Raw genomic sequence first — 576716 nt, 5'->3', positions numbered from 1 at the left:
GATTGAAAAAGCTAAAATAAATTTTTAAAAAATTTGTGTTGTAAATCTGTTTAGTGTTATCCACTAAATAAGGCTATGAGATTAGGTTTATACCTTTGGGTATAAACCTGGAAGGTATTCCAGATTTACAAAAAAGTAAATACTTTGACTAACAATAAATTCAAAACTATTTCGCTAATTTCAAAACTAATTTAAACATTTTATGACATTGTTTTTCCATGATATTTTCCATATATTCTGGTGAACACAGTTATATTTACAATGTATTATTAGTAATTATATAGTGAATAACAGTGTTTGCTCTTGGGGTTAATATTGGTTTCTTTGGATTAACCGACATTATCTGTCCTATCAATCCATAAGTAGTAATAATAGAATCTATTAGTACATAGCAATCTAGGAAAAATACTTTAAAGAGGAGAGAATATGGACAACCTGCCAGTGTTTACACGCAATGTGTAGTGAGACACCAGTGTTGGGTTTTACATAACAGGAGCGCAGGGATTATAAAAGCTCAGGGGATCCACACACATTCAATCCTCAGAAGGCGTACTTGAAAGAAAGATTGGTTGGACCCAGGGTAGAGTTAATGTCTCTAAATAGCTTGAGGTTCTCGATTTCAGCCGAGCACTTTAGTTTCTTCCATGCTATGGAGCCAGCTTACAAAATTAAGAGAGGGGCAGAGATAAGAGTATGCATTTCCCTGAGTCCTGCCCTGTTGTCTTTCTTAGAAACCTGGGTTTGGCAGACAAAGGTCAGTTACAGGGAAAAGGTAATTCCCGAAAAGGAGCTATAGATATGGAGATTTTTTAACCTGTGTGAGGCAGGCTTGGGCCTCAAACCGGAAGCAGAAGCGGTCAGCCTACGTGGGTCGGAGACGCATGGGACGGAGTGAGCACCAGGCCACAAGTGGCTACTGTCCGGCACTTCTCAAATTTGGTCCCACAATGTAAGTTTTCACATTTTCCAGGAACTATCAGTTCCCTGAGGATTATTTCTTCCTTCATCCTTACAACCAAGGGTATAAACTGTCTGAAGTGAGAATTACTCTACGCATAAAATGCAATGCTTTTGTATATGTAGATAAAACATATATGTCTTAGAGTAACTAAGAAACAGAGAAGTGACCGGACATGTACCTATAAATCAACAACATGAAAGCGTACTACATCTTTTGCTCAAAATGTGCTTTTCTGAATCATTTGTGAAATACACACCGTGTTTCCCCGAAAATAAGACCTAGTTGGACCATCAGCTCTAATGTATCCTTTGGAGCAAAAATTAATGTAAGACCCAGTATTATATTATATTATACTATATTATATTATATTACACCTGGTATCATATCATGTCATATCATATCATAGCTGGTCGTATATTAAAATAAGACTGGGTCTTATATTAATTTTTGCTCCAAAAGACGCATTAGAGCTGATGGTCTGGCTAGGTCTTATTTTTGGGGAAACACGGTAAAAACATTTTAAATAACTGCATGCACAGGAGAAAACAGGTGTCAATGAATGTTCCATTTCAAACTCTTGCTGAAACCATACCTTACTTTTTATTTGGTATTATGTAATTTCATAAGCTTTTTCTCTTTAATTACATTTTTCCTAATTTCTGGTCTTTTGGGGAAAAAAAGGTTAAGGGATTCCTAACAGAGGAAAACATTTAGATTTGTTAAATAAAATCTCAATGACTATGCAAAATGGATGAAAATGCTTAGAATAAATGCTTAGGATAATAAAATATTTTATCATTTATCATTTAGGATAAAATTATATTGAAATCAGGGCATTATCTTGATTTTTCAAAAAATTGTAAATAGATAGCAATATGTTATATCTAATTTCCAAATATTTGAGGGAGTGCAGTGGGAAGCATAATACCCCCTCCCTGAAGATGTCCATGTCATTGTCCCTGGAACATGTGACCTTGTGGCCTTACATACCAAGAAGGACTTTGCAGGTGTGACTAAGTTGAGTCAGAGATAGTCCGATGGTGACATTACCCCGGATTACAAATGTTATTACAAAGATCCTTATAAATGAAAGAAGCCAGGAGGGTCAGAGTCACAGAAGCTGTGAGGACAGAGCAGAGGTCACAGTGATCCAACTGCTGGCTTTGAAGATGGAGAATGGGGCCAAGAACCAAGGAAAAGCAACCAGCCTCTAAAAGTTGGAAAAGACAAGGAAGAACAGTGTTCCCTGGAGCCTCCAGAGGGAGGCAGCCTTGACCACACCTCCACTTTAGCCCAGTGAGACCCGTTTTGGACTGAACTCGAACTATGAGATAACAAATATGTGCTGCTTTAGGTAAGTTTGTGGTCATTTGTTAAAGCAGCGACTTTATATCTGAGGGTATAATTTGAACCAAAAGGTAGATGTGGCGAGTGTTGACGTGCCACAAGGCTGAGCTCTTACCTTTGACAATGGCCAATATTTTTGTGTCCTGCAGACTGTATTTGGTTAGTTTGAAATTTTCTCATTCACTGCTGCCCTGGTTTTTGCACATTGATGTATAATTCATCATTGATCTTAATTAACCTCAACAACACACACAATCCTGCTGACAGCTAAGAACTAAGTAAGCTGGAGAAACTAAAGACAGTAAGCACATCCTTAAAAGGAATGGAGCGATACATGAGAAACATTTAAGACACAGGAAATTCATGTTAGGAAACAACATTGTGGTCCTTTGTTTAAATCAAGAAAGCTTCCGTGATCAAATCTCATGTGTAATCGTTTGGCTGCTCTGGAAAATGAAGGCAGCACTGTCTGTTGGTCACAGCACGTCATTAAGTGTTGTAAAAATAACTGCACAAAATGGCTGAATCTTTTTTCAGCTCACAGTCTGCAGAGACACGATGAAAATAAAACAATCAGGAAATCTAACTATCGTATATGCTTTATTCTTTGAATCACTTACAAAGTCTGTAATCCTTTCCCACAGACTTTAAACCTACCACAACTCTATCACTAATTGTGATTTTAAGAGATGCAAAAAAAAGATAAGTAATTACCTGAAATTCAAAGAGGTATTTGATACTAAACCTAGAATTTTAATTTAAAAAGACATTTCCACTTTACAAAAGAAGCTCACTTACGAAGTTTGAGTTTTAGAAAGATTATATCCAAAGCCCGATTAATGACATGAAACATGGGACGGGATTTTTACCTACAAAGTCAGAAAACTCCATTTTGGTCCACACAGTAAACTATGGACTTTGAAGTTCTTTCTGTGAACTAAAAGTTAGTTCTCACCCTGGCAATGACCATTCTATACAGCAAGATACGATCGCTGATGGACAATACCATTTTTTGAGGAACTTTTCTGTCCTCGGGAACTATTTTCGTCTTTGCTTTGCAACTGTTGTAAAAGATTTCCTACATGATTGACTTTCAGTGGGAGGCATTAAAGCACAACATATACAGCATAATATAAATATTATGAGCGCAAGTGATCTGGATTCATATGGTTCTGCCATTGACTCCCCACGTGACCTTGGACAAATTACTTAACCTCTGTGTGTTTCCATGGAGTCATGTGCAATAAAGCAATGGGACAGTACAAATTTCATGGGGCTAGGAAGAGTCACAGGCCACTCTTTATGTACTCACAGTGCCTGAAATAGCACTAGGACACACACACACACACACACACACACACACACACACACACACAGAGTTATCAGCACTACTACAACAGAGAACAACCAGAGTTCTAATCTACTTTACCTTAATTATCAAGAAAAATATTTTTCACAAATAATTACGAACATTTTCTCAAATGTTACCTTTGTCCTGTCTTCCCCCTCCCTCTGAGGTGATTGTAAGTGTATAGAAGATAGAAACCCACTAAGCATTTCACATGCATTATATAATTTGACTTACTCTATTTCTCTTGGTATCTGTGACATGTATAATCTCTCTTTTTTCAAGTGTGACTACTGAATTTCATAGATTCTAAGTGACTTAGTTGAAATACATGGTTCCATGGCCCTACCCCTGCCAATTCAGGTCACCTTGGCCAATGGACAGAACCCTCAGGGACAATTTTCAAGGTCATACTTGGGCTCCTTATAAGTATGTAATGCCATCTAGTTCTCCTTCCTGTGTCAGGAAAAGAGAAGGTAAAGCTAAGGGACTTTTGTGTGTTTTTTAATATTTAAACATCTAGATGCATGAGTCAGTGTGAAATTAGCAAATACAGTGGTATTTACTTATGTCCTGCTTTAGCACTCAAAGATGAAAACACAGGTCTACAATTCCATATTAAAACACTTGGTGCTGGAGACATTTCAGAGAACAGGTTTTTCAGATTTTAGAAAGGAAATCCAGTGCAGAAACGTAACTTACCTAACACTGTGGGAATTTTCTGGGGAAGTGTCTCATTAACAAACACTAATATTTCTGCACTGAAGATAAGTCTCATAAATAAAGACAAGGCATGTCCTCACATCAATTCAGCTCAGGTTTTACAGTCACTAAGTTTGTCATATATTGCCAGGAAAAAAATAAAACACATAAACTCTTCTTTTGCAGAACTTTGCGGATTTTGAATTTCATAGGACTTGATTATAGTCACCATCATTGTTGACTTGATTTTCTAGTAGCGTGCTCTCCGAACGATCAGACAACCTTCATTGCATTCTCATATCCTCCTATCAGAGTTACAGACCATGGCCCTGGCACCCTGCATTCCTGAGCGGTATGAAGCTGTCGTGGCCTCGTGAACCCCAGCCCAGGAACCCAGCGTCCTCACCACCCCGTGCCCCCTCACCCGCTCACGGTGCCTCATGACAATGAAGCTCTAGGGTCTGGGCACAAACAGAAGTACAGTGACATCCCACAGACTCCGATGACATCTCTGATTCACGGTATTTCAATAAAATTCTGCAAGCTGTGAGGCTGATTTCAGTCAGTTTTACGGAGAGTTAGAAGGTTATGCATCTCACAATGGCAGGTGCAGTTAGTAATTTTATATATGTATATATAAATTGTATATATATAAGATTTCTATCTTTAAGATTTAGACAGTTGTGAAAAATACTATCTTTGTTCCTACCTGTAACCTCTGTTCACGCAACAAATCTTTTGCAAGTTCCTATTGTGCTCCAGACACTGTTTTAGGCACTAGAGATTTAGGAGCAATATAAAAGTTCCAGATCTCATAAAGGAAAAACAAGTGGAATTACTACAAATCAAAAATGTCAACAGATATTAGCAACATTTATGGAGACAGATCAGAAGTAACTATACTGTAGAATCACAAACATCTCAGGTCCGATACAAGTCAGAGCGAGACTGACTCCTAACGATGCCCACATGTCTTCTTTATAATACTGAGTTTTTTTACAAACTCCTTCATTGTGTATGATTCGATTGCTCTTACTTTTATCTCATATTCTGGTTATTGAAAAATGCTAGAACATAAACGCTAGCTCTGTCACTGAGCTTGTTCATTTGTGGTTGCAGTATGAGTTTTATTTTTCCATTTACAGCCTATTTTCAGGATTATTTAATCCACTTATCCCTGTCGTAGTAGGTACCAAAGGTAATAGAACCGATAAATCCTCTCAATTTGGCACAAATAACCTGCGACCTGTCAGAACCCTCCGAGACCACGCGAGAGGTAGGCCATGGCGCTCCGAGCGTCCTTCCTACTGGGCAGCTAAAGCCACTGCGGAGACGTGACCCTGACAATGAGCTCGCAAGGTCACATTTCACCCATGAATAAATCCCGTGAAGCCAAATCCCTGCCTAATTCCTGGGGGGCCCTGACGTGTGCCCCTTTCTGTGCCTGCTGCAGCATCGCTCTGCACAGAGCCCAGAGCAGGTGGTTATTCCTGCTTTGATCACCAGGCCACGTCTCAGCTGTTGACCTGATCACTGTATTTGTGCTGCCTGCAAGGTAAGGAGCTGCCATGGAAGATGCCACGTGCAGCTGGACCATGCAGCCCCTTCTTACTGCTGACACCTAACCTCTTCAGCATTTAAATGACAAGCTCTCTCTGGCCAAAGATAATCTGTCTTTCAAGATGGAATGCAAAGCAAATGAAGCTTTATTAGTTAAAACTACAGTTCAAAAATGAACCTACATGTGGTCCCAGGTCTGCCCCAAGGAGTCTGATCTTAGATCCTTCATCATTCTATGGCTAAACATCATGATCTGTTAAATTATTGAATATTGAATGGCTGATTGCTAGTGTCTCCTCATGATTCCATCATTTAAAAGGGCAGATACATAAGCAAAAGTAATTTTATAATATAGCCTTTGACTTATTATCTACTGAAATGCATCAACTCTAAAATTAAAGAAATATAAATATTATTTATACAATTACACATTTTGAATATATATATATATCACATACAGATAAATATAAATTATACCAATACCTCAAATTTCTTTGCATTACTCAAATCAAGGTAATTTATATTGAATAAAGAGCTGTTTTGTATATACAACAGTATAATCACGCACAATTATTCACAGTTGTCCTCTTGTGTTTTGAAAAAAATCCATTATTAATAAAAATCAGACATTTGTTTACATTTTAAATAAAAATAGATATATAGACACATCAACTTATAGATACGATACATAGTAGATGTATTCATAGATATATACATAAATATAAACAAGTGTATAAAAGATGTGAAAGAAATACGCCATGATTCCAACGTTGGTTACTTCTATATGATATAATTAGAGGTCAATTTTCCTACATCTCCATTCTTTTCTGCACTTTGAAAACACACTATATGAGTATGAATTACTTTGATGTCATTAAAGCACAGCAAAGTGGGGGAAGCTAGATTAACCAACAAACACCTTTCCACTCAATTCCAAAACAATTGACTCTATTTTAAAAGATGCAATTTGTCATCTGCTTAGCTTGGTGCTGCATAAAATTGGTTTTCAGATGCACATACACGAAAAATCATTTTTCTTTCCAGTGTATACTTCCCGCCACACCACTCCATGCATATAAAGCAGAGGTTTAAAAACGAAATGCCGTGGGGCGAGACAGGCTTTGTGGGCAGGCAACAGCTGGACTCCCAAAGGGAGCTGTGGGCCCTCTGGGAGAAGGGAGAATGCATGACCGGCCTGAAGGCTTTTTTTTCTTCTTTAATTGTCAACACTCAGCTAACTGAAGGAAACATCTCCACAGGCAGAATTCAGATCACAGGATAAAATTTGTAATCAGTGAATATAAACTAAACTTATTTTCTTAACAATAGATAGCAGAAATGAAAATGCAGAATGCAGGTAAATTTCACCATTATCATATTGCTAAGTAGCCAAAATGGAGGTAATTAAGTGGCAGAGCACAAACAAGGGTCAAAGGCAGGGGTGACTTCGTGCAGACATTCGTGGCAAATGTAGACACTATGTATGTGAACCTCATTGCGGGAGTGTAAGTGAGGTGAGAACGTAATGGAAGAGCCATCATTTGCTCCAGCTGGAGGATGATGCTTCCTAGAGGTACATAAATATTGGAACCAAGCCAGGTTGTTTTTCAGCCCCACTTGGCTGCTGACAGTGAGTTCCTGCAATGCCTTACAGTCTCACCTAGTTTTTACAACCAATACCGACCACCATGAGAAATCAACCCCAATGTTGCAATCTTCAAGTTTCCTGGGTGTTCTGTGAATTTCTGACCCTCCCCCAAGCTCTGTCGGGTGAATCCAGGTTCCTATTTAAAACTACAATCACGCACTCAGTCTAGATAGACCAATGCTGGACGACTTGGCCGGGTCACTCAGGCCTTCCCAGCCTTGAATTTGAGGACTGGGTCCCCTCCTCCATGCACCTATGTCTGACAACCATTCTGCTCCTCAGGGCCTGTCCCTGGGATGTGTTTGCCTGAGCTGATTTGAACACCGTCCACCGTACATTCCTGTACAGCTAATTCTACCCATGGCGTGAAATCCATGGCTTCAACATTGACTCAGATCAAACCTTAACATGTCAAACGTGTCGGGACACTAAGAACTTCACTCTTAGCTATGCTCTGAAGTATTTACGTGGCTGCTCCTTAAACACAGTCCCAGATAATTCTGGCTTCCGACATTCCTCTCCTCACATTCCACATGTGTACATCATGTGATATATTCCACACTCACATATCCCCAATAAGCCCGAATTCCTTAGTGACAAGGCGCTTTGAACTCTGCCATTAAATGGACGTTTTACAAGAAAAACAGAGTCCCCCTAACATTAATCATTGTCTCCATATTGCAGATTCGTTCAAAAGTCAGTAGATTATTATTTATGACAAAATTGCTTTTGAACTACATTCGGCCCCAAACATCTAGGAAAAATGATGAAAAGAAAATCATCCTTATGTTCTGGTGTTCTGTCAACACTCTGCAGACGGGAAATGATTTACATTTTCTCTGTTGACCCCAGCAGTGGTCCAAGGTGACAACGGTCGTATCCTGACCATTATAAAGTGGGAAGACAGGGCACAGGTGAAGGGCAGTGCACGTGTGCTTTCGGGTCTAAAGAACAACAGCTGAAATGGTTTCAACAGGCACAATGTAACGAATGAGGGTGCCATCTGCCACATCCAGGAGGCAGCTCAGCTGGCACCAGTGCCCGTCCAAGGCAGCCCCACTCTGGGGGCAGTGTGCCTTTAGGAGTCCCGGCCAAGCCCCCCAGCCAGCAGGGCCAAGGACCACCCCAGGCCACCAGCATGTGTGCTGCTGTCACAGGTGGGCCTGTTCTCTGCCAGGTAGCCTGGGGGCCAATCCCACCCACCAGCAAGCAGAAAGCAGCCAGGGCCCAACCAAAAGGAAAGGCAATGCAGCCAAACAAGTACACCCTAGGAGCAGCTGGCTCTGATGATGAGGGGATTGTGCCAGTGGGCCCCACAGGTCACCTTTTACATAAGGTCACCCTTTCAAGACCAAGAGGTGCAGCTGATCTACCTACTACATAGACAGAGAGTTAGGCAAAATGAAGAGGCAGAGAAATAGGTTCCCTGCAAAGAACAAGACGAAACCTCATAGAAAGAACTAAACATAATGGAAGTAAGCAGTTTACCAGAGAGAGAGTTCAAAGTAATGGTCAGAAAGGCGTTCATCAAACTTGGAAGAAGATGCACCAACACAGTGAGGAGGTCAACAAAGAGACAGGAAGGAAACAGAAAGAACTAATCAGAACTGAAGCGTACAGTAACTAACATGAAAAATACACTGGAAGAAATCAACAGCAGAGGAGATGATGTAAAAAGCAGACCTGCTGGAACACAGGGCAGTGAAATCACCCAATAAAACAGCAAAGAGAAATCGAAGGAGGTGAAAGACCCAGATTCTAAAAACCGGAAGACACTGACGAGACAAACTGAAGACAACACAAATCAATGAAGGACATACCTGCACATGGAGTAGATGAATTAATGTCATCAGAATGTCTATAGTTCCCAAAGAACTCTACAAATCCAATGCAATCTCTATTAAAACAGCCATGGCATTTTTCACAGAACTAGAACAAATCATTCTAAAATTTGTAGGGACCCTCAAAAGACCAAACAGCCACAGAAAACTTGAGAAACAAGAACAAAGTTGGAGACACCACATTCCCTAATTTCAAACTATACTACAAAGCTAATCAAAAGAGCATGGCACTGGCACAAATACAGACGCACAGCTCAATGGAACAGAATAGAGAGCCCAGAAATACACCCTCACCAATGTGGTCAATTAGTCTATGACAAAGGAGGCAAGACATACAATGGGGGAAAGACAGTCTCTTCAATAAATGGTGCTGGGAAAACTGGACAGCCACATGCAAAAGAATGAAAGTGGCCTACTTTCTTATACCATCTACAAATAAATTCAAGATGGATTAAAGAATTAAATGTGGGACCTAAAACCATAAAACTCATAGAAAAAACATAGGCAGTAAGTTCCTTGACATTGGTCTTAGCATTATTTTTTGGATACGTAGTGTGTCTCCTTAAAACGCTTTTGCACCGCTTAGGAAGCCATCAACAAAACGAAAAGGCAACCTACTGAAATGGAGAATATATTTGCAAATGATACATCCAATAAGGGGCTAATATCCAATATACTGAAAAAAAAGCTCATACAACTGAACAGCAAAAAACAATCTAATTGAAAAATAGAAAAAGGACTGGACTAGACCTTTTTCCAAAGACAACACACACGCCATGTGAAAAGATGCTCGACATCTCTAATCATCAAGGGAAATGAAAATCAAAACCACAATGACACATCACCTCACACCTGTCGGAATGGTGATCCCAAAAAGACAACATATAACAAGTGTTGGTAAGGACGTGGAGAAAACGGAACCCTCGTACACTGTTGGTGGGGAGGGGAATTTCTGTGATAACTCATGAGGTTGCACTTTTCCAGACAAAATCTGAAATCTTTGAATATCATAAACTTTAAACTATATCCTTGCATTTTTGTAGGTTGCTGCATGCCTAGTATGTTTTATGAAATTTGTCATGATTACCATTCAAATCCCAGCAGAATCAGCCAGGAATTAAAGTGTTGGTATTTAGTAACCTCCAGGCCATTCCTAGGATATAGGGCTTCGATTTACTCTAAGCAAATTGCCTCTTCTCACCATCCACTGCTCACAGCGGGACCACACAGAGGTCCCTGCTGGCAGCTTATGTTGGCAATCATGTCAACAGGAAACGCACACTTCTCTGTAGGGACCTGGGACACATCTCTCCTGCCAGTCTACAAGCACTTGTCAATGCTGCGAAAATGTCCACTAAAGGTATTGCAAGTCACTCTCAGAAGAGGGGGCGAAATGCTTGCAAAAAATATTATTTAACCTGTTCAAATAGCAAATACTCCTAACTACTCCCGATCCAGTGCTCAGCTCTTTCCAAAGTGTTTTAGATGACAGGGAATTACCTTAAACATCTAACACACAAGAATAAGTATGAATATTATAAATACATGTCATGCCATCATGTCTGTAAGTTTCATTTGTTAAGAACATTAAACTTTGACTTCACAGGTTCATCCACGTCACCTGGTTGTTGTGTAACTAAGACACACATTCAAATCAAATAGAAGAGAAATCGCTGGCTTCCTTCTAAGGCTTAACAGAAAACGGCTTAACCTCCAGGAAACGAAAACACAAAGCGCAGAGGCTTCCAACACAGAAGTTTCCTGGAGCTGTTTACACTGCCAGGGCCTTCCAGACTGAGAGGCACGATTTGCCTACGTGTAACCGAATCCCTTCAGTTTCATGTCTCTTCGTAGGACTGCTAAAATCTGTATGACTAAATAAGACATACATCTACCAGACAAACTGACTTCTGTTTGGCCTCTCGTGTCTTTAACATCAATAAAAAGGGGGTTCTGTAACAGTCTCCTTTACGGAGACCTCATGGTGCCAGAGTCTGGGCATATGTGCGTTATCTTCTAAAGCACAATTTTACAGGCACGTCTGTGAGCAGGCGGGGTCGTGGGGTCCAGCGATGCTGCTGTCACCTCCACATCAGACCACGGTGGCCTCGTGTGCCTGTGTTGTGCCTGTATTGTGACCTAACATCTCCTCTCTTTTCCTACTTCCAACACAGTCTGTTCATCGAATGGACTTCCAAGGTGCGGGCATTCATCAGATCCCCAGATACCTGTAGATCTCAGTGTCAAGGTAAGTTTTTAGTTCTAGCCTCTAATTATCACCACTGCTGGCACTAAAACTTGTGATAATTGAAAAAGGCTTCATTTAAAACTTACAGCAACTAGTCAAAAACCCATTCAGTGCTGTGTAGACATCCATGTGCACAATGCATGATAACACTAAGATGACCAACTGAGTTGTGGAACTCGGTGGCACCATTTTAAAATCTCACGGAGTTATACATTTTAGAGTCTGGGTCTAAATGCTATTGTGGGATGACAGCTCAAAAATATTTTGAACATAATTTTTTTCCATTTGAAAATAGATTAGAAGTGACACTTGATTCTATTTATATTCACAGTGGATACTAAAGTGATTATGGATATTTATATGGATATTGATAGATATGCGTGTGTACATTACATACACACACACACATATCTCCAGAAAATTATATGTCAATATAAGCTTTGAATATTTATATTCCATTTTATTTACATAATTGTAATTTTCACTGAAATGCAATTAGAACTTCTGTTACCATAGAAACCACTTAGCGAGTCTAATAATCGAACTCCAGAACACAAAACAAATATATATGGGTTTCAGATGTTATAGGCATATTATGCCTATATTTAAATGTCTATCCCCGTGATCTCAGTTCACTTTATTATCATTTGTTGATCACTTGCCTCCTATTTGGTTCTGCAGCATATTTTTCCATTAATTTTCAAATTTGTTATTTTCCTCCGTGATCTCTATCTTCATTATCTGCATTGTTTAATTTTCAGCAAATTGTTTCTTCGTGCTTTCTTCTAACATTTCATGAGCATGTCTTTCAATCAAGCATCATTTTTTGCATATAGTTCAGACATTTTACACTTAAAACTGGGAAGCCTTTAATTTAATAACATGCACATGCTTTAAAAAGTCTCACACGCACCCTTTGTTCCATCCATTAGCGTCCAACATCATAAATCAGCAAGTGTAGTTTTCACATCATCGGTGCTGTCTGCCTGCGTGACCTCATGCTAAGTGGATCCTTTTAAACCCACACCCACCTGAAACTGTGACAGATACTCACTGCTGGAGACCGGTCTTTGCTACAAAAAGAACTAATAGTCAAATTAAATGTGGCATGTGCTGCGTTCCTGCACATTTATTTTCAAGACAAGTGAACTAGTGTCCAAGTGTCCAAGTGACAATCTGCATGAAGAGCCACAGTGATTTCCTTCTACCTTCAAGACAGTCACTGTATCTGGAGCTAAAGAATCATAACGTAAGAGCCGTGGCACAAACTTTGGTCAAGGAGTAAATGACAACACAAAGGTAGAAGCAGAACCATTGGGTTTTGTGCTTCTCAACACTGAGGATATACATACCCACACATAAACTATTTTACTAATACTTTCATTAGCCATGCAGAATTACAAACAAGGCCACCCTGATATTTTGGTATGTGCTATGTAAAACGTTTGAACCCTGCCCAGTCCCATATTTGCTTGTACCGACTGATTTCAAGGGCATGAGGAGACCCCAGGGAAAGCAGCACAGCTCCTATCTGTAGGGGGGCTGGGGACACAGGGTGTACCTGCTGAGTTACACTCATGTGGGAAGGAAGGAGACAGAGGTCAAAACCAAGGCAAGCATGGAGCAAATGAGGGCACTGACCATCCAAGGGGAGACTTCTCGGATAATCAGATTCAGCAACAGCACTGGTGACTCCAGTTCCAGTGTCACGCCTCTCACTTGAATCTGTTCCTATCCATACGCCCTGTTGGCAAGTGTATTCTGTCCAGGGATCAAAGCTGTAGATAAACTGAACATACCACTACTGAATTTTAGCTTCTAAACACGTGTATTGTGCCGTTCACATGAAGGAGGGTAGAACTTGAAATGGGCAGTGATGGCGGACTTCAGTGGCTTCAATAACAAATTCTAGGCCAAGTCCTAGGTGACTAGAAAACCAAGTGCAGTTTGGTAGCTACATGACAACAGAAGCCAAAGAGTCTGGTTTGGCACAAGCTGTAGGAGCCTCGTAGATGTGCAGTCGGACAGCATCTGGGAAGCACACGGCAGTGCAGGTAGAATAATGAACCTGAGCTCGCAGAGCAGACAACTCCTGCCACGAGCCGTGCACTGAGGCCTCCGCAGAGGTGTGACCGGCTCAGAAGGAAAAGGCAGATGCGTCGGGCGTGGACCCGAGGGGGTTTCAAGCAGAGGAGCGAAGGAAACTGGCGGGGTCAAGGACCAGGGAATAGAGAGAGAACTCGCCAGCCACCTGGAGCGCAGCTGCGGTCCAGGAGAAAGGGGATGGGGGGGAAGCTCCCACCAGGGCCCCGCAGAACAGCCTGTGGTGACACAAAGCAAACGGAGCGGCAGAGGGAAGGATATTTCCACCAAACTGGCTAGTGTGTGTGAGGCTGGCACAGGATGGCCTGCAGGCCACATGCAGCTGGTGGCCGGATTTTGAATGCCCAATAGCTAAGAATAGTTTTTCGGGGGCTGTAAAGAACGAGGAGGACGACCGAGTGAGAGAGGAAGCAGCAAGAAGTGAGGCCTTCTGTGCCGCAGAGCCTGAAATATTCACCATCTGGCCCTTACGGAGAAAGGCTGCCAGGCCCTGCTCCAGAGAAGGGAGAAAATGCCAAAGAACCCCAGGTTTCTGAAGGGGAACCACAGGGGACCTAAACTGCCAATGAGATTCCTGAAGGATCATTTACCTTCTCTGCAACGAGGCCTGGAGAATTTCTCTTTTTCACGAAAGGTTCATTGAAACCACAAACAAACATGAAACAGACGCTAAAAAGATATGTAGAAACAATTTCAAAAATTAAGAAGAGTGTTTAACCTAAATGTAGGCAGAAATCTCTTTGTGATAAGGAATAAAACGCACATGGTTAAAGGGTCCGATTTGATAAGCTGTTGAAATCCTTGCCACAGTCAAGATTCTATACAACATACATGTACCTACTTAATATAAAAGGTACCACTTACATGTTTATACACTTCACCCGAGCTGATACATGCTCCATACTTGTTCGTAACCCTCCTTTCTCCTTCCTTCCCTGCCCTCTTCTCCAGCCACACCCCATTTCCAGGCAAGCACTGATGGCTTTCTTTCACAATAAGTTTCCATAGTCCAAAATTTTATATGAGTGGAACCACACAGCATGAATTCTTGTGTGTGTGTGTGTGTGTGTGTGTGTGTGTGTGTGTGTAGCTTCCTTCACTTGCCATAATGATTTTGCTGTCCTTACAAGTTGTACACAGTTTATTCCTTTGTATCGCATTGTATGGATGTACCCAAATGTGTTTATCCTCTCACTTGTTTGTATGCTGTGAACATTCGTGTAGCAGCCTTACGTACATATGCATTCGTTTCTCTCAGGTGAGTACCTAAGAGCGGAACAGCTGGGTCAACAGCGTGTGTTTATTTAAATTTTTAAAAAACTGCCCAATTATTTTCCCAAGTGGTTGGAGCCTTTGCAGGCCCACCAGCAGTCTGAGAGGTCTGTTTGCACATCTCTGCCAATACTTGGTATGGTCTGTCTTAAATTTCAGACGTTCTAAAAAATGTGCAGTGATACCTCATTTTCCCACATCTGCATCCCCTCACTGATGAGTGAGACTGGGCATCTCCCCGGGTGCTTATGGACGCCGGTTTATCTTTGATGGAGTGTCTATGCACGTCATTCATTCATTTCATGTTAGGTTGTTTTTTCCTCATTACTGAACTTTTCAAGTTTCTTACATATTCCAGATACTAGTCCTTCCTTAGGTATACAATTTGCAAATATTTTCTCCCAGGTTGTGACTTCTATTTTCGTTAAGGTAGAACTATATTTTAAAATAGCTTGTTTGGGAATAACTGTCAGCACAGGAATATTTGAAAATTAGAAATAATTTCTAGATATGTATGTATCTGTCTATTCTCTATTCTATGTCTGAAACATCCTGTGATCTATTGGAACTAAATACGAATTCCCCTGTGGGGACTATGACTTTATCACATCACTTACCATCTTCCTATAATATTTTTCTATGAATTCTTGAACCGTTAATTGTCCCCTCATCTGTGTCAGTACGTGACATTACAGATGTACAGCTGGCCCCAAGTTGTGGTCTGTGACCCCAAGTTGTGCAGACCGGAAATAGAGTCAAGGGAAAGTGTGACACATTGACAGGCGGTAGCAGAAAAATCAATGTCAGCATGCGAGGAGCTCTCCCTGGGGCACTGATATTGCCATGGCCTCCAGTCCATTCAGCATCACCGCATGTCACCATAGGCCAGCGACATGCATCCTACTTCCGGGGAAGTACTGTTTCTTCCGGTCTGTTGGCCAGTGGCTTATGGAGAACCTGGCTTCGCAAAGCTGGTGTGGGTACTGTGCCTTTTGCTACAACACAGTACTGCTTCTCCAAGCTCACGTTCACACTGGTTTTTGTTTTTGTTTTCACTAATTATTCCTTTAAATGAAGACAGTTGGCAAATGTTGGGAATTATTTCATGTATAATAAAATCTTACATATTGATTCAAAAACAGCTGAAACTAATTGTTCTACATTTGAGAATACTAAAAGAGAAGGAAAATACCCTTGTGTCAAGATTTTACACACACACACACACACACACACACGCACACTTGTGAAAACACTTTTACAATATTGCAGAACTTATAAAAAAGAAATATCTTGTGACTATTACAGTCCTGTAAATTTTGATTTTTTTTTTCAGAGCTGCTCCCCTGTGTAATTATTTGAATAGCCTTAAACTACAAATACTATTAAGGTTTCACCATCATTCAATTTCTGGTTAATTTCCACACTGTGGCATAAAATGATTAAAGTCAAAGAAAAACAGCCGGGGCATAATTTAAGGCTTTGCTGAATGACAAGCCACCCGATGCAGCACCATGGGATAGAGTTACCTCGGGACACACGGCGATACCCACAGCATCCCTCACTTCTGTTTGAAGCACCTGTAATTTATCAGCTAAGGAAATAGTTTGGAACGTTAACAAGTTTTGCTGCTTCTAAATATCATTGAAAAAGTTTAGATGAAATACTCATAATGATTATACTCATGTTTTATTTTCTTCATTTATTACTATCCAGTTGCCAAAAATAATTAGTTCACCATTTATTTTCCCAAATGTATCACAGATTTATAGGTATTTAAGCTAGTCCAGGCCCAGGCACAAATGTGATCATTTCAGCTACCAGCATGCATTATGATTACCTAATTCTATGTCTTTCTGCCTCCCAACAGATATAACTACCTAATATAAAATTACTCTAAACTTATTCAAGAGCAGCAGCTATACACCTCTACCACTTTTTCTGGAAATATATAAATGACATATTGCTCATTCTACTTCCTGGGTTTACATCTAGCATGGCCAATTACACAATACAATGAGAGAAGCAATCTTATTCCTCATTAACTAATCGATACTCTTACTTCTACAGCATTCGGTGTCATGTCTTTCATGAATGGACTCAAATTATCTTCTTTTTTGACTTTGTTTAATGTAAAAAATAATTCAACACTGCAAATACTAACGGAATATCAACTTTGTACCCTCTACTATGCTCAGCCCTAAAACCCCAGAGTAAAAAAGGTGGCCCCTCAATTCACTGAATTTACAGACTAGCAGAGAGACAGCCATGAGGCAGTGGCACTGCTCTGTGACAAACACCATGACAAGAACACTCCAAATTCATGGGAGCAGCTAACTATCTTGTGCTCACATCATCGATGTGTAAGCTAGAGCTGAAGGAGGATAAGGGTGATTTTTCCAGGAAGAAGGGACAGTGTATGAAAAGGCACCGAATCGGAAGGGGTGTACCTGATGTACGAAAAATGCAGCTGTGGCACAGAGGAAAGTGGGAGACAAGGCAAAGCCTGTTTTGTCTAAAGCAGACACGTCTGCTTTGTCTAAAGTAAGGGAAGCTTCATTTACAAGTTGTAAACAAGAGAGGGACACAACCAAATTTTTATTTGAGAAAGGTCACTGGTTGTAATAGAGAAAATAATTGGGAAAGGACGAAACAACCAAAAGTTAGTTAGGGGACTGTTTCATATACAATAAGAAAAAAATCTGTGCTGTGAACTAAAGTAACAGCAGGAAGAATGTGTGTATGTCGGGGGGGTGGGTAGAGGATCAATACAAACAGTATTAAAAACACCACTGCCTCGTTAACCAGTTGTGCTGGGATGGCTAGATATCCACGCACAGAGAATGAAGTTGCACATACCACACAGCACACCAGAATTTAACTCACAATGGAGCAGAGACCTAAATATAAGAGCTAAAACTATAAAACTCTTAGAGGAAAATATAAGTATAAATATTAGTGACCTTACATGAGGCAGTGGTTTCTCAGACATGACACCAAAAACACAAGCAGCAAAAGAAAAAAAACGAGGTAAACTGAACATCATCAAAATTTACAACTTTTATGTTTCAAAGGACACCATCAAGAAAGTAAAGAGACAACTCACAGATTGGGAGGAAATTTTTGCAAATGCTGTGTCTGCTAAGGAGCAATTTGGGATGAATTGAGAAGAAAAACATGGCAGCAGGAAGGGGCAGTAGCACATACTTTATTGAGCTAGCTGGCTAAAGGGTGGGGCTGCTACGAAGTGGGGAGGGCAAGGGGACTCCTGGTAGCCTGGGGGTGGGGGAGGGAAACTCTGGGTCAGACTCAGAGCTCCAAAAGGTGGTGGCAGTTTGGTGTCTTTGCAGCCCCAGACTATCTCATCTATTGCTAGCAGATGTTCGGTGAGGTCTTGTGGGGTCTGCCAAGCATACAGACTCTAAATGGCTAAAACTTGGCTCATTTGGGCTAGTTAAAAAACAAATAAAAAAATAATGTTTGAAAATTAGAGTTTGGCACCAGTGAATGGGCTTTTGAGCTAACACGTCTCAGTGTGCCATGAAGAAGGAAACGACCTAGCCGCAAACACAGGAGGCCATCTTGGGTGACATACACAACTGGTTTCTGCATCTGGAATACGTAAACAACAACTACAACTCAAAACTAAAAGACAAACCAATTTAAAACTGGGCAAAGGATCTGAACAGTCATGTCTCCGCAGAATATACAAATGGCAAATGATGCACAAACAGATGCTGAGAATCGTTCGCTTTCATGCAGATGTGAATCAAAACCCACTGAGACACCAATCACACTCAAGAGGATGAGTGTAGCCAGAAGGTAAATAATAAAAACTCTCAGGTGGACATGAAGACACTGGGATACTCACGCGCTGCCGCTGGGAATGCCAGATGCCGCAGCTGTTTGGGGAAGCCACCTGGTAGTCCTTCCGAGGGCTACACACAGAGCCACCAGATGACCCCAACCCCAGTCCTAGGTATGCGCCCAAGAGAAACGAAAACACAGCCACACAAAGACTTGTACGTGAATGACCCCAGCAGTGTTATTCGTAATTGCCAAAAAGTGGAAACACCCTCACAGTCCATGAATACACAAATGGATAATACATTGTGGTATATCTATCCACTGAGAAATAATTTGACCATAAAAAGAAGTAAAATACCACTACACGCCACAACATGGACGAACATTACGCAACGTGAAAGAAGTGAGTCACAAAGGACCACATTGCATATAATTCTATTTATATGAAACATCCAGGATAGATGACTCCCTAGAGAAGAAAGTAGTGGTCGCCTAGGGCTGTGGCACATGAGGGGTCACGGGTGACAGCACAGTGGCAAGCAGCTTCTTTCTGGGATAATAAGAGTGTTGTGATTGGAGTGAGGGACCCACCCTGAGACTCCAGACACTGAATTGCACACTTTAAGTGGGTGATTGTACGGCATGCGAATTATATCTCAGTAAAGCTTTTAAATATAAAAGAAAAAGTTACTTTCTGAGAAGGTCATGCGTTTCTTCATATGGATAAGTAAATAAAACAGGGTTAAAAATAAATTATATTCAAGTTTTATAGTAACTGGTAATGCCATTCAGTGAAATAAAGACTGCAGGACAAGAAAAAGTACATTGCTTTGTACACCTGAAACAAAAATTAAAATAAATAAATAAATACTGCCTTTATGCAATAATAAGAATAGTACACTGCAGGGTAAAAATAGTAAATACACAATGTTTGCATAGAGCAGAGGTGTCCAAACTGCGGCCCGTGGGCCAACTGCGGCCCGCAATCCATTGTTAATTGGCCCGCAGCAAATTCCAAAGATATATTTAGTTTCCTTAAATAAACCAGGTGAGGCAATACGTACTTCACCTCGAGTGAGTGGCCCGGCTGTTTGTGTGTTTTACCACATATGGCCCTTGGTGAAAAACGTTGAAAAAAGTTTGAACACCCCTGGCATAGAGTAATGAACAGGTGTAAATCCTTGTGTTTTCTGGGAGGAAGACAAATAAGTTTAGTATTTCTATTGTAATTTCTATCAATCTACAGCACATATATACATTCCAGAGTAGGAAAAGGGAAAATAATGAAGAATAAGAATAATCAATCCCAAAGAAGAGAGGGAGAGACAGGGAGAGGGAGAGGGAGAGGGAGAGGGAGAGGGGGAGAGAGAGAGAGAGAGAGAGAAACTAAAACAAATACAAAACTCAAAATCAGATTATAAATAAAAACGCAAATACATCTATTAGCAATTATATTGCATGTAAATGGACAAAAGCCTCCCATAAAAATTAAATAAGATCAGACCGATATTTTAAAACTCCAGTTATGCACCCTTCAGAGAAGATGCTTAAGGCCAGACCAAGACTGAAAGCACAAGATGGGAAATTAGAAACCAGAAAATTCTACCCAAAAGAAACCTGGTGCAGCTATGTAAACAGAAACATAAATTGAAGACACAAGCAAGACCCCAGTACAGCCCCTGGAGTCTGTGCTGTGCGCAGGCCCTCCGACCAGTGGCTGGGTGCTCACTGTCCACGCACCCCTCCCCCCGGTGGTTTCTTCATCCTCACGTTCTTGTCCCCAGCTGTCCTAGGAGCTGAAGCAGCGTCAATGCCGATTATGCCAATGATGTTTCCTCTCTCTCTTTGCTTCATCTGGGGGGAAGTGGAGGCTTTAATATTCTAGATACTATTTCCAATTTATTAGAGGTTCACAATCTCACAAAAACCATCCCCACAGGGAATGAGCTGTTGTAAAGACTGTGTCCAGTTCTGCAGGTGTTTGTAACTGACGACCTATGGCATTCTGGCTGGGAATATTCCAAACGTAAAAAGTATCAACATAAAACGTTGCCATGGCAAATAGGATAAACCTCTTCCAGTATAATTACAGCAGCAGACACTACGATTCATAGGAAATGCTACTCAAAGGATTTCAACTTCTCTTTTCGTACCTAATTCTGAACAGAGTTGCTGATTTACTGGTGCATCGCAAAGAAAAGTACCTAAAATAACCATAAGTAACTAAAGGTACAAAATTCAATCTCCCCAAGACAAATGCATTGTCCCCCATTTTTCCCCAAATCCAGGGCACCGAGCCATTTGTGATACTAGGAAGTCCTGCCCCACTGTGATCCCAGAGCTGGAACTAATAACCACCGTGCAGCTGGCGCTTTAACAGTGAGAGACAAGCTGACACTTCTCAACTGTCAAGCACACACTGTGTCTGCAGTGCCACGTGGATTTGACATTTAATTTAAAAAAGGATCTTAACATAGGTCTACATAAAAAACTGGGCTGCTGCAACAAAACCTGTTTTGTCTCACTTAAAGCTGAAAAACATGGATGCCCCAAAGGCAGGAGTTTTATAGGAAAAGCATCACTGCTCTACCTCCAGGAACAGTGAGAGTATTAAAAATAACGCATTTTGACTAGTTTAGGGTATTGGACTTGGCCCAGAACAGACAATAATCGTGTTTATTAAAGAACTGAACTGCTATAAATAAACTCCACTGCTACCATAAGCTAGCAGTATGGACAGAATTTTCATCAGGTTGATAATAAAGAACATATTTATACACACATGCACAGACACCTACATACATATGTGTACATATGGAAATACACTCACGTTCAGGAAAAAGGTTTTAGAGAGAGAAATGGCCCTCTGACTAGACCGTACAGGTGAATAAAAGCACACACATTCTTACCATAATATACTTAGTGACACACAGAATCAGTACAGTTTCGTCACATCTTCAGCTTAAGCAAATAGGAAGCTGATATATTTAAACATATTACGATAGTTTTTAGAAAAAGTTGTTAGATAAGTAATGTTTTTCAGTATAGTGCTATTTCATGTACAAAGCTTATTTCTGTTTGATTTCTTACATATGAAGAAAACATAATATTCTTTATTAGCCATTCAATTTCAAAATATCAAGAGTCTGGTGAGAAAATATGCACAGTTTTAAGCATAGTTAAAATGTTCACTTTCTTACCATAAAATAAATGTAAATGTTTTTATCGTTGAACAGCAAGTCCAAGTCACCTACGGGACATGGTTCCCACTTGCCACATTCGAGGTCCACGTCACACCAGCAGCACCCAGACTCGCACACCGCAGAGAAGCCAGGAAGGACGTTTCCGGAAGACCACCAGGTATGCTTCCAGTGAGAGCTGAACCATTGGAAGAACTGGGGCAGGAGGTCATCATGGCCTCTCACTGGGCTTCTCAGCTGCCCCCTGATCTGCTTCTCCATGGACTGACCGAGCTCACGGGGTCCTTTCCAGAAGTGGCAGCGGTTTCCCCAACAGCTCTGGGGCCATCTGGTGCAGTGCTTCAACCAATGTCATTGCAGCTGGGTTTGACCCTCCTGACCTTCATCACACCTCCACCCACTCCCTCCCCTGTTCCGTCCCCCCTTCCTGCATTCACAAGCCCCAATTCTATACTGAATAGTTGATGGAAATACACTTTTAGTCGTATTTGAAATAGATCCAGTAGAAAATGAGGTGGAAGGGAATATATTAAGAATATATACAGTTGAAATGAAACCTTGGCAACAGTAAAATCTGAGGAAGAGTATTTTGGTTCTGAGTGAGTGCAACATAATTATGTCATCTGTCACCACATTATTTACCGTAGTTAATGCACTGCTTAGAGAGATTCAAGAGACAGTGTTAGTATTGCAGAAATATACATTTAAAAATTCAGTGATCAAGAAAGTCCCAGGAACACTTGCCTAACAGCGATTATAAAATTGACGTGGAGGAAAAGCTATGATCCTTACGTGGGACGCCATCTCCCCACACATCTACTAAAAATTCCCATTTCATTGAAAGTTTTATTTTCCCAGGTGTTGGAAATGTGTCCAATCAGACAATACAACCAGGGACTTCTAAAAATAGTGATGGAGGTCCTTGGCTTACTTCACTATTTTAAAATGCTTACAAACAATTAAACATTTAAGAATAACAACACAGCTACTATTTCTGTTTGGAAATACAGTATTGAAAAACAATGCATTCCGATGGAGAAATAATGAGAAAGTGTCTTTTGTGGGAGTAAGGGAGCAGTTACTGAATTATTCAGTGATTTATTTCTCGGGACTTCTTACCCAGGCAAAGAAGGAATTAGCTGGTGAGGAAGAAATGATGGCAACCTAGGCAGAAAGTAATTTTGTCATCATAGAATTTTGATAGCCATGAAATTGATGAATGTTTCCTAGACTTTTGGAAGACAGATTGAAAAGTTGAGGTGTAAGGAACGTAATAATTCACACCTCAGAAGTGGACAATGATTCCAGCTGTCTGTAACGCTCTCAGAGAAAGTGTATCTGGCTGTGCACTTACATGTCAGGAGGAAAATAATGGGAGAGAATTTACAAACTGAAAGACAGCAGACATGTGTAAGAGGAAACTGAACAGTAAAACAAGAGCAGTTAAGCGTGTGCCTCACTGCCGTCTAGCAGGTCTCCTGCCTCTGACAGAGGTCATCCCAAGAGATGAAGAAGTGACTGAAAGAGGAACAGGTTCATCATCACAGCGAATTCTGACTCATCACGAGGAAAGAAGAAACACCAAAACACCGGGAAGGGGCAAATTTAGTTACGTGTTTTAAAGATTCCTGATCGACCCGATTAGTTAGTATTTTGAAAAGGACAGCTGACTACTAGAAGCCAGATGGATTCATTAGGAAGACATTCATAGTATTTTCTATTCAATATTTTACAATCTTTTCACGGTAAGAATTTACAGTAATGATCTGGAGAGAGAGAGAGACTGAAAGCAAGATTCCAGGGTTTTCAAGCACATGTAGCTGAGATGTTATGGAAGCAATTAACGGATGAAATAAATGTCTAAAAATATACCAGTGGAAAGAGGAAAAAGGAACAAATTTATTTAGAAAATATCACGTGATGGGACTCTAACAACAACTCCGTGAGGGAGCTATTGTACATAAAGTTGAGAAAATTAAGTGTTAGAGGGAACTGTTCATCCGTACGGGGACATTCGGCTGGTGATGGAAAAACAGATTCAAATCTACAGCTACTACTTCCAAAGCTTGGATGGGCTTGAACTGGTACAGCTTACACTTTCAAAGATGTGGCTAAAAGGGGTAAGTGAAAAAGCATACACTTTAAGACACACGTTTTAAAACATCCAGTTACACAAAAAGAGGCAAGATATTGTTTAATGACACCTCACTTTGTGTAAGAATACATAGAGGTTTATTCAATTATTTATGCATTCATTAAACAATTACCTATTGAACATTTATTATCCATCAAGTTCCATTCTAAGAACTCAAGGCAAAATAATGAACAAAACAGATAAAAATTCCTAGCATTTGATATCTACCTCTGGAGAAGAGGCAGTTAAATATTATAATTACTAAAATATATAACATATTAAAGTTGAATTATATGTTAAGGAGAAAAAATGAAGCAGGAAACAGATATGGAAAGTTTGGGGATGAGGCTTACTATTTCAGATAGAGTATTTGAAAACCCTTCCCAAGAAAAAGACTCCTGGATAAAGACGTGGAGGACTCAAGAAAGGGAATGGAATAGGTATCTGTGGTATAAAACTTCAAACACAGAAACTAGCTAGTGCAAAATCCCTAAAGCGGAAGTGTCTGCAGAACGTCTGAAGGACGCTGGGAAGCACTGAGCGGGGAGGAGAGGGGTGGCGAGTGGAAGGTGAGAGCAGAGTCAGGCTGGATTGCATAGGCGGGCAGGCGTGAAGGGTCAGTTATGTGCCAGGCAAATTAATGCCAACAGAATGCTACGGGGGACGACAGCCTCCCTTCTGATAGGATCAGAGGGGTATCCTCACTGTCAACGGAAAACTTCAAAGTCATGGGAAGAAGCCAAGAAAAGGCCATGGAGAAAGCTGAACTGCAAAGATCAGGGCGAGTGTACAACAGCTTGGCACCCAGAGGGTGTTCCATAGCTGATGGACGAACCGATGAACAAACAGACTTCTCTCCATCTCTCATTCACCCTGCTGCTGAAACACAGGGAGGCCAGAGTACAGCTGTGTGCAGTACGGGCTGATGTTGCCCGCAGAAAGCTCTGGCCTTGGCCTCCAGGAGGTGACCCCTGTGCCTCTGGAATGTCTCACCTGATGAGAATGCCTTGGCTGAGCTGGGGCCTTGGCTTTGTCACGGTGGGGGCGGGGCACTCTGCCTCAGCTGCCCCTTCAGAGCCACTGGAGACCAAGGCCAGCCATCTGGGCAGCCAATCACGTCAACGTGACCACGGCCCAGCAAAGCTCTGGACATCGAGGTGTGGGGGAACCTGCCTGGTTGTTAGGACTCCATGCAGGTCGTCCCGCTGTTGCTGGAAGAAGTCACTGCAGTGTGTATGTCCGCTGGAGGGTGCCTGGAAGGTGAAGTTCAGAGCCCACCTCACACACCCCTTCCCTCTGCTAACTTCAGTTTGTATCCTGTCACTGCCATAAATCAGAACCAGGAGCAGAAGAGCAACCAGTGGGTCCTTCTAATGATTGATCAAAACTAAAGATAATCTTGGGAAGCCTAAAACTTGATTGCAGAAGTGACGGTGGTCCAGCGGACCCTGTCGCAAATACCCAGGTAATCATGGCCAGTGATGGAGGGTCGGCAGGTTAGGGAAACACGTGACAGCGATATTAGGAGTAATGTCAGGGCACATGACATTTTCGCGCCGTTTCTCAGAAAGCCTAAGCGTTTGCAGCTTATTTTAATGGACTCATGAAAGTATGTCTAATGACTTGGTCATTCAATTAAAAGGCTAGGACCTCAAATAATAAGCATCCCTTCCTCAGAGACCTTCTCCCCACCAGGGAAATGTGAAGGGGTCCTCTGCTTAACAGAGGAGATTCTGAGATGTTCTCGGTGGAGAGAGAATGGACGATGGTTTCTGTTTTAAACTCTGATTGAAGGAACCCGGAGAGCAGTTCCTCAGTCTGAGTCAGGATCAGTGGGGTACAGGGAGCCAGGCGCTGTCTGCAGCTCAGGAGTGCAAACACCACAGGCTTCCTCAGCGCCCACTATGGCGCCCGGCATGGTTGGCACGTGACCCTCACACCTCAGATTCCAGAGAGCGAGCTGCAACGTCCGAGGATACAGGACAACAGCTGCCACACCTGAAACCCGGTAGCTGCACTGTGACGACAGCTCCTCCTGCGTTGCCTGAGCTGGAAGACGGAGCTGTTTTCATTTTGTGGGGAGAAGGGAGACACCAACACATCATTTAGGAAGCAGACAGCAGTCGTACTCACTGTGCAAAGACCAAGAGTGGTGCTTTGAAAGAAGGACAGGGTTCCACAGGGACTGCTCCGGAAATCATTAAGGCTAAACAAAGACGAATTTCCTTATGATCAGAGCTCTGCATTGCCTGGGCATGGTACTAAACTGAGGTTTTCCCCATTGTTGAAGCTCTTTATGCATGGGCTAAAAATCTTTTGTATGGTAATCACAGAATGGATTTGAGCGGTATTAGTGTGCCTGGCTTAACTGCTATATTAAATAAACCCAAATGCGTAAAAGAAACAAACGCAGAATATGTTTATTTCTCCCTCACGCTAGATAACCTTGTAATGTACTGAAAAGGTGGCTGGCTGCCTCGACCTCGTCCTGACTCAGAAACAGTATCCATTCATCTTACAGCTCTGCCAACCCTAGAACATTCTGATCTCTGCATCAGAATAGGCACAAAGCATGAGAGAATGTGGAGGGGCCACTTCTGCTTCTCAGTCTTGGTCCTTGGAGAGCAGATAAACACTGCCACGCAAATTCCACGGTTTAGAGCCCAACTGTTCGGCTCCATCTGCCTGCACAGCAGCTGGAAAAGCAAGGTGGTGGCTCAGAAAGAAGTGAGCATGCGCTGTGCTGAGGAGCTGATGGCATTTCATCCCCTGGAACGTCCTCCACGAGCCCATCTCACCTGTGAGCAATGGTTCTCAGCATGATGCAGGTGAGGGTATCAGTGGGGAGTACCCACAGATTTACTAAGAAGTAGGCATGGGAAGCTAACAGCTTCTTTCTTTGGGTTTCTCCAAATTAGAGATCTAATTTGGCAGGGACTTTGGACAAGTGCTTCAAGATATTGCATTATGCAAGCGAGAGAAAGAAGTGAAGATGAGTTAGATAAATTATGACCTATTCTGACAACCTTGGCCCAAAGGGTCTAAACATATCAGTATCGCCTGGAGGGTGTGTCTGCGTTGGTGTTCTAAGGACTTCACCTGGATCCTGCAGGCACAGACGTGTTTTTAGATGCCTTACATTAAGATGTAGAGCTTTTATTTATCAAACTGTGACTGCCACCAAGTGGAGTAAAGCTTAATAAGGTAATAGAATCAGAACTGGTTGTGACATGGACCTTTAATAAATGGTTTGTTGAATAAATAATCCAGGCAGACCTCCTTCCACTGCGATTGTCCTGCTTGTGCTTCCCAGATGTTGCAGTTTTGACAAATTGGAAGTGAAAAGATTACAACTCACTTTATTGCAATGGTCTGAAACCAAACCAGTAATATCTCTGAGGTCGGCCTGTAAATAGGTGGACCTTTGTATGGATAAATAAAAACTCCACAGTAACAACTGACAAATAACACTGAGGAATGTGACATAATAATGGATCATGTGAAGAGACCTATGAGTTTTAGTGGATTATAAATTCCATGGAGCCATCAATTTACTGTAAACAAAACTTACTAAGCATTAGCAGAAATAAAGTGTTTTCTCGAGGAATAAATAGTTAGGAACGCTGTCCTCTGATCGGGGCATGTCTGGGAAAACTTTAATTTCTAGGCCACATTCCAAGAAGGATATTGGCAAATGCAATATATCCTGAAGAATGACTGGGACCTTAAAGGTTTGCAAACTACCTCGTGAATAATCATTGAATGAATTGAAAATGTTTAGAGTAGAAAAGAAAATGATTATCAGAGGGTTTTTCTTGTGAACGAGGGAGGGATTTCCTCTAACCCTGCTCCGGCTGCACTACTGGGGGATGTCATCTTGCCTCAATGTAATGGTGTTCTATTATTATGCTTGGATTATTGCTACATTATTAATATTAATGTTACATTGTATTGTTATAATAATTAATACTAACAATAGTAGTGGATGTAGATTGTTACATGGGCAAGATGCCTGCCCTTTTCCTGGGCTCCCTCGGGTATTGAGAACCACATTCCCAGAAGGCAAGTGTTACTGTTCCCACGATGCACACAGGACATTACTAGAGACACAGGAAGGATACAGAATGCACCCATGGACACACTGCTCAGAAGTGCAAAGACTTGGATGAGAGCCAAGAAGTACAGGCTACAGCGTTCCAACCACTGTGGCACTGCCACTCTAAGAAGTGGCTTCTGTGCTAGAAATTACATACAAATCTGACATTATCACACTCATAAGGGAATTTGATGTCCAAACTGGAAATAACCAAGGGGAAAATGGGCCCCCAAAGGACAGGTAGATAACTTAGAAATTCTACACTAATTGAAATTTTACAATAGATGATTACCAATATCATTAACTTTTAAGGTGTTATGATTTGGTTATGTACATAAATTTGCCTTTTCTTTCTCCAGTCAGCTGGACAAATGACCTTGGAAAGGAGTGGAATTGAACTGCAACCATTAGCACAAGAGAATTTCACTATGTGACTGGAAATTTTAGTGGTTGCCAGAATTTTGTTCTTGCTATTTCTTCATGATAAATGTCCGCCCATAATCTCCTCCCATGTTTCCATCATCCTCGTAGGAGCTTCTGGCTTGACCTCGCTCTGCAAAATTGTCCTTGACTCTCCAGGTGTGATGGTTAATTTTATGTGTCAACTTGACTAGATTATGGGGACCAGCTGTTTGGTCAAACACTAGTCTAGACTTCATTGTCAATTTGTAGATGTGATCAATATTAACAATCAATCGATTGTAAATAAAGCAGCTTAGCCTCCATATTGTGCATGGGCCTCATCCAATCAAGTGAAGGCCTTCAGAGCAAAACCTGAGGGTCCCCAGGAGGAATTCTGCCTCCGCGTTACAACATGGACGTTCTGCCTGAGTCTCCAGCTTTCAGACTCAACCCTACACCCGAATCCCCAGCTGCCTGCTTGCCCTACAAAGGTTGGGTGGCCACCTCCACAACACATAATGGGGCCACCTACCTGCTCTGGGTCCCAGCCCCTACTGGAGAACCCCGACTAGACACTGGGAGACAGTTCCTCTCTCCTCTGTACTGTGTTGCCCTCCCTCCTCTTTTGTTTTTTAAACCATTATTTTATCAAGGTGAGTTTGGTTGTTTTTTCTTTTTATAAAAAAGTCGCATTTTATTATTTCACCTGTATTTTGAATCTTCTTCAAATTACACCCCCTGGACCCAAAAAAGGTGTCCCATGCCACACATATTTCAAAAAAAGTAAAGTGGCAGAGACTCTAATTACATCCATGGTTCAGATCTAACTCGACATTAAAAAGAATCTCCACAATTTACTCGCCCACCCAAACTGCCACATAAAGAGCCTGCATTCTCTGATAGATGAATGAAACAAAGCAGTATTACACTTCAATATATTTGTTATTCTATATACAGTGTTGTGAATATAAGTCAAATTGATGAGAAACCACCACACACACACACACACACCCCCAAAACAAACAAACAAAATATATATATATATACATGTACATATATACATATATATATATATATATATATATATATATATATATATATATACACACACACACATACATATATATATATGACATAATCAAGAGGAAAGACAGTGTTTTAAACTATAAGCACAAAGAACCCAGTTATTAGAATTAGCAGACAAGGACTTCGCAACAATTATCAAAATATATTTTTTAAATTATAGGAAAAAGTAGACCTAATAGATAAGTATTTCAAAAAGAAGTGAAAGCTAAGAATGAAATGAGTGGAAATTCTAGAATCAAAAAAAAAGATTATTCTGTAAAAAGAATTATAAACACACAAACACACATTTGTACAGACATGTGACATTTAATGGAGATTAGACATTGGAAAACAAAGATTAGTAAACTTGAAGATAATTCATCAGTTTTTTTCCAAAATGAAACAAAGAGAGAAGAAATATTCAAAACAAAACAAAATGGCAGCAAAGTATAAGTAACCTGTGAGATATTCTCAATGCTGAACTTACATGTAATTGGATTTCAAAAGAAGAGAAGTAGAAGAAAATATATTAGAAACAACAAGGGTTGGATTTCTCTAACTTTTGCAAAAATAAACCCCAATGCATGCAGCTCAGCCATCCCGAAGTGCATACACGCGAGCAAACCAAACTAGAACAAATCAGTCACATTGCCGAAACACAAAGCAAACCGCCTCACAACAGAAAAAGAAAAAGGTTTCATTTAAATACAACACAATAAAAAAAATAATAATAATAAGCAAGCAACAATGGCCACCTTACACAAGGTTCAGAAAATGACAGGGAAAATCTTTAGAGTGTATTCTATTAATAGACAAGAGCCGACAATATGAAAGACAAATTTTTTTACTAAAACTATCACTACCTTGAGAGTGATATTTAGGGGTTTCCTTTCAAACACATATCACGCTTGAGAGTTTAGCATCTCCTTCCCTGGACTCGCACCTGGGTCGGCTGCTGGCAGGGTTATGTCACCGTACAGAATGAGGATGGCAAAACCACCAAGCTAAGCTCCTCACCCGCGTCCCCAGCCCTCTGTCTCCTCCAGGCAGGTGCTGCCCAGGGCCCCGAAGGCACTCAGGAAAGTGTGCTGCCCCGGGCCCCACACTGCCCTCTACCCACAAAGCCCAGCAGCCCGGATGTGTCAGAGGAGCCGATGTCCAAGTTATGACAACAGTAGTATCACCAGCTTTTAATAATTATGAAGGATGAAAGCGCAAAATAAAAAATAGTAAATAATTTTAGGATCTCTCATGTTAAATCTTGTTTCGGGAATTGTGGTTTCTCTGCATATGAACTTCAGTCCCTTGAGGGAAGAGTTTGGGTGGCGGGGGAAGCAATACAGGGGAAGAAAGGAGGTTATTACAGTATTACAGAAACCCTTCATATTTACAAAGAGTGACTTTGCATAAAATGTATTGTGAATTAGTGGGGATAACACAAGACCTGTCACTTGTTCATCTCTTCAAAACGCAATCGAAATACATGTCATACAACTACAGAGAAAACCGCTTCTAGAAATGACATGATTATTACTGAGTGACATGCAAACAAGAAGCACTACAGAAAAATAAAAGCGCAGTCTAGTTAGGTCTTGGGTGATCAAGAGAAGTTTCCTGAAGGAAAAAATGTCCTAAGCGAAGGCCCAGGGGCAGGGACGTGCAGAAAAGGGTCAGAGAAATCAAGCGTTCTACCTTGCATATGGGAGTATTGCCAAAAAGTGTAAAGGTGGAGTGAAATGTGGTTGCTCGAGAGTGAGAAGATGGCAATAAAAGTTTCAAATTCATCTCTCAGAAAATAGAAGCCATTTAAAAATGTTAAGCAGGAGAATAATATCATGAAAATGATGTCATAAGCAAAACAGCGAGAGATGGCATTCACCACTGGGCTGACACGGATGGAGAACACAGTGCGCATCTCGGCAATAAACAGTGAAGACGTTGGTAGTTAAGATTTCAATCAGAGCATCAATAGTAAGCTCTGCGGAATCAGTTCATTGTGAAGCTATTGTAGAAAGATAAATATGTGAATTCCATCATAGGACTCTCACTAGCAGAGTTCAACTCTCACGTGTAAGTCACAACGGAGAACCCTGACTGTAGAAACATAGTTTCCCCATGAACACATTGGCCAAGAAAACATTTTGCATCAACCTGACCCAACTAAGATGGAGGCACTTAGAGACAGACACGATCTAGCTGCCGTGACACAGAGACACACAGCATATCATCTCCACAGCTGAATTCTTAAGGGATATATTTTATTGGAAAACCATGAGAAAATAAAAACTGTGAGAAAACCTGATAACTTTGTCAGTGTGCTCTGGGACAAACCACCGTTTTGGTCACCTTTCAGCCAGTCAGCCTGACCAGGACAAAACCCTAAGGCTCTCCAGGGTGTGGCCTTCGTGAGACCTGCACATGCTCGGTTTCCCTCATGTACCCATAAACGTCAGCTGTTGGCCAGCTTCATGTTTCTGTCCGTCTGTATCCCTGCTGATGAAAAAGCAGCCAGCGTTCACACTCTAGAACAATTTTCTCAGCATTACGCCCCACCAGAGTATGAGCTGGCATTATTTTTTCTCTTAAACTACAGTGAGGTTTTTTTAGAAGACCATTTCAAAGCACATCTCTGTACAGAATTCATATACCAGTTGGTAAATGAGGGTAGAAGTGTAACAAATAGTATTTGTTCTATGAGAACAAATGTCAGATGTTATAAACCTTATGCCTCATATAATGAATAACCCAAAGATAGCAAAAAAAAAAAAAAATTGCAAATGATTTTCTTACTTTTTCAATGTCACTCCTATTACGCAACCACATAATGACATTATGAGCGCTCACTTCCTTTTCCTTCTTATCAACGGATTTCTAAAAACAAATGTGTTATGTAGTCACAGTGTGGCAGCTTGTTTGCTAAATGCTGTGGACCCCGGATGACAGAGCTCCCGACCTCACAGTTAGAAATCCAGGTAGGATGCCCAGGCAAAAGAATTACGGGAATAGAAGAATGAAAATAAGTAAAACCAAATAAACTCAACAAAAACACTTGACTTAGAGCAGCCAAGAAGCCCTTCCCAGAAAAGTTGACTTTTGGGTCATAAAAGATGAGGCATCACGATGTGAAAAAGATTCTGAGCATCTGTGTGTTAAGGCAAAGAGCTTCCTTTATGACATATTTTTACACGAGTATAGAAAACATAGGAAGTTTGTCTAAAATGGTGCATGTGAGTGAAGCTTAAGAAACTAACTGAAAACAATAGTTATGTCTTTTACCTAAAATATTCTGACAGTATCTGCTGATTGGAAAGTAACAGGCACATCACTAGAAGGGTTTATGTGAAGGGGAGGGGACACGTTTCACAAATGGAGTTGGAAAAGGGAAGAAACGATTTACTAAGATAGGCTTGTAGGTGTATTTCGAAGAATAGTTTCTTAGGACGTATTTTATAATCTAAAATTGAAAGAAATATATGTTTTGTCTTAATGTTCATCAATTGTCCTTGACAGAGTGAGGATGGGGGGTTATGCTTCTGGCCTGATCAGACAGCTGTCCCACTAAGGACATTCATATTTCCTTCTATTTAAGCTCTTTTTACACAACTTAATACCCTTTTGATGCCAATACTGTTTTCCAATTGTGCCCGTTTATTCATATTTTTCTGCTTTAATAGTTTCCATTTATTTTAAATATATAATAATTTATTTTCAATTTATATATAATTTATATAAATTATACTTTACATATAATATTTGTATATTTAATAACATTTTTATGCTGTTAAGGCATTCCTATAAATGACAGGAACACCATTATAAATCCTTTTGCTCTTTATCACTGAAACATTGCACATGAGAACGACTGTGTTTTAGTATAAAATATTCATTTCTCTAACCAGGGCATATACTTTACATGTATGCATATGTGTATCTGTGTATGTACACGTATGAGTAACCTCACACATACCACCATTTTTGTAATTATAGATTGCCATATGAGTCCAGTGTCTCTTTACATTTTGCTTTATCTTCAGTGACTACACAGGATGGGGAGATGTCCACGTGCCTGTTTTAGAAAATAAACTGGATTATTTAGCAAGAAAAATTCATCCTGTTGCTATTGAGACAAAGATCAGTGCGAGTTGTGTGGATTATGGTGATTTGTTGTCAACAAGAAATCACTTGAGCGCTTTCTGCATGAAAGGATTCAATAACGGCACTCATCAGTGGTGTACTTTATTTGTGTGGCCGCGAGCATGGAGAAAGGGACCATAATTTGCAATGACAGAACTCATCAACCTTCAGCTCACCTTAGCGGGCATCGGGTCACAGGGGTGTGTTTCTGAATCTGGTGGGTACTTGCATTTCCATGTGGCATGTCAGGTTCCATCCCAAATAGCGACAAGGAATTCTTGAGAGTGGAGAACCCAGTTAGCACCTAGCCAGCCTTCCGTGTGACAGATTTAAGCATGTTTGTGCATCTCTGCACCGCCCACCCACCACCTAGATGTCATTCACTTACAGAGCCAGCGCCTGTGAGTGTTTGCAAGAGTAGCTCCGGGGGGAGTGATGACATTAATACTGAGACGAAACACGCAGAGAAAACTGCAAACCAGAATAGGTCAATGGTCCATCCAGTCAATGGTCCATCCAGCTGGCATGAGATTTGTCAGTAGTACTGAAAAAACCTAAGATCAGATGGTTTAGATACAATCATAAATATAACATTAAAAAGTCACCTGATTTTCAATACTCTACTGCGGAGTAAAATTGGTTTTTACTTCACATAGTGATGTACTTGGGTCAAGTTAATAGTTATTATCTAAATACTGAACATAAAACTAAATATTTATATAAAATATCAACCCATCCTATAACGCGACTCCAGAAAATAAATCATGAACTTTTAATCACTTATGTTTATTATATATACCCACGTTTTGATGCATTTTAGAATTGTGAGGAACTAGGGAGTTTGCTTAATAAAAACCTGAAAATTTTTGTTACAACAGTAAAACAGTAAACACCCTTTGAAGACTCTCACTCAAGATTTATGGATTTATGACCTAGGTGTTGTACAGAAATTTCTTGAATTTCATTATTTTTTTTCCTTTTGTAAAATACACAATATTTACATACGCTTCAAATTTCACAGGTCTGTAACCCACACACACACAAATCAAAGCTGATGTATACAAAAGTGCCTTTATACTATACAGTGGTATTTAAATATAATTACCATATCGTATAAAATAGTGACAAGCTGTATTTATTTTTATTTTTCCATAATATAATTATGTAAATAAACCAGGTAAAGGTGGATTTTTCAGATTGTGGTTTTAAAAGCTAATGTGTTTTTGACTACGAAGTAACAATTTTCAAAAGCAATAGACATCTGACATAATTACACAACAATAATACCAGGTGTTGGGTCAAGGTATGCTATTACTAACTCTGTTAGGTGCACTGACACTTGGAAAATGTTACATAAGAAACATAAATGAAATTTCAATACAAACTGGAAGTACAGCAGCATCAGGAATCTAGTTTTGACGCCACCCACTGACAAGCAAAGCCTTAGAGCAGTAGGAGCAAAGTCTTAGTCATTTGAGTTCCTGTGACTAATTTTATTAATTTTTCACATCTATAAGCAATTCCAGATTTTAATAACTAGGGAGGTGGAGAAGCAACGACTGCTGGTGCAGGACACCCCACCCCACCTGTAACTCAGAGATCAGGGAGGTGACGCTGGAACTGGAGTCCCGTCACACTGGCCGGGGGTCTCATGATATATTGGCTCTTACCCCTCTTAGCACACAAATCAAGTATGTGAGCAAATCTTATTGTCAGAACCTAGTTTTCACTAGCGTCTTTGCTACAAGCTTGGAGCTCACCATTTTTCTTTTGCCTGTCTCTACAGCAGAGGGAACCGGGGAGATGCTGTAGCACACCTTGGCCAAGTGAGCCTACTGGTCTACCACGCTCACTACACCCTAGAGGTCCGCTGAAGACCTGACCCTGCCATTTACTCAAGTGCTAAGAATTAGATGACAGGGAGCACTGATGATGGGTCCCACAGGCTGTGTCCCAGCCGTGACCCCTCTGCACACTAATAATTTGATCCTGAGTGAATCCCTTCCCCTCACTGAAGTGGTGATTTGCTTTCATACGCAATATTGATGGTTTAGATGAGGCAATTTTTAAAGTCTGTAACATGTGCTTTAACATATTTTAGCATTTTGGGAACATCTGCTAAAAAGAAGAGTTCTGGGATTTAGAGGTTTTCTACTTTTTATAACAGATTTGTTTTAGCCTGTGGAGGGAGATTGGAAAATGTGTGTATTAGTAAGAAAGTGTTAAAATTATTAAAATTTAGTAGGAGTAGAATAAACGTTAGACTGACTATAAATTTATAAAAAGCTATAGGGAAGAAAAATAACAAAAAGAACGTACTATTATGCCTCAGAAAATGAAGCAGTTGCCTGGAGCTAAGAGGGGAAAAAACAAACACATTTAGACACAAGGGACAAGCTTTATGAAATAACTTCACATAGAAAGACTTTTGTGCCAAAAATATGTATTTAGGAACAGAGTAATGAAAATATGGTAGGAAATGCCATGAAAGGCTTTGGGTATTGGCTGTTTCTTATTTCCTAATCTCCATCTCTTAGTGCTCTGCCAGTGAAATATTTTATATCACTGATCATGCAACATTTTATTTCTAAGAGAGAAATAAGAAACAAAGCAACTGTCAGAATCATGTGGTCTGAGTCACATAAACAATTACAGCCAACATGTCAGTCATCAAAAGATCCTAACCTCAGCGTATTTGTATTTTTCTTAGAAATAAAGAAAGAAAAGAAGAGGAGGAGGGGGCTAGAGAACAAGAAACAACGTCCCTGTCCATTGGTTCTCCGCGTGCAAGTGGATTCCCACCATCAGCTGTGGGCTTTCTCTTGGTGGGGGAGCTAAATTTTCCCCAGATGCAATGAAAGGCTGCTCCTGCTTCGTAAACTCAAGCATGATCAAGTTTTAGTGCACAATTAAAGTATGTCCACTTGGAAAACATGGTGGGGGGTGTATGACAGAGAGAGACAGAGAGAGAGAATGAAATGCCACCAAAATACAACAATGGAATCTTGAATTCTGAAATTATCTTTCACTGTAACTGGGGGCTACCATTGCACAGCTAAAAAGAATGAACTGCACTATAACTCACAGAATTGTTCATCAATATCCATCAAGGCACTAGTTATACATTTAAAAGGGTCAAGACTTATCATTTGATTCTCAGAACAGAGAGGATAATTGGTTAAAGTCAGAATTAACTAACCTCTGTTCACCAAAACTAGTATAACCAGATATTCTAGAAAATTCAGTGTGTGTGGCCACAGGAGATGAAAAAAAAAAAAAGCAAAGCTAAAAGTGTCGATTTAGCTAAACTAAACGTCAAGGAAGTGTTAAGGAAATCAGGATGAAAAGGGAAGGAAATCTAGTCTCCCTATATCGATCTCTGTTTATTTTTAGTTCCCCCTTTACTTGAAGAAACGCTGGGTCCTCTCGTCAGGAGATGGCCCTGCCTCACACAAATCCCATCATTTCCTTCTACTTGTGCAAATAAAAATATACCACTTGGGACTGAACTGAGAAAGCTAACTTTTAATATATTTCTATATATAATCATCCGGAAGGCTATTATTCTAAGGCATTTGCTAGTTGGTTTTGGTAGTTTTTGTCTGTTTTCCAGTCCTGATGAACTGAATAGCAGGAGTGACTGTAAGGCTATTGATTCGTGACTCGGAGCCATAGAACTGGCTGCCAATCATGCCGTGAATTGGGGCTTTATCTCATCTTTGTCATTCAAGCTTCAAATGTATAATAATCTACACAAAGAAAGCCAATGATTACTGAGACTATTTTAAATGACAATTAAAGGCTTTTCTTTGAATTCTGTGTCACAATGAAAATGTCTTCAACTGAGTGCTCTTCTCAGCTGTTAAAACTAAAAGGACTGGAACCCCATACTCTCTTACTTTTATCCATAAGAAAGGGAAGAAGTTGAAGACTGAGACCACCTGATATGATTTTTGGACACTATTTTTCCCCCTACAAAACAGTAACATATATTTCTGACAACAGGTTGTTTCTTTGCTCCCTTTTAGATATGTTCTAAAATAGAAAGTCGTGGTTGATTTTGCTCTCACGTAAGTGTGGGTTCCGAGGCAAGGCAGTCGGGCATTTATGTATAAGAGCCATGGTTTCTCCAGCTCCCGGGCCCCCGTCCCCAGTATGTATCACTCATCTTCATGGTTTAGAGAAGAACCTACACGGAAGGCAGTAGGATTAAGGAATAAAGAAAGGGGAGAGATGCCTTTATTTTTTAAGCTTCTGGAAGCTACCATGAGACACTTCCTGTTACCTATCTTTGGCCAAAATTTTGCCATTTATCCACATCTGATGGGGAAGGAGTGTGAGAAATGGGGTCACCTCCCTCGTTAGCCATGTGCCCAGCCCTAGGTCAGCAGCTGTGTCACATTGGAGAAGAATAATAGATATTCAAAATACCCAGAGTTGTTTGCTGCATTTTCTCTACATTACCATAGTTTTTATTCCCCTTTCCCAAATCTGATCTTTAATTACCTAAACCCAGAGTCTCTGTTGAGAGGAGAAAATAGGAAAGCCCGTGGCATTTCATGAATTCCTTTAATATTAGTAATTTTTATGTGGCAGAATTTAAAAGATATTCCATATAGTGTTCCTAAGTCTCCACATATACACTTATGTATATTATATACATATCTTATTAGTTGTAGGAATAAGACCAGAGCTACTCTGGTAAAGGGACTAAAAATATGCTGCCTAAAAATAACATGCAATGTTACCATGCAATCGCAAGTCCTACGATAGTTAATCATTGAAGCGCTTCAGCAACATGAAGCTTTAGTTGGTACACTCTCGCCCAAGAATACCACCTCCTGTCTTTGGCAGGATTAATACTTCTCTGTTGCACAAACCTCAAGCTTGGTTTGGTGACTTGCTTTTATGAGAAGCCTGTGAGTAGAAGTGACACACACCAGCTCTCAGCAGAAATGCCAGGACCGTGCCGGGGTTCCCCACGCTCTCTCTTTACTCTGCACGACCACCAGCGTTGTCCCGACAGAGGTGACCCCGCCCGCCTGGGTCTGAGCAAAGACAATGACAGCAGAATTCCATTCGACCGGGAGATTAGGGACAGTTTTCCACTGTACCATAATCCTGCCCGTCCTAATTATGTCATTATGTCTAAGTATCAGGATTTCTCAGAATCACTAGTCCCACTGAGCAGAGCCTGGCCTTTTGGTAAAGCCCCCCAGTGCTTCCTACAACAGAGTACAAGCCCAACCCCTCCGTCACTTCCTTCCCGCCTCACAGCCATACAAGCACCTACAGGACCCCCTTCCCTCAGGAAGGCAGACTTTGATTTTCTTCACGCCATCCGCCACACTGGGTTTAATCTGTGGCTTACTGTTACATCTCTTCTCACAGGCGTCTGAGCAATGTGGGGTAATAGGAAGTGCTTGTGGAATAAATGGGGGACAAGAAGGGACACCATTTGCATGCAATGCCCCTCACAGGGCTCTGACTGTCAACTCAGAAGAGACAGAGAGGATACCAAGTGATTTTATCATGGGCTAAATTGCTAAGCCTTTCAGAGCAAGACTTGCAAACGTCATCAGTCGGATGAATAAGGCGGCACATCCTCTGACCATCCATCAGATCTAACCCTTCAGGTGCAGGTTAATAGATGGAGCATCAGGAGCCCAGGGCACGTGGAGCTGTCACATGCTGAGGGACGTCCGGGCAGACCGCGCCGTGATAAGGGTCAGCAGGTAGCAAGGCCCGCCAGCCGACCGGCGGCCAGTGCGTTGTCCTGGTGGCAGAAGGCGGTTCCCACGGAGGCCTCCCGAGGGAAGCCCCCTCACCATCCTGACACCACACAGTCACCCTCAGTATGCAGTTAGCAACTCCCTCTCTCCAAAGTGACACAGGGCAGGATTTAAACCCAGCTGACGACAGACAGGCTGCGGTTCCCACAGCAAACCCTGGGTTGACCCAACCAGTGACAATTTAGGTTGTTCAATGAGGGGACGTCTGTGACTTATGAAGATGATTTTAAGAAAAGTGATGCCTCATTTTACTGTGATGCCCGCTCTACTGTGGTGGCCTGGAGCCACACCGCAGGGTCTCCCAGGTGGGCCTGGACCTGCCAGGCTTTTACAGTGAGAACTGGAAACACATCACAGATTCTAACCTAACTGGCCTAGAAAGTCAATGTCATTTAGTCAAAATCTCAACAGGCTTTTTGTTGGTAAAAGTCGGCCACCAGGTTCTAATACATGTGCGGAAAGGGCAAGGTCCTAGAACAGGAAAAACCATCTATAAAAGGAGAAAGACCAGGCTGCACGATTGGCATTGGCAGTTTCAATGCTTATTAAAAAGTTATCCTCTTCGTGGCACTGTGGTACCCGCACAAAATTAGACAAAAATATCAGTGGAACAGAGTGGAAAACCCAGAAATCACACACTTTGTTTTTTCAACCAAAGTGCCAAACAAATTTAGGGAATACAAAGAAAATGTACTTGCAGATCATGTGAAATAACAGACTCAATCTGTGGGGAAACTGAACTCCAATCCATACCTCGCACCATACACAATTATCTCACAATGGATTACAGATGTGAAAAGTGCAGGGAGAACTACAGATTCTCTGGGAAAACACAGAGAAGTACATCTGAGGCCGTGGGGTCAGCAAACACACCTGAGTGAGGACACAAAATGTAGTATGCGTGGCCAATAAACTCCACTTCATCAAAATTCAACACGTTCCCTCATCAAAAGGCAATACTTAAGAAATAAAAAGGAAGAAAATGTATCGGTACATATAGCTAAGGAATGGTCTCCAGAATATATAATATAGTTTAACAAATCCATAAAAAGGCAATGGCCCCATAAAACCCCCCTTGATCGCATTAGTATTGAGGCAGGTGCACATCAAAACCACCAGTTTAGAAACACCGAATAACTCAAATTCGAAGGACTACAGACACCAAGAGTTGATTGGGGCATGGACTCTCCATACTTTCCTAGGGGTATAAGATGGTTCAATTATTCACGAAGACAGTCTTTGGCTTCTTATCACGTTAAACATGCAGCTACCATATGACCTAGAAACCCCATTTTGAGGCATTTATCCTGGAGGAATGAGGACATACGCCCACACAAAGACGTGCTCACAATGCCCACGGCAGACACTAACTGTAACTGAACTATGTAGCAATGGAAACAACCAGTTGTTCTCAACATCAGAAAGAATGCATGTGCTGTATTCTTATAACGATACACAGCTGTAAAAAGGAGCAATATACTAGGACGTGGAACAACACGGGTGAACCTCAAAAACATTCTAGTGAGTGAATGAAGCCAAACCCAAAAAAACGACCATGTCTGAATACCAACAACAGGTGCAATTAACTTATAGCGCTAACAAGAGGAGCCCTTGTTGTGGGCATTGGAGAGGACTGGATGGGAGCACAAAGGAATGTTCGGGAATGATAGAAATCTTTCCTAGTTTGATTGGGTTGCTTGTTATGTGGCTACATTTGTGTCGACATTAGTCAAACTTGGGGGACTTCTGATTCCTTGTTTAAGGAGCTGTCCTATCAAGTAAAAAGCTGAACAGACCAAAAAATCAACTCTTCTTAAGTCCGTACAGAAGTGAGGCTGCAGGGCAACACTCTGGCCCCGAAACGAGACAGACACCAAAAACTCCTACTTACCGCAGCAGAACGTCAGGGGTGGGACTCGGCAGGAGCGTGTGGGGACTGCAGGACCTGAAACGGAATTGAGAAGAGCTGGAGCTCAGTGAGGACAGGCCTAAGTTCAAACCTCCTGGGCACCCAGTCATGGGGGAGATTTACCTCCAGGAGGCTGACCAGTGCTCAGTAACCACCAGAGCCAAGGCCCCTACTTCAGCACAGGGGAGGAAAGGAGCCATTTTGAAATGTGCTGGAGCCTTCCATGGTTCTAACCAGGGCTGCCCTCTGGAGAACAGCCTGACCAGCGCAGGACCCGCCTGGGGCTGGTGACACCCGACTGCAGCTGGCTCTAATGTTCCACGTGGGGAGGAAAGACCAGCTCCACACTCCCACCCACCCACCCTGTCCCAGGAAGGGGGCACCTGAGAGGCCCTGGTAAAGCTCACAGTTCAGGGGGACAGCTCCCCAAAGGCTAAGGTCATCTTAGGACCACAGGAGGGTTCCCCATTCCTCTCCATCACTGTGGCCTCTTTATGACACTGCCTTTCCCCCAAGTCACCAAACACACCTTTCACCAGGAAGTCACAAGATGAAAAACTCAGCTGAAGAGACCGAACCGCAGGAGAACAGACATGGCAGGGCACTGGGATTATTTACGGGACCAGGGGTTCTACCAAATCTGATCAATATGCTAAGGCCCTGATGGGAAAGCAGGCAACGCGCTGGAACACCTGGGTAATGGACGCGGAGACGGAAATTCCAGAGGGAAGAGAGAAGGAACACCAGTCGGGTCTCTGGTCCCATACACAAGAGCTGGGGCGCCAACAGCTCAGGGGCTGACACACCAACAGCTCTTCTGGGATTTCAGGAGACACGAGGAAACAGGGAACCCCTGCCCCCAAGATTGGGGGGAACACCAGAGGGGCACAGAGAGGAACTCACCGGATCAGACTTGTGCACAAAGTACCCCTGGACCCAGGGCTGCCAGGAAAACCAGGCCTCAACTTGAGGAATTTGCTGGAAGCTCAGGGGGGCCAAGTCCTAGGGGCCCCGCAGTTTTGGAGATTAACCACCACGAGCTTGACCAGTAAATAACAGAGAAAAATCCCCTTAGCACCCCACAAGGACAGGGAGCAAGGGCGCATCTTCAAACAGCTCAGAGCACCCTGTTCTCAAGGCGGCCTGATCTCAGGAGAAACCAACCTGAGCCCAGCCTGCTGGGTTTTTATCAGAGCCTGACTCACCTGGGGGAGGAAATACCATCCCAGCAAGTCCCACCCACCCTCTCCCACCTGAGCCTGGAAGGAAGAAATGAGAACCAGGTGTGAGGCTCACAGCCCAGAGACGCAGGCTCTGTAAGACTGGGTCCTAATCATGGGACCAGAGGGTTCCCTGCCCTCTGTCGCCGCCATGTCCCTGGAGCCTGTCCCAGACATCCTGGTCACCTGGTCACCATGTCTGCTCTCAATAAAGAATGATACAGTACACCGAGAGGCAAAACATGCAGTTTGATTTCATATAGGCTTGGGTGTCAGGTGAAAGGGGTTCACTGATCTCTCCCACTGGATACCACTTTATTATTTCAAAACTTAGAGGGAAAAAAGTCAGTAAGTGTAGCTGAGACAAGTGATAGAAACCCTAAGTCTTTTAACTTGGGGTTACCAAGCGAGCTGCTGAAAGCATAGCATCTTTATAGAAGAGTTCACCCTGGTTATTATTACATTTGTTTGATTTGGATGATTTTACGTATTCCTTTTAGAAAATTACTGCATTAGAAATAGACAATGACAAACTCTTTAAAAACATGCAAATTTATATCAGTGACTATCTCAGAGGTGGATAAAAATATTTATTCACTAGGGAAATGAGATTTGAAATATTTTATGTAAAAATCTAATTATAATGGATACAAATGTGCCTGCCTCTCAATCTGCTTCTTCCGTTCTTTTTTTATTTATTTCTTATATTGCATGTTTTCTGTGGCCACTGTGACAAATTAACAGAGATCTTTATTCTTTCATAGCTCTTGAGCCAGAAGCCCCAAAGCCAGGGCCAGCCAATGGCTCTGCCTGTGGGCTCCAGGGAGCCTGTTTTCTTGCCTCTTCTGGCTTCTGGTGCCCGTTGGCATTCCTTGAGTGGTGGTCACATCCCTCCAGTCCCTGCCCCCATGTTCACACAGCTTCTCCTCTGAGTGTCCCTTATGAAGACACTTGTCATTGCATTTAGAGCCCAACCAGATAATCCAGGGCGATCGCATCTCAAGATCCTTAATGACATCTACAGAGAGCTTTTTACAAATGAGTAACTTCCAAAGGTTCTGAACATTAAGACACAGGCACAACCTTTGGAGGGAACCCATTCAGCCCCCCACAGACATCGGTTAATATCAAGTGAGCATCGCCCCGCCCTACAGGACCAGCTGTCCGTGAGGTGCCTCCCAGATTCCTGACTGACAGCCCAGCTCAGTCTCTTGAGCTGAGTGACAATGAGTAAGTGACTAAAACTCATTAGGTTTCCATTATCTGTGAAATGGGGGTGAAGAATAATAGTACATCAAACATTGTTTGGGGAATTAAATAAGTTCAGAACAAGGAAGTAAGTAGAACGTTCCCGGGCACATTTGAAGTGCTCAGTACATTTTAGCTCTTATTTGTTTAATAAAAAGACACCATCGCTGATGGTAAGGTATTTTTATGTCATCACATCTACGCTAGAGGGAAAATGTGCAATGCCAACTTATCTGCCACAGATCTGGAGCTCATGGTCTCGTCGTGGAAGCAATTTACCTTCCTGGTTATTTTTGTTTCGGTTATACTGATAAAACACTGCTGGAGTTCCTTGCTTTATATCACCTCGCAGCTGAGAGAAGAGGTCAGGAGGAAGATAAATGGCTTCAGAAGGTGGCCTGGAATTTAAAGTTTGCCATAAATAACTGGATAGGAGAATGTCCATACACACATTTTTCCTCCTCTCCCCTTCCTGTGGAGTTCCCTCTTTTCTTTGTAGCCACCTTGTTTCATAGGCAGCTTACCAAAAGAGCATATGTTGGGGGAAAAAAATAGAACAATGAAGTAAAATAATAAAATTCAAAAAAGCAAAACAGGCTTGTCTTTTGCAATAACAGACTTTCTGGATGTACAATTATGCTGCATTCTGCTGAGCGGACCATGAATGGTGCCCACAGCAGGGTGGGGGTTTGAAACAAGTCTGCTCTCACAAGTCTTATGTTTACCAGCACTCAGTTGTGCCTGCTTCAAACCCTTGTTGTTTCCATAAATATTAAGCAGATACAAAATTATTAATGTGAAACAAAGATGGCTGTTTTTATAAAAACTAAGTCAAATATTTAGCACCACTAGATAAATGTGAGTCTGTTGATTAAAATGGTTTTAAAAAATACTCCTAGGCCAGACCACAATAAAGGATGGAGGGAGAGGGCAGGGTAATCATAAAAATCTCAGTAAGTCCCGCACGCCAATTGCTTCACAAATGTTTTTATCCCACTTGAAAAAACTGAAGCTGCAAACTGCTGTTTGGGCAAAAACCTGCTTTTGGAGTTGCAGCCAATGGACCCACTCAGTGGGTGAACGTGTACAAGAGTGTTTATAGCAGTCCTGGTTCTGAGTGTCACAAAATGGAAACTGCCCAAATATCCTTGAAGAATAGATATTATCAGTAAACTGTGGTCTAATCATGAAACGGAACATTCCATAGTGAGAGGGAAGGGGTCACAACGTGCAGTGACAGAAGTCAGACACAAAAGATTCAGCTTTTACAAAGTGGTAACACCAAAATAAAGATCAGATGATAAAAGTCATACTGTTTTATTGTTGGTTATTGAATGGTGTGTGTATATGTGCGAGTTTCTTGTTTTTTTCTAATACTCTAGTTCATAATGTGGACTAGCCCAAGTTAATATATCTATTATGGAATCCTGGGAAGTTGCTAATATAAGCAAATGCTATTATTATCCCAACTATTTTTGTTTTGTGATTTTCAATAAACAAAAAGGATCTCAGTCACTATGGAGCTAGAATATAGAGTATTATATCTATTTTCTAGAATCTGTCTATGTATTCTATCTACCCATCTATCTCTATATCAATCATTTATCATCCCTATCTATCATCTATTTCTATCTATCTATCATCTATAATATCTATCTATCATCTATTTACCCATATATCTCTATACCTAACATCTATCATCCCTACCGATCATGTATTTATATCTATCTGTCTATCTGTCTATCTATCTATCTATCTATCTATCTATCTATCTATCTATCATCTATCATCTATCTACCTATCTCTTTATCTGTAATCTATCATCCCTATCACCTATTTATATCTATCTATCTTAGAGTACACACACACACACACACACACACACACACACACACACAAACTTTCCAACCAGTAACCCTCCGTAGATGCCTGAGATTTACCCAGTGATATTATTTTTTCACTTTCTTCTAGTTTATCAATTTTCTTCTTATTTATAGAAAGACTATTCTGCATTACACCATTCCTATTTGATTCTTCAAGAAAGTCAAAGTGATGAATTATCTTTCTTAAAATACTTTTACAATAGAGAAGATTTATAAGTCCTTGAGAACTGAGTATAATAACAGTGAGATGACAGTGGGAACAAGCTGTACCCTCAGGCAGTATTTAACCATGCCTGATTAATATTATAGGGATGTTATTCTGAGATCCGCTGTCAAACTGCATTCCATTTTCCTGTAAAGTTTTCTTAAGTTAATGTTTACTGATTACGGAATGGAATGTTCTCTGCCATCTCAGCTTATGACACTAAAGCCACAGGACCCATAACAAGAGCTCTGCCTTTCTACACCCAATTTTAACGTTTGTATATTAGGAGACTTAAAAGAATGTGATTCATATAAGAATAAGTGTGGATTTTATGTTATATCTGCTTTGTTTGAAGTAAAACTTTCTTTTTTTTTTCTTTTTAGAAAGGAACTATTTCTCAATCCTCTCTTAGAAATTGAATTTTATTTAAATAGTCAAAAAATTCTCAAAATAATTTTAGTTTTTAGGAAAGACAATTTTTTTCTTAATGTCATCTTTCGGTTTAAGGAATCACCTTATTTCCTAGAGAGTTAAACAGGTTTTTTTCCTTCTTTTCTCATTTCTAAAAGGAACATTCTTTGGAAATGGCAGGGTGTCTCCTAAAGTCAATGCTGCCCAGAATAGTCTATCATTAGTCTTGTGCCTGCTCTGTGATACGCTGCCACTTCCAGAAACCAGAAGGAAGCAAGAGCACACAGAAGGGGGACAGAGCTGCCGCCATTACTGACAGAAAAACAAAGAAGAAATGTGAGTTCAATCTGTCCGTTGCAGGATCTGAAAACAACATACCCAATAAAATGAATTTTAATTAACATTCATTTTATTGGATATGTAACTTTGTCTGTGAAGATAAAAGTCAATGGATAAGCCACAAATAAAATCTATTTCAGTGCCTCAAATCACATATCAAATGTTAGCCACCTTCCTCCTATGGGAATTTGAACTCACACTCCCCGTTTGTTCATGAACGGTAGAGAAGATCTAGTTACTTCCACAGAAACAGGACATATATTTAAGGTTTCTTTTGTGTGTGTGCAGGCATCTCACTGGCTAACTGCAAAGTAATTTATACCAAAAAAAAATAGGAGGCTGTTGTGAGGCCATGAGTGAATGAGTTGAAATGACAAAGGTATTTCCAGACACCATGTACTTTCACATATATTCTTTGTGCGCAGAGAGGTGTTTACACCTCTGCATTTTTGTATGTCTGTTCCTTCTATATTTTAAAGATTCTCTTTTAACCATATGCTTTGTTTGTGTTCATGAATGTTTAATTTCATTTTTAGCTCCAGGTGATTTGTCCAAAGGCAAATTTCAAAACTCTAAAAATCATTTGGATAACATTTTCCATTTTCTAAAGTTTTTTATATTTTAAAATTAATTCATATTCTGTCAATGTCTACTTCTTTTATATGAATCATGTTTTTCTCTTCTCCCATTGCAAATGCATTTTACTCTAATGTAAGTTTTTCCAGCAACATTTTAGGCATAACATTTATCCTTCTGTGCCATCATACTGCTTCAATTTCAAACAATTTCTGCTTTCAAGTTTGAAGTGTTAGCAGTACGTGTGACCTCCATGCACACTCAGTGACGTGTTTAGAGAAGAATATTGAAACAAAGTGGTCAGAAACATGTAAAAAAAATTTAAACCCTCCCAGGGTTCACACAAAAAAATTACTCCTCCCTCCAAACTTTGGATAAAAGGATGAAAATACTCAAAGGTGCATAAAAATTGCAAAACCATCCCCATAGTGCACGCAATTACCAATAATTGGAAGCCAATGACCAGACATATTCATTTTTGACCAATCTGTCATGTTGAGCAATGTGTCATTATGATCAATTTGTCACATCAGCCAGTTTATTTTAAACCGATTCACCTGTAGTTTCATAAAATTGTTCTGCACTGAAATTTAAAAGCCCCTAGAAGAGCAAACTCTATTCAAAGTGTATGCTCAGAAAACCTGCCAAGGAAAGTACATTTTTTTCCTTGGCCCTGAGTTCTGTTCCTTTGGGGCATCCAATAATTATTTGTGCCACATATTCTAATTTAATGAGTGCTTTTAATTTTGACCAGCATTTAATGTGGACGTGTGGCATGTAATGAGCTCAAAAGTACCAACTTTAAAAGACTTTAGAATTAAATATGTCTGAGATATATCAGTGAGTAAAGACAAGATGCAGAAAAACAGGATTAGCATGATTGCACATTACTACAAAATAAAACAAATCAATACAAAAGTCTGCCGTTTTATGACAAACCCCTAAATAAATGGGATTTGGGGAAAGAAATGGTAGGAACTCTCACTTTTACTTGGTAGTTTTCATGTTCTTTAGAATATTTATAAACATTTACTACTTTGATAATTTAAAGATGACAAGGTTTGTGTGCCCAGGCAGCCATTTGGTTCATCACACAGATGGGTTTGGGCAGCTGTCTAGAGAAAGGCATCCGAGTGCAGGGTGAGAGCTGGGAAGTTGCAGATCCAGGACAAGACTGACACTCAGAGGACGTTGCCGAGTGGATGGATCTCGATTCCTCCGGGAACCATGCAAGTCTTTGACTCCAACGAGCCCAAAGGGAGACTGGCTGGTGAGCTGAGTCTCCCGTCATTGAGGCAGGGAGACTGAAATACAGAGCAGTGGGCACCCTAGGTTCCGTCAAAGCAAAACCGCACCAAAGTTACAAGCAAGGAAGACTTTATTGAAGACGACTACAGTGGGGAGAGAGACCAAACTCAGCTCTGCCGAAAGAAGGATGTGGAGGGCCTTTCAGTGCTGACGTGAGCTCGAGGAAAACGAGAAGATGGGGGCACGTGTATCAGTGGCATGGGTCAAGCTCATTGAGTTAGTTCTCGATTTGCAATTTTTCTCTGTGATGAAGCCATTTGTTTGTTCACTGAGCCCAATGGCGTTACGCTCCCATGAGCCCAGACTAGGAGACGGGGACACCGTCTCTCTTGATGATGACATTTCAGAGGAATAACTCCTAGGTCTCAGAGAAGGACATTCCTGGGTTGTAAAATGTCAGAAAGCTTTAAAGAGGGAGCACCAAAAGAATTTGCAAGCTGTCTAATGTAAATGCTCTAAGAAGAGGGAGCTCAGGGATCTGTGGTCAGAAAAGCGTGTCTAAACTTGAGTCAAGCCAAGGGAGATATTGAGGCCATCTTGGTCATTTCTTTAAATTTCCATTCCATAAGGCCAGGACATCTTTGTCTCTCACCACCTAAGGGATCCTGATAAGACCACAAAAATAACCAGATCTGAGCCAAAATATGTTCATAGATAATAACAAATAAAGGAGTCTATTCACAAGGGAGGCAGATTTCAGAACACAAAAATCAAAGACAAGAATTGTTTAAATCATTTCAGGTGTACAAATATCTAAATAACTAAATAATAAAGCACTTAAAGAGAGTGAATGCATCACACAAAAATAAGATACTCTGGGGCCACATTTATCTTAGCAAACCAAGGAATGAATAAATGATTTAAGGAAGGCCTATTCCTCTAGACTCATTTCATTGGTCTGAAAGTTTAGGTTCAAAAATGATCTCACAGTACAAATACACATGGAGCTAGAAATCTTGTGGGGCAAGAAACAAGAGAGCTAATATCATTGGCCCAGATGAGGGACAATGAAGGTATACAAGAGTGATGCTGAGTAAACAAATAGTAACAGCAAAAATCCCTACGCAAAAGGAAACTGGGAGTGTGCAGACTAGAAGGGTCACCTACTATCAGGTGGATAGATGGAGTTACATAGGCCTAAGTCACAGCGCAATAGTTCTGCACCTAAAGGAGATGTGTGTGTGTGTGTGTGTGTGTGTGTGTGTGTGTGTATTTAATAAATAATTCTTTATAATTTATCCCTTTTAACAAAATAAGTACAGGCTCTTGGTTAGCATTTTTTGCATAACACATCTGATTTTCAAAAATGGATTCCTACCCAAAAGAGTTTTCACATTTCCTCACTTTCTGGTACCCAACCTCTACATTAGTACCACGTACATTGCTTTCTGCCATGGCAGCCCCTTGAAGGCTCACTTTCCTGTGTGAGGAGCATCCTAGCTGCTGTGATAAACATGCATCAGGATCTGAGTGGCTTTAAAAACAAATCGGCGACCTTGCTGTTCAGACACTGGCAGCCCAGCGAGGGTTGAGCGTGATCCCAGCCTCTGTGGCTTCAGGCTCTCAGCAGCCCCCGTGCCGACTCCAGAACCACCTCTCCTACCCTCGGTCCCAGGCACTGAGCGTCTTGGGACCGCTGCTCTTCCTCTCAGGCACCGTGCCCCACGTACCGTGCCCGCTGCGGCCTCTGACCTCTCAGGCTCACACTCCTCTGGTGGGGCCGGTGGCTTCGCATACTAGGTGTATTCCAACACGCGCGTCTCCCCGAGTCCTCTGACCCCTCCCCACCACCTCCACAGTGACTCAGACATTTCTCTGCCGCTGAGGGTGGGCTCTTGGTAGCTCCAGGCTCCTAAGGGCCACGCTCTCAGTGAGTCTGCCTAGTCCCCTCGGTCCCTGTCAGACTTAATGTCCCAGAAGAGCTCACCCAAGTATAGCAGCTCCTGCTCATCCACTCCAACCAGTGCCGTGGGTCCTTCACTGACAAGCTTCAAGGGCCTTCAGAGACCCTTGGCTGGCTCCCCAAAGACTCGGGATGCCAGGCCAGTCCTGGGGCAGGTCCCAGGGATCCCCCCAGCAGGGAGCATGGGCGGCCTTTAGATGACACAGGGGACTCACGAATGAATGGAGGGCCCAACAGGAGTCACAGCCGGATGGCAGGGGCCCTGTGGGTCTCAGAGCTGGCCTGGTGCCAGCCGGCCAGCGTTTGGGGCGTCCGTGTCTGGCCCAGAGAGCAGTGTGGGGCTCCAGCTGCAGAGTCTGCAGTCAGAGCAGGTTCCAACCCCGAGCCCAGCAGTGAGGAGCCACGGCTGGGTCACAGAATAGCTGTGTGAAAGGGGCGCCCACCCAAACCTGAGCTAATGTCACGCCCCCTGATCTCAGACATGAGTCAGGAGAAGCAGACGAGCCAGGAGCCTGTGGCTGGGAGGCTCTGTGGTAGGAATTCCACTGAATAAATTACCCACGGAGCACTCATTTAGACTGAAGAAAACCGTTCTAAACCAGGTTTTAATGACAGGTTTAGTCCTCATTATTCTTATCTCTCATTAGGGAAGTGGGGCTTTTTGTGAAAATGAAGGAATTTTAGAGCCCCGATGCTTTCTTATTTATTCATAGTCTCATTTTCCTAAATAGCCTTTTCTGAGATTCTTTTGTGTTCATTAAGAGGAGGATGCTAAATAGTTAAAATGAGCATGTTTCAGTACCGAAGTCCCCAGCATCCCTTCCAGCCTTCCTTCATGGATAAAAGCACACACTTTGGAGAATCACTTCCCGAGCCAGGAATGGTCCCTAACTCGGAAAGCCAGGCAGGGCACCCGTTTACCCTGCCAGGTGTTGGTTGGGGAACCCACATCAGTCATTACAGGTTTTCCCAGCAATTGGCAGGTGACGAGCTCAGTGAGAAATTAGGGGGAATTTATTCCATGGATGCGAAACAGAGATGTGTGCCCGAGAAGACAAGCAGTCCTCTGATGCACAACCATGGGGGAAGGACCGCAGAAAGAAGTGCATATTGACCGGTGTAGACCCGAGATGGAGGAGTCTGGTTCCTTAGTGACAGAATCGGGAAGCTGAATCTAAGAAGCGTGAAGCCCACCCAACTTCTAAACTGTTGATATGTCCTACTGTCTATGTCATTGTGTTGTGTGGAGCCAGAAGCTTCCCAATAGATACACACTGACATGAAACATCCATTTATGATGTCCATGTGGCCGGTGGTCCCTTTCGAGTTTGTGTTCTGTCAACTAGAAGACTGGTGAGACTTTCAGGCCCAATGCTTTAACGTCGTGGACTGCCGGCCCTGAACTAGGGCACGGTCACCACAGCAGCTGTCCCCTGGCCTCTCAGCCATGGATTCTGCATGGCACGGTCCTATTGTAAAGACCAGTGAAACAGCCTCCTTATTGAATTTCTTCTTATAAAAGGAAAATGGGCTTCTTAAATTGTGAGATAAGGTGTGTTGCAGGAAGGGAGAATATTCTGTGCTGACAAACTAACAATAATCTCCGGACCCTCCTGTGTGGGTTCACAGATTACTGTTAGAATATTTAAAAAAAAAAAAAGAAAATGGTTATCATTTAATGACATCACTCATAATTGTCATTCACATCGCTTGCTAAAAACCTGCAGCAGAAGTGCAACCTCTTCAAACACCTCCATTTGGAACTAACCTGTAATATATACTGCCGGCTAGAAGTTAACTTTATAAGGCATTGTACAGACAAAGAATATTGGGAAAAACGTTCTAGAAATCCAATAGACCTAATTATTTTTAAAAGAAACAGAAAGGCAGGAAGGACCCAGAGAAAAAAATTATTTTTCTTTACTAGTGCTAGGAAATAATTATATACATTTTTGCTGAAATGCCCCTTTACCTTAGTTTCCCTTCTGCTCATTAGTACTGAGTAAACTACATGCCTAAAAGAAATGTAGGTGATTGCTGATAATGTGTTGTTCACTTCACCTTGTAGCTAATTTATTGTGACGTGTGTAAAATGACATGTCAGCGAGGAAATGAGAAAAGACAAAGATTCCCAAAGAACACACTACCGTTATCCTGCTGACTTCACTCCAGACACAGAGCCGCCGGTAAAGTCAAGTGACCTTTGCGGTTAGATAACCCTGACCTTCAAGCTTGCTTTCCGTGATAATATCTGCCTTCAGGATCTATCTGCACAGGCAAAGCACCTCCGAATCCTGAGTTCTAGAATTCTGACCTGAGCGTCTAACAGCTCCCATTGCCACTTTCACTGTTCCCTTGGGATTTACTCCAGAAGAACATGGATATTTTCTTAAAGCTATTGAGACACTGAAAATTATATCAACATGATTAGTGTCTAATAAGATGAAAACTAAAACAGACAAGAGGTGCTCCATGTTCAGCTGAAGAAAACACAACATGTGCACCTGAGAAAAACAAGACCCTTCAAGCCACTAAGGTAATATCACTTCATCTGGGGTTTAACTCACCTACTAAATGAGTTTTTCATTGAGTTTTACTCATAGATCACGTGAGTTGCTCTAAGCACATCTCTAAACAGTCCTTTAGAGTTATGACATTACGTTATTCTGAGAACCTATCAACAAGATATGAAAAGCGTGTGAACAGCAAGTAAACAGTCACACCTCAGGGTTACCTGTGAGAGGTCGTGGGCCAGCGGGGGAAGGCTGGGTTCTCCCATCATGTTCCGTCAACTGAAAGTGATCCACACCCCGAGACTTAATCTATATTTTAGTAAATATTACTATATCGCTCCCATTGTCTTCTTTAAAAAGAAAATAAACAAAAATGGCACAACTCATTCTCCTATTGGATATGTCCAGTTGTGTTTTCTGTGGCTTTGAAATTTTCCCCTTGACTTATTATTTCTAACAACTTAAAAGTAAATCCCTTTCAAATTAATTCTATTTTAATTGGTTAAGAATCTCAGAACTTTCCTCATTGTGGGCAATCTGAATCTGAGCCTCAGCTTGCCATCAGCTGATGAGGGAGCGAGGAGGGTGCTGAGAAGGGTTCTCTGTCTCTGCCAAGACGGGACGCAGTGATACCATGGCCAGGTGGGGGCAGCGGGGCGAGGCACAGACCAGCAGGGACCCTGCAAACTGCCACGTGCAGCCGTTGGGGGCAAAGCTCGGAAGTGCTCTCCATAGATGTGAAAATCCTAAAAAAATTTAAAGTAGCTGTTTTTCCCAAATAACAGACAGATGCTCAGTCTGTGGCAGCTGAGAGATGCGCTTGTGAGGCAGGTTATTTGTGATAGCTCATCTCGCCAGAATTAGGTTCGGAGGAGAGCTGACGTTCAGACACACACGACTCCGATCCCATCTCACTGCAAAAGAAAGACTCTCTTTCTGGATAATTTAATATTTCTCTCCTCCCCCGAAAGATCACAGTCATTTATTTCTGACATTTTTTGTTGCATAATATGTTGCATAGGCTTTGCTGTTGTAGCATTTTAAAGTGAGAATTATTTCTAATAATATAGCTTAGATGATCCTTTACACATATTTACTATATATAGTTTATATCTAAATTACATTTAAATTATTATTATGGAAAATGGAAATCCTTTAACTACTCAACTGGCATTTGCAGGTTCTACGAAACTGATAGTTGTATCTCCAAATTGTTATAAGATCTAAGAGCAACTGCTAAATATTTTTTTGTTTTAAAATGTGTTGTTTGTATTATAACTTTCATTATGTAAATTCTGCATTTAAAATTTTGAAATTGGATCAATTTAGACTGTATAATATATATTTGTTAAGTATTTATGATTAAATTAATTAAAAAAAAAACCTCTTCACCCAAACCACCAAAAAGAGGGCTGCTTATATACAATTCTTGGCTTAGTAATAATTAGTAATGTCTACAGCATCCCACGTCTGAATCCATAGGTAACACTTCATATCTTGTAAGTCACTGGCCAAACTTTAGTCTAATGAATAACTTCCACGGGTAAGGATCTTTATATTGACGTGAACATTGAACAGCTCCCGGACCCTACTCACCAAGGTATTGTGACGTTGCTCTGACAACAACCAACATGCACCCTGCACTTGTTCAGCTCAGTTTGCTCCGGCCAGCAGGCAGCACACACTGAGGTCTCTCACGAACGGCCTTTCCACTCCCAGTGCCTGCCCCCTCGGAAGTGGGTTCACACCAGCGACCACTCATCAGCCACGAGACAGACGGGAGCAACTCTTGGCCCCTATCGATCTGATCAGACATGGAGCAGCAACTTAACTGTAAAACCGCCTTCTCACATTATTTCTTCTTCAGATGCACTCACGCAGCGTTTTAGCAAAAGATACGGAGTTCTGGCAATTTCCACATTGTTTTAACAACCATCTCATGTTCCGTTGAGTTTTTCATTGCCTTAAATGTATATTGACTCCAGTAAAACTAAGGTCTGAGAGCTGTAATCTAAAAGTATGGTTGAATACAAAGAATTTTTGTAAGAAATTACTTTTTTCCTCATTGCTAGTGGACAATATGGCTGGAATTGCATCATGCAGAAACACTAATACGATATCTGATTTGTATTTCTATAACATAGTGCTGCATTGAAATCGTTTGTTTGTAGGTTCTGATTACAGCTATAAGACAGCGCGTTCCACGCAGGACCGGGCCATACAGCAAGGATAAAAACTATTAGGATTTACCCGATTACAGCCAATCCTCATTATTTAAGAATCCCATATTTGTGAACTGACCTACTCATGAAAATCTATCTGTGCCCCCAAACCAAGGTGCTTTCGGATTCCCTGTGGATGACCTCAGAGCACACACTTTGAGGCCCTGGCACCTCCATGCCTAGCTGAGGTCACGGGACCGGGCGGGCTGCATGGCAGGCTGCCCCAACGCACACCACAATGGCACGCTGGCTATTTTGAACTGTAATCACCTGAGAAGCAGGAGGACCGGGAAGAGCCCTCTGAGGCTCTTCTTTCCCCAAAAGCAAGAAATAAATCTCCATGACAGGTGCCCTCCAATCCTGAAGACTGAGCCAACCTCATCACAAGTTATAAAACCCAGAGTCAAAAAGGCGTGTGTAAATGAACCCTGTAACGCCTTTGCTCATTTCCGAGCCAGGCCCAAACCGGGCTTAGACCCCTCACCGAGGAACACGCAGACCTGCGTAACTGATGAGCGCTGGCTTTCACTGTCCTCAGGTCCTCACAGATTCATTGCTTCTTGTCTCAAACGTGTAAAAGGTGCCTGGTGTGATCACTTCTTTGAGCCTCATTTTGTGATCTGAGCATCATATTGGGATTTTTCCGTGCACACATAGTAATTTTTTATCTCCTGTTAACCTGGTCCTGTGTCAGTTTTATTATTTGATAACTAGCCCAGCCGTAAGAACTGAAGAAAGGTAGGGTGGGGGGATAGAACCCGCTTCCCACCAAGGCAAGTTCCTGGCTGCTGGTTTCAGCTTTCCTGCTATACACAAGGATCCTTTTGGGGTCTTTAGAGCCACGTTTTCACATTTTTGAGGGTTTTGTTGGTGATTGCTCTGTTTCAAACGGCCCAGGTACAGCACTAAAGGGTCTAGTGGTCCTGCCACAAGAAGGCTGGGATTCACCGTACGGAGAACGCGGGTGTTGGAGAAGCTTCACGGGGCACGAGTGACAGTGCTGTCGCCTGTGACTTCAATGGTAGAGACTCGCTGACGTATATTAAACGAGGCGTCTTTAAACAGAAAGTCGCACAGGGCACGGCCGTGCATTGATCAGCTGAATACTTTGTGAGCAGAGGCTCACAAGCGCCTCCCCCTAGATTTCTTCTAAGAACAGAGGTTCAGTCAGCATCTGCGGTGACTGCACAAAGCTTAACCGCTGCCGCTAACGAGACGTTGCCACAGCTCTCATCAGATACTGGCATTGTCCCCAAGGAGAGTGGCACCTTTAGAAGCCGGGTTATCGTGAGGTCGATGCACACGAAAGGGGAATAGATGCCGATTCAAAAAGGGATCGACTCATGCCATAGGTGTCTGTGTCACGGGCAATGTGGCATTTTTCTGGGATTCTCATTTGTTTGCTGGGGACTGGCTATTTATTTACACAAATATTACACACAGGTGATTGTTTTCTTTAAAGGTTTCTATAATAAATACTTTACAAAGATCACTGTGAATCTATTTGCAAAGACTTTGGCTCTTTAACCAACATTATTGCCTCAACTACACATACACTTTTGCACAGTGACTTTTCTCGAACCCCTGATATGAACACTGAAAACCACGCCAGGACAGAGAAGTACACGGGTAAGTAGGAAAGAGGGGCTGTCTCAGCATTTACGAAAGTCATGTTTCTAACACCCACTTAGGTCAGGGAGGAACATCAAATGAGCTATGGCCTTACCACACCGCGGCCTTGATCCAGGCCAATACAGTCCTTTCAGAATCATGTGGAGAATAAATAAATACATACATACACATGTACATTTTTTTAACTGCTGAAGCACAAGCTATATTTCAGATGCTCAGGCTCCTGCGTTAGCAAACATGAAATTATTTTAGCACAATAAAATTTCTGAATTTTTTTGGTTTTGGTTTTAAGCCCAAGAAAAAAAATAATCAGTAATTTTAGATACAATTGAAATGCTACCCAAATCTATAAGGTTTTAGAGTATCTCTTAAAGCAACGCAAACGCCCCAGTGCCCAAAGCGGAGGGCAGACACCCTTGCTAACAGCCTTGAAACAGTCTACGTAACTGTTCACTGACGCGTAGTCATATTTCATCAGCAGATTTGCACCCAGGCTGCAAATGTGCTTTCACTTGAACTCAGCAGGAAGTCTCAGAAGATATAATCAATAGAACTGTGCTGCCATTGAGTTGCAAAGAATGAAAGAAATAAACCGAATAACAACATTTGATCAGAATGTGCTCCTTTGAAGGGAAAACTTTTTACAGTAGCTTGGAAAATGAGGTTTTGGCCTCGACTATTCTTTGATCACATTAGCAACCGGGAAGCGCGAAGTCTAACCCCAGGGGAGGCCTCGGGCTTCCCCACGAAAAGAGCGTATTGATCTCTGCCTTGGGCTGAGCAGATGGATGAGGGTCACGGCCCATTACGCCAGGGATCAATGCCATTTGACTCCATCACTTTCCAAGCAATAAATACCCTGGTGTAACTGATGCTGTTACCTTAGTGTCTTTTATATTTACATTCTGAACACAATGCCGACCCTACGAAATGCTCAACATTCTGGTCCCAAAATAAAGTAATTGAAAGAGGTGATTTTTTTTTTTTTTTTTTTTTAAGGCAGAGCTGCCAGCACCAGTGTGGAAATGATAAAAAGCCTTTCTGAGTTCCTATGAGGCACCCCAGCTGGAGATCGCTGTGGTCAAAGCTCCGGAGAAGCCCTGACAATGACACCAGGAAGTGTTCCGTATAAAGCCTTAGCTAAGGCGCGATCCATCTGGCGCCTGCCTGAGAGCTGACTTCCGAGAGAGCCAGACAGAGCCCAGCTGCCTCCCGTGGTACCCAAAGGGCCCTGCACGGCTCAGCGGTTACATCCGCGCTTGCGCAAGTCTCACCCGTGCAGGCTTGCTGTTGCCGGAAATCAGACGGCCCTCGTTTATGGGATTTTAGCGCGTGACCCCCATGAGACAGGTAGATTTTAGCCTTTATGCCCACAGGACTTAATAAATAAATGTCTTCCTTGTGAATAACCATGCTGAGGAAAGCAGAGCTCTCTGAGCAAAGAGAACTCCTCTGGGGTTTTGTTTTATCTTTTGAAAAGTGCAATTTTGTTTTGTGCCTCTTTTGAGAGACGGAATTCCTGATTGAGAGCTAGTTGACTTTCTATTCCCCTTCTCTGCTCCCTCTTTGAAATGCTGGAAGAACTGGCACACATGCCGTCCCTTCGCAGTGCCTCCTGATGCCTTGGAAACGCACCCGTGCTGAACACCAGACAGGACAGACATATTGGGAATGACATATGGAGAGGAAGAGACTGCAGAAAGCACTGCTAGCCCACGTTTCACAGATTCAGCTTTATGTAATTACAAGTCTCTAGCATCTAGTACTTAGGAAGCTTAGGTCTAAAATCTGTTCAAATAAGCATGAAGCTCAAAATCACAACAATCAGCAATTCTTGAGCATATGCCAATCACTGATTTGCAAATCTGGAATGTCTATAAATTATTTAAACCATATTTACTGTGCAAAATACTACACTTTGGTTTATCATAAAACTGGTAGCTAACGTGTGTAGGACACGTGTGCACTTGCCAAGCCCTTTGCATAAATAATGCCACCTATTCTGTGACAGTAACTTTAAGCCTAGTACTACACCTACCTCCAATTTACAGATGTTGCACTTGGGACCCAAGAGGGTGAAGCCATTTGTCCAATTTACCGTCACCGGGTAGAAATGGGATCCATTTTTGGACACAGGTGCTTTGAAAAGCGAATAATAAATAGACTTCAATTCCACCCTCTAGGTTGCAAATTTCAATCTCAAAAATGATCCAAAGTTATGTGGACTAACTCAGCAAATTACAGATGATCTTTTGCAACTCCCATCAGATGCTGGAATCCCTTAAATATTTGTCTTGGAATGCTTTGAATTTTTATACATTCCAAGGTTGTTTATTTGTGCGCAGTTCATCCTTACACATTCCTCTTCAGCCTAGCAAACGTGTGCCGAAGAATCCCACTTCCGTGTGATGCCCCCTGGTCTTCCAACTTCCCACCTGAGACGTGTTCCATAGACAGAGCACTTCAGCCTCCGCTCTGCAGCTCTTGAAAACACTAGATGACTGGATGATACATGGCGCTCATGTACCCAGGAAGAAAATGCCATGCTGCTCCCCCCATCAGAACTGTCAGAAATTGCGCAAGTTGAATGTAGGCACTGGGCTTACAGGGAATGAGCTCATTAAAACATTGCTGTGACCCCTTTCACACTCCTGGCCTCAAGACGATGCTCTGGGCTGGCTGCACTGTCCTCTCCCTGCTGGTGGCCTTAGCAGTACCTTGGGGAGTCACTGCAGCACAGAGGCTGGATACAGGGTGCAAGTGTACAAAGGCATGGGGACAAGGTTATGTGTTTGTCTACACAGGCAGGAGAAAGCTACGTGGCAATAAACAATCGCGTTCAAAGGAAGAGGGTGGCTGCAGAGGCTACATTTGCTATACAGTAGAGAACAGGATAGTAACAATTAATACTCACCTTAATAAGAGTAACATTTGCTATCCGGGCTTTTGCACTGGTGGGGACATCTCTTTCTATTACTGTTTGTTGTTATACGCTGATGAAATAAAACTCATTTTTGAATCAACACTGACAATGGCATATCCGATAGAAAGACAATGACTCAGAAAGTCTCTAATTTCTTGTCCAATAAACACATGATTCCTTGGGTAGTCGTAGTAACAGGAGTATTAGTGTGGATAGTTGTTTTAAAACTTGGTCTATGTTCATCACCCAGAGTCAGTTCTCCTTCCATCACCATATATTCGATCCCCCTTACCCTCATCTCCCACCCCCCACCCGTAATACAGAATTGTACACCTGAAATCCATGTAATTTTAGTAACAATTGTCACCCCAATAAATTTAATAAAATTAAATTTAAAAAATAAATAAATAAATAAATAAAACTTGGTCTATGAACCAAACATTTCCTAAAAAGATTCCCACATAGTTTTTGTCAGTTTTTTGTTTTGTTTTCTTTTGTTTTTTAATTTAGAGAAATGTGCAGTCAGATAAGTCAGAGAGTGACTGAGTCCTCCCCTGTGGAGAGGGCTCTAAAATGAGTCTCGCTCACTCGTTGCTACATGAAATGAGTTGAACTTTTGACATCAGATGAGTAAGCTGTAACATCTCAATTAGTTTACAATAGGACATTATGTAAAATATGTTTCTCCAGAATTTTTTAAGGTCTTTCTTTGGTTGATTTTTTTTTCCTATTTTTTTTTAATTATTTCCTAGCATATCTTCCATTCAGCATTTCTTCTTTCGAAGTCCAAATACTTAAAAAGATTATGCATATACATAATCTTTTAACTTAAAATCTGCTCTGTTAGCTGTAAAATTAATTGTACAGGATATAATCATTGGCCAGCATTTTATTCCTTTCCATAAAAATCATGGAAGGTTAAGAGGAAACATAAATGGGTCATAGATTGGTTTTCAGTGTTTGTATTTGAATAGTGTATATAAAAAGTTACACAACAGGTCTTTACCTGTTTGGAGACTACTTTTATAGCATTTCAATATTTAAGAAGGAATAATCTTTGTAAAAATTTTGCTGTGTCACGTGAATGTTGGTGTGGGGTTAGCCCCCAACCCACCCCAACCCACCCTCCCTGTCAACCCCAAATGCCTCCTTCAAAGCTGAGCTTAACATGTTGCATACGGATCACGAGAATCTTCACGAGGGATTTAAACCCCGCCGTACGCAACGTGTTAAAACTCAGTTCTTTCCTTACAGGACTCCTCACCTAACATGCAGATAACTGTTGGATTCTCAGATCTTCACTTTGTAAGAAATTGCTGCAAATTCTGGATTTGTTGTTTTATGCCATTTTGCACACTATTTCAAGAATTCATGTTACCATGGTCATAAAGAACAGAAAACATACTTTCAAATTACGTTATATCGGCCGCATAGTAACATGCTGTGCCTCGGGGAAGCTGGAGCTCAATAAATGTTCTTTAAATAACCAAAATCTATTTTCTGCCAGGAGCATGCTGGTTAGAATTTTTCTAAATCAATCATTTCCCCCAAGAAATCAAAAACTCATCAATGCAAGAGACTTACCCAGATGATAAATATAAGAGTTGTGCAGAGAAAACAACATGATGACTAACAACCTGAAAATCTGCCCTGAAGCTTTCTAGCCCATTCGAATTACTAACCAGCTCTGGATGAGCTGGGCAAAAATCGGTGCGAGCCTCCAGGGTTTGACCCCTGCCCCCAGGTCCATTTAGCAGGGCGTGTGCAGGCCTAATGGGCAGCTCGGGCAGGAAACCATGCAATCGATTGTTTCAGTTCGGTCTGATTCGGTCCCAGACACAGAGCTGTGCACTAAGGGTGCTTCTTTCGCTTTCTTTCTGAACAAACATCACTCCTTTGACAGAAAAGAACCAGGTATTACATTTTTATTTGGCTACATTCTGTTAAACTATTAGCAGTGTTATGAGATCAAATGGCAGATCTGGAAGGAATGTTGAATCCAAACCGAGTTAAAATATACAACTTGCATTATAATTATGTAGTGACCTTTTTTCTCTTCTACTCTTGAATGATTTCCTTAAAGTCAAAATGTTAATTATATTTTTGCCCTAACTCGGTTTTATTTCTTATGATAATTGAGATGATAAGGAATAGGACTATTTATTTTTCCAAATTAGGAGGAGATAGAATTTATACACAAAATGTGAGAAAGAAAAAAAAATTAATTTGGGCAATAATTGAAAAGACATACTTGGAGTTCAGATTTTGGTTTGGGTGTAGAAAGCAGGGCAGGCTATTATTCCCATAGTCCCATTGTAAAAACTCGGGGGGAAAATACATTAAAACAAAACAAACAATAATGCATCTAAGAGCTTTGTTTGCAAAAATATTCTAAACTGACTGATGCTCAGACAACTAGCAGAAATTGGTGGCTGCCCACCTGCATGGGGTGTTTCCTAGTAGAGGTGGAGGCTGTGCCTGTAATCGGTAAAGTGACTCTTCTGGGCAGGAAGAACCAGGCAGGGACATTAATGCCACCTCGTCTGAGGTGGCAACAAGGACATGGAGGAAATCCAGACTCTCAGCTGTCCTCCCTGATGCTGGTTCTCTGCCATAGGCTTTGCGTGCCAATGAGATGACAAAGCAGACAGATGTCACTCTCTAGGGACCTGGACCTCAACACCCTGCATGGTGCAAAGCACACAGGACAAAGATTTCCATCGTGTTTTTGAAAATCAAGACATAAAACAAATCTTGCCACCAAATTATTAGAAGCCAAGGGTCAGGCAAAATTAAGTAAAGTTGCAACTAAGCTCTAGTCCAGATAAATTCCTGTTTGACTAGCCCTCATGCAGATTGACTGATAGAGAGAAGAGCTTGATCTTTCCAGGGAAAAATGTTCCACAGGCTTTACGGCTTGTTTATACAAAATGTCTGGTACACATAACACATTTCAAGACATGCAGAGGAAACAAAGGGAAAGTAGGGTCAACTGACGTAAACACAGAGGCTCAGATGAGGGAATTAGCACATGTACCTACATTCACCATTACTGAGATGAAAAGACAGGATTTAAACAGAAGTGGAATTTGAGATATTCTAGAACATTTACAACAACATAGAAATCCATTCTAAGGCATGTGTGATAACGTGAATTAGGGGTGTATCAGGTGAGTTTAACAGCCAACAGGACACCGCAGAAGATATGATCAGTGAACTGCACGTCAGGAGAAATTATGCAAAGTGGAGCAAAAATGATACTAAACAGAACAGAATGTGGGGGACCTGCGGACACCATTGTGACGAAATCGATTGTGAAATCGGGAAGTCATGAAAAGATGAAAAAAGAAGCAAAAAGTATTTGAGAAGGGCAGAAATGTGGCCAATAAATATTCAAAAAGCACAGTAAAACCCAATCTACCTAATACGTTTAAAATGCATTAAAATTAAAATATTTCACTCATGAAAACATTATTAAGCGGGACGGCAAGACGGTGGTGCGAGCTGTGCTTGGGGCTGTGTGGGGGCGCCTGGGGCAGAGTTGCAGGAATTTTTCTGTCAACAGTTCTAAGAGCAGGACAATCAAAAGTGGTGGGTTTCTTCTCAGAACCAATAGGAAGTGGGTACAGTTTTCAAACCTACACGTTGATGTTCCCAAGGGTTTGACCAAGCCTACAATTACCATTTCTGGGGAACCAGACTCATTATATAACCTGTCAGTTTTAGTAAAAGGCCACGATAAGGCTGTATTGGACAGTTATGAGTATTTTGCCGTGCTTGCTGCTAAAGAATTCAGTATCTCTATTAAAGTACATGAACCTCCAAGGAAAATAGAGTGATTTACTCTTCTCAGATCAGTGCATATTTTCAAGAAGCACCGAGTTCAGTATGATATGAGTACTCTTTACTGATGTTTAGAGTTAGAACATCTAACTGGAAGTACAGCAGATGTCAGCTTGGAATGCATTCAACGGAACTTACCTGAAGGAGTGGCCATGGAAGCCACAAAGACAAAATAGAACGGTTACCAGAACACATCAAGGAGCCAATCTGGGAAACGATACCACAAGATAAAGAAGAAAGCAAGTCATATAGTCTGAGGAGACCACTTGGGCCAGCTTTTGGAATGAGAGTGGGCCAGGCACGTATGAAGAAATGGAAAGCGCTTCCTTCTGAGACAACGTTGAGTTCACCGAACTGCTGTGTTGTCCACATGTCCTGATCAGCTGAAAGCAGGGGAAGGAACGGTCATGATTCGATGCACTACAGTGAAAGGACCACTTTATCTGTTCTTTTATACATTCCTTTATCATTTCAGTTCTGGTCTTAACAAGTGTGAGGAAACCATTTTAACTACTAAAACAAAACAAAAAAGGAAAAAGAAAAGAAACATTATTAAGAAAGTGAAAAGGCAAGAAGAGGGCTGGGAGAAAATACTTGCAATACACATATATCTGACCAAGATTCATACCCAGAATGTAGGCAGGAATTTCTCTGAGTAAATCAGAAAAAGACAACTCAGTTCGAAACAGAACAAAGACTTGCATAGGCATGGAAAACAAATAAAGACGGTATTGGGGTGTTCACTAAGTGAGCATTGTTACAACTACCCAGCCTGTTTACTGCTTGGTATAAAATGGTATATAAAGATACTTATCCACCAGTTTCTGAGTAAATTATCTTTTGATATGTCATGACGACAAGGTTCACAAATGGACCCTAATTTCGAGGAAAACTAAAAACAAATGTTATTTTTAAGGGTAAACACAATTTAATGGAGAAGTTTCTTATCCTCTAGAAAACTGTTGCTCTGATAATCCATACATAGGTAATGAATTATTTTCACAAGTAGATAATGGTGAATGCTGTGTCTCTGCTTCTGCTATCAACTCAAAAACAAAAACCATATAGTCACGGGATATGGACCACAGCACAGGGAATAGAGTCAATGGAATTGTAACAGCTATATATGATGTCAGAGGGCAATGGATTGGGGGAGGGGGCTATCACTTTGTGAAGGGTGAAATGTCTAACTATTGCATTGTTTTGTACACCTGAAACTAATAAAAACAAACAAAACAAAACCAAAAAACACTACCGTGTTGGCTGAGCCATCTAGTCCCAGGCTGTGAGGACCCCAGTACAGCCACATTTTTTTCTGAGCCCCCATCACATTCTAACATAATCCTCCACGTATTTATGTTGTAATTGGCTCTCTCCCTAGGAGGTAATGACGTACAGGGCAGTTTTCCCATCTCTGTTCTTCACTCTGGCATTCCTAGCTCCTCAAACAAAACCAGCTTTATAAGTCTGTCTCAAACGACCAGTTGAAAGAATGTCTGAGAAAAATCTGGGGACTTTTAATAAATACATCTAGCACCATGAGTGGGAAAAGTTTTCATTCGATCAAAAGACTCTCACTAGTTACCTTCTGACGCAGTGAAATTACCGATAACCCCAAACTGCTCCCTCTCGCTAGAACTTATTCTTACCTTGTCAGAGTCGCATTTGTGCTGTGCCCCTAGAAACCTGGACGAGAAAATGACAAATACAAACCACTGAGATGCCTGTCACAAACGACCGAGAGCCTCCCCACTCGCACAGGCAGCGTCCATCCGCGCGGAACCAAGGTCAGTATCTGACACACCGTGGACGCATGACACCATCTTCCTGGGGTTTCAGGAGACCCTGGCCCCACCGTGAAGATGGACTCCCAGAGGCTCAGGACTCACAAGCACCGCAAGAGAAGACCACTTTCCTGCACTGTGCACGCCAATGTGATCCCATGTTGCTTTAAATGTTTTTCTGCAATTCATCAAAAACATGACTTTAAACAACTTGTGAGATGGACTTTGATCTGGGATCCACATGTCAAAATTTACACCATCCAGTTTTGTGAACTTAAAACTCAGTGTCTTACAACTTAGTCGCCACCCATTTCGTTGTTCGCTTAGACATGAACATGGCAGATAAACAAAATAAACAGCAGACTTGTTTTGAAGAAAACTAGGCCAGAAAGTCATTTTATTTCTAAAAATTCTATATATGTGATTGAATTTAGTTCTGAAACACCCATATGCAATTATATTTAAGGAAATTACTTCATTTAAAAATATAGCCATGGTCAAACAAGAACTGTCTTTTGTATAACATGTTTCTTATAAAAATTCAAAAAATAAATCAATGAACAAGATGTCAAGTAAATAGCAACATTTTACATGTCAAAATTATTGACAAGAAAACGTTTTCGATGCATATCCAGGAAGCCAGAAGGCTTTCCAGTCAAGGATTTTCTTTCTTTCTTTTTTTTTTTTTTCACTGTGTGCACAAACAAATATCATTTGTAGTCACACAATATGCTGACACTTACTTCCCTGTAAAACAAATCATGCACAACACACTTTTAAATATGATCCGTAACAGCAAAGTTTGACACATGCTTTCTTTTAATCATTCATGGGAGGTTCAACTCTGAAATGCTAGTTATATTCAGCAGTGCAATCTATGCTGTCCCATTCTGTTTTACTGGAAATAGTCTCATTGACATGTGCTAGGGAAATGGGCTTGAAGGTGTTTATTAAATATCTCATATGCCTCTTGGCAATGCCAGAATATAATAATTGTTTTAAAATGTTTAAAATCTATGAGTCTACATAACATAAAGTAAAACAGTTGCACTTATAGTGAAATCTCACAAAGTTAAACACGTCATTTAAAATTTCCCATAATTTAAACTCATGCTATGGCATCTGGTTTCGTCTCACTTCTGACCATAGTTTAATGGAAATAATACCTTTTTTAAGCAGAAGGAATTTACAAATATAGAATTCCTGACTGTATTCCAACTACAGATTCCTGACATATAGTATTGTTAATACCGTAGCTTAAGCTCATCTGAAAGGTTAATTTACATCATGTTTATTGAAGAAGTTGAGTTAGAGGATGCTTACAAACTGATGGTATAATGAACATTTTCCTACTAGGACTGCAAAACATACAACACAGTTTACTATTTTAGAAGGAGGGAAAAGAAAGTGAAATGTTTCGTCACTGAGCACCACCATTGCAGATAAGCCATTTGGAAAGTAGTGAGAATTGCACAGCCGTCCTTGTAAGAATGGAAGGCACCATCTGTCTCACTTCCTCCCCCCTGGTTCAAGCTTATACACAGAAGATAGACCAGGGCAGGCCATAGAATTAGATTGTTTTACTGCTCTTTGGGGTTTACTGGTTGGGGGCAACAGAAGATGCTTCAGGTAAGTATTATTGCCTCTGTTGGGGAGGAGAAAGATTAGGTTAAGCAAAGGATGATTGGAGTTGTTTAGATTTCTACAATTTGCATTGCTGGGATCAAATTTGGGGCCATGGCAGAAAAAGAAAAAAAAAGCTATGTAGAAAAAATTGAGAATTTACACAGTTCCTCCCAAAATTACACCATCCTACCACCCTGTTAGAGAGAACTCCCCCAGAAAAATGGGGCCACTTGCGCTAAAGCCCATGGTGTCAAACCTTGACTAATACCTGACCTGATTGCAGTTTCAGTCTCCACCAGAAATGTAATCTTAGTCAACCAGTCTGGAATTTTCTGGTCAGCTTCAGTGAGGTAATCTCTTTGTGGGCTATCTCCATCCTCCATAGAAAAAAGAGCTTTATCTGAATGATAAAACCCTTGCCAGTCCCTTCCCCCCCAAAAAATAAAAATAAAAAATAAATGCTATCCTGGTCTAAAAATAAACCTTTCTTTTCTTTTGCTAATAGCTCCGTTTCCCCACTTTCTTCCTGTAAAAACCATGTTTTGTACAACCCCCAGGGGCTCCCTTTTGTGCTGCCCAATTCGGAAACGTTTAATAAAGCCAATTAGAGCTTCCAAGTTACTCTGTTGAATTTTGTTTTTTTAACAACCTGAAACCACTATCTGTGACACAGTAATACTATGCCTAGCTTAACGTTAGCAGTTCATATAAAAGAAAACTTGATTTTTCAGTTGGCAGCAAGTTTAAAATCCATTATTCCTTAGATGGGACTGCCCTAATTTTTAAAAACGTGGACTTTATTTACTTTATTTATTAATGGAAATATGTTATCCCACACAACTGGCATGATATATGTGTGATATGATACGAAATGATCAGTGCAGAAATCAATAATACTCTGTACTGGCTGTGCTATATCTGGACATCTTCAGTACTGGACATTTTGCTCAAACCAGAGAGCATATAGAAGGAGATAAAAGCTTTAATGTAAAACTTTGATGGCTCCAGAGCTCACAATCCTTAAACAGAAGTAACAGAGATTCAACGTGGCCCTCAGGGGAATGTTTCTGTTCAGAAAAACATTTGAAGAATTAGAGTTATTCGCATGAGCTACCTTGTAAGAAAAAAGTGGCTATCTTAAATTAGTTTAGCTCTTCCAGCTCCAATGTGTTTCAATACCAAGTGTTTCATTTTCCCAAAAAGAGAGACAAAGCAGTGACTGTTCCCATATTATAGGTAAGGAAACCTGAGCTAAGAGTGATTAAGTAATTTGCAGAAGATCACACAGCAAGGGGAGACCCACATCTCAAATATTGATACCCTTACTCTGTCTTGTGTTCTATGCGTTAGCATCACAGTAGTCTAGTGGGTATTGATATTCTTGTGTGAATTAAATGATATATGTAAAAGCACGTTGCATAATATGAGACAGTGTAGTGGAGTGAAGGAAAAAGGGAGCCACTGGATGCAGATTACATAGTTTAAATCCCTCCCCTACCAGCTACGAGCTTTTCATTATTTGTGAAAAGGTGTTAATAATTCCACCTGTCTGACAGAGTGCGTGGAGGAGTAAATGAGTTACTATGCTGTCAAGCCCTTTGCCATAAGAGCTCTCTCTATGCGTGTTAATGAATATAAAAATCTATTGTCTGGCCTGTGGAAGGCACTCAGTAAGTCAAGTGGATTAGCTCTCCAGCAGGGGAAGTATTCATCCTGATGATGAATGAATATCCTTCTCATGTTGTAGGAGATACTCTCGAAAAGCAGGGAGTGGGAAACATGAAGAAACAATCTCCTGGGTCCCTTAGTAACATCCTGTGAATCACTGCTTTGTAGGAGACACATGAAAGATTTTTCCAAGCCAGCTATGTTCTTTCCCCCATAAACTCACATTCCATATGTGTGTAATCCGTGTCTAACATGCAATGAATTTGCTAAATGTGCATGCTCCCATTGGCCTTAGGAGATGAGAACAGTCACAGCTGTAACTATAGAGTTGTGATTTCCTGTTGTAGCAATTACCATACCCACCAATTTCCAGGAACATGTTTTCTAAAATCTTATTTGCTGGTGTGTGGGTAATGTGACCTCACTGCAAAGATTTTCCTAAAATATTCAGTTATGCATTTAATATGATTTCTGAGTGTGTAGGTTATGCATGCTACACTGGTGAAAATCAAATCCCCTATATTTCCTTTGTGTTCACAGGGAATGCAATTCACGGAAAGGACCCGTGCTTACATATCTCACGAGTATAGTCTAAACCAAGATGAACGACATGCACTTTTTCTTCTAGGCACTGGAGGAAAAGCAGAAGGCAATTTAGTCACAGTCCATCTCTAGAGGAAGTTGCCATTTGTAAATATGCCATGATCTGAGAAAAAGTGGATCCACTATGTATATTTTAGGACTATAACACTGTCCTCTGTGTGCACAAATTTATGAACTGTATACACCATGTTCTCAGCCAGAGTCATGGTCATATCTATGTTACAAATTTATTCCTTTCAGTATGAACTAGAAAATGATTACACTGGGCTGAGGGAGTACAACTATCTATTATGAACCAACTCCAATAACCCCTTTGACTCCCATTGCTGCCTTGAATGGTAAGTTAGAAATTTTTCAAATTATTTTATCATTGTCAAAAAAAAAAAAAAAAAAGAAAATTAATATCTAAGCTAGTTAGAAGAAAAGGATGCCTATAAATTATTGATAATGTAAGATCCCTGCATAAATTCTACAAATCTATATTATGTATTAAGAGGAATGTCTGCCTTTTCTAAAATGTTGTTTATGGTGTTTTTCTTTTTTGATGGCTGATCAGGACAAGGTAGCTTTCTTTTCTCTTTTTTTATTGTTTGTTCTTTTTTTTCCCCTCACCATAAGAGTCAGAAATATATAGATAATTAAGTTTGAAGACAGGGTTATTAAATATCTAATATAAATATGTTCCTCATGATCAAGAAAGTGGAGGAAAATGTAAGCAGGTGAAATGATAAATAACAGATTTTAAAAAGACTCAAAACAGTACTTCTAGAGATAGAGATGCAATGTAATGAATGAAAAACACATGGATCAGATTAGCAGTAGAATAGACAGTGCAGAAGAAAGTATCTTTGCTCTTGAAGATATAACAATAGGATACACCCAAAGTGAAACACATATACATATATGTGTGTATATATATATATATATATATATATATATATATATATATATATATATCTTGTATATGTATACATATACATACATATGTAGATGTACTGAATAGCTGAAAAATGTCAAATTTGATGAAAAATACAAACTCAGAAGTCCAATAAGCTCAAAAAATGGCAATCAGAATAACAACAAAAAATGTCAACACACATTGTAATCAAATTGCCAAAGAGTGATAAAAATGAACACAGACAAAGAGCCCTCATGTCAGAAACTCCGAGCCTGAAGACAACAGGAGACATAGTTCAAGCAAGGAAAGAAAAATACCTGTCAACCTAGAACATTTCACCTGTGAAAATATCTTTCAATAAGGAAGACAAAAGGAGTTTTTCAGATAAACAAAAACGTAAAGGTTGCATCTCTACCAGAACTGAACTACAAGAAAGGTTACAGGAAGTTCCTTGAGTGAAAGGAGAATGATACTGGATGAAAATTTAGAACTACACATGGAAATGAAGAGCCCCAGAAATGGTAAACACATGTGTAAGTACTAAATAAAATTTCTTGTGTTAATCCCTTTAAAGATGGTTGACGATTAAGCCCTATTGACAGAAGTGAGGCAGGGGCCTCACTTCCGGCCACACGGACCTCTCTGTGGGGTGGCTTGAGTGTCCTCACAGCACGGCTGCTGGTTCCCTCCAAGCAAATGATCCAAGAGAGTGAGAGGAGGAAGCCGTAACACCTGTTCCGCGTAAGACTTCATCCTGAGCTGTAACGCCCGTTACCACTTCAAAGCCACGTACACCTTCACTTTTTCCACAATCTACTCATTGGGTGTAAGTCACCACATTGACAGGCCAGGGAGGACAATGTGTTTAAAGCAGGGGCATCAAAGCATTTGTGGACACATTTAAACACCACAGGTATGTGGGTGTCCTACAGTTGAGAGTAATAAATATTATCTGTGTCACACAGTATTCAAGGTCTTCGTTTTTGTGACAAGAAAACTGTTTTGTTCTGAAGAGAGTATCCCGTACTCCTGGGCTAGGTTCTGTGGGAGCATCACTCCAGCAGCCATCACCCCCTGCCCAGGCCAAGGTGTGAGCATGTGACCCATGAGAGGCCACTGAGCAAGGATGGATTAGAGCCCTGATCAGTGACATCGGGACACCTCTTGCTTTGATGTATCCGTCATCTGTCTCTCCTGGTGAATTACTGCTCCATTTCAGGGCACAGAGTCATCAGCTCAGAAGTTGGGACATAATGCTGTGTGATCACAGACTTCCCTGTACTTCTGTTTAAGTACTGGGCGAATGGAGTGGTGAAAAGTATCGATCATAACATCACACGCCTTGTGTGGGGAACCTGGATCCACCATTATGGGGCTTGAATAAGCTACTGAAACTTCTCTGGGTTCCAGTTTCCTCACATCAAAAATTGAGATTAAAATAAACAACAACAACAACAACAACACAAACCAGTAGCTGCCTCATAGGGATGTGGTGAGTGCAAAGCACTAAGACATAGAAGTTACATTAGCCATCTGTGTGCATATCTGTATGTATTTACATGTAGCCCTCAGGAGCAGCTGAAGCAGGGCTGTGGACAAGCCTTTCCCAGCCTCTTAGGAGGAGACCAAAAGCCAGACAGAACAAACATGAAAGGCGGTACCAAAATCCTTGTCTGAGCCTGAGTCCAGCTGTGCCTGAACCCATACACGGACTGCCGCTTAGGCAGCCAGCAAATTCCCTTCATCACTGCCTAAGTTTCACTTTTGCACGTGGAAGAGCCTGGGGAAGAACAGTATGGAAAGCAGACAAGAGCACTGCGCTTAGCATGGGGGAAGTTGCCAGGGATGGTGACTTGTGCTGTCCCTCATCACTCCAGGACACGCAATTTCAGTGAACAGAAAACTCTGAGTGGTGAGTCAGGGGTCACCCCAGTGCCCAGGGAAGTGAGCTGCCAGGTGTGAACTGATATTGAAGTCTCATGTTTTGGATCATTGCCTAAGAAGATTGTTTCTCTGCCCTGAGACAGGGAGCTTAAGCAGAGATGAAGTGAGGCCTGGGTCCAATGCCCCGAGAAATGATCAAAGAAGAACGATGCTTTTTTAAACACAGGGAGGAGGGGCAGCGGTGAGTGGAAATTGGTGCTGGGACGTTACAAACATCTTCACCTGGTTTAGTGTTTTGCCTTGTTTGAAGGTTTCATCTCACCATTTGTAAACTCTCTAACAAATGATGTTGAGCCACTTCCTTACCTATCAACTCCCCACCAACTGTACCTCAGCTTTATGCCAAAATATTCCACAACTTATTTTGCTGCAGAAAAATCATTTGATTCAATACCTAATATCTTAAGTTTAAGGTACCTTTTTGGTTTATTATTATTTACAATCACATGAATTACAACCTTCTATGAAAGATATAATTATCTTTCCTTTGAAATTGTGTGAATATGGATATTCTGTATGAGTGTATATACAGACACATAGATTCACGTAGGTAACCTCTTAGCAAATAATTCACATTCTGTATTTCTTGCTAAAGCATATTTTAAAAGTAATATGATAAGTTATCAAGGGTCAATTTTTTGATAATTCATTATAAGAATAAAAGACTAGGCAACCAATGTAATTATCATCTCCAATAGAAAACAATAAAAATATTATTCACTAACTGGTGCTCAATAGGAAATGTAAAGGTTAATTTTAATGTAAACCGTGAACATGAAATAACAAGAAAAACGGTGTATATGCTCATTTTCTAGAATGAGAACATTTCAAAAAAATCAATTGCCATAATGTTAATATCAAATGTTCTTACTTTTCTAATCAGAAACGGAGATGTGGTCATGAACACTAATAATAAGGGACATAAAATTTAATGAGATTGGCTTTGCAGTGAGAATAAGAAATGCTTCTGAGTCCATTAAGTCACATGCAAACATGACCAAAATCAACCAGTGATGATGAATTATAAAGTGTTCAACACACCTAAAAAAATATAGGGTATTTCAAATATTATGACATTTGGCAAAAAATTGATTGCATTTTTCATTACTTACACCCGCAAAGCTCATGCCACAATTTCATCAACATTATCTGCCACAAGCACAGGTACATCACATGTGGGTGGCAGGTTGATTGTGAAAATGTAAAGTTAGAGTGTCATAGATACAGCTGGTGCTGGAGCGTCCTATTCCTCTGAATTTCATGGCAAATTCAAAACAAGTATTAAAGTGAGCCATTTTGTGAATTGGAATGTCCTGCCTATGTTCACTGCTCTGTTTTATATGTGCTAATTATTCTTTAGTTGTCCATACCAGGGAATATGTTCTGGAATTCCAAACCGCGTAAGTGAGCAGTTTTATCTTGGCCATATTTGTAAATTGGGCATTTGGAAAATGGAATGAGGGGGAGGGATTTAAAGAAGAGAGGAAGACAGTGAGCCCTTTCTTCTGACCTTGAAGAAGGCATGGCAGGCAGAAGAGAGCCTGAAGCAACCACAGGGAGAGCTGACTCACATTGCCGCCACATGCTAATATTTGAGTTCTCATTGCAGTCTTTTCTCAGTACAAACAGCCACACTCGGGGCCTCACGTTGAGCCACACACCTGGTAGTGAAAGGAGATCGTGAAGCAGGGGACCCGCCACCTTGCTCATAACACTTGCTCTGTGGGGAAGCTGTGCTCATTCTGAACTCTGCTGTGGATAAGAAGACAAACCAATCACCTGTGGTGAGCTGAAACACACATGAAATTAACTTTGATAGGCCAATAATGGAAAAACCAATCGAAAGACACATATAGGCCAGTACACTGACTCTGATTGCTTCATCATACTTTCTCTAACAAGGATTTTACAGTCCTGGTTAGAGTAACCGGCTTTTTTTCTTCCCTCTAAATTCACATGCTTTTATGCTAGTCTCTTTTTAAAAATATTTTATATCTTCCTTTCCAAACGCCACTTGATTGGCTTCTACGATCTTTTACAGAATACTTACATTGTTTTCCTAGTCCTTCATAATTATTTAACCTTTGCATATTATAGTCATTATTATTATTAATAATCATATTATTCCTTAATGGAAAATACAGCCCAATGTTACTGTTGTTATTGTTATTAACATTATTATTGTCTTAATAAATGGGCAGCATCAAGGAACCCCACCAATATATCCTAGACTATCTCTCCTATTCTTTAACAGAACAACAAAAAGAGACTTTACAGTCTCGTTTCTTAACTCCCAAATCCATTAATTCTTTCACAGTCATGAAGTTCTTCCTTATATAAAACCCAAATTGTTCCTATTATAAATGATCCACTCACTGTGGGTCATTGGAAATAGGCAACAGCTGGTTACGTTTTCTATATAACGATATTAAGAATGGAATTATCAGGGAGTCGTTTAGATGTTACACGTGAGTCATGAAGACAGAAGATTCCCTGAAAATTCCTTGTCTTGTCCTTCAAGGCAATAGCTAAATAACTTCAGGAGAATTAACAATTATTCTCTTGAATAATACTTCAAAGCATCAGTAATCTAAACAGGTCTTTATTGCTGGAACATTATGGCAAACTTACTATTTTAAATTAATTATACCATCTAACTCTTGTGTGTTTTAAGCGCTAGCAATTTAGTTTATTCATCTGACCATTCATTGACTCATTTGTCTTTTCCTTATATCGTGTTTCCCCAAAAATAAGACCTAGCCAGACCATCAGCTCTAATGCATCTTTTGGAGCAAAAACTAATATGGCCCAGTCTTATTTTACTATAAGATCCGGTATAACATTATAATATAATATAATATAATATAATATAATATAATATAATATAATATAATATAAATACTGAATCTTATATTAATTTTGGTTCCAAAAGACGCATTAGAGCTGAATGTCTGGCTAGGTCTTATTGTCAGGGAAACATGGTAGAAAACAACCCTATGTATTGAATTAATTAGAATATGAATTTCAGTTTTGATAAAGTAATAAAGAAAAGGCAATGATGGTTTTTTTTTGTTTTCAATGACATAGTAATTGAATTTTTAAATGACTAATATATATTAAAACTAAAATTTATTTAATAAATACACATATTGTTGTCATCACATACCAGGCATGATTATAAGTCCTTTAAAAATATTAATTCATTAATCCTGTTATAATTCTTTCTGACCAATTGTATTATCATCACAATTTTAGAGTTCAGGAGACAGTGTACCAAAGTCACACTCCTTATAAGAGTTAGATTTGGGATATGAACTGAGGTACTCTGATTCCAGAGTCAATATTCTTAACCACTATGCTATGTTGTCAAAAAAATGGGGGAGGAGGAAATGGGGAGAAGATTGCTAAGGTAACATAATTTTTGATTTTCATAAACACAGAGCAACTAGATAGTAAAACACACAAAACAACTAGATAGCATACCCCAAAACTATATTTACAACAAAGGAAGCTGGCAAGGTATTCTTATAAACCTCATTTGGTTGAGAACCAACCACCAACAACCACTAGACCCACATTATATCAGCACTTGTGCTGAGAAAGCAGAGCAGAGCTACAAGGTCTCTGACAGAACTAAGCGCAGAAGAATTCAAAATATGCAACACACAAGTCAGCAGCAGCTCAGCTTGAAAACAGCAGCAGAAATGGATAGTGCTTTTTCCCAAATCCTATGTGAGGCAAGTCGAAAGATTCACAAGAAAATAATCAAAACAATCAGAGCAGTTTGGCCTCTGGGAAATCTCAAAACTGACCATCTAGGTCCCTTAGGCTGAGAAACTGCCTAGAGTGAAATCAAAATTGAGCAGGACAATGGTAACAGAGATGAAGAAAAGAGAATTTTAGGAGAAAAGTAGAAAGGAATAAAAAATAAAGTAAAAAATATCAGGAAATTGTAGACAGTAAGGCTCTATAATTTTGGTGGTACATGAAAAAAGAGAAAAAGGAATTGAGGGAAGTTTAGAAAATCTCCCAGAAACATACCTCCTGCTAAAAGTTCAGAAATGAATAATTTTACTCAAAATAGAAAGCCAAAAAAAGCATTGATGTGAAATTCCACAAAAAATTTTTCTGTGAAAGCATACCAAAAACATACGATATAAATGAATACAATATGCTAATTAAAAATGAGATAAAGTACATTAAATATTACTTAAGACAGGAAAAACAACATTAAAAACAACATGAAAGAAAAACTCAAGCACATTGACAGAACTTGGGAAAAAACAGAAATAAATGAAACCAAAAGTGAAAAGCTTTAAAAACCAGAAGTAAATATAAGAGGAGGTAAAAAAAGAAAAATTGTAACAAAGAGAAAGTTACAAATATTGAAGATAGGCTAAGTACACCAGACATTAACAGCAGACCAAAAGATGGAGGAGGAATAAGGGAAAAAAGTAAAATAAATAAAAATTATATATATATATATATAATCATATATGATGAAGTTTCCTGAATTCAGGAAAACTTCCTCATATAAAAGAGTTACAATTCTATATTGAAAAAGCATACCACACACATGAGAGTTTAGTCCCAAAATATCAATGACAAGAAATGCCAGGCTTCCAAAAACAAAACAAAACAAAACATTTTTAATATTCGGCACAAAAAAGAAATTGACCTTCAGGGGGAAAATTTGTTCATCTTTTTGACAGTAACATAGTCTAACTGAAAAGAAAATAAAGTAACATATTTCATTTCTGCAAGGAAAAAAAGTGAGGGTTTTATACCCAGCAATACTGATTTCAACTATACAAGTCCAAACTATGATCACATGTAATAGCTCAAGAAATATTGTTCACATAACCTCTTCCTGAGGAATTTAATAGAGAATGAACTTCAGACTACTAAAATGATATTAAAACATCATAGTAAAAACTGGTGGCCAACATTAAACCTATGAATATTTGTAGCTATAAGTAAGGTTAAATAAAAATTAAAATAGAGAGAGCATTGTTTGAACAACTATATGCTCAGATATTTTAAAATAATGGAACAAAAAAGAAGGAATTTTATGAAATAAATACTTTTAACTATTCTCATTAATTATATAAGAGGTGGTAGTACTAGTGTTGTTATTCTAAGATTATTTTATGTCTAATGTTGTGTAAAACAAATGAGTAATTATGAGTTATTCTAATTCTGTCATCACTTGTGATACTGAGAATAAGGATTTTTAAAGTAGAAGAAAGGACATACAGGTGTGTATTATAAAAGAGCTAAGTAAACAAACAAACAAAAAAAAAACCTCAAAACTTGTAGACCTGCATTTGGATTGGAAATATCTATGTTAACTCAAGCTCCTGACATGCTCATTTCTACTGTGTTTTGCACACTACATAGTTATGGGATGCAATCCAGTTACAATGAGCTCTCCTAATTCTCAGATTGAAGTCTTAAACTATCATTTATCACTAGAAGACACTGGGATTTCATGGAGAAATGGCTGAGTCCACACCTGAAGCAGAAAATGTACAAAATGGAAGTAAAATATTTCCATATCAGACAGCAGGGATGCCTTCAAAGACCATTACAGTCATGTCAAAATGATTTAAGAGCCAATTTCAAGAGGCTCTTCCTGGACAATGATGGGAAAGACATTTATCCATAATATATTTAGAATCTAAATGACTAATTTTAAAGAATCATAGGGAACCAATTATCTTGGAAATGGGTCCATAAAAGGAGAGATTCCAGCATTTATGATACCTTTCCTTTTTAATTTTCCACTGGGTAGCCAAAGAGTGTCTCTGTATAAAACTATTACACTGATAAATTAAATAGAAATTACAGAATTGGAACACAATTTTTTTTTTTTGCAGTCCCCAGTGAATTCATGGATCTGTGCACTAAGAATCACTGCTGATAACATTGCCAAAAAGAGACATGCAGACATTGGTATACTCACTCCAAAATCCAGATAATGAAACACTCTACAGGGCAAACACCCAGTGTTCTTTAACAGGCTATAAAAGATTGAAAAGTCAGAAAGACTTTAACATTATTAAAGTATGTTATTGTGGGATTCTCGCTTGAATGTAACATTATAAACAAGAGGCAGGAAGTAGTCACTAGTGAGGAGAGTGAGCACTTCCGGGGGAAGGAAGAAGACCTGAACTGTATAGGAGACATCGCTGGGTGGCTGGCAAAGTTCCACTGACTGATTCTCATGGTACTTACAGGGGGGTCCACCTCACACTGTCTCATTGAGCAATACCTTTTCTTTGTGTGTTTTCTGTGTTTGCATTTCATTTTCTAGTAATCAGAGTAATAACCATTGATTTCTCTTTTATGGAAGATTCATTTATATCATAGACATATCCTATATCTAGCATAGATCATGCCTTCTCGGTGCAGACTTTAAAGTCAAAGTATATCCTTCTTATCTTAAATCTCTGTTTGGGGCACAAGAGTCCATGCCATTTTCCAAGGCCGATATCAGAAAGTCACTGCAGATGTCATGATTCTCTCATGTTAGATCCAGTCTGGCCGTTGCTTTAACTTTCCCACACATGGTGAGTGGTCAGTGCCACCATCGACTCCTTCTTTCCCAGTGATACTTCTCTCCTGTGTAACAGCAATTCCCTGCTACGTGGTCTCTCTAACTACACAGGTTGTCCTCTAGTCTGTCCTCCATAACATCACCAAATTGACATTTCAAAAATTAACTTTGGAGACACAACCATTCATTGTTAGAATGTCAAATGTAATTTAAGGAAATCAGATGTTGGAGTGGGTTTTGTTTTCTGACAGCACTTAAATGGAAGAATACGTTTTTGTGAACTTTCAATTAGCACTTTTAAAACAAGTTTGAGTCGATGTTTAGGTGAGGTAATAGGCCTAAATTAGAGTAATTAGAGAAGGTTCTGCTCTTCCAAGGAAAATTGAATGATATTCTTTGAGTCATAGATACTTGCCACCATTAAAGGTTATAATGGGATTTTTTTCATCTTAGAAGCTAGCCACCTAATTAGACTAAGTGCATTGTAATCACTGGGGTCATCCAAAAGATTAATCTTTAGGTCTAGCCAGGCAGAAGAACTCCATAGCAGTTTGCAAGAAGAGGCTTCTGTTATTTTTCAAGATGGCCAGGAGAGTTATAGGGAAGACCCTTACAGAGTCACAATTCTGAATTTTCAATCAACCTGAAAATACCTTAAAAGCCTAACACTCCCATTTCACAAATACAGACATCTAGGTAGAGAAAGAGATGGATTAGAGGGTTTGACCAAATTTCTAGGAGTACCGGTGACAGATTAGAGGAGAAACCACGCCACTTGACTCCCAGCCAACTGCTCTTTCCTCTTTGGTATCAAGAAAATAGAAGATCTTGGAGACACCACAAGAGCTCTCCAGCCTTCGAGGGGAGAAGGCACCCCTGGCTGTGTCCGCAGGGGTGTGGCTGACCACAGGGGAAATGGGCCCTACGGGGAAAGAGCGGAGGGGATCCCAGGCTTAGTTCAGCCCCAGTCCTGGTTTTGATGCACTTTAGGGTAGCAAGAGGTTTCTATTTAGCCACTGAATTTTTAGTAGGTCAATATACTACTGATCCAAACAGTTAATCAACATTTATTTTACTAGATTATAATATGAGTTACGTATTTTTTACAGGATGGGTTGAGAACCAATTCAAATCATAGTTCCCATAAAAATGTAAATTAAAAAAATAATCTGTCCTAAGGAAGCAGAGAGACTCTGAAATGTATAATCCATAATAATTTCTGACCAATCAAGGAGGGAAAGTATGAATAAAGATTATGACCATCAAGATAGACATAAAGGAAAGGAAATCAAAGTCTGTCCTTTATCTTTCTACGACATAGAAAAAGGAGATTTAAAAAAAGTTTATCACATCCAGTTTTTGATCTTTGATATGAGATTACATAGAGGAAAACTTTACATTTAGTTTTTTTTAACTGACAAAGATGCATTTGAAACACTAAAAGTTGCAGCAAAACTTGGGTCTTGACATGTGAAATTGCTAGTTTATATTTCCTTTCATTCCACGAAACGATACTTTATTTACTTTTTTTCTCTGAAAGTAAGATTTTTCTATTTAAAGTGAATTAAGAGTATCTATGTTCCAACCTTATAAATCACCCACAGTTAGGACAGATAAAGCCCAGAATTTGGTCATAAACAATTACATTTTAAGCGCTGGATGTATTTACCGACTCAAGATGTAGAGATGAAGGGTATAACTTCAAATGCGAAATCTGACTTCGTACCAGAGAAATGCAACAAGAGCACCCTGACTTTAGTGTTTTGACCTGAGACTGTTCTTCTCACACTGCGGTTAGCATGCCCTACAGGCTTACACTCCAGAAAACAAACACCAAGCATGAAAGACTGGGAGACATACTCAAATAAAAGTAATAATTTGTAATCTTCACTCTGTTTTTCCATTTCCTTTTTAATATTTAAAATAAAAGTGAAAAGCATGAACAAAAGGAAGATTTTATACAATAATAGTGCTTTTGTCCAATATCCTTCCTAGCATATATTAATCATTCTTTTCATAACCTGAATGTTGAAAATGAGGGGGAAAGCCCTCCAAGCAACTGAAATACTTTCCCTTACTTTAAATCTACAAGTACTAAAGGAACGTTTGTCCTTACACTACCTGATTTGTCAGAAAAGATCCAGTCTTTGTTATTGAGTAATCACACCAAAATGGCCATTTAATGATGTTCCAGTGGGAGTTTTGAGACATTGTTTATGAAAGTGTTCATTTTCTTTGTTTCTGAGGTCAATGCAGCATGTCGGCATTGCCAAAAGAGTTTTTAAAAATAATAGGTTGCCCCTGATAACAATGTAATTACTTTCATTGTCATTTCAATAAAGAATCCTTCTAGTCATCTGGATTTCAGCAATTCATGTGCCTCTGGCTGTAAGATAGGGAATTTTTGTCTTTTAAGAACTAAATTGAGGGGCTCATCCATCAGGTCTCTAATCAATGGCTCTTTTTTCTTTTATAGCAGTTGGAACATTGTGTTAGCAGCGACCAGCAATGTCGGGAAGCTGGAAGCCAAGTATCTCTTTTTATTCCATTATTTCCAGCAGATTCTCAGAAAATCAATAGTCTTTTTTTTTTTTTTTCTTTTGAGATAAAACTTTGTGTTTTGTTGCCTTGGCACTGCATTTAAGTGGGCTATTCTATTCATACTGGATGTAATATAATTGTCATATACATGCCAGAAAAGAAAATGTTTCCTGTTCCTGAAATAAATGACTCTGATAAATATATAAAAGAGTATTAGTTTTCTTTGTAAGGTATTTGCTGTTTTGATTTGCACTGAGTTTTATATATATAGATAAGGTAACAACACTAAGGCCCTTGGGTTGGGTGTTTAAATAAGATGATTATTTTTCTGAAACATCTTGGCAAAACAGCTACAGAGACCTTGACAGTTACAACTGCCAATGACTTTGCCCTGTCATTGACCAAGAACACAACAGATGCTTCCATGTACCATGTGGCATTATTCTGCTTCTTTAAAATCACAGTGTTATAGACAGTATTATGGCTACCTAATTACTCTCTCAGCTTTCTGTTTATGAAATAATCCTAATATTTCCCTCCTCTTATATACTACAATATTTTAATATAGGAAGAATTCAACATTAAAATGGATAATAACTGCATCTTACATAACGTCTCCTAATGTGAGCAACTGATTTTAAAAGAGAAATGTTATGGGAAACTGAAACTATATTTCAACATAAATATTAACCAAAGATCCTAATATATTTTAGGAGTTGGGAAATAACGTATATGGGAAAAGGCAAAGTTAACTGAGTTTAATCAACCTGCAAATTAGGAATTAGAATATAACATTTAATAATTTTCAAATATACAACCTGTCCAAACACAGGGGATGGCAGACGACTATACCCGTTTCTACCTACAGACAAGGTAAGTGACACCAGCTCACAATGAAACATGACCAATTTAAGTTGGAGCCAGCGGCACGGGAGGGTTTGGACTGGGGACACGCAGGGTGCAGAGGGTCCCTCTCTGGGAGTTGTAACTGGGTCCCTTCTCACAATTACTTCTTTCCTTTGTGACATGCAGACGGTAGTGTACTCATAACCCATTTTCCATTGTAGACCCTCATATTTACCTGAGTTTGATAGCCTTCGTGTTCTTTATTTGTGGGAAAAAATCTAGGAGGAGCTAACGCTTCCAAGCCAGCACTTCCATAGCATGCCTTCTGTGTCCACCCCTGCGGTAAGCATATTTCCGTGCGTTTTTCAGGTTTTCACCCCTGTGCAGCACTGACACAGCGTGAGGATTACACGCACCACTTGGAAAAGCTCTCCACGAGAACTGAACCCCCACAAACTGGCCAGCGTCAGGAAGGTGACTGTGCTTCACACAGAGGAGCGCCGTGGGGTGGCCTCCACCGGGCTGGCAGGCGGGCCCAGGCGGAGCCCCCAGGTCTGTGGTGAGGGCCACGCGTGCAGGACACCCCGCGTTCTGCACACACGCGCACTGTGCTGTCTCACTAGCACAGGCCCGAAGCCATCAGACCGACGCAGAGCTGGCAGCCGGTCAGACCTGGAGGGCGCCATCTGTAAGGAGCGCTTCAGTCACCCGGTGGTGACAGGGGCGCACTGGCGCATCCCGGCCCCAGCCGTGTGGACAAGACGATACCCCGCTTTCCCGCCCTCCTCAAGGGAAGGTGAGCTATGCGCCCTGGTTATGCGAATTCCAGAATAGAACTGAAAGGTGCAGACCCTGCAAAGCGTCGCTCTGCAGGTTTGATCGTTTTCCTACCGCCAAAGGTCGCCGCGCACACAGGAGCCCGTCCCTGTGAGTCGGATCCACCACATTTTAAAAATATGATCCTTAACAATGTGTAAATAAGTTTAATACATGTAATAAAAAGGAAAGCAAGCTATATACTAACTCACTGACTCTTCTTTGGTGGTTATCTGTCATTTTAAAGACTGTTTCTTAGTAAATTTAAATTATGTAATATTTTGGAAAAAATGTCTTATGATAGCAGATATGCATCGAGGTCACATTATTTTTTATTCATTAAATTACGAAATGAAATGAAATGAAATGAAAATAGTAAGAATTACTTCCCATTATTAAAATTTCAGACAACAAAATCTCTAATTTCTGTCAAGAAAATATTGGTTACATCCAATTTTAGAAATTTATGGGCACTAGGTTCCTGTCTTTCCTTTCAACTCTACCATAGTTTGAGACTAACTCTCCATCCGTTGATCGCTGCAGAACTGTCTCTATTTCTACCACCAACCGTCACTAGCCCACTCGTGGGAGATTCCGCTCAGTGGCCTCTGCTGTGCAGAAGTCAACTACGCAGAAGGGACATTCAGTCGTGGTCTTGGGAACCTATGACAAGGAAAGGCTTTTGGTTTCTTAGAATAAAAATGTGCTTTTAAAGAACATTATTTTCTTATCTCCTTCCTCTATAGTTAACTCAGGCTCGACTTAAATCTATTGGTCTTCTGCCTGGTCATTATACTGAAGGAACTCTTTTTCCTTCAAATCTTCCTGCAATGCTATTTCTGAATCCATTCCAGCGCTGATGTACCACAGAGAAGGTATCTCACTGAAGCTGCTGACTGAAGAAAAACGGGGAGGAAGTGAGCGCACACGCAGCCACTCGGGAGCTTGTAATACAGGCCAGGCTCGAGCGAGCTGTTTCTTTCCAAGCCATATGGAAAGTCCACTCTGTTTTGGAAAACTTGAAGGCAAATTCCATGAAATCAGGAGATCAAGATTAGACAAGAGTAAGAATAATGGGAAAGGATGATTATTCTTCAATTAACAAAAGATTTCATCAAGGTCATCTCTTTTTTTAAGGTTCCATTTGATCTGTTATTACCAGTTATTGGCACACTCTTGACATAAACTGGTTTTGCTTTTAGAGAAGTATAATCATTGGAAAAGATATTTGTCTTTGAAAAACAAGCAAACCAAAAACCAAAATAAACAGATAATAACACTGAAAATCGTACCTCAGGAAACACTAGACCTGAGAAGAAGAGGCCAATCTGATCGCCCTGTCAGCTACAGTCCATCCACATTTGTGTCTCTGTCATCTTCCTGAGGGAGAAATGTTTGAAGTAAAGATCAAATTATTGTTATGATTTGGAAAAATCCATTGGTGTTTGTATATGTTGTTATTTACCTGATTTTACAAATGCGTGCGTGTCCGAGTAGTGGTCACCTAATCTGTTGCCACACAACGCTTTGCACACTTTAGAGATATCACCATGGGCTCTCTGAGGCTGCTGTGCAACTTAAAAATACACATTTCACAAATATTTTTGAGAGGCAACCTCCAGCAACATCACTGAGCACTAATGATTAGCTACACACCCTCGGGACATCCGATAAATGACTCATTCTCATGTATAAAAAAAAATGTTACTAGTATCTTTGAGTTTTTTAACTCTTTGGATTAAAACTAAAATGTACTTGGCTCAACGTAGCTTTCATTTGAAGAAATTCCTGAGTGCCTTAAAAAAAATTAGCTGGGGAATTTGAAAGAAAGAGCATAATTTGGAGGGGTAGGGGGAAGCAGAGATCCTCACTGCACATAATTGGGGAAATGTGTGTTCCCCTAAAGTTCTGAGCCCTGAAAGCTTTCATCTTCCTCTTTGCCAGTGAGTGAAAAGGTAGACGATATTAAAGAATATACAGACAGGTGAATTAGATTCTAACTAGGTAGCATCAATGAAAACAGTGTAAAAACTTCATACCAAAAATTCATAAATAAAAATTGATACCAAAAGAATTCATAAGTATGCTTTAGGCTCCATAGGCTCAAGACCGTAAGACTGCTGCTACGTGGGTGGAGGGCAGGAATCACCAATGAGGTATGAGTGAGAATCCTCCTCAGGGACACAAGCGTGGGGTGACAAGGAATTCTGTAAAAGTCACTCAACTTAATACTAATTGGCTTTAGAATGTGACAGAAATAATGGTAGGAATAGGAAAAGAGTACCTGGAGACATCTATTTAGATGATTCTGTATGTTGACAATTGGACACAGCTTCTCTTCTATAAACACTTAACATTGATAGAAAAAAATATGAAAAAGTCATAGTTTCTGAAAAGTAAGCATCTCTTGGGGGAAGAAATTGGACAGAAACCCAAGTGATGACCTGTCTGAAGGTGGATCCTTCTAAACTGAACTGGGGAGCCTAGAGCAGGAAGCCCTGCAGCACAGTTGGGCTGCCATGGGGTGAAAGAGACTCAGGGGACCCACATTCAACCTGGAAAGGAGATCGACTCACAGCCGCCGCACACGGGGTTTCCTCTGCCTGTGAAAGGAGCAGAGCAAGGAAAAACACATGTTGTTAACATGGCCTGTGCTGTGGTTTGCAGCAACAAGAGGGCATGGGGGGTAGGAAAACACAGATATCACCTCCCGATGTGGAGCTGAAATGAGATGCCTGCAGCCTGACCAGGACACCCTAGAGTCACCCCAGGCAGGGGTCTCCTGTGGCCTGACCCTGGAGGATGACCACAGGTCAGTGTGAAGTCCGTGTAGGTGGCCCCGGCTGCAGGGCTCTGCCTGGTCAGTTCTCTTTGCCAGAGCAGGTAACAATGTTTCAGGTATTGGGTGTGTGGACATCGGTCTGGAGAATGGATTCTTTTCCATCCATACAGAAAGTGGGTCAGAAACAGCTGCAACTCACTTGAGACAGAGGAGAGTCTATTTTGAGGGTCTCATCCCAACTGACAATGTTAGCTTCTCTGTCACAATATAGTCCCAAGGGACCGTGGCATCCAGGTACGCTACCTAATATCACACTGGCCCACAATAGTGATAACACCATGTTAACTGGGCTGGTGAAGCAAGAAACGTACTGGAGCTTTGATAAGACACACGTGACCCAGAGAATGGACGAGAAACTCCAAGAAGATTGCAGTTTCTGGCAATTCCGCGAAATGTGTAGGGTTCTAGCTGTCAGAGAAATGCCAGTCACTATGAAATAAGACACACTGCTGTGTCCCATGACCCCAAAAAGGCAGCCCAGCAGCTGATGCAACTCCCTGGGGTCTGAAGGCCTTGTACCCTCCACGTGGGAAGGAAGCTCTGCCTCGTGCTGAGGCACATGGCGTGTTGCAGGGCTGAGCGGCACTCAGAGTGAGGCGGGTCGGCAGCAAGGCCAGCCTATTGTACAAGCAGACCTGACACCGCTCATTGTCCCAGCAGCTTATGGCCTTGGAGGTATCGACTGTGAAAAATGTGGGGTTATGGGAGAATCGTAACTCAAGCCCTTGGGTTTTGGATCCAAACGATAACATCTTTGAGAATCGTATGCCTTTAAGAATTAGCTGCTGGTGTGCTCCTGGGGCCAGAGGCAGCACTTGGCCACGAGGCACCCCGTGAGGCTGCATAGGAACTGTCCAATCTGAGCCAGACCTCACAGACCCTCACATCCTAAAGTCGGCCATGTTCAGAAACAATTCATCACAACTGGAAATGGCACCTCCATGGTTAAGCCAGAGCAAGACAGCAGGTAGGAGGGAGCTACATCACGTCACAGCCTGTTTATCCCATCACAGCTTACAAGCACCGCTCCCTCAGGTTCCACTCACGGCCTCATGAGATAGGGTCCTTATGACCAGCCAACAAAAGTGGAAACATCTGAGTTGAGTGGAAAGGTCGCCCGTGCATTTTGACAGTGGGCGGCCTCCCACAGCCTCGCCTGTGATCAGAGCCCTCAGGGCACTGAGTAGGAGGAAACTTCCCACAGGGAAGGGCCTGGGGCACTATATTTGCTCGCTTACTTCCTGTGTGGAGAGAAGCATCCTGCTGTTTGCAGACAGAAAGGCACATGAGTGATGGCGAATGGCTTGGGTGGCTGGTCCAGGACCCAGGAGTAGAACTGGTTGAGTATTGGAAGCTAAGACGAGGCATATGATGGGTCCACGGGAGTGGACACCAGTGAGACGATCTGTGAATTGCATGTTAACATCCCCAGGAAATTCTGAACCCTGAAGAGGCTTGATTTGACAATCAAGTAGAAAGAATAACTTAATTGTTTTTAGTTAGCCACTGTCATCAGACATCAGAGTACTGGCAAAAGACACATTGGCAAATGGGCAAGTAGCCGTGGTGACAGGAGAGAGGCTAGGCCTGGCTCTGTCCCTACGTCTCCCATTCGCCATGGCTGATCCAGTTGCTGCAGGTGCCAAATGCCCAACATGCCAGCAAGAGATCAAAGTTGAGCTCTAATATATGACACCAAGCTTTGCAAAGTCCAAATTAGTTGCTTGATGGAACACTGACTACACTGGACCCCATCACCCTGGAAGGTGCAGCGATTCAGAGTAACTGCAATCAGCATCTACGTGTGCCCTTCACACACACAGGACTTCCGCTGGCAGAAGGCGTGTTTGACCCACCGACACTGTGTCACGAATTGGTGTACAACAGGAGTGTGTGGGAACCAAGAGGAGGCAGTGGGATTGGTCCCCATTAACATCAATCTAAACGACCCATTTTGGAGCTTGTACTTCCTGTTACATTGACTCTTGGTTTTGCAGGTTTAGAAGTCTCAGACTGCAGAGAGGGGAGAACGCTTCCACCAGATGAGTCGGCAAACATATCACTGTATTCTAAGCGAGGGCAACCACGCAGGAGCTGTCAGGAAAGGGGTAATTGACCCTACTTGCAAGTCTCTTTCTCAGTTAGCATTTTAGGGAAACTGACCTGCTCCAATCCCCTTCCCGGGGAGGCTTGGCTGCCTACCGTATTTAAAATGACCCCTCCAGCCTGCCCCATTCCTCTTCCCTGCTTCACTTTTCTCCAAGACGCTTGCCAACATCTAAGCAAGCTACTTATTCTAGACAGTTATTTGTTGATCAAAACATGTGGAGAGGGAATATGACCCCTTTTATTCATTCCTGGATCCTAAGGTTTCTGTTTCACTTAACATTTGCCACAATATTCTGCATGGCAAAGTAACGCAAAACTCACCAACTTCACATAAGAATCCTTTCCTGCCCATGGTCACGAGAGCCCGTGGGGCGAGTCTGTGTCATGCTACACGTTTGTGTCCACAGTGGCAGTTATTAGGCTTTGCATCACTCAGAGGCTCGTGATCAGCTGTGTTCCAGTAACGGCTTTCAGATATGTTATCTCATTTCTCATTTTTCTCTCTTCTTTAATTTATCATTTATGGAAATCGCACTATTTTTATAAACTCACTAAATTGATGCAATTCATTTTAACATGTACCCCAAAAGGGGCTAGCTTTGATCCTAACTAAAATGCAGAGAATGAAATGCCGTGTGTCCAGAAGTTGCTTCTTTATCTACACTCGCCACACACATTTCATGGGTTTTGAGTACGTAATGATCACAAGACGGCATTGTCAACTGCTCCAAACTCACAGTCCCTATATTGTGATTTTAGGAAAGTGCTTCTGAAAGAAACTTTTAAGAATGCATTTTCATTTTATCTCAAGGCGTAACGATTTCATTTATGAACGATTTCATAGATTCATGTGCCTTCCTTTGGAGTTTGGCGCTGAAGGCAGAGAAGACTATGCCTTGGGCATGTCATCCGTTCTGTGCTTTATGGGAATAGACAGAGTATCGTCCTGCGTTTAAAGAATTCTTGTTAAGGACGTGCTTGGTGAGCCTGTTCCTGTTTACGAAATTCCAAGGTAGAAAAACACTTCCCCAAAAAATCCATTACTAGAAAATTAATGTGACAGATTTATGGATTAACAGATTTAATGTAGTGAAAAAAATTAAAGTTTGGGGATATATTGATTACTGAGAAAAAGGTATAGTGAGAAATATTTATAAAAATAGTATGCTTTAAAAAGCTGATTTGACTCTTTATGAAAGGGATAGAATTTAGGGCAGTGTCTACATTATATCCACATACAGATACCACATATGCACACATGTAGGTATTCACCCACATATGTCAGAACACAATAATGTGTACTGGTCAGTACATATATTTTATACTAGTTACACTGTGCATATAAAAAAGAGATGCCTTATTTTTCAGGGCTAATATCATCATAAAACAGACCTTCATCATCCACAGTTTGTATGTAATGATGCTGTGACCTTTTCAATTAAAACATAAACATTACTTGAATTTTAATTAAACATAATTATATCCTTGATACATTATTGGTTGTTAAAGTTTGTAACCTTTTTACTAATTGGAATTATATGATTATTATCATTCAATCTTTAGAAGGCTTAACAGTATCATAAAAATATAAATACTGGAGGTGCCAAAAAATGTATATAAGTGGACGCTTTGGTGAATGTTGCTCAAGCAGTATTCTACCATCATCAGAAGTGTCTGGACGCTGATGGTAACCACTCTGAGCACCTCTTGTAATTGCAGAAGTCAAATGTGACTTGTATTCATCTTTTGTTATTGGTAATTACTGAGAATTACAATTTTAATACAGTTTTCCTTTCTTAAAATATATATACATTTTGTTGTCACTGTGTGTGTGTTGTGTGTGTACACACACACAACACACACATATACAGGTACAACAATATACATTTTTTCACAAAGCATAGAGAAAATTTAAATTTTCCTATCATACTAGCTTATATTTGTTTGTAATGAAAGTGTTAAACACCTAGTTAAATTTTATCATGCTATTAAAAGTTTTCTACTTGTTTTTCTTAGGTCAGGATTTAAAACTACATGTATATTTCTAACTATAATTTCATTTATTTGTCATGATAATAATAAAACCCATGTTATATAACGTTTTTAAATTTTACAAGGATATTCATGCACAAATAATACAACCCTAGCCAGTATCTTGATATTTACATATTTTCCTTACTTTTAGACTTCACATAAGTGCAAATATCAATATTTACACATATGTACATACATATATGTAGTGTTTCATGTATTCATGTGAAGAATCATTAAAGTTAGCAGATTTATTTAAGTATGCTAAATAATGCCATTCACAGTAAGAATAAAATTTCATGTGTCTGTCATTAAAACTCCAAAGTATTGGAAAAGCAGTATATTTTTAGCTAGTGATGGAAAAATTTCCAGATGGTAAAAAATGTGAATGATAAAAATAGGCAAATTGAAATTAGAACTGCAATGGATTAATTTCCTTTTGGTTGTCCGTATGTCGTTTGTACTCCTGCCAAGTACATGAGCCAATAGTCTCAAAAGCCACAGACAGTAAAGAAAGGAAAGGAAAGGAATATTTCTAAAGTAGTGTTCAGTAACATTTACAATTTGAACATCAAAATAACTATCCATAAAAAACAGTCTTGGTTCTCTTGTCATGTTTAGTGTTTCTAAATGCCTGCCTTAAACTTGTTAGGCCTTGCCTTCCCCATGGACGTTAAGCGCATATTAGATGATGACTATAACTAATGTGGGCAAAGGTGGGCCTCACCTTGCCTGTGAACACGAAATTTTCCCTGAGTTGTCATCACATGGACAGGCAATCAAAACATTCCCAACTAAAATAGGTCCACTATTTCTCCTTGACAAGTGAAAATGAATTTATCAAACACTCATGAAGCAAAGTAGGCAGGAATCAAAGAAGGTGTAGTTCTCCTGAAGGAGAGATGAACTATTCAATCGTCTCCTCTTCGTATCCAAAATTGTCTTCTATCAATGAATGATAAGCTTCCACAACAGCCTGAAAGGTACTAGCGATATCCACCAGCAATACTCCCGGGTTTGAAAAAGTAACAGTGAAAGCTGACTGTTAATCTCCCCAGACTCCCACAAGCAGTGTCTGTTTGGCAGTTATTTAGCTAAAGAGCAGCAGTGGGTGGAAAAGCCTTGGCGCGTGCTGGATCCTTTCCCCCCGAGAATGTGACAGTGCCGAGTGTCACACTGGCTATACCTGCAGTAAAGCACAGACCAACGGGAATGCTCTCGAATGCACAGCTGGAAGTCTTCTGCATTCTGGCCGTTAAAAACTTCTTCTAGTCAATATCTTTTATTGATAACCATTCTGTTACACTGTTTCTGGCCAAACCCTCCGAAATGCTGGAATAAACCCACGAACCCATGTCTTTGTCACAGGGGCCCTCAGACACATCAGAATGCTAACTAGCACCACGGCTCTGTCTGCAGAAGGCCACTCCCACGTGTGGCTGTCCCTCAATTCCCAGGTGACACTGCCCCAAAATCTAAACTCTCATTCTTTGAATTCTGGAAGTCAAATGTCTACTACCAAATTTTCACGAACTCCCCAAGGATCTGAGGCAGGTTGGAAAACGACACGTTTGGAGTTCTGAAGCTTCCTTAATTTTGTAGGCACCATTTAAGAAAAAAATAATGCGCAAGTTCTAATACATAATAAGGCATAAGAGTTAATGTTCACTTGAGAGCAAAGAAGAAATCCCAACCAACAATGTACATTTTAAAAGCTGATGAATCCCACAAACATCAGAATATCCATGGAAGTAATATTTGCATTAACACTTTTATTATATATAAATATTTGTCTGAAACACTTTTATTATATTTTCTTACAGCTTTTAGCTCTTTGATAGTTTCTTTATCTGGCAACAATTTTGTAATAACTTTTCTGTAGAGAAAATAAATCAGTCACTTGGAATAGTTGATTAATTTTTTTATATTGGAAAATTTAGAAAAGTTACTTTTAATTTAACAATTTTTTCTTGATGATGTAATTTTAGAATAGCTGTCAAATTTGGGGAATCCTCTATCAAATTTCTTTCACACAGGAATTGTTTCCATATTTCTTGTGTATTGACTGATACCGTGTTTCCCCACAAACAAGACCTGCCGGACAATCAGCTCTAATGCGTCTTTTGGAGCAAAATTAATATAAGACCCAGTCATATTTTACTATAAGACTTGGTCATATAGTATAAGTATAATATCATATCATATCATATCAGACTGGGTCTTATATTAATTTTTGCTCCAAAAGACGCATTAGAGCTGATGGTCCGGCAAGGTCTTATTTTTGGGGGAACACAGTATTAACCATTCCCTGAATTGATGACGCTCATTCCCCGCTTTGTCTCCAGTGTCTGCTCAAGTGCCATATTGTAGTTATGTAGGTATCTCTAATGACCTCGGTGTGTTGGATTCATTTACTATTTAATGTGTTTGCTATTACCTGTAGGAGTTCTCTTTGCACTGCCCATTTGGTTAGCACTAGTTGGGTTCTCCACTTTGTCATCCAGGATTTAACAAACGCAGTGTCTTGTATGTGAATTTATACGTGTAAGTGTTCTTTATTAGCAACTTTTAGAAAAAGGACTTTAGAGACTTGAGAATGGAAAAACGTTTTCTAAAACAGCAAGAAGAGAAGCCAAGGCCCCTTGGGTTATAAAATGAAACCCAGGGTCTCCACTGATGGGAGTCAAACTGAGAGGAGAGACAGACGCACACGTAAACACCACTTTCTGGTCCTAAACGGACAATAAACTCGTAGACACAGACAGTAGTTCAATGGTTATCAGAGGGTGAGGGAGGAGGAGGGGGGCAGATGAGGGTATAGGGGGTCAAATACACAGTGATGAAAGGAGAATTGACTCTGGGTGGTGAACACACAGTGTGATATACAGATGATGTAATACAGAATTGTGCACCTGAAATCTATGTAACTTTACTAACAATTGTTACCCCGATAAACTTGAATTTAAAAAAAATTAAATATCAGCCATTCCAGGCAGTTTTTCTGAGGTCAGAACAAATGTGTCTGCAACTTATTTGCAAAATAAATTATTTTTCCTAGGACCCTGAGAATTTCATACTTATTGAAAGAACTTGTAGAACACAATTTTTAATATCATAGTGTCACTTGTTAATTGGTTATCTTGTGTAACAATGTTCAAATTGTAATCTCTGTTGATGAAGGCATAAATATTGGCTGCTTTTTTATCTTAGTAAATTAGCCTTAAGAATTTTATTTGTCTAGTTTCCTTTTATGTATAAAATGAGAAAAAATGATGACTTTGCTGAGATATTTATATTAAAGAAACATATATAAGAGTGTTATCCATTCACAGTAATAGACTTTACTTTCTTAATGTGGTCCTGTAATTTTCTGTTGATATTTTATTCAGAATGTTTTCACTTATATTTATACACTGACAAAGATGAGATTAGTCCATATTTTTTTCTTTTGATGTTTCCTTCTTTCTTTATTAAGCTTATTAGGGTGACATTGGTTAGTAAAATTATATAGGTTTCAAGTGTACAGCTCTACAATACATAATCTATATATTGCACTGCATGTTCATTGTCAGGTGAAAGCCTCTTCAAAAAATGGTGCTGGGAAAATTGGAAAGCCATGTACAAAAGAATGAAATTAGACTGCTATCTGTCACCATACACAAAAAATTGTCTCAAAAATGAATCAATGACATAAATATAAGACCTGAAACAATAAAATACATAAAAGAAAGCATAGGTACTAAACTTATGGACCTTGGGGTCAAAGAGATTTTATGAATTGGACCTCAAAGGCAAGGGAAATAAAAACAAAAATAAATAAATGGGACTATATTAAACTAAAAAGTTTCTGCACAACCAAAGAAACCATCAACAAAATGAAAAGGCAACTGACTGAATGAGAGAAGATATTTGCAAACAACATCTCCAATAAGGGGTTAATATCAGAAATATATAAAGAGCTCTACAACTCAACAACAAAAAAATAAAAAAATCCAATTGAAAAACGTGCAGAAGACCTAACAGAAATTTCTGCTAAGAAGACAAACAAATGGCCAACAGATATATGAAAAGATGCTCAACCTCGGTAGCTATGAAGGAAATGCAAGTCAAAATGACAATGAGGTACCACCCCACACCTGTCAGAATAGCTATTATCTACAAGACAAGTACGAAATAACAAGTGTAGGAGAGGCTGTGGAGAAAAAGGAACCCTCATACACTGCTGGGGGGAATGCAGACTGGTACAGCCACTATGGAAGGCAGTGTGGAGGTTGCTCAAAATATTAAGAATAGAATTACCATACAACCCAGCAATCCCTCTCCTGGGTATCTACCCAAAATACCTGAAAACATTTATCCGTAAAGATATATGTGCTCCAATGTTCACTGCAGCTTTATTTACAGTGGCCAAGACATGGAAACAACCAAAGTGTCCTTCCATAGATGATTGGATAAAGAAGATGTGGTATATATACACAATGGAGTACTACTCTGACATAAGATGAAATAGTGCCATTTGCGACAACATGGATGGATCTAGATATTATCATGCTAAGTGAAATAAGTCAGACAGAAAAAGTCAAGAATCATATGATTTCACTCATATGTGGGATATATAAAACACAAAGCAACAAATAAACAAAAACTCATAGATACAGACAACAGTTTAGTGGTTACCAGAGGGTAAGGGGGAAGAGGGGAGGTAGAAGAGGGTCAAGGGGATCCAATACATGGTGATGGAAGGAGACTTGACTTTGGGTGGTGAGCGCACAATGCGATATACAGATGATGTACTACAGAATTGCACACTTGAAACCCATATAATTTTATTAACCAGTTACCCCCAAAAAATTAATAAAAGTTAAAACCAATATTTTCAGGTTTTGGTATCAGTGTCAAATTTTTCCATAAAGTAGTTGGAAGCTTTAGTTTTAAAAGATCATGACAAGTTTAAATAGCATCGGGATCATCTACAGTAGGGGTGTCCAAACTGCGGCCCGTGGGCCAACTGCGGCCCGCAATCCATTGTTAATTGGCCTGCAGCAAATTCCAAAAATACATTTAGTTTACTTAAATAAACCAGGTGAGGCAATACGTACTTCCCCTCAAGTGAGTGGCCCGGCTGTTTGTGTATTTTACCGCATATGGCCCTTGGTGAAAAGCATTGAAAAAAGTTTGGACACCCCTGATCTAGACATTAGCATAGACAGAACTTTGGGCCCTGTGCTTGGTTTTGTTTTGTGTTGGGGGGGAGGTGGGGTGGGGGAGTGTGTGATGCTAAATCTTTAATGATTTTCCCAGATTATTGTGTTATCGATTCTGAAGTTAATTTGAGACAATATTTAATTATATTTGTTTCAAAAAAATATTCATTTTATCCAGGTTTCAAGCTTCAACAGAGACGAGCAAATCATTCATGCTAATCAAAGGTCAGGAAAGCAGAAACCACTCTAGGTATAGAGGACATTTCATACAGGGAATTGGTTATATACGTGATGAAAAGCCTGAATGGTTAAACAGGAAACACTGAAGGACCCTGAAGGAAGCAATGACAGATAATGTCATCACAGCCCAAAGAGGAGGGCTGTGAAGTGAGGACAAGGGCACAGCAGGAGAGGTGGGGGGAGGGGAGGGGAGGGGGTGTGGAGGGGGGGAAGAGGGGGGAGCTGGGACCAGGAAGGCAGGGACCTCCTAGTGAGAGCTGGGGTCACAACTGGAAGAAGGCTTTCACTGCCTGAGTGAGAGACTCAGAAAAATACCCTGGATTCTCTTTGGTGCTTTTCCTGGGCTAAGCTTCTCAGAGGACAGAGCCAGGCAGCTGGGGGAAAAGAGTTCCTGACATGGAACCAAACTCAGAAAGTCCTGGGAGCGGATCTCAGCAAGTCAGGAGAGAAACTTTTAATTTCCTTTATGTTTCCCCACGCTCTTAATTTATATGTAAATACACATATGACATCTTTAGAAGAGCTAACTGATGCTGTATCTGATTACTCTATTCAAAGCCCCAAATACTGCTCATTTCTAATAAGGTGCAGGTAGAAAAACCTACCAGTCAGAAATTTTGGACACGATACATGATTAATTCATAACTTCATAATTACCCCCTTTTTTCTCTTTCTTGAAGCACAGAACTAGCCTTGTGTATTATATTTCCAGATGCTCACGATCAGACTGAATGTGCTGAATTTAACACACAGCTTTTGCTACTTGTTGTTAAAGCCAGCAAATCAAATAGCTGATTGACAGAACTGTCGATTGCAGAAACTGATAATAACGGTCAAGCTACCATCTTAGCAAGTCTAGTGTCCTTAGTCTGTCATGTCAAAAAGCAAACGTCACTTTTAGCCACTTGGTGTGTCATGTACGTGGCTGCCAGCAGAACCTCAGCCAGCACCACTCTGCAAGAGTGTGCTGGGTCTGACCCACAGACACGGGATCCTACGTCACCTCACAGGGAGGGAAGGGGCTAAGGATCCGCTCTCACTGGCTTCACTGCCCTGATCCCACGCCACGCCACTCAGAAGCTGCCAGCCTGACAGAACTACCTACAGGCCAGTAGACAGAACAACTACAGGTGCAACTGAGGATGGAGCCACCCTCGGTGACACAGAAAGCATCGTATGTCAGCAGACACTATAGTTGCTGTGTCCCCGACAGGTAGACTACATGGAACTGGGAGCCAAGGGGTGGCTGGGTGGCTACAGACATTCCTCTCAGTGTACACGCACACTGCCTGCCTGCCTGCCTTGGGGAATCTCTTCTTCCTGTGCCCTCAACTTGAGGCTCTGTACGTGGTCTGCACTACACAAGTGTTGACTGCCATTTTTATTTTATGTGAATAGTAAATTCTGATTTGGTATTGTATGAAAACAAACTCAGATGAGTTCTTTTTCGCTGTAGGCAAGACTGCACTTCAATTAAAGGTCCAGATTAAAAATCCATAATACAGTAAAATCATAAAAATATAATAGTCAAAAACATAATAATATATGAATATGTGCTTTTTACATAGTTACTCACCAAGTGTTCACAAGTGCCCATTTTTACCCTCTGTTTTGTCTTCACCAAACATTGTATGTCTACTTAATTGAATGTCTAGCCCTAATCTCTTTTAAAAAGTCACCAAAAATGTTTCTTGAAGACTTTGTTTTCTTATTTTGATTTTCCTTACAATTCCAATCGACAAGTTTCTACCCTCACTATTACACACACTTTGTTCATGAATTATAAGGCATTATGGAATTAGTAATGACCGCCTGGTAAGCAACTATGGCAGTGAAATCGATGGACGTATCTTGGCAGCCATTATGGAACCAGCAGGAGCTGAGGCCCGACGAAAGGCACCCTGGAACACATTGCACAGCTCAGATGGTTATCATTACCTGCCTCAGTTCAGGAACATGACAAGCCCAGAATATATAACTTGAATAAGAAGACACATTTTCAAGAACATAACATGTTAAAAATAGTATGTTAAGAAAAACACACCCGGGGGAAATGAACAAACAAGCTACCATAAGAATCATCTTTATCAAAGCTGCTTGTTGCAATGAAGGTTTTGTTCAAATATAGAAAGTATGTGGGAGGTTATAAAGAAAAATGTTTCACTGAGTCTAAAGGCTGTGTAGAGTTTATGAAAATTACAGCAATTGCTTAATGAGGAGGAGGTGGGGGGAGAATACCAAATTTTTGTTTCAAAAGGACCACAGACAAGTATGGATGCCGATTTAAAGACGTTACCCATTGCTTACATCCTGACATAAGCAAAATTTCAGGTATGAACAGATTAATATTTTAAATAAAAAATATATTACCAATTCCTGTGTGTTGTTTGCTGATGGATATGAAAAAAGTTTATTGACTCTTAGGACATGAGAATTTTTAAAAATATTACTGGGCTTCTAATAAGCTTACAATTATACTAGGACGTCTAGCTAAATAAGCTCTTGAACATGACTAGCATTAAATATAATACATCAGCTTCTAAAAATCCATAACCCCAGACTAACAATGAGAAAATATCAGACAAATGTAAGTTCTAAAAAATACCTGAGCTGTACGCTTCAATGCTACTTAGCCTCACCTCTTTCCAAAGTCTTAAATAATTTGTAAATTTCTGAGGAAAATTCTCATTCCTCATCAGAGCTAACAGACACTAAAGGTAACCTCAATTCTCAAGCATTTGCCTGGCCAAGAGTTTACGACAAGTTTCTGAGCATGCTGTGAACATAGCAAAAATGCATATTTTTTTCCCTCTCTGTTCGCATTTTACAGAAGTCTCTTCAAGAGTTCTAGAGGAGAAGAGTGTGTCATCGCCCATGGAAAATAAGACAGCAAATACAAGAATAAGTTCCCCATATATTTGGCATGAGACTTCCATGAGTTGCACGGTACTATTTCCTATGCACTTCTTTTGAAAACAGGACTTGGGAGAAATTTGTCACGGGCATTCAAAATTAAGGGGTCAGGTTGTCACAAATAAATACTAAAATCTACAGAATGTTCAGTGTTTTGATTCTTTGTCAAAGGCATTATCAAGGGCACATAATGCTTGATATTATCTTTCTTAAAAAGTAAGGACATATCTTTCTCAGATGCTCCCAGGTACTGATAGCGATCTTAAATACTTGATTTTTTTCCCCATATATATTGTGTATGAGTAAGTTGAATTATTTAAGAACAAGAGTAAATTAAGTGGAATAACTTCTTTAAATCAAGGATCAAAGAGTTGAAAAGAGCTTCTATGTTTTAAATATTTTTTTCAGTTATTTGACATTCAATATTATTTTATATTAGTTTCAGGCATACAGCATAGAGGTTGGACATTTATATAATTTACGAAATGATCCCTCCAATAGTCTAATACCCGCGTGGCACTATACAGAGTTGTTGCAATAAAGCTTCAATGTTCTTTGTGGGTTTTTTTTAATATTGCTTTACCCCTTAAAATGTTTTTTCATAACTACTCCCTTTTTTCTCTTTTCTGAACCACATAACTAACATTGTATGGAATACTTCCAGATGTCTATGATCAAACTGAGTGTCTCCAATTTAGTTAAATCTACATTTGCTTTTTGCTAATTGTTGCTAAAAATAAAACAATCAAATCGCTGAAGGAGAAATTGGTAACAGTGGGCAAGCTAGCATCTTAGCAAATCTAGTGTCTTCATTTAGTCGTAACAAAAAGAAAACTTTATTTTTAGCCATTTGGTGCAAACTAAAGGATTGTATTTTGTTTTTAACTTTGGTGTTTGTAAAAATATGTTCAAATTGTGTAAAAATTATGGGAGGTTAGTATTTATACTACACATTCTTTAACAGTATGAAATTAAAATGTCAATGGACATAGCACATAATCGGCAATGAAGCGATGTCACCGGGAGGAAATTCACAAAGTAATGTGACATTCTTGAAGGAGTGCCTCAATTGTGCCAATGTTATTCTACGAAGAGATTCATTCACTCATCACATCTATATTATACATGTCAACTTGGTACCCAGCGCTATCGGTGCACGGGGACCCAAAGTAAATGGAGCCAAGCCCAGCGCTCACAATCCCTGGAAGAGATGAAGAATGTCTTCTCAGGGGAGACGACGTCTGAAAGAACTTCTGAGCAGTGAGTGAGCAGGGAGCGCCTTCTGGGCAGAGCAGCAGCAGCAGCACGTGACTCTAGGGAAGGAGGGTCCCGTGACCTTCAGAATGCAAGATTGCACATCATAGGGGATAACTGATCAAGAGCCTTAGACCCTGGGACTGCTTGGGAGGTTTCAGCCAGAATGTGATTTATGATATTCTGGAGCTTTCTAGGGTCAAAGAAAGAATAAAGGCTTACCTATGTAGATAAATAAGCTATCACTTTGAGATGTTTCTTTTTATACGCAAATCAATTATTCCCCTTACAAAAAGGAACTCGCAGTTCATTCTACTTCCTGCTGTATTCCTTACTATGACGTCGCTGTGAACTGACACAGAAAGGAGCCTTTCCTTGAAACTGTGAGAAGCCGCACTCCCAGTCACGCCCACTCCAACGGCCTCTTCCTAAACATCGTCAGAAATCAAAATTGTACCAAAAGAAAACGTACAACGGTGTCACTTTCTAGCCACCTCTCCTTCACTTTAAAGATCTGAAAACTGAAGCCAAGAGGGAAAGACAATTTCCCCAAGTCATACAGCTTTGCCTAGAATTCGAGATTTCCTAAGATGGAGGAATTTTATTGTGTGTAAATTATGGTTCAATTCGCCTGACTGGCAACAAAAACAAAACCAAAAACTGAGCACCAAGTAATACACATACACGTGCTTGAGAGAATATGTGACAGGACATTAATGGAGAGCAATGGTGAGTAGCCTAAGCACTTTAACTTGTTTAACATTTTGACATTTCCCTTTTGTTATTTCTCCTCCTGCAGGTACCATTCTCACAAACGCCCAGGCAAGTAGCACAGCCAACCATAAACGCTGGTCATTTACATCTAGTTCAGGGCACTTCCAAACATCCTGTCTCCTGCCCTAGCCCCCATATAGCAAAAAGTTCCATTTCCAAAAACTGATAAAGCAAGCAAGCTTCACTAAACAGGCTGGATACATCTACCCACATATACTCACATTTCTTTTATTTTCATGTATAAAAATGAAGATAACGATATGTCCCCCATGGGGATTTTTCTGACACTGGATCAATGAGATCACGCATGTGCTACACCCAGGCAGTCACTCAGTAGACCCTCAGGAAACATTAGCCCTGATCTGCACTTGCTCTGTCCTTGAATCACTCGCACCCATGCTTCTCGGATGGGCTATCCCTGGGTATGAGATGGTCTACCCGATGATATACAATGACCCTTCGGGGAGCTTCAATTTTACTCACATTTTGGGGGGATATTAAATAATTTAAATGATCACTAATCTTGCTTCTGTTAAAATAAACTCAGACAAGTGAGGAAATAAAATAAAGCTGATATAAATTTTTAGGATTTCAAAGACGTGCTATTCTTATAGGTTACTTCAGACAATGCTTATATTGTTCTATCATGCTACTATGATTAGTGTTTTGGGTAAATGTGTGAGACACAAGCGAGAGAAAGAAATTCAAATCCGCATACTACAAATAAGCACTTTGGAAAATGTTTTAGCAGTACCTACTTAATGGGAGCATGTGCCTGCCCTAAGACACAGCAATTCCAGTCCTGGGTATACGCCTACCGGAAACGTGTACATATGTGCACCAAACCAGGCAATCACATGTGTACAGCAATACTCTTTGCTTTATCTCCAAACTTGGAACTGCTCAGCATGCCTACTAGAGAATTGATAGACTGTAGTTATGCACAAGGCATGCACAGAAATGAGAACCAAGGATCCACAACTCTGAGAAGCCCCGGGATGCAGCTCACAAGCGTAATGTTAAGAGACAGTGGCTGGAACCGGAGCACACATGGTGTGACTCAACATACATGAAGGTCACAACCAAGTAGAACTCATCTCCACCGGCAGAATTCAAGGTCATGGAAAATTCCTTGAATTCCATATTACAGTCAGTGGTCTTTTCAATCTGCATATTATGGTTTAATAAAGGTTTTCTTAAAAACTCCAGGGAAATACAAAGGGTCTATAATAAAAGTTCACAGATTATTTTCACATTATATTTAAAGGTTACAGCTGAAAATGTTCCTAGTTTTTATGGAGATGGATAAACAACCTTATCGTATGAGAACTTCCAATATGGATTTTATTACATATTGGATTCTGGTTGTACACTAAAAGTATAAATGTATTTGAAATGATTTTTAAATATCTGTAGAAAACCTAAAACTTTTAATGCTGATGTAATAGCATTTTATGTTTAATTTTAAAAGGAACTACATTATATATGCTTACTCCAGTGATAAATACTTTTACAAAAACAGATTTAATGAATGTATAAAGGTGTATTTTAAGAACTCTGCTTTGGTCTATTTGTTTATATGCCACCTTCTCCCATCACACTGCAAAGCACTTAAAGACAGGGGCTGTGTCTCATTTATTTTGCTATTTCCACCACCTAGCACATTTCATGGTACCTAGTAGGTGCCTAATGCTTGCTTCCAAATCAAAGACTAGCACGGTAATAAATGAGTGAGATGCAGGGAAAATGACAGCTCATGGTCCACTTTCCTTTCTTTCCCTTTTCTCACACACCAGTCCGTCTTCCCTCGCTGGCAGGCCCTGAGGGGGCTCAAGTAGGTCTGCAGAGAAGGCCTCCAGGAAAGAGCTGAGTGAGGCCTTTTGCTGGCAGCGAACAGAACTGGAGAGCTCACGGCCATGAAACACATAACCAGGACAGAACTGTAACTATTACAGAAATTAAATCCATAATCTCCAGATTATAATAATTTATAGGGATAGATTACGGGGAATTTGACCAAACATTAAAGAGTAAGTACAACCAATTGTAAACCATCTCATCCTGAAAATGAAAGACAAAGGAAAACTTTCCAACTCATCTTATAAGATGAACGTCTTCCCAGTATCAAAAACAGAGAGAAGACAGTACAAAAAAGAAGAAAAAGAGAAAGCAAATTTCAGGACAATTTCCCGCATGAACATGGACATAAAATTCCTCAAAAAATACTGTCAAATCAAATAAAATCTAGCAAAAAAAGTGGATCTTCTCCTAGAAATGCAAGACTAGTGATATATTCAAAACTCAATTCATATAGTCCACTACATGAAAATATAAAGATAAACCACATGAGCATACCAAATGCTGCAGAAAAAGCATTTTATAAAAATTCATGATAACACCCATTCATGATAACTCTCAGAAAACTAGAAATAAAATGGAAATTTCTCAACCTGATAAAAGGTATCTGCCAAAAACTACAGGTATTTGCAAAAAAACAAAAAGATCCATAACTCATATCACAACCAAAAGAAATTACAAATGAATCAAAGACTAAATGAAAAAGAAATATACATATATACATATATGTGTGTGTGTATATATATACACATATATGTGTGTATATATATATATATATATATGTGTGTATATATATATATATATATATATATATATGAACAAAGCAAAGGTAAATACTTTATGATGTTAAGTCCAGAATCAATAAATACAAGATTGATAAATGTGATGACATTTTAAAAAAAAATCATTGCAAGAAATATCATAAGTAAATTCAAAATACAAATGACAATCAAGGAGACAACATTTGCAATTTATACCTAAAAAAAATGTTCTTAAAATTCAGGAAAAAAATGATCAAAAGAATGAATAGTCATTTCTCAGAAATATAAGGACCCTTAGATATACAAAATATGCAGGTGCTTTACTCATAACAAAAGAAACGCAAATTTAAATCATATTGTGATGTCATTCCTTGCCTTTCAGAGTGGTGAAAATTCAAATGACTGCCAACTCACTGTTCTGGCAAGGCAGAGTCCTTACGGACATTGGAGAGGAATTTGGCAATGCCGAATAAATGACATTTGAGTGGAACCAGAAATCCAACTTCTAGGCTCCTTCTTGGAATTTGCCTAGAAGACATATGAGCCTCTTAAAACACAAGTGCCTATTTAATCGCCGATAGCAAAACATTAGAAATAAGAAAATGCCCAGCTATAGAGACTGAATGGATTATGGCACATCGATATGAAAGAGTGCTGTGTGTCCAGAAAAACAGGAGGAATCCGTCTCTATCAACTGATGTGCAGTGGTTACCCAGATGGATTATTAAGTGAACAAAAGTGTAGACCTTTAAAATAATTTAGCAAAATAATAATAATAATAACAACAATAAACTAAATAAGCAATGAAGTGGTAAAATCTTGATTATTTCAGAATACCTACTTCTATATTATTCTTGTTTCATTAGATACTATTGATGATTCTCATACTAAAAGAATTAAAACCTGGGAAGTTAAAAACATCATATACAGGAAGCAGTTTTATTCACTCTGGACAATTCCTTCTATTTAATAAGATTCAAGCAAAGGAATCATGACTGCTTAGGGACCCACATTTCCTTCCTTGGGGTTTCAGATGGGAACACACACCTGAAAGATGGTACTGACACCTAGTTGGGGTTGAACTGTTCTCAGTCTAGGATGGAAGAACCACTCACGTGACAAAGCAGGTGGCATCACCTTTTCAGACAGGGGAGCCCTCAGAGACCACCAAGAATTACTCTAGCAAGAGAACAGGACTGAGCAGTCACCCCCAAGGAATGGAGCACTCGCTGACCCTGAAAATTCGCTTTTCATGAGGTTGCTGTGGCCCAGGCATTAAAAGACAGTCTGCTCTGCACTTCTCTTTAGAAAATATATTCAATCATCTCACTTCTTTGATAAGAGGCATCGGATTTTAAAAGCATGGATAAATAATGGGATTTACTGAATTTTATCCTCTTGATGGAAAAGAAAATGTAAATAAATGCTCAACACCCAACAGCAGGGAAAACAGCCTGTCAAGGAACAAAACAACAAGGTCTCCCGGAGGTGTCCTCACATGGCCTCTGTGGAGTTGGCTGCCTCCCCTGGTAGATTGGAGCCCCTTGAGGACAGCAACCCTTCTTTGTTTTTCCACTAACCACACTACCCACAAGGTATTTAATCAATACTGCAAATGCAGAAATCACTGAATGACTGGAAACAGGTCCCTTAACTGATGGCTGAGAGAAACATTCCTCCGACATCTGCAGGGGGGGCTCACTGCCCCGCCCAGATCCCAACGAGGCTCACCCAGCCCCCGGCCTTGTCCCCTGTCCCCTTTGCTGTAACTCAGGGCGGCTGGTGTCAGTGGGAATCTGTGAAAGGAGACAGAAGGTACGTTGCTCTGGGCACCGCCGTGGGCTCCGCCCCTCAGGCCAACAGTCCTGTGTTACTGGAAGTTCCCTTTGCTTGCATTCCTCATCTCCTATTTTCTGCCACCTAACTCTACAGGAAAGTTGTTTACGTTGAAATGGAGGTAAATGCACTGCCCGTCAGTAAAGTGTGAAGCAAACACAACTTGAGGCAGCAAAGGATAATCAACATCCTGAAGAAATCAACTCCTGAAATGAGCAATAACCATAATGGGAATACTTACTGTTTATTGAGCACTTCTTATGTGCCAGGTAGTTTGCTAGGCAATTTACACTTACTCCTTCAGCCATTGTTTGAGACAATCATTATGACCTTTACAGATGAGGAAGCAGTCACAAGCTAGCACTCAAAATAGCCTTATCTAACATCAAAATATACTCGCTTACACATGTACAGCTGGAAGCCCAACAAGTAATCTTGGAAGAGAGACGTGGTTTGCCTAAACGCAGCGTAGCTGCAGCATCCCTTGGGTTTGAAAACACCAACAGAATAAACAGTGAAGGACACACTTAGGTTAATATTTCTGCATCACCCGAGCTGTTCCAGGTGGAGGGGGTGACCTCTAGGCTGGGACCCAATACAGTGACTGTGGCCCTGAAAAAACAACCCACTCTCGTGGCTGCCCTCTGTGGTACGCACTCACTGCCTAGACTTATCACCAATAATTCCAGCCATTTATGTCTATAGAATTATACCCTCTGTGCTATCACAGCCATCATTATTTTATCGATTAACACCAAGTCCAAAAATTCTTTCACTTCTTTAATTTTACATATTTGAACAACTAAGATACCTAACTAGAAATGTTCCAGTATCTTCCAGTAACTTGATTTATTAGACTCAGTGCCATAATGTTATAATCTCAACATACAATAGGCTGCTATCTTTAAGCAAGTCTTAAGTCCTAAGACGACACAACAAGAAAAATCGAAAGACCTAGCCCATCTGTCTCCTTATACTGTTTTTAAACTGATTTGGATTAATATGAATGTCTGACTCACTGACGTCCATACTGCTTTTTCTACTATGATTCACCCTGATGTTCGACTCAATTTAAAGAAAGCCAAGCCCCTCATCTTCCTAAGCTCTTCATTACTTTGTGAGTCAATATATTTTCTTTAAATCCTCCTCCGTCTCCTCCCTCGGGCCTCTTTCCTGACCGTTCTTTGAGTTCTTTTAAAACCTCCTTTCTACCAGCACAGGAAGGCACATTTCTGTTCCCACATCTTCCAATATGCTGTCCTAAGTGATAAGAACATGAAAACAAACCCTTCTTTACAGCACCATGATTTGCATTTCTTAATTAAGCGGTAAGCCCCAGTGGCAGTGAAAATGGGGCATTTGGGAGGGCAGGGGGACACATTTTGATCTGAAAGTACCAAGCGGAAATAAAGATAATGACAGCAATAAAATCACATTGCTGGGTTGGGAGAGATTACAGGAGCCATAACCTTCATGGGACAGTGTCTGGCACATAATGTCATCAATAAATATTTTGTATTCATCATACACGTAACAATGACAAAGCATTCAGTGGAGATATTACAGTATTCAACAAAAGATGTTTTTCTTTATTCCTGACTAATAATTATTAAAATATTTTCTTATAGGCCCCAATTGATCCAAGAGAAACACATATATATGTAATCATTAATTTATTTTGCAATCAGATAAGAGAATTAAAGGACATCAGATTAAGGTAAATTTGCAATCTACCCACATACATCCTAACTATAGATGTAGGAATTAATTACTATTGACCACAAATTTTGTCTGAGTATATAAAACCAGAGCAAAATAAAACAAAAAGAAAGTTGAGTAAATTATAAGTAATAAACATATAAAGAGGTATTGATTTTATCATTTTATGTGATACATTAAGTGATAAGTTTGAACATATCCAGAACATGTTTTCAGAAATGCATTTCTCATTAGTTGTACTTAAAGACAGAAAAATTCACTATTGGGTGAATAGAACTGTACTGTATATGAAGGTTAAGCTTCAAATTCTTTAGCTATAATTGTAAAATGCCCTTCAATGTATCAACTTCCTTACAAGAAAGAGCTCTATCATAAAAGGTTAGTGACAAAAATGTGATTAAAAAAACAAGTTAGAAAACATACCTGCTTATGTGTCATTCATGATCTTAAAAAGAATTTTAAATAACTCCAAACTTACTGATTTTCTTTATAATTTCATAAAAACTAAAAATTCAATTTCATAATATACAAAGGAAAAATATTTTTAAATAATACAACCAACAAGGAGATTTTTTTTGCCCACCAATTTCAGTAGTAGAATAAATATATCTCTTTAAGATGCCACTTTAGAATTTTTTCTTAAGTTTGCAAGTGTATATATTGCATTTTTCACTAATAACCCTTCATCTGCCTTCTAGACATACTTACCACTGCATTTTGATTCACTGTATTAATAATGTTTTGATGTATATTTGGGTTTAATAGGTATTGTTAAAAACGACCTTTGGATTTGATTGTTTAACTGACTTTGGTGCTAATAAGATAAAGAATGTGGTGTCTAATGAAGCTTGTTTCTGGAAAGAATGATGGACGGTTCATTTGGAATTCTGTACGCGTGGCACGGCCAAGGCTGAGGCATCTTTGGCACCTAACTAATTTTAGAGAGATTTTATTGATCACACAGAGACAGGGCACACTTTCATCATGTTCCTAGCACTCTATTGCCTGAGGTACCAAAATCCATTAAAGAGGGCTTATAAACTTTGTTTAAACTGGATCCTAAATTGTGTCTTGATGTATGGTCAACAACAGCTCTGGAAAATCAATCTCAGGTACACAGGCATATTAAAACCATCTTCTTCAACTTTAATTGCTCAAATGCCTGATCTTCTGAGGTGCAGCTGTTCGTGAAGCTAAATGACGTTCCCAGGTGGGAGTTTCCTGTCAGTTTACACTGCAGTCATAGCTTTCCTAAGGCCACCAACATGCTCTACTTTCTACACTTCTACTTTTAACTTACTCTTCCTATCTTTAAAAAAAAGTACTGCCTAGATACGACATTTTTGGGTCATTTTCTACATCTATTAATCTTTCTAGGGAATAAGATGTTACAATAAAATTATGGGAGTTGTGTGTTAATATACTGTGTAATTATTTACAAACACATATGCAAATGTTTCATGTCGATGTATCCTTATAGAATCTTAATAGTTTAACTAAAATACCTTATATCTGGGAGCAAAAATATTTAGTTTATTTAATGGCATGTAAATTGTCTTGTTTTAAATGGTTACTTTGTGTTTTGATATCGTGCAGAGATATTAACATAAACTCATGTACATCTTAAATATTTATTAAAATGTAAAAGATTATAACTCAAGATCAAGATTCCCACTAAACAAGTATGTAACCAGCAAGTTAATTAATTTCTTTGGACCTCCATTTCTACATCTGTAAAATAAGAATAACATAGAAATAAAATAAGGACAGAGAAATTTGAATCTCATTATGGCAATACATTTGACAATGTTTCAAACATTTAAATATCCACTATTATTTTACACATGGACACATGTGCTAACTCATATACATAATCTACTCAATTTGCCAAAGGTTCAACAAATATGCAAATAACTATAATGGGTGAGAGAAAAAATTATTGTAAGGGGGAGAGGAATCAATTTTTAAATGATACATTTTATGTTAAAATGAGCCTCATGTATTTTCAAAGCTATAAGTTCAAAATAATGAGACCAACAGTTACAATTTTTGTCTTGCTAGTTAATAGTGAACTAAACACTAAAACTGCATTAGTACAAAGTATATCTGTTACGTGTGTATAGTCAAACTTTAATTAACTTAATTGTTCTTCAACTCTTTAGCGTCAACTCAATAAAAATGTTTAAAAATTCACTTCAATGTTTTGAATTTCAAATGAACATGAATACCACTGTTAGTGACATATCCTTAAACATAAATTGAGTGGGAAAATTACTAACATTATGTTTAGTAATACGTATATTACCTCATGTTTTAAATACCAAAGTGTGTGCACGTATGCATCAATTATGAGTCACTGATTATTCTGATCAAACTATTCAAGACGCAGGAATGAAATGTCAATGTTCAACCCAATTTTCTCTGTTTTTCAGTCTTTACGTGCATTGAGACTTAACATCAGTAAACCACTGTCAATTATCTAAGCAAAAGAAATAGGTAGAACATGGCATGGTTTGCTAACTAATAACCACCCACCCCCTAACGCACTGTGTTTTGGCCAAATAGAACCAACACTGATTATTTCTCATGCATTCAGAGTTGGGTGAGTAGTTCTTGCAGTCAGAGCCAGGGGAGCTAAGCCTGGCCGTCTAGGGTCACCTGAGTCACACGTCTGGAGCCTCAGCTGCATGCCTGGGGACTCTCTACTTGGTCTTTCTTCCTACACAGGCTCCCCCGGGCCCTTGCGCATGATGGCAGAAGTCTTCCCAGGAATAAAAGTGGACAATTCCTGAAGTGTCAGAAGTTACCAAACTTCCATTGTCCCACGGCCATGAGCAATCAGTGCGGGAGGCGACAACCAAAGGATTTGGGGACAGGGAGGCGTGAATAAGCTGAGGTCCCGCGAATGCAGTCTGTCACATGAAGCGTCATGTACTGTTCCTGCAACGTTTTGTATGCTCGCATGGAATAAACACTGCGGGCGCCCACCCAGGTCCCCTTGACCACTCGCCACCTTTGTGTCCCAAATGCCGTGAGCAGTGCTTTTGATTGGTTGGTTTAAACTGCTTCCTTTTTTAGGTTTCCTGCAACCAAGAACTCTGACCGGTGCTCTGGTTGCTGCTATCCTTCCTTTACAGAGCAGTTGGTCCACAACCCAAATAACTCTGCCTCCTAGCCTGCCGTTCTTCCTTCACCAAACAACAGATCACAATCAGCGAGATCGCTTAAGTACTTAGTTCACTATCAATTTGAAAACTTTAAGTATTAACGATCTCTTAGCTCTTATTCTGGTTTTTTCATACACATTAGCACTGATCTTAAGAACTACAGTGGGTTTAAAAGTAATCTTTTTCTCCTAAAATTCAACTTTTCTGAAGAGCTTGTCGTTGCCAGAGCTTCCAGTGATGGCTGAGTCCAGCCTGGTGTGGCCGTGTGGATCGTCCCCAATGGCATTTTGTCCTTCCATAACCACCGGAGCCACAAGAGACAAGCACAGGAAGACGCAGCAGTGAGCGTTACACTGTTTTCTAAGACACGAGACATGGATCACATCTGATCCACAGCCGGGTTTCCCAGTCTGGTCAGCAAACGTACAGGTTTAGGCAAGGTCTCCAGGACCAATCCTGCCTACGGTGGAGGACAAATGTGCTAACAAGGGCAGAGCCAGAACCCAGCGTGGCACCCCTCCCCCAGCACCTGTGTGGGGGCTCATGTGCTTGGTGATGGCGAAACCCAGCTGGTATCCGAGCAGTGCCCTGTGTTGACTAGTCTGCCCTTCCCACCTCCTTTCCCTCTTCTCTCTCTTTCTCTCTGTCTCTCTCTTTCTCTCTCCAATGCAAATTCATCACCCTCAAAGCTTTTGGCCTTCCTCCAAGTTGCATATGCTTTTGCTGTTTCTGCCTCCTACACACAATCACCTACAATTTCAATTAATACCAATTTCATTTTTTATTGGTAACCTAGACTTCTCTAAGCTCGAGAACCATATATCAAACTATTTCTTCAAAGGTGACTAAGACATCTGAGAAGGCAGAGGCTACATCTTGCCTGATCATAGTATCTCCAACACCTAGCACGGGTCTTGGCATGCAGCAGGCAGGCATTCAATACATGGCGAATGGATGAGTGAAGGAGTGAAATGAGTGAATGAATGGCCAGCATTCCGTAAAGCTGAAGCTGATGACGGCTGCATTAGATGAAGCAGCAGCACACTACTGGCGAGTGACTGGGTTTGAAGGCCCCAGCAATCACTCAGGAAGTGGTGAGGCTCTGCTGTGGGGCACTGCGTGTCGGCCGGCGTGAAAGATGTGTAAGAACCATGGTTTACGCGAGAGCGCCTGCAACCTGTGCCCTCGCCCAGCGTGGAGGGCCGCTGTCTCTCCCTCCCCTATCTAAGGTATGCCCGTCCTCGAAAGAGGCTTAAAGCCCACTAATGTCATTCTACTCGCACTGCTTACCAGGTCCCACATTATTGTCTGCTTCTCTCCACTCTTACTACTAACGTGCTGGCGCGCACACACGCGCACAAGCAAAGCTTTCGAGAACAGCAGGCACAGCTGAAACTTAGCCCTGTCAGTCACTACTTCTGTGGCTCTAGGCAATTTTCTTAGTGTTTCTGAGACTTACTGTGTTCATATCCTCCCAGATTGTTGTCAGGATTAAAATTAATAAAGTAGCACATAGAATTCATTTTGCATAAAAGACAGAGAATCTTCATTTCCACTGGATGAAACTGAAATTCATACACGTTGGAACTTACGCTTTGTTCTCTAAATATTTCAGGTCTGTCACTTAACCAGAGTGAGATATTTAATGAAGAGCAGAGGGGTCTCTGCAGCCTCTATGCATACGCTTCGTACTTGGTACAGTCTTGATTGTTACTTGAACTTTTGGCAACTGGCTCTATATTTATAAATAGTTTTATTCTATAGGATTTGATTTGGAAAGTGTTCAAAGTAATGCCTCCAGGCAAGTGGGTGTTTAAAGCTTTAGGGTGATGGAAATAATAATGAATTAATCCTCATCTACCAAAATCTTGATTTTTTTTCTGGGAATATTCATTTTGCTAGAAGAAAAATATTCTAATTCCATACAATAAAGACTTATTTTTTGAGGTTCTAATGAATTCATTACTTATTAAACCTGAAGTTCTTTTTCTCAGGTTGTTTTTTAGCTAAAGGTAAATAAAATGCTGACACCTTATGAAATATCAGTGACCTTTGGTTGTTGCATGTGTTTCTATAAATGTTATTCTGCAGCTACATAACTCAACACATCTAAACATTAAGTCACATGCTTAAGTTGATAATTTTGGTAAAAGGCGGGGATAGTAAAATGATCTAAATATACATTTTTCAAAGTTCCTATGAATTTACTATTTCAATAAAATATTCACATATAACTCTTTTAAGTCTTTCATATGACACCAAAGGGCAGAAACTATTATAAAGCACATTTGTAATTTGCTGCAAACTATAAATGATCCTTGGAAACCAGGAAGTTTCTGGTTTTTCCCAGCAGCACAATGCTCATTCTCATCTCCCCACCATCCCACAACGCACTCGGCCATAGAGGATCAGACTTCCACCGATTTGGAACCACATGTCTCACTGTGCTTTGTCAGACTGCTCTTTCCTAAACATCTACAAGGAAATGGATGCAGAGTCTTTATAAATTAAACAAGTTAACAAACAGACAAAAAAAGATTAAAAACTGATCAATTACAGTCACCTTTTCTTATAACTACCAGGCTTCATTATGTTTTATTCTATGTTATTTAGATCTTTTTTAAGTTAGAAAATTTAGAAACATGCTGTGTGAAGCAGGACATTCTGTGGACTGTGCTATTTAGACTTTTTTAGAGAAATCATCCAAGTGAAAAATTGGAACGTCTTCTTATGGTCACATGATTTTCCTGTCGGCTGCTAGACACGTGGCACTACTATACATTTCATGTCACATATTCTCAGAAAGCCAACTTTTCCTAAGCAGTAAATGGTACTTGTTGAAAGTAAGGTCCTAAAAGAGCCATGCGTTTGGGGACTTTGGCCAATATGAAAACTATGGCAGATGGACGTGTGCTCCTGGATTGGCACCACCTCATGTCCCCACTTCCAGAAGCCAAAGCTCAGTCATTGCTCAGCAGGCAAGGTCAAGGCCCAAACTCAAAATCCTGGGAGAATGACAGGGACGATATGGCATGCTTTTGTATGGGGTTAATTAACAATACTTTTAAATGTCTTAGTGAACATAGAAAATTGAAGATGCTATACAAATATCATTAGCCTTTAAAATCAAAAGGATTGGAAGTATCAATCAGTGTAGAAGACAAAGGGCTTGGGTTTTAACTATATACCGTGTTTCCCCCAAAATAAGACCTAGCCAGACAATCAGCTCTAATGCGTCTTTTGGAGCAAAAATTAATATAAGACCCAGTCTTATTTTATTATAATATAAGACCAGGTCTTAATATAATAATATAATATAATATAATATAATATAATATAATATAATATAATATAATATAATACCAGGTCTTATATTAGTTTTTGCTCCAAAAGATGCATTACAGCTGATTGTCCAGGTAAGTCTTATTTTCGGGGAAACATGGTAATGTATGTTGCATTTTTAAAAGTCATAAGCCATTCCTGCTGGCATAGAGCGATAATATCTTTCCAGAAATTTTGAGAAAGTTTTAAATGTTACTAAACAGTACTTCAGGTTTTTTATTCATCACGAAACATATGTTAAGCACCTGTGACTCCCAAGGAGCTGTGTCACGTGCCTGATGGCAAGTCACAGAGACCCTGACTGTGCCCTTGGGCTGGAAGCACACCAGGGAAATAAATAGGGAAAGCTGTAGTGACGGATACTACAGGAGAAGAAACAGTGTTTTAGACGCAGATAACAGGGAGGCATGACAGATTTGCGATCCTTGGCTAATTAAATCAGCTCTCCCACACTTTCTTCTTACCTAAGTTTCTGCAGGTAGCCCAGGCAGGAATGGAAATCCCTCAGGGAGAAGAGGAGCAGTATATACTGGGTTGGCCAGGAAAAACGTGCAAATCAAAGCTGGTGGTCAACACACCAGAGGGTGGGGCAGGCAGTACATTATGCCACGCGGGGGAGTCAGACGGTAAAAGCAGTCAGGAGAAGAGAGACCACACATTCAGTTTGGAAATGTCACTTAGGGAGGAAGAGGATGAATTAAGTAAAAATGTCCACAGGAAATCGGGAGGGGAAGGGGGCATAAGGAAGACCCAAAAAAGAGTTCAAAAATGGAACATGCTTTTAGAAATCCCCGTGAACAAACAGATGGTGAAGCCACTGGTGATTACAAAGAAAGAACACAAAGAAAAGGAAAGCTGAGGTCAGTTCTTATATAAATACTGCAAAAAGGAGATGTCCTTCAAATATTTTCAGTTCAAAGTCCCTTCCACCGGATGTGCACCTACTGCATACACTGTAATTTTAAGATGCTGCTTCCCTACTCAGTTAATGATCAAAGTTTAAAACTAATTAGATGTCAGTTTAAATACTTTTTATTTCCTCATGAAAGTGAAAAAATAAATTCTAACATGTTGCCTAGCAAATACCTTTGAACCAAATTTACATTAAACTAGTTTTCATATTAATTACCGGAACATGCTCGCAAATGAACAGCTTAGACCCATCGTCTGGACTCATCTGAGTGGGGCAAAGAGTGGTGTCTCAGAGTGAAGATATCCTCAGACATGAGAATACTACTAATAAGAAATTTCAAAGATATGCATCCCAGGACCAAGACAGAAACCAAAATTAAAATCTCATGAATAGGGAAAATGTGATACAAAGTATTTTCAGTTAATAAGAAAAATTATAAACGAAGTAACTAAATGCATTCATATTGCTAGTAAAATTAATTAAAATTACAAGAACAAGGGAAATAATATGAAAAATAATTTAAGCAAAATAATATAAATACAATTTCCAGATTACAAGTATAGAACTGGTAAATGGGTGGGGCCAGAAAAATAAACTAGATAGATCATCTCAAGACTTGTGAAGTCTTTCATTCTTATTACTCAGAGACAATGAGGTTCAAAAACATTTTAATCTAACGGTAATGACTTTTTTCCAAATAGAAGAACAAACTCCATTTGGCAAAAACTGGGGTGAGGGGTGGGGGAGGAGAGTATTAAAACTATGAAGAAAAGCAAACAACGTACTATAAAAGAAAAATCAATATATAAGACTACAGAAACTTTCAAAACCATATATGAAAAATATAAAACATTAACCTGAAAGGTAGATGACAAAGTGAAAGCAATTATGCAACTTATCTAAAAACGTAATGTTATTTAACACTAAAGCAGTCTGATAAACAATGAGCAGTACATCCTAATGGAAAAATGGACACGGTACACATAAAAGCAAGTTACAAAAACACAAACTACTACTGGCCAATACACACTTAGCTGTATTATTAATTAAAAAGACTGCAGATCAATGTATTAATATGTTTTTGCCCTATATTTATGAAAATAAAAATAATAGTAATAAAGGTTTTATCCATGTAGGCAAGGGTACAAACTTACAGTCCACTTATATGTAAATTGGTATGCTTATAGAAATTACTTTTCAGTATACAGTAATAACCGTAATGTTGACTTGACAAGCCTATTTACAGTCAAGCCTAATTTGGCCAATTTGGCCAAATTAAAAGAACCAGAAATACAATTGTAATGTACATTGACAGTCACTATAAAATAGCAAAATATTAAAAATAACTTGAATGCCCAAAGACAGGAGAGCATTTCACTATAGTATATCAATTAAAAAGCACTACGTATCCTTAAACATCATTTTACAGTAATAGTATCCTAGGTAACCAAACTCAGGTTCAGAGAAACAGCAGGCTCATCCTGGAAAATTTGCCAGCCGTGGTCTGTCTGGATCCAAACTACCAATGGACAGGTTAGCTTGAGAAAATGAGTATCAAAGGGGAAAGAGGAGCCGCAGAAAAAGAAAAAAGAGAGGTACCTTGAGGACTCCTGGGGACCCACTAAGAGCGGTGACTGGCTGTGCAGGGAGTTAGGAGATGCACAGACGATGGGAGGGGTCACTGCTGTCAGGAGCCATCCCTGTGAGTCTGCCGGTCTGACTGAGCACCTGGATGACAGCTGTCACACACGACTCCACCTCAGAGCAGCCAAGGTCACGCCACTCAGAACGTGAGGTTTGCTGCTGCATTCTGACTAATATTGCTCGCTATGTAGCTTATCAAAATTCTGGTTTGGGATGGAACAAGGACGTGATTCAATCACGTTCACAAAGCATCTGCCCAAAACCAAGGGACCACGCCCTCAAAGACAGCTAAGGACCAGCCTCGTCAATCATTTTCAAATGACCAGAGACCCATAAACAGCTGTGTTATGGAAGAAAATCAACTCACCAGAAAACTGTCAAGAATAAAGTGTTTCATCATCTTCCTACAGACTGCATGCTCTGTTTTTATTCTCATGAAAAGAAAGGATAAAATCAGCAAGTGCAATGACAGGGGATGACGGGTAAAAAGTGCTAGTCTGTCCATTTTACTTCTCCCACGGCGTTTTTCATCCTCCCAATCTGTCTTGTGTGAAGGATTTTACATTTTCTTTTATCTCTGCATGCTATATGATAAATGTTTTAATTCATTCTCTAGGAGTTCCTCTCCACAAGCCAGAGTCAGGACTGCTTCCAAACTGCTTTTGTTTTCGTGCACAGAGCTCATTACCACATTTGTCGTGTACAAGCTGCACCACTCAATAAAAATGTTAATATCAGCTCCTGTAACTTCTTACCAAATGAAAACACCTTAGAGACTTAGATGAAGAAGGACAGACAAAGTATGAGACACAGTATGAGACACAGACAGTTTGGGGCTTCTCCTAGTCAACTACTCCTATTTAAGAGAAGAACTGCCCATTTATTCTGTAAGAAATAATAAACAAATATGATGGAAACACCTTTTAATTTTTACCTATAGGGAAGATATATTATCTGCACTTATAAAGTCAGGACAGACAGGATTCTTTTTTCTTTCCTAGAATCTTTTGAGACAAAAGTCTCTTTAAAACACTGACATATGCAAGTTTACTACTGTTCTATACGAGCAGAACTTTTAAATATTCTTCTCAATTATTTTTATAACTTAAATAGTATTATGACATAATGGTATTCACATTTTAGGTGTTTTATTTCCTCTTTAGGTTTTTTAATTGGTTAAAACCCAGTATATTTTAACAAAACCATTGGTTTTAGTTTTTTGTTATTGTTGTTGTTGTTTCTGGTAATAAGTCTACTGGGAGGTCCTTCACTGCAGATTTTTTAAAATTATGTTTTATACTGATATAACCTAAAAGTAGCCACGGACATTGAATTTTCATACTTAACTTAGAATTTGACTTAATTATTTCAAACCAAGATCTAGCCTGAAGCACATTTTTAATAAATGAGCAGAGTTAAGGGCGGGCAGAGGTTTTCTGATTCTGTTGGAATGGCAGAATGGTTCGCTTTCATCACTTCTGTTAGTATGGCAAACACTGTTGCCTGACTAAGCGCATATGCAAATTATTTTAAACCTTACTGAGTACTTTGATGGGGTGAGGGAACAAGTGAAAGCTTTTAAAAATAATAATCTCTAAGAATATAGTTTTTAACAAACATCAGAATATTTAAAAGGTAAAAAGGTACTAAATATATCTAGTAATAAATATATTTCATAATAATAGTGAAAGAACAAATAACTTTCAAAGAGCTCACTTTAATTGCAGTTTAGATTCCCTTGACAGTCCTCTGAAAAACATAAGTGGTTGTTCATGGGAAAATCGCTGTCCCCTAAGCTCCTGGGCTCATGGTCACGGCTCATGGACTTTATCTATTAATAGAGTCACTTCTGTTACTGCTACGCACCTCCTTCCAAGCTTTGGCTCTGCTGCCAACATCGATTTGTAAGTGGGCTGCCCAGGGACACTGGCAGCATTGATTGCTGAGTGATCTGGAAAACAATTAGAGACCTCCGGCTCCCGGATGATGGGCAGTCAGAGGTCGGCCTCCTGGGGTAGGGTTGTGCAGCCTGTGGACCAGTGGGCTCCTCAGAAATGTTCTCCACTTCTCTCACGTGCCCACCTTTCACAATAAGCACAGGGCAAGCCTAATACTCTACTGTCTTGTTTTCTAAGAAATCTGTGTGCATCTATGTGAGCAAGAATCACATTGGCTTGACACCGTTCTCCAGAGGGAGCTCCATGAGGAGCAAAGCTCAGAGAAAAACATAAAAAATACTCGACTACAAGAAAGGTTCACTCTTTGTGTGCATTGTAAGGAATACGATGGTAAAATCTGACAGCTACTCAAGAGCCATGCATGGATATTATTAACATCAACCATTTCTGATCTACCTCAGTGCACCACCATCTCAGAGCCCCACACACCCACTACTTTCCATCTTATGCAAAAACACAGTCATAATCTCATTCACCTCAAAGTTCAAAACTCAAAAGCATTTATGTAAGGATTTCAATAATTGTAAAGAATTGTAACACCCCACCTTTTGGAATTAATGGACACAATATCACTATTGACTTCTTAAAATCATTATAATAATTTCCCTCATTTTCTGTGACAGATAAAAATGTTTGATATATAAACACAAAATAATCTCATGTATAAACATGGTTTAAAATGTATATGTAATTCTGATTCAAACTAGTTAGTTTTGGAAGTCTGTCCTTGGACTTGAAAAGTATTACAAACTTATCAGTTACTACTCTTTTTCTATCATCTTCTATCGTTATTTACCTTGTCAGTGCCCATTATGTTTATCTTACAAACTGAACTGTAGAAGCACAGGGGGGAAATGTGCTTTATAAATACCACTGATAAATAATCCACACACAGGATGAGCAAATGCAGATTAATGTATATTTACTTAAGAACTATTTACTGCACAGCTCGCTAAGGTCAGGTCTTGTAAACAAGAAAACAGCGACAGCGACAGATCGGAGCCTACGGGGTGAACACATGTAAGGAAATGTCTGCAAGTAGTTTGCCTGTATTTTGTTTGTGTCTATTCCAACCTGTTCCTTTGAAACAAAAGACATAATCTACAAGATGGGCATGGGTCTGTCACCTGCGGAACCTGCACAGGAAGTTAGTCTCACCCCTGACACCAACTAGCAGTTTGAATCGAGGAGAGTCTCCTCAGCACTGTCGCCGTGTCTGTACTGTCACAGACACCAGCACACAGGTACTGAATCTCATTTTTCTTGGTTTTCCCTGGGGCTCCGTAGGAAACAGGAAGAGTTCAATTCCTGTTCTTTCGACCCAAGTAAACATCAGTAAAATAAGAATTTCCACCAAACTAGTGAGATTTCTTCCATATACAGACATGGTTATAGTCAGTACTGAGGTTAGCCCAACTTTTCTAGAAATAGAAGTAATAGCTAATACGCCTGGAATTCGGTTTGTGTTCAGGCTTTGTCCTGTGTGTCTCACACGCCTCTGTCTCCTGCAATACTTCCGACGGCGCCAGTGCTAGAGACTAGTTAGGAGGCAGTGAGACGCACCCAAAGGGTCGGGACACGGCTTCGGTTCATCGAGCCTCTTCCATGAGCATAAAGCCTTCCTCATCACACAAGTTCACCACTAATCGAGTCACTATCTGCATCTTCATCCGCTTATTCGTTTGTTAACATTTTGATTTGAACTATCAAACACATGAAAACAGAAAGAGACAGTATTACGTCCCCATAGTACGTGACCCCAACCAACCTCCTTCCCTCTCTCCACTGAATTATTTTAAAGCAAATCCCAGACCTCCTAGCACGCCTCTCTAAGTTTCCTCAAAACAGCTTTATCACACAGAAAGAAAACAAAACAATTCTGTAATATCATTTAATACATGCCTAACACATTTCAAATTTCTCCAGTTGTCTCCTAACTGTTTTTAATAATTGACTTGTTCAAATTCAGTTCAAACAAGATATACATTTTTCTTCTTTCAATAGCCTTCTTACAGTAACTAAATATCTGCTAGCTATCCAAGCTTTCTGCTCTACTACTTGCTTTGTTAATAAGTTGTTATTTTCCCACGTCCTCATTTCACAATTCCAACAACCGGTTTATCCTAATACAAGAATGGCCAGTTCTCCCCTGGTCATTGGACCATATTGCTATTCAGCTGAAATCAAGTACATTTAGGCTGGGACAATGTCCTGTCACTGTTGGGAGATAATAATGTGCTATTTTTATGACCTTTCCTAACTATCACTGTAAGAGTTATAGATCTTTTATGCACTGTAGTCAATATTTATTTTCTAGATCAATCTCAATAATTGTCAACCTAAATCTATTCACTGAGGGTCTGGTATTTTTGTTTCAATAAAAATATTTGCAGTGCATGCTTTAAATGCTCCAGAACAAAGAAGAAAATTAAGATTATTTTAATTGATCCAGCCTGATCAGAGATAACTACAATTGCCATTTTGCTACACTCTATTTTCTTGCTTACATACTTCCATAAGAAACACATAGATATATGGATCAAAGATACTGAAAAACATAGGCGTTATGAGGGCAAACTCCAGATTCGGATAGAACCGACTCAAACCCCATTTCTGATAATTATTAGCTCTTCGATTTACAAATCTTAACCTTTTGTTCATGTGGAACATAACAGCACACAGAGTTCCTCTTGCTACCTCTTCTCTCTTTGTTTATATTTGATTACTTTTAGCCAAACTAGTGATCAATTGGACCTGCTAAAACATAACTTAATGACAATTATCTACTATTGAGGGTGCCTTGCCACCCTGTGAAATGAATATACATCACTGAGATCTAAACTAGTAGGTAAAAATAATTCTCTTCAGCCTTGCAGCTTTCTAGATGCAAATAAAATATTTGACTTTATGCACAACTGATACTCACTTGCAGATTTAAATGTGTCATTTTTTGTTCCTCCAGAAAAGAGACAACCAAAAAGCCTGTGATAAACAAATCCTGCTTTTGACTTTTATTAAAATGTAAGCAGAGTCAAAAGGCTCCTTTTGGGTCAGAAAAAATCTTTTGATAATCCACGAGATTAGTCTTTCTGTCTGAGCTAACTGCCTTGATTATTAGAAAAAGAGTTCTATCAGAAATTTGGAACAAAGGTAGACATTTATTTTTAGGGTTTTAACCTACATACTTGCTTCTGTATCAAACCACTTTTGCATAATACCCAAGGAGACCAAAAGAAAATATTTCTATAGATGATGGTATTTCAAATAATTTCAGATGTGGTCTAGAAGAATAACATAGTTCACTTTTACAAAGAGAATCTTTCAAGAAAGCACTTCATATACACTCACATTTTTCTTAAAAAATGCAACTTCAGCAAGCAATTCAGAATCCCAGGAAACAGAATCACGAGCCGGTGGGAAGAGGCCCAGCTATGACACCTCTGGCTTCACCGGGACAGCTCCATTAACATACTTGAAACACAGAGCCTCCTGAGAGACTCGGGCGTTCTGTGTCACTCACTCCATCCTCTCCACCTGACAGTCACCCTCTGAGGTCCAGGCCTGGGACGTGTGCAAGCTACCACAGAATGTTAGTTATAGGAACTGAGATGTCGTAAAGAATGGGCTTTAGATACATGAAAATGTGTAATAGGATTAAACAAATTAAATAAACCCAAAAGATTTAGAAAAGTTATTAAAATGATAAAGCTTCATGGCTTGAAATCCAAAGCAAACAGTGTCTCGGCCAAGTGCGTAGGTACGTATGTGACTGAGCCGGGCAAATGCTGGCTCGAGCAGAGGAAGGAAGTCCAGCAGCAGGAGGGGGAGGAAGTGAGGAGAAAGGCCGCTTCGTGCCATCAGCCAGCTCAATGCAAAATGGGCAAGTGGTATTAAGAGACCACACCGGCTACACCAATAGCAGCACAGCTCGAAAAGCCAAAGTCCTGCGGCCCTGCTTCTTCTTTGGTGATTCAGTCCAGCTGGCCAGCATTTTTTGCTGTCATTGACACACACACACACGTGCATGCACACACACGAGGTCTTAAGAAAACTTTATAGTTCTTCCCTTCCCTACCCATAATAAAAAGACTAAAATTTTTCATTAGAAAACAGAAATTCTGACAATTAGAAAACTAATGTTCATTCCCAAGTGCATTCACAACTTTTAGTGAATAATGAATGATATGTGAAATTTAGGGTTTCCTAGTTCACTCGAGTCAATATAAATTATTGTGTTCTCAAGGCTTTCATTCTGGGACTAGCCGATAAGGTGGCTTGTTTTGAGCCTTCTCCCCATATGAATGAAAACTCAGAACTTCCTAAACCTTCTCGAAGAGTAATATAGTCATTCTGTCTTGGGCCCCGGCATACACAGCAAAATGATATCATTGCAAAATGATGGTCTGCTCTTTCAATGCCCCTGTAGTGTTTTTCCTCAGAGATTTCGCATGTCCCAAACATCTGATACTCAAATAAATCTCACTTCAGTATAGAAAACTGGAGAAATAAATGCCTGTAGCTTCAATATAGGCTTAAAGAGTTTGCACTCACATATAGTATCCGTTTCTACCTATCTCTATTATGTTTCTGTCCATCCAATGCCACATCTGACTCAAATTATATACCTGCTCTGAAGGGCAGGTGGGAAAACACGAAGAAGGTAGGCAGTTCTGTATTGTCATTGTAGATGGTACAGCAACAGGTGCAACTGCAGTGTTTTAAGGTCCCAGTAACATCAGGAAAGAGATAATAATAATAATAATTTATGGTAGACAGTATGAAGTCAAGAATGCATGTTATACCCTCTAATGTAACAAACAAAATAATACTAAGGAATCTATAACTAACAAACTGATTTTGTTTGGGTTTGGGAGGAGATGGAAAAAGACTAAATAATAAAATACTTGATTTAGTAATTTAAAAAAGAAAAGAAAGGATAGAAAAAGAATAATAGATGTCATAAGGGACAAATAGGGGAGGAAGTAAGTTATCACTTTAAACAGAAATATATCAGCAATTATATTAACAGAAAAAGGATTATGTATTCCAAATAAAAGAAAAAAATCAGACAATATTAAAGAAATAACTATAAGCTATTTATAAGAGGCATCTTTTAAATATAAAGCCACATAAAGTTTTAAAGTAGAAACACTAACAAATATAAAATTTTTATGGTTACTAATAGATAAACTAGACTTTAAATAAACAATATATATTATTAGAGACATAGACTGCATTTCAAAATGTTTATAAAGTGGAAATCAACCTGAAAGATAGGAAAATTCTAAATCTTTATTGGTCTAATGACTGAACTTCAAAATATTTTCAGCAAAAGTTAACAGAACAAAAGGAAAATTGAGTAATCCTCAATTATACTGAGAACTAACAGTTTTCTCACTAACTGATCAAATAAACTAATAAAAAAATCAGTAAGCATATAAAAGAATGACAATGGACAAACCTGACTTAATTTATGGGTATGGAATACTACACATCACAATAAGACAATACATCTTTCTTTCAAATAAACATTTATCAAAATCAACCATCTGTTGAGTCATAAAGCAAGTCTGAACAACAAAAGGTTGAAATCATTTAGAGTAGGATCTCTGACCACAACAGAAATGTGATACAATTTCTAATTCCCCAACTTGTAAAAACAAAGAAGTCACAATTAAAAGTACAATGTATTTTTAAGTAAGTGATAATGAAAATGCATGTACTTCCATCATCATATATTTGATCCCCATGGAAGGAGAACTGCCTTTGGGTGGTGAACACACAATGGGATTTATAGATGATGTAATTCAGAATTGTACACCTGAAACCTATGTAACTTTACTAACAATTGTCACCCCAATAAACTTTAATCAAAAAAAATTAAAAAGAAAAAGAAAATACATGTCAAAGCCTGCAGGATACAGCTAACCCTGTGCTTGGAGGAAAATCTGTAATATTGCATACATTTATCATACACAAAACATGAAAAACCTAACAAAAAATAGCTAGACAGTTAGTAGAAGGCAGGCAGAGGCCATGAAACAATAGGTCCTTGAGAAGTTGTCAGCAAACAAAAGGTGTCATTAAGCAAAAGCCAAAAGATAAGTAAAGTAAAAACGTTAAAAAAAAAAAAAATAGCAGACCTGGAGGAACAGAGGACCCTGACAAAAACGACCTTGTTGCCTGTGCTCTGGTAGGTCCTCAACTCTTCCCTGACCCCATGGCCCCATCAAGGACCAGCTACATAATTGCAGGGCCCAGAGAAAATGAAAATGCCAGGCTCCTTGTTCCAAAATTAAGAATTTCAAGATGGCAGCCTTATTTGTGTTAAACCAAGTGAGTCTCTAGTCCTTGCAACAATAATCGTTTGACTAAAATATTCCTCCAGTAACTCTTATTCCCCTCCATTTATAACTAAACTGGCTTTGAAGTGGGGACAGCATGCAATTTCTTTTCAACTCCCATCGTATTCTATTTGTGACACTGAGACACTTAGCACTTTTGATTCCTGTTATGGTGGGTAGTGCGCTCTCACCTCCCCTCCTAGAAGGTAGGTTGTTTCCAAAGCTGGTCTATGTCTGATTTACTGTTGTTGCCCTGCAGCCTGCTTATACCCAGCTCATTTCCTTATATGAACTAAGTAGCAAAGGGATCTGCTTCCCTCGTTTTCTGAAGCAGGTTATCAGCAGTAATTAGTTTCATGACGAGGGATAACACTGAAGGTGCCAGATCTTGGGATGATTCCTTGCATAAAACATGTCCCTGGCATTGGAATTATCATAGCAGAGCATGTTCCCCTGATTGGGAAGAAATAACATTCTAGGGAACACAGAATCACCCTCACAAATATTAGTTTCAATAATTACAAAGGAGGCTTTGGGATCTCTTGACTTGGTCACGTTGGCTAAGAGGTTATGACACCTGTACTGACCACCAACTGTGTGTCAAGAATTGTACTCAACACTTTGCCTACATCAGCTTCCCTGATTCTCACCGTGAACACAGTCAAGGATGGGTCATTGAGCCTATCAGGCAACAAAAAGAACTAAGGCTTACATGACATTGACTGGGGTGATAAAAACAGCAGATGGCACAGCCAAGAGCACATGGCCATGCTCGTAGCCTCTGACCCTGCTGCTCCATCAATATATCAATATGATGCTTCACTCCAGCTACGGGAGTGCCCCTGCACAAAACAGTGTACCCCCCCCCTTAGAGAGCTGCCCTAGCTGTTTGGGGACTGCCCCCTCTCCCACGGGTATCCATTGCCAGCATGCTTCCCCATCAGTCCTGTTAGTCAAAGAAAAAAAACCTTCTCTGCTGAAATCAGTAGGAATTCCTAGTATCTGCATTTACAAAAGAGTCGGGCATATTTATATAATCTAAAGCAAAATGCTTCTAAACCTTTCCTGCAGCAGCGACCTTGAAAGCAGATGGCCAACCAACCACTGTAGATGGAAGTTTCCACAAGTCTTGCATGTTATTTTCAAATCCATGAGAATTTTGTGTCCTTCTCCATATCATGTTTGTATGTCGGTGCTAAATCAAATAATCAGTGTATTGAAATGGAAGAAGTTGCCCAAGAGCCCAAGGTGATTTGTAATTTCTAGTAGATGATGCTATGCTAGCCACATGATTCCACTTTGAATGAACTTTTTATGGTTTATTTCTTCTGAAAGCTACAATATGGCAAATCATATATGTGAAAGAGTTCTGAAATACTAAGTTGTGACAGATATGAAAATTAGCATATTATTACTGACACTTAAATAGTTTAATAATAGGATACTATGATATTATACTGATATCCTGGCTAGTGAAATAAAGATTCGTTTAGTTTGTATTTCAGGACAATAAAAATATTAATAATTTATGAGACTGCAAAATACATCTGGAAAAATATAGCACCATTATTCTGATATACGACTGCTCCAATCAATGCAATCTAGCATCTATTTATAAAAGATTATAACTGGTATAGATAGCTGTATTTTGTCAAGACTCATCAATATTTATTTGAAAAGATCATATACTGAAAACAATAACCTGTGTAGAAATTTTTAAAGAACAAAATGTGTTTGCTAGAAAATATTCCTTCTTAAACACAGCATGATTACAGATAAATTAAGCAAAATAAGACAGTGATGTGTAATACTCTTCTGAGGCATTTTAGCAGAAAAGACTCGAGTTTCCACTCTTATCCAATTGCTGACTATCATTGGATACTCAGCAGTTTCCAAACAACTCTTTTTGGTATCTGAATAAAACTATAAAACTGAAATAAAACTATAAAACTGAAATCTGAAATCTTGTCACTGCACAGCAAAACCTTAGTTTCTGTTAGACACTAGATTTAGATTTCATTCAAAGAAGAGATGGAAGTAGAAACCATTTCAGTTGGGTTGGCTTCACTGAGCTCTAACAGTGCACGCACACTCTCTACAACCAAATTGGCTGTAAGCAGTAAAAAGATACCTTTCCACAGTCCCGTCATTTGATAAGAAATACTTGGCTAACCATCAGAATTATTTATTTTGGTTTGCTTTCTCCATCCCTAAGTACTGGGTACAGATTATGCCCAGAATAGGGAAAAAATTAAAAACCTATGTACTTCCATGCACAATTCCAATCTTTGTGTTTGGCCTGAGAAATAATTAATAGAGATGTGACAAGTAATAATAAACATAGCAAATCACACCTGAGAACAGTGGCTGACACAGGTAAGCAGCCTGCTAGACTAACTAATGATAGCACTTTTCTCAGTTTGTTTATTTTTACTTATTACTTATTTATTTTTAGCAGCGCCCAGCATCAGGTCTAATAAAACACTCTGTCAGCCGTCAGCTCTGCACAGGACTAAGGAGAAGCGAAAGTGTCCCAAGAAAAGGAAGTAGCGTACCACTTCCCACAGTAGGTCCCCACATCAGTCCTTGGGGTCCTACTCTCTGCTATCTGCAGGTCCAGCACTGATTAGATCTTCAAACTATACATGGTCAGTAGTGAGATGAAGCTTTACTGAGGCAGAGTGAGAAAGTATATATTACGTTGAAGAAGGTAAGAAAAATGAAATGGGAAGGATTACAGGCCCTGATACAATTAAAATGAGTGGAGCCACGTCCAGGGGTAGTAATAAGTCCCACATAACACGCCAGTTCTTAGCCGCGACCAAATACAGGCTCCGGGAGATCGGGATGTCGTCTGTCTTGCTTGCTACCGAGAGGGAGAGCTAGAGATCTTCTTGAGAAAACTCAGAAACACTTGCAGGATCTGACCTCAGTGACATTGAGTGCATTTACACATAAATTTCAACAGTGATTTAGAAATACACACACACACACACACACCACGCAGCCCATACTCAGTATTTGTGGATTCTGCATTTGCGAATGGCTCCCTAAGTGTACCTATAACCCCACATCAACACCCACAACACTTCACAGACACCTGCAGAGCTTCCAAAAACTGGACTCTCCTGAGCTGCACGTCCCCAGTCGAGATGAGACAAGGCACGCTGCCATCATAGGTAAGCAAGTGGCTTCTGTGGTCTATTTAGTGCCATGTCTTCTGCGGGTGCTGTACATGTCAGTGAGTTTTCTGTTTAAAGGGCCCCGGCTCAGTGCTGAAGTGCCGTCTAGTGTCCTATGTGCAAGAGGGCTGTGAAATGCCTTCCAGAGAAAATTCATTGGCGGGAGCTGACTCAGGCCAGGGGCACAGCGCTGCTCACCAGGGCTCAAGGCCAGTGATGGACGCCACAGCACACTCAGAAGCGGGAAGGGAAAGGTGGCCCATTGGCATGCAGGAGGCTCCAGGCACACAGCAGAAGTGATGTCTAGATACGTGTTGGAGCTGCAGAAATGCAGCCACGTTTGTAGATTCGTGAGGTGATGACTGAATGAAAAACATAAAAGCACAGTGGATAGTTTTGTTGTGAGGCTCAAAGCCAGATTAAATTACCGTCATGTTACCCAGGGGATCGTTAATCCTTGTGGGCCAGTGCCGGCTGCCACACGTTCCAACAGCTGAGATGATGTGAAAAACGTCCAACTTGCAGGCAAAGCTGCAGACCACGAAACCACCGAGGAGTTCTGGAACGTAGCAGCCAAGTAACTTACAGGAAAAGGTTATGTGGACTGACTTCCAACGCCGATGAGACTGGTTTGCTTTACAGACTTTAGCAAATAGACCTGCAGAACACAGACAACCTCCAAAGCCCCAGCTCTCAATCATTCAAAAACTGGGCAATTCAATACTTGTAATAAATGAATATTAAATAATGTGTCTGTAAACAGAAACACATATAAAACAAGGTTATATGTTGTTTGGTTGATGAAGGTGTCATAACTAGAGGCTCACAGGACCCTAACCCTCTATCTCCCCCAGAAGCAATAATTCATGTGGACTAATTCAGTGTTTGTGACAATTTTATAGAACGTAACTACCGTGAATCACAAAATACAGGTAACACGTACACTTTCGTAACCAGTGGAGGGAATGCAGATTGACGAGGCACCCCTCTGATCAACTGTCATTTGAGATCTTTGGCCCATAAACACTGCAGTTTCATCCATAGCAATCATGTTGGACAGTTGGTATTTAGAAAAATCGATGCCATCAACAAAGGACCTGAATGCAAGTGCACGTTTAATAACTTCAGTATCTTCCAGCATGAACAGTGTTGTCGATCTTAGAGACAGTGCATATCGCTGAAGGAAACCATCCAGCCAGTGTTGTGATGCTTTGAATTCTTCTGGGGATATATCTAACTGTGGTGCCATTGCGAGGGCAAATGCTTGAATATCAGCCCTGCGCACAACCAAAGCCTCTGCTCTCCTGTCAGCAGTCCATTCACAGGTGATGTCTTCCAGCTCAGGAAATAATGGTTGCCGACCTGATCCACACCTGTGCTTCTTAGCATTTCCCTTGTCCACCTGTTGGCTGAGATTATCGTACTCTGCTCACATTTTCAGACCATTCGGAGATCCAACATCTTCTCTTTGCAGAAAGCCGTAAGATTCTTGCCTTGGGAGTCCTCCACAGTTCCTTTCTTATACTCAACGGAATAGCTCTTTCTTTTTGCACTCATCTTGTCTGTGAGTCAAAATATTATTCCCTTTAAATCTACCATTAAATAAAGTGTTAATTGAAGGTTTATGAGACAGGAGTGGCAACAAAAATGTTGACAGTTAAGAACGATGGTCCACACAAAAGTGACGCAAAATTGCAGGCACCAAAATTCAGAAAACATTTCTTTATTTCACCCGAGTGCATTAAGTACGTCCATTACAACACACAATGTATTGAATTATGAAGATTTATATTAGACACAACCACATCTGTTCGTTATCAAGTGCGCACGTTATTTGAGCGTTGAGTCTGTACTCTGGTCATTCGGCAATAAGTCTCGAGTTCATCTGTTTACATGGGCGTTTACCTCTTGTCCTAAGGTGCCTGCTTGAGTATTTACGAATACTTAATTATAATTTATATTATCATTTAAGTATTAATGTCAATATTACTTCTTTATATTTAATTATATAATATTATTATTTTATAATTTGATACATCCGTCGTGTGTTGCAACTGATGTACCAAATGTGTCCATCTGGCTGTCAATCTTAACTGGGGCTTATTTTTGGGATAGGGCTTATATTACAAGCATCCTGAAAAATCATGCTAGGGCTTATTTTCTGATTAGGTCTTATTTTCAGGGACATATGGTATCTACATACATATATACAACCAATACTATACGTATTCTGTATACTATATATTTGTACACACACTATATGTATGTATGTATTACATGTATGTATAGGTATCTAACACCAGACTTTGACCAGTTGAATTAAATATGTAAACTACATAAACAATTTTATGACAGCTTAATATGTCACAGAAAAGGCGCTCATCTGAGTGTGGTTCCTGTTTGATCAGCAATTCTGGGTGCTGGTGGTCACTTGCATCTTGCCAGACACCAGACTCAGTCTCCCTCTGTGTGATCCTTGGCTTCTTTTGGAGCATCCAGGGCCTGTGGGCAGCCCTGCCCCTTGACATGTGTTAGCGCTGCTGCTCAGAGACACATTATCAAGGTGACTCAGTGCCCTTTCTACATGTTCTGCTTTGATCTGCAAAAAGCCATGCTTTTGATTCTGTTATGGCTCTTCTAACACCCTTTGCATTGGACACTCACCACGATGGAGAAAATCTATCTGCAGTGTGGAAATGAATAAAAACAACCAAATGAGAACAATCAGGCTATTTTCAGAGCTTGTTACAGCAAGGGGCTTGGCCACCATAACGTGTGTTGGGCCAGATAATGGCCCCCAGAGACCTTACATCGGTCAAGGATCTCCAGAAAAACAAAACCAATAGGAGACACACATCTACATAGATGGATAGGTATATAGAATGGATAGGTAGATAGATATGTACATATAAATAGATCATGATGAGGAATTGGCTTACTCAGTAATCAAGAGATTATTATTATTAATATAAGGAACTGGCAGTTGGCAAGCCAGAGACCCAGGAGTGCTGGTGGCACACGATGTATGGCAGGAGAAGACTGGTAGCCTGGCTCAGCATCAAGCCAGCCTTACTCAGCCTTTTTGCTCTATTCAGATTTTCAATCGATTGGATGACGGCTATCCCCAGTAGGGAGTGCAATCTGCTTTACTCGATCTTCTGATAAAATGTTAATTTTATCCAAAAAAACACTGTCACCGACACATCCAGAATAACATTTGACCCCATGCCTGGGCACCGCACAGCCCAGTCAAGCTGACACGTAAAGTTCACCATCACAGATGTCTTGTCCCAATCTCTGGAACCCGTGAACATGTTGCTTTACATGGAAACAAAGGACTTTGCTGATATGATTGACTGAAGGATCATGAGATGAGGAAGGCACTCTGGACGTACAGGAGGCCGCGTGTAACCACCAGGGTCCTTACAAGAGAGAGGCAAGAGAGTCAGTCAGAAAAGTGTGACAACAGGAGCCTGCATCCTGACCGATGCAGCCAGGAGTCCAGGAACGCGGACAGCCTGGAGGGGCTGTAGGATGGGGCACGGGTCCTCCAGTAGGACCTCCACAAGGACCGCTGCTCTGCCGTCACCTTCACTTCAGCCAGGTAAGACCCATTTTGGACTTCTGACTTCCAGAACTGTAAAATCATAAATCTGTGTTGTTTTAAGCCACCAAATTTGTGGTGATTTGTCAGAGAAGCAACAGGAAACACACACAACTTGCATTTGGCATGAACTCAAACATAGGCAGGGAAGTTGGAAAGCTTTATAGTGAACAAAAAGGAAGGCTTTGGTTGTGCTTTGATTGAAAGCTGTTGGCATGGGGAAGGTGGAGGTGGGATGGTTCAATGTGCAGCATCTCCTGTGACAGGTTAGGGAGCGGATGTGGCACTCTGACTGACCCTGAGTGGAAACGGGTGAGACCCAAGTGGGTGGTCACTGGCATGTTCTGACTGGCCTGGGCTGACTGCTGCACAGCTTGTGGCTTGGCTTCCTGGACCAGTTCCTGCCGAAACTGCTGGTCAAATCTCTACTGTTATGTTTAATTATGATTAGAGGAGGCCTCTGGAACCCCAAGAAACACGGTCCTTCTGGCGTGTGTCGCACATTACAGTTCCACTGTTGCTGACGAGAAGCAAACATGTTGCTTTTCCATGTCCCACGCAAGGTGCTGTCCTTTTTCCCTGGCTGTAGCTCCTATTTTCTCTTCTCCGTGTCTTCTATGTTTCATCTTCATGTTACAATGATGTCTCTAAGTGTGGTTAAATTTGTATTTATCTTGCTTCAGGTTCATTAAGTTTCATGGATATGTGGGTTGATGACTTTCAAAAATTCCAGCCATTTATGAAGAAATATGCTGGTTCTCTCTCGCCTCCCCATCTGGACTCCAATTACACTTATGTTAGACCTTCTGTTACTGTCCAGCAGCCTCTTATGTTCTGGATTTCTCTCCCCTGTTTATTTCCCTGCAAATTCTTATGAATGGATCCATTTGGGAAAAGAAACTGCAAATGGACAACTGACATATGAAAGAGTGCTCAATCTCACTAAACATCAGAGAAATTAAAATTGAAAGCAAAATTAGATACCACTGTATACCACCAAAATGGCTAAGATTGTTTTAAAGGACATAAGATACCAACGGTTAGATTTGATGTGTAACAATCACAATATCTTGATTCTATATATTTCAAGCCTTCTTTTTGAGAATTGGGTCCCACTCTCATATTATTCCAGCTCCTGTCACTACTGCATCATGAATTTTTCCTTTTTACTGGATTATACTAATCATAAAGGAAACCAAAAATGATATTCCTCCCTGAACCCTAAGTATCCCTCTGGTAATTTCTGCACTTACATTTCCAGCCCCCCTGGTGCCATGGCTTTAAATATACCTGTATCTTGATGACTCACAAACGTATCTCTGTAATTCTGATCCATCTCATAAATTCCAGATTCGTACAACTATCTCCACTTCCACTTTGATATCTTATAAACATAAACTTCTGAAATCCCTACAATCCTGAACAAACAAACAAACTGCTTTTGTGTAGTAAATGGCAACTCATCTAGCTAATTGCTTAGTCCAGACATCTTGGAATCAACCCTGACTTCTCTTTCACACATGACAGTTAATCTTCCCCCCCCCAAAAAAAAATGTAAGTTTTGCACTGAAAATACATCTAAAATTAAGATTACGTCTTATTATCTCTACTCTTCTCTCCCATTCCAAGCCATAATCACTCACCCTGTTTTATACCTTACACTGCTATAATCTGTTCTCAACTAACAGAGAAAGCAGAATGATCTTTTTAGAACTTACACATTGCTTGCAATTTTCATGATACATGATCCTGCATCATTCATTATGTTTTAATACCTATCATTGAAAAATATTTTTAAAATAACTAAATTAAATTAAGGATATTAAGAAACTAAGGCGATTTATAGGCCTCACCTCCCTCCAAACCTCATAAGGCTCAATTTGCCGAAAAAGCAAATTTTCTTCTATTCACTCTTGGAGAATATTCTGGAACATTCTGCAAGGCCACAGAAGGATTGAAATAAATATTTCATTCATGAAATGCACGTGGGATTCACAAGTTAAGGAAACGTCATAGCTTCTGAAGACTTCACGTCTAGGTAAATCCAGGTGCCCCATCCCAGAAAGGTGTAAGACACATCATCAGCCTTATTAGGCAGCTCCCTCCCACGTGCTCCAACACCATAAATACTGCACGTGATACAGAGAAAAAGGAGACATGGCCCTGTAATATTTCAGGAAACAGGGGAGACATAGAGGAGGCTTTAATGTGGAGAATGGATATGAGATGCAGAACGAGTGAAACCAGGAGCACGGACTTGCTGAAGTTCATTTAAATATAATCATTTCTCTTTCTTGTTTGTTTTACTGTATTTATATGGAAAGGATTTTTAGTAAAAGAATAAAAGGTTAAACTAAAGGCATGGTTGTTGTCGCTACCTATCTATAAACACTCATCATATTTTTTTATTCCAAACTCCCATAAGCAAAGAAAATACTGGTTATAAAATTATCTTTATACTATGAATCCTTTTTGTAATATATTGGTACATATGTTTACATGTAAATACATACATATAGTAAATGTATGTCATTGAATATATGTGAACAAATAACAGGATTATATTGATATTAATATACATCTAACATACAGCTATATGTTAGAAAAGTCTGGATGTATATATAAGAAACTTTAACAGTAGTTGTTCCTAGGTGATAAACATAACTTTATTTGACTGATGGTTCCTTCTATTTCGTAGAGTTTTTGTTTTGTTTTTATTTTCCAGTGACCATGCATTATGTTCCAAATCATGAACAATAAAATGTTCATAAAAATAATTCATTTTTAAAATTTTAAATGTATATAGTAGTGAAATAATCATAGTCCACCATGAAACTTATAGTAGTATTAAAAAATAAAAAAGCCTAGTAGTTATGGAAGTGAAAAGCTCCAAATAAAATATTTTATTTGCTCTCTTTTTTTTTGTTTAAATTTATTGGGGTGACAATTGTTAGTAAAAATACATAGATTTCAGGTGTACAATTCAGTATTACATAATCTATAAATCCCATTGTGTGTTCACCACCCAGAGTCAGTTCTCCTTCCATCACCATATATTTGATCCCCCTTACCCTCATCTCCCACCCCCCACCCCCCTTACCCTCTGATATAGGAACATTTGTGACAACATGGATGGATCTTGAGAGTATAATGCTAAGCGAAATAAGTCAGACAGAAAAAGCAGAGAACCATATGATTTCATTGATATGTGGTATATAAACCAAAACAACAAAAGAACAAGACAAACAAATGAGAAACAAAAACTCATAGACACAGACAATAGTTTAATATTTTTAACACATATCTCTGATTTTTTCAAGATCTGAATATATAGACTTGAACTAATTGTAATAATTTCTAAAATCCTGTTATTTTCAAGAAAAGATGATTACATAACATACAGGATATGATTATGATAATAACTTTAATAAAATTGCAATTTGGAAAAAAACATGAATTACCTAAAGTCTTTCCTACGTATATGTGGATACTAGAAATAAAAGTAAAAAAGGGAGAAAATGGTATTTTGTTTCATGTGTATTTAACTACCATCTTCTTTGTATCTCTTCAGTGATTAGAAAAATTGATTTTGACCTGAAGAATTAAAATAGATCATTCCACAGCAGGAAGTCAGTCTCTAGGATCCATTCAGCTCACTTTATAAAAAATATTAAGCAACAACTTTTCTGTTCTTTATTGATTTAATATGACAAACCTAATTCAGTGGCAACAATTGTGGAAATGCGATAAATACTCAAAAGATTATTATGACACAAATTTTCAGCGGCTGCATTTATGTTAGTTTTAAGAGTTTGATGATAGTACCAACATTTTGCAAAGTGTTTTCTTGCCTAACAACACACGTTGCTTGGTTCTCACAGGCAGTGGCTAAATAATAAGGCATGTTAGCAAAACATTTCATTTATTTAAAATTATTTTCCAAATGTTTTTGGTTGTTTTCTTGGTGTGTGTGTGTGTGTGTGTGTGTGTGTAGACCTATCAATGGAACAGTTACTCAGTTTACTGAAGAATAAATTTAGAAACAACCTTATCCTTGATAAAATAATATCAATGATGGTGAAAGGTACACAGACACACACACAGTTAGGAAACCTTGCATGCATGTCCATCAGCTTTCCACAAACTGCTACTTAGTTGCACTTGAAATTGCAAATAAAAATGTAGCTGTAACTCCAAAAACTATTCTAATTTACATCTGAGGTCTTGTGTTTCACAAATCAGAATGCTTTTTTATCCCGCAATACATGTCTATTACTTTGCTGGCCATGTAACAGGGGAAAGAGAACACACGCCATTAGCAATGTTAGCAAGCCAAGGTGGAAAGCAGAGCCGTCACAGAGTGATCTCAGGATGGGAAATCACACCCGTGGGTCCAGGCTGTGGCATTTCCTATGTGTGCCCCAGTTGTTACGGCCTTGCCCACAGACTGTTCAGCGTCCAGTCACCTGCTGCCTGGAGTCCAGTCATTGATTCACATCGGGGTCACTTTCATCAGTCTCGTCAGCCTCTCATCCATTCTCCGCAGAGGCATCGAGACCTAAAATGCCAACCTGACCACCCAAATGCTTAGAAACCTTCAGTTCACCATAAAGTATAAAGTCAAACATGTAAACCGGCGATGATAAAATGCTGTCCACCCACCGTCTGTTACCAGTTCGGGATTAGGAAAGTACAGACATTGGGAGTAAGCATTTAGGAACCATCGTAGCAACTGAACAGTGCTTTGCTGTCCACACGTGTGGTGATGTATCTTAAAACACATCAGTCCACATCCTACTGGAAATTGTAAAGCCGTGAAGTAAAAGTAGCCCGTCACCACAGATAGCTGAGAAGCCCTGGGCTAAGCTTCCTAACAGACATACCAGGTCAAAACCTACCACCTGCCAGTCTCTCCACGGTGTCTTCTGATTTTCCAACTAGGATTTGTATCCAGCAGTTCCAACTCACGTATCGCTCACGACACCCTGTGCCAACGATAGCAAGAGGCTGTCCAGTAGAGAGGTTAAAATACGGCCTCTGCAGCCCGAGTCTACGGGGTCACCGACGGGCTATGCAGCCCCGGGCTTCAGTTTCCTCACTCGCTGAAGCAGAATAGTAACAGCTGCCGCCTCTGTTTGTTGGCGGATGAAATGATTTAATGCGCCACTTAAAAGGGTGCCTGACATACAGTAAACATTACAGAAATGTTGAGATTCTTATTATTTTTTATTACCTTAGCCCCCTTCAGAACACACCTTGCAGGTGTGTTCCCTCTGCCTTCCTCTAACTTTGCATCTGGCTAATTTGTAACCAACGTGAAAGCAAATCAGACTTCGCCTTCTCCACGAGGCCCTCCTTGCTCTCCCAGGCTGGCTTGTGTGCGGGTCTCGTCCGCGCCGAGCCCTGGGCCAGCGCGTCTGTCGTGGCCTGCAGCGTGTGGTACATGACTGGCCTCGCTGCGTGTCTGCTTCCTCTACCACCCTGACAGCTTGACTCACACAAAGTGCTTCATATATACGAGCAGACCCCATAAACACGTATTTACCAGATTCCATTCTGATCCTTGGAGGGATCCATGTCCCATGGCTTCCTGAAAGAAAACCTGGTTGGGGGAGACACGCCTCTGGAGCCTGAGTGAGACAACCTGCAATCAGAGCTTTTGGGGCGCCCTCCCTGCACTTACATCAGCCGTGGGGGCTGGGACAGAACAGACACAGATCGTTCGGAAGCTAACCAAGAAGTGCTTCTATGCAGCTTGGCCCGTGCCCCCAAAAACCATCTATTCCCTCCTCTGATTCTCCTATGCTATTAATAACACAAACCATGGTGAGAATGAGATGTATGTGTTTCTTCATAATTAATCCATTTTCTACTCCTTACTATGCTTCAGACCACAAGTGCAATTATTTAGTTTAAACTAAACTAAACTAAAAAAAAAAAAAGGGACTCATCCCTTAACAATACTTATATTATTCTATAATTAATTAGACTCAAACATGGCAGTGTTTTCAAAGTCTTCTATTCTCATTAAAATATAGCTAAAACCCCAATTATCAATGACCGCATGAAACACCAACTGGCACCCAAACCCCATTAATAACCACAACGAAATCTCAAATGACAGAGCTGAGCAAGCCTCTTCATGGTCTTCATCAAATTGACCATGCAAGGAAAACAAAGATCTGTCTGCGTACAGATTGCTCAGAAATGGCTGAAGGCCGTACACATTACAGTACATCAACAGGCCCCAGGCTAGAAAGAAATTGGGCCTCAAGGAAAATATAAACAGACAGGAAAACACATTCAGCTCCAGCGATGCCGGGCACCTCATTATCCAGGATAAAGGAGTGGGGAGGGTGACAGCATGGGCAACTTGCAATCGCAACCTAACATATGATAGCACGTTATTTCAAGCCCTTCTTACACCACAACCTACTTCCAGCAGGCCTGGAAACTCACAACAGTTTACATGAGTTTAAGCTCTTTCCTCTGGCCCTATTCAGTGTGTGACTAGGTGACAGAAGCTATAAGATGACCAAAAGTGTGGGAGAAAGCAGGATGAAGGAATCAGAAGTCTGCTGGATCCACAGTCCGAATATTTCAACTTTCTGGAATTTTCCTATCGAAATTCTGGCAAGCTCAGGGCCACATACATAAAATTCTGTAGGAAAGTTTAAAGGACAGAAAATACTGGAATTTTTTAAATCATACGTAAAAGATCAGTAATGCTAGCATGATTTTAGATAACAGGCTTTTTTAATTGCTACCTAGTTTGAGCAATTTGCATGAACTATTTAATGATGCCCATTTGCAAACAGCAAATACACAAAGTAAAATAATTTTAACATTTCATTCTGTAACATATGGTAGAGAAAGGGAAAGACAAAAGGAAAGGCATCTGAATAACACGACACTCTTACAGGTGGCACTTAGGTCAGAAATCATTCCTTTCTATATATGTAAGGACAGTTATTAAACTCTTTCCAGGGCAGTGACACTGAAAAAGCAGTTTGCACTAGAGACTCTTGCAGAGAGAGCTGAGGCAAACATTACTTTGTACTTCAGGCTAACCACACTTGGGGTTCCAGTATTGCATGTATCTGTGCAGGTGCAAACAACCTCCTAAAGAAATAGGAATGTGGTCCTTGGGATTCGATGAAATTAAAGGGAAAAATGTGTACTTTACAAAAAGAATGCAGAAAAAAATCAGAATGCAGATGAAGTGAAGAGACCGTGCTTTTTATAAAATCAGTTCAGCAATCAATCCTAATATCAGTAAGAAACATACGTCACCAGCACAAGTCACGGCTGTAGCGAAGGCCATCACAGAAAACAAATGAGATTCAACATGGGGACCAAGGAAAACACCAACCACAACCAGAACGGCAGCACAATCCACATCCTGAGTAAGGAGGCAAAGTACTAACAAGTCATCACCACGCATTCTCTCCTCATATAACAAGCACCATGGCAACCCTGAAATCAACAGATCCAAGGTGTGATTCCACAGAGGCCTAGCGGACCTGGCAGAACATGTGCCACATTTACGCGCGCATTCTGCTAAGGACAGACTTTCAGGGTCTCTCTGTTTCTTTTTGCGGCGACACTCACCAAGGCAGTTATGGTTTCTGTGCTGGGACACCAAATCCCTTTACTTTTGTTTGTACCATCTGATTCCCAAAATGGTTCAAACAGTTTGTGAGATATTCATTATTGCTCTTTTTGAAAATCCTGGTCATGCCCATGGGATGAGGGGCATCAAAAGAATTAAATTACAGGCACAGCTCAGAGATATTACGAGTTCGGTTACAGACCACCACAACAAGTGACTTATAATCCTTTTGCTGGTGGACAGTCTTGCCTTCGATTTCTAAAAATGCACAACATCTATGAAGCACAGTAAAACAAGGCACAATAAAATGGGCTGCACCTGCAGTAATGGCTTGGGAACCAGGAGAGCTCGGCAGGTTGGAGAAACAGACCTCCAGAAAAGCATTGCACATTCCACCTACTTAATGGGTCTCATTAAACCAGGCATCTCCAAACTTTTTTCAACGTTTTTTTACCACGGGCCATATGCGGTAAAATACACAAACAGCCGGGCCACTCACTTGAGGTGAAGTACGTATTGCCTCACCTGGTTTATTTAAGTAAACTAAATATATTTTTGGAATTTGCTGCGGGCCAATTAACAGTGGATTGCAGACCACAGTTGGCTCGCGGGCCGCAGTTTGGACAGCCCTGCATTAAACCGATGTCTGTGTTTTCACAAAAAAGAAAGAAATGTTCCTCGGATCCAGCTTGAGGGGTAACAGCTATAACCTGGCATGTGAATCGTGGGGTGTCATACAGGCATTCTTAAACACTTGCTTCTTTCGACCTCTACCCTCACGTTCCTTTTTCGCCCCAGACCGACGCTTTGTCCCAGGCGTACGCCTCAAATACAGTTCAACGAGATCGCATACCTTTTCACATGTCCACACCGCCTGTGAAGAAACTGTTTCCTCTACCTGGAACTTTCCCCTTGCTGCATTCCGCTCCACTTCCACCGGGTGTCATGTCCTCAGGCCTTCAAAACAAAGTCCAGATAGAAAATGATTCTAGTACCAGTTAGAACTTCTGATCCCCGTTAGGATTCCGCACCCAACTCCAGTGTGGGCTTGGGGAGGGTTTCCCACAGCAAGTAATTCTACACCAGCTGGGTGACCCACCCAGCAATGGTATCAGAGCTACAGGTTAAGGGCTCAGTCCTCCAAGGCTCCGCCCCCACCCCCACTTCAGCCACCAATGGCAAGCCCAGGTTGTCACTGATGCTTCTGACTGACAGACTACAGATTCTCAGAACCCCGTCCTTGAATTTGATTAAATTGCTGGAATGGCTCACAGAACTCAGAGAAAGATTTTACTGACTACATTACAGGTTAATTATAAAAGGATACAACACAGAAAGAGCGTGATGGAAGAGATGCGTAGGAAAGGTCCATGAGAAGGGGTACAGAGCTTTCACGCCCTCACTGAGTGGGGTGCCCTCAGCAAGTTCCATGTTGGCACCCACCCAGAAGCTCTGTGAACCCATCCTGTTGGGTTTTTAAGGAAGCATCATCACACTGGCCACAGTAATTGGACTCAGTCTCTAGCCCCTGTCCTTCCCTGGAGGTCAGGGGGTGGGACTGAAAGTTCCAACCCTCCAACCACATGGGGGCCCCCCCATCCCTCAGGTGCTTCCAAAAGTCACCTCATTCACATAATACACATTTGTTGCTCTCATCACAGGAAATCCCAAGACTTTCAAGAGCTCTGTGTTAAAAACAGGAGGAAGCCCAAGCACATATTTCTTATTAGAAATCACAGTGTCACCTGTAGGAGTGCACCAGAATGCAGGTGGGTGGAACCCTGCTCCTGGCTGTCCACACCTACGTGCATCTCCATCATGGAGGTGGCCTGGCCGCCATCACGTTCTGATGCTCTAACATCTGTCTGCTTCCGTCACTGGACGGCAACTCTCTGAAGGCCGGGCCATGTCTCCTGTCTCTGACAAGCTGGTGCTGACAGAGTATAGGCTTTCAGAACTGCTTTCTGACTTGGACAAGCGAGTAATAGAGAGGACCAAGAATGGTAACCACATAAACATTTACATTTAAAGCATGCGTGGAGGGGAAAAGCCTAAGTTGACTGTAAAGGAGCCTGCAGAGAAGCAGGATGGACTAGAACTGTGGGATATCACGGTTTGAAAGCAGAGCAGTAAACACTGCCAACTGCTACAGAAAAGGTGAAAGAAGCAAAAGAGGGCGAGAGAGACTAAAGACGGCCAAGTGGGGCACTGAGCCTGTTTAACAGCCTGCTGGCTATGAAGGTCAAGGGCCGTAGGTGGTACCGAGTCCTGTACCTTCGGTCAGGAGGGCCCATTGGAAGAGGTTGACACCGAAAGGTAAAGATGAGGCTATTTACCTTAAGAAGGAGAAAAGGAATCGAAACAGAGGCTGATAAACAACTAGACGGATGCGACGTCCATGCGAGATGGTGAAGAAAGCGGAGTCTGGGCAAGGGTTCCACAGCCTCCTGCTCCCCACGTCCCTGCCCCAGCTTAGCCTTAGACACCAGGCAGTCTGACGAGGTGGGGCTTCAATCTGCCTGCGGTGCCACACACAGCCCACATCAATGGGGCTCCCTGTCCCCACAAAAGGTATTAAGCCCACATTCATTTGTTGCAAAAGATTAACATAAAATGAAATTAATAATAATAACAACGTACACTGTGCCGTGCAGCTACGCCTGATGTGCTTAGGAAAATGGGAATATTTATGAAGAGCTCGTTGGAAGATGAATTTATATAAACCACTTCATTTATTTATTCATATGTCAGATAATAGATACATAGTTACAAAAAGTATTTTATAGACGCCATGAGGTCATTTTCTTGATATGTGGCAGCATTATAATCTCCCTGCGGGTGATAAGATGTGGAAAAATCACAACAGAAAGGTAAATCCTCAGAAGAAGTGACCCCTGATCAGGAAAATCGGTTCTGCTAAACGAGGGGTAAAATTCCTCTCCGTTTATTGTCATATTTTGTAGACAAGAATCTTATATAGAAATGCAGCTACATAACAATTGAAATACTCCTATAAGATACAGAGAGATGCCTTGATACATTTCCCTTTACTGCAGTTCATGTGGAAGACGAGTATATTATTGTTATTAAAATGATCGCGGTATAGTTTTTAACTCTCCTTTTAGAAAGAGCATACGTCAGAGACCATCGTTTAGTGGCGAATGAACTGCACACTGCTAGGTGTGACAGAGGGCAGCTGCCAGAGGTGACAGCTCCCGCGCGCCAGCCCCACCTCTCCAGCACTCTGGCTCCCTGCACGTCTCTGAAATGATCAAACTACACAAACACACTGCAATGTGAAACTGGTGATTTGAGGTTGTGTTCGCTTTGTTTTACACCCCTGTATGTCTCCCAACTCACTAAGAGAGTATTCAGAAAAGGCACTTGAAGAGAATCGTCCATTTTTTCCTGACACACTAGGCATTTCTAAAGTCGACTGGGAGTCTAATTGGTCATTATTTCCTGAAGTATATTTGCCAATTATAGTAGCATTCTTGTGAGAGCGTTTGTTTTTAAATAAACTTTATTTTTTTTTAGAGCAGTTTTAAGTTCACAGCAAAATTGAGCAGAATATTGTGAGATTTTCATGACTCAGATCTTCTCTTTCTAGCTTGGGAGTTTAAAAATGGTGCTTTCCTGAAAGGAAATGAAAAAAGACTCATTTTGTCTTTTTCTTTTTCAGTCCCAATGTTGAGAGCTTGCCTTGAAATTGTCAACTTTCTCACTGTCAACACATTGTATATAAGAGACAGTTTCTTGGGATCAAGGAAGCCAGAGGACCTTCCCGTGAGTTACCACGAGGCGTCCGTCCCCACTTTCTCTCGTGGAGCGCAGACAAGGCACCTGCAGAGCAATAACTCGTCCCGAGAGAGCGGGGCTGCCAGGAGCAGCCGCGAAGCCAAAGCCTCGGGGACGCTCACCGCAATCACTTAGAGCCCCTGGAAGTAAAAATGTGCTGACGTCTCCCCTGCAGCGGCCGCTCCACGTAATTTAAGGTTCGCATCATTGGAGAGGAGAACTAGCCAGTGAGACCAAGACGGGTTGAAAGAGACGTTTGAGGAACACGTGCCCCGTTGGGACGGGGCTTTCAAGGGCCAGCGGAGTGTGGGTGCAGGAAAGAGGTGCCGCTGAAGAGTCATTTCTGATACAAAGTACAGGTAATTAATATGTAGCCGGGTACTCAAGCCCTAAATTCCAAGCAAAAAAGGTTGTTTTGGTAACTAGTCCGAATGCACGGATGACATAGAAAAGAAAAAGATAAAACACCCAATTAACACAAAAATAGAAATTTGTCTTCACAGACAGTGACTGCAAGAGACAGGTTGCTGGTTCTCTGTTAACTGCGGTGACAGGTCATCTCAGTCCCAGGAGAGGTAAATATACTCAGGTGTGGAGATGCAGGTGACTGCTGTGATAGTAGAGCAATTGACTTAGACCCAATGCAAAAACAACAAAAGGTTCAAAGAATGGGTTTGTCCAAAAGACTTAAAACCACTAGAACCACATGTATGAAATGCTGGCCGTTCAACCCATAGGTACCTTTCAATGGATGCCTCACAATGAGTGACTTTGTACTAGACGATGGCTACCCACGGGGTTTTACTATGAACTTGGTGGGTATATAGGTGGCTGCACCTTGCCCAGAGAAAGGTAGAAACAGTAATGGAGATAATTAGAGAATTACAACATTACTTTTTAATAGTAATATATATTTGCAACAGCACATACAAACTGAAATATAACAGGCTTGATTCTCCCTCCACCTTGTTTTAGAGTATTTACTTTAGAAAATTATAATTTCTTTCTCTGTCTTGTTGAAAATCTCTTTTATGTAAATCGCTTTAAAAGCTAAATAAGCCTCATCCCACCTTAAAGACCCAGGAACGCATTTCTCAAGGACCTGGAAACCACTCTTGGATCGTAGCCATCAAGGGGGGTAGTGCCCAGTTTCTGTGGGTGTAGGAGCGTAGCTTCAACGCACACCCAGCTCCAAGCTCCAATACTGCCTCTTGCCATACACGTCTGAGACATTCATGTTTCCTTTGAATTAAGCCAACTAGCTAACACAGACGGTCACCCTAACATGAACCATGGTGACAAATGGGGCTGTCAGGTCCTCTTACTTGGGACTCGTTCGTGTTGACCTAGAGAAGACACACGCAGTGGCATGTGTCTGCCGGGCAGCTGTACAAGGGTGGCATTTCTGTCTGTCTGTAATCTCCTAGCAGCTTGCCTGGGATGCATCACAGCTGGTTTATGCTCATTCAATAATACAATTGTCTTTCTCTCCCACCTTTGTGGAGAGTTTTTCTGGGTCGAGAGGAGATTTTGTTTATAATTATATTTCCCCAACAGTGGGTTCATGGCTAATTTTGTGTTTTCTGCATCTGGGTACCAGTTTTAAAATATTGATTTCTAAACTTTCTTGAATTTCCAGTAGCTGACGCAAGCAATTCCAGTTAAATTCACTTCCTTAGAGAGAGGGAGCAAAGATGAAGTGGAAATCCAGAAGAGCAAAACGAGTACCTCTGCTCCTTTGACAGCACCCGGATGCTACAGAAGCTTGTACCTCAAGCACCTGGCACTGAGCTGGCGGGCTTTTGTCAATACTCATCTCATCTTGCGCTCACTATTTCCACCAAATAGTGAACAACCATTCAAGTCTCCTTCATTTCTTTCTCCAGTGTCAGTACAATGAAGAACGGACCCACACGATCCATCAAAGAACAACGTTATGTACAGCATTGCTAGTAAGTGACTTGATGTCTGCAATCAACAGCCGCCTCGCATCTAACTCATTTGGTATGTAGACTGTATCCACTTTCTAGTGATGAATTAGCAGCTTTTACAAGTGAATGGGCAGATGAAAGAAGCTAAATAGGCTGTACACACGCGTGCACACACACACACACAGCAAGCAAAACCAGAGTATTCTGTTCAGTGCAGTTTTTTTTTTGTAATTGAACTTAACAAACTAAATATGCATATTTTGCAGCACAATATTTGTTATTGGCTTGTCCATCCATTTAAATATGCAAGAACCACGCTTGCCCAATGGTTTCCTTCCGAGATATCCTGCCATACTAGCTCAATCCCGTTATCAGTAGCTATCAGCTGTAGCTTTAATAAAGAGATTTGGTTTCTTTATATACTGTGACTTGTGCTGACATTACAAAAATTATCAGGAAACCACAGGCATGTGAAGCTGGGATTCATTGCAAGGCTAAATCCTAGCTTTTAATCAGGTCCTAGGAAACAACTCTCGCTGTTGGATTTATATCAGTAGCACCTCACCATAGAAAACAAGAAATGTGTATAAACCATTCGGTCCAACAGTCATCACACCTGAGTGTTGGGGACTGCCCAACACCACCTATGCAGGACAGCCTGCCTGCTGAGCTGCGGTCACCAGTCTGTATGGAGCACAAGGTAAGTAACCGCCTGGAAGGTTAGAACCAACTCGTTGTGCTTCCTTCCTCTGCAAAAGGGGCTGCGCCGACACTTCTGACAGCTACCTGTCAGCTTTTCACTTCACTAAATTACACGTTGTCCCCTCCTTTCACACTCTGCAGGGAACGGGAGCGATATGGAGTTGTCAGGCATTGGGGACTCACACATTCATTAGGCAAGAAGTGTTCTGTCACCGCGTGATTCTGCCGGCCTGAAACGACCCAGCGCCTGAGCCATCACCACGGAGTGTGACAGCCGTCACTGCCCGAGCTGTTTCACGCAAAAGTCAGCTTTCATCATGACGACCATTATGTGCACCCGGGTGTGTGTGTGTGTGTGTGTGTGTGTTTTCATTGTCTGTGTTCAAAAGTTCACTTCCAAACAAAACTCACAAGACGATCATTCCATGTGTCAGCAAGGGGAAAGTGGCTACTGGAAGACAATGGACCAACAAGAGCTTGTCTTGGGCGGAGGAGACACTCAGTGTGTTTTTGTTCATGATTCACTAATCATTTTCTTGGCTCTCCAGGAACAAGTGGGTGTATGTCCTCTACCAAGAAAAAGCAATACAGGGTGTCGGCAATGCTACTTGTCATGTAGTCGGGAGATGGACATGTATGAACGACCAGTGAAAATACACCTTGTAAAATTAAAATACAGCTTACCAGGTATTTCCAGTCATGCTGTCTTCTAATATGTCTCAAAAAATAAGGAGAAGATTTTTATTTCTGTTCAAACATGAGCACTCCGTGTTAAAGTGGAATCTTCCCTTTCGTACAGAAGCTAATGCACTGTGGCCAGGTGACCTAACTTCCCCACCAACTTTTTTCCCTCACTAGTTTCCTTCATGGAACTCACCCCGTGATTTGCCATTGAATGAGTAAGAAACAGGAGGTCTTCTGGTAAGTTCAAGAACTGCAGACCGAGAATCAAAGGCCCACTTTGGTTAACAACCTACTGCTAGTAGTTTGATAGATTTTCGTTTTAGTTGTAGATTCACAGCCAAGCTGAGCAGACAGTCCAGGGAGCTCCTGTAGCCCCCACGCACAGTCCCCCCCATTATCTGCACCCTTTCCAGGAGCACGGTGTTCATTACAATCGGTGGGCCTACATTAGCACATCATTGTCACCCAGGGTCCACAGCTGACATCCTGTTCACTCATGACCGTACACTGAATGGCTTTGGTCACATTTACCTCTTGCTATTTTTATAGAGGGAAGGTGGGGCTGCAGTGAACGCAGGGCTCCCATGGCCTTGTCGGTGGCCTCCCTCTGACACCCCTGGCATCACCCCCATTAGTCGGGGGCCACGGAGTCTCCATTCAGAGAACTATGCAGGACCTTGCCGAGGACACAAAAATCCCAGTGACTTTCCTCTCATGTGAAGGCACGTGTGCATTCAGTGTGGGGTGGGGGATTTTGTCTTAAGCAAATGTTTCATGCAATGTTTACACGCAAAAGGCTGCGTCGTTTATGTACGCCAGGGGCCCAGAGATAAAGAAAACGATTATGTCACATGATGCAGAGTGTTCTGACAGACGTCAGCATGGGGACATGTGCACAAAGCCGTCCCTTCTACTCAGAAGCCACACAACCTCTGCTCACTGGTCTCCATCTCGGCCCTGCTTTGACCCAAACAGGTGTTGGGAATGGGGAAAATTTACCTGTTAGGTTCCATGACCTCGCTGTCACCTTAAGGATGGGACCCCTGAAAAGGCTGTGTCCACCTTTCTGCCCAAGTCACTGCCTGTGTGTAAATGTGGTCACGCTCCACTTGCCACACAACTATCATCAGAAATGAAATACTAAACACGCTGTCTCGATGGTGCGTATTCTACTAAGACTTTCTTCCATTTCAGTGTTTTTTCAACCTCAACCCAGGACTGATTCAAGCTGTGATTGTCTAGGTTCTTACATCAGCAACATCTGTCACCAAAAATAAATATTTTGCAATCAACGCTTAACTGGCCTGGCAGTTTTGTTGGTGATGCATGAGGCAGAAAGAACGCAGCTTCATTCTTTCTCTGCTAAATTGGCTTTGCAGCACTGAGTGTAGGAAAGATTTATGTGTAAGTAAATTAAATAGCAGTGGCCCAGAGGAAACAAAAGATACAAATACATGAAACCCAAATATTCTTTCATATTCAGTTTTGCTCCTATAGAATGCAATATATTTTAACAAGTTGAAAAACACAGAGAAAAGAAGAGACAATGCCTCTAGTTAAAATTAAATTTGAATTTCAGATGTAAATTGCTTTAACGGCCGAACAATGTGATTTGTGGTTTTATTAATTCAAGAAGGAATTCAATACTCATATTAAACATGGGTAAACAGCAGTAATTATAAAATCCCTAGTATATTTTCCACCCCTTAAATAAATTCTGCTTACTGCTCCTGTTACAGCATTTCCATTTACAAGGCAATTTTATACATATTACTTCATTTAATCTTTAAAACAACACTTTTGAGACAGTAGCTCAGGAATTAAATGAATGGAGACACCATAGCCTAGACATTAAGTCCACCATCACAAGTCTAAGGAGTGCAATGAGAGCCTGGAGAAAAATTAACTGATTTTTTTCCTCTTATTCTTGACCACATAGCCTTGATTCTCACTATTCATGGAAATTATGTTTTATAAATTCTGCTGATACTGAATTCGTGAACATTGAACCACTGTTTCTAGGGGAAATACAAGGTTAGGTTCCTGTGAGGCTCACGTCACATTTTTGTCAACTGTTAATATATAATCTTTTTTATGTGTGTTTCTGTTTAAAAACACCTTATTTTAGATAGATAGATAGATAGATAGATAGATAGATAGATAGATAGATAGATAGATAGATAGATAGATAGACGGATGATAGCTGATAGACAGCACTGAACTCGGCCAACAGCATGAAACCTTTGCGTGAACAGGCGTCTGTAACACACTTCCATCCTCCACACACACGTCACAGCCGTGTTTCTCAGAAACACTAGAGAGCACTTCAGAACTATGTGTGGGGTGGGGACACGTTAAACAGTAAAATCAGTGAAAAGTGCCAAAATGCATAAAACATGGCACCAAGTGCAGCGCAGGAAGGATGCTAGTTAGAAGCGTGAGAGCAGAAGCCAGAAGGTGGAGCGCCCGTCTGTGGCCTCCGCTGGGAAAACGTGTGCTGGGCGGCGCATTTGTGCAAACGACCCAGAAAGTGCGGGGAGCACTGGTCTGGGTTTATAAATCAACTTGGAGTAGGCAAGTTTGCAAGTATATAATACAGGGCAATGAGGACTGACTCTATATTACCAACTCACATCTTCTAAAGATGTTTATGTGTCCACCTCAAGCAAGGGATTTAGGGAAGCCTGAAAACATGTCTAGTTGAGCACGTTCTGATGCTAATAGCAGCGTTCCCGGCAAGCGTGGATGCAGGGTCAGAACTACCTGTGAGGTTGCTGCACGTCTCTAACCTTTCTCGTGACATCTGACAGTTTCATACCGAGGTAAATCTAGGCACACAAGACGTGCGCATTGATGTGGGACAGGGAAGCATTTGGATTTTGTGCAGCCAGCTGCACTCTGACAAAACTGCTTTGGAATACACTCTAAAAGGAGTATTCACGTGTTAGTCTGTGGGTCCAGGCTCTTCAGTGAAACAGAACCAATGGAGAACACGTATGCCGTGTATTATAGAGCACTGGCTCCTGTGGTGCTAAGGGGAACGAGGAGACCCAGCAGCCGCACTTGGCCAGCTGGAGACCCAAGAGAGCTGGTGGTGGAGTTCCCATGGTGGTCTGAGTCCAAAGGCAGGGGGAGACTGATGTCCCAACTCCCCGACAGTCAGGCAGAGAGAAAATTCTCTCTAAGTCAGCCTCTCTGTTCTACTCGGGCCTTCGACTGATTGGACGAGGCCCACCACATTGGGAAGGGCAATCTGCTGTGCTCAGTCTGCCCTCTGAATGTTAGTCCCAGCCAGGCCCATCCTCACACACACATGCAGAATGGTGTTCCATCAGATATCAGCACCCTGTGGGCCACTCCAGTAGACATTTCAAATTAACCAGATTGTATTCTTTTTTTTAGAAGGATGTGAAGTGTATATAAAAACCAGTCTACGGAGAATAGTAAACAGGATACAATGAAGCAGGAAGGAAGAATGGAATTGCCATAAAACCTCGGGCACTGACCAGCTCAGGGCTGTCAGTCTGAATTTGTGTGTGCCCTGTGAATATCAGAAATGAAAATTTACACCATACCACACAATCATATTCCATGTTCAATGGTCTTATTTTGGAAACTATACGATGATTTTAGTTTTCAGAATAGAAAAATCTTTTGGACATCACCACTCATGGGTTACATTTTTATTTAATTTATGAATAGAGTAACTAAAGAAATATACTTTGGGGGAGGCCCGATGGCTCAGTTGGTTAGAGCATGGGCTCTGAACAACAAGGTTGCCAGTTCAATTCCTGCATGGGATGGTGGGCTGTGCCCCCTGCAACTAAAGATTGTAAATGGCAACTGGACTTGGAGCTGAGCTGCGCCCTCCACAACTAGAGTGAAGAACAACAACTTGGAGCTGATGGGCCCTGGAGAAATACACTGTCCCCAATATTCCCCAATTAAAAAATATATATATGAGACTTGCTCTTCTCTTGTAAACCAAATATGTTCAAAATCCCAAAACTGCATCACAGATAAAAGTTAAGTATATTATTAACAGGTTATCCTAAAACACAGAATAACCTTTTCAACTTTATCTCTTTGCATTCATCTGACCAACTGCCTAAAAAAAGAGTCACATATTTACACCTTTGTTAATTAAGCAAAATATACACTGACAACACTTCATTTTCCTAGCATGATGGTCGGTGTGGAGAAGCTTCAAAGATTTTGACGGCTGAGCCATCGTCTCCGATTCCGGGTTTTCTGCTGAGCTGGGGTGTGACCCTGGCACTGAGGTGGCCGAGCCGATCCTGAGTCGTGAGGACCTGGACCCACACTGGGCCTGGCGTTTGGCATTTGCTAAAAGCATTTGAATCAAGATGAGTGAGAGGTGGACAAGGAAAGTCCATTCCTGTTCCACTAAAATCACATCCGCGGTAAGAGCAACAGGAACCCAGTGCATCACCACATCTTAGAAATCGCACTTCAAGGAATTTGAAAAGACATACATGACAAGGAGAAAAGAAGACACCTGTCGCTGTCTATGAAACTATTACTTGAGAAGATAGAATTACACTCTCCATGAAGAGTGAGACCTCAGAGGTGAGGCGTTTTCGCCAAGGACCCACAGGTAATGAAACATCTGAACGATGCCTCTTATACCCAGAAAATGAAGAAATCATCCAGGAAGTCGGCCGTGATAAAAATCACAAGAGATGCAGACTAAACAGACATTTCACTGCAGAAATCAAATACAAGTCAGATGGAAAGGTAACAGAATGGTCAAAATTCAACAAATACACTACGAGATAATTAAGAAACAAGTCACTGTAAGCACAGTTGTGGTGGAGACTTTGGTAGCATAACATACCCTATTTAAATAACTTTAATCAATGGTTGTTTTTTTTTAAAATAAAATGATTATTCCTATCTCAGGCCTGTAACAGTCGTAATAAGTACTAACTATAGAGGAAAACATTTTAAAATTTTGATGAGATGGTTTGCATTTTAATATGTTAATATTTTGGATAAGAAATATGAGTTAAATAGAGAAGGTTTATCCATCCTTTTCAGGAGCCTCAACAGTAAAATTCAATAGGTTTCATATGGAAGCACATGCATGAGATTACACCAATACAATAGTAGGCAGGTGAGTATTGATAGAAGAATTTCAATAAATGCTCTCATCACAGGGCATGTAACAGGAAGGGACAGCCCATCAATATTTCACCTTCATGACTTCCCTTTATGAAAACGTCCGTAAGTTATTATTTTCCAATAAGCGTGTAGATAGAAATCTCATCAGGAGCTTTGAAAATTTTTCTATTACCAAAAATTATAAATATTTGAACAGTTTTTCAAAATTTTTGTATAGGAATATGAAGGATGCAAGATTCTTGAGACTTTCTTAGGAAACTGGGAGAGATCATTACAAACAGAAGCCACTGGAATTACAATTTACAGTTCAGAAGTGAAATTAGAGTCATTTGTCTTGAAGATTCATTTTTTGAGAGCTAGCATGAGAGTCAGTACCAGACTGAACAGCAAAAACTGTTAAAACAACTAATATTTAGATGAAATTTGTCTAAATAACAAAGTGAAAACTATCTGGACTAAGCAAAATGAAATCTCAGTACACAGGGAAAAGCGTGCATTATTGAAAACTGGACCGGCGGCTGTTAGGGCATTTTGCAGATTACAGAGGAAGGCAGACCTCACCTACTGGTAGAGAGAGGGCAGTGAGTGACCAAGAGAAGGAAAGCACGTCCCCCATTGGCTATAAAATAGAAAAACGAGATTCCAGCAGGGATCCGTGTTCAGGGGGAATTGAGGCAAGAAGGTTCAGACGTTCCCCACCCCCCTAAAGAGTGCTTTCTGCCTGCGACATGGACAGCGGCCCCCTTTTCACTAAACCGCGTGAAATTCCACCCACGCATCTCACTCTCTTCTTGGCTCTCATGCGACTGCTTTCGTTCTCTTTACCTCTCTTTAAAATCACCTACTCCTACAAACAGACTATCAAAAAAAAAACCTGTCTTTTTTCACAGGACTCTACTGTCGATTTAAATTGGACGGACTAGTTTCAGCACCTTCCTGGCAACTGCAGTCTGTTCCCCATTCACGTGGCGCCTGCAACACCCAGGGTCGCAGTGGGGCAGTTAGAGAGTCGCCAAGCTTAACTGAGCCCGCGGTCAGCGCTGCCTTGTGAAGATGTAATGATGAAGCTCAACACTGGTTAACTGTACAGGGCCCTTCACCCCTGAAAATACACGGTATAATACAGTCTTAAAAACATATTTTAAGCAGAAGTTTTGGAGAGTCAAAAATGAAAAGGTTCTCATAGGTTTTCCACTGCTTCCCTCATTAATTTAGAGAATCTCTTTCTAGTATGTCTAGTATTCCTCATAAGCAAACACAGGAACATTAGTGATGAGCTAGTATCTGGCATAATATCTTACAAAATTTATTTATATAAAAGTATGTTTATGTAACAGGAATTGGGTGAAAGCATTTAGATATTCCAGGACTCTCAGGAAGTCCTGACATCCACAGAGTAGCCATAGAGTTTTAAGCTATAAGTTTTGAACCTGTGCTCCCACTAACCTGTGCTAAAAAATAAAACAACAGAAGAAAAGCCAACTGCTATCTATTTGAACACACCTGCACATGCAACTAATAGTCTAATAATCCAATGATTGAGGAAACAATCCCTTAAACAAGAAAAATTTAGAAAGCATGGAGCAGTCGGTATGACAGATATGTAATATCTTCCTCAGCATCTCCTCTTTCCTGCTTCTCTCTTCCTTTTTCACTCCCTCTGTTCCTGTTTCCTATATGCTTCTGTGCATATAACATCTTTGCCAAAACTAGAACCGCACGTACCCCTGCAAAGCCTTTCCATGACCTCCAAGCTGCCCTACTCCGCTCAATGCCTCGAGAATGTCTGTGATTTGTATCAGACAGCACAGCTCGTGCCAACATGGTCCTCTGTCTATGTGTTCTGTCTCCACCCGAACTTGACTCTCTAACATCTGTCTTTGTTTCTGCACGCATGAGGGCACGCTGACACACACGTGCAATGCTTAATTGATGAAAGGTGTTCTACCCGACTATTTATTCTACTTCTGTAACAGAGGACACAACTGGTGGATCAAAATGAAGTGATGGATATGAACTATTTTTTACTAGTAAATTGTAGTGTTCTGTTACACACAACACACATCCACAAACTGGGAAAGTTACCCCCTCCAGATCAAATGAGGGGAAATGGGTCCGAGTTATAGCAAAGAAGATTTTGTCTGTTTTCTTATGTACCTACAAGACCATCATGCATCATTAGCATGCTGACTTCCTTTATCAGTGTGGCCAGTTTGATATGTTGCAGCAATCAAAATTAATATCAGGTAAAGCTTTAATGCAAAAATATTTGTATACTTTTGCCAATATCTTTTAATAAAGACACCAGTTTCCCATTTGTTGGTACTAGATGCTCACAGGACTGGTTCCTAAGTCAGAAAAAGTGAATGACCCTACAAATTTATGAGTTTCTGCAATTTTTATTCTAGGCACATAATTTGTCCATCTCAAAATCAAACAGCATGAAGAACACTGAACTGAAGTAATTTTCTGCATGTGTAAAAAATACAGGGGGAGATCAAGAAATGTCTTTAAATGTGTAAAAATGTGTTTATGAAATGCATCTTGTTGTTTTTAAATAAAATGTCAGTCTGTGATTATAAAGTTCTAAATGCAGGGTTTGAATCAAGGGAGAAATAAATCATGAAGGACTTCAGGGGAAAATTTTATTTCATCCAATGCAACTAGAAAATAAACAATTCCCAACAGAGAAAATAAATGCTGCAAGCTTGAGGTAGAAACCAAATCTCAATGAATCCAGACAAAATAAGCAAAATTAACATTTCCCCTCTGCAGGCCCTCTGGACAGATGGTCCTTTGCTCTCATGCACAGAAAATCACCTCAAGAACCAGGAAGAATTACGGCTTGTCTGTAGATGAATTATCATACATCCATTAAAATAATAATTATAATGACTATTGAAACATAGGAAATTATTAACATAAGCACAAAATCACACAATAATATGTAAATGTATTTTTACATTTCGTAGTCTGACAATTCAACATGCAAATCAGACAACAGTTAAAACAAAAATGTATGTTAGAATGACATGCCTGTGGCTTACATTTGTATTTCATTGTCCTGAGTATTTGAACACTGTCTATAAGTAAGGGTGATCTTTAATAATTGTTTTCCAGAAACGTGTCCTTTTTCAAGTCTGCATTTAATAGAACATTCGTGTTCTTTTGAGAAAATTAAGTCAGCACCATCTTTGGACTTTTCATATATTTCCTGTTCGGTGATTTACAAAAGATGACAGCTTTTTAATCACAGCAAAGCCTTCTAATCCTTAACCCAGGAAAGTCCTCTTAGCTCCTGTACAGACTTCCCCACAGCAGATGACATGCCACTCGCACCAGGCCTAATAACATCCATCCTCTCTTGGGGTCCACTTCCGCCTTGATCCTGTCCATCATTCCTTCTCTGCTCACTGAGACCCAACCTGCTCCGCAAATGCTGTCTTTTCAGGTCTCCCTCCCTCACTGATTCTTTCCTTTACTCCAGTCTTTCCTCCAGCTTTACCTGTTACATTTATTGTGAGGATTTATACATTTGCATTTCCAAGCACAATCCCACTTTTGGATGCCAAGGCTGAAATTCTAATTCTCTGCCAGGTTGTTCCATCTTGTTATTCACCAGCAGTTCAAAGTAATGGCAGAATCAGTTTTACTACATTTTGCGCAACACAATTTTCTTGAACCAAACAACGTGTTTGCATCATTACACTACTATTTTACCCGTTTAACAGGCTGAAACGTGAGGGCCACGTTTTCCACCTCTCTCTCCTTTGTGCCCAAAATCCAGTTGGTCAAATATCACAGCGTTTACATTGTCCCCAGCCTGGCCTTTCCACCCCCACAACTATAGTCAAGGTCCTTGTCATTTCTCTGTACCCATGGTCTTCAAAATGGCCTGAACATACTCAAAGGGGTGGTGTGGTAACACACTGGGGCATCTGCATTTCTGTTTTTGTTAATGTTGTATAATGTCTATAAGATATTAATTAGTAGGCATGCAATTCATAAACACACACACACAGAGTAGTATGTGCTCCAATGTTTTAATCAAGGGGTACCCAGTCACAAACATCTGGAAACTTCTGTAAGAAGATTTCCACAGCGTTCTGCGGGGTAATCAGCGTTCCCACCTGCAGTGTGTACCCTCGCCCTCGTGTGCACACAGCTGCCAGACGACTGCGTCCCGGGAGGAACAGTGTTCACCCCGCTGTCTGAACAGAGCTCTTTGATGGCTTCTGTTGCCTCCTCAATGACAGCCAGCCTCAGCCTCACGGTGCGCAAGGCCAGCCACGTGCCGACCAGCCCCTTCCCCGCACTAACACACAGGAACCACACCATTTTCCAGCCATAACTTTCACTCTTTGTTTTCCTAAGCTCATCATTGCAATGAAACTAAAGCATCTGTCACACCTAAAATACACCAAGTGCCTCTATAGGTCTGTAAACCTCCCGGAAGCCAGGTGCTCACACAAAAGCCTCTGTGCACAGGGTCAGATGTATGGACGTCACTCAACAACCAATGGTAAGTCTTCACGGAACCCACTCTCCCTGCACGTCTTTAGAGGGGTTCCAAGGTCTAACCCATAGGAACCCATCTCAACGTCTCCCCTCGTTCTCACAACTGCTCTGGAGCGTCTGACACACCGAGCCCCACACAACCCTCCCCACTGTAGGCCATGAAGTGTGTCTTTCTCTCCTGTCTCCATTGCTTCTCGGCCTCTTATTACATAACTTCTCTATGTCAAAATATCTACATAATACAGTAGCCCCCTTATCCACAGCTTTGCATCTCCTGGGTGCAGTTACCCATGGTCAACTGCAGTCCATAATGTCAAACGGGAAATTGCAGACCTAATCCATTCATATGCATTCAATTGCTCCTTGTTCTGAGCAGTGTGATGACTCTCACGCTGTCTGGTCCCGTCCCCTCAGAATGCGCATCACCCCGTCCAGTGTCCCCACAGGGCAGACACTCTCCCCCTTGTCACTCAGTAGCTTCTCACGTGCCCAGATGGACTTGTGTGTGTTCAAGTTGCCCCCACCTGACTTAATAATGTCTCCTTACCTCACTCCACCTCATCACACAGGCACTGTATCGTCATCACCATAAGAAGGGGGAGGGCAGCACAGTGAGACATTTGGAGAGAGAGACCTCATGCACATAACTTTTATTACAGTATATTGTTATAATTGTTCTATTTTATTATTGCTTGTTGATAATCTCTTACTGTGCCTAATTTATAAATTACACTTGATCATAGATGTGTGTATAGGAAAACAATATAAACATGGTTTGGTACTATCTGCAGTTTTAGGCGTCCTCTGAGAGTCTTGGAAAGTGTCCCCCACAAATAAGTGGGGCTACTATAATAAGACATTTTCTTTCTTTGATATTGTTCAACATTTTATTTGGGGGAAAAACAGAACTTCTAATAGGGGGTGGGATCAGAGGAGAAGAGAAAGATGTACATAATCTGGGTGGTGGTTTGGGGTGACGGAGACAGAAAGCCCTCAGAGATTAGTAAGAAACACGTCTGCCCTCTGGGAAGTCACCATACACCTCCATCTATGAAAACCTATTTATTTCCAAATGTGGAAATCCTATTCAGTTGTTAAAACATGATCAAATTTCATAGCCTCCATTTCCTATTACCAAATCAGATTCTTACCTCTCAATGCCCATTGCCTTGATTTACTTTGTAATATATTTATAACGCTTATTAAATTCAATGTCCACGCTATATTACACAGCCTTTCAAAATAGATAGTACCCCACCCAAATGTTCCTAATACATTGGTAACTTTGGGGATTCAGGGATTAAAGCCTTATCTTTGCACCCACCATGGTCTCTATCAGAAAACATTGCAAACAGTACGTAAACGTGAAAATATGTAAGAATGCACCAAATAATGTCATGTCTTCAGCAGAGAGGCTTTTGAACACAAATTGTTACATTTTCTTCTTTGTCTTTTTTTTTGGGGGGTGGGGTTATTATTTAGTAACCTTTGATAGTACTGGGCAGAGTTTGCCCCTTTATAGGACAGACCTCTAAATCAGAATACATATTGCAATGTTCACTGTGGTCATTCTTATGATTACTTCATGTTGGAATGAAAAGTTATATCATGACTTTAAATGTATAACTCTTCACAAGGTGAAAATTAGAAAAGAGCAGGCGCTGAATAAGTGCAGCTTTTGACACTAAAATTGTATATTTGTTTAGGTCAGTAGCCAATTATTCAAAAGAAACAGTAACTAAATCAGTAAAATATGATTTTACAAAAGTTGTATAAGATTCCTAAAAGTTCATAAAGCCAGAAGGAATGACACAGCTGAAATAGTCACAAAAGAAAATAAAAATCTAACAGACTTCTTTAACTTACAGGGTCTGGAACCACATTTAGTAATTCCCTCCCTCCCTCCCTCCCTCCCTCCCTCCCTCCCTCCTTTCAAAAATTATGGATTAGTTAGTACTTGTCTTGTATTATATTGTAAAGACCTATAGTGGATTCAAGATGACTGAAAAGCCCGTTTCTTGAAGCGTTGAAGAATTAGAGCTGTGAAACAGTTCAGTGATTTAAAGTAGACTGTGAACACATAATCATTCACGATTCCAAAACCAAAGGCCTTGCTGACTGCAGCGCGACAAGCCGTTTGCTAGGCTGGAGCTGGTAACACAGAAAACTCAGGCCAGGCCCTAAGCAAACTGGTCCTTCTTGCGAGGAGAGATGCACTCACCGTGTGTGCGGGGGAGAGTATGCAGAAAGCCCCGCTCCACCCAGAGATGGTCTCACGCAGGCCTTAACCTTTCAGTGGTGGCATGATGGGCATGGTAAGCGTGCCTCACCTGGCAAAGGAACAGAAGATGGCACTGCAGCCAGAGGTCACTGACCACACAGGATGCAGAGGACGGAGAAAGCAGGACGTGTTTTAGGAACAAAAGGCTGTTTCCTCGGAACACAGCACGAATGCAGACGAGCGGCAGAAACCACAGTGTAGGGTCTTCCATGCCACCCAAGCATTTGACCTTGAATATAGTCTGAAGAGCATGGAGCTCTTCAAGGGTCTTAAGCAAGTGAGTAGCATATTCACGTGTACAATTTAGACAAAACTTCTCAGCTGTGACGTACACGGACGCAGGGACTAGGGAACAGCAAATCAGATTACAGCAACAGCCTGACGGGCATTGACAGCATTTGTACTGACGTCCAGAGGCATAAATGACAGGACGCAGCAATGTTTGGATCTTAAAATCAGCAGAACTTAGTGACAAGTAATATGGCATAGCATGAAGGAGATGGAGGAGAAAGTTAAGTGAAAATCGTGTCCAGGTGACAGCTTTGGGTGACCAAGTGGTTGGTGGGTCTATTTATAGAAACAGAGAATGTATCATGGTAATAGCTATAAAATATCTAATATGAACTTGAACATTAAGTTTCCAAGTCTACATTATTCAGTCAGCTTTATCCTGGGTATACATATGTTGGTAGGTAAAGAAAAATTAAGGCCGACTCAAGGTAATAAGGTACATCGTATGTTTTCAATTTTACTCTCTGGTATAATCATTGTATCATACATGTATACATATAATTAATAAAATGTTTCCTGCTTTAAACAAATGTATTACAATAAAATTGGGATTTATATAAATGATTACTGTTACTATTTTCTTTTCTAAGTGAATTATTTGCCTCAACAATACATTCCCTTCAGCTTTATCCTAAAAACAAACCCACGTGCACATCCAAGGTGAGGCCGGAGCGCTGCCTTCCTCAGAGCAGGGGTGCTGGCTGTGTGCCCGGCGTGGCTGGTGACAGGTAGGTGGCCAGGCCACACTGGGTGTGCCGCCGTGACCTTCACCACTGCCTGCCGCCCAGAGCAGGGGACAGCCGAGGGGAGCTGGTGTGGCCACTGGACTTAACAAGGACCTTTCGGAGGATCAAACAGCACTCTGCCAATGAGTTACTAATAAACTAGAATAACGTCTTTGTATTAAATATACATAAAATCATACCTAGATATTTTTGTTAAAAAAGAAAAATGCAGCGATTTAAGAAATACTCAGCTGTGTGTTTGTGAAAAACCAGTGAGTAAAACTGGAGCGTCCCTATTTTGTGGCCCCGTGATATTATTAATTTCATTAGTCTTTCAAGATAATCATATAACCTCTTTAATTCAAACTGCCCCATGCTAAGGGAAAGCTAGGAGCTTCGCCTAGAGAATTCATCAGCCTGATTCATTGAGGGGTTATTTCAGAGGACTTGAAATATGTGGGCAGGACAGAACAAGGAACGAAAGCTGAGCAAGGAGGTGGTCTTGGCAGATCCCGGGGGCACTGAGTTGGTTCTTGTTTGAGACCAGGGCCCAGCCCTGTGCCCCCCATGTGAGTCCGCCACTGCTGCTGCCTCCAGCATGGGTTGAGGAGGGAGATGTGTGCAATCTCTGGGCACATCAGGGCTCATTGGGATGGACAGACAAAGGCGTTTTCCTAGTAAGACCAACCGGATGAAACAGCAGGACCTACGTCAGAGGTATAATGCAAAATACTTTTTAAGAAAGAACTGTTGCATCTTGCATAAAGTCCAAGTAAGCAGTGAATAAACAGGGTTTAATGAGAGCCACAAGGTGCTGAGAAAATAAATACAAAAGCTAGATGTGCACATTCCATTCAAAGTTATTATACACTAAAGTTACTGTAGTACTTAGGCTGTAGTACTAAGACTCAGCACTTGTGACTCAGGGGGCTGTGGTACTAAGATTACAGTACTTATGACTCAAGGGGCTGCAGTACTAAGACTCAGTACTCATGACTCAGGGGGCTGTGGTACCAACATGACAGTACTTGTAACTCAGGGGGCTGCAGTACTAAGATGACAGTACTTGTGACTTGGGGTTATAGTACTAAGAAGGCAGTACCTGTGACTTAGGGAGTGATGGTCGGCAACACTACAGGGGCTCCAGGACCTCCACTCCCTGACGTGATTCCCTGTATAACCTGGTCCTCTGGAGTCTGAGCAGGACCTGTGATTGGCTTCCAGCCAACAGATGTGACAAAGGGGATGGAGGCCCTGCTGAGGACACTGCATTGCACAGACACTATCCTAGCCAGCTGGAGAGACTGTCCTGCCTGCCACCGAGAAGCACTCCTGGGTGAACTGCCAATCAAGAGGGCCCCGTGGCAAGGCACATGAGGGCCCTGTGGCAAGGACAGCTTCCAGCCAACGGCCAGCAGGAAGACAGGGCCCTGAGTCATGCGGCCACAGGAAGGGAATTCTGGCAGAAATGTGAGGGGCTTGGAAGGGGGCGCAGCCCTAGGCACACCTGTGGATGAGAAAGCGTCGGCAGCTCAATTTCTGCTGTGAATTCCTAAGCCTTGCCCTGATTTCTGACCTACAGAAACTGTAACGGAATACATGTATGTGATTTTAAAACACAAAAATTGTGGTAATTTATTGTACGATTGAAAATGAACACACCAAGTAATTGGGAAAATGTGGAGAACTGGATCTCTCACATGCGTGTCAGGGACTGCAGACGGATACGCGCTTCGGGAAAGTACTTGGCAGCACCTCTATTTCCTAATGCAAAATACACACACACGTGATGGCCCAGCAGCGAGTCCTAAGTGCAGCTCACGTCACATTCGCATATCGTCACCACAAAACACGGTCACACAGTTAGCTCCTAACAGCACTGTTCACACAGCCCAAACCGGAACTTACCAATTATCTCTAAGTAAACGTGTTATGTAACCCAAAGCAATGCCCTGTGCAAATAAAAACAGAAGAACCTCACTTCGATAAACAACATGGATGACTCTTGCATCCAGTACAAAATGAAAGGAATCTGACACAAAACATGACCCCATTTGATTCCATTTAGGTAAAGCTCAAAATCACGACAACCTGTCTTTGGTATTATGAAGTGGCACAGGCGTGACTCATTGGAGGTAGAGATTGGAAGGGGCACAAGTGGGTCCAGAAAACGTGAAAGAGGCTTTTCCTTAATGTGGATGATGGTTGATTTTAGGAAAGCTAATCAATTGCACACTATTTGTGCACATAACAATATGTATACTACTTATCAATAAGAGTTGACTTTAAAAACTAGTGTAATGATTCTCGTTCCTCTTGTGTATCTCATTGTCGTAAGTAACATAGTTGGAATGTTTCATGAGGAATCTGTAATGGTATACAGTTCCTGTGACTTGACTGGTTGTAATGTCCCAGGCACTAAAGAGAACATAAAGATAAATTGGGGAGATGCAGGGTGGCTATCAAGATCTCTAAATATCTTACAGTTTTAATAATGTGTACAATTTAAAACTTTTATAGGACATAGCAGACCATCAAATTAAAAAGCAATTGGAAATCAGGAAAAAATATTTGCAACATATGTGACAGGCAAAAGAGGTTGCGTCCTTAATATGTGTGTTGTGTGGATGGATATGTTGTGTGTGTGCACGTGTTGTGTGTGTATGCCGTTCAAGTCAGTAAGAAATAGATGTTCAAGGAAAAAAATGAGAAAATACCATAAAAGAGCAATGAGAAACATAAATAAGGTCAAAACATAAATTCTAAGTAAGCAGATATCACTTGTGATCTACCCGTTGGAAAATGTCAACCTGAGTGGGAGAAACACGCACGCCCCACCTGTGCTCCTGGGATGGAAGTGGATTCAACTCCTCTGAAGATGCTACCCCTTCTATGTGTGTGCCATACCTGACAACTGAACCACCATTATAAAAATACACAGAGACACACTAACGATGCCTGTGACAGACGCACATCACTGGCATCAATAGTTTCAAACACTGGAAAGTGTATCTGACAACACATTATCTTTTCAACAGCTGGTGCAAACTTTCCTTTGGTGAGAGAGCCACCTTTGTTGATAAGATGCAAGTTAAATAAAGCAGCCCATGGGGACCTTCATCATGTGAATATCCGCTTCACCACATCACTAGAAACCAGCAACTAATGTTTTCCGAGAATGAGCTCCTCCAAGCAGGAATTTTCATGCTCTTTCCTGCTTCCAGGGCCCCAGTTCCTTTATAAATAAAATATATGTATAAAGCGCTTTCATCACTTGATTGACAAAGGATTTTATTAGCTACTCCATGAAATGGTGTTAACCACGCCACACCGCATGCTGTAATGAAAAGGCATAGTCTCTCTGAGGATGGAAACATTTTCAAGACAAACACAGTCAAGTTGGAAGAGATAAATGGTCACTGACGCTACCTTATGCCATTTTATAATTCAGCACAAAGTAAATATACATAATTAAACCTAGTTAACAAATTAGAGATTATTAGTCACTTGGACCCAACATCAATTATCTTTCCTCCTAAGTGTTAACATACCTTAACGTAAGTTAGAATGCTGAATTCATAAATTTTATAAACCTGGTCTTGAAAGCAAATATCTACCGAGCTTTTCAGAAAATGTATATAAACGTTGCATATAAATAAGCAATACAACGAGCAGAAGCAGATAAAGACGAGCGGTGCTATCACGCAGGGTGTCACGCGGGTCTCTGGTCCCGCTCCCGCCTAAGCACACGGGATATGGTGAGGCCTAAAAGGAACACCCACGGAGCCATAGATGGGGGGTCATACTGCTATATCCTCGCTGGCAGCTGGTTGGAGACACAGGAAGCAGGAGCCGCATGATCCGCAACCCGCCGTCCGCTTCTCTGCCAACCAGCCTCAATTGCTAACTGCAATCCCTGCTTGCTAGCTCAGCCATGGCAGTTATATCAGTGGCTAACGGCTAACCGGCAACAGCTGACGGCCAACCAGTCACAGCTGATGGCCATCTACTACCCGAGCCAGCACCTTTCCACGTGAGACCGAGAGCCTGGAAATTGCTCTCAGGGACTCTGTAATTATGAAGAATTTACAATGGAAACTATTTTGCTTACCAAGTAAAAAAGAACTATACAAATACCATGTCACCATTTTTCTTCCTTTTGTCTTTATAACCCAAATCAGCTGGTTTCCAGGAAAGGTAATGAGCTGGTAAGTGCCAGCTCAGCAAATTCACTGGAAGGATGGCTACTTCACCAGGCAAGTGGGAGAGCTCTAGTTTTCACTCTCCTTCCGATTTTGTAAGAAAACAAAATTAATTGATTGTCGTTCAGTACATTCCAGTTATACTTGTTATATTATTAATGATAAAAACACATTCAATCACTTCCTGACTGCATCCGAAGTTAGAAAGAAAACGATAGGTGGGGTTAACATGATTTTTCAAGTATTGTAATGTTCTTGGCCCTTTGACCCACATCTTGATATTAAGATGAGCTTTAACGTTGCCTCTTTACTTAAAGTAAAGGAAGAAAAAAAAAAAAAGCAAAGTCTTGGTTTCATCAAATCTTTCCTTTATTAAACTACACCCTTTAAAATTATAAAAATAAAACTTTTTTCAAAATGCGTTCATATATTGGAGGATTTTTGTTTGTTAAAGATTTAGAACTCTTGGGACTTTTTTCATTGGGTCTAGATTTGCCCTTGAAAACAAATACAGCTGTCTCTTAAATTAGAAATCAAAACGTCGTGCAGTCCTGATTTGCTAAACGTAACCTGTGTTGTGTTTGCTGGGCAGTGTTCCATCACTGCTCAGTCACGAAACGTTCTTAAACAGCACCGCAGAAGGCATCCTGAGAGAAGATGAAGGCTGTAAGATACTCAAACATTCAAAACTTCCGAAGTCACACAAACTAGAAGGAAAAGGGACAGACGATGTGTGAGTCGTACAAAAGAAGAGCTGACTTTACCTTGTGCCGTTTTAGAATTCTGCGCAAAGTAGACAAGTCCTCATTAAATCTTAACAAACTTTTATCCTTAGAAAATAAGTAATAAACTTTTACATGAAGCTAATAGTCTAGATGTTTTCTTTACTTCTTGGCATTTTAAATCCACTTTCAGGTTCCAACTTTCCAAAGACTTTAAAGTCTTTTTTGTGAATGGATATTGATATTGGACTCTATCTTTAATTATAAAGGTGCTTAGGTAGCATTACACAGAGATTCATACAGGGCAACACAATTTAAATCTCTCTCTGTCTCGCTCTCTCTCTCTCTCATTCCTCTTTTTTTTAAGTTTTGAGGACGCTTACTTGCTTTTTAAATGTTTAAAAATTATGTTGCACTTAAGCTATGAGACAAAGAGAGTGCCTGGTGTACACAGATCCTTTGCAATAACTAAATTTAATAGGCATTCTAGCCTGGGTTTGACCTTGAGTTCAGAAAAGGATGCTTTAAATAAATGTCTTCAATATCTGAAGGGTTTTCCCATGGAAAGCATGATGGTCATAAGCTAAACAGGGAGGCAGAGTCTTACACAACAAAAACAATGACTTTCTAACTAAGTAACTTTTTCAGTAAGAAAATAGACTATTTTAAACAGCTTCCCATTACTGAGCATATAAAGCAAAGGCCAATTTGAAATATGTTTAGCAAAGAGTCAAGGACCTGAGAGGGTGCCTTAGAGAAAGGGAGGAAAAGTTGGCTGTCTCCTCCATCAGATTTGACTATTCTAATCTTAACAGGTTTATGGGAAAGGCTCTTGAGTAGAATTTGGAACGAAAAAAGAGTCAAGAGATGATTCAGTCCTATCAGTGCTCACGACCAAGGAAGCAAATGATTGAAAGTACAGCACAGGGAATAGAGTGTGGGGACAGAGCCAGGAGTGCAGTTTCCCGGCTCTCGGCCTCACGTGGAAAGGTGCTGGCTCAGGTAGTAAATGGCCATCAACTGTGATTGGATGGCCATCAGCTGTGGCTAGTTGGCCGTCAGCTGTAACCAGTGAGCCATTGGCCACTAATATAACTGCTGTGGCTACGCTAGCAGAAAATGGGGGCTAGCAAGAAGATGGCGGCTGAACTAGCAAGAGCAAATTGCAGTTAGGAAGTGAGGTTGATTGGCAGAGAGGAGTGGACAGCAGGTTGCAGATAGTGTGGCTCCTGCTTCCTGTCTCCAACCCAGCCTCCAGTGAGGACATAGTGATATGACTCCCCTATCTATGGCTCCGTGGGTGTTCCTTTTTGGCCTCACCATGTCCTGCGTTCTTGTGCGGGGAGCGGGAGCTGAGTCCCCCCATGACACCCTGCATGACAAGAGTCAATGGTATTGGAACAGTTACATATGATGGCAGAGGGGTAGTGGACTGGGGGGGGGGTATCACTTTGTGAGGAGTATAAATGTCTATTACGCAGCTTTGTACACCTGAAACTAATTTTAAAAAGAAAGAAAGAGAAAGAAAGGAAGGAAGGAAGGAAGGAAGGAAGGAAGGAAGGAAGGAAGGAAGGAAGGAAGGAAGGAAGGGAAAAAAAACGGGTAATAGGAGAAGTAGAGCCACAGAATAAGCACCCAACTATCCTTTGAAGAGACAGGGAAGGAACACAAATCTAGCACTGAGTTTAACTAAGAAGCAGCCAGTAAAGACACGTATGCAGCAGCAGCCGGCAGATGAATGAACTGAAAAGAGACAAAGCCTTTGCCCTCGAAGAAACGACCAGAACGTGACAGACTCAGAAAGCCAGCATCGTCAGCTCGGTCAGAAGGAACGAGCCTCAGCCAGAGCTGCAGGCACTCACCCTCTCTCTGCAGAGTGAACGCAGTGCTCCAAGTCAAAGCCTGACCTGCCCATCCACCGCCGCTGTCTCAGAAAGGAAGCCGAGCAAGCAGCACCTCGCGTGTGTTTTCCTGCTGTGCCATCACTACGTTTGCCACTGTTAGGAGCTGGCGGTGTTAACTGTGCCTCGGGAAGGCTGGCAGGGATCGCCTCCCGTCCAGGCTCCGCGCCTCTCCTGCTTTAGAAGTAAAACGTCAGCCGCCTGCACAGCCCCAGGGGAATCACGTGTCTGGGGCACAGCGTCTGGCCTGTTGTTTCAATGTGTCCCCTGTCAAGTTTCAACCCTCGGGAAGATTTGTAAAACCACCTGCTTCCCGGTGACCGCCGGGTGTAAGGAAGCTTAGCGCCCGCTGCGTGGCACGTTTCACATCGCATCACTGCATTTGCTGGGGCCCCACCTACGATATTCATAACTACAGAACAAGCGCCCCGCTTCTATCCTGGAGGGGATTTAGCACGAAGGAATTTCCAGTCCTGTGCGAGTTCTATTAACCAGGACACTTGGCGTGATAAGCAGTCCCAAACCCTGAATGTCAACATCTGATAGCCAAGCAATCTCCCGAGGTTACCGAGCGCATGGAGGACCCGGGTAACGTCTCCACCTCACCTACTGCAAGGACAGTGTGGAAGCAGAGGCCTTAGCTGCCAGGGGCTTCATGGGTGCATTGAAGGGTGAAGTGAAACGATGTCAGGGTTTTGCTTCAAACTATTTCCGGATCAAAAACAGATAAAGTAGAGGGAGATAAGTGAAATTATTCATGTTGATGAATGTTGAGGCTGGGTGATGAAAACACAAGAATTCAGTATACTAGCCTCTATTCTCCGTGTGTTTGGAGTTTGAATACTTTAATAACAAACAAATAAAAACAAATAAAAATTGTTAGTGATAACCTGCCTATTTTCTGTTCACTCACCACCCTCTTAGCTTCCTCACTGAAACCCTGAGGGAACTCCAATGTGGACGAAAGTAAAAGTACTGAGACACTCTTTTGGACTAAGTCCCACACAGAAATACTCCGATACTGCTTGCAGATTCATTTCTCACGCCAAAGATGAGGTAAGAATGGAGATGGAAAGGAACACAGGGAGGGGAAACTGAGAGAGAGAGGTCTATTGAAGGAAGGGGTGTGTGGGGAGGTGGGGTTCTTCAGAGCGGGAGGGGCAGGACAAGCGCAGGTCTAACGTGCTGGGGGGTCCGAACTGTCCTCACGCGGTTCTGGTGGCCTCGTGCACAGCTTGCTATCCAACAGTCCTGATTGGAGAGACAACACATTGGGTGGCGGGTGGCACGAAAGGACACCTGTAGCCCCACACACAGTGCAATGAACACTTCAGTGGAAGAACCACGCAGCCCAGTGTTTATGCTCAGATCGTGCACAGGGAGTTTTGCGCGGTCAGATATGTTCTGTTTCTTTCAGATATCTGAAAATGCATCTGCTTGGAACCAACTTTGGAGCTGAACTCTCCAATTCATCTTCAGTGTTCCAAGGTAGAACTGACAGATAAAGTTCCGCAGTATTTAAAGTGCAGGACATGATGACTGAATCTGTACACACTGTGAAAGGACCCCGCCTCGAGCTCACTGCCACAGCTACCGCCTCACATGCTTACCTTTTTTGGTGAGAATGCTCAACTTCTATTCTCTTAGCCAATTTTAATTATACAAGACAATGTTATCAACTATAGCCTCCATTTAGCTCTCCAAATGTTAATGCAATGTGCAAAATACACATTTCAAAAGCCAAACACAATCCACGTGAGAGGCTGGTCTTCTTTGTCTCATTACATTCATTTTAAATAAGAGAAGTACCAAGTATTTTAAATTCCACTATTAGAATAATTACTAAATGAAATTGCATATGTCGGGATTTGAAAGCTAGAGAATTACAGGTCCTATCTCATCTTCAGCCTGGCTTTTAGGTAGAAAAGCTCCAGACCGACAATTCGCCATATCACGATGCACTCATGCATCTTCTTGTACTAAAATAGTTGAAATCTGCATTAAATTAAAGACATGCACATTACAGGTTTATATACCCATAAACAAGAGTGAATAAGCAAAACTTCAGTGCAAATCCAGATGCTGAATAAATAACACACTAAAGCCACGTTTTTCAGGTTAGCTTATTTCATTTCCTGATTCATAGCAGAGGTGTTGTCATATGAGGGTATTTTAGAACAAGGATATCTGGATCAGAGAAAACCAATTTTTAAAAAAATATTTAAGAACTGTGAGCTATAACATAGGATATAATAACGAACATGTATTAAGGGCTTTCTCTGCATATGGACTTCTTAAGCACCGTAAGCAGAACGTCATGTAACCATGACAACACCTGTATGAGAAGGTGCTTTAAGGATAGACATTTGCAGATGGAAACTGAGACTCCAAGAATTCCCTAACTGGCCCAAAGTCACAAAACCAGTAAGTGGTGCAGTTACACTTACCAGCCTGTAGCTAGAGACGCCGCTGTGCAGAGCCCAGCAGGTGTTGGTGTAACCGACGCACAACTCAGCCACTCAAGGCCTCATGACAGGCATGTTTATGTCCTCCTGTCTGGTCCTTCAGGAGAAAGGGACACCGGTTGAGAAATCAGCAAGCTGTAAAGGTAGTGACAATCTGTAACTGAGGAGTGTAGGAAGGGATCATTAGATTTAAGGGTACCATTTAAAAGGGATTTGGTGAAAAATGTACACTGGGGACTAACAGGCTCGTGCTGAGTATTAAGTGGATTCGCCGGAAATACGGTTCCCAAGAGGAAAGGCACTCAAGGGTGCGTGGGCAAAGGGGGATATGGGTCTGAAGTTCAAATGAGGGGAATCTCAGTAGATAGTTCAGTAACTGTACAGCTAAAGTCCGTTTCCTGGTGAGTGTGGTTCCAGAACTTTTATTGGGGCCTTCACGGCCGTCTGCGACTACTACATAAATAACCTGCAGAGAGTTTCAGGGACACTGCGGTGTACCCCGTGAAGACATCATCATCCTTTTACACAAATTTTGATTCTATACAAGTAGACAGTTACTTAAAGGCAGACGTCCTGATGAAGACCAGAATTCATATTCAATATCTCCGGCTCCTTTGGTATTAGGCTAACACTGATGGCGCCTAGAAAGAGGAGAGTTTTCAGATGAGAACAGTCTGTGAGGGCAGTGTTTGGCGTCCCAGGTGAAAGACTTGGAAGCACGGTGAGTCCTCGGACACAGACGTGGCCATGCAGAGCTTGGCAGGGGAGGCAGAGTGGGCAGGAGGCTGCAGACCACAGCTGTGGGTCTCACTCCACAGGGAGGGACGGAGGCTGGAGAGGGTGTCCGGGCAGCTCTGAGACTGTTTCCACCAGGCTAGTGCTCCTATGTGAGTCCCCTGTCCTGCAGGGACAGCCCTACACCAGCACCATCACGTGGTCCCTTACTGATTGGGCGCTTGCAGAGATGTGTGGCCTTGGCCTGGACAGAGTGGCAGCAGTGTCCCCAGCCATGATCTGGGCAGCACAGCTCCACAGCCATTTCAAAACAAAACACTCACCTCACAACGTACCTATTGGTAATATAATCATTCAGACCAGTTCTTACTGCAGTGCTCAAATTGTCGTGACGCTGTTTTTCTCTCATGTTCATGGGCGGGACTAATTTTCAACTCTCTGCCAGAGAAAGTCAGAGGTAGCTGATATGAGACAAAGAGGCCCATGGGTCACTGACATTTCCACGCAGAAAACTGCCTTCTCCACTCTGCATGCCTTGGGCGGCCCTTTCCAGGCACAAGCTCAGGGTCTAGCCCCACCCCCAATTCTTTCTATTCCTTCATTTCACCTTTCGACAGAAATGAAAAACCATAAGCCTATACAAAAAAAAAAAAAAGAAGGAAAAAAAGAAAATAAAAAGCAACCTCCTTTTAAATGTATTTAAAGCCTGCTTTAATTTGTCTGTCAAAGAGAGATGGGATTTATGGTGCAGACTCTGAGATGCTGTTTGAGGTACTGAAAACCAGCAGCATGATTTAGATTTAAATAGGCTTAGGTTTGAATAGCAGCTCGGCTGCTTGTGAATTATGAGACACTGGACAAGTTCCTTATTATCTTTCTTCACCTGTAAGATGGGCATAAAATATTACCTTATAGATGTGTCAAGAGGATAAGAGATAATTTATGCAAATGACCCTGGCATGGAGGAAATGCTCAATAAACTTCTTTACTGTTATAAGGTTATGAATCTTTGCAGGGAATAATCTCACGATTCTGAGAGATTATAAATAGTAAGCCCCTTTACAGACATTAAACCTTTCTGGAAAATCTTCTCCAGCCCATAAAAAGGTAAGTCTTTATCCTGACATCATGCTAATTTTGGTGAGTATGAGCATTTTTATCTTAAAAGCAAAAACGACAACAAAATTATTTAAGTATAAACTGGCATTGCTGAAATTCTGACTTCATGTTTGCAAACAAGACAGTCAAAATGGAATCATTCCTCTTATTACCCACGTTAAGAAAACAGTGAAAACAATCTTGAGCAAATTCGGTATAAAATGGCCGCCGGCGCCCTGGGCTCACATGTCCCCACCCTCTGTGTCCCCGCTCACAGGGAGCAGCTCTGGGATTAGTCACATCCTGATGCTATGACAGAACTCGTAAAAAAAGACTCAGTTTGGAAATTATGCTTGAAAGTGAAGGTGAAAGTCATAGCTTTAATGTAACTTACTATTTGCATCTAATTTTGGGTGATGATATAACCAGAGACCCGAATGCCATATTAGTAGAAACTGAATTCAAGTTTAGCGAGAATCATTGTCACAAGCTGGGTTCCTCATTGTGTATGACTTATACTTAATACTGTATTCATCTTGAGAACTGTAAAAATAGCATTGATACTAAATACAAAACAACAAACCCGACTTACGCGGCACCCAGATCACATGTAAGCGTGAAAATGTGTTCTGGGAAGATCAAATGTCTAAAGGACATTAACCCACCCTTTATTTATTAGGTCTATTATAAAAGAAATTCCTGCATGGTCCCCAAAAAGAAAAGAAAAAAAGAAAAAGGAAAAGAAAAAAGAAATCGGCATGGTTCCCAGGGAGAAAAAATAAAAAGCAAGGATTATCCTTGAAAGCAAAGAAAAGATTTTTTGTCTTTTTTTTTTTTTTTTTTTTTTTTACCAAGTTGTCAGACGAGTTACCATGGGCACCAGTAGGAGTCTAGGTTTAAATGTCAGATTTCTCTTAACTACTGTCTTTCTGGCGTTCTTTGTTATGCTGTTTTCTCCTCCATGTTTTTTTTTTCCATTCAGGATTTAACTAAACATCCTTTTTATTCTGCCATTCTTGAAGTACTCCTTTTTCCCCCAAAAGCCAAAAAAAGTTTTTGCATTTAAGTAAGTAAACCATTACTTTTTATGTTCTCTCGTTGTTTCATTGCACCTGTAGGTATTTATATGATACCACACATGTGAAAGAATTTAAGTCATGAAAGAGGGGCCTCAGGCATGATAAATAACACAACTTAGCCGAGTCAAGCCACCTTCACTGTCATTACGCAGAGCTACTGGTAGGTAGTGTATTACATTATTTACTAGCTAGAAGGGGTGTGGGTGTGTGTGTGTGCAGAAATGAGTTAGTACCCACGAAGAGGCAAACGGGAAAGATAAGACTCTTGTTCTCAGGGGCGAGATTGATTTGAGCTGGCCACAGTATTAGATGGACTCGTACGCCTTCCACCCAGGTCTAAAAGCGTTTATAGCTGAGTTTGTACAAAGCGCTGGAAGACAATCAAGCTGCCTGACCTGACAGTGGGAAAAGGGCCTGGACTACTTTGCACTTTTAAGAAAGGGGGCTTGACAAACTGATTTTGCTCCTAGGCTTTTTGTCTAGAAAGCAAAACCAAGGTCAGCTGTCTGTCCTGAGCTTGCCATTCTCCCTAGCCCTCCTCCCCTTTGAACAGTTGGGCATCAAGTTTTGCGCCTTTTTGCTAGTGTTACCATTAACGTGCAAATGGACATTACAGAAGGCTACAGTGCTTCATGCACGGGACGTGAAGGGGGGAGGCAGGCAAGTGGAGGGAGCTCCAGCTCTGCGGATGGGATGGAATGGCGTCTGGCACGCTCTGTGGGCCCCCAGGTGAGTGCCATCATTGGCACATGTGACGGCCAGCTTTCCAGTGGAGGGAAAGGAGAAAGCTCTGTGCTCTTCTTTCAATTGAAAGCCCGTGGGCCAACTCTACAGAAAAGTCCATATATTCGGTGGGTGGATTTGAACCACCCTTCAGAAGAGTCGCAGTACAGAGTTACTGGTGGATCCATTTAGCTCACCTCCTTTATTTCCTAGTTGAAAAGTCCTATGTTCTCAAATTAAAAGACTTCCGGTTTTAACTGCTAGAGGACAAGTCAGACTAGCAAACTGGAAATCAGATGGTCCCACGAGTTCAGAAGTACAAAGCAGGAAAATGCCTTACACATCTCAGTAACTCCCTAGTAAAACTAGCAATATAATTTTAACATGCCACAGAGCATCAGTTAAAATTCCACTTTGTGTGTGGTGGGAGTGTAAGGGGGGTGCTAGATGGCTCAGTTGTTTAGAGTGCGAGCTCTGCACAACAGGGTTGCCAGTTCAATTCCCACAGGGGCCAGTGAGCTGCGCCCTCCACAACTAGATTGAAGAACAACGACTTGGAGCTGATGGGCCCTGGAGAAACACACTGTGTTCCCCAATATTCCCCAGTAAAATTTATTTTAAAAAAATAAAAAACTACTACTGTCTGAATAGTAAGAAATTGCCATTACACCATACATCAGAAAACAGTCTTTGCAAAACATACAACAATAATGACGGTTTATTTGAAACAGGAGTGAGAGAGGAAGCCATCCAAGGGAGAGACGGGAACTCAAAAAGGTCAAGAAGAAGAAGCCATTTTGGATTCCCTTCCCACCAGAGGGGTGGCCTGGCGGATTGTTCGTCTATTTTTATCTTTGCTTTTTCTATCTTGTTTTAGGAGGGGGAGGCATCCGCTTACACATAAGTTATTCAAAACTTTAGTCAAGTGTGCATTGAAAGTCCACAGTGTGTGAGTAAGTAAAAGAGGAAAATAAAACAAAGGGAGAAACGAGGTAAGTGTAAGGACATGAAAGCAGGAAAATGTGAATGGATGTACAGCGGTGCCGTACAGATGACCGAAGCTGCAGCACTTCCCAGAAGGGGGTGTCTATAAAGGTTTACAGGGCCCGGTGGCTTCAGGGACACCATGGGACATAGGATAGATATTACAGCGGTGCCACCCATGCCATAACCACTAGCCACATGTGGCTATTTACATTTAAATCTAAATATAAGTAAAATGAAACTTCAGTAGAAATAAAATGTAAACCCAAGGCCCTCACTCCCCGCATTTCCTGTGCTCAGTAGCTACGTGTGGCTATACAGATATGGACCATCCCATCATAACCGAACGTTCTACTGGAAGCAGAGTCCTAAAGGCCGCGTGTGATTTGATGTAATGAAGTGGCCAGGCTGCTCATTCCTGCAAGGGGACTGTGAGCGAAGGCAGAACAGTGGGAAGAAACATGAGATTAAGTTCTTGGGCAAAAGAAATGACGGGGTCGACAGGACCAGAAGTTTTGATATTGGAAAGCAGACGGAAAAACACCGGAAGATACAGCCTAAAGTCCTTCAAGGATTGGGCAGATGGGGTGAGCATGGAGATGACCTGACTGGCGAAAGCTGTCTTTATGGGGCTTATTCTGACAGCAGAGTGATTGGGTCAGGAAGGTAAGAGACTGAAGATACAGACGTTTCTGCTGAGGCTGCGACAGTAACCATCCCACGGAAGGTGACAGCTTCCACCAGAGCAATGAACGGGATGGGAAGGATAGATGGATATTTTTAAAAGTAAAATTCTGAAGGAAAACCATTTCTAGACATGGGGAGTGAGGACAACAGAAAACAAAGGAGACAGTCACCGCTCTGAGCTTGTGAACCTGAGTGTAAAGCAGAATGGCGATCGTTCGGGACAGAAGCAGGAACATGAGCCTGGCTCTCAGTCAGTCCCTCATCCTCCTGCGTGCCCCCCACAGGGCCCGTGCACACTCTGCAAATGACGACCACTCCCTCCCCTCTTGCGTCAACACTGCTGTTCTCTGCCACCGGCTTCGCCTTCATCTGATGACCCAGTCTCAGCCTCCTTGGGGAAAATGGAAGCCATCAGATGGGAACTCCTCTCTCCGCCAAGGGGCAGCCTCTCCTCCTCTGGGAGAGGGTGACCCTCCTCCCACCCCACCCCAGCCCCTGCTCAGTGTTCTGGGGCTTCCCTCCTGCTGACCTCAGCCCTCTGCTCTGTATTGATTTCCTCCACTGGCATCCTTCCCACCGCATGCAGACCATGTACTGGGGGTGAACTTGACCATTACTTCTACGCCCCCAGTCTGTCGGCCAAATGTTGGATGACATCAACCCTCTCCTGCAATGTCAAGGTACAAGCAATCCAGATGATGTCATTCCCTGTACACAGCCATGGGCTTAGGGAGCGGCAGGAAGTCACCCGGCCCTTAGCCGTTTACTTCATGAAATCCCTGGACATCATGATTGATTTACATTGATCCCATCTGAGTGAATGTGTTTTCCTCTCATGCTGGTCTAGATGCTGCAAAGATACGAAGGCCAGAATTACTATTATCACTTTGCTATTATAATAAAAGCAGAAACTGAGTAGGAAGAAAAATGTACAGAACTGCAGAACTGAAAGCTGCAGAAAAATACAGCTGGAGCTCCCAATTCTGGACTTTTTCAGTGACATGAACCATTCATTTTTTTTTTTTTTTTTTTACTGTTTAATCCAATTTGAATTGGAATTTCCACAACTTGCAGCCAAAGGCAAGTTCACTGCTAACACAAAGGCCCTCCATTCCAAAGGCTGCTTCCTCGGCCCCCATCCCCTGTAACTACTGTGACACCTCTGCTCCCTGTCACACGAAAACCACTGCAAAGGTTTATCTGTAGTGTCCTGGGTATTCCGCGCTGCCGCCTTGCTCCTCACCTCTAGCACTCGGCTTCCCTGTGACATTCTGCTGGACTGTTGTCACCATCCTCGCCAGTTACCCCCAGTTAAAGCTAAAGGTCACTTGTTTTTATTCATTTTACTGGATCTCTCAGCAGCACTCAACGTAGCCGGCACTTGTATCACTTAACACATTTTTGTCTCGTCTTCAATGAAACTATGTTCTTCCTGATTTTCTCCAGACTCCCACTATCAGAGGTCAGTTGCAAGAAATAGAAATCACTTTAGCACCTAAAAGATAAGAGGCTGGGACACAGGGAAGTAGGTGCTGTCCAGGTGACTGGAGAGTCTGCAGGGGCAGGGTCTCCATGGTCCTGGGATGCTTAGGAGCTGCCCAAATCAGAACTTCACATAATCAGCAAAGCCATCTGGAATTCTTCTCTCTAGGACCTTATGCTCCAGCTGTAACCCATAAATATCACCATCATCCACTCAGCTTCTTGAGCCCAAACGCCAGGAATCAACCATGAGTTGTCTCTGTTCTCATTCTTTATTTACAATCAATTAACAAATCAATCAGCTCTAACCCCGAAGTACATCCCAAATGTACCATCTCCTGTGATCTCTGCCATCACCACCCTGGAACAAGCCTCCAAGTGTTTCCCACAGCATGGGCCGAGCCTCTTGGGATCGTGGCTCAGGTATTTTCCTCATTCCCCACATAATATCCAGAGTGATCATTTAACAATCAAAATTAGATCAGAAAATGTTCTGGCTCAATATCCTTAGTGGTTTTCAACTGCCCCTGACATGAAACCCCGATTTCTCCCATTCTGCGTGAACCGCCTTCTGCACACCTGTCTCACCTTCTCATGCCTCCACTTTGTTGCTGGCCCTGCGCACACGCTGGCCTCTTCCTGTACCTGGAACATCCCAAGCTGATCCCACACTAGGACATTTGCACTCACTTCCCCTCTGCTCAGAAGATTCTTCTCTCAGACACGCACAGACTGGCTCCTTCTGATCGCTCAGGTTTCAGCAGCTTCTCTGATTTTCAAGAAAGCAGTGATTTGATTGGCATCCTCTCCGCCATCTGGCTAGCACCTAGTCCTGGTCTTGGGGTACACCTGGCACCCATAAGTGCCCGTTGTGTGCTAGATGAGATTCTTGGCAACCAGCACCAACTAAGTCAGCACTTAGAATCCCAAATGCATACTTACCTGGGATGATGCGATGCGGTAGGTAGCATAGGAGAGTGACACAGCTTCTGTTCCTCTGCAGGGACAGGACTCCCCTCTGGGACAGGGATGAGGAAGAGCCACGGCACAGGACAGCAAGTTAGGGTTAGGGAAAGCTGCCACTCAGCACTTAGAGCTGAGGACACGTGAAGCAGCACCCTTCCACATTTGAGAAAAATATGGGCAAACATTCTACTGATTTCCAATTTCACTGAATTAAACATTGGTTCCCTTGTAAACTAACTCCATGATACATCACAGACCTCCAGGAAATGAAGCAGAGTCTCTCTGGTGTCCAGAAAGTCTCTGGTGGTAAATTAGGCTCTCAAATGAACACTTAGAGTCTTTTCACTATGGAAGGTGCCCTCTAACTATACTGCAAACGCATGGAAATGATCTTAAGTGATTCTTGGAAAAGGTAATGCAAATTTGAAAGATGTAATGTTTAGAGAGCAGAAACCAAATGACGTTGCATGAGTTCTGGATGTGGGGTGGGTTAGACAGAGGGAGATCTGTAGGGTTTTCAGGAATGCCACCATATTGGATCAGGAAGATGCAACCGTCTTGGAAGGACTGATTCTTGGTCTGCACTGACGGTGTCTCAGAGAATCTCCAAGTGTAAGTGATCTGGCTGGAAAGAAGAGGAATAGGAAGAGTTCCAGGAACCTCTTCATACTTGGGGAACATTAATATTTCCTGCTGAGAGAAAACTTGGGCCTCTCTGGACTATAGCAACCAACATTCAGTCTTGGAAGGACTATACATCAAAGGAAATCCTGACAGCTTAGCAGGCAGATAACAGAATGCTTTCATTCCCAGGGTCTAGGTCTAAATATAATCATATTATGATTACTTAATACATATGTGTATTTTTTTACACAAATCCGTGGTATTAATGTACTTTCTTTTCATCAGTAATGTAAGTTTTACCTAATTCCTTTTATTTGTAACACGATTAGCATGATCTTTAAAATGACTTACAAAGTATTTGTCTTTACTCTTCTCAAAACTAGGAGATTGATACTTCTAAATATTAATTATGCTTCCTCCCCTTTTTTACCCACCTTTACCTATCGCTGTAGCTCTTTCTTTATTCCATTTTTTTTCTTGTTTTCCATTCTTTTCTGATTTAAAATGTTTTTGTTTTTGTTTTCTCCTGAGCCTAAGTTCTGCTCTTCCTGGGTCCTAAATACCATATCTTCCATATTTTCTTGAACTCTTCCTTTCAATTATTTTTTTTTTTCTTTTTCTGGGATCGCCTCTTATTTTCCTACTATGTCTTCAAAAGATCCAGATGATACTTAAGGGAACTTCCATCCAAACCGATCTCTAATGGCAACAAAGCATTGTCTAAATAATAAAAAAATTCCGAGACGTTAGCTCCAGTTTCTCTGTGCATCTACTCACATAATCAGCAAAATGTAACATGGCAACCTTCCACCAAGCACACAGTACCCTCAAGTGAGCATAAAACACTTTTCATCACTGCCAATCCGTCTCTAGAATGTGAATATCACTTTTTCAATGTTTAAGCACAAATCTCTCAATACAACAACAGACCTCAGCGTTTTCTCTCTTACTAGTTTGCTAATGGCCCTTACATTGTCACTGTTAGATACTCTGGGCATCAACATTTTTGATTGCCATTAAAAACGAAAGTTGGTTTTAGCCACACTAACTATACTAGCTTGTCATTAACCCCTGATATAAGAGTCTTGACCAGGACTTAACCCGACTGCCATTAATTACTGTCCATAACATCCCTCCTATCCGAGTCCAGTCATTCCTAACGTCCCTGTACCTCTTTGACTTACTTAACAGTGGAAAACCCTCACAAAAGCACTCTGCAAATGTCTCCAAGAGAGAAGAGTCCCAGCCTTCTGCTTAAGGGTCCCGAAGTCACTTCTATGTCCAGACCCATGGTCCCAGGACCTGCAGGCGCTCTGCTCTGTCACCTCAAAACCAAGTGCTCTGTCCTTTCATACTCGATGTCTTTAAAGACAAAGTCTTCGAAGGAAGGCGAGAGTCCCTCTAAGTGTCGGGGAGCCAGTGCAGAGAGGCAGAACCAGACACCGTCTGAGGCACCCAAGAGAGCATTGGGCAGATGGGCAGAAGTCTCAGACAGGTGCATTTTCAGCCACTGTATATAAACACTTTCTAACACTTGGATCACTGTAAAAATGGAATGTTTTACAAGAAATCTGAGTAAGCTGTACATATTACGTGTGTAATAAGTATGTGTGTATTGCCACCAGTGAACTCATAGGATTCGTGGCCATTATCACGTCGATAATGTTTCTGATAAGTTTGGGAGGTTGTAGTGCCAACGAGATTGATTAAACAACACCGCTTTTGATTTACATGTCACATACCAGGTAAATTGATGCTTCAGGCCAATTCATGTTGGCAATCCCTTCTCCTTGGCTTTAAGGAGGCAATGATTGCTTAAACAGCACATGAAACAGCATTAGTCACACAGAAAAGAATGATGAATTGAGTATCACTAAAATTGAGAACACTTTTTCTTAATTGAGAACTTCGTTCATCAAAATTACCATTAAGAGAATGAAAAGACTAGCCACACACTGAAAGAAGGCGTTTGCAATCTATAAATCTGACCAAGGACTCATGTCCTGAAATACAGGTCGAAATAAACAGGCTTTGTTTCTAAGACCAACGGCTCGCCGGGTCCACAGGGCGTGTCCTTTGGATGCTGAGTGCAGGCGCAGGTGGAGTGAGGGCTGGTCAACGGGAACGGAAAGGTCATGAACACCTCATTACTAGCAGGAATGACCAGCATTATATGACCTTTAGTTTTGAATTCCAGTGAAATAGTACCGCATCACACTTGGTGTATGTAGTTACTTACTACTAGAAGAAAAAGATACCGGTGGCATATTTCCTACATTTCTCCTGTTGCTGTAACATAGGAGAATTCCAGCACCTTTATTCAAAACATTTATCATGAATTCCCTTGTAAGTGCTCTGCAACATGTTCCAGCACAGCAGGGTGCTCAGATAAACGGGGTGGGCAGAGCTCTACGTTTTGCCTGAATTGCTCTGTCTCTTGTTTTCTTGGACTAGTACCTTTATGACAGTTGATGCTCTCTAACCCCTGCCTTCTCAGTAACAGTCTTTTCTTAATAGTTATACGTTTGAACTTGGCTAAGCTCTCATCTATACATTTTTAGGATTCATCTACTGATAGTGTCAGACTGTTAGTTAAACTGCTGTCTGCTCCTTGAATCGTTTTCCTGACACCAAGACTCCAAATTGCTCTAACCTAAAAGGTTCTTTTCTGGTCCTGCAAACCTCAGACATCAAAGTTCACCCCACATGATTACTACTTGGGACTCTATTTTGGGAGTTTAAGAAGAAAGCCCTCTTAAAACTCACAGTACAATTAATGATTTTCCCTAGTTTTGTGGAGGACAAGCAGATGAGTAAATGATGACTGTTTGTCACTGTATGCGAAGCCACATGCGAAAATGGCCCCTGTTGTTTCCCCTTCTGACCGATGAAGACAGCATGGCACAGACTGGTTATTACCTGCCCAGGTGGTACCTGAGAGAGCCTGGATTTCTGCCGCAGCCCATTCACTTCACTTCCATGGATTGTTGTTTTTCACCATTGAGCTTTTCAGATATCTCCTCTTTTTTTGCCAAAGTTTTAAAGCAAGAGAACTAAGATAAAATAGTCAAGACAAACGGGAAATTGATTACTGTAAAACCCTATCGTAATATGTCGCACGATGATGTGAATTTGGACGTGCCATAACTGTTGTTGGGCTTGCTCTCTCCTTTGCCCAAACCATTTTTCAGACTGAGATGATCTGAAGTTTATACTTTTTCTGAGAAAGCTGTGAGATGGATGCTAGTATCACTAATTCAAAGATGAGGAGGCACTCATGCTAAGTGACTTGGCCCAGGCCACACACAGTCCCTGTGAGAAGTGAAGCAGGGTTTGGAACTGGAGCATAAACATGACTGGGGTCAAAGCCCATGCCCCGTCCACCTGTGCACTGTCTTTTCTTTGTTTGTTTTGTTGTTGGGCTTTGTATATAATGGATTCCTGCTATTGTAAAACAACTTATTAATAATTTGGAAGGGAACATGCCATATATTTTGTAACTTACTTCTCATCTAGATGAAATTAACAACAAATTCTAACTATAATTTCCTATCATAATAAATTTTTCCTTCTTTTCTACTTAACTCAGCACAGTGTTTAAAGTCAAACGGTCAATAACTAATTGGGGAATTGGGAAATTCTTTGGAAGTAAGATCATTTATCTTTAACAATTAATATGTGTAGAATTCTAGCTTACATTGACCAACTAATTCCTGATAAGGACTTTTAGCAATGCATTTGTTGTATTTCATTTTTAAAAAGTCTTAGCCACCAATAAGCTGACTTTATATATTTAATAAGATTAGACAGCTATACCAAAAGAGCAGAAATTAAGGACAACATATCCCTACATTATCAAAAGTGCCAAGGACTTCAGTCTAGAAGTGAACCAAAAATCAGATTCCACTCTGAGTGAGAAGGTTTGCTATACCTCAACAAAGGCTCTTACTGAATTTCATTTGGTTCTTGAGATGAACATCCTAATTTACTGACTAAATTAGAGAGAGCAATGAAGGAAAGAACAAAATAACAGAATTAGTCGGATAGCTTCATCAAAATATTTCTTGAAAATACGTGCGCTCACCCTGAAGAACAGAACCTATAAGACACTGGCCATTGCGTTTCACATTATTATTTAAATAGTGATTTTTATAGTCATTATTCCTGATTTTTGTTTAACTACGGTTAGGTCCATTAGCTTTTATTCTTGTTTGTACAGCTCAGAAAAAAAAAAAAAAAAAAAACCTAATGTTGCATATTATAAAACATGACAAAACTATCACACTACTGTAATCAAGTAGGTCTCTCTCTCTCTCTCTCTCTCTCTCTCTCTCTTTCTTTCTCTCTCTCTCTCACACACACACACACACACACACACACACCAAAGTTCTAGCTTAATCCTAGAATGAAAACAGTATAACCCCTGTTTTGTTGTCCTTATATCACGTTTCTCTGCCCCACCCCTACCACTCCTACTCAAAGTTGCCCCACCCCCTCTTGCCAAGGTGCCCAGATAGCTGGTCCAGAAAAGTTGTTTCCTGCCAAGACTCAAAACTAAAGAACAAGAGTGAAATTGGATTTAGAAGATATTAAAATGCATTTCAAAAATAGCTCTGATTTTTTTATTTTTAAATAGCACATTAAAAAGATAATTTCACCTCTCTTCCCCTTAGAAATCATCCAAAATAATAAGAAGAGAGAAAGAAATGCAAATTCCATCCCCAACGAAACTAGAAGACTTCTACAAACCAGAACTACACAATTTGATGAAGGGCTTTTCAAACCAGAGGTCAACTGGGGAACTGGGTGACTCCCAAGACACTGCCTCAGATCACAGTTCTCTAATTAACAAGACACTCGATGTGCACCATCGACAGGGTCTCACTTGTAACAACCAGGACAGGGGCACCGGGAGGGGGAGAGAGCCTTTCTAGATCCAGTTTGTCATAAAATCTTCGAAAGCAGAGAAGACGGCACTGAGCAAGCATAGGCACAGCCAGGCCAGGGCTGCAGGAAGACGGCTGTCAGTGGATGGGGAGGAAACACTGCATAACCAGGGGCCTAATGGTCAGTCAGAGAGCTGATGAGACATGACGTGAAGTGAATTCACTAACAAACAGAGCTGAGTGTCATGGGCGCATTCCTCCTGGAGGAAACACAGCCCTCGCCCTGTCTCCACACAGATACTTTGCAAAGCACTGATACGGAAAAAAATGATCTCATTCAAAAGAGAGCATTATTAATAGTTTACAATAAGCCAGAGTAGATCCTATATGATTAAAAGAGAAGAAAATAAACAGAGAGAAACTCTAAACAAAAGACGTCACTCCCCAAACGTTACCACGTTATCAGGGAAAAGTGTGGTCCAGGGTAGAGCTCTAACTTTCACTTATGAACGAATGACCCTGGAAAATAAGGGTACATGTCTTTAGGGAAGTTACAGGACGACAACAGGAGATGGAATTATAACTTGTCAGAGCTCACAAAGAACAAAAAGAAAACAATAAAATTAGAGAAGTGAGGGCAAAATTAGAAACATCATGGAAAAAACAGACACTTCTGAAGGACAGTAAAAACTATAATGGCTTTCTATTTCCACTAAATTTTTCTGTAAACCCAAAACTACTCTACGAAATAAAATCTACTAATTTAAAAAATATATTTCTGAACTATACACACACACACAAAAAAAAAAAAACACAGTGGAAGATTTGAAGGAAAAAAATGAAGCAAAATGAAATGTAAATGAATTCTCATTAAAGCAAAAAAATTAAAAAATGAAGTAATAAATGAAGGTCCTTTTCATCTCTATTATTTAACTTTATTCCAGAAGTACGAGCCAACAAATTTTGGGAAAGAAGCACATGGGACACACAACTGGATGGATAGAGGAAATAAAATTAAAATTACTTGTAGATAATATGATTATTTGCTGGGAGAGACCAGTAAGATCGACAGAAGAACTACAATTTTAAAAGAAGTTATTCAGATGGCTGAGTATGAAATTAATATCTAGAAATCAATAGACTTCATAGAGGCAAACAACTGATTAAGAAGTTAATGAAAGAAAATGTCACCTAGAATACAACCAAAATGATAAAATACCTAGAAATAAACTTAAGAAATATGTAAGATTTGAATAAAATAACTTTTACAATATGACTGAGGGACACAGGAGATGGAAACATGGACAATCAACGTCATGCTCTTGGCTTAGAACCCTTAATAACACGAGGGTATTGATGATGTAAATTCATCGATAATCGTCATATTCGCCCATAAAAATTTGCCCATAAAAATATCATTTGAAAATCAAGCTAGGCAGTTTTTAAATATGCAAAATCACTATGCAACAACCAGAACAATGTCAATGATAAGGATACAGAGGAGACTAGCTGCCCAGACACTACCAAAATATTTTATAAAACTAAAACAATTAAGAATATGGGATATCTATGCATGAGTAGAAAAATAGGTCAACAGAGCAGAGATGACAAGATCCAGAATTGGATCTAAGACATACAGGATCACAGTACAACAAAACAGCATCCGAGTGAGTATGGGGAAGACAGATTATTTAACAAAGGATTTTCAGGCAATTGGGAGATACATAGAAAAAATGAAGACTTATTCCTAACTCACACCTTACAGAAAATAAATTCCAAATAGATCAAAGTTTTAAACATAAAGATACCCTAAAAGTACTCAAAGAAACATAAAATAAATAAATTATAATCTCAGAAAAAGTGAGCCTGAGTGCATCGCAAAACTCAGAAACTATAAAAGAAATGATACATTTAACTGCACAAAAATGGGAATTTTCTGCATGTAAAAAAAAAAATCCCATAAAAATCAAGAGACAAATGAGAAACAGGAAAATATAAGACAGAACTTTTATTACTCACAAAGGACTAATTTCCTTATACATAAGAATTTTACAAATCAATAAAACAATATCCCAACAGAAAAAAACGAGCCAGAAACATGTAACGGCAGTTCCCCAGAAAGGAAACACAGATGGCTCTCAACCCACTTAATAATGAGAGAAACGAAAGGAAACCACTGGTCCAATGAACGGTGGTTTTCATCTAAGAGATTGTTGAAAATCAGAATGTACAACCCACCTAGTGAGGCAGGGTGTCAGACAACAGATTCAAACACACCTTGTAACGAGTGGGAGTTAGCAAAAATGTAAGAATAGCAATTTCACAATTTTGTCAAAATTATACATTCCTAGGTCCTTTATTTCAGCAATTCTAGGAATTTACCTGGGATACACAGGAGCATATTTGCGGCAGTGGTGTCTATATTGGCAAAGATAGGCAAACGAGTGCCACCGGTTAAACCAAAGCACTGCCTGAGGGTGAGCTGCATAACTGATGGTATATCCTAACACGGGTGTAACACAGACATTAAAATTCATGATTCCATTACATATTTTAGCAGGGAAAAATCTGCCTACGATACCCTAAGTGGGAAAGCCGGGTGCACACAGGCGGGCGGGACATGCATTAGGCTACCACTGTGACTACACACCGGGTATGTTATGATTCTGGTGTGTGATCACACATGTGACACACGAAGTTAGGGACATTGAGTCACAGGACACTGTGATCCATGTACGGTGATGTATACGCCACGTCCGCACAGGTACCGCACATGCACATGGCGTCTCTGAGGAGACACCAAACAGCGGATATGACTGGTTTCCTTTGAGAGAAGTACGGCACTCTATTCATATTACCTATGCCACTAGCAATCAGAATAAATTTTAATCACAAATGTAAACATTTAATGAAACAAATATCACTGACAGAGACCTCTTCCCTTTCACCACCCTTTCCCGGCATCCTGAGCTCCTCTCTCTGTGTGAGAGCGAGGGCAGCCATGTGAAGCTGGCTGGGTGATGAATGGTCTCTCCTGGGCAGGAACAGATCAGATGCAGAAAAAATAGAGCCATAAAATTTGAAATATTTTCTGGTTAGGGGTCTGCCAATCTGTACATTAAAGAAAAAAAACAAGAAAGGTGTTCCAGAGTCCAAGGTTGGGATAAAACACAGAAAAGAGAAAAATGCTCGGCAGCCTATGTTGGGGACAGACCCTTTTTTAATCCCCGTGGTTCTTTCAGAGAACACTGTACACGGCTGCCATCATTTCTGAAGGGGGAGAAGGAGGAAGCCTTTCCCTCCAGAGCCTGCAAGGCCGGCGGCCTCTCCGTGGGAGCCGTTCTCTCTCGAATGCCTCTCCTTTACTACTCCAGGCCCAAATTATATTTTATTTTAACAACCAGCATTTCAATTAACACCAAGTGCTAGCTACTGCAATTCCTGCTTTATTATGAACCAATAACCAAACATTAAAAAAATGTTATCTTCCATAAATGCTAGTAATCATGTTTTCATGCAGTCGCAAGGCAGAGAAGTCAAATGAAAATCTAAACACAGACACTCCCACAATTCTAAGCGGGGAGTGGGAAGGGGTGACAGGGTCTCCAGGAGGTCACAGCTACCTATTTATATGGCAGTTGCCTAAGTTCTGTTTTCCCCAGAGCAGGGCCTGAGACAAGGACCTCAGTGCACGTAGCTGATATGGGGGGGGGGGGGCCTTAGGAAGCAGAAGTGACATGAGTGTCACAGGAAGGGAAGGACACCACCTCAGGTGTCACTGAGCTGGTCACCACTTACAGCCACTGAACAAGGCCCTCTGAGGACCGTGAATGAAGGCCCCACCTGAGCTGGCCCTCTGCTGGCTGGGAGGTAGACACATCAGTCTATAGTGCAAACCCTTTTTGGTTAAGGGGCCCAGGCGGGGCTACCACCCCACACCCTCAGGCCGCTCTGTCGGGGGACTGACTAAGTGAGCTGCCCAAAGCTCCAGAAAATGCCAGCAGACACAGCGAGTGCCTGAGGTGGGGTGCTGTCAGTGTGGTGAGAACCCCCCACCCCCCACAGGGCTCCCAAAGTGCTCTGTCTATGTACAGTGTCACCTTCCATTGCCTCCAACCTCTGTGTCTGTCTGTCCTATTTGCAGCCCACTTTTTACTCAGAACAGAAACTTCAGGAGACTGAAACCATAACGTGAGTTTCCCACGTCCTACCTTCTACCTATAAGTTAACCTACACGCACATCAGGGCCTGACTTACTGGTCCAGAAGTTGAGGTGCTCTTCTCTTGCCCGTTCCCGCCCCCCCATTCTCTGTGCTCACAGATGGCCAAGGAGAAAAGGGAGTCACTGTGTTGTTAGGGGTAATTGTCCCTGAGAGTCATGGAGATACGGCTGTTTGTGCATAATGGGGGTGGGGAGGGAAATGCTGGCATAAGGGACTCCTTGGGGCTGTCCTACACGTGCACTCGTGACAACAGGCGACAACAAGCAATTGCAGCACCACAGCCTGACAAGGGTGCAGCGAGCGAGGCTTCGTCACCGTCACCCCCTGGGCAGAGAAGTGTAGCTGCACAGAGGTGCCGCCTCAGGGCAGGGAGATGTGGGGTGAGCGATAGCGGGCGGACATCACAGACACCAAGTATGGCCTTGGAACCAACTACAGCAGCAGGGACTAGGACTGGGGTTTACCTCTCTGTCCTCTCTGCTTGGAGACTTAAAAAAAATTGTAAGTTCTCTGAAAAGTCACTGAAAGAACAGAGAGAACGCAGCACAGACCCAGCAGATCAAGCGCGAAGGAGGGAAGCCTGCAGACCTGGTCAGCGCCTTCCTCATCCCTCCACGTTTCCCAGCGCGCTCATGGCACGTGCCCTTTTCTGCCTGAAGGCTTTCCCTGGCTTCAGACACACGTCCGGTTAGCAGGCTAGAGGAAGGCCAGGAGGGCCGGGCAGCAAATGCCTTAGGAACCCACCCTCGAGAAATCACGTATGGACGTGGGCTGATAAGCTCCTCACCACCGGGCCGGGACGATGCTGGTGCCACGAGCCTCTGGTCTGCAGCACCGCCTCCTACTAACACATCCTCCTGCCTCTGCTTCCGCAGTGTTTCCTGCCGCTGCGTCCAGAAATCACAACAAGCATAGGGACAACTGTCTGTCACCTTTCTCCATTTCTGGTGGCCACTTCCTCCACCTTCCAAGGACAGACTCCAGGGGAGACAAATCGGGGAGCAGCTCCAATCTCTGCTTCCGGGGTCCCTGGCCTTCCTCGAGCCGGTGGTCAGATCTCCCTGTGCCTCCCTCTTGCAGGGACAGTTGTAATAACAGGAGGCCCCACCCGGATCATCCAGGGTGATCTGTCCCCCTGGAGATCCTTCACTGAATCCCATCTGTAAAGAGCTTCTTGCCACATGAGTAACATTCACAGGTTCCGGGATTGGGACATAGATATGTGGGGCCGTTATTCAGCGACGGCAGCTTCCTTCCCAGGGTCTGACTCACTTCATTCCCCTCCGACCATGTTTCTGCGATCAGCTCTCAAACAACTGCAGTTAAATGCGGATCCCGGAGCCTGCGTCTGACATCAGGCAGCTAATTATTTGTGGGTGATCCTTGTTCCAGAGCCTCTCCCCAGATTCTGCAAATACTATATGGTCTTGTCCCCTGGCGTACATATTCCTGACAGCACTTTTCAGCTGCACATAACAGTGCTGACATTCTAAGTGTCGAGGCATTTCCAGAGCCTTCCCCAGGGCTGCGATGGACGCAAAGCTGGGCTCTGCCTTCCTGCTCTCCCCAACATTCTGGCCGGCTTTCGGTTCTACAAAATCACCCGCCTTTTCTTCCTGCTTTCCACAGTCTATTCCTTCTACCCCACCCAGGGCTTAGTTAGGCCCTACTGATCCTCAGGCTCACGGAAATGTGCCCGGGATGGTCTGCCACGACATCCCATCAAAATTAACTTTCCCAATGAGAGCAGCTCAGAACATGCATGTCTCCTTTTATGTCGTAATGATGTGCATTTATGTGTGAGTGTCTGGTGGCCTCTGAGCTCGCATGGTCAGGATCCTACCTGACAAACTCAAACACAGCACCTACGGCCACGCCTGGCACAGGGAAAGTGATCAGCGCATCTGGCAAGTCCACGACTAAGGAAGTAGATGAACGAATGGAACTTTAATATCCACCTCAGTCTTGGGACACATTCTGGGCTGGATATCTCCTGTGGAGGCAGCGAGCATGCTTTTTATTGTATTTTATCTGCTTTTGTCAGGACGGTGAGACAGAATATCTTCTTAAGTGCATTGCATAAAATATTCAAATTCTATGAATAAGCTTTTCTCCTCAGTTTTATTCTGCACGCTATAAATATTTAGTGGTTTATTCACATTCGTATTTTCTAGCATAAGCCAATATCTCTCCTCTGCAAACAGATAAGCAGAGTTAGAATCTGTGTAAATAGGTAGCATTAGCATCTGTGGTCCCTAATCTTAGCTCAGCACTGGCATTCATTATGGCCATTTGTCTTCCTTTGGCTTTCCCCCCAAATTTTGCCCTTTCCTTTGTTTTCATTTCTCTATGCTTTTCTCTTCAGGGCGGAGGCAAGAAAGACAATAACTATCATTATCAATGTAAAAATTGCACAATGCAAATCAAGAAATTATTCATTCCGTATTTTTTTATGATTTTCTTCTATTTTCCTTTCTTCTTTTATTTACAACAAATTTGGCACAGCTCTGCTCTCATAATTTCTTCTTCCTCCCCACATCTCCCTCCAGTGTTGAGTTAGTCTCCTTTCCATGCCATTCCAAGGACTTAGTCATTGCCAAATATTTTCCAACTGAATCAGAAACTCCACTTGTTTTGGACTGATTCATTTATTCCTTCATTTATTAACACAACAAATATTCACCGCATGCCCATTCTAAGCCAAACACTCTTTCAGGGACTCAGCAGAGGACAGAACAAAGCACCTATGTTCATGAACCTTAAATATTCTAGTACAAGCTGAGAAAAAGACAGTATAAATAACCATATGAACATAATTGTAACAGGTCCCAGAGAAAAATAAGTGGAATAGGGATTGCCATGGGAAAGCTGTATGGAGATGGTTTCTGTATTGAACAGACTGGTAAGTGAAGATTTCAATGAAAAGGTGACTGTATTTGTCAGGGTTCTACAAGAAACAGAATCACGGAATGTGCAAATATGCTCTGAGCAAAGCAGATTACCCTCCGTAACCCTGACTGGCCTCGTCCAATCAGTTGGTTCCATGAAGAGGACGAAATTCTGCTTCCAGACTGTCTTGGAGCCCAAGACTGATTGTGACATCAACTCCTGCTATGATTCCCAGACTGCTGGCCTGCCTTGCAGTTTTCAGACTTAAAACTCATCAGATAACTTTTTGATATGTAAACCATATCTAAAAAGTCTCTTCTCAACATCATCTGGACTGGTTTTTGACCAAACAACTGGGCCCCATAGCCGAGCCAAGTTTACACATAAAATGAGTCATCACCGTGTCATTTGAGAAAAACCTGGAAATTATGTGAAAGAGGGCCATGTGGCTGGGGGTAGTGGCAGGGGGAACGTGCTATAGGAAAGAGGAGAGCAATGCAGAGGCCTCAGGAGGGAGCCAGTGGAGGTGAAGCAAAGGACACATGTGGGGAGGGCACGGGCCAGCGGAAAGGGGTCTCAGAGGCAGCACGGGTTCTGATTCCAAAGGCTTTTGTGGGGTTCGACCTTGGTTATGATCAGGTGACAGGATGTGCGTTTGTTTAAGGATCATTCTGAGTGCTAGGTGAAGGACAGACTCCAGAGTAGCGAGCGTGGAGGCGGGGAGACAAATCGGGGAACCGTGATCCAGGAGGGAGGTGATATGGCTTTGATGGAGGCGATGAGATGTAGCAGGTTGCAAATACGTGTACGAGGCCCCCTGTACTGCTCTACTCAGTTCCTGCACTGAAGTCACGGGCATTGGTTCTATGTTGGGATCACAAAAGATACCATTTTTCAAGGTCCATCAAGTTACTGGGCATTGAAGAATGAGGATTTGTTTGCCAGGGGTCACCTCTATTTTGAAGGCGGACCTAACACTCTTGGGATGGATCAGAAATGGGTAAAAGAGGGGACGTGGCAATAATTCCGGTTGCCTGAGAACCGGAGAGAGGAAGCTGGGTTTGCCGAGATGCAGATCACTGCAGTGGGGCAGTTAAATCTGAGGTGTGCACTAGGTGTCTGAGTGGGAATGTCAGTGGGCACACATGGATATGGACTTCAGGGCACAGTTCTGGGCTATGGACACAAACTCAGGACTCATCACACTATGAAGGCTGTGGTCTTTTGGAACCACGCCCATTAGCCCTTCCCTGTGGGCTCTGCGGTAGGGCCGCCACACGAGACACCTGTGCAAGGTCTGCAGGTGGAGGCGTGCCAGCACGCCGGCCCTAAGCTCTGATGGTCAGCGCCCAGGCCGCTGTCAGCCTGCTGACCAGCTGGGCACCTAATGGCACGGGCACAGCACACGATTCCCCCAGCTCCCACTGGACCTCTTCCTTCAGCTCCTCCAAGTCCGGGCCGACTCCAGGGCAGCTCCATGGCATGGGTACCAGTTCCTCCAGTCCGTCCCTGGGGATGCCAGTTTTCCCTGACTCATTGGATCTGGGATGTCCTTACTCTCTCAAGCTTCGGGTCCATATCTTCTGCCAGATGGCAAGCCCTGGCTGATTGACAATGACCTTCAAACAAACCAGAGGCAGAGCCAACAGCCTTCCATCCATACTCTTCCTCGCCAATGACCACGAAAGACCTCGCGGTCACCGATAATAAACAGCTTATTCCACATCACTCAGCACTCCGCTTCCCGATTAAACCCTACCTGACAGGCATGGCACGTAGAGCATGGAACTGGAGGAAACTGCTCAGGGATTGGAGGAGAACTACAGAGAAAGAGAGGCCTAGGGATCGGACTCGCAGCTCACATAGTAACAGCAGGGAGGGCGGAGTGCTTCAGACTCCGGGGCCGCAAGTGGGGCGATGTATTGGTGAGAACCTGTGGCGCATCTCTTCTGTTCACTACAATAGGAAGTGAGGTCTCCAGCTACGCTTCAGGAAGGGTGAGAGACCAAGAAAGGATCGAGAAGCAAGGAGAAGGTATGAAGTCGTTGGCCGCGACCATGAAAGAGGAGATGGCCTGGGAAAACACGACCGCCCAGGAAGCACTGACTCCTGCCTCCAAGTCAGTGCTCAGGAATTCAAGGGCAGCGGTCTGAAACTGACAAGCTCTTGGCCAACAAGCTGACCAAGGTCCGTCGGCTCGACTGTGTGCTTTCTCCAAACGAGCCCAGGCGTGCACAGTCGTAGTGGGTGACATGGCTTGACCAGGCCTGGGGGTTGCCAGGCGGGCAGGTCCAGGGAGAGACTCTGACGGATCAGGGTTAGTGGCCACACAGAACCGGCAGCATCCATGCCATCACACGCATCGGTGCATTGTTCGCCTTTGTTAAGTATTTTATTAACCGTAGTGTGTGCATCTCTGTGTATTTAGAGCACTAATAACAACCGCTAATAATTACTTGGCCCTAACTAAGCACTCTGCTTGTATTTTCACTCTCTTCATCGTCATGTCCGTCCTATGAGACAGGTAACATTATTATCTGCTGTCTCCAGATGAAGGCACTCAGGCACAGAGAAATGAAATAAGGTGCCCAGATCAGACGGGAGTGGCTGAGATATAAATCCAGCATGAGGTTTCAGAATCTGAGGTCCTAATCTGAACACTGCTGTCTTCTGTGCATCAAATAGCTGTCAGCAGTTACATAACAGGAAAAGCGGGTAAGGGTTCATTAACAAATTAGTTAGGAAAACCTACACCCGTGAAACAAAGCATGAGAAAAACGGGCTGCTAGGGTTGTATTAATACACCATATTTACCGACCGGAAATTCCCATGGAGGATAGGCATTGTCAAACTGGATATGGAAGCACTGGGAGGCATGAGGAAAAGAGAGGAAGGCAGCCGAGTCTGGGAGACGGGTGGGGCCCTGGTGCCCTGAGGGAGGCTGCAGAGCATGTGACGGGGTGAGGACAGTGAATTTGGATGGTGCAGTGGGAAGTAAATTTGGGAAGACGGAATAACAGGAATGAATTTGTGGGTGGGGGTGTTGTGGAGGAAGCCAGGGGCAGTGGAGGGGAGTGACGCCTTAAGAGGTACACGATGCTGGGGAACACAGTCAATAATATTGTAATAACTATGAGTATGTAGGGTGTCAGATGGGGACTTGACTTATCGGGGTGACCACTTCGTAAGGTATCTAAATGTCGAACCACTATGTTATACAGCTGAAACTAATACAATATTCTATGCCAACTGTAATTGGAAAATAAATTTAAAATTTTTTAAAAAGGATGCATCCAACAGAGCATAGGCTGGATTGGTTAGTACTGGGACCTGGCTGGTGAGTCACATACAGGACAAAGCATACTGGGCCTGTGGGGCATGGAGGCGCCAGTGGCCAGCGGCCAGGGACAGGCCAGGAGCAGGGCGGGGCCTTGTCAGGGGCACCTCTTCCCTCCCGTCCTCTTCACCATTTTCTTTCCCAGAACCCAGCAAATGTTTAACAATTGTTAAACAGAAAACCAAATGAATGAATAGTCATAGATTTTGGTGACTAACTGAATAAAGGAATAAAGTAATTTCCGTGTTTTTAAAGTTTTCCTAAGCCAGGAAATCATGGATGTTAATGGCACAATGAGAGTGCTGAGAAGGGAAAGCGTTTAGACGGAAGGAGAGTTCCAAGACAGCAGGAGGAGCTTAACCGCGGTGCTCAGCGGCCATTCGCTCATCCGTGTCAGAGACGCTCACTAGCCGCCAGAGACATGTCCCAGCAGCATCTGAGCCTGGCGGAGATGGTGGTTGTGGGCCCTCTGTCCTTGGACAGCCCCAGAGGGACAATTCAGAGAGGTGTGCCTTGTTTCTGCTGCTCCCTAGTGGGAGGCCCGAGAGAAGGAGGGTCATGACAGCAGCTGTGCTTAGAAACACCCCTCCGACTCATCAGGGCTGTTAGTCTAGATGCAAACCTGGCAAGGAATTATATACTTGCAACCACACATAATCGAATAGCTGGATGGTAAACACGAAGGATGTCAAATGAGGAAAAAAACAAACGCTGAGTAGGGAACGTGGAGACTTTCCAAGTCCCCTGCTGCTCGCTGGACCACACAGTCCTTTGTGATAAATGTCATGTGTGCAAAGGAAGGGAGAAGTGAACTCGACACTTAACAATTTCATGTGAAGAATGGCCCTTTAGAAAACTGGTGAATTTCGATGTTTTTCCCTCCATTTTCTCAAGCTTTGGTGGGTGACACTGGGAGGCTTGGGGTTTTCTCAGTTCTAAAAACAGAATTACAGTGATTCACAGATACAAACATGTATCATGTCAACCTGTTCATGTGGAACCTGTTTTCCCAGAATTCCCTGCCGGGTTCTGCGTTAGAGGAACCTGAACACGCTTTGGAAACAGAAGCAAAGCGACGGCATTAACCTCTGCAGGTGCTGTGCTCACATGCAAGGGCGGGAAGGCACTTTGGTGCCATGGGTCTGACTTGCCCTCCCTGGCCAGGCTCCATGGGCACAGACACATCTGCTCCGCGCTCTGCCCCAGACCCACCCCAGACCGTGGACTGTGGGTCTAAGGAACCAGCCCTGAGGCCAAAGACCCCACTGACTGTTTAACTCTAAGAAGACATCATTTCCTAAACTCAAAGGCACACATTTTATGTACAGTTTGAGTTTTGACAACTGTATACACCCATGTAGCCTCTTTCCCAAATGAAATACAGAATTTCTATCACTGCAGAATTTTCTTCTCCCTCTGTAATCAATTTCCCCAACCCTCACCCCAGGAACCAGAGAGATCTGACCTTTATCACTTCAAATTAGTTTTGTCTCTTCATACATTCAGGTCTTTTTTGTGGTGGGCGTCTCTTATTCAGTACGTTTCTCAGATTCATCTGTGTTGTATCCGTCAGGATTTCATTTCTTTAGGCTCTGAGTAGTATTCCGTCATGGAAATGTGCCACAATTTGTGTATCCACTCATCTACTGGCACACATTTGGCTTACTTCCAGGTTTCAAGTTTACAACAAATGCTGTTCTGAATATCAGCCTACGTATACCCTTAGGTAAATACACGGGAGTGGAAATCCTGGCCCACATATAGTACATGGATGTTTAAGTTTTACAAGACTCTCAAACTATTTTCCAAATCGATCGATTGTACCATTTTATAGTCCCCCCAGCAAGGTCTGAGAGTGCAGTTGTCTCCCGTCCACTCCAAATCGTGGTGCTGAGTCCTTTCAGTATTAGCCACTTCCGGTCCTTAGTCAGTGGGCCTGAGCATGAATCAATGAGGCAGTCGGGATGGAGGCCACACACAGGCTCAGCGCCATGACGCCATCCGCTGACTGCCCATCTGCCACCAGCAGAGCCCAGGCTGTGCTGAGCGCCTGAGATGGCAGCAGCCCTGGCAGGCCACCAGCTGCCCTGCGGTGAGGTGGCAGATTCCACTGAACCTCCCCACTGTGTGCAGTGCAGCCTTTGTCCTCACGGTACGCGCACATTTTCACGGCCCAGACTGTCTTCTCCGCCGGCCGCACTTCTGCCAGCACCACTACTGGTGGGCTTGCAGCAGCAAGAAAAGCAGGGTTTACCCACAGCCTCCCACGACAGGTCAAGGGCTGTTCCCCGGGACGGTTTACTGCCCAGCACCCCCAGTGTTCCCTGCCTGGTGGGTGACACAAGCATAGTGCTGCAAACAGAGAAAGTCCTGTGGGTGAGAGCGCCAGCTAAGCAATTCACCTTCCCAGAAGTGGGGGATGCCTAAGAGATATGGGCAAGGCTCTAATGCCTCCTGGACAGAAATACTCGTGTCCCAACACAGTATCTCTGTGTCATTCAGATTATTCGGATTTGTAAGAATTCTCAGAAAGATGGAGAAGTGAAAAAAAGTTAGAGCCACTGATGATGTTATAAAAGGGATATAATCAAATTATTTAAAAACTTGTAATTTCTAGAAACTATTCTGTACCTGGGTAAAACTTCTAATACCGGCAAGTAAAACTGAAATTGAACACTTGGATTACATTTGAATAAAGAAAGTACAGTAAAGATTTACAGTTTTACTATCCTTACTGTTGATTTTTTTACTTCATATTGGCTATTTTAGTTTGGTTTGGTTGTTTCTTCCAGTTTACTTCTGTTTTTTTGTTTGTTTGTTTCTATTTGGAAGGAAGCAGGTATCAAGTACTGCCTTCCCCTATAAATGGGGAGACTCATTATTTGATCTCTAAGGTCTCTTCCACACGTTATAATTCTGATTACAACCTTATCAGCAGGATGAAAAATATACAGTATTAGAAAGTATGAATAAACAGAAGTTCAAACAACAGGCACATAATCGGGATATTTGTATGACGACATGCTCACAAAATATTTAAGAAAATATAATATTTTAGCCTCAAAATATTCTTCTAAGATTGTTGACTTTTTGAAAAGTTTTTCTGAGAACAAACAACAACAAAGAGAAGCAACTTAAAGGACGCATTGAGTTCCTACTATATAAGGAAAGAATGACAATGACAGAGAAACATCAATGATTCTTCCTAGAAACAAACCCCTTACGTTCATCCAGCCTGGAACCTGGGGTGAGGGGAACGCAGAGACCCTGTCCTACGCCCCCCGTTCTTAACTCCAGAGATAAAACAACTGGCAGCAGCATCTTCTCTGCAGCTAACGCTTCAAGGAGCTGGAACCATTTCCTTTGCTGATAAATCTACTCCATAGAACGGCTGCCGTGAGAATGACAGCACACGGCTGGTGCCGCGGGAATGAGGAGACGGGGTCTGGCTCTGACGGAACGTTCCACGGCCTGCACCCTGCGGGGCCTCTTCTCCACCAACCCGATGGAGACAATGACACCACCTACCTCACAGAGTCCTCTGCCGGTCAGGAGACGGCCTTGTGAAAGCACCTTGTAAGCTGCAACGTGAGGGGCTGCTGGGACCTGGAAAATTACAAAAGAACTGCTCAGTGCATTTTATTCCTGAACATAATGCCACATAAGTGTTCACACACACCAGTGACAGCTGAATTTCACCATAAATAAGCACACTTAGCATTTAGGGATGCTTCTTTCATTGCAAGTTTTTTCCCAGAGGCTGAAACAACAAAGCAGAAAATAAGAAGCGACTGATGTGTGCGTATCAGGGGTACAGGAGACGACTCGGTGCAGAGCACGTCCATCTCACTCTTCTGTAACAGGAAGAAAAGTGGGAACCGTCGAAATATCCAGCGCTTAGCACAGATCACTCAGCTTCAGCTTTAACGTTTTTCGTGTGGACTAGTTCTCGTTTTCTCTTGTCAACATAAAAAGTACCCAGTTATGCAGTTGTTACAGGAAGTGGAACGCCCGCCGCGCGGCACAGGCACCTGCACACCTGGGGACGCTTTCTCCACAGCCATGCAGAGCGCAGCCCTGCCTCCCCGGACTCCCTCTGAGCGGCTGGCCGGCTGGGGCCACACCCGCCCCCTGCCCGCTCCTGAGTGTCTGACCCACAGGATACAGGGTCTTGGCTGTGAGCTTTAGCTTTTCTACTGCCTCCAACCTATGTTTGCTAAACACCTTTGCTAAACTCATTCTAAATAGAGGTACAGTGGCCCAGTCTTGATTAGTTGCACATAATAATCACTCTGTGGGATTGGGGAAAAATGTACCCAACAAGCCATAATCGATGTACAACTGTACGGTGACTGCAGGTCTTTCCACGGGCTGTGCACAGGACAGCCTGACCCGCAGGTGAGGGGCTGCTATTGCCTCGCCACATTTCCACCCCCTCTGACGGCCCAAGGTGCCCACTTTATTAACTTTTATGCCCGAATCTCAAGTTCAAATGAAAGGTATTTCCTACATCTCATCCAAAGCCATTTCCTTTAACTAAGTTTATCCAGCTCCTAGAAGAACAGTAACCTATTAATTCATACCAAGGTGAGATGAAACGTTTGCTATGTTACCTGTGACGAGGTGTCAACCTTTTAAACAATGATGAGTTCCTCTGCTCACAGAATGAATTCCAAAGGGCAAAATATGAGCCAATGCATTTGAAGACGTGGTCCTTTCCTGCCACATTATCACACGTGCCCACACACACTGGCCGTTCTCATATCACAGACCCCAGGAAGCTGCATGAAGATGCCAGTGGGGTGACGGTGCAAACCCAGTCGCTGGCCAGCACAGGACTCCACGCTGCCACTAACGGCTCACAGTCGCGCCCTCCCGCAGCGCAGCGGCCATGGTGGGCGCTCAGGGAGGTCAGGCCCCCACACGCCGTCCAGCCTCACAGGCCTAGCAGTGAGTCACGGTCCCCAACCCCCCGGCCTCAGGGCAGGTCTGGCGGGAGGCCCACTGTGTGTTACAGTTCATGTTCCTGAAGGCGCCCCTGTGAGCCGGCCCATGCCAGGGGCCCCCCAGGCCCTGACTTCCTCACTTCTCCCCTCTGGCCAGCTTCACGCTCCCTTAGAGGGTTTTCCTGGACAACGGCACTCGCTCAACAAAACACGCGAACCCGACACTCTCTCAGCCCCGCTGCTCGGGACCTAACCTAATGTTCTCCGAGGCAACTTGACATTTCACCTCATTCCTGAATGCTCATCTGATAAACACAGCACCTCTATCTGGCAAAGAGAATTAGATAGAAATGAAGGCAAATGGAAGGCCTGGGGGATGCATGTTTCAATTTCCATGACTTTTATTTTTTCTATAAATAAATACACCATTCCTGAGTCATATAGATGATGTTTCCGGCCAACCCCCAGCTCAGTGTTAGTTACAAGCTTCGCGATTTTTTTTTCACAAATAACCTCCATCCAAAAGCCTGTTCTTATTATCAAACTGAATATATACATATTGTTACAGTATTTACCTGCAAATACAAATCTATGTCATTGCTGGATCACGTACCTACATGTGTTGGTCATGTTCATATTTTGTTATATATTTATGTAGACAGTACAAATCCACTACACACAAGCACAAGGATACTTACTGCAATCTAATATTTGCTTAGAAAATATCAGTGAGAACAGAGCAACCATGTGTGTTTATAATCCGTTAGGGAGGGAAAACCTCAAGCATTTAGATTTAGATGAGAAATGTGTGTGCAAGCTTCGATATTTTCAGAAATACTTTCCTCTGTTTTCAGCTCATTAATGAGCAAAGAAAGCTCCCTGTCACCTAAAATATCCAGGTAAGGGATCTGAGAGCCAGATGTGCCGCTGAGACTTACTCTTGGCCAGGCCAGAGCCCAGGCTGCAGAGAAGGAAGCGGCCTCGTGATGAGACTCACCCGTCAGGAGGAAGGACGTCACAGTCACAGGCGGGAGAGCTGATCACTCCGGGAACGACCGCTGTCCCGACTGCTGCAAACCAGGCACGGCTGCACACGCGCTGCCGGGGACAGAGGTGAGCCTCACACGCGTGGACGCTCCTTCCACCCCTGGGGCTTGTGTTGTGTTGTCCACACAATGTGCCAGGCCTGGCGACCACTGCAATGGGACAGGGAGTGAGAGAGAATTGTGATTAAACCTCTGAAAAATGAGAAGAAAGAAGCTTCTTTGCAATGTATTTAAGCTACTTGACAGAACCCTAGGCTGACGAAAGCAGAAATTCATCTGACTCGTATCTTCAAACAGCTATTACGTTTCAGAAGCACATAATTAAAGTTCCTGATTTGGAAAGAGAGGTGGGAGAGATAGCGTATATACTCTGTGCATTATTATCAGAGTTTTACCTGTAGGGGGGCCCATTAGGCCAGCCTGTCACTCAGCCTACGTATGTGACCTGGAGTAGGTCTGTGTGGAAAGTCGTGTGACAGCTGCTGCCTCCGAGCTTCATGCAGGAGCACAGGCCACGTAAATAAAGACCCTAAACAGAGGCAGCCCTTCCATTCCCTGGAACTTGGGTAAATTCCCAGGTCATCCAATCGTACAGTGGGCGCCGCCTTTTAATTCACTGTTGTCATCATAATTGCTCAATAAGTGTTTGTTATTAAATAATACCTAACGTAAAATACATCCTAATGCTCACCCCACCAGGAGGACGAGAGGCTACACAGGTGACGGGAGAGGACAAAAGGGGACACGGTGACAGTGCTGGAGAAAGGGCTCATTAATTACAGAATTGTCATTAATGTCAGAAATGATTCGTCCTGATACATTACTATGCCTACAGGAGGAGAAGTACATGAAATCTGAGGCAAACACTTATTACGCAAGTTATTTTTTAGCCCTAATGAAATGATAAAATCATGAACATAATAACCGCCACCAGGCATGGAGCTGACATTGTGTGTTCTCTGCAAGTACTGGTGGTGGGTTGAACTGTCCCCAGAACCTGTGAAGGGGACCTTACTTGGAGAAAGGGTCTTTGCTGATGTGGTTGAGGACCTTGACACGAGATCACCCCAGGTTAAAGAGGACCGGAAGTACAGTGACAGGTGACCTTGTAAGAGACCAGGCCGAGGGAGCTTGGGCGGAGGCACACCGGGGCCATGTGAAGGCAGAGGCAGGGACCGAGTGACGCAGCCATGGGGACCTGACAGCCACCAGACGCTGGAGGAGGCCAGGGCGCCCCCCCCTCCAATTCCCCCCCCAAGGAGCACGGCCCTGGCCATGCCTTGATTTTGAACTCCTGGCCTCTGGAGCTGGGAGAGAATAAATATTTGTTGTTTTTTATCTTTTAAGCCACCGAGTTTGTGGTAATTTGTTACAACAACCATAGGACATGAATATAGTACGTTAGTATTGTCATAATAACTCTAAGAAGTAGAGATACTGTCCCATTTATTTTTATTTCTTATTGTTAGTTTCAGGTGTACAAAACAACACAGTGTTTAGACAGTTACACCCCATTCGTCTGTGTTCCCCAGGACTCTGTATAAGTGGAACCACAGAGTAGACAGTCTTTTGCGTCTGGTTTCTTTCACCAAGCATGGTGCTGTTTGAACTTCATTCAGAATGAGAAACGTTTGTGTGTTGCTCAGTAGTTTTTTCCTGGTTTTTTTGCTAAGTGTCCACCATATGGATGCACCACAAATGGGTTATTCATTTACCAGTGGATTGATGTTTGGAATGTTTCCAGTTTCGGTGTGTTATGAATAATCCTGCTAGCTCACATCTAATTTTAATTATTTATTTCACTATTCTTTCTTATCTTCCCCACTTTATGTCTTCAAGACTGCCCTTCTCTTTCTGCCTCAAACTGACCAGAAATAAAGTTTAAGGGGGCTGTGGCAGTGGTTCTCAAAGGCATTGTCCCTCAGACGATGTGTGCCAATAACTGGAAACGTCTTTGATTGTCACAACTTGTGGGGGGTGCCCCTGGCATCAAGTGTACAACCGGGATTCTGTTCTGCATCGTACAATGCCCAGCACCGGCCCCCACAGAAAGGAAGTGCCCAATCGGAAGTGTCACCAGTGCCGAGATGGAGAAACCAAGGCCTGCAGAGCACTCTTGTAAAGAAGGATTTGCCTTGAAACCCAGTATTAGGTGGGGATTTTAAACAAAAATATCTTCACTGTGTCTGAGGCAAAACCTGGAATTCAAGGAGTGACTTTTCAGTTTAACACACACACGCGTCAGAACAGGAAATTCATCTACTTCCAGTAGACATACACAAGGCAATATTTGCCTCACTGAGTGGAAGAATAATTCTGTTCTGGAAACCATGCACCAAAATCATTCAGCTCCCAGCTGAAATCATTAGTTAGAACATAAGTGTGTGTCTGATCAGATAGCAGTTGATAATTCAAATATCAAGTGTGTCAGGTTTGGTGGGGGAGAAACGGCTGTTTTGTCCCCAGCCCCACCAGCCACAGAGGTTAACTGTGTGACACTGTTCTCTTCCCTTCTCCGGGCTGCTCAGAGATCCTTCATTCTTTCTGTCAGAAGCTTCTAGGCATCTCACCGGTTTGCAGCCTCAGCAAGGTGGAGAGGAGCAGACGAAACGTTAGCTGAAGAAATGGCCTCTTAGGACAAGAAATCATACTTCAGGACAAGCCTGTTCTGGAAACGAGTTCTGGAAGTATAAACGCTATCTGATTTGGGCATGAAACATTTAATTGACTCAATAGTGTCATTAATCTTCAAAATTGTTATATAATATTCTGCCAAGAGCCTGGATTTGAAGTCAGGTAGGTTTGAATTTTATTCAAAACTCCAGTACTTAGATTTTGTACAAAAAGGCCTAATCTCTCAGCCTTTCCCAGTCTTCATATAAAAGAGAGGAAACAACAGCCGATTTAGAGTTTATCTGAGCTTTAGGTAGATGTTATACACACAGAGCCAAATACACAGGGTGCCTTTAACCAATGTTGATTTATTTGCTTGTAGCTTTCAACTGTCAGCTTCACACTGAATGCTTTCATTTAAAAACTAACATTCTCTTCACAAAACAGTATTAAAATTTATTTCTATGTTTAAATAGTATATATGCAGCATGCATCATGAGGTATATTTCTTACCTAATATTCATGAAATCTGAGAGTTGGACTGGTACATAGTATAAAGGGACCGTCCACACGGCCCATTCAAAGAGCTAAATAACTTGCAGAAGAAAAAAGTCACAGGATCACACCAGTTTCACCTAGCTGAAGTTATGCATACTTTTAGAAATAAGAAAAAAATAACTGATCTGTGACAGTTAACTAATTTATCAGTCCCTCATTACTGAACGTGTTCATAATTCATAAAGTATGCTTCACCCAAAATGAATTACAGAAGAAATTGAATGAACCATGTTGCCTAAGGGACAAATATACCATCTCTTTTTTTCTCATGCATTATTCTCTTCTCTCTCCCTACATAATTTTTTTAAAAATTTTAGATTTATACCTCTCTTCTGAGTTGTAAAACCATTCGAGACACATTTTACTTGTAAGACGTTATAGAAAACAAAATTATATTACAATTTTCTAATTTAGAATGCAAATGTAAATTCACACATTTAAATGTAAATGTAAAATAATTGTTTACTAGCTCTGCACATAAAAAAATGCAGGGAAGGAGGGAGGGAGGGAGGGAGGAAAAGAGGAAGGAAGGAAGGAAGGAAGGAAGGAAGGAAGGAAGGAAGGAAGGAAGGAAGGAAGGATAAAAAGAGAAAAGCAGAAGCGTGCTCCCTCCCAGCTGAGTGGCAGCAGCAGTAAACATCCCATGGGTGAGGAACACACCGCGTCCTGGCTTCTGGCCCCGGATTCTCCCTGGTCTTTGGGCCTGTGCCTCATGGAAAGCGCTAACACTCCTGATGCTAATCTGTTCAGTGTCTAGAAAGCCTGGTCCTCTGTGCAGGAAGAAGAAAATGGAAACATGCCTTTCTTTCTGCAGGGACTCCCAAAGGAATCACCTGTCAGTGAGGAGAAGAGGAGCTGAGGAAGAACGAAGGCTGTGCCCAGAGGCAAGGATGTGCAACAGGACTTCTAGCTCACGCTCTGCTAGGAATGCGATGCCCTGGAACAGAGAACCCTCTTCTGGGGAGAACGGCTTTTCCGGAGCTTTCTCAAAGAGCTGATTCCAGATGTGTTTTTCTAGTGTCTAGTTTAAATAGCATGCCTGCTCCTGGACTGGAAACACGACACTGGGTGTCACATGAGGGCACCTCACATGCCTTCCGAGCATCCCTCTCGAGGATTTTCCCTTCTTACCTCTGAAGCGTTATGAGACTATTTCACATAAGATTGAACTGGGTTCCCAAAAGAAAAATAAGAAAGGTAGAGAGAGTGCTTGGGGGGGAAAGAGAGATGGACCACCAGATTAAGGAATGAGATGTACCCTCACATGTATTCTCACCAGAGTAAGGAACGAGATGTATCCTCGTGTGTATTCTCACCAGAGTAAGGAACGAGATGTATCCTCGCGTGTATTCTCACCAGAGTAAGGAACGAGATGTATCCTCACGTGTATTCTCACCAGAGTAAGGAATGAGATGTATCCTCACATGTATTCTCACCAGATTAAGGAATGAGATGTACCCTCACATGTATTCTCACCAGAGTAAGGAACGAGATGTACCCTCACATGTATTCTCACCAGAGTAAGGAACGAGATGTATCCTCACATGTATTCTCACCAGAGTAAGGAACGAGATGTATCCTCGCGTGTATTCTCACCAGAGTAAGGAATGAGATGTATCCTCGCGTGTATTCTCACCAGAGTAAGGAACGAGATGTATCCTCGCGTGTATTCTCACCAGATTAAAGAACGAGATGTATCCTCGCGTGTATTCTCACCAGATTAAAGAATGAGATGTATCCTCGCGTGTATTCTCACCAGAGTAAGGAACGAGATGTATCCTCACATGTATTCTCACCAGAGTAAGGAACGAGATGTATCCTCGTGTGTATTCTCACCAGAGTAAGGAATGAGATGTATCCTCGCGTGTATTCTCACCAGATTAAAGAATGAGATGTATCCTCGCGTGTATTCTCACCAGAGTAAGGAACGAGATGTATCCTCGTGTGTATTCTCACCAGAGTAAGGAATGAGATGTATCCTCGCGTGTATTCTCACCAGATTAAAGAATGAGATGTATCCTCGCGTGTAATTACTTATTTTCAGAGTATTTAGAACATCATCGATGTGACTTACATCAATACAGATCTAATCCTGCTACTCCTTTGTCCACGCTTTTTCAATTGCTTCCCATAACGCACTCTGTACCGTGACATGAAGGACCATTTCATAATGTGTCCGAAGCATCCAGGCAACTCCAGCCTGCACTGCCCCACTTGGACCCAGAAGCCTCACGCCATTCAAGACGCCTGTGGTTCCTGACCAATGTCTCAGGCTCCTGTGCCTGGTGCTCTTGTCACTGCCTGGAAGCCAGCCGGTCTCCTCTGACCCAGTTTCCACGTTAGTGGGAGGCCTTCGCTGACCACCCGGTGACGGGAACGCCCATTTCTCTGTGCTACACTCAGTCTGAGGCACATCCCTCATGCACTTTGATGTCAGTCATTGTGCACATGGCTGCTGACTCCCATCCAGATCACACAGGCCACGACGCCACGACGGTGGGGGGCACAGTCTGTCAGCACAGACTGTCATCTCACCCTTGTGAGCACAGATTAGATGTTCCTTGTCTGAAAACCTGCACGAATAAATGCCTGCGTGAATGAGTAACTTGGCTCGGAACAGAAACAGGTAAGATTGGTGCTCATGAGCCTCGAAGCAGCAAAAAGTCAAAGTCAGAACAGGATCATCACGGGTTTGCAATCAGATTAAATAAATGCAAACCCAGTGCCCTGACTCAGCCCTGTCCATGCCAATAGCCGGCGTGTTGACAACGGGACAGCTGTACAGTGATAGTCATACAGATAATCTGCCCTTGCCCCATTCACCCGCAGAATCTCCAGTCTTCTTGAAAGTGTGCCCGAGAGCTTCTTAGGGCCCCACAGGTGAGGGGACACATGACTCCCAAAGTTACCTTTAGGCTCTAAAGCCTTGTAACACCTCCCCCGCCTTCCTCTCTGGCCCCAGTGCATCCTGGGCCATAGCTTTGGCTCCCCACCTGGGGGAAGGTCCCTCTGTGCTGTACTTCCCGATGGGGCTCCCATGGTAAGTAAACAGGATGCTGTCACACCCAGAGTCCAAAGCTAGCACTGCACAGGCGTGTGTGTGTGTGCATGTATGCATGTGGGGATCTGTGTGCACATGCGGTGCACTTCCAGATACCAAGTGGCGATCCCATCTTTGGACATCTCCAGAGTTTGACACATGTCACTGGTTGGGAAAGCAGTGCCAAGGCCCTCCTGGAGGGGACACGGCCCAGCCTGGGAGGACAGCTGCCTATCCCAGTAGGTGCTTTAGAAGCATGACCTCATTCTGACTAACAACTTTTTGAACTTCTGTGACTTCTTTACATTTTCTCAGCGTTTCTTTCCTCACCAGTGAAATAGACATGATACTCTGTGTGTGTTAGTATGATATCTGAACTACATACTAATGGTGTCCTAAGTGATACAGCCTTCAAAGGCTGGTAAACACTAGTTCTCAGGCCAAGAACACCATTCACTGTGGGATCAAGAAAAAGACGGGGAGAAAACAAATGTTCCCCTGCACCATCTTCCCTTCTTCCCTCCTGGTGCAGATGCAGCAGGCGCTATCAGTTCTGGGGTTTTCTTCTAGCTGTAATCCTACACTGCACGTACGTGTGTGTCTACAACAAATCGTGTACGTGCTACACACATCCTCTTCTGTGTCTAAGTTTTCTTCATTTTACCATAGATTCATTTCTATACAGTGAATATATAGAACTGCTCTGTTATTTTTAATGGGCGCTTAGCAGTCCACATTACAGCGTTTCACAATTTACTCAGCCTGGGATCTCTGTGGGCATTTAGGAGGTTTCCAACCTGTGGCTGTATCAAAAATTCTTCAATTAATGAAGTTGGGTGTATTTGCACACACGTTGCACATATAAAGTGTAGGAGTAATTCTCAAATAGAATTGCTGGGTAAACGAGTATATGCATTTTAAATTTTAATAGATATTGTCAAATAGCTCTCCACAGAGCTTTTACCAATTCAAACTTCCATCAGTAGGTGAGAGAATTAATCTCCTGTCAACGAATTTACCAACTTTGTTACTAAAAATGTTGTCACTCTAATAGAAAAAGTGTTTTTTATTTAGTATTAATTAGCACATATATTACATGTAAACATGAATGTCTTCTCTTTTCTTTAAAAATCATTTTTAATTTTTGCTACAAAACTTGATCTTGTTATTTACTCATGTTTTGATGCCTTTATAGAGACCTTTTAAAATAGATTTGTAAGACCTTTTTATAAATTTTGTAATTAGGTCTTCCTCATATATTTCCAAATATTTTCCTCTAGTTTGCCATTTGTCTCTTAGCGTTGTTTATAGAATTAAGGAGTGGTTTATAGTTTTACGAGTCTTTGTGTATTTTTATTAATATTGTATGGCTTTTTCACCTTTTCGCATTGCTCTCCTCGTCTGCAATAACACTTAGCTTTCCAGATGAAGCTGTTGGTTTCTCCAGAAATGCAGCCGGCTCTCCTCCCAATACTGCTGATTTTCCATCACCTCCCCTGCAGAGGCCTTGTTACAGAAGCGTGACTCACCAGGAGATTGTGACGATTCAGAGCCATTGCCCGCATCCCTGAGGGCTGGTAGAAGAGCAACCACCTGTGCTGTCGAGTGTCTCCTTCCTCACACAGGCTCGCCTTGTGGTGAGAGATCTTTTCACAATCAGAGAATGCACGTGTCACGTCAGATTCATACAACTACTCCTTGGGGAAAACTCCTTATATTATGTCGATGAAACAGTTCCATTGAACCCCTTCTCCGCACATGGAAGACATGTATCCCTCAGAGACCAGGACGCTCTCATAAATGTATCTTTTCTTTGGTGAGGAAACATGAAGCACAAATAGCAGATGGTCCAGTTATAGAAATGGGCACCATCATCACGGGAAGCTGCAGAATTGCTGGTGGGTCTCCCCGATGGGGCTGGGGAGGGCGGGGTGGCAGGGGTGCTGTGTCTCAGGCTTCCGTCTGACCTGCTGGATCTGCACATGATGTGGGGGCAGGGGGCGGGGGAGGGGGCATGCGGGGATGGGGGAGGGGGCATGGGGGGCGGGGGAGGGGTACCGATGGGGTTGTCGGAGAACAACCGGGAGCCACACCTGGTGATACTTAAGGCACCAGCCAAAGCCATTTTATATATTTTCCAGGCAATGGAACTGCATTCTTCACTGCTTTTGTTCCAACACATAACTGATGCTTAGCAAGTGATTACAGATTAGCCAGTGATGAGGATCCTCTGACTCTGTCTGTCTGTCTGTCTGTCCATCTATCACCTACCTAGCTAGTTGGAATTGAGAATTATGTAAAATATCATCCTGCCCCACACACAGCTTTTTGGATGATGTAGATAAGACCTACTTGATTTGACTAACAAGGTTAGTGGCAGCATGAAAATTAAAATCCCAGCACGACTCATCCAATCTCTATTATCCAATCATTATAATTTAGTTTTAAAAAAGGGATTTTTTAAAAATCCTTAATTCATTTTAATGAGAAATATTTTTCTAGGGTCCTAACTTAAGTCTATTTATACTTAAGTGGGGATAAATGTTTCATGACAAAAACTTATGGATGTCAATATTTAATCTGTAACTTAGCATCTCCCATCCTTCCTTGTAATTTTATCAGGACTACACGTATTTGCAATTTTAAAAACCAGAATGTGCTTGTAAATTACGCTATTTTTGAACAGCATACGGAAGTCAAACAGAAATCTGGCAACAGTGTTATAATACTGAAAGTGTGCAGAGAATTCAGGCGGCATAAATATATGACGATATCTGCTTGGGCTGCATCGGAAATAACTAAAGAACGAAATTGGGCCATTGCCTAGTGCAGTTTGCAAACCAGTCACTTACACCCCTGTCCTTCCCTTCAGCCTCAGAACCACTGGGCAAAACTCAACAGGCTGTGGATTTCCTGATTGCTCTCTGCCCTGTGAAGGCACACTGCTTCCACGCAAGGCAGTGGGCTCTGACACTCACTAGCATCAAGAATAGGAGGTTTTGTGTGGAAATATTCTGTAACTTTCCCAAGAAGGTGCGAGAATACCCACAATGCAGGAAGAAAACTTTCTGCTCCCACAGGTGATTCAGCTGAGCATTCGGGTGGCCTTAGGTGAGAAGAGAACAGGTTGACAAAGAAGAGTTGCTGTAGATGTTGATTACTCCTTTGCCACCCACACCATCCACGGGAACGGTACAGGTTCACCACCCGATCAACGTCCCGTTCCGCTGAAGTGCACGCGTAAAGCGAGCTTTCACAGCCCTTGTGTTCTAAGTTATTGGCTCCAAACAGTTAGAAAGCAAAGGAAGCGCAGGCCAGGCCCAGGCTTCGCACATGGTACAAGCTTCCTGTTCCAGCAGTTGTGCCAGGAGCCACCATCCTGTGGCTGGCAGTGCCTCATAAACACAGGCCGAAAGCACCTGTGATACCCCTCTCACAGCTTCCAGCCACAAGCTCCCCTCTACAGGTGCAGGGTCTTCCACAGTGAAAGCTGGCATTAGAACTTGGGACATAAGCAAACCCAACATTTACTTAAAATGACCCAGGTTAGAGGAAGCTGGTCTGCTTTCCTGCGCCAGCCACGATGACAGACACACAGGCTCACTGACAGGCCAGAATACACACTTGGGGGACCACCTGCCGAGGGTGGGGCTCACTCAGTCATCCTACAAACGGCTTCGGAGAGCCTGTTTTCATGCCAGGCAGAGTGCTATGTGCCAGGGAAACCCTGCTGGTGATGCAGCTATACAATAAGGACTAAACTAACTCTAGTCACCACGGACCTCTAATGTCATGTTGCCAACTTGTAGTCAGCCCGGACGGGGGTTGATGGTAACTAAAAAAATGATGCTAATAATGACGACGATTACCATTTTTCACCAGGAGCTAAGTCTGTACCCGGTGACTATATGCCCATGAACCTGTTCTAATCCAATCCTGTCTGTACGTCCACACTCTCACTCAGCCCTGAGGAACTCCATCCTGCCTCACAGCAGACCATGTCTGTCACCCCGAGATCCTCTGCTGACGAGACTAACATAACCGTCTGTCCTGAAACGTCCCGATACCTCCTGGACAGCCAGGCAGACACACGGTGATTCCCATTTGCTCTCCCAACACCGTGAAGGGAGAACTCACACGCTGCCACTCACAGTCAGAGGACTGATTCTCCAGCAGCTGCTCCCGGTACCTGTTGTCACTGCACTGTCACCCCCATGAGGACAGAGCAGGAGACGAGCATGATGGGAAAGCTCTGATGGGAACCCAGATGCACTCTGGGACAGAGCTCTACCTGTCACTCCCTTAAACGGTGAGAGAGACACTGATATCACACATAAATGATACAAAAGGAAGAGGAGGGGTATGTGACGGGAAAGGAAGGGGGCATCATACCCAGATAGGTCAGACCCCTAAGAATCGTGGCTCTAAGAAGATGAAGCCCTTGAGCTGGCCGGTGTGGCTGCCCAGGTAAATGCCAGGCCAACCCCTCCAAGATGGAGTCTGTCAGCCTCCTCTCACCTGCCCTGAGCCCGCTGCCTTGTCTCCGCGTAAGCCAGAGGCTCGGTGCTGGCTCGCTGAAATCCAGGCAGTCGGCAGAGGTGGGACACCAGCTGAGCCACCTCCCCTGGGGCCCCTCCTGTGGCGTCTGACATCACAGCAACCTCCCTGCCCCACAAGGCTCAGCGCCACTGCTCATGGGGCGCACATCACAGCTCCGATGGGATGGGGTGTGCGGAGACTAGTCAGGTCGTGTCCTGTGTGCTCTGGGCTAAAGCAGTTATGCTTTGGACCAGTTACTGGCTCCCTCAGGAATTAAACGCAAGGTCAGCTGGAAGCATCCACAAGGCTGTGTGGACGGTCTTAGATATGGAAAGTGACAGGAACAGGGAGGGGGCTGACAAGGGGCTATTTGTTCCTTTAAGAGAGTGAGTCTGACTCGGCTTCCCAGGGCTTGGACATGTCGGACCCTGGACAGTGGTCAACTCTTCTAGTACCTTCGGCAGGTAATACTGCAGCTCCTGTGTTCCTACGTCCTGAAACTCGGGGACGTGCTTTGCAAACCGCACTCCAGGGAGCTGTGGGGTTCTCAGAAGGAGCCTCAGGATGCAGCCCGCTGGGCCTGGGCCTGAGGAGCTCTGAGAAGGGAGCCTCTTCCACACCTGGTCCCGACACAGCCGCCCGCTCGACGCTCGACGTGATTCATGTGTCGGGATTTCACCTTTGTAAAAACGGTTCAACCATTTCAAAATGTTGCAAAGCACTAGCTAAGGGATGATGCTGTCGGAAAAGTTTTTAGAAATGGAAATGGCAATCCCTTGACACACACACATTATGCTCATGTGTTCTGCAAACCGTTTAGTGCAACGAGTCCTTCCTTCCAGCAATTCCCAAGACCTTGTTTATAAACCACATGACAGCTATAGCTGTGGAGGAATTACACAAACGAGTCTGATTATGCAGAGAGAAAGGAAGATCCCGCCAACCCCTGCAGAAGATGGAAGTGTGTCCTACTGTCCAGTGGGGTGTGTGTCTTACAACGCAAATGCCAGGCGAGGGAAGGGGAGGGAGACGGGTTGGTTTAAGTGTTTCATGGCACCCGGTGAGGGCTCGTCTACCACACACGTAAATTGTGGGTTCCGGTAGAGATGTATAAGGAGAGCTTGTGCCTGTACTGAGAGTACAAGGGAACTCACCCAGGAACAGAACCGGGAAGAACTACCGTGTGTGAGAACCAGTTGTGAAGAACTAAAGGAGCGGATGAGAGCCCAGAACTAGGAACAGTGGTTTCAGGATAAAGGGGGGGCATCATCTAAAGCGGTGAATGCAATGCGAGCTGGGTTCAGGTGGGGTTCCCTCACATAAGGACAGTTCACTGTAAAGACAAATGTTCCCAGGAGGACACGGGGACTTTGGAGCAGACGACGTCACCGAGGCCGACACACGGGAGGTGGGAGCTTGGACGGAGTCCCAGGAAATGGGTGCTGCTTTTTCTCCCGGAGGCAGGAGTTCGTTGCTTTCCTGCTCACATGACACGCTGCTCAGGTGTGTCTCTGTTTGTATGCCTGTCACAGACTGTCAACACCAGCTCCACACTTTTCAGCTTATTTTCTCACGGCCTTCCTGTCCCACCACTTTCTCTGAATGTTTTTTCCAACTTCTGCGTCAACTATCTAATCTCCTGGCCATACTCCCAGTTGAAATTCACACGAGAAAGAGAGGAATTCACCAGCCAACTCCTGTTTGGGCGGAGTTTCCCTGGGTCACATCACCTCCGGGGGAAGCCGATGGATTGGCCAGCCTGCTCCAGGGCAGGCAGCGCTTGGGGGCCTGGGGAGGGGTCACATGGCACAGGCCACGGTCACCTGTCTCCACGAGCATTTAGACTTCCTCTGTTTGCAGGGCTGTGGCTGAGCCGTTTCTCTCCAGACGACCGACATCATGGTCAATCTGTCTATGACAACGGTGGGGGGAGTGGTGGGAAACACTTGTGAAATAATGACAGAAGGATGCGATCAACTGCTTCTCAAGTTAACATTTATGGCTAAAACTCTGTAACATGGCTTCTATTTAGAAAAGTACCGTGTGGTGGTACTGCCTAAATTTCTATTCTAGCGTCTTAAAAAAGGAGCATGTAGTATGAAACTAAACTTCAGTGAAGCACACAAGAGTAGAACAGTAACATCGAGACTAAAAGTGCAGAACGAGTGAGTTGTATGAGCAGAGCGATACTCTCCGAGGAGAAAAGAGGAAATGCCAGAGAAACAACCTCTCAAAATCATGGTCCGTACCACGCTGTCTTGAAATATCATCGATTATGATTTTCCCTCTTCCTCGCATGGAATTGCATGGCAAAAACCAACACCAGCTGTGTCCTGGGACCCCGGGGCTGCCAGCTTTTAGGCCGCGTCAGGCAGATGAGCCCATTGCAGCTCCTCGCACTAAACTGCGCTATGGTTATATTGTAACGCTGTCCTTTGGTGTGACTTTGCCTTTTTCTGCTCAGTATTCTGGAAATTTTCAAATCGAACAGAATAAAGCCCCCCATGGTCCCCTCACCCTGCTTCGCAATTATGAACTCATAGCGATCATTTTCACCGATGGCCCCATTCACGATTTTGAAGCAAATTTTATTTTCAAGCAATCCCTGAAAGATATTATTTCCTCTTGAAATATTTCAGTGTAATTCTTAAAGCTACAAACGCCTTTCAATACAACCAGAGTACCAATACTATACCCAAACTAATCTAGTATTTATTCCTTTATGTCAGTGTATGCAGAAGAGACTCAGTTCTAGGAACGGTTTGAAGTAAAATGTGAAGCATAAAATATCATTAAGGTTGAAAATCAGAGGGACAGGGAAATCCATCTGGTTTTCTCTTTATATGAGAAGGTACTGAGAAATAGCATTTAAGTTGACATTTCCATGGCACCTCTGCGTTTGTTTACTGAGAAAAATGAAAACCTTCCCAAAATGACTGACTGAGACAAGCCTGGCTTGCCTTGCTCAAGTCCGCCAGAGTCAGACTGGGGGCCCTGAGCCTGAGCCCGGCCACTCAACGGCTCCAGATGCTGGACAAGCCACAGCCTATTTCCTGACCTGTGAAGGCATGAAATATCACCTGCCTCCAAGGCCCCTGTGAAGAGAAAATCAGTGAGTGCCAGTGGAACATCCAGAAGCGTTCCCGACTTCTAATGCATCCTCAATAAATGCCCACGGTTATTGCTGCTGTTTTAAAGGGAACCGAGAAAAAGAAGCAGACAGTGGAGAAGGCTGAACGTTCTTCCCTTCATGAACTAAATTCTCAGAGACTTCCTAAGCGCGCTGAGGAGCAGAGCTGGCAAATCCTTGTTTGCAGAGGCTTCTAAGAGGACGCTGATGGGCAGCCCTCAGATGACTGTGAAGCACCGCGATTGTCTAACTATTTCACATAATTTCTAAGATGACAAAAAACCCTACTGTGTTTTCAACTAATAGAGAAGAGTTCTAAACTATGATCTGACTCATTTTATTGTTATAGACACACGTTTGTTTATTTATTTTTTTTATTATACTATTAAAGGAAGGCTTTGGGTTTCCTCTTGTGGTCAATCGTGTTTCCTTGAAAGAAACCTACTTGCGGCCAACACAGACTCTATCTCAACACAGAATGGCTTTCTGAAGTCACAAGGGAACCGCTTCCCTTGCACTTGGAGGAGTGGATAGTGTGGCTGGAAGGGGTGAACGGCACGAAGTGGACAAGAAGAAAGTTCACCTTTAGCCTAGTCAAGGGGAGTTCTCACCCACACGAGTTCTTCTCCAGGGGCCCCACCAGGTGCTGTGAAAAGCCCTGGAGCAGGGAGGAGACGGAGAGACTCCTCAGTGAGATGCGGGTGTAAAACCCAGTGCCATGCACAGACCCTCCTCTCAGACCAAGCAGAAGCCTCCAGCTATGAGGGCAGGTGTCCTAAACCATCACTCTCAGGGGCCAGGCAAACACAAGATGCCTCCGTGGAGAGGAAGAGAAAGGAACACTGTCTGCATTTGCTGGGGCCTGGGATCGTGCCGTGACAGGGAGCTGCAATCTGCCAATGGAAGCTCCTTTCTATCCTAGAGGACAAGCCCCTGCAGTGGTCCCACTTTGTCCCCTGGACTTAGCATAGGACCTGGCCCGCAGTGGACACACATGCCTTTCTGCGAAATGAATGAGTGATGCTGGTGAATCTGTGACACTGTGTGTGACATACACGGCGTGGAATGTGGACCTCCTGAGGGAGAAAATACACGTTTTCCAGCCCTTCAATGTTTTGCTAAATAGGTTCCTCTCCCTCTTTGCCCTCTGCTCTCTTTGTCTGGAACTGCTAGTAATTTTTTTTTATTTCCTATCTTGGGATTCAGTCTCTAAAATTCATGCTGGAGGCATCTCTCAAATGGTCATGATTTTTGACTTGCTCATATTTAAGAGATAACTATGGTCAGATGAGAAGTTCTGCATGGTGGGTGCACTTTGTTTGGTGGAAACCAAAACTGTGTGGCCATGTCAGTGACCACGTCTTTCCCGAGCAGCCACACAATTCCTCCCGGAAAGACTCTGCTGAGCAATGTGAACGCAGAGACACGAGTCAAACGGCACTAGAGGTCTGGGTGGTCCCAGCAGTCAGTCGGGGTTTTTATACCATCGTCTCCTTTTGCTATGGTCCCTCTGGCTTACATTCTGCTATGCCTGCCATCCCTGACCTGAAGTCTCTTGGTGCAATTCCCCCAGAAAAGAAACCTCTGGATTCCTGCCAAAATGCATGAGATTTCTCCCTGCACAAGACGCAGGAGAGGGCCAGAGTGTGTCACCCATCTTTTCAGACTTCTAAACAAGCCCTCAGTTCTTACCTTTGGGAAATGTAATTACAGTCAGCATCACTAACTTTTGGAGCAAAGAAAATGTCAAAAGGAGTGATAGCAGAGTGTTTCTAATTCTTTTTTTCTGGGACTGAGCTACTTTCATGATCAGCGGTCACCTAGTGGGACTTTTCTCCCTAGTGGTCAGTCACCAGCTCTGTGACAGATGGAGCGTGTGGCAGACGCAAACACCTCCTGGGACAGCTCTTCACACTATTACTCAGCTGCTGCTCCACAGAAGACAGTCACGCATTTGGGTTTGAGGAGCTGAAGAATTAATACCGCTATAGCTTGAGAGTCAACGTGGATCACCGAGAGAAATGTCAGACTCGAAACGAAGAGACCTACATTTCAGCTCTAGCTCTCTCAAAAATCAGCTCTGTATCTTTAAATAACGCCGTCAACGGCCCTACCGTTAGCTTTTTGATCTGCACGATGGTGAGATGGGGTTAGTGACCCTAAAACCCTTTATAGTTCTAAGGATTGACTCAGGTGACATGATGGCACTTCAAATAGCATAATGGATTCAAACACCACTGCACCTGTGGCAACTCTTTAAGGATCTTTGACTTTCTAACACTTTCTATAATTAGCTGCCAAGATTAATACAGAGTCACCCAAAAATAAAACTGTTATAACACACTCATATTGCCAGATAGAATCAAGGATATTGAACTTGTAGAAATCGAGACCCTCTATTGTCCACCCTCTTTAACTAATAATTAGATTGATTTCTTTTTAATACTGACAGGGCATTTGTGAAAAGCAGGGCTGGCTGTCTTTCTATAAATGTACAGAAATAATTTCTTATATTTACACAGCACTTTTCAGTTTTCAAATCATTTCTAGCTCCATTTTCCATCTAACCGCCACACTGTCCCCAGGGGAATCAGTAGAACAGGTACTGGTGGTGTCCTTGTTTCCCAGACGGCAATGTAAGGGGCCCCTAAGTATCACACAGCTGGGAAGCAGCAAAGCAAGACTTGTAATTCTGAGCATGATGTTCATTCATGTCATGTGTCGCTTTCCCAGAAAGGTTCTAGAAGATAAGAACATGACCCTTATAAATAGATACACCTGAGACCAAAAGTAACCAGATTATGAACTAGTAAGTATTGGACCCAGTATCTTACCAGTATCTTCATTCCCAAGATGGCTTTCCAATTCCAAAATTTTCATCTCACAGCCCAAATCAGCAAGTTCAGTTACATTGTTGTGTTGGTGAGAGTCGAAAGTGTGCATATTGTCTCTAACCTTTGTTCCATCAAACTTGGAAACAAAGTAACATTCAGGGTTAGTTACTTCACCTGTCTACACAAAGCCAGCGTCCTTGTCCTGTGTAACCTCTGAGTGTCCTAAGCCTTACGGGTCCCTAACACGGGTTAGGTGGGTGCCTCTTGCATGTCTGCAATCCACTCCAAAGCCACATCGCGGCCCCGGGACTGTGTCCACCACGCCACCAGCCACTGCACTTCGTGCAGCTGAAGGTCACACCTTTGTTCTCTGAGTTCCGTCCATTAGGCTTTAGAAGCGCACACTCTCCTTGAACTGCCCAGGACGAACGTCTGGTGTGGCACCACCTTCATTCCAAGCAGCTGTGAGCCCTGAGCTCAGAACACAGCTCTCCCCTCTCCCATGAATAAGTCATGGAGACACGCGCCTCCTCAAGAGTGAATGTCACAGAGACGCATTTTGATCCAGAATTCACGGAGACCAGCACGAATTGAAGGGTCATTGAATCCCACATCCTGTGGATAACTCCTGACCGTAACTTAGACCCTTGAAAAATCCTCTGATAATCCAATGGAACATAGCAGATAAAATTATAAACTACAAATCTAAATTTCTACCCTGTGACATTGCCTAGCAAGACAGGGAATTCACTGGGTTCCATCCTGGGCTGCCTAGAAATGTGACTGGTAATGAAAGGACTCGATACGGGGACTCTGACAGTGTCACCCAGGAGCTGTTTCTTTCTAAGTCTCCCCTGCGCTTCTTCCAGGAAGGCAGCACCCCAACCCCACCCGGGGACAGACGTGCACCACAGCCAGCTCAGCGCAGCACGGCGCCGTGGGGTGTGTTCACGCCGTGTCCCAGAACAAGCTTCCTTCCACCTCATGGGTCCCTAGTGCTATAATCGGCCCCTTCGGACGTCAATTCAACTCAAGTCACAGTGAGTGAAACGAGCGTTTCTCAGCTGCAGACAGTATCTCATGTGTGGGCCAGACACTCAACACAACTGACGGGAAGAATTTTTATTTTGTGTTTTTTTTTTAAGAATAGATTAATATATAACAAAATAGAAACAATATAGTGCATCACCGTTAGTTATATTTTTTGTTGAAACTTGCTTAGTTTTACATAAATGTATACGTGTTTGGTGGGTAGTGATGTAATTTTTTTGTCTGAACTCCAGTTCTGAACTGAACTGTTCCAGTTCTCCAGTTTGTCTGAACTCCAGGGACCTTTTGAAATGTAGTACTTTGAATAAGAGAAATTTGTATCCTTCCCAGAAAAATCAGGGTGTTAAGTGGAAATGGGAATGGGTGCTGGGCAGCAGGCCAAAGATAAATATATGCTATGTGGTATTTATTTGTTACCCATTGATTTATAATCTTCTAATATGCAAATTATTGTTGTTTTCCCCCTAACTATAGTTTACTAAAGGAAGAGCAATAGCCATTTGACGATTGCTTTCTGTGAGTTTGGGAAAGCAATACTTTTTAAAGGCCATTGAAATCTCTTCTCTGCCTCCCTGAGTAAGACATATAGTTCCCATCTAACCAGCTGATTGCACTTGTGCCATGAAGCAAGCACGACCTTTAGCTCTAAAGGTCTCCCGCATGCTCAAATACCAAGTTACTTCTTCATAATTGTAGCATTTTTCATTTGTGATGGCTACTTTCATTGTAATCTAGCCACTTCCCCACAACCAGGCTCTGGCTGGTGTCCACGTGTGTGAAGACAGAATAAGGTATCGGGGAGAGGTCAGTACCAGCCTGCCCCCTAAAGGCCCCAGCACCCGGGCTGTCACATTCTCTGTGGCCCAGTTTCCCGAAACATTAGAAGGAAGATAGTGGGGTTCCCCTCAGAGAACTTCCACCTTCCCAGGACTCTGTGGAGACTGAAAGCTGAGCGGGTGTTTCAGCTGTTAATAAAAAAGAAAGAAAAAGTCCTGGTGAACGGACCCTGAGACCGTCAGCTACCCGGGGCCAAGTCCCAGCAGCCAGAGGAGGACGCCACAGGCCGGTCGAAGGGAAACACAGGCACCTTTGCTTTGCTCACAGGCTCTGAATGCCATTTTGTGGGTTTTAATTTCCTTGACTATTTCCCAAACACATCCTATTTCCTCTTCCCAGTGTGTCACGCTAGCCCTGTGACCTTGGTCAATTTGCTGAAATTCTCGACTCCATACAATAGAGATGACAATACAGACCACAGGGCGTCATGTTCACTAAATGAATTAACCGCAGCAGGATGGTCTCAGTGTTGGTGGCTTCTCGGTAACAGGGAAGGAACATGGACAAACGTGGTAAACAATGTTTCCTTTCATCAGTAACAAAAGAAGCACAATAGAACAGGACGCTATATTATTTTTCACCAGTCACAGGAGTGAGGGTGAAAGAGGGTGTCTATGCCCAAAATTGTTCTGGGAATGAGACAGTAACATGCACGGGCACTGATGTAATAATTTCTGGAAGAATATAATGATAGTTGTCTCTGTGTGGGGGTGACATAGGTGATGTGTGTGTGTGTGTGTGTGTGTGTGTGTTTGAAAACCTTTGATATTGCACAGAAACTTACAAAATCAAAATAAAATATTTTTAAAAGAAAAGAGGCAAAGGTGAGAGGAAAGAAAGCAATAGAAACTTGGAAATACATTTTTGAAATGATCCAAGGCCATTTTTGTGACAAAGTGCCCCAAAGGCTCAATTGTGCTTCCAACATAATATAGCTGTTTGAATCCCACACCCACTGTTCTAACCATTAATGAGAGCTTAATCTGAGCTGAATCAGAATATATTTATTAATGTCTCCTCTGTGCCCAGTTCTGGGCTACGTATTGTGAGGGATATGAACCTAAACAGTAAAATAGTTGTCCGGAGAAAATGCCCAAACTTAGCGGGAAGACAAGACTTCACAGGAGAGAAGGAGAGTAGAGGCCTAGAGACAAATGGCCCATTATGAAATAAAGACTAAGTGCACAGAACAGAAATGAGGAAAATCGGTGTGGACTGAGTCATCAGAAATGTGTCCATATATCAGAAGGACGCTGCTGCTGCCTCTACAGAGAAACCCGTGTCTCCATTGGCCTCTCCATAAACCAAGATAAAAATTGACCACGTGTTTCAAAAATCCTCGGGAGCCTATGGAGGGAAAATAAAGGAGTAAACGGTGTTGGCAACAACGTTACAAAGCTCCCGCTAGTGGAACGATTCCTGGCAGAACTGCTGAGTGCCCAGCTCTGCAGCTGACGGACTGTGCTTTGCTAGCAGCCAGGAGTGGAGAAGCCCCTCTGCCCCACCCCCGCTGGTGGCTGTCATCATGCTCCCAGGAAGTAAAGGCTGAGACAGAGCTTAGCATGGAAGGCCGTTATCAGGAAGAGCTCTGCCTGCGTCAGAGCCGTCCCTGCCAATGCTATGGGACACTGCGAACTGGAATCAGAGTGGGCGGGAGCTAGGGAGACACGGCCAACACTTTACATCCCATGTGGACTAGTCATTGGACATAGATCCCCTCAGTGTGACCGCGGGGGAGCTGCTTGTCATCGAAAGCATATTCTATGGAAGGGTGACCACTGAGTTCTTCCCGCCGTCAGTACTGCTGGCATCTGGCGGAGTGGACCCTTCGGTCCTGAGTGGGACCTGGGTGGCACAAGCAAAGCACAGTGGCCCATGCCACTCCTGCCCTGTCACCTCAGAGCCCTGGTGGGCCCAGCACAGCTCCTGCTGCTCAGCCATGCACAGTCCCCTCTTCTCACTGGTTCTGCTGCTCAAAGACCCCTGGACACACCCTCTCTGGAAAGAGAGGCAGGGGTGCGACAAGCCTGGACATAAACGCCGCATCCAGGCCGGCATGCTGCTGTCGGGGCACCTCCACACCAGGTCTGTGTGCGCTGCACGGCTTGGTCCACACCCCTCCACTGGATGATGGCGCCACGGCCCCCGGCTCCTGGAAAGCAGCATGGCTGCCATCTTCATAACCATCTGTGCTAGGGCACTGGGCTGCTACTACAAAACACCACAGGCTGGGTGGCTGACAGACAACAGAAATGTATTTCTCCCAGTTCTGGAGGCGGCAGGTCCGAGATCGGGGTGCTGCATGCTTGGGGAGGACTCACTTCCTGGTTCACGGCCTGGGGCTTTTCATTGTGTCCTCAGACGTGGAAGGGGCAGGGAGCTCTGTGGGGTCCCTTTCATAAGGACACAAATCCCATTCATGAGGGCTCCACCCTCATGACCCAAGACCCTCCCAAAGCCCCACCTACTGATACCATCAGGCATTTCGACATACGAATTTCAGAGGGACACAAAGTTCATACTGTAGCACCATCACACCCGAATGAAAGAGCACCCCAGAAAGCATAATCAAAACACATCTTCCCACTGCTCGGAGGCAGCGCTCCTGCTGCCCTGTCATGTCCTTCCAAGGTGTAGGAACCGGGGAGAACCAACACGCTCCGCTCCCCACTCCATATTGCCCCCCAACAGAGAACACTCAGCGACTAAGGCTTCTCCCCCTTCCACACAGCTCGCGTGCCCTGCCGCCCAGCCAGCTTTCTCAGTCGGGGTGGGAGGCTTGCCCTCTCCCACTGGGGACCTGGGAAGAAACGCGTCCCACACAGTTCAGCTGAATGACATCGGCACAGAGCCAGGTGAACATGAAAACTGTGAGACAGACAGCGGGGCCCCCCAGGCCCATCTGCTGAGTTGGGGCTGGAGGGCCACCCGACAGGCAGGCAGAGAGGGTGCCTCTTTGCCCCAAAAGCACAGCTGGAAGATGGCCTTTGCAGGGGGCTGAGCGTCACCAGTCCAGGGAGGCTGGCACGCTGGGCAGCCGACCCGGAGGAGGCAGGTCGTCAGCAGAGAAGGGCAAGGCCTCCGCTGGTGCTTTTCTCCGTATGGCAGAATTAGAAAAGTACCTGCTTCAGAATCAGATCTGGGGTAAAAGCCAGCCGTTTTGGTGAAAAACCCCGTGATGGTTTGCCAGTTACGTTGCCTCTCACCACAGTTTCCCAGTTGGCAAATGGGAGAAAACAGCCTGACCTGGCAGGGTTTTCGTAGAGGTTTAAGGGCAGGCAGGCACCATCTCTCCCATTGAGTCACAGCAGCTGCTGGGCACTGGGAACCCAGGGACTGCGATGGCCACTTCCATGCGATCTGCCATCTCCCAGGCACCAGCTACACCCATCATCCACAATGCTTCCGTTTCTTCGCCGCTGCTTCAAGTTATCTTTGTTATTTGTCACTATTGAGCAAAACGATTGACAAGCTCAGGTTTTCTACGCTGTATTAAGAAAAACTTCAAGTCAGGATTCGCGGCCATGCCAGCCGTCGGGGAGGGAGGCGCCCGCCAAGGGGGCAGCTGCCCACGGTCAGTCCTGGCAGAGGCCACTCCCGGGAGCCTGGAGGCATCGAGGGAACAGGTGGGCTGTGGGCTCCCGACTCCCATCCCAGCAGCTGGCCAGAGCATGGGGGTCCTAGGCATTGTTACACCAAGGACGCTAGTGTTTCCTGCAACTCCAGTGTCACATACGTGCAACCTGCCAGGAGGCTCACATGACTCAGAGCCACGCGTGAGGTGGGTGGGAGGGGAAGAAGTGGTGCTCAGGACCGGAAAACACACCTGGTCCTCAGGGGGGCATGGGCCACACAGCTCGACGGCTGCCAGCTTTTTCAGGAGAACACAGATTATCTGAACTTTTATGTGACATTTCCAGTTTTGGCCATTAAACTCAGCGTCACTCAGCTAGTGCAAACTCTAAACCCCGAGTAGTGAGGGACGGGAGGAGGAGATGATAAAAGTCGGGACACCAACACTCTCACACCTTCAGGGATGACTTCTCTGTACCTGTACCTCACTGTACTGTATGCACAGAGAATATTTCCTCACCAGGGAAAGCTGCTTTCCCAACCAAAGGAGCAGGAGGGGGCCTGGCCCAGGACCTGCCCGTCGGGGACATTAAACAGGACTCACGCAGGGAGCGTAAGGAATCCTGTTAGGCTTCACGGTCATACAGCGACCGACCAGTGTAATTACAAAGGGGATCATCTGAAACAAAGCCCTGTGCACTGATGCTGTTCGCTACACACACGAGTCCCCTTTTATTTCCCCACTTCTAAATCGTTCCTGTAACTCCATCCATCCTTCCCATCATTGTCACTTTTCCATAGTCAACGCCACTGGCCATCCCTTCTAACGCTAAGTCAGAACACAAGGTCCAGGGACGTCAGCCCGTTAAACCCCTGGATCCAGCTCGGGACCCACACTGTAGCTCCCAGCAGACGGGCAAGCCCAGACCTGTTCCCAGTGCCCCTGACGGCAGGAGCAGAGCTGGGCCTCACTGGGCCTCACGAGGTAAGATTCCAGCCGAGATGGACAGACTTAGATGCTGGTCCAAAGAAGGGTCAAGGCACGTTGCTCCTTCCTACAGGCCACCCCATAAATGCTCAGCCGGTTCCCGTTAGGACCAACTCACTGCTGCATAATTCCACTCTATGATTGACAGGGAACCCTTGCTTTTTTTCAAACTCTTTTCCAAGCTCTGAAGATGGCAGAAAATGCTTGGTCTCTAAAAACCAGAGAGAAAGGGCTGTGTACAAGGATTTCTATACTCACAGAATGACAATTCTCGTTTCCTACCTGAGCGTTAATTTCGCATGGAATCACGACAGGCCAGATGGTGAAAAGCCATCTGCCGGGAGGAAGCAATAGCTGAGGACGTCTTTCGGACGCACACCAGTCATGGTGCCCTGTCTAAGCAAGTGTTGGACCCAACACAAATGGTTGCAGAGCTTTCATCCGTCCTGCTGTCTAACTGGATGGAAGCTGTGTGGTCTCTGGGCAACTGAAAAGTGGCCCCATGAGGCGGTGGAAGGCATGGAGAGCCCGCAATGCCCCCACCAGTGAGAGGGCAGGTCGTTAGGGTCAAATGGGCTCTTCCGCACCCCCAGCCCTCTGCATCTGGGCATCTGCTCTCACACTGCACTTGCTGCCTTTCCTTGGGTCCCATTTTCCTCATCCTCACCCATGTTTGGCTGAGCTTCAGAATAAAGTGATGGCCACAAACTGGAAACTAAAGATAAATCATTATGGGGCCGAGTACAGCTGGGGTTCCAAACACGGCCGCATCAGAGATGAGGAACGCAGGACCGCATGAGCTCCACATAAACACTCCATCGCTCAGGAGCCAGGACTGGGTATTATGGGAGCACAAACAGAGACCAAGGACCAGGCAAGTTAAGGCGTCATCGAGATTACGAAGACAGAACCCACTCACGAAAACCCGAGTCCTCAGGGCGCAGCTGTTCTCGGGAACAAGTCTCCTTCCCTGCTCTCGGCCACTGCCAGCCTGGCAGGAAGGACCCCCGACCTCGACTAAGCACGTGACTTATTTCAGAACCTGTCTGAGGGGTTAGCTCTGTCAGATCAGTGCTTTTGGGGAATGTGGACCATGCAAGTTTGGATGCTCAAGCTTTTAAAGAGAAGACAAATTTCATGTAAAGTTACCAAATATTTAATGTTGGCCACCAATTTAAAACATGCTAAAGGAGTCAGCTGTATGGATGCACGTCCAGGGAGGCTGTGACATCTGAAAATATATATCAGTACATTTCACAGAAATACATTCACTTGTCTAACTTAAGGGAGAAATGGCTTTTTACGTTAGGATTGGGGGGAAAAAAAATACTTCTTTTTGTGGCAAAGAATGTGTAATTTGGCAAGAAAGTCCAAGGCATTTATTTCCTTTATAAGTTGATTAAAGATTTTTTTAATAGTCATTTTGAGTAAGTGCAGTTAAATAAACGCAATTAGATATTTAATAAGGATATTACTATATGTTAAGCTTCTCAGACTTAAACAGGAAATATCTGTGTCAAGTCAGAGATAATGCCAGATCTGAAATCTGACAGTCTACCCACAGAACATGACATATAGGTATCCTGGGAGCTATTCAAATCCACTTTGGGCATAGAATGTTCTGGAACTGTCTCACTTTGTGTTTAAGACTGTGACTCTTTTTAGCCAAATAGAAGGAAATGAACATGCCCCTTTTGTCCTAGCACGCGAGAGACTAATTGAGTTTTCTTTCAAAATGCTGAAGCATTTTGACATTAAATTTTTCCTAAGTTTTGTATTATTTCTATTATAGTTCCAATATTATATAAAAGTTACACACCAAGGAAGAGAAATCAAGGCGAACGGAGCATCCCCATAAGAATGCCTACTGAGCTTGGGGTGCTTGTTTGTGTGTCAGAACGTAATTCATTTCCTACTTCCTCAGAGCTCACTTCTGATAAGCAAAGTCGATGTGAAACTCAGAATGCGCCAGGGTCGGCTGGCGCTCACCACAGAAGGAAGTGATCGGACGCACGTGAGAGACCCAGGGACTCAGAAAACAAAAGCTACTTTGTTTCCTTGCCAACTATCTTAGGTGGGTGAAAATCATAAACAGTATTTGTCGGCTGAACACTCTCTTATAAACACTCAAATAGTGGGTTTGCTTTGGAAAACCACCAGATACCACGACATTTTAAAATATATATTTAGACTATATTAAAGAAGAAACAGGTAGAAGTGTGAACACTAGGAACAAAAGGTAAAAACAATGAATAAAATTAAATCCATAGCTATCGAGTGCATGATCGTGAGACCTGAGATGGTTAACAAAATAAATAAAACATAGTCCCATCTGTAAAGGAGATAAAATCTAACACAGCTGGGCAACAAGACAAAGATGAAATGATGAAAAGCTATGCAAGCTTAAAATGAAAATACTGTGGGAGGGAAAAATGAGATGGACAACTCAGTATTCGTTACCAAGAGAAAGTCACAGCCATGACAAAGAAGAAAGGAAGAGCCTTAGCCTGAGTTTTAGAGAGAAAGGGAAGTTGAGTCATTCTTGGAGGTTGGCATGTGTGTGGTTGTAGTGACATATTATGTTTCACACACTCAGCTGTGCAAGGATTGTGAAATTACTTTATTCAAAGCAAATATGGTCCAAGGCCATGTGGTGCGTTGGAGGTAGCTGACTACTGTTTCTGGGCCAAGTCTGGGCAGGAGAATCTTGGATGATGCCAGAACCCCGAGACCTAAGTCTTCTCCCACTTGGTAAAATGGGAACCCTTCCTTCACTTTCTCACCCATGCTGGCACTGGTGCCCGGCATTGTTTGCCTGCCACTCACCCTGCATCTCTCCGGTGGGATGCAGAGTGTCTCCTCCAAATTCATGTCCACCCAAAACTCAGACTAGGACTTGATTCGGAAATGGGGTCTTTGCAGATGTAATTAGTTAAGAATCTCGAGATGAAATCGTTCTGGGTTTAGGGTGAGCCCTAAAAACAAAAATGCAAATGTCCTTATAGGGTGAGTAGCAGACACAGAGACAGACAGAAGACCAAGTGGACATGGAAGCAAAAGTTAGAGGATGCTTCCGCCAGCCAAGGAACACGGGCTGTGGCCACCTTCAGAAGCGAGGAGACAGGCATGGGACTTTCTCCCTCACAGCCTCCAGAAGGAGACCACCGTGGGGACGGACACCTTAGTTTTGGACTTCAGGTATCAAGAACTGTGGAAGCTTGTCACGCCACCGAGTCTGTCTTCAAGTGTGGCAGGAGCCCTAGGGAACTAATATGACGTCAGAAGATTAAGTTCGCGAACTCATCCTAGAAAAAGTGCTCCATACCTCATTGCTGACTATCACTACAGTCACCTTCGAAGGACTCCCCTTGGCAAGCTATGCACCGACACCAGCACCTAGTCCACCCTTCAAAGCAATTTTGGAACTCTTTTTCTGGAATGGCCATCAGAGCTGTCGTCCTATTGCCCTTGATGTCCTGAATGGCATCAAACTGTCTTCATTTCAATATTTCCTTTATCTTCGGGTAAAGAAAGAAGTCACTGGGGGCCAGATCAGGTGAGTAGGGAGGGTGTTCCAATACAGTTATTTGGTTACTGGCTAAAAACTCCCTCACAAACAGTGCTGTGTGAGCTGGTGCGTTGTCATGATGCAAGAGCCTTGAATTGTTGGTGAAAAGTTCAGGTCATCTAACTTTTTCACGCAGCCTTTTCAGCACTTCCAAAGAGTAAACTTGGTTAACTGCTTGTCCAGTTGGTATAAATTCATAATGAATAATCCCTCTGATATCAAGAAAGCTTAACAACATCCTTGCAAAAAGTTCACGAACTTAATTGTCAGACCTCATATATTTTCTGTATCAAATATTATACCCTTGCTGTACAATTTTATCACTAAAATTTAACCACTTACATTACATGATGATTTTTTGGTTAGCAAACACAGATGTGTTTTGGAAAAATCATGTCATACGTAAGTCAATGAGACGCATATATCATACTTGAGCAGCTAAGCTTCAGAAGTGTGCTGGATGACACACGTCTTCACAGCAGAGTCACTGAAACCGTCTGATGCTGCATGTTTCCGACGGTGCCATGAATCTATAAACATGAAATGGATGGAGCCTGAGGTACGGACTGCAGGAAGGAATTATTTTTCCATGATCATTTCAATAAATCATCAGTAAACCAGTAGCTAATTAGCCACTAAAGTACAATACACATATTTAAGACATCAAAATACATTTTAAAAAACTTCTGTAATTGGCATGCCTCAAGCCAGTTATTTCCACTTTTTCGCTTTTCTTAGGATATGTCCATATGGAGTTGGTTATAGTTGCAAATATGCAAAATTTGCTTCTCACTTTTTGTCATTTAGCCTGACATTACAAACACTTCCCCATGTGGAACTATTTTCATAATTTTTACTTAATGACACCGTAATATAACATCAACTGCCTATACCTTGATTCACTTTATTCCTATATCTTTATTATTGAATTTATTCTCTATTTTTCACTATAACTGTTGTTGTAATGAGCTTATTTATGCTCATAGCTTTTCTTTTAAGATTTTCTATTAAAATGTAGCTAACATACAATATTATATGAGTTTCAGGTATACACCATAGTGATTCAACATTTATGTATGTAAGAAGTGATCACCACGGTAAGCCCAGCCAGCATCTGACACCGCCCCACGCCATCACAATGTTACTGACTGTATTCCCTTTGAATCTTTTATTCCCCTTCACCTTACCCCCTCTTTTCTAATTTTTCAATTACAGTTGACATTGAATATTATTTTATATTAATTTCAGGTATAGACCATAGTGGTTAGCTTTTTTATTTTTACCCTTCTGAAGACCTCCCTCAGGGTAAATTCTCAAGAGTAGAATTACAGACTCAAAGGGCATAACTATTCTATGGTTTACAATATGTGTTGCCAAACTGTTTCCCAAGAGGTATATGAGTTCCCGCCTAAAGTACCAGCTATTTTGGAACTTGCCAGCATTAAGCTATTCTTATTCTTAATGTTTACGCTAATTTAAAAGATGTTAAAATTACCTCATTATTGTTTAAATTTGCATTCCTTTGAATATGAGTAATGCCGAAAATGTTAGCATGAGACTCTATATGCTGGAACAAAGAGATAACCACTTTTTATTTTCTTAAATAAAAAGTGGAAGTGAGAGACCCCCAAAACGAGTCCTAACACAAGAATGCTACAAAAAAGAAAGAGATGAGAAAGAACTTGCTCTGTTTGCCCTAACATGCGCTGCCATCAACATAATAATTTGTCATTAAATCAACCAGCACGTGGAATTATTTTCCTAAAGGTGATACCTCTAACAGGGCACTCTAATATTCTAAATATACTCAACTGTCAAATAACTTTTTGCTCAGGTATTTTTATTTAGTTCTGAAACAGGTCTATGTACTAGAATCACAGAAATAAGATGCATGTAAAGTTCCTCTTATAGTTGCCTCGAATAAACAGAGTTTTGTTTTGGTTTTTATTGATTGGGTTCACAATAACTCAGGAAATTTTAATGCAGCTTCCACTTTACAATTGCAACCAGACACAAAATATTCTTAGGGGCTACTGAAGACAAGAGATGTTCACATGCCACCAGCAAAACCCATCCTTTCCTCTTGGCTCAGCAGCCATTGCAATTAGACGGGTCTTTATTTGTTTGGTGCGTTGCAGCAATCTAGGGTATCCTCTGGATTTCCACAAGACCCATTTGTCTGATTTTGACTAGTAATTCATGAGAGGTGTGTGTTCCCACCAGGATTAGTCACACTGAAGACCATTGGTAGATGTCCCAACATTATTTTTCTGTCAGTTTGCTTTAACCAAATGACAAATGATACATAATAAATACAACGTACTTGGGATAATTGTCATAAAATTGAGTCCCAGAGTTGGAATAAAAACAGCTATCCAGGCTTTAGTTATCTAAATCCATTTCTCATTCTTTTTCTTTAAAATAGTATCAAAGTGGACTGATAATAAGTGTGTCTTCATAATGCCTAAGTATATTTGTAAAAACTGTTGTTTATTTTTGCTCACTAGATTTCCATGTGTCTTGCCAAATAAAGCTTAACTGAATTTGTGGGGAATTGTCAGGTACAACAGAACTGGTTCCTGTGATTTATACTACAGAATGGCTTGTGAAAACGTTAATTCAATAAGTAGTTCACATATCTATTTGAAGAATATTCCAAAAACTATTACCGAATCAAGGCTCTGTTTCATAAACTAACATTATTTATAGTTAAAGATTAAACATTTTACATTAAAATAATAATTCATGACAGGCACACAATGTATATTTACTGAAGAAGAAAGAAAGAGAGGGAGGGAGGGAGGCAGAAATATTCCAATAAAATTATTTATATAATAATTAAATTAATAGATTCGTTTGAAAATATAGAGCTATCTCAGATGCTGAAAAGGCTTTTGCTTAAGAGAACAGTAAGTTAAGCTTGGAATAAACTGAGTCGTGCTTCATGGGATCCACACAGCCTTTAAAGTTACCCCACGCTAAATACCAAAGGCAGTCTCACCCCTACCGGAAACAAGTCAGGTTGTCACCTACCAACACCAAAATCTTATCCTAAAATTTCTATATAGTGCCAAAAATAAACCAAAAAAAGAAACAATGATTATATGTTTCCATTGGACAAGAAAGATCAAAATTATATTTTTATATCATATCATTGTTTACGTAGGAAACTTAAGAGAACCAACTATAAAACTCTTAAATTTAGGAGAAAATGCAGCGAAGTAGCTGAATAAAAATAAACAGAAAAATTATTTTGGGACCCGTACAGATAGTCTTTAGTGTGACTCATCCTTTTCATGGGAAATATATTCCTCTCATAAATTACTGCTACTGAAAAATTAAACAAATAGGTTTTGTTGAAACCAAGGAAATATTCTACATTGTGGCAATGAACCAAATAAATAAGGAACCATCTAACAGCAATATCACATGAAGAAAAAGGAGAAATAATCTAAATATTTGGATGACCATAGTCAGTAACAATTTTTAAAAATCCCCACTCACAACAGTAAAAAGTATGTAAAATATGAAAACAGAAGTTTAATCTGAAGGACCTACATGAAGAAAACTTTAAAAATGTTCTGAGAGATTTTCAAAAGACTGAAATAAACGAGGCATATTCCTGAAAGAAAGACAAAGCTCTAAATATATTAATTATCCCCAAATAACAGACAGGTTAAAGGAAATTATAATAAATAATTATTAGTAACATTAATATCAATTTATTTATTATCAAAATAAAAGAGTAAAGTAGTTTAGTGCTTGAAACAATAATTCTGCAGGAAAAAATTATTTGAAATTGAAATTTTAATTTAGTGCTATTTATTCATTTCACAATATACTCATAATTACATGAAGAAGGCAGTCTCTTACCTGTTCTGAACAGTTAAGAACTGATAATTTTCCAGAATATATGAAAGTAGTAGATAGGTTTTCCTAAGCAGCTGGAGACAAAGCTTGTGCTGTTGATTTGGATTTGGGGATTATTTAATCTAGAATTTCCTCATTTTGTGTCTTTTAGATCCCACTTCCAAACCACAATATCTGAATTGTTCTGTCATTTATTTATGTAAAATTCAGCATGTGACTTTGGTGCCTTCAATCACTGGTGACCTCATTATCACAGTGAGATAAAATGTAATAGCAAGGTTAGCAGCTGAGGCTTCTCCTTCCTTCTGCACAAGGAACAAGAAAATCCAGTGCATTGGTCTGCAAAAATGTTAGAGGTCTCCTTGTCTTGTTTCCATCAGACCACCTATGGACCTCTCAATAACAGGACCACACGGACAGTCCATTGAGTCCTCTAAGATTAAAGCTTAGATCCCAAGTAGACGGACAATGACATCGCTACACATCTGTAGTCCAGTTTCATCTGAACGCTTTTCCTTTTCCACAAATATGAACAACTATGCACTTTTCTAGCAATGGAAGATACACTACTTAACCTATGGAACAATAAGCCTTTCAGTATCCAAATTATTTAACTGTCTTTCTCATTTGAACTTTCAGATCATTCAAAGTCAAACAACAAAAATTCAAAGGACCTTTGCGATCCCAAACTTAAAAGCGTAGTGGAACAGATTTTATGCAAAATATTTCCTTGAGGCTTAAAGATGAGATCACATAGCCTTTCTTTGGCCTCTTAAAAACTCACTTTGGCACTTTCTGATAAAAGAGAAGTCAGACTATGAATGGTGATACTCCATTGCGTGATAGATTGGAGCAAGGGTGGCCATTACACCATAAGACAGTGGGCATTTATGAAGTCAGTGACAAATGATCCTTTTCTATGTTAATGCACTACTTTATTCACCATAGTTATTGATCCTTAAAAGCTATTCTTTGTGCTAAAGTGCTTTAAAGAAAGTGCCTTAATAGAAAGTTCATTTTTAGAAAGTTATGCACTTTCTAAAGTACAAAAAAAGTTCAAATAGAAAGTTCATGAAATGACACACATGCAAAAGGAAAATAATTAGAGAGTTAAGTCATATATACCAAACACTTGAATACAGTATACACCATTGGAAATCTTTCAACAGAAATCACAGAAGAACAAGTAATAGAAAGAGAAAGCTAAAGCTTATATAGAGTGGGTTCTGTCCACAATGGAATGCAACCCAGATTTCCTGCAGGAACGCTGATAAGCAATCATATAGCAGATATCAGAAAGTGGAAAAAATAGTGGTAATATGTTAAAAATACATATATTTGGTAGACCTAAGACCAAGCCCTTGAAATCTACAAAGAATGAATTTTTGTTTTCTGGGGGGTGGGAGGGCGAGTGGTATGTGTCCCTGCAAAGTACAATAATTCATCTTCACTTAGGGAGGCATAGGACACACCCAAGTGTGCACACATCATTTGTGTTTGTTCCATTTCTACCGTATGTGGCTTGACAGGAGTATTTTGGACGTTGCTGATGTCAAAGAGGAGAAATATTACAGCAATTAGACAAAGAAAGGGTATGTTCCTTTGCTAAAGGCCCAGAATTCACCTCCACTAGTCTATGATCAGGAACAAGCTCCAAATGGCTGCAGAATTAGAAAAAATCAGACACGACATAACTAGAAATCTCATGCTCAGAAAATACTAGCAAACAACATGGCCTAGTAAACAGTGCGAAACAGAGTGTTTCCAATTCTCGCTCTTCTCCATGTACATACACAGTGTCTTTTATTAGGTCAGGAAACGGTAGAGTCAAGTTCAGCCAGTCATTTTTGGTGAGAACAAGCCTTACAGTCTTACCCCGGACATAACATGTACAATCAGCAGATTACGCATTATATTTTTTTCTAATAATTAATAATTGATTTGAAACTGTAGCTTAAGTGTTTGTCCCGAGCACTTGCTGTTTTTGTTTTTCACTTCTGTCGTTGGCCAGGGCATTCCTTGGAGATTTATTTTAAAGCTATCATGAGAGGGATGAGAAGGAGATACATTGTGCAAGGCAGATGTTCACCATTATCACATACCTAATAAAAAGGTCAAGGACATTGATGGAAACTTCAACAAGGGCACTTGGAAAAATTACCTCAACTCAGCTGAGTTTTGCTATGCTGTGCATTACAAACATTTTGTTATTTTTTAAATTTATCCACTTTAAAAAAAAAAAGGCTTCTGACACCTGACACTACAACAAATCAAAAAATGCAATTTTTGTTTAATTGGTTGTTCTAAACCAGTATTTAAGCAGTGGTAAACACACCCTGAAATGTTCTTAGGCATATCTGGTATTCAGATCTCCATTCTTTGTTTTTTAACTATCCATTTTATGGGATGAGAAGAATTATTTTGTCCTGAATTGGAAGCATAACTAAAGCTAAAAATCTCGAGTCCAACCCAAGCTCTGGGTATCAGGCTGTGAAAGCACCACAAAGAGGGCGGAGAAGGAAGGTTCATGACCAGCATGGCTTTCCGCAAATGGCTGATCGGCATGCGTCACGTTATTCTCAAGACAAAAGTAACTTCAGTTTTTCTTCCTACTTCTGCATAAAGCCCTCAGGCTAAAAGTCCTGCTTTCATAATTTTCTCATTAATATTATCTTTGATGAAAAATGTTAATCTGATCTCTCTCGTGTGAAACTTCTGGCACATGAGATATGAAGATATTTGGGGCGTGGGGACAGTAGAAGCTCAGTGTGACTATCGCAGGCCGCAAATATTATCTCAGGAAACCATGTAAAGCACATGTGATCTCAGGTCTACATCCGCCTTTCTGCCTATTCTTAGGAAGAAATATGTATTCTTTCATACTATAGTTTCTTTATCTTTACGAAGGAATTATGTGTTTTTCCCCTGCATTCAGTCAGGATAGTAGGAGAGGAGGGAAAAAAATGTTAATAAGAAACAGGCATATATTGTTTAAAAATCAAGCAAAAACGCTACTCAGGGGCACTTTATAAGACTCCACTGGCCTCATGAAGCTTGTGGTAGTCACAGAGGACTCAAGATTCATCATCACCTCTGATTTTAGGACCTCGCTCGATAATTTCATTTTATTATTCTCTTCATCCCTCTTCAAAGCTCTTCAATCTTTCCTGTTTTATTCTCAGTGCCTTCCTTCAGCCCCAAATCTTGCAGAAATAAAACCTGGCCGTGGAGTCACTGCAGGATTTGTTGGCAGTGCGACCGTTAAGGTCGTGCGAGCATTTCCTTTGTCTCCGTTGTGTATCTTCCTGACATAACACTAACATTATGCTTCTCGTGGGAAGGTGATTTTTCTTATGGTCTAAAGCTAAGAGCAAGAGAAATCACACAGCCACTCAATTCTGAAATTTTAAATTGGGGGATAGTGCAGATAAGAAAATAAAAGATGGCTACAATGTTAAGATTGGTCATTACCTAGATACATTGTATTTTTTTATTTATAGAGGGGATAATAATTTAAATAAAGTATCTACTGTGTCCAAAATTACAGTACTTAAAGACTAATGGAATCAACAGAGCTAGGGAGTAAAAGCAATTTAAAATTCTGAAATATCTCATGGTTTCACTTTATAGATAAGGACAAATTTAGGAAACAGAAATAGGAATGGAGGATCTTGAACTTCAGAGAGCATCAGAATTCCCTAAGGCAACTGGTAAAAATGCAGCTTCCCAATGTGCCCCCCTCCCAAAGATGCTCAGGTAATATAAGGTCTGGAGCAGAATATGGGGGGTCTGCATTTTAGCAAATATTCCTGATGCTTCTGATTCAGAGTCTGTTTGAGAAACAAATAAATGGGCAGAGCTCAGGGCCCTTGATTCCAGGTTCAATACCATTTCTATTATACCACAAGGTCTGTTATATCACAAGGTCTTTGACTTTTAGGGAATTTTCAAATTCCATTTTTAAATCAGGTGCTATTATTTGCAGTTATAATTCCTACGTGTCCCTTGAGTTCTGCCATGATTTGTAGAAACTGGTCATTCGGAAGGTCATCCTTCCCTCCTGGGAGCACTCAGCCCCACCTCCAGAGCCGCACAGCTGTCACTCTGACCATCTGCGTATCACTGGGGTTCTGGCTCCAGGGAGGGATGACTGAGATCTGATATGTGGTTTCTGGTCAAAGACACAGCTGGGGACCCTTGGCTTGGAATGGAACCACTGCGGGTGGTGAGATCTATTTACCAGGACACCACCACCTGGGAGAACTACCTGGGGACATGAGTGACAGCGTTATTAGATTTGCCATCATTAAATATGCTCTGGTTAAAAAAGAAAGAACTGATGTGCTGCATCTCTCTGAAAGTGGAAATTATTCCTGAAATGGTTAACCGTTGGAATATTTTACCTTATAGAATAGAAACGTAGGGAACAACACTGCAATAAAATGAAAGGTAGAGTTGTACGTCAAACACAGGAAGCAACTCACCAACGGAGAGGAAAAAGGAACCCTCCCCTGCTCACCAGCTTTCTGTCTACCTCCTAACGCAGAGCCCTCTGCCTCCATCAAGCAGAAAAGCAGCTGTGCCTAAAATTGTGCCAATTATAAGAAACATCATGTTTCTTTTCTTTTCAGAAAGTGAGAGAGAAAAGAGAACAAATAACAATCTAGTATTATTGTCAGCTTTTTGTAGTTTAAATCAAAAAGAGCATTCTACTCTTTAATTACCTGGCATGGATTTAAAATGCCACAGCATCACAAACAAAAGTTCCTTTTCATGAGAAGAAGAAAAGGTCCTTCAAAGGAGTTAAAGGATCAGAGGTGAAGCCTTCCTCTACCACTAACCTGACTCTCTCAAGCCTGTTCCTTGAACCTCTGCCTCACCTGTAAATAAGACCTGGAATCACCTAAGAGTCTGATGCAATTGGATTATTCAAAGCATTCTGCAAACCGTAAAGTCACGTTTTGTTTAATCCACCTGTATTTTAATTTCCTAATTAGGAAATCCATTTTAATTGTGTGGGTTTTTTTTAATTTCTAATATATGGATGAGGATTTATTAAATTTACAATAAAATTACAATTTACTCCACTGAGTACACGGAAGCCATACTTACAAAGTATGCATCCTGGGGTCCTGCCACGTAGAGTGAAGGCGCAGCTAAAGGTCCTGGGCCATCTCACAAGAGGGCACCTCAATTAGCTTATCTACTCTCTGTGAAGTACTCTTGAACATGGCAGCCTCTGAGTGCCAACTGACACTTTCACCTTGAATTGGAGAGTCTCTATAAATTGTCATCATTAAAAAAGAAAAAGTCACGCTGTCCTCGCATCATTTTATTTGGTCTTCCTCCTCTACGAAGGAAACACAGTAAGATTGCGCGGACAGTGCACACGCAATGCAAGGGCTGGCCGTACCGCTTCAACATGACTTAAGTTCAGCACAGACGGTTGTTACAGAATTCCAAAAGTCAGACTTCTATGTCCGCATTTTATATATTCCTCTGAAATCTGTCCCCATGCACACAGTAAACTCATAGACTTTTCATTGAAAATGACCCTACTTGTTTTCATGAGTGAAAAATATAGCTATTCATAGAGTTTTGAGCTGTATTTTTATCAATTAACTGTCCAACAAAATTGCTAATAAATCTCTATGCAGACCAGCAGAAGAGCGGTAGGAATAAGTCTTATTATAAGGAAGTAGCAGGTTCTTACTGCCTACTGAGTAGTGTGCAGACGAAATAAATGACTGGGGGTGGGGGTGTTGACATCAGGGCTGACAAGATCTAAGACAGACTCCACGAAGATGCTGGTGCAACTGAACAGTAAAGGAAGGTCCGCTTAGGTGAGACCATTAGAAACCAGAGGGCTGAGGACAGGACGGAGATCTACAAAGCTCATTTGGGGAAGACCAGTTTGCCTCCAGCGAGGGGGTGATTTAGGAGATAGGTTTGGAAAGACAGAGTATCACCATGATGTCCAGGATTGTAACTACTGAGAACCAGGGACTTCATGAGAATGTTTAAATTCTCAAACTCTGACTAGCAAATCTTCAACTTTCAAAAAGTTGCAATGAAAAATATGGTAAGTTTCAGTTCACATAAATTTTTAACTAGCATGTGAAAATATTAGCAAAATCACAGTTTATACATGTACAAAACTAAGGAACAATCTGAGATCCATCAGTGAATGCAAAAAAAATGAGATATGTTAGGTACCCGAAATAAACTTGTCTAGTAATAGCCAGGGGTTGGGAATCTGACTTATCTGTTTAGTTACAGAGGTCAACTTCCAAACACAAAAATGCATGGCCTAAATTGGGGGGGGGGGGGGAATCTTTAATGAAAAAAAAAAAAACACACGGATGGAATACTTTGTCTCTTTCATGCTAAATGGTTGTTTGATTTAATTTTTTCACATTGCAAACAGATGCTTTAAAGTAATTTCAACAAAGTTTATCTTAATGACAGAAACGTCATGACATTTAAATGTCACAAATGTTTGCTATAGAGCTCTTCTTTTCCAAAGTTAGATCAAAACACTAAAGAGAAATTACAGCAAATGTTAATAGTGGGTGTCTGAGTGTAAAGTAATGAGTGATTATTTCTTCTTCTGTATACTTTGTACTGTCCAAATCTCCTATTATAAACATGAATTCTTATTGCAACAAACAGTGAAATGAAACAAATTCCACTTAATAATACTTACGGTTTGGAAGAACTTAGCATCAAATGATAGAAAAATCGGTAAGCCAACATGGCGGCTCTGACAAGACAAACACCTGTGCTCACAGGGCCGCCTCCTGCCCCCAGGAACCGAATTGTCCACCAGCTCAAGGCTCCACAACGACTCAGTCCAGAAAAGCGTTAGTTGAGCTTTAGGCAACAGGATGGGAGGAGACATGAAAAAGAAAGCGGGCAAGGGCATGTGCCAGCCGTCTCTGTGGGGTATCCTGATTAGATTCCACACAACTCAGTCCCACACACTAGGAACTTACACAGAGACCGTGATCACCTCACAGTCCCCATGGGGCAGGAACACTGTCCCCACTGCGCTAGCCCGTCTGCTTGGGGCCCACAGTATGGCTAGGAAGAGGCCTGATGAGGTCTCCCCAGCTGAGAACTGAACCGGGAGCCTCCACTTCCAAGCTGACTCAGGGGAACTGAGGGCTGGCATCTGGCTGGCATCTGGCTGGAGGCTGTTCTCAGTTCCCAGAGGCTGCCCACAGTTTCCTGGGGGCTCCCACAGCCCTGGACATGTGAGCTGCCACAGTGGGGCCACCGACTCCATCACGCTGGAAAGGAGAGCCTGCAGAGTTAGTGTGCCAGCGAGATGCAGTCTCCTGTAGCACCTTCTCCCTGGGACTGACACCCCATCACCTCTCCCTACAACGCTGGTTCCAAGCAAGCGCCGATCCTGCCCCACTCAAAGGGAGGGACAGATGAGGGTTCCTGTAGTGTGTCCACCACATGCAAGTTCCCAGAAACAGTCCCACAATCTTCCCTCTTGGAGCCCATCGGCTACTGCTCAGCCACATGTGGTTGGAAAATAGCCCCTTTTTTTGGATAGCCATGTGTCCTGATACAAATACTAGTACTGTAGGGGAAGGACACACTGAATATTGGGATGACCGTCCAATCAGGAACCTTCCACGTAGAACTTCTGTAACAACCCACAGAGATGAAAAACATAGCAGTGTGTGGCACAGAGGCGGGTGGTCCGAAATCAGAAACGCTCTCCAATTTCAGTACTAAATCTACTACCAGTCGTAGTTTGATTATAGAAGAATAGAAACCAAATTCCCTTCACAGGAGGAAAGTATTTAAAAAGAAAATCACGTGCAATGCACTCGTCTACTAAGATTTCAGTCCCAGGTAAATCAATTCAATCCAGTCTTACAGCTAAATTTTATATTCTTACAACATGATCAACCTGATCATCCCATTTGGAAACAATTGTGAAACTAACTATATTACTCTTTGGAAATGTCACAGCATGTCCTCACGTGTCTTACTCTCAGTCCTCCTGTGGCATGTCCACCTCTGTCAGCAGGTGAGGGTAAGTGACAGCCCACAGCTAAGTAAGTGACCAACGGCACAACCCGAGCAGGGCCTGTACATGCCCACACGGATTCTCCTCATGACAACGTCAAGAAATCAATTTCACTGAAGAACAAAAACGTGCATATAGTGGACATTTGAACAAATGCCACATGTTGGTCAAGCTCCAGAAATGTGGCAAAATCCAGGTAGCTGATGGGTCTTTGTTTGGCCTCAGTGCAAAGAGCTCATGCAGGAAGGAAGGGAGAGGAGGGGGGAAGGCAGGCCAGAGGGAGGCCATGGGGTGCTGAGAGAGCTGTGCCACCTGCGCAAGTGACTAGAAGAGAGTAAGGAGATTGTGAGCCACACACTCAGTCCAATCCTCCAGAAAACGAGTAAGTAGGGGTCAGGTGGTTGTAAGCACAGACCTTCCCAAACAGGTGATTGCTGGACTGCCGAAATTAAACTCTGCTGCACACTCTCCACCTTCCACTCCCTATGACCCTGCACCCTCTGTGGCTGTGGGATTTTGTTTCTGCAAAATGACAGAGAGAAATTAAGCTAGGTATCACGATTCATTGGAAATCAGTCCTGGAGGGAAGTTTCTGGGGCCCCTTCCCCACACTAGGCGGCCTGGCAGTCAGTCTCATTACACAGCATGTTTGCACTTACAAGTAAGTGGTGATGGTAAGGAATGCTGTGACTAAAGTAACTGAAATCCTCGCTGGGTAATAGCAATAAGAAAATCAGGACGTCTGCCATCGATCTTGCCAGCTCACCACCCTAATTCTGCTGTACATTCTATACATGCAGATAGATACCCACATACGTACATGTATTTAGATCCCATTTGTTGATGGTCTAAAAATAACTAATTCATTGGGAAAACATCACAATATAATGACATGAGCCTGAGTGTGGGGATTTAATTTCTGCCTATCACTTTTTTCCTTTTCTCCGTCCCCCCGACCCCACAGCCAACCTACCTCAAAGGTACCCATGAGTGTTCCTGGAGTCTGGACGTTACTTTCACGTCCCAGGCCTGGAGTCCTACTTCTACACACGTCTAACCGCACTCCGCTGAGCTCTGATGCAGATTACACAGCTCGGCGTGTACAAAGCTCTGACACATGACAAGTGCTTCTCTTGGTCTGTCTCACTGTCATCTCTGTTACCATCACTTGTAGAAGTTCTATTACTATTTGTCACAATGGTCAAATTCTTAGGGAAAGGAGCTGTGTAAGACAGACACAGATGGATGCATAGCATATATTCAATGACAAAGACTGACCGCAAAGAATACTAATACATAATTTATTATTTATAAAGTCATCAAAATGAAATTGATGTGGTTCTCCTGGCTTTGTTTGGTTTAAATTCTATCCTATACCGAAAAGTAATCATTTTCTATACTGAGTTACAATTAAGATTTTTCACAAAAACCAGAATACTGTTGGCCCCAGAGTAGTCAGGCTTGGATAAAAAATACTGCGGTTAACACCCCATGACGTTTAGCCCAGTTTTCTTTGGCTGTAAACACAAAGCTGTTACAAGTTTTAGGTCTCCAGGGCGTCTCTGCTAACCGTATCTCTAGTCCTGATAACAGAGAGAGAATTACGTTCTAAATGTATCATTTATATACGAAACCATAGGCACAAACTACTAATGGCATTTTTCAGAGCTTTGTTCTTTTTTTGTTTTTTTGCTTTTTGCTTTTTGCATAAAGGGCTTAAGGAGAAGAACCTTCTCCAGAGGGCTGAGCAGTCACCTGTGGTGGCAAACACAACAATCGTGGATTCCAACAATGAGAATGAGCCCTTGAAGAAAAACACTTTGTGTTTAACCATTGGGCTCCTCTCATTTCATTTCAGTTAAGTGTGTGTTGGATTCCAAGTGTGAGTTGTAAGAGTAATGAGTGAGGGTGCCTGCTACCTTTTCTCTCAGAATGCAAAGATGCTGAGCTACACACGTCCATTTAACGTCAAGTGGGCAGGGTCTCCGTTTCCTATTCTTGTATTACCACTGAGGACACGTGTTCACGTTTAAGGGAGAGAAACTATATGTGTAAATGCTCCCTCACCCCATTACATTTTCATTTTCAGTCTCACAATTCTCTAATCCAAAGTTTGGTGGGGAATTCAGTCAAAAAGCCCCAAGCCTCAGAATATTGCATTTGTCAATCCGTAATGTACAGGGTGTCTGGATTTTCCTGCTACTTCTCTGTTCTGTAACAACGTCTCATGTCACGGTTTCTAAGACATACTTTCAGAGGAGCAAGACAAAATTAATTCATACAACTCCTACTTCTTGAATATTTATTATTTTCCTCAAACTCTTGAAATCAAAGGATTAGATAATGAAGAAACATCATGTAATGAAGGTAGGCAAAGGATTCTGGGGTCGTTACGAAGCCTGTTTGCACACAAATTGGGAGAGAAATCATCCATTTTAGTCCATAATGAATCTCCCTTGTATTGCATGGCATCAGGCCAAGCTCTAAAATGATGTTTTAATGTTGTGAGCTAGATCAGAGAGACACCGTGCTGGTGTGTGGCCCTGCCTGAATATTCAGCGGTAGCTCTGAAGACCCACACGCTGGGTTCTACAATCTGCTGATCCCTTCGTTGTGTTTCCCGCAGTAAGCCGGAACTAAACCACAGTTATCTCCACAGTTTATGCTAAACCTCCAGATATGAACGTGCTCAGAGGGCCCGACGGCCATCTCTGAAGTCTTCTAACCAACCACATACATCGCGATCGACGCATGAGAACTTAAACAAGTTGCACATGGGGGAAAAGGCTATTTGCGGACGGAGTATTTGAAAATTAAACAGAAATGATAGAAAATGATGTATAGTGGCATTTTGGGGTTAAGGAATAAAAAAAAAATTAATGACAGGCTAAAACAAGATGCTCTCCTTTGTCGGCGATGGGGAGAAACATGACCTATGATACTAAGAAATGCACAGCTTCTTTCTCTTCTTTGGTGTGTGGTAAAGCAGGGCTGCATGCAAGGCCCTGGAACAGGCCAGTGGAGGAAAAGCCACCAGGGAGGGAGACCGCCTGCAGCGCTCTCAGAGCACAGCGCCGTTTTCCTGTTTCCAAATCGTGGGAATTCCTACTTTGCCAAAGGCCCTCTGTTTTGTAACAAACCATTTTCTTTTCTTTGATAGTTTACTTCATTAATCACATGGAAAGCCAATTAAAATACTGACTTCCTTGTATATTTAGAACAATTAGCAGAAAAACAGAACTCGTTTGAAAATCAAACCATTTATATAATAATAAATGTTCATTCTTATAGACACATAAAGACAGAATCTGTGTCCTGGGAACTGGTTAAAAAATGCAAATTCTCAGGCCCTCCCTGCCCCACACCACTGCAAGAGGCTCCCCGGGGAGGAGCCCCCCTGCCACCTGTGAGGTGAAAGCCCTCCAGGGGGCCCCATGCAGGCCACAGTCTGAGAGCCACCACTCTCATCTGGGCTATGAAGCTTTCAATTGGTGTTTTATAAAATGAGACGAGATTTGTGTGCTACTAATTCTACCTTGCACACTTTTCACAGGCAATGTTTGCAAGGAGACTTGGAGGCAGGTGGAAGCCATATTGCTGTGGCTTTCGGGAAGCTCAATACCCTCCCGTTCCGTCTCCTTCTAACCAGTCATTTTGGTTTTGATCTGTTTTTACGTTAACACCTCTTGAGACAACACAGAATGGTGGGTACACCTCCTTGAGCTGACTTGGCAGTTCCTAGAGAGAATATGCTTTCTTTTAAATCCTCACCCCATTACCTTCAGTGGCGTAACAGCATCACTGATTACTCTGACTATAAATCCAAGCTGGATATTTTTCAAGAAAAGCAGTCCTGACACTTACTGGTTATCTCAGGCCAGAATCACTGGTGTGCTGTTTATAAACATGTGCATTTTAAAACTTGTTAGAATAATGCATTGCTTTAGTTTAGACATGGAAAAACAGAAGAGGACTCTGCAAATTATTTCCCAAAATTCTTCTACAATCCTCCTCCTCCACATAGAAGCATTTAGATGAAAGACAAAAACCTCTCAAAACATACAAAGAATGTTTAGCTTCATATGAATCATAAGTGATTAAATCTGTACATCACCGTGAGTCACCTTATTTCAGAGTGACTAAATACAGGATTAATTTTTTCAGTATACAAAAGTGCATACAGTACTTTGGTTCTTTGATAGCCAGACTCTTCCTTTTGTGCATGAAGCTGGGTCTCTGACAATAATATTTCATAATGTTTCTGGGTTTCTCAGGGGCAGACAGAAGCCTGAGCTTCTTCCATTTTTGAGGTCCTCAGTATTTATGTAAATAGTAATAACAGATACACCAAAGGTGGTTCCAAAAATTATGATATAGCCCAAAAGTCCTAAAGCCCTCAAGCTACCACTTTTATCACATTAAAAACACTGCTCAGCCCATGTGCAGATGACCCCTTTTGAGGTGTTTCACAGAAGTGAGGCCCAGGACCACACAGCCTTCCCCACCTGTCCTGGGCCGTGGCCACTGGTTCTCTGTTGCCGCTAACTAGTCTTCCACCAAACTAGAACATCTCTTGGGAGGAAACCTTGATCCCTGGCCTTAATGTTCCTGGGGCGGGGAAAGAAGGGCTAGTGGGACAATGCCTGACACAGCTATCTGCTCCCCCCTTACCTGCCTGCTGGCCAAGCAAAGAGGAAGGAGATCCTGGCAACACACCAGCGCTTTCCACTGGCTCAGATTTCACGCGTGTACAGAGGGCAGCTCCTGGAACAGAGCGACGAGACGTGACTGTCGTAGGAAAGGAAGGCGCGACCCTACGGTGTCTATACTTCCAGATGGGTGGGTGGTTGGAAGGAGTGTCACTGGTGGAGTTAGCAATTCTCCCCAGCGCTTCCAGAAGTTTGGGCCTCCAGCCAAACCTGTCTGAAGAAAACCCCGAAAGACGGTCATAAAATACTAAATACCTTACTTTGTAGGAGAGGTTTTCTAATGTTCTGTTTATTTTATGCAGGGAAGACAAAAAAGAAAGAAGAAAAAGTGAATGCCATTTCTGAACCTACCTACATACGCTGAGACACTCAGGAGTGTACAGATGGATGACATTTGTCTATTTCCTGAAGAGCCTGACCTCCGACCCCTCTGTCAATAGCAATACATTATAAGTCATCAAAGGGCAGGGGAGGCTCTGCTTTCCTTTTCTTTTTAAAGATTACTGCATTCCCAGAACCATTTAGTAGATGGTCAGTAATTTTTTGCTTTTTCTTTTCTTCATATATATAACTGCAATGATGCCTGTATAGGTGCTTGTAGGACAGAGCTAACTCTCCGGAAAAGGAGTATAAAAAAAATTCAGGGTGCTAAAATTCCTGAAAGGCACAAAACTTGGGGCGGGCAGCTAAAAACAAAACTAAATAAAGCCTCAGACACATGTCATCTGGCAAAGAAGCCTGCCGTCGTGACATGAACGTAGGCTTCCCAAGGACGTCATCGGCTCAGTCCCTTCTGCACTCATTGTATTGTGCAAGGCAAGAGAATACATGACTTTGGGGCTTTTTAAAATTCCAAACTCACTTTCGGGACATTGGGATCAAACGGAAGGTCCAATTCCCTCATAAAGTCAATAAACGACCATGATGTTTAATTTCTGTATCATCGGGGTCTCTTTCCATTCCAACGGACCAAAATTTCAACTCAAGCTGCCTTAAGGCGAAACTAGATTTATAGATTCATATTTGAGTCTATCCAGCGGTAAGACCTTGTACCAGCCACAGCTGGAGTCCCAGCTCAAGTATCCCATCTGAGCTTAGCTTTTCTCCAACTCCCAGCCATGCCTTCTGAGCAGTAGCTTCCCCACCCCAGACCTCACATGGTGACAAGAAGCTCTAAACTCACATGTTACTTTGCAAAGCCAAATAGAAGAGTCCACTTCCCTAAAGGGGGCAAGAAAAAACCCGAAGATGATGCTTTGTCTTTGACTGGCCAGACTTGGGTCACATACTTTCTCGTAAGCCAATCCCAGCTCCAAGAGGACATACAGGTCTGGTCCCATGCCCTGCCTGGAGTAGTCCTGGGCCACCTGGGGAGGCACCTTGCTGGTTGACATCTTTGGCCAAGGGCTGCGGGGCGGGCTCTGTTTCCATGGAGATGAGTGACAAGCTGGGAAGCACTCCTGTGGTCCAGTGGTCCTTAGTGGACCCCACCTCTCCCACTTACTAAGATTCACGCGTGCTACGTTAGTGGATCAAAAGGAGATTAAAAGACCATTCAATGGGGCTCCTTGTTGAAGAGTGTAACCTCACATCCTGTGTCCAAAGTGTCGCTACAATCCCTGGCCTCCCCGCGTCTTCAGGAGCACTTTCCTCCTGTGCTTTCTGAAAGCCGGAAAGCCAGCTCACAGGTCCGGTATCACCGGCCAGAGCGACCAGAGGGACCGTGGGGCGCCCGTCTTCCCAGCGCCCCCGCAGGGACGCGCCCACTTCCTCAAAACGCCACCTCGCTGGCCCTTGGCGTCTCCATCCCAGGGGCAGAGGCAGCCGTGGGAACAAGACGCTGGAGGTCCCCGCGCCCCGGCCCAGGGGGCAGATCGGCGGCAGATCCGCGGGCGAGGTCCCTCCTCCTCTCCTCTCTCTCTCCTCCCCGTTCCCCTCCCTCCATCCCTCCTGGAGGCTGTGCGGGGCCCTCCGGGTCCTGCGCGAGTGGACCCAGTGAGGACCCGCCCGCCTGCCAGAGCGGGAGCGCTGCTGCCGGGTCTGCGGGGTCCTGGCGGAGAGGACGCCTCCCGAGCCCGAGGCCAAGGACCGGCAGGGGCGTCCTGCACCCGCCGCCGCTGGGAACCCGCCCAACAGCACAGGGCTCCAGAGGGGCCCCGTCAGGGCGCCCTGCTCCGGCTGCTGCCCAGGCTGCTGCCCAGGAGACCGGGCAGGGACGCTGCTGTATCGCTGCTTCTCTGCTTCTGCCTAACAAGGTGACTTAGACAATGAAGATACGGCCTCCTGGATGACTGCAGGTTTGTAATATAATCCCCTAAAGTTTTACATGGTGTGGCTATTTGCTTACGCATGTTTGTAAACGGGCTAACTCTGCAGCTACTCAGAAAATCGACATTTAAAATATTCTTCCAGGAGCAGTACAAGTTCGCCGTGTTGTTCAGGCACCGTGTTGTTGTTCATCAGCTTAGTTAGCATCTGTCTTCGCCAAATGGTACCCAAGCCTGTCCCTTGGCGATGGGTCTTGCATGTGACACTCTTGCCCTCTAGTGCCTCACCAGCTTGGTAGCAGGGTGATGGCTGATGTTACATAACACAGGGCGACTAAACCACAGCTGCGATCGCTGCCACTTGTAAAGCCAAACAGCCTGAGCCCACGGGAGTGGATACTGCTCTTTCTGTTTCTTTTCTGTCTATTGAAACTTTCTCAAGCGTTTTCAGCTCTTTCAACTTTAATTCCAGGTAAGTGTATCTATTTACTTACCCTGTCCGTTAATGGCTCACTCATAAATGTAGGGGCTTTTTGTACCAGAGCAACTTTCTTTTCAATTAATCTAAAAATTTCAGGATTAAACAAGTGCCTACTTTTATTGCTGTAGAAGAAACAGAGCATTTTAGTGAAATTAAGTGAAACAAAGGAATAGCGTATCCTTCTGGGGTAATTTGAAAGCTTCTCTTTTATAACATGAAAGTATTAAGGGGATGATCCCTTTCCTGATGTAAGATCTCCACCAACAACTTGTAATTTTCCTGCAGAAGATGGTTAAACAGATCACGTGTCTGTTGCTGGAGGGGCTAGAAATGTGTGCGCAACAGCAGAGATTTCAGCTAGAGCTGTCAACGAGCCTCAGAAAATCTATTTGATGCAATTTGTTTTGTAAACATTATCTAAAATTATACAATTATTAAATGCAACTAGAAAGAAATAATCAGCCTCAGTATTGAATATAAAAGCTTTAAATGAAAAGAAAATACACATATCTTCCATTTACTATATCCACTTTTTTTTTTTTTTTTTTTAAAGAACAAAGTTATTAGGTTACTGCAAAAGTAACTGCGGTTTAAAAGGTTAAAATAATTGCAAAAAAACGCAATTAATTTTTCACCAATCTAATACGTTCTTTAAAGGGTTTACCTAGATCATCTTCCAACTATTTCTAATATCTAGAAACCACTTAAGCCTCAGAATCATTTAAAGTTGAAAATGTATCCATATTCTTTGTAAACATATCAGAGTATAGCAACATAAGTAATCTGGAAGAGTTTTGATGAAATCACTCCTGAGTACTGTAAACAGCTACATCTTAATATTAGATTAAAACACAAATCAAATATTGAGACACACATGCATCTGATGTCATACCCACTTTTTCGTTGACCTTTGAAAATATTGCATTATCAACTACTGAACAATGCTAGAATGACATGGAGGAGAAACACTCAAACATCTGATAGCTGCCATCTGATCGTCAGCGGAAGCGCTTTCTTTTTTTCCTTTTTCTTCAGCCATAGCCCTATTAATGTTATATTTGAGGAGATTTCAAAAATAAATTTGAAAAAGACTCTTGAAAAAGTACTGAACACACAAAGAGGCTTGCCCCTAATGGACGCTATGCCATGGGTTCCTTTCTCCAGCTAGCACGGTATCAACTATCTCTATAATAAATTTTATTGTTTTTCTTTATGGTTTTGATGGTAAAACAGAGGATTTCTTTCTTTGTGTAAGTGTATATTAATATTAAACTGGTCACATGAGTTGTCTTTAGAATAAAGGATTGTCAGTTTACTAAGATGTTTTAGATAAAACAAAACATCTCTTTCTAGAAATATTTATTATAATTTAGTTTGGTTGAGTTATAGTATATGAGTACCTTCTCTTTAATGCATTTTTTTTTGAGAAAAGTATTGTTTCTGAAGATTATAGCAAATGTTAGGGTAATTTGTGGTGTAACTGAAAGGTTTGTTGGAAAAAATATAGTAGAAGAGGTAACCAGGTATTTGAGGTCCCTTTTTTTGGACCATACATTCTGCTGAAGAAGTTATTATGACCTAGAATTTAAATATTCAACAGCTGACTTGTCATTTCAGAAGTTTAAAGAAATTACAATTTTTCTTTTAATTCAGAGAGTCTTATATGATTTCCTTGAATCCCAGTTGAGTCTGTTCAATTGCTGTTTGGTGATTAATGCTAAGTTTTAAACTTAAATATGTATTTGTTGAGGTATAAAATATATTCCAAGAAAATTACATTTAAATATTCTGTGATTTGTATGCATTATCAAAACAGGGAAATACTTAGTGATAAAAACACTATTCTCAACTAAATGAATGTCTCGGATTTCTAATTGCTTTACAGTTTAGACAATGGGGAGGTGACAGTGGGAGTTTACTTTTCTGGTGCAGTGGCTCCCAGAGATATGCAGTCACACTGAGCCCCTGTCCCACTAGATGATGCTGGAGGGCCACAAATGACCAGCTCGCATGATAATGATACTTAGTCTGCAAGATGCGCAAAACTGGCTTATGACTCAAGTTCCTCTTAGAATAACCAAGAATTGGTTTTAGAAAAGCAGTTGGTTTTCTTTGTTTGGTTTTAATAAAAAACAATATCCTTTGCCTCTGGGATGTGACAGTGAGTGACATGTTACTCTGAACATTTTTCAACAATTTCATGCAAGTTGCATAACTAGAAGGAAAGTCAGGCTCTACTACAACTAATGTATATAATACATTATATCACGAAAACTCCTACAATTACTGAGGGCTACAACTCTTGAGTACCTGTTGCCAAACAAGAGCTTAAAAATCAAGTACTCCAGGCCTCCCCTAACGCCTTCTAGCATGTGGAGGATGGGCACCCATTTTAACCTTTTTTGTTTTGGTTTTTTTTATGACAATGTTTGAGAACCACATGAAGCAAGATCTGGACTCTAGGCCTGTCCAGCCTTGGACAACTCCCCTGGGGGCTCTGGGCCTCGGTCCCTCAGCTGGAAAAAGAGGAGCTCAGAGATCCTTTCCTAGCTCTTTGTTGCCTAACACTGTAGACATTGTTCCAGAGGACAGGACAAATAGAGATAAAAAAAATTAGAGACTAATATACAACTTATTGACAAGTGCTGTTGTCTAGACTTTTAGTAGTAGATATGTAAGCTATGAAAATAACAGTTAACACCCAGAATAGTTACCTTGTACCAGGCGTGGGGCTAAGCACATTACGTATTAATTTTTAGCTCATGCAATCTTCATAACGATTATTTGAGGTAGATACTTCCATTTTACAAATGAGGAAACTGAGGCATTGAGAGGTTGCTTACCTGTGTAAGATCACATCCCTGGCAAGTGGTAAACCTGGGGTTCAGGTTGAGTCTGGCTCCAGTGTGTGTGGTATTAACCACTGTACAGTCAGGGGTCACTTAACGACGGGACTATGTTCTGAGAAACGTGTCATTAGGTGATTTTGTTATTGTGGGAACGTCACAGAGTGCACTCACACAAACCACTGCACTCCTGGGCTACACACCTGTATAGCAGGTTACTGTGCGGAACACGTTAGGCAACTGTAACACAATGGAAAGCACGGTGTCTAAACATATGTGATCAGAGAACAGCTACGGTGGGAATACGGTGGGAATACGGGAGAAAAGGACAAACGGTCCCCCTGTGTAGAGCACTTACTGTGGTGGAGCCAGGAGGACTGGGGGTGCGCGGGGTGAGTCAGGGGCAAGGGGATGAGAAGGCCTCAGACAGACTGCTACTGTAGGCCGACCAACGCACACGGGACAGCGCTAAATTATAACATTGTAGCTCTTCTTTCATCAATCATAAATGAACCTTAGCTGATGGTAACTATTTTACTTTATAAACTTTTAATTCTTTTTAACTTTCTGACTCTTTTGTAATAACACTTGGGTTAAAACACAAACACATCGTACAGCTGTACAAAAATATTTTTTCTTTATATCCTCATTCTATAAACATTTTTCTATTTAATATTTTTCAATTGTCTAAACTTTTTTCATTGAGAACCAAGCACCAACACCCACAGGAGCCCAGGCTACCCGGGGTCAGGGTCATCAGTATCACTGTCTCCACATCCACCTCTTCTCCCACTGGAAACTCCTCAGGGGCAGTCACACCCTTGGAGCTGTCATCTCCTGTGACAACCAGGCCTCTTCTGGAACCCCCCTGAAGGACCTGCCTGAGGCTCTTCTTGAGGAGCTGTCACTCTTCAGAAATATGTCCACAATGGTTCGCTTGGTCTGCTTCTTTCTTTCATATGGATTTGCTTGTAAGCAGATAATGCACCATGAACATTCCTCTCTATTCATGAAAACCTTTTGGTGTTGGGGTCCATGTTTAAAATCTTCTTAAGGAGCTTGTTGAGGTCTGCGAAGCTTCTGCAAAACCTTTTACTGTGAATTTTCTTGGGGGTCCTTCTTTCTCTCCTCCTGCAGTTTCCCTTTCTCTTGCCTCTTCTCCAGCGATGCGCTCCTGTTCCAGTTCCCACTAGTCCTCCTTAGTCAGTTCCTTGGAACTCCTTTCTAGGAGGTCCTCAGTGACATCCTCACCCACACCCAGGTCCAAGTCGTTCAGCACCTCAGACACAGCCTTGGTGAGTTTTGCAACCTCCTCATCCTTGGCAAATCCTTTGAAACCATGGGAGAACCTCTTGAGTGTCTTCTTCCAGATGCCATGCATACACTCCTTGGTGACATCACCCCGAGCTCCACCAAGGTCCTTGATGCAGTCCTAGGGGGACTCCTTCCAGAACTGCATCAGCGTCTCCTCAGTTGTAGCAGCAGCCTGGGCAAAGGTCCTCCTCAGGCAGGAGGCCTTAGGAGCTGCTACGACTCATTGGTCTATTGGTTGGAGTAAGGAGGTGGTGTTGGAGGGAGAAACACCATTTTGATATTGAGATGAAAGTTACCAATAAAAGGAGGATGTCGGGAACATTAGCAACAATAAGCCCCGTCTTGAAAGGTGTGTTACTCTCCAAATGGCACTTCTCCATTTCGCTGGCACAGCAGCGATTCACAAGGCGTCTTGGGAGAGGAGCTGGGTCACCCTGACTTCTTACCGCTCCCGGAGGACATGGCAGTGTGCTCATTGACGTGCATGAAGGCCCTGGGTTCTCGCTGGGGCGCTTCAAAGGGGTCGGTTTGCAGCCTGTAACATGCTCCCGAGCAAGACTGCCATCCTGTCCCCAAAAGCCTGGAGACCTGGCTGTGATTGGCCTCTTCTGAATGAAAGTCCCTGCAGGCGTCCATTTCCAGAACAGGGAGCTTTCATCCACACTGAATATTCGCTCTGGCAAGTCATTTTCCTCCACAATCAGCTTATCTAGGGTTTCCAAAAATTCTTCAGCTGCTGTCACATCAGCACTAACTGACTCACGACTCATTTTCACACTCTGTAATGAATAATGATTCTTGAATCATGTAAACCACCCAGAGCTAGCAGTAAATTCAAAAGCATTGTCAAGTCCAGCCTTTCCTTCAACATCACAAAGAAAGTCTGCTTTTCTGTGACCGGCAGGGAGCTGAGAGGACTGTGCTTCTGGGCCTGGTCTTCACTCCGGGTCGTTAAGTGGCCCCTGACGCAGCCCTTCTCCGATGCCTGGTAGTCTCGTGCCTTCACGAAGCAGAGCCTTTCACAGCTTCTGTCACTTTCTCTCGTTCTCACGCCCACAGCTGGGGTGGAATGGACGTGCCTGACCCATCAGCAGTGACCCTCCCTGATTTCCCACCTTCCCAGTCCTTGGTCACTTTAACTTCTGCTTCCAGGTCAATTGCTCCACGTGGGCTCGTCCTGGCAACAGTTGCCAGTGGATGTGGTCCACTCAGGGACCATGGGGACAAAACACCAGATTAAGTCAAGCACACACTGCCCTCCGCCCGCCCCCAGCGAGACTGAGCAGAGAGAACAAGGCCGTCAAGACACGCGCTTCACGGAGATGCGTGAGGCTGCTGCCGGGAAACCCGCACACGGCCTCGCAGCAGACCTGGGTTTATAAGTAGGAAGAGGACACTCTAAAATAACGATAAAAAGTGTAGTACAGTAAATACGTGACCAGGACCAGAGTCGTTTATCATCATTATGAAGTATGAAGTGCATCCCCGTTCGCGCCGGCAGCGCAGCTTTGTTTACACGGCACTGCCACGGACACGTGAGTGATGCCTCGCGCTCCGACGTCACTGTGGCTACGACGTCGCGCGAGGGGTCAGGGATGTCGAGCTCCGTCATGACCTTAGGGGCCTGTGTCACGTCCGCAGCCCCTCAGGCGCTGACCACGTGTCACTACACAGCGCGTGACTATTACAACGTCTCTATCGGCTTTCAAATGTCCGTGTCTGATACGCCGCTCGATAGCGCACAGGTGGCTCCGGGCGTTTCCACCACTTCCACCCCCACATACGAAGTGACGGTTCACTCCCTCCCGAGACGCTTGCCCGGCACCCGCTCCTGGGCCAGGACCGCTGCCCGCGGCGCCCCCCTGACGAGGGCGCACAGTCGGCTTCAGGCAGCTCCTTCCTCCGCTCTCGCTACCCCGTTGGGTTGAATGTCACTTGTTCTCAAAGAAGCCAGAGGTGACGGAGGAAGAATGTGCCCGCCTTCGCGACGCAGCCACGGGACGGCGGTAGAAGCAGCCTCGGCCCTCTGCACGCCCTGTGGGATTTCTCCACCGCCCTCTCTGCTCCTTGGCGCTGCGCTCTCTGCAGACCCGCTGGCTCTGCTTCTCTGTCAAGCAACCTGCTCTGATATACAGCCCAATGCTGATCTGTAACTTCCCAGCTTACGGGCCACAAACAATGAGAGATGAGCTTAGCGCCCTCGTTTGCTCCCTTGACTCTGAAGAAGGATGGAAATGGCAAGGCTTAGCTCGTGCCCTGCGAGCTGCAGTGGCCGCGGTCAGGAGCCTGCTCTCAGCACACATTCCAGCTCAGTTTAGGGGGACAGATGCAGACCCTACATCTTACAGGCAGAACAAACAGCCAGCGGCAGTGGGAGAGCGTTCTCCTGCCTCCTGGATGGCATAACGCGGAGAGAAGTGAACAAAATGTGTTCCTTTCTTCACAATTTCTAAATACACAGACTGAGGGGAAAGTGCAACTGGAAGTCATTTTCCATTTAACAGGTCAGACAAAGCGAATGCTCCCAGGGGCAGCCTTTCTCCCATCCACCTTTTAAAAACGACCAGCTCGAGACAGGGAGCCCTTGCTCACACTCAGCTACCACGACACTGTCCACACGCTCCTTCCCAGAGAAAAGCAAGGCTTTGTCCAGTTTTAATATCACCACGTGACTTTTAGCACATTCGTGCTATGTATCTGAGGCCGCGCAATGCATTTCTCAATACTGTAAAATACAGTTAATTTGGTGAAAGAGGAATATTGTCAAGATCTTTTAAATATTTTTCATTTATGTTAGAACCTGAAGTTCTTTAGTTATTAATACTCATTTTCCAGATGGCAATCTTTTTTTTCCCCCCACATTTCTTGTACTGCCAACTTCAACATGATTCTGTATCATTTAGAAATGGATTTTTACTTTGGGCTGGTGGTGGGTGTCAGTGGAAGAGAGAAGATGGGTGGCCGTGACAAGCAGCTACCTCCCCTGGGACATGCAATGCTTTGGGAGCAGCATGTGTGTGTCCATTCAGTTCTTTACTGTGTACGCAGAATGGCCTGTGGTTCCAAAAATGAATTTCTCCCTCTGCGTCTGTTAATGGTAGATCATTAAGCCATGGCTGACGTTTTCTTGGTGGAAAACACCTTTTTAAAACACCTTTTTAAAAACAGATGCATGGCAAAACAAGTCTAGCCCCACTGAATTCTGAAATAGGTACTGAAGTAAGATCCAGGGAGGGTGCATTCCGGATGCACCTGATTTCTGCCTGTGGTCAAGATGCCCTGTCACATGCTGTGTTTCTATGATCGCCCTGACTGTCTGAGGCCAGGGTGACAGACGGGGGTGTCCATCCACGGGCGAGGGCTGTATTTCACGACTGCCCTGGTTTGTGAATGTTGCTGCTATTTGGGGAATGTAGTCCAGGCCCTTTTTTTAATCATTTAAGGAGTATTCAGTGGGCTGCTCTTACTTGAAGCACTACAATGATGTCACGACGACAGAGGTGAGCAGCACAGGTGCTTACAGATGCTTCCAATCCACAGAGAAACATCACACAGAGAAGTCACGTGTCTAACTGCAGCTGTGGAATGTGCTACACTGGTAAAGTAGGTGGTGATGGGAGAGTGGACTGGGACCCCTGAGAGGTGTGCGGAGCAGGGGGTACTGATGCTCAGAGCCACAGGATCCGGAGGAGGACACTGGATGGAGAAGTGGGGAGGACACTTCCAGACAGCGCGTGCACGTGAGACGGCCCTGACTTGGAAGAGAGGCCGTCTCTCTTGAGAAACTGGAGGAGGACCCGTGTCTTAGGGCTTAGCGGGGGCACACCATCGAGTCAGGCCTGCGATGAAGAGGGCAGACATGGCACAGTGTCTTGTGGGACACGTGTAGGCAGTTGGGCTTGAATCAGGAAGCGGAATAGGCATTGATGGCTTTCAGCTGCGGACACACAACCGGACCTGCACTTTGATGCTGGGCTGAGGAAAGCAGGGAGGAACCGCAGAGTGTTTATGGTGAAGCTACTTGTTGCCATATGTCAGTGAGAGGGATGCTGCCCGGAAAAGGACAGAAGTGCGCTGGGCCCAGGGAGGGTGGGGAGTGGGAATGCGAGGGGTGGGTCCCAGAGATAAGTAGGGGTGAGGGGAAAGAAGGGTCATGGATGATGGTTTTACAGAGCAGATCATAAGTTCAGTTGTGGATGGGTTGAGTTTGCTTGTGACGTGATCTCAGAGGAGCCAACAGTAGTGGGCACACAACAGGAAAGGTACAATTCCTGTGAGGTGCTGTTATTGTAGCAAGTTGATAGTTCCATTGGAAATCCTGAAGCTCAGAAGAAGGTGTGGGTTACAAACAAACTTGGGAATTTACTGGAGCATAAATGGGAACAGAAGCCAGGGAGCATGTGAGCTCCCCTGAGGACGTGCCTGGCGCAGGCTCTGCTCCCGCCAGAGCCTGTCCCTCTGCCTGAGGCCCATGAGACCTGGATTCCTGCCACAGACGCGGGCGTCCTGTACTGCCCACCCCAGCTCACACTGAATGCTGCAGTTGTCGCTCCAGGAACCCTTAGTACATTTTCATTGGCATCTTCAGGACACATCTGTCCTTTCCTGTGTTTCCTCTATCACCCCCATCACAGGTAACATGTAGTATGTTCGTTCTAGGTGCCAGACGCTTTTCTAAGAGCTTTTGATAGCTTCTCTCATGATCCTCACTAAAACCCTACTAAGCAGGTACCACGAGTTTGCCCGTTTTCACATGAGACTGCAGCATCGAGAGGTGACAGCTGTCCATATCCACTTCCTACACAATCATAGCATGGAAGGGACGGGTGGCGGTGCCTCCCAGGTGTGTGTGGTCTTCACGCGTCAGTCAGCACTACGGGCAGTGGCACCTCGGGCAGGACAGAGCCTTGAAGGGGCTGGCGCGGCGGGGTACAGTGGGTGTCGTGCTGTTGGCTGGCTGTTGTCGACACTCCCCCCATGCGTTGTCACCTCCTTGTGTGCCTGGGGGGGTGCCCTGATGAAGTGGCGATGTTTATAATCAGCCCACCTTGCACCTTCCCCATATACCGGTGACTATTCCAAAACGCCTGCCCCAATGGCTTTGTGCAGTGATTGCAACATGTAACGTACAGTTCCTTGGTCACGCAGCGTGCACCTCGTGGCAGGTGGGCCAGTTAGCCAGAGTCAATCACAGCGGTTCACTCTGCCTCCTGATGAAGAAGGCATGTCCACGGGAAGTCTCGGACCTGCGGGCCGGTGTGCTGTCCTTAGTCATGAGAGAACCCTTCCGGCCACACACAAGTCTATAATTTCAATGTTGTTAGGTTGGTGCAAAAGTAATTGTGGCTTAAAAGGTTAAAAACAATTGCAAAAGCTGCAATTCCTTTTGTACCAACCTAATATTTGTGCACAGGCGCATCACGAACACAATCATCACCCTGCTGAAGTGTCCGCCTGTCGATCTTGTTGGCCCTTAAAACATGGTTTTCTCCTGGGTCTTTCTGGAAAGATTACTGGCGATACCATGGGTCCTATGCCCTTGGAAATTTCAGTCTACCAGGAAAGAGAGACATGAAACAAATAGCGTGGCTAACATTACTGGTAAGAGTTGTGAGAAAGGCCCCAAAGGAAAAGGGGTTACAATCAGTAGGCGTGAGTAATCGGGGACCTGCCTGAAGGGTGCAGAGTGGGCTTGCTCAGAAAGGCTTTGTGAGGAGGTGAGTCTCGGTAGCACGGCCAGATTTGCCTGTGACTCATCAATTTCAAATATTGTCTGGACTTTTTTATTTGCGAATATGCAGCTGTTTTATAGAAGACTGCGATTTTGTTATCTCCCCATGCATCACTGAGTCACATGTCTGAACCTTAAGCGCACCTCAGGAGCTCAAGCCAATTTCCACTCGAAGCTGCTGTACTCCTGCCACCGGCATTTTCATTCCTCCAGCCCCCAGACCTGCCCACTGCCCCAGCCACAACCTAACAGGCACCATGTGCTTATCTGATTTCCTCCCAAGTCTTCATTCTCCCACGTAACTGCCTGCGTGTGCCTGCCAGCACCCTCAGCTGGGCTGCCCCCCTCACACTGTGTAATGCAGCCTACAGCCTCTGCTCACACTGTCACTGCTCTCCGTCCGTTCTGGACGTCACTGCTCCACAAATCGTCTGTAAACACTATTTGTACTGCCTCCCTCCGGTGCAAATACATCCTCTGCGCTCTAGTTGTGAGCTGACACTCGTGCTTCACATTCACTTTCAAGGCCATGCATTAGTCTTCAGCACTCTTTCACTGAAATTGTATTTCCACTTTCCACCCAACACATAGTGTCTTATAATTAGTTTAGTCTCACTCTCAGATAAACACATTGTAACCATTTTATTTCCTCCACGTTGCCAGGTTTTTTAGCCTGACATGCTCACCCGATCGTCATATCTACATCCTGTCCATTGTGCAGGTCCCCTCAAGCTGCTGCCCCGGGCTTGCCTGAAGGTCACAGTTTCTCGACCTGTATCCTCTGACACTTGGAACAGGTATAGTCTGTTCGGTGTTTATTCCGTGCAATGCAGTGTTGGCTATTATTTCACAAGTCTCATTTCCCCCAACAGCAACCCTGCTTCTGCAGACAAGAATCCTTCCTCCTGGTACTTCTGTGGTGTCACCCACCACCAGAGAGCACTGAGCCCAAACCGGGCGTTCAGTAAAGAGCTGATGACTGATTGCACATTGATTCACGGATAGGTGTCTATGGGTGGGTGAAGATTTGCTATCTAGTGGTTTTTTATCCCACGCTGGCATGGTATGGTTATATTTTCTTAGTATTAAATAAAACAGAGACATTAAACCCCATCAATAGAGGTAATTATAATCACAGTAATAGTGATGTGTAATCTTAAAAATAAGCTATGGCGCTAGAATAAAGCAGAAGTGTCGAATTAACCTATAAGGTTACCATGTGATTTTATTCAGCGAATTCCACAGTCACCGGGTGCTTACTGTGTGTGTGGCACCAGCGGCTCACAGAGGCAGGGGAGACATCGTCTGCACCCTCTCAGAGTTTGTAATTAGCCAAGGAAGACTGGCTTTAAGCCAAATTTTAATTGCAATAGTGTCAGTTAGTACTTTCCACATGGGCCTTGTGTATCTGCTGGGTCTGAACAAGCTGGGAAGGTCAGCTCCCCCTGAGAAGGTCCCACAGGGGAACTGGGTGGAGCCGACATTTCCACCTGTGCCTCTCTTCCCAAAATGCCTCACCGGCCACAGGCTCAGGAGAAGCATGTCAGTGCCATCACATGCAGAAGGAGTGACAGCCACAGCTCGGCACATCCTGAGAGTCTCAGGACGAGCAGAGACACACGAGGGATGGGAAACAGTGCTGTGGACGGGACAGCAGTAGGACCCGTAACTGAAAGTGCACGGCAGAGACAGAGTGGGGCCATGGCAAAGTGAGACGTGCAGTGGAAAAGGTCTGTAGGAAACTTAGAGAATCTCCACGTACCCATTTAAATATGTTAGAGCAAATCCTACCCTCATGGACATACGCTGGAATTTGCTTTGGGTTCAGGAGGAAACTTGAAGAGTTTAATGAGAAAGAAATGTCTTTCAGCATTTTATCCCTGCTCATGGAGAAGGCAGCTCTGATAGGTCCCTCGTATCTGTCCTAAGCAGTGACAGCAGACGCTCCTCACCACAGGGAAGGATTGTATGATGTACGTGCCTACGCTCCTGACACTGGGAGCAAACTATGTAACACTGCTGTCTGAAATGCAAAATGTGGTGACCCATTTAGCAGCCAGTCAAAAACACTTCATAGCTCAAATTAAAACAGAGGCACAGAGAGACGTGAGATTTTGTATCCTGCTATTATACCCCAGAATATTATATTACTCATACACATGTACGTATCTTTAACAGTGCAAGTTTTGAAATGACATAACTGCAGTAACAATGAAAACTCTTAAGTTGTCCTGGTCATTTTGATTTGCTCAAATTACATCTAAACCTATGCTAGAACGTTTGAGAGTAGAATGCTATCCTTTCTGCTAGATTTATTGTAAAGCAGTCATATCACCTGGCGGCATTTTGCGTGGCAGCGGGCTGGTGCACCACAGATATCACGTGGTGTTCCCAGGGCTCATCCACCTTTCATGGCAGTGCCCTCCCTTGTCCCTTCCCTGCATTGCCCTGACCTGTGCTCATTAATGGCTCCTAACTGCACTGGGAGAAAGGAGTCTGCACCAGCTGGCCCGACTTCACTCTCTAACGCTGATCTTACCTTGATCCATTTTCCTGAAAAATCTCACCCTTATCATGTTATGTCCCCAATCAGGAAAGCATCATGGGTCCCTACGGACTTTCACGACCGTGAACTGTGCTATCTCCAAGGCTGAAGGACCCATACATTCTGTGTAATGTTTTTGTTAAGTATTCCTCACTTTCCTCCCACTCGTCATCAGAGTGGCCCTTGCCCAGTGCGGCGCTCACTCCTGCCTCTACAAAGGTTTTCTATCGCAGATGCTGGTTCCCATTACCCTCATCCTTCAAGGCTCTGCCCAAGCCACCTCCCAGACCACGGCAGGAGCCCCGACTCCCCGTGGTCTCTTTCTTCTCCCGTGCCGTGTAGTCACCCGTCGCTAACCAACAACCCACACATCGACACTTGTCATTCTAGCCACTGTCTCTATACTTTGGGACCTTTTAAAGAAATTCACTCTGCTGAACATTTATATTTTATATAGAAAGATAATTACCTCATCAATATATGAATGAATGACACAGATACCGTAAATATTTAAATGAATAGACTACAATCTATAATTTAGAGGATAAGTAGCATATTTAGCCTACAAACACCCTGTGCTTATGTTCCATAATACTACATTATTCATAAAAATAAACATATATTATTTAAAAAATATTGTTCATTGCTTATTTTATAAGTGATATCCCAGAATTTGAGAGCCAGAATATTCTTGGAGATCATTTATTCTAACCTTATCATGTTACTTGGAAGTTACTGGGGCCAAAGTGACACAACTGGTTGGAGACAGAGGCAGTGAACCCCAATCTGTGCAAAACATTGAACGCGTTCTCCACCGGTGCTCGCTGTCTCACCAGTTGGCTTTCAGCCCACCTTGGGGGGGCGTGACAAGACCTTCCTCAATATTTTTTAATTTTCCATGATATTTTCTTGCAAAGTGCCAGGACCATAAGACTCATAATCTTAAGCTCTAAAAATCACCCATGTTTCTTGTTATTTTTCAAAAGTTACTAAATTTTTCAGAGTTTACTAAGACTTGAAAAGGATCTGAAAACAGCATAACAAGGTATTTCATGAAGCTTCCACTGTTTTCATCGTGTGTTTTTCAAATACAGCAGGTCCTCAGTTGACATCATCAGTAATTCTCAGAAACTGTGATTTTAAGCGAAACATCACATCAGACACTCAGGCAGGCTTGAGACGCTTATGTGACGGTCCCATAGAGTATAATGGAGCTGAAAATTCCCATTGCCTAGTGACATCCCAGCCGTCCCATGTCACAGCATACGTCACGCAGGTGTTTGCGGTGATGCTGGAGTACACCAACCCACGGCACTGCCAGTTCCGTGAGAGCACGGCACCTACGGTTACGGGGTAGCCTGCACCATCCAGGTTTGCACAGGTGCACCCCATGCTGTTCGCGCAACGACAAAATTGCTTATCAATGCGGTTTTAAGAACATGTAGCTATTATTAAGCAGCGCATGACTGTAAAACAAAACCAATGTTACAATAGGCTAATGGATAGAAATAAAAGCTAGGTTCCTACGGCACATTTCTGGACACAAAAACATCACCAAACTCCTGCATAAAGACCCAAATGCTTCTAAAATGAAACCCTGAAATAAATGTGAGCTCTACAAACATTTCAGAAAGATAAATAAAAAAGAATATTTTTTCCAATCTGTTGATTCCACTTCAGGGTCTCAGGGCAGAAGCCTCTCCCTGCATCTCAGGGCGCAGGGGGGACCCATCCTGGACAGGACGCCCTTCCATCCAGAGCCACTCACACCCACCACACTCACTCAGACAGGGACAGTGTAGACATGACATTTAGCTCACTGCACACCTGTGGGATGTGGGAGGAAACCGAGCCCCGGAGAAAACCCACGGACCTGGGGAGACCAGGCCAACCCGACACAGACAGTGGTCCTGGCAGGGAGTCAAAGTTTTTTTCTCATCAACATTATGACAAAATGATATCGAATAAAATTATATTATTCAAGGACCTGCTATATTTTCGATGTATTTTTCCTGTAATTACTGCTCTTTTCCAAAAAGTAGAAACAGAATAGTATAGCAAATGAGTGTCTAGGTAAGTGTGTCCTCTGCAGAAATACACGGTGCCCCGTAATCTCACACCAGAGTCGAAGGCACCCCAGGCATATTTTACTCCTCAAGTTCGTCTCACCAAAGTACTTTCCTGGTTTAAGCAAACCTAACTAAATATAGACTCTAAAATGGTCATTTGGGTCGGGAGACCTTTTGAAAGGTATTTGCATGAAAGCAGCTATGATAGGGCTGTTTATCTTATAGATCTAAAATATAAATAGAATGTTAAAATTCATTGTCAAAAAAATTTCAAGAAAAACAAAAAAACTAGTGCCTTAATTGTGGCACTTAATAAAGTATGTCCAAACATTCATGTTCATGGTTTTTCAGTCTGTGTGACCACTCGCAAATGGCCCGAGATGGCGTTCCACGGTGTGACCGTGTGCGGCTCTGGCGACCACTCTGGTCTCAGGCCCATGTTATCTACAGAGTCTGAGGCGAAGCGCGGGTGGGTGACGGGAACCCCCTGCTCAGCCCACTGTCTCCTCTGCCTCCTCTGCCAGGGACGGGCCTGTGCGGCCTGAGCCCCTCCCGCGCTCTAACCCATGTCCCCCTCCGGGTGTGGAGAGAAACGAAGCTGTTACTTAGTGTACACGGCTTCCTACGCAGACAGGCGCCACTCGCGCCGGTGAACAGGAGAAAAACCGCTCACGTTCACGCCACGGACTGGTTGACACTCTATTCTCCTTCCTTCTCCGTTTCAGACTATTTCCTGTGAGTCCTGATCAAGCAAAACAAATGAGCTGCCATGGTGACATGAAGTGCGGGCTGAGGCTGGACAAGTAGCCGGACACCATCTTCCCCGGTCCCCTTGGCTGTCCGGATGCTGCTCCTGCTGCAACGGCCCGAGCACAGCACAACATGACCTCTGTCCGCAAGCTCCACAGACACTTCCAGAGGACGGTGCTCCTGCTGGCCGCGCTCTGCACGGTGAGCGTGCTGCTGTCGGCTTATTACCTGTGCGCGGGCTCCGGGCAGGAGGGCGGCCCCGCGGACGCGGACGCGGCTGCAGAGGGGGCCTGCGGGGCCACGCGGCACCCCGCGCACAGGCCGGCGGCCGCGGACGGCGGGGGGCTTCCGCGCGCCTCGAGGGCGGACCCCACGGTCCTGGTGTTCGTGGAGAGCCAGTACTCGGCGCTCGGGCAGGACATCGTCGCCGTCCTGGAATCCAGCAGATTCCAGTATCACACGGAGATCGCTCCGGGAAAGGGCGACCTCCCGGCGCTTACAGAAAACGCGCAAGGCAGATACATCCTCATCATTTACGAGAATATTTTAAAGTACGTACACATGGACGCTTGGAGTCGGAGCCTGTTGGATAAATACTGTGCAGAACACAGTGTGGGCATCATTGGGTTCCATAAGGCCGGCGACAAGAGCGCCCAGAGCTTCCCGGGGACAGGCTTCCCCTTCTCCGCGCACGGGAACCTGGCGCTAACAGGCTGTTGCGTGAACCCGCGTTCTCCGCTGCTCCGCGTGACCAAATCTTCCACGCTCGACAAAGGCTCTTTACCCGGAACTGACTGGACAGTTTTTCAGATTAACCACTCAGCCTACCAACCGGTAATATTTGCCAAAGTAAAGACCCCAGAAAACCTTTCTCCGCCCCTCTCCAAAGGTGCTTTGTACGCCACGGTCATCCACGACCGCGGGCTGCGCGACGGCGTCCAGCGCGTGCTGTTCGGCAGCGACCTGAGCTTCTGGCTGCACAAGCTCGTCTTCCTGGACGCCGTGTCCTTCCTGTCCGGGGACAGGCTGACCTTGTCCTTGGACAGGTACGTCCTCGTGGACATCGACGACATCTTCGTGGGGAAGGAGGGGACGCGGATGAACGTCAAGGACGTGAAGGTAAGGCTCTGTGACCTCCAAGTACCCACCTCCAGTTCACCTCTCAGGGGTCTGCCAGCTGCCCCAGGCCCTCCCAGGACATGGGACCTGGTCATTCAGCGAAGTCTTGTGCAAACCGAGAGGAGCTGGCCCCCCGGCCTGTCGGCCCTACAACTACTATATTTCTCTCTGAATCAAGAAAAATGAGGCTTATACCAAAGGGCTGACTGAGTGTGGCAGGATCCTGAAATGGTTTTCTATGTGTGTTAAAACTACAGAGTAGAAACCATTTTGTTTGATGATTTTCCAGAAACTATCTTGTTATGAAACTATTACTAATCTAAGACTTTAGTCCACTTAAGTATGAAATCAAAGTGAGTTTGTTTTCATTAAAATAAATACTCCCACAAATTATCAAAAATTAAAGTAGCAAGTTCAGATATTTTTGGAAGTCAAATGTGCAACCCATTTTCCCTTATCATATTTTTTGAAACTGTGGAAATTAGCACTACTAACTATGGAGAGCTCTGAATACAAGTATACCTATTCACATATAAACATGGGATTTTTAAATTACATTTACTGCGGTGACAATGGTTAGTAAAATTATATAGGTTTCAAGTGTACATTTCTGTAGTACGTCATCTGTATGTTGCATTGTGTGCTCACCACCCAGGGTCAGTTCTCCTTCCATCACCATATGTCTGACCCCCTGTACCCTTTTCTACCTCTCCCACCCCCTTTTCCCTCTGGTAACCACTGTACTGTTGTCTGTGTTAAATACAATTTAAATTAACTTTCAGAATTCATCAAACATTTCTAGTACGTACACGAAGCCCATCATGCTGCGTTTAAATTGCATTGGACTTTTTTATTGTGTAAAACTGCTGTCCTTAAATAGAAAACAATTATTTGAAAATAGTTGGTTATTATTTTGAATAGATAGTGTTGCATAAACAACTGGTTGTTTAATATTAATGAAATTTAAAATCAAAATGATCTGTATTTATCTTCGTTTCCCATTCAATATGCCATAGGATTCTGTCTCTGTTTTACTACATATTGATTTCTCATAAAAGTGAAAGGAGGGAGTTTTCATACATAATCTTTAGTCTGTAAAGCTTTGACCTTTTGGTAAAATATGAAGAACTAAATTGGATGGAAAAAAATCTTCAAAACTGCATTCTTTTCTCCAGACACTAAGCAGCTGGCAAATAATGGACGTGGTCATCACATTAGTTAAATGAGTTAAATTAGCTAATATACTGGAAGGACCATTAGATGTTCCCATAGAGAGTATAAAGACTGAAAAGAAAAAAAGAAAAAAAACCCTCATATTCTTGGCAATATTTTAGACTCTTCCTTTTATCTTAATAGAAAATTAATAAAAATGTTGTGCTTAAGTTTTCATTAAGTCTTCTGAGACATACTTTTGAATATGTAGCTAAATTAAAACCAAGTTGGTAATTTAAATATTTATTATATGATTAAAAAATACAAATACTACATCATTCTCTTCCCAGTTTTTTCATTTCCAAATATTATGATAAAACATGTTTTTAAGGGTTTTATTTATAAAGTAAAATGACTTAAAACTGCCAAAATATATTGTTATGACATTTAAAAATATGTTAGATAAATCTCTGACTTGTTTAAGTAAAGTCTACTATATTCTCTAAAATCACCCAAAATACAAAAATGCCTTTTGTGTCCTTAAGGTTAAGCCATTTTTAAGGGCTATAAAAAAGCCTACTGAACACATTCAATAAGAATTTATCATGTGTAAAATATTCTATGACTTGCTCACATTTCAATGGGAATATATTTTCTAACCAACATAAAGGCTTAAGAACAAGTATGTTTTGAAATATTTGGGTTTTAAAATTACTTCTAAATTGTTTCTGTGATTGTGTGTCAAAACATTAATCCATTGTAGTCAGCTGCCCTGAGAGTCTAACCATGTTCATTCATTCATTCACTCATTCACTCATTCACTCACTCTGTAACTAGGCACAGAGCGTACACTACATGAGAAGCGTTGTTGGCGGTATGCAGATGGCATACTAAACCAAGGTCTTACCCCGGCAGAAGGGAGGGTGGGGGAGGGGAGGGGATGCTTTGGGAAGCCCGGAAGTGGGGGACTGTGCTCAGCAGGTGCCACTCAGGACCAGCTGTGGCCGCACCACATGCCAGGCCCAGAGGCGGGCACGAGAGAAACAAAGACAAACACGCTGCCGCTTAGTGAGTTTACAGCCTTGGGGTGGGGGTAAGATAAATCGGTAAATAGCTTGCAATGTGGGAAGTACACAGTAGAGGGGGCTACGCGGTTTTGTGTATTAATAGTAAAGCTGTGGGAAACAGTCTACGTGCACAACATCCCGGAAACTGGTAAGTCCTCTCAAGGACAGATTGGGAAGACAACACAAGAGCGATCGCTTGGGAGGCTGCGGCTGTGATGTTCAGAGAAAAGGCGGCAATTTCTTGAAACTAGGAACTGTGAATAAGAGTGAGAAGGAAGGACCACCTGAAGAAGTGTGTAGGAGGTAAAACTGAACAGCTGAGTAATGGGCCGTTCAAGATGAAAGGCGATATAACCAAGGATGACGTTAAGATTTTTAGCGCAGGTCAGTGATTGTTGTTTCTTCCAACAGCAAAGAAAGGGGATCCCAGTGAAGGTCATTACAGGGCACATTAAGAACCTCAGTTTTATTGAAGTGCGTCTGGGACATACGGTATGGATGATTTGCACAGGTGGTGGCCTGGAAGAGAAGTCTGGGGAGCAAGTCGGGATTTCAAAGCCATCGTTCATCTAGGGAATGGTTCAAAGCATGACAGTATGTGGCATCTTTCAAAGACAGGAAAAAGGTTTATAGAGTGATATGGGAAGAAGATCACACTGTAGAATCTTGAGGAAAATCATCTTCCAGAAAATAAGTGGAGGGAGATCATCCAATGAGTCAGAATCAAAAGGAACCGAACCCAGGAAGCTCTGAGTAAAAGAGCTCCAGAGAGGCTGTGACCCAAGAGCGGGGTCCCCTGCAGAGGGCTGGCAAGGCCGCTCTGGAGAAAGATGCAGGTCACTGGGGACTCGCAGGATCCATGTGCATGCAGTGGCTGGGCAGGGGCACAGGTACAGGATGTGCAGGGGTGATTGGCGGTTACCATGTGGAGAAGGGAGTGGGGAGTACTCAGGGGTGCGATTCTGTTATGAAAGACACAGGAGAAGTGAGCTGGAGAGACTGGATTTGGGGCAATCAACCCTCAGCTTTGCCCTGAGGGCATCCAGCGCTGAAACTCTGAGTTCAGGCCAACTGGGTAATAGGTTTCCCTAACTAACTAGGATAAGGGGATGATTTTATCCCAGGAAGAAAGAGCAGACAGCATGAGGTCTAAGAAAAGCTGATTAACAGTACATAATTGATAGCAATATTTCAACCATTCTTTTATTTAATTATTACCACGTATGAACAAATATTATATTTCCCTTATTTGAAGTACTAGGAAAATTGAAAAGAATGTGCGACAGTTAAAAGTAACATGGAAATGTTACTAGCAAACTTAGAAAAATGGTGCATGACACATAAATTTTAACTACTATACTAATCACTGAAAAAGTGTTTTTTCTTTATGTGAAACAAAAGAAAAATGGGTTTCCTTATTTAAGTGGAAAATTAGAATTAGCAATGCAGTATCAGTTTCTGCCTACCTAGCTGTTGAATAATATGAGCACATCTTAAAGAGCCTCAAAGCTACAAAAAAAAAAAAAAAAGAAAAGAAAACTGTGATGTGGCACAAAATATATGACTCTTTAAGAGGAAAAATAATAATAATAAGAGGCCTGAGGTATTATCCTCATTAGTTGTATCTTTTAAAAGTGACAAACCACAGCCCTTAACCAAAGAATAACATAGGTTGGTGCAAAAGTGAGGTTTAGGGAGCAGCCGGTGAGCTCACTTGGTTAGAGCAAGATGCTCCTAACACCTGGGTCACCTGTTCGATCCCCACATGGACCCCTGTGAGCTGCACCCTCCACGACTAGATTGAAACAACTATTTGTCTTGGAGCTGAGGAGTCCTGGAAAAAACACACTAAAAAAAAAAGAAGGAATTGCAATTTAAAAGGTTAAAAATTGCAAAAATCGCAATTACTTTTGCACCACCTAATAGTTTAGACAATTCAAATATTCAAAAGTGACAGTACTAATTTCAGTTAAATGAAGTCAGAAAGACAAGGTGTGTTTTATTGAACTATATGGGCAAGACTTGTCTCGAGTTCACCGTGGACTAGTTTTGTGGTAGAAAATTTTAGTTCCTTATGTGCTAGGACCTGCTCCAACTTCCTGAGGCTAAGAGTACAGCAAGCGTTTAGGAGAGGGAAAGTGACGTTTACAAATACATGTTTCTTCTATCGAAACACATGAAAGTTACACAGGAGAGCACAGCATCACTGAACGAAGATAAACAGCTCAAATTCTCTCTTAGAAGAATGAATTCACTCTTGGCCCAAGATCCATTACACCTTTAATCTCAGACCGTTTCTTCTAACATTTCACCCCAAAGACACATGGGAAATGGCACGGCGAGGAGACTGGTGATGGCGGGTTTTAGGGTTGTAGTGAACTCTGCAGTTACACGCGCACAACTAAAAGAGCGGCGCCCCACTCTCTCCTCGCTCTGGAACCACGCATTCTCTTAGAACTTTGCTCAACTCCAGAAAATGAGGATGCAGCCAGGCTGTCTCTAGCACAGTAAGAGGTGCCTCTAGTGTGATAGGAGGTACTCAACAACGCCTCACTGCCCCCCACAACTTTCCCGTGACTTCCTTACGCTCCACTATGCCTTAACTTGGCGGTTTGTGGATCACTCTTTTCAAAATCGACATTTTTTAAGTGGCCGCATACGTAAGAGAGGGACTTGAGTGATGTTGTCATTATTTCCCTCCCTGACTGAAGCTCCATCCCGTGTGCCTGGGAAAAGGGAGTGCTGCAGAGGGAAGCAGGAGGCCACACCGCTGGAGAAGTGAGAGCTCCCAGGCAGACACAGACTCCCCACTGCAGAGGGTGCTGGCTGGCACTTGGGCTATAACTGGGGTAGAAAGCTGAGCTCTGTGGCCTGACCTGCCCTCCTAACAGTACTCACCACCCCAGCTAAGGCGAGTCAGGACCTTCATAATGTCGTTGAAAAAGAACTTAGCATACCAAACGTCTGGGGAGAAGGGCCGCCAATTATTCTACTATTCTGTCGTAAGGAGAAACCAAAAGGAAACAAAGCTTCTCCAGATAGTTCATTATTTACAGTGCTCTGAAGGGAAGTCAAGGCCTGTACGTACCACCAATGCATTTGTTTCACCCGAAACCCATCTTTCTCTCATTCCTTTCTATCATCTCTGAGGTTTCTTATCTTTTACTTGCTAATGTCCATTCTAATTGCACAATGCTCTGGAAGCATGTGCCAGTGGATACCGATACTTTAAGTTCGCTACAATGATTTTGTGACTGGATACGACATCCTGTGTACTTGACAAGAACATGTTTTCCAGGCAAGGGATAGCTATTAGCTCAACTTTGTTAACTGCGTTGTTCAAATCTTTTATATTCTTGCTGTTTTGATCTTTTTGGGGGCTGGAGGGGAAGGAATGGATTGTACTACTTGTTACCAAAATAGGTGTGTTTAATTCTCCAGCTCTGATAGTGGATTGTGAATATTTTCTTGATTTTCTGTCAATTATTACATTGTGCATTTTGAAGCTATGTTATTTAAGTGTATACACACAAGCACACACACACACATATATTACCTTAATAATAACATAGATACATTTTTTGGTTACTATTTGAAAACTATACCTTATCTCATTTTCATATTTGTTTTTTTTCTGTGTCTTTACATATAAATTAGTTTTGAAAACACCTTGTAGACGAATTGTGCTTTTTATCACTATGGCAGTATTTCTCTTCCAATGAACAAGAGTACAGTATGTAATTTGCTGAGCAATATTTATGGATTTATTTCAGCTCTTATTTTGTGCTTTCTGTGCGTCCCACTCGTTCAGTTTCTTCTTTTCTCTCTATCCTTTATCGCCTTTAGTGTCAGTTTCCTTCTCTTTTCTACCTTCTCCTGGTTTGGAATGTATAGATTTTATTTCTATTCTTCTAGTAGTTTCTCTAGAAATTTAAACCCAAGTGCTAGTATCAATCACTCTCTCTGCACCTCAGTCGAGAAGTAAAAAGTACTTTCTGTCCAATCACGCTCGCTGTCCTTTGGCTGATGAGCGTTCTGCTTTCCGACGTTGACTGTTGTTGTTGTTGTTGACGCCCGGATATCAGACGTCATTCTCACACCACCAAAGTCCGACTAGATCGGCCTACTCCTTTCAGCAGAGAAGCCAGAGAGGTGCGCTAACATGCAGTTCACATCATGTGGGAACCTCCAATGACTCCAATCTCACCCACACTAAAAGCCAGTCTTTTTTCCATCTGTGACACCCCCCCCTTTAATGCCCTCGTCTCCTGGCCTGCTTCTCTCCTCATGCTGCCGCAGCCTTTCCAGCTTCCTGCTGTCCCCAGCTGTGCCCTAAGGCTGTTCCTTCTGCCTCAGATGTTCTTCCCCAAATGGGTGCATGGCTTTCTTCCTCACTGCTGCCAGGTCCTTACTCAAATGTCACCTTTTTAGTGACATCATCTCTGACCATCCTCTTTAAAACTGCCAGCCCTAAGCCTCCGCATCTTTTCCTGCTAATTTTTCTCTCTGCACTTACGATCTGAAGCGGCTCACAGAGGCACGCAGTCGTCTGCTTACATCTCTTCCCAGATTCAGTATTTACACCACAGCAATAGGCAACTGCCACAAAGCCAGGCTGTTTTGTGTTCCCAGGGAGCCCGCTGTTGGAGGTTTAGCAGCGCGCTACTAAACGTACTTCCTATATTTGCTCATTTTTGTTGGTTTGTGACGTGGCCAACTAAAACGTACACTCCATGAGGGCGAGATGTTTCGTGTGCCCTGGCGACTGCGGCACCGCCAGCACTTCGCAGTGTGCCTGGGTCAGCACATATTTGCCTGAACGAGTGAGCCTCGTTCTTTCTGAAGCACACCCATTCCAAGTTCCTGTAAGGAGCGCCCATTCACGCTGAGCTCTCTCAGATTGCAGGGACTGTATTCACCGTTGTGCCTGGAAGGCGGTTCTGCTGAGTTTACGATGCTCACTGGACAGCTCCCTCCGGTGCACCCATCACTGCTCATGCTACGAACCCAGGGCTCCGGGGAAGTCACCTCCACTCCTGTGGCGGTAGACTACGTCAGAGCCCCGCTGGTCTCTGTTTCATAATTGTCAAACAAGCAGTTTGGGACTGTTCTTACGGCTGCACATGAACTCTTTCTCTCTTTTGTAGTTTGGTGGAATGCTTATTTCTAAAAATGATATAAAGTGACATAAAATACAGGAAAACATATCACTATCAATATTATTATCCAACTCCAATAGCCACAGTGTGCTAGCAACGAGATAGTTATTTTAAGGTAATTATTTCCTGGAAATAGCTTATGGCAATAATTGAACATGGGGAAGTAAGAAAATAGTTTAGCAAAGGGAAAAACTACCTCATATCCATAACCTACTTACACTGAATACTTTTTATTAAGTTGCTGTTACATTGTGAGCTGGAATGTACCTCTGTTACTATTATATTAAGGAGTCATTTGTTATGCAATGACATTCTAAAAGAATGAGTTGTAAATCACGTAAGGAGACAAAAGCTGTCACGGAACACCACACGAATGGATAAACAGAACATTTGGAGACTAATTACTGTGTTGTAAGATCCGATGCCCTGAATCTTTCTCAAGCATGCTAACAAGCAGGGCCATCACAGACGGCACCAGAGCTCACCCAGGCGTGACGCGTCCCACACCCTGGGCTAGCAGGAGAGGGAAACCGAGGAAAGATTCTGATTCTAACGATATTCTACTCCGTTCAGAAAATGATTACCATCCACTCTACCAAAGTGCTGTGATGAGGATTTCACGGGGCACCTTGAAGAATAATAAACACGTTTTTGTAAAAGGAACTAAAACACAGTTACTATTTGCCAGTTACGGGGTTATGTCCTTCTTGGAACTGAAAGTTGATTTTTTCCTAACATTCCATTATTCTAGGAAGCAAATCAAAATATAAAAAGATCTTCTTTTGTATTTCTGTGCTTATACTTTTAGGCTCATAAAAGATGTGATTATTTCCTAATGGTGTCTTTGGGGTACTTAGCTAATCCCAAAATAGGCTATGCTTTTTGGGTGCATATATTGTTTTACGTGTTTCACATTCATTATCATCTTTCTCACAAAAACCCTATAAAACAATGACTATAAGTACCATCATTTTATTAAAAAAACAAAACAAAAACCCCTAATAGTCACAGACTGACTAACTTGCCCGAGATGGCACGAATACGTGTCTCCCCAGGTCTGGCTCCCAGAGCTGAGCTCTCCCCACCCCACGCTGCCCCCCAGTTGTGTCCTAGCACTTCTGATACACTGAGAAGCTCCTCTAACAGAGTTTGTGGAACTTTTTAACAAAAAATATCTGATGCTATCCTGAAGAGAGTTAAGACATTATGATGAAAACATGTGAACTATAGTGGGTTTGCTTTCCCAAAAATTGTTTAGGTTACTATTCAAAAGATGTTTGCATAATTGCCAATCTGCTGTAGAAATGCAATAGGCATTGAGAGGCAGTGAAGGGACGAGAGGAAATGGTTTCTCAATCTTTGTTACGTCCAATCTGATACGAGCCCATGTCACTGGCCTCCCTGATGGGTATGATGCTACCTACTGCTTCACAGCAGAAAAGACAAGCCCACCCAGCGGCGGTAATCTCAGCCTCCCCGCCCGCTAATGTGTCATAAATTACTTCCATTCGTTCATGCAGCTAAGGATGGGATTTAGTTTCCTTACACTCACACGTCTCTCCAGTTGTCTTTTTTCCTTTTATTTCACATTCCACAAATAGAACAGTGTGTTTGTTCATTAGTATATAAACTTTACATACTCATATTCCAAGAAAACCTCATGAAAGTTCTTACAAATTTAATTGAGAGAACCTCATTAGTATCACAGAGGGGGACGTGTACACAGGCTCTTTCAGAAAGTACAAGTCTCAGCCCTGACAAGGTCTCCGCAGGGGCCAGCTTACTGACAAGGAGTCCCAGCCCCCTTCCTCCCAGGTAAAGACGGGCATGGAAACAGCTGCTCCACCCTCGTCAGGGGCCATTGGGGGCATGCAGGGAGCCTAGGGACGTGAGAGCCCTTGACAGGTTACAAATAATTACCTCTGGGTTCCACTTTCCTTTCCTGAGATGAGAGAATGGGATTTGATCATGTCTTAGGTTTGTAGTAGTTCTAACTACATGAGATTCTCTAAGACCTTCCTAAGGGAAGCCCAGCACCCACTGATTTGCACAGAGTACCTACATGGTGAAGTAGGGTGAGCAGAGCACTGCTTCCGAGAGGTGGGACCCATCGTCCAGTGCAGTTGGCCAGCTTTGCCTGACAGCTCTAAGGAAGGGCATGGGGGGTGTGGTCAGCCTCCCAGACAGCGGCCTCTGCAGGTGAGGGATCTGATTACAAGGCAGTCCCCTGTCCCCAAATAACGTATTGTCCATCCGTAACATGACTTAGAATATTTGAAGGTATTTCTATAATTACTCTCTGCCATCGGTTATTATATTACCTTCCTCAAGCTTGCTTTTAATCTGAGATACATTTCCCAGCCCCTAGTGCTTAAGAAACCCGTGATCATTCTATTCCACCCTCCGGCCTGTGTAGACGCCAACCATTCTCCTCTGGGCTTGCACGTTTTTATAGCCTGAAAAGGCCTGTCCCATTTTGACTTTCTGATTTGTTACTTTCCCTTGCCAGCTGCATAGCTGTATAGCATTCCTGCTGAAAAGAGCTTGGGAGCTAACGTCAGAGCAACCTGGGCCCAAACCTCAGCTCTGCGTCTTGCTAACTGAGAAGCCCTGGCTGTGTCTCAGCCTCTCCCACCAGCGCTTTCCAATACCTCCTTCCCAGCACAGACGTCGCCTGTGTATGTCAAATGCTTAATTCCAGTGGGCCCTCGATAAATTGAAGCTGTATTTTCATCATTATTATGAGTGTATCATGCACTGGGAGGGAATATTTGAGCAGCCCTTTGGAAGGAATTCTAGAATGATCAGAATTAGTTCTTCTAAATACCTTAGAGGTACAAAGTCAGCTAAAAGAAAACAAGACCATGTTTAGTCACCCACTCCAAAACTGTCACTTGGTGTGTGCACTGCCTGCCAAGCTTTCTTTTAGGAGCTGGAGATGCAGTGATGGCCCAGACAGACACGTTCGCTGCCTGCACACATCTCACCAGACAATAAACACATAACCAAAAGGACAGATAAATAACCCCAGTGAGAGATAAGAGAACTATGACAAAATAAAGCAGGTTCTGTGAGATCAGGAGAGATGGGAGGTGCTGGGGGTGCGGGGGGCGTGGGGTGTGGGGACTTGAGCAGCTGGTCAGGGCGATCACTCAGAGGTAACACTGAGCTGAGACCTGAAGAAGAGATGAGCCCCCCATGAATGCAAAGCTGTGGGGTGACAGCTCCGTGTAAAGGGGCTTCATGGCACGAGCTCCGTGTGGTCACGGGGGCCAGTGTGATGGAGCACAGTGGACGTGAAGGAGCCGGGGGTGAGACGAGTTCAGAAAGGCAGGCAGGGACCCAGCTAGGAGGGCTGTTTGCTCATGGAGACGTCTGGATTTTATTCAAACTTCTGGGAGCGGCCATTGAAGGTCTGTAGTAGTGAAAAGATCTGGCTAAGGTTTTTAAAACAATCATACAGGTCGTTTTATGGAGAATGGACTGTATAGAAAAATGATGGAAGGTGGCTTTCACACCAGGGGAGGAATGAGGGTGGTGAGAAGGATGGTGAGAAGATGGCAGGTCTGAGATGTCCCGGAAATGGAGCTGACGGAACTTCCTAATGGGTGGCATGTAGGGAGCATCAGCAAAGAGTGCAACCAATGACAGCTCCTCAGACTGCGGCCTAAGTGGGGTGTTCTCTGAGTCGGGGAGCACCGAGGGAAGAGGGGCAGTGGCGGTGAGCACAGGTACCATGGGCGTAGACGGAGCTGGAATCCCTGCTTTGTCACTTACTGGCCGTGGCCACGTTTCTTAGCCTCTGTGCCTCAGTTTCCTTTTATGTAAAGTGAGACCCGTCGGAGCACCTATCATAGATATGACTGAGGATTGCATGATTCAATACACGTAGAGTACTTAGGCCCGTGCCTGTCTCCACTGTTAGTTATAATAAGGGGGAAACCAAGTGTCCTCTTGCGGACTTGCTAAATTCATGGTGTCCTTTAGATGTCCAAGTGGACGTGGGCAAGCAGCTGGGTCTGCAAGTCTAGACTTCAGGGAGAAGCCAAGTGGAAAAATATACATCGGGAACTCGTTAGCGTAGTGAAGGTACTTAAAGACCTGGCCCAGGATGAAATCACCTGGGAAAAGACAGTCGAGACGAGAATGGAAGAGGACCAGCCCTGAGCCCCTCACTGTTGGGGTCACAGCTCAGATGTGCTGAGATGTCACAGACACGGCTGAGAGTCTGAATGGATTCCTCATCTCATTTACTATTTGTAAGGAACGTCCTCTTCCTAAATTAATTCATGAAAGCCTCATTTGAAGTTCTGGGTCACAGACTGTCCTCCATTGTACACACGTGCTTTTCCGGCAGAATACAGAACATTCGATTGTAGGGTGTACATGTCCCTAACTGTCCTCCCAGAGAGTAATAAACAGCGGCTCTCAATAATGTCTGTCAGGTTAATTATTTAAAGTATGATGAATGGCCTGTGCTTCCCATGGCACCACATGAATGACTGGTAACTAAGGACATGAACTGTCTTGCTCTAAGGCAGAGGATAAGCAATGTGTTTCATTGCAAAAAAAAAAAAAAAAAATGGACCCGTTTGGAAAACCAAAGATGAATCCAGGCTCATAAACAAAATAATCTTCCTAGAACCTATGTTTCTCTACTGCACAAGGAACAGATGCAAAGTGAAATGGTAATGCGCTTTGGACTTGAGCAAACATGTGCTCAAATCCCAGATCCACACGAGGTGTGGGACCCAAACAAGTTCCCTAAGCTCTGGAAGCCTGTTCTTCTCATCTTTAAAATAGGGGTGATGATGCCACCTGCCTCATGAATTCTAGCTAAGGTTTGTCTGGCATGCAGTGGATACTCACCTGTTGGTTTCCTCTCATCTCCTGCACATGAGACTGCGTCCTGTGGAAGGGATGTGTCCGTCATTCTCAGTACCCAGCACCACCACATACACACAGAAGTCAGTTTATTTTTAAAACAATGCGTATAATGCAAGTGGTGGTGTGTCTGTGTGTGTTATCTGTAAATGTTAAAGTATACTGAATTATAAAATGTGCTGTTTAGTTTTACATAAATAAATGTACTTATTTCTAAATTAAAATATATGTGCAAGCTGTTTCACATGTAAAAAGAGGGATGTGTGACATGTGTAGTAATTTGTTGCTTTTAAACAGATTTAGCAACATCCAGAGGTAAGGGCTGTTATGGTCTCATTACTCCCTGCCCCCCAGAGGATCAGCTGTGTTAATTAAGTACATTTAAAGGGGGGAAAATGCCTCTCTGCTGTATCCCCATTAACCTACTGTTTCTTTACTTACTGATGCTTGTTGCAATTTATTAACTATGAATTATACCTCACAGTAAATTAACCCTTCTGTCTCCTCTCAATTTGCCACATATAATAGTTGCATACAGTTACAAAACAGCCTAATGGCTTCCTGACAATAGAGACATGAAATGGTTTCCTGCAGCATTGAACCTCAGAAGAATTTAACAGCTTTTGTGAATCTAGTACCAATGCTCATTTTCCAGCCAGGAGCAAACCTGTAAATCATGTGTGACACAGTGTACCTGTCTTCGAAAGCTGTTTGCAGTCATGTATATTTATTAGTTTCCCAGGCTTGCAGCAATATGCTTCCTCTGCTGTCTCATTGTTTTGCACTCACACGCCCACGTCTCTGTCCTGAGGCCTCCCTGGTCCCCCATAGAGCACAGCTTGTGGGAGTAACTTTCCCACCTGCATCTGTGTGTAGTTGCTATAGATAATACCTCAAATAAACTGGATCTTTTGCTGTCCGTGGATGTTTACAATTTCCCTTTGCCCCTTGTTAAGAATTGTGAAGGGTCTGAGATTTCACTCTATTTGCAAGCTAACCAGTCAGCCTGCCGCAGTGTCATGGATGCTGACTGAGGGACCTTATTACTCACAGCAACAGCAGTAGCCAGAGCATCCACATCTGAGCTGGTTCTCTAAGTCCCAGTTCCCACAGGGTAATGTGAAGAGTTCCAGATGATTGATGCCTACACATGCAGTGGGTTCCTTTGTAGGAGAGAAACCCTAGTCTTAGGGAATCCAAAAATTGTATAATGGGCAGTAAGCCTGTACGCTCTTTCAGGAGAGGAACCCTAATCTGAGGGAACCCGAACCTTTTATAATGGGCAGTAAGCCTGCACACTCTTTGCCCTGGAGGTAGACATGGTCTTTCTTTATACTGGAAAATAAGCAAACTTGCCCTTTGCTCTGAAGGAAGACACTGTCTCTGCCTTATAAGGCATCCTTGGAAAGATATCCTTGGAAAGACAGTACAAAGCAAAGGCAGTCAGTGCCTCTGCTCACAAGGCATACAGAAATGTGAGAGGAACATTGAGAATGGTCTTCCAGCACCATGAAATCTTTTCTTCACGAACTTGTGCTACAGTTTATTAATGTTTTCAATACATGCTTTTAAAGTTAAATGGATTTAGTGCTATGAGCATATAATCCTAAAATTACATAGTCCTCTTGCAAAGGAATACCTTATATTGCTTTTTTTAAACTAAGTTACATTTCTGTTTTTAAATTCTGCTCAATTTACTTACCCTCTCTGTGCCTCAGTTTCCTCATCTGTAGAATGAATGGAGCAATAACACCTAATTCAATGAGTTGTTGAAAACACTAGTGAGATAATCCAGCAACAATGAGTTGCTGAATAGGTCAAATGAGATCGTCCATGCTTAACACAGGGCCTAGGAAACATTAAGTGCCCACCACTCAGGAAATGTTCCCTTGAATTGGAACTGGCACTAGTATCATTTGATGAGCGTTACTTAAAGCATCCCCTTCACTAGGCCATTGGACCAGTGCCAAATATACCTTGGGGCTGCTGGCTTGCCTTCTGCTACTACGGAAGCATTTATCAGGAAAGGGTAGAGATAAAGGGAAGTAACATTTCTGAGGACCTACTATGTGCTTTAAGTTGCTTACCTGAGGTGGTGCTTCCATGGATTACTTCACAGCATTCTTTTGAAGAAGGTGTCATTTTATAAAAGGGTGCTGGGACCGAGACTGACATTTCCCCAAGCCAGGCAGCTTTTACATGAAGAGCAGGAGCCAGCCCTGTCTGACTCCAGTCTGACTCTGTGCCTTTTTCATTTTTAACCATTTAAGCTCACTTCCCTCAGCTACCTCTCTACCTTTTGGGACAATGTCATACACAGCATGCCAGGTTTCAGCTGTATGTGTGGCCCAAATGCCACTCTTTGTGCCACAACCTACAGGTCCATAGATCAACCAACATGTTTTTGTCACTCGTTTGGAATATATGATTCCTAGCTTGGGTGTTTCCAAATCTCTCTCAGGATCCTTGAGGACAGTATGACATCTCAGATAAATGCAAGCAGGAATACTTCTGTGCTATGTTAGCTTTTTCAAGACCCATTATATTAAACAAATTATAAAAGTAAATTATAATTAGCCTGCAATAATAACAAAATCCTCATTTAGGTAAATCACACAAACTCACTTTTAACTTCAGAATATAGACTTTTCATGCCACACACTAAAACAAACAAACCAAAAAGGTGAAAACATGCTTTCTTTTTTCTTAATTTAGTTCCATAGGGATTTTCTTTCTTACCAACTCTGCACAAAAAAATCAATTTTACATCCTTTAAAGCAACTCATAAAAATCAGGTTGGGAGAAATAATGAATGCACTTCTTAACCCTGGAATAAAGTTTGCTATAGATTTGCTGCAGAATTAAGATTCTGAATTTTCTGAAAACTTGATTGACAGTAGCAGACCACACCAACAGCCTTCTGAAAAAATGCTTCTAACTCTCTCAGAAATTTACCACATCAATGAAACGCCACGTGTGTGTGTGTGTGTGTGTGTGTGTGTGTGTGTGTGTGTGTGGAGTTCAGACATGTCTCAGAGCTGCCTGGAGACATCCCGAATTCATACAAAATGTTTAAACAGTTATGAAGAGCAAAAAGCACTACCAGAGATGTTCTATGCTGTAATTGAGTGTAATCATACAGTCCCTGAAAATAATGAATCGATGCTGTAACATAGGGAAAGCCAAGCAACCAACATAATGTACGGAGTGATAAGGGAGTGAAAAATGTTGCGTCTTTTGTTGATTACATTATTGAATCCAAGCTTCCACCCTTGCTCGTGTTGCTCACTTCATTTTTAGTAAAATTCTATATATGCTCCACCTTGGGTGTTTTTTCATTGTTTTGCTTTGTCCCCTTTAAAAACCTCCAGGAGAAAGACAACAGATATCACATAGCCAGCCTCATGAGAAAACCAGAACCAAAGCCATGGAATGAAGACTTTCCCTCTGTCCACCTGTCCCACCTTGCCTGGGGGTTGTTACTGTGCTGGCTTGTTTGGGTCCCACTGGCCATGTACCGAGAGCATCAGCCGACACCTGGCCATATCCTCACTTCACATTTATCCGAAATCCCTTCCAATACCAGGTTTGATTCTGTCGCACACCACCACCTTCTGCAGGAATGTTTTCTTCTCCGACTTGAATGTGATAATGAGTAGTCACTTTATTTTCTCGGGGACATATACCTCCACTGTGCTTATTGCTGAAAACTTCTCAGGACTTTGTCCTACCCACAACGGGCTCCTCAGTCCCCTTCACACAAGGGACTTCATATTTCACTTTTGTTACCTTGGAATCAAGTTTCATTCCTAGAGCCTGTAATTCTGTGGGCCTGTAACTCTGTGAGCCTGTGACTCTGTGGGCCTGTGACTCTGTGGGCCTGTGACTCTGTGGGCCTGTGACTCTGTGGGCCTGTGACTCTGTGGGCCTGTGACTCTGTGGGCCTGTGACTCTGTGGGCCTATTTTAACTCTGTGAGCCTGTAAAAACTCTGTTTTTAATTCATGACAATTTGGGGACGTCCTCTTCGTGTTGAGTTATAAATTGAAGACTAAGACTCAAACGCTGTAGTAAAGTCTTTTCAAAGCTTCTCTTCAGTTCACAGACAGGATCTAGAGCCTTGTGTGTGCATTGCCCTAGAAACCCTTCTTTCCATGGATTTTTTTCAGTGCCTCTAACATTCTAAAAGTTAGTCATGCAGACACCACCCACCCGCCCTCTGACACCTTCTTCCTGATTGAAAGAGGCATTTATGTATATGAGTCACCTCCTGCCAGCTTCACAGGAATTACATAAAAGCAATCTGCCAGCCAGCTTGGCCTAAGGACAGAAAATCCCATTTAGTGGCAATGCGAAAGCCACAACAGGGCACTGTAAGAAAGACCCCAGCGCTCCCGGCGCCAAGCCTTAATCTCCAGTACAGTATAAATGAAGGAATGCAGAAATGCTCCACTTTCATCAGTTTGCTCTAAGCTTCTTCCATTCTGAATGCTTTTCTTGGTGATAGAAAAATGAAAGTCTAATTCGCATTCAGGAAAGAATTGAGCACAGATTAGACTTGCATTTTTCTATCACCAAAAAAGAGACGGAAACAGAGAGACAGAGAAAGAGACAATGAATGAATATGGGCAGAGAATGTAGACTAACAAATAAGTATCATAGGTGCAAAACTGTATTTTTCCACAGCAATACAAAACTATTAACGTGGCTATTTTATACTCTAAGAGAAATAAAAGTTTGTCTATATAAGATAATATACTTGGGAAGTACATTAGTCAAGATATTTTTGGTTTTTGTTTGTCTCTAGACGAGACAGCCTAGACCATATGGAAATATGTGTCTGAATCCCCCATTCCACCTCATTGCTAGGTGGGTTTAAGCAAGTCACCTGACATAGTCGCTGAGTGCCGGTTTCCTGAAACGTAAAGTGGTGGTACTGGTCTGCCTTGAGCTGTGTAAGGTGCAGAAAAGATGACTCGTGAAAGCTTTTCACGAATTAGGAGCAGTAACACAAAAGTGAAGCTACATTATTTGTGTCTCTAATCAGAGTGGTAGCCGTGTCGTGCCTACATCCCCGTTCTCTGGTGGCACAGCACGGGGCTCTGCTGAAGCGCATGTGCACACCTGCACACCTGCACGCGGGGGCACCGGTGTCGTTTGTCTGCCTGTCGGGTCCTCTGTCGCTCTGGCCTTTCCTCAGGGGTGACTCACTGTGACCCTGAGTTGGGCAGCACCAGTAGGAAGGCTGGGGGAGCCAAAACCCTTCGTAGCCGACAAGGAGACGCCTGCAGTTCCCGTGTACTCCACAGCCTCGTCCTTTCCTTCCCCCCAGGCCCCCACCTGCACATTCCCAGATTCATGGAACCTCCACGAAAGTTCCATAGAGGCTCTGCACATAATCTGCCTAATACCTAGTGGTCTGACACCTCTCAGCTGTGAGGAGCCCTCAGCAGTCCCAGACAGCCCTGGTATTTATGTGTGACACAGTCACACATGACCTGGGGGGCTCCAGGGGGGCTTGGCATGGATGATGAGGGGTTGGGCTGGAGGTGGGAAATGAGAGAAGGTGACTCTGAAAGGCGTAAGTCGGCATCCAGAGAACAACTGCTTTTTAAAGAGCCTTTCCAATTTGCATGCCAGGCTTTCTCTCTGTTACAAAGGACAGCACATGGAGGACAGTAAAAGTGTACACAAGAAAGGCCAATTCAGACTTCTCCACTTCTCCTGGGAGAGGCAGCTCTGAGCTCCGAAGCCTGGATTTTGAGGCAAGGGAGACTGAACTTAACAGTTCTCAAGTGGGTTAGTCTTCCCCAAGTAGAGCCTGGGGTGCTGTCAGATGCAAGGAGACTGGCCAAGCCAGGGAGGGAAGAGGGAAATTATGTTGTTACGTCACCCTCTGCCTCTTAGTTTCCATGCCCACCCTCGTTCAGAGTGAAGATGAAAGCAAGAGAATAGGTGGCAATAAAACCTTAGTCACCACTCGGGTTTCCTGTGAAAATAATAGAAATGATAGCCATCTAGGTGTACTTCAGTCATCTGGTTTAAAAAATATTGAGAATAAAAATTACAGCGCAGAGAATTAGAAATAACAGTTTAAACAATGCGTTATGAAAATAATAACCATTCAGAATTTGATGAAAGCAGATTTTTAGGGTTTTCTGCAGTCATTAAAACCATGGTCAGAATAGAATACGTGTTTTCCCACAGTTGGTCCTTGGATATCTAATTGTGAATGGCAAGCAAGCCAGCACAGAACACAAACTAATCCGAAACTCAAAATTATCCAAACTACCTGCCCTTTTTCCTCCAGAGCTGACAAAATGGGGAGAGGCCGGGCGTGGTCACAGCGCCAGGCCCCGTGAGGAACGGCACCCTACTCGCCGTCTACTCAACACCTTCCAGTTTGTCTTGGGTTGTTCATTTTGCACAACCTGCAGTAACAAGCTTATACAACAACTCAAATTGCAATTTATTTTCCGTCAGTTTTGTGTAACTTCATCTCTTGAATGTTTACATTGAAATTAATGCAAAGACTCTCGTTATTTTCAAGGAGGGCCTTTCTAAAACCCACTTTTAAAATCATGCATTGTTTCCTCCGTAGTTTCAAACAGAGAAATAAGGAAAAAGGGGCAGTAACTTCCTGGACACTGGAGTGATGGCCCTGTGGAGAGGTTTCGGGGCTGCCTCACACCTCCACGTCCTGATACCAGCCGCCTCTGTTATGACGTCATCAGTAAACTCCATGTGACACAGAAGGGATGCACAGGTCATTGTAGATCCACTCACTAAGGCAGCTGACTTTCATAGGGTCAGAAAATGTCATAACGCTCTTTGGAGTTTATAATGTGGAAGCATTTGTGCAAGAAGAACATGTTTTCAAGCTCTTTGAGTTTTTAATCGATCTTGTAGAGAAAACCCCATCATCTGATGTGTAAACCCCTCCTCCTTAGAAATGGGACATGTATGACATAGTTTCCTAGTGGCAGGTAGACAGTGATGTAGAACCTATGGAATCTGGATGGTTCTGTCATTGACTACATTTTCATTTGAGTTTTATGGGAAGTTATATTTGTAAAGAAAATATTTTCCCGTTAGGAACATAACTAGATGTCATCCTGCCCTCCTACTGTGTTTCCCCAAAAATAAGACCTAGCTGGACTATCAACTCTAATGCGTCTTTTGGAGCAAAAGTTAATATAAGACCCGGTATTATATTATATTATATTATATTATATTATATTATATTATATTATATTATATTATATTATTATATTATATTATATTATATTATATTATATTATATTATATTATATTATATTATATTATATTATACTACATTATATTATACCTGGTCTTATATTAAAATAAGACCGATAGTATAGTATAGTATAGTATAGTATAGTATAGTATAGTATACCGAATCTTATACTAATTTTTGCTCCAAAAGATGCATTAGAGCTGATGGTATGGCTAGGTCTTATTTTCGGGGAAACATGGTAGGGGGTAAGAGGGCTCCCATCTCTGTCATTGTCACTGCTTTTCATCTGAACTGGGTCACTGAGAAAAATGGCTATTTGGTGCCCTAAATAGAATAAAGTAATCTCAATAAAGCTAAAAAAAAAAAAAAAAAAAAAGGAAGAAGTAATGACATCTTTTCCCAGTTTGAGTGTCACCTTCCTAATTATAACTCAAAATTTTAATCAAGTTTAGGATTTATTATTAAAGGAGATACTGAGAATGATACAAAGTCACAATGTAAAACGAATGATTCTAATGGGGAGTTAAAGGAACAGTTATAAATAAATCTACACCAATAGTAATAAATTCTATGCAGAAAAAAAGAAGCCAGGGAAACCAAACACAGAGGCTTTCCTTAAAAGAGGGCGGTGAAGGAAGGCCTCACAGAGGAGGTGATGTTTAAGCAGAGACTTGAAACCTGTGAGAAGGAAACCACAGGACACCTGGGAAGCCGCCTCTCTGAACAGGGGACAGCAGCACGAAGACCCGGAGGAGGGAACATACTCGGGACTCCAGGCACAGCAAGGAGACACACAGATCCAGGCTGCTGGTGAGGAAAGGGGAGGTCTGAGGCGAGGGCCAAGTGACGCAGGGCTTGGTGACATCAGCTGTCACTTTCCAACAGGTCCTGACCTGTCTGTAACTAGTATGTGCTTGATTAAGAAAATACTCATTCTTGAAACTCTGTGCTGAAACACTGTATTTTTGCTGCTGCTGGAAAACCACACTCGACACTAAAATTCCATCCCCAGCTTTAATTTGGCTCCCTGAGTCCTTCTGTGAGCTTACAAAAGATAACACAAGTCAAAATACAAGCTAGGAAGCACAAGTAAGAAACCAAAAATTACCAGACATTTCCCCAAAGAATGCCATGAGTCCTAACTAACATGAATCTCCTTATAAAATTAATATGTTCTGATTTTTCATTTTTGTTTCCTCAATTTAATTGATATGTTCATTCTAAAGAAAGTTGGAGAAAATCCAAAGATATATAAAAGCTCCCATTTTGCTCAGTTCTCAGAGCTCAGTTTTTTTAAATTAGATCTTTTTTGGCTTCAGCTAGATTTTTGAATGCCTGAAAGTGTTTTCTGGCTTTGAAGAATGAAGCCTCAAACACCAAAGGCATAGGGTAGCATAAAGATTCAGATTTGAAAAAAATAATAATTTAGGAAATAGTCAAATTTTCATGTTAACTTATGTTCATAATGCAATTCTCTTATAATTTAAATTGAATATCATGTTCCCTTTGAATACTCTCATAATCATTTTGAAATTTGCTGCAAAACTGTTTTGTTTACTGAAGAATAAGCAGAATTATTTTCTCCTGCAGAAATGGCTACTTTATTGCTATATAAATATGGATTGACACACACAGAGGTGTATATGTTTGCCCCCAAAATGTAAGCAATCTAAATGTACAACAGCAGGGTGGAATGGTTAAATAAATTACAATATACCCATTTGATGCAATATTCTGCATCCATTTAAAAAACGGTTTTGAAAGATTAATAGGACAGGAGAAAGCTCATGATATATAAATGAAAAAGGCATAATTCAAAATTCTGTATTTTTAGTCATAATTGGTATGGTTCTAATTTTTGCTTTATGGCTTGAATTTCACTTACCTGCATGTCTACATACCTGCATATACATACACGTACAAATATGTAGTTATTGAGACAAATGGAAAGGAATTCCATCATAATATTAACTTATCCTGAGAGATGGATTTTTAGTGATTTCAAATTTTGTTTAATGAGAAAACGTGTTATTTTAAAAATAATCACTGATGCATGGAACTGTAAATTACTCTGCTAAATATATACAATGTTTTGGAACACTTAAAAGTACCAGAGTGGTGAACACCCAATGCAATAATCAAATGATATGCTATAGTTTGTACACTTGAAACCTATATTATTTTACCAACCAATGTCGCCCAATACATTTAATAAAGATAGAAAACAAAAGTGCCATTTTTCAGCAGCCTGGCCATTCTGACAGAGGGCATCTGTGTCCTTAGGGCCCTTGGCGTGGAGGGGACCCCGATCTGTGCCTCTGTGGCTGGCTGAGTCCTTCCTCCTCCAGGCGGGACACTGGGCACGTCACACATGGTTTGCTGGCCCAGAACACACGTGGCTTCTGACTTTGGTATTAGGGCACTGAATTAGCCTATTACATGTATGATTAGATTTTAGATATTACCACAGCCTTTTAGACATGCTGCACAGAGAATAAAGCAAAGTCTTTCGTACCACTTTTAGGGGCTTTTGTCAATAGTAATATGTGATAGACTATTTCAGTTTAAAACAGAATCATGGAATATTGCTGGGTGATCGGGCTTCCTGAGCAGAGGTGTCCTTTGGAAAGATGGAAATGATGGATGGATATATAACACTGTTCTCACAGATACCCCCAGACTCTGGCTCATCACAACAACATGAAGGATGAGAATATTACTGCTTATCTTAAGTATGTAAAACAACATCCAGAAGTACCTTTCCCTCTTCACCACACAGGGGCGTAATATTAGCATCTGCCATGTGTTTCAGTACAGCGTTCTGTGCCTAGCGTTTGTTTCTAGACTATCAAAGAAATGTGTAAAAGGTCAACTCATACGTGCAAAATCAGGACTAACTCATATGTGAATCAATATATTTGACTTGATCGAGAGGTTAGTTCACAGTTACAGTATTTAGTTTCAAAGGCCTAGCAACAGAACAAGTTTGTTTGGTTTTTACCCTGGCACACATCGTAGATGTAAATTGTAAAGAGCAATCGAGAGTGACAAAGCAAAGTGCAAATTTAGTTTGGGGATTCTATTTTCAAAGAGACAAAAAGAAAAAGAAAAATCCAACCTACCCAATTTAAGATTAAAGCATTGAACACACAAGAAATAATGTTAAAATGGATTTGAATCCATACTTTAACCAGTGAAGGAGCAAAACCAAGAGAATGAAATGCAGTGAGTAAAACGGATAAAGAAGGATAAGAACTAAGGAAAGCGAGACAGGCAGAGCCAGCTGGCATGCTCAACTGGGGAGGAGAAAGGCGAAAGAGGAAGGGGAGGAGAGAAATATAAATAAAAGGGAGAGAAAAAACCAAAGAAGCAAATGGGATGTACATGCTGCTGCTGATGACACCTAGCATTCACGCCCCTTGTGCAAGCTCACCAAGCACCCTGCATACATCATCTCTCTGACCATCCTCGTCGCGGTTCTGAGTTAGGTAACTGTTTCCACTCTGACAAGTGAGGGAGGAGGCTCAGCGGGGATGTGAATTGTCTGTCAGTAATGATGACAAGCACCGTATCAGCAGAGGTGCCAGTAGCTGCGGCAGCACCACAGGCCTGACTCCTCGCAAGCCCTGGGCACACTGTGTGCCAGTCACCACGCCCGAAGCATAAATGCATTAACTCCTCGGAAAAGCACTGTCAGGAAATGACTGTTATCCCTGCTTTCCAGACAAGGAGTCTGAGGTTTGGGAAGTTCAGTCATGGCCCTAAGTTGAAGAGGGCCGTCCCCCACGCCTGCCCTCGTAATGACTGCACTGTAAGTCCCCAAGCTCATCGCTCCCCTACGACGGCATCCGTAAGGACAGAAGCTGAAAGGTCCCCCTCACAGGCAGGCAGCATCTGCCCCCCACACACCAGGGGCCCGTGTGCCCCCTCCGAGCCCCGCCCCTCGCCTTCCCACTGTCCCGCTGGCCAGACGCCCTTCCCCTGCCCAGCCGTGCCCAGTCACTGTGAGGACAGAGCCTAACTGTCTCCAGTGGCACGGCCATCTGCTCCCCCTGTTGCTTCTATGGTGAGCTCAGGCCTGTCTTCCATCTTTGAGTGTCCTCAGACCCCATGTGTTATTACATCATTCAGTTGTGCACACAGAACAGGTTGTTTGTGTCAACGGAGAAGTGATTTAGACGTAAGACGTAGATACTGAAATTTCAAAAACTGACCGTTGGTTACATGAATTTAAATTTGAGACTCAGATGTCCTCTACCTCAGCTTTTGTACCACAGAGAGAATGACTTGCCTTGACAGATAAGGCATGCCATCTTGGGATGGTCTCTGAATGAAAACCTGTGTGTCTCTTTACCCCCAAAAGGCTGAGACGTAGGACACGGCGGGGCAAGGTTTCCAGGGCTCAGCTATGCTGTTAAGAAAACAAGACTTCCATGTGGGCCCAGAGACACTGTGGAAAGCGGGGGAGGGTTTGGTGGGGTAGAGCAAAAAGGGTACCTAATCTGGAATCAGGTAATGTATATCCTTTATCTAGGGCCTTCCACTGATTTTATCTGTGAAAAGGGACAGTTCTCCTCAGCTTCCTTATGTGTAAGAGAAGTATTGACTCAGAGCCTTTGCACGTCTACCTTTTAGTGTTCCTGCCTAGGTGAGGTGGGCACCCAGCTACCATGGTGTGTGTGTGTGTGTGTGTGTGTGTGTGTGTGTGTGTGTGTGTACCAGAGAGAGAAGGAATATAAGAATAGGGATTCAAATAAGGATGAGGAAAAAAGAAGGAAAAGAATTTCATTGAATTCTATTTAATATTCACAGAATCTTAAATACTTTGTAGGCTATAAAAACTAAAACTGATTAAGAATAACTTTATGTGTCTGGTTTTGTGTTAGTTTATCTGCTTTATAATGAAATGACAAGACTTAAAAATCTAAAAGTATTGAATTATGAAGACCAAAGACATATCTGAGAAATAACCTGTTTCTCTCAGTGTGTTGCATAGTTTCACTTAAAGAGAGTCTCCTTCTTAGACAGTGGGTGATCTCTGCCCTGGGGGTCACAGAAGAGAGAGATACCTCATGTACAAGACACTAGCTCCTTTGATATGTGCAAAATAAACTTTTCATTTCATTCCTTGTTCTAGCTGACACTTTTTGCTGATTTATTACAAGCTAAAGGGTAAATATCTGCATGTGTTTTATGTAATCTCAAAAGCATTTCTCTACTTTCAAAGTGGTAAAGAAACCACTTTTTATCACTGAATTCTCTGATGTATAAAAGAGTAGGTTTATCCTTTGAATGAAAAAGGAAGATACTGTATCTGTTAAAGCTTCTCAATGCCATTCTGTACCTGAAACACTTCTCAAATTATGTATTTCAGGCCCTGCTTGAGACTCAGAATCTTTTGCGTGCACAAATCACAAATTTTACGTTCAACCTGGGATTTTCAGGGAAATTTTACCATACAGGTAAGAAAAAGGGCATTACCTGTTCCCATAAGGCCTCTCTGGCCACTCTCTTTAGAACTGCACACCTTTCCCGTTCACACCTTCCTACATCCCCTCTACCCCTCCCTTTATTTTCCTCCTTTCCAGTTCCATTTAGCATATTATTTTTAACCTACAAAATACTGATGGTTCCAAGTTTATTTACCATGGTATTATCTAATGACTTCCTTTTTCTCTTGAACTACAGTTTACATTTAGGAAAGTGCATAAGTAATAAACATAGTGCTCAGTGAAATTTCACAAAGTGTACACTATGTGGACCCAGCACGCAGGGGACGCTCCCCGGGTCCCACCCCGTGTGCCCTTACCGTCACTGGCTTCCCTCAGAGGAAACCACTGCCCTGACTTCTGCCATCATTCATCTGTTTGCCGGGCTTTGAGATGTATGTAAAACGAACCATACAGTACGGACTTTGCTCTATCCAGCTTGTTTTGTTCAACACTACTTTGGTTTCACAGATGTTATTGTGGAGAGTGGTAATTCTTTCATTTTCATTGCTTTGTAGTATTCCATTGTTTGAATATACCAACTTTCTTTATTTCATTTCTTTCTAGTGTGGATGGTTGGGATGTTTTCAGTCTTTGGCTTTTTTTGAATAGTCACGTTAAGGACATTCTTGTTTCCGTCCTTCAGAGGACGTTAAGTCTTCTTGTCTGTTGGTTATCAGCCAGGAGTAGAATTGCTTGTTATATAGCGTACTTATGATCAGCGTAAGTAGAAAATGCCAAATAGTTTTTTAAAGTGATTGTACCAGTTTACATTCCCAACAGCGTATGAGGTTTCCCGTTGCTGTACATGCTCACCAGTACTTGATAATGGTTGGCTTCTTGTTTCAGCCCTTCTGGTGGGCGTGGGGAACTATCATATTATGATTTTAAGGGGCATCTCTCTGACGTGCTGTGAAATTGAGCCTCCTTCATTGTCCATGAGCCCTGCTTTGTGAAATAATTGTTTTGTTTTGCTTTGTTTCTGTTGGGTTGTCTGCTTTTACTAGTGATTTGTAGAAATTCTTTACATATTCTCAATGACTCCTTTGTCAGTTATACGTATGTGTTGTAAATACTTTGTCCTATTGTGTAGGCTGACTTTTCACCCTCTTAATAGTATTTTTTGGTGAACATAATATACTAAATTTTAATGTAGTCAAATGTATCTTTATTTTCCTTTTGGTCAACTTTTTGTGTCTTTTTAAAGACATCTTTGCATACCACGAGATCATGAAAACATGTTCCTGCATTTCTAAAATTTATAAATCTGTGACACAACTGTAATTGACTTGTGTATGTGTGAGGTAGGCATCAAGATACCTTCTTTTTATCCATAAAGATATCTGAGTAGCTCCAGGTATTGAAAAGAATCATCCTTTGCCCATGGCATGGCAGTGTCATCATTGTCATAAATTAGACGACTATATATAGAAAGAGACTCTTTCTGTAATCTCCTGTTCATGCAATCTGTTCATTTGATCTATTTGTCTCCATCACACTGTCTTATGTGCTGTAACTTTATGATTAATAGTAATATCTGCTAGTGTAAGTCCTCCAGGTTTGTTCATCTTGTTCAAGATTGTCTTGGCAATTCTTGTCCCTTTGCATTTTCATATAAATTTTGGAATCTGCTTACCGATAGCTACAAAGAAACTGCCTAAAATTTTTATTAAGATTGAATTAAATTTATAAATTTATTTGGGGAGAATTGCCATCGTAAATATCGAGTCTTCCAATCCCTTAGCATATTTAAGTCTGTAATTATACTTGATAAAACTTTATTTAACTTTATTCCTTGGTGGGTTTTTTTGTTGCTGTTCTTGTCATTGCAATAGTAAATGGCATCTTGCTTTTATTTTATTTTTCATTTCTTTGTTGATGGTCTTTAAAAATGTATTTGATTTTGTGTATTGATCTTGTCCTGCACCCAGCAACCTTGCTACATTGACTTATTACTTCTACAGTTTATCTGTAGATTTTTTTGTATATTCTACCTATATAATAATGTAATTTTTGAACAGTGAAAATATATCTTCCTTTATGAGCCTAATGGATGTGCTTCTTTTCCTTGCCTGTCACACCAGCTTGGGTCTCCAGTACAATATCACATAAACGTGGTGACGGTGACACTCACGTCTTGCTCCTGACCTCAGGGATAAATCTTTCCATAGATTTGTTCCCGTCTCTGTTCTCGAGGGGAATTCTTTTAATAGACTCTTCTACAGATATTCTGTTAGCCTAAGGAAGTTTCCTTCTGTTCCTAGATTGCTACGAGTTTTCTAATGAGTGGGTGTTTAATGCACTTTGTTTTTAAATTATTTATCTGCTGTCTCTCCTCCTTCACTAAAATGAACATTCCATGAAGGCTGAACCCCAGCAACTAGCACGGTGCCTATTTAAACAATGAATTAACAACCAATGATTGAGCAGAAAGAAAATCACCTGTTTTTTCACTATTCATATGGAACAAGGCCAGAGAATAAAAGTTGGCCATTGTGTTACTGTGAAAGGAAATCAGCCTAAATATTAAAAGTAGGTATACAGTTTCTTTCCCAAACAAGGAGAAATGCGAGCAAACACTCCTGGCAATTCCCTATACCAAGCAAATGCTGGCGAGTGACTCCAGCCAGCTGCTCTCCTTCCTTTTTGTTCCGGAAAGATTTGTCCTGTTGCCTTGGGCACTTCCCACAGCTCACAGTAAGACTGTCCTGCTCTCAACTAGGAAAGGAGAACAGGGTCAGTAGCTAAGATCAAGGCTTAAAGGGGCTTGTCATCTGCACGTGCTATGAGCTTCCCCAAAACTGTAGCTGGCGTTGTCTAGCACTACTCAACTCATTCTGCAGTGGGAACAGACGAGGTTTAATACTCCGAATCTCTCAAAAATTTGCTACTGTGAAGCTTAATTGAATTATAGTGTCTTCCTTCTTAATGAGTAGTTCCTTTTGCTATTAAAAATTCTATCTTATTCAGTCTTGAAGGGAAGTTGGAAAACAGCACTGCTACAATAGCAAGAATTCCTTTCAGGAGGGTGTGTCATCTTGTTTGACTTATTTTAATTTTTGAAGGGTTTGTGCATTTTGTGAGCAATTCAGAGACGAAGGAAATGAAAATCCTAGTAAGCAACTCCATGTGCCAGGTACTTAGCTAAGCACTTTTCACAGAGTTTTCATTGATCCTAGGGTTTAAAGAGCATGTTACCTTGATTTCTAGGTAAGAGCACAGAAACTTAGAGGGGTCTGGGGCCATAGAGCTAGTTACATGTAAAACAAAAATAGTCTTAACTTTAGGTCCATCGGAGCCCAAGTGTTATGCAGTAGAAAAAAATGGATATTTATGGTATAATCAGCAGTCTTTGATTAGAGAAGCTGCAAAAGGTTCCTTCCCCTTATCTATAGGTGCTTTACGCTTGTGTATTTCCCCAAATCACTGAGAACCAGCAGTATTTGTAAATTCTAATTGTACTGTAGAATTAATTAACAATGTGAAGAACAATGTTATATTGAATTTGTCCATGCTGATCTGATTCCTAAACTCCACATTTGGACAGTGAATGATAGTTAAGGAATTTGGAGTTGCTTCATCTGGGTAAGAATTTGCGCTCTAAATTCAGATTCTGCATTTTCAGTGACTCGGGACAAATTACTCCTCTCCAAAGATCAATTTCCTGGTCTATAAAATGGAGTTAGTGGTGGCCCTTACCTTATAGGTTCGTAGAGAGCATTAAATGAGACGATGCTTGTAAAACACTTAATGCAATGCTTGACAAAAGGATAAAATCTCAATTAATAATCATTTTTCATATAATATCAGAGTAGGAAATACTGCAGATAAAATACCAAAGATACAATTCAAATAGAAACCTAATTAAATAAATAATAATTGGCATAAATGTTGTGATATGTCAGCACAGTGTTACAACAACTTAAGAAAAGACACGTAAAAGTGGACTTCTCTCTTCCTCCGGGTCTCACAAAGGTGGACAGAGTGGGAAGAGAACGGTGTGGCAAGAGGCCAGGGCAATCCAGCCACAGGCAGCTGTGTTTCGTCTGCCTTCTAGCATAACATTTAAAGTAATAAGCAACAGACACGTTTTCTCAGTATAATTCATTCTGATGTAAAACGTCCCCAAAGTAGGACTACGGGAAACCCAGTAAGAGTTATGAAGGAAAAACGAAGGCACACGATCATGCCTGCTATGGATTTACATCAATCTGTCAGAGGGAAGACGTTAGTCTAATTCCTGCATGAGTCAGATGTATGAATATTTTCATAGCAGATTTCACCATGATATTCAGGAAAGGACAACAAAGAACTCTGCGATCTGTTGTGCACTCCTGATAAACAAACTCTGGGTAAAGGCCAAGTAGGAAAATGGATGCAGAGATGAGAAGAAAGCTACGAGGACTTGGGGCCTAGAAATGACAAACAGTAGGAGGGGTGACTGTCCATAAACTAGGGAATCTCAGCTCACTTTCTGCAGGGGAGGCAGCAGTCAGGAACGAAGTGGTGATTTCTGGGAAGCCCCAGGACACTTGGGCCTGTTCTCAGTCAGGGAAAGGGGAACTGCACCAAGGAGCCGACCGTAACTTAGCACGTGGGGTCCTGAGGACACGCAGAACGCTATTAAGCAGGAGGAGAGTATCTCGCATAAAGATGTTTGCTTGTAGAGATGCTTAATTGAAGGAAAACCAAATGACATCATCCTTATGTCAAAAAATGAATTAAAGAAAGCACTTAGGTGTCACCAGTTAGACAAAAAACATGTATTGAAGTATAATATCACCAGAGCCACTTGAGTTCCCACCTAAAAGGTAGCTGGACCCAAGTCCCTGCCGTGATTGGGGTCATTCGGAGTCTGAAGCCCTGACTCCATCGTCCTCTCCCTCTGCATTCCTCTCTTGAAGGCCTCGCTGAGCTGTAAGATTCTACAAGAACGCGGGACATTGGTGACCCATTAGTCAGGCCAATTAGTTCATATAATAGCTTGGTCACTTTTTAAATACAATGTCCCCTCTGCCGCGTAGCACTCACCATGCAGTGTTTTAGTGAAGGAAAAAAAAAACCTCAAGCAGACATGTAAGAGATGCAGGAGAACAGGAGTAGGACACAGGAGGAAAGGCAACAGGCATTAAGATTCCCCAGTATGTGTCAGGAAGATGCAGACACCCCTCCCCTAAAGAAGACCGTAGGACCGGTGTCCATATTTTTGTTGACAGGAGCAGCAACATGAAAGGGGTTATGTGACCTGCCTGTAATCACTCAACTCAAATGTGTGGGAACCGACAAGTAAACCAAAACCTCTGACTCCACGGGCTACACTGCTTCACCTGTACGACAGCAACACGAGGGTGTGATGGTGAAGAAAACATACGGGAAACGTAACAGGTTGGACTGAAAGATGCCCTTTGTAAAGAAAGAAACAGGTGCCTCCAACTGAGCATAGTCAAGCTTAGGAGAGGGAAAGCGAAGGCTGCCTCTTGAAGGACAACGTTTTCCACCCGTTCTCCATCACCGCGTCTGTGTAAGCTGCATTCCACACCTTCATCTCTGGAGCAAGCCTCCTTCGCTGCCCAAAGATAAATCACAGGCTTGGTTCTCTTCCTGCCCGTGGGCTCTCCTTCCTTCTCTCGGGAAATCAAAGGGAGATGGGTGGTAACAACACTGGATCCGGGCAGCGGCCCATCTCCCACCTTTGCCTGTAGGGCCCTTATCATAAAACCAGTCACATCACAACTGCTATTGCAGACGTGGGAGGGCATTTTCCCCACACAGAGGGGACAGCGTTTGAAGAAACTTCTGTTCCCGGAGCCTGTTGGATTCAGTGCTGCGGTTGAAATTTCAGCGTGGCTCTGTTATTATCGCCTATGACACGCCGGGCCAGTGCCAAGGCATCTTATGCTGCTCTCAGGTCCTGCTTCAGTGAAGACACTGTGCCTGGGGGACTTCAAACCCAGACTCCTATCCCCTCGAGTAAGTTCAGAGCACTGAGGACTTTCCCACTCAACTAAGCTGCAGGTCGGCGAAGGGTGGGAAATAAAACGAGCCCGAGTGTGATCAGGGCAGCACAGCAGGTCCCACACTTGGGGAAATCAGTTTCCGGACAGAGAGTCTGCGTCTGAGAACTTGAAAGGGACGACCAGCGACATGGGGACAGCAATGCCACCCGCTGTGGCCGGGCTTCTGCTCTGCGGCTTCACACGCCTCAGCTCTTTCCTCACGTCCGTCCATCCTCCTTTCTTTCCTTCTGGTCTCTCGCATTTTCCCACTAGCAATTCCTACATTTCCTGTTTTCTCCTTTTTATGCCTTAATTTTCTCTGTTAATAAGCAGGTTTTTCTCAGACTTAAGGAGTAGCCCGAATACATTACAGACTTCCTTTGTTGCGACTGTTGTGCCACACGGTGTGTGACATGATGTCCTGCTGGGGCTCCACCACACACCGCCTGACTCCTGTCCCTCGGTTATATTTCCTTGTCACCCCCCCCACTCTGTCCAAATGACGCGTTACACAAGGATGCTAAAAATCAAGAGTTCTAATGTCCTTGGGAATGGCTCTGTATTTCCATCATACAGTGATTTTAATCCATGCCTCACGTTTTAAAACGTTTAAAAGACTTGTCACAGTCTCTGTGTGTTCCGCGAGGAACAGGTTTTTCTTTGGTACATTTCATGTGCAAAGTCTCATATGCACCTGAGATCCTATAAGCAGTGTCTTCTGAATACATACATAGGAGCACGTGACTGATAGGTAGATGGATGAGAGGCGGGGGACAGACAGACAGACAGAGTCGGCGCAACTGGAACTAACTGAATGGTCTCCCGCAGGCACGGAGGAGGAGGACGCGGGCGACGACCTCCTGCTGCGCTCGGCCGCCCAGTTCTGGTGGTTCCCGCACATGTGGAGCCACATGCAGCCCCACCTCTTCCACAACGAGTCGGCGCTGATGGAGCAGATGGCTCTCAACAAAAAGTTTGCCGTAGTAAGTGCCTCACTTTGCACGTCGCTCTGAACATGTGCCCACTGACACGGAAATGCACATTTCACGGTGAGAGCCTCCCGGAGGCCTTAGGCACCAGCTGTTTTACACAGCTTTTCTGTGTGATCGTTAGAGCGACCTGCCGTTGCAGCCTTCTAGACGGCGACGCCTGGGTTGGTACTGGGGGCTCATCCCCACGCTTCATGCTGGAGGGGTCAGATTTCACAGGACCCGCGTGAGACACTCACAAGACCGAGTTCCACGCCATTATGGTCAGAGCTCGTAAAGGTGGCCCCTGTCCCCAACAAGCTTCCTGCTTCCTGAGGCCAAATACACACATAAAGAGTTCCTCAACAGACCTAATGCCAAACTGTACAGACACAAAGTGCCAGAGAAGTGAGTGTCCTTGGGAACGGCCAGAAAAGGTCCTTGTGGAAATAGGATTGTAGGGACTCTGAAATAAGAGCAAGCTGTAGGTGTCAGGAAGAACTGCGGTGAAACAAGGCCGCGGGACAGGAGCAGGTGGCAGGCCACAGTGTGCTGTGAGGTAACGGGGTCAAGCAGGGGCAATGGGAATGGAAGAACAACATCTCAAAGACACTGCAGACATGTTACAGGGATGGAACATTCGCTTGACAGGCGCGGATACTAGGCTTTCTGCTGAAGGGTTTCTAATTCAGACTCGGCACAGGGAAATTTACAGTAAAGGTTCTGATAAGTGGAGCATGTGTGACAACGTGCTTCTTACCGTGGAGACGGCATGTAGTGAGTGACCAGCTGACGGGGCGTGTGCTGGTGGGAGACGGTGTGTTATCTGTGTCTTTGTGCCTGATCCTGACAGGCACACGCGTGCACGGACTGCAGGCAGGGGTTCTCCCTCCCCACAGGGAGCGCTTGGGGACAGGAGCTGTGTCCTGTGCATCACTGGGTCTCAGTCCCAGCTCACGGAGGAACTCAATAAGCGCTTACAGTGTGAATGGTCAAGGCAGCAGAAATCACCACTTAAACAGCAATTTAAGTGTAGTATGTTTTCATTCTAGCATTTTTTTCTTATTTGCAATCCCCAAAACTGACATTATAATGTTCATAGATTATTCATATTGTTAATAAATCCAGAACCATCAGATCATATTTCTAGGCAAATCCTTCTAACTGTAGACTTAGCCCAGTGTGCAAAATGAATTAAAATGCATGACGCTGGTTAATTTGGATACGATTTTGAAAACCTCGAAAATATTAGGGCTCCCCTGACAGACAGACAGACAGTGTTTTACTAGAGATTTGCTGTCCTCACCCATAGCTAGAAAAGCCTGACTGGAAGTATAAGTGGCTCAGTGTTGAGGTTCCCCACACGTGCGTTCCTTTCCGACACTACAGTTCCTACCCCTGAGGACGTGCTATTCCTGAGCGCGCTCACCCTCACCAGACTTCCACGCTAAACCGACACGCACCGTGGTTGTAAGTCTGTGGGAAGCAGAGTGAGGCGCCATCTCCCTTTGCTGGCCAGCCGCCTGGCCAGATAACTCCACGCGAGAGCTCGGCAGGGTTTAGGACAGGATGGGTGCCCATTTACCCAGGAGTGGATTCTACATAAACTGCTGAAGCCACGCTGGTCGGGGAGCTGACCCACACCACACCTTACTCAAACACATACAAGAAAAAGTCAGAATCTATAAATGTGCTGGTATTTTCTTGAAGCTACAGAAGAACAAATACTTCATGGGTGGCACCAGGAGCCTTATATTTTATTTTATTTATTTATTTATTTATTTATTTATTTATTTATTTATTTATTTTTTGTCTTTGAACTTCAGTCTGCTTCCCCAGATAGATGGACAATGTCAAGTGCACCTTTGCGGTGCGTTGATAATTGGACAAGGAAGCAAGAATAGTGCCCTCCATGCTGATACAGTGAAAACGTTTTGCCAGTATTTGCAAACTCCTGTGACACAAAGAGCCACCATTTCTCCTCCAGAATGTAAACAGGAATAATAAACAGCACATAAAAGTGGGTAAACATCGCCACGGTGTGTAACAGAGAGCAGCACAAGTCCTCTCAATGCAGTGTCACCTTGGAAGTCTAAGATTGCCGGTATTAGCAATGCCAACCTGCAAGAGAAGATGTGGGGAAGGAAAGCACTGGGCAGTTTCTTCTCAAATCTGTGCAGAAATAGAGAAAGGGATTTAGGAAAGAAGGAAATACAGAGAGGGAAGAAGGTACCAGAAAAGACAAACTGAGAAGGCAGGAGGGAGGTTTTGTGTTTGGTGTTTGTTGCTGCTTGCGTGCCCTTCAAAACAATAGTTTATCAAGACAGACAGAGGAAACACACAGCCCTGACTGCTCTACTCCCCTGAAAACAGAACATTATCTAGAGTAACAGTATTCACCCATGACGTCCATGAACGAATCGATGCATGCCACTGTTATGTTTACACTTAAAGCAAATGTAAATGCTTGCAAGGCACACAGTAGGAACAGGCATGCTCAGGAGTGTTTTTACATGTTTTTTAAGAATTATCAACTAAAACACACCATGACTTGAAAGGATAATCCCAATTGAAATTTGGTCCTTCTTAGCTTTCTAACTCAAGTGCCCAGCAGAGGCCATTTCTTACAAGTGTCCTTCCTAACTGCAGGCTGACCACCCAAATTGTGGTCTTTGAGGCATTAGAGAAAGAAAGGGTCTTCAGAACTATGACTGGATGTCATCTCTCATGCCAAGTCAATGACAGGACTGGCTGACTTTTGGGTCAGGAGAGGACAGACTGGGAAAAGACTGAATGCAGGACCAGTCCCTCCGCAGCCACGGCCAACGAAAGCGCACAGAGCATTTGCGAACAATGATTAACACAGCAAACACTCAGGATATGGCAGCTGCTGTTTCTGTTGTCATTATATTCAGTATCATAAACTGCCACTGTTTGCCAAGGCTCCTGAGGTGTTTAGAGTGACAGGTGAGAGGAAAAAACTCAAGTTTAACAGCTTATTTTGTATTGGATGACATTTAGTTCATGGGAATCCCATACATTTTCTAAGTATGTGTTAATTCTTTCACTTCCCATTAAGGCATTAGGGTTACAAAGCTGCTTTGCTGCTAAATTTAAATATGTGATGGGAAAAGAGCAAGGGTTTTAGTGTTGTATATATATTCTGTATTATTTCCTTTCATTCTTCCAACAACCCTGAGTTGTAGATATATTTATTCTCACACGTTAGAGAAGAAAATTGAAAATCAGAGAAACACGGCAATATGCTCATGACGATAAAGTTCACTGGGGGTAGAATTAAGAGCAGAAATCCGCACAAGCCGTGACTCCTCCCCTCCCCCCACCCGAGGCTCCTCACTAGGCGCCCAAACCCACGCACACAGGTGTAGGTCTGGACGCTCTTCTACCTGGTAACCCTGCTCCTGTGAGGGAACTGAGAACCAGAGGGGACCTCAGAGCGCCACTGTTCCCTGAGATTCCAAAGGTTCCCAGGATGGGCAGAGTTCCTAAAATGTTGGGAAAGGAGACAGACAATGGAATCTAAGGAACAGTCCATGTGACTGGATATCATTTGTCACCTATAGACACACAGGCTACTGTAATTCAATGGAAACTATCCTGGAGGAAATTCCGCCCCAGCTATCAGTAACTCACTTTATGGAACAAGGGAATGACTTAGCACAGTCAGTCTATGCTAATTCCGCATCTCTAAACTGGAAGGCAGCCCGCTCTTCTCCACCAGCGTGCAGGCTCTGAACTAGCAAATGAACGTGAGTGTTCCCAGCCAAGGAACTGAAAGAACACAAAGAAGCAGGGCTGCCAGTGAGCAGTGCGGTGTTCAAACAGCACCAGAGGCCACGGGGAAGATGGTGTCCAGATGCGTGACTGAGTCAGAGGACATTTAAAGTTCTTTTCCAACTAGGAGAATCCGAGACTAAGATGGAAAACTCCCGCACTGTCTGCAGCCAAACATGTGCTATTTTCAGAGTTGAGTAAACTCATCCGATCCGCTATCCTTTGGCACAATATGGACTCTTCTGCTCCACAAAGGAGCCTGACTCTATTTCCATTTAGCTTTGAAAGCTCCGTCTAATTGCTTATTATGGATGTGCAAGCAAATCCTTTAAGCAAACTGGCCCTTGATGATACAACCATCAGAAATGCAGCTTTAGAGGTGGATTAGAAAATATTTTTAGTTACCTAATAGGGGCTAATTCAGGTATTAAAATGAAACTTCAACAGGGGATATTTTTGAAAGGTACCATTTCTGAGGCAACAATCAATTGTAACATTAATTTTGACCTACAACACAGTTTGAAATATCTATTGTACAGTTTTAAAAATTGAACAAAATTCCATTTAAAAAGTAAAATAACATATTGCCTTTAAACCTCAAAAAAAAATTTTTTAAATCAGCAGCCTATATACTCTCTATTGAAAAACTAAATTTTGGCCAATTGTGGTAGTTTAATTGTTAATGATAAAATAATCAGTAGAGATTTTTATGACAGAACTCGCTGCCAGCATCTGTGCTACCTCACACTGTTGCAAACAATGCTGTGAAAACTAGCAGCAGGGAACCGTGCACCTGATCTGCAAACCTGAAACTTGCCAAGGATTGTACTTTCTGATTGTGTTATCATTATTCTTTCAAATAGTGTCCAACCCCCCACCCTGCTTTTTCCAAGTTCAGCAGAACCTGCTAATTTACATTCGCTGAAATGTCTATTGCCAATTATACAACTTTTTCGTTTAGTGAGCATATTCACTTTTCCAATATGGAAATAAAGATTATAGTATCAAAATGTAATTTCAAATATATTGAATGACTTGCTGGCTTGAGGAACATATGATAATCTTTTAGTCAGTTTGCGTGCCACTTAGAGGATGAATGAATTCTGTCATTTTTGCTTCAGTGATGCACTTTATAAAAGGGCACATGAGATGCTCATTTTCTCGACACTGAAAACAAAGTATAATTCGAGTAGTCCTAACAGAGACACAGTTCAAATCAGCAAGCAGAGAGCCCAGGCTGAGCTGGTGAGCCGCTTCGGGAGGGACCCAAGCGGCACAGCTGCAGCCAGACACCGGCTGTTATTCCCAGCATGCCAACCAGCAGTGCATCCGTACTTGACTTCATAGAAAGACGAGCAGAAGGAACTTGGACAGGGTGACACAGGGACTGAGGGATATAGACTCAGGGCTAATATTCCACTTAAACGTACTGGTGTTGCCGTGCCAGTTATCCCAACACTGAGATGTGTCGATACTGCTATGCTCAGCTCGGGGCCACCCCAGCCCCTCCCCCGGAAGTCCCTAACCTCCCAGGCACCCCGCTGCCAAGGGGCCTGGCTCGGTCTCCAGCATCTGGGTCCAGCTCTCCTGCTGGCACAGCTCTGACTGATCAGGGGCATGGCATGCTGGCTGGTACTGTGTTTCCCTGAAAATCAGACCTCACCGGAAAATAAGCCCTAAAATGATTTTTCAGGAGGATATCCCCTGAACATAAGCCCTAATGCGTTTTTTGGAGCAAAACTTAATATAAGACCAGGTCTTATTTTCAGGGAAACATGGTAAATACTTGGAGTGTCATCCCTGAATGTAATCAGTCCAGCTGACAGTTTAGAAGGGATTTGCATCAGTGTGTTCAGAAAGTAAGTCACAGAAGAGGGAATCCAGCAAATTCAAATGGAGTGCTTCTAACCTGGAGAAGTGTGTCCACGGAATGGTGACAGACACCTCAGCGTCTGTTGGATGGAAATATAAACGCTGCTCCTGTATTTAAAGGTTTTATCACTGCTGTTTAACAATGTCGGTTTTATTATTATTCAGGAGGGTGAGGACAGCAGGTCAGCAGACATCTGATACCGCAAAGACAGCCTGCTGCCCACACTTCCCAAGGGGACAGAGCACACCACCGTATGCAGGTCCCCGGGAAGCACTAGAGTCGGTCAGGACACGAGGGGAGGGGGAACGGGAGCCAGAGCCTGCACTGGTTTCTGCAGGAAAGGCAAGACGAGGCAGCATAAGCGGGTTTAGCGTTGGCTACCTGGAATAATTTCAGGGGACACAAGCCAGGGGGTTCCTTCTGGTTGTCTGGGGCCTGGCCCTGAGGTGGTAAGGGCAGGGAGAGAGCCCTGTGAGAGCCCAGGGAAGGAAGTGGTGAGGCAGGACTCAGGGCAGCTGGTTCACATTGGAAGAACGTGCTCTGGGTAGGCTTTTGCCATCTAGGAACTGGCTCGCCCTGCAAGGGGCGTCCTTTCCAGGGCCAGCAAGGCTCCAAGTGCCAAAGCATCAGCACCCAGACAACCAACAAGCATGATTTAGACAGTTCCACACGCCTCTCCAAGATGTGCTTGTCTAAGCCTGGACAACACTGAAATAATTTAGTTTATTATGGCTTCTGACTTCATCACATCTTTTCATCTAATTTTATGTTTATGCCATCGTAAGTATTTTGAAAAGTTGTTCTCTGTGACAGAGAAAGTAGAAGCAGATGACAGACCTGGTATTCCTGCTTTTCTCTCTATTATCAGTTAAGTACTTCAAACTCCCATCCCAAATTGTGGGATAATAGTCCTTGTTTATCTTTTACTGACCAGGGTCATTTTCAATTAATAATTATGGAAAATAATCTCCTTCTGAGACATGGCTTCCATCACATCAGTTTTATACCATTTTGATTGTTTTGTTTTGTTACTTGGTTTTTATCCTTAGTCAAACTCCAAAGCCTGAGTAACCAGCATGGTTTGTGTAACTGAACATTGGCACACCATGGACGCTGTCATTGATTGCCGTTACAAAAACCTCACAGAATTGTCTTTAAACAAATATACTTCCTAAAAGTTATATTTTTAAACAAACTCAGAACATTAAAATGTGACTTTTTTATACCATCTTTCTTTCAAATAGCTGCACATATGATTTATGTAATTTCTTGTGTCACCATGAGCAGTAACTGTCCTGGTGGCTATTACAAAGACCAGAGGGTACACACAGTTAGTACAAAGAACAATCTCAGCTTTTCTGCACTCTGAGGAATAGTCAACTTCAATTAAAACTGGTACTATGCAGACTTAACGATTCGTAGTGTATAATCAACCTTGTACATTTTCAGGAAGATGAAATATGTTTGCAGGTACTTTGGGAATTTGAACCTGGCCCTGAATTGTTTAAAGCTTGATGAAGACCCCGAAGGTCCACATAAAACTCATCACTTCAAACTCTAAAAATAAAAAATAAAGCTTCACAAATTTTTCTTTTTTTTTTTTTTTTTTTTTTACATTTCTGCAAACTCCTTCATGTATTTATACTTGAAGGAACTGTAGCAGTTAAAAAAAAATCAACGTGGTCCGTGTGAGGTACAAGTGTTTGCATCATTCTTTTGAGTGTTCTTACAAAAGTACACCCTTTAGTGGTGTGTTTACTTATGAGACACTCAACAAAGACATGAGGACACTTCAGACATTCTGAAGGGAACTCTCAGAGAGACAAACAGCATGCTCTGTTAAATGGAAATTTACTTGAAATAAATTACATAACTATTAGGGAAGACTAGGGGAAAAAATCTGTCACTCTCCCCCAAATCGTCTTTCTTAGAGGTGACAAGTGAAAACGAAGGTTATAGCTTCATAAGCATACCTTCTGTGACCCTTTTCAGTATTGGTATTGAATTATGAGCTTGACTCTTGCTTCTGGAATTTCTAAATGCATTTGACTTATTAATTCCACTTAAGTTCCTCAAATAATTCAGCTGTTAACTTGGGATAGTACTTGGAGGGGGATATGTTGAGGAAGGGATTTTGCTGATGTCACTGTTACAGCCTCTCAAGTTTATGGTTCACCAAGGGTATTTTTATCCGCGACTTTATACATATTATCAATTACTTTTTCCGGAAGAAATGGATACTGTGAGTGAAACTTTTTTTAGATAAGATCGATGATAGTATACCTTCTTTTAGAAAAGCCTTCTCTTAAATAAGAATTTTGAGTTTTTTGAGAGAAGGAGAGTGATAGTGGAAGGATTCTTAAGTTTCCTTGTTTTATTTGTTTCAATAAGAAAGAGACCAATGTTAATAAAATGAAAGGAAATTAAATGGCACGTTACCAATAATAATGCTTGCACTTTATCTTTCATGCTCTACAACTTGGCGAAATAATTGGTTTTATTACCCTACGTGGCAACTAAGGGCATTGGGTCTTGTTGAAGTTGTACAACCCGCCCGAGGTCCGACAGCCAATGAAGGGAAGCGCTGAGACTCGCCCCGGGGTCTCAGTCGGCGACTCTCCCTGATACTGTGCTACTCCCGCCCCAGAGACCCTGGTCTACAGACACCGATCCTTCTGTGCCATGGGTGTGACGATCTTTGGATGAGAAAAACAAGATTCTTTTCTCACCATAGTTAGTAACACACCATATACTCTTCTAGTTTAGAGTAACTTCAGCGTGAACATTTGAAAATCCCGGGGGGAAGCGAGGCCCCAGATAAGCCTCCCTCCTTCTGACGCCACTTGCTTGGTCGCAGGAGCACGGCATCCCCACCCACATGGGCTACGCGGTGGCCCCGCACCACTCCGGCGTGTACCCGGTCCACGGCCAGCTGTACGAGGCCTGGAAGAAGGTGTGGGGCATCCAGGTCACCAGCACGGAGGAGTACCCCCACCTGAAACCCGCGAGGCACCGGAGGGGCTTCGTGCACAAAAACATCATGGTGAGTTCACACGGGCCACACGTGCAGTCCTCACTGGCAGGAAGGACCCAGGACAAGAGCAAAGGCACACAGACAAACCAGGGGGCGCTCCCCGCGGCAGGAAGCTCGCTTGTGTGTCTAAGCAAAGGATGCTTTGACTCAAGTCGCTCCTGGTCAATCCTTAGAGCACAGCTCAAGACAGTATTGGAACCGACACTGCCCTACTAAGCAGGCTCTGCTGTTAAAACACGAAGGAACTTCACCTCTAATGTGCAGATCATTACAGAAGCCCCCGTTTCTTCACAAAGCTACTTAGCATGTAAAACAACCCTAACTCTCTGCATGTCAGCCACACAGCTTGTTTACAAGCCTGACAGTTCTCGTGTTACTATGTGAGACTAGAAACTCAAGTATTTACAGCAGGGGGCCACGTGAAGTCCTGCATATTCACTAACAGATCATAATACAGACAGCACATGACAGAGGTATCATTTAAATCTTTCCTATCCACTGTCCAGTTCCCTCCAAAGCTTCTCTATTGTGTTTCGTTTTGTTTTCACACTGGTGACAGACAAATGCATATTGTCAAGCTGTGTCATTACCTAATACTCAGTGACACTTCCCAAAGTAAGTGATCAAATTCTGTTTGTTTGGTTTTTTTCCCAAATCAAAATATCCCGAGTCCTGGGGAGGTCGGGCAGAGCATCCCGGGCTGGGCTCCCCCGGGGGGGGGGGGGGCACGCCTAGAGCGCTGCGTGGTGAGGTACCGTGATCGACATGCTATCTGAACAGAGGGCCACCCACAGAATCAGGTGCAACCGACCCTTTTCAGACACGTGTCCAATGTCTGCAAAAATTACAGAATGGATCATGAGTGACCTTTAACTTGGGTCAACTCCCACCTTGACTTTTCCCTCAATAAAAACTGTTGTAAATGCTAGATGGGGACCTGACAGCCACTACCCCAGTCTGCCCTGCTCTCTACTGAAAATGAACTCACTGTGCCTCCAGCTGCAGCCTGTCGGCCAGAGCGAGTCCAGGACCTGGGTTACAGCATAACTTATAAGCACTCAGCACTGTCCCGCCGTTTTTAAATTACACACAGTCTTCCTGGGAGACTGAACTTCTCTAAGGACTTTCCTCAGGGCTGTTCTCTTCCATTCGTGTTTCTCTCTGCACAGCCAGAAACCCTGCTTGCACATGTCCCATGCATGACACATGTTTATTTCTCGTGTCTCCTGAACACATGTAAGTGCATGGATCTTTCAAGTAATAAAGCCTCTCACAGATTTCCTGTTTCAGTGGAACTGCCCCTGTGACTCCATTTCTGCAGTAATCCCCAGAAACCCTCCGTATTTGCTGTGTGGGCCCTTAGGTGAGGATTTCTGCGTGAGAAATGTCCGGCAGGCATTGGTTATGCAGGAAGAGAAAGCAGACAGTCTCCCATGTAAAGATGCAGGCTGAGAGCTGAGAGCCAGCTGCCATCCTGGGGAGAGGCTGCCAGGGCACGGAGGGCAGGGGGCTGAGCAGAGGCCCCTACTGAGATCACACCCACACTTTGTATGGGATGAGGAAACATTGTTTTTTTATACTCCATTCACAAATCAAACTTGCAAGGCCTTAAGTGAAACTCATCCTCCCTTCAAAGCAGCTGTGGACGCTGCTGGCCCTCATTCAGTTCTGCAGTTGGAGCATCACACTGACCCCCCCCCAATCCGATTGGTCTCTACCTTCCATGATGATTTCTTTACCCTTTTGTTTCCCCTCTTCCCCACAGCGAATCCACTGCCTTGACGCTCATGTTCACGCGTGAACTATGGTGCTGCTTCCTTCTTTGTCTATTGCAGCCCCTCCCCCCCACCCCCACGGCAGTCTATGCCCTAGAAGCGCCAGCCTTCGATCTTTCAAGATCACCAACTTCATTTTTCCTAACCGTGATGCCTTCCAACAGCTTCTGCACCCTATAACTTGCTCCTCAGGGGCCTGGAAACAGTGTGGACTTGGCCCATCTCCCTCTCTGCTGCTCTGTAGCTGACAGACTCACACGGCCACCAGCCCCTACACGCCATCCGTCCACACTGCCTGCCCTACCCCCTCGGTGCCTCAGCACCATGTCCCCCGTCGCGTGCCGTGAACGTAATCAGTCTGCTGTCCTGCAGCTCGGTGCCTAATGCGGGCCTGCGCGGCCCTCCTTCTCCTCTCCGTCCCTCTGACACACCTGTCACTCCACTAGGAAGAGAACGGCCTACTACCTTCCCAGGAGCTGGAGCCCAAACCGGAGTCTCTGAGACCCCAGGCCTATTGCGTTACTTACCGGGCAGCTTTGGTCCTCGTTCAGTAGGAACGGGTGGAGACCAGGGCTGTGTGCCCTCACCCTGCTTCTTAAGTGTGACCGTGGACAGAGCCAGAGGCCTCTCAGCAACTGGCCTACAGGCCCCTTGGCAGAGTCTCAGACCCCTCCTGGCAGCCTCTTCAGGGGTCTTTCCTGGCGAACTGCCCAGGTTCAGGCCCTCGGCTAAGAAAATCGGCTTCGGGGCCCACTGTCCTACAGTCTTGCTGACTGTGGATTTCATAGCCATCTTCTAATTATTGTCAGCATTGATAAGCTTTCAGGGGCTCATCAGTGTCTCAGAGTCTGAATTTGAGTGTTACACTCCCTGATGCGGTCTAAAGGGCCGTCCACAGCAGAACGGCCTCATTCCTTCCCCAGCACAGAGAGCTGCTTCAGGGAGCATGGTGAGGGCTCTGTAGCATCATGCTCAGGGAGCAAAGAGACAGAACAGGACGCTGTCACACTGCAACACCCCCCTCAGCCTCCTACGGGGGTCCAGTGACACCACAGCCGCCACGGGGACTCCCCTGCTCTCAGCAGGCGTGAGCCTCCCTGACGTGCAGGGTAAAGCCTGCCACTTCCTCTGCCCTGTGTTTAAACTCAAAGGACTTGAGAAATAGACAAAACTCAAATTGCTTTTCTCTTCTCTCTCAGTTTTGCAAGGAATCATCTAGGCAGCCAAGTCCCAGAAACGGCTCTGTATATCTCACACTGAATCCTCAAAGGGAGCCCTTTTAAAATGGAAAACTAACCTGGACTTGCACAGAGCCCAGAATAAGTGTCTGTTAAATAAATGAATCAGTGCTATGGAAAGCTTTAATGTCCAGGAAGGCACATTTCCGTGAATTGTTAGGGAATATATTTAATTCAGTTAGAATATCTTTGCACGTAGTTCTTTTTTGTCATTGACTTTGTACATAACGTTATGGAATGTATGGTATATTTTCTAAGAAAACTTTCCAAGGACTAGATTAATGTAGCACAGAGAACTCCAATATTTTTAAAATTTCATTTTTCTCCTTTTTGTTTTATTTCTCAAGATGCTGGAACACACGAGGCTTCATCAGGGAAGTACTGACTTGGAGATTTAAAATAGACAAGTGGCTAAAATAAGTCAAAGTCTATCTGAGTTTTAAAGTCTTCCTTCCGCTTTCTTCAGTATTCCTGCTATACTGATGTCACCCCCGCTTTCCCAGATTGGGAAGGATTTTTCTGGGCCGTAGTTATAATGACACCAGCTTGTGCACCATCTTCCATGAGAAGAAAAGCTAAGTTTCAATACATTTACTGGTTGAAAGGAACGTTTTCTTCACTTGCTCATTCTTCCTTCAGGTTCTCCCAAGACAAACCTGCGGGCTTTTCACTCACACAATTTTCTACCGGGAGTACCCCGGCGGCCCGAGGGAGCTGGACAACAGCATCCAAGGAGGCGAGCTCTTCTTCACTGTGCTCCTCAACCCGGTGAGTGCCTGCGTCCCTCTCCAGGGAGACGATGCAAAGCGGGAGGCAGAGGGAAATTAGCCTGACACAGACGCCAGGCTTTGGGGAGTTGTCAGCCCCATCAATGCCAAGTTCCGGCTCTCAGACAATGGTAAAAACTAAGTGGGACCACGTGCGGCGATGGGGCAAACTCTTAATTCTCCAAGTGGTAATGACAGGAAGAGCCACCCCATGTCCAGCTGGGGAAGTGCCCAAAAGTCAGAGATCCCTGCCTTTCTGGAGATTGCGACTTTCACCTCTAACACTCTCCTCCTCCCACTGGGGACAGTTTATTCATTTAGGAGATCATCACCCCATTATTCTTGTTTTCTATTTAAGTTAACAGCTGAAGCCAAATGGGAGAGAAGTTAGATAAGCAAATGAGGTCATTTTGGTACATCCACTTAGATCTTGCCCTGCTGGGTGTCAGGCTGGGGCAGACCAGTCTGCTTCACGGGCCTCCTTCACTTGTGAACTCGGGAGTGCCACCTCCACAGTGAACCCTGCACACATTTCTGCTCTAGTCAAGTATTACAAAGCTGTGCACAGAAACATGAGCTAAGTAAAGTAAGGTGTGTGAGTGAGGAAAAGGGGCTTTATTTCCCGAGAATCACTAACATAAAAAATAAAGCTATGTTTCTTTTTCAGAAGATATATGGGTTTGCCCCTGGTATTAGCAATATTCAAGATGGGGAAAAAAAAAAGTAATTTTCCAAATGTGAAAAAAATTCTGTCAGCATAAAAGTTGGATAAGATAGGTATAGAGGGAATAAAATTTGAAAGATCCTCTCTTGACATTGTTACAGATTTTGCAAATAAAATTGCAGGCATTTTTCATCATCTACTTGTATTTACTAACTTTATCTATTTCTCAGCTCCTAGTAAATCAGACAGAAGTATGGGTAACTCATCTTTGGGCAAAATCAGCGTGTGTATCCAAAAATCCAGATAGTTTGGGGTGGTGTGGCATTTGGCCTCTGGCAGCTTACCAACCGTCACAGCACAAAAATATCAATAAATAATTCTGATTTGTACACCAGAAACCATTTGATTCTTCTAACATATATTCTTTACAAGTGAAAATATCTTTGGAATCCTCTCATATGACTTTCTCCTCTTTTTTCTTAATTCAATCAGCAATACACAGGCAAAAGAATGAAACCAATGCCTCATTAGGAACTGAAGATCCAGTGCCTCACGTGCTATTCTTAGTATGCGAACATTTCCCCCAATAACGCGGAGGCCCTTTAATCTAGTATTATACAACCCTCATGTTTTACATTTCCCGTCGTCATAGCAATAGGACTATGAACACCCAATCACCTTCCTGATCCCTTTAACCAGCAGTTGCTTAAACTAGATCACAGCAAACATAACTAGGTTTCTTAAACGGAATGAGCCTCTGGCCTGAATGTTCTACTGTTACCAAAGTAGTTCTCGTCGTTAAAGAAAAAAGTGCCAACCAAGTAAATTTCGTACAAATAAAGAGTTGCAAAGATGAACGTCAGCAGGAGAGAGGAAGCCTTGGCCTTCTCCAACGAGTATTTCCCGTGACACAGAGAGTTTAATGAACAGACGTGGAGGTTTGTGTGCAGCCGGGAGGTGGGCCCGTCAGGCTGTCTGAGCCTGGGACCCTTAAGCATTTGATTCCTAATGCTTTTTCTGATCCTAAACTCCACAAGCAGCTTCCGAGTACAGTTGGCTTTCCTCTCTGGATCCTACTGTGGGAAAGAATGTGTTGATTGATCTTAATAACCTGACTTTCTGGGACAGTGATCTGTAGTGCTGCTTTATAAATCTTCTTTCGACTGGTGACTATGTCCTGTGTAACCTGCCTACCAGAACAGGACCCTCTCACTGTACACATTCTAATCCTGTGCGTCCTCTATAATTTACAATCCCCCATTCTAAACCACTAGGTGATATTCTGTCTTTATTTCTCATTTTGATGGTCTTTGCTGATTAGATTCTGCCCTTGAAAAATAGATGTTCCCTGTCAGGGTACGGAATCGGGTCAGGCTGAGTAACAGACCCTGGAGTGTCTGTTGATGGATTCAGGCGGGTAATGAGAGTTACCTTATGGATATACCAGGGGAGAGAGCCACTGGAATTATCCCAGGGTCACTGCTTGCTGCAGGCACAAGGCACAAGATTTCTGTGCAAACATGTAATACACCCAGAGAGAAATATTAATCAATTCACAGTGCAGTAAGTACCCTCATATACGCTTTACAAAATAGTGAGAGAGAGAGTCTATGTACTTTATGCACCAACATAAAATGGCAGGTAGAGGGGTACTAAGGACTGAAACTCAGGAAGATAACAAAAGATTCATGGGCCATGACTGCTTCTGCCCTCAGTGCATAGATGCCTATAAATTGATGATATGTGTACTTATGCAAAAGGAACTGGCAAGAGTGTGCTGTCCATTTTAACGTGACTTTCCAGTTCCATCTATATTAGGAAGACGTGAAAATACTTACCTAGTGTGACAGATGACTAGTTCTGGATGAGACGTGACTGCTCCTTTTATGGGAGCCATATTATCTTCTAATCTCTGAGAAAAGACGCTGGCTTCCTGCTCCAGTTCTTGCTTCTAACTACAGAACGCTCTGAGTCTCTGCTTAGCCGTGTTCGGTAAACAGGCTGCGGGCACTGGGTCATTAACAGCTGGCATCTGTGCAGCGCTCTGCCCCCCTTCAGCTTGATCATAAAGTCAGGCCTCGCTTTACTTCCTAACCCAAAAGAGGTAGGGATCCCACGCAAGGCCCGCGCTCACCACGCTTGCTTGGAATTCAGGCAGAGCAAATCTCTGACAGCACAGCAACGTCCCGCTTCTCCCACGCAAACAGGAGATAATCCCTTCATGCCCGCTGGGCTTCAGGTCTCTAAGCTTCTTGATTTGATACAGCAGCCGCCCACCACGGTCTCATACCCTCCCACCCAATTCCCAGAAAGCTAAATCTCGGTGTTATTTCTCTAGTTAAAGAAAAATCACAAACAATATGTGAATAGAATGAGTATCTTAGACTGGAGCACTACATGAGTGGATTTACAATGATAGTAAAACAACAAAATTCCCACAAGCAGGTAGCCTGTATAAAAGAAATCAACCCACACTGAATTCTTTTTAAATTATAATTTACATGTGTGCTTATCTGTGGAATTTTTCTAGAAGGAAATAACTTTTTTTCCGAATGGAAATGTTATATTTTTCTTTTCTTATTTACTAATGCTTCAAAACACTGTGATAACAGAAAATCCTTTCCTGAAAAATAAATAAGTGACAATAACCACCATCGTCACCCCTTTGGAAAGTAGGAAAAGGGTTCTTGAATGTGCCTAATAATGAACGTGCCCCACATGGGACACGTGATAAAAACAATCCAGGTGAATGTATCAGAATCTCCAGGTGACAGTTTTGGGGACCTGCACACTTATCAGGAACTTTAGGTGATTCTTAGGATCAGGCATATCTGGGAAATACTAGAGAGGGGGGAAAATGCAGGAGTAATTTTTAATCTACGATTACCAAAAACTGCTGAAGAAATAGTGAACCTATGATCAAGATGCTAGAATGGAAAACGAGTCCAAATCTACAGTAGGATTGAAACAAAAAACAGGATCTATGTTTTTCTTAGGAACCAGAGAATTCTAGCTTGGAGTTTCAAATAGAGGCAACTCCTGTTTATCCCTTAAAACTGAGCTCACAGGTCACGTCCTCAGCAAACCTTCTCTACTCTGATTGAGAGGCCCCTTGTGTTCCCATAGCAGCCTCTGCAGACTCCTTCCGGATACTAATTACCTTGCACTGTAATTCTGGTGTTGCTAGTAGCTGTTAACTTGCTGTTTGCTTCTTGTGGTGGAGAACGTGTCTTTCATCTCCAAAACCACCCAGATGTGTAAACATGATGGCTTGTGCCTTGTTTTTATTTTAACACATATTAAGGAAGTGAAACTGATGGTTCTAACATTTGGTACAGAAAACAATGGATCTGAAAGGAAAGAAAGGAAATCTGGGTCCTGGTAAGCTAGTTCTCAAATCAAAAGCATAAGTAAAGCCTGTTTCATGAGTTGATCGCAGCTGAATTGCCTATTGTTCCGTGCTGCTCTGCATACACTATTTCTGTGGATTTGCTCTAGATATAAGGACGAGAGACTCGCTCAAGTTGTCTCAAGTAATGGGGTGTGGGACCCCAGCAAGCCGAGCCATCAGGCCACGGCACCTGGAGGGTCTCCTGAGTCCAAGGCAGCTGTAAGGTGCATACAAACGAGAATTTCTCACCTTGGCTCTGCCTTAGTGCTGCAATATGAACACAAGAGATGCTTTCACGTGTCCGAGTGTCTCTTCGTTCTACTACTGACTAAATATTCCTTCCTGCCTCCAAAGTGCTGCCTGTTGATGGCTTCTGCACCCTCATCAATCAACCTTACACAGGGCCCAATGCGATTGCATTAAGCATTTCCCATGGAAGATTCAGCTTCAGCTCCAGCTTGCTGACGGCTTCATCCTCGTGCTCACATCCCCAGGCATGAGAGGCGGTTTGGTCCAGCTCGCGTGCTTGAGTATCAGTCCTGGCCACCTGTAGACTGGCTGCCGTGGGTCCCCCACCCCGCCCGCCCCCAGCCCACCTCCGTTCTAAGCAGTGGCTGCCAAGGGCTATCCTTTCAGAAAGGCTTAGAAGGGGCAGGCACGGCAGCTGCCGTCTAGCCTGCATGAGCCCGGCGGGAAGTCAGCATGGTCTCACCATCCCCCGAGATTGGGGAGTACGCTGAACCTCTCTGGAGAGGGCCTAGAGATTAATTTTGAACCTTGGAGAGTATAAGTAGCTCTCTGAGGCAGGACCAGTTAGTTTTATCATTTTATTATGTACCTGGTTTCTGTAATGCCAGTTCCAAGGGGAACTTGTGTTTGTTTACGCTGTATCGTCAGGCTAGGAAGAGTTCCTGGCATGTAGCAGGAGATGAAGAAACATTTCATAAGTGAATGAATGAACTTATATATCAAAAAAGAGGGGTAGGGAGACTGGCAGAGCAAATTATGCCCCCGCCCCCGATAGTGGAACACATTCAGTCATTAAAAACACATTGTGGAATCATTTCTAATGATATGGGAAATATTGATAGCATGTTCAGTGAAAAAGTAAGTTACTACAAGAAAGTTAAATATGAGCATGGAAATAAGCGAGAAGGAATTCAGCAGAATGTTAGCAGTGGTCACCGTGGATCACAGGCGTGAAGACGATTTTCATTGTCTTCTTTGCTTTGTCTGATTTGTATAAAATGTCTGCACTGAACATCTGTTACTCTTACAACCAGCACTTGCACGCGCACACACACACACACACACACACACACAAACACACACACAACATTTGAAACAACGATCTAACGGTGAAGGATGTAAAATGGAAATGTCTGTTCGTGATATCTCAGGGACAGAACCAATATTTACTCAGTTGCAGCTGTTTTCTACCTGTAAGGCTCACATGTCACCTAACACCTACCTCACCACGTGGTTATTTGTGTGTAAGTCTCTTCTCCTACTTGAGGGGTGTTCTCACAGGAGTGATCCGTGTGTATTTCATCTCTGTGCTTCCCACGGTGTCTAGTTCAGTGGTTTCTGAATCTCATCAGAGGTCACTAAGTGTTTTTAAGGTTCACTAAATGCATGAACGGCTTTGTTTCAGGGGCATCACTTGACTTAAGGCATATCCAAATGGGAACAGTAATAAGCCTGGTTTTAATAAAACTACCTTGTAGCAGATTCTCTGCTTCCAAGTACATGAAATTCAGGATCCAGGACATTTTTAAGTGGCCTTCAGTGTTTGGCAGGTTTTCACAAATCATGAATTAGCCTGACATGGAACAATGGACAAGGAAAGCTGGAAAGGACCACAGAATTAACCTATTTAATCACCTAATTTTAGGGTTGGGATCACTTCTGCCGTGACCTGTAGAGAAGCTCCCCCCACCCCACCCTCCACCTCCCTAACTCGAGTCCAGTGCTTCTGTCGCTCCTACATGCAGCTTCTGCAGGCCAGGTGAACCGGCCTGTGTGACGCACCACCTCTCAGCGTGACTGTTACCCAGTGCCAGGAAAAAGTGTGAACAGTTTAAGTGTCTGGCCATTATCTACAAAAAGCCCCCTATCTCCACACTGGGTGAAAAACAAAAAACAAAAAAACGTGCTTTGGGGAAAAAAGCTATAACCAGGAGTCATAGCTAAGGGAGAATGTGCAATGTACTTCTAAAGAGCTATGAATAACAAATTATGCAGTTTATATCTTAAAACAATAAATCTTACTGATGTTACTTATAAATCGATCTGACTTTTCAAGTGGTAAAGCCAAACGTTTTAGCTCATGCATCTGCCACCCTCCATACCAGCCCTGTTTTTCTATCAGCGACGTGCTGCGTGGTAACGGTAGTGTTATATAACCACTTGCCAATGTGAGAGTAAGAAGAACACGAGAAAGCATGACTACATATTTTTTTATTTCTGCAGTTAAGAAAACTAGGACTATGATAAACTCTTGAGTCACTGAAATGGATATTAAGAAACTTAAGAAAATAGATATTAAGTTAAAGGAATGAATACTATATTATTCTTTATTTAATCCTTTGCTAGTTTCCCATAGCATTCAGGAGAAAAAGAAACCTCCTTCACTTGGGAAAAAACAAACAAACTGGCTCTTACCCGCCTTTATGGTCTCTCAACAATCTCACATGTGCACCTTTCACTCCACCCGTACAGGACAATGTGCAGCTCCCTGCACAGGACCCGTCATCTCGTTCATGCTTGAAGGTCTGTGCGTCTTTTGGAGCAAAAATTAGTATAAGACCCGGTCTTATGTTACTATAATATAAAACCAGGTCATATAATATAATGTAATGTAATATAATAAAGACCGGGTCTTATATGAATTCTTGCTCCAAAAGACGCATTAGAGCTGATGGTCCGGCTGGGTCTTGTTTTCAGGGAAACATGTAGACACACTTGTACACTAGGAATAATCAGCCTTAAAAAGGAAGGCAACCCTGTCACACGCTACAACATGGATGAACCTTAAAAACATCATTCCGAGTGACATTAGCTGGTCACAAAAGGACAAATAGCGTATGACTCTGCTTGCTTGAGGATCTAAAATGTTCAAACTGATAGAAACAAAGTAGAATGATGGTCGTGAGGGGCTGGGGAGAGGGGAAGTGGGGGTTGCTCTTCAATGGTCACAGAGTTCTCGCCACGCAAACTGAAAAAGTTTTATTTAGAGACCTGCTGTACAGTAAACATTTGCTAGGTGGTAGATTCCAAGTAACATATTGTTTACCACAGTAAAAAAAAATAATAATAATAATTTATAATATACCCTTTTGTATTCTTGATAACACGTTTTATACATGAATCTAATCAAGAAGAAACAGTCTCACAAATCCAAATATTGGAATATACTATAAAACAAATGCCTAGATTTTTCTCAAAAAACAATGTCATATTTAAAAAACAATTATGCACCACCTTAATTCCTGGAGACTAAGCTGCAGACCACCAAATTTCTATCCACCACCTTTGCCTTGATATATGCAACCTATTTGCAAATGATTTAGCAAAAGGAGATGTATGTTGAAAAAGATAACATGAAGCCAATATAGTGAAATGTAAGCAAGTAGAGAACAGTTAATGGATGCATACAGATGTCCACTGTCGTGACTTTGCTTTCAATAGATTTATAATTATGTTTCTCAAATACAATATGTCAGATTCCATTATTTCTCTGCTCACACCCTCCAAAGGTCCCCTGCAGAGTAGAAGCCAGCTCCTTACATGACTTACAGACCCTGTGTGATCCCAACCTCAGCTCCCAGATGTCACCTCCATGCAGAGGGAGCAGCCCGTGAGTTTGCTTGGCATGTTTTAGAAGCAGCAGGTTGTTTACAATCTCCTATTTGAAACGATGCCTCTTGAACATCTTATGTGTAAATCTTTGTGTACGAGGTCTGATAATTAAGTTCGCGAACTTGCCACCATGCGCTCACATTGGCAGCACTGTACAAACAGCTCGGGAAGGTTTCATAACCTGGGTATACCAATGCCTCACAGCTGTGCTCATGTCCACGTGTGGCGGTGTCTTGCCGAGTGGCATTTATTGTTATTGTTGCGTGTTTCTGTGTGTCGTCGCGAGAATGTCTGAACTTGAATTAGAGCAATGAACAAACATTAAATATTTTGTTAAACTTGTCAAGAATGGAAGTGAAATCAGGGACGATTCATGGGGATAATGCCATAAAGAAAACGGCAGTATACAAATGGATGAAACATTTTTCTGAGGGGAGAGAATGCCAGTAATGAGCAGAACTAATGAAAACACTGCAAAAATTCATTGAATTGTGCGTCAAAATCATCGGCTGACTGTGAGAAGCATAGCAGACAAGTAAAGATCGATTGAGAAACAGTTAGGAAAATCTTAAGTGAAAATCTTGGCATGAGAAAGATGTCTGCAAAAATGGTCCCAAAGGAGCTCACCGATGAACAAAAGCAAAGGGAGTTTATAGCCAGTAAACAAATAACTGTATTGGAACACCCTCCCTACTCACCTGATCTGGCCCCCAATGACTTCTTTCTTTACCCGAAGACAAAGGAAATATTGAATGGAAGACATTTAGATGACATTCAGGACATCAAGGGTAATACGACGGCAGCTCTAATGGCCATTTCAGAAAAAGAGTTCCAAAATGCCTTTGAAGGGTGGACTAGGTACTGGTGTCAGTGCATAGCTTCCCAAGGGGAGGACTTCGAAGGTGACCGTAGTGATATTCAGCAATGAGGTGTGTAGCACTTTTTCTACGATGAGTTCAAGAACTTAATTGTCAGACCTCACACACATCTCAGACTTTCTGTTTCCGCATGAAACCTTGGTCCCCTGCCAGCTCACTCCTTTCTTAGTTGTAGGAACTTCAGCCCTAGGAGAACTCAGTCAAAGCCAGAGCATTTCTCAGGGCCCCTCAAAAGACCTGAAGATTCAGGGGAGGAAAGGAAAATGGGGGCCTGTGAGGACTAGTCCAGAAGGATTCCCCAGTTTGGGGCCCCTTCAGGAGGCCTGAGCTCAGTTTCAGTCTCCCCGCCAGGGTGTACTGCGCTGTATTGCATTTGAGGCTGAGATGGCCACAGCAGGCCCTGGAATAACCAGCAGGTTCTTCTGAGATTTCCCACTGGCTTCCTGGCCTGGCTGCCTTTAGCTGATGCTGTGCTCTGTGGGATGTCATTTACCTGAGTCCCAAGAGCACGGCGGCCGACATGAGTGGTTTCCTGTCTGGGATGGAGGCCCTCACTCACACAAGCCGTATCTGCATTTGCTTATTTGCTCCTGGTGTTTCCATCTTGGGTCTCAGTGGAACTGAGGCTCTCTCTGAAGGTCACGTGATACTGCCTTGACCTTGGTATCACATGACCTTCAGAGGAGGTATTGGTTTCCAAGACGAGTGGGTTTGCCACATCTTCGCTTCCACCCCAGTGAAGGCTGTGTCAAGGAGGGCTTGTTGGTGCATTCGGTGTGTCAGGAGCCCACAGCCACGTGTGGGCAGTAAGTGGCACAGGTGCTGGGAGGACAAAGGAAGGGCGTGCTCACCTGAGTCCCCTGCAGGCGACTCTGTGTGCCCACGTGCTTTATACGTCAACATTCTGGTGACATGGTAATGACAGCAGCACAGGTCCCTCTGATGAGAAACTAGGTATTTAACAGACACTGGACATCAAGGTTCACAAGTATTACCAGGCCACCTGAGTGCTCACCGCCCCAGTGAGCGGGCAGAGGGCAGGTGAGAGTCTAGCCCCAGTGAAACACGAGTCACCTGGAGGGGCCAGGACAGTCAGATCTGGGGAGGCTTGGCTAAGTGTCCTCTGTGTAAATTCGTGATTCTGAGATTGCCATGTTCCAACTTGGCAAAAGCCTCAACCAATCCTCATGCTCTTTAATACTACAATTCCATTTCCGGGAATCCATCCTAAGGAAAGAGTACTAAATACAGAGAAAGTACTAATTGTGGTAAGGAAGAAAATGGAACCAAACGATAGCCAACTGAAGGGATATGTTTAAATAAATTACTTCCACTTAGATTATTTTGCACATTTTAAAATTTATGTCTATGAATAATTTGGCAAAAGCATGAGAAGTAAAAGATACATTATATATAAATAAGATACAAAATATTAGGCTGGTGCAAAAGTAATTGCGGGTTTTGCAATTGTTTTTAACCTTTTAAGCTGCAATTACTTTTGCACCAGTCTAACCTAATATATAATGTATCAATATTTTGTTTAAAAAAACTATACATAAAAATACTAAAAAGAAATGCATCTTTGGATATTGAGAACTGAGTATTTTTTATTCTTTCTGCTTTTCTATATTTTACAATTTTTCTTTGATTAGTTTCCATCGCTTTTTTTAACAAGAGGCGTAAAGCACTGATTTTTAAAATGCTAACGCAAGAGTCCTTATTAACCAAGACTGATCAAACAAGTGTAATTATAAATTAATATTTATGCAAATTATTTTGAGACAAAGTATTATATTAAGGGATTCAGTTCAACAATACTTTTTGAATATCTAAAGTTTATTTTTCTTCGAATATCAAAATATTAACACAGGATGAGAGGTAAAGCACTAATAATATTTCAGTTATCTGTAATTCCACTTTCCCCTGGTAACAACTGTATGGACTGTAGCAAGAACAGGGAAATAAGCAAGAGAGGCCGTTGGAGAGGGGCAGGGAGGGGACAAAGGGCACCCCTTCTGTACTTGCAACCTGCTACGTGCCTTTCATACATGACCGTGTGTAATTCTAGCCCCAACTCTGGGAGGCTCGCTATATGCTCTTCTGTGACCTCGCCAGCAATTCTATGAAGCGTTTGCAGGTGAGGAAACTGAGGTTCAAAGTAAGTCCGTAACTGACCAGAGGGAGACGCAGTGAGAAAGAGGCCCTCATTTTCCCTGTCACTGTGCTTTTCTGAGGTGATTCCTGCTCCACGCTCATGGCCTTGAGCAGCCTCGGTTTGCATCAGAATTAAGCCACACGTCTTTGTCTGGCTTCTTATCCTACGGGACATTATGCACAGACATTGGGCCGTGAGAGAAAGGAAGCTGACACAGGAGTAGCCCCCACCCCCACACACACCACAAAAAGGAAACTCCTAAGAAAAGGCCCAAAGCTGGAAAAGCATAGCGGTGGGTGATGGAGCGCTTTCAGGACCAGACGGCAGCCCTATCCACCTACTGGAACACAGCGGGCCGGTAACACCTACCAAGTATCCTGCACAGCTCACCCTAGCTCCCTCCTCCAATGGGTCTGCAAGGACGAGGTGTGTGTCTGTTTTGTTTCTGTTATACTTCAGAATCTAGTAAGAGCGTGCAAACACAGGTGACTGCTAACCTGAGGCCCCTCAGAATAGTCCATAGCCAGGTCCAGAACTTGTTTTCTGCATTATCTCTGTCTAACCAAAAGCTCAAGAATAGACTTCACAGCTACTTGGTTATGGGTTTGCCTTGAAGTGTTTTGCTAGAAGAACTTAGAAATGGAATTGAAGCATCCACTGACACTTTCTGTGCTACTGTGGTTTAAACTGCGTGCCAAGCTTTGTATAAGCACGACTTTTGTGGTTTAACTTTAGGCTGTTCTCTGCGGTCTCCCATGAAACGGGGCTGCGTCAGAAGCACAGCTCCGTTTCCTGTGGAGGCTGGAAACTGTGAACTGCAAAATTTGGAGATAGTCTCAGAGAGGTCTTTGCCATATGTTAAACTAAACTAGATATGAAAAATCGTATCAGTTTCCAGCTTCCCAGAGCGTCACAAGGACAAAACAAAGGAACGCTGGCTTTATGAATATAAAAAGCATCTGTCTGCACAGCAAATCCTACTGTTACTTTGCAAATGAGCTCTACTTATATTTACAAGAGAAAGCGGATCTCATGAACTATATGGGCAGGGATGACCACTCTGTTCAGACTTTAAAAATACGTGCTTGTGATTCTGAACGGCTGGCTGGCCGGTGCACGAGGCATCGTTCAGACATGATATCATTGTTTCCTTGAGGCATAGAGAGGACGGAGCGCCGGCGGGGGCTGCTCAGCACACTCCAGAGCACTGGTTTCCACGTGGAAGGAGGTGGACTATTTCGAGAGCTCACTGCTAAGTCAAACGTGTCCATCGGATGTCATTTGTGCAAAGCGCCCCCACTCCCACTTCCCACTCAGGAAGACTCAAGGCAGCGTGCACGGCTGGCCCCGCCGCCATCCTGGTTTTTCACTTCTTGTTGACTCCTGGGCCTGGAAAGAATTCTCTCCAGAGCCGCTCAGCCGGGGGCAGGTGTCCGTGGGCCCCGCGGGCGGCCTGCGGAAGAATCCCTTCCTCTGACTGCCTTCCTACTTGCTTCCTCATTGTCGCCTATAACTTTGTCATTTCTTCTGTGCTAAAAGCCACCTCTTCCTTTCACACTGTTCCGTGACTCTATGAGATGAACAGCTGAAATCCACGACCAGACCCTTCATCACTCGTCACAGTCCCCAGAGCACCACGCTGCCTTTGTAAACCCCACATCTCCCAGACCTCACGTCATCAATTCAGTGTTCCCACGTTCAGACGTGGTATCATTTCCTGGAGGCACAGAGAGGACTCGAAGACTTCCCGAGACTTTCCAAGACTTTCGAATCTATCTGCCTTTTTCATTACTATCCTGTGTATGCCAGTATCACCAACTAGACTCCCTTTAACCATGAATTTTCACTTCTGATTTCCTCTTTTTCCCACTTTTATTTATCTTGCTTAGTTTTCACTCAGGGTTCATCTTTCAGTAACTGTGGCTCCTCTTACGCTCAGTTTCACTTACTTCCATTCTTTTCTTCAGTATCATATTACTATCGTCCGTGAGTGATTATCAGTCACCCACCACCAACTACTGTCCTCATCTACTGCCTTCTCTGGTTTAAAAGTGGCTGTCTCTTCTGTGTTCTCTTCTTTGCTAGACAAAGCTTTGGGGTAGACTCCTTTCTCCCTCTATCTATCGCAGAAGGACTGGAACGGTCCTCCTGGCTAGAAATGGTACCTGCCCGCTCTGACCCTGCACATGGGAGGCAGGAGCTACGGGCATCCTTCATGTGGGGGCAGCTCAGCCACATCCCGGCGGCAACTGACAACTCTCTGAGCGCGTGGCTTCCTCTGCCAGTGGCTGAAGACATACAGACTCACTAAACGCCCTTCTCAGCCTGGACCTGTGTGTGAAGGGAGCCTGACAACCATTCATACAGCATGTCCACAGAGAGCTGGAAAGCCTGTGGGAAGAGACTCCCATGCATGTGCTCTGTCAGTGCGGAATGGTTTTTCCATGCCTACGATGGTCCCTGTGCCTTTCTCTGTGACTGCATCTCAGGGATCAGAGCCTGCCTACCTGGTCCGTGCTTCCCTCCACCAGTGTGGGCCACAAACTGCACATTCTCACCCCCAAGTGAGGCGGGAAACGGAAATCTGCACATTCCTGCCCCTAGTCAAAGTGTGTCGTTCGTTATGCTTTAGAAGCTCTAGTAAGAAGTGTGTCATGTAAAAGGTGAAAACCTTTGGCAATGTTTTATGGTACACCTCTGAAATAGTGCCACTTCTATCTAATCACTCCAGGTGCCATTATTGAAGTTTTTTTGGGGGAAAAAAACTATCCCCTACATGTTTTGTCATACTCCTTCTGTACATTTAACATTACAAACTCTTTTAAGTATTTCTCCTTATGTTGCATAATTCCTTATATAAAGCATCAGTAGCATTATGCCCAGATGGAGAGCTGCACATTATTATGATAAGATATGGTCGTGGCAAAGGTCAGTTATTGCCTAACCTTTCCTTCCGGTGTGGATGATGCTCGGCTCACGACCCATCCTTTGTGGGCTGGGATCATGAGGCCGTGAAGCACGGAGGGTCCCACGGCTTCTGATGAGCTCACTCCTCGCCTGTGCGTGGACAGTGGTACCAGCCACGTACCCTTCGTGTGAGAATGAGCAGGCAGATCATTTTCTCTAGGGTGGAGTCTCTCGAGGAAGTGGCTGAGAAAGCTTACTTTAAGGAATACGTATTAAGCCCCTGATATGAGATACCCAGTGGAAAGAACTAGACAGAACTAGAAAGCTTTATAATCCATGACCCCTTCCCTTAAAAATTTACAATTTTACTTGACGAGATATGAAATGAACATCTGGAAAAATGGAGAATGAACAAAATAATACGTAATTTGGGGTTGAATGACGCACGACCAATTTGCAGTTTGGAAAGAGAAAAACAATCATTGTGAACTGCATCAGTAATGCAGGTCTTCAATGGAGGTCTTAGAAATGGGTTTAAGTTCAGTATGAAAAATGAAAACAAAACAAACAAACAAACAAAAAAATGGGGACCGAGGACGGAGACAGCCCAGGGAGAGCGGCCGCGGGCCCACTCAAGCCCAGTACATTTCCTCTCGCTGAAGGTGCGACACAAGTGACGCTGGTCACTCCAGTGAGTGTCCACTTGTCACCACTGTTCTTTCTTGCCCTTCAGGCCTTTACGTAAAGAGCTTGCCACATAAACCTCTATGCAAAACTGAGCCTCCCAGAATCTTTCAACATTTTACAAATCACTGTACGAGAGGGCTGTTTTAAAATAATAAATGCATTTTTAAATGGTTTTGAATATTTAGAAACTTGACAACAATTAGCCACTAGTTTTTGAAAACCTAACTTTTTTTAATTCTTCTTATTATTATTATTCACAAAATAAATATACTTGTTTGGTTATGTTGACTTTCCCCCTCAGGGTGAATTCAGCTTTATGAGCAAATACAACTAATTATAACCCCAGATGATGAATCTGATCTTTTTAATTAACAAAATATAATTCATTCACAGGAGCCAAAATCAGAGTTTCATGCTGGTCCATTTCCTTGGACAATTTTTTGAAAGTGGCAGGTTTTTTGGTTAAATTAAGCACTGAAAGGGAGGTTTAATTTCATTTCTCTATGCACCTTCCTTGTGCTGTGGAGACGGTGCTTTAAAACTAAAATGGTGTCTGCTAGGAAAAATGAGTACGGCTTCTGCGCTTCACTGCTGCTTACATAGGTTCCTCTCGCTTAATCCCTTTTAAGTCCAGCATACGCTGTGGCTGCGTTCATTCTCCTGTGGCTCTGTGTGTCTCACAGAATAACAGCCGCTGCTGTCTGGGGTGTAACTCACTGCACCACGCCTTTCACAGTAAGAAGGAGGTGGTATCAGAACCGCCAGCTGCCGGGGCTCACGATGCAGGGTTCTCTGAAAACCGGGGGTCTGAGAGCTGGAGACACCCTTGTGGCGTGTGCACATCTGCCCAGCAGCTAAAAGAATGGCGACGCATTAAACCAGCAGAATGACTTCTCCTGGCACCTAACAGAGATGGTAATGGATCATCAATCATGAGCTTGTAATGAAAGGGCTGAACTTGCAGATCTGAACGCACAGCCAGAAAACCTGAGAGGCACAAGTTATATAAAGACAGATGCACCAAGCTAAATTGCTTTAAATGACACCGCCCTCATCCCTGTACCTTTGAAACCTGTCCCTAATAGAGGGCAAGCGATTCCCCCTTCCAGCTTTCCTGGAAAGCCTGTCAGGTCCCAAACCTGGAAGGTTAAGAGCCCTCTGCTAAATCATTCCGAGCTGACCTTTCCTTTGAGGTTCTTAAATGATGATTAAGGCACGAGCCGGGTAGAAAAACAGCATCAGTCAGTTTCAGCCTTAGAGATGGGGTGAAAAACACCAGGAGGCGCATTCGGTTTGAAGACAACATTCAATGCCTCTGCCCAACACTGAAGTCAAACGGATTCTGACAACAGGTGGTGGGTCTGAATGGAGCGGCACGGTCACACATGGTGCTGTTCATGGTAAACATGCGTGAGGCAGGCTTTCCCGCCCCTCGCTCCTCTCCCCTGCCCGACCCGCTGCTTTCGCACCAGCCCTGGGTTCTGCTCCTCACTCTTCTTGGCTGACCCACCTTCCTCCCCGATACCTGAATCTCCTAGAGTCACCTGGCTGAGGCTGGAAAGGGGAGGTACAGCTCCCATAGCTTTGTCTTAGCCACAGACGTCATTTTTAGGGGTAACACCTGTTTCCTTTCTCATATATACCAGTGCATATGACATTTGGCATTTACCTTTTGTCTGTTACAGAAAAACTTCATAGATAAGTATCGTGTTATAAATATCTGTATCAGCGAGGCTCAGAAGAATATTTTTCATCTGTTAATCAGATAAACTTTACGCCTTTGGCAGAATTTCCAGTGATTTGAGTTTTAAGCAGCCAATTAGTTTTTTGGGGTAATAACTAATTACTCATAGTGTAATTACTTATAGCAAAAACTGTTGTAGGAATGCAGCTGTAACTTCTTTTGACATTTTCCTTCTCATTGGATTCTGCATATATAATACAGATAATTTATTTTGATACACTCCATCCTTTTTAAAAAAAATCAACAACAACAAATAAAAACCCCTCAATTCTGAAACACTCTTAGATTACAAACACTTCCTCTTTAGGCAAAGACTAATATCTGCTTTCCCTGCACTGGTAACCTTTTCAAGCTTCTTCCTTGCATCTTTATATTCCATGCAGACATTGTTGGCAGGTGAGGAATTACCAGAAATAAAGTGGCATTATCGATACCACCGGCCGGAACAGGAGTAAGGAAGAAACACTGTCTGGAAATGAAGCAATTTTTTGACTTAAGCATTCTCATTATGTGTCTGTTCCCACCAGTCCTGTTGGTTGATGAGCATATGTTCCTAACTAAAGTATAATAAAGGAAACTTGGAGAGAGCACATGTTCAGCAAAGATATAAAATATTCCATGTACAGAGAGAATATTGTGATTCACCGAAAAAAAAAGTTGAAAAAGAAGGTGCAGTGTTTTATGTCCTGGCCGACGCCACTCCCTTCATGGCCCTGGATTTCGTTAGCAGCACAAAACCAGCGTCAGGCTTACAGTGTCGCGGTGACATGCATTAGGAACCCACCCCTTTGCTTGTGGTGCTCTCTGCATTGCAGTCAAGCAGATACACAGAGAGAACTGAAAACCTGGGAAGGTCCGTGGATGGAGGCTGCGGAGCTTTTCTTTTACAGGATTCAGTGCAGCACCTTCTAAGCACGACCTTAGCTCCTGCCAATCTGGTTCCGATCCAGCCAAACCGCGTCACTAACCAGCTAACTCACTCTGGGGTGCAGTTTTTACTTTCCATACTCATACAAGTACAACAGTGACACTCTGCTTTAAATGTCACCACAACACAAAATGCTTTCCGATGTTAAGAAGTAAATCCAAAGGGAGGTCAAATGCCCTAGTATCACAAAGTCACACGGTATTGTGAAGATCCCCATTTTCTGTCCAATGCACATACTATTCAAGTGACATACAGACATATAGATTTATTGATAAACATTTCATTAAAATAAAGCAAGAAATATGAACTAGTGTTTAACCAGGTTTATATATATATTTACATTGTGTTCATTTTTTTTAATAGAAAAGCAATTTGAAGTATCATTTCGCTATTATTTTTGAACTACATTGAAAAATGTGTCATATAAAACAAATGACAAAAGACTGCCTCTAGAAGACATTGGAAAAGAACTTCCAAATTAAAGTATAATTTTCTTAAATCTCTGAATAGCCTGCTGTTTTAATAAGTTTTGGAGGCAGTAAGGAGGGGGGAGAATCACAGAAATAAAGCTAATATAAAAATAAACCAGAAGGTTAAATTTTAAGTCGCATTTTTTCAGAAATACCCAAGATAGTGAAAGTCTTAATATTTTCTTGACTGCGTAAGTCTGCTGGTAGCTGTTAAAATCACCCTTGAAGTACTTTGTTTGTGAAGTTCTAAGATTTAATATATGTTCAGGCAGAGTGAACAGAAACGTAATTAGATATTCTTAATCACAGTTGAAGCTTTTCATGTGAAAGCCTGCAGGATTTGTTCTTTAGAATATAAGATATCACTGTTTCTTCTTATTCATAGTTGTAATTACATTTTCTTTCTCGTTCATTATGTCAAATCTTAATATAACCTTTCTCTCAATTCTGCCACTTTACCTCAATAAATTTCCTTCAGTATGTCTTTCAGTCTGTTAATGAATGAACCTATTATATTCATCATTATGATGATTGTAATAACCAGTATTACTATTGTTCCCATGACATTATATGTTTTAAGAAAGTACTACTACCACATGAATTATTTTTATGATCTTTTTTATAACAGCATAGATGCCACAATGGTTTTCTTTGCTATTAAAATCTCATGCAGAATTATTTCCATTTGTCAACACTAATCAACAAAGACTATTTGCATTCACTTAAATCAGTAGTTTTAAAATTGCACATTCTTCATTCCAGACCAGTGTAATCAAATCCACAGAATTCAAATTTATTATAAATAAAATGCTGTGATTTTTTTTCATGCATGGATACAATGCAGGTCAGCTGTCTACACAGGAAGAGTTGATTCTACCTAGCCAAGCACTGAAAACTTTTCTTAAAGGAGGTGTTTGATACTGATAATAAATATGGGAAAGGGTTTGAGAGGTGTTTTTGACGGAAAATAGTTAATAGTTATCTTAGTAAAAATCCAGTCACTAGTTTCTTCTCAGTGTGGCCTCTAATAAGTACAAACCCAGTTAATGCTGACGATGCCAATTCATTGATTATGCCTAGCTCTTCACCGGGAGTACTAGTACATTACAAGCCAAATTAACTAGATTGAAATCACAGAGTCCCACCCTCCTGGGATCCCACTGCCTCCAGCTATGAAGAGCTCACAGATCACAAGGCTGTCACGTGTGACCGTCTAGATAAGTTACTCAGCATCAATCTAATCGCACAAACATGTCTGTGTGGCAGCAGGACTCATTTTCCATTATTAAAATATCAGAAAAAAGTACTCATCGGGTCTTGCTAATACACATCCTCCAGTATCCCTTATCATCGTGGGAGTATTTGGGGTGTGCCCAAAATTCAAAAACATGTCATAAACTGAAACCGTGTGCAAAGACGACTTAAGACAAAACTAGCCTTGCTGTGATGCCTCTGCCCCAGGATTACAATAACTTGTGTTTACACTGGGCTTCATTTCCCTTTTTCAGATCAGCATTTTCATGACCCACCTGTCCAACTACGGGAATGACCGCCTGGGCTCGTACACCTTTGTGAACCTGGCCAACTTCGTGCAGAGCTGGACCAACTTGCGACTGCAGACTCTGCCCCCAGCGCAGCTGGCCCACAAGTACTTCGAGCTGTTCCCTGAGCAAAGGGACCCTCTCTGGCAGGTACGATTGGTTCAGCACTTGGTTTAATTAATTACTCCCACAAGTGTATCTTGTAGTTTTATAAAATAATCCAAATCTGAAAAGTAAAGCCATCTGGGGGAAAAAAAACAAAACAAAACAAATAGCACGTGCATTTTGGAAATGTTAGTAGATTTGAGAAACTATTTCTTCCTGAATTATAGTCTTATGTTATTGCTTCATGGCGGGTGAATTTCTGTTCCTATGCCCAGTGGAAATCATGGAATTGTGCAAGCTCTGTGAGGGGTTCAGTAGATGTAATATTTTCAGTCGGGAGTGAGGGATCAATTTGCAGATTGCAATTGGCTGAAAGGTGAGAAGATAGATGGTCAAGAGGGTGTGTGCTGGGCACGTTGCCAGCTGTCCTCCCTGAGCACATGCCCGTATCTATAGTGACTAGAGGACATTAGAGGGACAGGTGAGAAGAGTTCAAACTGAGACCTGCTTTCTGAACCACAGGATACACCAGCAGCTTTCAGAAGTGTCAGCTGGGAATGACGGGACGTGGGGAAAGTGTTTAGTGGCAAAATCACTGAGCTTCTCAAGAGAAAATATCACATAACATGGCATATTCAAACTGTTCTAGGGAGAACCCAGACCTCAAGGCATGCACCCTCCTGTGCTCAAGAACTGCAGAAACGTGCTTTGAACTTCAATTGCCCATTCCATGATCTGGGGAAAGGGACACTCTCAGCAAATAATTTCATGGTCCTGTGTGTCAGCTGGGGTTCTTACCTCACTTACTGCTCACGGCTTCCCTGAGCGGTAGCACACTTATTGTCCCCACTGTGCAGAAGAAGCAAGTGGGCCACTTAGTCAGGGCCACACAGCTAGAGCCTAGCAGAGTGGACTGAGTCCCAGGCCCTCTGGCCCCAGAGGCAGCCCTCTTACTTCCCGCTTGAAATGCTGTCCAGAGTAACCGACAGAGATGCTGGTACAATAACCACCATCAGAAGTAGAACTCATTCAATTTCACAGACTGCTGTGGGGGCAGAGCCCCAGAAAGCAGTTTCCAGGCTCTCGGCCTCACATAGACAGGTGCTGGCTCAGGTAGTAAATGGTCATCAACTGTGACTGGATGGCCATATGCTGTGGCTAGTTGGCCGTCAGCTGTAACCAGTGAGCCATTGGCCACTAATATAACTGCGGTGGCTACGCTAACAGAAAATGGGGGCTAGCAAGAAGATGGCGGCTGGGCTGGCAAGCGCGGATTGCAGTTAGGATGGTGGGTTGCAGACAGTGTGGATCCAGCCTCCAGTGAGACTATAGTGCCGCCAGCGAGAATATAGAGGTATGACTCCCCTACCTATGGCTCCGTGGGTGTTCCTTTTTGGCCTCACCATATCCTGCGTTCTCTTGTGGGGAGCGGGAGCAGAGACCCCGCAGGCCTCCCTGCACGACACTGCTGTTGCCACGAGCTCTAAACTCTGTTCAATTCATTCAGCTTTGAACTTGAGCTAAGCACCTCCTGAGCACAAATAACGCTAAGAAGCGACGTAACTACACATTCTAGAAGGTTAAAGGTGGTGGATGTGGAATTATCACCGTATACTATCTTGCAGTTGCTGTAACAAACATCATTGTTATCTTAACCACTACGAGACACCACCCAACGTCAGCTACTGGAAAGACATGCAATTTTCCTTCAGTTCCACACCTTATTTTTAAAGTGAAATCATTATTATTTCAGGTGACAGGTTTAAAATCAATTTTTTTTTCCAGAACAACAGCCAAAATGAATCCCTTCACTTTAGTGTTAACATCTGGTGCTTTTTGTAAATAAGCAGAAGGTTTATTGACTACACATGCTTACAGTATTAACTGAGTAGAAATCGAATGCTGTCCTATTCGCCCACTCCTGAAATAATATCAAAGAGCACTGCTAACTCTTCACGTACCATGCATTTTGCAGTAAAAATGAAAGGTGTCTAGATACACCTTGCACAGTGGCTTTGGTTTAAGTACTAAGACCAAAAGCAAATCCCCAAGGCAGAAATTCACCCTCGTTTTACCCTTTTGCTGAAATGTAGTGCTTTTTTAGCATCAGAGTCTGTAAAGTTATAGTTTTAGATACACATTTGCCGACATTTGAAGGCAGCTGAAAGAAATCTGCTGTCTCTTTGAACAGTATTATTATGGCCAGATCCATAGTCCTTTGAAACACAGCAGGAAAGCTCAAAGTTACCTAGAATGAAAATCTGAACACCTTATACATTTCAGTGACTTATTGAACGCTGGAAATGGGTCTCTTTTTAGGTTAGCAGTCTCTGCCAACAAGCTCACTGTACACACACACACACACACACACACACACACACACACACACGGCATAGAACTGCCAACAGCAGAAGAAATAATATGCCCTCAGTGCTACAAGGCTGTCTATCGGTGAAACGTCTCCCCCAGCACCACCTTCTCAGTAGACACTGAACTTCGGGACAGAAAAGAGTTACCCGAAAGCTTCCATGATGCCACGTAAAGACTTTCATTTAAAAGAAAGAGCCAATAGCCTTCTTTCCTGGAACATCTTTTTAAGGACAGAAGTTGAAAACCTTCGCACACCACAGATACACAACCAAAAAAGCCATCTCTCTCTTCTTCTCCCATTCAGAACCCTTGTGATGACAAACGCCACAGGGACATTTGGTCTAAAGAAAAAACCTGTGATCGCTTACCAAAATTCTTGGTGATAGGACCCCAGAAAACCGGTGAGAACTTTTTATGTTATGACTAACCAAACAGTGTAACATCCTGATGGCTAAACCATGAGTTCTCAAACTTCCTATAAATACTGATGAATGAATAACACATTTTGTTCTCTGGCATAATCTTTGTTTAGCTTGATGATGTGCTTAAATGCTTGTCAAAGTGTTTTTAAAGTGAAAAGGATGAAAATACATGTCACACAGTTTGAATATCCAGCAGTTAATTTGGTGGCAAATGTTATTTTCCCCAAAGATCTTAATTGAAATGTGTTGTTATTAACACTTCTAAAATCAAAACTAATCATGTGTTTAGAAGGTGACTGACAGGTTTCATCAAAATCAGAGATGTACATACACAGGTAGCTGTAACTCTTTACAATAAATCCCTTCCAGAAAAATAGGCTCTTCTTGCTATAGTTTATTTCTAAACTATTTCTTGCAGAGATGACTATTTTCTAAGAGTGTAAAGCATGTTTGACAAGCGGAATTCCTAGATATAAACGAAATTTTGTGCTAAGAAAGGTATTTTATTCATACCCAGGAGAAATCGTTTGCACCTTTTTTTTAAATTGGTATGCAATTTTTTCCCCATAAAACTTGTTTCTGTAAGAATCAGTGTTAAAATGAAGACCAGGGAAAGCTTTAAAATGCCACACATTCATGCTGTATCCTGCATGATAAAACTATTCGGGGCCCTTCCTAAGGGGAATACATTCCCTCTCCTGGGTTCTTTAGAAATAACTGGGAGAATTCTATGTAATGTACATAGAATGGCATAGAATGTAGTCTATTCATGTCCTCTTAGTCCCATCTGCAAATATCAATCTGAAAACAATAATAAATATGACAAGTGTTTTTCTTGTCCTTATTTAGTTCACTTGTCCTTATCCATTTAAAGTCAAGAGGTGACTAGAAAAGCGTGCATACTGAAGTCTGTTCAGCGAATGCCCACTGGCGTCACATAGCTTTGCCATCACTGAGCACATCTCTCTGACGCCTGGCATCTGAACTCCGCTTCAGAAGCTCTGCTCCTAGGATGCCTCCCCTTGTGTGCGGCCAGATATGCAGCCGCTGTAATGTTATGGTTAGATGGCTGAATTATTACTTGTCATCTTCCACTCAAATGGGTTTCCAGATGTTTATGTTACAATTTGTGTATGACCTTTACCTTTGGAAAGGAGTATTTTATCTCCTTCTTGTAGAAATTGAATGTTTTCCAGTTTTATAGAGATACAATTTACATGTGATAAAACTCACCCATTTTGAATGCACAGTTTGATGAATTTCGGAAATTGTACACAGTTGAGCAACTACCACAACAGTCAAGACACAGAACTCCTGTCTCCCTAAACGGCTCCTCCCTGCCCTTTTGCAGTCAGCTCTCCCTCCCCCATCCTCAGCCACGGGAAGCCACTTTCTGCCATTGTGGTTTTGCCTTTTCTAGAATTTCATGTAAATGGAAGCATAAAGTGTGTAATCTTTGTGTTTGACGTCTCTCACTTAGCATAATGCTTCTGAGAGCCATCCATGTTGTGTAGATAGATAGTGTGTGAAATTGATTTTTCAAATGAACAAAAATATCTTCATATATTTGAATATCAGTTCCATAAAAATGAAATGGCTTCACTTTTAACTTTAGTTTTGTCAGAAGTATTTTTCTGAATAATTTTACACAGATGTAGAGTCATCTGGATATTCAAATATTTTTAGTGTCAAAACTGACAAAAAATATAAAAACTGAAGCTTTATGGATGGTCACCTGAATATGTATGTCTATGATTATGTATTTTACACATACACACACACACACACACACACACACGACAATATAGTCACAAACCTAAGAATATATGTACGTAAAGATAGAATTCAGAAACCACAACATAATTTTTTGACAATTGATAAATTACATTATGCCTTTTACTGACTGTGCAAACAATTAGAACATGTCTATTTTTTTTCTGTTTGTCTTATTAACGCTGGTCATGCTGTTAAAAGCAAACAACATGATTTAATACAAATCTTAAAAATAAAATTCAAAAACAATGCCTTCAGTTGATCTAAGAAAGAAATTAATCTGTTTTCTTTTTTTACATGTTAATAGCTATACTTCCTTTCCTCACAAAATTTTAGTCTTTTCATTTTTTTAAATGCATTACTGAATTTTATATCAATAAAGTTGTTATTTTAAAAAACACCTTACTACTATTCAGATATGGAGCTATTCAGGTATTTTCACGTAGGCTATCTCACTTGACCCCCATAAAACCCTGATAGCTAGGTATTTCCTTCCCCACTGAAAAGATAAGAAAACCAAGGCTCAGGTTAGGTGTATTTTGTTCAAGTTCACACAGATGGTAAGTGTTAGAAATAAAACTCCTGATCCTACCATTTACCTGACTCTAAAGACCATGCTCTAGAAAGATTTACTCTAGTATAGATTTCAAATAATGAAACTTTTTTTGCCCAATAAGTTTTAGATTTGGTTCCACATTTCTGCTAAGTCAGCGATTTTCAAAGTGGCTGAATTGGAAAGGCTAGGAAAGGGCCCAGCTGCCTGCACTTTACCAAGCCCTGCAAGCGAATCTGATGCTGAAGCCAGAGCACGGCTGTCGCAAGTCCGTCCTGGAAGGGAGTTTCCTCTGAGCACCCTACTGACTCTGCGGCGTTGCTGCAGTCACCTGGGATTGCAGACACACGTCTCCTCAGCAGCGCTGCCTATGCCTCTTCCCAGTGCTTGTAGCCAATGTTGCTGCTGACAGAGCTATTTTAACAGTTTTTCTGTGGTATTAATATGGTGGATTTAAGTACAACACTAAATAACTTATCAGAGATAAAAACACTCAGAATTTGATACATGACATTATCACTAAGCAAGATTAGAACAGTAGTTTCTCCTAGTGAAAGAAGTGTTATGAGGCCACGTCTGATTAGTGTTGCTGGCTGCTGGCCTGGAATACGAGTGAGAGTCTTGCTCGGTCAGGCCGTGCGATAAAGTACATGACGTCAGAATCCAAAAGGGGAAACCAGAGGGTATACTTCTCCCTTAGGCATACTGAGCGCACAGACCAGAAATATTTTCATATTATCAGCTTATAAACACAGTTACAAGTACCTGGTTAAATCTTCCACAAATTGAACTCAGATTGCCTTACTTTCTCTTGTAGCAGGCTAAGCTGACCCCTTAGCTCAGAATTCAGACTCTGAAACACGACTTTTACAGTTTATGACACTGTTCACTTAAAAAAGAAAATCCTTGATTCCCCATTAATTACAAACCTATATGGATACCTCTGATATGTCACCCTCTTTCCAAAAAATGCAAATGTTGTAAGTTATGTCACTAAGAAAGAGCACCAATTTTTTTAATTTAGCAGATTAAACAATTTTTGACATTATTTTTTATAAGTATGTAAGTACTTTCAAACTTGAACAAACTTGTTGAAAGATTAAATTCTGCCTAAATTTAATAAGCTTTCATAGGCCTCAGGAAGAACTTTAGAGGAGAGCCCAAGCATTGATTCTGGTAATATAATATCTTATATTAAATAATGACATCCTTCATTTACATAGTGCTTTACTAGTGTCAAAACATCTTCAGGCTCTTCAGAGAAAGCCTATGAAATAAGCAAGGTGGGCGATTTTCCACTAATAAAGCCAAGACAAGAAGAAGCTAAAAGCCAAAGTCACAGCCCAAGTCAGTGTCGGGCGGGAGTTAAAAACCAGCGGTCCCAGCCCCGGCCATGGGCCTCTCCTCCCATCAGACTAGCTCCATGTTTTAGAATCTGCTTCTTTTCAAATGCTGGTCATCTCTTCAGTTTAATTCAAGGAGTACTTATATGTGTATCTGTTTGGACCATTACAGTACTTGGTTTAGTAATGACTTTGCAATGCTCATAGTAGGAAACTGTGTTTTCATGTCATTAACCTGGAAACCTCTGCTGTCTTTTCAGGGACCACTGCTTTGTATCTGTTCCTGGCTATGCACCCTTCCATCCTTAGTAACTCCCCCAGCCCCAAAACCCTTGAGGAGGTACAGTTCTTTAATAGAAATAACTACCACAGGGGGATTGATTGGTAAGATGGGTTATTAGTCTAAATCTAAAAGTATATGTACTGTGCACATTATAAAGTTAGTGCTGACGTTTATGAACTTATAACTTTGTAGCCACAAATAAATGTGATCTATGTGCCTTGGAAACTGACTACATGAAGGAGCACTGAAAGTATTCACACCAAACTTTTCTCAGTTCATGAAGGGACTTGTCGCCTCGAGAGGCACACATGTAATTGCAATTTGCATTAATTATATTTGATGGTGATTACAGATGTGGAGTCAGAGAAATACCAGAATACCCAGGCATTTCACTCCTCTCTACTCTTAAGAAAACATTTTCATAGCTTTCTCTTCTTATGCACTTTGCATTAAAATGTTGCCACCATCCACATATACAATTTTCTATTTTGCTTTGGCATAAAAGGTACATAAATAGAACTAGAAATGTGTATGTATTTCATGAGTAATGAAAGCTATAAAAAAAGATATCAACAATATACAAAGTTTAACTTTTCACCTTTGAATTAAAATTAGAAATATAGAAATATATCAACCATCCAAGGAAAATAGTTAAAATAAAATTCAAAGTTAAAATGTCAAATATACACAAAATATGGTAATGTAGCAGGAATAGAAGTTGCAAACACATTAATCAGAAAATGAATCTACAAGTCTTGCTATTATGGTATAAATTCTGGGTAGAAAGTGGTATAAAAGAGTGGAATTCTTATAATAACTCTAGAGTGCGAACATAAACATTTTGTATGTATTTTAGCATAAAGAGTTGTTATTTGTTAACCTCTGCTGCCAATTGCATGAACTCAATTTCAAAAGTATCGACCCCTCAAGAGTTGCTTGTGGGTTGTCTGAATGGAAAGATAAAGAAATGGCTGCGTATAATCTAAGCACCTGCTAGATTTACATGCATTGTAACTGTTACATAACGGAGGTGCCAAAAAAATGTATACACATGACTTGTATTCCTCTTTTGTTATCGGAATATATTGAGTATTACAATTTTAATACAGTTTTGTTACTTTCTTAAAATGTGTGTACACTTTTTTGGCATTTCACTGCCCATTCCTCAGTTCAGTGCGTGACACTGAGTCACTGTGTGCTGTTAGATGACGCTACGAGAATCAAGAAACCAGCAAGTACTTCAGCGGCTGATCCACCGCTGACTCAAATACACATGCACTTAGCACAGTGACGCCAACCTCAGGACGAAGAGGAGAGATCAAAAGCCACGTTAGAAGTGGAGAGGCATGGAATACTTGGATTCCCTGGAACTTGAGAGTATCTATGAGAACCATCAATTAGAAGAAGAGGAAAAGCAGTCCGTAAGCCAGTCGTGTGTACAGGCGCGGCAACAGGAACGAAAATCCCTTAAGCAGTTTACAGAGAGACGACATAAGCAGAAGGCTATGGAGCAATTCAAATTTTCAATTATAACTCACTTAAAACACCCCAATTGCAAACACGTCTGATTGATAAATTATGTTTATAAGAGGCAATTAACACAAATAACAAATAATAGTAACTGCAAATGTCAATCTATTAGCAATAATGACGGCTGTGCTCTCAACGACATGGCATTTACACCGAGTCCTGGCCTTGCCCATCCATCGAGCACGGGTACCCCAGCCGTCACTCTGGGACCACAGAGCCCCACGGTGGGAGATGACACGTGGCCGGGTGCAAAGTCGTGTCCAGAATCAGCCCGGGCACAGTTAGTTCACCTGGGTACCTGCATCTGCTTTGCATGGAAAACTGGGTAAAACCAGCTGCTGTAACTGCCAAGCAGCCCACACACAAGCTTAGGGCACAAGCAAAAAGGGCAGATGCGATTCAGAAAACCCCATCTTTGATCAAATAGCCAAGACACGCAGTCAGAAGGTCTAAGGCAATCAATTCATGCAGTTAAGTTTTACATCTTACGGTTTGATCATTGATTTTTAGCATTTCTCGGGGATGCAGCAGAGAGTTGGAGCGGTGTGTGGAGCCGTAAAATCCCGTTAGCATTTAGGACCCCTGAACGTCTTAATCTGGCTTTGAGTAAAATCACTCAGAAATGCTCAGCATCAACCCAAGTAACAAATAAACATGGAGAATTGCAAACATCACACTTTTCAGTTTAAAAAGAAAATGTCTGAGGTGTTATGGAAGTAGCAAGGCTTAAATGAGGCAGACACTTACTTTTCAGCCCAAACTGTTAAACCAGTTGAGTTTTTGCACCAATTCTCGGGGTAAGCTGAATTCATATTCTCCAGACATGGGCCTGTTCCCATCCTGGAAATACGAAGCTGAATTCTAGTCATTCACTTGTTTAACCACAAACGTTTTTCAAGTGCCCGTAAGTGCCAATCACTGGCCTAGAAAAATGTGGGTACAGGCAAAGAGAAACCGGCCCCAGTTTCTCCATGAGCCTCTGGGATCTGAGAAAGCAGCACAGTAGCCGCCCAAGACCCAGGACCGCTGGAAGGGGTTTGCACAGCCTCACCGTTCCAAGTATAGAGGAATGCCGGGATGCTGGGCCAGTGTTTAGAAACTAAAAGTTATCTGAATCCAGCACCTTCTACCCTTCTTTTGTGATGTGTGGAGCCTTTCTCAGAATAAGCAAGCTTGAGGCAAGTTTGGACCAAATAAGATAGCACTAGACCCTTGGGATAACCTTAGCATCCCTGGAACCAGTGTGGCCATCTAAATTAAGAAGCATCCAGAACCATGACATTTTCCATAAATAGCATACACACCAGGACAGATAGCAGATCAAACTTCCCAGGAACTCTTGTATATCTGTTTCCCCCATAAAAGGCTGCCAGAATGATATGCTACCAACAAGGAAATTTCCAGAAAACATAAAAAGATTTCTTTACTGTCCTGAGTTTCAAGATATGGCTTTGTTGTACCAACCAAACTTTGCAGTACGTTCACTGGACTACTACCAGAAGCTTTATGGTGTTAGGGGATGAAAAGAAAACACTACTCTGCAAAGACATCACACAAATGTCAGTGACTCTCTTGTTCAGTAATTATCCAACCACTTCGTCTTGGTAGCCCAAAGTCACAGTGGCTTATGAACTGCAAAGGGTGGGGGCAGAGTGTGGGGCCATTATTGTGAAACAGAAGAAACCTTCCATTTTCTATAATACCTGCAGTTTGCTGTGTCTCCACGGTTGTTATCTCCCACACCCTTTTTCCTGATATTAAGCAAAACAAAAAGATAATGTGTGTAGAAAAGCATTTCAAACTACATTATTAACTTTTCTGTGTGTTTTTCTCTTGCCCAAAACTTTGTGGGACAAATGCCTTGAAAAAAAGGCTTTTGTTTCAGAAACTAAGGAATTTGTGGGACACATTTCACATCTTCAGTCACCGGGGATTGAGTGTAAAGCAGAGACTTATTTTGAGACCTACTCCTTTTCTAGGTACATGGACTTCTTCCCGGTCCCCTCCAATGCCACCACTGACTTGCTGTTTGAGAAGAGTGCCAATTACTTCCATTCCGAGGAGGCGCCGAGAAGGGCAGCCTCTCTGGTCCCTAAAGCGAAGATCATCACCATCCTCATTGACCCATCGGACCGAGCCTATTCCTGGTACCAGGTACGAGAGCCACACACAGACTCCAGCAGGTAGACGGGAGTACGGAGCCCAGAGGATGGTTTGCAGCAGCAGCCACCACCCTGAGCTTTAACAAAAAGGAAGATTTGCTACTTTTATATCTGCAGAAAAGTGGATACATTTTTCTTTGTTGCCATGGAGAAACGTTCCCCTTATGATTTTATTAATGCTGTAGTTATTTACTTAAACCGCTGAAAATAAGACCTAGCCGGACCATCACCTCTAATGCGTCTTTTGGAGCAAAAATTAATATAAGACCCAGTCTTATTTAAATATAATATCAGATCAGGTATAATATAATACAGTATAATATAATATAATATAATATAATATAATATAATACCAGATCTTATATTAATTTTTGCTCCAAAAGACACATTAGAGCTGATGGTCCAGCTAGGTCTTGTTTTTGGGGAAACACGGTAATAAAATGCATTAATGCAATGAGGAAATTAAATTAAATTAAATATAACAAAAAATTATGTACTTGAAGCATATTTGTGTTTCTATGTACCTGCATTTTAAAAGTAAAATTGTAAGAAGTGAAATAATTTAAAGTCATTATTTTTCATCTAAAACCTATGCGATGCTGCTGTAATTATCTCAGTTTTACAGGCGACGAATACAAGTGACTCCCCCAAAGGACAAGTCACAAGCCAGGGAGTCAATATTTCAGGCTTCACAGCCATGTGTTTGGTCTCTGCTGCAATTCAGCCATTGTATTTGGAAAGCAGCCATAGGCAGCATAGAAATGAATGATCTTGGCTGTGTTCTGATAAAACTTTATTTACAAAACAAGTGGCAAGCCACATTTAGCCCATTTAGATTGATGACTCCAAGTCTAAAAGAGCTTAAATAACTATTTGTCCTGAACAGTAACTGAGTATCAGAAACTAAACATAAGAGTCTGCATCCCTGAAAGCCCAGCCAGTCGACACCCTGTCCCCAGCCTCTTCCTCACACACTCGTTGCTGTTATTTCTGACATTGGTCACAACCAAGCCCAGAGATGATCACTGCGAAATAATTTAACAGGATCTAGTAATAATACTTATACGTCAAATATGTTTTTACTTTAATAAGTCATTTAAAATAATAGGGAAAAAGTCTTGTCCCAGTGATATTTCCATCATCAAACGTTGAAAAGTTTGAATAAGAAGCAGTCAGAATTAAATATAAGAACATGAAATGAATTGTCTGTGTCCTTGGTCACTAGGACCCTTAGTGGTTCCTCAGTTTTATAATTTAAAACTACTTTCCTCACATTATCTGTTCATTCATCCATTCATTTTAGTGACTATCACAGGCAAAGTATTGTTCTAAGCATAATGTGCAGATAAATTGATAAATGTGGATATTACACTCGAGGCTGCTTTCAGTCTCATTGAAGAAACAGGTGTACAGAGGCAGTTTCTACGTCAGGAAGTACTGAGTGACAGACGGTGTCCTCTGGAGTGACAGGCCATCTGACACAGACCACCGGGGACGACCGGTTAGGTTAGGTAGACCAGTTGGCTGCTGCAAAGAAGTCCAGACAGCAGAGGGGTGACTGGGCATTTCCCTAAAGAAGGGAGGGGTTTGTAAGGCGACAGATTTAGGCAAGAGTAAAATGTTTTGTGAGCACAAAGCAGGGCGATGAGTCAAGGGGTTATCAGCGGGTCAGGGCTGAGAGGCAGGCTCAGGGTCCTATTTCCTTGGAAGCTATCATGTCGAGATAAATGTGGAGTCTTGTGTCTAGAAACCCCTGATCTGAAACTCTGCACCTGGATGGAAATAAGGCTGCTTCTCTGTATTAAAGTGACCCCCGCAGCTCTGAGCCTCCAGGCAAAAGTGGGACGTTCCATTCTCCCTCATAGGACTTTAAACAGGGAAATTGCTGATAATCTGTGATATCAGAGAATGAAGTTTCCCAGCACTGGGTCCTCCTGTTATTTAACAAAGCAGTTTTTCCAGGGTTACAACAGGAAAGACACGATGCCAGGAAAGGTTTTGTGGCTGGGACAGAGTGGGGAAAGGGCAGGTGAAGCAGAGGGGTCTCAGATTGGCAGATGGATAATAACCGTCCTCACACGGAGGGAGACATCCTGGAAAGCTGAAATCCACAACTGCACACTGATTATTCATGCCAAACTCCTAGAGCCGTCTTTTAAATCAAAATGTATAGCAAATTGCAAATTGACGGATTCAACTTGGAGCCGTTTATCTTTTCCGCCAGGTATCTGCAGAAGAGAAATGAGCCTTAATTGACTCAAAGAGAAAGAAGAAAATTGGAGCTTAGCAACCACTTAGCCCCTGAAAAATCGAGACTTTACTGAAAAGGGAGGTTTTAAGGCTGCAAGCTAACAAAACGTCCTAAATATTACAAATAAATCACTCCTTGATAGCTAAATGCAGGCCTGCAGTAAGTCTAGTGGGGTGTGCAGTCAGGTAATTTGAATCTCAATTGCACCAAATTTGCTGTTCAGGAGACGTGGGAAACATCCACACAACCAGCACGGAGCCTGAATATGTGTTGGTCGATTCAGGGAAAAGGTGATTTCCTCACACCCGCGGGCCCAGCCGAGCCATTAAACAACGCTTTCCTATTTGGACTGCTTTTTGCATTTTCTGTACAATAAAGGATTCTGATTTATCGCGAAGGTTACCGTTCGGTAAAATGACAGGGGCTTGCAGATGCAGGGGTACTGACAAAAGCTGGGGCCTTCAGACAGCGTTCCTGTCAGTGTGTGCAGCAGCTTCTCCACTTCACATAGCCAGCAGGGCTTTGCTGTAAGTGCCTTAGCAGGGGGAGCCGGGCTGTGAGGCAGGACGAGTGGCGTCCCTGCCTTACGATACTCACTGCACGTGATAAACGGTTTGCTGTGGCCTCAAAGGAGGCATTCATGCAACTTCCAAAAGTTTACTTTCAGAATAAAATATACACACGAAGGAAACCACTCTGTGCAGACGGTAAGGAATCCTAGCAATTAGAATTCAGCCTCCACCAACTAAGTCTCAGAAATATCCTCTCATCAGGGTCATGGCTTTAATTCCTGGTGCTCTCAGCAAACATTTTTTTTTCCTTTATTAACTGCAGAACAAGTGACTTTCCAGCAGTCAGGCACTCCTTCCCCTAGCTTTGAGACCTGTCCCAGAGATTGGTTTTGAAGCATTTATGCCTGTGGTTCCAGTTGGTTTAACTCCCCACCTCTTCCCCACAGCATCAGCGATCGCATGAAGACCCTACAGCTCTCAAGTTCAGCTTCTACCAAGTGATCTCCGCAGGGCCCCGCGCCCCCGCCGAGCTCCGCGCCTTACAGAAGAGGTGTTTGGTCCCTGGGTGGTATGCCAGCCACATCGAGAGATGGCTTGTTTACTTCCCCCCCTTTCAGGTATGGAGCAGTAAAAATTACATCCTGTCACAATCTCATACATGGATGGCTTTGCCTCTAGGGTAGAGGACATTCTACTCATTGAAACATTACTAGGTTCTACTCTTTAGTTGTAAATAATGAGACTGTGGCACAGAATAATAGATACGCAGAGGGAGAAAAACCACTTAATTGTCTTTCTAACAGTATTTCAAGATAATTCTCCCTGCTCTATTTTCTAGTGCAAACCTTCCCTGATTGTAAAGAGCTTTAGAAGCTTCCTCCCCTTGATTCTTATTCCGAGAATAAAGCTTGAGAGCCTCTTAACCAAACAAGGCAAATACTGTTCTGCTTAATTAACTGCCATTATTTCCCTTTGAACCACCCTGCTGAATTTTCCTTACGCCAATATCTCCCTTGGCTTCCTGCGTCTCCCCTTTGCCTGGCATCTACCATCATTACCAAGTCAGTCCTGACAGCGGACAGCCTGAACCCCCCGCCCCTCAGACCACCATGCGCCTGTGTCCACAGCCCTGCTGTCCAATGCGAAAGCTGCTACCACATACGGCCATCTAAACCTGTATTACCATTATATAGAATTCAAAATTCAGCTCCTCAGCCACATTTCAGATGCTCAGTAGCCACCTGTTGGACACCACAGCTGTAGAACATCACAGAAGGTTCTATCAAACAACGCTGGTCTGGACTAAATAGAAATGTGGGAGCGCCAGTTGCAGGTTTGGGGGCCTCCATCACAGCCTGCTGTCATTTTATCTTGCTGGGTCCACCCCCTTCCTCACCAGAGTAACAAGCAAACTCTTCCATGGAGCCCACTGAGGCACGTCTATCCACATTCAGTCTCTGGAAGTCTGACCTTTTTCTCTAAATTATCAAAGTACTTCTTAAAACTTGACGGTGCTCCTCCTTTGGCGGGACGCATGGAAGACGACGTGCCCTCTGTCTCATTACACGTGGTCTTATCAGAACCTTTCTTTGTCTCTGCAATGCTCCCTCCCAGCTTGAAGGATGCAATCAATGCTTTGGCAGTTTTTAAACTTCGTTCCCATTTGTGATTTTATAGTCACGCTTCTTAAGCTCTCCTGGTCCCTCCAAATGGCTTTTTGTTTTCACAGTGTTTGCAGGACTTTTCAGATTACAAAATACAAGTACATTTAATTCATGTGATGTATGTCTGGTCCCAGGTCACTAATGAAGATGGCTGGGTTAAGCCTGAGCGCAGTGAGTGCAAATCCCCTGCACTGGGTCTGTCGCTGAATAAACTCAAAGTGCAGAGATTTTTTCTTATACAGTTACATGCCTTTTGTCAACATGCATTGTCTTTTTTTTCCCCTGTGGTAATTTAGTTGCTAATTATTGATGGGCAACAGCTAAGAATGGATCCTGCTACAGTGATGGATGAAGTCCAGAAGTTTCTAGGAGTTTCTCGCCATTATAATTATTCAGAAGCTTTAACGTAAGTTTACAGTCTCAATAATTTATTGAAGTTGCAGCAAAGAACTGTTTTAAAACAAAAACAAAAACAAAAAAACCACTGCAGTTGGTGATGTAACTGTCGAGTCAGCAGTTCCTTACATACTGGTCCTTTCTCAGTGTGTCCCCAACCACGTGGGAAAGAGCATTTCAACAGTGTGGCAAAGAAATGTCCTAAATCCTCTATTGATTTCTAACTATGAAAAGTCTCCCCTGGGAGGAAAGTAGAGAAACAAAAAAAGTTGTAAGCCTCAAAACCAACTCCCCTTAGAAGAGGCTACCTAGACGTTGGTGATGCTGAGCCTACTTGACACACCATTGGGACCTCTCAGGAGTATAACGAGGTGATGAGCCAGGCAGTTTATGAACCTGCTGCTCTCTCCTTTGTGACTTTTCAGAAACAACATTAGGCAGCAGGAATAACCCCGGAGGTGACGGGATAGGCAGAGGGGTGAGCTGCAATAACTCTCATGCTGACCCCCATCTTTTGCCTCAGTCTTCACCCACTGGAGGGCCATCCTGTCATCTCTCCTTCAGAGGCCTCAGCAGTTACAGCTCTGGTTTGGTTTTCTTTAGCTGGTTCCCTCTGGTTTTCTTGGGTAAATTACCCATCTGGGTAGGAAATAGTGAGGCAAGAGAGGCACTAGGATGGGAGGTATCCCTTCAGGGCTGTGTAAATGCCGGAGAAGCCGTGCTTCCTCAGATCTTACACCCTCGCTGCCTCTCTTAGCTCATGGAATCCTGACCCTGACCTCAGTCAGCACGTTAAATAAGACCCCCATCTTACTTTGTCCACATACAAAGAGGCAGTTGGGCTGACAAGGGTCGTGGTTCTTCCTAGCTATCACGCCTAGAGCAACTGGAATATACTGAGCTGGTTGGGCCATCCAGCCGACTCTCACTAATAGACTCATATATACGAGTAGATTTCATTGTAGTCATAGACTGAGCCTTAAAGAAACTAGAGAGGGCTGTATTATGGAATTCTTCCACTGTGTGTCTCAGTGTAAAACTCAGTTCTATAGATCAGCTGATTTTCTCTTTTTTTTAATTAGTGTATTGGGGTGACAGTGGTTAGCAAAGTTACATAGGTTTCAGGTGTACAATCCTGTAATACATCATCTATATATCACATTGTATGTTCACCACCCAGAGTCAGTTCTCCTTCCATCACCATATGTTGGATCCCCTTTACCCTCATCTATCACCCCCACCCCCATTACCCTCTGGTAACCACTAAACTACTGTCTGTGTCTATGAGTTTTTGTTTCTCATTTGTTTGTCTTGTTCTTTTGTTGTTTTTGGTTTATATACCACATATCAGTGAAATCATATGGTTCTCTGCTTTTTCTGTCTGACTTATTTTACTTAGCATTATACTCTCAAGATCCATCCATGTTGTCACAAATGTTCCTATATCATCTTTTCTTGCCGCCGAATAGTATTCCACTGTGTATATAGACCACACCTTCTCTATCCAATCATCTATCGAAGGACATTTTGGTTGTTTCCATGTCTCGGCCACTGTAAATAAAGCTGCAATGAACATTGGAGCACATGTGTCTTTATGTATAAATGTTTTCAGATTTTTTGGGTAGATACCCAGGAGAGGGATTGCTGGGTCACATGGTAATTCTATTCTTAAATTTTTGAGGAATCTCCACACTGCCTTCCATAGCGGCTGCACCAGTCTGCATTCCCACCAACAGTGAATGAGGGTTTCTTTTTCTCCACAGCCTCTCCAACACTTGTTACTATTTGTCTTGTTGATGATAGCCATTCTGACTGGGGTGAGGTGACATCTCATTGTGGTTTTTATTTGCATTTCTCTGATAATTAGTGATGTTGAGCATTTTTTCATATGTCTATTGGCCATTGGTATGTCCTCTTTGGAGAAACATCTATTCAGGTCCTCTGCCCACTTTTTCATTGAATTGTTTGTTTTTTGTTGTTGAGTTGCATGAGCTCCTTATATATTTTGGATATAAGCCCCTTATTGGAGGTGTTGTTTGCAAGAATCTTCTCCCATTCGGTTGGTGGCCTGGTTTTCTCTTTTCATTGTATTCTTTGTCCTATAGCAATTCAGAAAGTGAGAGGCAGGACTCCTTTGCCATTCATCACTCCTCACAGTAAGACATTGGCAGGAAAACATCCCAGACTGCTTATATCTTGCACAAACCATGTGCAGAGACACATGTAACAGAGATTTCGGTTTAGAAGACAGAGGAATAGGTGGGACTGGAGTTTTGCGCTTCCTTCCTGAGAGCCATTCCTTTGTTGGTACTATTAGCCTTCTGACCTCTGCGTCTTCTGTACTGCAAGTACTCTTAGAGCTTTGCAGAGCTCAGTTCAAGTACGAACACAGACGCGAACCTTAGGTGTTTAACTTTCAGCTTGACCTTAGAGAAAGCTGAGTGATTTCTGTTTGCAGTTAGAAAATTCAAGTCCACTTTCTGCTTTATGTCTTTCTAAGTATCTCTTAGAAAAGAAAGCTTTTATTTTCTAAACAGTTTTCTATTTCAAGTTGGCTTATCTTTGGATCTTTTTTATAGAGTATATAGCAAAGCAGTGTGTCTCAGAAAAAAGAAGTGGAGTGTTCTCTAAAGACATGCTCTCTTTTCTTATGGAATGGCCCTGACCTGCATGCTGTGTGGGTCCCCTTTGCATCCAGCTCTGCAGCAAGCTTTGCAAACCGAAGAGAAGAAATGTCAAAGGAGCGTTCTGAATGCAAAGAACTGAGGTTCACTTTGCCCCCGGGGTATCTGGTAAAGTACCCGTCACGTGACTCTCCAGCCTGGCAGGGGGCTCAGGGCGGGTGGCAAGGGGAGATCCATGTGGTGTCTCAGAGCACAGTTCCGGTGCTGCCACGCCGCCCCCGACTCTGTACCGCCACTCAGCTTCTGGTCGGCGTGTGCCCTTGTCAGTCACTAGTAGGGTGGATGCTCCTTGTCAGTCACCAGCAGGGCACCTGCCGTAGAATACGTGGACTTTCATGTCACTGTCAGAAGTCTCAGCAGGTCAGAAACCTGCCGTCAGAAGTGGGTTCCTCTAGCGAACGTGTGCCAATAAGCGGTTTCTGTGGTGCCCTGGGCAGGTGGGGGTGGCTGGGGTACAGGAGGCACGTTCTCAGGAGTGGCATTCGTTGCTTCATCCTAGTCCTGCTAGTCATAGTGAAGCCCATCTCTGGTACTTAAAGAAAAATCGTTTAAAGCCCTCTCAGATATGAACTGCAAACAGATAACGAACTCGCAACCACGAAATCCAACTCCTTGCACACAGTAGAATCAATGAATGAAATAGGTCTGTACAAAGGTTTTATCGTCCAACCTTGACATGAAACAGTACTCCAACTTAAGAGATCTATAGCGTGATTATCTTCAATATTTTTCTAAAAATCCAAATCCAAAACTATTTTCAAAAACAAATAGTGATGAGTTTCATGTCAGGAGTATTATTTACTCCTCTCCACAATCGCTACAGAAAGTGGTCAAGGCTTCCAGATTTCACACAGTGTTGGATAATCTGTGACGTCTCCAAATGCCTCAATGTTGTCATCATGGACTTTAATGACACTGAATATGCAAAAAAAAAACACCAAATCTGACCTCCTTAGTGAGTGTGGGTGTGATCTGAAGTGAGCAGTATAAGCTTTCAACAATATAAATGGGAACTTTCTCATTCAATAAGTAAATTAACATTTTACAATTCTTGCTCAACATAACCTTAATTCCTAAATTGTAAATAGCGTTGGTATACTGACTTGATTTTAGCTTTCATATTATTTGCTATATAGGGTTTTAAGGCTGACTGATCATTTGAGAGAAAGCAGGGGAAATAATGCTTACCATGGAATAGTGCTAGTCTGAAACTAAAATGACAACTATGAACTGTTCGTTGTCCCATGACGATAGCCATTCACAGTCACACCAGGCCACCAGTGACCACGGGAGTGTTTACACCCAGGCACGTGGTCAGTTTAGCACCGGAGCCTCATTAATATCATTATGTCTCAGTCAGTTAACCTGTTTGTTAGCATGAATGAAACCAGATGGAGTTAGATGCATTTTTAACACTAATCTACTATGACACCTCACTAACTGGAGTTGAAGGCCAGGAGTTGAATAAAGGTTGCACGTCTGTGTGTTGTTCTGTAGCTGGGGCTTCCCTGAGTCATAAAGCACTGAAGTTGTTTCAAAGTCCAGGACTTGTATCGTAGCTAATGTCACTTCTCCTGCAACCAACTTCATATTGCCCAGGAATTCTTCCCTGTACCGTTCTAGACAAGTCAGAGTAAAACTGTGCCACACTGAAACTTCCCTTAGTAGGAAAAGCAGCAGCCACAATAGCTAAAACCCGCTGGTTCTCGAGATGACCCATAAAGGAGCCCTGAGAAGTGCCAACTAGTGAAAAAGAAGAAATCAATCTACTTCAATTTCTTATGATGAATTTGTTTTTAAAAGTGGTTGTGATGTTTCCAAATCAGAATACACGTATGTGTTCTAAATGTTTTACATATACTGTTTCGTAGATAAGTGCTATTAGTTCCATTTTTCAGTAAAAAAAAAAAAAAAAAAAAAAAAGTGGGGGGCACAGAAAGCTAAGCCAGAAGTTACTCTGCAAGTAAGTGAGGCAGGATGGCACGTTACCCAGTCCCCTGAAACCCACCTGCCAATGCATTAGTGCTTCAAGATGGTGTAAGATGTTAGAACCAGAGAAAAACACTATTGTCAATGTTTACTAATGAAGAGCATGTCAGCCATTAGGTTTTACAAAACTGAAACCTTACAATGAGCTTTCTAAGTTATCTGCAACTTTACTGTAAAAAGAATCCATCTGCAGACACGCTGTCACTTTGCATAATAAGTCTGTGATTATAATCATATGCAAACTGAAGCTACATTGAAATACCACAAAATGGCTTAACCCAAAAGACAACAGCAAATGCTGGCGAGACTGTGGAGACACTGAAACCCTCCCCAACCGCTGCTAGTGGCGTATAATATATGGCCACTTTGGAAAAGCAGTTTTGTAGTTTCTTAAAACGTAAACAGATGTTTACAAACACTCCGATTCCACTCCTAGGAATCCACCCAAAGAGAAATGAAACGCTAGGTCCACAAAGACTCGTTCAGAGTAGAATTCTTCGCAATAACCCCAAACAGGAACCAATCCAAGTGTTCATCAACTTGTAAATGGAATAACAAAATTTGGCCAAAAAATAAAAATAGAAAAGGAAATGTCCACAAGGGACAGATTTAAAGAAGAAAGCAGATCAGGGTTTGCCCGGGACGTGAGGTGGCAGCAGGGACCGAGCACAGTGAGCGCTGAGGGATTCTGGGATGGGGGGAATGTTCTAAGTCTGGATTGGGGTGACAGTTGTACGACTATATGAATTTGCTACACGTCACTGAATCGTACTCTTAGAATGGGTGAGTGTTATGAGATGCAAAGTATACCTCAAAAAAGCTGTTAAACATAAAATGTGACAAATACATCTTTCTTTTTCATTTATACTCAGCTATCATTTGGTGAATGATCCCAGAAAGCCATACACTACACTAAGTGCCATGAAATGGGAAGAGACCTACACTGAAGGTCATTAGGGGTTATAATGAAAGCTCAAATGAGAGTGAGGTGACGTATTTGGTAAATGACAATATAAATCTAGTGTGCTACTTTGGTTATAATTTTGTGGTGAAAATCCATATTTACAGGGGCTGTTACTTTAATACAGAGCTCATGGCAAACTATGAACGTAGCTCTGGAAATGGACTGTAGCTAAAGAATCTTACAATTAATTAGTCATGGCACCAAAACCCTGTAATTGTATGGCACACATACTATGTAAATAAATCCACAGATATGGGTGGAACCTGGCTTGTCTTTTGTAAACGCTACAAAGGGAAAGAATGGGCTTGAAATTTTTAAAACTTTTTCCTTCCAGATGAAGGAGGTAGGCTTATTAATTTCTATTAATAGGAGACCTTCTGCTGACAATTTTTCTATTAGGCATTTGGCACACTCACAAAGATGACAGATGGACTGGGAACTCAGAAGATGCCAAACGACTTTGTGCAAAGTGATATAGTCAAAAAATAGGCCAGTTTCCCTGGTTACAGATTAATATCCAATTAAAAATATTCATGGTTGGGGTCATTAGAGCTTATAAATTGCTTGAAAAATGCTTTTTTTTGTTTTTTGTATTTTTAATGTTTTTAGGTTTGACTCTCATAAAGGTTTCTGGTGTCAGTTACTGGAAGAAGGTAAAACAAAATGCCTTGGAAAGAGCAAAGGAAGAAAATACCCCCCAATGGGTCCTGATGTAAGTCGAGAGCTTAACTTACAAACTAAATAAGGAAAATGCTAAATAATAATAGGTTTACTTTCTTACAAAAGTGGTTAAAATCAAAAGTCAAGCTTTCTAAAACTGAAAAGTGACATTTGGATATCAATGCTTGTTTTGATCTTTCCAATGATGTATCACCTGTCAGGCAAGAATAAAGGAAAACAACAGGACTTTCCATTTTGAATCAGAACAAAGAAAGTAGTATTTCATCCAAAAAATAAAATAAAACCTGATACACGCACAGAAATATTAGCACTAAGAACATTAACTAAAACCAAGGCAGGAAATGTATCAACTGGAAATTGAAAACACTACCACAAGCCTCCTATTTGTTTTCCCTAAGTCACTCTGCAGTGGTCGTGCAGAGTACCCCTCTGCATGATAATAATTACTGGTGTACTAAGCTTTGAACTGTTAACATGCCAGGTTTGAAAATGATGCCCACAGGCCAGTGCCTGAAGCAGCTGAGGGAGCCCTCAGTTCCAGGAGGTTCCATCCCAACCCCAAAGGCATGGACAGTCGAGACGGGGGAGGCTCGGTGCTGAAGGCAGCTCTTGGGGGACAGTCAGTTACCGTATGGGAAATAGTGGGGGACAAGCCACGCAGGGCTTCAGTCACAGAGGAACGACGCACAGTGGGACACTCAGAGAGCGCACAGGCGGCCATTCAGACACTCAGGCGCCACCCAAAGAGCAGGCCCCTCCCCCCCTGGATTCCAGGTGTGGCTGAGCGGAGGCGGCGCAGAACCATGGGCCCCGGGACGCAGTGTCCGGCGGACAGAACTGATGTCCCCCTTTCTCTGGCCTAAGCGTGCCAGCTGGGCCTGTGGGCTGCGGGAGACCCGACAGAGGGCTGAGGTGGACAGACTCGTAAGGCAGACAGAGGCCGGGTTCTGGCCGATGGCCGCGGTGCTGCGCTCAGGGCACAAGTGCTCGGCCTCGTCCGACGGTGAGCAGCGCAGCCCGCATCCGTCACAGGAAGTGATGGGTACAAGACGAGGCTTTTTTCTGTCGCATTTAAAATGAGTGCCACATACGGCATTGGAGAGCATAGCACAAGGAAATAAATAAAAACTTTTTAAAAGTTCAACTCAACGAAAAATCTAGCCTAGTACCAAGTGGGGAGGCACAGCTACAGACATAGACCCCCCCCCCCCAGCATTCCTGACCTCGGCTATCGAACTGTGGAAACCCCACCGAGGGCCGCCTCCCGCTTCTGACAGTCTCGGTTATTAAAATATTTCGGTTTATTGAAGGACAACCCCCTCCCGGAAAGTCAGGACAGCTTGCAAGGCGCCCTTGTCCTTCCTTGGGTCGCCCGGTGCAAACACAGCGGGTTACAGCTCCCTGTTCGCCTCCTGCGTTTGTAAGGTTCGCCACAGCAGTGAAAACTGTGTGTGTATGTAGGGCGTGCATGTTGAAGGACAGTGTCTCTGTGTTTGTATTGTCCTGAGTCAACAGTCCACAGCTGAGCATGAATCTCGGGGCAGGGTCCGCGCAGGGCCTGGGCACGCGTAACGAACCGCGCAGTGACATGGGTCTCTCTCTCCCGCCCCTCAGAGCAGGGCCTTCCTGTCTACCTACTACCGACAGCACAACGTGGAGCTCTCCAAGCTGCTGCACAGGCTGGGGCAGCCCCTGCCGGCCTGGCTGAGGCACGAGCTGCAGAAAGTGACGTAGCGCTGGGACACCGTCTTGAGACTCCGCACTCTGTGCAACACCCACCCTGCCAAAGCTTCCAGAAGCTACCAAAAGGCTGTTTGAAAATATACCTCTTCAAATGAGAAAAAAAAGAACAAAGTTCCTTCCATGTGGATGATTAGGGAAACAAGAAAGAAAAACTACCTGCCGGAAGCCTGGGGGCCTCTGGCCTTTTTCTCACCCACTCTTGGGCCTGTGGGATTATCGCAGACGACTGTGCACGCGTGCGGAATCCCACAGCACCCAACACGGATGCCAAACACAAATGCAGCCCTGCGCCACTTCACAGCAACATCTACACTTCCGTGTATCAACTGAGCTCGTGCTTCTGTAGCTGTTTAGAGCGGTTTGCCTGTACAATGTTTCCTTATCCTTTGAGTCTGTAAAGGGTCCTACAAAACACAAAGCAGCATAAACCTCACAAGGCAGCATAAAATGGCAAAGCCGTAACACTCATGAGAAATACTTGCCGAAATATAAACCCACTGAAGTATCTAGAAAGAAGTATAAATTACAATTTGTGCCAGTTCAGAATGGAAAAATTATGTATGAGCTTTATCTGCATTAAAAAAAATAACTGCTATAGCAAAAAAAAGTGATTTTTCAAACACATAGTGTAGTGCATTTATGTAACATTTACTAACTCTTCTATCATAATGTAATTGTTATACTGCTGTAAAGCCATTGGATGGTAAATAGAAATACACTGAATATTCCAAGTCAGTAAATAACAACGTCAAGTGTACTAACTAAACCCTCCAAAAGGGAGAAATTGTACGGGTCTGAAGATGTATTGTCGACAACTTGTGTCCCCTTTCTTTGAGCTGTAAGTCTCCAGCAGTCTTCACTGCTTCTAGAGAAACGCTTGCATAGAATCTGAGTTATGTGTCATCTCCAGAAACAGATGGACATTTAAATGTGAATAACTTTTTTTTCAACATTCCCCAGAACAAAACTTATTAAATGAAAATGGAGGACAGTTTCTCTAGATGATATGTTAAGCGATTTACATTTAAATTATAGAAAAACTACATTTTTCCAGATAGTTCAAAATGAAATTGTATAATGTAGAGATTTATAACAAAAAGCAAATTAATATATGATTGTTAACCCAAAATTTGCAATGATACTTTTAATACAAGGCAGGAAAAAATAAGCAGGGCCGAGTCCCATTGTTTTTAGAAAGTTTCATACATCACTCTCGTGAAAGACAATAGAACATAGTTAAATTTATGGTTATCTACTAAATTAAATGGAAGAAGTACAAAGACCAGCCAGGCATAGTTCTTAAAATACACTTACACTAAAATTTCAAAAGATTATAAAATTAACAACATACTCAAAAATGAAAAGAATGTCATACTTATTTCCCTGTGTTTACATTTACTTAATTTTTAAATGTACTCTACAGATAAAAAACTTAAGTAGTAAATAAATTCCCTGATATGTTTATACGAGTATAAGCCTTTATAAAATGTTATTGAAAGTATAATTAGAAAAAAAAAAAGATATGCAAGGAAAATCTAAAGCCCAACTATTTTCATTGTGGTTATGTGTGAAACTATATCAATCATTCACTGATTATAAAACAAATTTTGACATCCTTCCACTTACTAGAAATTTTTAAAATTATACTATAATTATTAATTAAATTATTTTTAAAGTTTCATGTACCCAAATGACACACAAATTTTTAAACAAACAAGCTGTTGGCAGAAAGAATTGGAGAAAGAACCAATTTTTAAGACTCCTACCTGTAAAAGCAAAATCAAAGTCATGTGGACAAACCTGGCAAACTCAGTTTCCTTGCTTACTGCTGCCTTTCTTGAAGCAGCACATGCCCAACTTGTGAGGAAGATGAATGTAGTGATTTTAAGAAAACTGGCTTAAGAGGGTCAAACACAGTGGGAATCGGCCCCAATGATACCATGTTTTCATTTTGACAGTATTTCTAGTGATAAAAGGGGGGAAAAGAAAAATAAAGAAACAGATAGGTTTATGTTTTAATGATGAGGTGTGCATTTAAACTTCTAAACAAAAATGCCAATGGCATGATTCTGTCTAGATAAACTGAGTTAACTGACCATCTCACCCTTTAAGATAAATATGAAAATCGTAGTGGATCTTGTATATGAAAGGAGAGAAAAGGGAGAGATTAGACCAAAATTGACTCATTCCTAGTACAGGGATCATGCTACCTAGAGCCCCAAATCTTTGAGAGGGCTTTGGACGACCATTCAATGAATCTCAGAGGCAACATCAAATTCTAGACGATTATATATACTTGCTACATTGTATATTCCAGCTGGTTATTATGCTATTCTGGAAGTAACAAAAACACACAGGAGAGAAGAATGTGAGATAATGTGATCTAAAACTAGCTTTGTATAGAATTTCTTTTTCATTGCTTAAAATATGAAACTTCCTCAGGAAGAAATGAAATGGGTATTTCAGTGTTTATAGCTATAATATTCTTGTCATTCACATTGAATGAAAATTACTAGAAACAGTTTTTCGTCTGAGTTTTTTAAAATAAAAAACCTGGATCTAATTCTGATAGGAGCATGGTACCTCATATGTACAACAATAAACTGTGATAAGAAAATGAAGAGTTTGGACCTGGTGATTTTAGGAAATAAGTAGGAATTTGCTTGTGTTTGCCTAGGACAGAGTGGAGGGTGGTTTTGGAACATATTTGCCACTAATAGGACTCAAAATGGAGCGATGCATGGAAAACTTCCAAGGAGGCCATAAGTACGTTTATTTTTAATATCACACCATTTCAAAGGTCCTTCTAATCAGTTGTTAGTTCTAACAGATGTAAAGCAGCTCTGAGTCACTCGTGGGACCCGCGAATACAAGAAGGGGACCACAGCTGCTCCTTAACAGACTCGAGGGCCCGCGTGATCATAGCCCGTCTTACTCCCACTGCTCTGCTTTGCTCCCCACAAATGGGCTCCTCTCTTTAGAGCTTGAAAAGGTGTTACTCTCTTTTATAAAAATCGAGCAAAACAAGCTCTCGAAAAGGAAGTTTGGGGGAGTGAGACATGTATCTACATCTTCCATGAACTTTCCTTTCTCTCTTCCAGTCCCTCTTTACTAGACATCAGATTTCTCAGGTTGCAGCCCTGCTATGATTATATAAACCTTTATAAAATGTCTACGTGCTCCAAGTAACTCCGGACAGGCTGGTGTCTCATGCAGAGTTCTCCAACCTGGAAGACGCCTGACCCCCAATTTTCTATCTAAATATGCCATCTTAGGTCCCATTGAACTGGTGAGTGGTTAATAAACCAACCCCAGCAATGTTACTGGTTATAATGACTTATCATCTAATACTTTCCAGAGATGTCAGCACGGCCTGAAGGCTCACTAGTGGGGAGGCACAGAACCGCTCAAGTATTTCAGTTTGGAGAGATTTCGCTCATTTCAAATCCTACTCAATAGCTGAGTTCTGCGCTGCCAAGCTGCCTCTTCCAGACCTCCTTCCAGCCCTGTTCCAGTTCCTTCTTCCAGCCCTCCCCACACATGCATGCACACCCATCCCCAAACAGCTGGCAGTCTGGAAAAGAACTATGAATACTTGTGGTGGATAATTCTTAAGAAATTCTTTGTGTTGGGTTGAAATGTTTACTGTCTCTTCACTTACTTTACAAAGAGCAGAAGACAAAATTTCATAAGGTTAAGCCGTGAATGTTACCTTTGAGGATAAAAACTAAAGGCACAGGGTGACACTGATGCCAGTCCCAAGACGCCTCTTTGAGTCGGTCTCTCACCTGTGGCCAAGCAGGCCTGAGCGACTCTGGGGGTTACTTCTCCCACCCGGTGCTACTGAAGGTTCCTGCCACTTACTGTCCTCTATTTGTTGTCAGCAAGAGTTCTCTATATAGTCTGTGCTCTTAACGACTGTCACAAAGGATTTGCTCACTTATTTATGAGTGTATAAAATTTATTTTTTAACATCCCCTGGCACCATCTTCCATTCATCCTACAGCTATCTTAATATTAGAGGTTTTATCATTTCTCAGTCTGTTCCCCAAAGTTACAAATACAAAAATTAATAAATCACTAAAGTTGGATCCAGCTATATTTTCACCATCGCCTTCAGAGCATCCCTTAGAGAAAGAAGAATCACGAATAATGTCAGTAAGGATTTTTAAAAGACATTCACTTGCCAGATTCAGGTCAAATGTTTTATTTGCCTTGCAATCCCTTAAGGAAGTCAAAGCAAATTTCACAAATTAAATACTCATAGCATAAAGTCTCCAAGATATTGTTAAAAATAATGTATTCACCCACATTGTATCATACAGGAAACTGAACTGAAATGAATGAAATGGGATGCATTTCCAAAGAATCTGCGACAAATCTTACATAAAACTCTCCAGCAAGCTGTTTGTCAGTTATGAGGGAATAAATTAGGTGCAGGAAACGCCTTCTGTCTACTTTCTAATGCCAAGCTGCTCTATTTCAAATCAATAACTGAAATGGAAACCAGATCTTGCTCTTAAATATTATGCATAATTTATACAATTGGACCGGAGGAGACTGGCCTTCTTTTCTCTATTTGGTAAATAATATTCTGAATCTGATTTTTTTTTCAGTTTCAACCACTTTAAACAGAAATGCAAGCTCAAAATGCTTTGCACTCTTAGGGTTTTAGTGTATCTTTTCAGAACTTTATGTCCTTCAAAGCAATGAAAACTTTTAAAGGCCCACAAAACATATGCCAACAAAAAATAAAGCGTATTTCACATTCAAATGAATAAAGTGACAGACTAATAAGAAGTTAAAGATGATCATTTTAAAAACAATAAAAAGCTGTGAGAACATAGTCATACATCCTTACTCCCTCCTTTGATCAGCTTGATAAAACCATGTTGTTTACATCCCGTGAGTTACAGGCACGCCTCAGTCCGAGTGGGACAATAAAGAGGACAGGTTGGCCTACAGACCAATGTCTTTCTTCACTAAGTAACACTGGTAGGTCACTTTTCTTTGGGGGCCTCAATTTCCCCATCTGTCAACAACAAAAGTCAAATGTGACCGCAGGTGAGAGATTTTCCCCTTTTACCATCTGTTCTTACAGCATTTGACTCGCCCCATCTCACACATTCTGCCACCTGGCAGGACCGGCCATGTGGTGGTGATGCTGGAAGCAAAAGTCGGGCCTTAGTAGCTCAACTTCTCCTCCCTCACTGCTCTCTGGAAAACACTCTGGCCTGCTTTTGGCCGGTGGTAAACTCAGCAGGAATCTATGTTTAAGTGCATTATGTAAAGCCACAAACATAACAAAATGAGCTAGAAACAAAAATATAAATATATGCTCAAACTTAGAAAGACGAGCAAGGGTATAAATGAGGAACAATAATATAAATGAACTAAATGTCTCACCATTTGGGTGGGAGCCGACAGACGCTGCTCAAGTGACAAACCCAAAACCAAAGTGAAAGATAACTGGAATTCCGGACATAACCAACACAACTGGAATAGACTTACCTTTGATGAACGGGACTAGAATTCCAGACCAGACAGAAATATTTGAACGTTCATTTCCAAGTGCATACACTACTTTTACCACACTGCCACCAGCAAATACCTATCCTTTAAAATAAATTATAATTTTACAGGACTTGTATCTGCTACCAGGAGCTTAACAGGGCTCTAATATTTAAGGACTCTTTCTGATGAGATTGATGGTGACATTAACAAATATGATTTTCTGATATTATATAATAAAATGTGTCAACATTTGAAACATCTGCGTAACTCAGTGAACCTATATTTTCCATATGACCCAAGCATGAAGTTACAAAATAACTATACGTGGTACAGTCATTATAATGGTAAAAGATCCATTCTTGGGGCAAGGTAAAATAATAGTTTTTAATGTAGCAGAATGCGAAAAGTTCATTGATTTGATTTCAGATTCCACAATACAAATACCATTTAAGAAAATGCCGCTTGTCAAGTTTTAGTGTAATATCAAAGAAATATATCCACAGTTATCTGAAAAGGCCATAAATATACACCTCTCCTTCCCAAATATATTATTTGAGTGAGGTCAGATTGTCTTCATATAATTCAACAAAAACAACATATCACAGTGATTGAACACAAAAATAGATATGAGAATCCAGCTGCTTTCTACGAAGCCCAACATTAATGAAATTCGCAAAAATGTAACCCAGTGCCACTCATCTCACTATGTTTTATTTCATTTTGGGAAACAATTATTTTTCATTAAAACTACATTATTATGGGTTTGCTCTTATTTTTTTAAATTAATTAACATTTTCTAATTCCTTAATTTAAATTTCTAATGCAGTAAATATTAATAGATATAACCCTTATAAACAAAGGCCCTTAGGGGGACTCAAAAATTTTTTTTTTAAATGTAAAGATATCCAGAGACCAGAAAGTGGGAGAGCCACTGGCATAGGAGTTGGAAGTAATTTTAGCACCAAAAGCCAAGGCTTGGCCATCAACAGTGGCACAGAAGAACACATAAAGTTCCCATTCCCCATGGAAACTGCCGAGGCCCCTGAGAACAGGCCTTTAGAGCCAAAGGGACCAGGCGACTGGGACCAGGGCACTAGGGGCCTGCACAGACGACCGTAGGCACAGACTACCGTAGGTGCAGGCCCCAGACACGGAAGGCAGAGGCCACTTACCAGGCGGGGAGAGGGTCATCCCACGGCAGCAGAGGACGGATGATGGCTGGGGCCCCACGGCGTCCTCTCACCTCACGTTCACTGTCATGACCAACTTGGGAAGAAAGGGAGACAAGACGTCTGAATTTGACTGGATTTTCCTAAAACAGACTTGAAATTCCCTAAAGTAATGAAACGTATTCAGTGGAGACAGCCATTGAAAAACTAAAGCAAGCTACATTTCTGCCCAGGTTGTAGATTGTGGAACTTACACCCGCGCTGCAAGCGCTCCTTCCCAGTTCAATTGGCAACACCGGACACCCGTGGCAGAGGAGCACAGGCCCTGTCCGCGCTGCTCAGAGGGGCCGGGGCGGGGAGGGGTGGGCTTGGGCCCGCACAGGAGCACAGCCGCAGGTGTGGTCTTCCTGCAGAATGATCTGTCCCCCTGTGGTGCGCACACCCCACAGGCCCAGCCTGCTAGGACTTTGCCCTGCGTTGTTGACGGAGACTTAAATCACCCTCTGTGTTAGCTCACCCACGTCCAATCTGTCCAGAGGTCCTGTGGGCTCTGTCTTCAGTCTATCCAAACCGACCACTCCTCACCGACTCCACTGCGGCCGCCCTGTTCTGACATAGCGTCACCTTTAGCCCAGCTTCCCTCCCTGTCCCCTACCACCTGCTGTCAACTCAACACGCAAAGCAACCTTTTTCCAAGTCAAGTCCCAGCACTCTTCTGTTAAAAACCCTGCAATCTCTCTCCTTCTCAGGAAGTACCGGGCCTTACAGGACCCTCACCCGCGGCCTTCAAGACCTCGGCCTCTCTTCTTCCCCTTATTCTGCAACACTTGCCCTGGCTTCTTGCCAGCGCCCTCAGAACCTCCTGCTGACGCTCCCCCAAAGGGCCACAGAGCCAGCTCCTGCAACTTACTTGGGTCTGTGCTCAAATGTCATCTTTGTAAAAAGTCCAACGCCAACCACCTCATATAAAAATTCACCCTTCCCCCTCCCCTGCATTCCTCACCCCCAAGACCCTGGCCTAACTTTTTACCACGGCACCTGTAATCTGATAAGTAACTATATAATTTACTGATTGCATTATGTGTATCTGTTGTCTGCTACTCAAATAAGCTTCCTGAAGGCAGGTGTAACTGTTTTCTCTCATTGATCTATCCCCACATTCACATGTTCAGTCTCTGACACACAACAGGTGCTCAATAAATAGTTGTTGAATGAATGAGTTCATTGAGTAATAAATAACTGGGGAAGGCAAAGGATAATAGCTTTAACATCGCATATTCTCTTACAGTTAAGTGTTAGAAAAAAGCATAAATTTTTATAAATCAATACATTTGATTAACAAAGATATATATGTTTCCCCAAGCATGCAAAGAATTACAACTCTATGTCTTTCTTCTAAACAATGAGAAACAAATTCAGACTTTAATAACAAATTCCAAACAAAGAATTAAAATTAACAAAATAATTTTCAAATGTAAAACCAAAAAAAAAAAAAATCCCCACAAAACAGCTCTAACCTTTACAGACTGTTTTCTACTTGCCAAACTTTTCTTATAAATTATTTTAACAACAATACCTAAAGGGAGCTATTGCTAGATTCCTTTCACAGGTGAAGAAACAGGTTTGGAAAGAATAGGTAACTTTCCCAAGGTCACACAAGAAGCAAAGGCAACAATTTGAGATTTGAGCCCAGATTTCCATCCATCTTACACCTCATCCTTCTTCCTTTGCACCATGACACCAATTAGAATGCGAACTCTGAGCCAGTCAGACGCACTGAGACCCCACACCCAACCTTGGGTTAACCGCGTTCTTTCTCTGAGCTTCACTTTGCCCACCTGTTAAATGGAGGTGATAACAATACAGCCGCATACAACTGCCATGAAGTTGGAATGAGCTCATTAGTGAGCAGAGCGGCACCCAGTAGACATTAGCTGGCAGGGTCATTCTCACCTCCTGGAGGTGATAACAAGTAACTGTCCTTTTCAGACCCCTTTTCTCATCTCATACACTTCCCCTCCTTAGCCCTTCTCAGCCATTATTGCCCAGTGCCCTAAAGAACGTGGAATATTCAAAAATTCTTATTGCTTTTATCAAATTTACTGAATTCCAAGGATTCCTTTCAAGACTCTTCTGATTTCTAAGACATATTATCCATATACATAAATTATCATACAAATAAAAGGTTTTTAAATTAGAGAAATATAAAAGTCATTTCTCTGGTTCTAATTCTACTTGGCTTTCTATAAATTTACTTGCATAGAACTAAGAAATAAATACTAGAACATCTTATCAATTAAACTGGAGTAATCTCGTAGATCATCTGAAGTCTTTTATTTTGCTTTTTAAAAAGAAAGTTATTTCTAGATTCAGCTGAAGCTTAAATTTTTCAGAGAGCATTATATATAACTCCCATCAGTTCTTTGAGGATCAACTAGAAAGTAATCAATACAGTCCTTACTGCCTCATGAAGATATAAACCTCTAATATTGAGTGCCAAGACAGTGAAAATCTATTCCAATTATAAATATTGACCAGTAAAGATCAGTCCCAAAATTTGTCATAAAGTTTTCTCTGTGAAATGATTTCCATTATAAAATTTGAAATATATTCTCAAAGGAGGAACAAAAAAGAAAAAAAACCTCAATTTAAAACTTTTGGCAAACACAGAGGTAAGATGTGCCCATGGCCAAATATTTGTCACTTCTACTTTAATATAACCATCTCACGATTCACCTTTCCTTTTGAACACTGTATAATTTCCCAAATTTTTGTTTTCCACTTTTATCATCCCAGCTTCCCTGTTCAACAAACCTTCATTGTGCATGTCGCGTGTAGCAAGTCCTGCTCTAGGTAAGATGACTGTGATTACATCCTTGCCCTCTGGCAGACTGGGCAGAGATATTACATTCCTCCAACAGAACACTGTCTGCTCTGATGCACTCTGCATTAACAAGTATCAAGCACTTCAGATAACAGGAAATGAATTAAGTTCTCTTAGATTAATGTAATATTTTTAAAAGCTATAAATCAAGTTTGCATATGAGAAAAAGGTCTGTGGTATTTCAATTTTATTCTTAGAATCTCCATCTGGGGAAAGCTGTTCCTTTCTAGTAGAATCAAAGGTTTTCAATCTTCACTATGAATACTTATCATATAAAACTGGAGTCCGAAGGACAGGTTGGGAGAATCATCATATATGCTGACATTTGCATGTTGTTATCCACATCGACACATCCACGCGCAATAATCAATGATGGTGTTTAATTTTAAACCTGTATGTAGGGTTTTAAACTCAGAACCAAACAATAGGGTAACAGAGCCACCTAGTGGATCATAAGACTTGGATGCTTCTAATTTTCATTCCTTTGTTTTATATAAACATAAGCTTACCTTATCACTAACGTAGATATCTAGAATCCCTATAGAGAGTGGATCAAAGGAATTTTGAATCTGAGTACTACAGTAAATCATGAAACATCTATAAATTATGTTATAAGGGAAAGTAAAGAAAAACAAGTAAAGAGACTTTTCAGCAAGTGATCGTTAAATTTTCAATTATGTGAATACGTCTGGTTTAAAAGAATTAGATATTTTACAAAAATTAGTCTGTAAGGACTCCAAAACAGTACTAATCGCTTTCTTTTTAATGTAATATATTGCTATACTAAGTATTAAATAAACAATCTTTTGCATAAAGGATGTGAGCCACAAACAAACAAACAGCCTCACTAGTAAATAGATTAAACCAATGGTAAAGGATCACAAGCCGTCTGAGAAGGAAAGATAGAAAAAGCCAAGCTTTTGCGATGTTCCATATTTAATGAATCTGAGTGCAACATCTCACCGACATGCGTCTCTACAACCAAGTCACGCCATCACTCTGGAGGTGACGGAGGCCAACTGAAGGTCACAGGACACCTGGGCACCTCCCCGGTGCACCACACCAACCCCTACAAGGCTCACGTATTGCTTGGCAACTTCCCAGTAAATATGGAGTAAACTTCCACGTGAAGCAAACCTCCCAGATATTTTATGGGGTCACTTCCTTTAGCACCTCATTCCAAAACTTCTTTCGCCACCTCACCTCAGAGTTCACGAATCCTACGTACTGTTTTGATGTCCCTCACTCCGCTCATGTGACCATCCCTCCCTGCCTCATTTGGATTCCACAGCAAATCAGCGTAAGCACACCCTTGCATACACACCCCCTTTACGTTCTCATTTTTTTTACTGTCTTGGCAAACCCCAACCTTAGTCCATTCCAACTCTGTCAGCTTTTCACCTGTGCAGCTGAGCTCGGTTTGGAGAAAACACACACTCATGTTAATTTTTAAATGTAAATGAATTCAAATTCATTATAAGAACCCAAGTGGGCTCCTAAGATGGCCCAAGAATCCTACTACATTTCCCAGTCCATTCACACTATCTCCTAACTATATCATTTCCTCTCTCCTCAAATATTCAACACTCGCCCCCCCTCATCCTCACTCTCAGTTGATGAACTTTCTATTACTCAAGGGGGGAAAGGAAAAAGTAGAAGAGAACATTGAAAACCTCACCCACTCCCCTGCCAGCATCTGTATCACCCACTCATTTCCACAGATGAGCCACGTGGACCAGCTTCGGCCAAGTCCTCCTTTGTGCACAGATCCCACCTCATCCACCAAGGAATTCACAGAATCTCTCCTGCAGCATCAACTTTTCCATTTCTCCTGGGTCTTTCCCTCAGAACACAAACACACTGCACATCCTCCCATGCTCCAGAATAATCCACTCTTGATCCCACATCCCTCTCCAGATACTGGCCCATTTCTCTTCCTCTTAAACCTTCTCAAATGAGGTCTACAAATCCTTGGTCTCCAGTTCTCCCCTTGTCCCTGAAACTGTTTTTGACAGGATTCCGAATGACCTCCATACTGGTAAATGCAGTGGTCACTTCTCAACGCCCATCTTACTCACATCATGAACAGTTGATCATGCCCTCTGATTTGAAAAACTTGCTCCTTTGCTGTCAGGATACACAGTCCACCGGACTTCCTCCTTACCTCCCTTCTCAGTCTCCTGTGCTGTTTCCCGATATTTTTCCTGGTAGGTAAATGTTGACATGCCCAAGGGCTCAGTCTTTGATCCTGTTTGTCTATCTATACTTTGTCCCATGGTACGAACATTCAATCCCATGGCTCTAAGTGCCTTCTAATTTGACAGCTGCCATATCTGTTTCTCCAGCCCAGACATCTTCCTAGAACCTAATGCTCGTACATTGAACTCCCTGTTTGACCGTTCTGCATGGATGGCTAAGTGTCACTGTGTACGACACTGCTCCTGAGGGGCCCTCCCCTCCGCCTACTCCTGCAGTTGCCCTCACCTCAGCTCATAGCCAAAAACCTTGGAGCCATTTCCCCCCATATCCTATAGCTCTTTCTCTTATATCCTGTAGCCAATCTGTCATCAAATACTGACCATAGCAATGTATCCAGAACCGAGCCATTTATTTCCTCTCTGGGTACCACTGAGCCAACACCATCCCCGTATCTGTATCATTGCACTCACTGAACTGGTTTCCTGGCTCCAACCCTCCCCCCCACTACTCTGGGGCTCTTCTCAACAGAGCTTTGGAAAAGCACATGGAAATCCCAGGTCAGACCTTGTCATTCCTCTACTCAGAACTCCCCAATGGCTGCTGAGCTTGCTCAAAACCAACCAACCAACCAACCCTAAAACCATACAACGATAGGCCCTCGGTAGCCTACTACCTTTGTGACTCCACTTCCTACCTGCTTATGCCACTCCAGCCAAACAGGTCTCATTTTTGTTCCTGGAACATTCCAAGTCTATGAGTCATCGATTGCTGAATAAGAAATTATCCCAAAAGTGGCTGGCTGAAGACAGTATCATGTCACACAGTCTCTGTAGGACACAAAGCCAGGTATGGCTTAGCGGGATTCTGTTTCAGGGTCTCACAGACTCAATCAACAGCTGTGCGTCAGTTGTGTCAAGGCTCGACTGGTCACAGCTCCACCTCCAAGCTCCCTTAGGGGGCTGCTGAGAGGACCAGCTAGCTCTGGGCCACGGGCCTGACATGGTGGCCTCAGCCCTCACAGGATGCTGGCTACAGGCCTCTCCCACATGGCGACTGGCGTCATCAAGGCAGGCCAGTCAAAAAGGCAAGAGGAAGAATGGTAGCAAGACACAGTCAGAGTCCTTTATAATCCAATCTCACAAGTGACATCGCGTCACGTTGCCATTCCAGGGGAGGCGATCCCATGGCGGGGGAAGGGTCGTGTGGTGGGTTCACGGGGAGCCTTGGAGAAAGCTGTGCCACACAAGGTGGGCGCCGCTCAGGAGGCCCCGTGCTTAGGGCATCTCCCAAGTATCAGCATCGTCCTCTCCCTCACCTGCTCCAAGTCCGTGACCTAACGTCACCTTCTCAGGGGGACCTTCCCCAAACACGCTTCAAATCACAACCCTTACCCCCCAAATACGTACTTCTCACCCCTTCCTCACTGTATGTTTCTCCACAGCACTTTCTGACGTGAACATACCATGTGCTTCATCTATTGTGGTCGCTCTGTGTTTTGGCAGCTACCTGAGCTGGTACCATATGTCCACCTCCTTCCCTGGACAGCCCCAGGTAGCGTGAGCCGCGAGGGGTGTTTTGCAGGAGATGAGGTAGATGGAAGTGAAGCAGCAGCAGACTCCACACTGCAAGGCCAGTGCAGCGCATGAGGCGACGTGGCCGGCTGTGCAGGTGGCACTGAGGTGCTGGCTCACCTGTAGGTGTGGGGCGGCACCCAGGTCTGTACCTTCTTCAGCGGCTGCCAGAGCTTCTCTTCCAGCTTCAGGCACTATGGGTCTGTGACAAAGGACCAGACCCTCCTGCCAATCACCTCCGTCACCAAAGTTGGATCCTTGGGAGGAATCAGCGCACACTGCAGTCCATTCTCATGAATCCCAGTCCATCCTTGCAGCTGCCAGTTTTCCCTGCTTCCCCCACTTCACTGGGATTTGACATTTCTATATATTATAAACACACACACACTCACACACACTCACTCACTCTCACACACACACTCACACTCAACACACACTCACACACACTCACTCTCACACACTCACACAGTCACATACACACTCACACTCACACACACTCACACACACTCACACACACATTCACACACACATACACACGCACTCACACACACTCACACTCACACACACTAAATCTCCTGGTAGTGTTGCTCGTCTGATAGAACTCTAATAGTCTCACTTGTTGTTTTCTGTCACTAAAATATAAGCTCTGTAAAAAATGTCATCTGTTTTGTTTACTGCTCTGCCCCAGCACTTAGAACAGGGCCTGGCATATCGTAGGAGCTCATTAAACATTGATTGATGAGCAACTTTTTAAAACATAAGGCACAAAGAATAAATATTAAGGTTGGCAAAAGAGGGAAGAGACCGATATACACGGAAGTTGTAGAGAAAAGATTCCTGTAAAATACAAATAACTGAGATGGGTCTTAATGGAAGGGTAGGACGAGTGGGACACAGAGTCTGTGCTATGAAACAGCATCAACAGAACCAGGAACAAGCATGTGAGGTGTAACACACATTGCACGTTGTCCAGGGATGAGGGATCTGACCTGGTCATCAGTGGGGAAGCCATCAGGTTGTCTGCAGCAAGTGACTAAATAACAGGAGAAAGTGGTATTTCAGGAAATTCATCTTTCAGGAATATACTCAGTTGATGGGAAAGGGGAATCAGAAAAGTAGGGAGACAGCTCAGACATATTGTCTTAGATTACAATGACAATAAGGAAATGGTAAATATAAAACTAACCGTAAAAAAAGGTTATAGCACACATTTTTAGAAATCCTGATTGCTGCTCGTTGGTATTTCTGATTCTTGTCCTTCGAAGCACATAGTAGGGGTCCATCCCCCCACCATTTTGGAGTTATGTGTGGCCACGCAGATTGCCTTTTGGTCCATGATCTATGAGGTGATGTGACGAATATCACTTCAGAATGGAAGTCTTTCAGCACACGTGTGGCTCCCTGCCTCCCCTTCTCCCTTCATGCTCCTTGAAACATTCCAGACGGCAAAGGCCTCAGTAGTGTGAGTCTCTAAAATGGACAAGGGCACAACAAGCAGCAAACCTTTGTTTTCAGCCACAAAGATTTTGGACTTGTAACTGCAACATTACCTCACCCATTCTGACGGTGGCAGTTTGAACTTATGTCGACAAATTTTTATATCCCGCTCTTTAAGAGATGGAGTTAAATTTCCTTCCCTTTTTATGTGAGCTGGAATTAATAACTTGCTTCTAACAAGCAATGGTGTGTAACTTCTCAGAGCAAGTCACCGAAAGCTTTGGGACTTCCTCTCCTGGGTGACTTTGGGGGAAGCCAGCTGTCATCCCAGGAGGACACGGAAGCAGCCCGGTGGAGATCCACGTGCTGGGGGTGGAGGCCGCCTGCCGACAACCAGCATTACCTTGCCGCCTGTGAGTGAGCCAGCCGGGATGAGGATGGCACGACCGTCCACACCCCCACTACCACCTCATGAGATGCACTGAGGCACTCAGCCGCTCTTGGATGCCTGGTCCTCAAAAAGTATGCGAGGTAGTAAATGTTTATGGTTTCAATCCACTATGCTTTAGGCTAATTTGATACACAGCACTAGATAGCTAACACACTAATACAGAAATACACTAAGAATTGGGAGGATAGGGAGAAATCAAAGCTAACTCCTAGGCGTTGAGCTCTAAATTGTTTGGAAAACTGTGATCTCACTAACTATAAGTTACTCACTTCCACTGTAGTTTTGAGGCAAGGGCCGTATCTGCTCAATAAGCATTTGCTGGAGTCTTGTAAATGTTTAACAACTGAACAATGTTCAGAACTAAAAAGAATATTCCAGAACAGACAGGAAAGAACTCTCCATTCTTCCCCTCTAGACACTGTATTTTGATCACAATTTTCTCAGCAGTACCAATTTTCTCAGCAGTTGTATACACCAACTACAAGTTTAGGCTCCCTAAGTATTTTTAAGATGAAGAAAAAGCCCACAGGCCATTTTCTGACTATATTTTCTCCCACTCATCTCAACATTCATGAGAGATGTGCAGTTGATTTTATTTCTCTGATAAATACTATTGTTTCTACACTGAAAGCACAAAAGGGAAAAGGAAAGAGTAGGGAGTAGCACAGTTGCAGAACAAGTATTGTGTAACGAAAAGTTTCAGTTCATGTATCAAATGCAGAATTGAATTATTGCCCAGCCACCATTTTATCAGTTCTAACAGCTTCACCTTGCATTCTACATTTAAAATCCTCAAGCCAACCTTTATTTACAATCAATTGTTAATTCTTCTATTATCACATTCTCTCTCCTGAGTATTCTAAGTCTCAAAGGTTTGGCTTACCAGTGTCTAAATTCATTAGGTTTGATCTCAAATCCCCACAAATTTATTGCCATCTTAGCCACAAATTTCATACTAACAGTAGATTGAAAACATCAGTAAAGCACCACTTGGTCTTAAAACAAAAATATAATGAACTGCAAAATTATGATTGCTTTTTTATTAAGCTTTATTGTAAAATAGTTTTAGACTTACAGAAAACTTGGAAAGCAAGCTCACAGACAGAGCACAGACTGGTGGTTGGGGTGCTGTGGGGGAGAAATGGTTGAAGGTCGTCCAAAGGTACAAACTTCCAGTTAGAAAATAAGTAAGTCCTGTGGATGTAATGTACAGCATGGTGAGTATAGTTAATAATACTGTATTGCATATTTGAAAGTTGCTAAGAGAGTAAATCTTGAAAGTTCTCTTACAGGAAAAAAACGCAAATATGTATGGGGACTGAGGTTAACATTTTATTGTGATCATTTCACAATACATAAAATATTGAATCATTATGTTGTACACCTGAAACTCATGTCAATTATACCTCTATTTTAAAAAAGGAAGTATACAGAAAATAGATGGGAAAACATTCAAGATAGAAAAAAGAGCATAAACAAGTATGGGCCCTCTCTCTCTCATTGGTGTTTTAACCCCTTAACCCAATGGAAACTTTCATTTAAAAATCTTCAGTAAATCTTATAGTTTAGCATAAGTTGATGGTGTCATGGGCTGGATTTGTTACCCACTCCCCAAACTCATTTGTTTAAGTCCTAACCCCCAGTGCCTCAGAATATGGCTGTATTTAGGGAGAAGGTCTTTAAAGAAGTCATTAAGATCATATGAGGTTATTAGGATAGGCCCTAATCCAGTGGGGGGGGTAGGGATGGGGAGAAGGGGAAGGGATTAGAAAGTACAAATTAGTGGTCACAATATAGTCACAGGGATATGAAATAGTGTGGGGAATACAATCAATAATGTTGTAAAGATCACGTGGGGTGCCAGGGGGGCACTGGACTTATCAGGCGGATCACGTCAGACTGTAGATGCCTGACCACTGTGCTGTGCACCTGAAGCTGAGTAACACGTATGTCAACTATAATTAAGTATAGATATAGTCACAAGACGTGGAGTGCAGCGTAAGGAAGACACTGGTACAGTAACAGCCATACACGATGTCAGAGGGGCCATATATTGGGGGAGGGGTTATCACTGTGTGAGGGCTTAAATGGCTGGTATATTGCTTTGTACACCTGAAACTAATGGAGAGACAGACAGACAGACAGAGACAGAGACGAACAAACAGGGAGAAGAGGGCCATCTACAGGCCAACAAGGGGCCTCAGAACAATCCTGGGGACACCCTGGGTCATACCTCCTGAACGCAGAACTGGGAGAAGATAAATTCCTGCTGTTTGAGCCACCCAGTCTGTGGCATTTTGCTATGACAGCCCGAGCAAAACACACACGGTTAGAGATTCAAATAAACTATAACTTGGCAAAACTCCGCACTGTGAGTTGGGATTGAAGCCTTGCTAGGGAACAGTTCTTCCCACTCGCTCGTTGGGATGGAGTGAGGTGGAGAGAAAGGAAGGTGGGTGAGACGAGGTCAGCCCAGAAACCGCTGAGTTCATGCAAACTACAATTTCTTTCCCATAAACGTGTCCATTGAAACCCCATCATCACAGCCATGTTCGCTCTTCCTCTTCCCGTTCTTGCCCGCACACGCCTGTGGCGCTTCCCCGAAGCTCCCGCGCATCCCTACCGCGTTCACCGCACCTGGGTGCCGGTTTCCCTGACAGCGGCTGCCGCCCCCACTGCCCGCACAGGCCCGCCGCTCGGGAAAGGCTCCTGCACAACCTGCTGCTCTGTGCTTCACACAGGAAAACGGGGAATACACGTGGTGACACTGGATGGGCACCGGGCCCGGGCGCCTCGTAATCCCGCTTCGCAGCGGGGGCTCCGCCGCCTCCGCGCCCGCGCCCTCCCGCCCCCGCGAGCTCGGGCCGGCGCCGCCCCCGGGGCCCCCCGCGCTCCCCGCCGAGCCCCGTCTCCCCGTGTCGCCGGTGTTTGCAAACTCGGCGGCCAGGCTCTCAGGAACCAGAAGACACACTCCTGAGATGAGACCCCACGGAGCAAACACCGCAACCGCCTGCCGGCAGCACGGAGCCTGCGCGGCGGAGCAGCGACCCCGGCGGAAGACGCGGGGCCCCGGCGGACAGCGCGCCCGCGGGGACAAATCTCAGCCAGTCCACAGGAAGGACCGACCAAAGCTTAGGAGGCGGGAACTACCGGAGCCGGCGTCTCCGGAAACACTGCCTCTAACGTAACCAGCCTGAATTAAACCGCCACCAGCACAACCTCGCCACCTCCTCAGCCAGCCGGCGCCCGCGAGCGTCAGGACGCTCTGGTCTCGCGAGCACGTTTCGGCTTCCCGTGTGCGCATGCGTCCCAGCCGGAGGCCAAGTGCGCTGCCGAGTCCGGGAGGACAAGGCCGGGGCTGTGGGGAAGGAGCTGGGCGAATGGAGGGTGTGGCCAACGGAAGGTGGGGCCGTGGCTGGGCGTGGGCGTGGCTGGACGGGGCGGGGCGGGGGAGGGGTCGCGTAGACCCCGCCCCTCGCGGGGCTTCCCGGAATGGCGTCATCCGCTGTATAAGAGCGCGTGCGCAGACGCTTTCTGCCTTTCGCGTCCGGGAAGTGCTGCGTGTGCGTCGGTCTGTCAATCGTGTTTTGTGGGCTAAAATGATCACGGGGACGGCGCTTTTTGGTGTAGTTAAAATGCAGGAGGGTCAAGAGTCTTGTACTGGTAGATCGAGGTCAGCTTGGCAAGCCTACAGGGTGGGAAGCCCGAGCGGACTCGGGTGCACTTTAGGTCACGCGGCGGCCACGTGCAGCCCTGGGCGCTGAGTCCCGGGCCGCGCGCCCGGGGGCCCGGGTCCCACGGGCAAAGGCTCAGTGCATCTGACGATCCCGGGAAGGTCAGTAATTCCGCTGTGGGCTCCATGTGGCCGTCGTGAATCCACCCCGCCCCCATTATAAATACTGACGCCGCACGCGGAGACCACCCGTGTGATCCACAAGGTGAGTACGCGCCGTGCGGCTGCTGCCGGCCCGGTCCGGCGTTGTGAGTCTCCATGTATCTTTGGGACCTGTCAACTGTGGCAGTCTCCCTTCCTAGCCATGGAAGAGCATGTTCTTGTTTATTGGCAAAGCTGTCACCATTTAATTGGTATCAGATTCTGACTTGCACAAGTAACATTGTTCACTTTTAAAAACCTGGGGGGTGCTGGGTTATTGTGCAAAGGTCTGACTATTCTTCAAATGTTTCTAGGAAGCCGAACTCATTGTCCCGATGGGTGACGGCACACATAACAAGGTACGTTCCTTTGTGTTCACAATTCGGAGTTAATCTTAGTGCTAAGGAATTGGAAGGCCCAACGAGGCCCGTTTTGCTGGCATTTTGTAATTTGAAAGAGTAAACAGCCATCTGAATAGGAAGTGACTGAAACGGCTACTAAGATCGCAGTTCTGTAAGAACAGATCGGTTCTATAAAGCTGTTCTTCTCTTGCAGGAATCAGGAAGTCCAAAGTGACGTGGTGAAGTCTTAGCGTCCTGCTGTGTCCTGCACAGACGTGAGTTTAAATTCAACAGATCCCAGGAGTGAGTGGCAAATACTGTTCTGGAAACTACAAGCAATATTTTCAATATAGGTCTGAATGTTGTTTTTATAAAACATTTAAGAGAATAAGTGAGTGCCTCCTTGTTAAATAAAATGCTTGATTCTCTGACTAATCGTTCCTTGATTGATTATTAAGTGGGGAGGTAGTTACAAATAATAGTGAAAAACTACCTCCTGTTCTGTTCCGAGAGCATGTGGAAGTGGTATGAGTGAGTATTGTAAAGTATTACGGCGTTTAGGGAAAACACAAAAACCAGGTAACCTCTAAGGGAGAGAGCAGTCATTTCACACCACACAAAAGATTGAGGCAACTATATACAAGGTGAAAGGCTATGCACTTTATTTACACAAATGTGCACTGAACATTTGAATCTTATAAAAGTCACCCTTACATTTAACAAATTAGGTAAAATAAAGGCATATTTTGTGAAGCAAATATTTTACTTCAAGTACGCCACCTGTTGACTGTCAAGTTTGCCAATCTGGTAGAGTTCAAATTTGAATGTGTTACTTGCACTGGCTTTGTAGTTGAATTATAAGGGCAGCCCAGCCCGTTTCTAACCTGTATTGCACGTTTTTCCCGAGCCCTACAAGTGTGCACTGGATGTCGTTCTATCATTTCTAGTTGTAAATGCTTGAAAAGTTTCCTCATGAGCTTTTAGAAAAGTTTTAGTGTTATTCTACCTGTCATGGCAATGCAATTCTGCAACATCGTAAACTAGAAAGCAAAGCACCGTTGGTTAGCACCAGTTTTTTTTACAAAGCACCATTTGGTGCAGAAGGGAAAGGGGTCAAATCCCTCTTTAAAAGCATCACTTAACCATCCGTAATCCTAAAATTCTCGCCAACACTTCACCTTTCCATGCATCTATGCCTTGGGTATGTGAGAGTTGTTTAAGCCACCTGGGATTTAGGGCAGGACTCATCCATCATTCTCATGTCTGAGCAGGATTACTCCTGTATACTGAGGGGCACGCCTCTTCTACTTGGGTAAAGGTTCTGTACTGCCACCAAGAATGTCCTGTGAGGGTACATGTAGGCAGCTAGTCCTTACCCCTTTGGGCAACACAGCTTTGCCCCACTGTGAACAGAAAAACACTTTTAATAGCATGTTTTTTTAGGTGGGACTACTACTGGGCTAGGCTTAGTCAGTTACCGTGAAGTTGCAATAGATGGCGCTCTAACGTCATAGTCCTTGGCATGACGCTAAGGAACAGATCTACCAAGCTTTAAATCAGAAGCGGTTACAAGTAACCAGAATAGAAACGATAACAAATAGGGTGGATAATTAGGTTGTGCGTCCAACAACTTGAAGGTGTTTTTTTATTATGTTATCGGGACTCCTTTCCAATTTTGCTAGTAACATACAAGGTAGAGTGTTTTCCTCATGATTGCCATAGTGCTTGGTGCAAAGGCTTCATTCAGGAATGTTGTGACACTGGTCCTAGTCCAGTCTAGGTTCATAGGATTCCTTTCCCTCTTGGCCTTGATTTTCTCTTGACAAAGGTTACAGAGATTCAATGCATGAAGATTTCTTGTCAGCCCTTGGGAAAAGAATCAGCTAAAAATTAATGTAAACAGAAAACTGCCTATTTTTGAGTGTAATAATGGGTATGTCAAATATGGGCACTTAATATGAATTCCTATATCACTGATTCAATTATAAATTCTCAATCCCAATGTCAAAACACCCTTTTTGCACAATCAATATATACAGTCTCCAGAGAATGCTGGGAAATAGGCAGAAGGGAAAAGAAGGTTCAATGAGAAGAAAGAATTTCATGTCCAGGGAAGCTGATCTGGGGAGGCACTGCTGCTCACTGAGAGTAGTCAGTACTGTGCTGAGGGATCCACCCAAATGTTCACATCACAAATTCTCACCAACAGCAGAGGGGATACTCTGCTTGTATCACAACACAAAGCACAAACACGGGCCTCAGGCCCCACTAGCTGGCGTCTCTGAGTACTAATGTGAAGGTTGAAAGTTTTCCAGCAGATTCTTTAAACCTTTTCTTAAGGTTTCCAGGAATTACAATTTGATGACACTTTTTATCCAAGGTACAAAGGCTGAAACTTTGGTATAAACACCAGGAGAATCCTTGACCCCACAGCCATACCCCCAGGAGGTCACCCCGTACACAACCCAGCGTGCTCCCGGCCGTTCACACATGAGGGGTCCTCCACTATCTCCCTGGCAGCTGTCCACACGTCTGTGTTCATGCAGATTTCCCGCACACAGCATCCTTCCTGTAAAGCGACCCTTATAACGTTCTTCACAAAACCTCTTGGGAAGCAAGGGGATGGCTGCTTGTTGCAGAGTCCTGGAGTAGGCTCGTCCTAGTCAAACCAGATCGTCAGAATTAGTCAGCTTCCAGGGAAAGAGCTTACAGAAAAGAGCTACACTGAACAGTTTAATGGCCGTTTTAAAGTCCTAGAGTGCCATAAGTGCAGCTTAAATGACTGAGTGATAACTAAATGATATGTAATGTCAGTACCAGCTTTTTTTTTAAGGCTTGCACTGAACCACACTTACCCTCCAATCTATTTCTTAATACTGACGTTTTAAAGGAATAACTAACTAACATTTATGCACTTGGCCGCAGAGAAAAGTAACCTAAAGAAAGCATGTGTGCAGGTAGCAGTATTTGAATTGTGTACTGAAAAGCTGAGGGTGCACTCTGGTTTGGTACTAGCATGTCCACTGTAAGATTCATCTATTTCATTGGCTTGAGGATTAATTCTAAATGGCAGTTATATGTAAGTACGTAAGGTGACAGTAACTATCCTAAATATAAGCGATATTTTCATAGAGATTCAGAAACAACAGCTACCTGGTGTTGGTGTACTCCATTGGGAAGCCACTCCTGTGTTGGGCTAAAACGTGGCACTGCTGTGCCCTCCGTGACACCCTTTCCTTGGATGTAAATTCCTGACCCTGTTATTCTCTGACCCTACTTACTCAGTTGGGATAATTCATCCATAACAACACATTCTGTAAAATCTTCCTTTGTCATTTCTAGTAATTCAGCTGTGGTGTCTAAAGGAAGGTGACCGAACCGTCCCTGATGAAGCAATCCTAATTTGAACAGAAACTCATTTTCTCAGACCTGACTGTCTCCTGGATCAGCACCGTGTACTCTGACCTGATTGTACTGTATCATCCAGGAAATGTTTCCTTATTTTATGATTTCTTTCAGGATTGGTCCCAGTGCTTTTTCAGTATGTTCTACATCTCATTGCTACGAACGAAGTAAGTGGTAAGCCCGGATTTAATGTGGCATGGGATAAAATGAACACTGAAATACTTATATGTTTATGAATAAAACCGTATTGAAATTATCCCTGTGGAAATACTTCTTTGATGCTCTTTTCACGAGTACAATTATCAGTATTAATTATGTTTAATAGCGAGCGATCCGCCCACATTTCTCCTTACCCAACAGTCACTTGTCAGTGGAGCACCTACCCCAGGGGAGCCCTAACCCGCTGTTTCTAGGGCAGTCCTGAGCAAGTACTAGGGGGTGTAACTGACTTAACTCTAAGATGGTACAAAGGGCTGCTCGCCTGCGAGGGAAGCTGAACACTGTCCTCTCGCTTGGGGACCCAGAGGTGGGAGGGATGGGGGGATGAAGGAGGAACACCAGTGGGTGGGGTCCCTCCACGTCAACCTCAGCAGCTTTGCCTTGGTCTGTTGTATGTTTAGGAATTCTCCATCAGATCTAGTTTGAGAAGGCCTCTGTTACAAAGAGAAACGGCCAAACACCAAAGCCCTTAGCTGGGGTAGCTTCATCAAACTCCCTGGGAAAGCTTTCACACACGGTCACCCAAGCTCAAGTCTTAGGGTAGGGTCTTCGACTCTCTTCCTTTGTCTCCTCACTAGTCGGGAACTGGAAGTCAAGAGAGGAATCCTAACCTCTTGAACCCCAAGCCCGCTTGTGCTGAAGTTCTAATAGGAACCCACAGTACCCTCAGGACATCGACCCCAATGACACACATGCGTCCCCCACTTAGCGGAACTTCCAAAGCACTTGGCCTGAATCCGTTAACACTTTACGACCCACTGTACACCCAAATGCACGGCGCACCCCCGACCCCAGGAGGTGCCAGATCGCCTCTGTTCCGTTGTATCATCTGCATTACCTGTGTCTCCCCATCCTGTGATGTGACAGTTGGAGGCTGTCTTCTGTGGCCTCTCTCTCCAGGCTGGCAAACAGGCTGGCAAGACGTGGCTGCTGAACCGGGCACACTGCCCGTCCGGTCCCTGTAACCTAACCAGGGCGATGTCGTAGTCACTGCTGTCCGGTCGGTAGGCCTGGTGAAGGACGATCTGCTGAACTGCCATCTCCTCTTCAAACTCCTCGGGCACCAGAGTGTGATGATCCCCGACGCGCACGGCGTAGCTCCGCGTGCTGTTACCGTACCTGACAGAGAGCGCCCGTCAGAGGCTCGTCTCCAATGCTGGCGCCATCGCAGTCAGAGGGAAGGCTGCGCACAGTCAGCCTTTCCTCCGAATCCTTAGTCCCCTTCGTAAGCGTCACCTTTCTTCCCATTTCTCTGCCCCCCGCACGCTTGGTACTTATTGAAACCCACTGTCATCCTTCAACCCACTGGTTACTTTTCATTTCAATCTCACTCTGCTTATGACATCCCTCCTTACTAGGCTCGGATTCCACGATCACTCTTTTGCAAAAACTTTCACTCCTTTCCTTTTATCTGCCAAAAGTCCAACTCTGGTTTCATTGCCTATTTAGTGCTAGTGTCTGACTGTGGAAAGGAAAAGACTACATTTAATAGCCCTCATCTTAATTTTTCTCTCCAAACTTGAGAGTCTTCCACTGCATACCAGACCTGTACTTCAATGTGAGTTTAGAGAAGCTGGCACTTCTAGTGACTGCCTATTGAAAATACAACCTCCCATTTACTCCTGTACATTACTGGAAGGTTAAGTTATTCAAACATTCTTACAGCGCTGAGTAGGGCTCAGACAACTCTGCGATATGTAAGGGAATTTTCCCATCCGAAAACTGTACAAAGTAATTAATCATGGACGATAATCAGATATTTCAGTAATTCTCACTTAACTTCTACTTTCTGTTTATTGATATTATACTATAAAAACTCAATATACCTAATGAATGTGTTCAGGTTTTAAAGTCAAACCCCAAGTGATTTACTACTTTTCTATAAGAATAACGGTGAGTGCACCCTTGAAAGTGCTGCTGAGATGCTTCATGTGTCTTTGCAACAGGAGCTTCAAAATGATCTCTAGCTTCACTGTCTCGTGCGGTAACCAGCGGCCACATGTGACTATTGGGGCCCCTGAAATGTGGTTCATCCACAGTGAGATGTGCTCAAAGTAGGAAGCAGGCTCAGGAGTTTGAATACTTAGCATGGGAAGAAAATACTAAAGATATTGTCTCCATAGATCATTAATAAAAACAACCTCAATTTTTATATTTTGCACTGGTAAAATTTTGGATATTCTGAGTTAAAGTATATTATTAAAGTTAATTTCACTTGTTTGGGTTTTTCTTTTGATGTGGCTGCTAGAAAATTTAAAGTTACACATATGACTTGTATTTTGTGGCTCACATATTTCTACTAGATAACTCTGGTGTAGAGAAATTGGTGGCTTAGAGCAGGCATCCCGTTTTATGATCTGTCTTTAATGCAACCTCGTACACTGCTTATAACTTTAACCTCACTTACGGTGCATTTCCTTCACACGTCAGCTGGGACCAGCTAGACCTAAGCAGCGGCTCCTATATCCCTCTCGCTCCGACTATCCTTAGCCTAGATTAATGCTTGGAATTTGAGGAGCATTGCACACAGGACTGGCTGAGTCCGCGAACCAAATCCCCATCTCGTCGTGTCACCTGCTTGTGGCTATGACCACATGCTTCAGGGACAACACTGGCTGAGGTCCCCAGAGTGACGGAGGACTTGGAAAGCACTTACTATGGTTCTAGGCTTCTCAAGAAAACGTATCAAGGATCCTCTTTTGCAATATATGTTAAGGTCTCTCTAGTTGAGCTTTTGTTATTTGGATATACTTTATTCTATTCAAAAATGTTTCTAAAATAAACATGTCAGGTTTGGGCCAACACTCCGTTCAGTTGTTTGCTTTGCTGAAATGCCTTCAACGCCCCCTCAAATAAGACTTGGATGAAATTCTCAGATAAGCTTGAGCAAGAGAGCACAGCAGTCGGGTAAAATGTAATATGCCAATTCCTCTGAGATTCTAGAGTTAAACAACAACAAATTACTAAGGTTAAAAGTAGCAGAGTTAATGCAGGTTGCAGGGTCCTTTTCTTTGTATGTTCTCTACAGATTCATCTTTTCAAAAAGAATGTTTCACATCAGCCTGTGCATATCTGCTCCTACTAGAATCTGTTTTCTCTTTGTCTGGATGAAACTCAAAAAGTGGCTGACGGAAGTGGCTTGTGTAAATGGTTCCAGTTGCTTAGAGAGCAGTGGCCTTTTCTGTGTAACCCTGCCTCGTCCCTCATGGGGTGTTTCCGGGGGCGGGAGTATATGTATCACCAAAGACACTGCCATATACTAACTCACGATGGAACAGATGTCCTTTAAAAGTAAGTCCCGTGACCTCTGTGGCCCTTCTCCCCAATTACAAAGATCTAGACATTTCTGATTTGCAGAGTGACCATCTCTGACAATTTCTGTGGCATTGGCTGGCAAAAAGTGAAAACAATAAAACCAGGCAAAGCTATGTTCTTGATCAAACCCAACTGGCAGTAGAATAACAGAAATAAGAGACTCCTTGTTTTGGGAACATTCTTTCCTCCCAAAAGGTGTTTGTTATCAGAATAAGCCATGAAAGGAAATTAGTTTAATAGTCAGGAGTTTTTCTCTCAATGATATTGCTACATTACCATGGAGAGAGGGTCATTTCAAGGTCCTGGTGGTTGTAGTTTAGCGTACAAACCAGCAAAAACAAGCAATTTATATTATGTAAGATTCATAGGGCAACTACAAAAAGTATTTAATTTATCCAAGTCTCCACCTCAAGCCGCCAACAGGGTATTGCAACCCAAAATCTGTATTGCATTAACACTAGGAAAAATGTGAAAAATGAGACAGAGGCCTTTCAATGGTGATTCACCAGCTACCTCAATTCCCCTTGTTATGTCTACGTACAAGAGGGTTGGGGGCACCTCACAGTATGTGAAAGCCAAAAACAAATGAGAGCTAGCGTGCTAGAACTCCGCCAGCATCTCAGCAAAGCACCTTGTTATGTAAGGAGACCGCCCCACAGGAAATGATCTGAGCAACGGCTTCTGGTCTCCTCCTCCCCAGGCCATATAAAAGGCTGACGATTCTACGAAGGCAAAGCAAGTAAACATGAAGAGCTCTCGTCCCACTGCATACAATACCCCGAGTGCCAGTAAGAAGCTACGTCTCACTGTTCAGGAAGGGCTGCCGAAGAGCCCTGCCTGTCCATTCACCACAGGAAAGAGGCCGATGGACAGGGAACCCTTACACATATGGAAGTTATAGCAGGAGACACACAGAGCAAAGGGAGTGAGACAGCTACTTTCAAGTCATGAAACTCAAGCGCCCTACCAGGAGCCCTTAAATTAGAATTCCGAGAAATCTAAAGGGGAGGTAACCTCTCAGACCCGACCGCACTGCCTCTACACTAGTCTCTGCAATTCCAGAGGAAATCTATCTAATGGGGCAAATTTCAGAGTTTCTGATGATTAAAGGAGGATTGTCGTAAACCAAAATCCCTGAGCCCAGAACAAAAGCTTGTTCTAATCACTGGTAACTGTCCTCATGCCTTTTAATAAACTTACTGCAATAAAGATGTGACTTGTAGCCTCCGTGGGCACTTCCAAACAGGAAGTCGATGACACGCAGCAAAGGTTACGGACCAAGTCACATGGATATGTAATAGATTTACAAAACAATTTCCTCCCTACTCCCATTCAAAGAGTCTTGCATTGTAGCCAAAGCACATAATCTGCTCCTGTCTTTTAATCAGCTTTATCTTCTGCTGTGCATATAATGGGAAGAAATTCAGAATGATACATGGAAGAAGTTATCTGTTGATCTGGATTTAAAACACCACTGTCCTCTAATGAGTCCAACATCCTTCAGTACCTCCACTATCTGGGAACTGAGCTCCCGCTTTCATGCTGCAGCAATCATTCAGGAGCATCTGCGGACGCCAAGCAGTATACCAGACACTTGGTTTACAAACACAGACGAGATGATTGCTGACTGGGAGTCACAATCTAGAAGGAAAAGGCCACGGGAGGACTGATGACATGTAAACAAACAAACCCACACATGTACCTAAAAAAAGACCTTCCAGGCTACTCAAGAGTCACATCCAAGTTTTCAACCTCAAGTGGAATTTTGAGGCAACTTCCCTACTTTGATACTTTCAGCCTTGAACCCCTAAGTCTATAACTTTTAGCAGAGACTTGACAGACTACAAGTCTTGAACAAGAAGAGGGCAATGCGAACTGAACCTACTAAGTCATTCTGCCGGCACTCCACGCCCCAAGCCAGGCTTGTGCGGGTTCTCTGCACCGCACCTCCATACTCCTCTCCACTAGCCGGCGGAGTAAAATCACCTGGACTCCCTACTTTTGCTAATAATAATCTGTGATTTCTTTTTTTTGAACCCCAATATAACAATGGCCAACGTTTGGTTTGAATTGTATAGTTTATAAAATACTCTCACATACTTTGCAAATCATTTGTTCCTTCATGGTGGAATATTATTGCCTTCATTGTACAGATGAGAAAATGGAGGCTCCAAGGAGTTAAACAATTTCCACACATTACACAGCTGACAACTGGAGGGGCTAGAACTGCAAGCCTGGTCTCAACAGTCAGATCCACGTCCTCCTTACACGGTACCAATTTGTACTGTGTTTTTGGCCCAGGGTCTCCACCGTGCTCCCTCCTTTTCTTCTCTGTCTTCAGTCTGTCTCTATTACAACAGCCTAAAACCCGTCTCCCTCCACTTCCTTCCACAGTGGGTCTTACCCGCTTGGTAATGTGGGCCAATTTGAGTCACTCCAGAAAAAGGCTTCTAAGCACACATGCAAAGACTTTTCATATAATTTGAAGCTCATTCACCGATAAATCGATTACTGACTTTGCTTTACCCTCTCAGATCTATCCCATATGTCTCCAAATGACTCATCTCCTAAAGATGCTCTTTGATCACATTTCAAGGCTCCAAAACCTTCAGCAGTTTCCCCACTGCTTACGAATGAGCAGAAATTCACTGCTGCGGCATCCCAGGCCTTTCCTGTTTCTTTTTTATAAGCCCGCAAATCCCAGATCCCCTATCCTGATAACTGCCATCCTTCCAATATGCCTGATGCTTTCTCCCCATTGCAATATCAACATCAGACGTCACCCACCCCCTGCCTCTGCTTATACATGAATCCAGCCTCTCTGCTTGGACAGACTCCAAACAGAAGAACTCACGCTTCCTACCACATACAGCCATCTTTGCACTGTCCTAGGATTAAAGAAATAAAAAATCAACAACAAAAGTGTTACGTGAAAACAAAAATTACTTCCCATTCACATCTGTGGTATCTGAAGCCACAGGTAACGAACCTAATTGGATCCCACACCATGTCCCTTTTGCGGGGCGTCCTTGGTCGCCGGTTTCATGGTATGGCGCCCAGCACAGAGCTCGGGCCTGACAGTGACGCTGCTTGAGCAGCTAGGACAGGACAACAAGGCCCGTGGCTGGATACTGCTGTGTCGCTGCTGCCCAGCTGAAGATTCTGCGGGCAGTCCCACTGCACCACTGTCAGCGCAAGGCTGGGCGACACTACCACCCACGAGGGCTTCTCCACTTGTGCTGTATTGAAGCCCAATTTCCGGGAACTAAAGGCAATATTTTCCTTCCCCTCAGTCCATACTGCTTGTGAGAATTAGCCTATCAAGGTCTCTTGCGCCATGGAGCCTAACTTCCAACATATCACGTGTCCCTGCCCATCTCCTAGTGTCCAAAACTATAATTAACTGACCATCACTGTCCCGTCCCGTTTAGTGGTCAATATGTGAACTAGGACAAAGGTAAGTATCTTGTCAACTCCATATATTCTTCCAGTCATTCCTCAGACGTCCAGACCATAGTCTGTTCTATGCACTGAGCAGTGGGTCTTCACCTTTGGGGGACATGACAATCATTGATAAAAATGCAAACTCGGGGCTCTCAGCTCCAAAGATTCAGTAGATCTGAATAGGGGCCCAGGAATCTGGACCTCTAACATGCTGAACGTATCTGATACTATGGTGAAAAGACCACACTTTTAAATGGTGTCCCAAACTCTTTTTGATGCTGTCATATCAGCAGTATCAATGTCCCCTTCTTCTGGAATCCTATGGCTACATTACACTCTCTCATGAAAGCAAGGGGCCCGTCTCTCTTGTTCCCCAGTGTATCTCTAATGCATGGCATATTCCCGGGAGTCTTAGAGGCTCAATAACGTTTTGTTACATCAATGAGGGAATATAATTTTTATCACCTGTGTCACTCAGGTAACACGTGAATGTATTAAACGTGTCGGTATACTGCTGGGCTCTCAAACTGTCACACTCAGTTTTTTTCCCAGAAATGACAAGGGCTCTGTAGTATAGACTGTGCGTTCTGCTGCACCTTCAGCATGGAAGGTTACTCCATGAATACTTATCAAAACTGGTAAGAGGAAGAGACTAGAGAGACTAGAAATAAAGATGTATGAGAACTTGGTATATTACACACGACAGTGGGTAAAGAATGGCATGTGAAATCGAAAGTGCTGGGAAAATAACTATCCATAAAGAGAACTACAAAATTAGGTCCATTTCTCATACCATATACTTTACACAAATTTAAACTGTAAACAGACTGAAAATCTAAACATAAAAAGAAAAACAAATTCTTTTTAGTAAAAAAATAAGAGAATGTCTTCATTATATGGGCTAGGGAAGGATTTTTAAAATAACAAACATGAAACATTTATAGCATTTTAAAGGAAAAGATTGACACATTTAAAAATATTGAAATATCTTCATGAGAAACAGACCTTAAACAAGAGAAAGGACAGGCCCCAGACTGAGGAAAGGTATTTGTAACGCATCACAATAAAGACTTTGTTCACAAAACACATCCAAACATTTAAAAAAATCAATTGCAGAAAGACGAGCCAGTAGAAAAGTAAGCAAATAATATAAACAAAGACTTTGTGAAGGAAGAAGACACTAAGCAGGGAATGGAATTAAAAATAAATCCAAAAACTCAAAGATCGGCGACAATTAAGTGCTGTAGCATCAAGTGGAGGGACTGCGAGGCCCAGGGACCCCCTTTCTGCACCGTAAACTAACACGGTCACCGTGGACAGTGAACCGTGGGGCCCAGGAAAGCTGAATGGCACTCGGCCAGGACCCCATGTACCCTGGAATGGGTGTCCAGAACGACACTGTGTTTACAGTGAAAGGATGGAAACCCCCACCATCCATCAGAGGGGAATGAAGAAACTGGCTCAGTCTTACAATAGGAGTTAAAATCCAAACGGTGGTTAAAGGGAACAAAATCTCCATGGACGGACTGCAAATACACAGTGAAGCCAAATGATATCACATAGGAAAAAATATAGAACAAATTTTTGCTTGGAAGAATTTGTAACAATGTGGGACATATTTTATTAAAGCTTCTATTATGGGCATTTCAAATACACAAAGGTAGGAAAGCACAGTGAAACTCCTGGTACTCATCACGTTGCTTCCATAACTACCAGCATCTTGCCAAGCATTAGTATACGTTTTTACCAAAATGCATGCTGGGGAAATGGCCACCAGCCTGGGCCCCGAGAGACCATAGGACCGGGGGAGACCTGGGACTTCGAGGGACCACAGGACGAACAGAAAGGCGGCCGGGCTGCAGAACAGGTGGCGCCACCACCAGCACTTGCCTGCCTGGGACACCCCTCTGAACGAGGAAGACTTCAGACTGGGCTGATAAAATGTTTGGGACATGAGGAAATAATCAGGATGCAAGCTGCCTTTCTAGAAGGTACAAATGGAGAAATCTAGGAAACATGAAACACCAAGAAGGCCAAAGGATGAAAAACACTGATGCTGCAACCCACGCGGAGCTTCGCAAGCCGACACCGGGAGGCTCGCGAGCTCTCTGGGGCATGACGCCAGCCTCAGATACCTGACATCGCTGCCTGCCCCAAACGCCCATCTCCTGTGCTCGTCAATCCCAGGCAGCACGGAGCTCCCCAAGGGCTCTCTGTCCTTATGCTCCCTCCCTGGCTTCCGCGGTGTCCCTGGCGCAGACAAGGAAGGCCCACAGCCCGCAGCCCGGCGCTTACTCCCCAGGTTGCTAGCGTGTGAAGAGCAGGGGCGACAGGAAGATCTGGCAAAGAGCAAAGCGAGTTGTCTGGCAAGGTGGGCACCTACCTCTTGAAGCAGTGTGCTGCCGTGAGAACCCAGCAGCTACTGAGGAGCGTGGCCCCACAAAGCAGCCTGCCGTCTCCATGGGACGACTTCAGCCGGAGCGACGCCTGCCAAGGCCAGCCACCCCTACGAAGGAAGCACGCCCGCGTCAGTACCCAAAAAGCAAAGAAGAGTATCCATTAAAACACCGACTTAGCAGGCTCGCGGGTGGGGGAAAGGAGCATAAACGGGATGCATCCAGGACGTAAGATCCCCTCCTGCCCTGAGAATGATGCCCACAGCCCTGGGCCGACAGGCACCTATCTGTACGCATCGCATCTCTCTCTGACATTCTAGAAACCAGTTGAGTCGTCTGTGTATTTCACGATGCCAAGTACATTTTCTCTCCTCACTCTACCTCCCCTGAGCAGCCTGAAGAGTGTTTAATAAGCAAAGCACTGGTTTTCCATTAGAAATCCAACAAACAAAATAATTACATTAAAATGAGTCAAATCCAAAACAACTATATTCTAAATTAAATGAATTTTATAGTGACGCATGTTTTCAGCTCACCCATTAGTTTGTTTCTGTCATGTAACTTTTCAGCAACACACCTGTTTCGTACATCGGAATAGTTACCTGAGAACATGGTCTGTATTAATGAATATGTCAAAGGGCAGTGAAATGACCATGTGATTTGTATTCAACTTAGAAAATCAAATGAGTAAAATAAATACCTTGTATCGTACAAGACAATCCCAATTTATAACCTTGTATGTGCATGAATAATTTGGAACATGGAAAAATCTCTCCTGAAGCACCTTTACCTTAAGGAGTTTTCCCCACCGATGACACGCTTCTGCCGGCGATGCCGTGACCTCAGACCACAGACAGAGGACAGGGGCTCTGAGGAGAGAAACACGTCGTGAATCACACTCGCACAGCGCTGAGGGGGTGAAGGTGCAGTCACACATCCCTGCTGCTTCCCCACGGGAGATGCCTTTCTCTTCAACTTACAGGAAACTTGCTCTTATAATAAGAATAAAAACTTGTTTCCTCCTTTAACTAAGGCAGCCGTGATTGCCAAGCCGAGGAGGAACGTTAGGAGGTTCTCACATCGCCCCTGGAGGGTTTCACAGGTGCTGAGCGGCCTGAGCCTGTCCAGTACATGACCCCCCAGTAGGAGGGACCCACATCTCCTCTGCTGATGACACAGGTTGTTTGGGGTTCGGGAACATGAAACTAAACATGACAACTACACAGGCAATAAAGGTCTAAGTCACTTGCTTGTCACATAAATGCCCTTGGAAGCCACGTATGGTCATGTACCTCAGGGGAACAAAGCCACTGAGGATGGAATTCTGATCCACATTAACTTCTACTCAGATAATAACATGTGGAAAGTGTTTACTAAGCCCGAACTGTATTTAAGGTATGCAGTCAAACTTCACAAGATAACCAACTTATGACAAGACTATAAAAAAGAGCTATATTTAAAATATATGAAAAGGTGGTGTACACAAGGAGGGTAAATCTAAGGTATGACTAGGTTTTTAAATCGTTTCAGAAGGTAGGAGAATTTGCATAGGGGCACTTTGTTTCTTTGGTTAAGCACATGTGTATAAAGGGCAGATATATACTGTTTTTCTCTGTGTGTGAGAAGAGAAGAGACTTGCCAGGAACATGATAAGCTAGGCTGCACTAACATTCTCCATGATAACCAAGGGAGGGAGCCCCACAGGAGACCGGCCCCGGTGATCTCCTAATGGAGAAAGAGCCCAAGATGACTAATCCACCACATGACCTCACACGCCGGCTGCCAAACTGTATCCTCATCTCTTAGGATGTGAGTCCTCCAGAGGACACTGCAAATTATGTTATTAGAAAACGTACGTTTGCAATAACGCTGCGAGTCAGATCATGTGCATGATGCCAAGAAGAGGACTGATGTAATAATGAGCCAGCAAAGCCAAGGCTTTACCTCACTCGGGGGCGAAGCACCGGATTGCCAGAAAGGAAAACCTACTTACAGCCATAACACCCACTGTTGTAAAAAGTTGAAAAGCCAAATGCAGTTCATTTATAAAAGAATCCCAGCAGATGACCAGTGGCTTGAATCTGAGTCACCTTATACAAGTCAGTGGGTCTTGAGCCCCAGTGCAAAACCAACAGGTTAATAAGCCAGATTCCATCATCCAGCTGGTCTGAAATGATCTTTTTATTTGAGACACGGCAGCATTGGAACCATGGAAAGGTATCAAAATAAGTACTGCTACAACTCTCGGAAGGCATAAAAACAAGTGTATATAATGGAGAAATAACTCTATGGTGTATCATATTTTAAAATAGGATTACATAGAAATATAATAACACATTTTACAGTTATTGAATTTTTGTGTTCTTCTACTGCTTAAGGAATAATCCAAAGAATTAGTTATATTAGTTATATTTAACTTGTCACAGTAGTTTAAATTACTGAAGGGAATTTAATAAATTAAGTTGTAATCAATACTTAGGAAAGCTTGGCTTGCCAAACCATATTTATTACATACAAATATATCTTCACACCTCAAAGCTCTAAGGGTTGTAAGGATTCTTCTCCACACTCAAAGGCCCCACAGATAGATCGTGAGACTCATATTAACAACATCCACTTGTTTCTTGTATTGTCTTTGGCAGTTACGAAAAGATGGTAGAAAAGGAGAGCACGCAAATACAGATGCTCCTGATTTTCAGCAAACCCAAAACTGGGAACTTTCAATCCACATAAATAAAGAAGTGATTGTTCTTTTCATAAAATATAACTCAGTTTTCTCCAAAATAGCTAGTTCTTCTACTTAGCCATTTAAATCAGTATTTGTTGCATAAAAATTAAACTCAGAGCTTTCGAGAATTCTTCTATTTATTTAAGTATGAAACATCTATGACTGTATTATACTAAAAGATTATTTCTCATTTTCCTCACAGTTTTTAAATTTCACAGAATAAAATCTACAAATGATAATTTTCTTTTTGTAATTAATTTAAAAAATGACCCCTGTTGTTTAAAATACTAGGAAGAGCACAAGACGTGCTATGTGTTATTACATCCAGAGGAGGCATGGCTCAGAAATGGCTGAGGATGTGAAAAAGGGGAAGGTTCCAGAGATGACCAGTCTTGTACATCCACTCATGGCCTTGAACTCTGCTGTCCGGGGAGGCAGGTTTGTCATGGACCAGTGCCTCCACACACCAGCAGAAGGAGCAGGGGTGTGTGTCCTCTACAGCTGAGGGTAAGGACGCGGGGCCCAGGACCTCCGCCTCGTACAGGAGACAGTGGCTTACCTTTATTACTGTGACCTGACGGTTTCTTGCCAACATAATCGCAAATAACGCCCGCGTCTTCACTGTGGCGGCAGTTGTGTCTTCCGATATCGTCTTTGATACAGTCGGCCAGGGACCTCTCGTTTCCTGTGCACTTCACATTATCCACGTGGATGGGTCCTTTTCCTTCCCCGAAATAAGCCATGGTTCTTGCTCTGGCAGGACCCCTGGGAGCAGAGCAGGTTAGAGGACGTGGAAAAGCAGTCAGTCATACATCTGAATGAAACAGAAGATACACCTTCTTTTAAGGTTCTGGATGTCTATTGCTGAATAAGGCACGCCTTTGGAAGGCAAGTTGTTTATCTGAAATATGTGTAATTAAAATGGAACTATTTAAAGAAAAAGAGTGTTTCTGTTCTATTTTGTATATGACAGTTCTGTCTGGCATTGATTTCTGTTTAGTGTTAATAAGGGATCTAGCTTTATTTTAGTCCCTAAAGTAATTATCCCAATTACTTTTCCTGCTGTATTGAAGGGCTTTTGTATTTACTTATTTATCACCCTCATACATATCCTAGCCATTTCTTCATCTTTATAGTCCAGTAATTCCCAACCTTGGCTACACATTAGAATTACTATTAGGAGCTTTTAAATACAGCAAAACCTGAACCCCACCTGATGTCAATGAAAGTAGAATCCGTGGCGTGGGGCTAGGCATGGTAATATTTTTTAAGCCACAAAGTGATTTTCATGTACAATCCAGTTCGCTAACCACTGCTGTAGCTGCCGTCATTGGGCCCTTTGCCTATCGCTGTGCCAGTCGCACACGGATTTGATTTCAGATGAATTCGGAAGTCAAGTCCTTCGCCCCTCCCCCACACTCATTTTTATCAGGGTCACATTTAATGTTCATAATAGATTAACTTCCGATTTGTCTTCCCATTAGGACTGTCATGTATCCTTTATTCAACCTTCTAGCTTTAGTAAAAACCATTTTTTTTACATAGGTATCAATTCTTGTGAAGTTTATTTCTAGATTTTTTTTTAATTTCTGTACCTTCTATAAATGAGATTTTTTCTTTTTATTTTCTACATAGCATATAGGAGCATTAATGTTTTTTTAAATATTTATAATTTATGTTGTTACATTACTAAACATTACTTCTAATGTCTTTCTAGTTGATTCTCCTGAGTTTTCTAAGTGAACACTCAGATTATTCATATAACAATTCTGAAGTTACTTTCCAGCTTTTCAATACTACTTCACAATCTTAATGATCAGTGGGACCTCCAGGCAATATTGACACAGCAGTGACAGCAGGCATTCTTGTTTGTTCCTACTTGATGCTTGTTTCTATATGAAGTTAATGGGATCTTATTTTATTCTCTGATTCCTAAGTGATATAAAAAAGGAATATTGATTTTTCTAACTTTTCAACATTATTAAGCTGATTATCATATTTATTTATTTTCATTCCTAGATGACAAATGAGATACATTAATCGAACGCCTCAGCTTAAACCACTCACATTCTTGCAACAGACTGTTTGTTTGGGTTATACTGTTGTTCTTTTAATACACAGTTGGATTAAATTTGCTAATAATTTGTTTAGAATTTTTTATGAAAATTTGTGAGATTGGGGTATAGCTTTCTTTTTGTGTGTGTGTTCTTCTCTTGTCTAGTCTTGAAATCAAGTTACATTAGCCTCAGAAAATGAATACAAACATTTCCATTTGTTTTTGTTGGGGTTTTGTTTGTTTGTTTATTTGTTTTGCTCAGCAACGATTTACATAACTCAGGAATTTATCTGTCTTGAAGACTGGCCAGCATTTTTCATCAAAGACCAGAGTCATTTCTTCCATGGTCACTAATCTATTTGGGTTTTCTATCTTTTGTTTCAATTTTGATAATTATAATTTTGTTGAAAACGTACAGTTTCCCAGGTAATTGTCCATTTCATCTAGATTTCCAAATTTATTAGCTAAAAATCATTCATAGTATTCTACAATTTTTTAATACTTGCTGTATATCTGGGCTTACATTCCTTTTCTTTTCTCTGATGTTTACTTGTATTCTCCCTGTTTCTTAGTTAGAATTGCCAAAAATTAGTGTTTATTTTACTAATCCTTTTTAAAAATGAAAATAATTGTTGATAGTGTGGATGTGTAATGTAAAGCAATTTGAAATTCAAATAGGCATAATTTAAAGAAAAGTAAAAGAAATAGTATTTATCGCTGAAACAAGGAAATATAATGAAGGCTTACTACTCTTTAGACAAGGAATAGCATTCAGAAACTAATACCCCAGATGATTCCCATCAATTTGGGGAATGATGTTCAGTGGAGGTAGAAGGTAAACAACAGGACAATAAATGTCTTGATATTTTTCAGGAAGCAGAAGTTACAGACGGTAATTTTTGATATTGCCAGAAAATATGGCAGTATGTTTGCTAAAACGTTAAAGAGAACTTCTAGTAAAACAATAAGAATGCTGAACTTCCAGAGCGCTAGGGAAATGAAGGAAAATAGAAAATCAGATTGTCTGCAAATCAAAAAACAGAAGGTTACACAAAGAACAGACAATGAAGCGTTACACGTAGCAATAAAAGCAAATGGCAGGTAGAAGTAAACATATAGAAAATAAAATTAGACGGATTCAATAAAACAAAAGAATGATTTCTTAGCAATTTACCAATCAAGTAACAGACTAAAAAGATGCACCATTTTAGATATATCAACAAGTATAAACTAGAGGACATTTTTAACTAATAAAAGTACATGATTAAATAAAGACATTCTCAATGATACAATGAAATCTAATACATTTATCATTTTTTAAATAAATAAGCACTGTATCATCTGCAGGAAAAGGAGAAGAGACCTCCCACTGGGCTAGGGCAGGAGTGATTCAGAGTTGGGAATTTCAATAAGACAGTAGGCTCTAGTCCGTCCATATTTAAACTGGGTGTCAAGTACACCTGAGAGTAGAGGATGACTTTCCAAGGGACACATGGATGGACTTTAAGGGAATCAATATTCAGATCCTCAAATTCCATGTATATTCGCTCCTAAAGCTGGTCTTGCTGAAATAAAGATTAACTTCTTCAAAATTTCCCTTCTCCCACTTCACAAAAAGAGGCATCTCTTTCACTCATCCCAAATCCTACCCCCAGGCATTGCTCCTAGGTTTAAAAAGCCTCTAAAGAGGCCAGAAGAACAATTCAAAATATATGAGCGAGAAGAAGGCTCCTTTAATCCAAGAACCATAAACCCAGCCCATCAGCTTAATTAAGAAGTGGAAACTTTGGTCAACTTTTATTTCCAATGTTAAATAATTATTTAACAATTTTTTTTTTGTTATTTTTCATCAATTGTGTGTTAGAAATCATAAAACCCAGACAGGAACTTGTTAGAAGAATTTAATTTCTCTCTCCTTGTGTGTATCCACACACAAGTGTGTATGTATGTATATATGTGTGTACACACATTTTTTAAAGCATAATGATATGAGGATTCTGTGGGGGGGGAATATATAATTTCAAGGAGAAAAGGGAACTATGTAAAGTTTGTGAAGATCAAAGAAGAGCTTGTTGGTGTATTTCTTAAATGAATGACAGAGAGAATGTCAAATCACTATGATATTTATATTCCACTGGATATAATTAAAAGGGTGATGTAACTGTTCTATTTTTAAATGTCATACAAATATGCCCGAAATTAAATCCTTTGTAGTGATTTAAATGTAAGATAAAAATTAGATAAACTTAATATTAGGTCTCTACTAGACTAGTAAGGGTCCACAATTTAAAAAAATATTTTAAGGGATATTACTCTAATTAATATGTAGTTCCAGAACAATGTCATATTGAAACATATGCTAACAGATTGACACAGAGTTCAAATAGAATGGAATTTCCATCGTGGCTATTTAGTCTATCTTAACGAGGTTAACTGATGTCAACACATTCTCTCTCAGCCCTCTAAACACAATATGCTCCTATCCGAGACCTTGCCAGACATTATGTAACACACATTAAATAATGCCTTTCACTTTCTGTTGACTTTAAGCATGTCTAGATTACTTACCATCACATATCCTGGTTTATATTACTTCATTTGTTTCTCCCACTTATAAAACGCATTCTAATGTCATCATGATTTTCAGTGTTTCCAAAGACTAATCCTTCAGTATGATGCAGCTGTCTAGGGGACAGAACTCCAGATTTCTTCTTAATAAGGCTCAAGCCTTTTGAGAGCTTTAAATTTTTCTGGATTGAGTTCTACAAACAAACGCTTTTTATCAAAAATTTTTAACAATTCAGTCAACAAGAGGAAAAAGATCTCCTACTTTAGTCACATACCTGTTTACAATTATATATATGTTCTATGAAATCCCATTTCCCCTTGGTGGGAAGTTATTAAAAGTTCAAGTATGTTTGCATTGATCAAATACCTAAATGATTTTCATTTAAATACTAGTTGATGGAAAATGCTGAATAATGCGTTGGAAGGGGATTACCCAATGTGTTATAGTGATGTTAAATTACTGTTTTACTTACTAGGAGACTTTACTGAAAAATACAATTAGAAAGTAAAATCTTCTTTCAATGCTTTTCTTGATAATCCTCGCAGAAATATTACTGAAAATTGCTACAAACTTTGTTCACATAATCTAGATTCTCACCTAAATTCACTACTTGAGTGAAAGTAAAATCGACTAAACGATGATAAGTAAAAAGCAATGAAACATGAAGGAAGAAACAGAAGTGGAAACGCACTGACGGACGTGCTTAGGAACTTCTTCCCGCCTTGAGCTTGGCTTAGACACACATTTGAGGATCAAATTTGACCTTTCCCTTCGTATTTCCAAAGGTAATACTAGGCTTCTTGGATCATGTCTACGAAAACACTAAAAGTAGGACCAAGAAACCAGTCTCAAACAGCAATATACTTTAATGGCTGATTTTAAATAAGGAAATTCATTGAGAATGTAATGTAAGAATAATAATATTTTTGTAAATGAGGAAGGAGAGTTAGAAATGTACTGGGCACAGGAAACCTAAGTCCTAAGTTGACTAAATTCACATAGGTATCTAACGCAGACTCTTCCTGCCTTCCTCCACGCCCTGTGCTTTGAAAGCTGAAAAACCTGTTACATGCCAATTTTGAATACTGAGAATTTTATCACAAATAATGGATTCATTGACCAGACAACGCTTGGAATTGCAACTACGTCCAAAATTGAGCAGTATATTAAAGTAGTATCTGAGTAACAAAAACCAAACTTCGAAATAAAACTTTAGGAAAGAAAATGAACATTTATTAAAATAGAAATACTTTTGAAACTAAAAAATGTATTCTGCTTCGGAATAACCCGTTAAATGTACCACTGTTAAGATACATCTAGATGCATGATTAAGGATATGGTTTAAAATCTAAACCACTATCAGTAATCCACCATGTGGTAGGTGATTTATGTACATTAGCTTAAGTGTTCTAAACTGTAACGTGTTCCAGATACCTGCCATTCCACAGTCAATGGTGGCGGGGCCTTCACAGTCCCTTGGACACATGCACAAAGCCTCTGGAACTCTGAGTTGCCCGGTAGAGGTTTCACAGGAGGGGCTCTGCCTTTTCACTTGGTCTAGTTAGTGCCACGCTGTCATGCTGTAAGTCATGCCTCAATGAAGCCTGTCGAGCACACACATTCTTGCCATAAGACACATCACGGCCTCTGGACTCAGAAACTAACTCTAGACAGCACTTCAGCACCACGTTTGGGGGCTGTTTTAAACAGTGAACTCATCAAGAAAAAAGTACAAAAAGGCAAAGAAAGAAAAAGGCACAGAGTAGATGGCAAAAAAGCCAACTGCTTGCAAGTGTGAGAGCTGAAAGCAGAAGGCAGGGATCGCCTTGCTCCATAGCAGCTCCACAGCGACGGCTCCGCGCTTGCTGATTCAGTGTCCACGGTGACTCGATGGGAACACTACCGTGTGTGACAGGAACCATGTGTAATTTCAATAACTCTACAGTCTCTTAAACAGCGACAGTACTGAAACCTAAATCACAGAGGAAAGATCAACACCTTTGCCTGACGGAAGCACTATGCAGAATAGTCAAGAGTTATTACATGATGGTTACTAAACACAAGCTACTTGTCTTATGTGACATGTGTATTTCTTGTGAGAAGACAGCAAAACTTAAACAGACTCTACTTAGTGTTCTTTACAATTCTAAATCAAATCAGCATGCTGCCAGTATTTCCAACTGAAGGATATAAAATAATTCTACGTTAGAAATAACTCATTAGAACAAGGCTTAAAAAAGTTGAAACGTTCATCAAGCAACTATGCCAAATATTTAGCGTTTCCTTACTTGTAGCCGAGCTGTCGACAGATCACAGCTGCATCCCTGTCAGTCCAGCCGTCATCACAGACTGTCCCCCACTGGCCACCGATAAAAACCTCCACTCGGCCCTCCTTCTTATTTTCTCCATCCATCAGTCTGATAGGAAAACCTAAGTCATAACGCAAAATCATTAGAAAAGCCAAACAATGAAACTGAGTTAAAGCATGACAGATGTTATAAAATAGAATCTGTTTTTTAAATCAGCTATAAAATCAGCTGGGAGAGAGGGGCAAAAAGGGCGGGAGAGAGAGAGAGCAAGAGCGAGGGAGAGAGAGAGAAAGAAACAAAAGACTGTATCTACTTTTGCAGTATTTTTTGAAGCCTTGAGATCGCTGTGCTCACTTTATAGTCTCAGCACTTGCAACAGTGCCTGGCATAGAAAGGACATGCTATAGCTGTTGGTTGAATAAGGGAATGAATGAATGAATGAATGAATGAATGAATGAATGAATGAATGAACAAGCGAACGAACAGCACTGTAAAATTGTGAGTGATTTGATTACCACTAGCTTCTAAATAGTAAAAGACATTAACTTAGAGTTGTTTTATTTCATGTCTATTCATTTATTCTTGAACATAGCTAGAAAATTATACTCCAAAGCTAAGATTTTAAGAAGGCATAAATAAGACATTTATCCTTGACATGTAGAGGGAGCTTGAATGCCAGGGAGAACAAAAGTGGAAGGCAGCTAACAGGAACATCTCAGACCTCCTGTTTACTACTGATTCCAAAGGAAGGGTTTAGTCATAAAAATTATTCCGATGTAAAACTTGAGACGCTGATCTGAGACAAATTGAGGTTTACCTAAGTCATGCAAATGAAGAGATTTGTAGAGTTCCACATATCTCTCCTGACACCAATACCACTGGTGTTATTTATTTCAAAGCCCTCACTGTGGCTTGCATACTGTCATGGGTTGAGTTGTGAGGTCATGAGGGTGGACCCTAATCCAATACAACCCACCTATAAGAAGGGAAAACATGGACACAGAGACACACAGAGGGACATCAATGTGAAGAGCTGCAGGAGAAGACGGGCCCTACAGCACGGAGAGAGGCCGGAACAGGCCCTTCCCTTGCAGCCCTCAGGAGGAACCACCCCTGCTGACACCTTGATGCTGGACTTCCAGCCTCAGACTGTGAGACAAAAAGGATCCGTGGTTTAAGCCACCCAGTCCATGGTACTCTGTTACGGCAGCCCAGAGAACTAATAAACTAGTTACTAAAAGGGTCTCTGGCTTCAGGGCCCCTAACACTTGCTGGTAAGGATTTAGGGAACATGATGAAGCATGATGAAGGTATCAGAACGAAGGAAGTGGAGGGCACAGCTAATGAAGAAAATATTTAATATACATTGAAACCAGCATACGAGGTGCTTAACTAACATCTGTCAACTGAAAGAAAGCACTGTTGGCAAGACGGACATATGCTCCTCTGATTGCTCCAACCATTTTCACTTCTCCCTCCTTTGTTGCCCCCAGGTATTGCCCACGATCATACCCTCTTTGTGGGACAGGCATCAGAGCAGAGTCAAATTCCACCAACTCTCCAAATTCACATGGGCATTAGTTGCATTCTTACTAGAGTTACTTTTATCAACCCAGAATATTGCTTTTGAGCATTCCATCCATCACAGACCAAAATATAGAAAGTGTTTACTGAACTCTTGCTAATTTTGAGAACGGTTTTATTCACATTTAAATTTAAGGTCCACATGTTGCAGGTCAAACAGTGGAAACAATAACAGTCCAACAGCTCTTCAACTCCGTGCAAAGAAGTGACCACTTCAACTGTCCTTTAAATGCTGTGGTTTATATTACTATTCCACCGTGCCTCCTCTAAAGTTCTCTTCTAAATATGCAGTCGTTTTGGATAAGTGGGGAAGTAATGATTTCTTTGGATGAATAAATGATTCGATTCCAAAAGCGTATTTGGCTCAGACATAATGTTCTTCAGACAAATGAACAGTTGATAGACACAGTACCAAAATTAGGACCAAAGAGATCCATAACAAGGATTACATCTTTTATTAATAATTATCATGCCAGCTTTTTAAATTTTAAAAAAATATATCTAGAACCCTAGCATTAAAAAGATTTCCAGAACAGGAAAGATGAGCTGTCCTAACCACATGGATACATTTCAGCACACAGACCTCCGGAGAAGTCAGGTAATAGGATTTACAGTATTTTGTCACCTGGCGTACCAATGGAGCGTGCCTGAACGGATCCTGCATGACCCAAATACCTGCTACCTGGGGCTGACAGGGTCCCTTTCTAGCAAACGGGCTCTGTTTCCCCCAAAAGACAAACAATCCTTCATCATACAATCCTTCATAAGAAGAAGAGAGGAAGGCAGGAGAACACATGAAAAGAAACTAAACTGGACCTACGACTGTAAGGGGTGGAGTCAAATGCTGTCTTGCTGCTTGGTCTGATGCTCGATTCGTGCAGGGAGGCGCTGTGCGCTCACAGTTTAGAGGCCAAGAGGCATCACCCACCCTCCCTGACAAGTCTGACTGTGCGAGACCATGAATACGGGGGTTCAGTAAGTCCTGCTGGATTATAACATGAAGATCTCAGCTTCACAGTCTCGAAACAGGAGGGTATAAAAGGCTGAGGTGAGAAGTAAGGACCACTGTGGTTATTTTAACATGCATTCACAACATCACACTATATAGAGATATTATGCATGTTATGTATAGTATTATACATTATTCTGCCTTTGGCAGAAGTTAAGTCTCTCTAGGAGATGTACCGTGTTTCCCCAAAAATAAGACCAGGTCTTATATTAATTTTTGCTCCAAAAGACGCATTAGGGCTTATGCTCTAATAAGGGGATGTCATCCTGAAAAATCACGCTAGAGCTTGTTTTCCGGTGAGGTCTTATTTTCGGGGAAACACGGTAGTTGTTCTCTGCTCACAAGACGACCTTCATCTATAAGCATTTCAACACTTAGACGAGCTAGTTACCTTTTATTCAACTTTAAGTCTGAAGAAATTTGGAAGTGAGGAGTAGTAAAGGTCCCTCGTGGGTTTCTAGAGGAACAGGGTCTTGTAGAAGGATGGGTGGGCTATTTACCCCAATGAATCCACTTAGGAGCCACCTGGAAACGTGACAATCTAGGCTTGGCAAGAGCGAGGGGTGGCTGCTGACGTAACTGACAGGCTCTTAGACTAAAGCAATGCATCATGGGGGTTAGGGGAGAGAGCCACTGTTTCGTTTTGATTTTTTTTTTTTTAATCCTGTCTCTAATCGTTCATTAGAATTCAAGGTAAATGAGAATCAGAACAGGCACCAATGAGTAGGGGGTCGGACATCACAGCCTCTCTTGTCCATCTTTCAGCTACACATGATTATAAACATTTGTAGTGAGAAACTTGGCTGCTACATAAAGAAAAAGAAACTTAGGAGTACACATTTTATAACATTGGTGGGAAGACTCAAAAGTGTGTTGCTCTGAATGCTAATTACTGAAAATGAGGACATTACGGAAATAGACTAAAAAAGCCAAAGCTGAGAAATGCTTCATAGTGTGGACAGTGGAGAGAGGTGCTGTGGCTACTGAATTCCGATGCTCGAGCGTGGTGGCAGGTCCTCACCCTGGGAGAGCCTGTGTCCCTCGCTGCCGGGGTAGCAGGCCAGGCCCACGTCTTCCCGATGGCTGCAGTCATGCCGTCCCCACGGTGGCCTGGGACACTGAAGGAAACTGGTTTCTTTTCCTGAGCAGCTGACGTCATCCAACCATATGGGCCCTCTGCTTTCTTCAAAGTGGTTTGTAGACGCTTGCTTGCCATATCTGTGGCGATAAAATAAACACTGCAGAGAACTGCTGTCTCTTGTTTCAAGGAACCACAAAACATAAAACAAACAACCTAATTAAGTGTCACGACTTCAGAGGGTAAGCGCTCTTTCTCCAAGTTTGAGGACGCGCACGGTTCTAAGAGAAATGTCCTCTTCATCACACATTTTGATCTCCTCAACAATTTTTGATTGATTCAGTGGGTGAGTGATAGATAATTAATCTTTTTCCCCATTTGTTCTTGTGTTTTAGCTACAGTTTAACCCATCAACTAGAAAGAATGCAGACAAAGACCTACACCTTAAATCCCGACCTGGGAATGACATGAGAATGAGAAAGTCAGAACACTGATCCGCATGGGCCTTCTCAGTGCCTCTGATTTCCTCAGCTTCTCCCAGCCTCTCTGGTGTTCTGTCCTCCCAAGTAAAAAGTGGCTGTCAGTTCGGTGCTTCCTCAAGCCCTGTGCCCAATCCAGGATGACACTTGGACTTCAGCCCATGGTAATCAGAGTGATGACAATGTTCTCAGCTTTTCATAAGGTTACTTGATGTTTAATTTTTTTTTTTATAAATTCTATTTGTTCCAATTTACTTTATTTGTAACACTGCACTACAAAAAACCTAAATGGATTATAATAACTATATATGCTGTAGAAATAAGAAAGATTTGCAAAATAAAACTTGGTAACTAAGTCAGTCTGCACCCTCATTTATCTCCCCCCAATTTTGTTTTCTTTGGTTCTGTGAACCCCAAACCTCCAGAAATCACTGAGCTGAAAGATATTTATGGTGTCTTTCAGTTCTAAGAGTCTAACTGAAGTCTTACTCATAAATCTTATGTCAATCACGTCCCTCCCTGGATGTTTTTATTATTTCTGTACTAAGAACATGAAGAAATCTTTCTATCTGGCATGAGTTTTCCTAATTCTTTTCCTATGCACTCATTTATTAAATTTATTTAACGAGAGTACATTTTAATAAATTGAAACAGTGCAATGTTTATTTAATCCTTCTAAGACTTTCTATTTTGCTGAATAATCAAATCTTAGCTAGAAAAGTAATTAACCTAAACCCCACATTGCTGCCACCTTCAGTTTATATCATTTCCCCACAAAGTGCATCAATCGATTACCATTTGTCCTACTGACTATACAACAGATCAGAGCAGCTCATTTCACTTTGGGATTTCATTTGTACAAAGAAACCCAGATTCAATCTTTTTCATTCCAAAAGAATATTCTCATTCAAAAATTCTAGTGTAAACTAAAAAGTAAATGTAGCACATGCCTATTCTAACACAATTATTTAGAACTCTTACGAATATTGAAAAGATTTTAGAACAATTAAATTCTGATATGCTGTAGATACAAGAAAAACTGAATGGATTTATGAATCAAAACAAACAAAATATGGAGAAAAAAATCAGTATCAGTCAATTGTTTTCCTTAATCAGGCAAAATATCAAAATAGTAAATAATAGCATTTACAAATCTTTCTAAATCTGTGAAAATGAGATATAGTCCTCAGTCTAACAGATTTACTTAAAGATGAAATAACATTTATTAAATAATTCTTATTAATTACATATCAATATTTATTTGGCTGGTATGCCATACCCCTTGACCCAATAATTATAATGACAGTGCCACAAAAATTCAAAATATTGGGCAATAACATGCATTTATATCTTTATAATAGCATTATTTATAACAGGAAAAAGTAAACTAACCTAAATATTAACTAAATTATGTTCTAAACATTCAATGGATATTATGCTGTCATTAAAAATTATGACAATGTAATAAAATAAAGGTAAAAAATGTGGATAGAAAAATTACATATGCACTACTAGAGCTATTATAAAGTTACACACGTAAGTTATAATAATGATGGTATACGAATGGAAAAATTACAGGTAGTTATTTTCTTTTTCAAACTTTTTCAAATATTTTATATTACTTTCATAAATTTAAAAATATATACTTAAACATGGCCATGCCTAACTTGAATGAAAGTATATTTTTAAGGTTTAATGTATATTTGCAATTAGCTCGACCTCAAGCTGAAATGAAATAATTTTGCCCATTTTTTCAAGCCTAACATAGAAATCTGGACAAGAAAGAATGGGCATTCATGGGCTCCATTCAAACATTAGCTCATAGGCATCATTTGCAACTTAACTCTTTGCTCTGGAATGCATTATGTGTGTGACCTGAAATATGTCCCCCAATGTGTGATACTCGGCCTTGAGGAGCGTGAGGTCAAGGGTAAGTTCCAAAAGTCACCTCATGACAAGAAGGCTGTTTCACTCAAATAAAAGTGATGATTATCATCACATTCTGAGGAAGGGAATCGTGCAAACCCAAGCACATGGCACTGGACTCCTCTGACACCTTAGACACGCTGATGTCAGAAGTAGCAACAGCCAGTGGCAGGGCTGTGTGAGAATAAAACTGAGCTTTCACAGTGCACAGGCTTCCTTGAACAGACACACAGGGATCAGAAAGTCACCCCTGGCTCCAACCACATATTCAAGAAGAGGGGTGGTGGCTGGTACGAGAGGTAAATGAGATAAATGGCAAAACATGGTGATCCATCATCATAGAAAATGGTATTATTTTCTATTTCCATACTTCCATATATAGATAGGCAGGTAGGTACATGATGGAGAACATGTATTTTTAGTATTACAGAGATTATAGCAAAGACTACAAAATCAGACTTTAAAAACATAATTTGGCATCTAGCTGCCTTGTATCAACGGGCCTTACTTAAATCCCAGCTGTCGGCAAACCACGTATGTATTCAGCTCAGTCCAGCCATCATCACAGACGGTCCCCCACTGTCCCCTGTAATACACCTCCAAGCGACCCTCATGGCTGTCTTTCCCACCTGCAAGTCTGAGGACCCCATCTGTGATAAGGAGGAGACACAAAGACTAAGCAATTAATGCTCAAAAAAGGGCAAAACGACGTTTTCATTTTACCAGAAATATCTCTATTTAGTCCTCTCTCTAGGACTTTTGTTAAACTTAGTTCAGGACTGGAGGCAATGACCTGAGTTGACTGGATTGCTCTAAGGTGACACAACACATCTGTCCTAACAAAACATCCTTTGCTTTTTATTTGGACTCTTGTTCTCTGAGTAGGAAAATGTATTCTCATATAATTCCAAAGTAGCTATTTAAATTTTTCCGGATTAAATAATATTTGGGAAATTTCCTAAGGCTTCAATCTCCTTAAGTCTGAGCAGTATTATTAGTCATTTAGACTTAAAAAGTAAGAAAACGTAGTAACTTAGAAATAGTTCAAAATTTTAACTGCATATGAAAAAATACCATTAGCTTGGTGCAAAAGTAATTGTGGTTGAAAACGTTAAAAATAATTGCAAAAACCTCAATTACTTTTGCACCAACCTAATAAAATACAAAGACAGAAAAACCTAATCTGGTTAGAGTGAGTGATCTATCATGTGAATGCATTCATCATTCCTTAGGCATTCATAAATTATAAAAGCCAGGGCACGCGTCGCCTCTGTTCTTTCACTGATAATACACATCTGAATTTGAATTTTATGAACTCTATGAATAATTAATTCCCAGAGAATCCTGTAAAGAGCTCCTGAGTAGATACACAATACAATCAATTTGTCCCCAAAAAAGTAGATTTAAAATCCATTTCCATCCAAAATAATCCAAACATTCCCCCCCCCCAAATAAACATATAAATAATCTTGGGTAAATGTCATACTTTTCATGAATATCTGGAATCTTTTAAAGCAAAAATGAGGTCTCTTAGCAACAGAATCACTTATTAACGTAACATGTTGCTATCTGCAAAACTGCTACTATCCTAGCAACGCTACAAGAATATCTCATTTAAAGAGGCAGAAACGGAGGCCTGAGCTGCAGATGTGCTCTGGCTTAACATATTTGTATGCTCGCTTTATCTAAACTGAGAAGAAGGGAAGGCAAGCCCAAACAGGGCTGAGGCCAGAGTGGGCAGATCACAGGGTACCATTCTTACCCGTTAGTGGGGTGCAGGACACCCCGGCATCTTCTTTGTGGCCACAGTTATGCTCTCCCCAGGAACTTTTTGGACATTGCTCGATAGAAAGCTCATTGCCCGTGCAGCGTACTTCATCCAACATTATCGGGCCATATCCTTCCCCAAAATACGCCTGAGTCCACGCTTTGGCGATGCCACTGAACAAAGACAAGAGTTCTGGATGAGATGCCAAATGTTGTTCTGACTTACTTCCTTTACCCTGGTAAAGGTTTAGTGATGGTTAATCCACACTTACACCTTACCAGTTCACTCCACAGGTCACGCATGACTTGGTGCATTTTGTTTGTTGCTCTTTATATTCTGGACCGTCAAAAATGTTTCAAAGACGGATAGTTATGCCGCAAGATTTACTCTCCCTTTTCTCATCAGTAACGGAACCTCAGATTTTTAGAAGGGCAATTGCCGTCCAGAATAAAGACCACATTTCTCAGCCTCCTCTCCTGTTAGATGACTACATTTGTTTGTTTGTTGTGAAATAGACCTAACACTGATCACCTTAGACATGTTAAGTGTGCAGTTCAGTGGCACTAGTACATTCTCACTGCTGTACAAGGATCACACCGTCGTCTCCAGAACTTGTCCATCACCCCAAACTGAAATTCAGCTGCCATTTTACACGACAAAGTCTTCACACGTGATACTCAGGTGGCAGTGTCATGTGTCCCAGAAGTGTCCGTCTTTCCCTCCCTCCTTCCTGCTGACCACAAGGATGGCCCCTGAGAAGCTACTTGGGCCATAAGGTGCCACACCAGGAATGACAGAACTGCAAGCAAGAAAGGGCCTGGGGCCCTGAGGATGCTGGAACTACGCTGGCTCCCTCTGTTCTCTTGAGAAACAGATTCCTGTCTCATGTAAGCCACTGTTATTTTCAATTCTCTGTTACAGCCGAACATATTTCTAACTAAAACATCACGTCATTCAAATGTATCTGTACTAAATTTACATCTCCCACAAATCAAAGTGACAGCACATTCTAGAACCCCAGATTTCGGTGGAGAAGATCATGATTGCCTGTCAGAATGATTAATGACTTTGGAAATTGCATTTTCAGCTCCTTTCAGCTTTTTAATTTTTAGACTAGAGCACTTATATTTTTAGTTTATTTTTCAATGATAGTGCATCTTTACCCCATTATTTTAGTTGCCTTTTTCTCATAACAACTATCTTGATAATTTACAACCAAAATATATTGAAGAGAAAAAAAAGGTTTGCTAAGTAGTTATAGTACCTACTATAACTCAGTAATGGTAGAGTCTTGGATAGTCAACTAGATACAATGGGAGTTTCTTTTAGGAGAACATATGTAAAAAAAAAGAAAAATTTGAATATTAAACACTTTAAACACCATTGAAGAAAATACTCGTTCCATTATTACCTGACCCACTTTCCGTCAAGGGGAAGGATAAAGGAATGTTTATAGGAGGAGGTGTGAAGGAAGCTGAGAGAAAAGGAAAACTAGGTTGCTTACGGAGGGTTTTGGTGGAGTTAAAATTTTACATTTTGAATCCTGACACTTGAATCACTATCTGGTATTTGCTGTACAGCAGACACTGAGAAGTCTGCCACAACAAATACTAAAGATTAATACCGACAGCCAACTGGATAAATTTCAAAGAAAAAAATCCTAACACAAACGATAGAGTCACAGTGACATAACTTTGTAAATGAATTTGCTTGTTTTGCTAAGGGAAATACAATGACAGAACAGGGAGCCATTCCTAGTCTTCTGCAAAGAAGTGATAAATGCTCAATTAACAGGATTTTTAAAAATAAAGTTTTCAGTCATTTCCGTGTTCTATGTCCTCACAGAAGAGTGCAACAGACACGTGTCAAGGCTCAATGTTACTGACCACGTCGAAAAGCTTCTTCTCTCCACGCTGATCTTTGCAGAGGAAAAGTGGGTGTGCAAACAGGCCCTCGGGTACAAATGTGGGCTCTGCCTTTCACACGCGGGGCTGCCTCGTGGAAGCTACTAACACTTTCCAGGCCGAAGAGGCATCTCTGAACACAGATAATAATTGCTCCCTTGCAGGGCTGCGAGAATTCGGCTGGTGAAAGGCAGGAACTCTGCCGGTATAGTTCCCTTACTGTTAAGAAGCTTCCCCCCGCCCAACAGGTGACGAAGGACATATCTTCACTGCTAAGCAATTTATCTAAAAATCATCTGGTATTTAAACATCATAGTTTTTATTTTCCCTGAAAGGCAGAGTTGGGCAAGAGGTGAGGAAGAGAGAATCAATTAGAATCTTAACAATTTCTGGTTTTATGTTGTAAATGTTTTACTTATTTATTTATTTTAAAGTAACTTTTAAAAATACATAATTATAGAAGTCCTTTGTAGCCATAAGACACTGGACAAAGCTATGTGTTGTTTTTATTATTATAAGACAACGGTCCAACAGATTATTAAGCTATGCTTTGCACCACCCAACTTGGGGTTCCTGTGGCAGAGGCACAGATAAGCAAAGGCGGACAATTTCAAGTGTGCCTGAGACCTGTGGCTCCTTTCTGAAGGAAGGTCCAGGAGGGGAGCAAAGTAGCCCAAGCTGGGGGCCCCAGAGCTGAGCCAGCAAACTACAGCCCGAAGGCCAACGTCGGCACCCCACTCGCTTTTCTATGGCCTACGAGCTAAGAGTGGTATCTACACTTTATAAATGGTTGGGGAAAACTCAAAACAAGAATATAATTTGTGACGTGTGACAAGTATATGAAATTTAAATTTCACTGTCCAGAAATAACGTTGTACTGGAACAAGCCACACAATCTCAACACACAGTCTCTGGCTGCTTTTGCACCGCGAAGGCTCAGCTGGATAGCTGCGGAGTCCAAAATGTTTTCTGTCTGGCCCTTTACAGTACAGTCTGCTGACCTCTGCTCTGGAGGAAATTGATTAATGACAGTAAATGTGGACATGGAGTTAGAGAACACTGCAAGTTGGAGAACAGAGGAGGGGAGACAGGACAACTGACGCGGGTCATGGGGGAGCCGGATAGAAAATGTCAAGGGGTCCAATGCACTGAACCAGGATTAGGTGCTATACGAATACCAGGGGCCAACATGAAAGAATATAAAATGTAATTCCAAACTCATAGCAGAAAGGAAAATAAATTCCAGATGGTTCCAGATGGTTCAAAGACCTAAATATTGAAAGAAAGAAATGAGGTAGGGGTGGGAGGAAAGGAGGGAAAAGGAAAGGCAGGCTAAAACGTTACTAGAATAAAAAATATAGTTCTTATAACCTCGCAGGTAAGATTTCCTAAGCAATGTTAAAAACCCAGAAGTAAGAAAACATGTTAAAACATTAAATTTGAGCTCATATAAATTTAAAACTACTGTATAGCAAAATTAACCATAATCAGAATCGAAAGGCAAACTGACAACCTGGAAGAAATATTTGAAATATGTAACAGCAACGAAAGGGGGAAAAAAAACTCCTAGAAGTTAATAATAATAAAAACAACAACTTATTAGTACATTATAATGAAAGACAAAACAACCAACACACACACACACACACACACACACACACACAAATAGGGCAATAGAGAAAATCAGGCTAGTCACACAAAAATAAATATTCATGGCAACTGACCATATGATAAGATGCACAGCTTTACAATGGCCAAAAAAAATAATAATGCATTCCTACCTATCACATTTTTAGAGATTTTAAAGATCAATATCATTTTCACACTCTATTTAGGCTAAAAGGTTACAAACTCAAGGCTTTTTTATTCCCAAGGGAAAAAACAATAACAAATCAACTCTAAAATCTCCCATTGGCTGAGAGTGACTGAAAATAGAGGGCAGAGTAACTGAGATATGATATTGTATTTCAAATACTCGTATGTTAAAGATTATGTAAAAACACTTTTTAAAGAATCATTTAGGTGTATTTTTCTGTTCCTTATATATTCCATATTTTCCATTGTTTATAAACATTATTTTAATGATCACAAAAATGTTTAATTAAAATAAACTAATCAGAAAAAAATCAAGAGAATAAATTTGAGAACAAAAAAAATTAGGAAACTATGATATAACACAAACTAGGTTTTCTAGCTAATTTTTGAGGCTATTCAAATTAAGAAGATAATATTTACATATACCACATTCCTTCAGCCAGTCACTGGTACTTTCTGGTGCCCTGAGCTGGGCTGCGTTTCCAAGGAATAGCAAAGAAATTGATGACTCTGCCCTTAGAGAGATTCAGCAGGTAATGAGGAAAGCAACGTAAAAGTCATGGCTGGTGAAAATCAAGTGCTGTGTGAATTCCACAGAGCTGCGTGTTCTCCGTTCTTCCTTTATGGAAACTGGTCCCATGCCAGCTCTGGCAGTTCATATGTGGTAACAGCCCCAATGTTGCTTACTTTCTTACCCTCTGACCACAGGATAAACTTGTGGATTAGGGGGGCTCTGATAGAATACATTGAGTTATTCAGTTACTTCCTGCAACGCCATTTGACCCAGACAGCAGCAATCCCCAATAAACACTGGATTGGGGATTCATGTCTGACCCTTGTCCAAAACATCCCTAAACCTGTTTAGCTAATCAGACTGTATTCATATAAAAAAAGTTTGGTTTTTTCCCATAGAAAAAGACCAAATAGCAACATCTGACAAATTCAATCTCCAGGCTCAGCAATTACTTTGAAAAGATACAGGCTAAAATTAGGCTAAAGGTGGGCAATTCTATTGTGCAAGATAATCATTTATTAGGTTATAAAAGATGGGTCCTTGAACTGTAAATATCAGTTTGTGACACTTGTAAGTTATGGATGAAAGAACTCATTTTTAATGTTCAATGTCCTAGATTTCTCTCTGGGAAATGACCCCCTCCATCTCCAAGACATTCCATGGCTACTGAATGCTTACTGACGTTGGCCACAGGTCTAACAGCTTTATGCGTATTAACTCATTGAATCCTCCCTACAGCCCATGATGTCACGCTCCCCAATTTACAGATGAGGAAAACTGAGGCCCAGAAATAATTTAAGGCCCAATTATTTAATTTGTCCAGCGTTCCATGACCTCCAGGTGGTAAAGCCTGGTGGCTACAGAGCAGACTCTGAAACGCTGTCTTCCAGCCTCCTGGGCCTTTGAAGTTAGGTGCCCAGGGCACCTCAAATACTGTCTAAAACATGCTCATTTTCTTCCAAAAGTTAACTTTTCTCTCTTGCCTTCCCTACGTCTTTCAGCCCTATATTTGTATTTATTCTTATTAACATGTGGCTATTTTACAAATAGTGTAATATGAAAGAAAAACATCCTGCATTGGGAGCCATTAACTCCAAGATTCTGGCACTCACTAACAGTATGCCTTCTGGATGTGGGGCAATCCCAGAGAGCCTAATGTCTTCATCTATTAAATAAGGTCTCTTTCCTGCTCAGTAACTCCATGTACCAGGTTATCTTTATGGTAAAATCTATAAAATATTATTTTTTAATTAATGAATAGTAAAATAAAAGAGCAAAGAAACATATTTTTTAAAAAGCCATTTGTACCAGCAGAATTTTATTCTGACCACTCAATAATATGGTTTATATGATAATTTTATAGCAAAAAAAGGGCGGGGGAACTAAGAAGAAAGAAGTATTCAAAGTTTAAAAATTCCTATGCAAATTATGGCATATCAGCACAATTAAATATGATGTCACAGTCCTAAGCTATGCTTTTAAGAGGTTTGAAAGACACAGGAAGTGCTTTAATGTTCAGTGCGTAAAAGGAAGTGTAATTTAAGTGTCTCCACCTGAACCTTCTCTGTGTACATAGGCATTCTCAAGTTCACTCTTCTAACATCTGGCTGCCTCCTTTCCTGCTGCTCCTCTTTCTCCAAGTTCTAGGTTAATCACATTTAAGGATCTTAAGTACAGTAATTCCTCTTGTATTTAGGAAGCTTGCCAGCTACCAAATCAACAGACACCACTAAAAGATGAGGGTCAACAAAGACCGCATCTCAAAAAGAAATCCTAACCAACACTGCAGGGAGGCGTGACAAGTTTTCCTCTGGGAATTCAACAAAGCAAATAAGACTGAGATGGAATGTGCTCAAGAATGAACCATAAATCGAGACAAGCAACAATTATGCTGTCTGCTATCAATCATGTGCCGTGAAAAACAATATGTCTGAAAGCACTGTGCCTTTAAGTGGGCAAACAAATTCCAGAGGAAGAGCAGTTGCAGAACATTGCTTTAATGCAAATTTGTGCGAGAACTAGGAAACCAAGTGGAAAAAGGCAAATGGACAACATTAGCTCCGAGCATCAGAGCGCGTACACTAAAAACGAGCCTCCGGGTCGGGTTGGCCGTCGCGTGGGCGGGGGAGGACCTCTGCCGCCTTGTGTGTTCAGAGCTATTTTTCCTTTTGGTGACTTTTCCAAACATGAATCCTCTCATACAAAAGGCAGCAACGAGCTACTGCTTGAGAAGGATGCAGACGCATGAGAAAGAACCCACACGCGTGTTCAGCATTAATCGTCTTTCTTGCGATTCTGTCTCTATGTTCTCCCATGTGATAGACTGCTATTTGTTAACGTGGGCTTTGTTTAGGAGTGGGTGAAGTGAAAAAAAAATTTCCGTCTCAAGAAAGAATTCTATGCTACAACCTGAATTTTTAGAATCACTTCTGTAACTGTTAATATCGTTAATACTCACAGTGTGTTATTTAAATTATCTATGCATTTTTCTGAGCAACCAAAGCTTGCCTTTCCCCCACAGAAACACATTAATAACAAAAAATACCTTACAGCTTAAATTTAGAGTAGTCCATGCTGCAACTGGTAATGTTAAATATACTATCACTATATTCTTAAAATTCTTCATGTTTTGGTAGCGACATCGGTTTCTTAGTAACTAACGTGAAAATTAATATTCACACTGCTAGCCACATAATTGATAACCTGGTGAATTCACGTATACATATATTAGAGTGATTTTTAAACATGAAATTCAGAGATACAGCCAACTAACCAGAAGTTACGAATAGAGGAACGATGTTTGATAATCTCACCACTAAATGCTCAGTTTATTTTGAACGTTTAATAGCATCTTTCAACCATAACAGCCCCTAATTAGACAGCCCTTGGTAGCCACTGTGCATCGTATACTCACTCTGAGTACTAACTGCTTTATAGACACTACACCCTATGCAATAGGAAATATGTTACAGATGAGGAAACTGTCACTAAGAGTCTGTAGCTCTTCTCATCTGCAGCAGCAGCCCTCAAATCCAGGGCATTCTGAGTCTAGGGCGCATGTTCAGAACCTGATGCTACGCTGACGCCAGCACCACCTGGCTATTTGAGGAAAACTGGTCTTGAAACTGAAACCCAATCAGAACAGTTTCAAAATCTAATCTTGAAAGTGTCATGATTAATAACAGTTTTCTTAAAAAGAACTGGTTGGTCCTATTCGTGGGCCATCCAAAGAACATGATTACACCAACACTGAACACGGCCAGTAGCCATCAGACACAGGATCGGCCACGTTTGTCCCCGTCCCACACATGAACTGTGAAATGGGTTAGGTCCCAGGACCATCCACGGGGGAAAGGTAACTTCCCACTGAAGGGCCAGGTCGATGCCCCCTTAAGCCACTGCTCAAACTCAGCCTCACCAGAGGGGTAGACCACAGCTGCTCTGTGACCCCTGCCTGGTAAGATGCAAGATGGGAACATGTCACCTGCGCTGATTTCTAGGCAAACACTTGCTGTGAGCTAATCTCTCCTTCAGACCTAGACTCCAATTTCAGGAATTCTGAGGATGAGAGGACCAAATGCAGCGACCCCAGGAAGAAGAAATGAGACAAATCCAGAAGGTGAGACATTCTCCTGAACAACTGGCCTGGTGCCTTCAACAAGTCACTGTCAGGAAGAACAAGAGACCGTTCTGGAATGAGAGACTTCAGAGACACAACACCGGACGCTCTGCGTGACCCGACTACATTCTGCTTCAGACCATCTGCCTAGGACCTTGTGGGGGCAGCTCTGGGAACGTGACCATGACGGGCTGTCTGACAATGGTCAGAGTGGTCACCGCTTCACGTACACAGATAACTGGACTATAACACGGCAGTGTTCTTACTCACAAGAGATGCACACTGAAGTATTTAGAGGTAAAATGTTAAAACACCTAGATTTTACTTTTAAATACTTCAATATAAACACAGAGTTTTTTTAAAGAGGGGGGTCATTTGCAAAAACAATTACAAAAAAAAATGAGTACAAATGGTTCAAGTTTCAAAAGTCAAAAATGCTCCAGTGTCAAGGGTTATGGTTCACTGGACAAAATGATACATGGAGAAGTTTTCATCTCAAGAGGCCTCCTCACAACCCCCCACAAAGTGCTTAATGAAAAAAATTTAAAGTAAAATATCGACTTTTAAAAGCTCCCCTAATAGAACTGTAGAGAAACTTTTGGGCTTGTTATATCAATGTTCAGAATCAGTTGAGAGGAATTGGAAGATCGAAATTATAACATAATGTTCCAGAACGATCACCACTGAGGCAATGGATGTTGCTTTTCATACTGTCTTTATCGCACGTGCTTCATTTCTGTACCCAAGTGGGCACTGTTTCCTTCGTACATTAATAAACATCCTTTGTTCTGAGCAGATACCCAGCAGATGAGGACGTTTAGTTTAGACAATATCTGGCGGGGAGACTGGCCTTCAGGTAAGGCCTGACCACTAGCTCCACACGCGCTTTGCTGGGTCGCTGTGGCTGCCAGTGCTGGTCCTTCACTCCCTGGGGGCACTGTGAAGGCTACTGATGAAAAGCAGGACAGACGCAGCGTCCTCAGGACATGAATCAACGGAATTCAGGTACAAACAGGTGAGACCTACAGAGCAAAGAAATTCTCTCCAGGGAGCCTGCAGCCTAGTACAAAGATCAAAGCGTGGCTTTTTCTATTTAAGGAAATTTAAACACACGGTAGCTGCCTTCGGATATGGAAAGAATAGATTCAAACATTTAAGCAAAATAAAACAAGAATAAGGAAAACAAACCTCAGGCCCAGCTGCCTGCAGACCACTTCTGCATCTGCGTCGTCCCACTGGTCGTCACAGATGGTCCCCCACTGGCCAGCGTGGTAGAGTTCCACGCGGCCCTCGCGTGCAGTGTTCCCACCGGCAAGGCGGAGGCCGGGGGACGCTGGGCCTGTGCCATGGGAAATGCAAACAAATTAACCTACGTATTTACACTGAGCCATAAGTCGGATATGACCTAGTCCTTTGCCATTCTCAATAATTAAATAGCTTTTAGGAGGCCGCTTCAGTGAGCTGGACATATACACACATATCTACTATATTTTATGATAATCTCAACCAATTAAAATACTCCAGGATGAATTATTTCACACAAACAGCTCTTAAGAGGAACCCATCTAAATCCACCTTTCCCCAACAACCTTGGAAACCAGACGAGACACATTCAAAAGCGCAGTTACTGGAAACACATTTGATTTTCATGGTACTGTGGAGGTGACACTGATTTTTTATTTCCAGTGACTTAAGCATTACCGATCTGTAATGACTAAGAATGGCACTTATGCCTGTAACGTACTTGTTTTCAGTACAGAAATGTGTTTACATCTGTGGAACCAAGTCAAAATTAACATCTAACACATTATAACAAGTTGGTGGACATCACGGCCAGTAGCTTCAAAAAACAAGACTGAAAATTCATCTGGGTCCAAATCAAACAGCAAAGGCTTCCCAGGGCAGGTCCCCTGTGGCCCACGGTGGCCTTGCCTAGCCCTTGTGGGCTTCTGAGTTTCTCTCTGTTCCTGGCCTCGCCCACTAGGCGACAGCCCTCTTCCTTCTGCGCCCGGACACTTGGAGTTGGACGCTACCTCAGGGGCCGCGTGCTGGCTGCTCCTTCTGCTGCGGATTCTCCCACAGATGTTCACAAGGCCACCTCCTTGGCATTATTCAACTTGGAAACGTCCTTCTTGCGGGAGGCCAGCCCTGGCAACCCCAGCTAACAGAGCTCCCTAAGTAAGGGCCTTCCTACCACACTGCCTCCTGTGTCTTCCTCGGAGGACTCATGTTTACTGAAAATCATCATTGATTTCACGGTTTCATGCCAAGTTCTGCGTCCTCTCCACTGGAATTGAGGACAGAGAGAGTGCTTTCCCTGTCACTGTGTGTCAGGCACCGAGCACAGAGAAGGCAGGGAATAAACACGCTGACTACTGGACCGGCAAGTGAGAAAAGCCTGTCCCCAACCGGGAGAGATGATTGGCACTACGCACTCATCCCATTCTGGCTAATAAACAGGTACGTGGCAGCTGCTGGGTGCACGGTGTGGCCCAGGTGCTACAGGGCATTCGAAGCCCTAGGGCCGCGTCTGCCCAAGGACAGGACAAACAGAGTACAGACAAGAGGTCAGCAAGAAGACCCACCAGGGGCTCAGAAGCCAGGCAGCTTGCCCACCACTGGGGGGTGTCGGGCGGGGGGGGTGTCATGGTATCTCTCCTGAAGAGGCTGGGAGCAGAGGAGGGCCAAGGTGGAAGATTCCAGAAGTCAGAGATGGGGAGTGTGTGTCAGGCAAAATGAGAAAGCACTGAAGCACAGCGTTGAGTGTGCTTGGGAAACAGTGAGGCAGCCTGATTTTTCTGGAATAAAGGATGTGATATGGTGAAAGGTTCAGAACAGGCTGGGTCCCTGTGAGGGAATTTAGTGGCACCTTTTGCCAAGGCTGACTAATCATTCACCCACATGAACTATGCCTCTAACTCCTCCAGCGTAAGCGGCTGTCAGTGAGTGGTATCTGGATATGCATAGTTATATTCAAATATCATATGTGAGCTTTGCAGCCGAGATTCAGATCAGTGCATATCTGCGTACACTCGTACTCTGATCAATCTGTAATACATCAGTCAGCTAGCACTTGCCGTTTGTAAAAGGACCAAGATAGGTTTAATCAGCATAACTGCCCTTAGTATTGTAATATTATATATTAGCTTCTCATAAGTAACTGACAGCTGAATTATGGCAGGAAACAAATTTGCATGTAATCATGTTTATTTTTCATTTAAAAAGCTTGGAAAATATAGAAAAAAAATGATGAAAAAATGTGTAAGTTTCTTGAGTTATTATATATGTATACTTAAAATTCTCATTGACTTAACAGTTTACATGCCAATCGTCTGCCTCCTCTACGCCTACCCCCACGGTAAGCTTAGAGAAAACTAAGAAACAAACATTTTCAAAGAGGAAATTTAAATCACCTGCAAGCCAGAACCATCATGGCATATTACCTTACCATTTTTCAAGGTCGTGTTTAATTTTAAAACATGTGGTTTTTCTGGTTGTATAAGTAATTGTGAAAATATAGAAAAGCTCAAGGACAAAACTGAGTCAACATCCTACATCCTCCCAGCAAACACACAAAAAATCATTAGAAAGAGAATTCGGTGGCATGTGTGACTCATGCTTAACTTACGGGCAAATACAAGTCCCAGGCGTTTTCATGTAGGTTATTTCCTACATCCGGATTGTGTACACAGTCTACTCCATAAGTGTGGGCACAGCGGTTGGACGAGACAACGAGACACTAACAGGTAGCTCCCTGCTGAAAGGACGTGTGGAAGGTCCCCCACAGGGCCTGAGGGCGGACTCGGTGATGGCTGTCTGAGCGCCTCGCTTTTACTTCTCATTTAACTTCCCACCAGAGCATCTGTTTTTCATTCTTACTTCCAATTTATAAATGACCTTAAATTTACCTTTGCAACCAGAATATAAACAAGTGGATAGATTATAGAGTAGGAAGGGTTAAAAGGGGGAAATAGGTATCCCAGAAGGAAAAGTTATTGTTGCAAAGCTTTCACTTACCTCACTACTTGAAAAACCCTGAGCCTTTACCAGCCAGGTAGAGCACAAATGCGAGCAGTGCTCTGCAAAAGCACCACGGAGGCCGCCTCACACCATCCTTGGAGCAGCAGCGCATAAACGTGCACTTGCCAAAAGCAGCTGTACCCAAAGGTGGGGAAGCAAGGAAGAAACGGGGACACTACACACATCGGGACGTCGCATGCACCTCGCCCAGCCAGAACGGCCTGCGGCTTTCAGGGCACCCCTGTGCCCAGCCTGTGCCACAGCCTCGGGGCTTCCAGCCCACTCACAGGAGGGACTAAACTGGGTCTCTGTACGTTCTCTGGTGGGAGCCTTGTTCTTCTTTCCAAACCTGTACTCAGTCAGAAACCACTGCCCGGGACTAGCTGCTAGCACTTCAAGACCTGGGACATCTGCTCGTGTTGCTACCCGAAGGAAAATGCCAAAGGGATGCTGTGGCAGTGCGGTCGCCTCAGGCTGTGGTCACACATCACCATGTACCATGATCTGCAGAAACCCATCAGCCACTGAAAAACAGCTGTCCCCTCCTGCACTTACGTTCATATGAACGCATGCGTATCCCTATATGCTGGTCGCCTCGTGCCCAGGGTAGGGACGAGGCTTGGAAGGAGACCTTATCCAAGGGAGAGACTCATTTCATGGGATGTGCTGTCTACGACCCAAAGGAGAACACCGCTACCACGGTCATATTTCATCCCCTAAGCAAACATATTTTGTTATAAGTGCTGTATTTTATATCTGGTTTCAAGATGACCTTCTACCTTGATTCCATCATGATTTTCCATATGAAAACAACAAAAAGTGTTTCATACGCAGTATAAAACAGTTCTGTAAGCAAATTAGATAAAACAGAAAGCATGTTAAAAGTGAGGTCCAACGGAATTCAAATCGTTAGACAAACTCCGACTGAAGCCTGCTGAATTAGACTGCAGGACGTGAGGATTCCGGCTTCGTCTGTCTTTAAACTCTTTCAGGAAGAGACTTAACTAAGACACTTGTATCATTTGGAATCCTGTGGAACACACAATGAAAGTAAAACAAGAATAATATTTTTTTTACCATGGGAAAAGCTGCACGTGACAGCAGCTGCCATCTTCTGAGGACATGCCCCACTCTGCCAGATGTCTTTTTCACAAAGCAGTAGATTTTCTTCGTCTCCTCGGCAACGGACATTGCTCCAGTAAATGGGAATAAGGCCCAGATTGGAAAACGGGGCTTGTTTTGCTATTCCTTTTCTTCTGGAAGTATAACGACCGATGTGAGGTTTTCCAAATGTAGGTGAATTGTTATCAAAGCATTTGGAGTTTTTAAAATGCAAGAAAGCCATAAAGATGGATGTGGAAAGAAAAGAAAAACATAATGGGTTACACAAGTTTCAAAGAACTCAAAACGTCAGATCAGAACCCGGGTCGTTACCTATGTCAATCAGAATTCTTAATCAAGCTTCAACAACCAGTGGTTTGTGCGTGCCATTCCTATCTGTGGCTGATTTTAGAAGACAATGGGCAACTACGAAAGATGCAATGAGGGGACCGGGGTGACCTTGTGGACGGGATATATCATGTGGCCCAGTGAGACCTGGATTCTAGTGTGGACTCAGCTGTAGATCACTCTAAGCTGAGTGTCTCCAAGCTCTGCCTTCGGATGTAGAAAAGGAGAAGTCTAGATGCCAGGAGGGCCTTTTCTACTCCAACACTGCAGCCTAGCATTTTCAAAATGACTGTTGTTACTATATTCAAGCAAGATAATATCAAGAGAGGAAACTTATTCACATTTTCATAACCTTGTATGTAGTACATGCCAGCAAGACTTTGAAACCAATTAATAAAATAATAACATGCAGATAAGCTCTGCTTTGAACTCATCTAATCTATATACTTTATAAGTAACCTCTGATACATACAAATTGATATTAAATTTTAAAAAGATTAAATGCTTATCTGATTAACATGGTAATCTCTAGAACTGTCTCTATGCAACAGCTTCCATCAATCAAACAGTAAATATTTGGGGTACGTCTAAAATACTAATGTGTCTTAACAGCAATAATGCTGGGGTGCTCTGCTCCAATTGTCTGATGCTTTTGCTAAAAAGCGGACAACTGAGAGATGCCAGAGTACGCGGGTCAGCTTCCCTGCAGTGTGCACTCGCAGCCCAACAGTCTGCATTCTTTCATCAGTCAGAGGACGGGCAAGCACACGCGTTCACGTCTGCACTAGTGTCCCTGTCTTCTCATGGCAGTCTCACAGGGCACTGTGTCCCTCCCTGCTTCTCAGGGGTAATAAAAGCACATGGACATATGTATACGAAGGAAGACGCTGACACCAGCCTGCAAACTGGTTAGGTCTTCAGACCTCGGAAGAAAAAGCACCAAGTGAACATTCTTCGTGACCAAAATCAGTAATTGACATTCCTAACGCCATACACTTTCCAGACTCCAGCCTCCCTCCTTCTTTCATCCTGATTTATACCAATGCTCATTTTTAAAAATGAGTTTAGTACATTAAACCTATTTGCTGCTCTAATCGCATCAAAAGTCTGAACAAAATTTAAGCCTCCAAATTTGCCTTTCCTAAATGCTCCTTCCTCACCTTCCCACCAGGAAGGGAGGCAGCTGGCAAAGTTCTTACCAACCTGACTGGATTTGACTAACCTTTTCATTAGCGTCACATAATAGATACTATAGCTCACTGATTATTAACGCAAAATATCTGTACATTGCAACCCTTCGCTCAGTCTTTCAGACCCGTGTTTTCCATAACAAGGTATCTTCTGGCTTTCTAAAGATCTCTGGTGACAAAGGTAAAGAAAAACAAACAGCATGTGTACTCAGAAAAAAGAACAATAAAAATAACAACAAAATCAAAACCTCTTGTTCCAAAATGGAGCCTCTGTTTCTGGTGAAGCCACCTGGCACCAGGCAGAGGTGGAGGCCAGCGGACCCTGGTCCGTGTTAAGGAGAGGGCCCAGGCTGGGAAGGAGCCGGCAGCGACCCGGGACGGCCCTGCATCACCTGGGTAACGCCTGGACGTCCCCCAACCGGTCGCGGGACAAGGGCACTGGGGAACATCACCTCCTTCACACACAGAAGTGGATCTGTGGGTGGCTACAGGGAGACAGTTAAAAGCAAGTAATAGCAACCTAGAGCTGGCTGCGTGGTTACTGAGAAGTGACAATTCTTAGAATCAAATTCTGCTTCCGAGGACTAAACGATTATTTGGTTCAAGACAAACACCAATTGATGCTTTTACCTTCTGACGACTTAGCATCTGCCCGTTTCCTAGTCAGCAGGGTAGTGATATGTGAAGACATTTGGAGCACCTAACGAGTGAGAGAGCTCCTTCCCTCCACCCAGGGCCCTTTCTTTATAACTCTGTTGAGGGAAAGGAGAGTGAGGAGAGCACGGAGCCTTTCCAGGGCAACAATGGGTGACAGGTGCCCCCCATCATTCTCAGCCATCCGCATACTTATCTGGTGGAGGATGGGCGAACTCACCCCAGCTGCAGCTGGTGACAAATGACAGCGGCATCAGCGTCATCCCAGTGACTGCCGCAGACTGCGCCCCAAGCACCGTGAGCGTACACCTCCACTGTGCCTTCAAACTCACTTTTGCCACCGCGAAGTCGTACTGACCCTAAAGTGGAAAATAACCCCAAATCCTTTAACAGCAAATAATCATCTGAACACTCAGAACCAGACCTCAGTTAACAGGATTTCTCCATGGGGGTGTGTGGGGGGGGGCGGGGCGGTGAGACTCCCAGTCAGAGTGACTGGCCTCCAGTGTGCACAGCGCGTGCTGCTTTCTTTAAGGGATGCTTTCGCCTGGTGGGTTTTTTTTGTTTGTTTTTTGTTTTGGTAATTAACATCCCGATGTCAGTGCTACTTAAACCTTATTTTTTACGTAGGCAAACAGAAAGCCCAATTACAATTTTAAAAGGGGAAAAGTGGAAACATATAACGTCCGATATTGCATCCCGAGTGTTAGATTACATCCCACAGGAAGTGCTTATCATTTATGTATCACCTTCCTTCTTCACGTGAAGAAGTCATGCAAGAAACACAGAAACAAAAGTCTATCATCCACTTGTAACTTAGCTGTTATGGGCTGTGTTGTATCATCCATCTATGATTTGTTTTTCCACTAAGAAAGAGTAAAATGCTTGTCCCCCTCTAATCTCAAGTAGTTAGTAGTCATGACCATTCTAAAGATTATGTCTATGATTCCAAAATGGGGTTAGTGTTGAAAGCATCGCCTCTTGGTCTTAAGGAAACCACCATGCGGAAGTAGAATGGTTTGGCGTAACTGGATGGCCCTGGAAATTCACTTCCCCTCACATATCATCTCCACTTAGCTGTTCCATAGTCCACGATTTAAGTCACTCTTCTCAATCTTTAAAAGAGAGAACATTTAAGTTCCAGCACCCCCAGGAAAACTACCACTTTCAGTCCCAGCCTTTAGTGTGGATGGAGGCCCTCCATTCCTCTTCTCATGGGCCCTGGTTTGGGGGGTCCTTATGAAGGGCAGCAACTGGGAAACTTCAACAGACAAAATCCAACTCAGACAACTTAAGATTTGACAAAGTTCTATGAGAAGTCACTTAGGATGGCCTTTATTTTGTAGGTTAAGAAATTAAGTCTTACCAAAAATTCTAGCATATTTGGCACATTTTGAAGTTATTATACATGGCTTTAAATGTTTGCAAAACTATTAGATTCACAAATTATCCATCCATGTCATTTTCACTAGCCTAGTCATCTACCATTATTATTTTCCACATTGTCATCCTTGAAAAAAAAAATGTAACTATTTAAGAAAAGCAGATCCTAGTTTTCATGACAAACACAGTGTTATTTAATTCAAACAAAAGGCAATAATAGATGGAGACGAAGCATAGAACTGCGAAGGCCTGATTATTCAGGGGAGGACATGGGCATGGTCTCTCATACGGCAGCTAATCTAAAACTCATTCATATATCCTAAACCTCTTCAATTCAGGGTAAGCAGGAGGAAGCCCTGTCTCACTCAGTGAAAAGTGTGAACTGCCGAATATTTTTAAAGAAAAATGTCTGAAGAGTTTAAAGGAACTTTAACGATGTTTTAATCACAAAATCTCTTCTCTAGAGACCCACATGGTATTAGGCATTTTACAAATGCCAGCGGTCTATTTCCTTTGAAGGACTTCATTTGTTCACCTCAAACAGTATTTGAAATGATAGTTACTCTATTATCTCTTTATTAGTCCCCACCCTCCATCAAATGACTCAAGTCAAAAGGTTGAAAATTCTCATAGTGGAAACAAACTGGACATCTACTTACACAGGTTAAATAATCAGAATAAAATATAAAAAAGTGCCTAAATCACTAAAAGGCTATCAAGAAGAAATGATGCATGCATATCATGTAAAAATATAAGGCATTTAGAGATGAGAAGGTGAAAACTGCATGAAGTGTAACTGTTACCTCAACACCCATCTAAGAACAATAATAGAGTTGTTTCCAGTCAACTACCAGTTCTGCCATCATGTCTCTGATGTTTCAGACATGCTGTGAAAGCCTGAATTCACTGTATCTGCTGTGTGGCAAGAAATGTGCAGCTCTCATCCAACTTTCCTTTACAAGTGAACACAAATATTTGCAGTTGTGGGAAGCATGGTCTTAAAAGGATGAAACAGTAAAGCAGTCCACAAAGGTCATGCCCTGGTAAAATCACTGATATTGCTATCCTAGTAACAATAAAGTTCTTCGGATAAATTCTAGACCAGATTCTTTATTTGGCAAAAACTGCTCAATTGTCACCATCTTTCATTATCAAAACGTGATTCCCTCCTCCTTCGTCCACACTCTCTTTTCCAGCCGGTCACTCGGTGATGGCCCCTGGTCTGAGCTAACGTCCGTGGACCGCACCCAGTGGACCCAGGACCGCTCTTGTCTCTAAGTCTCTCAAGTGCCATTTTGATGAAAACTATTCTGTTCTAAATAGTCCTATTTTTAAAATGTGTCGAAAATAATTTAAAATCTGAAGTCTCAAACAGAGGTTTTAGATCAACTGTAATAGGCATAACAAATGTATACACTAACCCAGCGAGTGCAGAAAGTCTGGACTGTAAAGTTATGCGTGATGGCATGTCATGGAGAGGAGTCCTGAGTTCATGAAATGAACTGGTCCAAAAACAAAAGTGAAGTGAGAAGAAAGGAAAGAAAAGAAAAGGAAAAAAACAGTCAACTGTACCAGTCTGCTGGTATTGCAACCACCTAAAGGTGAAATGTGCTAAGGTCCAATGATGCTCAGAATTCAATTATCTTGATTCTCTTCCAAAAATGTGGAACTTTTTTGTCATTTTACTGTACTACCATTTTTCTTCTATGTAGTTATAGCTCCAGCTTCATAAAGAAAAGGAATATAAAAGATTCATATTATAGAAATTTGCTCTATGGGCAACTGCTAGAAAACAGGAATTCCCCAAACAAAAAGACATTGCACGGGGCTCCCTGTAACCATTTTACGTGTCTCGATCAATACAAGGTAATGGGAGAAGCAGCGCAGACTAGATTAAAATTCCCTTTGCAGTCTCATTGGTTTGTCATCCTTTAAGGTTACTGTGGTGGGTTGAATACTGTGTCCCCGAAAAGATGTTCAAGTCCTAACCTCCAGGCCCTACGAATGTGACTTTGTGTGGAAACGGGCTTTGCAGAGGACGAGGTTAAGAGGAGGTCATCGGGGTGAGTTCTAGTCCAATATAACGGAGTTCTTATTCGAAGGACATATGTGGACACAGACACGCACAGAGGGGGAGGCCATCTGACACTGGCCTCGCACGCCCACAGCCAGGGAAGCAGCAGAAGCTGGGAGACAGCCCTGGAACAGCTCCGCGCCTCGTGCCTTCAGCGGGAGCCTGGCTCTGCCCACACCTCGATCTTGGACTTGGAGTGTCCAGGCTGTGAAACAGTCAGTCTCTGTTGTTTAAGCCAATCAGTCTGTGGTGACAGCAGCGCAAGCAGCAGCTGTGGTACTAAGGCTCCTGGGCCACGTACCTCCTCATACGCAGGGCTGCAAGGAGGCCTACAAGCAATGTCAGGAAAAGAACTGAAGCTCAGCTGCCTTTTTCTCTAAATCCACCTCCCTGCAAAGGTCACCAAATGAAGAGATACGCCTATCTAGTTACCTGTGTCAAACGTACTTAGACAATAGCATTCGCTCGCTTGAAGAGAAAGAAAAGAACAACAAAAAGAAAAGGTCCATCTCAGTAGAGTTTTCCGAATAGAATTAATAATAAATATTGTTAATCTTTTAAAATCACCGTTTGATAAATGAGTAAAATAGCGTTATCACAGAAATCCTTTCTCATCTATTACTGAACTTCACAGAGGCACAAAATAATTAATTTTAGCCATTTCTATCTTTGTAGCGGGATCAGAAAAGAACGCATGCTGGTAACATCAGTTATTGTTCAGACTCTTGACAAAAAGTAATATGTAATGCTGAAAGTGATACAGAAAATTCAGTTTATGAACTATTCAAAAGAATAGGGAAAAAAAGAATAGGAAAAAGCCTATTACACATTAGACAATTTAGTCCACATATTTGACAAAAGAATTAAATGCAGTCCTATGTGTTACACCAAAAGCAACACTGGGAAATATATTAACTGCCCATGTCCTATCATACTTATGAAATATACAGAAAATTTGCATCGCCTAAAAATAACTGAATTGGGGGCTGTCAGTTGAACTTTTCACGTACAATAGGGGAGGCTAGATTAACTTTGATGTTATTTTCTTCCTATGTCCTATTTGGCAGTACTAAGTTATCCTATTTTTGTCTACGATTATATTCACTCATGACTGAAACCAGTTTTAGCATTGTGAATTGGTAGATTTTCTTGAATCATGCCATGTCAAAACGAGAGCAAATCATTTTTAACGTATGGAGCATCCCCCTGAACCGAGATCCAACTGAACTGAATCTGCCTCCATTACTTCACATCTATAATTCATATTAATTGTCATGTATTATTCATGTAGACGTTAGTACTGAGAAGAGAATCTGAACTGGTCTAGTTCAAAATCAGGGAGTATCCTCCGAATAAGCAAGGCTACCCATTTACATTGGGTTTATTAGAAACTTACAAACCTTATCAATCATTTCTTGGTTTAAAACATTATACAGTACAACGCAAAAGAAGAAGACTCCATACATTGTAAAGTTATGGTACACTAACATTAGATGCATATAACCCTAGCAGAAAATTTCACCAGTTGTGTGTCTCTGAACTGTTCACACATGAGCAGATGGTCTGAGTATTACCATTTGACTGTACAGCACTGGGTGATAAACTCAAACTACTCCTAATAGCGAGCTTCTTATCTGTCTCCCAGGGCAGGTATCATAGGAGAGGTAATGAAAATGCTTAATATTCTTCTGACATCTCAGTCAGAGGGTGGGTGTCCTCTACCAGAGGACACAGGTGACTTTATTCATCTTTGTAAATTCTGCTCCCAGTGTGAGCGCAGTAAACATTTAATGAATATATCCTTGTCTTGTTGCAAGAATAAGCATTTCCCACTCTTTGTATCTCTCTGGTGATCCTAATAAAAGGCATTGACGCCGAATATGCAAGCCTGGCTTGTAGGAGAGGAAAAAAAAATCTCATGACTTTAGTGCATTGCAGACAACATTTTTATTACTATTGCACTGATTCGCAGGAAGAGAGAGGAGGGGTAAGAGGAGGGAACTACTCTGGAAAAGGAAGATGGTAAAGAGGCAAAAATAACCTTTTCCTGATTTCCTAACAAGGACACGTCAACCAGGTAGAAGACAGTCTGAATCAGTCGTTCCCAACTCGCAGCAGGATGGCTGCCTACTTTGCAGACAGAAGGGGGCATTTCAGAGGACTGCGGGTCTTTGAGTCAATCCAGGGGCGGGAGTGGGGGATGCTTAAGATCTAGAATTAAACCATGTTTTCCTAACATCCATATTCCTAACAAGTATGGAACTATCCGTTTCACTTAAAACAAGTAAACATGCTTTACCAATCAAATCTGGGTGGAAATGTTTCATCCACATATTGTTAAGAAAATGCATGTAGGGTTTCATAGCATGATTTTTAAAATTACTTATGACTATTTTTAATTGCACTAAGTTCCCCAAATGTAAGGACAACCCCCTAACCACACTTGTGAGCAGACCCAGTTGGTTCTGCACCACAACTGTTTTGCTTCCTCCTGCGGGGCTGTCCCCACGTGTGCGGGCCTGGATCCTGGCTATCTAGGTAACCATGCCCGTTGTAGTTTCCTTTCTGAGAATGCCACAGTCTTGGCCAGTGGAATGCGGGAGAAAGTCTGTGGGAAATTCTAGGAAGGTTCCCTTGCTCTTTCTAGGGGGCCTGTGTGAAGAGGGGCCCTCTCTTTCTTCTGCAAATTGCTCTATCTCAGTGTGAAACCTGGAATAACCACTAGCATAATAATAAAAGCCACATTTAGAGAACAAAGGTGTCAAGAGAGTAGCAGAGGAACAGAGCTGGACCATGTTGGAGGCTGACTTCTTGTAATAGGAACACCAAGATCCTTATTACTTCAGTCACTGTGAATTGGGTTTTCCATTCTTGGCCATCGAAACCATCCTAAACGCTCCAAGCCACACGCATACCCACATTCATAATTATCATTTGTTTTCTCTTCCAAATTTACCACAGGCGTTTTTATTTTCAGTTAGTCATAATGTATATACATTTTGTATCTATCTTTTCTTCTTAACATTATCATAAGCACTTCTCTATTACACGTACGCGTATGTGGTCCCAGACAGTCACTCATAAAAGGCAATAGTAACTGGGTATCTCATTTTCTTCTTAAAAACATCTTCACACAAACAGTCAGATAATACCCTAGGTCACAGTACTTTCTATCTGCCTTACCGGAAAAGCAGATTGAACTCAATATGTAAAATCCAGCCAGGAAATATATCAAATCTGGCATTGTTAATAAATGTATTTCAGCACCTGCTACACAAAATCAAGATGCAGCATTTAAAAGAAGGGACAGATTTCAGCCAACTTCTTAATTAACATTCACTTCAAACACCAGATGGGCTTCAAAGAGTACGGCATGTTAGCAATAGTTCTCTTCCCGCAAGTCCGCTCTCTCTATTTGTTTTGATGCAGGAGATTTGCGTGGGCAGTGCACGTGAATGGATCAGAGGAACATGACAAAGGTCAGATCGATGAGTCATTCTTTCTGGTACCGGAGCATTATCATTTATTGTACCTGTTCCTCCCATAAGTCATCAGTCACCTGTGGTTGGGTGCCACTGGGCTGCTATAGCCAAGAGGACCTCCTAACCCAGTGTCAAACAAGTTGCCCATCTGCCTTGACCAACAGAGACTGGAAAGTGACTTCCCTTCCTCGTCAGGCAGCTCTAAGTTACTGCAGCTCTAAGGTATTGTTGGGCAGGGAGGGGTCACTTGCCCGTTCATTCTTCCTGCAGAACCGTGAGACTAACCTGGCTCGCATTCAGTTAATAACCAGATGCTGGTACACTAAGTTGTCATTGTCCCACACTGGTCACAGAAACGCCAGTGCTGCCATTTTCTAAACCACACAAAAGCTACCATAGCGTGCCTTACCTTGGTCCTCACCTGCAGGGGGAAGTCACAGAATGGTGGACCCAGGTGGTCGGCACGATCACCCACCACTGTGTTTTATGTGTGTTCTGATGGCCTCCATCGCTCTCCCTGACTGGGACAAAAGGTCTGAGGCATCCAAACCACCTTGACTGCCCACCAGGAATGCACATTCTTGAGCCAGATCCAAAGAAAACATAAACTAGAGCCCAGGTATCTCCATTGTAACGCTCCCCAGACGACTTTCCTGCTCAGGAGAACTCACTAGTTGGGCTGACTCAGGGTGTGCCGCTCCCCCCAGTGATCCTTAATTCCCAATCGGCAAGTCTCACACAAGCAGGGCCCAGACACCACCTTTCTCCTTCTCAGACATTCCAGCCGCTGGGGTGACCCAGCCTGCCCAACTCACCTGAGATCCCAGCACCGCTTCAACTAGGCTTCAACCAGCTCCCCACCTTGGGGCCCCGACTTCCTCATTTCTCTTGATGCAACCAGATATGTAACTCGGGCCTCCGGCTTATTTTTTAGAGAAGGGATCTCATTACTACAAATGTTCTTTCCTTTTGTCCTAGTCACTTTTTGTAAAGGGAAAAAGAAAGAAAACCCTGAATATTTTCAAATCATAAGAGACTGGAAATCGTGTGCTTTGGACCAAACATAAGTCCCTTTCTTGTCCTTAGAGGAGCCTGTAAGCCACAAAAAATAGGACCATTAGACTGCACAGATATTTCAACATGCTTATATGATTAAAGCACTAGAGCAAAAGGAGCTGTGAAGTGAAAATGTGCACTCGCTACCTTATAATGACGCCATGAGAATTCAACGGGAAAACTTATATAGAACACGCTTAGCCTAGCATCCGCCAGGTAGTGAATGCTCAGGAAAGCCTAGCAGTTATCATCGGGCCATGTTGTCTGGGGACGTTCTCACAGCTGGAGAAGTCCTTGAACCAGTCCATTCAAAACTTGCTTTTCTCCAGATAAGGAAACAACAGCTCTGGGGCATAGGAGTCTTACCCAACACTGCACAGCTCCTGGCAGAGCCAACACCAACAACTCGTGTTTTCTGAAGCCAGATTCCCTATTCCTTTCACCACGCCATGATAGCTTCATGCGCACTCCTACATGAAATTAGGGCCAAAAAGCCATCAAGTTCAGAATATGGCAGTCGTTTCGAAGGTATGAGTTATGCCCAATCAGAAGGTGAGAAGCAAATGACAGAACGCGCTATCAAGACTGAGTCTGTGACAGTAATTATTACACAGTCAGTAGACTGCTTTCCTATCTTTTTTGTGGGGGTTTTCTTTTTTGGGGGGAAAGGGGCATTTATCTCTCATCTTGGTGGTTTCTTTTGTTTCTCTTGGGCACAGCTATGATGCAGTGTTTGGAGATTTGTCTGGTGAGATTTAGCCATGAATATAACGGCATCACGAAGAATGTGCACTGCTGTTAGGTTTAAATTTCTACTCTACACAAGGGGGTGGGAGGAATCACAGGACAAGCTACTCCCCTCGTGTGGAATACAACGTTAAAAGTTATGAGTCAGAAAGAGAGCAATAATGCATCACTATAGTGTTCTCACTTTGAATTCCATTTTTTTCTTTCTATAGCTATATATAAAACAGGAAACATGAAACATAATAGTAGGAAAATGAAAAAACGGTGATGTTTACTAAACATGAGCTTTTACTACGAACAGTCTAACAGTAAATGATGAAACAGCGCTAGGGCTCTTTGCTTGATGTCAGCTCAGTTTTTTTACAGCCACATTGGCATTCTGTTCCTGAGACTCAAGTACAGCGATGACTTCATCCTGTAGGGTGAAGGACAATTGATCTGAACCTCCCTATAACTTCCCTTTAGCTCAAAGCGCTAATGCAACTGAAGGCACAGATAAATAAAAACGTCTGGAGGAAAAGACGGCACTGGGAAAGCTAACCTCCAAGTCACCTTCAAAAGCACCCAGTACAGCACATTTCACAGTCCCGAGTCATGAAACCCCTGCCCCACAGCTTGATGGAGAGCTGCCACCAATTTTTTGAAGGGAAACTTAAACTTTGAAGCATAAGGTTTTTCACCCTCAGCTATTAAATTGGGGGGGGGGCTCATATTAAACAAAATCCCAAAACGAAGCACTGTTCAAAGGCAGATTATTCACTTACATTAAATCTAGTAACGTGATGCTTTTATTACCACAAAACTAAAACATTTTACCAACTTTATCTCTTTATCAATTAATCCTGATTTTCCACAAATAGCACACACAGCAAATAATGCCATTCTTGAAGGCTGCGCTTGCCTATTTCAAGTTGCTTCTTCCCTAAATAGCTACTATTGTATCTCTTTCCCCTTTGTTTTCCTTCACTCACCGGTATTCACCACACTCTGCCACAGAATGTGAACATTATTTTGACAAGTTTTATTTTGGCACAGAAATTTTGCCATCCTTTTTCAAATACAGATCAAAGGTGGAAGTACGGCAAAATTTCTACCACATTTTTCTAAAGCGGGGTCTATGGGGAGGGGGGAAAGTTATTGGTTGTCATATTAGATTTAACATTTCCGTTTTCTAAACAAGTAATTAGAAACGTTATCTCCTCCTTTGTTTTGTCCCTTTTGTGGAAATATGGTAACACCCTCCTGGCGAGCTGACCTAGAGAACACACATCCACCCGGGCACGCACGCGCGGCGCGCCCACACGGTGTCCAGGCACCCAGAGCACAGCACCGGGCATAGAAACCATCACCCCTGACGACCTTCACACGCAAAGCACACCTTGGGAAGTTAACGTCAAGGTACCAAAGCCCTTGGCTGGTGACATGGTGCTCCCATCACCCTGGGCAACGCAAGCCCACTACCCCTCCCGCTGCAGGCGCGCCCCACGCCCTCTCCAAGGCCGGCAGGCTCCCCGCCTCCCGAGGCCGCTCACCGTGTCCGCAGGCACAGTAGCCCCAGTCCCCGCGGCCGCGAGCGTTCCGGTAGAAGCACCAGGGTCTGCCCGCGCCGTCAGTAATCCGGCAGAAGTTGTGGCGCTGCCCCCGCAGTGGAGCCCAGCCCGCCGGGGGCGACCGCTCCAGGAGGGGTGGCACGTCCGCCCAGCGCAGACACGGGGCGCCGAAGTCCGTCACGTTGACCCAGGGCCCGCCGGCGGGGCAGCCCCCCGGGTGCGGCCGGATCGCTCGCCCGGCGTGGAGGGCAAGCGGGCTCTGCGCACCGGGCGCCGGCGGGGGGCGCGGGGCACGCGCCAGAGGGGACAGGGGCGTCCTCCGCGGCCGCTGCTGGGTGGGAAGGTGGGAAGGAAACTGGGGACTCGGCAGGCGCGGATGGCGGTGGCGGTGGTGGAGGGGGTAACGGAGGACCGGCTCAGAGCTGACCACTTCGGGGAGCAGCCCTAAAATCAGAGCCGCCACGAAGCGGACGGGCGTCATGGTGCCAGAGCAGCGAGGTTTGGTCCATGCTCCCCGCTCCTCCGGTCCTGAAGGAGGAGAGGAGAGGAGGGGCGGGGCGGGGCTCGGCGTCCCTGGAACCCCCCACCCGAGTCCCGCCGCCCCCGCGCGGACCGCCTCCCCTCCCCGCGCGCCTCTGCTCCCGCCGCTCGCAGCGCTGAGATCTCCAGCTCGGCTCAGCGCCGGCGGGCGGAGAGGGCAGGCGGGGAGCGGAGGGCCGGCGCCCAGGTGGCCCGCGGCCGCACGAGCCGGAACGCCGCCCCCTGGCTGCCGGTGTGGACTCCGCTCGGCCCGCCCGGCCCGCGGTCCTCCCGTCTGGCCGCCCAGACCCTCGGCTGGCATCGCTGCGACTTGTCTGCGCCTGGCAGCCCCAGCCCGACACCAGTCCCCGCAGCCATCGCTCCTTCACTCCCACGCCACGTCTCGTTGCCTCGGTTTTGAAATCTTTAGAAGAAAAGTGTGAATGGATCTAGTTGCAACTAACACACCCCTGACAAGTCCCAGGATAAAAGTTAGCAAAGCCCACGAGGAATGTTTTACTGATCTGCGCTCCTCCGGGACAAGACCACGCTTCACTCTGCTCGTCTCCTGGTGCTTAACACCGGGCCCGACACTGATTCGGCGCCAATAAACATTTGCTGGAATTCAGTCCTGCACCGACCCACCCGGGAAAGGGGCTTGAGCCGCTCGACTTCCTGCCTCCCACTCTCCTCCCGCTGCCCAGGACACCAGTTGTTTCATTATTATCGGGGCTCAGCGAGGCCCTCTTAATACCAAACTTCCTTTCTCATCAGGGAGGCTTCATCCGTCCGGTCTCCATCCTTCCCAAAAGTCCATCCTTCTGGCACCTGCTCGCGTTTTGCCGGGTCAGGGACGAGCTGACTGCGCCCACGCAGTGGCCTCTCCAAAGCGGAGGCCGCCTGGGGCCGCCTGGGGCCGACTGTCGCGCGCTGTTGGCTCACCCTTAGTTCACTAGAGGCCTTGCAACAACTGGCCTACCCCGCCAAGAAAAAAGAAAAGGAAAAAAAAAAGTTGACTTTAGAAATTTTAAGAAAATCACTGGAGCTGTATGTGTCAGGACTTTCAGTTGTTCTTGACTGTGCCACTGAAGTGAAATGGGCAAAAGGAAGGCCACACAAAGGAATATTTCACTGTCTGGCATGATCATGTTGTAAAGTGAGGACAACTACTGTCCCATAATACACTGCACCCTGAGGAAACTAGAGCATAACTTCAATGTTTACTGTTAAAACCTAGGTTTCAATTAGAAAGTCAATTAATTCCTTACACCTAGTTCAAATAATCTTAGTTTAACTTTTGCAAATCAGCTTATTGCTTTTTCTCTCCTATTAACGAAATATTTGATTTTACTTTGATTCTCTCTGAATGAACATAGTTATTTAAGATATTTTCATTCAAGATGCTCTTGCCCACAACTTTGGGTTTTTACTAACACCAAAAGCATGGTTAACAGTGTGCTTGGGGAAGAGAGAGATAAGACACATGTCTGGGAGAGGCTGGTTTGCTTATTAGGGGTCCACAGAGCGCACCAGTCAGATTCTTGACACAACAAGGTGACAGTTCTAACGGGAGCCACCTTGCCACTCCCTTGCTGGCCAGGGCAGGCTCCTCCGGGACCCTGCCTGCCGGCTCAGCCCCGCTCCCCTGCCTCCCCGCAGGGCTCCTGCACGCACTGCCCTCACACTGCCTGGGGGCTGCAGGCAGACCCAGTTCCCACACACCTAAGCACCTAGGAGACGGGAAATGAGAGAGAAGTGAGGAGAAGACTAGACTGTGGAAACAGTTCCAGAGAGAAGGGCCCTGGGCAGGCTGGCCTCTCCTCCAGCTCTGTGCTAGCTCAGAGGAGCTGAAGGCTTTCTGAGGCCTGCGTACATTGAACCGATTACAAAGTGGAGCTCCCCACACAAAATTCCACATCTGGATTTCATCATCTAAGTTTTAAAACGTACCTTTCTTAGAGGATAAAATGGCAGGTATGTAATTGGACTATGAATTTCGGGGCCTCAATGTGGCTTTTGTCCTCTATTTTACAGGCAAAGTGGGACTTAAACAGACGTGCTGTGTTCCTATTACTCCCCTCCTCTGCGCTGTTCCCCTTCCCTCTTCTTGCGCCCCACCTCACTGCTACCTACACAGAAGTTCAGGATTGCCGACTTCCAGGCCCACCTCCATCACGGCACAGTGTGTTTCGCAGGGGGAGGTTACAGGGAGGAACCCTCTCCTGCCTGCCTCGGGCACTGCCTAGCCGCAGCACTCCCCCAGACTCTCAGACCCTCCCTCACAGACGTCAGAGCCAAAGACAGGGGGGAGGGGCCAACTCCATCTCGTTCCAACTGCAAGAACTGTCACGGATGATTCCATCCTTCTTCCAATCCCTCAGCAGCAGCAAAGGAGCAAGGAGAGGGAAGTGAGAAACGAAGGCCATCCTGCAGGGCTTCCAGCACATACGCAGAGAGCCCAGGGGGCCCCATAGCCCTTCCTGTCACCTGGACCACCTCCAGCTCTGTCAAGCAGCCTTGCTGATTTGGTGCCTACTCGCTCACTCAGCCTCCGGGCTGAAAGTTAGGAAGTGCTGAGGGGAGTCTCCCTGCCACAGGGCAGCAGGGAAGGGGGGCAGGCTTGGAGTGGTCATGGGGTACACACACATCAGCTTATCTGTACTTTCATATGAAAATTTGCTTGTACGGTGGTTTGGGGGATCAGTTTACTTCACATCCATTGGGCTGAATGACTCTTGTGTAGTTTGATTTGGAAATATAACCAATATGCATATTATTTTTATAGAGTTCCCAAAACCAACACACAAAATAACTTTTGGGAAAGTTCCATTTGCGATTTGGGTACTGCCTGTATTTGGAAAGGCTAAGAGCTTTTAAACACATGGCAGAAAAGCAGTATTTACTTGTACAATTCCAAGTGCAGAAAAATTATTAAAAGGGGCATGGTTCTTTCACATAAAGGGGAAAGATCTAATCGTCTAAAGGGTCTGTCTAGGGACAGTAGGAGATTTGAAATAAAACATTATCAGTCCACTGGGGGGGGGAGGGATACAATAAAAGAACATACATGGTATGATCAAATGATATGGTGAATGTTTAAAAAGAAAAATATATTACAGTAAATGACACATTGCCATTAATCCCCTTCAAAATACTCCCCCTCACTTCGAACACACCTATCCCATCGTTCTTGCCACTTTCTGAAGCAGTTCTGGAAGTCCTCTTTTGTGAGTGTCTTTAGTTGTGCTGTTGTAGCTGCCTCGATGTCCTGAATCAATTCAAAACGTTTACCTTTCATGGTCATTTTGACTTTGGGGAAGAGCCAGAAGTCGCACGGTGCCAGAGCCAGTGAATAAGGCGGATGAGGACACACCGTAATGTTTTTATTGGACAGAAATTGCCGTACCAGAACCAATGGGTGACACAGAGTGTTGTCATGGTGAGGGATGAAGTAAAGACATTTTTTTCTTGAACTTTTAGCTAAACATCTTCGGCCTTGGAATCAAGCTGGCGCTCAGTCTGGCTCAGCGCTTACTCGCTGTGGGATCTTAGGTAGGTCCCCTTACTTCTCTGAGCCAAAGGCTCGGCATCTGTGGAAAAGGGACAGTAATTGCCCTTGCATGAGAGCTCTCTGAGAGGGGTAACGGAGGTAATGCAAAGAAACTGTTGACAGCACTGGAGAGGTGCCAGCTGTGGTGGGAGAAGAGCCCCGGGCTGCCTCTGAATTTTCAACCCCGCCCACTAAGTCCCTGTGAAAACCTGCGTGGAGGAAGCCGACCTGTGAGGACCCTCCTGCCAGGGGTTGCCTCCTGCCACACCTAGCTTTCCCTTCCAGGCCTGTAGCAAGTGTGAGGTGGCTTGGCTCTGCTCAGTGAGTGACTGTCCTCTCTCTTCCCCTCAATAGGTTTGGTCCATGAAAGCCAATGAAATGCCAACTGGTATTTGGAGTTAAACACGTTTCCTGAGGAGTCTGCTTAAGTGTGATGAGTGGTTTTCAGATCGCTCGGCGGCAGGTGGGCCGTGGCCACAGGCGGGGACACTCACACAGAAAAGCAAGCAGGCTGGCAGCCACAAATGAGCGGGAGAGGACTGAGAGCCCAGCTCGCGGGCCAGCACACGACTCCCATCCAGAACTTCCTGGCGCGCGGGCTTCAGCGGGGCTTGGAAACTGGTGGTGGTGGGAGACAACATGCCCATCTCTACAAAACCCAATTGTTGGCAAAATCTTCCCTTCTACCAAGTCAGCAGGTGTCTCCAGGTAGAAACTTACTTCCTCTACTGTGATTCTGGTTCTACCCTCCTGATCACTTCACGTGGATTCTGAATCCAGCAGACCTGGGTTCAAATCCCTGTGAAACTATGATTAGCTTCTTGGCTTCCAGGGGGCACTAACAACACCTTTCTCCCCCCACTTCTCTCTGCCCACCTTCAGGGCAGAGATGAGCTGATGGCAGGGGGCAGACACTGACAGTAATTGGTCCCCACCACTCGAGTCGCTTCACAGTCTCATCGTCAGGTGACACATCCGGAAGTCTGCATGAGCATCCATGGTTAGTGCCCCATTTCCCCCCTTTTCTTAGTGTCTCCTCACTTCATCACTGGAACCTTCAGGACCATAAAGGTGGGTCTGGGTATGGGTTGAGGTTGGAAAGGGGGAAAAACACTGTTAGGCCGTTTGTTGGGCCTTCTGCTAGGGAAAAACTCTGGGGTTTGGGATCAAAGGCCCCACTGACTGTAAAAGTCTGCATTTACCTGCATGTAGCCTCTAGGCATAAACGTCTGCTGGGGAAGTCACTGCCAGAGGATAGGGCGGTGGGGCCTGTGGGGGGCAGTGCAGGTAGGACTTGGGGCTCCTGGCTCCCCAGGCATCCATCTATCCCTGCTAACCTGTCTAAATAACGTCTGCCAGTCTGTAATAAGGAGATAACAGTGGTACTTCACAAAGTTGTAGCAAAGTAGAAGCAGTATGTTAAGTGCTACACACCCAACAAATGGCTATCATTTAAGTATGCAAAGACAATTATCAGGACTTTTATTCTTTTCTTGACTAAATAGTTTAGGTTGGTGCAAAAGTAATTGAGGTCTTTGCAATTATTTTTAACCTTTTAAACCGCAATTACTTTTGCACTAACCTAATACCATCATTCCTTCCACCATTTCTTATTTTCATGCCTTAGGCTGGAATCCTTCTCTGGTTAAACCCAAGTGAGGCAATATCCTCATTAAACTGTAGCTTATAGAATTACAAAAATACCTCAGGTATTATTTGCCCATTGCAGATTTCAATGGGAAAAAAATGCTGCCCTTGTTTCAATACCATCCTATGATTGCATTAGCTTTTTCACAGCCACACACATTTGTCTCTTATACAATAAACTCTTGTCAGCCTGACAAAATTCTCCACATCCTTCACAGCACCGTTCAAACTGTGAAATCTTCTCTAACCAAATTCTGCTTTTGAAATATGTTAGCCTGGCGTGCTGTGCCCAGAATTTCCACACTCACAATCACACTGTTCCACACTTGTCTTCATTATAAACTCCTCAGTGGAAAGAATTATATGTTCCAGAGTGACTGGCCCTCAGCTGGCAGCCAAGAGACAATGGAAGATTATTCAGCACTAAAAAGAATTACTCAGCATGAAAAGACGTGAAGTGACCTTAAATGCTTATTATTATGAAAGAAGCCAGTCTGAAAAGACTACGTACTGTACTCATATGGCTCCAACTAAATGACATTCTGGAAAAGGCGAGACTGTGAAGAAGTAAAAAGACCAGCGGTTAACAGGTCGGCAGGGGGGGTGAACGGGGGAGCCTCTGCAGAGGGTTTGCGATGAAAACATGTCACTATACAGTTGTGCAAACCCCCAGAGCGTACGACACGCAGCGTGAACCCTGACGTGAACTGTGGACTCGGGTGATGATGACGCGGTGTGGGTCATCGATGTAACGATGTCCCATCTGTGGGGGTGACAGTGAAGGAGGCTGTGTGTATGCAGGGGCAGGCTGTGTAGGGGAATCTTTGTGCCTTCCCCTCAATTTTACGGTAAACTCTAAAAACAAGCCTTCATTAAAAAAACGCTAGCCAATAAACAGTCATTGAACAATGAGCTCTTCAAATACAACGCCAATGAGCGTTCACCACTTTTCCTTAGATGTAGCGTAGTGTCTACAGAGGCGCTCACCACGAGCGCCCAGCAAGGTGCACAGGCTGTCCACATATATTTCACCTGGTACACAATCATTTTGCAAATGAAATTTCATGCATTATTTAAAAAGCAACAGCTCATTCATGAAATTATGGGTTGCCAGCTTCCCCGGTGTATCTGTTAGAGACCTTCTGGCTGCTCATGTCAAATGCCTTCAGATACAGTATCTTAAAGGACGACATGGCCTCCTACAGTGGAAGCAGCGGCTCTCCAGGGGGTGACTGCGCTGTGCCTACCTGTGCCATTGAGCCCCCGGCTCCCCATCTGTCCGCTTGGCCATCTCAGTGTTGCCTTCGTCCTCAGACTCCAGCAAATACGAAGACATTCTGTCTAGACAGAGCCCCTGTTCAGAAGAAGAAAAGACACTCGTTCTTTCCGTGCTCTTTCTGTGCCTCTCTTTTAGGGGAACAGGCATCCTTCCCGGAAGCTTCCTAGGAGATTTTCCCTCACACCTTGTTGGCCATTACTGGTTCCCATGCCTGTTCCAGAAACAATCACTGGGGAAGGACAGACATAGTATATGGTTAGCTTGGACTGGTTATCTAGAGAGCACCAAAAGCTTGGGAAGACACTGATCTATGTATACTACCCCTTGAAAAATCAAAAGATCTGGCAATACTGCACCCCAAATTCTTGCATGGCAACAAATGTCTATAGCCGCTCCCACCCTCAGACCTGGGAACCGTCCTCAGCTCACCCCGGGCATGACCTGTCTGACTTGTAAGCATGTGAGTTTACGACACCTGGTTTATACATTTTTATCTGGCAGGAATTTTATGCTAAATTATGACGCTTCCTGGGTATTCCAGCGTATGGATTCTGGAGACTAATGATGCATGGGTAATTGTGTCAGTATCTATAGTGACATAACAAATTTTGTCCCACAACTCAGGGGCCTAAAACAAGTGTCTTATCTCCTGCAGTTTCTAAGAGTCAGGAATCTGGGAGTGGCGTAGCCGGGTGGTTTGAGCACAGGCCTCTCTTGAGGGTGCAGCCGTCTGAAGGCCTGACTGGGCTAGAGGAGCTGCTCCAGCCTCACTCAGGGGGCAGCTGGCTGGAGGCCTCAGGTCCTCACCACATGGACTTCTCCAGAGGACCGCTCACTACGGGGCACTGGTGTCCCCCAGTGCCAGTGGGTGGTCCAGGAGAGTGCCCAAGACCGGAGCGTCAAAGACTTCCATCACCTGATGTCAGCAGTAACGCAGCAACACTCGTGCAACATTCTGTAGGAGGGGGCTACACGGGGTGGGGTCACTGGGGACCATCTTTCAGGCTGGCTACCATAGGGATGTCCTGCAAACTTGCTCTATAACAGAGAATTTACACACATACTTATGTGCAGTGTGGCTACATGTATTTCCCAAATGCTCAATGTCCTGGGAGTACATTGTCAATTCAACAGTTACTTTCCATGAACCTCAGGGTCATCGGTAAGCAAATCTGTCTTAATTTCCCCACATCTACATCTCTCACTCTACGTATGAGCAGACTGAGGCTTGCTCTTTGTCTGGTTGCAAGAAAACAATTGATTTTACCAACGAATTCAGCTTCAGACCTCCCAGTATAAGTCTCCAAAGTGTCCCGGCTGTCCGATAAGACTTAATGTGTCAACCGTGGGGAGTTAACATCTGAACAGGGACAAAGAATGCATGGAATGGACAAAGGGATTGTGGGACTCCAGGCACCCCTGAACTGGGCCCACGGGAGCAGGAATGTGGACAGGGAACGCCTCCTGAGAAGTTATCACTTGGACGTAAGGCTGTCCATGTCAGAATACTGCTAAACACAAAGGAACATACAGCAAAACAAAAATAGCCACAGTTTACTTTGAGGAGGCGATTACAAACCTTTTCAGTTTAATTGTATTCACTATCTGTAAAACTAACAACTCCCAGTATTTTGTAACGCAACAGAGTTTCTTGTCCAAGAAATTAAGCTACTGCTTAATTTACTGCTGCTTTCCCACCCATCCTCACCCAAACAAAACCCCTCAAAGCATCCAAAAGGCTTATATTTATGCATAATACTGCTGTAACAACTAGAAACAAAATTTTCCGGTACGGTTGAAATCAGAAAGCATTTCTTTTTCTCCGCTCCCCTCCATGAAACAGCTACATTGTGAAGGACATACGGCCTCATTTTGGGACTGAAAGATCGATACAGTTTTGAAACAGAGACTCATTGGCAGTATTTATACCTGAATTGTGTAACAAACTCAGGGCATTGAAAATATGACATTACTCTAGGCTAGTCTTTATTTTCCGAAGGCTTAGAAACCCCTACCCAGTGTAAAAAGGCTCTGTATGTGACCAAAAGTTCTCTGCTATCAAATGGTCATCAGAAAGATGAAATATGGTCAGTCAGTCAGCAGGAAAGCAACACTTGGCATGTAGGGCCAGTTACACAGGAGCTTACAGCTAGTCTGAGCAAAGGAAGCTTTTTATGGAAGATGCTGGGTTTCATCTAAGAGTCTGAAATAAGAAACACTAACTAGTAAGGTTGTGTTCTGTGGAGGAAGACGGCCTGTTAATGCAATGCATATGTCTTGTGGAATGCTTATCTTCAGAAATATGTTAGGTACATTTCAAAAAATCAACAACAACATTGAATGACATTAACCTTTGGAATTTAACTAGCTCTACAGGACATATAATGATTAAAGCAGAAGGAATGAACCTGTGAAGAAATAGATCACTTGAAGAGTTTAAAATGTTTAAACTCTGAAAATCAACACAAAAACCTGAAAGTGACATCAGGTTTAAGAAGATAAACAACACCTTGATTTTCAGTTTTGATTGTGATCCATTAATAGTCCGAAAGCTATGACTTTATACTTCACAATTTTCTATAAATATCCATCCTTATTCCTTCGGATCTGTCTGCCTGTTGAACACTAGCTCATATTCAAAGCTTAGTTTAGCAGCACAAAATTTACAGGCAAGGGAAGAGTCAAAGTAACTGTCCTGACAACTTAGGTTAAATAAGAGATGAAAGCAACTGAACCCTCATTATGTCCAAGCTCCTGCACTAATCACATTATCAACCATTCATTGAATGCACATTTATTAATCCTTCCCAAACTTTGTAATATAGGCATTATTATCCCACTGAAGAAAGAAAAGAACACTGAGGTTCAGAGAGTTGAATGACCTCACGTAAATCTACACAGGCAGTATGTGCCTACGGGGACCCCTGAGGCAGACCCTGAGCCTCCACATTACACTACAGAAACACGTTTCCCTTTCAGCCGGATTACCTAACTGCTACCTTTTCTCTCTCCTTCATAGCCCCCACCACCATCTGAAAGGATCTTTTCCTTCTTCCACGACATTGTCTCACTCCACACGCCTCTAAAGAAGGTGAGCGCCACTAGGGCAGCGACCTTGTTGTTTCTGTTCTCCACAGAATCCCTGGTGCTCGGCACGGCACCCACGATGCTCTGCAAACATCTCCTGAAGGAACAAATGAATGGATCAATGTCTTCATCTTCTTCTCCACCTGCTAAAATCTTACCAATCATTTAAGGTCCATTTCCTCCCTATAAATATCCTTCCAGAGGACTCTAGCCCAGTGTTGATTAGAACAACAGCCCTTGTTTTTAACAGTACTAAACTATGCCCTAGAATTACTTGCCATTTTGCACTAAGCTTCGATGGCTAGTCAACTCTGACCCAAATGATGCCCTTGGTCTAGGTGGGAACCAACCACATATGACCCCAGTCGGTCCTCAGAGCCACTGGCAGTGAGTATGCGTCCCGTAAGGTATTAGCGCTGGGCCCTGGAGAGTGCCACCAGCCTGCTCCAGGCAATGAAGCTTGGAAAGGGACTGTCCTAACAGCCCGGCCAGGACAGTGAGGAAGCCCATCCAGTCCCATTCCAGTCTTGGCTATGAACAGGCACTGCTCCAGGTAGGCCACATGTGCACAGGTAAGGCTCGGAACACCCTGTACTCCTTGCTTGTCTATGTCCCTCCCTCCAAGCACCCTCTGTCCTCTCCAGAAGTGTGCATCCTGAGTTGGGGCGAGGGCCTGCGGTCCTGTCTGCTGCTTTCCAGCTACTGGTCCCAGGAGGTGGCCTCTGCAGGACAACCGCTGTGTGACACACTCTCCTCCCTACTGTTTCCGCCTGGCCGACAATCCCCGTATAGGCAGTACCAGGCTCAGTGTTTGCAAGCAGTTAATTTCGTAAATCCCTCTGTGCCACAATGAAAGCGCCCCGGGCATCTTCTCCATCTCCCAGTCTGAGCTGCAGCTTTTTAAGACACCCACCCTCTTTGGTGTGTCACCCAAAGGAATGAGGGAAGAGGTGAAAATTCCAGGAGGGGGAAGAGGTGAAGGCAGAGGGCAGGTTGGGACAGGTGCCTCCGATGAGCAGCGGGGGTGGGCAGCTCAGACTCTTCTGCGTGTGTGGCCAACAACTTTCTCTCTGGCTTGGCCTTCCCGAACTTGATAAACACTTGGCAGGAGCGTGTCGTTTGGGGGAAAATCAAGTTACCCACTTGCTGCTTTTGCTCTTCTGGTGATTTCTAAACATCTAGCCCCAGACTATTCTCCCCTCGTGGTTTCAGCCATCCCCCCCCCCCCACTCCGAATGCTCCGTCTCTTCCCATGCCCATGTCAGTGGTGTTTTTCGACACGGCTTACTCAGCCTGAAATTGTCCCTGCCCTGCCCCGTTGGTTTTCCTCTTTCAACTACATCCTCTATCATTTTAAAAATCCCTCCTTTGAAATCTGTTGCTTGTATAATGGACATACCAGCTCCGAAATTTTCACCTCAGGAAGGGAATAAAGAGAAAAGAGGAGGAAGAAAGATAAAAGCAGCTTTGGATCTGTTTCCCATCTTCCTCTCTGGGACCGAAGGAAAGACAGAAACCAGGCCCCCGCTTTCTACGAAACACCCTCCCACCTTGGGGGTGCCCTCATCTCCCTTGACGCACTGGATCTTTAATTGTCCCTCTAAAGCCATTAGGCTGTTAAGAAAATAGGTTGCCTTTTATTTATGTTCTATTCCACTGTTACCATCACCAATATTTATCATAACAAAGAAAAACAACTCAATTGCCTATGTTCTTTGTTATTTAACCTCCTTTAATCTTTAATCCAGTCATGACATGTTTACTCTCATTAAAATAGGTTGGTATAAAATATGAACATTAAGAAAACTATCGTGTCTTTAAGTAAGGCATGCAGTAGATATTTTAACATAAGTAGAAGAGAAATATAAGGGTTTCTATGAAAATTATTTATAAGAATACAACTTTTTACGGAAACTTAAAATGAAATTTAAAATTTCACCTTTCTGAGTGAAACAAAACCAGTTTGAGATTTAAATAATAAAGTACCAATAAAGTATCGATGCAACTGCGAGATTTTTATCTCAACTTTTCTAGAAAGTATGAAACAATGCAGCTGCATTTTTACTGCAGTGCTGTTACACCACTTGGTCTGCTGAAATTCCAATCAAGAAGAAGTCTTTTGTTTCTGGACAAAATGAGCTCTGCAGAACAGCACTGGATTTCTTCAAGCTACTGAGGGCGGCTCATTGCTCGAGAGATTTAGGTTACTAGTGAGGTTTAGTTCACGTGATAATGAGGGCAGAAGGGAAATTTTCAAAAACCATTTGGGTTTTACATAGAAGATGTGAACTTAGCTGGAAAGCGGCAGACAGACATCAACAGGCAAGAGCGAGTGCCGGCACAGGCGAGCTCATTCAACCCAGAGCGCCAGCACCGGACTGTGAAGCTCTCCCAGCACTTACAAAGGTGTCAAATAAAAGGTAGGGAATGGCCTATTTTTTACACAAATACTGACTATAATAAATACATAGATAAATTCTGGGAGAGAAATTGCACACGCACTATTCTGACTAGTGGCTTAAAAGTCTGCTTTCTGTTTTTTGTGCCATTTGGATAATAACCAGTGCCCATCATTTGATTGATGCCTGGCAGTGCTCATTGAATTTAAGGAGCTATCTCAGTTAATCAAGCCAGCAACTCTTGCGAGATAGAGACTTTCCATAAAGATCCTGAGGTTTGGAGCGGTGAAGTGGTGGGCAGCCATCACGCAGTGAGGAAGGCACGAGACTGCTGGTGACTTTCAGACAGACAGATGTGTGTGGTCCTTTTTAACTCGCCAACGAAAACTAAACCGAAGCAGAAGTGCGAGAGCACTCAAGTTTAAAAAACCCTAAACAAAGCCAGTGGATTTCAGAGTCTGGCCTTTCTCTGGTGATGAAATATAACTGCACTTGTGAGACTCTCAGAAGAATGGAGACACTCGCAGAGAAAATATGCAAACCATGATAATCCTTTAGACTGTTGTTCTTATAAAAGATAGCCATCTCTTTCAGACAGCTACAACTTAATCACGACTTACACATTCTTTTTAAAATACAGACTGAGTTCATTTCAAGTTTCAAAATGTGTTATTCGGCACAGAAATAGAGTAACAGTTGTCAGCACCAAATTAAGGGCTCCCCTCAGCTGCTTTTCCTTGACTGCCCGCGTGTCAGGACCCAGGGGCCTTAAGGCCTCTGAATAAGATGCTGCATCCTCAACCTGAAGGATTCGGTGGGAAAGAACTTCTAAACCTGATGTTTCCATTTCAATTATTCAATTCAATTGATGTTTCAACCAGGTGGCTTTCTACTGAATGAATGTTTATAGATACGTTAGTTCTTCCTCAGTGACTTGTTTGTACTTTATTCTAGAATGTATCCCATGCCTACAGTTATTTGCTTACCCCTCACTCCCACCCTGAACTGTGAGCCACTGGGGTGCAGAGGCTGTGATCCCTCTTTGTGTGCCTAGGACCCTGACAATGTCTAGTAACGAGCAGGCGTTTACAATTTTCCTCTTTAACATACGTATACAGAACGCTTTCTCAACCTCAGGACTACTGACATTTGGGGCCAGAGAGTTCTTTATTATTGATGGGGGGCTGTCCTTACATGGAAGGATACATAACAGCGCCCCTGACATCTACCCACTCAGAACATCTCCAGACTTTGCCAAATGTCCCCTGGGGGGCAAAAGCATCCTCGGTTGAAAACCGATGACACAGAATACACACACGTGAACATAAAAACATGATGCTTCTAATGTATTCATTTACACTCACGCACCTCTTAACAACAGGAGTATGTTCTGAGAAATGCATCGTTAGGTGGTTTGCTCATTACAGTGCGGCCGTGATGCAGAGGACTTGTACCTGGGCGCACAGCCTACCATACGCTTAGGCGATATGGTTTACCACGGCCACATATGTGCCGTCGCTGCCTGAAATATCTATACGAAGCACATGACTGCATTCTAAATAATTTCTTTGAATCGGTAACAAGTACACGGATTAAAAAATCAAATGGATAGAGTGAAAGGTAAATCTCTCTCCCTTTCCCTTCTTCCAACCAGTTCCTTACTTAGAGAGGAAGGTACTCTCATACAGACACCACTTACGAGGGCTGTAAATTGGTAGAACTTTCTTGTAGGACAATATAGCAACATCCATTAAAACTGTACATGTGCATAACCGTGTTGTTATTGTCTGAGAGTCTGTCCTCCTCAAGGTTGTATGTTGAAGTCCAACCCCCAAAGTTGATGGGATTAGCAGGTGGGGCCTTTGAGAAGTGACAGGTTGGGAGGGCTCATAAATGGGGTCGGTGCCCTCACCAAAGAGACCCCACTGATCCGTAACGCCGTCCAGCAGGTGAGGAAACCACAGAAAGTCTGCAGAGGAGAAGCTTCTATCCAGAAGAGCGCTCACCTGACCATGCAGCAGCCTGACCTCAGACGTGCAGCCCCTAGACCTGGGAGCAGTAACTGTCTGCTGTTCATAAGGGCCCCTCCAACCCCCCCAAGTCTGTGTAGCCGAATGCACTAAGACACGTTCTTATTCTTAGGGTTTTCAAAACATACCTAACTGTCCTTGAGAGACAGAGAATAAAACGGGTAATGAAAACATTAAAGTCCACTGATTGACACACGTTTCAATCCCCTCATTCAATAAAGATTTTATGAAACCTTCTAAGAAATAGCAAAATGATGGAAAACATGATCCTCTACTTTATCCCCAAACCACTCTGACAGATATACGGATGATTAGTGAAATGGCTAAGAAGCCAGCAACAGTGAGACAGAGTAGAAACAAAGTGCTTGTACAATCCCCCCAAAGGACAACCCACCACTAAATAATTAAGGTTTGACTATGCAGTAAATGTAAGTTATGCCTAACCAATCCCTTCTGCTCAGCTCTCATTGTATCACATGAAGTGGATTGCACAGAGGAAGTCTTTCCACAACGGGTTCACAGGAGAGGGTGTGCTGGAGTTTCAATGGGAAAACAAACACTAACTGAATTAAATGGTCTAAATACAGAGAGGCGAGAAGAAAGATAATTAGAAAAACACTAAATGGTTGGTCAGCACTGAAGGCTGTAATACCTCTTCAGGTTCTATGTTATCTTTATTCCTATAAACAAATCAAATAGATCAACTACATCCACAGAAGACATTTTACAATCATACAAGTGTCTCTAAATAGCAACTGAAGTGAAATAAATCAAAGCTTTTTGCCTCACAGACTCACAACCCACAATTTTCTTAATGAGCAGAGCTGCCTACTGGGTCTTTACAGCTAGTTCCCACTTTCAATCTCTGAAGACATGAAATGTGTATTGTTAGCCCAGTAACAATACATTTTCTAAATACATTTCCCCACTACATGTTCTAAAGTTTTTACTTTAAATATATCCAAAATATTTTTTCATGTGTGTGTGTGTGTGTGTGTGTGTGTGTCTGTCAGGAGGTATGACTGTCCAGCAACAGAATAGGAAGTTGAAAAAGTTACCCTAACTTCTAAGATCTATTTATTTCCTTTAGCATAGGACAGTTTACATTCAAGATCCCAAAGTTTATGAGAAGAAATCAACATTGTCTTCTTGATGTTACTTTTTATATCTAGATTCATGTATTTTATGTTTAAATGAAATTACCAATTTAGATAAAATTTATTTTATAGATATCATAGTGTTCTTAAAATATTTTGTCTTCTCCTCAAGCTGTTACATACTTTATGATTTTTAGTTATTTAAAAATAGGACCCCTTAAAGTGTTATATACCTTTGGAATGTAATCAATTACTTCCAAATTATGAGCAGCAACAGGATTATTGACAATTTGGGGGTGGTTTCTTGTGTGTTAATGGTCAACAGATACAAAGTTACTCATTGCTGTATTACTTACTCGATAAGAAAGTGGAAGTAACCTAACTAGTGGTAAAAGTTAAGTAAATACAACACATTTCCTTGGAGGGGTATTTTATGAACCTGAAACTGTTCTTATGAAGTTAGGCCATTATCATGTTGACCATGAAATGGAATCACAGGATCGTATGGTAATTCTGTTTTTAATTTTTGGGGAACTGCCGTACTGTTTTCCATTGCAGCTGTACCATTTATACACCAGCTGTGTGCAAGTGTTCCAATTTCTCCACACACTCATCATTTATTTTTTTGTTTTTCTGATACTGACCATCCTAATGGATGAGAAGTGCTAGAACTATGGTTTTCATTTGCATTTCCCTGATGATTAGTGATGTCGAGCATCTTTGCATATACCTGTTGACCATCTGTATGTCTTCTTTGGGGAAAAAAATGTCTATTCAGATCCTCTACCCATTTTTAAATTGGATTGTTTGCTTTTTCCTCTTGAGTTGTATGAGTTACACAAACACACACACACACACATATATTTTAATATCCAAATATATAAATATATATTATATATATAAATATATTTGGATATTAAACCCGTATCACATATATAATTTGCAAATATTTTCTCCTATTCAGTAGGTTGCCTTGCATTTTGTTGATGACTTCCTTTTTCTGTGCAGCTGTTCTTTAGTATGATGGAGTCCTACTTATTTATTCTTGATTTTGTTTCCTTTGCTTTTTGTGTTAGATTTAAAAGATCATCGTCAAACCCCATGTTAAGGAGCTTACTGCCTATGTTTTCTTCTAAGGGTTTTTTGGTTTCAGGTCTTACATTCAAGTCTTTAATCCATTTTAATTTTTCTATGTGGTATAATATAGGGGTCCAGTTTTCCCAGCACCGTTTATTGAAGAGACTCTCCTTTCCCTGTTGTATGTTCTTGACTCTTCTGTCATAACTTAATTTACCATATATGCATGTGTTTATTTCTGGGCTTTCTATTCTGTTCCAGCGATTGATGTGTCTGCTTTTATGTCAGTACCATACTGTTTTAAATACTGTAGCTTTGTAATATATTTTGCAATCAGGGAGGTGATGCTTCCAGCTTTGTTCCTCTTTCTCAAGATTGCTTTTGTGATTTGGGTCTTTTGTTTTTTGTGGTTTTTTTGTTTTTGTTTTTGTTTTTTTTTGTGGTTCCATATAAATTTTTGGATTGTGTGATATAGTTCTGTGAAAAATGCCATTGGAAATTTGACAGGGATTGCATTGAATCTGTAGATTGCATTGCATGGTATGAACATGTTAACAAAATTGATTGTTCCATGAGCATGGGACATCTTTCCATTTGTGTCTTCTTCAATTTCTTTCATTAATGTCTTGTAGGTTTCAATATATAGGTCTTCCACCTCCTTGGTTAAATTTATTCCTAGGTAGTTTATTCTTTTTGAAGCAATGTAAATGGGATTATTTTATCTCTCTTTCTGGTCAGTTCATTTTTAGTGTACAGAAACACATCAGATCTTTGTGTACTGATTTTGTTGCCTCCAATTTGACTGAGTGCATTTATTAGTTCTAGCAGTTCTTTGATGGAGTCTTTAGGATTTTCTATACATAATATAATACCATATGCAAATAGTGACAGTTTTACTTCTTCCTTTCCAACTTGGATTTTATTTTTTCTTGCCTGATTGCTCTGGCTAAAACTTCCACTGCCATATTGAATTAAAGTGGTAAGAGTGGGCTTCCTTGTCTTGTTCTTGATTTTAGAGTGAAAGCTTTTAGCTTTCACCAATGAGCATGCTGTTAGCTGTGGGCTTGTCACATACGTGGCCTTTATTATGCTGAAGTACATTCCCTCTATACCCACATTGTTGAGAGCTTTTATCATAAATGAATGTTGGATTTTGTCAAATGCTTTTTCTGCATCTATTTGGGTGATCATATGATTTTTATCCTTCATTTCGTTAATGTGGTGCATTACACTGACAGATTTATGGGTATTAAACCTGCTTTCCATCCCAGGAATGAATCCCACTTGATCATGATGTAGAATCCTTTTACTGTATTGTTGGATTTGGTTTGCTAATCTTTTTTGAGGATTTTTCATCTATGTTCAACAGGGATATTGGCCTGTAATTTTCTTGTGTTGTCCTTATCTGGTTTTGATATGAGGATAATGCTAGCCTCATAAAATGAGTTTGGAGGGGTTGCTGGATGGTTCAGTTGGTTAGAGCGTGAGCTCTCAACAAGGTTGCCCATTCAATTACTGCATGGGATGGTGGGCTGCGCCCCTTGCAACTAAAGATTGAAAACTGTGCCTGGACTGGGAGCTGAGCTGTGCCCTCCACAACTAGACTGAAGGACAATGACTTGGAGCTGATGGGCCCTGGAGAAACACACTGTTACCCAATATTCCCCAATAGAAAACAAAAACAAAATGAAAAAAAAAAAAAAAAACCTTTTTAAAAAAATGAATTTGGAAAAGCTACCCCCTCTTTTATTTTTTAAAAGAGTTTGAAAGGATTGATATTAATTCTTCTTTGAAGGTTTGGTAGAATTCACCAGTGAAGCCTTCTGATCCTAGACTTTTGTTTATTGTGAGTTTTTTGATTCCTGATTCAATCTCCTTACCAGTAGTAATCAGCCTGTTCAGATTTACTATTCCTTCATGATTCAGTCTTGGTAGGTTGTTACTTTCAGCAATATTTGCATCCATACTTTTACATATTTTGGAATATTAGATTAATTATTTTCTTATATGAAACACAGACTTGATAGCATTGCAATTTTTGAATCAAATTTCTTGATGGTTTTCTGGCCTTTGATAAAAATGCCTTTCTGTGATTCCAAAATCCAAACTAAACAGGAAAATTCTTCCTACTCCATCAGTAATGTGAACATTCTGATTCCTGCAGGAAATGGCAAAATTGCCTTCTTTACAAGGTAGGCACTTTAGAACAACTACAAAAAAGGGAATTACTTTTTTATTCATGTGCCCTTCTGTAGTAACGAGCAGCTATTGTAACTGTTCTAATGAAATAATTGTGACTAGGTCTTTTAGTAAAGATAACTTGCCAACAATAAGCGTAAGATAATAGCTTTACACCAAAGGCAGGCCTGGGCATGTGTAGCATGTCTGTGTTGGGAGAGGTGGGGAAGGGCTTTGAAAGGAAGGCAAGAGTGGGAAAGAGACAGAGAACTAGATACTTCCAGTATCTCAAAAAGTTTCCCCTATTTAGTTAACCTCATGTTTCATAATTCATATATTACTAAATAACATTGTGCTTAGACATATATCTCATCAGGTCAAACATGGATAGCTGTCTTTTCTAAGAGATGTATGTGTGTGCATTCACTACTGGAGATGGTGGATTTTCTGTAGGATCTGGCCATTGGAATTACTAGTGACCCTTAAATTATGTTGATCTCCAAAAGGAGATTATAAACCGTAGTGATACAGATCCTTGGTAGGGCATTGGGTTCACCTCTCAGGGAGGCATAAAACAAAGGCTTCAGATGTGAGACTGACTGATATTGATGATTCTTCCTCTATTGTTTCCAATCTAATTTGTTATTTTTATAAATTAAACAAAGTCATTCCTGTTATTGTATGTTTAAATTTATTACTTTGCTTTGGAGATCCAGTTACCAACAATGAATACAGCTGTGGATTTCAATAAACATTTGTTTAAAATCTATTCTAATTCCATTCCCTCATTTAGCTTTGTCTGGAAACTTCTGTTAAACCCAGTGACAAATGTATTCCTATGCATGAGAGTTGTCAGAAAATACAGACAGACTCGGTTTGACCCTGGTCATCTGATTATTTCTTTGTAGCCTTGTCCCTCCAAAAAAAGACTGAACAGCTTATTTTTGCACTGTGGGGAATTCTTAACTTTCATAAGATTTGAAATACCAACTATTCTTGTTTAAGGGTAATTTTTTATGGTGTGGGAGTTTTAGCTTACTTAATAAGAATATAGCAAATGAAGTCTGTATTAAATGAAAAACATATTTGTGACTTTCCATGAAGGTCAGAACAACCACATTCTAAAATCCTAAGCAATGTTATTTGGTTTAAAGAGTTATGTCTCTTTCATATTTTTAATGCAAAACTCTTCAATTTACTTGGAAAGAAAAATATGTGTTATTTTTTTCCTGTAGGCTTTGAGATCCATATTTCTTTCCTGTACAGATTTAGCTAAAGATCTGACACATTCAATTTTGTAAGATAATACAAGCACGACACTTGCAAGTGTTTAAACTTGGGCTTATTTACAGAATTTTCAATATTTTGTTATATATTATTTCTATTGTATCAAATTTACAAACAAAGAATGTTTACTATTTATTCACTCACTCTTCATTCATTCAAACCAGACATTTATTAAGCACCTATTCTGTATTAGGCTGTGAATAAAGCAGAGAAAGAAAAAAATGTCCTGCTCTTATAGTGCTTACAGTCTAGTGAAGGATGGCACACAATATATAAATATAATATATATATAAATATAATATAAATATAAATATATATATATATATATATATATATATATATATATATATATATATATATATATATATAAACATATAAATATAAAGATATATATAAGCCAGATGGTGATAAGTGTTATGAAAAAAAATAAAGCAGGGCAGGGGACAGGGGACAGAGGTGACTACGCTATTTTATAGAGCTCACTCAGGATCTGCATCGCTATGGTTTATAATCTCTTTTTGGGAGATGAACCTAATTTAAGGGTCATTAGTAATTCTAAAGGCCAGATCCTCCAGGAAATCCACCATCTCCAGTAGTGAATGCGCACACATACATCACTTAGAAAAGACAGCTATCCATGTTTGATCTGATGAATTATATATCTAAGCACAATGTTATTTAGCAATATATGAACTATAAATCATGAGATTAACTAAATATGGGTTACTTTTTGAGATACTGTAAGTCCTTCACCTACAAGCCAATCGCATTGTTCAGAGCTCATTTGTAGTGCATTTGGATCTCTGAACACATTTCCCCACAGAAACGATATCAAGTATAAGGGTATATATATTTAAGTTTACTATTTAACTGAAATGCGATTTATCACAACAGTAGAAAATAATAGTCTCTAATTACAGTATTGAATAAAGTGGAAAATCTATACAAAAGAATGAGATTTTTGTTTTTTATTTGCAGAATGATACTGTAGAAAATTGGATTCATTAAAAGGAAAACAGAAAATGAAGAGAACATTGAGGTGACTAAGGGGCATTTTCAAGGTCTTTAGAGGTTGCTGGAACTGACTGTTAAATATAATTGTATTTTAAAGTTATAATTTTCCTTTATTTTTAGGAATCCATGCCATTTAGCACTACTCATATTTAAGTGATGATTAGAGCTGATTTTTCCCCCTCTCACAAATCTAATTAAGAAGAGACAGAGGGTAAGACTTTCTTAGGTTTGGAAATAATCAAAGCAGTAGAAAAAAAGCTTGTTTATAAGAATATTACATTATAGTTTTACTTGAAACAACATAGTTGGAAATAAACTCTATGTCCAATAGTAGGAAAATGGAAAAGAAACTTAGAATATACTGAAGCCACCAAAGGGAAAGTCTCTGAAGAACATTAATGTAATAGTAAAAAACCAAAACATGTTCACTGGATGGGGGTGGGGGGGAGCTAGTAACAAGACTGTATGATCCTACACAGATTTTTCTATAAGCTTTACAACCAAAAATGAAAGTAGTATCTCTGGGTGGTAACTAGCATTTTGAAGTTTTTTTTCTTTACATTATTTTTTTATTTCTGAAATGTGCATTGTGGATTTTTATAATTTTAAAGGTATTTTTTTCAGAGTATGGGTTGAAAAGGAAATGTAAGTGAGGAAAGGATTTTAGAGTAACTGTGTTAAACATATTTTAAAGACTGTATGTGGGAAATAATATTCCTAAGAAAGAAACAACTGGAAAAGATCTGTTCCCTAAGTGAAAGAAACAGTCCTATGGTGAGGACGCTATGGACAGAAACTCGCGGTGGCCCCAGGACCTTTGTAACAAGTTCCTTTATTAAATCCCCTCCGCTGAACTGCCTGGAATGGGCCCTGTATTCCTGACTGGATCTTGACGAGCAGTGGCACTTTCCTTCCAAGAAACAGCACTCAGTGAACAACAAGCTGGACGTGCAGACCTCCGCAGCCGTAGAGCGAACCTTTGCCCTGGGCTCCCGCTTGGCACGCGTGCGCAGCCTGCACTGTCCTGCGTGCAATGTCGCTCTCTCCCCCTCTGGAGCTGCAACTGGCTCTTCAGCCAGCAACCAGCGGCCCTGGGCCCAGGGTCTGGCGCTCTCCCGGAAAAACGACTGCGGAGGAGGAACCTCACGTCAAGTTGTCCGCACTTCTAACAGGGCGGTCTGCTCGCAGACGCAGCGCCTGTCCCCACGCGCTCCACGCGGTCGCAGGTGAGCAGGCCCGTCGCACGCAGGGTGGCAGAGCGCTTTGCCTGAGTCCCGCCACACAGCAGGGTTCATAATCCGCATTTCCTCGTATTTTGAAGTTTCTTTAAATGAAACGCTCTTTAAGGAGCAGCAAACTTTTTTTTTAATCATGTGGGTGGTTTCTAAGAAATGTCAGAGACTCAGTAGATTGCTTTGTTCAAAACACTGACACAGAAACACAGCTCCCCCTGTAATTTTCTCTTATTATCTTTCTAAATTGAAAAGAAAGGCAATACAACAGTAAAAACTGGTTACAGTAGAGAAAAGTTTTAGAGCATGACCTTCATTTCGTCCCACGGGCACACGGAGAACTGAATGTCCCACTTCGTGGACCAGCGTGAGGGGCAGATTCCAAGCACTCCGGCATCTGAAACATCGCTGCCTCGAGACTGTCCATTTCCTTTCATGCCGCTGGTCGTGGAACTTGAACAGTTACGTCGCTGTTAAAACGCTGTAGAACCAGATGAGGTAACTGGTGGAATCCAAAGCAGAAAAGCAACCTCGCACCTTAACGCTAAAGGGGAACAATGGCGCCCTGGTCCCGGTGGAAACAGGCCGCGGAAGTCGTCACCACGCAGCGGAAGTCGTCACCACGCAGCGGAAGTCGTCCCACGCAGCGGAAGTCGTCCCACGCAGCGGAAGTCGTCACCATGCAGCGGAGGTCGTCCCACGCAGCGGAAGTCGTCACCACGCAGCGGAGGTCGTCACCACGCAGCGGAAGTCGTCACCACGCAGCGGAGGTCGTCACCATGCAGCGGAAGTCGTCCCACGCAGCGGAAGTCGTCACCACGCAGAACGCAGACAGACATGACGAGGCAGCCTGGAAACCATCCTTCCTCAGAGATGCTGCGGCTTCTTTTAGACTAGAATGTTCCCTCTACCATTTCCCTCAGGCTTCCCAAGCTTTAATTCACTAAAGAGGGAACTGATCACGTCAGGAGCAAAACACTGCTTTGTTTATATAATTGTATGATCATAAATTTGGAGATTCTCAAAGAACTTTAGCTTTGTGCAGACAGTCACATCTTGAGGTTAGCCACTCCAAAAGCAGTAGGTCCCTATTTCAAATTCCTGCGAGGTAGACACATTACTGTTCCAGTTGGAAGGAAGACACTTGGACGGGTCGGTGACTTGCCCCAGGTCCACGGCAGGCGATGAGACCTGACGACAGGGCCCAGCAGGCTCAGCATCCAGGACGGGCCACCTCACACCGGATGCTCAGTTTTTCACCCCTGTGGTCCAGGTTGCGATACAAATCTTTTTACAAACGTGTTTATTTGTCCTCAGAAAATCCCTAAAAGTGTGATTCAGGGAGCCCTGACCTCTTACTACACAGACAGACCCGTGTAGGGAGGAAGCTGGGCCGTGTAAGCTCACGCTCCTACTCCCGGGCTGTGTGCTCCTGGGTGAGTCACCTCGTGTCCCAGCTCCCCAGCTGTACTGTGCAGTGGGTCTGAGCAGCTAGCTCAGGATGATTGAGAGAAGCCAGTGAGTAAATCCACTGCAAGCCTGGCACATAGGTGGTTAGTAGCCCGTTACCAAATTACCCCAGACAGCGTGTGTGAACTTGCGTTCCCTAGAAGCAAACATTTCTATTATGTTGAATCACTAAAATGTTGTATTTGAACTTCTCTGACTCATAGCCTCATGGGTGCATACCCAATTCCTGACCTGTTTCTCGTTCGCAGATTCCTAAGTGTCCCAAAGAGCCTCGGTCTTTCAATGTTCTCAAAGCAAAAAGCACCACCTCCCCCCACAAAGTGAGTCCATGACATTTGCACAGATTATCTGCACTAAAAACAGACAATATGCAGGCTTTTGATCAGTCCTCACCCTCCCAAGAGCTTAACGCAGTCTGAGATCTTAGTTTTAGCCTCATCACAGAGAGTTCACTGGCTCCCCCGATTCTGCGCTAACCTCTGAATGCCCCACACGTCAGCAAGTGCACCAGCCTTCTCTGGGTGCTATTTACCATTTATTCACAAGGGCACTGAGCACTTCCTATGTGCAGCAGTGTGCTGACTGCGGGAGCAGGAAATGAGACATGTGAGTGCCTTGTCAGCACAGGTTCTTCTGAGCCTGGGAACTTGCTGTACATGAACATAAAAACAACTACACATATAACCCTTTATAGGAACAATTAACCAAACTTCTTAAGATGGTGTTGGGGTAGGAGTATTGTGTATAAAATTTGTCCTTATTTTCTAAGGTTTGGTCATGTAATCATGGCGTGTATAATGAAAAATATGTATAGCCATATCAAAGAACGGCACGGTAGATCTGGAAAACTGTGCCTTCATGGCATGCTCCAGCTGCTGGGCATATCTGGGGCTCGTGCCGGCACAGGGTGGAGATCCAGCCCATGTGCGACAGGTTGAGGTTCTGCGTAGAACTCTAATTACAGTCATGAAAAGGAGTGCTCGACAGGGAAACTGAGACAGAAAACCAATTTCTACGTGCGGGCACGTATCCCTAGCATGTCCAGTGCCGGATCAATCCCCAGAGAACTAATTCCAGCTTGCGCCAGCTGGTGGGGTGTACTTCCTGCCCGGCTGGGAGTGGTTCAGGATGCTGGGGGCGCTGGCCCTGGCAGGCAGGCAGAGCTGGCAGGGAGGAGTGTCCTGAGAAGCCCTGCCTGGTGACAACCCCATCCTATCACAATCCCACCACAACTCAACCATGTTTGCCAGGTTTATCCATCCTCTGAACATATTTAAGACATCTTTCAGGAATTTTTTGTATCATAAAAAATAATTTTTATTCACGCAATCTAATTTTTAAGTTGTTTTACTGCCTCCTTCTCAAATTCAGAAAATGAATAGGATGCTAGTAATACCCGTGCTGAGTGCAGTAGTAGGATTACTTGATAATTTTGCCATATTTTAAAATGTGATCCAGCTACACAGTGTTGTTAGTATGTTTATTGGCTGCCATGTTGAGTTTGTGGTCATTATGTGAATTGAGTTTTTGTCATTTATATCAATTTTATGTGTGTCATTTCACTTATTTTTTGTGTGTGTTTGCAACTTTCACAGTCTATAGAGATTATTTGGAAATTCTGAAAATTTGTTTTCATTATAAAAGCAAAACCTGTTTATTGTAGAAAACTCAGTCTGCAAAAAAACATGAAGAAAATTCAAATCCATAATCCGATCACAATGGTGATCATTTTAATATATTCATGCATCACTCAGTTCAGTGTATTTTTAAAAAATCACAGTGCAATTACTGGCTGGGTTTACTGGACAAGCAAGACTCAGCATGCTCATCATGTTCATAACATCCTCCCCTGTGGTTTCATTCACCTAAATTACTCTGCAGCTACCATGTGACACTGCCCCCTAGCTAGATCTGGCGGGTCTGCATGGGCACTGCTCTGAAGGGCAGAGTACTAGGCATAACAATAGCCCCCTAAAGATGCCCACACCTCAATCCCTGGAACCTGTGATATTTTATGTTACATGGCAAATGGGAATTAAGATACAGATACAAAGAGCGATTACCTTGGATTATCCAGGTGGGGAAAATGTAATCACAAGGGCCCTTCAAAGTGGAAGAAGTAAGCTAAGGAGGAGAGTCTGAGGAAGAGAGGTGACAATGAAAGCTATGCCGCTGGCTTTGAAGATAAACAAGGGACCATGGGACAAGCAGCATTGGCCACCTCAAGCACCTAGCAAAGGCAGGGAATGGATTCTCTCCGAGAGCATCTAGAAAGGAATGCACCTCCAGTGGTACCTCCATTTTAGCCCAGGGAGACTCATGATGGACTCCTGAAATACAGACTGGAAGATCATAAAGTTGTGTTGTTTTAAACCACTGGCTTGTGGTAATTCATTACGGCAGCGATAGGAAACTGAATTCCTCTTTCCTTCCTTTCCTCTTTCAAAACATAAGGGCTTTTTATATGCCAGGTACTGTGTTAGGTGCTGGGGCATTATGCTAGATGCAGGAGACAGCAGTGAAGGGACACACAGAAGGAAACAGAAATAGAAATAAAAACAACTGACGCCACCCTTAATTCCATAGCTTAGTGGTCAATTTACCAGAAGAGCTGCGGCCTTTGCCTCTTTGCCTGGAGACAGTTCTCCATGGCCTCTCACATCTTGTGAGAAGAGGCACTGAGGAGACTTTGTTCAAGATTATCTTTCAAATCACCAGTTATACAGAATAATCAAATAGAATTTAGGCCAGAAAAAATGTCATTGATACAACAGGTACAAAAAAGAAATTTCACAATAAAACTCTGATCCATTTTATATGGATAACAGCAAGTTAGATGAATTTAAAAATATTGATCATGAAGTCTGAGAATAATTTCAGTAAAAATAAAAGTGGAAAAACTGGAAATGTAAACTAAGAAACTAACTGGCTTATGGCATTTCCTCTGGAAATACTAGATTGAAAATTGTCTGTTTGTATACAGTTTGTATACTCTAATTATAATGCTGTATCCAGTATTTCCTCAAAGCCAAAACATTGGGTTCTAACGCTGTGATCAAAACTGAAGAGGTATATTTCTTACAATAAATACCCAACTGAAATACTTGGGTGAAACTTTTGAAAGAAATGTCATATTGAAATTGACTGTCCATGTACTTGATAAAGCAGAGAAAAAAGAATTTTGGAGAGTTTTGTTTCTTACTTGATTCCACAAGTATGGTCTTCATCTGATTTTCTTGTGAATGTTTCTATACCAGTAAGTGAAATAAAACATTTCAAGATTTTTTTTCTGATTACTTATACAAAAGATTGCAAATATAAAATTAAATTAAAAGGGCATCTTATTTATCCAAGATACTTATGCAATCTTAAATCTTTTCTTGTCTTCATTATAGAAACAAATTGAAAAATAGAATAAAATCACATAAAGTCCCACCACTCCATAATAATCATAGTTACTTTTCACATTTCCTTCCAGTTTATGGGACCTCATATTTTATATAATATCATACAACAAAACATATTACACAGTATGACCTTTAATATAAAAGTGATATATTCTTAAGAAGTTTTACTAATTTCTAATTCTCTATATTTTCATAATCATATTAGGAATAAATTAAATGCTGCACATAAAAGTAACACTAGAAGGCTAGTAAAGCCATATAACCCTCCATCAACTTTTTCCCAGAGTGGTGAAAAACCAAAAGGACTAGAAAGATTGAATGGATTGTCAAAAATACCTGAAATCAGCTCTATAAATTGAGAAACGTATGTCACAGGTCAATTTGGATTACCAATTGATCTATATAGTCTACCTTATACTATATACTATAGATACGGTGCCCATTAAAAGAGACTGACTAGAGAGAGAAGACAAAATAAAGGTAAACAAAGAAAAACCAGTTCTCCCGACCCAGCTTAAGGAAGGTTTCTACCAGCAAACATTGTGTCGTCTTCAAAGTTGGAAGCGATTGCTCTGACAAGACACCTTGAGGCAGTGCGGTAGGTCTGTTCTTACTGGAGGAAACCCTAGTGTCCTGGCAGAGGTGAATAAGTATTTTGAGGACAAAATAAAGCACACATTGCCCAAACACGTTTGAGAAAGGGTGTATATTTGTGTCCTCCTAGAAACATACAAAGGAAGCCAGCATTTGAAAGACTCTCAGAAATCATGCATCAAGTGTAACTTTGTTATTTCAGAATTTCTCACATTTTTTTTGAGAAAGAGATTCACCATGTTTCCCCCTTCAAACTTATCTCACAAAGATGTCCTACAGAGACCAGTTTAGAAAATGCAGACAGTCCAATAGATACCTATTCAGAGTCTCCTCCAATCCTTTAGATGTTAAAAGACTGTTGTAGCAGTTTGTGGTTCATTGCTCTCGAATAACCTCTTGTTTCATGTCTAATTTCATCAATTACCCACCCCACAGTTACTTCCAAGTAGCCTCCCCTGCTTGCCTGTCACCTTTCAGTGACTGCACGACCACTAGCATCCCTTAAATACTAATAAATCCAGACACTGATTTCATGAAACATAAGCTATGATGACAATGACTACTACTAGTAGTGCTACCGCGTCTCCCCGAAAACAAGACCCAGCCAGACTGTCACCTCTAATGCATCTTTTGGAGCAAAAATTAATGTAAGACCCGGTGTTATGTTATATTATACTATATTACATAAGACCCGGTCTTATTTTACTATAATATAAGACCTTATTTTACTATAAGACTGGGTCTTGTATTATGTTAGATAATATTATATTATTATAGTAAAATAAGACCGGGTTTTATATTAATTTTTGTTCCAAAAGATGCATTAGAGCTGATTGTCCAGTTGGATTTTATTTTCGGGGAAACACGGTACTACTACTAGTACTAGCAGTAGTAAGTTGTGAGAAAATCTCCAGAGATCTTCGCTGAGTCTTCCCCACGCTTTGAAGGGTAATACTCCTTTACCATCTTTTATCCTTTGTCCTTTACCATCTAACTCCTTTATAAAAGAGGAGGTCTCACTAAGTTCTAGAACTAATCTAACCTCTAGAGGCTGGAAAAGTTATGTCTTTAGAACAATTCCAAAGCATTAATTCAGAGCTTTCCAGTGGGGTTGCTGAAGCAAAAATAGTTGTCAAGTGTGTAGAAGACAGCGCCCCCTTCAGCTCGAGGGTGGTGGGGCAGGACCCACAGGGCAGGGCAGCTGTCCCCCAACCTCGCTACAAGTAGATTCGCAGTCTTCTCTGGGTGCCTTACTAATATCATCATATTTTATGTTGCCAGGGCATGAAAACGTTGGAAAGAAGCACATCAATATGCTCAGAACATTTGTATAATGACCCACATTTCCATAAGTTGGAAAAGAACATTAATATCGAATAAAGAAATCACAAAATTCAGAAAGAATAAGAAACACACACAAACATATACATATATATAAATGACATTATTAGGAACATTTTTGACAATCTCTAAGACATTGTAGTAGAAATATTTAACTTTGAATTAAAGGATAGTGCTTAAAATATTAGTAATGGAAATTATATTATTCCTAAAATGTGAAAGACTCATAGGAAAAGGTGGTTATATTGAACACTTTCTTTTTAAACCAAGAGAAACATCCAGGAAAGCTTCTAAATGAGGTTGGGCTACTGAAAAGTGGTGCCCTTTGAATATTATAACCCATGGAATTAAACCTTCCTTTGATTACACAGTTTACATTGCTATGATTTATTAAATATAATTTGCATGGAAATGACATACTACCTAGAAGACACTATTAAAGAGCCTATGATCGATAGCAAGGACACCGCAGCAACTGAATCATGCCGTATGCTAAGCGAGGCAGAGCAGCATGTGTGAGCTATGATTTGTAGTGTGTGTTCTCACAAGAATTAACGACAGGAAATCATACTGATGAATCAAAGGCTTAGTCAGTGAGTACACACAATGAGATAACACTATCAGAACAAAACAGACTGATGCTTTTTAAATTACCGCCTGATAGAGTACACGAAACTCAACAAAAGGCAAACTTTTGACAGTATCTTTGTATTTTCCAGATTTACAGAGCAATTCTGTTTGAATATTAAATAACCACGTTTTCAAATTTCCACTCCTTTCCTAGACTGATAGCTGGAAGCAAATTTCAGAATAACTTTTGATGGAGAAATATATTCAAAGCAAGAATTTATGCTAACCAAATATCCATCTGTCTTCTACATAAGGCCATTCAAGTCCTCCTAGAATCTGTGTTAAAACACATGTACCCTTTTGCTGGGAACATTACTTATTCCTCCCCCAAATGAGGACAAACATGTTAACCATCCTGGAGTCACATGGCCCTCAAAGATCTCACATTCCACTATGGCTGCCAGCCCAAGAATGCCCCTCACTTCTTTTCACTATTCTTTCCTCTTTGTCCTCCCCATTCTCATTTGCACCGTCCTTCCCATCAGAGATGTTCACACCAGGACGTCCAGGACACGTCCTGAGGCATCTGAAAACACAGCCCTGAAAACTAATATATTGTTGTTTTCTCTGTGTGTTTTGAATGTACATAAGTCGTTCCACCCTACAGAATTTGTTCTCAACTTCTAAGATCTATCCACATTGCTAGATATAAAAATGGTGAAGTACTTCTTACTGTATTGCGGTCCACTGTGCAGACACCATGCATTCGGATCGGCCATTCCCTTAGAGACACCAGACGTCCTGTAATTCCTTGCTATCATGAATCATGTATGCCATCGCGCTCATGAAGCCCCTGAGGATCCGCACACAGTGTCAGCCCAGAGCTGCGAATGCTATGCACGCAGCCACGTGGACAACTCACTTCACTACGTGTTATGAGTTACTCTCCCCCCAATGGCGCACGATGTTCTCATCCCTCCTCATTCCAGCCCAATGGCACAGTAGATGAGGAGCGGAGCGTGTCTTCAACTCAGGGAAGAACACGTGATCAGAGGTCTGGTGGTCTGGGAACCGGGAGTCCATTACATCAGCAACAACCAAGGAGGGAGGTACCAAGAGGGGCCGGGAAGATCCAGACTGTGGAGAGACCTAAGAGACATGGTGGGTGCTTCTTGATCCTAAAAGAAAGATTAGAGGCTCGGTTCCCCTGATTCTGCTGGTAGAACTGACTCAGAGCATTGCTACGTTAGGATTACTGTGACTCATTCAATCACTACCATCACTCTCCCCGCCCCCACCAAGTTTGGAGACCTCACAGAATTTCAGGTTAAACTAATGATATTCATATTCATCATTTCACTGTGATATCTATCTACCTATCTATCCATTTACATAGAGAGATAATCTTACTACCATCTCGCCTTGAGAAAACTCACCAAAAATAAATATTTTAGTATAATAAAATGATAATCATTGATGAACAGTAGCCAAAGAAAGATAAAGGAAAAGAGCCCTCAACACATGGGGGTATACTAAAGGATGTATACAGTGGTATATTAAAGGATGGTATAATCTCTATTAGTTTCTTCAAGCCATTCCCCAAATAGTTATTAGTCTTAAATATGAAAAATTCATTGCTATGGCTTCAGATTTCACATAGCAATTAGGCTTTGAGAAATTACCAAATGTCAAGTTTCCATGTAGTATCAAAGAATATCCACTATTATCTGAAAAGACTATTAAAGTTTTACAGGTTCAAATTCCTTTCAAACATCTCCATGAGGCCTGATTTTCTTCATATACTTCAACTAAAACAGCATATCACAGAAGAATGTATGTGGGAAAAAATAGGAGAATCCAGCCATTAAGTCAGACATTAGACAGATTTGAAAAGTGGATGGTAGAAGAGGGTAAAGGGGGTCAAATAGATGATGATGGAAGGAGAACTGACTCTGGGTGGTGAGCACACAGTGTGATATATAGATGATGTAATACAGAATTGTACACCTGAAACCTATGTAATTTTACTAACAATTGTCACCCCCAATAAATTTAATTTAAAAGACGTAAAACAATGTCACTCTTATCAATTTTTTTTGGAAAACACAGTTATTTTACTTTTCATGAAATATCTTGTTTATGCTAACATATAGTGGGGATGGTTATGTTTAAATGAATTGATACATATGTTAATTTTTCTGTTTTAATTTCTAATATTACATATCATGATTGACAGAATCCTCACAAACATAAATTGAGCTCTTTGAGGTCCCTAGTTTTTATAGGGAAAAGGGATTCCTGAGCAAAATGTTTGAAAAACACTGATTTATTTCATTTTCTTTGAATTACAATTGAGGAACCTGTGATACAAAATGCTAAGATGACTCGATCCATGTCCTTTTAAAAACTCGACATAATACATCTATGAAACTGTATATATATTTCAAATTCCTGTTTCTTTGAGAAAGATGAATAGTATCATTGTTTCAGAATCAGAGCTACGTATTGAATAAGTTAACCATCCTTTGTTGAGTTCTATTATTTTGTTGAGTTCCACAAGATCTCAAGTAGATGAATACTAATAATATCAGAAAGTTTTTTTTGTTTCAAAATAAGAATGTGTCTAACAAAGTTCTATTTATATAATACATACACATATAACTTTACAAACTTATAAGTTTATAAGGTACATTTCACGATCTTATACTAAAGTTTTGAGACTATCCTGAGATATCTAAGTCTTATTTTAAAATGCAATTAAAAACTATTTGAGACAATTTTTCAGCCTAGCTACATTCCAAATTTATCTTTAGATTTCACTGCAACACAATTCCCAAAATTAATTTGACACATGCATTATAATCCCTCTACTATCTCCAAGAATGTGGCATCCTTCATGGAACGAAATCTTTTGATGCCGTCATGTAATAAACGTGCCATTCCACACCAATATAGTCACAAAAATCATACAGTACTTGCAATAAATAGAAACTGCTTTACATAACATCTTGATGAGGTAAACTTTTGTTGTATCCATTTAATACAGCAAGAAACTAAGCTGTAAAGACCTGTCCAGACTTGTCTCGGGTAAGTCATGGAGTTACTGGTGGATAGGAATCTCCAGTTTGGGGAGCTTGTTACAACACAATAACGGTCTCTCCTTTTGCAGTTAGAACCAAGATATATTCGAGACATGTTTTGTTCTATATTTTGTTTTTGTACTTCAAACAACACGAATAAATGGCATAGTAATATGAGTAGAATTTATCAGAAACCAGAACTCAATGTTCTTTGTTCCTCTAATTAATTAGCATTCTTATAAATAGTCCCTCTTGAGTATATAATGAATTTATCACTAGCTGAATACTTAAAAGAAAATCTGCATTTCCAAAAAGAAATGGAAAAGCTCAAAATGTAATAAATATTAATTGAGTGACACCTATGTGCTGGGGGTTTGAGGTGTGATGAACATGACAGGTAAGGCCACTGCGCTGACAGATTACCTTTGAGGGGGGAAAAGTACACAAATAACTGCATCTAGTAAAGTGCTATAGAAAATGAAACAACACAGTAATGACACAAAGTGACAAGAGAAAGGCAGGCTCCTTTAAAACCCAGAATAGAGGAGTGTGGCTGTGGTCTGGGTGTCGCAGGTGAGAAGGAAGGAGGTAAGGTTAGTGCACCAGGTGAGATGGAAGGAGGTCAGGTTGGTGCACCAGGTGAGATGGAAGGTCAGAGGTTAATGAACTTGGGGCAGGTCAGAGACAGTCAGGCAGGCCAGATGGGGCAGTGCTCATAAGCTAAGGTGGAGTTTGGACTTTATTCTCAGCCTAATGGGAAACTTTTGGAGGATTTTAAGTTAAGGAGTTATATACAATTTGCAATTGTAAGTGAGGGAAGGAAGTGAAGAAGGAAAAGGAATTCAGTGAATGATGATGGTAGTTTGAACCTGGAAGGTAGCTGTGAAATGAGAGTAGTGCTTATATTTGGGTTGTAGTTTGGAAGTAGTATCTATAGGACTTGACAGTGACTTGGACGTAGAAGTGAGGGAAAGAAAGGATGTATTTATTTTCACACATAAAATGTGAGCTATTAGTTTACATCAAAAGCATGATCCATAAAAATAAAACAGACTCCATCAAAATTAAAACTTTCACTCTGTGTTCTCAATAAAGAGAACAAAAAGAAAAGCTACGGATTGGGAGAAAACATTTGAAAACTACTTATCGAACCAAGAAATAATATCTAGAATATGTACAGAACTCAACAGCAAAAACCAATCAAATTAGTCCACGGACAAAAGACATGAAGAGTCATTTCACCAAGAAAAGATATATAAATAGCAAATAAACACATGAAATGATGTTTGACACCATTCATCAGGGAAATGCAAACCAGAACCACAATGAGATGGTTTCAGCACCATCACAAAGTTTTCTCATCTCACGGTAGGAAACGTGTCTGCAGTGTTCCGTACCTCATCAAGATGTAAAGCACTACACATCTTCAGAAGGGTGAAATAAAAAATAGCGACACTGTCAAATGCTGGCAAGCACATGGAAAACTGGATCTCTCATCCACTCCTGGGGGGAATATACACAGGTTTAGGTGCTCTGGCAAACAGTTTCCGTTTCTTTAAAAATTGAACATGCAACTATCATTCGACATCGAAAATGAATGCACTCCAGGCATTTATCCCGAAGAAATGAACTTACATTCACACAAAAATCTGTAAGTGGATGTTTATAGTAGCTTTATGCATAATAGCAAAAACAGGAAGCAAACTGTATGGTCTTCATTAGGTGAGTGGTTAAATCATGGAACAGAATGCATACATAGCGTGGACCACTGCTGAGCAATTAAAAGGGAACGAACTACCAGGTTTCCCCGAAAATAAGACCTAGCTGGACAATCAGCAATAATGCATCTTTTGGAGCAAAAATTAATATAAGCCTGGTCTATAGTATATTATATTATATAAGACCCGGTCTTATTTTTTTAACATATTAATTTTTGCCCCAAAACACGCATTAGAGCTGCTTGTCTGGCTAGGTCTTATTTTCGGGGAAATATACAGTATGTAATATTCTGGAACTGACAAAATTATAGAAATGGAGAACTGACTGTTGGTTTCCAGGGGCTAAGGAGGCAGGAGTGGTTAAGGGGAGGAAGGGAGTGTGGTTATAAAAGGGCAACATGAGGGACCTGTGGTGATGGACATACTTGTCAATGTCAACATCCTGGCATGATATTGTTTTATTGTTTTGTAAGATGTTTCTATGTTACTTTTGGGAGAGATGGGTAAAGGCAGTGGCTCCCTCTGTGTTATTTCTTACAACAGCATGAGAATCTACAGGTATCTCAAAGTAAAAAGTTCAATTAAAAATTAACTAACAGAAAATATTTATATATATATGTATGTAGAAAGAGAGTGGGGGGAAACATCTTTCACTTAAACACATGATAATGATAGGAGTTGTGGAAGTTTTGGCTAGGACTCCAAAAGAGTCAATAGCAAGGAAGGAGCACGACCACCCTGTAGGACTGCACAAGAAGTAAGGCTATAGTTGCAAGTCCAGAAAGTTCCCACCCGAGACCAGGAAGACAGTCCCTGTAAGGCAAGGGCTTTCCCATCAGCTGCTCCCATTAAATCCCCTCTTTTTCCACACTGCAACCTCAGGGGGCCTGGAGGCCAGACCCCGATGGAGCTGGAGCGTCCCACAGGGAAAGGGAGCAGCAGCATGCTGTGCCCTCACGTTCCCACCTCCCAAACTGCCAGCCTCATGCCTGCAACTGGCCTGGGGACGGGGCAGCAAGAGAAGACTTAACCCAAAGCCAAAATTAAATTTTGACCTCGTATTTGTTTGCGAAGCTTAAATAACCAAATAATGGTTTCCAATATTTAAGAATGGCCAGAAAAAGCATGAAGACCATGTCACCTTTCATCCAGGGACAAGCAAGGCCTCACAGAAAGGGTTGTAGAAGAAAAGAATTTGCTTTACAAATGTACACCACACATCCTGCTTGCTCAGTATACCAAATACAAAGGTAATCTCCTGCTACATCTTAACAAAACTTTTCCAAATTACACTCTTGGCGTGTGGCTATACGAGCGCGTGTGCATATACTCAGCCATGCAGAACTGTGTGCTCAGCCCGCAGCCTGACTCTAACGCCTGTTCTCAGGACTGCCGCTCCGACCTGCCTAGATGTGGGGTGTTAGTCCTTCACCAGAGGAGTTCAGTGTTCCTGAATTAGGTCACGTACTCAGCAGTAATTCAGTACCACCATGGGAACTGAGCATTTTGGCTTGACGCAAAGTTCAGTCTTCAGAGGAATAGCAGAAGCATTACGGTTGGAAATGCAAGTTAGAATCCAGCTCCCACCCAGGAAGAGAAAATGTCCAATTCTGTCCCTTCAGTCGTGCTTTCCAAGCTCCCGTGGCCACTGGCCAAAGCTGTTTTTCTCTGCTAGCTTTCACCAGGATCGACAGGCTTTGATTTATGGTACATCTGACCCATAAATGGACAGGAGAAAAACGGGAGAGATCATTCCGATCACAGGGAATGATCAGACTGGCTGTGACTGGCCCGTGAATACTAATCCTGCACATTCCTAAGGCACCTGACGCGGACGCCCAAGGAGCAGCTGGGGTGGACAGAGAAGAGCCTGTCATTTCTTTGGATGTACTCACTCATAATCTGAAACAGATTTAGCATCTGAGCCATATTTGGTTTTATTATCTGTTTTGAGCATATACACAAGGATTGCCTTTTTATATTTATTTGAGAATTTTTTTAATTTAGACATTTAATTCTAAATGTAAAAATTACAGTACTTGCATTGGCTATAATATTCATACATTTTAAACAATGTATAGAAAGAACTAAATCCATTTTTTATGGTGGTTTGGTAAAAAGTAACAAAAATAATTTTCACTATTTTTCTGATCAAGATCTCTAGAATAAGGGCTTTCTTCATAATAATAATTTTTTAAATGGTAAAAAGTTCACTGGTACTTTGTAAATTCTGAGAACAGATCTCCTACCACCTATATAATTTATAAAATGAAATAAATGTTTTAAATCCCAAACATATCATTAAAAAATAAGCAGCACTTAATGATGGTATTATAGCATCAATCTCCCTCAGAATGTAGGTTTTTCTCTTTGATTCATCACAGAATGCACTTCCTTTCTCTAGTCGTGTTTACCATTTCATATTTTGGAGGGAGAAAATATTCAACTTCAAAGTAAAAATTAAGTTGTAAAAACAAACAAACAAATTTAAAAAACAGTATAAAAGCACCAAGGCTTCAAATGAACTACATCCCAAAATGTCATAACCTTTTAAAAACAAGAGTAAACTGCTAAAAGTATTTGCTTCATAAACAATTACTTTTCTTTTGTGAGAATAATTTTCTGAAAGAGAGCACTACAAGCTTTATATATACAGTATTTCACTTACCTTGAGAAGTCTAACTCATCATTTTCTGTAATACAGAGATACAGTGACCTGTTAAAGAAAACAGATGTAAAAGAGATAAATTAGGAATGAATCACTTCCATTTCAAAGGAACATTTCATTTTACTAAATCTTTCATCCTACAGATCATTAAAATAGTTGCATTACTAGTGTTTTAAAAATTGGAATCTATTTACAGAGAATGTTTCAGGAATTGTATAGTAAAAATAAAAACTTTTATAGAAACTAGTACTATATGTGCATTTCCTCCTAATTATCTATAAATATTTTTAAAGCTCTTTTCTCTCTTCTTGATAGTTTAAATGCTTTAATGCAATGAATATTTAAAAATACTATTGCAATCTACATAGAGTGAATATGAAAGAAAATCAGGGATTAGTCCACTTGTTGGAAGAGAATTTCCCTTCATCTGGACTGTTGTATTTACCTCTGAAACAGGGTTTGGGTCTCAAGGTCAAGCAGAATTGTCATCAGTGATTACACAACACCGTCAAAAACCATGTCTTTCCTCCTCCCTGTCTTCTTCCCCTTTCTATAAATCAATTAGGAAAGAGAAATCTTTCCCCCATTTTACCTTTTGGGTCGCCCTTTACTTGCCTGTCTTAGTCTTCCAGTCTATTAATAGGTACAATTTCTGACTGCCTTTGTTTTCCCTCCTTGCATTACTTTAGCTTATTCTATACAACTCCATGTTCTTATTTTTCTGTTTCCTCCAGCTGTCATGGGAAATTACCTTGCTCTAGCGGTGGCCTCCAAGGAAATTACAGGCCAAGCTATCCCAGAAGTCACAGGACAGACAGCCTCACAGACCAAAAAGGGGTTGCTCCAATCATACAGCTTATTACGTCAGTTTAAAGCAAGAGGAAAGAGATGGAGCACGCTGCCTCACGGAGGACTGGGTGCGAGTGGGAAGGACCACACTGCAAGAATACCGTTACACAGCGTCCATATGTCCCTGTCCCCCTCTCTCTCCCCTCTCTCCTGCATCAGCCTTCCCCACGGATGGTCAGGAGACAGGCTGATGTTTCAGCAAGGAGGTCAACAGACAAAAGATACCTGGGGCCATTACACACACTTGCGCCATTAAAGAGAAGCAGTGGCACATATGCCTCCCACAGCTGCAGCTGCCCAATAGCCTGCCAGCAGCTCACAGGTCCTCTCAGCAAGTGTGAGGCAGACCACACTGCGTCCAGACTAGGACCACGCGTCTCCAGTGCAAAGGTGACAGGGCTGTCAGCCCAGAGAGGGCATGTCGTGATTTGGTCTTTCCCTCCATTTCCATCCACACATAACACTCGTGTTTGTTCCACTGTGCATTTCATTTACTCTCTTGAGCTTTACACCTTTAGGATTACTAGCTGATTTAGTCTCTATAGGTAGCACTTCTTATGAACTCTGCCATGTCTCACGAGCTGCCTGCTTACTCATTCTCTGTACTGAACACATCCTAGGAAACTCACCCATCCATTCCGTGCTCTCTAGCAGAACTGCTTTTCTCAAATAATACAGCAAACTCATATTACACTAAGCAACATTTAAGTATTCTTCATTTATTCAGTTAAATTTCAGTTAAATGTATTCACATTACTTATAATGTCTTTGTACTATTTTATTCTTTTCACCTTGCTTTTTCTCCCTTTCCTCCCAATTTTGGTCATTTTGAAAAGACACTTAGACATGTGTTGTGCAAAATTCTCCTCCACAATTCAAACTTACTCAATTCTCCATATGTTTCTATTTGGTATTAACATATAGTCTGTGAAATATCTCTCTCCTTACTTTATATTCCAGGAAATCAATGTTTTAAAAGTATCTATGTAATCACAATACCCTTAAAAAATCTATTGACAAATGATGAGCAAAACCACTGCCATCCATGTCTCTTCTGTAGTCTATCTATTTGACACACGAGGCTGATTAAATATCCTGTTGGGCCACAGCCACACCTGGCCTTAGCAGTTGTTCCGGTGGGCTCAATAAAAGCACAGGCTGGAAACCTTCCGCACCTCATGGCCTGGGAAGCATTTCCACTGGTGGTGTGGAATGCTGACTGTCTCTTCGCCCTCCCCAACACAGCTGCTCACACCAGTCTTTCCAAGAAAGCTCAGAAAAGTCAGAGTCAGCCTCCATGAACAGGTTCATCAGTGAACACCGATTGTTCTTCACGAGGCCCTGAGACAGCAGAGGTTACCAGCAGATTTTGACATTCACTTTCTTTTAAGTGCTTGCCTGAAAAGTTCTGCTTACCAAATGTTGCTTGTTTCCAAAAGTCATTTTGAAGCCCATCTCTTTCATTTAGAATTTTCTCTTAATTATATTCGTAAAAAAAGTACAAGCAAGAAGTCGTTTGGGGGAAAAAAGATAAAAACTTTAATATGTCTGGAAGATTGGGTACATAAAGACTAGAATGAGGCTGAGAGGATTGTATATGATGCTAAGAGGTTTCGATTTTTACCCCCTTGAACATAGACCTCTACTGTCCAATACGGTGGCCACTCACCAGGTATGGTTAATTACATTTAATTAATTAAATTAAACCCAAAACAACTCAGTTCCTGGTATAGTAGCCATATTTCAAGTGCTCAATGGCTACCTATGGCTACTGGCTGCTATATTGGTAGGGCAGGGCGCATATCTCTATCATTATAAAAAGTTCTATTGACAGTGAGTGCTACCTTAGACATTGAGGAAACATAAAAACGTTTTGAGCAGAGTTGGAAATAATTAAATGATTATTTTCCACAAATCTTGAGGAAGAATTTGATAGACTGGAAAGCAGTAGGCCGATTGGGATATGAATCAGAAAACACATCATCCGTAAGTTGTGGTTACAGAAATGGACTGGTGTGCGTGTAACTGTGTGTGTGTGTGTGTGTGCATGTGTGTGTGTGTGCATGTGTGAGTGTGTGTGTGAGTGAGGATTGGAGGCAGGGGCAGAGCTGTAGTCACAGCAGATATGGAGGCTGAGGGAGAGGGGGCGTCCTCCTTATTCCGGAGAACGGATGGATATTGATCCTACTCTATGAAATAGGAAATGCTGTGGAGTGGAATTTTTTTTTTTTTTTTTTTTGAGAAGAAGGAGGTGAAAGATGAACTTAGGTTTTAACAATTTTAAGTATGAGATTGTGAGGGACATTCTAGAAGATGTATAATAGGCATCTAGATGTATACATTTGGAGGAATTATTCTCAAGTAGCTTAAGAGGAGATGCATAAATTGTTATGTGGATCTCTCATTACTTCCTTAAACTAAGTGCCTAGAAGAGAAATTGCTTTTTCAAAGAGTATGAATTATATGTGGAGACTTCTTCTTCCCGTCTCCCTGCCAGGCACATTCCCTGGTGGCCCTACGTTGTGGGGAACAGCTGTCACAGATGGGCATGTTCGATACTCTACAGGTGTGTTGGCATGGTCTGGTGTTTTCAACTCATTGGCTGGGAGACAGGTTTCAGAGTCTTGTCTCTGTGAAACTGGGACAACCCTGCTGGATTCCAATGGCTTTGTACATACTATAAGGTGGTACCTATTTGCATCTTTATCAGTCCAGGTTCCAGGCAGGAAAACAGAAATCATTTAAAGAATTCTAAACAGGTAGCATTCATTAGACTATGGAGAAATGTTCCCACAGGTGTAAAAGCTAGAAGAGCAAAAAGGGGACCTTCAGATTAAATCAGAAATTCCTAACTGCAGGAAGTGGCTGCTAGTCCGAGAGCTAGTAGCGTACAGAGTGAGGGTGGTATTATCAGAGCTCCAGAGCAAGGTCATGTGAGGGCGGGAAAAGGTTGGGCTGCTGCAACTGGCTCTGAGATTTTGTAAAGGACACAGCCATTCCCCAGGATACCAGAAGCGGAGAGTAAAAGAAGTGAAGAACAACAATTTTCCCATGACCACCTTCTGATTTCCTGTTGTGCCTCCTCTTGGCAGAAAGTTACTGGAAGCCACCTTGGCAAGGACGGCTGGGAAATGTAGTTTGCAGACTCCCAGCCCAACCATCATCATAGAGCACAGTTTAGGTAAATATGGGGCTCAAAGATCACAGGCAAATAACCTGCACTGCACTTCATTAGGTACAAAAAATTTCCTCCTGTACGTAGTTAACTCCATAAAGAAATTCTCATTTATTTGGTCTTGCATCTTTTATGAACGTGATAAACTGTAGGGTCTATCACAGTGACTGCCACATAAAATGCTCAGTAAGTATCACTAAATATTTGAGAGAACAAATGCCTATTCCTATCACTGATAAATAGTTCAAGTCAGTACTCAACTTACAGGACTGCCATGCAATGTAAGCTGCTTTTTAAAGAAACACACTTTAACTCATATGTACAAATCAGTACTGTCTTTTACAATGTAAGTCGGCCCCTTGAAGTTAACATACGTATTCAAATAGTGCTGCCACGCTCAACAGATTTTTAGAACTCCTCTTTTGAAACTCTTTCAGAACTACTTCTTGAGAAATACATGAGAATCAGTAGAATCTAGTCCTGCCCATTTGGCCTAGCTTGACTTAACCAGGTTCTGACCTGGAAGTTTTAGTATCATTTTCATAAATGAAATCCACTCTGGAAGAATAAACACTTGTTACTAATGTGGGTAAGTGCTTTGCCACAATTTCCAATTAAACTTGGAGCAACATAATGTCTCAGTCTACTTCCGACACTGAATTTGGAGTAAAATGATGGATAATAATAGTAAGACCTTAAGACTTTGCTTGGTCTTCGCTGCCTGCCTTCCTAGGGAGAGAGGAGAATCCCCCCAGACCCAGGTAATCTCAGCAGCCGGCTTTGTGTTTCCATATCCCGGGGTTATTTCCAGCTGAGACAAATGTACCAGCTCCCAAAGGGGCTGGTCCCCTGGCCTCTGACCTCTAGGACACTAAACCAAAACCCATTTTGCCATCACCCGCCCGCTTCCCTGAAGGAGAGAATCCATGGAGTGCATTACGGTAAAACAGGAACCCTCTCGAGGGCTGGTGAGGCGCAGAGGAAAGCACGGGACGCTGCGGCCGTCGCTCCCCGCCTGGGGGGCCCAGTAAGTGGTAATAAAAGTCTCAGCAGCAAACACTGCGGTGACGCGCGCCGGGCTCGCGTCCTCCCATCCTCCCAACTCCGGGGCCGGCACCCTTGTCGCTCCCCCTTAACGAAGGAGAAAACCGAGGCACACGGGGGTGATTAACTAGCCGCGCACACTCAGTGAATGACAGCCCGCGGTTCAAACCTGGTCATCTGGCTCCAACTCGTGCTATCGGGGAAAAACTGGTATCTGGCAACTTTTTTAGAATATCGAGACGAGCAACTGGGGAACTCATGGAAAGGGGCATCAACAAAACGGTCCACACCTTGGAAACAGGGCTGCTACAGCAAGGGAGTCTGACGTCCCAGGCCAGAGAGGACAGGTGACAAGCGCGCGACGGCCCCGCCCCGACCCGACCCGACCCGCTCCGGCCGCCGCGGCTCCGGGCGCCGAGGGCTCCGAGCCTCCGCCCACGCCGCAGCGCCCTAATTGGGCCCCTTCCTGTGACGTCAACTCTCGGCGTCCGGAAGGAGGCGGGACTTCCTGGATGGAGAGCCAATTCCGGGCGCGCCGGAAATGTCTATTGGAGAAAGAATGAAAGGTACCCGCCACCTGAAGCTCCAGGCCGATCTCGTGTTCCTGAGACTCCGAAGCGGACTTGGGCGGGGGTTCACCCGCTGATCGCCAAGTTCGCGGGGAGTGGAAAACAGGAGCTGGGACATGGACAGCCGCTTGCAGGAGATTCGGGAGAGGCAGAAGCTACGGCGACAGCTCCTTGCACAGCAGGTAGCGGGCCCGGGAGGGATGGCGAATGCGCGTGCGCAGCCGCCCTCGTCCCTTTCCCGCCCGCTCGCCTTCTCCCGACTCTCATCCCCGAGCTTACTTACCCTTCTGGTTCTTAACTCCTCGGTGCCCTTTTCGATTTCGTGTGGCGGTCGTTGTGGTGCTAAGGCGAGCGCCATGATTGGTTTTCAGCATCCTTTATGGAATGCAGGCCTGGTGTCTGGGCCAGTGCTCAGTGATGAGGATGCAAAGCTTTGGTCTCGGTAATACGTCACCGCAGTTCACGCAAGGGAAAGTGACGTCGTCCCCTGAATTTCTCTTACCTGTTTAAATGGTCTTCTGCGTCTTGCCTTTCCTCGTGGTCAGCGCCTAATTCTTGAGATTGTGGCTTCACTGAAAAATAGGTTTACAGGGCTTTTAGATTATATCTAAAGACTGCATTGAAAGTGGCTGAAGTGTAAATTTTAGATTCTTGTGCATTGCAGTCCACTGTGCAATGTACAGTATCCTCGCCTTCACCCACAGCTAATATTTGAATTCATATTCTGCACATTACAACAAACCACCGACATAAGTAGTAGTATTTTTATTTTCACTTGATAACGAAACAGGCTCTAGAGGTAAAGTAATTTTGGCTCTGGGTCAGTGAGTAAGTTGACACTTGCTGCTTAGTAGAGTACAGATGCGGAAAATGCAAGTGGTGCGTATCTCTACTTAAAATCAGAGGCAGTGTTTCACATTCTGCCTTTCAGATCAGTAAACGTGATGGAAATGCTCACGGGCTTTAATGAGGCACCTTACTGTGATTTTTTTCAGTTATAAATCTCGGTTTTAGTACATGGAAATCTGAAATCTACCCTCTTTTATGACTAATGAAAACACTTACGGTATAGTGTTAAAAATACGGGGATTGGAATCAGATCTGTTCCTGTCGCTGTGGTATTATGATTTTGGATTAATCTGGTATCTTTTCTAAGCTTTCTTTTTCCCAACTTCTTTTACCATCGTATCTTCAAGTGGCTGCTTGTTGCCACCAAGTAAAGTTCCTGCACTTTAGTTTGAATTCAAACTCTGTTTGACTCAAAATGCATCACAGAACGATTGTTTGTTGAGTGTCTTTCTATGGGCCAGGTGCTAGTAGCTCTGCAGTTCAACTATGAATACCACGTAGCCCCTGCCTCAAAGAGCGAACGGCGTACATCAGATCTGATCATGACTACCATTTACTAAACCCCTTCTGTGTGTCAGACTCGGCTAAGCTGTTTACATACATTCTTTTCAATCATTACTGTTTTTAAGGAATTAGTAAAGTTCAGTATTGTGCCTATAATCATAAAGGCTTGGCTTGAGTAAAACTTAATAGCTTTTCATCACAGCATGAGCTAAAATAAGGTGTGATGTGTGAGTTGCTGGATGCAAAGTGTCCAAGTGCTTACTACGCTATGAACACTATATGTTAGCTGCCTTTTTTTGGTTATTGCAACTACTACTAAATCGTGTTTTATTATTTACTTTAAAAGATTGGCAAAGTTAAGTGTCTTAATTTCAAATGTAACTAAAAGCATAAATGGATTTTAGCTGTCAAAATCATTCTTAATGTGGTTTTGTTCCAAGGTCATTTCCAGTTTGTTCTGCAAGCTATTAATCAATCCATTTGTCTGCAGAAGTACTTAGAGCTGTTGTGTTTGGTTTTTCTTAATTCTTTATGTATTAAATGTGGCTACAAATAGCCAGAAAGGCTATCCAGTGCCTTGTGATCTAAGTTTTGACTTTTGCTTTTTCTCAGTTGGGTGCCGAAAGTGCTGACAGCATTGGTGCTGTGTTAAATAGCAAAGATGAGCAGAGAGAAATTGCTGAAACAAGAGAAACTTGCAGGTCAGTTGAGTAGTTTTTTTAGTGACATGTTAATATTGTGAAAGGACCATTGTTTTAATAAGCAAATAATCTGAGGTATGAAGTGTGTTGTTACGAAAAGCCATCAAAATAAAGGTTTCAGAAACACTGGTTTTTATTGATTGTGAATTATGAAATGTTTCCTTTATCAATCAAATTGTGTGACTTTTTAGGTGATTTATAAACTGGGTGAATAGATACTATTTAATCAGGAAAATTTTGCCGTATTCTGTTTTTATATCTGTTATTTAATATTAATAGATGTGTTTATACATCTTGTGGATGTTTGTGTGTGATACTTCAGTTTTAATTTTCAGAGCATCCTATGACACCTCTGCTCCAAATGCAAAACGTAAGTATCAGGATGAAGGCGACACAGATGAAGACAAGATGGAAGAATACAAGGTAAGTAGAGACGGGCAGTTCTGTGGTCGGAACAAGTAAATCCTCACAATAGTAAATTCTTATCCAGGAAAACAGATTAGACAGAAACTGATTATTAAAGTGTCCAAAATAATTGTCATGTATAGTACACACATGTATAGCTGAGCATATGTATAATCAGTTAATGAGACCTTTATATCAGTTTCCTCATTTTAACAGAAGACTTGTGTGGATTAAATTAGGTGATATATATAAGCATTTAGCATGATGCCTGGTAAGCACTTAAGCAATAATATTCTTGAATAAAAGTAAGGAGGTAAGTGTAGCAGAAACTTTGGATAATTGGATTAGGAGAGGCTAGTGCTGTCTTTTGTGTTATGTTATTCAGTGTTAATATAGGGCAGTACAATTAAAATATTTTGGAAACTCATGAGCTAGACAGCAGTGTAGAACCGTTTCTGAAACAGGTCAAGAAAAAACCCAAGTTTTAAACTTATAATTGCAATATTTAGTTCAAAGAATTATGATGAAAAACCTAGCTCCATTTTTTTAAGTTCATTGTTATACAACTGTATTTAATAGAGAACATGCATTATTTCAGTAAATCTCTAGGTAATTCAGTGATATAATTACCTAATCTTATGAATACTGTCTTGTGTGTTACATTTTGATTATGTTAACATGTAGTTAAATATTTGCGATTGTTTTAGGTCAGATCATATGTAATTCCCAATATTATGACATTTTTGACCTATAAAAAGTTTTATAAGGTTCAATCTAGTAGAAATAAAATTGGCCCATTGGTGGTTACATTTTTTGATTCAAGCTAAATTCTAAAATTTATAATACTATATTTGAGATTAAATAATTCTAGACAATTTGGTCAGAACAAAACAGTATAGATAAATATTAACGAAAATGAAAAGAAAATTTTTGTTTTATTAAAAATAGTCAACTAGTTAGATCTAATGATGAGAAAGCAAAGATTTTAATGTTTGACTTTAATGGTAATTTGAACTTTATTATCCACTAGGGAAACAAAATCTTTATGTTTAGTCTTAAGATATCATAATACATAAACTATTCCTCCTGTACATGAAATGTTCCACTTAATCTTCCCTTTCCAAGGATGAACTAGAAATGCAACAGGAGGAAGAGAATTTGCCATATGAAGAAGAGATTTATAAAGATTCTAGTACTTTTCTTAAGGTAAATAAATAATTTTCAAATCTTACAACTGGTCACATTTCAGCTCTGTAACTGAAAAGATTTTAAATACCTATTTGTTTTCAAGATTTTTTTAGTTATTAAGGTATCATGATAAAATCAAGTATTTTAAAATTATTCATGAAATATATACATAGTCTTCTGATACTTGGCTATTTCCGATGAGTAAGTTCTGTTAATGTCTGTAGCTACTAAAGAGTAATGCTATCAGTTGTGGTGTTTTCATATATTATTAATTTTTTAATCTGTCAATAAACTTATATTTTGTATAGCTTCATAGTAAAAGACAAAGTACAGAAATAATGTATCAGCATGTGTGCTATTTAATTTAATTTTGATTTTTCTTTAGGGAACACAAAGTTTAAACCCCCATAATGATTACTGCCAACATTTTGTAGATACTGGACATAGACCTCAGAATTTCATCAGGGATGTAGGTATGTCAGATTTGTTGGCAATATGCTATCACTAGCTCTTGATTACATGCATGTAATGTATTTCTCTTGTGGATTATTTCTAACATTTTTCCTGACTTGGTTTAATACTTCTTGCAAGGCAGATCTAGTAGCAACAAAGTCCCTCAATTTTTGTTTGTCTAAGAAAGTCCTATTTTTCCTTCATTTTTGAAGGATAATTTTGCACAGTACAGAATTCTAGGTTGGTGCTTTTTTTTTCTTTCAACACTTTAAATACTTCATTCTCATCTTGCTTGCGTGGTTTCTGAGAAGTCAGATATAATTCTTTGTTCTTCTTTAGGTACAGTTGTGTTTCTTTCAGGATTTTTTATCTTTGATTTTCTGTAGTTTGAAAATTGCAATCCTGGGTGTCGTTTTTTTGGCATTTATCCTGCTTGATGTTCTTTGAGCTTCCTTGATCTATGGTTTGGTGTCTGACATTAATTTGGAGAAATTCTCAGTTAGTATGGCTGCAAATATTTCTTCTGCTCCTTTATCTCTTTCTTCTTCTGGTATTCCCATCACAGGTGTGTCACACCTTTTGTAGTTGTCCCATAGTCCTTGGATATTCTGGGTGTCCCCCCCCCCTTGCTTTTCAGTTTGTGAGATTTCTATTGAAATATACTCCAGCTCAGAGATTTTTTTTCCCTCAGTTGTGTCCACTTTACTAATAAGCATTACCCCTACATTTAAAAAAATAACTTTATTGAGGTAATTCATGTACCACATAGTTTACCCATTTCAAGGATATAGTTCAGTTTTTGTTTTTTTTAGTATATCCACAGGTTTGTGCAGTCATTACCACAATCTAATTTTAGAATGTTTTCGTCTCCCCTAAAGAAACCCTGTGCCCATTAGCAATCACTTCCCATTTCCTCCCCCTTACCTGCCCCCGCCTTAAGTAAACACTAATTGACTTCCTTTCTCTATAGATTTGCCTTTTCTAGACATTTCATATAAATAGAATCATACAGTATGTGATATTTTGTGACTAGCTTCTTTCACTTAGCATAATGTTTTCAGGGGTCATTGGTGTTGTAACATGTATCAGTACTTTTTTCTTATGGCAAATAATATTCCATTGTATCTGTGTATAACATTTTGTTTATCCATTCATTTGGGTTGTTTCCACTTTGAGGCTGTTATAAACAACACTGCTATGTATGAGGGTTCCAGTTTATATATGTGCAAAATTATATATATGTATAAATTGGAACCCTCATAGCAGCGTATGTATGTGTGTATATATATATATATATATATGTATTATATATACATGTGTTTATATATATTATATATACATGTGTGTATATATAATATATATATGTACGTATGTATAGTATATATATTTTTTTTATTCTGAAAGAAAGGGGGGAAAAGCATGACAGGAAAGCAACTGGTGTGTCCCTTCCTGAGAACAGAATGGTTAAATTTGATGTTATGAGCAGATTATTTTATTAAATATGAGAAATTAAATGGTTTGGTCAGTTGAACTGGGCTGTAAAACATCTGAGTCTTTACCTGCTTATGGGGTTAGAATCCTTACATATGAAATGTTTAAAAATACTCAAAATTAGCTTTCTTAAAAGGACATGAGAGTAACATGATGTGTGTATTGTTTTCCTGAGAAAGCTCATAACCTTTGAATTCTCTAATATTAACTTCAGTTGTACTGAAATGTAGGATTGCCTGTTTTTCTCAGGTTTGGCTGACAGATTTGAAGAGTACCCTAAGCTAAGGGAGCTCATCAGGCTGAAGGATGAGCTAATAGCGAAATCCAACACTCCTCCTATGTAAGCATTTTCAAAAATGACTTCTCAACTCAGTCCTAAAATATCGATCTCTTTATCCTGTCTAACCTTTCTGTTTAAAAATAATTCAATACCTAGGTAAGGTTAACACAACTTTTATATTTCTTCTTTATAGTAAAATGTATTAGTTTAAAACTTCAGTGCTGAGTACACAGTAGGTTCTTATTTTCACTTTTTCCAAAAATTTGCCAAAGTATCTTTAAATACTTCTCTTCTTAGAAAACCATTCATCTTCATTGTATCCTTGAGGTTACTTAAAATATTTTTAAATGATTTTTCTTCTCAAAAAGTAATTTGTTTATTGAAGAAAGTTTGGAAAACTTAGATGAAGGAAAAGAAGAAAATGAAAATTATAGCTTAGGATGCAGGGCTATTAACATTTTTGGAATATGGTAATTCATTTTGACCTTTATTGAACAGAATAATGTTTTCCTCAGAAATGCGTATAGGTCTTTGAAATTGGAGAGTCTGCTTATTTCACATTTAGCTTACTTAGAACATTTTATACATTGAACAATTTGCTGAAATGTATGCTGTTAGTGATTAGAAGAGCCACAAAGAAGTCTGCGTATGTGGGGAAAATATTAGTGGACTCTATAATATCCTACTTAAAAATACTCTTAAATTTGAAGCATTTTATATTTAAATGTTTTATACTCAAAGTACTTTCATATTATGTGGAAATAACCTTTCATAAAAGGCTAGTGATGATTTATACTAGGTACCTGGAAAAGACTATTAATATAAACAAAATTTAGAAACTGTTTTTTAGAGGGAAGAATTTAAAATTATAGCAAAATAGTTTTTCTAACCTAACTGAACAGTTGAGAAAAACAGTAATGTGATGTTCCTTAGAAAATGCAGGTGATACTGGAAAGGGATTGAGTCTTCCATCTGAATATGGATTTCCTGGGTAAAAAGAAGAGAAATCTGTGTTCTGATGGACGTGGGGAAATGTGATTTCACTTTGCAGTTTCCTTATATCCGTGTCCTATGGATGGACCTTGGTAGATGCCCCTCCATACAGGGCATTCAGTAATTGGCTCATGGTTGCTTTGTAAGTTGTGGTTAGTAACATTTAAGATTTGTCCTTCATTACCATCGTAAGGTATTTGAAAATCTCTCACTCTTCATGCTTTACTCAAATAGGTACTTACAAGCAGATATAGAAGCCTTTGACATCAGAGAACTAACACCCAAGTTTGATGTGATTCTCCTGGAACCCCCTTTGGAAGAGTATTACAGAGAGACTGGTATCACTGCCAATGAGAAATGCTGGACTTGGGATGATGTATGATGAAACTTTCTACATTGTAATGAATTATGTAGTTTTCCAATGAATGTATGTTTATTTGATCAGAAACTAAGATTATAGATACCATCCCTACTTTCTTAGGCGTCATACCTGTAGATGTACAGTGTATATCGCGGCTGAAGGCCTATGCACATTAACCGATATCACACTCCCTTTTTGAGGCCCGCGTGGCACAGGTAGTGAGCGAGCAGTCTGCAGGAGATGCACAGTTCCAGTCTCAGTCTGGATGGACAGCTAGAAAAGTCTAGAAACAGACAACGGTTGAGAGCTCATTCTGCATTTGGTTAGTTTTAGTAAAATCAGAGTATAAACATATACATAAAATACGGTTTCTACTCTTTGAGGAACTGACAGTATGATAGATACACAGGAGACATAATTTCAGTATAACTGTGATAAAGGCACATTTTTCCTAAATAAAACTAGCAAGCTGATTAATTAGTTAAAAAGTGTCTGTTTTTACAGGTCAGTAACAAAAATACCAAATATTTATTAATCATCACTCTGTACTATGTCAGGTGCCATGTGCTGGACATTCAAAGACACACGACGCAGTGTTTGGCCTAAAGGAGTGCACGGGTGAATGAACACTGACCTACACAGACCATGTTCCCCCCAAAAGAAGACCTCACCAGAAAATGAGCCCTAGCATGATTTTTCAGGCTGACATCCCCTGAACATAAGCCCACATGCATCTTTTGGAGCAAACGGTTTTATTTTCAGGGAAACACAGTAGTAGCATTATTATTTTGTTAGTTCAGTAATGGAGGACTGACTGCATAAGATGATCTGAGAAAACACGCCTGGGGTAGGAAGCCAGGGCATGTGAACAAAGGAGGGGCGCGTGGACAGTATAAATAGAGAAGTTGGAATTGGCCAGATGAAGAAAGGGGTGGGACAGACATTTCAAGCAGAAGAAATAAGTATGTGTCACACACACACACACATTCCTACATAGGTTTAAACGTCGTTTAGCTAAAGACGAGTGATCCGCGTCAGTGAAGAATACTAAGCAAATCACTCTCTTACACTGCATGCTAAGCATGAAGTGGTGGTTTCTTAAGTAAGTGCTTGTATCCGTAACCAAAGCACACGACCACTACTGACTCTAATGGGAAAAAGACGACTCGTGAAAGCCTAATGCTTTTCTTATTTACATTTTATTTGTTTTATTAACTATTAGCACTTTCTTTAGGGTATTATCATGTAAAGGTTAAATGCTTAGGGCTCTGGGGCCAGGCAAAACTATTCAACATGCATATAAGGAATTACTTTGTGTCAAAAGCTCTGTTAGTTTGTCACCTGTGATTGGAGCTCATGTCTTCCTTGACAAGCCTCAGACTGGCGAGAGGAAGTGAGGTCCGGCTTGACTGCTGGCCGGAGAATGATGAGGTTTACGTCCAATTTTCTTTTCTTGTGACTAAACTGAGAAATATGTATATTAATTACCCGTCTTGATGAGGATATGGTGAAATAAACATTCTTAAACACCATGGGAAGGAACTTAAATTTGTGCAGCTGTATGGAAAGCTGCTCAGCAGAAAATGTTAAGAGCACGTCTTTAACCTCGAGTCTTGGGAATCCTGTATACTGTACACACAGTTGTTTATTTAGATTCCTATGAGAATATGAGATGAGGTTCCAAGACTTAAAAAGTTACAAGTATGAAAATGAGTGGGTTATGTGTATTGTAGCTTATTTCCATTATTACTGTCAAGTAATGTTTTTCTAACTAGATAACTTACAGATGATCGGTTATAACTTAAATGGACCTGTTATTCAGGTAGAAGTTATTTTCTTAATAAATGAAACTAATAAATTTTCGCTTTCGCCATGGTCTCTCAAACTTCTTAACTTTTACAGAGCTGAAAGAAAAAGCATACTATATAAAACGATTGCTTCTATAGTTTTTTATACATGATATGGTATTCCCAAAATTTAGAGATTTAATTATTGAAGAACTTTTTTTTAATGTGACACACTCAACACATGTAAGGCAAACAAAAGTATAGATTGTATTTTGTTGGCATTTCAGACCAAGTAATTATAATAAAATTGATTGATTTTATCTAGAACTGTTCTATAGATACTGGAAACCAAGTTCTCCCCAAACATTTCTTGTGCTGTTTCATTTTAATTTTGCCCCTAACTTTGGGGTAATTTAACCTGCTTTCCATTTCAGTTTCTTTTTCTGTAAACGGTTGTTCACAAGCTACATCTTATAAAATTCCATAACTATGGTTTCTATATCCTCTATATGTGAAAGTAAATGTATATATTTGTATGTGTGCACGTGTGTGTGTATGGTCTTGATATAGAATAAGGAAACGAGTAGGACAAGAAGTTTTAAGGATAACATTTCATTTCCATTATGTTTCCTCATGAAAATTAGTGCATTTAAAGAATGTATGTACTGAAAGTCCTGATAAACCTCAAGGATTGTTCTGATTGTTCTTTTGAATTTTGGATGAATGGGAAACAAAATACATTTATGCTGTATTGTTTTGGTTTCTTACAGATTATGAAGTTAGAAATTGATGAGATTGCAGCACCTCGATCATTTATTTTTCTCTGGTGTGGTTCCGGGGAGGGATTGGACCTTGGGAGAGTGGTAAGACGGTGTTTTCTAAAGTGGATTTTTCAAGTGCATAAGAAAAAAATATAACACATAACAAGGCATAAGATGTTTAAAGATTAACGTTTTGTCTATTGTATCTTGAGTAGTACTACAATCTTAAGAAAAAATGTTCAGAAGAGAATGTACAAAGGGCAGTACCCCTTAGTTAACTAGTACTAGGGATAAATAAATCAAAATGTGATTTAATACAACGGCAGGAAGAGAACAGTTTAGAGATTTAAAACTTTACATTATAGCTCAGAAGCAACCTGCTTAGTGTCCATTATTCTCATTATGACTAGTTTAAAAGTAATACTTTTAAATGCCTGAGTTCTAAGTCGAAGAAGCCAGATCGTATTGGAAAAATAACATGGGTGAAAATTAAGTTATAACATCTCAGTTTATTCTATGTACCTTATGTTTAATCATATTTCAGAAGTTTTTGTTGTTGTTTTGTTTTGCTTTGCTTTGCTTTGTTCTTATGGGGTATATTAGATTTCTAAGGGGAAACAAAATAACACGCTTTTTAATCCAAGAACAGTGGGAGCATTGTGGTTATTGGGAGTCTTCAGTGTGTTTCAGTTCTGCTGTCCAACAGTGACACTTTGGGTAAAGAGATACTTTTGTGGGTTTCAGTTTTATCAGTTGCTATTGGATGATACTTTCCGTTTTAGGACACATTATTTGTTGCACAGCAAATGATCTCATTTAATCCTGGTAATTTTAGGAGGTATCCATATGACAGGTAGAGAATTTAAGTAGGGTTACATTGGGATACATTGTACTCAAATTCTGAAATTCTATGATTACTTTGTATATAACTAGCAAGTCTGAGACTATTAGATAACTTCATTGCTTCTGTTACTTACTAACTCCAAGGTAAGACTGTACTACTGGGGTATGTACTTTTTTGGCTGGCGCTTCCCAAGATGCTATGGGAAAACTACAAAAATAGAAACCTGTGTTTTTATAGGTATATTAGTACTTATCTTTTTATTTCTAATGTCTAGCTTTAGGCTTTCCTCCCGCCCCCAAAATTAGATTGAATGTGATTGGGAGGTTTTATCTTACTTATTTATGTTACACCTTAGCATATTGGTGAAAGCAGATTTTGGGCAAAAACAATTACACAAATAGTGCTGCATGAGAAAGACTCATGAGGTTTTGGAATTGATTAGGGCCTGTAGGACTTAGGATCTTGTGATGTTTGAGGAATATCCAGTGCAAAACAAATCTATGGCGACAGGAACAGACACTGACCTTGATTTTTGAGATTTTAAAATAAAAATCCAGGTTTCATTTGCGGCGTGTCTCCCACTCACAGCAAGAGCGTTCCTGAAACATGCGTAGATTTTTGCCCCGCTGTGTCTAAATGTCTTGATCATGGTGCCAGCGGTATTGCACTTCCCTTTCCTTATTTCCCACTTTGCTCTTCAGTCAGCTGGGTGAGGACTCGGTCTCGGGCTTTTATTCCCAGCAGCTAGACGGCATCACGTGGTAGGTCGTCAGTGCCCCGAGCGATGCCGTAGCTGGTACTTGTCATGTGTTCCTGTGTAGCAGAGTCTCGCACACAGAGGTTCAGGTCTCTCTTTTCTAGGTTATATGAAGATGAAAGTAAAGCTTTACCTAGTAAACACACATACATAATCATTTTAGGTCTTGGAATTTTCTGAGTTTTAGTATTACATAAAAGTAACATTTACAAGACTCTCATTTGAAAAGAAGGTATCAATTAGAACATTTTCAACAGTTTATAGTTTGTCGGTAGATAGAAAATTGAGGTGGTGGGAGTCAAGTTATCTTTTGGTTATTTTATGATTAAAGAGAGGCTGAGTGTTATGGCTGAAAACCCACTTTCTGTTGGTGATAGTGGAAGGTGGTATGAAAAGAATTGGAGTATTATGTAACCTTCCTATGTTGTGATGTTTAACTTCCTGTGTTGTGATCGTTACTATGTAGAAGTTATATATGTATTCTGTATAAAAACTAGCATTTCCTTTTTTTATGTTTCTGCACTATAATATAACCAAATACCTGTGACACCTTGGAATTTAGTGTCACAAACCTCTAGGAAGTTTTTTAATGCTGGATGGTTATTTTAAGTATTGATTCTTTTAGCTAAGGATTTCTTTTTTTAATTATTTCTAGTGTTTACGCAAGTGGGGTTATAGAAGATGTGAAGATATTTGTTGGATTAAAACCAATAAAAACAATCCTGGGAAGACTAAGACTTTAGATCCAAAGGCAGTCTTCCAGAGAACAAAGGTATTGCCTGTACTATTTCGTTATCTTTATTTTCATTATTTTCTCTCAAGCTTTTCCAAATGACTATACTGTCTAATTTTGCTGCGAGGCCATTATCTTAAACTTGTACAAATGGCATTATAGTAATCCATCCAAGGTAATTTAATTGAAGTATAACTGATTTACAGTATTCTATTCAGGTGTACAACCTGGTGACTGAATATTTGTATACATTACAAAGTGACCCGATGAGTCTAGTTACCTTCTGTCACTGTACAAAGTTACTATGGTAGAATTGACTCTATTTTCTGCTGTTCATTGCATCCCTGTGACTTATTTATTTTATAACAGGGTTTTTACCTCTGAATCCCTTCACCTGTTTCACCCATCCTTCTACCCCATCCCCTCTGACAACCACCAGTTTGTTCTCTATATCGATGAGTCTGTTTCTGTTCTGTTTTGTTTGTCCACTTCTTTTGTTTTTCAGATTCCACATGTAAGTGAAATCATACGGTATTTGTCTTTCTCTGACTTATTTCACTTAGCATAATGCCCTCCAGGTATATTTATGCTGTCGCAAATGGCAAGATTTCATTGTTTCTTTTGTTTTGTTTTTTATGGCTGAGTAATACTCCAGGGTGTGTGTACACATGTACACACACCACATCTTAATCGATTTTTCTATCGCTGGGCACTTAGGTTGCTTCCACACCTTGGCTACTGTAAATAATGCTGCAATGAAATGAACATAGGATATGTCCTTTAAAATTAGTGTTTTAAAATATTTTATTCACTATGGTAGCTGAGGCCCCACCATGCTAGAGGAGGTAATGTGTGTCCCTCTATGTGCCATAATTCTAAATCAGATACGGGCTTGGGTACCTCTGACCCACAGAATTTTTCCCTGTCTCTAGGCAGCAACAGTCATAGCTGGCCAGCATAGAGGACTTTCTTCCTCTTCCATTTTTCTTTCACTTACATAAGGACGAAGACGCTGTCCTGCCGTCTTCCGCTCCTCAGGGAGCCACTGGTGGGAGGGTCTTCTGAGTCTTTCGTGGCCTGGAAAATGCTTTTGAAGGGAACCTAAGCCACCCTTGCACTATTCGTGGAGTCAAGTGAGAGATTAAATTTTTATTTACTCTACTCCTGCCATCCAGATTAAATAGAAAAGGTCAAAGAAACAAAACAAAAATTTGGATTTTCCCATTGCTTATGTTCAGTACTTAGAATTCTCCACCCATGTTTAGAGTCCTCTCTCCTTGTAAAAAGGCTTACTTACACCTTGTATATAGTTTGATCTGGGAGCATATGAAGCCATTCTGAGGTTGAGTGCCATGTTTCCATAACTTGAAAACAAGCGATCACCAAATGTTGCAGAGAAGGCGCCCCCCTGGTCGTTGACGCAGCTCTGAAATGCGATATGTGACGGCCCCAGAGTCAGAACTTATATCCAGCGTCCCGAGCAGTCTTCCCACACCCGGAAACCCAGTAGTTCTATTGTACTGCTCATGGGACTGTATCCCAGAGAGTCAGAGAACGGAGGAGGGTTTTGGCATTGGGGACCTCAGCGCTGTAAAGCGTTATGAATACGGCTTGACGGACAGACTGAGCGGGGCGCCCTGGTGCTTTGCAGGAACACTGCCTCATGGGGATCAAAGGGACCGTCAAGCGCAGCACTGATGGCGACTTCATCCACGCCAACGTCGACATCGACTTGATTATCACGGAAGAGCCTGAAATTGGCAACATAGAAAAGCCTGTAGAGATTTTTCACATCATTGAACATTTCTGTCTTGGTAGAAGACGCCTTCATTTATTTGGAAGAGACAGCACAATTCGACCAGGTAGGACTTCAGGAACATGAAAGAAACTTTCTGGTGCCTTTGGGAGACGGGTGGCACGACATAGCTCACAGCACTGTGTAAAATACGGTTCTCATGATGGATTTGATCCCCCCTCTTGCTGTACTTCAAGTATGCCAGCGTCCTGCCTGGCTCCCACGCTTCTGCGCCTCTCCTCTCACTGCCTGGCAGACCTCCTCACAACCCTGTCTAAACCTGCCAACTTCCCACTGCGCCGCCACCACCACCACCACCCTTTCCCCTTAATCTGTTTCTTCATAGCACTCACCGTCATCTGTAGTGTAGATTCTTCTGACTACGTCTCTCTAGCAGTCTCATGGAGGGCAGACGGTCTTACTTCTGTCTACCCAGCATTCACAGCATTCAGTAACCATTTGTTGAAGGAAGCAATGCATAGGTAGAAGAACCTAAGGAGTAGAGAGAATCGATCATTAAGTGTAGTCACAGGTATCGACATAAATAGCGATGTTTGCTGAATGCCCATTTTTATGTATAACTTCTCTTCAGTGGTGTTCTCCATCCATTTAGCTGTGGCCACTTGATCTACTATAGATTATACATTGTATCTTTCCAATAGGATATCCTTCTATCTGGATTTGTACCTGTTGAACAAAGTTAGACATACAAATTTTAGTTTTTGCTTGCAAACTACCATCTGATTGTTTCTTGTTCCCCATTCTTGCAAAAATTATTTTAGTGTTAACTGCAGTAAAATAAACTCAGGAAGGAAAACTTGGGGAAGTTACAGGTTGCGGGTTAACCACGTAAATAACAGTAGGAGCAACTGAGATACACGTCTTCCTCCAGGAGGTAGTCTGAGGTGTATCATATATTGTAGGAACACTAGTTACCCTGTTTAAAAGGTTTACAAAGTGCTCTATGTGTCAAATGTGCTGAAGCCAGCCCATGTTAATCTTGATTTTTTTACAATTTTTGCCTCTAGAAACTGTAATAAACACTGTTGCAGTGATGAGTTTATAGGTGGGAGGAGGAGTCTGTTACAGTTTAGTCTTCAGAGATTTCTGTTTTATTCATGTAAGAGGCAGGAAGAGACACTATTAGCTATTTTTATTAGTAAATCTTCAAGTTTCTGTGTTGTGTTCCATAATACCACATCCATTCCAAAACCTAGACGGGAGCAAGTGAAAATCTCAGGTTCAATGCTCAGTGAGGCCACGAAGGTGCCCACGTGCTCTTTGATCTGATGGGCACTTCTCTGCCTCCAGGGTACTTGCCATGGGATGCAACACAAGGCACGTGTGATTTACGTGTTATTCTTTTACTGAAATATTACAGGAATCTTACTGTACCTAGGTACTGTTGCATACCAATGAGATTTTAAACGATGAATGAACTGTTGTACAAAAATGGAATCACATTTTGGAATGTGATGTTTATAAAAAAATATTTTGCATTTTTATAGCATTTTATGATGGACCTAACATTCTAGGAAATAACCTTAAGGATGTTGGGGCAGAACTATTGTGAACCTAACTTTTCAGATGAAGAACCTAATTCTCACAGGTGACTTGAGCTGCCCGAGGGGATCCCGCGTGTCTTTGTGGTACTCCAGAGGTGGGTTTCCACTGTGCCCCCCAAGGGTGTCAGTTATGAGTCACCACACCCAGGGGACCCCAAAGCATGATGTCTCTATTGGGCTTTTACAGTTAACTGTAGTTCCTCCCATTCCAGATACAATTTAATCCATCAGAAATCATCCCCCTTAGAAGCACAGCTGTCTAGCAAAGTAGTTGACAGAAATGCCTTTTTAACCTATAGAGGACGTGTGCAAGGATTTCTGGGAGAGAAAGGACCTTCGTTTCATATGAGACGTGTATTTGAATTGGATGTTGAAGGGTGGAATGTGCAGCAGGCTGACAGGATGGAGAAGGGAGCAGCACAGGTGGAGACGGCCGTGGCAACGGTCCCTGGTGGGTCATGGTTTTCCTCAAGTGAAGCTGTCATGAAATGTGGTCGGAAGGTTGGTTCTAGCCTCGTTATAAAAGGCTTTAGATCCATACTGGTGAATCTGGGCTTTGTGGAAAGCCCTGGAAGTTTGCACAGACAAGTGACGTTTCAAACCCGCTTTGCCTGAGGCTTCCCACCTTCCGAGGGAAGGGAGGTTATGGCATCCAACGCAGGTGCAGAGGCCGGACCTAGTAGGAACCCAGGGCGGCAGGGGGATGGGAAGACTGGAACGAATGGGGGCAACATGGTCATGGTTGGACTTCTAGGACCAGCAACTGGGCTGGTTGGGGTTGGTAGAGTCAAGCCAAGAGATGGTTCCAGGGTTTTAATCAGAAACCCGCAGGTTATGTAGAAGTACGTTTTCACTGAGGTAGTGGATGATTTATTTTTCCAAGTGCTCTTCTCACAGAATGTGAAGCGTGGATGGAGACAATGAGGGAGGTAAATTATAAGTTAGTCTGAGAGGAGAAACAAGGTGCCTGTGTGTGAGATCTCTAGGACCAGACTAAGTGCTGTGTGTTCTGTGAATCAGTCGATACCGGTGAGTGACAGGGACATTTAAGAATGCACTGCAGATTTGCAATAGCTCCTGAAGGGTCAGGAAGAGAAAACTGACACAAAACGATCCTTTTTCCCTCCACCCAGGCTGGCTTACGGTGGGACCGACCCTGACAAACAGCAACTACAATGCGGAGACGTACGCCTCCTACTTCAGTGCCCCTAACTCCTACCTGACGGGCTGCACAGAAGAAATCGAGAGGCTGCGACCCAAATCGCCCCCTCCCAAATCTAAGTCGGATCGGGGCGGGGGGGCTCCCCGGGGTGGGGGCAGAGGAGGCACTTCCGCTGGTCGTGGACGGGAAAGAAATCGATCGAACTTCCGGGGAGAACGAGGTGGCTTTCGGGGGGGTCGCGGAGGAGCTCACAGAGGTGGCTTTCCACCTCGGTAAGTGACGTCGAGTCCGTGCCCCTCCTCCCTCTGGCCTGCTTGGAACTGCAGACGGGACACCTCGTTTAGTGCCTGGGTTCAGCTCTCACTTAGCTGTGGGACTCTCTCTGCCACACACACTGGCTAGTTTGGTCCAGGATGCGTGTGTCCTCCCTTTGTCATGTGCATGTAACCAAACAATGGAACACAGATGCCTTCACTTCCAGAGACTGAGTTTGTTCTCATAGATCCCAGCTAATTACAAGGCTTTTGCTTTTTGGAAATAGTTGACGGGAACAGTGGGAAAGCCCAACCTGTGCCACTGCTGTCACAGCCGATGGGAAGCCGTTCGGGAGCCTTGACAGAGTGGAGTTGGGCCAGATGGTAACTTTCGGGGGGGGCGGGGGGGCAGTAACATGTTCTTCATGAAACAAAAAAAATCTTAAACTTAGATAGAATTTGACTACAGAAGAAATTGGGAGACGTTGAACAAAATCCCCTCTTCTCAAATCAGAACCTGCTGGGGAGGTGTAGGGCGGGTATCCAGGGCTAGAACTCCACTGTGGACACGAACTTGAATCGCCCTTCAGTGCAGTTGCAGATTCCATAGCAGAGTGAAGGCAGCGGCCACAGCAGAGACCCCTGGTGACCAGGCGCCTGCTTTAAACATTTGCGGGCTTAAGTTCTTGGTGATGAGGAAAGGACACACCTTCACACTTGTTACAGAGAAAATTTCATGTAAAACCTGTTGCAGAAAACCCTGAACTTAAGAGAGCTTGGAAAATGGAACTGCAGTTGCCTTTTTTTAAAACCGTGTTTTTTTAAGGGACTCACTTTGCAGATCAGTTCGTTGGATAAGACTTTATGCTGTCATTCCTCTTTCTATGCTGTAACTTGTGTTTTAAATGAATCTGATAAATGAAATACCATTACTGTTCTTGATAAATGTATTTTTTATTTTGTGTATGATTTTTCTAATGAAACTTGAAAACTTTGCAATCGGGAGCCTGTTTTCTGGAAGTGGAGTTGCCGCGGTTACCAAATGAGAGGGCTGAGCTGAGGTCAGACTCTCGGTCTGCGATGCACGTTGGTGGCCACTGTGCTTTTCGCTGCTCGTGCTATCCCTGCAAGGAGGTTATAGTGTTACACTGAGACGCAGTCTGAAGACCAGGACTGAGTTTTAGAAACAGGCTTGTGATCCTGAAGCCTCAGGAATTGAACGTGCTCGACCCGACAGTACTTTCTATACAAACTGTGTGTGACTGATGCCTTTCTTGACGTGGCGCTGATGTGTCACAGTTGATTAGAGGTTTTACTGAAATAACGGAGTATTTTCAACTTCAGGAATTATAAATTATGGAGGAGAGAACTGTATTTGTCAAAGCTGGCCTTGGAATGAGGAAGGTGAAGAGAGATTTCAGTTGCCCAGTGTGGCTCCTTAGAAACAGCAGCTAGGAAGTGACCTGTCCTGTCACCGGACTGTCGTGTGGTCCATGCCCTGGGCCCAACCAAGTGAGGGCACACTGCTGGGGCTTACCTGGCCTGGCCCCTGCGAGGTCTGTATCATGTCATCTTGCAGAGTTAGGGAGGGCTTTGGAGGTGGAGAGCTAAAGGGAGCAACAGCCCACCACATTTAGAACCGAGCAAGTAAGTAGGCGGTTGGAAAAGAATGTAAAGGTCTAGAATTAGCACTTTTACAATGTAATGCGGCGTTTTTATGATGATGGAGCCCACTAGTTTTGCCTACCTTTCCTTTTGTTCAAAGTGGCAGTGTCATTTTTACAATAGAATCTATTCATTGAGGAGAGGTTTCCAATGAACACTCATTACTCTGACTTTGGAGAGTTACATTTTCACAAAATTACCTAGGAAGCACCAAAAATAATTTTTAGTTGCTTCATTTAATGATGCCTTATTGGGGCCAGAAGTTAATAATTCTGAAAGACCCCTACAGTTTTTCAGTTCTAAAGTTCTAAGATCATCATAGCTAATACCACACACAGTTACAGTTATAGGCGTTCCAGGCCAAACCTCGGTGTTCACTGTCGGGGCAACAACTGCCTTACCTGTCTCCTTCCAGAAGGTGGGGGGCAGGACGCCCACAGCACTCAGTTCCTTTTGACCTTCATCACTGTGCGTGTGGCGGGGAGAATTGATGGCGTCAGCTGGAACCGATTGCGTGCTGGGAACACCACACCCAAATACTCCAGAACCAGCTTCGACCCATAGGGACGTCAGTCAGCGTGTGCTGTGTTCCCCATGAGGCGGCGCCATGTGAGGGTTCAGAGAGGGGAAGCTGGCAGCCAGGGCACAGCCACAGGGGGCGGTAGTTCTGCGTCAGCAGCCTCCTGTAACCGTGCTTGCTGAGTACAAGAGCCCCCGACATCCGGGGCTCATAAACGTGGAAACTCACGCGGGTCCGTTTCAGGCTGGAAGGGAAGGGTGCCTGGGATGACTGCTGCCTGCTGAGGTCCCCGTGTTGGGGCTGTTAGCACCAGTACGTCCTTTTCATGTCTGTTAAAGTACTGTGTACCCATCATAATTGCTGAATGACTGCTTTCTGATTACTTACAGCAGCTTCCTTTAAAATTCATAAGGTTTTCATCCTGAAGTTAAGAACGTAAGGGTTGGTCTTTGAAGTATATAGTTCCAGATTTACTGATTTGTTAATTAACATAATCTTTATTAACTTGACCAAATGATGGCCCAGTTGGGACTCATTCTAAATAGTAGTCTTTGAAAGTTTCCTGTATTTTGGGAGCTATTAAAGACATAAGTGTTTGCTTGTAAGAAAGGCCTTTCTTGGAACAATTGTGTCACGTTGGGGCCCATGTAGGACTTCCAGCATTATCCATCTTTGATGTCTGGTGACGGACTAAACTTGATCTTGGGTCTCAAGTAGATGCAGTCAGTTGTGAAGCTATAGATCTAGGGATTCCCAGAAAGACCATTTACCCAGCAAATTGAGTCCACTGAAGTCTATATTTATGGAAAAGCCACGGTGCTTCTGCTCTCCATCATTTACTAAGATACAAACTGCCAGCTACAACACAGAGAAAAGACTGCCTCACTGAATCTAGATAATTCTTTTCACTAAGCCCTTTTTCCAGTATTGGACAAAATTTTAAGTTACCAGTTTTAGCATGTGTTATAGTTCCTGCCTCTTACTGGAGGAGCTAATAAACAGGGAAATCAGGGAAGGTAGGTCTTTCCAAAAATATTACTAATTCAGACTAGAGGTCAACAGTATCTAGTGCATACAGGAACGAAGTATATGATACAAACCAGTGACACGAGCCATGGGTTTGTTTTGTGGTGGAATAATTGCCTTTTTTAGACACATTTTGTTTGCGCATTAAACACAGGAGTCTCCATTTCTCGTCTGTGCCATTTTCCCACTTGGATGGGTTTTCTCAGCTCCTCGAAGAAAAGGGGAGCAACTCAGAGCCCCTTAACTAACAGCCACTGACGACCTCAGGGCCATGGAGACCCGAGGCAGGTGGGGACAGGGGCTCACACCCTGGGTGGGTGGACATCACTGCTTAGCTCCGCTGTCACCACAGAAGGCAGACAGTCTGTCTCAGACGTTCACGTGCAATCGTCCTACATGCGACTTTCATGGAATTAACGTTTCTTAAACTTAACTTGGCTGGCTAAATACCACATGCATATTTTAAATTTTGGCCTCTAAATATGTGACCAAATTGACGAACACAGGAGGAAAAATAGTTACTCAGTTGGGACAGGAAACCATCACATTTGAACACGTTGTGTAGTTGATGTACTTTGGAGCCACGGAGGGGCAGGCGTAAGGTGAGGCAGTGATGGAACTAGGCGCCACTCACCTGTGCAGTGGAGGGGAATGCAGGGGCCTAGTCCTGTTACCATAAAACCACCACCACACCCTTCTGCCCTGTTGCGTGTTCATCTTGTCTTCAAAGCAGAGGACAGTCAAATGCAATTTTGTCCCGAGTTACCCAGTTTAGTAGTTTATGCTGCTTAAATCACCAAGGGAATTGCTTAAATGCCTTAACTGAATTTGCTGTCCTTTTGTAGGTTTACGCTTTTTAAGACAACTTCTGGATAGGTAGTACCTACTTTAATTTTGAGTAAAGGAGAGGTTTTTAATGTAAGACTGTTGCACAGCTGGATGGATGATTTGGCCTTGTCCAAACAGCGAGGCTTACTTGCATGGTACACAGGAGTGCAAGGTTATAGCGTACTTTCCCACTGCTGCGTCTTACTGAAATAAGATTTTTAAAGCATACTGTGTCTCCCCGAAAATAAGACCAGGTCTTTTTATTAATTGTTGCTCCAAAAGACACATCAGGGCTTATGTTCAGAAGATGTCATCCTGAAAATTCATGCTAGGGTTTCTTTTCCGGTTAGGTCTTATTTTCGGGAAAACACGGTATAAGCATGATTAAGAATGCTGTATTTATAAAAATAATTCCAAATCAAAATTTAAGAAAATATAAGCACAAACATGAGCTTGTCAGCCAATTAACTCCCTGAATTTTAAATGCCACCACCTCCTTGAGACGATGCTGACGTGATACTGGGTGAGGGTGGCATCAGAAGCTGTTGGGGACGTTCCCAGTTCTGACTGTCATTGCAGCTGATACCTGCCTTGTATCCTCCAGGTTCTGAGCCAAACTGACCTTGTTCTTTGTGATTTAACACTGGATCTTCAGGCATTAAGTTCGGAGTTCTGGAACCATGTTTGTGAGGACATAGTTTGCGAACTGGAGGAGTTGGCCTGGACAAGGGACGTGACAGGGATACGTGATGGCCTTTGAAGCCTCTGGAAACTGCTGTCAAGTAGAGGGAGAACTCACCTGTGGCCCCAAAAGACAGAGAGCTTGCACAGAAAGGAGACATTTCAGGAAAACAGTCTGCTACGTACGATTTTCTAACAAACAGAACTCTGCAATGGCTTCTTGGGCAGGAGTCACTGCTCCTTAAGCAGAGGCCAGACAGCATCCACTAGAGGGAACAACTAGGGGATTTCTATTCGTCTTCCAACCAAGTTTTTTTTTTCTTTCTTTTATCCAGATTGGTCAATCCGGTGTTTTCTGCAGTTAAAATTTACATAGTTTTCCCCAAAGATTTGCCTGTTCTGGACGATTACTGAGGAGCCTTTCTGGAGGGTTTCTGGCACTTTAGTGCATAACGCCCTCTAGTGGAGCTGAAGTTCAATTTCAGGTTATCTTTCCTTGTCCAAAAACATAGATCTAAATTTTGATCTTTACTCTTTTGCTTTATTACTACAGAAACATGTTTCCATCTGACTGAACATTAAATTAACATACCATCCCTAATTACTCCCTGTCTACTGTCATTAGGGTCGATTTCCAGAAGTGAAGGTGGTGCCGTTGAGAAATCTCAAAGGTGTGCCTTGAGTAAGTGATGTCCAAGTACCTAAAACATGAATCCTACCTGCTAAGAGCATATGAAGTGATTTATTGATACTGGTTAAGATCCATTATATACAGGTAGAAACCTTTAAAATTGTACAGAAAACCATTAAGAGTATTGATAAAGGCAGTTTTATAGACAAAACACAACTGGAAAATACTTTCAACATACATAACATACAATTATGAAAAAAATGTAGAATACAAATTGTTCTACCAAATAGATTCCAAGGTTATTAAAAGTCTGCTATGCAAACCTCAAGTTGGAAAATGTGTTCAGTGGGGTTACATGGTTTGAAAAATTAAGTATAATGTAAAAACTAAGTGTTTTTTTTCCCTCACTGCAAATGGGAGAGGAACCAAAACAATTTTTTACCCCAAGTCTATACATTTTGAAAAATAATTTATATGTCTACCACAAAGAAAGAAAATTGAGAATGTTTATAGTTCTGTAAACTGTGCCTTTCATGAAATTTAAACTGTGTCAGTGTTGACAGTTAAAAATTGTGCAATCAGAAACAGATTGTTCCCTTTAAGGTACAGTTGGACCTTCACTGGCTTCATACCTGAGCACCAAAGCTGAAGTTCTAAATGCTTCTTGGAAAGGCAATCTGAAAATGAGCAAGAAATCACAACTAGCCTGCTATCACCTGGAGAACGAGGCACCAAGAGGGGGACATCGCCATAGAAATGCAACATCACAATAGAGGTTCCATTAATTCAGCAGCTGACAGATCTCCTTGTGCACACAGCACAGGAAATCCACGTAAGAGGACCCGCCATGGAGTCCCTTGTCCTCCACCAGGAACTGTCGGAAAACCATTTCTGGCTGTTCTCGCTGCTTCACTATCACCAGCTGGGAAAAAACAACAACAAAGTAGCTGATTATAAACATGTTCTGGACGCAGCTCCACTTCATATGCTTCAGTTTCACCAAAACGGCATAATGTCCACTGTGTGGGGCCTGGGAGGACGTGGGAAGGTGCTATCAGCCCAAGTGGAGAGTAGCTGTGATCCCCAAACCACGAAAACTAAGACATACTAAGTGGCAACCAGGAAACACAAGCACCATGCTATGGGAAAGGCGTCACCGTGCTGGGGCCTGTCGCCTGGGTGGGGAGCATCTTTGAGCCTTCAGGGCCAGGGCAGGATTTCCTAGGATGTGGGGTGCGGTCAGAGAGCCATCCGTGTGCCCGCCACGTGCCAGAGACACAGCTTGGCTGGATGGGAATGCGCACGACGTCTAGAAGCTATTGGGAGCTTAGGGACGTGCCACCATACTGGTGAGTTGGGGCTATTGTAGGAAACACGATCCAGGGACAATGCTAGCAGCAGTGGCAGCAGGACAGGTAGAGAGAATAGAACACCGTCGTGAGCTGAGGGAACCTGCCGGGAAGCAGTAGAACATGTGGGTGAGAGGTGACCAGGCTCTGAATGCAGGCCCCTCGGTGGAGAGGGTGTAGATGGCTGCAGCAGGCGGTGGGCCGCACGCGCAGGATTGTTCCCTGCTCCAAACCCTCTCGGGCCGAGCTGCCCACCTGCCCGCCACTGTAGCCACCAGCCACGTGTGCCTGCTGAACCCTTGAAACAGGGCTGGTCCGAACCGGGACGCGCAGTGAATGTGAAACCCACAGTGCATTTCTAAGTCTTAGTATGAAGGACCAAAGGGAAAACTCAGTTGTGGCTTATACTGATTACACGTGGAAACAGTAACATTTGGAGATACTAGGTTACAATACTAGGGGTGCCAAAAAAATGTATATACATGACTTGTATTCATCTTTTGTTATGGGTATATACTGAGTATTACAGTTTTAATAGTTTTTCCTTTCTCAACATGTGTATACGTTTTTTCTATAGTTAAAAAGATTTTTAAGTTTTAAATGCGGCTACTGGAGAGTGTGGAGTGGCATGAGTGGACAGCTGCTCCGGGGAAGGGCCCAGAAGACGGCAGGTCTGTCGTGACGGCTCCGGGCCCATCTGTCTGCCACCTTCCTCACTCGTTTCAGCAATCCGAGCAGATGATCAGAACGGGCCAATTTCATACCTGTTGCGCCACGAGCGGAGCCACCCATGCACAGCAGTGGCCCCCACCTGCTCCCTGCACAGTAGGGAGAAGCCCCCAGAGCCTACAGTGTGGGCATCACTGGCCACCGCAGGGCAGGAGTGTTGTGTTGCTGTCGGGGTGGCAGGGAGACCGTTGGTCTCTGTGCTTTTTAGTTATTAAGTAGAATAACTCAACACAGCTTGCTTTTTTGCCTTTGTGTTATTTTGGCCTAGGCCCTCAGCTGATAAGCTTTAAACCATCTGGATCCTATAGAAATAATGTCACAACTGGTGCTGCTAGCAATACAACCCAGCTAATTCCACGTGGGTACGGACATGGGTGGTGCAGGCTCTCGGGAGTCAGCCAGGCACTGGGAGGTGACACCAGAACAATGTGCAGAAACGTCTTCACGGGCACGGAAGGCGTGCGCCCTGGTGAGCTGGCAGCCAAGGCTGCTTTCTTTTCATTTGTGTTGTGTCCACCTTCTCCCACGTGCCACTGGGACTCCGCTGTTGTGCATGATGGACGAGCACTGGCCACGTGACTGAGGCCAGTGTCACACACGTCAGGCCAGCACTGGGCAGAACGAGTCACGGGCCCCCGTTTTATCCCCTGTGGGGAGGAATGGGAGGAAGTCCCTGCTGCTCAGCGGGGGAGTTTCTATGGCTGCCGCTCACTTGGGGTAGTTGCTGGGTGTTCCTGTGGTGCGTGCTGTGAAACCGCCTCTGATGGTGTGTGTGCCATGCTCTGAGGTGGGAAGTAGAACGGAATGGAGCTCACTGTGTGAGGAGCCGCGCTGTAACGTGAGGTGCTTAGCTCCTGCCCTAGCACTGGAGCCTGCGGACCAAGCGGGACTGCTCGCTTCAGGATGCCACAGAGTACGGGGGAAGCCCCCGAGGAGCCATGGAAGTGGTGGCCGGGCGGGTGGTCTTCTCTCAAAGAGCACACCACACAGAGAAGAGGACATGGTGGGACGGACTGGGGTCCACATTCTACCCTCTACTTTTCTCTAGAGAGTGAGGGGAGTGGATGAAGTGCACGGCTGGTCTTGCTCCCAGCTTCCCATGTGCGTGGCTTATTCCAGGGCTCTGCAGGTGACATTCCCTGGGCCACTGCCAGTGCCTTACAGAATGACTGCACTCGAGAGCCGTTCTCCCCTGTCACTGCCTGCCTCACAGGGAAAGGATAAATGACAGCAGGGACTGGGGCGGCCCAGTAAGAACAGGTTGCAAGACAGAACCATGGACACAGCGTAGGGGAACAAAGACTCTTCAAGGGCAAATGAGTGAAGAGAAGCCCAAGAAAAGGGACTGTGAGGGGAAAAGGACTGGGAGAGCGCTGGCATGTTCTGGGAACTGACGGGAGAGAACATTTTGAGGAAGAAGGAAGTATCCATCCTTGTGGATTCAGCACCAGGGTTACGGAAATGGCAGCGTTCAGGAAACATGGCGGTGAAGCTGCTGGTAGATCATAGTGTTCAGTACATAGTGAAGTGAAATGAAAGGAAAGAGGAGCAGAATCCTGGAGAAGCAGCAGCAGGAGATGAAGGGAGATCTTACTCCACAGGGGAAGGAGGCTGTGGGGAAAACAGGAGGAAGAGGGCGGGGAGTCTGCAGCCTGGAGAGCTGAGCAGGGCGGGACGGGGTTCATCGCAAAGGCGCTGGACGTAGGGATCGGGACACTGATGGGACTCTCCCTTTGTCCCCCCACAAATGTAAAACTGTGCAGACAGTGAGGCCTGAGAGGCCGATCTCTGCAAAGCCAGTCAGCACCTGAGGAGACAGCGTGCTTTCTGGGTCTGATTTTGCTATTCTTGACCCTTCCCTTCCAGCTCCTTCCTCCTCTTCTGGATTTACACTGTAAGAGATTTCAACTCGTTTGCGTGGTCAGCCTGAGTGCAGGGGCCCAAGGGCATGCTGGTCCTGGTCTGCCATGGCCGTGCGGGGACCGCTGACCAGGCGACAGGCTCCTCACAACCTCACTTTCAGGTCTGTTACTCAGAGGTGGGAGCGGACAGGCTGGGCTGGACCAGAAGCTTAGATTCCTCTCAGCTCTAATACCTGCAGATCTCAGGTTTTCAAATGCTTTATACAGATAGTAACCTGAAAAGCTCAAAGAAATCCCACAAACATACATTTTCAAGTGGCACATACGCAAATCATATTAAGTATTTAAGTTAAAATTATTTTAGCATGCAACGGCTTATATTTTGTCCACATGTCATATTTGCCCCAGATGCTTTATAACTGAAGCTGACATGACCTCTCTAAGGGGTTCCTGGAGCAGGCGAGAGGAAGCAGAGGAGAGGAAAGTCCTATTTTTCCAGGAAGGAGGGTACTGAGAACAGGATGAGCTCCACGTTTTCTCTTTTCTGCAAACGGGGCCCATCTGGGAACACAGTGGCTGCAGCTGTGACAAAGGTACATCATCACTGCTGTGCGTCTGTGTGGCATGAGACCCTAAGATTTCATGAGTGTAACATGAGGAATGTGTTTAGTTTGGGACTTCCCCGCCATCTCTAGGTCACATCCTCAAGCTGAACCTAGGTAGGTGCTGTGTGGAGTGGAAACCGTTCTGGAAAGAGTCTGTGTTCACCCAGTGGTCATAAACCTCTTTTCTGATTCAATCCGCCAGAGTCTCCCCGAGGCTGCGGTGGGCATGTGGGTGTGTGACACAGGGAGAATGCTGCTTCCCTCGGGGCTCGCGTGTTATGTCCAGGGGACACTGGCTCGTACAGGCACCTGCCTCCAGGTGAGGGCCCTCCACCTCTCCAGCCTGGACCACCCTCACTGGGGCATTCCCAATTCCAGGAGACCAACACTGAGCTTGAGAGGAAAGATGGGGGAGCAGCCGGACGTAGCGACAGGCCCACTTTCCTGAGTTAGAGATGTTTTCACTTCTTTTACTCAAACTCAAAAAAGGCTTGAAAGGGGCCTAGAAGGGCCAGGATAACAAAACTTCCCAGAGCTCATAAAGCTAAGGTTGTACACATAAAGTTTTACAAATGTTTTGAATAATACGTCTATAAGTAAGTCGTTCTAGGCACTGAAGGAAAAGTCAGTTCCGAATCTGCCGTGTGTGAGTGGTGTCCACTGCTACAAACCACAGAGAGGACCCTCAGAATTACTAAGTTAACACTTACTAACGACCCTAGCTAACCCATGGCGGTAGCTGTTTAGTTTTGCATGTTTGTGTCTGATGAGTAGGTAGATATACTTAGAGGTTAGTGTGAGTTTTCTGTCAAAGATTGTTATAAAAACATAGGACATGCATTTAAAAAGTGTAATGAAGTTTAGAAATAAAACACCTGAAGAAAGGAAAAACTAAAATCTCATTCTTACCTTCATTGAGTACGGTCTCTTTTGTTGGATAATACCCATTATCGTTCTGAGCGTTTGAGAATACGGGTTTCCCACCTCAGGCAGTGATGTCTAAAATTAAGAAAAATCAAAGTTTAAGTTTCAGTATAATTTATAGCATTTAGATAGAAGCAGCAATAAGATTATTAGAATGTTAAAGTTAAAAAAACACCTTTTTAAACCATATATTTGACTTAGTTCATTTACCTAAGCATCAAAAATATGAAAAAATGCACTAAAAATGATTCTTACTGGCACACATTTCCACCAGCGAACTGTCTTTTGAAAATAAAAACCATCTGGCATGTGACATATATACGTCACTGAAATGACACAACAGGCACATGTTTTATGCAAAGGATGTCCTTGGACCATTCATGATGTTTCACCCCTGGGAGTTTGCAAGGTTATTTCAGGACTACACTGCGAGAGAGGACGAACTTCATTCCTTCAGCGGGGTCAGCGGCAGGGCCCGGAGGCAGCGCAAGGTGGGCAAATGCCACCCACGGACCATTGTTCAACAGTAAGACCACTGAATGCTGGTCCAAGGAAAATGTGGCCTTGTAGATGTCCCTGAGCTGGTCAGTGGTCCCCAAGAGACACCTATGCCGCTGCACGTGGCCTGCGGGGCATGAAGGACCTGCACTTAGATCTTGTCCATGAAACAGGAAAATGCAAATGTGTACTTCTCAGCCAGAAGCTACAAGAGTAATCACTTGTGAGTTAGCCGCTGAAGGCGGGTTACAACATTTTACCCCAAGTCACAAGTCCCAGGAGAAGATCACAGTCAATAGTTTTCACAGGCATTGTAAGGAAAAACAGAAATTCATCATTTATATTTACATTCCATCTGCTATTTGTATCCTCTGACATTAAGGTAGATCTTTTTATTCAACTAATAGAATGAGTGTACTTCATGTATACGTCTCAAAGTGCCAACTGCATCTAAGACAAAGTGACACTGGCTTTTTCTTTTGTTGCATTTTCTGCAGGTGAGAGGAGGTATGCCACAGAAGCACAGACCTTCCAATCTGCTTTGTGGTGGAGACAGGCTATTTCATATGTGTACTCAAGTCAGCAAATAAACATTTAATGTTAACTTCATCAACACCTGAATCACAGGAGGCCGCCTGCAGTGCCACACAAACATTCTTCAGACTCATAGTTCTTTGCCTACTGACTTTTGGTTTTGCTTTTTATTGTTTAGAAACTGCTTTTCTAGTCATTCCTTCATTTCAACCACATGCAGACGTCTTACTAGTTCTCAAACTTCATCTTCCCCTTAAAACTAGTTCTTCATGGGATATGGGCATCTTGAATGCTTTAAAACTATACTTTTGACACCTGTAGTGGACACACAGCTCTCTGACCTGACTGCCTACCTAGAACTTTAATCCTGCCTCCCTCCGAGACGCTGCACAGCTACCCTTCATACCAGAACAGGAATTAAGCAGCCTTGGCCATCTTGCCATAACCTAAGTGAAGCCTCAGGGGACAAAGTGCTGAGTTCCAGCTGTGGGTCATAAGGAATCCACCGCCGAGCACAGTAAGGCACTGACCGCCACCGAGCAAGGACGGTGACCACCACAGCCAAGGAGCTCACCCAATGATGGTCTGCAAATGAGGTTCGGGATAAATGCTCCTCTCAAATTAGAATCGCTGGTGTTCCTAATACACTTTAAAAATAAAGCCACTTGTATTCATTCCACATGCAACCATACTCTCTTTTGTAATGACTGCAACAGAGGGGGAATCATGTTTCCTGGGAGTGCTGTGCAGCTCAGCAGTGTCAGCTGCAGCCGGGTGTGCACGAGAGTTCTGCTTCTTCTGAACATGCAGTTCAGATCCAGGACCAGACAGGAGCCCAAAGCCTCAGAATGGTGTCAGTTCCCATTTCTGCCATCCCTCCCAGAGGATGTGTCCCCAAGCCTGAGTCATCTATGAAATGTGATGACAATACGTCTCACTGACTTGTTACAGGAATGAAGTGAAAGGGTATGTTGAGAGTATTTACAGCACAGTGACACACATACTAACTGATCCAGAAACATTAGCAATCTCTTTGGGTGCTTGGATAATACTTTCTACAAATAACTTTATACCAGCTCACTGTTCTTCATCAAAACATGAAATTCTCCCGTTCTCGTGTGAGAACTATATACCTCTTGGTGTCTTCTTTGTGACCCATTGTTGCACATGAACAAAACAATACTTAAGAACGTACATTTTGCCACAAAACCAGTGAGAAAACACTCACCATCTCTGTGTTGACGTGCGCCAAGGATGGCACATTGAATATGCCTTGGATGAGTTCTGCGGGGCTGCTGGCTCCCAACCACAGGAACATGTGCAGACCGTCAGCCAGGAGGAAGAGCCCTTCCTCGGAGAGACGGGACTCGGAGCAGCGGACGGCGGCCGGCAGTGCTGTACTGCTAACGTCCACCGTGTGCTGGGCAGGCAACGGCGAGAGTCAGAGGTCGCAGCCCCTCCTCGCCTCCCCCACCCGCCCTCCCAAGGCCCGGCTTTGTCCCGCTCACTGCACTGCCTCGTACAGGGGATGCACGTGGGGAGGGAAGAAGACACAACAAATAAAATCAGTCAACTATACAGCATGTGAGGTGGGGTTAAGTGCCATGAAGGAAAAAAGCAGGAAAGTGGGATAGGACACGTCAGGTGGTGGTGGTATGATGTTGAGAAGGGAACTTTGGGGTAAAGACCCGAGGAGATGAGACGGTTATGGGGGGATCTGTGGAAGAGCATTCTGGAGGGAGGGAGGGAACAGCTGGGGCAAAGGTCCTAAGGCAAGAGCCTGTTGATGTTCCGAGATCCTCAAGGAGGCCAGTGTGGCTGGAGCAGAGAGAGCAAGGGCAGCGGAACACAAGCTGGAGGGAGACAGAAGGTGGCGGTGGGGGTACAGACAGCTCTGGGCCAGGAATGAGGCTTTCACTGAAACAGGAAATCCCAAGGGTCCTGAGTAGAGCAGGGACAGGAACTGACAATTACTCTAACAGGACCACTCCAACTTCTGTGCTGAAAACTGACTGAAGGAGAGGCAAAGGCACAAGCCAGGGACTTGGAGGAGGGGACCTCAGTTGTGCATAGGACAGAGGGCGGGCTATGCCTGCAGCTGGGAGTTCATAGATGGGGTGGGGAGTGGTCAGAATCCGGATGCTCTTGCAATGAGAGTGGCCCTGACTGCAGGTGGATGAGAAAGAAAGCAGTCACGGGGGGCTCCAGGCTTGCGGCCTGAAGTGGAAATGGAGGTGGAGGGGCGACAGGAGAAGTGTGCTGGGCGGTGGGTTAAGATGCCCGTTAGACCCCCTGGGGAGATGGCAGGAGGCCGCAGGGACTGCCGCATCGGGAGCTCAGGGCAGAGGCAGGACTTGGGACTCGTCCGTCTCGGCGGCACCGCAGCCACGAGGACAGATAAGACCCCAGGGGCCGAGTGCAGGCCAACAAGAGAAGCCCCCAGGACCTGAGCCCAGGGAAGAAGCTGTTTCAGAGAAGGACGCAAGTGGAGATACTGCCGACAGGTCAGAGCAGAGGGGAGAGCCGCCCCCTGGTCTAGGATGTGGTCACCAATGACCTTGGCAGTTTTAGGGGGTGGCAATGTTCCTGTCGCTTAGAGCTCCAGTGTCTCTACACACAGATTGCTGAACATCCGATTTTATCTGAAAATCAATCATTTGTGATCATTTACATCTAACATCCATCCTAATTCAAAGCATCGATGGCTTTTTATTTCCAACCTAATTTAATTCTAACTTCCCTGTTACTGAGAGCCTGGGTCTGAGTTTAAAGATAGGAGTTAGAAAGAAGCCATTGGCCGTCCCCTCTCCTCTCCTTCACTTTGAACCTAAACTTGTTGGTCTCAGGGGAGGGCAGGGTAGCCGAGAACTAAAGGCTGACTTCACGTCAGGAGAAACCAGCGCCGAGGAAATCGAGGACAAGTGCAGTTAGTCCCCGCCCAGCGAAGGCACCCTCGGTCCTGCTGCTCTGTCAGCCGACTGCCTGCCTGTGGTGAAGGCTGCTCCTGGCCGTTCTGGTGAACTGTGGAGACTGAGTCACGCCACACAGAACCGATGGATACATGTACACGCGTGCAGCTCCACGCACACGCAGCTGTCTTTAATGCTCTCAGGTACCTTTCTCCAACAACCAAGGCTTGGCTTGCCCCAGCGTGTTTCCTGCCTTCCCCAGCTGTCCACTCAGCGTAGCGGTGGGGGTGGGGGAAGCAACCGCCAAGGGAGCAATTCAGAGAAGGAGCCTCCCTCCACCCCGGCCCAGCCTGCTCAGAAAGCCCCTGCCCCTGGGCCCCTCGGCACATTCTGTGGGCACCCGGGGCGTGACATGTCCCCTCCACTGTGACACACGGAGAAGGACTAAGTGGGAGTGCCCAGTGGGTGCTCACTATTGGCAGAAGCAGCGGGTAGAAGAAGAGCTGGGAGTCGGCCACGCCCATGGTCATGACCAGCTGTCTCTGGTACGCCCGCTCATCTGTGGAGACTTCTGGTCGGCTGAGCAGCACACAGTTTTTCAGCAGGCAGTTCACGTACACCGGCAACACTTTCATGGAATCGGGTAAGATCAGCTGGAAGAGAAAGACATTCACTTCAGACGCCGGGCTTCACGTCAGTCAGAAGCATCGAGGTTGTCGTGAGGGGCAATGGTGCCCTGTGCACAGACTGGCGCATGGAGCCGGCACAGGCACACGGGGCAGGGGCGCCACCCACCTGCAGCCGCACTGGTCGCCCTGCTCGCCACACCCCACTGCCCGCACCGCCCCAGCTCTGCCCCTCACCGGCCGCATGGCTTTGCCAGACTCACTCGCTCTTTCCTGGGTTTCCTCACCTAAACGTGGGGTGGCAGCACACGGACCTCAGGACCTGAGGGGGGTGCTGTTGAGCAGTAAACGGGATTCACTGGTGAGGCACTCAGTGCGGCCCCCATACAACATCAGGCACGTTTGTTAAATAAAGGAAGGGAGTCGGTGGCTTCCTCATCTGCTACCAACTTCTGCCTCCTGAGTTCAGGACCAGCGTTTCCGGCTGCCCACGAGGCATCTCCTCCTCGAAGCCCCTCCATGTGTCCTCCAGTCACAGGCAGCGACACACTGAGTGAGAGCCACCATGCCACAGGTTCTGTGCCCAGGGTCGTACACAGGGGCCTGAGGCTCCGTCAACGGTGCTCGGCGCCCGAAGTCCATTAGGGATGACGGACGTGAATAGATCAAACACAACAAGGACGCTGCAGTGCTACACGTTCAAGCTAATAGGACACCCCTGCTGAATTCAGGAGTGTCTCTACTGAAGGGCAACAGGCAAAATCAAAGTCCTACAAGTCCACAAACTCGGCCTTCCGCTTACGGTTGCTAGTTTAGGTGCTAGAAGAACCAGAGGTTAAAGTACTCTTAACTCTATTTCTTCTTGACCATCAACTATTAAACGGATTCTTCTCATTCTACCTTTATAACCCACCTGTACCTTCCCTTCCGCTCCTCGCTTTGGCGCATGCACGTACCATCCCATGATGCTACAGATAATAACACAGGGCAGCGATGCTAGAAACAGAACTTGAAGGGTCAAATAATTACAAATAATCTGCCCATGTTGTTTAACCTTCTCCCAACTCAACTTTATAAAAACAGCTAAGGCTTAAGACTGATCAGAGTGTCACTTCCTTCCACTTAACAGTACGTCAGCGCACAAGGAAGAGGTATCCAGAGCAGATGATAACTTGCAAATAGAAGGATCTGGTCTGTGAATCCATGATTTCTTTTTCAATTTCTGTCTTGATGACGAAAAACAATATACACTTATCAGAATCCACACTGAAAAGAAAGTCCTCCTCAGGGCTCTGCTAGAGTTTATTCTCCTACTTCAATCCTTCATGTCACTGGTCTCCTCACGACCTACTGAGTAAGGTGTGTGCACGACAGAGCTTTCCACCTGGGTCGGGCAGACGTATTCAGCACATTCTGCCCCTCGTGACTTCTAATCTCCATTCAGAAAATGACAGGCAGTTAAATGCACACGTCTTCACATGAGAAGAGCAGGCTCTTCTTGTCATTTTTTCTCTGTATAAAATATTTTTATTTGACATTTGGATTACTTTCTCAACCAAGGGAAACTCTGATCCAAAGATGCCAGATTGTGGTCCCATTCCAGAGCCACGTGGCCTCAGTGCTGTTTCTGGGCTCGTTACTAGCCAGGCATCTGACGTGTTCGGAATCAAGACTGTTCTTGGAGTCCATGTAGAAGCATGTATGTGCAGTATCTGAATGCTGTCCTGCAATTTCACTGGTTGCTTATCATTAATCAGGTCATGTTAAGACAATTTCTAACTGCTGTCCTACATGCCACAAAGGGGTGCCTGGCCCAGGATGTCACTCTCAGGACTCAAAGAGGAGACGGGGCTACAGGTGCAGAAGGAAGAGAACAGAGGATGTAAATAAGGAAAACTGACGATGAAGAAGGAAAATGGAGTTCGACTGACAGAAAACAAGGAGACAGTCTTAGTGGACGTCTCTGAGGTGGGAAGAAAATGGAGCGACAGACAGCGGCTGTGTAACGTCCCCACCTCCCTGGTCCTCTCCCTAAGGGGAGCGTTGTTCTTGGGGAAGATGGTGTGAAGGAGGAGAAGGGGGAAAGTCCTATGAGCCCAGTTTGATTGAATTTGGAGAATTCTTCTCTTTGGGTTTTGAAGTGACAGAAATGGTAATGGATAAAAAGAGAAAAAAACCCTATTTGCAGTTAAGTTATTTGACTTGCCTTCTGAAGCCACTGTCCTCCCATTTAATGGAACATATTTAAATTCAAAACAGTGAGCTATGGGATTTAATCAAAAGAATCTACCACGCTTACAGAAGCTCAGAAAGTTTTTTTAATGCCGTCTGGGGCTCTGTCTGTCCTACGACCCCCCCGGGGGGGGCCTCCTTGCAGGCTGCACCCTAAGCCACTCCCTGGCCTCACCCTGGTCCTGGCCCAGCAATGCAGTGACAGATCTGTCCTGAGGCCAGCGTCACGCAGTCCAAGCACAGCCCACCCTAACAGTCTTGCTTGGTCTGGGAAACTTAAGGCTCTCTGGTAAAAAGTGGGATCCCTTTAGGGATGTCTCCACAGATAACGTTTCTCACAAGTAAACTTGGGAGGATACCAAGTTTGAGGGCACATTCTCTGAAGAGAAGCCCATGTCCGGCCATTGCAGGTTTTTCCTGAATGGTGTATTTTAATACATCATTGTTACTAGCAGTTTATCATTCCTCCATCCTCCGGCCTCCTGGTGGACGACCACAAGCTGGCTAAGCTGTGTCGTTCATAGCACTGGTTGAAAGACACATTTGCAATGTGCTCATGGAGAAAGAAAACTCTCATCATAAGAACAGTAATAATCTCTCTCAAGTTTTTCAGAGAAAATCTGGCATCATAAGGTTTTTACTCCAGAAATAAACTATATACACAGATGATCTAGTAGTAGAGACAAAGCTTTAAACTTTTTCAACAAGAAGAAAATAACAGGCTTTATTTTTTGCCTTAAATAGTCACAGATTTGTTTTTAACTTAAGGTCTTTGAATCTAGCTGTTGTAACTTTGAGCAAATAAACTTCCTGAAGGGGCGCTAACTGTACCTGTTCTCCTTCAACCAATCCTTCTGAAGTGTGAGCTGTTGCAGAGGCAGAGCTGTTCCCAGAACTCTAAGACAGACAGAACTGGTGTCATGTGCTCACAACCAGACTTTGTCCGACACCGTCTGGTGGGCTTTGCGTCAATTAACCAAGTTCACTGTAAAGTCTGATACTGGAGTTCACTACAGGGGCAAATCTCCTGGATAATGAGAAGATGGAACTCACATGGAGGCTCAGGAGATGCTTCCACGTTTTCAACACAGGAGATGAAAAACCAATGGATGGCTAATGGAATCACTTTGGACACACAGGAATTTTTGTCAAAAGCCCAAGCTCAGAACTATGCTGATTTTATTTTCCTTCTTTACCCAGATCATCTATTTGGCCCTCAAAATCACCTGCATTATCTTTGCTGCTGAAGGTGTACTTTTAGGTGGGGTATCAGATATGCTCTCAGCACCCACTTACCCACTTCTGACAATAAACGAACCAGAAGTTTTCCCACTATTGCTCATTGTCTTCTTTGAATCCAAATTCTGTGCTCAGAAACGTAATACACAACTATGAAAAATGGCGTCCAGCTTTGATTGACAGAGGGAGGGATGTGAATGAGAGAAGAGATGCAGAAATAAAGGTGGACTCAGGTTCTACTTCTACAGGAGAGTCTAAATAAGGTTTATTCAAAGATCTAAAATTTCAAATTACTAGATGATAGCCAGAGACAATGCTTTCAAAACTCTTCACACCTATTAACTTTTAAATATAAAGAATTCCAATATTTATAAATTCTACCTATGTTTATAAAATATAAAGAAGTCATCAGTACCTTTAGCTCATGGCAGCTTTGTTAATACATCTAAAAAGTACATAGATAGACACACACACACACACACACACACACACACACTTCACAACCACATTCTCTCCACAGGCAAAGAGAATCCCTGTACATCGTGCCGTCTCTTACACATGACATTCTTTTGTTCACACACAATGCGGTGACTGTCAACCCAACACACACGCACTTTTTTTGGTTCACGCGTCTTCTAAAGCCACTAAGTTTTCCACGTTGGCTATGAATACCAACACCCCGCCCTAATGGCATTCTCAGTTTTCTTGGCTGTATCCAAGCGCCTGGAATATCACAGGCCTTCCACAGCTAGTGCAGTGGCACGTGACCCGGTGGGGTCCAAGGATGGGCTCACTCACCTGGCTGGCTGCAGACGGACTTGCGCAGTTCTTTCGGTAGCATGCCAGCATATGGGCGGTCTGATTCACCAGGATTTCCCGGATGACCTTCAAGGGCTGGTGCAGAACTGCTTTGAAAGCTATTTGCACAAAACAATGGAAGGGTCAAGTTTTAGTCCCTTCAAACAGTAATAAAAGAACAAAGTGCTATTATCTTCAGACCACTCAGCAAGGAATGACGGCCTTTAAAAATGCTAGTCACTTGCTAATGCTCTCCTCTGGACTAGGTCTGAGGACCCAGCCAGTGGAGAACAACGCTACCTATAACCAAAGACAGGCCATTGGTCCCGATCTTTCCTGAGAATACTAGAAACGGAACTCAATACTCAGAGAAAAGAAAGACTAGTTCACTAGCTTCTGATGTCCTGAATTCCTATAGGCTGGATTGCTGTTTCTTCTAAACGTTACTGTGGAATCTCCACTGGGGTTTGGGGGAAAGGAGAGAAGGAACCAAAGAAAATCTCACATCTGGCCCCACCTCTGCCATTTCAGAGGTATCATAACGTTAGGGACCGTCTTCTTTCATCATCCCCAGGTGCCCGGGGCACACGTACATACCATAATGAGTTTAGTATCACCTGCCCAGATTTCAACGCACACCCCTCGGAAGGAAACTTTAGATAAAGCTGCACGGTGTGGGCCTGACTCAGTCATCTGTTTATTAACCTAGAGTTAGAGATACTGAGTAGTCTCCTCGCCCTTTGCTTTTTTAAATTCTGAATGTACCCAGCAAAGGCTGCCCCACCACGGTCCTTCTCAGCTCCTAACTGGATTCACCAACAGGCCTGCCTGAATTGCAGTTGGCCCTCTGTATCGGCGGGTTCCACATGTGTAGATTCAACCAACCGTGGATGGAAAATATTTGGGAAACACAGTCACATGGTTGCTGACATGCACTGTAACTAGGCCTACGGTGGTTGTGTCTGTACGGGACGTGTACAGACTTTGTCTTGTCCTTATTCCCTAACAATACACGGGAACTACTATTTACAGAGCATTTACATGGTATTAGGTATTACCTACGAGTAACCTACAGACGACTGAGAGTATATGGGTGGCTGTGCATAGGTTGTATGCAAACACTGCGCCATTTTACATAAGGGACCCGTCCGTGGGATTGGGCAGCCTCGGGGTCCCAGAACCCGTCCCCCGCAGATTCTGAGGGACGCCTGTACCAGGCACGGCGTCCTGCACCACAGGGCCAGCGAAGGTTACCTGACTTGGCGAAGAAGTTGACGAGGGCATCCGTCTCGCAGCTCTTGTAGAGATCAGCCAGCTGAGAGCTGCAGTTCAGGCCCAGGTTGTGAATCCGCAGTCTCCTCTGCCCGCTGATGGTGGTGTAGAGCACAGCACACTGCAGGGCAATATGCAGGGCACATCCTGCGTTAGCACTCCCGCCCCAGCTCGTCTGGTCTTACAGTTACAGAACAGTGTGTGTGGCTCAAGGGACAAAGGAGGGACAGCAATTCATGCACTGGGTTCTAGGTAGCATTCCGCTGGTTAAACTTACATGGTAATCGAGCTATTCCCATGTAAGTATGTGCTGGCATCAACACAACTAGTGTACATTTCACATATCTCAGGTTGGATTACCAGGAACTGGGGTCCAGATATAACACCTTCATGACCTCATAGCCACCCGCGAGGCTCCCTTCCCTTAGAAACATACGACTAGCTGTGATGATGGCCTGGGTTTCATGCTGATGACACAGACATTTTGCGAAAGCAAACGCATAATTATTTCCGCAAATATCTGTGATTTAAAATAAGCTTTAGGTAGAGTTCTTCTCCACCAACGCCAGTGTCTCTCCAGTCTTTAAGGGTGATGATTGGGTCTGAAAACTCTGGCCATTGGATATAACTTTTCTTTTTTTAACTCAGAGTCTCCATGGCTTCTAGTTAATTGCATTCACTACAAAGCCAAACCCTACTATACTCGTTTAGAACATGATAACATGTTTAACAGTGTCTGACACACAGCAGGAGCTGTGACTGGTGCTGAGGCCTGAGAGAACTGACCACTGACGCCTGTCACACTGACCAAGAGTCCACGGGCTCTCACGCAGTGACACGTCATCGTGACTTCATATGAATCAGAACACATAACGGCGTGCTCCAATCTAAGGACTTTGCCTTTAGAGAAATAGAGCAGAATTTGTGGGGAGACTAAAACAGTTGATGGCATTTCAGTCTCCTGACTGATCACCGTCAGTAAAAAACTAAACAGCAAAATATGGGAATAAATTGGACACCACCTGGATTAGGGCTCCACTGTCTTCACCAAGTTTGTCATCGTGCTTGAACTCCACAGTCACGGCCTTGTCACAGTCGATGGCGGCCATCTCCACGTCAGTGGTGTTGTTCATAAAGATCCCACCGAAGAAATCAGTGGCTCTGAAACCTAAGGGTGAGGGGGAAAGGGATGCTGTTTCTCCTCGTGTGACTGTTATTGTCTTCGTTGGCCTGTTATCAATTTGAAGAGGAAACAATTATACAACAGAGACCTGGAAAATAGTATAAACGACAATTACCTGTGCTGGTACGGACCCTCATTATAGCATCAAATCCTATTTGCTTTTCAATATCATTCCTGAGGTCATTCAAAAATTGTTGGCTATCCAAGTGTATCTACAAAATAAAGGATGGTCAGTGTCCACCAGATGGCAGTAAAATACTTACAATAACATTTTTTTTTTTAAATCTTGATTAAAACCTACTTTATTCCAATAACCTCAAAAGGGTTCTTAAAGCATTTCAGTTTTATTTCATTTGCACTCTTTGGCCTTATCAAATCCTTTAACTAGTTTACAATATAAATATGTGCCTAGGTGATTAAAAATAACTTTATGGATGATAAACATAGATGACGATTGACATGCGTCACTTATGTTGGGGGACACTCATGCCCACTCCATGTTTGCAGGCGAAGGGACATAAATTAGAGGCACGCCCACCCCCGGCCCTTCTCCTCAGGTGAAGGCAGGTGCCTGATCTGATCAGTAAGCGTGGGAAAAGGAAGCTGGTGGGCACAGCTCAGCCCCCTCTGCGCCCCCTTTCTGGGGAGGCAGCCGGCCTGCAGGAGGCGCACATTTCCAGCCCCTCCACATGATGAGTTTTCATGGTACCAGTGTCCAAGTAGAAGCTTGTAACTGTGCCCCCTTGCACCCAATGTACACATTCGTCACACTGAGGGTGACGGACAACTGAGCCCACTTGCCCGCAGACCCAGGTCCGTTCTATGCATACACTCTGGTCCTCTCTTGACTCTCCCAGTTCAGGCTTGGAAGGGACTGACCCCCAAATCATAACAATTGAAAACAAATATATAGTCACACTTAAAAACAATACCCTAAACATATTTAATACAAGACAGACAAATTTGGTATGAAATAGATCTTTCCCGCCATGGACGTTCAGCTCTGAGGCTGGATGAGCGCAACCTGTTGCAAACAGTTAGGGAGCAGGAAAGCAGTCGCTTAACCAAGTGTGCACTGTCTTCCATCAGCTCTAGAATTTACATTTGTCAGTTGCCCACAAGGGGGCACGGCTTTCTCACCCTGTGATCTAAGCACCAGAGGTAAAATGGCAGTAGAGAGCCCAAGGCGAACCAATTGCGGGCTTTTACCTGGAAGTTGTTGTATTTGTAAAGGGTTCCTCCTGTGAGCTGAGGCACGAGACCCAAGGAGGCCACATCCACGTACTGACTGGGAAAGAGGAAGAGTGTCACACAGCAGCCATGGGCCACACAATCCTTGGCCAGCGAGTCATACACATTGGTCTGGGGCTGGAAAAGTGTCTGAAGAAAAAGATGCACAAAAGGAAAATGAAAACCACAATTTGTTTGTTTTAGGTTTTTAATTCCTATTAAATTTCTTAAATTATTTGCAATTCCGAGTATTCCCATAATATGCAATACCCCGGATTCCTGGATTTCCACTTAGCTTCTCCCCGTTTCTTACACAAAGCACACCTTCCCTTCCCTCCTTCTTGACTCCTTTTCAGAACTGACACACAGACACTTCAAAGGGCAGTGTTGGTGGTACCTTCTCTTTGTCTGTGTTAAGGAGCTTCCTGTCGTCTCTGTTTCTGAGCTTCCCGGGGGCTTCCGCAGTGGGTAAGGAGGAGTGGAAGATGAACAGCTTCCCAGGACAGTCTGCTGCCTGAAACAGTCACAGAAAATGTCTTGGGGGGGAACGTTTTATTTTAAGGGAATGAGAAAATAAAATGTAAGTACTTTCTATGAACGAAAGGTGACTACATGTCTCTGAATCCTCACAATGGCCTCTGTGTCCTCGGGCAGGTTCTAGTCTCTCCGTTTTATAGATGGGGAAACTGAGGCTTTGAGAGGATAAGTCACACAAGTTGTAAAGGAAAGAGCCAATATTTAAATGTCGATCTCTATACCATGATGCTCTAAAAAACAAGCTAAATGACGTTTCAGCGTTCAGCCTACAGTAGTCTTTCAGGACCCGGGGAATCCGAGATGCAAAAATCAGTGATGGCATTCGCAGGGTCAGAATGCAGCTGACGCTCTTTGAAAGCTTGAGTGAACATGAATTAAACCTAGAGTGGTATTTCAAGGAAGGATGCATGAGAACATGGTGTTGGCAGCAGGAGACACAAGGCACCGGACCAGGCAAGACGACAAAAGCAGAAATGTACCTGCGGTCCCTGGGAAGCACGAAAAGGAGGATGTGGGCTCCACGAAAGTGAACTCAACACTAAGAATATTTAAAATCTCAGTTAAGGCGTAAGAAGTCATCTATCAAGCAAAATTTACTGACATCAAAAGATCAGTCTATCGCCTCCCCACCCCCCCACTGTCATCTCGCCTTTCTGCAAACCCGCCCCCCCCGGCACACGGCTCAGAATGCTGTCTCTGAAACAAAGGTGAGTGATCTGGTCACATATGGGTTTCTCTCCTAAGAATCCTGAGGACTGTGACAGAGGATAGAGCCCATGTTCTCTGTGGACGGGGGTGGGGGTGGGTAGGAAACAGTAAGATGAGCTACTGCCAGCCCGTGCCAGGCTCTGCACAAGCATCTCTTATTTCACACTCACAACCTGTGAACAAGGTCCCGTGCTCTGCCTTTTGAGGACAGGAAAACTGAGGCTCGTGCCGTCTGCCCCAGGTCACATAACCCCAAGGCCCTGTGGAATCCCGTCAGAATCTGCACTCCAGTCTGACCTCCTGGGAATTCTGCCCGGCCCCGCCAGCCCTCGCACTGGAAGGTGCTTGCTCTCCAGGAATCCAGCACATGCCTCACACACCTCCGTGTCTGTGCACATCTGTTCCCTCGGCCTGGAATCCATTCCGCCCTTTTCTTGGCCTGGGGCTGGGTTTGTGGCACGCACTGGTGAGCTGGGGTCAGCTGTAAGACGTCTTATAAATTATTTGCTCCTAATAAGGCACTTAGGTTTGTGAACAACTTTAAAAACCAATGGAAAGAACTCAAGCTTAGCCTATCTGAGTGTGTGAGTGACATCCTAATGTGCCTTGGAGGGAGTCACAGAGGTGGGGTCACAGCTGACACACAGCCTGTCTTGTCTTTGCTGTGGCCAGTACTGAGCGGTGATTTTATTTTTGTGTGTGTGCGAGTCTTCTACTGCAAATGACTTCTATTAAGAGGTCCACAGCACTGGTAAGCAGGAAGGCGAGGACGCATGGAGCAGCGCAGCCAGTGGCCACCTGTGTGCACACTGCAAGGAAAGACCTGCCAACACTGTCCAACAGACACAGCAGCTCCAACGACCAAATCCAAGGAAAATTTACGGTAAGACTGACAATAACATGCTACAAATTTTGAAATTCTGGGACTAATTGTTTTCATTTCTATCGTTTTTATTATTATAAAAGTACCTTTTTTTTGGTTTTAAGTCAAGTAGCAGAAAAGGTATAAAACTTTTTTAAAGTCCATCTTCTCCCCTTCTCCCCAACTTTTCTTGCCTGGCACACCCAATTGCCTGCAGGAGCTCACTGTCAAAATTCCTCTGTCCATCTAGATATTCTACTCACAGAAGTACTGTAATTTTACACCACAGTAGTTAAGTGCATGGGTTGGAATCCCAGCCACTTTATTAGCTGAGTGACACTGGGCAAATTACTTAATGTCTCTAAGCCTCAGTTATCTAAAATATGACACAGGAAAAATAGTAACTACATAAAATACTGTTGAGAGAATTCCATGGCCCAGTACAGCATATTAATCATAATTAAACATACATGACTGCCTTGTTAATATTACCTATGGAGTAAAACTCTGAAGATAAAAATCAGGGTCCATTAAAAAAATTAAGTTCAATATTGAAAAAAAAAGTAGCCATATTTATTTCTTTTTTCCCTATGTAATGGCTATTAATTTTAGATTTATAATTTCATTAATCACAAACATAAAATATTTTATAAGTAGCAATAATAGATAAAGCTCCTAAGGCATTACATGTTCTATATCCCTACAAAATTTATGTTTTCACAAAAATCTGATTGTGCCCACAAGTGTGTCATATAGAATAAGAGAAATGGCATATATCATGCTTATTGTTACATAAAACAGGGTGAGGAACGCTGGCCTTGAGAACCTTACTCAAAATTCAGGTCCTGTATCCTTCGCTTTGAGAGACGCATAATCACCCTGACAGAGCTGGTTGCCTGGTTGCCTCTATGTCCCCACACTACTTCGTAGGTAAGACTGTTCTAGAATTACTGTCACTGTCACAACTTCATATGTTCTACTGTCTTGTACACATCACAGGCTCCATGAAAAAGGAAAGACCATGATTGTTCTGGTGTGTTTCTCCAGGCCGTCTGGGGGGCCCAGTGCCTGCCACTCTGCGGGTGCCCCACAGATTCTTGTAGAAGGGATGTTGTAAAGCATCATCTGGAAAGTGAATGTAGGTCTACAGATAATTTAAAGACGAATTCCCCCCAACTAATGACAGATTCAAAATCTAACCACTAACGGCTATATCACTCCAGCTTTTTGCCAAATTCTACTTATCTAGTTTTATGGTGGAAGTAACAGCTAACTCAGAAAAGTGTTTCTTGGCCAAGTTCAAAGACAGTGCCAGAAATCCACACAACATAGTTGAGTTATGAGTGTCAGATTTTAAAAGACTATGTAGAAAAAAAGACACTAAATACAAAATGCTGTGGTCGCAGAAACACGAGCAACAGAAAGTCGTGTGTCAAAGCCTTCACGTCTTCAAAAGTTCAAGGGCTTTTGAGAAAGCATGTCTGAGAACTTTCCAAACAGTCCCTCTTTATATTTGTGACAAATAAGCACATGTTTTGTGTTAGTTTTTGTCAACTCTCTCTGCTTCAAGAAGTTTATTACCGCTGATAAAATCTATAGGTTTTACTTGGCGTCTGCCTGACAGAAAGCGAAGCTGTAATTCAAACAGGGAGTCGGTTCTAACATGTTCAGTTGGATACACAGGAAGAAGCACTGCACTTTGATGTTCTTCCAGGTCCTTCCCCGTCCACAGACGAGACTCATCTCTGGCCTCCTGTTCACAATACCCGGAGCTGCTGGCGCGCTGGCCGCTGCCCTGGGCTTTCCAATGCCATTCTGTGCCCACCACCCACCACGCCGCCTTTTTGGACACCGTGTCCTGTATTAGCCGCACGGCTCCCACCACCAGTGAGGAACTGAGAAGAGGGATAGTGGTCCTTCCGGCACCTGACAGAACACGGCAGTTCATACATGAATCTTGGCATCCGGCAGGCCCCGTGGAGCCCGCCCATCTGCTGTTGAGACTCACAGGCCTTGCCCTTGCATGTTTGAAAACCCCAAGGAAAGACAGGGTGAAATGGGGATTTTTCTCTTCATATCTGGTAGTTCAGATACTGTTGAAATCGTTTTAAATAGATCACATAAAGTTCATGTAAAAGCCAAAGGGAGGAGCTAAACTGGAAATCCTGACAGAATCAGTCGCCCACATGTAACAGAGCTGGAATGTAAATGCTGGGAGCAATTGTGGTTTGGGCCATTTCCTCCTGGGATCCATGGGCAAGTCTGGAACAGCTTCTAGCAATGAGATGTGTTAATAAAGGCAGTGTGTCCTTTCAGGGATGACACTTGCTTTGTGTGTGTGACTGTTTCTACATTTCATCTGCTAGCAATTCAAAGGCTTCCTCTCACCTTCAGTGCTTCCATGCCAGCCTGGACGACGGGAGCAAACACAGTCTCGTTTTCATTAGAGTCTGCAAACATCTCTGGAATCTGGTCCAATAAACTGTAAGAAATGCATGAGCAAACGGTTTAAATGTTTAGCATATTTATAACAACCTTCAAGAAATAAATCACTCACATTTTAAGCATTAACATTTACCCCAAACACCTGAACACCTGAGGGTGAGTCTCACAGGTCATTCCTCAGGGAATCATATCCTGGCATAGGTTGGCACCAAAATTTATGATTTGGTTGGAACATTTACAAAATCACATTCTTTGTAGATATTTTTTCTATTCACTTTTTTTCCTGATCCCTTTAGACTATAAATTCTTGAACAATTCTTTATCATCATTATCTCTGAATACACTCATCCACATGTAGGAATAACTCCCTTGCATTACCTTTCCAGCAAAAGAAAGGACTGACATGGTTGAGTGTGAATATTCAATGAATTCCTTCTTTCAAATACTGGTCTACACTTAAAAAAGACAGAACTAACATAAGAGTTTTATAATTCCTTCCATAAATGATAGAGTTTTATAACCCCCTTGCTAATGGCAAAACAAAATAATGTGTGATTGAATCAAAAACAACGGACACCTGATTTGTATGTAAATTATGAAACATGTGACATTTACTTGTGAATCACGGACTGGGATTCTTGGTAGTTGACAAGGAAACCATCCAACAAAGGAACGAAGACCTCGCCAACATCCGTCACCACCATCATCTGGGGTTGGGCCAAATTACTCTTGACATTAAAGAAATGGAGAACTTTGTTATATGTGATGAAACCGACTCGAATCGCAGAACTCTCCTGTTGCTCTTCCCTAGGAGGAAAAAAAAAGAGTTGGAGATTCTTGCATAAATGTATAAGAGGAGGTTTCTGTCAGAAACTCAGTAAGTATACTGCTATAAAACATATGGAAGACATGTTTAAAGTTCTGGTCTAAATTGTTTACCAAATGTAAACAATGTTGAGTCACAATGGTAGGTAAGGGGGGGATATGGCAAAAATAAGTAAGTTGATAAAAATATTCTTGGTAAAAACAATGAAATAGATATTATGGAAACATTTGCTCATATTTCTTTAATATATTTACTCTCAATCCACAGCAAATTGTTTTTGCTAAACAAGCTAGGCTTATTACATTTTTTATAAACAAAGCCCTCCCAGAAGCCACCAGAAGGTCAAAAGAACAAATGGAGTATCTGAAGCAAGAGAAAGAACCGTCATCACAAACAGGGCGGCTCTTCTCATGAGGAAAGGCCTCGCCCTTCCTGTGTGATTCCCCTAGATGTTCTAGAGAATCTCCACAGACAACGGGGCTGACTTTAGGAGCTATGTACTGTCTGTATATGTTAATGTACAAATACATCGCATGTATGAACAGACAATGTAACTCTTACTAGGCAATAGGTAAACACTGACAATAAAAGCAATGAAACTCCAAAACTATAACAAAAAGTAAAATTATTTGAGGACTTTCGAGACAAGGCCCGAATCTTCCTGAGAGGAGTATAAAGGTGTGAATGTTCGCATTCAAGTCTATATTAGGTGCATGCAGAGTGGTCTAGACTCTAGTTACATGTTGACCAAAGTGCCTCTCTCTCTCTCTCTCTCTCTCTCTCTGTCTCCCTCTCCTTCTGTATGTATACACACACACACACACACACACACACACACACAATGATCACATACCTGGACACTACTCTTACTAACTTTCAGTGGTGGATACAACATAGTGTGCAATGGCTACGTGAAAGCCACAGAGGATATACATCATTTTCTTTGACCCTTAGATACCAGTAAATCTGATTTTGCTTGGGGGACAACTTTTTGCAAATGAGCCGAGCTTGCTCAGTTTCCAAATCTTGCGCACAGCATAAAGAGTTACTTGAGTACCACAGAAGGGAAAATGGCCAGCACACCACACAGTCTGAGGCCCATTTCCCAGCAAACCTTTTTGTACATAAGGTGAAAACCATCCAGCGCATTACCAAGAGCACTAATTCTCTTCTAATAGTTAATTGGGAGTCAACAAGGCAAAAAGCAGAAAAGCAAATGACAGACAAGAATCTGGATTGCTTTTCCCACTGGACCTGGACATTCAGAGTGATGGGAAAGGGGCATCCTCAGACTCATAGGGCTAACTCAGAATCTAAACTAACATTTTTAAAAAACATCTAAGCAGAACATCTCGCATTATTGCAAAATATGAGTACACATTTCCATGGGAACATATTTTTTTTTTAATTGGAGAAACAGAGATCTTCAAAGTTTCCTTTCAACAGTGTAACTGCCTTGTTAAATCATACCGAGAAGGAAACGAAACCTCAGCCTCTCTTTCATATTAATTCTATACAAATTCTATAAAGCACCAGGGGAATCGTACCAAACAACATGTTTTGGTTCTTCTGCCTTTCAATTCCCTAACGCTTGCCCGGGTTATTTTAATGGAATGAACCTGACAGAGCAACACGAGACGTTAGTAACTAGATGACCTGGGATATTCCAAAGTGAAGCATTTTGACCATTTTAGCTCCAGCAACTTTAAGTACAAGCAAGCAGGAAACATCCAAGAGTTTGATCTGTACAACAGGTGAGGCACTTCACATGTCTCCTTCCCTTTTTCAGAGAAGTCAGACAGCAAAGCCTGGCCACCTGGTGATTCCAAAGATGTACATTCCAAGTGAAATGGGAGAGAATGGGGCCTTCCCTCTCACAAGACTAACTAAGAGATGGACACACCCTAAGACACTAATCAAGACTTACACTGTGCTTTAAACAGGTATTTGGCAAAGAACCTCCTTGAGTTCTAAGAAGTCAGTCAAACTGATGGCAGAATTACTATAAAGATATAAAGTTATATACATACACCAAAATAAAGTCCAGGGGAGAAAGAAAAAAAACAGATTTGGTTTAAAAGGTAAAGGGAGAAAGGGTGTTTTGCTTGAATAAAAACTTTTGAGAGCGCTATCTACCAAATGGCCAGGAATAACCAGAAGTACTCTTTCATTTATTGATTTTCACCTGTCTCGTGCCAGAGTCACACATCTGCTCCAATGGGATATAAAAGTTACGATGACATATAAGGAAAGAGTGTGATTCATAACTTACATCCATTGCTTGTAAGCTTCCTACCACCACTGTGCTGAAAAGGAACGGGATGGGGACGTGGCTAGGAAGACAGCCCGGCTCCCAGTGTGAGAAAAGGGAAGGACAGAGGCCACTGCCCGAAGTTCGAGCAGTTTCATTTCATGCCAATCAAGCTGGACAGTCAGATTCAGGATGAAGGCAGCCCTGGCAGAGCTCTAGGATAAAATGTGTCATACTCAGCACAAAGTCCACACTTCTTGAGTTGCCCCGAGAAACAGGTAACACAGACTAGTTAGCAGCAATCACCAGATTCCTTCCTTAAGCCCCATATTCAGCTTGCTGCTACCTCACTCTTCATGCTAGAATTCAGTCTGAAAGCATCTCAGTGTTTTTTAAACATCCCCACTGTTTCTCCAAACCATCTTCGGGAATATTATGACTTCAGCTTCATGGGTACAAACAAAATGATTCCTGCACAGTCCCTTGTCTGCTTTGCACGCGAGGACCTGGGGAGCCCTGAGGGCTGTGGCAAGGCGCCCCCTTCACGTCCCTGTCCAGACAGAGACTGCTGTGTTCAGGAGACAGACAGCGAGGGCGGCAGCTGTGGACACCGGTGCAGACTCTCGCTTTCTCAGCCTGTTTCCTTAAGCATGTCTTCCTCTCACGAAGGAAGGCATTTTCCCTGCTCCTGAGTCTTCTTACTAGATGCCAGTCCCACCCTAAACAGCTCGTTTGTACACCGGAAAACAGCCACCTTTGCTAAAATGCCCCTGCACCTTCCCTTTCTGCAGTGGTCAGGAAAGCGATTAGCCATTAAGTCACAGAGGCAGAGGCAGCCAAGCTGCAAGGGGTCAGACAGCGCCTCCTGAGGGCAAGAGGGACTCTGGTGACAAAGCCACATGTCTGCGTGTGACAACACTTCCGTTTCCTGACACTCCCTACAACTATACATGCCTGGCAACTACCCACTTCCACTGGAAAATCAACACTTTTGCAAACAAACAACGGACTCCCCAAGTCTCCTCTACCACACTGGGGACTCTCCTTATGGTCTACACAGTATCTTGAAGGCTGTCTACATTGCACCACTCTTCAGCAGTTGGTTTCTTCTACAAAAAAGCATTCTGACACTTTAAGGACTCTAAGACTGGTGCGGTCAGATGTCTATATAGTCACCCCATGTCCTCATTAGCAAAAGACACTAAGGGGCCAACCCATGAATCCGGCAACACTGCGGAAGTCACACAAAGAGCGGCGCTCCCCTTACTTGGGCAGTTTCTCCAGCACAGTCTTCAGCTCCTCACATATAAGCTTCACGAGACCGTTCTTGATGTTACTGTACGAAACATCGATCATGAAGATGAAGGCGGGAGGATTGGGAGGCTTATTCTTCTACAGGAAAGCAGACAGAGCACAGAGATAATTATAAAGCATATATATTTCATAATCAAATTAAAACACTCAGAAACTCTTGAAGGCCATCAGATGTCTCACTTAATATTTAGGACAGAACATGGGATGAAATCATTGTCCAGACCACAGTCTCTGATGCTGCAAAATGATAAAGGCTGTTTCTCTCCCGGGGTGTAGCCTGGGTCCCACTACTGCCTCAGACAGCTTCACAGTATCTGGCAGTGAAGGGTCCCATCTGTGAAGCGCCAAAGACCTCACTCCTACAGTTGCCCAAGGCTGGGGCGGTCTGGTGGCCGCCTTGCTCCTAGCTTGCTGCCTTATAGGAAGAAATGTCTCGGGATCCCTGACAAATTGTGCCAAAAAAGAGGACGTACAGTAATCAGTGCTTGTTTTTAAAACTGTACTAAAACTTCATTAACCTGAAACCGCTACTTTCAATCTCTTCCTTGGTAAGCTTTTTCAGTTTTAAAGATAGGAAATTACATACCAAAATATAATTGTATATTTTAAAAAGGTAGTACAATATTGCTACTTACCTATTTCTAACATATTTATGGTAACACATGGACTATGTGGCCTTTTCTCTACTTAAAATAATCATTATAACATAAAACAGCTGCTACATAAATGCTTTGTAGCTGTTGGTCCCTTATTTTGCTGGCGTCCAAACAGATCTTAGGAAGTGATTCTCCAGTTGGGTCTTACAAAATATTTAGAAAAGAAAGCCACAGGCAAACAACTTAAGTGACTCACACGAGAGAACAAAGAGTTAAGACTAATTAACTTTATAATGACAAAGATGTTCTAAAATAAAACTGTATTTTAATTGTCATAACTGTAAAATTAGATGAGAATATCTCCGAATCATCGTTCTGACTCATTCTATAACCACTACAAGGCTAGATATAGCATTCTTCTAATGAAAGTCCTTCACTTAAAATAAGAAAAAAAAAATTACAGGATTTAAAATGATCAACCTGGAAACTTCAGTGCTTTGCCTCATCCAAAATCTGACCAACAAAGAAGTGAAAGAACTCTACTGCTTGTCTGTGTGAGCAATCTTTATTGCAAATCATTCCTAATTCCCACCTAATCTATTTGTACCACAGACTTACGCTGGTTTGTATCAGATGAAAACACCAATCATTCCCACCATTAGACTCACACCTCTCTGCGACCCTCCCAGCTGCGCCTCACCATGTCGTGTGCCCTCCCAGCTGTGCCTCACCATGTCGTGTGCCCTCCCAGCTGCGCCTCACCATGCCGTGTGCCCTCCCAGCTGCGCCTCACCATGTCGTGTGCCCTCCCAGCTGTGCCTCACCATGTCGTGTGCCCTCCCAGCTGCGCCTCACCATGCCGTGTGCCCTCCCAGCTGCGCCTCACCATGTCGTGACCCTCCCAGCTGCGCCTCACCATGCCGTGTGCCCTCCCAGCTGCGCCTCACCATGTCATGTGCCCTCCCAGCTGCGCCTCACCATGTCGTGTGCCCTCCCAGCTGCGCCTCACCATGCCGTGACCCTCCCAGCTGCGCCTCACCATGTCGTGACCCTCCCAGCTGCGCCTCACCATGTCGTGACCCTCCCAGCTGCGCCTCACCATGCCGTGTGCCCTCCCAGCTGCACCTCACCATGTCGTGTGCCCTCCCAGCTGTGCCTCACCATGCCGTGAGCCTCCCAGCTGCACCTCACCATGTCGTGACCCTCCCAGCTGCGCCTCACCATGTCATGTGCTCTCCGCATTACCAGCTCCCCACTGAGCGTCTGTGTTATCTCCAACCTATACGTTCCTATGGAAGTGTCACTGCAGCTTGTTTCCTCCGTGTGCAAAACGAATCCACCTTTCCTCTAAATAACATTCTCTTCCCACGTCTCCTTCTCTATCAATAACATCACCACACACTAACTCAGTGGCTTCAAACATGATTTGATTCCTTCTTTCCACCACTGATCCCACTTGTTTACTCTTTCAGAATGCCTCTTTCACGTGGTTTTACCTCATCCCACTCTTACCCATCTGGAACTTTGTCATCTTGCGCCTAGAATCTGTACTGGCTTCCTCACTGGCTTCCTTAATCCATTACTCTACCCATTCAATCCAGCTTGCTTTGTACAGCCAAACTTAACATGTGTGGACTATGTATAAGCCTGGTTTTCAATGACACATTACGAAAACTGCTGTCTTAACCATCACAGACGTCCTGATTGCAAACTGCAGGGACTTGGAATAAAGTCCAGCTCTCATCCTAAATCTCTTTTATCCTTGCAATTTTAGGCATGGCAGACCACTTTCACTTTTTTCATCTGCCAAGGCACTGCAGTGTCACTTCCTCTCCAGCTTCCCTGTCTTCTGCTTCTGTTTCTCATTTCCTTATCTTCTTCTAAAGAACACCCTCTTCTTTCTTCTTCCCACAAGCTCCATCACAGACATCTCATTCATTTACTCAGTTTTAACCAGCAAATCCTCAAATTCTCTCTCATCATGGCGTCTTCTGAGCTCCAGACCAGCATCTAATTAACCAAAGCACATCTCCACGTGCAGGTTCTGCCAGCACCTTACACTCAAAAATTGAGAAGCTACGACAACATTCTCCCACTGCACGGCTCTTTTCTATAAGAAACTTACAGAAGACAGGATGCTCTAAAATACTCTGGGTTTGAAATCCCCCGCTCTGTGGAATTGTCCATCACCCTGACCATCCACAGCTGGGTCACTGCCAAGTCTTTTGTGGCTTCTCTAGTGCCAGTACCTAAATTCAGACCCTGGTTTTCTCTCTTTTCAAGTTCCCTTTAATTGTAGTAAAATGCACATGATATAAAACGTACCATCTTAACCATGTCTAAGTGACAGTTCAGTGGAGGTAGGTACATTCACACTGCTGTACAACCACCACCACCACCATCCATCTCTAGAACCCTTTTATCTTGCAAAACTCAAACTCTGTCCCCACAAAACGATGCCTTGCCATCCCCCCCTCTTCAGCCCCTAGTAATGACCATTCTACATTTCTATAGTCTGTCTCTACGAAGCTGACTTGTCTAGGCACTTCATATAAGTAGAATCATACAGTATCTGTCTTTTTTCATATAAGTAGAATCATACAGTATCTGTCTTTCCTGCAACTGGCTTATTTCCCTTCGCACGATGTCCTTAACAGCCATCCCTGCTGTGGCACGTGTCAGACCGGCCATCCTTTTCAAGGCTAAATAACTCCACTGTAAGCATGTGCCACTTTGTTTATCTGTCCTCCACCCAGGACACCTGGGTTGCTGCCCCCTGTTGGCCACTGTGAATAATGCTGCCACGAACGGGGTGTGCAAATGTCTCTTTGAGATTCTGCTTTCAATTATTGTGGGATGTCCGCCCGGAAGTGGAATTGATGGGTCACATGGCCATTCTATTGTTCATCTTTTGACGAACGGTTACGTCACCGTCCTTTTCTCTTGCTTGGATGGCATGAACTTGTCACGCCGCCCACCTGCAGCCTCTCCTCTCACTGTGAAGGCTGCAGTGGGAATCACCCGTCTGAGGCACAGTCCAGACCCCAGTGCACTGCCTCCGAGGGCAGGGACTCCTCCCACAGAGAGCAGCAGGGGACCAAGTGCTCAGGGCCGGACCAACTGAGCGAGGGGGCTGGAACAAGCCCAGCTTCGCTGACGTGGGCTCATGGCTTCTGAGGTAGCACAGACCCTTCAGTGGGCTGGCATTCAACACCCCATAACACTCATCTGACAAACTATAAAAGCCGAAGCGATCACAGATCTGATGCCAAACCCAGTGCAAAAGAAAAGGAGAGTCTGTGTCTCAAAACGCATTCCCAGCTTCACTTCCCATTACTTCCCAGTACACGTTCCTCCAACAAATTTAAGTGCTTGCCATTTTCAAAACATTTCCTTCCTACCCACAAGTGACAGTCCAGGGGCCCAGGGCCAAGATTTGGCCAGAAAAGTGTTTTGTTTGGCACAGGATTTTTGAAAATATTTGATTTTGAATGTATTTGTAGGAAGGGGAGCTGCCTTCTGCAGTGACCCGGCCCCGTGGCAGCCCACGTCCCTCTCCCAGGACACCCACCCAGCCCGACCTAAGCTGAGTGAGCTGCAGACACCTCAGTGAGTCGGCCTCGGCCTCTGCTCACCATCCAGGCTCTGCTCCCCACATGTCCACACCTGCTCGGGGTCCAACCAAACGTCACTTCCTGACTCCTTCCCAATCCTCCAAACCATAAGTTACCACTTCTGTTTTCTTCTGGCACTCGGATCATTCTACTCCTTCAGTATTTACAGAACTTATATTGCGGTCTGTGTCATTATTATATACTTTTCTTATCAGGTCTACACATGGTAAGTACCGTGAGGTCAGGTTCACTGTCTTGTTAATTTGGGTGTCTCTCCCAGCACAAAGCCATGTGCGTTGGACATTTAGGTATCCGGTGAATGTCAAAGTGAATTAAAATTAAGTGGAAAAACATTTTTATTTAGAAAAGCCTGGTTTGGAGTAAGATTTTTCCTTTCAGGTTCACTCGTATAGGCAGATATATTCCGTAAACTTATGAGTGAATAACTCTCAGGTACATAATAGCTGGGGGCTTCTTTCCCAGGGAACTTCATGCTGGTTTCATAAACGCTTACCTACCTATACACAGAGCACTGATAGCGAATAGGGTTCTGCAGTTGCACAGACCCCCTGTTCCTTCCGGCTCCATCATTCTACGTACGACCTGGGGCTGGTGCTTACGCTCGCTAAGCCTCAGGGGCCCATATAATGGTGGCGTTCAGCATGTGGGTTCACTGTGAGGACTAAATGATACACTGCACAGGAAGCACTTAGTACAAACCACCACATGTCCTTAATGTTCAATAAACGTCCACCTTCATATCTAAGGTTGCTAATAAGATAAACCAAAATGAATAGGGAGAAACATGATTTCGTAATTCTTTGTTTGTATGGTATTAAAAAATACATGTACAAATTAAATAAGCTCTTTTTCATCATCTAAATCCCCAAGGCAGCTAATTATTATATTTTATTTACATTTTAAATTATAATTAAATTTAAAGATATTTATAGTATCTTTCATTATGAACCTCACTTGGAATAATAAAAGGAAGATTAAGCTTACAAAAACCTCTTCAAAATGTACAAATTTTATTTGGTTCCTTGCCTGCTGGGCGAGATTTCCCATCAATTAGACTTCTGGAATATATCCAGATAGCAGAATTTGAAGATACTGAGACTTTTGTTCCCAGAAACAGATCTGACTCTCTGCCTAAGTTTCCACTGAAAAAAACATAACATCAAGATAATGTAGCCTTTTGGCAGAGAACTGGGAACTCAGAGCATAGTCAGGGCTGTGCTACGGTTGCAAAGATGAGGGACTAAATTTCCATCACCAGTTACGATGGCTTTATTACATTTATTAGAATGTTTATGTTTTCCCCAGTCATTCTTCTTTAGTCAATGGCACTAAGGAACAAACTGTCCCAGAGTAATCAGTACTTGAAGACACGCTTTTTTCCTGAAATACAGCATTTGTACAAAAAATGTTTCCCAAACTATGTTCAAATGTTATAACATTTTAAACTAATAAAGCATTAACCTTTAATAACTAGTTCTATGCAAAGTAGTAAAAAAAAATCATAGAAAACATTACAATGCAAAATTATGTTAATTGAAAAAAACCCAACTACCTGAAAAAACATCTAGTTAAGAAAAACGCTCTTTGCAATTGATGCCCAATGCGTGGACTGGTCTCCTAGCAAACATCTCCAAAAGAACCTGTGGGCCAAAGGCCACTTTCTGAGAACTGGGCCCTAGCAGGCATTCGTCTTGGGAAGGGAAAGTGAAGAAATAAGTCAGAATGACCATGACACTTGAAAAGGGACACAGCCAGGCCTGGGGACACTCACAGACCTGCAACTTCACTCACTCAGTCATTCATTCCACACACACCGACCAACTTCCCCCCTGTGCCAGGCACTGGCAGATGCCAGGAAGTCAGCTAGGACAAGATGCCTGTCCCCAAGAATAGCAGGGTCTATGCAGAGGGAAGCCATGTAAGATTTAAAACCCCTGGGGAGAACTGTTGAAGCAGATATACGAAAATCCTATGAAATTTGTATGTAAAAAAACAGAAGATTTAGTAAATAACTACCATAGTGAACTAAGTGAAGTCAGAGAAGTTGTGTGTGCACACACACACGCACGCGCACACACATGCATGCACACTCACCCACGCACACACATGCGCGCACACACACGCACGCACACACTCACACACGCACACTCATGCACACACGCACACACACACGCACACACTCACCCACGCACACACGCACACACACTCACCCACGCACACACACATACGCACACACGCACGCACACACACGCACACACAATTAAATCCCAGCCAGGGGTTAAAGGGCAAGCCAGCGTCCGCCAGATGGGGCCTGTCCGGCTGGAACACAGAAGCATGGAGACTAGAAGGGAGAGGTGAGCTCAGAGTAGGGGGAGAGTTTTGTACAAATGAACAGAGCGCTGAGGTGGTAGCCTGGGGTCCAATGGTTAATGGTCTTCTAAGGAAACTGAAAGTTTTGAATTTCCTACTTTAGAGGAAGGGAGCGGTGGGAGTCTCATGGCTACATCTTAGAGCACAGGAAACCCGGGGACAGCATCCCAGGCTGCTGAGATAGTCTCAGGGAGATTCCGAGAGCCTTCCACCACTCTGGTGACATCGCGAGAGGAGAAGGGCGGTACAGAAACACGCCACTGACCACATTGGCTGAGCTTCTACCCTAGAAGTGAATTTGTTCTGAGATGACTGACAAAACTAGGCAGAAGCAGCATTAAGAACCCAGCATGGAAGGAGAACTGACTCTGGGTGGTGAACACACAATATGATATATAGATGCTGTATTACAGAATAGTGCACCTGAAACCTATGTAACTTTACTAACAATGTCACCCCAATAATCTTTAATGAAAAAAAGAAGAATCCAGCGTGTTCTACATGGTAGGAACATGAAAATTAAATTATTGTTTTCTATTTCTGGCACCACTTTTTAGTTTTTAAAAAAGATCACTGCAGTGGATGGTTTGGCTCTTTCATCATGTTAACAGCCCAAAAGGCATGTCTACATCCCCATGGCACTACCAAAACTGTCTGTTAGCAAATCAAGAGTCAGTTCTTTCCATATGCAAGTTCTTCCCTTGTATTTGACCTCAGTGACAAACACTTGAAGTCCTGGGAACACTTACTCGGCAGTAATCCAAAGTTGCAACGTACTCGTAAGATCCCAGAGACAGCTCCGGCTTCTCATAGTGGTCCAATCTCCTTCCAACGTGGTCCAGATGTTGGAAATAGAACGGTGGGACTAACAGAAACAAAACAGGAGAGGAAATCTTTTGTTTTCATAACCCAGACAATTGAATAAGTTTTCAAAATTTATTGTGGGAGGAAAGGAGTATGAGAAAAAAAAGTATTTTAAAGCTGGAATATAGTACATTCTAAATATCCCGTATCTAAAAAGCACGTTTTGGAAAGAACAAGGGTTTTCTAAAAACTCTTCATGACCCTTCTACAGGTTACTGATGACAAAGAACATTTATGACTTGGACCATTGTGAAGACGTAGGAAAAAAGGACTGGTGCTCTTAGGTGTCACAACCAACATTTAACTGTCCCTGTCTAGTTACCTCTTTTAAAATGAATTCTGGCTTTTCTAACCATTTCCATTTTCAATACACCTAACAGAAACATGCACTGGTTATGTGGACTCCTCTCTGATCTGCACTATTTATTATCCGTTAATTAAGCGCTGTCTTCAGCCCTGGGGGTTTGCACGGCAACCTGACTGTCTGGGCTTCACAGTGGACAGGATTACTGTATTAGGGAAAGACTACACCACTGAGATCTCAGCTGAGGAACCCTTAATTTGACTCAAATGTCTCAGAAGGTTAGTTCTGGCAAAGACCGGGAAGCCACCCAACAGCACAGGAACGCCCATGAGTCACACACTGAACACTTGCACAAATAAGGCCTGGCATCTGTGCAAACGCATCCCGGGCCTTGAGAGTAAGAGGGCTGGCTACTGACCACTGACAGCAGGACTCAATACCCGGCGGTGCTCTGGTTTTAGGCTTTCCATAAAGAACAGCACTTTCATTGGTGAAGCCACAGAAGTAGTGCCTTTTGCTTTAAAACCAACAACTCAGTACTCTTCATCTTCAGCTGTGAACTAACACGTGGATTCCTACAGGACTGTTCCCTCAGCTGGACTTAAAAAGGCATCACTGAGGCATGGTCTTCCTAGTTCCTTACCAGGCCGTGGCCACTTCTTTTTAAACAAGTTTTATAAGATTTGTATGTACACATGGATGTCTGAGCTGGGAAATTCCATGTGTTGAGAGATCATGGAAGTGGGACAGTGAGTCTCAGCCGAGCTAAGTAAGCTACAAGGGCCTTAACTGCAACTTTGTGACCTTCAGATGAACTAGAGCAGGGGTGTCCAAACTTTTTTCAACGTTTTTCACCAAGGGCCATATGCAGTAAAATATACAAACAGCCGGGCCACTCACTCAAGGTGAAGTACGTATTGCCTCACCTGGTTTATTTAAGTAAACTAAACATATTTTTGGAATTTGCTGTGGGCCAATAAAAAATGGATCGCGGGCCGCAGTTGGCCCGTGGGCCGCAGTTTGGACAGCCCTGAGCTAGAGGATGCTGCATTGGCTGTCTTAGGGTGTACGCTGCAGTGATTTCTACGTAGTTCCTATAATTCATTTTCATTTACACATCTGCACGGGATATGTGAAAAAGTTTCCATTTAAAATGAACTAATTTGATATTTGTTTGTAATTAATACTATCTGTCATGTTTTATAAATCAATTTCAAGTCATCCCATAAATTACACGCTGCCATGTGACACCTGTCCCCTGCACGTCTTCTGGCCTCACGTGCTCCCCACTCTGTAGCCTCTGGACACTTGGAAGGGAACAGAGTGGCACCCTGTAACCAAGCCTGCTGGGTTCTCTAACTCAACAAACCTCTGCCTGCTTTAACCCTAAATGGAGAATGTAAGTATCCATGCGACTCTAAGGCAGTCCGCCTTCCTTGCAGAGACAACTATTTGAGCCCAGTGTGAATAAGCCTGTTGGAAAATGAACATGGCACCTGCTAAGAGTGGGTGCCCAAGGGAGGGGACTTGTTGTTAGAGACACACGAGCTCTGAGTGGTTTCTCTAAGCGGACACTTCGGGTGTTTGTCCAGAGAGTGCATCCCAAACTGAAAATCTTGGATGTTCTAAGTGGACAGATCCTGGGTCAATTTCTAATCACCTTCCTAAGGAAGCTGAGGGCCAGAGTGAAGACACTGAAGGGCTGGTGACCCCGGTGGAGACATTCAACGAACTGCTTCTGGGGGGGCATCTGCCTCCTCCTGACCTTTTCCCCCAAACTAAAGCACAGAGAAGTGAACTGTCACAGGTTCCTGAAATCCAGGTCCCAGGCCTGTGTGGAGCCACGGATTTGGTTGCAGATTTTGTCCAGGATGAGAGAAGGAGCAAGACCTTCCTTAGAAAGAGCAGCAATGGTGGGGACGCGGCAGGACGGAGTCCCACGGTACGTGCAGTGTGTCCCGAGTAGGTAGATGCCACAGCTGCCGCAGGGAGACAGAAAACTCGTGCTCTCAAAGTCATCACATGGTTCTAGAAAAACTCTGTAAATGTCATTGGATGTGGGAATGTTCTCAGCCTGAGCACGTGCTTTGACTCAAAAGAATTAAAAATACAGACATGTTATAAATATAATAAATGGAAGTGCTTTCAGCAAGCTTGTGGAGTTTTCAACATCGGTGAATTCACACTGGAATGGAGTTGAAAAATACAGTGAATCTAGGGAAGTCCCTTGTATGAATGTTTTATATTGGAGGGGGGAAATCTAATATACATGTTAAAATCCTTGGTTATACCTTAGCTTTTCCTAAATATTGATGAGCTCACATTTAAGAATAATTCAGAGGAATAAGGAAAGATCTCTCGTTTATCATCTGTGAACATACATAAACATAGATAACACATAGATAAAAGAAGGTTCTTTGTAATTTCCCTGGAAAGAAAGCCACCAGAAAATGGTTTGTTTGCAACATCCAAGCTCCTCTGAGCGATATAAACGCATGAGCCCCACGTGGAAGTTGCTATGTTTCTTATAAAACTCAAAAGCAGAGCATTTCATTTCCACAGTTTATTTCCACCAAGGCTCAGTCCTCTGAATTATTCTGGAATGGGAACTCATCAGTGCTGAGGAAACGCTCAGGTGTGAACCCAGGGCATCACGGCATTTTCCTAAGTGAGAAGGGTCGTGGTTTCCCTTTCCGAGGCGCCCCCGCGGCAGCCCGATCTGCCCGCACTCACCGTCGTTGACACAACTGCAGAAGCCACACTGGTAGCGCCTTCCGCCCTCCGTGAACTGCATGAATGGGCACATGTAGGCCTTGCACCTGTTGCACCTGACGGGCCCACTCTCTCCGTGGTTCACCAAGTACAGGGGCGTCTGCAGGAAGCAAGCAAAGTGACAGAGAGCTGGTGACCGGGTTTCTAGGCATTGCAGCGTGCCCACGGGACGATCCGGAAAGTCTTCTGAGGCACCCATCAAGGACCGCTTAATGCTCAGCATTCACCCGGAGAGTAAAGAAGCCTCTCCTGATACCTCGGGGTTCAGAGCAACACCCAGTCAAAATGAATTTAAATTGGCACCTCACTTCTAAGCATGTATGTGTGCTCATGTACATGTGGGCATGTATATTTCCCTACATGTGCGTGAAGACAGTGATGGTCTGAGTACGTAACAAAGCTCATGCTGAAAAGGGCCTGAACACCTTGTATCACACAGTTTGCTAAGGTTGTTCATTGACTGTAAAGAAAGAAGTGAATTGGGTCTGATTTTAAAAGCTCTAGTTTAATCACCCTTTAGAAAGTGCCATCAAAGTATACAAAGTGTTTCTTCCAAAATGCAGGTACCTGAAAGAGTGTCAGTAATGTTCACTCACTTAGGCAGAGGCCGCCCTGCCTGTTCGTTACATGACAAAATGTTTCATAAAGTACTCTCAGTGTGGCAGGCTGCTCGTGCTTTGCTAGAACTGAAAAAATAAATATTTCAACTGCTTCTTCCTCATAAACATGCATGAAACTGTTACACGTCTTTTATTTACAGCTTGAAAGTGGAAAGGCTCAGCATTAGAAGTCTGCCTTGTTTCTCAGCGCCACAGGCTTTCAGAATAAAACCACAAAGACTCCTCTTGTTTTTATAAATCTCCTTAAAGATAACATTTCTAGAAAAGCTTGAGACGACAGGGTTTGGCACTTCAGCTACATTTTCCTTTAAAGAATAAGAGGTAAATAAAGCAGACTGCTTCCTGGCAGAGAAGGAAGGAGGCAACGATGAGGAGGTATGGAAAGCCGTTTTCTGCTCATCTTAGAAAACCGAGATGTACTGCTTGTTCCGGCCCAGGTGTTCAGTATGAAAACCTATCCTCTGCTGAGGTTTCAGAAATGAGTTGTGAGGTCTCAGAGCAGGAAAACAAAACAAACAAACTAGACAAACAAATGCACAAAAGACAGGTTTAGTATAACACATAAAAGAACCAGGGGTAGAATTTTTTTAAAAATCCAGAATCAACACCCCCCCCCCCCCATACTGCCTCTGCACTGCTCTCTCCTGCACGTCTGGCCCCCAGGAGGGCAGAAAGCCTTGGCCCTGCACATGACATGCATGGTCTCCTCTGCTCCCAGCACGGGCAGGGCTGTGCCATTGGTAGGGTTGTGACGAGGAGTCAATGAAAACTGATGCGCAGTGCAGAGCACAATGCCTGGAACAAATCACTGGGTAAATGGTAACTGTTGTCATCCATCTACACAAAACAGCCCTTCCTCTCGTAAACCTACTCGGCTCAGGAGGGAGTATATTTAATAGGAGAGTTATCGTTCGTTAAGGCTGCGATAGGCTTGAGTTTCTAAGGCATTTATTTATACAACCTTTAAATTAGCCAACTTGTTACTGGAAAGTGTTATAGTAAAAATGACCTACAAGGCAGGGAATCTACCTTGCAGGAGATTTTTTGATAGAATCTAAGAATTTGATTTAAATATATATATACATATTCAAATGTTGATATATATAGAACATTTTCCTATACAAGCTTTTTGTTGGAAATCCATGCAATGACAAATGTGTATCCTCTTTAGCAGGTAATAAGAAGAACATAGTCTGAGGGGATTAGAGGGAAACCACAAAAAGATGTAGGTACAAGGAGAAGCTTAGGACAGTGGATGGAGAACTAGAGTAGGAAGTCAAAGACAGCAAAAACAATAAGGGTGCTTTTGCTGGGTCCAAATCTGATAATCAGTTGTGCCTTTGGTTGCTGTCTTTCTTACAACTTCAACCACTGAAATCAAGAGATGCTTTCAAGAGTTAACCTGGGCAGAAAGTCTGCAATTGGAATGTACTCCGGTCAAGTCTACTTTTCTCAGAGTTCAAAGACAATCATCAATGCCCTGACGACTTCAGGAACAAAACACGATGCAAGGATCCGCTGGGCAAAGCAGACGCAATGCAAGGAAAATTGACCTTATTCTTACCGATATGATTTACTCATAGGCAGGCCCAGCCTAAAGTTACTGCAAAATTGTCAGCAACTAACACCTAATGCTCTAGTTCCAGCAGATTCAAACTTGCAGAACTGAAAAGTCTAGTGAGAAACTGGAGTTGAACGATGACTGCTGTTCAGCACACTCACATTTTTTTCTATCTTCACTCTGTTGGAAATGGGGTGATGGATAGGTAAGTAAGGTCTTCAGACAATTGAGGTGACAGCAAAAAATGTTAAAAGCTTTTTAACTGTTTACATTTTCTTGTGGGCAACCAGACAAGGGTAAAATTACACCATCTTGTTTTATCTCTCAGGCCCTGCTGAAAACCATCAGAGGTTTTTCTTTGCTCTCTCCAGATGTCTGTTCCACAGTAGTGTGCATGAGCTCATATGTAGCTAAGCTCACTTTCTTTCTGAGTTCAACTTGTGTGTATACAGCTTTTCAAAAAAAAAAAAATCTATTTTCTTCCCCAATACTACCCCCGCAAAAGTATTTTATTTTCGTAATTTTGCTTATAAATGTGCTTTACTCTTTTTGGCTTCTAGTGTTTTCCTGCTTGCTCCTTCTTTGTTATTCTCTTAAATGGAAAAAGGGACGGAATGGAGACATTGGCCCCAAACCGTCCTCGGGCGAGACGTGGTTCTGGTCCCGTGTGGCATGAGTTACACAACATGAAAGTGATGGGCAAGCTGAGGAAACAAGAGGCAGGACAATGACAGCTGAGGTGTCTGCTTGTATTTTTAGATGACCAGGGCTGTGCCAAATACTATACTGGTACTGATTTTAATTAAGGAGCTTTAATTGAATAAAACGTCTCTCTTTTTTGTGCATGTGAAATGCCATGCAGTCCAGAAGCAAGAATATAATTCACAGAGAAATTGGGTTCAGTGTGAAAATGAAGTAAGTGACTCAACATGTTGCGTACGGCGGGGTTTAAATCCCTCGTGAAGATTCTCGTGATCCATACGCAACGTGTTATTAAGAACAAAACAAAACAGAACACTTTTGGTTATTTTTCCATGTGAAGGAGTAGACAACAAGCTGTATCAAGCAGTAACTCTTTGGCACTACCTACGCAGTTTGTAAAGTTTTCTTATTTTAATATATTATCAGTTTCCAGAGACTTCCTGCCATGCTCTCAGGTAACTTTCAACACTTGTATAGTCAGGTCTGGGACTATTGTCTAGTGGCTAGAAAGACATTTAAAAAACAAGGATGCAAAGATGCAGTTAAAAGCTCAAGGTAGGAGTAGAAAGAATCCTTGGGAAATCATCATTAATAAAAGTTCTCTTAAACTTAAAAGGCAGTGGTAAACTATTCACAGACAGTATTTCCAAAGCAAAAGTAAATGCTCAAAAAAAATAATAAAGCACAACCTAAAAAGATCTGGCATGGAGGATTTTTATAGTCTGTAACGGCAAGTATTTTTGTAACTATGTAACTAAGCAAAGTCTGAATAAATGAGCCTCGCTACATCATCTCTGCTTTAGAAAACTGATGAATAACAGAAGGCAACTAAGTATTTTACTAGAAGCTGATACATTGTCTCTGCTTTAGAAAACTGGTGAACAGAAGGCAACTAAGTATCTTACTAGAAGCTGATACGTCCTCTCTGCTTTAACAGTAGGCAACTATCTTACTAGAAGCTGATTGTCTCAGACCTGGACAGCTGAAGAACACATTAACACAGGTCCGGTAGGTGGCGCTGTGCAACTAAAAATTAAAACAACACAATTTCTTCGTAAGTAATAAGAGTCAAGATAATTATGCCACATTCATTTTTTGTAACTCTAATCACATTTAACTGAAGTTAATGTCAGCTGTTACAATAACAAAATTAAGAAACCTATACTTTTCCTGAAAAAAACTTTAATGGTTAAAAAATATTCTGGGTGAAACAAAATGAGATTAAACTATAATACAGGCTATTTTAAGCATAACTTGTATAGAAATGACAGAATGTGGCAAATGCAGGAAACAGGGGGCTTGTGGGAAGACTGTCCCTGAGTATGGCTGGTGACAAACTCCGACAGCCTGGGAAGTGAAAGGCCTGGGGAAGCCAGTGCTCGGCTGCCAGGTTCTGCTCTGCACACTCACGTTCAAGTGCAAACTGACAAAGCAGAGGCGCTCCGCGGCACTGTGATGGAGAAATGGTTTCCCAAGGTGAACACTCACCTTCCTGTTGGAACACAGGTCACAGGCAACCGTGTGGATGGAAGGAGGGGCAAGACAGACGGGCCAAATCTGAGATGCAGGAACAGCCTGACTTAGGAACGGAAACCTTCCCATGTCCAGGAGGTCGATGGGTGAAAACTGTCAGCGCACCCCCTTTCTTCTCAAGAACTATTTGCCCCTCTACCTCCTCCTCATTTTTCAGTCCCCGAGTTTCCCTAAGCTTGAATACACGCACATACACAAACTCACTTTGACCATCAGCTTGCCCCCATCTTCTCAGACTGGCTTACTAATTTTGGAAATGTTCATATTTTCCATTTTCAGAGTATACTTCTCTTCCCCGTTTTCCTTCATTAGAAGTCTCCAGGAAGGTACATGTTCCTTGACTTTGTGGTCATGCCCACGTGCCCAATATTCTTCTACTTCACTGAGTGCCTGAGGGAACATCTCAGCTAAATCATAACTGGCAATGGGAGAGGAATCTTGGCCGAACATGGTTTCTAAGTCAGATCAGAGTTACAGCAAGACCACCTGCCAAACTGTGACCCGGTCCTCCAGCTCGCAGAGGACCCTGTTCAACATCGGGTTAACCCCAGGAAGTCACCACAGATGCACACAGCTGGCAGCAATGGCCTCACCCTGCCAAACGCAGCCCCAGCCTGCAGCTCCCTCTGTGGCTGGAGTTCTGCTTAGTGTTTGCATCTGTCTCAGGAAGGGGTCAGCTGGTAATTTGGATTAATTGGGGGATCTAAGTAGAAAAGAGAATCCAGAACCTGTGATGGACAACTACCCTTTAAAAATGCTAAACATTCAGACCGCTAGGCATGCTGTGGACACGTGGAGTCAGATTCCCAGAGGATTGTGCCCAGAAGCTCAAATGAAGAGTCGGTACCAAGTGCACTGGTTCCACACTTCTATAGGAAAGGGACCAAGCAGCAGCCTGTGTGCTTTCTATTTTTAGCTTTGCCATGAATGACACTCCATCAGCCTAGAGGCACAGAAAACATAAGGGCAATCAGCTACTTACTGTACACACGTCTTCTAAACAGCAGTGCTATTTTGTTAGACTTTTTAAAATAACAAGTATGGCCTGAAAGAATACTATTTTCTGAATACCTTTTAAAAATCATGTTATGTATCTTCTAAAAAGAAACAGGGCCTGACAATAAAACACCCAATATACTGTATTGATTCTAAGAATATATTTATACTTTTCAAGGATGTTTTTATTGGCCCTTGTAAACCTAAAACTTTGTTTTTACATTTCCAGAAACATTAAGCTCTTGCTAGTGTGTGTAGCACTGGAGAGATTATCTTCAATTTTTTTCTCTTTAAAACTGTTAGAGTCTATTTATTCTTCTTATAACTATTTCTAGAGAACATCTCTTTAATTTGGAAATTAGTCTTTTTTGGTTTGGGGGGTGTTTATTTTTGTGTATCCAGCACTGAAAAATCCTGAAAAATTTTACTCATTCTACCTTATAATACTTGTAAGGCCATAACTATCACCTGCATGATTCGTAGTTTACAATGCTTTACATTTACATAAAATCTCAATTTGACGGGGAGATGCTAACGCTGGGGCCGGAAATTCCCATCCACGTGCTCAGGAGAGTGGAAGGTCAGTGGCCGGAGGGGACTTGTGCACTCAGCTGCAGAGCTGTGCCCTGAATTCTCCTTCACTCGCCCCCCCGACTTACCCTCTGGGTTGCGGATTGCTTCTGCGGAAAAGCACTGCGTTCCAGACAAAGCTGCCGGGACCCGCAGTCCAGCCCTGAGCCCTCAGTGCTCCCACTAACCAACCACTAAGTTCTCCTGTCTTTTCTCTGTCTGTACAGGAGCTACTTTCTAGCTGTTCAATCTCGTTTTATCCTCCAAGTAAGTTCTCCTTCCACCTCCCTCAGCAGGTAATTCTGCCTCATTGTTCACAAAGAAAATAAAAATTCTCAGACAGGAACGGCCTGGACCCTCCTCTAAATGACCAGCAGCCACCTACTATTTCCTTTCCCTCCCCGTCCTGCTGCAGGAGAAGGGCGCCACTCTGTCCTCCAGGCTGCTTCTAAGAGACCTTGTCTGAAGTGGGACAGGGCTGTGGCCCCTGAGGGTGGGCACTGCCACTTCAGCCGCGTGTCCCCACACCACCTTGTGCCTGACAGCGGCCAGCACCACTCGCTCCTCAGATCCACGCTCTGCACGGCCACCTTTTGTTGTTGGTCTCCGATAGCACAGCACCTGCCAGAGCGGGCAGCCAATAGTTTCACAATGAATGAACAAAGCCTCTACCAGGTACCCACAATTTACTGCCATAAGCCCAGGGCACTTCACAGTAGGTGCTAAAGCAAAAGGCACAAATCAAGGAAGAAATCGCTTGTGATGGGGTGTAAATAAAGGGCCCTTTCAAGGAAGGTCATTATGAGGAGGTGTATTTCCACTGACTGACAGAGACAGACCATTTCAGTGAGAACAGCTAACACTGGAAGAAAAGCGTGGGGTGTGACGGTGGCTGGTAGGCAAGGAGGCTCGTCCAGCTGGGACAAGAGGAGGAAAAGGGGTGGAGTGACGTGTGAGGACCTTCAGAGCCAGGCGGGTGGTAGGTCCACACTGGCTAGGTGTGTCTCCCCCCCTCTTCCCCCCCCCCACCTTTCTCCGTCTGTCTGTCTGTCTCTCCCCACCCTCCCCATCTAACCAGTTATTACCTGGCAACAATTCTGACAGAAAATAGGCGATGTCACCATTCAGTAAGCTAAAATGGTGTCTTTGCGAAAGTGGTACATTCAGTATTGGTTTTGAAACCTGCTTATAAATTAGTAAATTCTATCATATGTGTTACAATTACCATGAGGGATTTTTGGAATTTCTGTTTGTTGTATCATCGCCTATATTTCACTCAATTCATAAAACTCTTTTCAAAATAAAGTCAAAAGTTGTCTGAATATTAGGTCTAGCTTTTAAATTAAATTTCTCAGTACAAAGATTTGCTCCTCAACAGCAAAGGGAAGCTAAACGCGCACCACGGATCCCCAGTCAGGGATCGGGCCTAAACTACAGAGCAAACGCTCAACGAATATTTATTGGATGAAATGAAGGACAGAGGAAAGAAGGGGGAAACTGAAGCATAAAAGGAGTCTGAATGAAAACTACGTGAAGGAAGGAGGAAAATACAGGAGTCACATGTGCACCTGACGATGTCTGTTCTTTCACCACAGAAGAGCAGGTCGCGCGCGGTGTGATAAATGCTAACCTGCTAAGTTCCTCCCAAATATACACAAATAAGTACAGCAGGAGAGTCTTCTCCTGGAATGAGTGTCTGGAAGCCGGTCCACCTGTGGCCTTTCTGCAGGAGGGCCACTCAGCGGGACGGTCAAAACGGACTATGCGCTCCCCTCTGTGACAGGGCCGTTCCTGGCGACGGCCCCATAGTTTCAAAAGGGAAAATCACTGTCGGTGCAGTGAAGGGGGCAGGGGAACATCGGATACTGAACGGCAGCTCTAGGGCCTGAATTATAAATGATTATAAATGGTTCCTCAGCAAAACTGACTGTTCACCTCGGGATGCGCTGATGCAGGCTTCCGGGTTAGGGGTTCACTTCCGGGTTAGGGGTTCACTTCCGGGTTAGGGGTTCATTTCCGGGTTAGGGGTGTACTTGCAAAGATCGGCACCACCGTTCTTGCTCAACAGATGCTGGGGACTTCTGAGGCAGACGCTCCCTCTCAATGAGCTGCGATAGTCAGCAATTTTATAGTTGAAAGATATTTTCCCACGTGTCTTTTAAACCTTGACCTATTATAGTTTATCTTCTACCCTAAGGGAGAATTATAGTTTGTTGTCTAAGTGTAGGCCACTCACAGAAGACAAGTTTAACTGCTGTAAGAATGCACGATGTCATGTGATGAAAGACATTTTAGACTTAAAAACTCCATGAATCCAGTTTCCTCCAAACAGCAGTTTTCTGTTTCTCAAGGGAAAGTTGTAAAATAATCCACTTTAAAGATGAAAGGGTTAAAATAATAAGCCTAGACAGCAAACTCCCTTTGCCTCTCTGGCCAAATCTTCCCTCTGTTTATCTCATTTCTTGAAGCAGCCAAGAAAACACCCTCTAAATACTTTCCTCTGTGCAGGACTCAAGTCTTTACTTAGATGACACCTTCTCAATGGTGCTGCCCCACTACCTGTCTCATCCAAAGCCTTTCCGTCCTCCTTCCAGCAGGGGACTCTCCTCATCTCTCCCTGCCTTGCCTCTGCTGAGATGCCAGCTCCACGAGACTGAGGCCAGAGAGCTCGTCTGTTCACTGACACATCTCAGCACACAGAACAGTGTCCAGCACACACTGGGGGAACGCTAAGTATCTGTTGAATTAAATGCTTGTTGGAATATGGCAGAATACATCAATTAAGAGTCCTTCATAAAAATGGACACTGCTTATAAACTATCCTATCAAATCACAATATGTTATCGCCCAGACTATGGTATACAAGACAACTGGAAAATTCCTAAATCCAGGTGTGATTATATTAGGTTGGTACAAAAGTAAGTGCGGTTTTTGCAATTGTTTTTAACCTGTAAATGGCAATTACTTTTGTACCAACCGAATACAATTATAAAACTGATGCTGTAAGTAGAATGGATCAAATTATAATCCCGCTTTTCAGGGTAGACACCTACGGAAGCTACATGTTTATGCAAACATAGCTAAAGCTTCTTATGCGAACTGGTTTTCGAGTGGGAAAAAACACGGGCCTCTAGGAGTCGCACAGCCCAAAGCGCTGTCCACATGACCACCGTTCAGTCACCATTCCTGGGGGCAGCCTGGCTGGCCACTGCCAAGTGATGCAGCAAACCATCTCTTCTGAGCTAACTGGATTTGGGCAAATAGTCAAAAGCCATCTGCAGGAAAGACTTGAAACAGGGTTTAAAAAAAGTTAAGACAAAAATTTTAATTTAAAAGAATGGGTGTGATCAATTCAAAAGCATCTGGAGAAATGAACACGTACATATTTATTATATATCAATAACGAGCTAGAAAGAAAAAGAAGATAACTTCTCAATTACCCAAAAACAATAAAATTTGATAGATACGAGCTAATAGACATTTGTTATCCTTTTCCTTTAAGAAAGGAGAAATGTACACAGAAACTGTATGTTTTGAAGTACTTAGATAAGAGGTTTTCAAACCTTTTTAAACTGTAGAGGACAAGAAAGTATGGAATGTAGTAGATCAAACAAACTTAAGTCTCACTGCCATGTTACAGACTCTGATACACTTCAGTTACCTAAGACAGTTCAATTAGGATTAAGAAAAGGGATCCATAGTATCTACATACACTAGATTTTATCATTGTGGCTCTGTTGTTTTACCTGTATTTTGCAGAAATATTATTTAAGAAAGCCAATGATGCTCTTATTTTCCCAAACAATGCATAACATTTTGAAGATTTTAATCTTTTTACATGTATGTCTCCTATGTCCTCCCCCCCTTTTCTCTTATAAATACACACACACACATACACACTATATATAGACATATACATACATACATACATATATACATACATATATATATATATATATATATATATCTTCACATTTATAGTGTGATATTAAAAGAAACAGACATTGGAGGGGAGAGTAATAGTGAAACCTAAGCTAAACTTATAAAGAATCTTAACTGTCCAGGACATTCTTTAAGCAACTGTCACTCTAGACGGCACAGCTGTTTTGTCGCCAGTAATACTAAGAGTGAGGATAATATGCAGTAAGTCCCCAAATGCCTATTTTCTTTAAGAACATATGTGGAGGAGATAAAATGTTTTCCTTGATATACAACATGGAAATTCAAATAGATACGAGGTGCCTGAGTAGAGATGCAGGTCTCTGCTTTAGCTTGGATCCTAACTTACCAGTTCCCTTATTACTATGTCACTCATTCAGTATCAAGTACAGCATTAGTACACAAAGTAGTTACTCAATAAACATTTGAGCATAGATCTCCATGGGGAAAATTTCATCAAATTACTTGTCCTCAAAACTCTAGTTTACTTCCATATATAAATGATATCGGGCAATGAAAATATCCCATTAAATGTTTATTTAGCACACAAGGTTCTGGGAAACGCTTTAGGTCTTGGGAATGCAAGAGTGAGGAAAAATTAGATGAGCTCTCTACCCTCACAGAAGCTGGTGGGAAGAAGACACAATCAAATACACAAACACAAAACTGCAATGGTAACACACAGTAGGAGGGATCTCCAGTGAGTGTACGGTGGGGCATCCTGGAAAGCTCTCCTGGGATGTGATTTTGAACCAAAATCTGAAAGTGGAATAGAAATGAACTAGACTAAACAGACAGGACAGAGTGTGGAAGGTGGAGGAAAAATTATTCCAACCAATGCCCATGAAGCACCTTATGAAAAGACAAAAGATGTGTAATGTTTATATAATGGGTGCTTATCAAAAACAGACACCAGGCAACATTTCTTCTTAAAAATGGAAATGAGTTACTCTTTCCACTTATATATGAATATAAATTGTGGCGTCCAATTCAGTTTCCTCCTCTTCCTTATAGAAGTTACGTGAACAAATACGCTTGTATCCCTCGTAAATGTATACACTTCAGGTTAATTTAAATTACTGTAGTTTTTATACTTCTCTTTCTTGTACATAGTAGACACCCAAAATCATGACTGCTGGATTAAATAAAGTTTTCCATGGAGGAATTTATTACTATAAAGCAAATAATCACAAAAATGACAAAGATGATAAGAGTGACTATCATTTCTACCAGCTTATTTTATTTTTAAACTATTTTTCAATTTAATAAAATGAAGGGATGCTATTTTATTCATAAATGAATTCATTTATGAAAGACATGAAGCTCAAAAAAGTAAAATTTTCCAGGACACACTGATGGCATGTGCCTCCCAAATTCCCGCCCTTCCCACCTTCCTAGTCACATGGCTCAGCTCCTGACAAGGAAGCACTTTACACATCACTCGGGCTTCAGGGAAACTCAGGGGCCACTTTCAGACACTGCATGAAACAAACAATTCCAAATTAAAGGTTTGCATTGGGTTTTCTTTTTCCTTCCTTCCTTCTTAAAAATAGGACTTTATATTTTTAGCCTTTTCTTCAGTGAGAACTTGATGCCTAGGAAACTTTCAAATAGAAAACTTGAAAACATTTGACTATATCATACTTGATTACCAAGGGGACAAATCAATTGCACAAATTTTAAGCCTTTGTAATACCTAAGTAGCCACAAAATCTGACTCAATTTAGGAATCATGAAGCAGGGTATATAAATAATGTGTTTCACTGATTCTAAAATCCCATTAACTATAGGAGGCACCACCCAAGCTTCCAGTTGAACATAATACTAAGAAGTCCTTATTAATAAGACATATTCGTATTGCAGAAATGTTAAAGTGTGAGAAAATGTGGGCCTTAGACTTGATGGAAGTAACAGCAAGAGGCTGTAAAATATTTCATTTCCATGGCTCCGCACTGATGCCCAGCGGCCTGTCCAGGGAGGCTGGTACCAAGCTCCTACAGACAATGCCGTACACTCAACGCCAAGCCTGGAAGGTCATAAAACCCACACCTACATTCACTGAACATTAAAGCAAGGCGGAGCATTTTCTTTTTTATTCTTATTTCTCCTAAAGTTATTCTCCATTAAATGAAAAATAAATATTTACATAAATAATTCTGTGATTGAGAAAATCAGGTTGGTGCATTTAGCTTCTAAACTAACTTAAAATAGAATTCTAACGACATTTGCCCTAACAAATGTGACTGTCCCTGTACATCTGTAATTAACACCATTCTAAAAGGGGATGCCATTCTTGTCTTCAGCTGCCAGCTTTTTCATAGCGCTTCATAAACAGTGACCAAAATTCTTAAGGGGTTCCACTTCTACAGTAACAGTTATACATGAAAGTCTTTTAAATGTTATATACTCATAATTCTATTTCTATTGGAGTACATGCATGTGATTTTTCTAAGTATAATTTTATGTTAATACCTTTTAAAATACTGCACTGAAGCAAACAATTTAAGATAACAATGCACATAAAAAACAGATTCAGGCTTTTGAAGCCTTAATTTTAAAAAAAGTTAGGTTTTCTCTAAATTCTTTAAAGGACAAAATGTTATGCAACGATCAGCTTCATTTCAGAGCACATTTACCGCTCTAGCTAGCTGAATTAGAGCTACATGCCCAGTCCCACAGCCTTCCTGTGATCCTGACCTGAATAATACGTGAGATCTCTTACACTGAAAGTGTCATGTAAATGACACCACCTTGGGTTGGGTTGTACAATTTGTTCACATGAATTTCTAATAACATATAAGACAGATGACAAATACATGGTCATCCACGCTGAATGCCCAATAAAGACTACGAAAGTAAGGCAGACACTACATTTCTGTTACTTCTAGATTTCTAGGACACCAGAGCCAGACATGGCCATGGAGGCACAAGTCACAGTAGGGGCAGAGTGAAGACCCAGAGTCACCTCCCGGCTCCTAACCAGTGTCTCATCTTTTGGTTACTACTGTGCTTTGGAGAAAGTTGCCCATTTTTAGTGGTAATCAAAAATTCTTCCTACTTGTTTTGCTGTTCTGCTCTTTATAATGAAATATAACCACCCGCCCTCGTTAATAAGTGATAGACTACATCTACGATTTCTCAAATGATTTTTTCTTTACCCACAGAGCTAGAGAGGTGAATGAGGTTGTGAGTCTGTAGTTATTTAAAAATATGAAACAAAATAGCCAAAGCAGGATAAAAACGTTTACTTCATTTGCAACATGTTTATCAACAGACTCACCTGCTGCCAAGGAAGTTAATAATTAAGACTTACTGTGTTGAAAATATTGATTTAGAGACCTAAAATACCTAGTAATCAAGCATGGTTCTGTAGTTTGGTTTGTCTTTGTCTTTTAAATGCCTGTCAACCGCGAGGAGAGCCCATTTACTCAACTAGAACCGCTACTGAGTGCCTGGACGGTCCTGCCCTCGAGGAGTGCTGAGCAGTAGCCTGGAGTAAAAAAACTTCAAAGAGGTCCAAGATGGACCTTTCAAGATAACTCACAAGCTTGCAGGAGCACCAAGTGCATTGCTGAAACTACTGCCAGCAAAAGCAATGCTGTTTTTATGTGATTCCCCAAATAAAACCTCGACAACCTCACTCATAGCCAGATGTCATGGAAAGCACTTAGAATTTGGATCTTCCAGCTCCAGCAGCAGCACTACTTAAATCAGCTGTGTGACAGTAACAGCCCCACTTACAGGGCTTCTCCCTCTATCAAACCTGGTAACACCCACTTCACAAGCTGCCATCTTCCTGAGACAAGGATGAATGACACTGCAGTGAAGCACAACTTTTTTCCTTTGATGCACTGAACAGCAGTGTGAACTCTGCCCAAACTATGCCAACTCATGCCAGCAAGACTGGCTGAGAAGCCAAAGAGCTGACCAAGCAATCCCGCGGCAAGAGATGGCAGGAAGTGCCTCCCTGACGTAACTCGCTGGTGTGAGCTTATTCCCTGACGGTCTCTGCCTTTTTGTTAATCTCATTTGTCAGTTCTGTGACATCCATTCCTTTTTCTTTCCAATGGCACCATCCTCATATCTACTGAATCTATCAGAATGGGGGTGATCACAGCAAAAAAATAATTTAAACGGTATCTAATAATAGGACAAACATCTTTGTTCATTGAGTCATAACTAAACTAAATGCCACAGAACGAGTTATCCCCGTCAGAGCCTTTTCCACATCGTACAGAAGTTAGCAGTGTACTTGTAAATTTTCTGTAAGTCCTAGCTAGACAAGAGTAACAGGTCTTGTTTTCTCACATCCTTAAATTCCAGCTTGGTTCCTAATGAGAGTAAGTAGGAGGTTATAAATTGAGTGAAATTCAAAGTCTTGAATAAAAGTTTATCTGCCCTAACCTAATTCAGTAAGAGAGGAAATTACTTTGACTATTATATCCATTTATAGCCTAAAATTATATATACAGATATTCCTGAATCTAGTCACAGATGCAGTAAAAACTGCTGCCATCTGGTTTATAAGTGAAATTACTTAATTTCATGTATAATTAGACGCATATACTTTTGCATGCAAAGGTTTCCTATTTTAAAGAAAATGCAAAATTAAGTATAATCTTCAATCCTTTGCAGCAGAAATCTATGCCATTCCTACCTCCATTCTTAAAATACAGCATCAGAAATAAAACTACAGGTTATTAAACAAAAGAATTTACAAGATTAGCCAAATACTTTCGCTGAATAACCTCATTGTTAATTACACTGATGTGGCAATAGGTTTCACTTAAAACACATACAAAAATGTGACATTTATGGTAAGGAATATCAAATACCAAAGGACGATGACCTAGACGTGAGCTTGGCAGTAGCATACATCTCCAAAGCAAATGCTCACAGGATACCTTCTCTGATCAGAAGTGCTGGAGTGACGTTTATTTTTATAGGCAGTTGCTAACACAATGACATACTGTAAAAGGTTCTCTTAAACATTAGAACCGAATTTAAAAAAGAAAACTGTAATGTACTAAATAAATTTTTTTGATAGATGCCAAATCAGAAGATGCCAAATCGGAAGATTTCCTAAAAGATTTTTTAAATCTTTTAATAAATTTTAGAAATCTTTTTCTAAATGATAGCAGATTATTCAGATAAGGAATAAAATCCTAAAATTTTACCATATGTAAAAATTAGGAAATCTTTCTGGTAGAGAAAAATAAATTAAAATACTATTTATAGAGAGAATAACAGTATTCATGTAACCTATTTACCTTTAAGAAAGATAATTTAAAACTGAATTCCTTGGTTACAGGTTATAAATACCCCAAATTAGCATGCCCCTCATTTTCCATTATTAACTATAATTGTTTAGTTTTTGGTTTCTGGCTTCAGCAATTGAATAAAAGATAGTGCCATTGATAGATGTGTGGAAGAATGAGTCGGTTCAGAGTGTACAGATCAGAAATTCACTTTTCAACATGTTAAGCTTGAGGTTTCTACGAGGTAGGAAAGGAGAGATATCAGAAAGGCATCTGGATGTGTGCATATGGGGGGAAGAGGCAGGAATGCGTGAGTGAGAGTCCCAGCAGGGGGAGTTAGTATTAAGGACCTGGGGTCAGATGCCTGGGTTGCAATCCTCGCTCTGTTGCTTAGTAGCCGTTGACCTTAACGAGCGATCTAACTCTGTGCCTCAGTTTCTTTATAGCTAAAATAGGATAATAAATAGGTTGATGGGAGAAATAAATAACATACATTAAAAACTCAGAATTGTGCTCATTAAATGCTCAATAAGTTTTGACCATTATTATTCTCATCAGTAACAGCAGCCGTTACAGGTAATATTTAGTCTTTGGAGGGAGAGAGAGTCTAAGAGAGAAGAGACAGGAGGTCCCAAGTACAAGCCTTGACAGACCCCAATATTAGAAGTCAGGAAAACTAAAATATTCCTGCCTGTGAGGTAGGAAAAGTACACCGGGAAGGTGTCCTGGAAGCCACGAAGGAGTCGCTGCTTGGTGACAGACTGTCATCCAGCTCGTTAGGGGAGTGTAGCAATGAGGGTTCCTAATGCTGCTGGCTCCCCACACTGAGGTCCAGTTAAATACTCAGAGGAAGTAAAAAGCAACACTACATATTACGGAGACACGCATACGGAAATCCACACAGCGCGAGGAGGACACATACAGACTCATTAGGTTTGCCCCCGGTGGGGGACGGAGGGAGAAGCGTGTCCTGATTAAACAAAACATCACGTGCAGCTATACATTTTTCATTCTCAGAAAATGATCTTAAGCAAATATGACAAAATATTAACACCTGTTAATGATGGATGACATGTACATGGGTGTAATATTATTCACTAGTACTTTTTATAATTTAAATTTATTCAAGGCACAAATAGTGATATAAACATGTATCTGGTGGCTACTACTACGCAGCCCTCAGAAGTACTAATATGAAAAAGATGACACCACCAAAGGCTGGCGAGGCTGCAGAGCTCCAGGAACGCTGCTGCAACGTTAGAAGCACTGAACCTGGTGCAGCCACTATGGACAATGGTCTGGCAGCTTCTGATAGAACTAAACACACACGTACCCCACGAGCCAGCACTCTACGCACAAGTACTAATCCAGGAGAAACGAATATGCGTCCACAGAAAGACTAGAATAAGAGTATCGGTAGAACCTTTATTCACAATAGCCCATAACTAGAAACGGCCCCGATGTCCAGCCATGAGAGTAGCTAAACGGACTGCATATCCATGCAATGAAATGTTCGTGAGCAAGAAGAAAGAACCCACTGACACCGGCAGCACCGCGGCGGCTCAGGTGTTCTCCCAACGTTACGCTGAGCGAGAGAAACGTACATGAAAGAGTGCATTCTCTAGAAGTGTACTTCTATGAAGACCGACGGTAGGAAAACACCTCTATGGCAGGAGAATCAGAACAGCGGTCGTCAGAGAAGGGAGTGTGAGGACGGACAGGAAGGTGATGGGAGGGCACCAGGGAGACGGTGACGGTCCCCATCCTGACGGGGTTTGGGTGACACGGGGGGATGCGCTTGTCAAAATGCAGTGGAAGGTTTCCTTAGGATACGTGTATTTTATTGTAAGTGAATTTTGCCTCACAAAGAAAAATAATCTGTAAGCAAATATTAAACTGCTTAATGATATGCGTGCTGGAGTATTAAGGGGATATCTGCAACTTACTTTGAGACACATTAAAAACGAATGGATTAATGGACAGATGGATCAATATGTGATCAAACAAGTACAGTGGAAGGTTAATGGCAGAATCTAGGTGGCAGGTATATAGGTGTTATTGTAAAATTCTTCCAAATTTTCTGATGTTGGAAAATTTTCATAATGAGATGTTGAAAACAGCTAGTTAAAACAGCTAGCTATGTAACACACACACATCATACATGGCACGGATCATTACATATTGGTCTACTTTATGCTTTATGAAGCGTAGTGATTTTAAAGAGGAGCTTAGGAGCATATATTAAATTTCTGGGACCATCATGTAAGAGATCATGCCTAAATTCTAAATGTACTTCCTGATTTACAAATAGGAGACCATACTGCGTGTACGACTGGCTTCTAGAAACAGCCCAATGCCTCTTCTATGACCCAGTCGCACCCAGCTCACTCTACTCCCAAAAGGAGACATGGCAGCGTCCTACTCACTCATAAGGAGAGTGAGTGGCCATCTCAAAGGGGAGAGAAGCCACCATGCACGCGGAACAGTCTTCCTTCCCTGAAGCGATGACGTAAAGCAGGCCCCTCCCCATCCCCGTGCCACTGCACCCCCACCAGCTGGCGTGGGCAGCCCAAGGTGGGCACAAGTCTGTTCTCTCTCACAGATGCCTGGCTTCTTGCTCAGGGGCTGCCGGGTACACATCAGACCAGCTGGCCTCCAAGTGGAGGTTTAAATTGGGAGGAGAACGTGAGGCATCGGCCTCTGGCGCAGTGAAAGGAATCCAGGGTTCACCCTAATTACTGCCCCACTCACTGCAGTGGGGTTCAGTCAGAGCTCCTGCCAGAGGAAAGCATTTCTCCCGTCCTGTGGGAGAGCTCTGCCCTCACGCCCGTGTCTGTGTGTACTGGGCACCCACCACTCAGCGGCCCGAGGAGGAAGGCCGCAGTATAGGGAGTGGTGCCCCGATCACGACACCCAGTGACAGCATCCTAGTAGCAGGGACTTGAAATATGCACCACTTGCTGTCCTTTCTCCCATGTAACCGTATATTGAGTGCATCTTCCCAAGTGGAAACATACAGATGTACCTGCTCATGCTTTGCAAGCGTGCTAACTGGGGCAGGAATGTACAAGCATTTGGCCCAGAGTCTTAAAGTACAAGCAGGGAGACCCAGAACCTCAGACTCTAGTTTCTTCCTCCACCAGAATACCTGGGTCTTAGGACCCTGAACAGGGCCTAAGGACCTCGCAAGAGGGCTTGGTATTTGTCACTACATGACATTCCGTATTTTCTATATATGTGCATTGCTACAACTGGCCAAAAAGTGACCCAGCCCATCAGTGTTTGGTCTACAGGAAGCCAAAAAATCTAGCTTGTCAGATTTTCGTTTTCCTAATGAATTGAATGACTGCATGTATTTGCATTTTACACACACACACACACACACACACACACATACATATTCAGATTTCTGTTAACAATACAGAGTAATGTTGCAAGGAGGATTTCGGAAAAGTACAAAATGGCTGTCTTCTATCATCCTTACCTCGTTGGAAGGAATCGTGGCAAAGGGCGTGATGACAGCAGCCAGTGGGATCTGCGCCTGCTTGGCCATGTCTGACGTGCACGGGAAACAGTACGTCGTACAGCGAATGTACCGAGGGCTCGCGTTGCCTGGAACATTCAGAGGCACACTTAGAACCTGCTCTGAGGAGCCCTGCCCCAGGACACTCAGCATCCGTGAGGGTACCACTGGGTGATGCATGCATTGCCTTATTTGTAACACTTCCTTCATGATGTCTAAAAACTAAAGGTAGTCTTGTACAATTCTACCATCTGTAATCTGAGCACACTGTAATTTCTTTCAAAATAAAACACTGAATTCTACTGCAAAAATATTAAAGAGATACTTTATTATTATTTTCCCTAAGCAGGTTATTCATATAGCCAACTCAGACTTGAGAGGTGTTTAGAGTAATGGAAGAAATAAAGCACAGGCACAAAAACACAAAAGCATGCAATTTCTTCTCCCTCCCCTTCTCTCAGCACATGTGCTATGGGAAAGGTGAGCAGCTGTACACCATTTGCAAGTGATACTTTGTCAAATATGATTCCATTTGACTGTGCTTTTTCTCAACTTGAAAATTAAATTTAGAAATGAAAATTTTACATGTAAGAGAAACATTTTTTAAAACACGCTAATCTATTTTTAATATACATTAGGATTCCTCACCAAGTATCTTTATTTGCTAGCATACATGAGTATTAAAACAATACCCAAGGCGTGAAGAATGCTTTTGAATCACTAGAACAACTTATCTAAAATAACTTTTGAAATTAAATGATAATTAATGACTATAATACTATATTATGATCACAAGAGCGTAATCATCAAACAGATATTTATTGAGTGTCTACTAAGTTTTAGACACGTCCTTGGCACCTCCCTGAACAGCTTATATTCTGCGGAGGACACAGATAATAAACATAAAACCTAATAAATTAGTGAGAAAACAGATGACATTGGAAGATGACAAATGCAGTTTTTAGTAGTCTCAGAGGAGGCCTTAATGAAAAGGTATCATTTGAGCCAAGGCTCCAGGAGGCAAGGGGTTGCCCAGGCAGGCACCTCACGGAGGACGGTGGGCAGCACCAAGGGGCAGAGGCCACAGCACAACTTCCTGGGCCTGGGGGGAAGCTGATGCGCAGGCAGGTGTGCAAGGCCCGAAGCCCCTCTGCCTCACCTGTGGCCTCCCATTAGGGCAGCACTGAGGGTAGAAGAACACACGGGGCCCCCAACTAGCACCTGGCTGGCCCCACAGCTCTGCGATGACACCGACGTTATTCTTCTAGGATTGAGTACGTGACCCACTCAAATAGAATATTCAGAATCTGAGATGCTAGATCTTAGCGGGAAGTAGTTTAACTTGCCATAAACAACAGAAAGATCAACTCCACACAAGGCTTGACAGGTATATGACATTGACAGCAGACGTGGACAGAGTCAGGAATAGAGCTCAGCCTCTCCTCATCCTAGCGGGAAAGTGGGAAAACAGACCCAAAATGTTAAAGGACCTGCTGAAGAGGTTGCTGGGGCCAGAAGCAGGCCTGCTGACTTCTTCAGGACTCAGTTTCCCCTGCTGTGCTCATCCCACCCTGCCAGGTCTCTACCTAGTAAATTAAACCAAAGTAGGGTCTGGACCAATTTCAACCATAAACTAAAATAAAGAATTTTAAAAGCTGGTATGTTGCACTGAATCTCACCGGAAACTCTCTAGATTTGTCTAAGCAGAGAACAGAATTCGGTTGATAGTTCCTTCTCTGTACTTGAATGACTGATGACAAACTGGTCCCTTTATCAACTATAAAGAGGTCCCCATTAGTGGCAGCGTTACTGAAGGGTATCAGTGCACAAGCATAAAAATAATGGTGTGAAATTTTAAAACCTCAATCAGAAAATATTACTGGAAACAAATACCTTGGTCTTGCACCACGTAGTCTGTAGTAACCAGGGGAGGGACCTGGCCTCTGGTGCTGGTGACATACACTTGTCCCCCTCTGGTGGCTCGGTCATTCTCAATCACTTGGATCTGATCAGTGAAATAGTGAGAGCAAGTCGAAGTTAGTTAAGACTTTTCTCCACATCCCCTCCCTCCCTTTCATTATTCACACACAGAAATAGGCCTTTTCTGAACTGGTCAGCTCATTGCAGATCAAATTCTCATCGACAACCTACTGTATCTTCAGTTCCACCTCTGTTTACCTTCACACGTATACAGCTTCAGAAATCTACTGTTAATACTCTGAGCTATGCCCTTGACCCTGCGGAGGTCAATTGCTTATTGGGACCACAGATAAGCATTTAAAAAATAAAATAAAAGATTCTGGTAGAAAAGAAATTCAAAATAACCTTTTAAAGATTATATTTTTTGCAGTTAAAGAAAACTCTAAAAAGCTAAAAATGATTAAACTCAGAAGAACTGATTTACAATGTATAACGCAAAGAAGCCTTAACTTCTCGCTTCAAATCCTGTTGGTCTTTGGCTTGCCCACCACACCTTTGCTTCCTGAGACGGCGGAGACAAACAACAGCTTTAGTCTCATCTGTGTTTTACGGTAGTTATGTTTGGAGCACATTCTAGAATTTAATTAGAATTGAATTTAATTAGAATTAATTTAATCAATTAATTTTTTGCAGGATACAGAAATCAAAAGGAACACAAGTCCCTAAGTTGGGTTGTTTAGTTTGGAAACATCTTATATTTCTCTCCTACCACATTTATTGATAAAAAATAAAGAGACAAAAAATTGTCTTTCTGTTGTAATTGTATCGGGCCTGGAAATAATGAGCAAAATCTAGTAGTATGGAGTTAGCAAGAAAACGAGAGTGAATCTTAGTAATTCTCTTCCTCTCTCCCTGCCCTCCTTCTTTCTTCATGGGATAAAAGAGACTAGGGGGTGGGGGTGGGAAAAGAAGGGAGTAAAAAGTGGGAAAAAAGGAGAAATGAACAACTGCCAAACTGGAATATGTAGCTTTGGAGGATATGTAGTTTTTATATTCTATAATAATAAACTGTCTTCCACCACACTCTGCAATGTAGAGTTTTCCCTCCCATCTCCTTCCATCCAGGCCCTGCTGGCACTGATATCACTGGTTCTATGGCATATTAGAGACCGATTTAGCCTGCCTTTAAATCTATGTTTCTATCTTTCTGATTTCATAGGATTTGAATTCTAATTAAATTCAAGATCTAGGATATGCTCCAAACATAACTCCTGTTCTCCCTTGGTCATAAAAATAACACATCCCCAAAGGGGTGCCCCTTCACCCTGAATTCCGGAGTGATAAGGGCATGAGCCAAACTGCAGCTACTGTAGCCTACAGGTAACTGAGATGAGAAATAAATCTTTGCAGCTGTAAGCAAAGCTGGGGATTGTATGTTACACAGAATAATCTAATGAAAGCTCACTGATACAGATCCTAGAGTAACCCCCAAAGAATATCACTGCGGTGGAGAAGAATTATGTTGTAGTTCTAATTTTATATGAAAAAGTCTTGTTCTTTTTTAGTATGCAAAATGGAATCTACTTTGTACTTTCATTCTGCATGGAGATCTTACCCATATTGAAAGGGGTCCTTTAGTTATTTAAAATACATGTATAAATACCTGGACTCACTGCCAATATGCACCAGTATAAACACCTATAGATGCTGCCAGGTTTGCAGAATGTTAGAGACAAGCTGCACAGGCTGTTTCTCTCACTGAGACCCTCATCTGCTGTAACCTGACCCCCACCCCACACACACATACAAGGAAGGAGGCCTTCTCTCTATGTGATGGGTATTGTGCTGCCACCACAAAGGACAGGATAGATGCTAGCAAACCAAGCATGGCTGAGAACAGTGAGCACAGAATGGTCCTTTGTCAGGGGAGACTGCAGAGAGAGAAGGGCACTTACTGGGCTGGGGATTGAGTCGGGGTCCAGCTTCTTCTGGGGCGGAGGTGGGCCCGCCATCTGTGCAGGGCCTCCAGGAAAGCCTCCTGGGTATGAGAGCTGAGCGCCTGGCATCTGGGCACCATAGTTGGCTGCTTGGAAAACATGTTACAAAGAAATGACTATAACCCGAATCCCAGGTGTGGTGCTCTGGGACAATATCATGCTGTTCAGCCAAGCATGTTGCGTTTTTCATCCCTTTAAATGAGGCGGGGAGTTAAGTGTGACTATCTGTGGTTGCCACCCTTTCTTAAAAGTAAGTGACAGATGCCTACGAACATAGGAATAGAGCCGATTCCCAAGTCAGGGCAGCCCTAGGAAACCCCAGGCCGTCCCTGAGCCCTGCCCACCTCACCTGGCTGTGGAGCATAGCCAGTGCCCAGGGTTTGTCCTGGAAGCGGCGGGGGCTGGAACTGGGCATTCGGATGAGCAGGCCCAGGGAACCCGTCCTGCCTGTGCGCTGACGGAGGCAAGGGTGGCGCGCCAGGGCCATTTAGTGCCGTGGGTGGAGGCGGGAGAACCTGAGATCCAGGCTGCAAAATGGCCGGCTGTGGAGGTCGTGGAGGACCCGGGAACGAGGGCGCCGACAGAGGACCGGGGGGGCCTTGGCCGGGGGGCGCCATGCCCGAACCTGTGTGAGAAAGGAGAGCAGCCCACCTAAACACCGCATCTCTCAGCTCTCCAACTTCCCCATAGGACAGACAGGGACACCTGTTCTGAGACAAAGCAAGAAGGCGCCTACAATTTTTTTTTTTTTTTTTTTTGCCACAAGATAAAACTCTTATTCAGAAAGTGACACAAACGCTATTTGGGGCATTTTCTACACCTGAAAAACTTTTAAAGGGTAAAAGCAACACGTATAATTTTAGTCAGAAAATTAGCAGTACAGACTTTAACTTAGTTTCATTAACTTTGCGTGATACATGCCATCAACTAAGCAATTGTATCTGTACAAAATCTAGAAAGTCACATAAAAGAAAATGTTATTATGTACCTTCAACGAGTTATTTGCATCTTGTGCTTGACTGAATCAAATGGATTTCAGAACTAGATCGAAATAACCAGAGAGAAGGGATGAGCCACCAACATGCTTTCCAATGATATTGGAAAGAGCTGGAAAGCCAGATTACTTTTTCCTTTCTCTGACTATGTGAAATTGAGTTGCTTCGTTGGAGACTTACCCATTTGGGAATGGATAAAAGATAGAAAATATTCTGAGGGTTTTTCACTGATACTTTGAAAAAGCGAACTCTGAGTAGTGGAAACATTCCTCATGGAAACAGATGGCCGACTACTCTGTTATAACAGTGGAGAGTCCTCTGGCCCCGAGAACAGCCAGCCTTTCTATTGATGGAGGTCTCAGTACTGTAACTATTTTCTCTCCTATTATTCCCTTTGCTGCCTCACTGCATCTGAGCGCCCATTCTTCCCATGATCTGAATGCACAATCAAAAGGCACTGTGAAATAATATTATACTTTTTATTTTAAGGCCCCCTAATAAACAACCCAAAGTTAAAACCACTCTTATATTTCTTAAAGTAATTTCACTGTTCTAATGTTTATTTGTGACATCTACATTGTTTTTTTAATTTTCTTATATTGAATGTAAGCTATTCTGAGGGTCTTGAAATAAATGGCAGCACGATCAGGGGAAAAAAATAATTACCACCATATACAATACAGATAATTTATATAAAAAGTCCCCAAAATGGTTTCACTATGGTGTGCCAGAGTTATGGCTGTTTAAAGAAGGAAAACCTTTCTCATTAAAGCACTCAGGACGCAAGGCTGTGCGTGAACAAACGGTTACCGCCAGTGCTGATGTGCATGGCATTGAGCTGACCGCCCAGCTGGGAGATGGATGAAGTGGATGCAGGGCTGGGGTAAGCCGACTGTGCAGCAGACGCATATGGTGAATAGGAGGGTGCCACGCTGTTGACAGGTGGAGGACCTGGAAATCTAAGAGAGAAAAAAGGATGTTAGACGATACTGTTGAGTTTCATATGCAAAAGGTGTAGAGCAAACGTCAGTAACTTGTGAAACTAAATAAGCCCATCCAGTGTACAAGAAGGAAATGACTGGTAAGTTTTTAATTAGTCTCAATATGAACTCAAAGTGAATCATGCAGCAGCATCCCATATCTACACTCACAGGCCGAACACATCAAGATACATGGGGGGAACAATCAATCCCAATGTAAACACAGCAGCAGCTTTGGAAGTCAATTTGGGAAGCCGACCCACTACAGCCTTATCTGTACTCAGGTTACTGGTCAACAGTACAGAAATGAAGAAAACTAACATGCTTGTGGTTGCATCTTTATGATCATTCTCCTTAAATCATACCCAGCTTTCCAGAGAAAATGTCACCTGCAATGTAATTTCAGTAAGCAGGACGTTATCTACAAAACAGTACCTGAAAGCAAATGACTCAGTGAAAAGTTTTGAAATCACCCATTTTTTAACCTAAAAATTTCATCATGCTTTACCGTTCATTTAGTTAGAACTTAGTGTATGTTTATTTTTCCTTGTTTTGCATGAAACAGTGACCGCCACCCGAACTACATTCCTGTTATGGTCCATCTGCCTTCCCGTGGAGTCACATTATGGCTCTTACCAATTTTAAATAAGAATTAAAATTTCCCAGTGGCATACTGTGATTTCAATTTCTCTTTAAACCAGAAATGATTTCCCGAGTGGCCTGTGCTCTTGCCTTCCATCCTTCACTGCCAATTGAGAGGTTAGTTAATAATATTTTAATAACATTTTTTAAATATAAAATTGTATGAACCATATATTACATAGACGGTAGAAACAGGATGAAATATGTTTCAAATAAAAGTTACGACACAAGCAGCCACAAGTATTTTTTTAACTTAACAAAAGGTTAAAGATTTAAAATATAAAATAAGAGAATGTACAAACACCAGTCATTACTTTTTGACCCATAAATGCCAACTTTTTTCATTCATTGCTTAATATAAATCCTAGGAATTAGGCTTCAGAAATACACACACAAAAAATTTTCTGAACAACATGAATGTTCTAAGTCTTCAATAGATTTGGATTTTAAAAGCAATATTACCAAAAATGAAAATAAAATTAATATTAAAAGGCTAACAAAAGGTTTCATATAAAGAAGAAATTAACAGAACATTTAAAACATACAAAGTGGCTTAATACTTTCCAGTTTCATTACTTTACTAAATTAGTTTATCCGAGGTCACACAGCATGTGGGTGTCACCATTAGGTCCTTTGACACCTAACCTGGAGACCCGATGCACGACCGCAGGCAAAGCACCTGGTCTCCTGAGCTCCCAGCCTTCCAACTGTAAGAATGAGCAGAAGGAACAGAATGGCCCCTTCCTCTGCTATAAATACAATGTGATTAAAAGTACGAGTCACACAGATCTCAATATTTCTCATGTTGATTACTTCATTTAACAGGTTCTGGGGTAAGAAACATTCTCTTATGTGTTTTAATTCGCCGTTTCATTGAATGTCAGGCAAAGGCAGAATCATCATCAAAAAGAACAGTCAATACAGTATTATCTCAAGAGGATTCTGAAAACATGACAATTTAGCCACAGTTGGTTCCTAGACCTGTGGAGAGCTAACTCAGCTGTCTGGGGCCTGCTCAACTACAAACACTTCTCATGTTCAAGTTTGCCACAAATTGCTCAAGAAGTGAGCTGTGTGCTCACGTTTGTAAGAGTGTGGATATGGTGCCAAGTTTTTCACGGTTTGATTGAAACAAAGAGCTGTGCCAAATCCAGTCATTCATCACTTTCCACACAAAAAACAAAAAACAAAAAAAACCCCGCCACTATTTCTCTTATTTTTCTTGTTCCCTCCTTTGCTACTGCAACCAATTCTTCATCAGCAGATTTACCCCAGCAGCTTTAATCCGGGAAGATGAGTCTCCTTTCCTCCTCTACCTCCAATGGCTATTTCTTGGTCAAAATATGTCACTTACAGTTGACTTTTCTCCTTATAATTAGCAAATAGATATTTAGGTGATAGATTTTATTTAGATTAATCCTGCCCAGCAGTAAACCCTCTGTAAAGAACTTTAGTGCCATTTACAAGTTTAAGACATTTATTCTGCTCAGCCAAGATCTAAAAGACAACCGTCTAGGTGTCATGCAATTTCTCAGCTCCCGCTCCCCGCACAAGAATGCAGGATACAGTGAAGACAAAAAGGAACAAAATAGAGCCATAGATAGGGGAGCCATACCACTATATTCTCACTGGTGGCTGGTAGACACACAAAAGCAAACATCTGCCAGTACCCCAACGAGGGGTCTTTCTGCACCCCAGTCTCGCTGGCGGGTCGGGCGAGACACAGGAAGTAGGATCCACACAATCTGCAATCTGCCATCCCCGCTTGTTAACCACACTTGCTAGCCGCAATCTGCTGTCCGCTTCTCTGCCAACCAACAACCCCACTTGCTAGCGTAGCCATGGCAGTTATATTGGCTAATGGCTAACTGGTTACAGCTGATGGCCATCTACTGCCCAAGCCAGCACCTTTCCACGTGAGGCCGAGAGCCTGGAAACTGCTCTCCTGGCTCTGTCCCCACACTAGGTATGATTTTAAATTTTATGAAATATTACTTTTGAAATAGCAGTATTTTAAAAATAAAAATCATACATGTTAAATTTCAATCAACATAATGACTGAATTATGTTTTGTTGTTATTTGACCGCTTAGTGAAAATTTAAGATACGTCTTTGATGGGCCCTCTAATGGTACAAGCAACTCCCACCAAGCGCTGTAATCATCAAAGGTTGTGTGCACCTGTGCACTCCGACCGGTCATCAGACGGCATGATCCACCTGTCAATCACTGCGCCCTTCAGCCTTGGCATTGAACCACGAACGCAGAAGTATGTCCCATGAGGGCAAGGCCACCTGGCAACCGCCGAGGCTTAGGGTGACTGCTAGACTTCCCCCAGCCGTCTTCATTTTTAACCCCATTTCCAACCTATCAATCACGGTTGAAGTTGAAGCAAGTGAGTCGTGGAGGAAAGGGGGCAGAATGTGTGGGTTCTTCGCTGGGCATGACGGGAAGAGCAGACCCATAACCGGCGCCGCCATGACTAGATGGGCGGGGCCAGCAGGAGTGGCAAGCTACAGAGGCCAGTGCTGCATCCCGCAGCCAGGGAATACACAAACTGCCAACTGCTAAGGTGGACCGGGCCTTGCCTGGGCACTAGTCGGCATCCTCATGGCTGGATGCCGCGCTAAGCTCACCAGCACACACTAGGGTCTGTCTGATGGCAAAGCCCCCAGATGGCTGAGTCCTAAGGAACCTAATTCAAGTGAAACAAATGGACACAAGGCAAAGACCAGTCCAACCCAGGCTCATGCGTAGTAATGAACCAAACCTTTTCTTACTTCAAAGCAGCTGTTTGATTTTTGCATTTCTTCTGAAAAAAAAGAAATGAGATACTTGGTGGTTCACAACAACGAATTGCTCCAGAACTTCTGCCCTCTACTCTGGACTAGGAATTCTATTTCCTCAACTTACGAGTGAGGAAAACGAGACCTAGAGGCCCAGTAACGACACCAGCACCCAGAAGAGGCTTCTTGGATCCCAGTCTTTCTGTTCCCCCGCCCTCGCCCCACCAGCACCATCGGGCGGGGCAGGCAGTAGGGACCTGGGTCAGGCCCTTTGACTTCTCACTGCTGCTTCTTCAAACCGCAGTCACATGTAAACCAAATTACTTAGACCTGTCCTCTGCTTCCTGCATTTACCTCCACATGCATTTCACAGCTACCATGTCAACAGCAAATGTTATCAAGACACAGAAGAGCCGGGAACTGTCAAGCCCACAGACACCCCATAAGGGGATCAATGCGATGATCTTTCAAACTCCAGAGGGAATTTGCCACTAGCAGGGACTATAGGCTCCTTGAAAGGTGACTAAATGGCTTCACCATCAACAGGGTCCAGATTCATACTGAAGGGTTCCTCCCTCCCAAACCTCAACCTTGCAGCCTGACCACCTGGGAAAGGAATCTGGAAAGCAACAGCCTCTAGATGATCCTTGGAGAAATTCCAGCGTGAATACTATCTACTCACAGCAACACCTCCCAGGACAAACAATAGCGGGGTTTCCAGCAGGGATGGTATGGCTCAGGCTCCCTGCTCAGAAGACGGTCCCGAGTGGGTTGTAGGGTGTGGGGGCAGAGCCCCAGAAAGAAGTTTCCAGGCTCTCGGCCTCACATAGACAGGTGCTGGCTCAGGTAGTAAATGGCCATCAACTGTGATTGCATGGCCATCAGCTGTGGCTGGTTGGCCGTCAGCTGTAACCAGTGAGCCATTGGCCACTAATATAACTGCTGTGGCTACGCTAGCAGAAAGAGAGAAAAAAATGGGGGCTGGCAAGAAGATGGTGGCTGAGCCTGCAAGCGGAGCAATGAGGGTTGAGAATTGTCTGGTTCCTGCTTCCTGTTTCTCCAACCCAGCCACCAGTGAGACTACAGTGGTATGACTCCCCCATCTATGGCTCCATGGGTGTTCCTGTTTGGCCTCACCATATCCTGCGTTCTTGTGTGGGGAGCGGGAGCAGAGACCCCGCAGGCCTCCCCGCACGACATCGGGCTCTGAGGATCCCATACGTCTCCTACTTTGGCTTCTCCAGGCCTGCCTCCAACTCTCCCTTCATGTATTATATCACAAACAGAAGATTTCCTTTCTGTGTTGTTCTTACTATCGCCCAGCCTTTCAAGAGTCCCTCCCTGGTAGCGGTGCCTTCCACACCAAATCCAGTCTCTCCCATGGGCCACAATCTGATTTAATTTTCAAAATATTTATCCAAGCACCTACTGGCACTGAGCTCAGTTCTGTGAAGGAATCAAGAGAATAAGGGATTTAAAGTTGTTTTGGGGAATACAGGATGTATAGACATCTGAAGATATGAGAGATTAATTCAAAACTCTAAAATAAGAATATAATCAAAACCTAAAATGTATCGACACCATAATTTTTATATATTTGTTAATATGTACTGGTATTGTTTATTTTCCTCCTAACTTTTCTAAACACTTTGTATCACAGGGCAGTGTTCTAGCACATCCTTTCAAGGACATGGGCAGGTCAAGAGGTCAAACTTTCAATCAACAAACACACAAGTTCAGAAGGCACTTGTGGGACAATTTTAGCAGAATATACAAATGGAAGCTGGAATCAACCTCGCTCACCTTTGGGGAGAATGACCCTGGGCATGAGCTCCGTTCTGGCCAAACTGGTGGGGTCCAGGAGGTGGAGGGCCCTGTGGCAACATCCCCCCGGGTGCAGCAGCCCCCAAAGGCCCTGCCGGCTTCATCACACCTGTAACGGAAGGCAGGGGTTTAGAAGAGGATGGAGTGCTAAGAGACAGGATGCAAAGACTCAGGTTAAAAATGCAAACTCCGAGGGGAGGAGGAGAAGAAATGGGTTAGAACAGTTTTTCCTTTAAACCATCACAGGCCCAGCCATGCCAGGTTCTGGCATAGTCATTTGACCATCGTAACAATAGAGAGCATTTTCACACTAAACAGAAACTGAAACAGAAGAAATCACCTTTCCTTTTGGTAGAGACACCTTAACAGAACACACGATCACACAAAGATGCTAGAACACACAATGGAAGATGCCAGGGGGATGAGAGAAAATAAATCGGGAAAAACAAAACAGCATAAGGCTTAAAGCATCCTGACTCTATGGGGAAAAAAAAGAAAAAGACAAGACCTCTGGAAATGCCTTTGAATTACAGCACGAGGAAAGCAAATGGAGGGGAGCACCTGTTTCTCCAACAAATCCCGCCCTTGGAGTTACTCATTTCTCCAGGAACCCACACGCTTGGATGACAAACAGTTGCGGGGCTGCAAGGTCCTCACGGCTGCTCACACAACACAGGGGGTCATATGTGAGGGCCCACTGCTCCAGGTGGCGACTGCGTTTTCATGTACAAGCAGCTCTTCTCGAACAGAGATCTTCAGTGGCTTCTCTTGAGCCCTGTTCTCAGATATTTTTCTCTATTCTTCTACAGAAAGTGTGACATCGGAGAAAACATCAGGGGGCCTGGGTTTGAGTAGTTCAAGGCTGCACCAGGCCTTTTCCGAGCAGATGTACGGTGCTGGGCAAGAAGTTTATCTTTGAGGACGCAGTTTCCCCTCACTGCAAAGGAGAGGCTTACACTAGAGTACCTGGGACACCCTCCCAGACTTTTACAAAGAAAAAAAAGAAGAAGTACATTTGTTCTGTTGCTCTCTGCACTGCCGTCCCTTTTTCCCTGCAGCTGGCTGCATTTACTGTCGCTCCCACCTTCCTCTCTGGCCCTGTCATCAGTGACCTCCTCTCTGCCTTCTGAGGATGCCTACACCAGACCTCGTAATGGCACTTCAGACGTAGCATCTCCTTTCTTCTATCTTCCTGGAGAACATTCATCCCCCAGATAGCAAGGGAATTGACTGGGTGACCTTGCAGCTGCCCAGAGAGAGTCTCTTATATAGTAATACTGTCCAGAAATGCTTTCAGATGCTTGGATAATCTGGAAGGAAATACAGCTAATGAAGGGACAGTATTCATGAATAATACCAAATTTTTTACGGAAAGGTTCCTTTCTTAAAATAGGATTCCTCAAACTTAAGATAAATTTTATATTAACTTTACAGTCACAGTTTTACTTAACAATTTTTCATATACTTAGAATGAAAGCAAAAAATATTATTCTTAAAACACTTTTATATAAAGTTCTACATTTTTATATAAAGTTCTAAATCCCAAACCCAGAAAAATAGAAAAAATCATGAGGCTTGCAGTCACACAGACGGGTCTGAATCCCTTCCCACCATTTAGCAGCTGTGACCCTGACAACATAGTTTAATCTTCAAAACCTAGATGTTTACCACTGTCATGGCGGTAATGCCCGTCTCTGAGGACTGTTCTGAGAAGTAAATGAGGCAACAGGTACAAGAGCATCCAGAACAACACCTGGTACAGAAAGGAGATCACTCAGCAAATCCCACTTTCCTCTCCCCCAGCCACATCCCCTTCCCTCCTTTTTTCAGATTTATATTCTAGCAAAACATATATGCCATAATTACATGCACGCTTGTATTTTCATGTGTGAAACATTACTGTGATGAAAGTAGAAAATCCACAACACTAGCACTAAAATAGTAACTAATTATATGCACTACAAAAAACCAGGGACATTCTCATTTCTTAAGTCAGAAGGCAGACAGCAGTCCCACTACCAACTCTCACACAGTGTGTCTAGAGAAGCAGAAGCCCGTCCTCGGAGTTATTCTTGTCTGGTGTCCCCACGTGTGTGCACCATGCTCGTGTTAATAAACTTCTGTTTCTAGAAACAAAACCAAAACAAACAAGCAAACAAAGCCAGTTCTCTTCTACTCAAGCAGAACTGTTAGACACCGATTTTCCTACACTGCTCTTTCCCTTTTATTTTTGGAAATCAACTCTATAGCAACGATTCCACACACACTCAGTGTGCCTTTGAGGCACTGCGAGCTCGCACAGACAAGCGAATACACTGCGCGTGGTGAGTGTTCTCGGTACAGAGAGAGGGATGACCCAACTCTTCCAGAGGACCCGAGAGAAGTCCAGAGGAAGGACGAGCAGCGTCCTCAGTGGAGGCCAGGACAGGGACTCTGGCAGAAGGCAGGGCCTGAGCGGAGCTGAGAGGGCCTGGCCGCGGGCTCGGGGCAGCCGGGTGATGGGAAGGGCGGGGGCAGAGGTTGCCCAGCTTGGCTGGGGCCAGACTGCAAAGTCCTGAGAGCCATTTGGACTTTATCCCGGGGCAAAGGGATACAGTGTTATCTGAAAAGGCAGTCTTCCCCAGGCCACGTTACTAGCATTTACAAGTGCTCAGAGATCATCGGGTTCTTCAGAGAGCGGTGTGAGGAGTGTACTAAGACAGGAAAGCCATGCCCTGAGGAAGAACCCATGACGCTTAGGCCAAAAGAAAACATCTGACATCACAAGTGGTCTTTCACAGAGGCAGGTATTGGCAACTAGCGGACTCAGTGCCCATCCCTCTTCCTCTCCAGCTGGCCCTCCTGGACGGGCCTGAGCAGGACACATGGAGCCCCCGTTTCCTAGTCTGCCTTATAAACGGGCTGCCCGTGTGCTCCAAATTCAGCACAGCTACATAGCTCAGGGGCCCCTGACCCGGGGTAGAGATGTGGTTCTGGGGTAGACAGGCAGTGGCCACTGATGGTCCAGTCCTGTGGGAGTAGGGGGGTGGCGGGGTGCATTTCTATGGCCGAGAGGCCCAAGCCTGGTTCTCTGGCTCTCTCCGATATTCACTTCCTGGTGCCCTTTAATAAATCCCTCCCCGCTACAGTGGTTTCTGTTATCAGCAAAGAAGCCCTAAGAAACATCACAGAAAAGCATACCTTGGATCTGGCCCCAAACCTGACAAACTAAAACCGAAATGAAAAAACACTTGTGGAAAAGTGTTTATCTAAAGTCCCTATTGGATGGACAGAATCAGGTTGGTAACAACCGCTGCTCCTAAGACACTGGGTGGTGGCACGTCACACACGCTCACCACTGACAGGTCCTCACCACCACCTCCCAGCCCCAACCCCCAGGACATCCACAGGCTTTGCCTGTCCAGATCAGGGCTGCTTCTGCCCCTGAAGGGACATTCAGCTATGCCTAGGGCTTCCAGTTGCACAGCTGGGGATTGGGGGTGTGGAGGGCAGGCCCTAGAATCTGATGGGTAGAGACCAAGATGCTTGTGTGGGGGCTGAAAAGAATTACTACTATCTTTCCTCTCAGCTGCTAAGTGCCTCCAGCTGGACTAATAATCAAATTAACAGAGACAGATTAACAGGAGAAAATCAAATGTTCAATATATGAACAGGAGAATTCACACAAGCAGGAAAACTCCAAAGGCAGTGAGGCAACGCTGTGTTTCTAAGACATTTTTGGACAAAGGAGAAAAGGGGGAAGGGGTATGAGATTTTGGAAGTGAGCACAGGCAACTTACAGGTAGTTAAGGAAGAGTCACAGGGACTTCAGGAATATCATGGCAGGAAACATTCTGCTGGGCAACCCAGAAACAGTGGGACACAGCAGGGATCCAGCTCACAGGTGCCTGCCCGGCCCTCTGAAACCTCTTATCTACCACACTTTATTCAAATTCAGCTCTGGCAGCACCCTAAGGTTTCCTTCCTAGAGCAGGTTTCTGTCTCAGTCTCTTGGGCAGGAACGTGGGGAGGAAGGGCCAAAGGTTCTTTCTGAGTCTTGTTTCTTAATAACCAGCTTAAAATCAATATCCCCAAAGGCAGCTTCATGGCACAATGTTGGTTCTCTTCACCGCTAAACGTCCTACACTATATAGCACAGCCTCCCACAGCAAACAATCAAGTGGCCCCGAATGTCACAAGTGCTGAGGAAGAGAAACGCTGCTCCTGAAAACAGTCTCCCCGCTGTGATCCCTTCTACACACTTTCTAATGTGGAGTGAGACTCTTTCTAAAACATACATGGGATCTGACCCTTCACAGCTTAAAATGCTTCAGTGGCACCACTGCCCTTAACGTAAACTGTACGTAAAGTCTGAAGATGGCCCCACTTCCACTCCAGGCCACCTCTCACTGCTCCAAACTGCACCCTGGCCATGCTGACACTCAGGCAGGTCCCCAGAAGTGCCCCCTCCCACCCACAAGCTGCCTCCCTACCTGACCAACTGTCATCTATTGTTCATTCCCTCCAGAAGGTTCCCTCCAGGCCTAAGTCCTGCTTCTCCACCACTCTCCACTTCCTAATGGCAGTGCTGCCCTATACTGTCATTGTCAACCTACTTACTGCGTGTCCCACTAGATGATTAAGTGCTGTAAGGATGGAGATTGGGTATATGTTACTCATTGCTATGTCGCCACCAGTATTTTCCTCACTTACTAAATTAGATTTGCTACAAACATCCCTCCAGCACAGGAGAAAGGCAGTGCTGGAGAGAGGACGGTGGTTAAGAGACCATTTCAGTAATCCAGGTGAGAGATGGACGACTGGAACAGGAAGAGTGACAGGAGGACAGAGAGAAGGAAGCAGGCAGAAAGACGTTTACAATTACCCAAAACAGTTTGGGACACTAATTGGATTGCAGAAGGTAAAGGGGAGAAATTTTTTTTTTTTAAATACTGAAAGTTTCTAATTTGGATAATGGAATGAGTGCTGCTTCCAATGAGTGAGATACAGAATACCAGAAAAAAACGGGGGGCGGGGGGGGTCATAAAAAGAAATCCTGAATTGTTTTGGACATGATAAGTTTGATGTGCCTAAAACAGGTGGGCAACTGAAAGCACGGTGTAGCGTGGTCAGACACGTGAGCTGGAGAAACAGATCTGAGACTAGCTCTTCATATGGAATGACACAGTTCAGGGGGAAACCCATAGAGCGAGAGGAAAAGAGGATGAAGAAAGAACACAGAAGGAAAAACAGCAATGCTTAAGGGTCATGCAGAAGAAGGGGGGCTCCTTAGAAAGAGATGTCCAGAAAGCCACCAAGAAAAACAACAAAGGACGGTGTCACTGAAACCACAAGAGCAGAGGATTTTGAACAAACAAAAGTGGTAAACAGTGTCAGATTCGAAAGTGGATAGGACAGTGTCTACTGCATTCAGTAATGGGAGGCCACCAATGACCTGGTAGGAGAAGGGGACAGTGGATGGGGCCCAAGCTATGGAGACGACACTGAGCCACGGGGAACCAAGAGGCAAGGTGGGGGGTCCCGAAGTGAGGTGAGTACTTGTTTAAGAAAATGACTGAGAGAGGAAAAAAGTGTGAGTAGTGCTGAGTGTGCACTTAGGGGTGTGTGGGGTTTGCTGCTGTGTTCTTGAGGGCCCTGGGTTTGAATTCCAGCTACACCACCAGCTCTGTGACCTTGGACCAGTCACGTTACTCCAGACATTGTTTTCTAAGCTGTACAATAGGGCTAATAATCTACTGCATAGCACTGTATGAATGTTAAATAAGATAAATACACATAAAGTTTTTAGGACCAGTTTTTGATACATGGTAAGCACTCAAAATAAAAAAGAGTAATTTGTAATTATCATTATACACAAACGCTGAGAAGCAATGAACCACCTGACAGGAACTGGAGAAAGGTGGGTTAATGTTCCTAAAGGATCCAGAGACAAGACTTGAAATGTTATGGGGAGGGTTGGTCCTGAACAAGAGCAGCACACCTCATCCGGAGGGTTTTGAAAATTAGGGGTGGACTAAATCATAAGGAAACAGCGTGTGGTTGCCACCATGGAGCCTCTGGGCAGGGCTCCCCCCACTCAGTGACCACACTTCACCCACGCCAGCCTACCCAGCACAGCCTGGACCCTACATATTGGAGGCAGGCCCAGTGACCCCGAGGGACACTCACTGATTTAGATACAGTCCATTTCCACCAAGGGCTTGAGTTCATTCCTCAGCATTCTTTCAGAAGCCCCCAAAACTGTCTTACTTACACAAATATTTTCGGGGAATTGGGGAACATCGAACCTGAAACAAGCTGTTATTAGCTTCACCCCTGACCCTGAAACTTGGTCCCTCAGGGCAGCCCCTTGTTAAGGGAGGTGGCTTCGTGGTGTTCACCGCCACCAGAGCCATCGGAGGCCTCCTCCATTACCCCTTTCTTCCCCACCTCTGCCCCTAAACCAACATCCCCGGCCGGGCATCATATTTTAAAGCAACCAAGATTGCTCAATAATAATTTCAAGGCAAGGCTTTATTTTCCTAATTATAATTACCAGTGAGTAATCTTTAGTGTGAAAATCTAACGATATTTTTCCAGTATCAAAATTAATTTTATGATATTATTGCCAAACTCAGTGTAGCATATATATATATGTACACACACACACACAGGGGGTGCGAAAACACGTTACACATTTTAAGAAAGGAAAAACACTGTATTAAAATTGTAATACTCAATATGTACCGATAACAAAAGATGAATACAAATCATTTTTCACTTCTATAATTACAAGAGGGGTGCTCAAAGTGGTTACCATCAGCATAATTTTAATACATTTTTTTCCTTTCTTAAAATGTGTATACGTTTTCTTGACACCCTCTGTATATAAATGTAATATGTTTTTAACCGGGTGTTTACATCACACCACTGATTAAAAGCAAGAGCAAGTCTACAATAAATAATAAGAGCAAGTAAAAAATAAACATTCAGGAAGCATCTTTGTTTTAATCTATATTTAAAAACTAAATTCACTGTATTCTATGCAATAACCAAAAGGATGACACAGATTTCTTCCCCGGGAGTCTTTCCAAGGGACCCTATAATCTCAAGCCATTGCCATCATATAATGACCGTACCACACTCCCGAAGCTGCTCTTTCAGAACATCTTCTACCTCTGAGCCTGAGAAGTCAATAGTCACATACATGTCAGAGCGATGCCCTTACCTGGTGGGGGGCCTGCGTGAGACGGATCGCCACCGTAGTGCCCGTAATGTGGTGGAGGAAGGCCCATCCCAGACTGGGACTGAGAATAGGGGGGTGTCGCCACATAACCTTGTTGACTCATTATGAAACTGTCATTCCAAGTGAGAGTTTTACAAAAGAACCCTGCAACAGAAAAAAAAAAAATGTCAACAAGAGGGGTTGAGTCACTTGATGCTCTTAAAAATATAAGCAGTGTTAATAAATGTTTCTGACGGTTTGAGGAAAGGGACAACCATCAGGTACAGGGGACATCTCCCTGTCATACACCATATCATACCATCATCCCCTAAAAAGGGCTCTAACCACAGTTCTGCAGAACTCAGAAACTCACTTCTTTAGTCCTGGGCAAATTCTCAGCCATGAAATCGGAACAACGCCGACTGCTTTTTCACTGGAAGGCTGAAATGCTTCACAGATAGTCTCCCCTAAGTGTGGCTACTATTCTGTGCCTTTAGTTTCCATGGCCCCATTTCAGCACAGAGCACACCACTGGCAATAATCGCGTGTCATTCCACTGACTGAGCAGCAGAACTGTCAGTAGTCTGCAATTGGATGTTTCATTAAAAAGACCTGCATCTTTTCAGTGCTATCTTCATTAGGAATTTTAATCAGGCAGTTAGCACAGGGAGAAATCAATAGTCCAACAAAGACAGCAGAAGATAAAGAAGTTGATAATGGATTTATGTTATGAGTCATAGTGGGCCAAGCAGGCCGCAGCCTACCTGAGAGTTGCCAGTGGTTTCATAGGCAAAGGTGACTGACTTTCTTTCTGATTTAAATTTCACACCTCTAAGAACATATGAACACGTATTTAAAGAACTGAAAAAAAAGTGCAACTTCATATGTGTTTAGACAGGCACACACACACATACACACACACACAAATACAATACATCCATTTTGATTCTACTCAGAAACTAAACATCAATTTGTTAAAACTTTCCATGTTTCCAGGTTTCACAAAATAAGAGACTTCATACAACTGTCTATTCTCAAAAAAACAACAACAACAAAAAAATTATAACAAGACAGAAAAAGTTCTGAATCCTGGCAAGAAAAGAGAGTTTTCACTCAAAATTGGCCAGTACTTCGCTGTGTGACATGGAATAAGCTGAAGAATCTCCCTTGCCCTGAGTTCCCTCTTACAAAATGAAGCTTCTAAACGCCTTTCTAAATATATTAGAAAATACTGATTCTATTAATACAATTTCTCTCGTTTCTTTAACCAGCATAGGAATATTCTCCCTTTTGTTACTTTATAATTCTACCTTTTAAGAAAAAAAAAAATAGTTATACCTGCTAAGACTAATAGATCTATATTCAGACAATGGCATTCTTTATTTGGTTTCGTTTTTATATTAAACTATATGTTTCCAAAATTAAAGCAACCAAGTAAAAATATCATAAAACCACTTTCTTCTCTGTGGCAGGGGAGAAACACTAGAGGAGAGAAAACGCAAAGGCCTGGGGCCAGTTTGTCACTGACAGCACTTTTCCCTCCTCCCACTGAGCAGAGGGAGACGTGGCAGCCTGAGCTTTGGTCAGGCTGCTCCAGCCCAGCACTTTTAGGAAGTCAGCAAGAACACACCTACGTAGCGGCCTGTTGCTGAGTGAAAGAAAAGCAAGGCAGGGATGTCACTGGAGGCGCAGGAAGCTGTCGGGTCCCTCTTAACTGGTCCTGGGAGGATTCTGCTTCCTCATGCAACCAGTTGCCACGTCCAAACTTCCTCACACAGCCCCAAGTTACAGAAACCTGAGTCAGCTCCCAGCGGCGACATGGCAGGATGCCACCTGGCATGAGCAGGCCGAGCATCAAAAGCTGGGGCGCTTCTGTCCCAGGACAACCCCCGTCCACTGTCACTCGCGCTCCAGCCCAGGTACCCTTCTCACCCTGGACCACGTTCGGGTTTGGAAAAATCAATGTCACTATCAGGATGCAGACACAGTTGCCATTTTTACTGTGAATATTTCCAAGATTCCCTTCTTCCAAGAAAGGGGGCTGGGGGATTTAGTTGTTCCGGAGACGAAAACACCTCTGGCAGTGGCTCTGGAATCGCGGGGCTGCTGAGGACCCTACCCTGCAGCTCAGCATCCCGGACTGAGAGCTGCGGGCGGGGGAGATGCCCACGCCCACCCCAGCCCCGTCACTAAACTGCACGGAAGGGCCAGAGGAGCAGAGCTGGTCGCGCTGCCCCGCCACAGGTGAGCTCCCGGCCTCCGCCGCCCCGCCAGGCCGCCCCGCGCCAATTCCAGCTGTGCCCGGGGAGGGCGTCCCGCCTGGACCAGGCGTTACCTGGTCGCTCCCGCCGCCGCCCGGCTTCCCAGAGCCCGGCTCTGCTCCTGGTGCCAGCGCCCCCGGTGCCCCAAGTCCCACTGCGGCCGCAGCTCGCACCGCGTCTTCCCGCGCCGATGTCCCCACAGGCTCGCCGAGCACCGACTTCAGCCGGTCTGGGAACTGCCACGTCAAACACTCCCGGCTGCGCGTCCCCGGGCCGGGCTACTACCGGGGCCGCGCTCCGCCTGCGCACGCGCACAAATGCCAACAGGGCGTGTCCGGGGCGGGGCGGGGCGTGTCCGGGGCGGGGCGGGGCGGGGCCGGCCACCAAGCCTGGTCGACTCATTGGCCACTCGTCCTCCCCTTTTCTCCTTTCGCCTTTCCTGTCTGGTTTGTTTCCCTCCAACAGGTCAAAGATTTCAAAGCTGTTGCTAAATCAGAGCAATATTTTCTCCGTGGAGCCCGTAGGAAGGAGGGAGTGCGCACTGAGGGTTCATTCATTCTTTCATTCACAAGCTGCAGGGTCATTTATTTCACTCGTTACACGCTACTGGGGTAACTATGACACTGCAGTTGCTACACTGCCGCCACAGGAAGGCACACAACTCGGGACCTGGAAGAGATCAGTTGAAGGCAAATCTGGCACGCGTACACGGACAATTTGAGGACGTGGTCTGCAGTGCAGGAGAGGAGGCGGCCTGGCGGCGTGAAAACAGGGAGTAAAAGATGTCCCAACTGGAAAGCATGGGAAGAGCTGTCTTCACTGAAGCTGGGGTTGCCGGACTCCTATGTATTCCATCAATGGATGTCGACATAGTAATTAGTCTGTGAAGTAGAATGGCTGATCCCACCCCAAAACAGGGACTGCTGCAGCGTTTAGCTTACTGTACTGTGAGAGCTGAGAAAGCAAGGCCACCTGTGTGACACCTGGAACTTGACCTCTCTCCTGCCTTTCAGGACCATCTGCTGCTCTCTCTCTCTCTCTCTCTCTCTCTCTCTCTCTCTCCTCACACACACACACACTCACGCACACCACTGCTAAAGAGAAAGGCCTTCAGCCAACGCTAGCTTTGGTCTAGCTATCACTGGGCTCAAACTTATAAAAGTTAATCCAGACAAGTGTTTTGTTTTCAAAATATACTTCCTTCTGCTCTACAAGAAAATAGCTACTTGACAAATCCCTTTACTGATGAAATGCCCATGTAAAAACTCACATGGGGGCGTTGCTACTGCTGAAACGCTGCATGAATTTTGCAGACATTTGAAGTCACCCCTGTGTGGTGATGACTAATGGTCACTTCCCCACTCTCCTTTTGTAAGATTTTAGGAGTGATGTCCTGCCTGCATCCAGCTTCAAAATCCACAAAGAAACCCTTTTTTTTCTTTGAAATTTGTTTCTTATGTCCTCAATATAATCAAAATGTTTGACGGAGTTTAGAATCTCTGGCCAGTGTTGAAGCAGTACGGCTTATAAGAGCAGTAAAAAAAATGTTGCCATATCATAGCTATGTCACAATGCAGGAGAGTAGACTCACTTGGAACTAACTAGAAATGCCAGGCAATGACCTGATTGGCTTGTTGCCCCTAGAAAACCACTAAATTTGAATTTGTAAATTCGTTCTCTCCCCTTGCTCAGAGGCACCAGGACAAACAACTTGTGGTTTGCATTCTTAAATGTTTAAATCTGGAAGAGGTTTTAGAGATATGTATATTCAACTCAACATTCAGTGAGAACTGAATTCAACCCAATCATTTTATAGATTAATAAACTGAGGTCCAAAAAAGGAAAATGATTTACTAGTCTTAGCATTAGTTGGAAGGCATGCCTTCTTAATCTAATTCCAAAGCTCTTTTCACCTCAATTTTTTTTCCTTTTGATACTGCTCAGATTTGCTATTCTCTTTTAATTGGCTCTGCCATTTTCTCCTGTGACTGCCTTATACTCAAGATTTCAAATAACTGAAATATTAATTGACCACAAAGTTCTAGCAGCGATTGGACTTACTGATCACAAATCTCTTTTCCTTAAGAAATGGGCTTCTGGTTTCAGCACTGCTTCCCTCTTGTATTCACTCCTTAAGTGACTACTTTCTAACTTTATTCCTGTGGTTGGGTCACTGGCCTTCACCAGACCCAAGAGTCGGCCTGAATCTCCTGCCGTCCTTTATCTGAGCTGCCCTGTTGCCACCTGATGTCAGCCTCTGCCCATCTGTGTGTAATTAACTTGGCCACCCTGGTAACCGTACCCTAATTGAGAGGTGAGCTCACAGGGAATGCCCATGTCTTGGGGTTCTGCGTTCTTTAGGGTCTCTCTGTTCTCACTTTAAAAGGGAAAGAAAGTAGAGAGTCAACCCTGCTAAAGACTAGATAGAAAGAGAAGGAATTTCCTGACAATACTCAGGAAGTAGCTTTTAGAAAGTCAGAGCTCTGATGCTCTAAGCGTTTATGCAGCTTAAGTAGTTTGAAGGTTTCTGGTTACAAAGTTACAAACAGTTTGAAGACACTTTATATTTTAAATAACCGAAGTAGCCAAGCCCTGGACTACGTTAAATATCTGGAAGTACAGTCAATAAGGCCTCGTTAAATGGGGTGGGGGGTGGTGGGGGGATGGGAGTGGGGTTTGAGGGGTGGGGGAGGTGGAGGTAGGGGGTAGGAGGATGGGGGGTGGGGGGGAGGGAGTACAAGGTAGGCTAGGTGGAGTAGCAACCAGTAGCAGTAACATAGAGTTCAAGTGTTCCTCAGGCCCAACACTAAGCTGTTTCTGTACTTACATATCGTTCCTTTTTGAAATAAAGCTTTACTGAGACATAATTACCAATTCACCCACTTAAAGGGTACAACTCACTTTTTAATATGTTCACAGAGATGTACAGCCATCAATCACCACAATCAATTTTAGAACAATTTTCAAAATCCCTACCCATTAGTACTCACTCCCCTCTCCCCCACCCTCCCATCCCATAGCCCTAGGCAACCACTGATATACTTTCTGTCTGCATAGAGTTCCCTATTCTAGATATTTCCTATAAATGGAATCACACAGCATGTGGTCCTTTGTGACTATCCTTTCACTTAGCATTCTGTTTGCAAGGTTCATTCAGGTTGTAATATCTATCAGTACTTCTCTCTACTGCCAAATAGCATCCATCCCATCGTATGACTATACAATTCATTTACCCATTCATCGGCTGATGGGCATTTAGTTTTCTTTCCCTGTTTGGCTATCGTGAATAAAGCAGCAATGAACAGTTCTGTCCAAGTTTTTGTTTGGATATGTGTTTTCATTTCTCTTGGGAACTTTAAACAAACAATGCACTTTCAAAAAACAAACAAAAAACAAAGCCCAGACTGTCTGGTTCCAAAATCTATGCTCTTAGAAACTATGCAATATTACCACTCAGAGATTGTCTTTTTAAAGTAAAATATGCAACGTCATCTCCTCATTCCAAAAGAGAGAATAAAAACTAATTAAAATAGAAATCTCTGGTGAAAATGATCAAGAAAAAAAGGCACAATAAAATATTAAGAATAAGAAAACCTAGGCTAGCCCAGTGAGTGGCTCAGGTGGTTGGAGCGCTGTGCTCCTAACGCTGAGATAACGGGTTCGATTCCCACATGGGCCAGTGGGCTGCACCCTCTACAGCTAAGATTGTGAACAATGGCTCTCCCTGGAGCTGGGGGAGGAAGGCATGAGCTGCTGTGTTGCCGTGGGTTACCGAGTGCTGCCTTGAGCTGTAGGTGGCCATCCTGAGGCTGCAAGACATCAATTCCCTCAGCCAGGGGGGACGCAAGGCTCATAACACCAGCATGGGCCAGGGAGCTGTGTCCTACACAACTAGACTGCGAAACAACGGCTTGGGGTGTGGGGGTAGAATGGGGGGTGGAGGGAGAAAATCTGACTTCATTACAGATGTTAAGACAACAAAAAGGCAGGAGAAAATTCTAAATAACTTGAAGCCATTAAACTTTAAAGCCCTCCCACTGGAATGAGCCCGCCGCCCTGCATGGTTCCGTCCCGCTCCCTGCCTGCCTGAAAACCTGACTTCATTACAGATGCTAAGACAACAAAAAGACAGGAGAAAATTCTGAATAACTTTATGCCAATAAACTTTAAAACCTTCAATGAAATTGCCAAATTCAAAGGGCAAAACATTCAACTCATCAAAGCTGATTCAAGAAGGAATATGAAAGTCACATGTCACCCAGAGGTTTCATTCCCAGTAGAATTACTGTCTATCTCATTGTGATCGTGGTCATTCAATGACAAAAGATAAAATGCGATGGAACAAAGTCAAATTAGCACAGGGTACGGAGGACTGGGAGGACCGAGTGGTGGTGGGTAGTTACCTGGGTTGTTGGGGGTCAGGCTCTGTGGGCCCCAGATGCTCCACTCAGATCTCCCTTCAAGACAGACTGCTGCAAGGACCATAAATGGCCAACGGCTTCAGCTGCTGTCCTTTGGGTTTGCGACAGCTTTCGTCCCTTCGTCCCGAAGCAGCACTCAGCAGTTCCATGCCAATGAGGGGGCGTGGTGGGCGGACTAAAGTCAGACTATTTCTCCCCAATTTGGGACACCTCTAGTGAGACTCCTCAGAGCAGCACTGCAATCTGAGGCTCGTCCCAGACAGCTCTCCCACCTCCTGCACCTGTTTCGAGGTGTTGGCTCTGCATGGCACCTGAAACCTTTCTTTCCCGCTCCTCTTCCCTCTTTTCTATTCTGCACAGGTGGGTCTCCCGATAACTCTCTTGTATGTCAAATTCCACGTTGCCATCTGCCTCTCAAGGGACCTAAACTAACACAGCCTCAAGAGGTGAGGCTTGAACAAAGCCTTGAAGGAGGTAATAGAGTCAGCCCCACAGATCACGTGGGGGCAAAGCATTCCAGACAGAAGGGAGAGCCCCTAAAAGCCCCCATGTCAGAAAAGAGGGTTTCTGACATGTTTCAGGAGCAGGAGGCCAGCAAGGCCAAAGCAGAAGGAATGAGGGAAAGTTGTAGGAGCGGAGGGGAAAAGGTAAAGGGGTTGGGTCCTTTAGGCCATTGTAAAATGTTTGGTCTGAATTAAAAAGAGTCATTTCAGGTTTTGTGCTGAGGAACAAGATGCTCTGACTTTTCAATATATTTGTTTACTTATTTAGGAGGCAGCATCTCTTCATAAAGAATGTGGTATTCAGAGAATATTTATTTTACAAAGTCTCCATGAGATTTTAGACCTCAGGAATTTATCGTTCATTCATTTGATTTCACATAGACTTTCTTGGTCACGGCTAAGACTTGAGGAGGAACGGCAACTGCAGTTTTATAACCGACTATAAAAGCAGGTAGAAAGTTGAGTCGTGACTGCATGTATAACTCACCCCTTACTCACACTTTATTCCTGGGGACTTGGGAGATTTTCCAATGGATGAGATGTGACTCAATTTTTCAGTGCACTGATTTTCGATGTGCACCGATTTTCTTGATCTAAGGAAAGGAGACAAGAAAGCAGGCACTTAGAGGTGAATGAAACCCAATTTTTACATAACAAACTGCTTATAAGGAAGGTACTCTCACCCTCATAATATTGAAAGCTTATTATGTGATATTCTAGCACAAACATTTCCCTTTTTGCTATTAGGATTGAATTGAGAAATAAAAAGTACCTGAGAACTCACTAAAGTAATGGTGGGATGATGAAGGAATGGTACTAGCAATCTAATTGAAGTCTTTGCTTGAATATATGATCATTAACAAGAATAAAGGATTTTCCTTTGATTCTTTCCTCAAATCCACTTACATGATTAACTAGACAAGCAATACAATCCTATATTGTTGTTCTAAATAAAAGGTTTTGGACTATTACATTTGTGGCAGAGACTACTTATTTTTTGGAATATCCAGTCTTCTGGTTTTCAGCTGGAAGCTACAGCCCCAGCCTCCCCTACTAGAGTGAAAATTATTGGTGCAACGTCTTTGTTTCATCTTTACGTTGTTCATCCTGATTCTCTCCGTTTCCTGCAGGCTGGAATGTAGATGTGGTGGTGAAGCCACACTAATCATCTACATGAGGACAGTCCTCTAGGATTGATGGCAAAACATGAAATGAAAGGAGCTCCAGTCCCCGGATTTGTGCATGAGCCAGAACCACCTCCTCACCTTGAACCCATCTACCTCTGAGCTGTTACACAAGAGAAAAATAAACCCTGTGTAGTTCTGAGCCACTGATTTGGGGTGGGGGAGGGACCTCTTAAAATAATCAGATTTTAAAATTAGTATATTTTAAAAATGAAGTAAGATATTTGTAAATTTAACTAGTCAGAGTAAACCTCCCACACACTGATTAGCGTATATACTAGAATAACATAGGGAGGGTGGGTAAGACTGAATTGACCACAAAGCAGAAAATGCATTGGTAACTTGGTGATTCTATTATTGTCATGGGGCCTAGCATTGAAAACATACCTTGATGGGTAAGGCTGGAGTTTGTTTTTGAAAGGGACTGATGTTCTTATTGTCAACCAAAGCAGAGAGTGTATCCTTGGCCAAGACCTAAGGTGACTTTTGGGCTGACAAAGCAGAGGTTTCCCTGTTCCCTTCCCTGTAGATCCAAGAGTTGAGCCCAGGCATAAGGCACAGAGAAGTCTGCAGCTATGCCAGTGGGGAGAGGTCCAGAGAGCACCTCCTGGCCCCCCACAGGTCCCGTGTTGGTGACAGCAGGGAGCATGGGAGCCCATGTCCCCTGCCACCTCCCAGAAGCACTTCTGAGTCCCCTTCCCACACACACACACATGAGTCCAGAGCAGGTGAGGAGGGCAGGTTCCCTCTCGCTTTAGATCTAGGAGTGGAGAAGTCACAGAGGACAAGCAGGGTGGCAGGACCCAGACAGAGTGGAAGGATCCCAGAGCTAAGGTCAGGAGCACATGTAATTCAGCACCCTGAGGAGCCTTCTGGAAGCGCTGTGTCACCATTAGTGGGAACGGAATTCAGTGAGCTGGCAGCGGCTTTTCCTATAATAATCTGGGTCATTTTTGCAAGTGTAACTGTTTGGTGTCGTGTAGGCTCTCTGGTCCTGCTCCCCACATAAGAACGCAGGATATGGCAAGGCCAAAAAGGAACACCCATGGAGCCATGGACGAGGGGTTATACCACTATGTTCTCCAGGGCGGCTGGGTTGGAGCCACACCATGCGCAATCCGCTGTCTGCTTGTCCGCCAACCAACCCGCTTGCTAGATGCTAACCACGCTTGCTAACCGTGCCATCTGCAAACCCCGCTTGCTGGCGCACCCACCGCAGTTGTATCAGCAGCCAGTGGCTCACTGGTTACAGCTGACGGCCATCCATTCACAGCTGATGGCCATCTACTACCCGAGCCAGCACCTTTCCACGTGAGGCCGGGAGCCTGGAAACTGCTCTCTGGGGCTCTGTCCCCACAGTTGGTAACCACAGGCTTGGGAGAATCGCACGTGTATTCTTACATATATGTCGGAGGAAGTCATGGAGATGGGCGGACCGCTGACCCTGGTGCTGGCCCCCACAGTCAGAGGCTCCTCCCGCTCCCCCGTCCTCCGAATATTCGTTCCGTCCACAGTGGGAACCACACAGTTCCCAGTGGGAGCCCTTTTCAAGGACGCACCCTGGCGGCTGGCGGGCCTGCCCCGGTTGTGCCTCTACGTGGACGTGGAGATCCCGGTGGGCGCGGCGGGACAGGCCCCGTCCGTAGGTCCCCTCCCTCGGCAGCCTGAGGAAACACCTTCCGAGGTTCTCAACACTTGTTTAAAATGTCCTCGTTTGGTGCAGTCGTTCGTTCTGACGGCCACGGAAAAGAAAGTGAAGTGGGTTGTGAATCGCCTCAGAAATTGGAAGAGGAGTGGATTTAACGTGGGTCAAGATGGCGAATGAATGTCTGCCGCGCTACCGTGACGTGAATTCATGGTGTTCAGCAGGCCCCGAAAGGGCTGCACTCGTCAGTCACAGTTTCCCTTGGAACTGAAGTCCGCTCAGGGCGTGTGGGCAACGGAGTGCGCGACGGGCCTTTGCCGAGACGGAAGGAGGCTGCGGGCACCAGGTTTGTCTGAGGCGGTGGCTGGGAGACACCCGCGTGCTGGCGCGCGGGGCCTGGGGACTCGTGGGCCCGCGGACGCACGGGGAGCCCGGCCGGAAGCGCCAGCGGTGGGCGGGGTGAGTGTGACTTCCGGCTGCTGTGGTTAACGCCTCTGGTTCAGCTTCCGATTGGGAGATCCGCGTGCGTTTCACGCTGAGTGGCCGGGTGTGGAGAGCTCGCGTTCGGGAACGTGGTGAATGGTTGGTAGCAAATGCAGCCCTCGGCTTCCCAACATTTACGTGATGTCCAAGCACAGCCAGTTAAGCAGATTCAGAAAAAAATGTTCTAAGACGATGTATTTTCAGTGAAGCAAAAACAAAGCTTTTTTTCTGCAGGCAACACGTTAGCTCTGCTTTGCTTGCCTTCTTCGATGGCCTTTTTGACTTCTTGGCTTTTAACATAAAGTATGCTCATTTAATTTTTATTGCTAATATTTAAATTGGTATTTAGCTAATTGAATATTTCATTATTTGAAGGGTGTTTCAAGGTGAAATAAAATGCAAACATCTTGGCTTGAATAAAGATTTAGGCTTCGATTCAGAAGAGAGAAAAACTACTTAAAAGATGAAAGAACTGTTCTATTTTAGGTTGAAATAATTCATTGAATGGTTTATTTCTTAACCAGTTCTGATATAATCATAGACATATATAAATATTAGTAACGAAATAATTTTATAAATTTGTTTACAATAAAAAACTATGTCTTTTATTTCACATCAGGAAACCAATTTTACTTTAGGGTCTTGTTTGTATAATTGAACAGAAAACTTTTGCTTCAAAATAATTTTTTAGTAACTGTATCATCAAGTAACTAATATACTATAACCGTATCATATTTATATGGTTATAGTATATTAAACTTGGGGCTATCTTTGTCAAATCCATCATCCCATTCATTTCCAAAGATTAAAGGAACAAAATAGAAACAATCATTTCTTCTTTGAGTTTCTGCATTAAAGGTAATTTAAGAAAGCAGTGCAGAAAAAATACTAACGGTGAGAAAATTCTTCATTTCGAGGAATGATGTGTAGTAGTGCAAAGTAACAGCCACACAGATTAACCCATTTCCTCAGGAAACATTAACCATATTAAAGTGAGGGCAGGACAAATGGTGATAGGTGTGCATATTGTATAATAAATAAGTAAATGGTAACTCCAAAGGCCAGCCAAGACATGGTTGAGTTAATAGACTGGATTGTAATTGACAGGAGAAGGCCTTTGATGGAAAAATTTCTGGACCTGCCAGTAAAGAACTACACAGAGCACATGGTGCATTGAAACAGGATAGCATTTTTTTAATCAAACATTTTAAATAATCTGTGAAATTACTAAGATTTTAAATTTCTTCACAGATCAACATAGCATGAAAATGAGTTAAAAGGAAATCTCTGAATCTCAGTGTAAAGTTTTAGCTTGTATTTTATTTCCAGTTTAGTAGAATAGTCATACAGACTTTTCTAAAACCATTTATGTGAATAACATTGATCATTATATTGTAACTGAAATACACTTAGAGTAGTTGTATTATAAGGAAAGTGAATGGCTGTTTTGAGGGAGATTTCAGCAACCTTGACTTAAAAAATAATTTGGGGAGAAATAGTGATGCAATAAGAATTAAGAAGCAGTGGCCATTTCTTGTTTAGCTGATGTTTCTCTTGCATGCTTTACAGTTTATACTTTTTTTCATAATTGAAAACTACAGGGCTCCCTGGCCAGTAAGTTCTCAGGGTCAGTTCTTCGGACCAGATCAATTTTCATTGGGGATGGTTGCTGTCCTGTGCACTGTAGGATGTTTAGCTACATCCTGGCCTCTACTCACTAGCTGCCAGTAGCAAGCCATCCCCTCCCACAATCATGACAATCACAAATGTCCCTGGACATTGTCAAATGCCCCTTGGAAGCCAAATTAACCCCGATTGAGGATCGCTGCTCTAGCTCCATGGAATCAACAAAGGCTCTGCGATTCCTTGGTCCCCAGCCACAGCCCTCTCCAGGCAGTGCCCATATGTGCACTTCTTGTTGCCTGGAATCTTGACACTCTCTCATCCTAGCTGGTTCAGCATTTCTGATGTCTTTAAACAGATTAACAATAATAATAATTAGGGTTTTCTGGTTGTTCTCAGGGAGTTTCGGTCTGCTCAGGGGTATCCCCAAATGGCTAGGAACAGAATTCCAAAGAAGTATCTTTTGTTGTTGTTTTGAGTCATGGATTGATTGAGTTGTTTTGAGTCATTGATTGATTGAGTTCTATTTTTCCTTCATTCTACCTAAATGATCAGCAAGCTTCGACCCATGGGCCACATCCAGCTCTGGCCTGTTTTGGAAAGCAAGTTTTATGACTACGCAGCCACACCATCATGTACACATTTTCTGAGGCAACGGAGTGGTTGCCACAGCGATCGAAAGTTCTCGGGCCATAGTTTACCAGCTCTGCTCTAGTTCCTGAACACGTTGAAGGTAGGAACCAAGAGTGTGTATCTCTAGTGTCTAATACTGCATGTTTAAAGTTTCTTAGCTTTATCCGAAAATATAAATTGAACTCGGTTATTTTCTTTGAAATGGCTAAATGTTTTTGTATAGCTGTTACTGTATTTGTCTGCATTATTATGTGTTAAATCAAATGGCATGGCTGGTTAAAAAATAATCCCAAAGAGTGTAATTTTAAGAGTATAGACTAATTCTTGACTTCAACTGTTAGTTTTGTTTTATTCAGTCATAATGGCCCCTTTTACTACCTATGTTGCAAAATAATGTATTATTTTTTACCAGGAAACTAGGACAAAGTGAATAAATGCATCAGTACAAATCAATCATTCCTAAAGTTAAAAAAAAAAAAAAAAAAAACATGGCCAGCCAGGTGGCTCAGGTGGTTGGAGCGCCATGCTCCTAACCCCAGGTGTGCTGCCATGAGCAGCCAGCATGAGTGGCCGGCTGTGTCCTACACAACTAGACTGAGAAACAATGGCTTGAACCGGAGTGCGGGCAGGGAGGGGAAGGCAGAAGAAAGGAGTGGGGTGAACAACAACAGTGTATTTATTAAAGGAGGTTATTTACTTCATCTTTCTATTAATGAAACCGTTCCACAGAATCTGTTTTTTGCATTCCACATGGACATATTCTCTTTGGAATTCTTCTAAAGGATATAATACTTTATATTTAGCATAGTTGGTAATGTATTGTCTGACAAGAATTCTATGTAGTTTCCTTCAAAAGCAGATCTTCCTTGAAGCAGTGGCCTTTTTCTTCCACTTTCACAGGCACAGGTGAGGTAGAGGCAATTAGTATAATCGCATGGCACAAATGGACTCCTAAACCAGAGACAGGAAATTATTTGCTAGCTCAAGTTTGTTGAGGTCTAGTTGTTCTTGAACTAAAGTAATATCTATGCACCTTGTCTATCAACACCAGTGGTCACCTGGATCCTTACACTGCAGGATCTTATTCTTATTCATGACTTGTTCTAATCTTTAATGATGGACATCGTCAGTCGGCTGTTATGCTGAACTCATTTTGCATCCTGAATATTAATGTCTGCTTATGTGTTGTTCCATTAATTGTGACAAAAGCATGCATACCTATAAATCTTATCAATCTTTGGAAAAAGTTACTTAAAAGTCTGAAACTGTCATTTTATGATTTTGAGTTGTACCTGGGTACTATCTGTTATCTATTCACTTGTCTCCTGAGGGCTATTGGTAATTTTTAATGATTTACATCTCAGGGTTTCCTTAACTAGAACAATTTTGTAAAGAAACCAGAGGGCTTGTTTTTCAATTGAATGGTTGTTGTAATCAGAAAGCGTGGCTCGGCTTTGTCGGGCTGAAAGCAAAGTATCTCACATCATTCCAACATCAGGATTTCATTTATTGCAAAGGCTGGTTAAGATGGATTTGGAAAGAATGAAGTGAAGTCAGTTTTAATTATCATTATCTGATTCTTTTTTGGACTGAAAATTTCCCTCCAAATCAGGCTTTGTCATGTTTAACTTTGAGTGTGTGCTTCATAGGAATAAAAGAGTGACCTAATCCAGTCCTCTTCTCCCTCTGACTTAAAAAAACAAAGCAAAACAAGTAAGAGACATAGTCTTACTTGAAATGTCTGTGCAATGGCTCTGTTGGATTTCATGTATATATTTGTTTAATTGCCTGCACTTGTTAAAAATTTACTCCAACAAAAACACAATACACTTACTCTAGATTTTATAGTTTTTTAAATTGATTGTCAAAATTTGGGAGATTCTTGGATTTTAAAAATGCATTAATAAATGAGATACATCAGAAACAACATATTTAATGTGTGCACTAAATTTGTCTATAATGATAACATAACATTACATTTTAAAATTGCCAATTGGTGCAAATTTCTGTGCATGTTTATGTATGCCTTTCAAAAATGTTTTCTTACATTTTCTTGAAATTCTATAGATATCTGGTAGAACAGATGACTGTCTCAAACATTACTT

The 576716-nt window shown here is 42.7% G+C and overlaps 4 protein-coding genes, 4 long non-coding RNA genes, 1 other non-coding gene and 1 pseudogene across 15 annotated transcripts; 6 read left to right on the top strand and 4 right to left on the bottom strand.

Moving 5' to 3' along the window:
- Window positions 1–52770: 52770 nt before the first annotated feature.
- Window positions 52771–64176, top strand: LOC109454124 (small ribosomal subunit protein uS10m; annotated as a pseudogene).
- Window positions 64177–163023: 98847 nt separating this feature from the next.
- Window positions 163024–195181, bottom strand: LOC141572838 (uncharacterized). Its single transcript, XR_012498331.1, has 3 exons — window positions 194990–195181; window positions 167731–167845; window positions 163024–163367 (listed from the first exon to the last, which is right to left on the bottom strand). It is a non-coding gene; the product is annotated as an uncharacterized LOC141572838 (long non-coding RNA).
- Window positions 195182–242362: 47181 nt separating this feature from the next.
- Window positions 242363–349660, top strand: LOC109454140 (bifunctional heparan sulfate N-deacetylase/N-sulfotransferase 3). 2 transcript variants are annotated; one of them, XM_019744527.2, is made up of 14 exons: window positions 242363–243109; window positions 258791–259934; window positions 284828–284915; window positions 291767–291921; window positions 300432–300617; window positions 304261–304389; window positions 323582–323764; window positions 326394–326490; window positions 330441–330564; window positions 333973–334147; window positions 337365–337535; window positions 338879–338988; window positions 345225–345327; window positions 346911–349660. In XM_019744527.2, exons 2-14 carry the CDS (start codon window positions 258948–258950, stop codon window positions 347028–347030), a joined length of 2628 nt encoding a protein of 875 aa, XP_019600086.2. In that variant the 5' UTR covers window positions 242363–243109; window positions 258791–258947; the 3' UTR covers window positions 347031–349660. The 2 variants fall into 2 exon arrangements, with proteins under 2 accessions (XP_019600086.2, XP_019600085.2); XM_019744526.2 differs by lacking the exon at window positions 242363–243109 and adding an exon at window positions 243395–243551.
- Window positions 349661–365791: 16131 nt separating this feature from the next.
- Window positions 365792–366910, top strand: LOC109454125 (uncharacterized). Its single transcript, XR_002138427.2, has 3 exons — window positions 365792–366202; window positions 366453–366497; window positions 366694–366910. It is a non-coding gene; the product is annotated as an uncharacterized LOC109454125 (long non-coding RNA).
- Window positions 366252–366382, top strand: LOC141572966 (small nucleolar RNA SNORA24). The gene has a single exon (XR_012498555.1). It is a non-coding gene; the product is annotated as a small nucleolar RNA SNORA24 (small nucleolar RNA).
- Window positions 366911–367117: 207 nt separating the features above from the next.
- PRSS12 (serine protease 12) lies at window positions 367118–465587 on the bottom strand. Of its 4 annotated transcripts, XM_074338566.1 has the most exons (17): window positions 464824–464965; window positions 459466–459513; window positions 429185–429291; window positions 423495–423715; window positions 422204–423164; window positions 412150–412288; window positions 409714–409892; window positions 405805–405955; window positions 396759–396937; window positions 395505–395646; window positions 392535–392731; window positions 388900–389041; window positions 382546–382751; window positions 380049–380127; window positions 379246–379368; window positions 370942–371222; window positions 367118–369138 (listed from the first exon to the last, which is right to left on the bottom strand). In XM_074338566.1, the coding sequence occupies exons 5-17, from the start codon at window positions 423060–423062 to the stop codon at window positions 368831–368833; spliced, it is 2985 nt and encodes a 994-aa protein (XP_074194667.1). In that variant the 5' UTR covers window positions 423063–423164; window positions 423495–423715; window positions 429185–429291; window positions 459466–459513; window positions 464824–464965; the 3' UTR covers window positions 367118–368830. The 4 variants fall into 4 exon arrangements, with proteins under 4 accessions (XP_074194667.1, XP_019600069.2, XP_074194668.1 ...); XM_019744510.2 differs by lacking the exon at window positions 464824–464965 and adding an exon at window positions 465386–465587 and having other exon boundaries at window positions 422204–423715; XM_074338567.1 differs by having other exon boundaries at window positions 409714–409889; window positions 422204–423715.
- On the top strand, window positions 421920–428838 carry LOC109454131 (uncharacterized). Of its 2 annotated transcripts, XR_012498262.1 has the most exons (3): window positions 421920–422069; window positions 426645–426998; window positions 427173–428838. It is a non-coding gene; the product is annotated as an uncharacterized LOC109454131 (long non-coding RNA). The 2 variants fall into 2 exon arrangements; XR_012498261.1 differs by lacking the exon at window positions 421920–422069 and having other exon boundaries at window positions 423689–426998.
- On the top strand, window positions 465076–482922 carry METTL14 (methyltransferase 14, N6-adenosine-methyltransferase non-catalytic subunit). Its single transcript, XM_019744511.2, has 11 exons — window positions 465076–465284; window positions 467068–467156; window positions 467492–467579; window positions 468687–468767; window positions 469135–469222; window positions 470943–471033; window positions 472201–472342; window positions 474885–474977; window positions 477132–477248; window positions 478861–479071; window positions 481703–482922. The coding sequence occupies exons 1-11, from the start codon at window positions 465219–465221 to the stop codon at window positions 482005–482007; spliced, it is 1371 nt and encodes a 456-aa protein (XP_019600070.1). The 5' UTR covers window positions 465076–465218; the 3' UTR covers window positions 482008–482922.
- On the bottom strand, window positions 472331–478865 carry LOC141572768 (uncharacterized). Its single transcript, XR_012498263.1, has 4 exons — window positions 478207–478865; window positions 476244–476609; window positions 473669–473786; window positions 472331–472610 (listed from the first exon to the last, which is right to left on the bottom strand). It is a non-coding gene; the product is annotated as an uncharacterized LOC141572768 (long non-coding RNA).
- Window positions 482923–487428: 4506 nt separating the features above from the next.
- On the bottom strand, window positions 487429–564407 carry SEC24D (SEC24 homolog D, COPII coat complex component). Of its 2 annotated transcripts, none has more exons than XM_019744507.2 (23): window positions 564194–564407; window positions 561862–562023; window positions 554634–554763; window positions 549235–549383; window positions 547779–548054; window positions 547388–547518; window positions 545406–545517; window positions 543474–543601; window positions 524772–524910; window positions 521620–521735; window positions 514223–514347; window positions 510494–510685; window positions 509822–509915; window positions 505724–505840; window positions 505306–505476; window positions 504212–504308; window positions 503936–504081; window positions 502896–503034; window positions 501642–501760; window positions 497220–497399; window positions 495066–495257; window positions 492791–492880; window positions 487429–488258 (listed from the first exon to the last, which is right to left on the bottom strand). In XM_019744507.2, the coding sequence occupies exons 2-23, from the start codon at window positions 561980–561982 to the stop codon at window positions 488118–488120; spliced, it is 3105 nt and encodes a 1034-aa protein (XP_019600066.2). In that variant the 5' UTR covers window positions 561983–562023; window positions 564194–564407; the 3' UTR covers window positions 487429–488117. The 2 variants fall into 2 exon arrangements, with proteins under 2 accessions (XP_019600066.2, XP_019600067.2); XM_019744508.2 differs by having other exon boundaries at window positions 547388–547515.
- Between the last annotated feature and the right edge of the window lie 12309 nt (window positions 564408–576716).

Source organism: Rhinolophus sinicus, linkage group LG07, assembly GCF_036562045.2.
Source record: "Rhinolophus sinicus isolate RSC01 linkage group LG07, ASM3656204v1, whole genome shotgun sequence".
Lineage (NCBI taxonomy): Eukaryota > Metazoa > Chordata > Mammalia > Chiroptera > Rhinolophidae > Rhinolophus > Rhinolophus sinicus.
The sequence above is the reverse complement of the archived record's forward strand: the minus strand, read 5'-3'. Positions and strand labels throughout refer to the sequence as shown.

Bases quoted from the DNA above. Each gene is read 5' to 3' on its own strand.
- LOC109454140 (XM_019744527.2), top strand. From the start codon at position 258,948: ATGACCTCTGTCCGCAAGCTCCACAGACACTTCCAGAGGACGGTGCTC. The intron at 304,390-323,581 runs GTGAGTGCCTGC...TCCCTTTTTCAG, and splicing joins TCACTGTGCTCCTCAACCCG to ATCAGCATTTTCATGACCCA. The intron at 326,491-330,440 runs GTGAGAACTTTT...CTGTCTTTTCAG, and splicing joins GATAGGACCCCAGAAAACCG to GGACCACTGCTTTGTATCTG.
- PRSS12 (XM_019744510.2), bottom strand. From the start codon at position 423,062: ATGCCAGCCGAGGGTCTGGGCGGCCAGACGGGAGGACCGCGGGCCGGG. The intron at 396,938-405,804 runs GTTTGTTTTCCT...GTCTTTGTTCAG, and splicing joins TGCAGGCAGCTGGGCCTGAG to TGGCATCGCCAAAGCGTGGA. The intron at 395,647-396,758 runs GTAAGAATGGTA...TCCTTATCACAG, and splicing joins GTCCTGCACCCCACTAACGG to ATGGGGTCCTCAGACTTGCA.
- METTL14 (XM_019744511.2), top strand. From the start codon at position 465,219: ATGGACAGCCGCTTGCAGGAGATTCGGGAGAGGCAGAAGCTACGGCGA. The intron at 465,285-467,067 runs GTAGCGGGCCCG...GCTTTTTCTCAG, and splicing joins GACAGCTCCTTGCACAGCAG to TTGGGTGCCGAAAGTGCTGA. The intron at 467,580-468,686 runs GTAAGTAGAGAC...TCCCTTTCCAAG, and splicing joins ACAAGATGGAAGAATACAAG to GATGAACTAGAAATGCAACA.
- SEC24D (XM_019744507.2), bottom strand. From the start codon at position 561,982: ATGAGTCAACAAGGTTATGTGGCGACACCCCCCTATTCTCAGTCCCAG. The intron at 549,384-554,633 runs GTGAGCGAGGTT...TTTCTCTCTTAG, and splicing joins CAGGGTCATTCTCCCCAAAG to ATTTCCAGGTCCTCCACCTG. The intron at 492,881-495,065 runs GTGAGTGTTTTC...TCTTAATTTTAG, and splicing joins CGCACGTCAACACAGAGATG to ACATCACTGCCTGAGGTGGG.